At 40.7% G+C, this 442,318-nt stretch overlaps 71 protein-coding genes, 2 long non-coding RNA genes and 1 other non-coding gene across 132 annotated transcripts; 45 read left to right on the top strand and 29 right to left on the bottom strand.

The window, feature by feature from the left end:
- Nucleotides 1–2,619: 2,619 nt before the first annotated feature.
- LOC129590097 (Golgi resident protein GCP60-like) lies at nt 2,620–11,419 on the top strand. 2 transcript variants are annotated; one of them, XM_055485102.1, is made up of 9 exons: nt 2,620–3,100; nt 3,170–3,314; nt 6,367–6,507; nt 6,578–6,604; nt 6,676–6,811; nt 6,875–6,919; nt 9,365–9,506; nt 10,052–10,402; nt 10,807–11,417. In XM_055485102.1, exons 1-9 carry the CDS (start codon nt 2,929–2,931, stop codon nt 11,034–11,036), a joined length of 1,389 nt encoding a protein of 462 aa, XP_055341077.1. In that variant the 5' UTR covers nt 2,620–2,928; the 3' UTR covers nt 11,037–11,417. The 2 variants fall into 2 exon arrangements, with proteins under 2 accessions (XP_055341077.1, XP_055341086.1); XM_055485111.1 differs by lacking the exons at nt 2,620–3,100; nt 3,170–3,314 and adding an exon at nt 5,254–5,462 and having other exon boundaries at nt 10,807–11,419.
- LOC129589998 (nuclear RNA export factor 1-like) lies at nt 11,212–15,070 on the bottom strand. Of its 3 annotated transcripts, XM_055484969.1 has the most exons (15): nt 14,960–15,014; nt 14,799–14,859; nt 14,542–14,720; nt 14,369–14,459; nt 14,214–14,293; nt 14,028–14,155; nt 13,765–13,857; nt 13,598–13,702; nt 13,381–13,522; nt 12,640–13,204; nt 12,408–12,576; nt 12,073–12,115; nt 11,942–12,008; nt 11,667–11,867; nt 11,212–11,589 (listed from the first exon to the last, which is right to left on the bottom strand). In XM_055484969.1, the coding sequence occupies exons 3-15, from the start codon at nt 14,624–14,626 to the stop codon at nt 11,490–11,492; spliced, it is 1,869 nt and encodes a 622-aa protein (XP_055340944.1). In that variant the 5' UTR covers nt 14,627–14,720; nt 14,799–14,859; nt 14,960–15,014; the 3' UTR covers nt 11,212–11,489. The 3 variants fall into 3 exon arrangements, with proteins under 3 accessions (XP_055340944.1, XP_055340928.1, XP_055340935.1); XM_055484953.1 differs by having other exon boundaries at nt 14,799–15,070; XM_055484960.1 differs by having other exon boundaries at nt 14,542–15,070.
- A 5,212-nt stretch (nt 15,071–20,282) lies between these two features.
- On the top strand, nt 20,283–27,256 carry LOC129589973 (GATOR complex protein DEPDC5-like). The gene is made up of 19 exons (XM_055484919.1): nt 20,283–20,544; nt 20,607–20,762; nt 20,851–20,972; nt 21,290–21,741; nt 21,988–22,787; nt 22,858–23,020; nt 23,074–23,258; nt 23,327–23,439; nt 23,514–23,670; nt 23,874–24,024; nt 24,090–24,294; nt 24,583–24,707; nt 24,775–24,910; nt 24,985–25,067; nt 25,131–25,449; nt 25,529–25,844; nt 25,923–26,423; nt 26,576–26,890; nt 26,957–27,256. The coding sequence occupies exons 1-19, from the start codon at nt 20,475–20,477 to the stop codon at nt 27,124–27,126; spliced, it is 4,539 nt and encodes a 1,512-aa protein (XP_055340894.1). The 5' UTR covers nt 20,283–20,474; the 3' UTR covers nt 27,127–27,256.
- LOC129589962 (chromatin-remodeling ATPase INO80-like) lies at nt 27,195–37,217 on the bottom strand. Its single transcript, XM_055484908.1, has 30 exons — nt 35,612–37,217; nt 35,412–35,548; nt 35,268–35,329; nt 34,920–35,199; nt 34,295–34,596; nt 34,042–34,233; nt 33,492–33,695; nt 32,910–33,111; nt 32,767–32,834; nt 32,582–32,704; nt 32,391–32,504; nt 32,240–32,335; nt 31,880–32,082; nt 31,737–31,821; nt 31,552–31,669; nt 31,400–31,485; nt 31,154–31,321; nt 30,796–30,895; nt 30,609–30,719; nt 30,461–30,551; nt 30,317–30,394; nt 29,852–30,080; nt 29,694–29,780; nt 29,388–29,616; nt 28,761–29,215; nt 28,411–28,513; nt 28,238–28,335; nt 28,013–28,178; nt 27,593–27,919; nt 27,195–27,500 (listed from the first exon to the last, which is right to left on the bottom strand). Exons 1-30 carry the CDS (start codon nt 36,433–36,435, stop codon nt 27,460–27,462), a joined length of 5,379 nt encoding a protein of 1,792 aa, XP_055340883.1. The 5' UTR covers nt 36,436–37,217; the 3' UTR covers nt 27,195–27,459.
- Nucleotides 37,218–38,639: 1,422 nt separating this feature from the next.
- On the top strand, nt 38,640–43,207 carry LOC129590013 (EF-hand calcium-binding domain-containing protein 7-like). Its single transcript, XM_055484983.1, has 13 exons — nt 38,640–38,757; nt 38,874–38,922; nt 39,173–39,309; nt 39,397–39,511; nt 39,618–39,714; nt 40,325–40,465; nt 40,910–41,167; nt 41,320–41,525; nt 41,606–41,692; nt 41,970–42,016; nt 42,179–42,333; nt 42,405–42,608; nt 42,833–43,207. Exons 1-13 carry the CDS (start codon nt 38,667–38,669, stop codon nt 43,013–43,015), a joined length of 1,770 nt encoding a protein of 589 aa, XP_055340958.1. The 5' UTR covers nt 38,640–38,666; the 3' UTR covers nt 43,016–43,207.
- On the bottom strand, nt 40,819–51,053 carry LOC129590063 (pancreatic lipase-related protein 2-like). 3 transcript variants are annotated; one of them, XM_055485050.1, is made up of 21 exons: nt 50,943–51,053; nt 50,508–50,599; nt 48,175–48,244; nt 48,016–48,073; nt 47,819–47,956; nt 47,233–47,290; nt 46,728–46,860; nt 45,891–45,964; nt 45,738–45,797; nt 45,544–45,569; nt 45,240–45,288; nt 45,111–45,156; nt 44,982–45,016; nt 44,846–44,905; nt 44,666–44,724; nt 44,440–44,578; nt 44,283–44,332; nt 44,100–44,170; nt 43,654–43,839; nt 43,201–43,275; nt 40,819–41,159 (listed from the first exon to the last, which is right to left on the bottom strand). In XM_055485050.1, the coding sequence occupies exons 1-20, from the start codon at nt 51,005–51,007 to the stop codon at nt 43,203–43,205; spliced, it is 1,542 nt and encodes a 513-aa protein (XP_055341025.1). In that variant the 5' UTR covers nt 51,008–51,053; the 3' UTR covers nt 40,819–41,159; nt 43,201–43,202. The 3 variants fall into 3 exon arrangements, with proteins under 3 accessions (XP_055341025.1, XP_055341015.1, XP_055341033.1); XM_055485040.1 differs by lacking the exon at nt 40,819–41,159 and adding an exon at nt 42,813–42,989; XM_055485058.1 differs by lacking the exons at nt 40,819–41,159; nt 43,201–43,275; nt 50,943–51,053 and adding exons at nt 43,295–43,414; nt 50,703–50,882.
- A 665-nt stretch (nt 51,054–51,718) lies between these two features.
- LOC129590133 (uncharacterized) lies at nt 51,719–54,433 on the bottom strand. Of its 3 annotated transcripts, XR_008690705.1 has the most exons (6): nt 53,904–54,038; nt 53,524–53,747; nt 52,972–53,124; nt 52,640–52,800; nt 51,841–52,380; nt 51,721–51,808 (listed from the first exon to the last, which is right to left on the bottom strand). XR_008690705.1 is itself a non-coding variant. In XM_055485180.1 (5 exons), the coding sequence occupies exons 1-5, from the start codon at nt 54,418–54,420 to the stop codon at nt 52,054–52,056; spliced, it is 891 nt and encodes a 296-aa protein (XP_055341155.1). In that variant the 5' UTR covers nt 54,421–54,433; the 3' UTR covers nt 51,719–52,053. The 3 variants fall into 3 exon arrangements, 2 of the variants coding, with proteins under 2 accessions (XP_055341155.1, XP_055341142.1); XM_055485180.1 differs by lacking the exon at nt 53,904–54,038 and adding an exon at nt 54,313–54,433 and having other exon boundaries at nt 51,719–52,380; nt 53,524–53,665; XM_055485167.1 differs by having other exon boundaries at nt 51,719–52,380.
- LOC129589993 (vacuolar protein sorting-associated protein 35-like) lies at nt 54,416–58,226 on the bottom strand. The gene is made up of 5 exons (XM_055484939.1): nt 58,070–58,226; nt 57,913–57,997; nt 57,777–57,827; nt 57,224–57,571; nt 54,416–56,780 (listed from the first exon to the last, which is right to left on the bottom strand). Exons 4-5 carry the CDS (start codon nt 57,538–57,540, stop codon nt 54,728–54,730), a joined length of 2,370 nt encoding a protein of 789 aa, XP_055340914.1. The 5' UTR covers nt 57,541–57,571; nt 57,777–57,827; nt 57,913–57,997; nt 58,070–58,226; the 3' UTR covers nt 54,416–54,727.
- A 411-nt stretch (nt 58,227–58,637) lies between these two features.
- On the top strand, nt 58,638–68,485 carry LOC129589037 (activating signal cointegrator 1 complex subunit 3-like). The gene is made up of 27 exons (XM_055483514.1): nt 58,638–59,066; nt 59,142–59,782; nt 59,906–60,100; nt 60,167–60,328; nt 60,437–60,565; nt 60,713–61,054; nt 61,125–61,289; nt 61,352–61,600; nt 61,661–61,946; nt 62,025–62,202; nt 62,275–62,518; nt 62,704–63,373; nt 63,476–63,732; nt 63,841–64,006; nt 64,106–64,576; nt 64,825–65,091; nt 65,148–65,422; nt 65,543–65,596; nt 65,669–65,735; nt 65,820–66,078; nt 66,155–66,350; nt 66,538–66,731; nt 66,795–66,972; nt 67,334–67,374; nt 67,519–67,639; nt 67,709–67,912; nt 68,036–68,485. Exons 1-27 carry the CDS (start codon nt 58,844–58,846, stop codon nt 68,303–68,305), a joined length of 6,504 nt encoding a protein of 2,167 aa, XP_055339489.1. The 5' UTR covers nt 58,638–58,843; the 3' UTR covers nt 68,306–68,485.
- A 19-nt stretch (nt 68,486–68,504) lies between these two features.
- On the bottom strand, nt 68,505–74,591 carry LOC129590124 (fringe glycosyltransferase-like). The gene is made up of 7 exons (XM_055485156.1): nt 73,242–74,591; nt 70,654–70,702; nt 70,549–70,591; nt 70,137–70,196; nt 69,925–70,066; nt 69,029–69,188; nt 68,505–68,957 (listed from the first exon to the last, which is right to left on the bottom strand). The coding sequence occupies exons 1-7, from the start codon at nt 73,722–73,724 to the stop codon at nt 68,701–68,703; spliced, it is 1,194 nt and encodes a 397-aa protein (XP_055341131.1). The 5' UTR covers nt 73,725–74,591; the 3' UTR covers nt 68,505–68,700.
- Nucleotides 74,592–82,577: 7,986 nt separating this feature from the next.
- LOC129590156 (uncharacterized) lies at nt 82,578–85,036 on the top strand. Of its 2 annotated transcripts, XR_008690714.1 has the most exons (5): nt 82,578–82,945; nt 83,015–83,657; nt 83,721–84,260; nt 84,330–84,541; nt 84,671–85,036. It is a non-coding gene; the product is annotated as an uncharacterized LOC129590156 (long non-coding RNA). The 2 variants fall into 2 exon arrangements; XR_008690713.1 differs by having other exon boundaries at nt 82,578–83,657.
- Nucleotides 84,998–89,141, bottom strand: LOC129590145 (uncharacterized). Of its 2 annotated transcripts, none has more exons than XM_055485194.1 (6): nt 88,694–89,141; nt 88,241–88,375; nt 88,111–88,174; nt 87,734–87,936; nt 85,390–85,444; nt 84,998–85,324 (listed from the first exon to the last, which is right to left on the bottom strand). In XM_055485194.1, exons 2-6 carry the CDS (start codon nt 88,362–88,364, stop codon nt 85,204–85,206), a joined length of 567 nt encoding a protein of 188 aa, XP_055341169.1. In that variant the 5' UTR covers nt 88,365–88,375; nt 88,694–89,141; the 3' UTR covers nt 84,998–85,203. The 2 variants fall into 2 exon arrangements, with proteins under 2 accessions (XP_055341169.1, XP_055341177.1); XM_055485202.1 differs by having other exon boundaries at nt 88,241–88,372.
- A 3,298-nt stretch (nt 89,142–92,439) lies between these two features.
- LOC129590079 (tRNA pseudouridine synthase Pus10-like) lies at nt 92,440–95,009 on the bottom strand. Its single transcript, XM_055485070.1, has 2 exons — nt 94,055–95,009; nt 92,440–93,668 (listed from the first exon to the last, which is right to left on the bottom strand). Exons 1-2 carry the CDS (start codon nt 94,566–94,568, stop codon nt 92,680–92,682), a joined length of 1,503 nt encoding a protein of 500 aa, XP_055341045.1. The 5' UTR covers nt 94,569–95,009; the 3' UTR covers nt 92,440–92,679.
- Nucleotides 95,010–95,696: 687 nt separating this feature from the next.
- On the top strand, nt 95,697–98,132 carry LOC129590085 (cap-specific mRNA (nucleoside-2'-O-)-methyltransferase 2-like). Of its 2 annotated transcripts, XM_055485090.1 has the most exons (4): nt 95,697–96,057; nt 96,211–97,289; nt 97,387–97,498; nt 97,718–98,132. In XM_055485090.1, the coding sequence occupies exons 2-4, from the start codon at nt 96,300–96,302 to the stop codon at nt 98,005–98,007; spliced, it is 1,392 nt and encodes a 463-aa protein (XP_055341065.1). In that variant the 5' UTR covers nt 95,697–96,057; nt 96,211–96,299; the 3' UTR covers nt 98,008–98,132. The 2 variants fall into 2 exon arrangements, with proteins under 2 accessions (XP_055341065.1, XP_055341057.1); XM_055485082.1 differs by having other exon boundaries at nt 95,697–97,289.
- Nucleotides 98,025–106,719, bottom strand: LOC129590108 (uncharacterized). 2 transcript variants are annotated; one of them, XM_055485131.1, is made up of 6 exons: nt 106,212–106,718; nt 105,694–106,108; nt 103,327–103,479; nt 102,571–102,865; nt 100,585–100,655; nt 98,025–99,336 (listed from the first exon to the last, which is right to left on the bottom strand). In XM_055485131.1, exons 4-6 carry the CDS (start codon nt 102,845–102,847, stop codon nt 98,497–98,499), a joined length of 1,188 nt encoding a protein of 395 aa, XP_055341106.1. In that variant the 5' UTR covers nt 102,848–102,865; nt 103,327–103,479; nt 105,694–106,108; nt 106,212–106,718; the 3' UTR covers nt 98,025–98,496. The 2 variants fall into 2 exon arrangements, with proteins under 2 accessions (XP_055341106.1, XP_055341098.1); XM_055485123.1 differs by having other exon boundaries at nt 102,571–103,479; nt 106,212–106,719.
- A 6,130-nt stretch (nt 106,720–112,849) lies between these two features.
- Nucleotides 112,850–116,642, top strand: LOC129590030 (uncharacterized). The gene is given in 4 exon segments (XM_055485006.1): nt 112,850–113,793; nt 114,944–115,342; nt 115,702–116,037; nt 116,040–116,642. Coding segments are annotated over 4 exon segments (1,662 nt in total). The 5' UTR covers nt 112,850–113,066; the 3' UTR covers nt 116,240–116,642.
- Nucleotides 116,643–116,817: 175 nt separating this feature from the next.
- LOC129590020 (stress-induced-phosphoprotein 1-like) lies at nt 116,818–120,241 on the top strand. The gene is made up of 11 exons (XM_055484996.1): nt 116,818–116,980; nt 117,408–117,448; nt 117,574–117,783; nt 117,853–117,994; nt 118,250–118,397; nt 118,468–118,814; nt 118,876–118,978; nt 119,070–119,190; nt 119,328–119,586; nt 119,672–119,939; nt 120,009–120,241. The coding sequence occupies exons 2-11, from the start codon at nt 117,437–117,439 to the stop codon at nt 120,079–120,081; spliced, it is 1,683 nt and encodes a 560-aa protein (XP_055340971.1). The 5' UTR covers nt 116,818–116,980; nt 117,408–117,436; the 3' UTR covers nt 120,082–120,241.
- Nucleotides 120,242–120,526: 285 nt separating this feature from the next.
- Nucleotides 120,527–124,760, top strand: LOC129589982 (exportin-5-like). Its single transcript, XM_055484928.1, has 3 exons — nt 120,527–122,286; nt 122,429–123,827; nt 123,958–124,760. The coding sequence occupies exons 1-3, from the start codon at nt 120,788–120,790 to the stop codon at nt 124,549–124,551; spliced, it is 3,492 nt and encodes a 1,163-aa protein (XP_055340903.1). The 5' UTR covers nt 120,527–120,787; the 3' UTR covers nt 124,552–124,760.
- A 36-nt stretch (nt 124,761–124,796) lies between these two features.
- On the bottom strand, nt 124,797–127,562 carry LOC129590117 (tryptophan--tRNA ligase, cytoplasmic-like). Its single transcript, XM_055485144.1, has 9 exons — nt 127,312–127,562; nt 126,883–127,185; nt 126,672–126,780; nt 126,492–126,611; nt 126,245–126,427; nt 125,969–126,182; nt 125,638–125,811; nt 125,242–125,382; nt 124,797–125,136 (listed from the first exon to the last, which is right to left on the bottom strand). Exons 2-9 carry the CDS (start codon nt 127,031–127,033, stop codon nt 124,978–124,980), a joined length of 1,251 nt encoding a protein of 416 aa, XP_055341119.1. The 5' UTR covers nt 127,034–127,185; nt 127,312–127,562; the 3' UTR covers nt 124,797–124,977.
- Nucleotides 127,563–127,708: 146 nt separating this feature from the next.
- Nucleotides 127,709–131,100, top strand: LOC129590039 (mothers against decapentaplegic homolog 4-like). Of its 3 annotated transcripts, none has more exons than XM_055485017.1 (5): nt 127,709–127,796; nt 127,862–128,148; nt 128,715–128,910; nt 129,137–129,615; nt 129,762–131,100. In XM_055485017.1, exons 2-5 carry the CDS (start codon nt 127,903–127,905, stop codon nt 130,479–130,481), a joined length of 1,641 nt encoding a protein of 546 aa, XP_055340992.1. In that variant the 5' UTR covers nt 127,709–127,796; nt 127,862–127,902; the 3' UTR covers nt 130,482–131,100. The 3 variants fall into 3 exon arrangements, with proteins under 3 accessions (XP_055340992.1, XP_055340999.1, XP_055341005.1); XM_055485024.1 differs by having other exon boundaries at nt 127,726–127,792; XM_055485030.1 differs by lacking the exons at nt 127,709–127,796; nt 127,862–128,148 and adding an exon at nt 128,217–128,354.
- A 516-nt stretch (nt 131,101–131,616) lies between these two features.
- On the top strand, nt 131,617–135,471 carry LOC129585124 (dihydrolipoyllysine-residue succinyltransferase component of 2-oxoglutarate dehydrogenase complex, mitochondrial-like). 2 transcript variants are annotated; one of them, XM_055477689.1, is made up of 14 exons: nt 131,617–131,846; nt 132,592–132,697; nt 132,790–132,841; nt 132,929–132,986; nt 133,179–133,231; nt 133,294–133,368; nt 133,486–133,541; nt 133,612–133,717; nt 133,806–134,107; nt 134,183–134,280; nt 134,348–134,478; nt 134,548–134,699; nt 134,815–134,982; nt 135,056–135,471. In XM_055477689.1, the coding sequence occupies exons 2-14, from the start codon at nt 132,608–132,610 to the stop codon at nt 135,188–135,190; spliced, it is 1,476 nt and encodes a 491-aa protein (XP_055333664.1). In that variant the 5' UTR covers nt 131,617–131,846; nt 132,592–132,607; the 3' UTR covers nt 135,191–135,471. The 2 variants fall into 2 exon arrangements, with proteins under 2 accessions (XP_055333664.1, XP_055333673.1); XM_055477698.1 differs by having other exon boundaries at nt 131,618–131,846; nt 132,932–132,986.
- LOC129585104 (uncharacterized) lies at nt 135,167–139,782 on the bottom strand. 4 transcript variants are annotated; one of them, XM_055477651.1, is made up of 11 exons: nt 139,512–139,782; nt 139,080–139,246; nt 138,679–138,790; nt 138,445–138,580; nt 138,253–138,364; nt 137,976–138,131; nt 137,240–137,737; nt 136,871–137,098; nt 136,134–136,649; nt 135,717–135,972; nt 135,167–135,641 (listed from the first exon to the last, which is right to left on the bottom strand). In XM_055477651.1, the coding sequence occupies exons 1-11, from the start codon at nt 139,648–139,650 to the stop codon at nt 135,331–135,333; spliced, it is 2,631 nt and encodes an 876-aa protein (XP_055333626.1). In that variant the 5' UTR covers nt 139,651–139,782; the 3' UTR covers nt 135,167–135,330. The 4 variants fall into 4 exon arrangements, with proteins under 4 accessions (XP_055333626.1, XP_055333635.1, XP_055333644.1 ...); XM_055477660.1 differs by having other exon boundaries at nt 139,420–139,654; XM_055477669.1 differs by having other exon boundaries at nt 139,080–139,242; nt 139,420–139,654.
- Nucleotides 139,783–139,902: 120 nt separating this feature from the next.
- On the top strand, nt 139,903–142,211 carry LOC129583265 (glucose-induced degradation protein 4 homolog). Its single transcript, XM_055475011.1, has 3 exons — nt 139,903–140,485; nt 140,559–141,012; nt 141,516–142,211. The coding sequence occupies exons 2-3, from the start codon at nt 140,572–140,574 to the stop codon at nt 141,810–141,812; spliced, it is 738 nt and encodes a 245-aa protein (XP_055330986.1). The 5' UTR covers nt 139,903–140,485; nt 140,559–140,571; the 3' UTR covers nt 141,813–142,211.
- A 133-nt stretch (nt 142,212–142,344) lies between these two features.
- LOC129583262 (zinc finger-containing ubiquitin peptidase 1-like) lies at nt 142,345–144,079 on the bottom strand. The gene is made up of 2 exons (XM_055474997.1): nt 143,770–144,079; nt 142,345–143,684 (listed from the first exon to the last, which is right to left on the bottom strand). Exons 1-2 carry the CDS (start codon nt 143,924–143,926, stop codon nt 142,528–142,530), a joined length of 1,314 nt encoding a protein of 437 aa, XP_055330972.1. The 5' UTR covers nt 143,927–144,079; the 3' UTR covers nt 142,345–142,527.
- Nucleotides 144,080–144,203: 124 nt separating this feature from the next.
- On the top strand, nt 144,204–145,863 carry LOC129587590 (ribose-5-phosphate isomerase-like). Its single transcript, XM_055481401.1, has 7 exons — nt 144,204–144,459; nt 144,556–144,625; nt 144,712–144,833; nt 144,919–145,052; nt 145,115–145,298; nt 145,368–145,473; nt 145,545–145,863. The coding sequence occupies exons 1-7, from the start codon at nt 144,382–144,384 to the stop codon at nt 145,655–145,657; spliced, it is 807 nt and encodes a 268-aa protein (XP_055337376.1). The 5' UTR covers nt 144,204–144,381; the 3' UTR covers nt 145,658–145,863.
- A 280-nt stretch (nt 145,864–146,143) lies between these two features.
- Nucleotides 146,144–149,089, top strand: LOC129583794 (poly(U)-binding-splicing factor PUF60-like). The gene is made up of 10 exons (XM_055475765.1): nt 146,144–146,530; nt 146,648–146,889; nt 146,949–147,162; nt 147,376–147,503; nt 147,603–147,671; nt 147,733–147,835; nt 147,900–148,022; nt 148,099–148,398; nt 148,467–148,656; nt 148,734–149,089. The coding sequence occupies exons 1-10, from the start codon at nt 146,504–146,506 to the stop codon at nt 148,841–148,843; spliced, it is 1,506 nt and encodes a 501-aa protein (XP_055331740.1). The 5' UTR covers nt 146,144–146,503; the 3' UTR covers nt 148,844–149,089.
- Nucleotides 149,040–152,782, bottom strand: LOC129583759 (endoplasmic reticulum membrane-associated RNA degradation protein-like). Of its 6 annotated transcripts, none has more exons than XM_055475737.1 (15): nt 152,611–152,750; nt 152,505–152,551; nt 152,176–152,387; nt 151,976–152,080; nt 151,661–151,750; nt 151,420–151,517; nt 151,089–151,228; nt 150,856–150,970; nt 150,678–150,780; nt 150,585–150,614; nt 150,460–150,525; nt 150,102–150,266; nt 149,904–150,043; nt 149,511–149,840; nt 149,040–149,434 (listed from the first exon to the last, which is right to left on the bottom strand). In XM_055475737.1, exons 3-15 carry the CDS (start codon nt 152,293–152,295, stop codon nt 149,164–149,166), a joined length of 1,773 nt encoding a protein of 590 aa, XP_055331712.1. In that variant the 5' UTR covers nt 152,296–152,387; nt 152,505–152,551; nt 152,611–152,750; the 3' UTR covers nt 149,040–149,163. The 6 variants fall into 6 exon arrangements, with proteins under 6 accessions (XP_055331712.1, XP_055331721.1, XP_055331686.1 ...); XM_055475746.1 differs by having other exon boundaries at nt 152,505–152,554; nt 152,611–152,734; XM_055475711.1 differs by having other exon boundaries at nt 152,505–152,782.
- A 347-nt stretch (nt 152,783–153,129) lies between these two features.
- Nucleotides 153,130–156,026, bottom strand: LOC129584910 (probable histone deacetylase 1-B). Its single transcript, XM_055477336.1, has 4 exons — nt 155,794–156,026; nt 154,953–155,471; nt 154,341–154,716; nt 153,130–154,235 (listed from the first exon to the last, which is right to left on the bottom strand). The coding sequence occupies exons 2-4, from the start codon at nt 155,433–155,435 to the stop codon at nt 153,535–153,537; spliced, it is 1,560 nt and encodes a 519-aa protein (XP_055333311.1). The 5' UTR covers nt 155,436–155,471; nt 155,794–156,026; the 3' UTR covers nt 153,130–153,534.
- A 106-nt stretch (nt 156,027–156,132) lies between these two features.
- LOC129584917 (ribonuclease H2 subunit A-like) lies at nt 156,133–158,174 on the top strand. Of its 2 annotated transcripts, XM_055477350.1 has the most exons (4): nt 156,133–156,393; nt 156,555–156,711; nt 157,101–157,302; nt 157,369–158,174. In XM_055477350.1, exons 1-4 carry the CDS (start codon nt 156,277–156,279, stop codon nt 157,967–157,969), a joined length of 1,077 nt encoding a protein of 358 aa, XP_055333325.1. In that variant the 5' UTR covers nt 156,133–156,276; the 3' UTR covers nt 157,970–158,174. The 2 variants fall into 2 exon arrangements, with proteins under 2 accessions (XP_055333325.1, XP_055333333.1); XM_055477358.1 differs by having other exon boundaries at nt 156,133–156,711.
- Nucleotides 158,175–158,490: 316 nt separating this feature from the next.
- Nucleotides 158,491–162,549, top strand: LOC129584631 (mitochondrial import inner membrane translocase subunit TIM50-A-like). Its single transcript, XM_055476876.1, has 9 exons — nt 158,491–159,171; nt 159,248–159,279; nt 159,502–159,523; nt 159,581–159,639; nt 160,842–160,961; nt 161,215–161,322; nt 161,721–161,976; nt 162,055–162,158; nt 162,215–162,549. Exons 1-9 carry the CDS (start codon nt 158,670–158,672, stop codon nt 162,317–162,319), a joined length of 1,308 nt encoding a protein of 435 aa, XP_055332851.1. The 5' UTR covers nt 158,491–158,669; the 3' UTR covers nt 162,320–162,549.
- A 3,197-nt stretch (nt 162,550–165,746) lies between these two features.
- Nucleotides 165,747–169,492, top strand: LOC129585973 (ufm1-specific protease 2-like). The gene is made up of 13 exons (XM_055478936.1): nt 165,747–165,911; nt 166,098–166,284; nt 166,348–166,466; nt 166,709–166,895; nt 167,029–167,303; nt 167,423–167,510; nt 167,584–167,750; nt 167,815–167,911; nt 168,013–168,156; nt 168,373–168,671; nt 168,731–168,833; nt 168,912–169,036; nt 169,095–169,492. Exons 1-13 carry the CDS (start codon nt 165,879–165,881, stop codon nt 169,194–169,196), a joined length of 1,926 nt encoding a protein of 641 aa, XP_055334911.1. The 5' UTR covers nt 165,747–165,878; the 3' UTR covers nt 169,197–169,492.
- Nucleotides 169,493–169,992: 500 nt separating this feature from the next.
- Nucleotides 169,993–171,900, top strand: LOC129587737 (uncharacterized). Of its 2 annotated transcripts, none has more exons than XM_055481622.1 (4): nt 169,993–170,317; nt 170,714–170,891; nt 171,158–171,266; nt 171,453–171,900. In XM_055481622.1, the coding sequence occupies exons 1-4, from the start codon at nt 170,291–170,293 to the stop codon at nt 171,514–171,516; spliced, it is 378 nt and encodes a 125-aa protein (XP_055337597.1). In that variant the 5' UTR covers nt 169,993–170,290; the 3' UTR covers nt 171,517–171,900. The 2 variants fall into 2 exon arrangements, with proteins under 2 accessions (XP_055337597.1, XP_055337608.1); XM_055481633.1 differs by having other exon boundaries at nt 171,148–171,266; nt 171,453–171,894.
- Nucleotides 171,901–172,382: 482 nt separating this feature from the next.
- Nucleotides 172,383–173,450, top strand: LOC129588004 (39S ribosomal protein L48, mitochondrial-like). The gene is made up of 3 exons (XM_055482001.1): nt 172,383–172,641; nt 172,738–172,868; nt 172,941–173,450. Exons 1-3 carry the CDS (start codon nt 172,474–172,476, stop codon nt 173,236–173,238), a joined length of 597 nt encoding a protein of 198 aa, XP_055337976.1. The 5' UTR covers nt 172,383–172,473; the 3' UTR covers nt 173,239–173,450.
- Nucleotides 173,451–173,862: 412 nt separating this feature from the next.
- LOC129585580 (aftiphilin-like) lies at nt 173,863–177,118 on the top strand. The gene is made up of 7 exons (XM_055478316.1): nt 173,863–174,712; nt 175,115–175,803; nt 175,863–175,975; nt 176,042–176,168; nt 176,231–176,326; nt 176,383–176,521; nt 176,651–177,118. Exons 1-7 carry the CDS (start codon nt 174,364–174,366, stop codon nt 176,872–176,874), a joined length of 1,737 nt encoding a protein of 578 aa, XP_055334291.1. The 5' UTR covers nt 173,863–174,363; the 3' UTR covers nt 176,875–177,118.
- A 383-nt stretch (nt 177,119–177,501) lies between these two features.
- LOC129584557 (nidogen-like) lies at nt 177,502–180,297 on the top strand. Its single transcript, XM_055476767.1, has 6 exons — nt 177,502–177,746; nt 178,136–178,312; nt 178,545–178,723; nt 178,901–179,045; nt 179,389–179,609; nt 180,016–180,297. Exons 1-6 carry the CDS (start codon nt 177,726–177,728, stop codon nt 180,083–180,085), a joined length of 813 nt encoding a protein of 270 aa, XP_055332742.1. The 5' UTR covers nt 177,502–177,725; the 3' UTR covers nt 180,086–180,297.
- A 378-nt stretch (nt 180,298–180,675) lies between these two features.
- On the top strand, nt 180,676–188,911 carry LOC129584551 (nidogen-like). The gene is made up of 20 exons (XM_055476753.1): nt 180,676–181,717; nt 182,526–182,677; nt 182,793–182,934; nt 183,123–183,325; nt 183,791–184,080; nt 184,389–184,604; nt 184,664–184,897; nt 184,960–185,160; nt 185,244–185,465; nt 185,534–185,677; nt 185,740–185,880; nt 185,951–186,076; nt 186,389–186,520; nt 186,586–186,735; nt 187,045–187,284; nt 187,360–187,534; nt 187,788–187,945; nt 188,070–188,193; nt 188,339–188,454; nt 188,540–188,911. The coding sequence occupies exons 1-20, from the start codon at nt 181,493–181,495 to the stop codon at nt 188,674–188,676; spliced, it is 3,528 nt and encodes a 1,175-aa protein (XP_055332728.1). The 5' UTR covers nt 180,676–181,492; the 3' UTR covers nt 188,677–188,911.
- On the bottom strand, nt 188,767–190,978 carry LOC129584564 (RNA transcription, translation and transport factor protein-like). 3 transcript variants are annotated; one of them, XM_055476788.1, is made up of 8 exons: nt 190,684–190,978; nt 190,418–190,545; nt 190,201–190,306; nt 189,958–190,026; nt 189,598–189,749; nt 189,444–189,498; nt 189,298–189,381; nt 188,767–189,099 (listed from the first exon to the last, which is right to left on the bottom strand). In XM_055476788.1, the coding sequence occupies exons 1-8, from the start codon at nt 190,742–190,744 to the stop codon at nt 189,029–189,031; spliced, it is 726 nt and encodes a 241-aa protein (XP_055332763.1). In that variant the 5' UTR covers nt 190,745–190,978; the 3' UTR covers nt 188,767–189,028. The 3 variants fall into 3 exon arrangements, 2 of the variants coding, with proteins under 2 accessions (XP_055332763.1, XP_055332755.1); XR_008689906.1 differs by having other exon boundaries at nt 188,769–189,099; nt 189,593–189,749; nt 190,201–190,351; XM_055476780.1 differs by having other exon boundaries at nt 188,772–189,099; nt 190,201–190,351.
- A 216-nt stretch (nt 190,979–191,194) lies between these two features.
- LOC129581902 (nuclear exosome regulator NRDE2-like) lies at nt 191,195–195,814 on the top strand. 2 transcript variants are annotated; one of them, XM_055473194.1, is made up of 5 exons: nt 191,195–191,574; nt 191,765–193,606; nt 193,690–194,694; nt 194,757–194,956; nt 195,212–195,814. In XM_055473194.1, the coding sequence occupies exons 1-5, from the start codon at nt 191,448–191,450 to the stop codon at nt 195,392–195,394; spliced, it is 3,357 nt and encodes a 1,118-aa protein (XP_055329169.1). In that variant the 5' UTR covers nt 191,195–191,447; the 3' UTR covers nt 195,395–195,814. The 2 variants fall into 2 exon arrangements, with proteins under 2 accessions (XP_055329169.1, XP_055329177.1); XM_055473202.1 differs by lacking the exons at nt 194,757–194,956; nt 195,212–195,814 and having other exon boundaries at nt 193,690–194,453; nt 194,515–194,677.
- Nucleotides 195,764–209,746, bottom strand: LOC129581914 (cysteine-rich motor neuron 1 protein-like). Of its 3 annotated transcripts, none has more exons than XM_055473216.1 (12): nt 208,434–209,746; nt 207,266–207,502; nt 202,754–202,865; nt 202,331–202,476; nt 201,245–201,436; nt 200,025–200,198; nt 199,807–199,923; nt 198,849–199,425; nt 198,696–198,778; nt 197,647–198,090; nt 197,089–197,271; nt 195,764–196,579 (listed from the first exon to the last, which is right to left on the bottom strand). In XM_055473216.1, the coding sequence occupies exons 1-12, from the start codon at nt 208,801–208,803 to the stop codon at nt 196,278–196,280; spliced, it is 2,937 nt and encodes a 978-aa protein (XP_055329191.1). In that variant the 5' UTR covers nt 208,804–209,746; the 3' UTR covers nt 195,764–196,277. The 3 variants fall into 3 exon arrangements, with proteins under 3 accessions (XP_055329191.1, XP_055329203.1, XP_055329198.1); XM_055473228.1 differs by lacking the exon at nt 208,434–209,746 and adding an exon at nt 204,460–205,186 and having other exon boundaries at nt 195,765–196,579; nt 207,266–207,361; XM_055473223.1 differs by lacking the exons at nt 207,266–207,502; nt 208,434–209,746 and adding an exon at nt 204,460–205,478 and having other exon boundaries at nt 195,765–196,579.
- Nucleotides 209,747–211,356: 1,610 nt separating this feature from the next.
- Nucleotides 211,357–217,630, top strand: LOC129588826 (WD repeat-containing protein 26-like). Its single transcript, XM_055483223.1, has 14 exons — nt 211,357–211,383; nt 212,891–213,498; nt 213,556–213,655; nt 213,720–213,776; nt 214,066–214,202; nt 214,310–214,407; nt 214,470–214,629; nt 214,790–214,928; nt 215,034–215,177; nt 215,517–215,636; nt 215,705–215,847; nt 216,068–216,276; nt 216,361–216,478; nt 217,126–217,630. The coding sequence occupies exons 1-14, from the start codon at nt 211,357–211,359 to the stop codon at nt 217,187–217,189; spliced, it is 2,124 nt and encodes a 707-aa protein (XP_055339198.1). The 3' UTR covers nt 217,190–217,630.
- A 628-nt stretch (nt 217,631–218,258) lies between these two features.
- LOC129588729 (uncharacterized) lies at nt 218,259–220,316 on the bottom strand. Its single transcript, XM_055483093.1, has 2 exons — nt 219,026–220,316; nt 218,259–218,512 (listed from the first exon to the last, which is right to left on the bottom strand). The coding sequence occupies exons 1-2, from the start codon at nt 220,212–220,214 to the stop codon at nt 218,400–218,402; spliced, it is 1,302 nt and encodes a 433-aa protein (XP_055339068.1). The 5' UTR covers nt 220,215–220,316; the 3' UTR covers nt 218,259–218,399.
- A 1,159-nt stretch (nt 220,317–221,475) lies between these two features.
- LOC129583059 (sphingolipid delta(4)-desaturase DES1-like) lies at nt 221,476–226,229 on the bottom strand. Its single transcript, XM_055474761.1, has 6 exons — nt 225,641–226,229; nt 225,133–225,275; nt 224,497–224,582; nt 223,589–223,675; nt 222,797–223,458; nt 221,476–222,148 (listed from the first exon to the last, which is right to left on the bottom strand). Exons 3-6 carry the CDS (start codon nt 224,576–224,578, stop codon nt 221,741–221,743), a joined length of 1,239 nt encoding a protein of 412 aa, XP_055330736.1. The 5' UTR covers nt 224,579–224,582; nt 225,133–225,275; nt 225,641–226,229; the 3' UTR covers nt 221,476–221,740.
- A 4,511-nt stretch (nt 226,230–230,740) lies between these two features.
- On the top strand, nt 230,741–242,172 carry LOC129581856 (sodium/potassium/calcium exchanger 4-like). Its single transcript, XM_055473129.1, has 19 exons — nt 230,741–231,038; nt 231,461–232,174; nt 233,782–234,366; nt 234,537–234,688; nt 235,041–235,086; nt 235,169–235,207; nt 235,290–235,396; nt 235,738–235,812; nt 236,156–236,181; nt 236,391–236,444; nt 236,522–236,649; nt 236,783–236,900; nt 237,206–237,364; nt 240,150–240,216; nt 240,434–240,520; nt 240,745–240,781; nt 240,914–241,017; nt 241,567–241,632; nt 241,707–242,172. Exons 2-19 carry the CDS (start codon nt 232,078–232,080, stop codon nt 241,896–241,898), a joined length of 2,139 nt encoding a protein of 712 aa, XP_055329104.1. The 5' UTR covers nt 230,741–231,038; nt 231,461–232,077; the 3' UTR covers nt 241,899–242,172.
- A 948-nt stretch (nt 242,173–243,120) lies between these two features.
- On the bottom strand, nt 243,121–246,089 carry LOC129585378 (cAMP-regulated phosphoprotein 19-like). The gene is made up of 2 exons (XM_055478035.1): nt 245,840–246,089; nt 243,121–244,086 (listed from the first exon to the last, which is right to left on the bottom strand). Exon 2 carries the CDS (start codon nt 244,038–244,040, stop codon nt 243,636–243,638), a length of 405 nt encoding a protein of 134 aa, XP_055334010.1. The 5' UTR covers nt 244,041–244,086; nt 245,840–246,089; the 3' UTR covers nt 243,121–243,635.
- Nucleotides 246,090–246,545: 456 nt separating this feature from the next.
- On the top strand, nt 246,546–250,540 carry LOC129586102 (signal recognition particle subunit SRP54-like). The gene is made up of 14 exons (XM_055479112.1): nt 246,546–247,300; nt 247,384–247,475; nt 247,533–247,617; nt 247,812–247,916; nt 247,975–248,099; nt 248,159–248,309; nt 248,384–248,443; nt 248,511–248,599; nt 248,694–248,794; nt 248,872–248,958; nt 249,037–249,219; nt 249,526–249,696; nt 249,785–249,880; nt 250,227–250,540. Exons 1-14 carry the CDS (start codon nt 247,223–247,225, stop codon nt 250,298–250,300), a joined length of 1,497 nt encoding a protein of 498 aa, XP_055335087.1. The 5' UTR covers nt 246,546–247,222; the 3' UTR covers nt 250,301–250,540.
- On the bottom strand, nt 250,456–259,157 carry LOC129586051 (bromo adjacent homology domain-containing 1 protein-like). Of its 9 annotated transcripts, XM_055479088.1 has the most exons (7): nt 254,328–258,808; nt 254,101–254,251; nt 253,805–253,994; nt 252,364–253,552; nt 251,617–251,770; nt 251,266–251,434; nt 250,456–251,035 (listed from the first exon to the last, which is right to left on the bottom strand). In XM_055479088.1, the coding sequence occupies exons 4-7, from the start codon at nt 253,543–253,545 to the stop codon at nt 250,810–250,812; spliced, it is 1,731 nt and encodes a 576-aa protein (XP_055335063.1). In that variant the 5' UTR covers nt 253,546–253,552; nt 253,805–253,994; nt 254,101–254,251; nt 254,328–258,808; the 3' UTR covers nt 250,456–250,809. The 9 variants fall into 9 exon arrangements, with proteins under 9 accessions (XP_055335063.1, XP_055335024.1, XP_055335032.1 ...); XM_055479049.1 differs by lacking the exon at nt 253,805–253,994 and having other exon boundaries at nt 254,328–258,809; XM_055479057.1 differs by lacking the exon at nt 253,805–253,994 and having other exon boundaries at nt 254,368–258,809.
- A 5,236-nt stretch (nt 259,158–264,393) lies between these two features.
- On the top strand, nt 264,394–270,438 carry LOC129588820 (eukaryotic translation initiation factor 4 gamma 2-like). Its single transcript, XM_055483210.1, has 17 exons — nt 264,394–264,454; nt 264,981–265,131; nt 265,396–265,498; nt 265,568–265,657; nt 265,730–265,805; nt 265,917–266,000; nt 266,102–266,274; nt 266,337–266,447; nt 267,171–267,360; nt 267,487–267,776; nt 268,020–268,189; nt 268,260–268,392; nt 268,721–268,970; nt 269,031–269,241; nt 269,347–269,461; nt 269,620–269,713; nt 269,812–270,438. Exons 1-17 carry the CDS (start codon nt 264,394–264,396, stop codon nt 270,033–270,035), a joined length of 2,526 nt encoding a protein of 841 aa, XP_055339185.1. The 3' UTR covers nt 270,036–270,438.
- Nucleotides 270,439–270,459: 21 nt separating this feature from the next.
- LOC129586113 (glycoprotein 3-alpha-L-fucosyltransferase A-like) lies at nt 270,460–276,511 on the bottom strand. Of its 4 annotated transcripts, none has more exons than XM_055479147.1 (8): nt 276,122–276,455; nt 275,383–275,983; nt 274,386–275,277; nt 273,926–274,032; nt 272,806–273,103; nt 272,122–272,174; nt 271,569–271,790; nt 270,460–270,839 (listed from the first exon to the last, which is right to left on the bottom strand). In XM_055479147.1, exons 3-8 carry the CDS (start codon nt 274,998–275,000, stop codon nt 270,761–270,763), a joined length of 1,374 nt encoding a protein of 457 aa, XP_055335122.1. In that variant the 5' UTR covers nt 275,001–275,277; nt 275,383–275,983; nt 276,122–276,455; the 3' UTR covers nt 270,460–270,760. The 4 variants fall into 4 exon arrangements, with proteins under 4 accessions (XP_055335122.1, XP_055335105.1, XP_055335114.1 ...); XM_055479130.1 differs by having other exon boundaries at nt 274,386–275,983; nt 276,122–276,167; nt 276,257–276,455; XM_055479139.1 differs by having other exon boundaries at nt 274,386–275,983; nt 276,392–276,511.
- A 3,298-nt stretch (nt 276,512–279,809) lies between these two features.
- On the top strand, nt 279,810–279,901 carry Trnas-uga (transfer RNA serine (anticodon UGA)). The gene is given in 2 exon segments: nt 279,810–279,846; nt 279,857–279,901. It is a non-coding gene; the product is annotated as a tRNA-Ser (tRNA).
- A 323-nt stretch (nt 279,902–280,224) lies between these two features.
- On the top strand, nt 280,225–285,543 carry LOC129583376 (MOB kinase activator 2-like). Of its 4 annotated transcripts, none has more exons than XM_055475181.1 (7): nt 280,225–280,645; nt 280,754–280,850; nt 281,160–281,372; nt 283,846–284,027; nt 284,266–284,362; nt 284,434–284,558; nt 284,725–285,543. In XM_055475181.1, exons 3-7 carry the CDS (start codon nt 281,245–281,247, stop codon nt 285,183–285,185), a joined length of 993 nt encoding a protein of 330 aa, XP_055331156.1. In that variant the 5' UTR covers nt 280,225–280,645; nt 280,754–280,850; nt 281,160–281,244; the 3' UTR covers nt 285,186–285,543. The 4 variants fall into 4 exon arrangements, with proteins under 4 accessions (XP_055331156.1, XP_055331139.1, XP_055331131.1 ...); XM_055475164.1 differs by having other exon boundaries at nt 280,226–280,645; nt 280,754–280,939; XM_055475156.1 differs by having other exon boundaries at nt 280,226–280,939.
- LOC129583366 (uncharacterized) lies at nt 285,470–288,586 on the bottom strand. The gene is made up of 2 exons (XM_055475145.1): nt 288,454–288,586; nt 285,470–288,392 (listed from the first exon to the last, which is right to left on the bottom strand). Exon 2 carries the CDS (start codon nt 288,288–288,290, stop codon nt 285,720–285,722), a length of 2,571 nt encoding a protein of 856 aa, XP_055331120.1. The 5' UTR covers nt 288,291–288,392; nt 288,454–288,586; the 3' UTR covers nt 285,470–285,719.
- A 1,171-nt stretch (nt 288,587–289,757) lies between these two features.
- LOC129586259 (protein jagged-2-like) lies at nt 289,758–308,569 on the bottom strand. The gene is made up of 10 exons (XM_055479375.1): nt 308,139–308,569; nt 307,341–307,820; nt 297,501–297,555; nt 297,167–297,421; nt 296,687–296,741; nt 291,934–292,067; nt 291,569–291,820; nt 291,338–291,451; nt 291,097–291,243; nt 289,758–290,957 (listed from the first exon to the last, which is right to left on the bottom strand). The coding sequence occupies exons 1-10, from the start codon at nt 308,283–308,285 to the stop codon at nt 290,365–290,367; spliced, it is 2,232 nt and encodes a 743-aa protein (XP_055335350.1). The 5' UTR covers nt 308,286–308,569; the 3' UTR covers nt 289,758–290,364.
- Nucleotides 308,570–312,626: 4,057 nt separating this feature from the next.
- LOC129587657 (uncharacterized) lies at nt 312,627–314,136 on the top strand. Its single transcript, XM_055481491.1, has 4 exons — nt 312,627–313,133; nt 313,199–313,276; nt 313,365–313,435; nt 313,525–314,136. The coding sequence occupies exons 1-4, from the start codon at nt 313,028–313,030 to the stop codon at nt 313,669–313,671; spliced, it is 402 nt and encodes a 133-aa protein (XP_055337466.1). The 5' UTR covers nt 312,627–313,027; the 3' UTR covers nt 313,672–314,136.
- A 232-nt stretch (nt 314,137–314,368) lies between these two features.
- On the top strand, nt 314,369–316,824 carry LOC129588391 (E3 ubiquitin-protein ligase TRAIP-like). The gene is made up of 5 exons (XM_055482590.1): nt 314,369–314,636; nt 314,702–315,099; nt 315,511–315,633; nt 315,697–315,946; nt 316,250–316,824. The coding sequence occupies exons 1-5, from the start codon at nt 314,514–314,516 to the stop codon at nt 316,277–316,279; spliced, it is 924 nt and encodes a 307-aa protein (XP_055338565.1). The 5' UTR covers nt 314,369–314,513; the 3' UTR covers nt 316,280–316,824.
- A 3,005-nt stretch (nt 316,825–319,829) lies between these two features.
- Nucleotides 319,830–325,041, top strand: LOC129586251 (Krueppel-like factor 4). Its single transcript, XM_055479363.1, has 4 exons — nt 319,830–320,254; nt 323,204–324,291; nt 324,352–324,452; nt 324,602–325,041. The coding sequence occupies exons 1-4, from the start codon at nt 320,111–320,113 to the stop codon at nt 324,691–324,693; spliced, it is 1,425 nt and encodes a 474-aa protein (XP_055335338.1). The 5' UTR covers nt 319,830–320,110; the 3' UTR covers nt 324,694–325,041.
- A 2,740-nt stretch (nt 325,042–327,781) lies between these two features.
- LOC129584026 (polyribonucleotide nucleotidyltransferase 1, mitochondrial-like) lies at nt 327,782–331,994 on the bottom strand. Of its 3 annotated transcripts, none has more exons than XM_055476123.1 (10): nt 331,766–331,994; nt 331,503–331,647; nt 331,230–331,438; nt 330,957–331,143; nt 329,973–330,713; nt 329,585–329,758; nt 329,110–329,465; nt 328,740–329,042; nt 328,145–328,451; nt 327,782–328,060 (listed from the first exon to the last, which is right to left on the bottom strand). In XM_055476123.1, the coding sequence occupies exons 2-10, from the start codon at nt 331,544–331,546 to the stop codon at nt 327,979–327,981; spliced, it is 2,403 nt and encodes an 800-aa protein (XP_055332098.1). In that variant the 5' UTR covers nt 331,547–331,647; nt 331,766–331,994; the 3' UTR covers nt 327,782–327,978. The 3 variants fall into 3 exon arrangements, with proteins under 3 accessions (XP_055332098.1, XP_055332090.1, XP_055332105.1); XM_055476115.1 differs by having other exon boundaries at nt 331,778–331,994; XM_055476130.1 differs by lacking the exons at nt 331,503–331,647; nt 331,766–331,994 and having other exon boundaries at nt 331,235–331,398.
- A 210-nt stretch (nt 331,995–332,204) lies between these two features.
- LOC129587140 (SOSS complex subunit B1-like) lies at nt 332,205–333,850 on the top strand. 4 transcript variants are annotated; one of them, XM_055480759.1, is made up of 3 exons: nt 332,205–332,320; nt 332,402–332,621; nt 332,757–333,850. In XM_055480759.1, the coding sequence occupies exon 3, from the start codon at nt 332,764–332,766 to the stop codon at nt 333,382–333,384; it is 621 nt and encodes a 206-aa protein (XP_055336734.1). In that variant the 5' UTR covers nt 332,205–332,320; nt 332,402–332,621; nt 332,757–332,763; the 3' UTR covers nt 333,385–333,850. The 4 variants fall into 4 exon arrangements, with proteins under 4 accessions (XP_055336734.1, XP_055336726.1, XP_055336741.1 ...); XM_055480774.1 differs by having other exon boundaries at nt 332,214–332,320; nt 332,451–332,621; XM_055480751.1 differs by having other exon boundaries at nt 332,211–332,621.
- Nucleotides 333,851–337,860: 4,010 nt separating this feature from the next.
- Nucleotides 337,861–345,910, top strand: LOC129583041 (cyclin-dependent kinase 14-like). Of its 3 annotated transcripts, none has more exons than XM_055474734.1 (16): nt 337,861–338,063; nt 338,269–338,725; nt 340,127–340,197; nt 341,013–341,630; nt 341,703–341,797; nt 342,292–342,371; nt 342,486–342,580; nt 342,787–342,849; nt 342,921–342,982; nt 343,545–343,606; nt 343,704–343,751; nt 343,993–344,065; nt 344,839–344,932; nt 344,996–345,157; nt 345,373–345,463; nt 345,545–345,910. In XM_055474734.1, the coding sequence occupies exons 2-16, from the start codon at nt 338,512–338,514 to the stop codon at nt 345,601–345,603; spliced, it is 1,887 nt and encodes a 628-aa protein (XP_055330709.1). In that variant the 5' UTR covers nt 337,861–338,063; nt 338,269–338,511; the 3' UTR covers nt 345,604–345,910. The 3 variants fall into 3 exon arrangements, with proteins under 3 accessions (XP_055330709.1, XP_055330725.1, XP_055330717.1); XM_055474750.1 differs by lacking the exon at nt 337,861–338,063 and adding an exon at nt 338,064–338,200; XM_055474742.1 differs by lacking the exon at nt 337,861–338,063 and adding an exon at nt 338,070–338,205.
- Nucleotides 345,911–352,117: 6,207 nt separating this feature from the next.
- Nucleotides 352,118–357,567, top strand: LOC129583234 (mitogen-activated protein kinase kinase kinase 7-like). Its single transcript, XM_055474955.1, has 14 exons — nt 352,118–352,977; nt 353,757–353,793; nt 353,863–353,936; nt 354,052–354,175; nt 354,446–354,497; nt 354,651–354,737; nt 355,153–355,240; nt 355,360–355,396; nt 355,474–355,543; nt 355,632–355,690; nt 356,002–356,211; nt 356,322–356,476; nt 356,766–357,015; nt 357,106–357,567. The coding sequence occupies exons 1-14, from the start codon at nt 352,927–352,929 to the stop codon at nt 357,348–357,350; spliced, it is 1,539 nt and encodes a 512-aa protein (XP_055330930.1). The 5' UTR covers nt 352,118–352,926; the 3' UTR covers nt 357,351–357,567.
- A 990-nt stretch (nt 357,568–358,557) lies between these two features.
- On the top strand, nt 358,558–361,909 carry LOC129588371 (uncharacterized). 3 transcript variants are annotated; one of them, XM_055482578.1, is made up of 6 exons: nt 358,558–358,950; nt 359,120–359,302; nt 360,315–360,405; nt 360,846–360,921; nt 361,257–361,331; nt 361,450–361,909. In XM_055482578.1, exons 3-6 carry the CDS (start codon nt 360,384–360,386, stop codon nt 361,766–361,768), a joined length of 492 nt encoding a protein of 163 aa, XP_055338553.1. In that variant the 5' UTR covers nt 358,558–358,950; nt 359,120–359,302; nt 360,315–360,383; the 3' UTR covers nt 361,769–361,909. The 3 variants fall into 3 exon arrangements, with proteins under 3 accessions (XP_055338553.1, XP_055338545.1, XP_055338537.1); XM_055482570.1 differs by having other exon boundaries at nt 361,408–361,909; XM_055482562.1 differs by having other exon boundaries at nt 361,257–361,337; nt 361,408–361,909.
- A 3,140-nt stretch (nt 361,910–365,049) lies between these two features.
- LOC129584465 (uncharacterized) lies at nt 365,050–367,661 on the bottom strand. The gene is made up of 3 exons (XR_008689897.1): nt 367,331–367,661; nt 365,588–366,216; nt 365,050–365,341 (listed from the first exon to the last, which is right to left on the bottom strand). It is a non-coding gene; the product is annotated as an uncharacterized LOC129584465 (long non-coding RNA).
- LOC129584449 (transcription factor SUM-1-like) lies at nt 365,194–368,850 on the top strand. Its single transcript, XM_055476616.1, has 4 exons — nt 365,194–366,392; nt 366,765–366,868; nt 367,004–367,088; nt 368,362–368,850. Exons 1-4 carry the CDS (start codon nt 365,600–365,602, stop codon nt 368,604–368,606), a joined length of 1,227 nt encoding a protein of 408 aa, XP_055332591.1. The 5' UTR covers nt 365,194–365,599; the 3' UTR covers nt 368,607–368,850.
- Nucleotides 368,851–369,226: 376 nt separating this feature from the next.
- LOC129584441 (uncharacterized) lies at nt 369,227–374,985 on the top strand. Its single transcript, XM_055476602.1, has 14 exons — nt 369,227–369,697; nt 369,839–369,887; nt 370,291–370,386; nt 371,539–371,565; nt 371,716–371,771; nt 371,906–372,042; nt 372,116–372,167; nt 372,584–372,685; nt 373,033–373,113; nt 373,394–373,430; nt 373,592–373,671; nt 373,749–373,807; nt 373,886–373,916; nt 374,419–374,985. The coding sequence occupies exons 1-14, from the start codon at nt 369,448–369,450 to the stop codon at nt 374,808–374,810; spliced, it is 1,449 nt and encodes a 482-aa protein (XP_055332577.1). The 5' UTR covers nt 369,227–369,447; the 3' UTR covers nt 374,811–374,985.
- On the bottom strand, nt 374,606–376,493 carry LOC129584458 (protein FAM177B-like). Its single transcript, XM_055476625.1, has 3 exons — nt 375,991–376,493; nt 375,842–375,908; nt 374,606–375,395 (listed from the first exon to the last, which is right to left on the bottom strand). Exons 1-3 carry the CDS (start codon nt 376,186–376,188, stop codon nt 375,100–375,102), a joined length of 561 nt encoding a protein of 186 aa, XP_055332600.1. The 5' UTR covers nt 376,189–376,493; the 3' UTR covers nt 374,606–375,099.
- Nucleotides 376,494–376,775: 282 nt separating this feature from the next.
- LOC129581975 (brain-enriched guanylate kinase-associated protein-like) lies at nt 376,776–378,852 on the top strand. The gene is made up of 5 exons (XM_055473313.1): nt 376,776–377,415; nt 377,480–377,546; nt 377,616–377,723; nt 377,863–377,946; nt 378,006–378,852. The coding sequence occupies exons 1-5, from the start codon at nt 377,324–377,326 to the stop codon at nt 378,408–378,410; spliced, it is 756 nt and encodes a 251-aa protein (XP_055329288.1). The 5' UTR covers nt 376,776–377,323; the 3' UTR covers nt 378,411–378,852.
- Nucleotides 378,827–394,118, bottom strand: LOC129588724 (transcriptional-regulating factor 1-like). The gene is made up of 18 exons (XM_055483079.1): nt 393,760–394,118; nt 390,545–391,493; nt 388,945–389,085; nt 388,664–388,739; nt 383,228–383,417; nt 383,023–383,132; nt 382,835–382,943; nt 382,138–382,734; nt 381,681–381,935; nt 381,248–381,614; nt 381,041–381,191; nt 380,919–380,968; nt 380,775–380,857; nt 380,504–380,537; nt 380,184–380,461; nt 379,860–380,120; nt 379,445–379,650; nt 378,827–379,376 (listed from the first exon to the last, which is right to left on the bottom strand). Exons 2-18 carry the CDS (start codon nt 391,260–391,262, stop codon nt 379,280–379,282), a joined length of 3,723 nt encoding a protein of 1,240 aa, XP_055339054.1. The 5' UTR covers nt 391,263–391,493; nt 393,760–394,118; the 3' UTR covers nt 378,827–379,279.
- Nucleotides 394,119–396,287: 2,169 nt separating this feature from the next.
- On the top strand, nt 396,288–400,363 carry LOC129582177 (atlastin-2-like). Of its 4 annotated transcripts, none has more exons than XM_055473632.1 (10): nt 396,288–396,562; nt 397,253–397,536; nt 398,121–398,366; nt 398,430–398,630; nt 398,693–398,831; nt 398,897–399,024; nt 399,082–399,138; nt 399,198–399,269; nt 399,347–399,778; nt 399,919–400,363. In XM_055473632.1, the coding sequence occupies exons 2-10, from the start codon at nt 397,297–397,299 to the stop codon at nt 400,072–400,074; spliced, it is 1,671 nt and encodes a 556-aa protein (XP_055329607.1). In that variant the 5' UTR covers nt 396,288–396,562; nt 397,253–397,296; the 3' UTR covers nt 400,075–400,363. The 4 variants fall into 4 exon arrangements, with proteins under 4 accessions (XP_055329607.1, XP_055329600.1, XP_055329593.1 ...); XM_055473625.1 differs by having other exon boundaries at nt 396,289–396,566; XM_055473618.1 differs by having other exon boundaries at nt 396,290–396,532.
- Nucleotides 400,364–400,660: 297 nt separating this feature from the next.
- LOC129583711 (double-stranded RNA-specific editase B2-like) lies at nt 400,661–403,657 on the top strand. Of its 2 annotated transcripts, none has more exons than XM_055475653.1 (2): nt 400,661–401,893; nt 402,221–403,657. In XM_055475653.1, the coding sequence occupies exons 1-2, from the start codon at nt 400,855–400,857 to the stop codon at nt 403,414–403,416; spliced, it is 2,235 nt and encodes a 744-aa protein (XP_055331628.1). In that variant the 5' UTR covers nt 400,661–400,854; the 3' UTR covers nt 403,417–403,657. The 2 variants fall into 2 exon arrangements, with proteins under 2 accessions (XP_055331628.1, XP_055331621.1); XM_055475646.1 differs by having other exon boundaries at nt 402,218–403,657.
- A 3,792-nt stretch (nt 403,658–407,449) lies between these two features.
- On the top strand, nt 407,450–418,510 carry LOC129589119 (protein C-ets-2-like). The gene is made up of 6 exons (XM_055483660.1): nt 407,450–407,877; nt 410,653–410,995; nt 415,953–416,075; nt 416,534–416,743; nt 416,834–417,175; nt 417,718–418,510. Exons 1-6 carry the CDS (start codon nt 407,773–407,775, stop codon nt 418,053–418,055), a joined length of 1,461 nt encoding a protein of 486 aa, XP_055339635.1. The 5' UTR covers nt 407,450–407,772; the 3' UTR covers nt 418,056–418,510.
- LOC129589146 (arf-GAP with Rho-GAP domain, ANK repeat and PH domain-containing protein 1-like) lies at nt 418,480–426,108 on the bottom strand. Its single transcript, XM_055483706.1, is given in 25 exon segments — nt 418,480–418,923; nt 419,019–419,109; nt 419,256–419,389; nt 419,451–419,564; nt 419,724–419,863; nt 419,925–420,105; nt 420,167–420,244; nt 420,371–420,460; nt 420,522–420,724; nt 420,790–420,870; nt 421,078–421,131; nt 421,202–421,279; nt 421,359–421,449; nt 421,508–421,580; nt 421,693–421,789; nt 421,903–422,002; nt 422,452–422,499; nt 422,559–422,612; nt 422,682–422,790; nt 422,862–422,938; nt 423,056–423,117; nt 423,285–423,492; nt 423,495–424,202; nt 424,485–424,982; nt 425,689–426,108. Coding segments are annotated over 24 exon segments (2,964 nt in total). The 5' UTR covers nt 424,536–424,982; nt 425,689–426,108; the 3' UTR covers nt 418,480–418,881.
- LOC129589133 (uncharacterized) lies at nt 424,648–429,113 on the top strand. Of its 2 annotated transcripts, none has more exons than XM_055483693.1 (6): nt 424,648–424,769; nt 427,009–427,162; nt 427,480–427,533; nt 428,260–428,291; nt 428,367–428,434; nt 428,535–429,113. In XM_055483693.1, the coding sequence occupies exons 2-6, from the start codon at nt 427,048–427,050 to the stop codon at nt 428,578–428,580; spliced, it is 315 nt and encodes a 104-aa protein (XP_055339668.1). In that variant the 5' UTR covers nt 424,648–424,769; nt 427,009–427,047; the 3' UTR covers nt 428,581–429,113. The 2 variants fall into 2 exon arrangements, with proteins under 2 accessions (XP_055339668.1, XP_055339659.1); XM_055483684.1 differs by lacking the exon at nt 424,648–424,769 and adding an exon at nt 426,606–426,919.
- LOC129589125 (RWD domain-containing protein 2B-like) lies at nt 428,508–433,025 on the bottom strand. The gene is made up of 3 exons (XM_055483673.1): nt 432,674–433,025; nt 429,974–430,765; nt 428,508–429,130 (listed from the first exon to the last, which is right to left on the bottom strand). The coding sequence occupies exons 2-3, from the start codon at nt 430,680–430,682 to the stop codon at nt 428,802–428,804; spliced, it is 1,038 nt and encodes a 345-aa protein (XP_055339648.1). The 5' UTR covers nt 430,683–430,765; nt 432,674–433,025; the 3' UTR covers nt 428,508–428,801.
- An 861-nt stretch (nt 433,026–433,886) lies between these two features.
- Nucleotides 433,887–437,074, top strand: LOC129586136 (uncharacterized). Of its 2 annotated transcripts, none has more exons than XM_055479160.1 (5): nt 433,887–434,127; nt 434,622–434,661; nt 434,794–435,516; nt 435,796–436,127; nt 436,262–437,073. In XM_055479160.1, exons 1-5 carry the CDS (start codon nt 433,987–433,989, stop codon nt 436,700–436,702), a joined length of 1,677 nt encoding a protein of 558 aa, XP_055335135.1. In that variant the 5' UTR covers nt 433,887–433,986; the 3' UTR covers nt 436,703–437,073. The 2 variants fall into 2 exon arrangements, with proteins under 2 accessions (XP_055335135.1, XP_055335145.1); XM_055479170.1 differs by lacking the exon at nt 433,887–434,127 and adding an exon at nt 434,185–434,295 and having other exon boundaries at nt 436,262–437,074.
- A 314-nt stretch (nt 437,075–437,388) lies between these two features.
- On the top strand, nt 437,389–442,071 carry LOC129583971 (chloride intracellular channel exc-4-like). The gene is made up of 5 exons (XM_055476044.1): nt 437,389–437,646; nt 440,155–440,297; nt 440,567–440,729; nt 440,978–441,152; nt 441,339–442,071. The coding sequence occupies exons 1-5, from the start codon at nt 437,602–437,604 to the stop codon at nt 441,635–441,637; spliced, it is 825 nt and encodes a 274-aa protein (XP_055332019.1). The 5' UTR covers nt 437,389–437,601; the 3' UTR covers nt 441,638–442,071.
- Nucleotides 442,072–442,318: the final 247 nt, after the last annotated feature.

The raw sequence follows: 442,318 nt of genomic DNA, 5'->3' as shown, positions 1-442,318 counted from the left end.
ACGCAACTTAACGCAACCCAACGCAACTTAACGCAACCCAACGCAACTGAACGCAACTTAACGCAACCGCCTGCAACTTAACGCAACCGCCTGCAACTTAACGCAAATTGGCGCAACTTAACGCAACTTAACGCAACCCAACGCAACTCAACGCAATCACGCAACTAACCAATATGATGCGTACTGCAACTTAACCGTTGCAACTTAACGCGAATCGCAACCTAACGCAACCGCCTGCAACTTAACGCAACCGCCTGCAACTTAACGCAAATTGGCGCAACTTAACGCAACTTAACGCAACCCAACGCAACTTAACGCAACCCAACGCAACTTAACGCAACCCAACGCAACTTAGCGCAACCCAACGCAACTCAACGCAACTGCATGCAACCCAGCGCAACCGTATGCAACTTAACGCAACTGCATGAAACTTAACGGAACTTAACGCAACCTAACGCAACCGCATGCAACTTAACGCAACTTAACGCAACCCAACGCAACTTAACGCAACCGCATGCAATTTAACGCAACTTGGCGCAACTGAACGCAATTCCATGCAACTCAACGTAACTCAATGCAGCTCAACGTAACTCAGTGTGACTCAACGTAGCTCACCGTAAGTTAATGCTATCAATGCGACTCAACGTAACTCAATGCAACCCAGCGCAGCTCAACAACTTAACGCAGATGGAATTGAATGCATGAAACTCTGAAACCTATTCTTTCGAGGGATTTAAACACGCAAAAAAAAAACTGAGAAAAAGCAAAAGGCAATCTAAAAAACCTAGAAGCATAAGAAACCTAAGAAACTTAAAAAATTTGAGAGATCTAACAAAACTTTAGGAATTCTAAGCAATCTAGGAAACCTCAGAAACCTAAGAACCCCAAGAAATTAGAGAAACCTAAGAAACCTAAGAAACCTAAGAAAACCTAAGAAACCTAAGAACTCTAAAAGACCGAGAAATCAAAAAAATTTTAAAAAATGTTGTAATGGCATTCAAAGGTTAGTTCCGTCAAATACGTGACTTCGTACAGATTCCAGAGTTTTCTACTCAAAAAATTTCTTGCAGCATGTGAGCTATGCTGACTTGCGTCAAGATGCATTTAACTGCATGGTACTGCGTTTAGTTACGCTAGGTTGCTTTGTGTTACATTGATTATTTACCTGCATGTAGTATGTAAGGTTGAGGTGCATTCAACTATATGAAGATACATGAAATTACGTAGAGTTGCGCTGGGTTGCGTGCCATTGCGTTGCGTTTCATTTCGTGGAGTTGCGTTGGGTTACATGCAGTTGCGTTGGGTTGCCTGCAGTTACGTTGGCCGCCTGCAAGCGTTGGGTTGCAGTTGCGTTGATTGCAGTAGCGTTCGGTTGCATGCAGTTGCGTCGGGTTGCACAGTTAGTGCAGTTGCGTCGGGTTACGCAGTTACGTTGGGCTGCATCGCAGTGTGGGGTTGCGCAACTGCGTTGCCGCCGTATGCAGTTGCGTTTGGTTGCGTGCAGTGCGCCGGGTTACATGCAGTTACGTGGGATTGTGTGCAGTTACGTTGGGTTGCATGCAGTTGCGTCGGCCGCATGCAGTTACGTTGGGTTGCGCAGTTGCGTTGGGTTGCGTGCAGTTACGTTGGGTTGCGTGGCGGTTGCGTTGGGTTACGTTGGGTTGCATAGGTTACGTTGGACTGGAAGTTTACCGATCTTCGTGGCGAAACAAACCGTGCCACATGTGACGTAAACCACCAGCTGGCTTACATCAGAAGTACAAGGGATTGGTTCGGCTAGACACATTTTTCCCCCTATATAGTATAGTCCGAAAACAACAATTATGGAACAGCGAAATGTGGTAACATAATTGCAGTGAATAAATAAAAAAATATTAAATTTATATAAATTTTTTGTAGACTTTATTAAATTTACCTTTATTTTTCAATAAGCACATCAATGAGCAGCACTCAGTAAATGCAATCAAAAATACACAATACTGCACAATACACTATATACATGCACAATACACTAGAAGTATAGATATACATACGTAATACACTAAAATACTATACATTACACTATACTATACATGCACAATACACTATACATACTGGTATGGACTTCATTTACCTTTACCTACATATTATTGACTTTATTTATCCGGTTTCCACATAGGATAGCAAATCACCAATAGGAATCATTTAGCAGTTGGAGGGCTTTGGTACATTTCTGCATGTTTTTGCCATCTATTTGTATTCGATGCTACGGTACACTGAACTAATAATGATAATAATAATAATAATTTTCTCTATGGTACAGGAGTACAGGTACGCCTTAATTATGGATCTATGATACTTGCAAATCGACATAATATGATTCGGATCTAACGCGAAACTGTTCTACAGAATTTTAAAATATTCAATGCAATGAACAACAGAACTCCAATTTTGTTTTGAAGATCGAAGTCGCGGATTAAAATAATTTTTTGACACTAGTATTGTTAGAATGCGATTAATTTAAGAATTTTTATCAAAACAGAGTGCATACATAAATGCGGTTTCGAGCATTCCGTTTTTCGACGCTCGAGTCGGCGACCACGTTGATTTCAAAGTTGTAAATTTTTAGCCTGCGTTGCCTTTCGACGTGGCTAAAAAAATTGCAGTAGAGAGTATCAGTTTTGTCGAACGAAGAAATTTTAATAACGATTATTAAATGGCTGATCTTTTCAGCCAGCTGTTTATTACCTAGCGCGATGTAGGTATTTCCCGGACTGCAGCGATTTCTGCTATGAATGTACGGCCGCATTACGGCAAATGATCCTGTGTCCTAATCCTTCATACCCCTGACAATAAGCATAAGCTGATATTGGAAGCCACTCAGTTGTCGCACCTTCGGCTCTGTAAAAGTAATTTGGCACAGTGGGACTCTATCCTGCGAATTCCCAAATGCCAATGGCCCTTACACCTGAGCTGGACCATGTTGTGTGCAACTACTCGGAATCTAACGGCCAGCTGAGTCCCACGAAGCTGAATGGCCACGCATCGCCATTCAGTTTTCAGGAGAAATGGGGTCTGCCAGTGGAGGACGTCTACAAGTTGGCGCTCAGATTCTATAAGGGTAATCGAGTGGCCTCTCCAGCATGATGATTCTGACGGTGTACGACAGCTATGATTTCTTTCTACACAGAAAAAGACGGCAAGGCTCCGTTGCATATATCGTACGCCGATAAAATGCGCCTGGTAGCCTATACGAAGCAGATTACACACGGACCCTTCCAGACGTCGCTCGTGCCCGAAGTCGGTTTCCTCGACGTTATTGGCAATGATAGGAGGTTAGTTTGATATTTATTTATCCGCAGGAGGAAATGGGCGAACTGAGGGCTCATTAATGAAGCGGTTGCTCGCTTTCCTGTCCAGTACAGCGGTTATTGTTGGAAACTGGTATCCGCTAATGTGATGCATTGCGTACGAATTTTAGTTTTCGCATCGTATTTGGTAGAAGTTTTCTGTTTGTGTCCAGACTCCAAAGCAATACTGGGAAGTGGGAAGCACGTGCTATAAATTTCAATCCCTGCGTACTTTGCGTCGTAATCGCGAGCCTGGTGCGTCTGTGCTGAGAAGCGAACTGTTTCCATACTAATACGAAAATTTCTCAAAATTCAAATGCAGTTCATCGGTCTGACTGTGCAAAGGTTTTCAAAAAATCCTGCATTTGAGGTATGTTTTCTGGATTTTCTGTTTTCCACATAGTAATTGTACTAGATTTTTTACCATTTCCATGCTTCTGCTGCGTTTTTCTACATTAGTCAATTAGTGATCACACAAAATGTTTTGCCTAATTGATTGCTGCTGCTCTTGCACGTGTTCTGATTTCACACTTTTGGTGGGAGCACAACGCCTTGGTTGTTTCCTGATTAATAGGTGGTGCTTGCTTCTAGCGATCGCTGAATTTTCTGTGATTTTCTTTGTCGGTGTATCCGTCTGGTTTTTACTACTGCTAGTACCCTCTTTTAAAAATGATATGTACTGTTGTATTGTGCGCGAGGCATCGAAACCGCATTTTTGCGGTGTCCAACGATAAGCGATGTTGATATAGTAATATCGTACCACGGCACCACGTTGCTGTACCTGATGAAAAGCTGCAAGTTCTGATTCCTACACTGCATAAAGACAGGAATGAACTGCAGCTGGCAATAAATTGATCTGTCGGCAACCCCTCATCGAATGTGGAGCGAGTCATAACTCCTTCAGTTTATGAAAGGGCGTGGTGTCGTGGAATCCGATGGGTGCACGCGGCAGCCAGCGCTTGTGGCTTTGTTGATTGTATTTATCGTGGCAAATAAGCCCCGTTTTCTTCCCGTAGAACTTTTTAAGAGGGTGTGATTGTTAGTAACAGTGACGTGAAACTTGATGCTGCTGTTCACTTTGTCCTCCCTTATTGCCTTCCCTCGCTAGATTGAAACTGATCTTTAGCCGAGTAGTTATAGTCAAAGTTTTGCCTGTCAGTAGCATTTTTCACCGCAGTTTCTTTCGTAACATAGACCGGTGTTAACCTTTTTTAATCCGCGTCGTGCAGCACTACAATATTTTATTATTTATGGAGATTTAAGCGCAACTCTGTTGAGCACAGAATTTGACTTTCTCCTGAATTAAGGTCGCGAAAGGTGAGTTTGCCGTAACACTTGCTTTGTTATATTCCAATGAGTGTTGCAAGGTATTTATTGATCTGCTCGTAACTTCCGATCGGCATATCCTCTAAAAATTTATAATTTTTGTTTCTCTGCCGTAGGAAAGGTGCAAGATAACTTCAGTAAAAAGTGAACTCTCAAAGAAAATATCCATTTTAATTCGATAAAAAGTAAAAATAGAACTTTCTCTTCGTTTCTTTATTTGAACAGTTATATTGGACTATTTACTGTGACACGCCGATAGTGCACTTGAGATCGCATGATGGGCTGTTCTGTTTATCGTGTCGTCCGCTTGTAGCACATTGAAACATAGAGAAAGTGGACTTGCTCAGTTGTCAAGAAACCTTAGAAACTAATTGAATTTACATTATGCTTAACTTTGAAAGCTTTCATTTGGCTGAAACGATCCGTTATGCGGCCGGCTTGCGTGCGTGGCATGCTCGATGTTCGGGAGAGACTTGATGTCTTCTCCGGAAATTATCGCGAATACCGTTGCCGTGTAGTGCGACGTTGAGGTCATTATCAATTCGCTTCACAATGTTTGCTCCGCTAATTGTGACTATTGTGCGGAAAAAGAAAATAAGATACTTGCGGCTGCATGCAGGAAATCTCCGTGTCTGTTGCACATTTGAGGCATCGTGAAATATGCCCGATCGACACACAGAAGATTGATGATCCCGTCCAGTTGAGGAATGATGAACGACTTTCTAATGAGTTGGGATGTTTAGATGGTGGCTTGTACACTCAGGTTATTAGCTGCGGTTTGCGGTGTTTGTATTCGCACATTTTGCGGTAATTATCGTTGGTATCTGCATTTTGTTCGTTCGTTTTTGTCCATATGAAACTGCAGACGAAGATGCTGGTGCTTTGTGTACATATGTGCAAATCGTTTAGGCGTGTGTATACGAGAAGATATAGTATATATAGCGTTTAACTAGTTATCCCATTCTGTCGCAGTTGTAGATCTGTTGTTGAGTTTGACGAAGTGTTTTTTTTTCTGATATTGAGTAGTTATACTTGTGATGTTGAACGATTTCCGCTGATGACCAGTTTACCACAAAAACATGTTTCGGGGGAGGTTTTTTTTTATTTTAGATTGCATTGTTGCATACTTAGTACACGGCTTGGATTTTTGTGATTTTATTTTCTCTGGAAATTGGCTTGACGTTGTAAAATTTAAGCACGCCTCACTGGCCGTAAAGTGATTGTTGGAGCGAAAATTTAGGCAGTGTATTTGATGAGCTGCAATTTCCTCTGGTTGCTCCTTTGGTTCAGCATTTGGCTTCGCGGCATTAATAAGTTCATGGGACAGTATAATGGGAACGACTGAAGGTTTAGAAACATTTCCAATTTAGTGGCAGTGATTCTTTGCATAATTGGCTGGTGTTATGGGACGTAGTTTATCCGTGCGCTTTTTACTCGTGAAAAAGTGGTTTGAAATTAGGTATGTTCAGGTGACAGTGAACTGACTTGTGAGAGTCATGATTCTCTTCCTTGTTCCCAGTTGCTGTAAATGCAATCATTTACCATTCTTTTAATCTAAAAAAATTGATTTTAATTTTGCAGATAATTTTCTACCTTTTCTGGGTTGTCGAGGAGAAGGCCTTAGAGGCGTATTAGTAATAATGCACAGTCGAAAACACAATTACGGTGTTGTTGTTGTTTACGTTGTTGTTAACTGTAACACTTTTCGCAGGCGCGCCTGGTCGAGCTTGGGTGAAATGAGCAAAGAAGAAGCCATGTTGCGTTTCGTGGATCTTCTTGATTTGCTTTGTCCCCTTTTCAAGCCCTACATCGAGGCGCACAAGCGTGACAGGGAGGATCTGGAGAAAAAACAGTGAGTAATCCTAATGCTTGTGTACAGTTTGACAACGATTGCCATGTTTTTCATCTCTATAATTACCTAGACTGGGAAACGGGACTGAAAGTATCGGGTAAGATGATGGAGGCGGAGCACTTTTGAAAATAAAAAAGGCAAAGGCTAACACAAAATATGCTGCTCCAGGCCTGAGGAAGGTGATTCGAGCAGGGATGATGAGCGCAGTGTGTCGGGAATGACCAGTGCTGCTCCTCAGTTCCACTTAACACCTGAACACGAGCAAGAGATCCGGAACGCTCTAAACGCTCAAACCTTACAACAGGTGAGGAAGAAAGCAGCGTTGTTTGCTGCTCAAAACATTGACGCTTTTTTGTTGGATATTCAGTTCAAAGCCTTCTGTGAGCAGCAGTTACCGGGAAAAGTGGAAGAGGTTAGTGGTCGCTTTGCATAATGTGCTATTCGTGTAGTAGATATTAGGTCTGTTCCGATGGATTTAGAACTCATGATTTTACAAGTTATTTTACTTGAGGGTTTTATTATTATAATTATTCATAATTATAAATAAATACACTAACAGAACGGTTTTGCACATTTTACCATTAAACGGCGGCACCGGTGACCTTTAAGTGTTAACAACGCTACGCATGTATGGTTACTGGGTGCGAATAACGTTGCGATCGTTCCGTGACACAAATGGTTGCGGCGTTGAACAGCATAAGGAATTCAAAATTAACTTGCGGTTACTGGTTTTATCAGACAGATTCGGGTCTTTGGAAAATGGTTACAAGAACACAGGGGCGATGAGGCGGAACATGCTGTGTGGCTTGTTATTCCGCTGCAGTTCCCTGTCAGCATGAAATGCCTTAGTAGCGTTATATATGCAGATTTCTCGTCGGATTCGCCCATCAAACTATTGTGTTATACTTTGATCAATACGCATACGCTGTTACTAGCTGTGGCCAGGCGATGGTACTCTGTAAAGGAAAAGAGTATCTGTCTTTGGAATGAGCACAGGGACTCTTCCGGATGATCCCATTACTCGTTAGCATCGATCGTGTGGAATAAAAGTAAATCTGATTGCAAAAGTTGCTGTCTGCTTGGCTCTGATTGACAGATGGGGTCCGGCTACACGTAGCAGAGTGAACAAAAAATCCCTTAAGTGGCAAAACGTAGAACAAGTAGCTCCTTAATGCAACCATGAGAAGTCGGCCAGTATTTTCGGCTCTGGTTGTACAGTAAAGAAAAGAGTATAAGAGAGCATCGAGGGGTGATTAAGGAGTAAACAGTAAGAACGGGCTGCAGAATGCTTCGTAAACGTAATGGTGATTTCACGCTTTACGTTGCAAAAGTCTGGAGAGATGCTCTTAACGCTGGCTGTTGACGACGTCGTTTGGATGCAAAATGACTCTTACCATGCTTTGTGCTGTGTTGATTGCTGTTTCGTGTGGTTAATTGAAAGAGCTAATGATTCTGGTTCCAAGCCTGGCGCTGTCTAATTAAAAGATCTCCGCGAAGCTTCAAATGGTTTACCGAATCATTGTCATACCAGTTTTTGATTTTGATGGTATGATAGATAAAAAAGCATTAGCGACCTATTTAATACGAAATTTAAAGTGAGGACTATCTCTGCGAAAAATTGAACTGCAGTTAAGAGGCATGGGAGCAATTTTCCGCTCAGATTTGATTTTTATTCTACTTTCGTAATTGTACTATGGTTGTCAGACTGCATTGTTAGCTAAAAATTTAGCCGTCTCAAAGGTCGAAAATGGTTTTCAGTAGAACGTGATAGGATAATTTAAATTTGTCTGTTGGTCATTCCCGTTGACGTTTTCCACGATCGCAGCAGGGAAATCGTATATTTGATGAATTCGATAACATCTTTAACGGGTGACTTCTGGGGCTCGCATCCCCGGGACGAGAATTGAATTGTAAATCAGCTGGCACCGTACATGCACTGAACGCCAACTGCTTCGTAACGAGCTACGGCCTAGGGTTATAAGTTGCATCTATGCGATCAATCGGTTGACCTTAGATTATCTCAGCGCATCTGCATTATCCAGAGGGATTTACCAGATTACAGAATTCTGTGGAATTTGTAAGTGCGTTAAATGATCGGGGATGCCACCACGACAATAACTTAATTTCACTTGTCAAAATATCTGATAAATTTTGTATGTTTACTTTCTCTGATGCGTGCTGTGTTTTAGTGACCATTAACGGTTAATATTCTCTTCGTGGGTTAAGGATCTTCGAAAAAGCCGAATTGACTTTGACACTTAGCTGAGGAAAATCGATATTAGTCTGCTTTGTAAACGAACACACACACACACAATATGTGCACATTTAATTTGGGAACAGATGTACAGCGGAAGTGAAGTGTATGGTTAGGGAATGTTTGGCAGTGCAGTAAGATGATGGTTGTCTAATCGTAAGGTAGTAGCCGTGTAACGCAACTGCTGCTGTGCCACTGTGTGGGGCTTGTGGTGCGGATTTAATTTGATGCCTTTTGACGGGAGCATCTGTGTGAAGATTTAAATTTAAGGCTAAACGTTGGATCATTAAGATTCTGTCGATGCTGTGTATTGCGCGGCAGTACTTGTAAAGACTGTGTCTATGTATCGATGAGATACCGTTGTGGAGTTGGGCTTTCACAGCTGGATACAGAGATCATCATAACATAGACTGCAGATCACGAGCTCATCGATCGCTTTGCTTGAAAAAGTGCGCATGTTTTCTGCGTCAGTTTGGATCTGGTAATGCAGTGGCATTACACAGAGTTTGTACATTTCGGCATTTAAAGATTGTTTTTAAGCGTTTGCCGTGGAGTAAACCGTAAATTGCTGCAGCATTTCTAACAAGAGCACTTATATTGCAGCAAAAGGTGTTAATAGCAAAGCTGCAAGAAGAACATTTCCGTCAGTACGTGAGACACTGGATGGAGTACCAAGTGAACAATCCTGAACCTGTGCAAAATGGCGAAGCCTATAACAACGCCGATGAACAGGATTCCAAAAGAGGTATGCTGAATCGTGCATGTTACAACACGACATATAATTCGCATAATTTATATCCTAAAGTTTATTAGGCAGTATCTCTTCAAATAATAAGGATTGTTAGACAGTCAAGTATTTAGTTGTTAGACAGTCAGACAGTCTTTCTTTGAGTATTTTGCATAATCGGGCGATCTTCCATATTACTGGCTTACTAGTTACTACTTAATGTGCATAGGTTCAGTCAGGGCACATTCCTGCTTAAACAGAAAGCGGGATCATAATGGTAATTACACCAGTGCATGCAAAAAGAAGTTTCATATAGCGCTTGGTGTTAAAAAAGTAATTCATTCAGCGCTTGATGAGTTCATGTAATTTGTACCGATAGCTTGTCACGTAATTGGAATGTATGGTTGAAACATTTGTAAGAGACAGTAATGAGCCATTAGCCAGTACTTGAAGGAAAACATAAACGAACAAAAATGATTTTATTGTGCATTACATAATTCAATATATGACGACATGCACGCTCCATATGGTATATTCAATTATTAATGCCGCGGTTATTTCAGGCGATGTTGCCTCCGATGAAGAGAATGAGGAGGTTATGACATCGCATGCGCCTACCATAGGCGGCGTTATTCAGACGGCATCGGTGTGGACGCGTAAGGATCTCAAAGAGTTTAAGGATTCCGTTAAGAAAGAAGGTGGCGAGGGGATACTGAAGATCGGGCAAGGTGAAACTGTGACGATTCGTGTCCCGACCCATCCAGAAGGGAACTATTTATTTTGGGAATTCGCCACCGATAGTTATGATCTGGGCTTTGGATTATATTTTGAATGGAGCAACAACACCAACGACAACCGAGTTACCATCCACGTGTCGGAGACGGATGAAGACGACGAAGACATCGATGGTGAAGGTAAAGGCTAACAGCATTTTCCGATCTGATAGTGTTGTCTCTGACAGCATACTGGTACCGACGATTGCTCGTTTTTACTTATATTTTCTACCTTCGCGTGCTCAATCACTTTTCACGATTGATAATTATGATGTAACGGACAGTTTCCCGTGGTTTGCGTTTCATTAGGTTGTAGCGACGGGCAGTACAGGTTAACCGCCGTAGTGGTGCCGTTGCCCTACGGTAGAGCAGGCTCCCCGCTTGGTGGTCTTCTTGTAGTGGGTCTGCCTTGTATTTGTAATGTTCTTGTTCGCACACAAAGCAAGAAGTAGTGATTAGGTAGAAGTAAATTAATGATGTAAATTCGTATGGTAGTTTCATCATTTATTAAAAGGATTTTTAATATTCATCTGTTCAATTTTAAGGCGCGCCAAGCAGTCCGAATGATCCAGAAAAGGGTGGTCCCAATGGAGGCCAGACTGGCCCACCGGTGGATGAGATTTTGCCGGTGTATCGTCGCGATTGCCATGAAGAGGTTATCGCCGGTAGTCATTTGTATCCGGCTCGCCAGGGCGTTTATCTGTTAAAGTTCGACAATTCTTTCTCATTGTGGCGATCAAAAACCTTATACTATCGTGTGTATTATACCCGATGAACAGCCTGTCAGTCCCATTTCGAAATCACTCGAGCCGTTCACAATTTTATCATGTATTGGTTGGTTTTATTCCCAGTGCGTTGCGTCATAATACTTGTGATGAAAAATATTCGGGATTTGACCGGTTCTATTATTTTTTCTTAATTGTTCTGAGTTTTTTATTCCGACGTCTGCAATGCTTCGGCGATTACATTTATTGCACAATTACCTTTTCTAGCCCTTGTTTCCGGAATTACAGCTGTTTTTGTATCGTGTCTCGTAGTTATACTCAAAGCGTTGGCTGCTATGTATCTATTTTTTCCCCGAAGTCCATGCAAAAAACGTTGTCACTGAGTAAATGAAAGTCTGACAAAATAAAAATCAGGTTACTATCAACAGCGCACGAAGGCAAAGTCAAAGCAACAGCTTGTAAGTCCTCCAAACAGAGTCAAACATAACTTATTCAATTTGCTGCTATTTTACGAAGGCTTCCGGGGGAAGTTTATTTTCACTTTTGAGTTGCAAGAAAGCAGCACCAGCTTTTGGATAGTCCCAGTTCCAGTCCTCCAACGCTCTACAACAACAGAACACGCAGTATTCCACAGGCCACAGTTACACAATTTCCATCGCACTAGCTGACAGAAAACTTACAATCGACTGTAGTGCTCATTCATTCCACTCTGACTGGCAAAACTAACTATCATGGCCAATTTCGTCTGTTCGTCAAGTACAGTAGTTGCAGGTGTAGCAACACTGCTAGAAGGCTTCTCCGAAGGCGTATTTTGACTGAACTGATTAACTTGCTCGGGGGAAGCCTGGCTGACTGTCAAGGTATCGGATAGGATTCGCAGCCTAATACAGCATAATGAATTATTCAAGTAAATTAATTCTAACCAAAAACATCCGGTATTTCGATACGAACTCACCCTTCATCTGATATCACAACGACAAAATTTCGCGAAAACGAACGGATTCGCTGGTGTTTGTTTTGCTCTATACGAGTAATAACACAAACCTCAATTATAAGTCAAATGTCAAATCGAGCTCTCAATCTTACCTTCTCGAAAAACACCAGTCACCATGAATCCCACCAAGGCATTCTGCAGAGAAAACATGATATTTCACAAACTGATGCTACCAAGCCTATAACAATACCAGCTGAGCTCGTACACATTTAACATCAGCACATTGTTAACGTTAAATGTGTACAGCAAAGTCGACTACAACTTCAAAATAAACTATATTTGGCGTTTTTTTACGAAAAAAGGGCTTTTCGGATATATCGCTCGATCGATAAAATTACTCAGAGCTGCGAAGCCCAGTTTAACGATTCATCAATTCAGACATATTTATTTTAACCTGGAAACAACAAGCTAAAAAAATTTAACAAACCTCGTTGAAAAACACATCCACTGTAAACGATTCCGGGACATGAGCAGTGGCAGGCAATTTGCTAAAGAATTCGACTATGGATGTCCTTCCAAGCAACAATTTAACGTTGCGAGTGGCACTGTCGACGACAAAGTTCAAATTTCGGCTATGGGGAAAGAAACCCGAGCTCCTACATAACCGACAATTTTTTACACACCAGAATACAACCATATGAAAGGGCTATTTAATTTACTTGTCCTGAAATTTCGGGACGAAGAGGGAAAACTGCGCATCATCCGAATAGGCACCCAACAATTCTGACCGTCTTCCATCGAAGTACGTATAGTACTGTTGTATGAAAGTTGTAAGCTGCTGTTTGGCCTGTTCATTTGGCGCATGGAACTGGGTGGGTACCGGGAGTTGGACACGCGTCGGCGCATCAAATCCAATTTTCTTCGGCAAATCTACACCGTCTAACCTCAGCAGGTTGGGTAGCTTCTTACGTACATCCTCGATGTACGCGGGCGTATCACGATACGCATCCCGAATGGGGTTCCGACTTAAGTCCAGATCCACGAGGTGGGTAAAAGAGCGCAGCAGCTCCACATCACGTATATTCCGAATCGCATTATCACTGAGGTTCAGCTGATGCAACTGCACTTTGTCAGCCAAACGAAAAAAGTCCATCAACTGCGTCAGACGATTTTTACTGAGGTCCAGAGAGTGCAGGTCTTTGATATTAGTTTCGATCAGTTCCAAAACCGCTTTCATGTGACTAGTTCTGGACAGCTGAATGCTCAGACTGGCAATTTTGAACTCTAAAGTAAAACGGTAATCATCTGTTAGAAGTATCCGTTCAAATGCATAATGTCAGGCAGTACTGGAACTATCATGCTTCCACAATCATGTTGTACTAGGTACGACCAAATTCGCGAATTTTAAAAATACGGACCACATATTCCTTTAACATCCAAAGATGGATTTTCCGACTCACCAGGAGCTTCGTTAAACAAGCTCAAAGTTAAAGAGCGTGTTGCTGCGTCGTATCGTTTGCCCATTGCGGTCCTTATCGCGTCTTTTACGGATTCATCCAAATGTACAACGGGAGCTTGCGAAGGATTTACGCCAATAGGCATCTGTCCAGATAACATTATTATCCAAAACCATTAGTATAAAAAAACCAACAATAAACGCAGATTACTCAGTAATACCTTTGGCCCATGAGAGAACTGAATCACTTTATTCAGCATCTTCAATTTATCTGCAGCAGCTTGGTCCTTGACAAAGAATGTTAAAGAATTTCCATCGACGGCAACCTAGATGTTAAATTTTTGAAGGGAAACCGTTTAGTGGGAAACAAATCCGTATGGAAACGCACTTGAATTGGCTGGAACGTAACATTTTCCGCGGAAAGTCTGTCTCCAATGGCGTTCATGACCCACGATCTATCCACTGTGGCCGCACCAACCAGCTGCGAAAACAGTTCGTAAACACCACAGAATTCAGAGATTACAGTAAATAAGTAAGAATAAATAAAACTACCAGAAAATCTCACCACAGAATTCAGATTACAGTAAATAATTAAAAATATATAAAACTACCAGAAAATCTCGAATGCTAAAAGAGTACGTTTCGCCATACCCGAACTTTAAACCAAGCCGTCACCGGAGGTCGCGATCCATACAACGGTCTTCCCCGACCACGATTGCGCACGCTGAAGGATTCGCGAGCCATTCTGAGATTTTTCGGACCCAACCGGGAAAAGACATCTGGGAAATGGAACAATGCTAAAAACCGTGAAGCAAAACGGTGGAAAACTCCACTTACTCTTTTCAGCGGGGAGCGCGACGGAGAGACTTCGGCTCCGATGAGCCTGTTGGCCACCACGGGGATTAAACGAGGCCACTCTGTATCGCGATGAAAAAATAGTTAATCTTCATCGTCCGTGGGTCCATTAAGAACCAGTCTAAATGCGTACGTACCTTTGAGTGGCAGCGCCGCTGGCGGATCCTTCACCCATCTGAGCGTCTCCTTCCCTGTCCATGTGTAACACGCGGGCGTACGGAGCAGCGCCTGCCGCATTGCAAAGGTATCAGGGTTTTAATCCAAAACATTTTTCGTAGAAATGAAACTGAGCCCGTTCGAAGATTTGTACCATGTTTACGGTGTACTCGCACTCCCGTTCGCAGAGCACCCGACTGACGTTCACGAGGTGCATCGCGATCGTAATATCCTTCCATCTTTTAAACTCGGTTGTAATTCCGTATGAATATCAACTGTCAAAGGTTTTGTCGATGGGGAAGGGAAGAAACAGGGGCAGCCCCACAGCGGGACCTATACGTAATGCCCAAACGTAAGCGAAATCTCGCTTTGGCAATCCGTTCGCGGGATACTATTCACATGAGTACTTACTAAAAATCAGTTACCGATCTTAACGTGTTGAATACGTGATGAATGATGAGTATCAGGGAAACTGCAAAATTTGTAGATTCATCAGATCGATTTAACATCAATCTGAAGATTAGCGTCAACTTTAACTTTCTCAATTGTGGAAGTCAGAATTTACCACTCACGCGGACATGAACTCATGTCCTCAAGAAAACGAAGCACTACTCAGTGACCTGTGTTCTTCAGGCTATTGCTGTAATATTCAAAGATAGGAGAAGCAGCTTTTCTATGGCATTTACGATACTTCACGGTCAGTTTAGCGGTATTGCATACAGTATTCACCTGTTGGTAACGAGTTTTATAATGTACCCACACTTGTACTTGCAGTGTATAATTAATTTTTACAATTACGTATTAATAAACAAAATTTGGCATTAAAGTTTAGCCTAATAGGTACGTACATATTTTTGGGCTCAGCATTATATTAATTACGAGCGCTCGTAGTTAAGCCCCAATATATGTAGGTAAGCACCCATTAACGGCTATCGTTAATAATTTTGTAATAACACAGATAATTTAACAGTAATTTATAACTACTATTAAACTATAAATAAATATATATTATAATAAATAATCATAAATACAGATAATAACCGCGCATGTATGGCATTGGCTGCAGCTATATAATGGGTGTAGTGCAGTGGCTCGCGTGGCGTAGCCTAAGTGCTTCGTCACTGAGCTGCCACCAAAACAGTCTACTCTGTATAAAGGCTGATATCTTCTATTAATTTATTACTAGTATAAGGTCTCATACGCCCTTAGGGCAAGCGGGCGGCGGTTTTTAATTTTTATTGTATAAGGCAGCGAATGTATGAAGTACAATCTTATAAACACGTAAGCGCTGAAGCTGCAGAATTAATCCTGGAAATTAATAAATTCTGTATAAGTTTAACGGAAGCGCAGGCTACATGATACTTTTAATACGTTTTACTCCGAGAAAACTTTCGCTTTCGCGTAATAATACTTTCTTACATTCTTCTATGACATTTTGTCGAATTGCATATACGGTGATATACACACAAGAAAGCTGTTGGTGGTCGCATCATCCAGTTGGAGAATTATAGAAATGGAGGAATTTCAATAAGTTAAAGTAAACCGGTATATCAAGGGTCTCATTATAGAATATAAACAACCTTGTTCAAAAATTACATGTAAGTAAATGCGCATGAATATGCACACCGCACAACGGCGCAGTTATTTTTCAATTTTAGAATAGTTCCCAGGAAATATAAAAATTATTTAAAAACCTGAAAGAATTAGCGACACTGTTTTTCTTTTACTTCCGTGTAAAACCTCCTCAATCGATTGCTGGGGTAAGTTTTTTAGCTCAAAAGGTGTTCATGCTTTTGTGTCATCTGCAGATTAGAAAAAAACTGTCGAATAGGTTTAAGGAAAATTCAAATATCTAGCTATTTTTGCAAGAGTTCGTTTTTCCGCTGCATTCGCAGAAAGCAAATGATACAATGTTAAAAATTAAGTCAAAATATAATATGCATTTTCTAGGAGCAAAAGCTTGCGGTAGCCATTAAAAATCAATCGAAAGTTGTGTTCAGATTGACCGCTGTTGCAAGGTAGGAAACGTAATTCGATAAGTTAGAACCTATTCAGTTTGGAATCATACCTGAATAAAACAATGCCTCGGAAATTTGCTGCGAATTCTAAAAATCGATAAAAATTCAGATACAGAATTTGATACAAAAGTTGATTGTACACTTAACGAATCAGCAAAAATAAATTTCAAAAAGTAACTTATTGGATTAGAAATTTGAATTTAAAAGGGCTTGGCTTTTAAATTTATTTTTTTACACAGTATTACTTTGGAGCTCAGTTGTAAGTAAAAACGATTTAAAACTAAATTCGGAAATAATATAAACATTGAGAGCAATAATTTGGTTTCCACTTCAAATTTAATGAAATATTATTTAATTACGAATTTTGAATTAGAAACGTTCATTCATAATTTTAGAATCTCTTGAAATTTCTTCAATGTTAGTTCGCATTACTTTTGTTACATTTTAATATTGCATTTTAAAACGGCACACGAAATGTGGGAAACCAGGTTTCCTGCACTGGGTTTCAACTCGAAGATAAATTTTTACATATATTTTTATCTAAGGTATTCTAAGTTTCTTACATCCGATATTCTCTCAATCAAAGACCTGAAAGTTAAGCAAATTAAGTATTTAAAAATTTCCATACCTAGCTGCTAAAGTTTTTCATCATCTCTTTTTTCCGGCTATTCAGTTATTTTGCTTTTTAAGTTATAGTTTATTTGACCAATATAAATGTTGTAAAATGAATAGCTTGTAGACTTGTAGTTATTTAAATTTTTGAAAGTGAGTATTTAGGATTCAAGTGCATCGGTGAATATACAAAACAGGGGGCCACCTCGGGACTTTGTTTTTTGGAGCAAATCTGACTTGGGAATAATTTTTTAACGCATTTTTTGAAGCAGAGAAACCATTTTTCAAAAATTGTTTGAAGAAAAAATTGCTGACTGCCGGGCCCCATACGCCCTCAAACACTTTGGTCGGTTGCAAGGGCGCCACTAAAAAACCTTTCGTTTTGCGTTTTAAGCACTGTTTCTAGGTGAATCGATGTCGTGAATTCTGAAAATGTTGTCAGAAAATTGTATTAGTCATCTGAAGGAAGGGTTTTACGATTTAAAATTTTTAGATAGATTTGCACAATTTTGCTTTAACCAAAAAAAAAATTTTCTCGGCCCATTACGATTTCTGACAACATAATATTGTTCAGCAGCGACACTGGTTCACCTATTAAAAATGTTTCAAACGCAAAAACAAAAGTTTTGTTAGTGGCGCTACTGCAACCGCCCAATGTAATTGAGAGGCGTGAGGTAGCCCGGCAGTCAGAAATTGTTTCTTTTTAAAAAATTTTGAAAAATGGTTTCCATATCAGAAAAAAGCAATAAAAATTATCCAGATTCGCTCTAAAAACGTTCGAGGTCGAATGGGACTTCGTATAATCACTGAAGCGCACAGGTGTTACTATTGGCTGTTTAATTTTTCAGAGAATTATTTAGAATTAAATATTTAGAATTATTTAGAATTATTTAGAATTATTTAGAATTATTTAGAATTATTTAGAATTATTTAGAATTATTTAGAATTATTTAGAATTATTTAGAATTATTTAGAATTATTTAGAATTATTTAGAATTATTTAGAATTATTTAGAATTATTTAGAATTATTTAGAATTATTTAGAATTATTTAGAATTATTTAGAATTATTTAGAATTATTTAGAATTATTTAAAAGTACTTTCTTGAAATCAGATCTGGATCGGGGCTTACGGTTGGTACTCACACGTAGGGATTTTGAAATATTTTCGAAGTTCATATCATAACAGCTCTTTTAGGAAGCTGGGTTTGAGACTTAGATGCGCTCCTCCTCGTTACTGCCCAAACATTTTAGTTCGACTCAGCACATGAAACTGCGTATGTAGTACATATCGCGGTGGCGACCTCGGGGACCCGGGTTCGAGGTCCCGAGTACTTCAGTTCGACTCAGCAGGTCAAACTGTGCATTTGCAGTAGATATCGTGGTGGCGACCTCGGGGACCCGGGTTCGAGGTCCCCCGAGTACTTCAGGTCGACTCGGCAGGTCAAACTGTGCATGTGCAGTACATATCGTGGTGGCGACCTCGGGGACCCGGGTTCGAGGTCCCCGAGTACTTCAGTTCGACTCAGCACATCAAACTGTAAAGGAATCACCATGAAAATTGGTGGCGACCCAAAGGTCACGCGGCGACCCAAAGGTCATGGGTACTCCCCGTCTTAAAGAACCCTCAATATGTCTTGAATTAGAAACGCGGGCGAGCGAACTATTCTTATGTTATTAGTTTAACGGATTCTCCAGTTACGTCCAGTATGACCAGCAGTCCAGTACCTATACATCGTTACACCGATATTCGATATCAAAATGAATTTATGATTCAAATATCACACCAACCAAAGCTGATTCAGCCTGATTGTACAAGAATATGACAAGATAATAATTGTATAATATTATCTAATATCTATATTTGTATGTATACGTTTTTACTTTCACATCATTATTGTGTCTTTGTACGTTTTCACATCATACCAACTGCCGACTCAGGAAATATTCGATCCTATTGCGACAACTGCAACCGAATGGATACACCGTGCTTCAGGTTTGTTCCCGCAAAATGCGTAGACTTTTGTTGCAAGAAATCTCCCAAACATAAAAAGTAATCACTGCCTCCTGCAAAAGTAATGTACCTACTGATAGCTTGCAAGCGAAAGCCAGCAATTTACAGCCACAATGCAGTACTTACCATAAAAATAGTGAAAATAATAAACTATTTACCTTTAAACAGTAAACTTGGAATATAATACGACCGCTGAAACATACGTACCAAACTCATGCAGCCGTATAATACTTAATGCGCACTTAAAAAACAAAACATTTGTATGCACACTACGAATACAGTAAACTTACAAGTAAGCCGAACCCAACAGTACTAATGGTAAATGGTAACGTAAATTTCTTTCAAAAATGGCGCGGTTTGACCAGCATGGAGATTTCTAACTCATCACACACGGGCCAAGGGAAAGCGATCAACGTGCTGCAGCAGGAGTTCCAAATCAGCCTCGCTTTCTAGCAGCGGCCGTCCCAGTACGAACTTGACGAGGTCATCGGACATACGCCGTTCGCCCAAAAAAATAGTGCCCTTCACCCGGCGGCTGCTGGCGTTCTCCTTCTCCACGCGGACAGCTTTGGACATTTGCGGCAGATCGCGCATACACGGCTGCAATTCAATCTGGAAGAACACTGCCACATCCTGTGATCGGTCGACGAAATACTTCCACGGCGTTAAGCGATTTTTGTTGGCATCGTCCTGAGCGAAACAGTACACGTTATCCATCGTGAATACGGGAACAGTCGAATGCGCTGCTGGAATCGTTTCCGGATGTGCTGTGGTGTTTGTCTTAGAATTAACTCGACGCTTCGCCCGCTGCTTCGGAATGGCAAATTTATTCTTACGTCGGCCGTCCATGGGCAGCGGAGGCCAGATAGAGTAGTCAACGACTCAACGGTGACAAAAATTAAATCAAATTAAGTATTGACAGCTTCCACGACAAGGTGATAAACCAGCAAAACTCACGAGCTCTGTTTCGCGTCCTAGTTGAACCTAAAGGAATAACCGTGAATAAGAGCTGTGTAGCTTAACGGTTATGCAACAGATTTTACCGTCAGCAGGAAAAAATAGGTCACAATTTACGACAATCAGACCTTAAAAGAAGAAATCCCACATTGTACAAGTGTGCATAGTGCATACCTCAGTACCTGGAGTAGGAGAGCGTCGATAAATAAAGAAACGAGCCGGCGCCCTGGGTGGTTGGACGGCTTTTCCTCTTCGCATGTGCTACTCACGAACAGCTGACTTGTTTGTTTCTCGAAGTTGTTGTGAAAAAAAACAAACAGAAAGATGGAAGCACTATGGACGATGTGGAAATAAACTGAATGCTTGTCGTTATTGAAGCTGCACTATATCGTTAAAGCGTTTGTTAAGTCAAGTCCTGAAAGGCACAGGAAGCAGCAGAAAACCTGTTATTAAATGCCTTAACGTCTGTTATTGATTTCTTGGCAAAATGAAGCCACCCAAGCTGTTCAAATTGCAGATCCACTCCCGCAGCACGGCATCGCGGCATGGACACGCTGGTGAGTGTTGCTGTTTTTGTGCTTGTTCCTTGCTGCACAGTGCAGATTGTGGGCCTGCGCAGATGAGCACAAGGAACTGGAGGATTTGTACTTGAATCCCAGGGATCATCCAGACCTGAAGACAGGTGATATTGTGGAGATTTACGATCAAGAGGACTCATTCAGTCGGTTACTGCTGCAAGTCAAACAACGAAGTCTGAAAGACGATGCTCCACACAGTATGTCTGCAACAGCTCTCGTATGCTTTTCTTCGAAAATTATAAGCCCTACAAGCACATAATGTCGTAATTTTGTTTGCTGGAATAGATGGAGTATCTGTCGAAGAGTCAATTGCGAAGACGTTCCAGCTGCGGGCGTACCGTGATGTTGTTGTTAATTCCGTTGCTTTCAAAGATGTCGAGCTGGACCTGCTGGAGCTCACTGTTAAGGTTGGCAATACTTCTGGCTTTAGAAGTTTTTCTGATTGTATCTGTCAAATCTGATAAACTGACTCGAAAAAAATTATAAAAATTTTATAGTTTATTACGTAATAATTTTTATTTACTTAACGCAGTTTAAGTTTTGGTTATTTCTATTTATTCTGTTGTATAAAAATGGATTATCAACGGCTGGTTTTAAAATTAAGTACTATCTAGATCACTTCCAAGCTAATTGTATTATTCGCCATTAATAATAAATTTAGTTTTATTTTGGGATATTCATATTATATTTAAGTTATCGGAATTGAATTTTTCCCGTGTTTTAGGACCAGTATTTTAGTCGGAGCGATATGTGGCGATACAGGAACGCTCTTGTTGGATCCTGTGTACAGTTGTTTAGAAAAATTGAACACGGTTTCGGACGCACCACCGTTCATGAGATGTGGGTTAAAGGCACACGGGTGGCATCGGGAACGATCGGTGAAAATACCCGAATCGTGTACCGTTCGCTGACAGCCAACGTTTTTATCTTCATCCAGCTGAGCGTTGAAATGTGGGAATTTGATTTTTATGGTGATCTGTATTTTGAGAAATCAGTGAAAGGATTCCTCACAGACTTGCTCGACCGGTGGAGAGACCAGAATGCCAACCATGATGTGACGATTGTCTTATTTTCTCGGACATTCTATGAAGCAACCACTTTGGACGATTTCCCTTGCGCTATGAGAGAAGGGTTACTGCGCGATTACAAAGGGCGATTTTACGAAGATTTTTACCGGTAAACCGAGAATTCGCAGTTTGGAATGGAGATTATATTTTCTTGAGAAGTAACTGACTTACCTACATTGCGGTAATTGCTAACTATCCGATTTTACAAGGACAATGAAGCAAATCTGATATTTCGTATTTTCATAGAAGTGCTTGTTCTTCTTTATAATTTTTCTCACTTGATTTTGTATCCGTACAGAAGTGGAAATCTGTATGCAGTCGAAACTGCGAAATTTTTGACCAACTTTGTTTTCAGAATTGTGGTCCAAAACGAAAAATACGACGATTGGCGGTTTGTCCTGGTTAAGCTGAAAACGTTATTTCACGAGTACAATGAGTCGGTCTTGAATTTTCACGCGCATCCTGGTGTGAAATTGCCGCGCGCGTACAACAGCACTGCTGCGGAAGGAAATGTGCTGGAAGTGCTTAACATGGGATTGAACGTGTTCGAGAAGCACACAACCGACCGAAATTTCGAGCGCACTGGTCAGATGTGCGTGGTCATTACTCCGTCCACGGGAGTGTTCGAAGTGGACCGTGAGTTGCTCACATTAACCAAACAGAAATCTATCGATTACGGTATTGGTAACGATTTGGTATTCATGGGCGAGCAGCCGCTACACGTCGTACCGCTGTTTGTTCTTCACAACAAGCAGCGCAATGCCAACCACACCGGTGATGAACCGGCAGTTTATGCCATTCCCAACTGGCTGAATTACAGTTATTATACGTCCAAGGGTGCGAATCCGCATACATTCGTGCCGCGCATTCGGATATCGGAAAAAACTTTGCAGGCTGTTCAGAATAAGCCATTTTTCGATACATCGTCAATTTCCGACGGGCCTGGTCGGTTGGATGGCGACGATGGATGGACACCGCGGAACCGACCGATTGCTGGTAAACGTCCACGAAGCCGGGTTAAAACGGAAAGACGGCTGTCTGAAAGCACCGCAGTTTCGGTAATTTACGAGGAAACCGCTGCAGATTTACATTTGAGCGGGGAAGCGCATGAGAAGTATCCTATGTTGTTGTCTGCATCTTTGGAAACAGCAAACCGTAAGTCGTTTTTTCTTTCCCTTTTATTCTGCTGATTTTTACTTTGAAAATATGTTTGTTTGCCGATCAGCATTACGCCCGAATGCACTGGGCAGCGGCAGCCGGTCCATTGAAAACTTAAACCTGGAGCGCTCGGCTGAACCGAAACGAAGAACGAACAAATCACCAAATCCTCGCTCGCTTATCAATCCTTTGGCTCCGTCGAAGATCCCCGTGAAGCTGACATCAAATAGGTACGTTCAGTGGATGATGCCATTGATTTCCTCTTCATTCTGCATATTTATAGACGTCGCTGGGTGCATATTTTTCCGACTGATCCATCCGGTGCAGCCGTGCAAACTCACCATCGCCGTGCCACATCGCATTCCGAAGATGTATCAGACCTTTCTAAAGAAGTACTATCCAAAAGTCCTATTAGTGAATCACTTCGTGATACTGATTCCCCACATCTAAAACCCAGGCGGCAGGATGGTAAGTACCGGGAATGTGGCAAAAATCGTCCAGTGTCTCAGCTGTAGTTGATTCGGTTTTTTTTAAAGCTGCCGAAACTGATCGCATATCAAGTTGGGTCAGTAGTGGCGATCCTGATGACAATTCCATAGCCGATGACGATTCCACGGCAATAGACTCCATCCGATCCCCTCGCCATAACGTAAGTGAAAGTATGCATGAGATTAATGGATGGTCGCTGGAAATAGTCGTATTTAATTGACGTGCAATTTATAGCCAAATGGCTGGACAAAAGAGGATATTGGCCGAGGCAGTCCCGCTCCCTCGGGATCTCAGATATGGAGCGCTGAGCCGAAAAAGAAAGCATCCACTAGTAAAAACTACGTCTGGGGTATTACTGGTGAGATGGAGTGGACACCTAATCTGACAACCGGTAATTTTGACTAATTTTAGATATAGACAACGTGGCGAGCGTTCGCAGGTGGTTTTAGAAAGGTCAAAAGTCGGCAACCATAATAAAAACTAACATGATTGTTGTATCACAACTTGCGTGTGGAATTGAGGACATGGAAGTTTCTGGCCAAAATTTTCAGCACTAATAAATACTCAGCTCTTACTCCGAGCAAATTTATTTAGGTGTGGACTGGAAAGCGTTGACGATTCCAGCTTCGTTGCCCATTACCACAGATTATCTGCCAGATCGGAGAACACTACAGAACGACTACCTTATATCCGACTACAGCGTGATCCCAGAAGAAGGAGCTGGCTGGAGCGAAGCATCCAACCGGTATGCAAATGGGGTTTGTGTTTAAACGCTGTTAAGATAAGCGTTTAGGGAACTGTTTGTTTTAGTGGAAATCGGGATATGTACGATAACAGTCGGTATTGTTCGAGACCGCTTGCCTTAAAAGAGCTGTACGAAGAACTTGTGTGTCAGCGACTGCAGCAGGGATTCCAGCTAATAATTCCTCGCAAAAACATGAAGCCTGATGATGTTCCCACTATTGCCGGAAAACTGGCCGGGCATAAAGGTCCCCAACAGAACATGCAGCGGCCGGTATGCCACATTCCGTTCAATAAATGTCCGATAAAAAGCACGGTATTATTAAGCTACATAAATTGAGTATTAACCATTGAGTATTGAGCAATTTCAGAATTGAGTAGTACGCAGTTGAGTATTAACCATTGAGTATTAAGCATTTTCTGAAATTTTTGTTACATACAACAGACTGAACAGAGCCACCTAAAAATGAGCTGCTGCTGGTCTATAAATGAAATCTAGTCACACAACAAGTAAAACGCTGCAGTTAATAGATAGTGATTTGTGCTGGTTGTTGTATTGCAGACTATCACATATCTCTCCTTGGGTCGAGTAATCCACGAACTTACTTTGTATCAATCGAGTATAACCGTCACACGTTTTACGCCACGACATTTGTATAGAATTCCTTGCGTGAAATATCAGTACCGGTACGGAAATCATTGCACTTGAAATAATTTGGATTTCAGCCGACGTTATGCATGGTATGCTTATTAGGTTTATGGTACCCGATATGATGAGCTACAGAGTCTCTCTGGTTGAATTTTCGCATGAGCGATTGGAAAACTTCAACTGGAATTACATGGATTTTTGTGTGCTTACTAAAGGGCGCGGAGAATTTACCCTTGACTCCGTAAGTCATTTAAATATTATTTTTTTATTTCTGTTATGTTTCCATTTGATTTGTAACCAAATAATGCGGTGCAGATCATGAAATACTGGAAAGGGCAATATTATTTGCTGCCGTGCAACCCAGCGGTCAAGAAGATAGCAGAAGATTCGGATCCCAAGTACGATCTCACAACTATGCTTGCAACTGCCAATAATTTTATGGGAAAACTGTTTTCTTCCAGCTCTGATTGTTGTAAATTCGAAAGTATGCCCTGTGACGAACTATGCGAGGGGTTTGTGCGAATCATGGAAGTAGTTAATCGTATCAAGAGACCCTCTAAAAGCAACCGTCGTGCCGAAAGCACCATTAAACGCCCTGCAATAGCCACAATGAAACCTCTTCATAAAGGTGCCAATCCTGCCGCCATGTCCACTCCGGATCTGCAATCAGCCAGTGGCACACCCAAAAGTGACTCTCCTATCAGCTATTATGCCTGCTTGGAGCAGCTGAAGCAGGTGTCGCATACGCCATCACCTGATACAGTTTCGGCCGAAGCACAAGTGAGTGTGTGCCCGAAAGCGTAACAGGAATCTTATTGCAGAATTATTAACTGTTAAATTTTTCTTATTCCTGTTTTAGAGTTTAGGGAGCCCGGTGAGAACAGCTCCGCCGACCGTTAAAACCTCGCTGACCAATATTTTGGACGCCATGAAGCAGACTACATTTAATGTCATTATTCCCAAACAACCAGATCTGCCTGTGAACTGCTTTCTTAGTTACGAGGCAGTCGATTGGGCCATAGATAATTTGTTAATCCATACCAAGGAAGCGATCTGCTTATTTTCCCAAATGTTACGAGAGGGTCTGATTGTCCATGCTTGTGGAGATCCGAATTTCCCATTTATTTCGGGTTTTTACCTATATTGTGTTGTCGATCACAAAGCCCCTAATACAGGTGGGTGTTACGTTTGTTGGCTTTCTACAGCTGTTTGAAATATCCATAACGTGGTGTTTACCGTAAACTAATTAACAGGTTTTGATGCGGCTAACTCTGATGTGGAATTCTCTCAAGTTTGGATTGAGTGTGCCCTGCTTAACTGCGATAAAGAACGCCCATCAGCACATGCAAATTCGCCGGCTATTCCTGAATACTTGAAACCGGATCCGAAATTCAACACTCTGCAGGTAGATTTACCTGACTACCCATTGCATAAAAAGAAATCCTCGGTGATCGACGTGGATATGAATCACAAAAGCGATCGTCTGGAATGGGCTGTAGCCAACTACCACCATACGTTCACACCGAAGTGTGCTTTCGAAATCGAACTAAAATGGATTCAGGCATCTGGTCCGATGTTTGGCGATATGATCCAGTTTTGGGCGCGAAAATGTCCGGCTTCGGGTTTTCATTTAGTTCCGGTTCCCGTTGATCCTTTTGCGCTGCCGTATAAAGCCAATTCAGATCCTCTTCGGATGCCGATATTCGTGCCGTTGGAATGGCAGGTGTTGACCTCGGAGACCGTATTATTCCATGGTATATTCATTTTACCTTTCTTTAGTAATGTATTCCTTCAATCAAAATACAATATAAAATTACGGAATAATATGAGCAAACGTGTGCCGCGTGTTTAGGCTGCTTTCTACGCCGAACTTCAACCCGATTAAATCTGTCAATTGCTTTTGCAGACTGTCCGGAGGAAAGTCGTTATTTGCGCACCGTGCTTTTCCAAGAATTGATACTGCAGAAATTCGGTTTTATTCATTTACAAGATAATGCCAAAAGGACAAATGTTGCAAGCCAGTCGCGCGAATATGTGCACACTACTGGAGGAATGTTTGTCATGATTCCCGCTCAAAACAACGTTGAACTTGGCGACACAGGATCTACCACGGAACAAGCCGGTGCCGGTGACTGTGGACTGCCTAATAATCGTACGGAAATAGGGTTTTGGTGGGCTTGGAATAGCTGTCTTACTAAGAAGTGGCGTACAGCCAATACTGGTGCGTCCTGCTTTTCCCTTTTTGATGTTCCGCAGTTTGTTGCTCATGCACGCGGTTTTGATTTAGGTGATGAAGCCTTTCTTGATAAAATGCTAGCCGACTTCCGGAGTTTCTGTTCAAATTCTGATAGTCGTCTACGGACCTTGTGGCAAGCTGGAGTGAACGCAGCCAGTCCGAGAGATTCGTTTATGTTGTCGGCAGATGATGCACAGGATCGTGGCCTTGCTGTTTTGTGAGCCATTTTCCAAAAATAGTGTTACAAATGTTAATTATGTTGATGTCATTGAGACCTATTTTGTAAGTGGTTTGTTTTTATGATGATTTAAACCTTTAATAAAGTCCGTATGTTAATACTGGAAATGATTTTTAAAACTGAAACAAAAACAGACAGGAGATCGTAATAAGAAAAATCAAGCTCTCACAGCCACATTTTCACACCCTCCGTCATAACAAGCGAACCCATATACAGTTTCAGACAGGTAATTTTAAATCACCATTCAGAGACCGAAACAGTTCGGCAAGAAATCCCACCGATGGTTTTTAAATCCAACGTGCAGTCGTGCTTGCAGTTACTTCTTATGATTTGCGGCATGCTTTCCGTTAGTTTCGACTACAAAATAACATGGTCCGCAAATACATCGGCGGTAGAACTGATAATGCAGCGAGGTTTTTTCAGTAATGAAATATCATGGATGTCCTTACCGGAACTATTCACAGTTTCCGTTCGAACTGTTTCGAGGGCACTGTCTGCCATATCCCGAGAGCGTTTGGCACCTTTCTTTGGTGTGTCCTGCGTAACGGATTTCTCCGCTTTTGACTTCTTCGATTTGGCCTTTTTTGCCGACACTTTAACATCTGGGGCAGGAATGGAAGCCTCCACAGATGCCGCTGACTGCGACGATGTAGCAGCCACTTCAGTGCCAAGAAGGTCATCGTCTTTCCCCTGATGAACTTCGGTATTACCGAGTTCGCTTTCGCTAGGGACTGGCACCGCATTCGGTTTTTTGGAAACCTTTGATTTCGACTTTTCTGTAGGCAATTTTCACAAAAAATTACACCACATCAAAAGCGTTAAATTATTACCGGAAAGATGTTGATTTCTATGGAACGTAGTCAACGTACTGTTACTGGTGCTGCTAGTCGCCGGCTCCGGTGTACTCGTTTCAGTGTTACCGACGCTTGTGCCGGTGGCGGATGTGGCTTTCTTTTTCTTGATTTTCGAACCACTATCCGCCGCATCCGCATTGACATCTGCTATCTTCCTTTTACTACTCGATTTCTTTTTACTCTGCAAAACAAAATAGGTTGACGACGCAAGGCTGTGCCGCGGAACAGATTCCAACCTACTTTCGTGCTATCGGTTTTCGGCTTCGATGCCTTTGATTTGGAGGCACTTTTTTTTTGTCCGGTTTCTTTCGGTCTGCCTTCAGATTCTCGCTGGCGCACTGCAAAAAGGAAAATTACCAACACGTAACCGATTATTGAGTATTCACAATAAAAGCCATTTAATTTTCTTTTACATCGTGATCTAATTTCTTCGTCGTCCAGCAGTAGGGATACAACTTCCGTTGGGCGTAACGTATCCGGTCGGTAATCTCCACCGCTGATGACCATTCTCTGGATCTGTTAGCACAAAACACTACAACTTATTCCACGCATAAAACTGGCTAATAAATTTCACTTTATTTACTTCACTCTATATATATGCAATGGTTGCTGTAAGCGTTCTAGACAACAAATGACAGAAAGATTTAGTGACTTCTCCCATTTCGATTTGGTAAAGCAGATTTCGTGTCTTGAAACAACATTTTTTAATGTTCAAAAATAGCGCATTATCCCGTTCAAGATTTCGCAGAAATAACAATCGTACCTCGCTTTTTTCTTGGGCGCGTTGCAATATGCGTTCCTCCACCGTATTTCGACATATCAACCGGTACACTGTGACTTGCTTGGTCTGGCCAAGACGATGCGCCCGGTCCATGGCTTGCTGGTCCACAGTCGGATTCCAGTCGCTATCATAGAATACTACTGTATCTGCCGCGGTCAAGTTGATACCCAAACCGCCGGCTCTGGTGCTCAGCAGAAAAACAAATATGTCATCCCGTGACTGGAAGTCATGAACCATATCGCGCCGTTCGGCTATCTTCGATGACCCGTCTAAGCGAATGTACGGATACCGCTTGAACACCATAAACTCTTCCAGAATATCCATCATCTTTGTCATTAAACAGTAGATTAAAACTCGATGTCCCTCGTCTTTCAGTCTGTGCAATAAACTATCCAAAACGCGCAATTTCCCGGAATCCACAACCAAATGTTGTTTATCTGTAAAGCCAAGATGCAAAGTCGCTTATCTGTCCTGACTACGATAACACTGGCGGAGCAAACAAAAGCATTCTACATTTTCTACAACCATTGATCGCCAAACGGAAGTTGTGTAGTTATAAAACCATAAGAATCACAATAACAGCCCTACGATCCCCATCCAGCACCTTACCAGGAATTTCCAGGGGTGACCACACCATTTCCTCCCGCACACCAAAAAGCCCTCCAATTTTTGCTGGCTTAAATACAAAACGATTTTTCCGATATAATTCAGCTTCTCTTTTTGATCCATATAGTAGCAGCTCTCGGCTGTCGTTAGAGCTATTACGTAACGACAGTAGCTGCTGATCGGACTCTGCATGTCGGTCGTAACAATACATGAAAGACGGTTTGCAAAGCGCCTAAAAAATGGAACTTATCACATTATGTACTACCATTCTCAAATAACCCACCCGGCAGCTTCGTTCTCAAGGCATACCTTCGGAACGTAGCAAGTAAAAAACCGGGGCAGACAAAGAGGATAAGTGTCAATAAGTCGAGGTTGACGCGGCTCCTCCACCTCAGCCTGTAAATGAGAAGAAATACATATAAGATGCTGCAACACCGCGAAAAACAACAGCCACAGTAAGCAGCTACCTCTGCCTGACTATCGTCTCCTGCGGAAAACGTCTCTGCTTCCGGCTGCTCCACCGGTTTCTGCGTTTTCTGATCCGTGCTGTCAGCTATGTGGTGGATTCGGCAATGGCCATATGCGTAGCGATGGATTTCAGCATTCCATACGATCAAATGAGGAAATATTTCCGATGTTTTCGATGGCGACAGAGCCAGAAATGGATCCAGTAGAAGACTGGGAGCGGATACCGATCTAATAAAGTTAAGTGGATAACAGAAAATATGTTACGCGGTCAATGGTACAGTAAACTTTTAAACAAAAAGCATTTTAATTACTATATAGATCTATTAGTATATATTATATATTATATATCTATTACTATATAATTACTATAGATCTATCTAATTACTATATATATATTTAATTACTATATATTACTATATATTTTAACTCTAGATCCCCATAAAAACAGTTATTCTCCTACAAACCTCGTTTTTTCAGAACCAAAGACGTCTTTCATAAGCGATGTCGATCGCACAGATTCCAGTTTATCTCTAGCTGTTAACCTGCAAAATGATCATAACTAAACACACATTCGCAACAACCAGCTGTGAGCCTGGGATCTAGCATACAGGTGGGCGTAGCCAAGACGGAAAGTCTTTTCAATATCGCATTCATCCACTGGATAAAATCGGCAAAACGACAATATCGAGCTAAGTGGCCCTGAAAAGCGCTCAACATTTTGTAGCATGTAAATGAAGAAACGAAATCACAACTCACCTTTTGATTGTTCTTTTTCCACACGAGTATGCCTTACATTGGCTGGGGATGACAGCAAGAAGTATTTATGAATGATCGACTGTTTCGCAGCTAAGTCATCCTGCCGGACACCTTTAAACAAAAATTTAATGGCTTAACCATCCGGTCAAACAGACGCCCAAACATTAGCACCACAATGATTCCTTACAGTCATTGTACACCAATTTAGGAACACTGCATTCGATGCCGCCAGAAAAGACAGGGGAACGAACATCACGGCGCTCAAAGAGTTCCGGATGATTACACACCTTTAACATAAAACCCATATTTATTTTACAAATGATAAATATTACAATCATATTCACAGAGGAACGATAGATATGCCACAGCACATGCCTACTAACTACTGTAACAACAAAATTATCTTGTGAATGGCAGCTACAGTTAAAAATGGCCCAAATGCTATTCGGTTAATTTATATCTAGTCATCACAGTCTGTTAGAATCGATGTTAAAATGAAAAAAGGAAAAATCACTTCGAACATATGGTTTAAGCGTAACAAATACCTTTCGAAACTGCATGACCAAGTTGAGCAACGTGCTTGTACTTTCACTGGACGCCGTTACAGAAGAACACGAGGAGTACAGGAGATCATCAATCGAAATCTTGTGCTTAAGGGCTTCATATAACATTTGTTGTCGACGGGTGAGAGGACAATGCATCATGATTTCGATCTGCAATTCACACCAAAAATAAATACACTTACCGGTCTTTGATCCAGTACAGCCAGACTAGCACCCCTATTCCCATACCTTGTCCGATAACTCTTCTTCGACATCACGCTTGATTCTTCGCATCATAAATGGCTTAAGGATCATGTGCAGTCGGCTTAAGTGCTCTGTTTGCAAAAAAAAGCTCATGTATAAACATCTCAAACAGCTTCGACCTGCGAATTCAGGCTTACTTTCGTCAATCTGAGATTTGTTCTCAGCATGGCTTTCTATGTCGCGCGAAAACCATTCACTGAATTCCAAATGAGAATCAAAAAGGGAAGGCATAATAAAATGCAGCAGCGCCCAAAGCTAGAGAGTCAATTGAAAGCTTGTTACTGGAGTATTTAGCGCAGCACGGAAAAGATCCCGAACTTACTTCTGCCATCGAATTTTGGATAGGTGTTCCGGTAAGTAACAGCCGATTTCGGCATGGAAAATCCAATAGCAGTTTCCATCGAATGCTGTAGATCATCTTAAATAAGAAAGACTGAATCCATTAATAGCCATTATCTGACTAACCTAGTACTGCTTTTGATCGCTTGAGCTTCATCCAGGATCATGTACTGCCAGTTTAACTTCTTCAGATATGGTGCATCCTGAACTACCAGCTGATAGCTCGTAACGACAACATGAAAGCTGGCTTGCTCCGTGTGCATCTTATCAGCCTTCCAGAACTGCCGTAATATTTTTCTTTCGTCCGCAGTTCCCCAGTACGGAACAACCTGCCAACATATGTACATTCATTCCATACTGCAGCAATTGTGCATCACAGTAACCTATGGGTGTACTGTTAGTTCTAATTTGCAATTACTGGATGGTATATTCCTATGCACGTCAACCTACACCAAAATTTTAACACTCATGATCATTGCATCTCACCTTAAATTTTGGGACGAAACGGTGGAACTCTTGTTGCCAATTGTGCAATGTGGAAGCCGGAGCCACAATAAGGAATGGTCCCCAAATACCGTATTCCTACCAATGCAGTCCAGTTAATCGGTTGTTACGCTGAAGACAAAATTCATCATACTTCAGCTACGTGGGCCAAAAAAGCGATGGACTGTACTGTCTTCCCGAGCCCCATTTCATCAGCCAGAATTCCATTGATGCCATTTGAAAATAAGCTGGCCAGCCAGGATACACCCTGTTAAGCAAATCCTTATGAAGTCTGCTACAAAGTATCTTTCAGTGTCATTCCTTCCACTACAGTAATAACCACACCTTTTTTTGATACCCTTTCAACTCCCCATCAAACATCACCGGTTCTGAAAGAATCTTGTCATCCGACAACTTCATCCCAGCCGCCTCGATTGCAATGCCAGCATCCTCGTTAAAATTAGCCATCTAGAGCAATAACCAAATCCTTGGAAAACAAAATCTTTGTACCTTAGAAATTCTTATCGTACCCTTTTGCGGTTGATTTCAACGGCTTGGGTGACATTCTTCACCGCTTCTTCTTTGCCTTTGGTGCCAACTGCGCAGAAAAAGAACAATTAATCAGTTTGCATTCGCATTCGCAAATTAATAAACAGTTTGCATTCGCATATACCAAGTAAGGTAGTCGGATCCGGTTCCTCCGATTCCTCCTTCTGCTCGCTGTCATTTTCTGCTTCCTCTAGTTTTTGCAAAATTGCACTTGGATCGGCAACTGGATCAGCATCGGCTGTGCCGCTTATTTTCTTGCCCATAAAGTGGGCATACAGCTCTGTCTGTGTCAGCAGAAAGTTAAGTTTGCGCTGCTGCCGCCGAGCCTGCAAATAAACCATTTTGTGACGGTGGTAGTAGACTGATAGGTGCAGATTTTGATATTTATTATAAATCTGTTTAATAAAAGTTGAATTAAACCGCATCAAAAGTTTTTGCATTGGTATCTGAAAATGCCTTTCATGCAATACGTCCACAATACGTTCTTATATGATTAAATTTTGTGACTAAGCAGACCATTTCGAGCTGGATATAATTAATATTACGAATTTCGGTATTTTAGGTCCGGTATTACTCACACATGCGTAAATCAAAGCCGCTTTTAACCTTATTCGCAGCTACCCTTATCCGCCCATTCCATAAAGAACAACATGGTTGTTTCGCCGGCCTTATAATTAGCTACATCGTACGTATGCCCATGACCAACCTCCTGCATTTCCAAATCAATGCGCTTCTGCTCGACCTCTTGGCGTTCCTGCAATCGCTTGTATTTCCGCTCTTCTTTATCGATCACTTTCCACCGAGCAAACATGTCGCGCACAAGGAATTTGCAGCGCTGTACGTATTCCATTGCTAAACGTTCGGATTCCAGCCGATTATCGGCATGCTCCCGTAAACATGCCGCGTTGATCTATAAGGCAGTAGGAAGTGTCTCTTATAACTACAGACAGAGTAGCCAAACTCATAGTAACTTTAAAGGTCTACGTATATATTATGTCGGCAGCCTCGCTTTTACCATCGGCGTTCCACACATGTCGAGGAGTCTACTTATTCATTCTTCAACAGCGTACCAGCAATGTTGGTAACCACCATAAATTTAAAGTTTAAAAAAAGGCTTAAAACAAAATCTGTAATTAAATTATATTAAGCAAGAAATTCAAAACGAAAAACCTCAACTCTCAAGCAATGCGGCATCAGATGAAAAATTTCTGAAAGTACAGATTCACATAACAGCAGTAACAAATGCCACTGCTTACCTTAGCGCGGCAATTCCTGGCCTCTGCTTTACGAATATTGCGCATTCGAACCGCCATAGGAACAAACTTCATGGCGATAATCTTCCACTGTTCTCTGACGTAATCGCGTGGAGGAGGAGGAGGACGAGGCGGAACAACCTCCACCACATTGACCCCCGGAAATGACTCTGGAGGCGGACGTGCTGGTTTTGCCTGAAAAGAACATTTGTCCAGATACCACGAATTAGCACGCACAGAAGACCGAATAACGTACATGCAGGGTTGGTAAATTCGTAGGTTCGTATGCAGAGGGTCCAGGTGGTTGTACGGGAGCTCCGCTGTTCCGTTGGATCTTGGTCAACTGAGCCTCCAATCGGGCGCGCTTATCATTTAGCTTTTGTAGTTGCACCAGAATCTTTTTTCGATTCTCGTCGGCATCTGATTCACTCAGCTGAGTGTCGGAATTAGCGTACGATGGCGTTGAACTGACTGATGGTAAACTGCCCAAAATGTCGTACTCGTCCGTCAAACGAGGACTGCGAGCTAACTTTCCAGCAGGCATGAACGCAGCTCGACCTACTAACAGAAAGCACTTGTTTCGCTATGCCTCTTCCAGTTCAGCCATTATTAATTCCTAAATTTCTATAGATATCATTAGATACGCACACAGCATTAGTGGTCACTGGTCATGTGGTATTTACAAAAATTAAATTAAGTATTCGATAATATTGTAGTAAACTGTCATCACTGCCGCATTTAGCAAAAAATTAACTGTTTTGTAAAAAATAATTGCTTGGCTGTTGGCTAATAACGACATTTTGAAACCCACTTATGCAACAACGGTTTTACTATGTTAACTGAAAACTCTGCTAGAAATCTGCAGTCAATAGAAAACTGACCCCAGTCCGAAGCTGGATAATTTATTCCCAAAGGACTAAAAAGCGCCTGGTGGTGACCACTGGACTCATCCTTCTTGCGGGACAGGACGGCACTTAATTTGGATGTCGGAGACCGTCGCATCATCGTGAGCGGTTTGGCACGTTTTAATGTGGTCTGAATACGTTTTTTCGCGCTATAGTATTGCTCAAAAATCTCCGAATCCGGATTGGACATTATTGGTCTGCGATAGCGTTCCTCGGGAGCAGCCCCGACTCGTACTTTGGCAATAACTTTCACCCCCTACAAGAAAAACCAAATTACGAAATGAAAATTATCTGACAAGCACATTGCGCAACGCGTAGTCGTACCTGACCACCGTTTACATCGCCGTCACTTGCCGGACTGTCAGGCTTGATACCGAATTCCTCTCCTGTCAAAGAAATAACGGCTTATTTAGAAATAATTTTTGAATGTTTGCACTCTCTAGTTAAGTGTGTTAAAGTAAAACTTACGACGGCCTGAACGCAGAGAACTGAGCCGTTTAATCTCTTTCTTCATGGATCGACCAGCAGAATGCGTCTTCAGTTTATTCCCACGGGTCAAATTTAAGCTCAGTTCTTCTTCGAATTCCGCTTCCTCTCCCGGTTTCCTGTACACAACAAATGGTCTGATTTATGTAGTAATTTAAAGCGTAAATAAACTCGATATTTACAATTTAATTAAATCCATCAAGCGGGTGTGGTGTGTATCCTCCACCGCTTTCCACCGTCCATCCACTTTGATAATGGGCACATTTACCACCGCTTTACTGCCCGGCTTTGGTCCTGGCTTCTTCCTGATTTTCTCCGGAGGCTTCATTTTATCCGCGCTATCTTTCGTCATCCCGGGAACGAAATTACGAATTGGCGGCGGCATGGGAAACAACTGTGGCGCGCTTTTATGAAACGACTCATTGTGCTTGGACTTCCTGGCTTTCGGCTTGGCCACGGGTAATAAATGGTGGCCCCGTACCCCGCTCCCACTGGGAAGGGGCCGAGATGCGTAGGGATTCGACAAATCAAACGGCAGCGCGCGTTCCGTCGACAGGGGATGGAAGGGCGACAGTGACGTCACCGACGGATGATGATGGCCCCCTGAATACGCGGGCTGATGGTGGTACCCGTAGGGGCTCTCGGAGGAGAACGACGATGACATTCCCCCGTAATGCGAGCCATCAGCCGCCGGCAGAGAATAGTGCTTACGTTTCTCCTGCTGCGCAAACGGCGGATTAGCGTGGGCAGGCGGTCGGAAGACGGACGCTGATTCCGTCGACTGGATGGGACTAAATCTCCATGAGCCGCTGTCTTCCCGATTCAGACGCATGGACGGCGCTGGTTTATTCTTCCGTGAACGCGTGGTATTCTCGCTGGATACATGGTACGGTGATGGCCCCAGGCGATGCACATCGCCACGGGGAAACACGGGCTCTTCGACAACGGGGTTTTTGGAGCGGGACAATGCAAAGGCTGAGTGCATTAATCGCTGGCCACTGTCCATGCTGCCCGTTATGGCTGGACACACTAGGCACACACACTACTGACTGTAGGGGATAGTTTTCCAGTACAATTTCCCGCGAACCCACGCGGATGGCTTTCGAATGTTGCACTGTTCCTCGTATCAGCAAAGCACCATCACTACGCAATCACTCCATACACTGCTGTGTATTCAGCCGTCGTAGCATACATACAACATACCTGCGCATATAATATGTGGTGTTTTATAAGGAAAACGGCATTATGCCCGGCATCTATTGGGGAAATGTTGGCAAAATCATTCAATGGTGTAACGAGTAGGAATAATTTGTGACCCTTTGACACATTGCACCGTTAAATTCTGTTTCTCCAGCAAAGTTAGCAAACTCGATGTGCAACCCTGATAGGCCGATTTCGACGGTTTCTGCGATGATCGGCCTGCTCCTCGACAACGCATGGTTTAAACATCGATTCAGCCTATTCAAACTTCTTGCTTTGCCGTACATGTTGTTTGGCTTGCATTGCCGTCGTCTGTATGGTGACTGCGGAATATAAGCTGGCAGCTGGCAATTGCCGTGCGCTGCTGCTGCCGTATTCAGTGGTTGGGCCATAGTAGTGGCATCGAAGCAACCATGCTCAGAATTGAATGCACCGGGAATTTAACTACCGCAGAATCGACTTGCTAGTTGCTAGTGGAGTTGAAGTAGCAGCTACTCGGGCAACCAGTAAGGGTACTAGCCGACTGTTCGTCCGTAAGGTACCGATTCGGTGGGGAATGTGGAACTTGTGAAACCTGAACTTTTGAATCGTCATGTATCTACTTTGACGTTCTAATTTCTATACAACATGTCCTTCATCCAAAAGTATACGTAGGTGTGTGCGCAAGTTATGAACCCATTTCAGATTCGCTACAGTAGTCGTTGCCTTTGCCAGAGCAGATCGTGGTTTCATCTTAATACGTTCCCATGGTTAAAATTTAACGAAGGGGATCAGTGTTTTTGCTCTGATTTCTGCTCCTTCGACTTCCCTTAAAGGCATATAGGTTTCTTGAAGGCATAGGCCAAGCAGCTGCAAATTTGAGGTTTAAAAGAATCTATCCTAATGCTATTTCCGCTGCACAACTTCTGCCCATGTTAATGTGACCGTATACGTAGGTTAAAAATAAAATACAGTATAATGCAGTACCTAATAATTACCAGTATTAATAATAGATTAATCTAAACGCGTAATCGCTTTTTCGTAATTTAGTGCTGAAATATAATCGCTTATTCGCTTATTTATGTTCCAGCAAAACAACAATTTTAATGCCCATAAGCACGTGCACATGCTGCTCGGTTAGTGTTTCGTCTTGGTCCTTAATTTTAAGAAAACTTTAATTTCTACGGGAAGCAAGACTTTTAAACTAATCCAGCTTATACTTATTACATGTCCTGCGATGTATTGTCACTGCCTCACTGGTGTGTCTTACTGCTTTTGGACATTAAGCACAAAATACAGTATGAACCGATTCTGAAGTTTCTAGAAATATGGTGGTCTTGCGGACTTCGCTGACTTGTGAGACATGGAAAACGTATGTTCAGTCCTATATAAATCAAGTGTAAATGGCGTTTAGCTTGTACAATTTGGCAATAAAAAATATTCCAATAAAAAATTGCCCAAAAATAAGCAATCAGCTTTTGCTCTCCGTGATCATAGAGTGTGAAGTGAAATGAAATGTGAAATGCAAAATAGTATTTCACGTTAAGGGTTTGTTAGGTTTGTTTTAGTGTAGTTCCAAAAACTACAGAAATGCTTTTCTCTACTGCACGACTCAGGAGTACGCAAAAATCAACAATTAAGAATTACCGTGACAGAATCATATATTTACGCTGTACGAATATATTTGTTTCCGTAATTTTCATGATCAAATTCTGAGGCTACAAATGTTATTGGATGTTCAACCAGTCGTCCGCATTTGCAGCACTATGCCAATCCATAATAATAAATTAATAACTGTTGTTAATTTTGCGTAACTGCATACTGTGCGATGATATTCAAAATTCAATTGACTGTGAAAGGCCGATAAATGAGATAAAGGTTTATAATTCGGTAGGGTACAAGATAGCCGGTCAACGGAACAACAGCTGACGGTGTTCAGACTTCCAATGTCGCTGCGTAATGTAAGTAAGCAAATTAAGTAAACGGCGGCAAAGGCAATACAGTGCATTTACGTACTGCAAAACAAAGGCAGTAAAGCGAAACTTACAATTGCGGTAAATGTTATTGGTAAACTGGTTACGGTTGTTTTTATTTGGTAGCTATAAGTATGTTTTAACATATTTATTTGCGCTACCACACAAACATCAAGGTGCTCCGAAATCTTTAGTTTTTGCATATTATAATTATGCACCATGAAACGATCACCATCCGACAGTGCTCATATAGGCACCTTTCATCGATTTATTTGAGAGTTTTCCCTTTCAGGTGACATTCCGCACTCCACAGCACCGTACCAGCACTTTGCCAATAAAATGTATGTACAATACATCTGTACAAGCATCTTGTGGGCTACAAAATGAACAGCGGCAGAACTTAAAATAAGAGAGTTAATTAAAAACTTTATCAAACTGAGGAGGTAAAGCGGAGCTCTTTTTTCAGCTGACTTTTTTCCTGTTTGCTTAAGAGATAAGTTCAGGGGTACTTCTTCGTTTGCACCTAATGATACTAAATTAAGTCACCGTAACTGGAATGTGTGACCACAAAGTGGCTTTTGATTCGGTAAGACAACCAGGACGGAATGTTCTGGTATCGGCAAGTGAGCTGTGGATTGCACTGCAAAGAACCGGCAAAAATCCGACCAGGACCGAAGCGAAGCAATACTGGAGCAAATACAGCGACAACAATAAAGTTCTGGATTTCGGTAAGTCGACAGCCAGTGGCATGGTAAATTGAAGATCCATGAGAATCCAAGTTCCTTCTGTCAACAATGGTGTCGCTGTTCCTTTAGAAACCTTTAAAGAAATTTCCAAAAGCATTCCCAATACAACACAGGATGAATTCTTCAAGGCTGTACGTGCTTTGTACGGCAAAGAAAATTATCTTGTTCCTTCGGAAAGTCTTCGGTAAACAAAGCGGCTCTAACGCATATTATAATTCATGGTTCTTATCGTTGCTGTACCATGTGTCGTTCTCTGTCCTATGTCATTGCTTTGTTTTTTGTATATGCAGTGAGCTTTTGACATCTGGACCAGAGTCTCTTCCTCTGGATGAAATCGATCGAATTATCTTAAGTCACACTAATAGCGGCCATGTGAACCTCCTTGAGGTACAAGAATTGTTAGTATGCTATCGTATACAATTTTATAACGATACAATGCCGTGTTCTCCATATACTATATACTCTTATTACTTAAACACTTATACAGTAAGCCGTCGGTTCTTTTTTGAATTTCCTCTGCGATGCCAAAAAAGGTTTCTAAACACCGTAAACTTGGTGATCGAAAGCGTATATAGGGTAGTAAGTATATATCTCACAGTTTTCCAAACGCATGTGCAGCAATTATGAAACATTTTGTATTTAGCTGCCTGAATATATTTTGAAATAAAATTAATATATGGTTGCAAATGATTTCGCACAATAGAGTTATCTCTAATAAGTATCAAAACCATAATCTAATTGATCTAGAAATATGTAGGAGTACGGTAATATCAGAGATACATAATTTCTGCAAATAGATCTACGGGTAGAATAATATCTACGTTTAGAGGATATGGATATGGGTATGGCTTTTCTGTAACCAGTCACGATTAAATGTAACAGCCATCTATGCTTGGTTTAAATTTGTTTTTGTTTTATAGACGTAATACTCGATTTTTCGTTTCCAGATTTTTTGAATGAAAAATTTAATGTACAATAATAAATAGTGTGATTACAGCTATGGACTTCGTTCGAGCAAACTGCAGAGCAATGCGCTGGAATTCACGATGGTCATTTGATCGCGGATCGTCGTCCAGTTGGTTCGTTCCGCGAGTCATTCGAACAAGTGATCAGCGCCTACACTAAACGAGTGCCAAGGGTAAAATACAATTGATTTTATTCTTGTTTAATTTGATCGCAGGTCGAAACAAAACAGAAAACGAGCATGTACATGTTGTACTGCTGTGATTCTATGGCGGTATAACGGGCATATACACCTCTTACTTGCGTAGTTATAGCAAAGTTGACCTTGTAAAAATCACATAAGGTTAATGGGCCAACTGGATATGTAGCACATGATACATATATAGATGTACGTCGGTCATAAACTATCTTGTGATAATTTATTATGTCAGCGTATCATCATAATGTACAATTATTGCTTATACGGCCGAGAAAACAAATATCGATTGCTTTAATCAGTATAATGGTTCGTCGTGGAGTGACGTACGACATCGACGTGATGGACACAAATAGATCTCGTAGGCGTTGCACGGCAGGTGAAAAGGTATCTTCTGTTTAGACTAGAAGTTCCTGTTTACAGGATTGCGCTTGCATCCACGCGCGCGGCTTTATGGTCTTCGACGATGCCAGTCATCTTTTTGCGCATCAGTATGATTTGTACTTAAGCGAAGATACGGAATTAACTGTGTCCATACAATTGGTCTCATTGCCACTCTTAAATCCAAGTATTGACCCGGCATTTAATAATATTGATGCCGAACTGTTTTTACTGCGGGACGCCGATTCCAGTGGTCATAAAAAGTTAACGGCATTCACCAACGTAGCAGACGCTGAAAAGGTAAACGGTTTAATCTGAGGCATTAATATTATGCAATAATTAAGGACGTTCCACTAATGAAGTTATGTGACCTTTCATAAAAAGATGCTCGTTATGTGAAAAATCTTAATTTATTTTATGCCTGCTTAATTTTGCTGCTAATTGTTTTGCAGTGTAGATTCACATTTCGCACCAAAGCCGCTAAGGGTCAGTACACGTTGGTTCCATTTACCACAGGAGCTTGGTTTTCTTCGCAACCACAGCTACAGTCGACAACCAATCATCACAATGAAGATGCACCAGATTCGGATCATTCCACTGGAATTCCGCTTTACCATTTGGGAGATGGGGAACTGTTAGAGCTATCTGAGGAATATTCGTAGGCTTGATTTTTTCTTCATGGTTGGATAGAGTACCCTCCTCGATCAGGGGGATGATTCTCCTCTGCTTAATTTTTAGAAATGCATTGGAGGCGGTATTTGAGTTAACCGATCTGGATGGGAACGACAACATTAGCAGAAATGAATTCGATATTTTTGCAAAGCGGTACGTCCACATAAGCAACTTTTAATAGGGTGCGTTTTTCTTTGCGCTTCCCCTTTACAGTTGTCGTTTTCGAAGACGAAGTTTAAACACTCCGTGTTCCGTAGTCATTAGAGATTTATGATAAGGAAAGTACACTAATTAACGCATCGATCTTTGTTTGTTCATTTTTCTCGCCTAAACGCAGGTGACACCAAATATATACCAGCGGCACATGTCCGTAAATGATTATACATTTGTTAACATTTATGCCATCCTGGTTTAACATTTTTCTCGTTAGATCAACGGGAGATATTGTAAGAGACGACGATTGGAATGTCGTAACAAGTAAGATCAAAATAAATTTTTAAATGAAATAACTAAAAATAGTTTGGAATTCTCTGTGCTTTTTCGTCGAGTGCACATCACATACAGCTTATGTACTCGTATTGTCTTCGATTTCACCGTGTATACAGGTTACATACAATGGTGGCATCGAAATCTTTACAGCTAGTTTTCCCGTTCACAACGACCAGCTGACTCGGGATGGATTTATGAAGCTTCACATCAACGAAGCCACAGATTGTGCCAAAAACGATGATGTTACCGATATGTGGATCATGTTGGAATCGATGGGATTCAACAGGCAACTAGTTCTGAATAGAGTAAGTTAATTAATATCACAAACAAATTTATTTTGGACACCCTTCCGTTTGTTATTATTTGTTTTGTTTAGACAATGCCATTCGTTGTATTTTTGACTGCATCGAACTGCAATCCGCGCATAACACCTACCGAGATGAAACTAGTCACAACCACTTCCGAAAAAGCTATCATTCGTACGGCATCTGAACTTGGAGTGGCGCAGGATATCGGAGAAGATGTCATAATGTATAAGGTCACCAATGGTCTCCGCGTTAGTTTGGTTGTGGAAAACAGGGTACGTTTGTAAACGGTCACGTACTTATACGTTGAGCTGTATAGTTGTTGGACAAAATTATGGCAACGGTATCACTATGTTTGTAGCTATAAGCATATGCATGAGAACTAAGGTTTTCTGTAATATTACTGGACTATACCGGTGCGAAAGAAAATTGTAACAACGTGTTTTTATAATAAAAGCAGATCAGAACCTGGAAACAGATGAGTTCGTTATTTTATTAGGGTGCGAAAACTCAGTTTGTGGAGTGCGATGTCAAAGAAATGGAAAACTGTCGGCCCAGTAAAAAATTGCCGCTGGAAATGACGATTCCTCCCAAGAAAACAAGTTTAATTATTCATTTCGTGCCCATCCATAAGCAGAATCCTTGGCGAGTAAATACTAAAGAAGCCGTTAAGGTTGTGTAAACCATTTCTGTCTATTGTTAGACGAACAAAAATTACTCGCGCAGATGACATTGTATGATGCTGTTATGGTACCAGTATATAAATTATTATAAATTCTAGTCAATAAATGAACATATCAGTACAGTACCCTCGCCGTAAAATTATACTAACATTGGGGCGTATAAATTAAGGCGTAAACATCATACCTTCAGTCATGCAGCTGATATTTTGCTGGAGTATCTTCGTAAATCTCTTTGTCGCTTGTCCTTAGAGAAGTAATTCTGGAAAAGAGAACAGTAGGTATTTTAAAAATATGGAGTATCCCTGGACTAGCTGCGCTGCCATTAATAGAGCGCGACATAAGTGCCACAAAAGTAACGCTCAAGGATCCTGACATGGTAGATTGTCCTATTGATGTGGCTACGAAGTACAAACTGCATTGCATACACTCGTACTTCAAAAGAGCATCAGGCTGCAGCACTAGTAGGAACAATAATTTCCAGGAAGTAAATATTATTAGGTACAACTACCACTTTGCAAAGTGTAGTAAAATGAACACATTTGGATAATTTTTTGTTGGTTAAGCAATTTCAAGCTTTTGATTTGGCCGTTTGCAAAGCAAGCATTTGAATGTAAAACTTGCAAGAGATGACTCGTACCTTCCATTTAACGGCTGGACTTCCATAGATTCTTTTATTTTGATCTTATATGTCCGCAGGTAATCGAATACATGTAATAATGACCTTTCGTACTTCCAGGTTATAGAGACTGCTTTTAGAGGACCAATATTCGAAGGTGCCAAGATAATAAAGGTGTACGACCGTCCCGGAGCCAGGTCAACTGACCTGGCAAAAAAAATTTCATGTATTACTGATTCCGTAGTCAAGTTTAAAACATCGAGGAAGATGTGTGTACTTTAATTTTTTCGAGTCTGTTTTACATGCAGTATAGTAACCCCGAGTAAAACAATTTGCAAACAAAACGTTAGCTAAACGTTAGGAAACGGCTAAAATCGACACACATCCGTTCACCCACCCTAGCGGTAGTTGCACGTTATACTAACGTTTTTCCTACAGGCTGTTTTACTCGGGAATTGGTAACCTACTCGGAAACGGGTTCAACCCAATCACTTGATTTTCTGGCGCCATGAAATCGGAAACGCAGAAACCCGTTTCCCTGTAAAATATTAAAGTGGGCATAAAGTGGACATATCTACATTTGTTTTTTATTACTCGCTGCCATTTGCCAGTGTATGTACCGGTATGTGTCCTATTTACGAAACACTTACCGAAAGTGACTGCTCATCCGCCAAACCAAAAACAATACGGAATGATGTACCTGAATAAAGTACAGTAAATTCGAGCAGTCCATGATATCATGCACATCAGTCATATTTTGACATGTTAAGTTTCTTTCACTTTCAGTATTTTGACATTCGTTTTTACCGCAGTAAGGACTTCCTGTATCAGTATCCAGAAAGAACGACTTAGTTTGTCCACTCGCTTTGGTAGCGTTTTTGCCCATATTTAAGCCCATACTAATACAAGATCGGGAGTTGCAGGAAAAACATTTCCCCATCTTGTACTGAAATTTAACACATAATTTTTACGGCAAATTAGTAACAGTGAGCTCGGATTTTTTTTCTGGATCACTTCAAAACTGTATTTGTACGTTTTCGTAAGAATCGCACTCCACGGCCAAACAGTTGCTCAACGGACTGGCAACAGTATCTACCAACAAACACAGCATCAAACTTTACTTTACGTATATTGGTAACACGAAGAACTATAAAACAATATTGAAAATTGTGTTCTAGTTTTGAAAGTGCTACCAATCTAAATTACGATTTACCACTAAAGAGGAGCGGGGCACGAAAATGGCTGCATCCCAAAACGTCAGTGCCGGCAAAATCTGCAAACACGGAACGCATTTGTATATATATATGCAGGTTGTCGCTTTAATGTTCATTCATGTTCCATAATTTTACCTGAATTTTCGAACTTGAATAGACTGGTTAAAAGGCTAAAAATAAGACGTTGGAAAAAACATTACGCGTACACGTAGCATTATTATAAGAAAATTTACAACAAAACAAAACATTTAAAGTTGCACATACTTTCGGGCGCAACCGGGTTGGTTTATTCCACCATTTGGAAAGAAGTCTGCAATTATCATGCCGATGTCAACACAAAAACACATTTATTTTAAGAGTTTTTATATGTATGTAATATATAAGAGGACATACTAAAATGTCCCATAGCTTGCAACGCGCCATATCCCAGTTTAAGGATATCCTGCAATTCACCGACGGTGTAAAGCTTATTATTATTAAACAAAATTGCGCTTTTTAGCGATAAGGTTTTTGCGAAAGATTTACTACTAGTGAAAAATGTGTTTCCAATAAATTTCCGAGATAAAAAATCGTTGACTATTGTAGAGACAAATAAAAATATTCGTAACACTTTTCCAGCGCTGATATATTATAAATAGGTAAGAAAATTACGGACGTTCGGAAACATGAAAATTGTTCTTTGTATTGGTTTCCTTACCCGACCGTCGGTGATAATTGTGTCCACTGCAAATACATTTGTTTTAAATGCGGCTCGACTGGTTCGCTTTTCAACCCTGCCAGATGATAATTAGCAATGGTGACAGAAAAACATACTTCTACTGTACTTTCTGAATTATGCTGACTGTGAATGTCGCGTCTGCAACTTTTAATTAGCGTGCAGTTACACCGTACCTAGGTCAGCATCTGTGGGATCTAACCGAACGGATGGTGGCATGTCTTTGAAATATAAACCTAAGCATAACAGATTTACTCCTATGGTTAGGAGAATTAACACCATATCAGCGTAGAGTGCGAGAGGATATTTGTACATCTAACTTCATATACCAGCTGGATCCAGACCAGTTATGCGTCCAATTTTCACTTGTTCGCCAGCATATCCTGCAATATGGGCGCCAAGGCTGAAAAATTAATTAATAAATCATACGATTCATTGTCAGTTTACTGTACAGAAACCGTTATAACGGTTTCTATACAGGCTGTTTTACTCGGGAACTGGTAACCTACTCGGAAACGGGTTCAGCCCAATCACTTGATTTTCTGGTGCCATGAAATCGGAAACGCAGAGACCCGTTTCCCTGTCTAATTGTCTATAACGTTATAGACAATTAGACACCCTTTAACCCGCAGCCGCGTTTATTACAGCCACCCTGTAACCGTGTTTGGGAGAGCGTGAAAGTGAAAGTTTTCGTACATGTGCACGAATTTGGTACCATGTACCGGGCCACTTCCCTCAACAAACCCAGGCACTCAGACGAATGCACGAACGAACTTGTGTACTTATTACTCACTAATCCCGAAACGTTGCAAGCAGCCAGTTGTGATAAAATCATTTATAGAGAAAACATTTCTGTAAAACAGTATAGGTAGGTTAATTTAAATTATTTTGAAGTTGACTAATACGAGTGCTTATCGCATACGGGGTGTGAAAAGGGGTGTCTAGAATATACAGGGATGGGAAGGTGTGTACATAGCTGACTAAAAGGTTATTTCTATTCTAACTTTATAACATGATTTCATCAAATGCAATCCTACGACGATATCGATACCCTTAAACGGTTTGTTGTGTTGCTGTATAACAAAAGACATAGCGCGCAACTAAAACTGGCACACGTACAGGATGAAAATAAAAAAGCTAGAAACCTTGTGGCCTTGTATCTGTACCTGTGACCGATTAGATGAACGGTAGCATAATCTTGACCCAGCTCATTCAACAAACGAATTAGTTTTGCAGTTATGGATCCGACCACTCTGGAGTTAGCCGCAGCTTGAAAATATGTAAGAAGGCTTCCGCTATCTACAATTACAAAATTAACTTACAAAGCAGCAGTGAAGTTGATATCGTTAGTGAGCGTCGGTCAGCTGTTGACTCGAACAAATCAAAAAGAGTTTCGATATCTCCCCTGATGTGCCTTTTGCAGTGTAACAGAATTGGAAGCCTATGATTGCGATATTTTCGGCTCCACCAAGAAATCACAAAAACGTATGTATTAGCCGAGAAGAACGTATGTATTAGCCGATTAGTTGCATTCGAAGCTCAAGAACGTATGTATATATCAGCCATTCACAGAAAATTCATTCAATACAAAGTGACCCCGCTCAAAGCTTTTAATTAATAATTACTAATAATGCTCAATGCGCATTCGAAAACCACCGCAAAGAAACTTACCCCAGTGAACTCGAATAACATTGAAATCTCCTTCTACGAGTAGTTTTCTTTCCATAACCTGGTCAAAAAAATTTAATTTATAAAGCGCAGACACATTGACGTCTGCGATTATTACTGTCGTTTATTTTAGGTAATTACTGTATTACATAGGCAAAAGCATATTAGTACGTATACACATAGAAAACTACTGTCCGGCTAGCTGTATCTGGATTACCGGGAAAGTAACAGAAATGTCAGTAGTTTTTGAAACCTCCATTAAACCTTCTAAAAATGTTAAATTTAGCTTGTAATGTAAGGGGTGTTATCGCTTTGATTTACTGCAGGTGAGAATTTGATGACAGCGCTTTAAAAGGGTACCGAGGGGTGTAAACAAATCAGTTCATAAAAATGACTTTAATTATTAGGGTGCCTAATTGTAATATTTACCAGAGCTCTTGTAAAATTTGCTTAGCGCAGTATGATAGCAATTTAATCCGAGAATAAAAGTCGCAAAGGCTTAATCTTTACTGTAGATCTGCAGCAAGAAAGCGTTTTGTTGCGCCAATAATCAGAATATACATGTAAAGTAGCCACGGCACATACTGACCGAAATCCATTTATTTTCCCCGTTATCGATAAACCCATGAATAATAAATTTTGTTCCTTCGCGATCTGCTCGGTAATTAGATTTTTTTATAGAATCAATGTCGCTGTAATTTAGTTTTTCCAAATTATCCACGTTGTCCTGAAACAGTTATCTGTATAACTTGTGACAAATTTGTCCGCAGGCGCCGCGCTGGTTACCTGGGTTCTCAGTGTGAATTCAACCTTTGTATTGCACGATGGGAAAAGATTTATTGGCCTAACAAATACATGACATATATATAGTGCAAAACTAGCCAAATGAAAATGGATATCAAATTACGCGTAAAACTTTGGGTATTTGTGGAAGAAAATATGTACCGTTTAAAAAGATCGATAAAAGCAGCCGTGAGGTCAAAACATCCAAGATTCCCGCAACAATTATCCTGTCCTGCACAATATAACAGTTTAACAACTGTGAGAAAAATTAACGCGGATGCCGACACGAACTGCGCGTACACCGCCGGCCCGTACATGTAATCAAGCGGCTATCTGTATATACCGTATTCACATTTAATAATAATATGTAATTTCAACATAGTATTTACCTTTTTGAATTTCAAATTTTCTAGTTTTACTTATCGAAATGGCTGCGCCCCGACAAACCGGGCGCATAGATTTTTGCTGTGCGCCCCGAGTGCTCGGGCGCACAGAATTTGGCTTTGCGCCCCGAATGTCCGGGCGCAGAAATATCGAAGTTTTTATGTTTTTCCGGCAACTGATTGAATTTTTTACTCGATTAACCCATTTCCCATTTTATCGCATGGTTTATTGAAAAGCTTACTCAAAACATCGCGGAATCAGCTGAGAGATCCTGATTTTCAGCAACTTTACAGCAAGCTTATAACACTGGTTTATCACGTTCTGTGGGTAATAATTGTTATAGGTCATCTAGGACGGCATAGAAGTCCACTCCATGCACAAAACACATAGAATGGCACAGAAGTCCACTCCATGTAGCACATAGAATTAGCAAAGCTTATTCCGGTTAACGGAAGTGGACCAGTACATGGTGCCAAATTCTTGTACTTGCACGAAAACTTTCACTTTCGCGCATCCCAAACACATTTTTATTTCGGTTTATGACATTCTGTAGCCAGATGATTAGTATACACTGGCGAGAAAACCGTTTGTGCGCGCGACATCCGGTTTGGGAGTTACGGCTGTTAGAAAATTCCAAAAAGTTTAAATGCATTCAGGTGTACCAAAAGTCTCATTACGGACCGATCTCCTTCAAATTTTGCACGTAAATACACATGGTGTTACGTGGGGCCTTATGGGCGCCCACGTACCTTCGACGGCGAAACAGCGGCGAACCCGGATTGAGGCTTTAATGCCGAAATCTAACTCGCGCACCGTGGCGCAGCAACACCAGACTAATGAGATCGGATCCTACAGCCAGCGCAGCTGTGCTGTAGGTCCGTCAAAACAGCAGCAATGTGTGGGATGGAAATCCCCAGAACAGCAAAACACAATGGCGAATGGCCAATCATGAAGGCGGAGCTATCGGCCTTCACAATGGCCATGAACATCGTTTTTACACCGATCCCAGACTTCCATGATTTTTTTCAAATTTTGAAATGGATTTTGAAATACATTTTAAAAATCGAAAGACATGATAGAACAGTAAATTGATGTGAAAACGTTCTTCGTGGGTATGTGCATTTACGTGCAAAATCTGAAAGAGATCGGTCTATAATGAGACTTTGCTACACCTGAATGCATTTAAACTTTTGAAATTTTCTACCAGCCGTAACTCCCAAACCGGATGTTGCGCGGACAAACGGTTTTCTCGCCAGTGTATACAAATCATCTGGCTACAGAATGTCATAAACAAGACAAACAAGGGGTTGGAAGTACGCGAAAGTGAAAGATTTCGTGTATGTACACGAATATGGTACCATGTACCGGGCCACTTCCTTTAACGTAGCGGAGGTAGTTGCAAGGCTGGACGACTTGGATGACCAGTGTCAAGCCGAGAAAAGCCATTAGGGTGTGTCGTTGGGATGTTCATCCCGATAATCGGGGAGTAATGCAACTCTGACTGACAATGTCGCATACCGATTGCACATTTGTGTTGTAGTTCATTTTAGTTGCTATTGTCACAGTATTGTGTCCACTGCAGTAAATCAACTTTAGTATCAGTTAAGATTATTTTCATGTATCATGTAGTTGCGCCCCCCCCCCACATTCCACATTCTTTTGAGAGGAGACTGGGGGTTTTGAGAGGAGACTGGGGGTTGGCTTTAGCAAGGACGACGGAGTCAACTGCATCGGTGACGCGTGTTCCGGTGCAGTGTCTGCATCCAGTGCTCAAATAAATCTTAATAATTACGCATCGTCGCTGTTGTTGCCGTAGTCCGCGTTAAAGCCAGTAAATTTACAGGTTGTTAAATAAAAACAGTAAAAGAAGCCAAATACAACATAAAAAATCTTCGGAAAAACAGCAAATCACCGATATTTCTGCGCCCGGACATTCGGGGCGCAAAGCCAAATTCTGTGCGCCCGGGCATCGGGGCGCATAACTAAATTCTATGCGCCCGGTTCGTCGGGGCGCATAGCAGTCACCTTTACTTATACTGTACATGGAAGAAAGATAATGTTGGTTGGTTATTATTATTAAGCAGTAAGCACACGGTTTGTGAAGCACTTACGTTTCGACCGGTGACCTTTCAGGTAGGCGGCATCTGTGCAATTGTAAAGGATACAGGCAATGGCCATACATCCACCGATCTTCCTATTAAAACTGAAAATCGATTCTTATTTTTATAATATCGGCATAATTAAAAAAATAATAAATTCAATGAGCATTCGGTTTAATTTGCATAATTTATGTAAGCAGTGCCCACCTAATTAACCAATTCGAGACGAATTTCTTCTGCAACATTGCCATCGTAATGAAACAGTCATACCATACACGATAAGTCGAACAACAGACACTACTGGTAGTACTGCAGTCAAACACCAATATTTCTCTTCAAATTTTTTAAAATGTCCGTTTTGTATCATCTAAATATAAGCATTAATGCGGTTTTGCCTTACATTGTTAATTTCGTATCGTGGGAGTTAATCAGTCAATACTGCTCTACCTTGCAGAGTTTACAGCGAGGACGCGGAATGTGACGGTTACCGCCGTAAACCTCCGCATAGTCATTGACTTCCGCCAGCGTAGGAGTTATCGGTACATGACGAAGTTATCTACGAGTATAAGCGTATAGGAACAACCAACATTTCGTAACCCACACGTGTGACAATTTACGACGAATATTATAAGAAAATATTAACTCATGTGCACCTGGGGCACTGACAATGAAAACATGGCTCGAACTCAGCGCAGTATAGTAACGCGCGCCGCACGGGAAAATAAACATGTCAGCGTTTCAAATACCGGCAAACAACATTAAATGACGACAGTAGTTTTTAATACTAGAACAGTGTACGTTTACTAGACAGGGTACCCGTGTAAAAATCCCACTGTATAGGTACAAAGTGGGTATCTTCGCTTTTGTGAAAGGCTCACACAGATAGATCTATCGGCACAAAACAAAATTAAACTAGGCAGAAGTAAATCACCTCTATCCTGTTGTTTATTGATAATTCTATTCACTACGTTTAGCAGACTGGCTGCTCATTGGTGGCACTGCATTGACATTCGAAAGGAAAGACAGTGCGGCTTCTACCGCAATGGATTTTTTTGCGCGGGATTTGTTGTACAAAGTAGTTTGTGAATCCGGGATTAACCCAGTATAAGACCTAAAGGTCAATAAACAAAAAAACTGACCCTTTACCTGTAGTCGATGCAGGCATTGCACCAAATGAGTCTGTTAGTTTATGCTTTGGTTTATTAGCATTCACAAGCGTTGCATCAAGGTTCTTTATAAAACGAAAACTAGGACAAAATACAAATATGCTTCCTCATACTGTAGGACGTCATCATTGGCACGTAAATTATGAGCTCTTCTTAATACTCGTCATAAATACACAGACAGTATTTAAATGCGGAATACTCGCAATAACTATTTCCATCATCAAAATCGTTACAGAACATCTACGCACGGCGCACGATAACCACCCAAATCTGAAAGAAAAAACTATCCAAATTTAAAATAAAACACTTTTTTTCGCGAAGAAGCCCAATCAGGTTTACGGCGTTAACGATATGGAGATTAAAATCTACAGAAAATGCTGGCACCGCAGTTGTCAGGCTATCAGTGTGGCCGTATCTTCATCCGTACCAGACCGACACGTGCGAGACTCTCCGTTTTCCTCCTGGGCGATACGAAGAATGAAGGGGGTTTCCATTTCATCCAGGCGATACAGACCATCGTATGCGGGGGGTGGGGAATACGCGGGAGGCGGCGTGTACTGCAGCTGAAGATTAGGAGCACGGAACATCGGCGGCGACACGAGCACAACTTCAATGCGGCGCTGGTTGGCGGGTCTTTCTTCGTCCTGCACGGCGCTCATCCGCGTCAGTTGCGATTTTGTAATGATAACGAAGCAAATAACGGATATCGAAACGAGAACCTACAGGGCCACGAAGAATAAAATTAACTGAAACAGTCAGAAAGCTTTCCGATCATAGTACTGGCATAAATAAAAAACTGTAATAATTTAATGAATGTGTATATAAAATATGCAGCATTAAATAGTGACGCCGTTTAAAAGAGCACTGCGGTACAAAATCGGTTTATGTAAGAAATCCGGAAATTTATAATATCTGTCGCCCATGGTCAGTTGTTGGTCAATAGTACCGTGCAGCTGAATGTGAGGGACAGACACTAACTTGGTATCCCCAGGCTTGCGACACGGTAAATCGGCCCACTCGGACATTTGAACCGGCTTCCATCAGATGCAGCTGGTCATCTACGATCTTCCACATGTCCTTTTCCAGTCCAGACAAAGTCATGGAACCGGAAATTACCGCCATCGTTAACGTCACAACAACTATTAGGAAGAAAGCATGAAAATCCACAAAAGTACAGTAATTTTACAATACAACAACAAATCACTGATAGGGAGAGTCATGGGATAATAACCATTATTTTGATCAACCCGCCGTATTATTTTTCACACGTTATCATTTTGACCATAGTGCACAAAAATTCGTTTTCTTACCAGTCACCAGAGCGAGATACAGCTGGGACTGTTTCAATGGGAAGAATCCCTTCGCATTCCACAGATATAAAAGCTCCACAATGCACAAACAAAATATCAGGGCTTCAAAACAAATTCCAATCATGGCCAGAAACACTGTTGCTTGCAAATACCCTGAAACAAAACTTCAGTCCTGGATTAACGACTTCCGTTCCATGAGCTCGAGCAAAGCAGAAAAACAATACATCCAAATAATTGATAGCGTGCTGAATCACAACGGTTATCTGGTTAGTATACTTGTACGGATAACACACTCTTTGCTGGACATTTTTGCATGGACATCCCACAAAGAAAAGTACGCTGTTTTTGAAAATGGTCAATAATCCTCGGCATATTGCTGGCACAATTGGACTATTTATCTTGTTCTTTAAAACTTTCAGCGTACAGTGACCGTAGGATAATTAAAATTAACAGTCTTTTCCAAAATTGTGATTGCTCAAATGTCTTCTGTTAGCCTGCTGCGCCAGTTGTAATTAAAGGTTTCATTTAGTTTTACTGACGACGCGAACTTACATGGCAATCCTTCCCCGTGGAACGAATAGCATTCTGCACCACCCACACATGCTCCCCACAATCCGATTTGTAGATGATCCACGGTATGGTTGGTTACAGCGAAATCTAACTGGACCCAGTTTCTCCATGATAAGGTGATAATCTGTATGATTAAAGCGGTAATGATAAAACTTGTTCCAAGCCAGGCAAAGATCCACCATCCCTTTGCAGCAGCCATGAATGCCCTTTGCAAATTATGATACCAAAAACTTACAGCAGTTGTTCACATTAAGCTTTTGCACTAAATGGGTTCCTTCTGGACTTGGACCACTTGGTATAAAAAAAGTTGTTTTATTTACTCCGTGTATTAAAACCGCAAAACCAATCTGGCCAGTACTTACCGTTCACACTTCGCAGAAAAGCAGATCCTGGTACAAACTACCGTATAAACACACGTACAATACATTCTGCCTCACTGGTCAGTGTCTCTGTTGTGACTGCGTGTAAACTTTAAACTAGCCGGTAGCCGAGGCCTATTAATTTTTTTTGCTAACCATACTACCAAGTCTCGCGAACTTTTTGCGGCCACTTCAACTTGTATTAACAATAAGTTTTACGCAAATGGAAACACGGTATTTTACTCTGAAGCTTTCAGCTGGCAAGAAATATAATTAATTTGTGTGATATCCGAACAATCTGCCGCAATCAGTGAAAAACTTTTTATGAAGCGGCGTAAAAAGTAGCATTTAGAATATGGGAGATTAACTGTTTAACACAATAAATGCTAATTAAGTCATCATGGGAACGTACCGTAAGAACACAATGGAAAGCGGGCTGACTATTAAACTGTAGCACGAATTTAGCAAGCAGAAGATTCTGAGCAGAGGGAAAAACAGTATCAGCAGCTTCGGCGTACATGAGATGCGACAACTTTATTACGCTGGAAGAAAGTTCAAGAAAGCATGGTAAAATAAATTTTCAGAAGCGCTCGCTCAACATGCAAATAAATATTACTACAATAAACGATGTATCTGAACTTCGGCACTAAATAATCATTAAATCAACTATATATTATGGCTATTTAACCGTCATCATAAAATAACTTAAAAACCATTAGGCTTTGTTAAAACAAATGAAAACTGAATTAACGATAAATCACTTTAAATTACGGGTTAAAAGAGAATCACTGTAAAAGAAAGAATAAATACAAAAGGCTCTAACGGGTTTAAAACGGAACGTCTGGCTTCGCTTTCTTCAAATTGTCCAAGCAATTCTGGAACTGTTTGTTGATATGGTTGGATTCTTCGTTGACATCCAGGGCAGGTAGCTCGTCCTGGATTTTCTGCATCATCTGCACAATCATCTCATCCGACACTGCCTCAACACCTCGACTCTGGAATACACAATAGGCATCGGCTATTTCAACGTACAACTGCACTTTGACCGTGTTATCCATGCACTGGGAAGCCACGCGCAAGGCTTTTTTTAGACAATCCATCACACGTTTGGAATCCTTTAAATCGGAATCGGAATTCGACAGCCGGCCAGACCAAAAGATGTTAGCCGCAGCGATCAGTGCACGACACTGGTCTGGCTTCTTTAACAGTTTGGCCGCAGCTAAAGCGCACTGCGTCCGCAGCGGTTCATGGCTTTCTTCCGAAAAACAGCCCAGCTGCTGAAGAGTACCAATGATTAAAAGAACACACAGGATTTGTACTTTAGAGTCTGAGATCTCTTCTTCGTAGATGGAGAAAGCCTGGGACATGAATTCGTATGCAACTGTTTCCGACGATTCAAAAGGCACACGCGCAACAGCCAGTGCACCCTGCAGGAACAAACGAACCGAAATTTCCGGCAACTCCAGTTTCGCCAGGGCAGAAATTGTCTGGTGACAGAACTGAAAGATTTTTTGGCACTTCTTGCTCCATTTTGGGTCTTCATCTCTTGTTGCATAGTAATCTTGCGCTAAGCCGAAAGCCAAGAAAACAATCGTCGGTAGAGTATAAGGAACACGATGCACTCCGCCATTTCCGAAGAATTTTCTCGCCGTGCTCAGGATCAAGTATTGCTGATCAAGTTCTGCAGGACGTAAGAAATGAATCAATTTGCCAATGACAGTTTGTTCATCGATGAAATCGTCATCGGCTGGATTAATGGGCGCAGAAGGGTGATCCTCAATTAAAGGCGCCAACATCATCAACAGTGCTTCAACGTGCTCTTGTTGAGCCACAATGGTACCGTTATCGACAATATTATGAGCAACATAGAGACTGATCTCCTTTCTTGGTTTAAAATCCAAATACTTCAAGATTTTGGCGTAGTTTTGCAGCTGAAGAACTGTCAGGATATCCTTATAATGATCCAGCGGAATTTTCAATAGTTTCGTCAATTCTTTACAGACAGCACTTTCTCCTGGCACTTCATCAATACTTAGCTTCTGGAAAATAACATCAATATTTTGCAGGACCTGATCCACGAGATCAGTCCGGTCCGGATAACATTTCAGAGCTAGATTTATAAGAGCAAGTTCCAGAGCAACAATATCTTCTACGGGTAATTCAGGGCGAGCTTCAAAGACAGCCGTAATCTGGTTGCTGAAAATGTCAAACAACTGAAGATGAGCAGGAATGCCATTTGTGTCCTCGCGTTGGGAATACAATGCTAGGCGATCAATCAATGCAATGATAACTCGTTTCAAGTTCACACCCGGCTGGAGCTCGGAGCAGGCTTTTAAAAACGTATTTAAGGTTTCTAGATGGAATTCGTCGGGGAAAACTTGAATGACACACTCCATCAGATATTCCTGTGCAATGGCATCACGACAGCTGACAGTCTGTTCCAAGATGCCCGGCAAAACATGACCCTTGAAGGATTCCGCATCGATAGATTCCAACTGACTTAACCGTACCAAATTTGTGCCCACTAACAATCTAAGTTCTTGACGCTCGCGTTCACGTCGAGTGCGATCGCGGGAATGTCCTTGATGCTGCATCCGCACCCATAGCTTGTTCATTTCAGCGAAATTCGTCAATACAAAATCAACGGAATCGGAAACAGTGCCGGAAGATATGGGTGAGCCGTCAGGAGCGGTTTCTGTTGGCGCTTCCAATACATCGGGGAGGACATGTTTGGTTTCCTGCAAAAGGTAATTCCGAAGAAAAAGTCCACGAAGCGGATGCTGCACTCCACGGCACATTTCCACCAAATCTCGCATAATATCCTTGCGAGAGTTTTCGTTGCTTTTAATGAAAACCACACCAACAGTAACCAGCAAATACCTAAAAGACACCAATGCGCGTTCAAGTTTAAAGCCATTAGAATCTTGCAAGATAACTACAATCGCAAAAATGAAATCAGTATGAAAATTTTGTATTGAGCATGTATCCCGACAGAATAGTACAGAATAATTCAACTAACAATTGTAAAATTAGTACTGGTACATACTTCATTCAGCCATATCGTTGTACTTACACAGTGTCTACTCACAATTCACATTAATCTTAGTACTTTCAATGCAAGCTAACGCAGAAATATACTAAAATAATACACTTGAATAATAACAGTCACTATAACAGTATAACAGGTATAACTGTTCAAATTAACCATTACCGCCAAAGAAACACCAATGACTAATCTGCAGCTGAAATTAAGAAATATTACCCATGGAACTAGTTAGTGTACCCATGGAGCTTTTGTTACAAGCGTCGCTAAGCCTACATACATTCGAGGAATGATGTTACTGGCGTATTGGACAAGCTCGTAAAGCTCTGGCATACGATTTCCCTTATTGAACTCCTCCAGCAAGTAGGCTTGCAAGTGGCTGAGTTCATCGCAAACGGCCATAAAAAGCTCATAATAATTTTTGGGAGTCAAGCTGCCCGTCCGTAATTCCATTAACATAGTGGATGCGTGTTTCAGGGCGTCCATCAAACGGTTCTTGTCGATGCACCGTTTCATCTGGAATGCTTCTTGTTTAACGATGCGCAATATTTCCTCCAGCAATTTCTCCTGCTCATCTCCAGCGCCAGGGAAAGCCATTCTCGTAATGCAGCTGAGGCTGTCGTGAATCCTAGGAAACCATATTAAATAACATACTTAGAGTTTTGTCCGATTTTGAATTGCTTGCACTTTCTAAGTATTTTCAACTGTCAGATCTCAACACTAGAATTAAATTACAACTTCTTACGCGTACGGCATACTGCCGCATACAATATAAACCAGCAAATTCAAGTACGCAACTAAATATTAAAAACAAACGTGGAGTGGTTACTTACAAAACGTGGTAGTTCCAGGATCAGTCGGACAAGAGGAGGAAGAAACGGAAACTGCACATTTATCACAGAATCAGATTTAACTGGAAAAATGTACTTATGTGTTTTCACACGTGCCACAACAAATCACGGCACCTACGTTCAGGACTTCCGACTTCGTTCCGCAACTTCAGCAAATTTTGGCGTTGATCTTGTAGTAAAGCTACATGTTGAAGTCAATCAGCCTAAAACCAGGTAAAATTTGCGTTTTACATAAACTGAACTACCACGTGCAACGGAAGATTAGGAAAACTTACACCCCCACAAAAGCGTTTCAGCTTCAAAAACTCGCACACTCCCATCGGTCCCTACTTTCCCATTAACTTCGATGTTGTTTTTATGCGCAGTTTGTTTAGAATCCAAAATTAAACGTACGGAAAGCGTGTTGGGTGCGTAAGAGGGATACGCAAAAAGCTTCGAAAATTTAAGTACTTACAGTACTGCACTTATTCAGATTTCCGGTACATTTCGAATTTCCGACGCTGGAGCTGTATTTGCTGATATTACTGAATTTTCTTTTTTTTGTTAAATTACTTATTACAATTATACTAAACTATTTTCATTTGTAAGTTTCGATTAAGTACTTACTGTATGTAGTCTGTATGAGCATCAAAGGTTTTTTAGCCTAACAGCGCCAGCGCGATCGTGCGCATACGCCGGGTGGATACGTCAGCGAGACGCGGCGCGTGCTGCCCTGTGGTGCTAAATAGAATACGCGAGATAAAATAATTGGCAAATCTAATTCCCAAGCCGACTTCCGGTGCGGAAGTCTTTGAAGTTGAGCTTCGATTCTCATCATAAGTCATTTTAACTACACAGGTAGATTTTTTATGGAAGTCACAGGAAGTGTATGTAGCAGATTGCACACTTTTAAATTTTTAATTCGTTTTTTATCGATGCTGGTGGTTAAATCAGGAAAATTCAGCGTATGACGCCCAAGTTCTAACGGAATTTTTGTGTTTCGTCATTTTTTAGCCCGCAGAGAAGCTCTGCTCGCACAGGTTGTCCGTCGTGGAACGGTTGCGACCATCATGTATCACGGTCGCTTGAGTTGGCAGTTCTGGCAGACCAGCGATCGCGATCATTCCAATTCCTCCGCAGCTGTTCGCCACTCTTCAAGGGACGATAGTGGAGCAGGCATATCGGAATGGAATGTTGCGATTTCTGTTCTTGTACAAAAGCTGCATGATAAAAGCCGCGAGAAGCTCTTGGCGGATGTACTCCATAAATATCGCATGCTGGTTCGAAAGTACTGTAAGTGCAGTAGTGGTGCTTACGGCTTATAAAACCAACAATTGTGCAGTGCTTATTTTACAATCGCTTCTGTAGTGGGAACAGAAAGTATCCAGGAGCAGATCGACGACTGCGCGGTGAAGTCTCTGTTGGTGTTTATTGAAAGTCGAGGCCGTGTAACTGGGAAAAAAGAGCGCGATGCACTGCGCAAAGTCTTCCATACATCGTTTGACCAAGATCCCTTCATCGAAGCCGCTGTGCCTTTGATAAAGCAGCTGGTCCCCCTCATTCCGGAGGAAGAATGGGTCTGCTTGAAGGAAACGGTGGAGCGTGAACGTGGAGCATCTTGTACCAATATAAATACGCTGATCGATCAGTTTCAGAATGTGATAACTGCTGATCTGGATGCGACTGAGCAAATTCCACGTCCCTCGGTGGATAATTATGGAATCAGTGCTCTCGCAATGGATACACCACCACCGCCACCGGTGGCTGTACAAGTCGATGAAACGAGAGAAGAGAAGAGGCCGGTGGAATTGCAGAATGAACGTCCTATGAAAGTTGTTGGAAAATTTGCGGAAAAATTAGAAGACGGTTCGGGAAGCGATCTGGTGAAGCTGTTGATTACCACGCAGTATGAAAAATCTGAAGGTGGCAATGTGAGTGTCACTGATCTCGTGTCCATGGTGGAACCGCTTCTCACCGGGGGAAAACGAGATGATGAACTTCAAGAAGAGGTAAGGAAATCATTTTCTTCGTTCAGTGATTTATGTTTATTTTAAATTCCTGATCACGAAAAAGAACATGTTTATCAGTTTGTACTATACATCCGGGTGGGATTGTTTATCGTATGGTGATAGCTCGTGGAAATGCTGGGATTTCAAAATCTGGATTTGGTGACATCCCTACTAACAAATCGCAACGCGGTGCGAAGGAATAAGGAGAAGGCTGCACGAAACAAAGGAAGCGGTCGCCCGGAACGTCCACTTTATCATTCACAAGTGGAAGTTCGTAAGAAAACTAAGAATGAAAGCGATGTCAATGGCATTTTGACGGTAAAGAAATGCATGTGAAGTCATTTGGCGTTGAGAAGTGTTTTACCTTCTTTTGCCGAACTTTAGACTGAAGAAGAAGACGCTCGTTTGGCAGAAAAGTGGCAGATGCAAGAAATGCAGCGAGCTCAGAAAACCGATTTGGATTCTTATGTGACGCGCACTTACCCTTTCGTTTTTGATCAGCTGGCGGAGCTGAAAAAATCAGCTGCTCTTTTTCAGGGCCAAAAGGTAGGTTTAGGCTGTTGGTACCGCAGTTATGTTGTATGAGGCATCGTTCTTTTATTCTTTCTGTTTGATTCGTTTGAATTTCCTTTCGTGATTTTCATGGATTTACAGATTGTTTTGCCGGACCACGTTGTTAACGAAAGGAAATCCTGTCAGGAAATAATTGTTGAGGCACCATCGAAGAACAGTATCCCCGTTGATCGACTGCCACCTCTCGTTCGTATAAAGGATATGGATGAGGTAAGTGATAAGTCACTACCGTTTTGATTTCGTAAACTAAAACCTTACCCTGATTATTGTTTTTGCTCCTTTACGGGCATGTTTGTATATTGCGTGGTTCAGGTAGAACTGTTATGACGGCGCATGTTAAGGAGAACTATTTTGTAGGTGATACGAACTCTTTTCGAAGGCTACGATTTCTTAAATCAGATACAAAGTGCAGTTTACCGTACTGCGTACACAACTAGTGAAAATATGTTAGTATGTGCTCCTACCGGAGCCGGCAAGACTAATACCGCCATGCTGGCGATTGCCCGGGAAATCAGTCAGCATATGACGTCGCCTGGTGTTGTTGATAAGAGCTTCAAGGTGATTTACGTTGCTCCTATGAAAGCTCTAGCATCGGAAATGGTAAGGACGTTTAGTGAAAGATTGAAGTATTATAAGCTACGAGTGGAGGAAGTTACCGGTGACACACAAGTGGCAATGCATGACTTGGAAAAAACTCAGGTATAGTGACTTATAAGTTTGACTTCAGCAAATCTAAAAAGCATGCACACACATAAGCGGTGCTTGGTAGATGATTATTACGACGCCAGAGAAATGGGATGTGATTACAAGGAAAAGTGTTGGTGATACCAAGTTGGTGGGACAAGTTTCGCTACTGATCATTGATGAGATTCATCTACTGAATGATGAACGCGGTCCCGTCATTGAAAGTCTAGTTGCCCGGACTATTCGAATGGTAATATTTCGTTATTCTGGCTGAATTATACGCTTTGAGAAAACGTTCGTTTGCTTGCCCAGATTGAAGAACAACAGAAAATGATACGCATTGTTGGGCTTTCGGCAACACTTCCGACTTACGAAGATGTTGCTGATTTTCTTCACGTCAACAAAGAAGTTGGAATGTTCTTCTTCGATGGACGTTTTAGACCGGTGCCATTGCGGCAAACATTCATTGGAATGAAAACCGTGCCCGGGGGAAGAAACGACGTCGCGATGGCGGAAGTTATGTATGAGAAACTGATGGAGAACATCAAAGGAGGGCATCAGGTGATACTCTGGTATGTCGCCATGGAAGACTGCTGTTTGTCAATTCTGTTGTGAAAATAGGTCCTGGTGTTTGTGCACGCTCGAAATCAAACACATCGCGTTGCCAATACGATACGCGAAATGGCTGTTGAACATGGGGATAGTGCTTATTTTATTCCAAATTCGAACGATGAAGATTACGACAATAAGCACCTTGTCAGCCGAATGGTTATCAAGAAAATGCAGGATTTCTCTCAGAAGACAGCCAACAGAGAGTTAAAGACTTTGGTCATGGAGGGTATTGCGATCCATCACGCTGGAATGGTGCGATCAGATCGAAGCGGTGTAGAAAGGCTTTTTAAAGATGGTACAGATGAGCACTTTTGCAAAATTGTCATTGGTATTGTCAAAGCGAAATTTTATCTTGATATTTGAAATACTACAGGAGGCATCCGCGTCCTCGTTTGTACGGCTACACTGGCCTGGGGAGTCAACCTACCGGCGCACGCGGTGATCATTTTTGGTACGAAACTTTACCGCCCAGAAAAAGGCACCTACGAGGACATCGATGTGTTGGATGTTCAGCAGATTTTCGGGCGCGCGGGAAGACCACAGTTTGATACGTAAGTTTGAAATATTTCGTATTGACGGTTACCAGGTAAGGTTGTTCTGATCTGCATTTGCATTTTTCATAGCTCCGGACATGGTATAATTATTACCGAGCATAAGTCATTGCCCAAGTTTATTTCCATGCTTACCAGCAGTCAGGATATCGAATCTCAGTTGCCAGATCATCTTGTAGAACACCTTAATGCAGAAATTGTGCTGCACAATGTTACCAAAGTGTCGGAAGCGGTTGATTGGTTAAGATCTACGTACTGGTATCGGCGCCTGCATAAAAAACCATTGATTTATGGGATCGACAAAACATTGGCAGAAGTATGTATATATTTACCACTATAGTAGGCATTTTTTGTGCGATTTCTGTCAACTTGGTGACAGGTAAATCTGTGAGGGTTTTCATAGTTTGTAGTTTTTTTATGATTATAGTATTTTATGGTTTTAGGATTGTATTTTTATGATTGTATTTGTAGTTGTTTTTCTTTTGGTTTTGTTCTCTATAGACTGTGCCAAATTACATGGAGACATGGTTTACAAAGAAGGTGACAGAAGCAGCAAAGACTCTGGATCAAGCTAGAATGATTCGATTTAATGAACGGAACGGCTTCTTGATGCCCACTCAGTTTGGAAATATCGCCAGTTGGTACTACATTGATGTGAAGACGATGCTGACCTTTGCCGATGATGTGCAAGGCCTGCATGACAAAATGCAGGAATATCAGATCTTAAGTTTGGTATGCAAAGCCACTGAGTTCTCGCAAATTAAAGTTCGGGATGAGGAAATGACTGAACTGGATGAATGGGAAGAAGAATACGTTCATCTACCGTTTGGCCAGGCTATGGAAGATTCAGAGAAGAAAGTTAATGTCCTCATTCAATCTTATATATCCCATTGCCAGCCAAAAACTCATTCGCTATCGTCGGATCTCTATTACTGTCAGCAAAATGCAGCAAGAATTATGCGAGCCGTTTTCCAAATGGCGATGTACAAGAATTATACTAACCTGGCCGACAGTGCTCTGAATTTGTGCTTGTTTGTCGAAAATCGCATGTGGATTTCCGATCATCCTTTAAAGCAACTGCAAGTGGATTTACCTCTTTCCGTCTATCAGCATTTAGCGGCGAAACATTTAACCATCGAGCGTTTAAAAGACCTGGACGAAGTTGCTGTTGGTATGCATTTTTTTAATGCACAATCTTTTTCCTCAGTCAGCAGGAGATGTTGCGGTAAATGATAATTCTGTGATTGTGATTTTAATTGCCTCTTTATAACAGGCCAATTGGTCCATAATCGTGCAGCCGGTCAGAAGGTGAAGCATTTCGCGGACATGTACCCTCTGTTGGACGTGGAAACAGTGACGAAACCAATTGGCAATGGTATCATCCAAATTATTCTGCGCATAACGCCGAATTTTGTTTGGAACGATAAAGTTCTGGGAACCAAACGAGTACTTAATTTTTGGATTTGGGCGGAAGATCCTGCTAACAACTGCACGTATCATACCCAGGAGTATGCGTTACAGAAAACCAAGGTACAAAAAAATGATCTTGTCATGTGGTACTCCATGCGTGGATATTGTGAGACAGATATCAAACTGTACAAACGGTAAGTATTGTATGTGAATTTTTGTTCGTTTCAGGTCCTGAAACACGAAATAGATCAATTAGATTTTGTCATACCGTCCCACGACAAATCGCGCCAGATCCTGATTCATATCAGATCAGATCGATTCTTGCACTGCAAGCATCAATCACATATCAGTCTTGGGGCGCTGAAAGTGCCGAAAACAGGCGCGCTTAATACAGGTAAATGGTGCATGACAAACGGAATTAGTGTTGTTTTTTGATTGAGTTGTTATGAATTTCATACCAGTTGAATCCTCATTTGAGGTGTATTTATTTTAGCGATATTGCACCTCCGGCCCTTGTCGTTGAGCGCGCTACATGACCCGGTTTTGGAAAGTCTCTATTCGCATAAGCATTTCAATGCCATTCAGACTCAAGCCTTTCATACTTTGATGCACACCGACTTGAATATTTTGTTGGGTGCTCCAACTGGCAGCGGCAAGACTATCGCAGCGGAGTTAGCAATCTTTCGAGCATTGAAAATTACGAAATGTAAAGTGGTATATATCGCCCCTCTAAAGGCCCTGGTGAAAGAAAGAGTGGCAGATTGGAAGGCACGCTTGGAAACGGTAGCGGGATGGAAAGTTGTTGAACTGACAGGAGACACGACTCCAGATATACGCGCCATCAATGCTGCCCATATTATTATCTCTACTCCGGAAAAATGGGATGGGATCAGTCGCAGCTGGCAGCATCGAAGCTATGTCCAAGACGTTAAATTGCTAATTTTCGATGAAATCCATATGCTGGGTGAGATGTTTATAAAATTTTAATACGTGACATTTTATTGCACTCATTTACATTTTCTTACATTTTTTTGTAATGTGTATGTAATTATATTGCAAAATTGATGTACTTTGTACTGTACATCTCAAGAAACTGTTCATAGTTTCTGAAGGCTGATTATTTTGATAATACTGTTTTGACGTTGTACGTTGGGCCGCTTGGGAGCTTTCATTTGTGCCTTGAACCGTTAGTTTAAATTCTTGTGCGAACAGGTGAGGATCGAGGCCCTATAATCGAAGTTATTGTATCAAGAACCAATTTTATCGCATCGTTTACACACCAGAAGGTACGCATTATTGGCTTGTCTACCGCTTTGGCCAGTGCGGATGATGTGGCTAGTTGGCTGAATATCTATCCTGCCGGTTTGTTCAATTTCAACTCAGCTGTCCGTCCGGTGCCTTTGGTATACCACATCTCCGGATATCCTGGCAAACACTACTGTCCCCGGATGCAGTTGATGAATAAACCAACGTATCAAGGCGAGATGTTTCTTGAATTCTTTTTAGCTTTATCTTCCTAACGGGGACTGTTGCAGCAATTCGAACGCATTCCAATGGAAAACCCGTACTGGTGTTTGTCTCTTCCCGGCGTCAGACACGCCTAACTGGCTTTGCTCTGCTAAGTTTTGCGGCACTCGACCAGGTAAAATGGAACGGTACGACAGACGAAGAATTATCTCATTTGACGTCGGATGTTCGGGATCCCGATTTAAAGCAGCTGTTAATGTATGGCATTGGTATCCATCACGCTGGTCTGCATGAAAAAGATCGTGTTACCGTCGAACAGCTGTTTCTAAAAGAAAAGATTCTGGTATGCTCATTTCTGTTTTATTTGTGATAAATTCTGTTTTGCAGTTGATAATGTTGGATGTCTTAAAAAAATCTGTTAACATGTGGGATTTTAGATAATTGTCACTGCTTGTGTTGACAGGTTATGATCGCTACGGCCACTCTCGCTTGGGGTGTTAATTTTCCTGCACATTTGGTAAGTTTGTTGCGCAGTATTGTTTTATTGTTACTCATGCATTGCTGACATTGTAAGCTATTTGTGTTCCAGGTTGTCATTAAGGGAACCGAGTATTACGATGGAAAAACGAAGCAGTATGTTAAAATGCCGGTAACTGGTACGTTTGAGCAGTACTTTATGGGCTACGATACATGCTGTTCATTGTACTGATGATCGTGATTAGAAAGTTTGTGTGCTTCAGATGTCCTGCAGATGGCGGGTCGAGCTGGACGTCCACAGTTTGACACGGAGGGTGTCGCGGTAATTCTTTGCCACGAGCCATTGAAGCATTACTACAGCAAATTTTTGCACCACCCGTTGCCCGTGGAGAGCCAGTTGCAGGATGTTTTGCCCGACCATATCAATGCTGAGATTGTGGCGGGAACACTGATCACCTTTGAAGGAACTCTGGAGTACATGACCTGGACCTATTTGTTCCGACGTCTTTTGGCAAACCCCGAGTTAGTATGGCTACCTCAATCTAGATAAGCAGATGAAAAAACATAATATATAGTAACCATTGTTTTGTGTCTGTAGTTACTATTCCGTGATTCGACCAATTTCGCTTCAAAATCCCGAAAAAGCTGCAAACATGTTGGACGATGACCCCGTTCTTGTTGCCGACGTAAAAAATCATGTTAAGAAGCTGATTCTGGATTGTTTGATTGATTTAAAAAATTCCGGCTGTGTGGAGTACGACGAAAATGAGGGAAGAAGGAAGTTCGATGGAGACGTAAGTTGTTTGTTCCTCGCTTGCCGGGTTGCACAAAGTTTAACGTCATCATTTTGAGAAATTATTTGTGCGATCCTTTATCGATACGCATACCGTCGCTTCATCAAGTAAATCTTTTGTTTTCACGCGTTGGGCAGTCGTTTGATAACATAACATTTATTGTCTTCAAATTGAAAGGTGTGTTTAGATTCCGAACTTTCTCGTTTTCCCAACGTACCTTGGGACTATTGCGTCTTATTACTATTTGAAACACGGCACCATGCGAATTCTTCATGAAAGACTGACACCAAGTGCTAAGCTCTCTGAAGTTCTTTTGATACTATCGGACGTCCAAGAATTCGCGCAGGTGCCAGTTCGCCACAATGAGGATGCCGAAAATGGGTGATTACTTGCGTTCATTTGATTTGTGCCGGAAAAGATTGTTTATTTGTTCTCAAATTGTAGCCTTCTTTCTCGACAAGTGCCGCTGCCCGTTGAAACATCTCGACTGGATAGTTCACATGCGAAAGTTTTCCTGCTGCTGCAAGTGTATTTTTCTCGAAATCAGATTGCCATGCCTAATGCAGATTATGCAACGGATCTGAAAAGCCATGTTCTAGATCAGGTTATGCGCATTATACAGGTAATGGAAGGGCAAGTATTTATGCGATATATATCAGCTTAAATATTTTCCATTAGCCTGGTAAGATATTCATCAGCTTTGAATAAGCTAGTAGGGATAATAAAACCAAATTTATGTTAATCTGCCCATAGCCTGGTGGTAGTACGTCTGGCTTTAAGACTGTATGTCCTGGGTTCGATTCCTAGGTGGGTAACTTTTATCTCATAAAATCAAACCAAAAAAAGTATAAAATTTTCAAAATGTACCAAAAAAATTTTCCATTAGCCTGGTAAGATATCTTCATCAGCTTACGCTGAATAAGTTGGCTACTGTAGGAAAGATAATAAATAAAAAATAATAATTCAGGCGTTTGTATTGCTAGACTGCTCCGAGTGCAAGCATTGCGGTACGAGGATATGACAGGTTGTTTTAACTGTTTCCTTTTATTCAGCTTTGATGATGCTTCTTTCAGCATGATACTGGTTTTTGATTTCTGGTTCAGTGGGAAAAATAATTTTAATAGTCTTATTTGGTTGCGTTCTATGATTTAGTAATTTTTGTGTATAGAAACGTTGCTGGAACACTTCCTGCACTAATTCATTACACCGCGTTATCAAAAAAGAATGAAAGCCATCTGGGGACCCTACTGCGAAACATATGCCCACCTGGAAAAGGTCACGATGACAAAGTACGCAAAGACATATCGATTTCCAGCAATGCAGTTATAATTTCTTTCATCATGCCGGCTGTTTTTCAGATTATTGAGACTATCCTTTCATTTCCACTTTTGGAAGTAGAATTAGGCCTGAAGAAGAATGTGGAAGCAGATTCTGGTGATAATACTGATAGCAGCATTCGCACCGTAAATATTGTTGACGACCGAAATTTGTGGATTGATGTGGAATGCGGGGGAACTTACGTGCTGGAGATTAACTGCATCCGTCTTTTATCACGCAAAACCGTAAGTTTTTTTACAACGTTGTATTCATGAAGTGACTTTTGACAGTTGTTGTTATTCCAATAAATTTTGAACACTTGCTCCGCTGAGGAAAACGTATGACACTTACTATTCTACTTTTTTCAGCCCGGTAGAAAGGTCGCTACATCCCGGTTTCATAAACCTAAGGACGAGGGCTGGTGGCTGCTACTCGGTGAAGTGGACAGTGGAGAATTGTTGGCGATGAAACGTGTCGGATTCATCTCACGCTCACTCAGTTCCTCATTGCTTTTCTCAGCACCATCCCAGCCTGGACGGGTGATATTGCATTTTTATTTGGTTTCCGATTCATATTTTGGTTTGGATCAACAGATGGCAGTGCAGTTGCAAGCGGTCGAGCCTCACGTTGGTCTGTGATAATTTTAGCTGGTGATTTTTGTATGATTCAGTGAGGTTTGGGACCGATGGGATATTTTTACAGACTTTTAATACACTATGACTATACGAATGAATGCTTTCGGTTTGTAAAACTTCATAAAGTTCGAAAATAAATTACAAAGATTTAGCAGAGAAGAAAAAGAGTAAAATTTCTGACTGCTAAGCCATATTCCTGAATTATTTTTATTTTCTCCCATAAGTGAGGAATGCCAAACATACAATTGTCAACTGATTTTGTGCAAGAAGTCACAAATTAAGGCATTCAAAACATACAGAAATCTTTGTGGAAAAAATCTCCAACGCATCACAGATTTGTTAGTTAAGCAGATACCGAAGTAATATTATCACTCTATCATACCATTATAAGGCGGGATCTAAACAGAAACAGGTACAGTAGGACAGTCTCTCTTTTCATCATCAGGACGAAGGACACAATCGAGAGAAAGGAATCGCGTCGGATCTGATTCGGTATCCCAACCGGAAACCGATACCCTGTTCATCTGATTTCCGGGATTCGTTGAGTAGCCGAAACTGATCTGGGTTTTCAAAGTTTCCAAGTCCATGAGGTGCAGAGGTTCCAGGTGTGAATGAAAGCGCTCGATAACTGTAAGTGGAACTTTCAAAAGGTGCCCTGAAACAAGTCATTAAACATATACCAAAAATATGAATACGGAAAGTGAATTTGAATTTTGCAGCGCTTACCGACAATGTAGCCTACGGTAACATCGTCAGGCGCCCGAGTTTTTTTTGCGATACTCATAAACTTTCCCCCAGAGATCAGAGGCTTCATTTTTTCGACTAAACAATAGCTTAAACAAAAACCAGCGCCACCTGTAGCGAACTGAAAGACTGCATTTTGGTCCTGCAAATTCAAAATATTCACCTTAATATATACTCACTAGCCCACTGCGAAATACTTTTTCCATACATATATCTTTATTTCGATTCATAATAATCATAGCAATAACCCGACACTCCTGCTGCAACATTAAGTTCTTACGTTTTTGTTAAAAAATTTCTGCAAATGATTAAACAAAACCAAATAAAAATGGTACGAAAATTTGAATAAAAACAAAAATATACGGGATGATTATTCGCATGCCGGTACGTAAGTGACTGCAGTTCAGCAGCATGCGCTATACAAAGCATAAAGCAGCTGCTCGCAGTGTATGCTCTCACATTTGGCATTGCGTTCGGCGACAAGTGGGATTGAAATTATTTTTTTCTTTAGAGGTTGTTCCCGCTACGCTGGTCTGTTGTCAATACTCAATAAGGTATCAATACTCAATACCCTTTTCTACATTGCATTATTGGTACGTGTACACAGTAACTAGAACCAGGGACAATAATAGAATACAATTTTCGAATGAAGTTTGTCGTGTGACAAACTTTGTGATGGACACGCGATATAGTATTCACTATTCAGCCATGCCGGCAGCCGGATCATTACGGCGGGCACGCACGACTGTCGGCATTGCATTACCATAAGCCTGGCATAATGTTAATTACCTATCTCACTTCGGTGACTTTGCTAGCTTATGTTTTCGAAAATAAGACGCACATAATTGTCAACTTACTTCATCGGAAAGTCAACTTACTTCATCGGAAAGCTGAAGTTCTACTGCAGCGTTGGTGCTGATTTTACCGAGATACCACTGTCCGGCGTAATCATATCCACGCAACATGTCCAAGAGATTCCATACGTTCACGTAATTATCATCATCAAAATGGCAAAACCATCTAACACAGTAAATATTTATCAGCTTTTCAGAAAGCGTATCCTGCGAAATGTCACCAAATTAAGTCGTACTTTTTGTTTTGCGATAAGAAGAAATCCAGCTCCATCGCCATCTTACAACAAAGAGCCTTCCTAAAACATCCCCTCACGATCAGCCATGATCTGATAACTACCCTAGCACTCATACTACTTACTAGTATATAGATATCAGGAATATGATACCGTATTACATTACATTAATACAGATTCGACAATTATTACATCAATCCAATAATACATTAATACTAATACTATTACATTATAACATTAACACTTATGTAATATGTGATACAAATATTATTACATTAATCCAGATTCGACAACTGCGCTGCCGTGGTTGTGAGAAGTGTTCATAGCGTTGAACAGCTGAAGCACATACATATAATTATGTACTAGCAATAAGCAGTGCTACCATTAAATAATTACTTAAAACATTTCTACACACCTGTCATGAGAATTAGAACATCCAGAGATTATCAGGTGGCCATCTACAAAAGAGAACACACTTTTATAACAATTTGTACAAACAAATTAGACTTTTTGTATTTACCTGTTTTCAGCTTAAATTCTTCATCTTCTTCATCGGTTATGAAATATATCTGCCATAAAACCAAAAATCTTTGTCTGCAGCGAGTGCTAATGATTACGGCATTCTCACACTTGTATGCTCATGCTCCTAATCCTCCTAAACAATTTACAATGCGACAACGGGCCCACGAAAAACAAGCCAAAACAGGATGCCGTCATTTTTTTCAGCTACCCGGTAGATCAACTTAATGCACAACATCAAAAGCTGGGAAACACACAAAATTCCAACACGCTAAAAAATCAGGAAACGAAAATATTCGAAAAAATCAAGGAAATTTTAAGAAAAAGATCTATACGACGCCCGCCCAGTGCCCTTGCATTTGACGTTACAAGCGTAATTGCTGGAAGTGGTACATACATAGTAGTACTACATACCATAGTGGAAATATATATACAGTAATGTTTTTCAGTAAGCCTACTCTTTAGCTCAGCCGAATAAATTCAATCCTTATGTAAACAAACCACTTCGAGCAAATGGATTTTTATGACGGTGGCAAAATTAACATGCACTGGATGCACATTGAACCTGTATACGATGCGCTTGGAGCTAGTGAGTGTCCACTGTCCAGCGTCCACAGACACAGGGCAGACTAATTTCTCCCTCCTCCTGTGTCTCCTCCATTGTTGTACATCGCGTATGCTCATGACCACTACCGGACTCCGCATAGTCACTTTTGTGAGTCGGGCCCGTGCCTGTGGGAGCAGGCCATGTCTTAGAGAGCAGCGTCTTAATTACTTTTTAATTACTTTTTATGGCCCCTGCGCGCGGTTTTTGCGCCTGCTCTCTTGATCGGCGGCTTATCGCAAATCGGGTACTGTAACGGTGTAACCAGGGATAACAATTACTGTAACAGACTTCTCGAGGGAGCATCATACACTCCCCGTAACACTCGAGTGTTAACAATGCACGCTGTCTGCGATCAGAAGTAACTAAATTGTTAGAGTACTGTTCTACCGATGGACATTGAATGCAAGCTATTAATTTTGCCACCGGCTCAAGTCCACTGGCGAAGGTCTAGTAATGAGATTTTTGTAATTACCTTAAGTTAGATAAAGGGACAGAGGGAACGCGGATACAAGTCGAATGCGTCTGCACTCTGCAGCTACGAATCCTATATTTGACATCCGAGCAAATCCATTTCTTTGAACAGAAAGCTAACGATATTGCAATATTTAATGCCTAACGGCTAACGCAGAGCTATATTGTGATTTGTGATTATTACTGTTTCTGCAAGCATTTTTGTATTTCTATTGCATATCCTGCTTATCATCGCAAACGACCTACTCAGTACAGTTTCAAAAAAACACTTAAAGTGACGCCGCATCCTGCGGCCTTGCGAAGGAAATGGATGGTTTAGAGTACACGTGGTTACATAATAATACTTACTTAACTGCAAAAAAATTTTGTTGTTGAATTTTATCTGAGAAGTTCGCTTGAGTGCACGGCTATTTGAACGAGATGGTCTGGCAACCACCTCGCGTACGCGCATACGTGTAGTAGTCTGGACTCTGGGTAGCTGATTTCGAGTTTCGACTGCCACTTGATCTCCAAAACTTGCAGCACCAGCCTTTCGTTGTGTCTTTAACAAAACTTCCCAGTCCATGGTTCAGAACAGAGAATAAAATTTCAGAATTTTTTTGATATATGGAGAGTATGTTTTTATAGCGAACCAAGGAAGTTATGTTTGTTTCGGTTTTTCATAGACATAGTATGGGTCCGTGCGATGGAGGGGTTGCCTGCACCCTATGCTTTGTCTACGAGAAACCAAAACAAGCCTAACTTTCTCGGTTCGCCACAAATAACCACTCATCAGAGATAAAAAAACTTCTAAATTTTTTCTCTATCTTCTGAGATGTTGGTTGGGAAGTTTTATGGAGAGGTAAACGAAAAACTAGTGCTTGAAATTTTGAGTCAACTGACAATGACATTCAGTGCGTTCTTTCACAGTTCACAAAACATGCTCCTCCTCTGCATCTACGTCTCTGTCTATCCTGACTTACAGCATTCTGCCTCTCCCGAGTTTACACTCACACAATCTCTCTGTCAGTTTAAATTTCTGTCTGTCCAAAGTTACAAACTTACAAGTTACAGTATCACACGGCGTGGATCTATAGCTTAAAGCAATATTATTATTATTACATAATAATTATAATATAGATCTATATAGCTTTAGAAAATATCTAGCGTTATTTCCTTCGCAAAATCATAATGGCTTTCAAATTCATTTTTTTAAGTCGCTTCTTTCCGTCATGCTTATTTAAACAACGCAAAATGTACACGCTAACGGTTAAAGATAAGCTGTCAAATTCACAACGTGCCGAGAAAATAACTTACGAGTGTAATACAAATGGCGAGTCGACAACATCAGTACCGATTTCAAACCCAAAACGATTCGCAAATCACATGGCTAATGGTCAGTGGTCACACTCGTAACTCGAAAAATATTTAACAAATTCATACTAATAAAATAAATCGTGAATAAACCATGATTAAATTCTAACTCATGCGCTATTTAATAACTTTTTATCCTTAGTAGTACTACTACTGACCTGATTTTTTGCGTGACTAAACCATGTTCGCAAAATAATATCCAGTCGCTGGTGATGAAACTTTTTGGATGTTTTTACGCTGATATGCAAATCATTCAACTGTAATAGCGCTGTGCTTTCCCTATTAGGCTCGCTACCAGACTGTCCATTTTCTCCGCCGATAATGCGATACGTTGTTGTCTGCGAAGACTGCGGACGGATGGAAGTTCGTGATATTTCCAACAATATGTCAACATCTTCTCTGAGTTCTCGAAGTTGTTGATTTATCAGGTAATTTGTATACGTATCGTACCCGAAGTACAGGATACAAATTCCAACGAATAACGTGAGCATTGAAAAACGTTTTTTTGACACAGCCATTTTGGAATACACGGGCGTAATATAAAATGGTTGAGATCTTGTATTTCGGATCGAAGAACGATAAAAGTTATCTCTGGGCATAAAAAGAGTGGAACCCGGTTTGTTGCGATCGGATGGTGACATTGTGCTGTACAATTAACGATTACAACGTTGTTGTCTTTTTCGGAGATCTGCCGAGCGGCTATCGCTTTCGGTTAAACATTGGCACACACAGCCACAAATTTACACCGCTCAACAGTCAACTACGCGGTTCTGCATATAATTAATAAATGCGATAAAACTCAAAATGTCTTGTAGTATGTCAGGCTATATATTAAGTTTCTCATACTACAAATCTTTTTAAAAATATAAAATGGATCAATCTACGCCACGGTACCGTATGTAGAGGTGGCGATTAGAAGCGACAGCCAGCACCGCACAAGTCACAAACATCATAGAATCCGTTTTACGAAGTACTGTAATAGATCGATTGATTGTTTGCTCACAGATCTTGTCTACCGGTTTTATAGAATAATGGCAGCTCACGATTGGTTCGCCCGTATTCGAGATAGACTTTGACCACCGTCCACCAGTCTATAAAATATTTTACCTACCGTCAGTTGGACACGTCTTGACTTATACCGTAGTCAAGCTGAATAGAGGACTAGAGAGAGATACAGTTCAGCTACGAGTAGACTACGCTTATAGTCTTATACGCTGCATTCGTATAAAGAACTACTGCTCATATTCTTACTTATCTCTATTACTAGCGGTGGTTTGCGAACCACATTATTGCACGAGCGCGAGCGCCAGTACCACTGGAAAATGGTATTGGGATTGTGGAATTGGAAAAGCGTGACGTACGCTCTTCGTGGCTTCAGACGAATTAATTTTTTATGCTCTTGACGAAGTAATAATCGCGTAAGCGTTAATCTTTGTTGAGTCCGTCAGCTCGATGCACTGATCCAAACTGCTGTGACTACGTATCATTCGATAGCCCTTAAAGTGTAAATTAGCCATCACAAATCAGTTTTTGAAGAAAAACGTAAGTTTGAAAGAAAACTCTCAAAAACTTTAACATACAAAGTCTATGGGAAAAGCCAAGAACCCACCACTGCTAAATCGACCACCTCATCACTGTCTCAACAGCCAACACGCTTTTTGGACAGCTTCGCTCCAACTGCATCGAACTTTACGTCCCATAACAGATAATATTCCATCGTCTTGATATATATTTCTCATCAAAAGAAAATAAAACGAAAGAAAAAAGACAAAATGGCCGCGAAGATTCTGCGACTGTGAGATGGTTCTGAAGTCTGATTTTAAGAATGTACCTAACCCCCGTAGTGGTTTATCATTCTGAATCGTACTTAAATGGCATCAGGCCAGTCTACCAGAAATTTTTAACAGTGCCACCAAGCTGTAATACGCGTATTATTATACAAAGGGGATACCAAAAGTTTTTTTCCCTATTTTGCCAGGTTTCCAGTTGATGTGATTCATCAGCGATATATTTTTTGTTGCGTAACCTGATCTCTTACCTATCGAAGAAAAAAATAATTCTAACTTTCGAAGAAGAACGAACCAGACGAAAAAATATTTAGCCGGTGATGCTTTGGGCAGCCTAACCACTCCCTTTCCCAAAATTCAGTTGTTTTGTTGCCACTTCTCTCCCTCTCAACCTTTTTACCTGTAATTTCTAATAGTACAAGCTTACCATGCCCTAGCTATTATCGTGATGACTAAACCTTTCTAAACTTTCACACATTAGCATAATAATTTTATTTCTAAAAGCCATCAAGTTTTTTGGTTTTCCCCTTTCCTGCTATTCCGAACTTCGGATCCGTTTCCTCAATAAAAACTTTACCCTTGACCCACTCCAGCGCATACTAGCCATGATCAAATTTATTGCCAGTTGGTTAACCGCAAATGTTTTTTCTAGATTTTCCATATTTTTGCCCTGTGGAGACTGACAGGTTTCGTTTTTTGACAACTGGTCACTAACAGTTTTAATTCTTTTTTAAAACTAGTAGGGGCTGCCTTTTTTCGTTCTTGATTTACATTGCAAGAGCGAAGAGTTCTGAACATAAAAGCGTTTTGTGCTTCTCGGAGAATAAACGAGGAGAATTTTAATAACAGTACAATGCTGCGGGAAGACCAGAAATTAGGCTTCCAGAAGCCGCCAACAGTCTTTGTGGCGAATTCCCCCAGCCGGATTGAGCAAAACCTAGATTACAATTTTCAATAATTAGGGAGGGTCTCATATCTGTAGCGAATCTAGCTTTCGTACGGTACCCCACCGTCCCAGAACAGCAGGTACGCGATACAGTATGGCGGTTTTCGATTCGCGTACCCGGTTACCCGCGAAAAAATTCGGGACGGGGGTATGGCTCGTACCCATATGCGTCCCGTATTCACAACTCTCCGATACGGTATCTTGCGAACCGTATCTCAGAACCTGTATCAACCCCGCGTCTCATATCAGCCAAAAATTTTGCGCGCGCTTTTTGCGCATACCCTGAAATACAAAGAAAAACGATACGGTACGCGAAGCCACCTCTGGAGGTGGCTTTCCCTGGTATCTTTCTGGTGATCACTGGTGAGAGAACCTTTCAAAGCACTTTGTATTTTTATGTGATGATTTCGTTTTCGTATCAATAAAATTTAATTATTTGAAATATTTTTATTCCTCGTTTCTCATGGCAGATTTACGGTGACAATGTAAGCAGATCGTCAGATGTAACAATTTTAGTAAGTAAGTACTCGTAGTCCGTAGGCAATTTAATAGCCGACCACGGTAAATTTGAACCAGTGTTATAATTAACTACACCAAGACCATAATTTATATGACGAACGCAATGCCGAATTGCCGATTAATTTACTAAGTAATTAAGTAATTACAAAACGTTAAAACTATTGTCTGAGCAACAAATTTTATAAAATTAACAACAATCAAGCTCTTCCGGGCATCCAGATTGAATTCTGCAAATTGGTGGCAATGCATGTTCCACACACATGCAGATATATGTATCTCCCAGCCCAAAAACTATTATTAGCACTACCGATGTGCATTGTGCAGTTCGGTTTGAACTTGTGGAACTTGATCGGTGCAACTTGTGGAAGCTCGAAAGAAGGCTTAACTAAATCAGTGAAGATTTTTTCAGCAAAAATTAATGATCGTAAGTAATTAACTACTCATTCCAAAAAAGTTGTTCAGTGCAGATACGACCAAAGCGATGGGACGCAAATACAGCGATGCAGCGCCAAACCTACAGCTTCGATACAGGAAACCGATATCGAACCCAGTTTTGATGTGCGTTGCCTGTACCGTATCTTCGTAGCACGCACTAAAGAGTGTCCCATTTCTGTACTGCAGCGAAACTAGCTACGGTGCTGTACCGTAGCGAGATACGCTATAGATATGAGACCATCCCTTAGTTAATGAATGACATTAGTGAAAATATGGGTGGTGTTATGATGTCATTTGTATGATATCATGGCGAATGCCTTCACGCCTATAGGCGTGTTCTTCCCATAAGTTTTGATTGCATAACCTGTTGTTTATATTTTGCTATCTTTTTTGAAGCCCTTGATGTTTGGCATTTGCCGCCAATATAAGCGCGATTTCATCGCGAGTTTCAGGGCTGCTATTTAGTATGAGCTGCTGCTTAGTTTGGGCTGCTGTTTTAGTTAGAGCTGCTTTTTAATTGAGAGTTTTGAGTCGAGAGAGTCACCAATAAAGTCCATCGCAGCACACGCTGCAAGAGTCCCTTTCCCCTTGTAACAACTGGCGTGAAGTTGATTATCAGAACTTGTGTGACCCGAGCCACAGCATTTGGATGTTCAGTGTAAGTCTGAGAAAGGTCATCGTTTGTGTTATCAGTGCTATTTTTTATTGCCCAGGGCCTATGAAAGGTCAGTTTGAGGATTATTACAAATTGTGGGAAGTTGCAGACCAGAAAGGTCAGCTAAAAATAAGTTTTTGAAAAATGTTATTGAAGTGGAAACTGGAAAGGTACCTAAAATAATTTGAAAGGTCAATTTTGACTAAAGAATTGGAGCTGGTAAAAAGTTTATAAAATTGTTGTCAATTTGCATTTAATGTAATTTTGATGACCTTTGTTTGAAATTTTTAAACGGATCCGTAAGTTTTGAATTGAAAAGAAGTGGTTCAAGAGGAAGATAGAATGATATCGCGCGATAGAAGTTGTTGTATTGGGTGTAGCGTGGTCTGGCCAATCACGTAATTGCACTCACTTATTGTTGAGGAAGCTGATGAGAACCACAGATGCTGAAGAGTTAAGAGGAGTACGCGTACAGCTTTAAATATTTTAAAAGTTTGGAGTAAAAGAAAAAAATTGTTGAATTAATGTTTTGAAGTGGGCAAATTTGAGGACAATTGAAACGAATAACTAGTAAAAGATAACTACATTAAGGTTTGGGAGTTTCGTAATCTGTTAGTTTGCAGTTTGGCTTCGCCAAAATTGTTGGAAAAAATAAATTTTTAAAAGCAAAGGAGTCGTGACTCAGTAAGCAGCCGATGTAACATCATTAAGGAGAAACATTTCAGCCAAAGGGGAAGAAAATCATAAGTATAGGTGGGGAAATTAAAGCAAAAAATTTTTCTGAGGTTCAAGCAATTTTTGAATCTGACCAGTATCAGTTTTACAGTAGTTAAAGAAAAATGTCGACACACAATGATTTTAAAAGCTTCATAAATGCATCTGCCGGCCCGAAAATTTAATTACCAGAACCTTCTCTGGTTACGCTCATGAAGATGCAGAGCAATGGTTAGAATCTTTCGAAAGATGTGGAGATAGCTATAAATGGAATGAATTACAGAAAGCAGAAAGATTCGCACACGTGCTAGCAGGTACGGCTAGGAAATAGTTTAAAAATACGGAACAGGAAGTAAGGCAAGATTGGGATAATTTAAAAGAACAGTTCATTAAAATGTTGCAAAAATCGGTACAATAGAAAAGATAATGGAAAGTCTTGTTCCAAGAAGACAAGCAGAACAAGAAGATTTTCGAGCTTATTTATTCGAAGTTGTGGATTTGTGTGAAAAGCTTAGTATGGATGATAATGAGAAAGGACTTTTTATTCTTCGTGGGATGAGAGATGAGCAGTTAGCTGCTCGACTGAGATTATTAGGAAAGAACACACCAAAATTAATACTGGAAGCTGTAAAGGAAGTCTATCTCGTTACCGGTATCGAAAAAGGAATTGTACAGTCTACAAAACTTAAATTAAATAAAAGAATTGATGAACTGACTTTGCAATTGGAAAAAATTAACCGAGCAAAGACCTACGGTGATAGGGATAATTTCGAAAATGGAAATGACGACGATGAAAATTTTGGTTATGATAATTCGGATAATTATTATGAGGACGATCGTAATTCTGGAAGCGGCGAAGATTATGGCAACTCAAAAGGCTAATAGAGAGCATTATCGAAACCAGACGAGCAATGACAATAACTGGTGGGCTGAGGATGGAAGGCCGATTTGCTTTAATTGCGAAAAAACTGGACACATTGCGGTAAATTGTTGGCTTGACGATAACGATAACGAGAATGGCGGAGATGATCAGGATTTTAGCGGGAATAACCGATCAAAAGTAATAACGATACTTTTAACAGCAGAAAAAGCGGTAATATTCATCATGCTGTACTGGTAGAAAATAAATCAGATAAAAATAAGTTTCGTGAGAACATTTGCGGGAAATTTCCCAGTTCAGGATCTCCGACTTCATATGAGGCAGAGAGAGAAAAGTTTCTTAGAAGTTTTAATGTGTATATGATTAAGCCAGTTTTCGAGCGAATGCACCGTGCGACAAGTAGATGGAATGGAAACCATGGACATTATACAAGCTGCCCGATCGACTGTAACATAACTCATGAAAATCGGAATTCCCCCAGAACGACTATCCGAAGGAACGCTGGTGTCGCTAATGTTGACCTTAGACAATTCAGCCCGCTGCCACAAAAAATCTGGAGTTTTGCCGTAATTACTTTCCTGTTTTTGCTTTTGGTTTCCGTGGCCCAAGCGGTCCAAATACGACCCATTTACTTAAATAATTTCGGAAGAATTCCAGAACGAATAATAAGCAACCGTGCTATTGGAGCTGGATCTGCCAGCGAATACCCGAGTATACGCAAAAACCCCGAAAATATATCCTGGATATGGCCGCGCGATTTTTACGGAGGAAGAAGGATGACCGATATGGAAGTCACCAAGAACGAACGCTCAAGCATTGAAGAAAATTTGCAAACCTTAACACCGATAGCAAAGCGCCTAATAAAATATGGTTGGAAGAACATTTTGGGTGAAGCGGGATAGCGTTTCTTGGCGACAGCAGTTAATACGCCCCGAAGCGGATGAAAAAATAGCCACAACGAAGCCGGAAAATTGGAAGAAACCGAAAGAAAACGTTTGACAAATGTGAAAAATTATGGATGGAATAGGAAGATGCGGACTACAACAGAAAGATTAAAAATAACAAAAATCGGTGGAAATTCTAAAAAGAATCGGGGAAGAATTTTCCACGGAGGAGGAAGGCTCGTGACGGGTCGTGACATTACGAATGAGCAAACACCAGTGAAGGTCGGACATCTGGAATATCCCATTTTGAAAACGAACCGCTTGACGAATTACGACAGGAATAAAATTTCTGAAAATATGGACGCCATAAAAGCCGAGTGTTTTGTAATGGATAACGAACAAATTTGTGGAGTGAATTTGGACGATATGTCCCATGGAAAAATGAAAATCGCAAATATCGGTGGAAATATCGACAAAAGAAACTGGAAAAGAGAAAACCAGGATACGACCAAAAGAAAGCGCCCGCGAATGCCGGACGAAGAATATCTGGAAATGGAAGGAATCAAGGAATCGAAAGAATGAACATTACATCCACTCCAGTGGAAGATTCTAGTGAAACAGTAAGAAGCGGAAAGAATTGGAATTAGAGAACGATAAAAACTACAAAAAACCAGCTGCGATTGGATCGGAAGAATTTTGGAGACGTTAAAGAGACTACAAATTGAATGGACCATGAGAAGGTTAAAATGGAAGGGAACGGAAAGAAATTGACGGTAGCTTAATGCATTATTGTGCTAGTTTGCTAATTGAATTGCTTAATAATGCTTTCTATAGTTTGCTTGATTTTAATCGCGAGACGCGATTCTTCTAAGGGAGAGTTGTTATGATGTCATTTGTATGATATCATGGCGAATGCCTTCACGCCTATAGGCGTGTTCTTCCCATAAGTTTTGATTGCATAACCTGTTGTTTATATTTTGCTATCTTTTTTGAAGCCCTTGATGTTTGGCATTTGCCGCCAATATAAGCGCGATTTCATCGCGAGTTTCAGGGCTGCTATTTAGTATGAGCTGCTGCTTAGTTTGGGCTGCTGTTTTAGTTAGAGCTGCTTTTTAATTGAGAGTTTTGAGTCGAAAGAGTCACCAATAAAGTCCATCGCAGTACCCGCTGCAAGAGTTCTCTTTCCCCTTGTAACAGTGGAAAGGATAAAGTGAGTTTGTGAGGGAAGATAGAAAATAGGGAAAAAAACTTTTGGTATCCCCTTTGTATAAGCTACATACAGATGCAGTTTACAGCGTGAAACTCCTAAAGTTATTTTAATTTTAGTATTCTAATAGCTTAGTTACAGTAGTTACTTGAATAGCTTTAGCGGCGGTCATCTGGCAATCAGTTTTAAGTAATTAATATCACTTTTAGGGAATTTTGACATTATTTTGACTCGGCGTTGAGATCGATAACCACCTGAAGTGGAGTGAACAGTTCAGAAAGGTGCAACGGAAGGGGAATTTCGGCATTGCCATGATTAAGCGAGCACAACAAGGGCTCAGCATGTCACAGCGCAAAGGTCGTTACCACGCCTGCTTTGGATGCCATATCGCAAGCCAGTCGCCGGTATGGTCAGCAGCGTCTTCGACTGAGCGCAACAAGCTAGCCGGACTGCAACGTAAAGCTCTGAAAACCATCACTGATTACAAGATGCCGGTAACTCCGGAACTGTATCAGAAGTTGGGTATTCTTCACATATTCGACCGATGGCGTCAGAGCGATGCGGTGTGGCTGTTCAAGTTCTGGAACAAAGATCAGTTCTCGCTTCCGGCATACCTCCTGGACATGATTCAAGTAAAAGATAATACCATGAGCTACAATTTGCGGAAGCCGGCCCGGATCAATGCTATGCGGGCAAAGAAAGTTATCGGAGGGTGGACTATGGAAATGCGACTAAAGCGTCTTCTTGATAAAATTCTTGCTGTTAATCCTAAAATTCTCGAAGCTAGTTCTGTACCTTCTTTTAAATTTGTACTCAAATCTGTTAAGCTGTCCTAAATGTTTTTGTTAGCAGAAAAATGTTTTTGTTCGACCAGACTTGAAGTCCCCTTGGGGTTGTCTGCTCTTGTGCCGTAATAATAATAATAATAATATTTAGTAAAAGAAAATGTCAAATGAATAATAATAAGTGTATTAATTACTGAAACGTATATTTATAGAAGTTTACGTTTTCCCAAGTCAGTGCAGGCGTATTCACATGTTAGTTTTATATATTGTATACTATTTACCAAAGCTACTCTCAAGCGTATTAAGTATTTGAGTGGTAACTCAAAAGACTCTGGACAAACCAGCGAATACATTATTTGTGTTATAGTTCTAATTATAAATTCTGCATTAAAGTTCCCTAAGTGCTTTCGCAATTTGCGAATACTGCTGTACAAAATAAAATTTCGTACACGAAACGTTCAGTAATATTTCTGGTTTCATTATTACGGCAGATTGCATTCGCGTCGAATTTCTTGCAAAGAACAAAAATTTTAAATTATTGCCGGTTGGAGCGCTTCATAGGCACCCAAACGCACATGGGAAGCCCATTTGTTTCTCCGATGTCGTTCTTCGTGTAACGAACAAGTGTACTCTGAATACCGTGCTTCTATTTTCTGCATTTATTTCATATTTGTTATTTAAATCAGCACTTGTACCCAATTTTTAGGGACCGATTAAAAGAGTTTCAGAATGCTAATTTAGGGGAACAGTATGGGCGTACAGGTATGAGAGCGAATACGATGGCGTATGCGAAAAATGTTGTATTCAGGCAATATTTTGGTAATTTTGTGCACTTCCATTAATAATTACATAACCAATTCCATTGCACAGTCTCTAAAAATGCCATTTTTGAGTACTGCTCAAGACGCAAGAGAACCAAACTTGATCGTTACGGAGTGGATGGATTGAAGGATCGTTACGGAAAGAACTTTGAAGGCACTCTGGACTCTGGAGTACATAACCTGGAGTGACCTGGATCTATTTGTTCCGATGTCTTTCGACTAACCCGGAGTTAATATTACTTGCTGAATCTCCACAAGCAGATAAAAATACACAGTTACCAATGTTTTGTCTCTGTAGTTATTATTCCGTGATTCGACCCATTTCGCTTGAAAATCCCGAAAAAGCTGCCAACATGTTGGACGACGACCCGGTTCTTGTTGCCTACGTAAAAAATCATGTTAAGAAGCTGATTCTGGATTGTTTGATTGATTTGAAAAATTCCGGCTGTGTGGAGTACGAAGAAAATGAGGGAAGAAGGAAGTTTGATGAAGACGTCCCGAGTAAAACAGCTTGTAGGAAAAACGTTTGTTTAACGTGTAACTACTGCTAGGTAAACGGATGTGTGTCAATTTTAGCTGTCTACTAACTTTTAGATAACGTTTTTTTGCAAGTTGTTTTACTCGGGCGTAAGTTAACAGTTTATTTGCCTCGCTTGCCTTGTTGCATAGATTTCTTACGTTATCACACGTTGGCCGATCGTTATATAACGTTTATTGCTTAAAAACTAAAGGGTGTGTTTAGATTCCAAACTTTCTCGTTTTCCCAACGTACCTTGGGACCATTGCGTCATATTACTATTTGAAACACGGCACCATGCGAATTCCGCATGAAAGACTGACACCAAGCACTAAGCTATCAGAAATTCTTCTGATATTATCGGACGTCCAAGAATTCGCGCAGGTGCTAGGGTAGTTCGCCACAATGAGGATGCCGAAAATGGGTGATTACTTGCCTTCATTTGATTCGCACCGGAAGAGACTGTTTATTTGTTCTTGAATTCTAGCCTAGTTTCTGGACAAGTGCCGCTGCCCGTTGACACATCACGACTTACATGCGAAAGTTTTTCTACTGCTGCAAGTGTATTTTTCCCGATATCAAATTGCCATCCTAATGCAGAATGCGCAACGGATCTGAACAGTCATGTTCTGGATCAGGTTATGCGTATTATACAAGTAATAAAAGAGCAATTATTCATACCAGTAAATACCGAAAAATGCAGTTAGCACAAATGGTTGTACATCGTTTTGCGGATGGTCTTCTGGTACAAGCATTGCGGTACGAAGATACGAAAAGTCGTTTTCATTGTTTCCGGTCATTCTGTGTTCATAACGCACCTTTCTGCTTTTTCAGTATACAAGAAGGAGTTTAATAGTCTTACTCGGTTTTGTTCTATAATTTGAATAAGTACATTTTTATGTGTATAAAAGTTGCTGGGACACTTCCTGGATTGATTCATTACACCGCGTTATCAAAAAAGAATGAAAACAATCTACGGACACTTCTGCGAAACATATGCCCACCTGGAAGAGGTCACGCTGCTAAAGTACGTAAAGGCAAATCGGTTTCAAATTCAAGCAATTTTTTTTTCATAATACCGGCTGTTTTTTTTCAGATTATTGAGACTATTCTTTCATTTCCACTTTTGGAAGTAGAATTAGGCCTGAAGAAGAATGTGGAAGAAGATTCTGGTGATAATACTGATAGCGACACTCGCACCGTAAATATTGTTGGCGATCGAAATATTATGTGTTTGATGTGGAATGCGGGGGAACTTACGTGCTGGAGATTAACTGTGTTTGTACCCGTCTTTTACCACGAAAAATCGTAAGTTTTTTTTACAGTGTTGTTTACAGCATTCATGAAATGACCTTTGACAGTGTTTGATATTCTGATAAATTTTAAAAATTTGCCCCGCTGCAGAAAAGGTGTCATCTACCGTCTACTTCTTTTCAGCCTGGTAGAAAGGTCGCTACATCCCGGTTTCATAAACCTAAGGACGAGGCTGGTGGCGGCTACTCGGTGAAGTGGACAGTGGAGAATTGTTGGCGATGAAACGTGTCGGATTCATCTCACGCTCACTCAATTCCTCATTGCTTTTCTCAGCACCATCCCAGCCTGGACGGGTGATATTGCATTTTTATTTGGTTTCCGATTCATATTTTGGTTTGGATCAACAGATGGCAGTGCAGTTGCAAGCGGTCGAGCCTCACGTTGGTCTGTGATAATTTTAGCTGGTGATTTTTGTATGATTCAGTGAGGTTTGGGACCGATGGGGTATTTTTACAGACTTTTAATACACTATGACTATACGAATGAATGGTTTCGGTTTGTAAAACTTCATAAAGTTCGAAAACAAATTACAAAGATCTAGCAGACAAGAAAAAATCACATTATAAATATGTCCACAAATTGAGAATCAGAAAAAGACGGCATGATTTCATTGAATTTCGAATGTTCGAAATGAAAAAAAATATTGTAAAGCTCTTTTAGTATTTTCCATATTGGTCTCCCCACTGGATCTGTGGGACTGTAGGTGCCGTGGCTGCTCCATATGGCGGCGGTGGATTTACCGGGATATCACCAATCGCTTGTATTGGTTCAATTTTCCTGCAAGAACAGTTGGCAGATGTACGTAATTTCAGAAGAGCAGAAACGAAGATGTTGTTACTTACGTAAATCGAATGGCTTTTAAGAAATAAAATACAGACAAGAGCATCAATAAAGCTCCTAAAAGCATAAAACACTTAGCACTGCAACAAATTAATAATAAGACGAGTGCAACATACTTACAGTGCACCACATCATCATTGCGCAATAAAATTTGTGAGGTTGCAGATTTGACACTCGCCCATAGAGACATATGCTATAACGTAAATCTTTAAAATTCGTAACTTTGCCAATTTTCGCGTTACGTTTTTGTGAATATGCTTGAAAAATACAGAATAATATATACTAGTAGGCAGAATAAATGTTTTCTTGATTTTCTTTTAGGGTTGCGCAGTATGTGCCTTTGTAATTAGCATGGCTGTCTATGGAGGAGTCATTTATTTGATATAAAGATTTCTCGTAGACGGCTATACTAACCCCGTATGCTCTCAGCGCCAAACCGTAAGACGGAAACAGAAAAATAACTATTTTGCCTAACAGTAGGTATTATTGTGTATTTTTCAAGCATATTCACAAAAACTTAACGCGAAAATTGGCAAAGTTACGAATTTTTGAAGGTTTATGTTGTAGCATATGTCTCTATGGGAGAGTGTCAAATGAAATCTGCAACCTCACAAATTTTATTGCGCAATGATGATGTGGTGCACTGTAAGGGATGGTCTCATATCTGTAGCGTATCTCGCTACGGTACAGTACACCACCGTCCCAGAACAGCAGATACCCGATACGGTACGGCCGTTCCCGATTCGGGCACCTGGTTATCAGTGCAAAGATTCGGGACGGGGGTAAGCTGCGTATCCGAATGCGTCCCGTATTCACAACTCTCTGGTACGATATCCCGCGAAGCGTATCTCAAAACCCGTACCAACCCCGCGTCTCAAATCAACCAAAAATTTTGCGCGCGCTTTTTACGCATACCTGAAATACAAAGAAAAACGATACGGTACGCGAAGCCAGAGGTGGCTTTCCCTGGTAACTTTTTGTTGATGAGTAAGCATTTTCAATACTTTTTTCATTTTCAGTGAGCATTTTTCATTTCTTTTCGTAAGTCATTTAGGTTTTTTGAAATGAACGCTGTTTCATTTTTTTATCATTTTCAAACTCAACTAGTAAATGCACAAAAATTTCAGATAACAACCAACATCCTTAGAATCAGCTATAGAGAAACGGAATGAAGATGAAAAACAATTACTGGTGGAGGTCAATTACATTTGGGTAAGCGCTGCGCGTCGGGTAACGGGAAAACGCGTAAAAAATGTGACGTAACAGCGCGTAACCAAGCAAACATTCTGATTCGCCGTCACAAAATCTGGGATGGGTTTTCAGCTTACTTGTCCGCGTAAGCGTTGCGCTTCGACGTCGAAGCGCAACCATTACCCAAACTACGAGTAACTCGTAACTCTCCTACACAGATCAACAAAATTTGTGTGTGTTTGGACCAAAAGTAAATCCAACGACCCAGAGTCACAATCCAAAACTCATAATTAACTTTTTTGACGTAATACCACATTTACCACATTACAGCATTAAAAATGAGTTTTTCAGTTCCACGTCGGTGTTCAATTTCTTTCTTGGCACGGAAGCGTACTCGACTCACGATTGGACGATTGTTTTTCTGCTGAGTCATGGCTAATTTTTTACGCGTCTGTCCATTACCCGACGCGCAACAGTTACCCAAATGTAATTGACCTCCACCACTACTGATACCGAGCGTGCTTAGGTGCTATCGTAGACTCGTAGTGCATAGGACTCCGTCATATGCACTACGATGCTATTGATTATAAAAATTTGTTTCCATTCATTACACATAATATTGAACAGGAGAAATAAGCAGCCCTCGAAAAATGAGGATTCTGTATGCTGGCCAAAACAAACTGTTCGGATGGTTTGCGACTGGTCTGGCTCATGACCCACTACGGACGATGATGCCAAACAAAAACTTTCAATCCAGGGAACGAGACTTCACAATTCAGACTAAAAACTAACTAGAATGATCCATAAAAAACAATCAACACAATTCCTTCCAGTAAACCTCGAATTTATCACCGAGAGCATACACAAAAACTGGTAAACAGTGCGATGTGTGATCGAAGCGATGGGACGCAAATACAGCGATACGGGGCCAAAGCTAGAGATTCGATACAGGAAACCGATAGCGAGCCCAGTTTCGATGTGCGTAGCCTGTACTGTATCTTGGTTACGCGCACGAAAGGCTGTCCCATTTCTGTACTGTAACGAAACTAGCTACGGTGCTGTACCGTAGCGAGATACGCTACAGATATGAGACCATCCCTAAGTATGTTGCACTCAGAAGACATGACTACTCCTTTGGCAAAAACATTTACTGACCGCCCACGAAAAGCTGCCAGGTAGTGAAACCTCCAATAACAAATGCAATAATTCCCCAAAAAAGGTATTCAATGGAGCGTTTCCATGAGTCGAACCAGAAAAACATCCGCCAACAGGTTCCCACAACATTATCTTGTCGAAGATAACTAATTTTGTTAAAAAGCCAAGAAAATTCGTGGAATATTAGCAGGATGGCTATAAATCTACAGAATAACACAAACTGGTTATTTCTGTAATCTGTAGACCAACTGGCAACTGGCACACAAATGGTAAGTACTGTACTGAGTAGATGTCAGCACTATAAACGGCTTAATAACTCCTACAGTGCACTGAAGAATGTTTCGGATGTTGTGTACAAAACTTGTAAACGTACTTACAATAAATAAACACCAGTTGCCGCGTATAAGCTAATAAATGCGCTGATCGCTAAGGCCCACATGGCTACAAAAATAGAATCAAGTTAAAATTATTGCAAAAGTCTTGGTCGGTAAATTTGCCGATACGTACCAACCATTACTGCTGGACCGACAATACGACACACTAGTGTCATATGCGAATAGAGCCACGATGGATTGCGGTATACTTTCAAAACAGCTGTATCTTTATAGGTATTCTCCAAAAATAGTGGCATTTCCGAAACTGCTGTAAAATATTCGGTTTGTCATTTTGGAACGTTAGATTGTCCAAGTATGTATTTTCGACTTGACAGTAATAATATCATTATTTACGCCAACAGCAGACAATAAGTATTGCAATATGCATCAATACTTCAAGTATACACGTTTGTTATTGTTTGTTATTACGACTGTTGAGCGGTCTCTCACACAGTTTAGGGAGGCGATTTTCGTTGTACTATTGTAAATACTGCAAGTCCATTCACTAACTGTATTCATATTCATGTTAGCTCTGTTCTGGACTGAGTACACGTGATATATATATCAATACAAAAGTTTCACTTACATTTCCCCTCGAATGACTATGCGGAGAAAAAAATGGTCTAGAGGGCGATCGGAATGCCGTTTGGATTTTCAAACCCCTTTAAAGCCCTGATTTAATGATAAACTTCCGCTATTCCACTAGTCGCTACAGTCTACATATTCCAGAAATTTCCTCCTTTTTGATTTTGGTGACAGTTATAATCCTGTTAGCAGTTTAGCACTGGCGGTACAGCCACATTTAAAAAACAGATGAATAAAAAATAGAGAGGTGAGAGAGCTTCCTTCATGAGATACGGAACTCGTATATCACGAAGTATACTTCAAATCGATCCACGGCACAGCATATCCTTCAAGTTTAAAGGAAAGCTATGATTTCAATTACCGTAAACCGTAATCATAATCGCGCTGTCATAAGATAAGATTAATTTTGATAAAACAGATACTAACCATGTAGGTGCAATATGGTTATTTAGGCGACGTGCAAGACGTAAGCAGCGCAATTCTTGATTCTCGCCGCGATTGCAGACTGGCAGCGTGTCATTCTGACGTCACTAACAGACAGGGATTTTACTGTGCGCCAACAGGAGAACTACGCATGCGCTCTGTTTCTGTTCGTGTGCTGTTATATGGGCGGTGGTGCAATACCGTGGTCATAGCACTGGCGCTTGATTTAAGAATACTGTGAACATTTTTATCACACATTTTTTTCTCGTTTGCAGAAGATGGTTTTTTGTGAATTTTTTTTGCATCCGCCCAATTAACACACAGCGTAGTTTGAGAACGCGCGCTGTTCAAAGAGTGCCGGGATAAGCACTTGTTGTTATGGGCCTACGATGACTTCCCGGCGCACCTTAGGCGCACGGCTGCCAACCGCCACAGCGTGCCATCCTGGCGAGAATCGTCAATGGGTTGCAGATTACAGTACAGCTGTACAGGTTAAAATACGTCATAATCTTAAATATTAAGCGCCGGATCTTGTAACGTTCCCGCCTCCAAATCGCTCTCATTGGTCAGAACCGAAACATTTACTAAACAAAGTGAACCTACTAAACAAACTTACAAACTATAGTGAACCTGCTGAACAGAATTACTAAACAAAATGAACCAGCTGAACCCAAACTAATCCTTAGTGAACCAACCGAACCCAACCTAATCCTTAGTGAACCGACTGAACTCAACCGAAACCTCATTGAACCAACTGAACCCAACCGAAAAGTTAGTGAACCGACTGAATCCAACCAAAGCCTTACTGAACCAACCGAACCAAACCTAATCCTTAGTGAACCAACTGAACTCAACCAAAACCTTAGTGAACCAGCTGAACCCAACCTAATCCTTAGTGAACCGACTGAACCCAACCGAAACCTCATTGAACCAACCGAACCCAACCAAAACTTTAGTGAACCGACTGAACCCGACCAAATTTTTAGTGAACCAGTTGAATCCATCTTAATCCTTGGTGAATCGACAGAATCCAACTGAACCAACCAAAACTTCAGTGAACCAGCTAAACCCAAACCATATTGAACGACATGAATCTAAACCATTCGTTATTGTACCAACTCAACTCAATCGAAACATTAGTGAACCGACAGAACCCAAACAAAACCAAGTGAACCTACTGAACGACGTTATTAAACCAACTGAATCAGCTAAACGCACTTAACAAGCGAAGAGAACCTACTAAACGAATTTAATGCGTAACGTAACCGCAACAGAGTAAGCGGCGCAATGTAACCGCAAGAAAGTGAACGGCCTAACGTAACCACAAGTAAGCGGCGCAATGTAACCGCAAGAAAGTGAACGGTCTAACTCAACCACGAGTGAGCGGCGTAACGTCACCAGAAGAGATTGAACGGCCTGACGTAACCACAAGAAAGTGAGCGGCGTAACGTAATCGCAAGACAGTGAATGGTCTAACGCAACCACGAGTGAGCGGCGTAATGTAACCATAAAAAAGTGAGCGGCGGAACATAACCACAAGAGGGTGAACGGCGTAAAGTAACCACAAGAGAGTAAGCGGCGCAACGTAACTGCAAGAGAGAAAGCGGCGCAATGTATCCACAAGAGAGTAAGCGGCAAAACGTAACCGCAAAAAAAGTGAGCGGCGTAACGTAATTACAAGAGGGTGAACGGCGTAACGTCACCACAAAAGGGTAAGCGGCGCAATGCAACCGCAAGAAAGTGAACGGCCTAACGTAACCACAAGTGAGCGGCGTAACGCAAACACAAGAGGCAATGTACTCGCAAGAGAGTGAGCGGTATAACGTAACCCCAGAAAAGTATGCGGCGCAACGTAACCCCAAGACAGTGACCGGCAAAACGTAACCGCAAGAAAGTGAGCGGCGTAACGTAAACACCAGAGAGTAAGCGGCGCAATGTAACCGCAAGAGACTGAGCGGCGTAACATAACAGCAAGAAAGTGAGCGGCGTAGCGTAATCGCAAGACAGTGAACGGTCTAACTCAACCACGAGTGAGCGGCGTAACGTCACCAGAAGGGATTGAACGGCCTGACGTAACCATAAGAAAGTGAGCGGCGTAACGTAACCACAAGAGGGTAAGCGGCGCAATGTATCCACAAGAGGGTGAACGGCGTAACGTGACCACAAAAGAGTAAGCGGCGCAAAGTAACCACAAGAGAGTGAGCGGGAAAAGTAACCCCATGAAAGTAAGCGGCGCAACGTAACCACAAGACAGTGACCGGCAGAACGTAACCGCAAGAAAGTGAGCGGCGTAACGTAGCCACAAGAGAGTGAACGGCGCAACGTAACCGCAAGACAGTGAACGGTCTAACGCAACCACAAGTGAACGCCGTAACGTAACCACAAGAGAGTAAGCAGCGCAACGCAACCGCAAGAGGTTGAGCGGCGTAACGTAACCACAAGAGAGTGAACGGCAAAACGTAACCACAAGAGTATAAGCATACGCGAGTAAGTGGCGTAAGGTGCCGTAAGCACACGAGATTGAGTGGCGTAAGGCAAGCGACGAAACGTAATCCAAGAGATTGAGCGGCGTAACTTAACCAAACGACACTACGCGCCGTAAAAAAATCACGTTAAAGTAACGGTGTAATTTAATCACACGATAGTTAACAGCGCAACGTAACCTTCGGTGGATACCGCGGCGCGTAGCGCGCCGCGGTCGTTGCTAGTATTATTATTATCGATACTACCCTAGTAATTCCGAACTGCATTTTGGAAGAGTACGAGTATTAAAAACAACGTGCGACTGTACGCTAGTACAGCGGTACGGGTAACTATGTACTGTACCTACAACCCAAAATGAAAAATGTTACGGAAGAATTTGGACAGGTTAAGCATGCGTTTTCTCCTTTCTCATATCGATTACGCTGTGCAATACCATTTGACTGATTCGAGCTATGTCGGCAGCTGGCTACGACTCAACATACCACCTAAAAAGACCGGTATTAGGCACGTATGAGTAGATCTAACAATAAATATTGCACATAAGTAATTATTTTCTACTAACACATCGTACGTACTTCACTTTTGTTCATTTTACTCCCAAAACCGGAAATTCAAATACAGTAAGTACTGCATAAAATATCCCCGAACATATAAGAATTAAGAACCAATGTGTTGTGAAGCATGTTTTTTAGCCCACTTTTAATTGTCAGACGACAATTATAATGTAGTTGCATTGGTTGTACTTCGTACTCATAGATATTCATCCAATTTGTTGTAAAAGTGCATGCACAATCGCACAAAAGTCTAAAACGATCATGTATCTTCACGGAAGACGATAAAATTATCTCGGTTCATATAAAATATACGACTATGTACGCTAGAATTTATCCTTCAAAATGCCGCTAAGTCTATACTTCGACAGTATTACAAATAATTCATTCAGCGTAACCGTAACAGGAAATCATAATATAAAACGCATGATTGTTTATGCATGCATTCTTACGGTGGCACCGTGACAGTAATTAATGTGGAAAATAATTCCAACTAGTAAATCCCAACTGAGAAAATTTGTAAAACAAACTACTGAATCATCTGCCTAGATGGAGGCCACACCAAATCCACAGCCGTTACATCTAACTCTTCGCACTCCGTTTCCTGACCCAACAACGAACTGATACTCGGCTCCGTTCGACCAAAATCTCCGTGTATGAATTCTTTGATGTATGTCCCAGCTTGCGTCTTCAAGAGCAGCCGAAACTGACCAGTACTATCCAGCAATTTTGCGCTCAGTGTATGTATCACTTTCCTTCGTTCGGTGTTGGCTCGTCGATGCAGAACCCGCACGGGAGTTTTTTGCTTAATGGACAACTCTTGGTGACTATTTAGCAAAGCAATATCTTGTTCCGTGACCACACGATCCACCTGGCATCGCGCAACATATGTCTTTGTTTTCTCTTCCTCCCCCTTTTTAATAATCTGCATATCACTGCGCGAGACTACTTCCAAATATCGCACTGCAATGTCCGTATTTAAATTGATATCGTCTTCTAGATTTTGCATATCCGTTTCGGATGCTGCAGCAATTTTTGCGCCGATCAATTCGACTCCAAACGGCCGACCATCGCCCAAACACTTTACATCGATATCTTCGCGTCCCGAGGTCATAAAACGCCAGCTCTGAGCTTCGAATTTATCACAGATTTTCCGGCAGATAAGTTCTTCCACGGAAATATCACCCTTCCGCTCTTCTTCGATAAACCACGGCGTCTGACTGATATTCCGCGAATACTTGAGATATCGCCCGCCAACATACACCGGGCAAGGAAGACAAGTTATAGCAGTCAAAGTTGCCGGTTGACTGAGTGGCTTCGGGGGAAATTTTACAAGGTCTTTAAATTCACTGGAAGAAACGGTTTTCAACAAGTTCTCCAGAGCATGTCGGGTGACCACTCGCTTCATTTTTCCATCCGGACCACGCTTTTCTTGGAAAGATTTCGGAAAATGACTTATAAGGGGATCACACTCGTCGTCCATCTCAGGATGGTCGATTTGCAAATTGATCTCCAACCCTAAGTTGCCAAAACCGAAAAACGTACATGAAAATGTTACCACTGATAACAAAACTAATAACGCGCAAATAAGACAAATTCACAACACTCTGCTGAACTGATTCGCAGTTTGCATTTTTTTGGCATAGGTTAATTAAATTTCGAACTTAATTAATAATCGTAAATATCTGACAATCCCATAACTCTCAACATTTAATGGTCCAAAAAACCCGTACACGCTACGTATAACTGTCATTCAGCATCTACAACCTACAGTACCGATCGCTGATAGCAGAGAAAAAGTGAAAAACAAAATATTTTTGTTGAAGGCTCATGGTTGATAAGACTTTCAATTCTAAATTTCCTTTGCGTACATATGTGAAGAATATCGCCATATCACGTTTTACCTTCGTGTCCTATCCACTTTGCAGCGAAGGCACTGGATAAAACCGGGGTGACTATGGCCTTCCAGGCGTCTTTTACGGACAACCGGCTGCGAACCCGGGCGTCGCTGTTGTCCATACAAGTCTGGTCCCAGTGTTCGTCAAACGCGCGCATCCGAATATCCGCAGCGTTTGGTAATGTGAGCGAACACCAAAATGTGTTCATAGTATATCCGCTGGTTTTGACGAAGTCTATTACTTTCTTCAGGAATTCTTCACTGCAGAAATCAGACTGCAGTACACTGAAGCAGCAAGGACAAGGTGCTTCACCTAACGGTTTCACGTCCAGCGGTTTCACGTCCAGCCCATCAGCGCCAGCCAGAGCCATCAACAACTGATCGGAGTCTCGTATTCGGTGTGGGCTCGTTTCCCCGGCAATCCGCAACAAACAAACATTGCATACGCTGAGAGATCGGAAAGTGGACAAAAGCTCTTCTGCATTCTGCAGCCGCCTGATAGAATCCGGCAAGAGACTCATGATTGCAATTCTCCACTTAATGGAACAACAACAGTGCAGTCACGCTGCGTTATTGTGCCTTTATCTCATTTATCACAAGATAAGCATATTTTTTTGAGGATGTTAACGTAATCCCATTTGGAAGAACGTTTTGCAAGACAACAAACCTCAAAAATTTCTGAAAATAATGTGATTGTGAAATGTGAATATTAATATATAGTTTTTTCCGACAACAATCTGACACGAACTTCACTATTTCCGAATATCGCCGCTTTCCCGCTGCTCTGGTAGGCCGCTCTGCTCGGTGCTTTGAAGTTCTGTCGGCCACCCTTAGGCGACATCTGCTTAAATTTATTAAAACAGCTGACGCTATGCATTACGAGTACTTACCAGTCTTACCTAGAGACTCTACGACAGCGTAGGTATATACACCACACTCTGCACTATTTCGGCTCGAATCGCGTGCTTCGTACCGTGAAAATGCATGCCCCGGCTTGTCATAGCCCTGCCCCGCGCCTTTCTGGTTGGCCTCATCTTAAAATGCACCAATCAGAAAGAGAATTTAATTCTCCATCGAATGGTATATGGTTTGTCCCGAGTACCACTATACTGAGTCCCGATAAACGTTGTAGACCCAGTCGAACTAGGCAAAAGTTGGTGTTCTGTTGAGTCTATCTTTTGAACTAGGACGATAAACCACAACTAAACCTGATTTGCATGTTAGTAAACTCGATTATCTTTCAATTTAATCCGGTTTAGGGATGAACATCCTCCCAGGAAACTCCAGATCTTGAAATTAGTGTGATATGCAAAATCAGGTGTTTTGTACGTAAGGTTTCCTGGCTAACGGCACACTGATAAACTTGGACGTAGCGTGTCTGCCTCGCTGAAAATGATAAAACTTGAAACATTCTTTCAAAAATTTTGAGTTTTCTAGCATGTTACACCTTTTCAGAATTTTGGGAAGCCACAGAACATGAGCTAAAATCGTCTGTCACGATGATTAAGACGTTAGGGCTACCGCACACGAGTTTCCGTGTCTGGCCCAATGCTTTAAGTATGCCGTAGAGATCGTGTCTATTCATTTTGTCCACCGTTCATTTTGTCCACCGTTCATTTTGTCCACCATTCATTTCGTCCACCATCCGCTTACAACGTGTCTTACAGTTTAATTGACTGCTTGTACCACACAAAACTGTATTGAACGACTAGGCTGTATTGATCTGTTCTCTAAGAATTTTTAAGCTTGATGATGTTTTCTTATGGTTTTCTCATGTTTCTTATGTTCTTCAGCTTGTGGTTTCTTAGGTTTCTTAGGTTTCTCGGCTCGGCTCATATTCGGGCTGGCACGGCTAAAAATGCGGTTCCTCGTAGACCCTATTGTGGGACGTATATTTCCATCTTTTCCGCTTTTTGGAATAGAAATCTTTTTCTTTCGATTTATTCAAAAACACTAAAAAGTTCTAGATTTTTTTCTCTACAAAATAAGCCTATGTGAGATACGATTAAGGTAGGTAGGTAAGACTCTTACCTACCCATTTTGTTTTTAATAAATTTAATTTTATGATTTTTATCTATTTTTTATGATATTTTATCGTTCTTGATTTTACTCGTTCTTGCTTCACCGTTCTGCTGATATTTTTACCTTTTTCTGTCTTGTCAGGGTGTTTCATCAAGATTTCAGCCACGATTGACCAATCGCCGCAAAAGGTTTCTTCGGAGAGCCAGAGGCGACTGTTCTGTAAATCTAAAATGCCAGTGGATCAAGAAGAGGAAAACACGGAATCACAACAGGAGCGCAGCAGAAAACGGCGTAAACGCAAGGCCAAGAGCGATCAGCGGGATGATCCCATGGATGCTTGGTTTTGGTCAAATGCCAGTACTTCCAGCCTCGAAAGCCACTTTCAGCAAATGTTGTGCACGATTTGGCAGCGAACCTATGGGTTAACTGCTTTATGTCCTATGCCATTTATTCCGACACAACAGAGATGCTCATCAACGGGATCGCTGCAGCAGCCCTACCTCCGTGATAGTTTCAGGATTACTGAAGAAAATCTGAACTCCGTGAAGAGTGAGGTGGGACAAATGGATCCCGAAGAATGGCGATCGTTAACAAATTACACGGATCTGGCATCGCTCCTGCGTTATGATGTCAAAAACAATCAAGACCTCGAGCTGGGCACCAATGCTTGGCTGAAATTTTGGAATATTCTTCACGAATATCCTGAATTAACAAAATCAGACGGAACGGCAACATTTTCTTCCCTGCATTTATGCGAAGCGCCCGGCGCTTTCGTATCCGCACTCAATCATTTTCTCAGCTGCAAACTGCCCGAAATTCATAAATCTTGGAAGTGGTTAGCGTCGAGTTTGTCACCTTACGACACGGTGGTGAACAAGGAGGCGATTGTGGAGGACACACTTATACGATGCACGAAGCATAACTGGCATTTCGGAGCAGATGACAGTGGTGACATACTGCGGCGGGCGAACCGCAGCGCCCTTGTAGAGGCTGCGAAGACTGCACTGGGCGACGTTTGGCTTGTTACTGCGGACGGCGGCCTGGATTGCAGCGAACATCCTGCAGATCAAGAGGAAACGCTGGCAGCGTTGAAGTTAGCAGAAGCCGTTACAGCTCTGCGAATTTTAACGAAAGGAGGAAATTTTGTGCTTAAGATTTTCACAACATTTCTATGGAAAACCTGCGTACTCTTGAGAATTTTGTGTGGATGCTTTTTAAAGGTGCATTTTATTTTTACGGACTCGTGTTCGGCGCACGATAAGCACCGCTAAAAATATGTTTTGCAGGGTTGGGTAATTCTTTTTTGTTTAATTTTAGGTAAATCTTTACAAGCCACCAACGAGCAAATCTGGCAATTCTGAAACATATGTCGTATGCCTGGATTTTTGTGGCGATTGCAATAGTGTTGACAGCATAAATTATTTACTTGGTAAGTCTGAAATTTGTGCATTCTGTTTGATCTCGGTTCTCCAGCAGATTGCATTCACTTATGTGCAGTGTGCACAATAGAAATTGCAAAATGTGTGGCTGCATCATGCAAGCAACGGGCAAAATGCGGCTCAAGAAAAGTGAAAATATGTTGTCAATTCGAAATGACGGAAATCATTTGCTTGACCAGTGTCCACTTTTTATCCTCTGGTTTTTTCAGATCTCGAAGCATCTGATCTTCCCTCGGAGTACATGCATTCCATCGTCGGCGATGAATTTGTGCAAGAATTGGACACCGTTTCGCAGTTATTTGCGCAGTTCCAGTCCGAAGCGATTCGGACAAATTTGGCGGTTTATTCCACCTCGGGGAACAGAAGACAGCGAACATGCTTTCACCGCGCTAAGCAGCAGTTTTCACAGCAGTTTTTACTGCGCGCTCCAGTTCCACCATTGTCGAAAGAAAATAAACTGTTAACTGTAGAGGACGCTTCTGTCGAAGATACAGTGTAGTAAATCGTACGTACTCGTAATAAGTTTAATCCCAATAGAAACATGTGCGATGGCGAAAATTATTCAAAGCAAAAATCTTGGGCAGATCGGAAGCAGTTTAAACTAGGCACCTATTGCAGAAGCGGTAATCAAATATTACAGAGCATTATTAGTATACAAAAATTATAAAACAGCAAATCTGTTGTATTTCAAAAAGAGTAAAAATAAAACTGCACTGAAAGAGCAATCAAAGAAGCACTAATAGGCAATTTAGGCAGCGATGGTACCCGATATTACAACAAAACATCTGAAAGTCAAAAATTAATAAAACTTTCTTTTATACGATCGCAACAGCATCCGTGACCATTGGGATCACAATCCTTTGTTAATACAGTGGGGGTATTTTGGCGTATCCGACAAGATGAGACGTTGCAGTCCAGCTGTGTCGGGATTACAGTCCGTGGAACAATCAACAAGGTATAACAAAGTAGAATATAATTTTTAAGGTAGTCATATCATTCCTGCGGGATGCATATACGGAACCCCTGATGTCATGGATGTGGCTGTTCCCTGCCGGATGGGCGGAAGCATACCCGGTGGTGGTTGTGTGAACTGTTGCTGGTTAGGAAACATGGATTGCGGAGGCATCTGGTGCATTATCGTCATTTGCGACACATCTCTGGGCATATTGAGATATTGCGCTATGAGGGCCTCGGTTTCCGCTGTCAGCGCATCAATTTCTTTCTGCAATGCGGCATTTTCCTTCATTAATGCCGCCGTTTTCAATGTACATTCCATTAATCCCGACTGTTCCAGGATTTGAGCAGTACGAAGGAAGCGGGCTTTCTTTTCGCTGGAGTTATGTTGATCTGGCGGCGGCCCCGTGGGCGGTGGCGGTCCCATTGGCTGTTGTTGTGCTGGATTGGGCGCATAGGGAGTCTGGTGCTGATGTTGCAGCATGTGCGGTGGTGCTGTTTGCATCGACATTGCTGGCGTGGGCATGCGCGGATTAAAGGGCTGCATCCGCGGCTGGAGAATGTACTGTACGGGTAGACGGGGATGCTGCATGGCGGGTGTAACCTGACCCTGGAGATCAAGTATCCGCGGTGTGCCATAGAACGCCACATTTCCCGCTGGTGCCGGCAAATATGCCGACCGTTGTTGTACCATGGGAACGCCGGACTGCATTGGATTATGGGAAAAGGTCACTTGCGACATTGCGTTTATCCCGCGAGGATTTTGGCTGATGAACTGAGGCGAAATATTATTCAGCGAATGCCATTGTCCAACATTCTGTCGCTTGACGTTGTTGGGATAATTCACAAGGCTTTTGGGGAATCCTTTTATGTTCTGTAAAAACGCACAAATAAACGAAAACATCCTAAGGTACTACCGTACTACACATCATTCACTGCTACCACGCATGGTATATTCTTTAATATACGCTTTCGATTACAGTAAAATTCTTGTATGCAAAACGGAATTAGAATTCGAAATTGTAGCAAAAGGAACTAATTAACTGATAATTTCTTTGGCGAGTACTGTATGTGCGTCCCTTATTCTATTAATATTGTACAGGATACAATTGAGCCACAGGATACAATTATGATTATATATATATTGTATGCGCAATGAAATTTGCCGCTTAGATTACGGGCCGATGATCGCCTTAGTGTAAGCGGCTTCTGGTACTGATTACATTTAAATGTTTTGTACTAAGGAGCTATTTTATTTTCTAATTAGCTCTCTTCCTCGTTAATTTTTTAACAGATTACAACAGCATTCAACAATTAACAGCACAGCCCGGTACAAGGGACTCGTTTTGTGAGAATTTAACAGATCCGGAAGTAAGCATAAGTGCTTAACTTATACCGAGGAGATACCATACAACGTTATAATTAGACTTCGCAATAAGTCCCATCTTCTAAAACACAACTCGCAGCACCGCGTTGGCGACCACAACAGCACTACCAAGCTATGAGTAGGATTTCCTGTCAGGCCAATCGCATCGGACAGCTCTTGTGTCTTGTACGTATGACGGAATTTGTGTACGTAAAAGGTGATCGACGTTGGGGGCTGCCTAACAACGTACCACGCAGATTCATGGGCAACAAACGAACGCGCTGTTCTTTTCGTCGTTAACTTAATGATTGCTTACTCTACATGTAGCTTGATGCTAGCTGGCAGGTACTACCAAGTACCAGGTACGTATCTCGGTAAAAAATAATAACATACGCGGTTGTGCAAAACGTTTTCGCGCTTCACCAAACAATTACTTATCCAAAACCAAATTTTAAAACCATTCATGCAAAAGCGCTTAAACCAACATTCTGCAATTTTGCAACATTCTATATTTTTTTCCGGTTTTACTCTTTTAATCTTGTTTCCTGTCAACTTCTTTTAATGAAGACAGCTGCTCCAAGCCTTGATAGTATGTTAATCTGCTTTTCCGTTTTTGAATCAAATTGTTGAATTACTGTGATTTAATTCAACCATTTAATCTTTTGATAAAGATAGTTTTTAACTTTAAAGTACTTTTGATATGCAACTAAATCAGCCAGCTTTCCAGCTGCAGGAATTAGGAGACGCAATTCTTACCTGATTTTGATTATTCTCAATGGAATCGTCGGAAGTAACCGAGCGAGGCGAATTCATCCAGGTTTCCACCGCTACAAATACAATTCAGAGATAAACAATAATTTAAAGTGAATATCGTTCAAAGTATATCGTACAGTACGCTAAATGTTTAGCCGCGCCGTTGCGGACATTAGTATCTTATTTATTGTATCAGTAATGATTGTGAATCGGGTCGAAGCAAACACATTCTTGGCATTAACATATGAAACTTCTCGGCGAATGTCCTGCAGGTTTCGTTGCAACCTGTTTTTTCGAAATGAAATGGAATCAAAGCGGAAGTCTCATAAAAATTTACGCACTCACAAGTCACTACATTCCGTACTACGGTACTCGTACTGTAATTTTCTTAATTACTTACGTGTGCGAGATTTTAGGGTATATGGCAGTAGTCCTTTGTGTCGCACTTCTACTAAACGAGTGACCGAATGGTTCGGTACACGGTACTAGCACAGTAGCACTTGCAGTATTTATACGGAAATTTGCCAGATTTAACAAAGTAATGCGAAAATTCACAATTTAACACACTAAAATAAAATAATAATAATTGCACCTATTCTGACATGCAGTATACCTGCATTATGTATACGATCTACAAAGTAGTATTCTATATATTTAAGGTAAGTACTTTCATACAGATGGAGAATTGGAGAACTTGTAGGAAGTCTAAAGTTGGGAAATCAAATTTTACTTATGGTTACATACGCGATTGCTGACATTTTGAATTCTTATGAACGATGATACTTGTTACTAATATCGGCATTACATACAAATGATGCAATAGTTATTATACGGTATTTACTAATCACATTACCCGTATATTTATATTTCCGTTTATGTAGTGTTCACTGCCCCAGTAAAGGCCCCGGCAAATGTAAGGAATATCAATGAAGTCCATATATCTGCCGTACTTTTACCTACGGTAGTATTACGGTTAGAGGTTTTTTCTATTTTTTTACACTAGAACTTCAAATTTCTTTCGACAAATTTTCGTTTTAAAAACAATGGCAGGCATGCTCATTGCTCAATGCCGTTCCGTGCGTTACCATATTACTGCTTTCGCTTTAGAATTCCTTGCTGTAAGGCGAATTAAATTTGGAAAGCAAGCTTCTACCGCTGCTTACTCGTACTTTTACAATACTTATGACAAATTCAAGGCCAATGTTAGTAGCAAGGCTGATCACGAAAAAAAACTAATTCAATATGCGCAATAATGCCTTTCGAGATCAAGGTCTTGACTTAAGTCTTGCTTAACAATTCCTAAAATCAAACACAATCGCCCTCTCATTTAATTTGGAAGGTAAGTCGAATGCTACCGCTTTGTAATAGGTAATCTACTTTCAAAGAGCCTGCTTTTCTTGCAGTTTTTTCTTCTGCTCAGTCGGTATCGTCGCATCAACGTATAACAGCACGGTAACCTAACATTGTACAAAGTACTTATTTGCAAAAGGCCCTTTACTCATAATAATAAAACAACAGTCCCTAAGCAGACTATTTAATATCGCTATAAAGTCTATTACAAGTGCATTAGCTGACATCCTGATGTCCAGATCAAAAAGGTGAGTATGCACTCCGCTAGTAAAGATGTTGTCGGAAATCTTGTAGCCAAGCGTGACACGTGCATCGTCAATATACTCGTATGAGCTAATAGTTTTGCAAGAATATCTTTCGCGTTAAGCAACACTACAAAAAGCTGGTCAAATTCCTCCTGCCAGCTCTTGGATAACCTTTAAAGCGCAGATCCATGTCGGAAATGCTAAATTACGATTGGAAGAATTCTCCTAACTAGTTATGTAAGATTCCTTCTCCACGCACGGCTAATAGTAATCGTCATTAGAAAAATTAATAATATTTCTATTAACACAAGTAGCAAAATTTTATAGCCAAATTAGGAGAGGCGCGCGCAGCGGCGCGCTGCGCTGCAACATGGCTATAATCCAGGCTAATTACCTGTTTTCGAATAATCCGGCATCCCATTAGAATAATCAACGGAACCCCGCTTATTATTCTTCAGCTGAGGGGGGAACTGGTGACCGGCATTTGCATTGGACGTAACGTTAATACCGTTGTAATGTCCTACGATCTGGTTAGGCAGATGGTCAGGTGCTGGCATGGCTGCGGCGTGTGGCGGGCCGAAATGATTTCCTGTTTGGGAGGGCATCATGACAAAATGGTTCATTTGAGTTAATAAACGGCCCCGCGCCATTCTGCTGCAGCATTCGGGCATTGTGACCGGAAGGAGGTCCTGTAAAAATAGAAAAGACGACAATTCGTTCGCAGTGATAGAATCCACAGGGCTCAAACTTTGCATACCTACAGATATATACTTGTTGTGAAAATTATAACAATAATGACAAAATTATAACGAAGCAAAGTCACTTTTTAAAACAAAGCCTTCAAAGCCTTAGCCTTCAAAGTGCCTTTAACCAAGAATTATGAAAAACAAATAAAGCTAAAACATTATATTTTCTTTTTAGTGCATAATGCTGTTCCGAGGGATGCATGACCCGTCTTCTGGTTTCGAGTAGTGCATTAAGTGCTGTTACCACTTAGGTATATTCCCAGAGTGCGTTTTGGCGATGGAAACTATCATACTCATATACATATTCTCACAAATCCGGTAATAAAACAGCCTTGGGAAAATAGCTGAATAAATTTGGTATTTGTGTGTAATTAGATTAGTTTTCGAGAACCAGAGACAGGTACCGCTGTTTTCCATGCTTTGCAGAGGATCGATGTCCGAGAATCCGGGCTTGTAAATCATCGATTCCAGTTGCAAATGACCATGATGCATAAGTTGCTGTTGCTGTTTGTGCGGCAAGCTTGGCTGCAGTGCTACCGCTTCCATTGTTTTCACTCCTACGAGTAGAATTATAGAGTCAAAGAAAGCTTTATTTTAATTACCGCTTACAATCTGCAAATACAAATAGTACGTATTATGCGCAAAAACTTGTGTTAAATCACAAACGGCTCACAGTCGAATTCGATACCTACACTGCAGTAACTGATAACTTCTGGGCTAAATAAAATATGTGTTACAATTGTCAGACACATTCGTTAAACAAATAAACGCCAGATCACAGATTAAGTAAACACGGTAATTGCAATTTCTTTACGAACCATTGTTCCTACAATTAAAAAATCTGTCTGACCATCTTGTGGCTATAAATAACAATGACCACTGCCCTCAGCGTGTGTGGCAGAATAAATTTTAAAAATGTTGTAGTGCTCAAATTAGAATTACTTTTAAAATACTTGCTTCTTCGAATTTGTGTACTCGTATAAATAGCTAATTGCGTCAAGTTAAACCCGACGCAGTATTAGATTCAGCCTATGCCAAACAATTGTGGACGTTAAAATATACATAATATGTAATTCGGATTTTCGGACAAAGAAAACAATTCGCCGAGGCTGATTCATATTAATTTTTTGGCTAACGCAGACGTGATATACGTACTATTAGAACTTCCATTCAGCACTTAAAACACTTGTTATTCTTTGCGTAACAGTTAAATTAAATACAGCTATACTGGAGCAGCGCCTGTACTTCAGTATTTACTGCAGGAAGTTGATATGCACCATAAAAAGCAAAATTAATGGTTAGTTCAGTTCGAAATGCTCATTTATTCTGATGATTTTCCCATGCTGCTGCAGGTTTTTGCTGGAATAATTGCCTAACGGGGAAAACTGGCCAAAAATTTAAATACCGTGGAAGTTAAACGCAAATACAACAGAACAGAAAATCTCATATCTATAATATACTACTCCGCTATACTCGTATACTTGCTACTTGCCCACAGACATTGCTTATTGCAACCGGACGAAATTACATGCGCGCACGTTTTGACGTAAGTTTATGCCCTTAAATTTTTCTGTATTGTTTTTTCGACTACTTTTGACAAATTACAATGGAAGTGTACTGAAAGAACTATTTTGCAATACAAATCGACAAATCAAGCCGCCTACTTATATCGACGCATAGTATAATTAACGTGAACAGTACAAATGAAGCCGCGTATTTAGTCGCCTCTGTATATAAGTAGTCTCCTTCGTATGCATGCCGCATGACGGTAAAATTTAACTGCAGAAAGATCAAGATGGAGCAATCGCTCTACTATTCAAAGAAATAATAAACTTACAAAAATTTTGGTTTGTATTTTTAACGATCTGGAGTTGCAATTAACATGGATTATCTAGCTTTGTCTTAAAAAGAGAATCATAAATGTGCAGATTGCTGGTGGAATGGCTTAATTGAAGTTCATATAATTATATAAATACGTGTAACTGTACGCTAATCAGGCTGATGAGCCATCAGCTTGAAATTAGTCCGCCTGTGAAAAATTATGATTCAGTGCGTTTGATACAATTAATGATGCGCTTTCATTGTAGCATATATTGCGCAATTCAGTGTTATGAAATAAACATGTACTAATTTTCGAGAATATTCGTTCTTGCAACGTAAGTACATTTAATCACTGGATATCAACGATTCTCAGCCACACATTTTTTCTTCAAAATAAAATAAACGGCTTTTCAATATAAATCATCAACATGCCGCCTAGAAACCATAAAATGTTTCTAAAATTTAGGAAGTCGATATAAACATGTAAGTAAGCTGTGTCGGCAATTTTTACAGTTCAGGAGAAAGTTTTCGATTGGAAATACAGATCAGTAAAATTTGAAAGAAATTTCAAATTTTTCCGAGATAAAATGTTATAAAAATGAAAAGTTTGAATTCAACACAGAATTATACTGTAAAATCGAGTCAAGTAGCACGGTTGGGAAAACATAACGTCGGCCGGGTTAACGGACATGGGTGCGTGTTTCTTATGTAAGGTAGGCACATTGCCGCACATAGTCAGCATGACTATCACAGCGCAAGTCCTCTTGTATACGTACAGTAAGTACTGGAACCTTAATCGAAGAATTCTGTAACTTATAAAATAGATACACAAGAAATACAAAAAATGATATGTAACAAATAGCAAATTATTATAAATTACAGCACAGCATAAATTATTTAACAGAATATGTTACATAAAATTACCAATAAGGTGTACTGCGAACACTTACGCAAAAATTTTCAATCGGGGTTGAAATGCCATGCATTGGTCACAAAGAAATAGGTAATCCTTAAAACAATTTGTCTTTCCACCAAGTGTCCAAACATAAATAATAAAAATGATGCAGATGTATCCGTCAAATTAAATAACTGTGTGAGGATATTCCAATCGATTATTAAAATTCCATGATTGTCGTATATGCACGACAAATTAAAACACTTCAACCAGGATATTTCGATGCTTCCTCAAAACATAGTAAAGATTCCGAATACATGGGGGTCATTTTTAACTTGTAACGCGAACGACCAGCAAATAAAAATTTTGTTTATCCAAGTCCACGTTCACAAGCGTAGCACACGTGCGCTGGTGGAAAATATAGATGCTACTCGGTGACCTGCGGAAGAGAGACGAACAGGAACGACAACCTACAAAAGTAAGTACTGCTTTTGGGATGGCGTCACAAATCGGACGTGAGAATATTCATCCCGGTTATTGTACAATTTGGTCCAGGAATTACGAAAAACCTACCCGCTTAATCAACTCCCCATGATCAGCCCGCCAACCGCCAACCAAAAAATGCTGAGCACCCTTCAACGACCAATTACATGCGACAGGTGCGCACGGTATAGTCTGTAGATGGCGAAACGCGAGTCTGTTGTTCAGGCTACTTGACAACGAACAGATGATGGGCGAACACCATCGCACGTAAACCCTGAGCAAGGCCAACGCGCACGAAGAGTCTACAATGTAGTACCCGCGTTAATACAGTGCAGTCGTGTATTAGGCCGCGTGAAACCGTCAAGTTGCGGAGATGTGATCCAGCCGGTCAGCCGGCAGTATATTCGCTCGTACGCATTAATACAGTTGATTTGTTGTGTCGCATAATTTAAATGTGGTAGAAGTGAACGAACAAGAACCATAATATTCACACGCCGTATATGCTTTGGTTTTTTCATGCATTATCATAGTGCAAACTTCATTCACATGTAGTTTGAATGGTGGGATATCCTGCATAAACGCCACTTGACTTCTGTTGGATTAAGCAGAACTTTGGATCCGTTTCTTACAAATATTTGAGGATGTAACCTGAGATCCAGAGCTGTGTCAAATTAGTCGACATATCATCTGCAGAGTCTCGGTTAGAAAATTATACAAGAGGTATAATAAAATTTATAAAACATTGCAAGCAACTTTGGCAAATCAAGATTAATAATACAAAGATTGTGAAAAAATTTATGGTGTTTAGGTATTCTCGCAGTACTACAGTTTACAACATCGGCAAGATTTTATTCTACAAATTTATCGACCGACGATTGATCGATACCGATACGATAAAGGTAGCACCAGTGTCATGCGCCACCGAAACCCGGTACGCCGTAGTGTCCATCCTAATCGTTTATATTACAATAATTTAAATTTTGATTTTGATTTAATCGACTCAAAATTCTGAAACAAGGGAAATCAAAATTAATGTCTCTACAACAGGTAAAGGGTATCGAACATGAACTCGTGTAAGGATAAGTCGCGCGACAAAACTGTACGCGCAGACTCATTTCGGATGTGGGCCTGATGGCCTTGTGACTCGTTTTTTGATTGGCGCAGTGTTACGCCAGTCGAACCAAACACCAGCCCACTGGGACGCAACGATGCCGTTTTTTTCTTGGCTTCGACAGTGGCAACTGGCAAGTCTATACTCTATACGCACGCCACAAACAAACTGTTACGATAGAAGAGGCACGTTGTACTACCGGTATGAGTCGATTAGATTCTGTAGTAATTATTGAAGATTACGGAACTGCTGTGCCGGCAGTTTCGTTGACCCCGTTTGGACTCAACAGCAGGAAACCGTATTCGTAAGCAACTTTCTGTGGTGGATCAAGTGGTGCGAGCTCACCGGAATCTAAAATTTTGGACCAAAGAAAAAGTACTTATCTCACGTAAAATATTACTACCCTAGTTTACAGCGTACAGATATGTAGGACTTAAAATGCATTGGTTCGATTATTCTTTATATTACCAAGTTTTTTTCCAAACAACGTTTTAGTCATGGTTATATTCATCGCATTGAGTGAAAGAAAAATAAAATAAATAAAAATTACCAAACAAGAAATTAAAAAATCAAAGTAACAAAATTTATATTAAAAATGCCTCATGGTTCAAGTTACACATATAATATTGAATAATACGTATCTAGTTTTAAACCAATAAGCATAATGAGTGTTAATGACGCCATTACAAACTTATTGGAAATTCGACTACAGTACGTACAACCGTAATTATTGATTGCAAGATGGATGAGGTGAAAGTTATTAGTGCATTTGCGTTTCTTACTTGTATGTGTACACATCACGCATACATCTATACAAGTAGGCAAAAGTAGGCCGGGCCAGCCAATGGCAAGTGCGAAAACGTCTTAGTTGTATGTATGTATCGTGATTTGTACACATACAAGTTGCAGCGCTAATGCACTATTATGTATTGTACTGTATATCTATATATAGATATATAGATATATATATAGTATATATCAAGGAAAAGATCTATATTACAACGCAAAACCCCGTATGATCTGGTTTGAACAAATCGAACAATTAATCGAAAAACTGCTAACGCCATTCGATTCAGCATGTCTGGAAACTGTGGTAGAGCTGAAAGCTCAAGGTGACCTTGAAAATAATTTCAGAGTCCGGTTGCAGGAGCAAAAAATCAGCAAATTTAAACTGGAACCTATTTAGATCATCAAATTAAAAAGGTTTAAACTTTACTTTATAAAACTAAAAATGCCAGTTGGCAGTAACACAAACCATCCTGCTAGTGGATAGCTTTATTTCAGTAAATCGTTAATAATTTCAAGCGCTCAAAAACATGACTTATGAATAAGAAGAGCGCTGGTTAAAACCCATTAATTTTGAAGGAGAGCTCGTTCGGTGAGCAGGTAACCGAGCAACCGCTACTGTCCGTGCACGGAACCCGTTAGATGATATCATGATAACGACTCTGAGCTACCACTACTCTCCAGTGCACAGATGGTTAAAAGCCCTTTAAAGGAACCTGTAAAAGAAACTAGCCATATTAATCGTTCGACGGGCTGACCTTTCATTACAGTCCGAGCAAAACTAAGGACAGTGACTAATCATCATAATTATCCGAAATAATTTAGTTTCTTCAGATCAGAAAACGCCAAATCAGTTGAACTGCTCAGATCGAAAAATTCATATTCCTTACAAAAGAACACCAGAAAAATAAACGGCATCCTCGTCGGCAAGGAATTATAAAAAGTATAATTAAAAATTTTTTGTAATATTAATTACCACAATCACCGCTGCCACCTACACCGAATCAAAGAACAGTTTAGAAAAATTAAAATTGCTTCATAACAAATACCATTCCTAAAAAACGGGTATTAATTTGGCGGCTGGGTCACGGGGGTACGGTGACAGGGGTTCGGATGAGCGAGTTGCCGAACTATCACTACTACTAAGTGTACAAATTGAGTGATCACATTACTAGCCCGATAGAATGGGTGAGGAACCGCACTATCGCTACTTTCCAGTGCACAGAGCTCGCGTGTGAGTGAGTAATCGAACGAGTGGTGACGAACGAGTAACGTGCTACCCCTACTGGAACTGAACATAGTGAGTGACAAATTACCATATTATGCATTATTCGCGTGGGCAGAACCCGGCCCGCGGTAGGAGAGTGGGCGACCGACCTACTGAAAATAACCGTTTCGCACCGCTCGCTTGGTGGGTACGTAACGAAACGAGTGGGGATTAGTAACTGAAGTACCACTAATATGCTCACTGATGTCCACTGCGGAGAGCCAACTGGAAGAGTGAGTAACCAAATTACCCTTATCGTCGTGAGCGCAAATCGTGATAGGTGGTAAAGAACTGAAGTAACACTGCTGTTCATCATATAGTAATCGCAAATAATGCACACAGTAATACTAAATTAATCAAAATCATTCAAGAAACCAACCGTAGACCACAAGAAACGCGGAGGCAAAGCCGAAGCCGTTTCTTGTATATATATAGTATGTAGTACTATGTACACCACTTCTTCACCGCGGCAGTTCCAATACGCGGTACTCCTTGTAGAAAGTGCGGTATGCAACCGTATAATTATTATGATAATGACGGTAGATGTCGCGTTTCCTCGCTACATTTCTATGCTGATCCGTTGACGCAAAACTCTGTCTCGCGGTTCGCCTGCTTAATGCTGGATCATCTTTCCTAGCAGGTTCATCAGCCGGGTGGCTTCTGGTCCGAATGTTCCTTAGGTCCCGAAGCACAGCGGCGAAAACCAGTAATCCTGGGTGATGATGCGGTATTCCCGGTCTTGCTCGCTCGGCCAGCGCTGCTGCTGCTCCGGCTGGAGTGGAAGTGGCTGCCATGAACGACAAGGCCATGGCGGTGCGACAGGTTACATCCCAGGCCTTTCCTATTTCCCACGGGGAAATTGTCACACCATCTGGTCATTTGCCATGTGTACGGGAGATTCCGGGAGGTTCCAGTTCAGTCGCAAAGGCGCGCTTGATGACCGCTTTGAGGCTTTCATGGTTCGGTTTCCGTCCGGCGGTGAACTTGCAGCTGGAACCATGGTAGCCATGCTCATCCACCTGGCCGCCTCAAATGCACGGGCGTGGTGTGTATACCGCCTACCAGTGTACCAGCTGTCTTTAGGCTGGAGTCGTTAAGCAAGTTCCAAGGGATGCTGCCGATAGTGCTTGGAGCCATGCCCTTGCCTTTAGATCGCAATCATAAAAGTAATCGTTTAGAGTTTTCAACCTAAACATCACGGCTGATCTAATCCTCCTGGAGGGATTGGATGGGCGCTATTCACGCAATTCGGTTCATTTTATGGACTAGCGTCGTGCTCAGTGGCAGCGTTTACACATCCAATCTGCCACAAAATCCATTGGAAGTTGTTGCTTTTCAGTGCCTAAGCGCAAGCCCAAGCACAAAAATAATTAATATTACTGTATTTGAAATTAGAAATTTTAGTTTTTATCAAAAGGAGGGCTTAAAAGCAAAGCGCAGAGCGTATCGACCCTGATAACAGGTACCCGATTTTCTGTTATTATGGTAAAGATTTTATTATATTGTTAGAATCTGACTGGCGTGTGAAACATTTTGTGAATTGTAAAAGGTACCACATATCGACATATGCCTCGTTTAAGAAGAAGAATTGAAGATGAATTTCTCTCGCTCGTACTAACTTTTATTTTGACCAAATAACAAATGAACCTTTTACAGATACCTTTCCATATGTTACACTTTCAGACCAGCAATGGAAGCATTACAAAACTATTTTTTGTTTAAAATGAAAAGTCAAGGACCGTTTTTGTCCTACCGAAACATGCTTACAAAGAATTCTAAAATATCAATAAATTATCACTTCCACTTAAGGAAAGCCTTTCGACAACACTAACATGAGCACTCGGGTTAAGACTATGGTTAAAACTAAAATCAACAATCAGGTTTTCACTTTGATCAGAACTAACGTTAGCACTCGGGTTATGGCTCCGGTCAAATTAAGGAAGTGGGCCGGTACAAGGTACCAAATTCGTGTACATGCACGAAAAGTTAACTTTTGCGCACTCCCAAACACATTTTTGGTTTTATTTTATGACATTCTGTAGCCAGATGACTTGTATACACGGGCGTGAAAACCGTTTGTGCGCGCAACATCCGGTTCGGGAGCACCTGGCTATGAATATCGTTTTACACCGATCCACTGATCTAGCATGTTTTTCGAATTTTAAAATGACTTTCAAAAATTCTAAAATTCATTTTAAAATTTTAAGCAAATCATGAAAGTCTAGATCGCTGTAAACACGAAAGACCGTGTGCATTTATGTGCAAAATTTGAAGTAGATCGGTCCATAATGAGACTTTTGGTACACAGGTAAACTTTTTGGAATTTTCAAACAGCCATAACGTGTATACAAATCATCTGGCAACAGAATGTCATAAAATAAAACTAAAAATGTGTTTGGGAGTGCGCAAAAGTTAACTTTTCGTGCATGTACACGAATTTGGTACCTTGTACCGGCCCACTTCCTTAATTTGACCGGAGCCATAACCCGAGTGCTAACGTTAGTTCTGATCAAAGTGAAAACCTGATTGTTGATTTTAGTTTTAACCATAGTCTTAACCCGAGTGCTCATGTTAGTGTTGTCGAAAGGCTTTCCTTAAGTGGAAGTGATAATTTATTGATATTTTAGATTTCTTTGTAAGCATGTTTCGGTAGGACAAAAACGGTCCTTGACTTTTCATTTTAAACAAAAAATAGTTTTGTAATGCTTCCATTGCTGGTCTGAAAGTGTAACATATGGAAAGGTATCTGTAAAAGGTTCATTTGTTATTTGGTCAAAATAAAAGTTAGTACGAGCGAGAGAAATTCATCTTCAATTCTTCTTCTTAAACGAGGCATATGTCGATATGTGGTACCTTTTACAATTCACAAAATGTTTCACACGCTAGTCAGATTCTAACAATAATAAAATCTTAACCATAATAACAGAAAATCGGGTACCTGTTATCAGGGTCGATACGCTCTGCGCTTTGCTTTTAAGCCCTCCTTTTGATAAAAGCTAAAATTTCTAATTTCAAGTACAGTAATATTAATTATTTTCGTGTTTGGGCTTGCGCTTAGGCACTGAAAAGCAACAACTTCCAACGGATTTTGTGGCAGATTGGATGTGTAAACGCTGCCACTGAGCACGACGCTCAAGTCCATAAAATGAACCGAATTGCGTGAATAGCGCCCATCCAATCCCTCCAGGAGGATTAGATCAGCCGTGATGTTTAGGTGAGTTTTCAGACTCTGCACAGGTCTCTTATATACTGTAGTTCTTAAGCACACTCGAATTTTATATCCTAAAGTGCCGACAGACCGGTGTACAGCAAGGTGCAAGTCATATCACTGTCCATAACTAAATTTTAAATTCACCAAGGCTCAAATCAGCTTATAATTTTAATATGGGTTTTAAACTTTTAAAACAGTAGACACACTGTAAACACTAGACATGCACTAGATCCCGCGCAAATTCGCAGGCTGCGCGAGGTGGCAGCTACAGTATTGTGATACCATTAACAGTACTGAGTACGGTCAGTATGAGTGCACAATAATATATATTATTATTGTGCGCGTGTATTGAGAGTGCACAATAATATTATTGTGCACTCTCAGTATCTGGTTTCGATACTGCGTACCGTGCGTAGTTATGAATTTGTGTTGTTTTATGACTTTCATCGCTTACTTTTTTTTGCTTTTTTTTTACAACTGTCTTATGCCTTCTCAGTTCAGGACCTCTGGTTGTATTTCCATCTATATATTCGACAGCCGACCATTACGGAGGCCTTCCCTGTTGCGACTATGCACGGTGTAATATCTCTTAAGTGTATTCAACGAGGATGTCATCCTTGGTATTCCACTGGAACTTTGGCTACGGAGAAGATTCTCAGCGGTTTATGCAGTATGGAGCAGCGAATGTTGGCGAGTACGGGAAAGAAAGTTGTCGATGATGCAGAGGAGCAGGTTCGCTTCATCCGCGAAGCTGAGAAGCGACGCCGTAACAAAAATTTCAGTCTAAAGCGTTTCGAAGAAGATTCACGAGCTATTCACGGGAAGGTTATTCAAGTGCCCCAAGGCAAACTTCGCGGCGAGATGCCAAAGGAGGTATCTGCGGAAGCATGGGCGCGTGCCAGGAATTTCGCGATTAATTTCAACGAACAGTCAGCATTGCTCTTTGGTTCGCGCTTGGAAACTCTTCCCGAGCCGCTGCAGCAGGTGTGCACGTGGGTCAATACGGGTAAGCAGAGAAGAATGCAAGGGCACGTTCCTCCCATGCCTCCAGAGGTGCACGATGATCTGTTCATTTTGGATCAGTCAGATCTGTTCCACAGTGCAACTCGCAGACCTTTTAAGAAAGCGTCCGACGTATTGCCTGTACCACCGGAGCCAATGACGAAAAGCAGCGACAAAACAGATAAGAAAGCCGCGAGAAAAGAAAAGAAAAAAGATAAACCGATTCAAATAGCTGAAAAAGAGGGATTAAAAGCGCTGTCTGGTTTACTGGATGAGTCTCAGGGAGAATTTAAGGGTAAGGAAGAGAGAAGATTGAGCAGTTCCATATATAAATGTATTATAATTATTTGTGCAGGGGCAGGTTAACTACATATGTAGTTTCGTACAACTTTTTCTTATTGATGTCGGACTTGTCATATTTGTTGCAGCGGTTTTTAATTTAATTCTTTCGACAATCATGAAACGAGCGTGGCTCAGTGGATGTTTCAAGAAATGCATGACTGTTAATAATGTTAAACCTTTTTTGGTGCCCCTTATTTATGGTTGTTAACGGTGCGGTTTTTTACCAGTGCACCGGTGCAATTTGAAAAAATTGCGGTGCGATTTTGAAAATAAATTGGTATGGGCGGTGCGGTTTTCGAGAAAAACCGCACCGGCGCACACCGGTGCGTTTGGGAAACCGCGTTGACGTTCACCGGTTAACCACCGGTTAACCGAAGATACTCTTAAATTCATAATTATCATAAATAAAATTTTTGCGACGACGTTGCACGCTGAGCTCACGCCCACAAAAAAAGCACGGGTTGTGGCGATCGTAGTTCTATAACGTATGACAAAGTACTCAGTGCTCATTCAAAGTCTGTAGTTTCAACTTAGCTGCTGCAGCAACTGGGTTGCCTTGAGAAAGAAAGTGTATTATAGCATTGCTCCCCAAGAATATAATATGACAGCTTGATTTTCCACGCTCTACATTGAGTTTGTTCTCGTCACAAAAATTGTTACAGAAACTGTTTTCGATATTTTAAGTTTTTGTAAGTAACAGTTTTGCTACCTACGACTGGATACATGCTGCTAGTTATGCCCTTAGAAGGCCGCTCAACGAAGGAAGATTGATAGGAAAAGAGTCGACAATTTGTTGGTTTCGGAACTCAGGGCAATTTAAGGGTGTACACCGGTGCGGTGCGGTGGATAAATTATTTGTGCGGGCGTTTGTATTTTTCACCGCACCGACCGGTGCGGTTTTTTTTACACGGTTTATTTGTTGTGCGGATTTTTTGCAAAATCGCACCGACGGCACACCGGTGTACACCGCACCGCACCGTTAACAACCCTACCCTTATTCTGTATTCGTTTCGCTGCCTGCGAAATAAGTGCGAATTTGTGAGCATTAGCAATAGGAGTTGACTTATGTCTCTCTCATGCTTGACCCTTCACTTTATTTTTAGCGGAAAACCTTGTTATCTCTCAGCAGAACATCGAATCTGCTGCGAGTGTGGAAGTTTCGAAAACAGTTTCGAACCGTTCCTCCAGAGCCCGTTCCGAGTTCCGGATAGTGCAGTTAAAAAAGGAGGCGGACCTAAAATCTCTTGCGCAGTCTCCTTTTTTGAACAAACTGCGACCGAATTACGTGGACGACGATAGTGGCTTCTCTCTCCTAACACCGATGGTACTCCAAATTTCTCCCCAGGATCTTACATCTCTTTCACTTGGGCCGGATAGTTATCCCTCCGTTACCACGATTTTGGACGTTACGATGTCTCCTGAAAGCCGGCTACGGTTAGATGCGTGGAAAAAGAGTAAAATCGAAGAATTGGGATTGGAAGGCTTTCAGAAATTCCAACAACGTAAGATTTACGTGTGAATGCTTGTTTATGGTGGATGTGTGTTTGATTGCTTATGCGGTAACAGATACATGAATTTTCACTAATTTCGAAAATTTCTGTTCTATTTCATCATTGCTTTTTTTTAACTGTGCGTATTGGTTATGTTCCAAACAACTTCAGGTTGGCTTTGTTATGCTAGTAGGCACTTTCATTAATAGGTAGTAGGAACTCTGTAGGTTTTAAAATTGCATTTAATACATGTATTACCGGTATAACGGTATCTTGAAAGGAAGCAAGAAATGGGCTCGTGGGCAATCGTTGCGAATTAAGCTTTTAATTTAAAAATTGGTTTTAATAACCAGGGTTTCTTTCTTTTTCAGAATTGTTTGACAACGGAAAACAGTTCCACACGGCAGTCGAAAGTGTCCTCCGGGGAATGGAGCCGCAGTCAGTAGAGGTGTCCAAACCAGTTGAAGGATACTGGGAGAGTTTGAAGAATGTCTTCAAAGATATTTCCGACGTCGAAGTGATTGAGGAAAAGGTTGTGCATCCATTCTTGTGCTACAAAGGCGTCACGGACTGCATCGTGAAACTGGATGGCACTTTATCCGTGATTGACTGGAAAACTTCCGGTACCAAGAAGGTAACCGCTGCTTCCTTGTACGACAATCCGCTGCAGGTTGCCGCCTACATCGGCGCTGTGAATTTCGATGAAAATTCAACGAGAAACAACTGCAAATTGCTCACGGTGCAGTGGTGGTGGCTTATTCTACGGGTGAACCGGCTAGTGTGATACATTTTGATTTGAATTTAATCCGGAAATACTGGGGGCACTGGCTTCGAAGACTGCAGCAGTACTGGCGACTGGCTGCGGCTGAACAGCGTTTACCAAAACGAATACGGGACGACGGTATATAATATGGGTGATTCGGCGAAATGTTTGGTCGATTTCCGGACAACCTTTCGCCACCTTGAATCCTTCTGTTGATTGGCATCCTGTGGTTTAGACATGCGACTGCTGTTTTCGGCCTTCTGCTGCCTTTTTTGTAATTTGGCCTCTATTGCAGTGTGATCGAAATAAAAAAACATTAATGTGAAAAGCGGATATAAAGGTCGTGCTAATTATTATCACAATTTAAGCGGTTGTTGCTGCAGCCTTGGGTGGTTAATAATTTCTGGCGTATGATGATCCACGAATCTTTGCGATACGATTCGTAAGTGTTCGGGAAGATTTGTAGCCACTTACGGTGACTTACCTTAGACAAACCTTTGTTGTTAATCGTCAACAGTTTGGGTATTTCATTCCACAAAAATAAACAGTTCTGACATTGAGTGTGCCTTATAATATAATTATAATTCAAATTTGCACGTACTGTGACCGGGTAACGTACTCAGTCTCAGGGCAATGGAGCTGTTAACGGTAGCCCATGCTACTGCCTGCCTATCAAAACATTGAAACCGTTTCGTCCGGAAAGAAAACGAAAATTCTAGATATGCCGGCCATACACAGAAAAGAGATCACAAAACCGTCATTCATTATTGTAGATTTACAGATTTTATAATTTTTCTAAATTGCAGTTATTGCGAATATTTTCCAGTTGTAACATTCTTATTATTTTGGTTTGTTCACTTGCTTGATTTTTATTTGGTTTGAACAAGGTAAGTGTGTAACGGAAGCTTATTCGGGTATGTTATGTTTTGGTGAGTTGACAACTTGACAGTTCGTAAGTGACGGTAAGTCTTGGTAAAGTGGAATTCAGAAGTCTTGCTTTGCTCGGTTTTGAAGATTCCCTTTGGAAATAACGTTTATGGTTTATAGGTGGAAGAAGAACCTTTTGTTTTCGTAAAACGTTTTCTTCGAGACCAGCTGTTTAATGTATTCGTGCAAGAATAATCTACTCGTAGAGCGTGTGATGAGAATTCCAGCAGTACGGGTACTGCTTATTAAACAATAAAATTATAAACAGAAACAGAATTATTTGTATCAATTGTATGCATTCTTTGAACTATCTTCCGTGGGTAGTCAGTTCATTTCTTCGTTTGCTTAGATATTTGTGTCCCGTCTAGAAACTCATATCCATTGTAGGTCTTAACTCTTGTGGATCGAACCGCAAAATGGATCCAAAGGTAAGTTTAAACAATGACAGTGTGACAGTGTGCGCCGCAACGCAGGAAAGTCTGGAATTTTTAATACAGAGGCAGCGGACTGTTCACTAAGCAAACTGCTATATATCGCTTTCCTCTACTCGTAGGTGACGGAGTGGAAGGATAAAGGCAATGCAGCCTTGCAAGCGAATCTTGTGGACGAAGCCATTGCCGCTTATAGTGAAGGACTCAAGTTGGACCCGAACAATGAAATTTTGTACAGTAATCGTTCCGCGGCATTTGCGAAAAAAGGCCAGTACGATTTGGCGTTGAAGGACGGCGAGAAAGCCGTGGAACTGAAACCTCAGTGGTCGAAGGTACGATACAGTCGGGATAGCCTCGTTGTGGCGTTTACCAACATTATAACTGATGGCTGGTGCTTGCAGGGTTATTCGCGTAAGGGCGCTGCACTGGCTTATTTGAAACGATACCCTGACGCTGTTGCGGCCTACGAAGAGGGCCTGAAACACGAACCGGGCAATCAGCAGCTTAAGGATGGACTGGCTGAATGTCAATCTGCCATGAACGGTATTCATGAGGCTGAATTACAGTAATAGCTGTTGGCAATTTCCTCAGAGTTTAAGAAAACAGCGGTAACGAAAATAAAAGGTAGTTTATTAATGGATGGAGTGTAGTGTTTTTTTCGCATACGTCTTCGCTAAACTGTCTCTTTTTTAAAAAATTTTATGCGAAAGACATCGCATTCGAAGCTTTTTAGTATTCTTGTTTAAAAGACTTTCTAATTTTAATTTGCGTCATGGCTTTGATTTTACTCTCTCGCAGCCCGTCCATCTCAAGGATTCCCGAATCCATTCGCCGGTCCTGGTATTATGGATAAGCTACGGAGCGATCCCCGGACCAAAGATTTCGTTAATCAGCCAGATTTTCAATTAATCATGTCCAATCTTCAGCGCAATCCTCAGAGTTTAATGTACTGCTCGTACTATTGACAGAATTAAAAAAAACGCATAACGTTATCACTGATGTAATTCATTGTTTAGGCAGTACCTGAGCGATCCCCGAGTGTCGTCGGCATTAAGCGTTCTCCTTGGCATCGATCTTGGTGCGATGGGTGCGGATGCCGGCGAGATGGATACCGAAGATTACCCAACACCGCGCCCATCGGAATCGAAACCGGCGCCTTCATCGTCGTCAGCTACTTCGGCTAAAAAGCCAACCGGGAAAGAAAAGCCTTCGAATCTGTCCCCGGAGCAGAACAAAGCCTGGGATGAGAAGGAATTAGGAAATGAGGCGTACAAGAAGAAAGACTTCGAAACGGCTTTAAAGCATTATGAAAAGGCAGTTGAATTGGACCCAGTGAACATGACATACATGACGAATCAAGCTGGTAAGACAATTTAAAAGGATATTCTCGATTTTGAAACTGCGTAACCGTTGTTCTTTTAAAGCGGTTTATTTCGAGCAAGGAAAATTCCAAGAGTGTATTGACTTGTGCTTCAAAGCTATTGAAATTGGGCGTGAAAACCGAGCTGATTACCAGTTGGTTGCAAAGTAAGTTGTGCGGACTTAATGGACATTTTTAGTAAGTAATGGGCCACCGGCATGCGTTATACGGGTTGCGTACCATTTTTTTCATTTTCAGGGCTTTCGCTCGTATTGGTAATGCGTACGCCAAGATGGACGACAATCAGAATGCAAAGATTTTCCTCTCAAAATCTTTGGCTGAACATCGAGCTCCGGATGTGTTAAAACGACTTCAAGAAGTATGTTGCTACTATTCATGAACTGTTATTACTGTTTATTTGGGAAGTATTCAAACGTTTTGTACTGGTATCACCAAGAGTCCAGGACTGGGTGTGCTGTAAATATACTGACGCGTAATAGTTGTCGCCTTTCATAGATCGAAAAAGTTATAAAAGAGGAAGAGAACAAGGCTTACATTGATCCGGAAAAAGCGGAGGAAGAGAAGAACAAAGGAAATGATCTCTTCAAAAAAGGCGACTTCCCCGGCGCTTTGAAACATTATTCGGAAGCCGTGAAACGAAATCCCACAGATGCCAAGCTTTACAGCAATCGAGCTGCATGCTACACAAAACTCATGGAATTTAATTTGGGACTGAAAGACGCTGAGGAATGCATTAAATTGGATCCGTCTTTTGGTTAGTTATAAACTGATAATGCTGTTCCCCTTACACAGTACTCTCTCCTTTTCGTTCTTCTGTGCTTAAATTTGTGTAATTTTAGTCAAAGGATATATTCGGAAGGGCAGTATTTTAATGGCGATGAAACAGGCGCAGAAAGCCACACATGCTTTTGAGAAAGCATTGGAGCTGGAACCAAACAACCAGGAAGCGCGAGATCTTATGCAGCGTGCAGTTGTGGATAACCTCAAAGATCCCGAAACGGCGCGTCGACAGGCCATGGAAGACCCGGAAGTCCAGGCGATTATTGGTGATCCTGCCATGAGGATGATTTTGGAGCAAATGCAGAAAGATCCACATGCTGTCAGAGAGTAAGTGGGATGGCAGTAGCCACTACTCGTTAAGATACTGAACATTTAAGATCTTCAAATTTTTTTTAGGCATTTGAAGAATCCAGAAGTCGCTGCGCGAATCGAAAAGTTGATCAACGCTGGACTAATTGGCATGCGTTGATGAGCCGCACATTTCCCATACGTGGTCTGCAGAGATTGATCACATGAAATTAGTTTGATATTGAACGTTGTTCTACTGGTGTTGGAAAATCAATATTTACCATTACGTAGTGTTATAGTGCATATTAAGTGGCACCTGTTTTAAGCATGTCGCGAAATGCAATGGTTTGTTCGTCAATAAATTTACTTAAACGTTAGCAGTGATTTCTGTCAATACCGGTGCAACGAAATAACTGCTTTTGTCGAAACAACAAGGCTGAACAAGAGCTCTTGCTTCCGGTCCAGTTCCGGACAAGAAAAGAAGGTTGATGGCAATTGGCAACCGCCCTGGGTATGAGCGTAACATCGCTGTCGTCTGACTTTTCACGCTTAAAAGTTAAAGCTGAGAAACTGAGCTCTAGATTAGTGCTGCACTACTGCTCTACTCTTTTTAATGTGGAATTATTTTCAGTTGTTATCAGTTTATTCCACTAATTACCGAAGTTGTTATTTTCATGTTCCAGAGATTTTCTTGTTAAACTTGCATCATAACTTGGATAGTTTCAAAATAGTAAAGTCATCTTTTGTGTTTTGATGGGTAATGGTAAAATACTAATATGAGCCCGCGATAAGCGTCCGTTGACTACTTGCGCTTTCATGTGCCTGACACTGACAGTGCCTGTAGAATTTGCCGTGCGAACGAGTTGAGAATCTGCAGACTTCTCAACATGGACGCTGCAGCTCAAGAAATCCAACAGATAATGCGCATTATTTCCATGATGGGCGATCCATCCGTGCCCAATGCCGAGAGAATGCAGGCATACCAGGCTTGTGAAGAAATGAAGAAATTGCTGTCCTCTCACCAGAAAACCGACCTAGGATTCCGCATCGCCACCAGCGCCGACATCGGTGCCAACCCCGTTCTTCGGCGTTTCGGGTTGCAGCTGATCGAAGACGTCGTGAAGTACAGCTGGAACGATCTTGACCAACCGGACAAAGTGTTCGTCAAAGACATCACGATTCAGTTGATCACCAGACTGGGGAGCGATTCAGTCGATGGGTACATTTCGGATGGCATCGCCAAGATTCTCGTGGAAATCGTCAAACGTGAATGGCCACAGCATTGGCCGTCCATGCTGCAAGAAGTGGAGCTGCTGTGTGCACAAGGCCCCAACCAGCTGTATGTGATTATTCTCATGTTTCACCGTTTGGTGGAGGATTTACTGCAGTTCCATAGTTTATCTCCGGCACGGCACAAAGAAGTCTCGGAGGCCTTCACCAGTATGCTGCCGGATTTCATTGCGTTCCTCGTGCGCTGCCTGCAGCAGAACGACCACTCCGCCACCATCGGAGTACTGCGCGTCTGCGCGGTTTTGGGTGAATCGGCTCAGGTGAAATTTTTGTGGGAAGGCGAAGGCATGCTGTTCGATGAAGTATTCTCAAACACCATTAATCAGGCATTTTGCCAAGCCGAAGTGATGGAATTTCTCGATTGCGTGTTGGATAGAAAATATTCGAAAAAAGAGGATATCCACATGGTGTTGCGCCTGTTTTCGGAGGATAAATGGTTTAGTATGCTAGTAAAAATGCTGGCATATTATACGGAACAAAACGTGGACGATGCGGATTTATCCAAAAAAGTCTGCTCAGTGTTTTCACTGATCGCTGTGAAATTGGCTACCGTCCCCGATTTGCCCGTGTATCTTGCGCAGTACAAGGCAAATTTTCAGAAGTATGTGGAAATGTTGCTGCAGCTAGTGCAGAATGGCAGTCCGGTAATCTGCGGTTTGGCGTTGAGCGGATGGCTGCCCTTATGGAGCAATGGGGTACTGAAAACTCAACCGGAAGTGCAAGCGAGTGCGCTGATTTTGTTGCAGCAGTGTTCGCGATTAGCGTTGATACATAAGTTTAGTGAAGAGCCATGGATTAAACAGGAATTCGGCGATCAGGAAAGCTTGTTTCGGGAATTTTTGATTGGATTACGGGTGAAAATTGGAGATATAATTCGAAAAATCAGTGGCGTTTTTCCGAAGGAAGCGCTGGATTTTTCCTTTGGACTGGTCACTTCTCTGGTGTGCAAACAGGAATCCGACAAAAACAAGTGGTCCGCTGTTCTGACACTTTTGGACGGAACAACCAGAAATGTGCCTGACGACATTAAGACTAGCCATCGTCAAGGCGCTTTCCAGCTTATTCTTCAGTTAACCGAAATGGACAAAAGCAACATGTAAGTGCTTTTCATGATTGCGTGTTCGGCATTACCAGTAAAAGTACTCCTACCTCTGCTCAGTCAAAGAGAAATTAAAGGCAGATGTTTACCGCAGTTTTTCGCCACGTTGACATTTGGCGTTAACGTTGCTTGCTTGCAGGAAAGAACTGCCAGATGCTGGATTAACGTCACTTCGACTGAGTCTTGTTTCAAAACTCGTTACGGCATTTGTTCCCAATCCACCACCTCAGGACGAATCCGCTTCCCTCGACATGGTGGTTAAAGTGCTCGATCATGACCTCCTCCTCTTGACATCCACTGTAATCGATCAGACGTCGAATGTTCGACACGAAGCCAAGGAGGACCTTCACATACATGCCCGCAACTTGTTTACGTCGTTAAGTCGTGTGCTGACCAAGCAGCTGCTGCAACGCTATGACGATCTGGTCAATACTGTGCGCCGGCTGTTTGATCCTGTACATCGCCTGTCGACCGATGATCAGTGCGTCCTGTTAGACGGTCTTATTACCGTCACCAAAAACTGTCAAGATGAAGCGAAAAAAAGTCAGCTGATCCGAGAAATCCAGGCAGCCGTTGTGCCGTTTTGGTTATCGGAAGAATTTTGCCGGGCCATCTCCTCCGCAGGGAATTTTGCAGTATTTTTTGGATTGGATAAACTGTCGGATACCACATTCCAAGACAGCGAAATGGTTATCCGAAGGAATCAAATTTTATTCTGCTCCCGCGTTATTGCGTCCACGTGCATGCATATGAATTGCAGTGCAAGTGATCTGAAGCCGTTCCTAGAGAACAATTTCTCTGTTATTCGCTGCATTCTTGAGTTGCATTCTCCGAAGTTAACGGATTCCATCTTAAGGACCAACCAGACCATGCTCAGTTTACCTGAAGGCGAAGTGCAGACTGTATTAAAACCCGTTTTTGTTGATTACTCCTCGCATAAATCTGTTCCCGTCTACGTACGCCGAATTCAGAATTGGCTGTTCTCTGTGTTCGAGAGTGTCTGCCGAATCGTCGGATTTGCCGGGCGAAGTAACGGCGGCGAATTGTACGAAATTCCAGATTTTCGTTTATCCTTGGAAAATTCAGTTTTCCATTCCGTCTGCGCCGGATATGTTCCACTATTTCGTGTGCGAACATTGGTCCGAGAATTGCTTGCTCATTATATTCGCAGTTGCCCCACTTCGTTGTTCCACACCGCCTTGATTCCGGTCCTTAAGCTGCTTTGTCCTGTCGTAAGCAATATTTTGAACGTGTCATGGAACTCTCTGGACACTGAAAGTGATGAGAAATTGGAAATTCTCCTGACAGTGCTGTTGCGGGCTTTCACCAAAGATTACTGCGCGCTCATCCTTCAGAGAATCTTATGTGATCAACACAGAGCTTCCGACGACAATTCCAGTGTGGCTGAAGTGCAGGACACCGAAATGATGGAAGATGAGTCCTCCGACAACGAGGAAGGAAACACCAAACCACAAGCGGCGAAAGCGCCGAAAAAGAACGCTGATGAAATTTCTCCACTTGGCCTTCTCTCTTTGCAGGTACTTAATACGTATGGAATCTTATATTTCGTTACTGTAAGCACAACTGTGAGAAGAATTTACGATAAAAAGTGTGAGCTTATATCATTGGCTCCGCGGTAATAAAAAATATGACTGTTATTTTTTGCAGGACCCCGTTGTTGCCAATGCGTTACTGATGACGGTCTTCAATGGATTGTGGTGGCCTGATAGTGAACTGTCATTGATTTTTGGTCGATTAGCGCACCTCCTAATTCCTGTATCCGTTCGGAAGGAAAACATTCTGATTACTCCTAGCGGAGCCGATTATATAATTCGCTGTATTTTGGCTGCGCTTAGAGCGCATGGTCAGCACGAAGCCAATCAGCTGATCCTCATTAATTTAGGACTTTCCGTATATTACTTTTTGAAGCCGATTCTGCCTGTGGAAGTTGAAGCTGGATTCCGATCCGATGCTCTGCCAGATCCCAAACTGGAGCAGGCTTTCAAACAGCTAGACAAGATGCTATTTGAAAAGGCTGACAGCAACAACAATTTATTTGCCAAACCGAAACGAGAGGCATTCAAGCGTTTGGTGAACAGCCACATTGGTAAGCCTTTAAGTCAACTGGAAAAGGTTGAGATTTTGATGCCGCGACTGGAACCGAAATTCAAAAATCGTTCAAAGAATGTGGAATCTTTTGGCGCCGATGCTGTAAATTCGGACTTGAATCTGCCTAGTTTATTTCTTAACCAAGCGAAGTGATAAAATTCTTCCATGCACATCTCTCCATTGTTTTTTATTTTGATCACAGGATCCGTACTGTATGTCTGTATCTATCTTATAACCGTGCTTGGGCCTTGTGCGAGTGGGCCGTGCTTGGGCCTTGTGCGAGTAATGGTAAGTGAGTTTTCAATAATTTTTTTTAAATTTGTGATTGTTTTGTTGCAAATTCTAAGTAAAGACGGAAAGCCAAGTTCCTTGGCTTCTTGGATGTAGCGATACAAACATTTAGCCAAACGTTTCCAGGAGAAACTAGATATTTGCCAACTCATTAGTACCGAGAAAATCCATGAAAAGCAAAAACAGAAAACTTTCATGACATGCAGATTATGGCCTCTGTATTACAACCTGTTCGCAGAAAACAATAAATTAAATATGGGTACATCCACAGAGAACAAATTAAATCTTTTATCCTTTGAAATTCAATTTCCGTGGAGTCATAAATTGCTTGACCACTTCCGGTGTGACAGCTGCACGTCGACGCTGGTGCTCCGTTACCAACGTCTGTAGTATGGTTATCAGTTCCTTTTTCAGTTCACCGGTTAACATCTTTCCAGTACTATAGTCCTATGAAATTTGTAAAATTCCAAGTCAGTGGCTGAATTCATTTTCAGTGAATTTTAAATCCTACAGAGCGACTGTATGCATAGGCGTAGACATTTAACAACATACGGTACGAATTTGCTCCAATTTTGCATCATCTTCCACGAAAAATCGTAAGTACTGATACGAAATGTCCACGTCACAGTTGCCGCCTTTAGCGCGATGTTCTTCCACCGTTTGCTGTCCACCAGAGAAAGCATATTTATTGATCTGAAACGCAGAATATCCTGTTCATCCCAAGCAGCAATGAGAAGCTAAAGTCGCAAACTGTACACACCATAAAGTAAAATATGCTTTCAAGTTTCAGCGCACGACGGATACGAGTAACCGACAGTGAGTAAATAATAAGGCTATGATCACATTACTCACATATTCACATGAACACCACTGCGATATAAAAAATACACAAAAATCCAGAAATGGTCATTGTCGCAACTAAAAATAATGTAAACTTAAATTCCTCACCTTGTTCTTTATCTGTGCGTTAGTATCCGTCAGATAAATTGACGAATGAGGGTCACTTGCACTCATTTTCGTTTGGGCGCCTTGCAACGAAGGGATGAAAGTGGAGTGCAGCAATGATGGCTTGCAGAAGCCAAGTTTCGGTGCCACATCGCGAGTTATGCGGAAATACGGGTCCTAAAGCAAGCATCAATATCAGACGTGATGTGATTACCGATGGCTTGGTCAACGGTTTAACAAAAGTCTAAGCCATTCTTCTAAACAAATCGAAACATAAACAAACAGACATAATTTTCCGAAAAAAATTAATTACCGTACAAATTAAGTACAATACCTGATCAATGCCGCACGGAATCAAACACGGGATGTCTTTCCGCTCGCCAAAGATGAAAGGAAACGTCGAGCAGAAGGATGGAACAGCTTGTATTGCCGGAAATCCCACTTTGCCAATGTGATCATCGGGGATAAATCCAAAAACACCCTTGGCTTGACTATATGTCACAGCTTTCTGAACTCTTAATATGTTCCGGTAGAAACTTGGACATTGTCTGCAAAATTCCGGTGTTATTCAAGTAACGCCGGTTTCGTTAAACACGACTAGAAAACGTACGCCATAAAATCCAGATCACTGAAAATAAAGGTTTTCTCCATGTCGAATCCAACTGCAATAATGTCTTTTGCATTTTCATATGCCAGTTCGTTCGCCTTCTCCAGCGACAGATCCTTCCACAAAAACTTTTCATCGTCTGTTAACTGAATGACCAGAGGAATATCGAAGAGATCCTGCAACTGCCTATACAAGAAAATAAATTTATGTTTTCCACTCATTATTCGAGTATCAACGAACACTGTCATACTTTGTAAAAATAAAAGGGATCAAATGGCCTAAGTGCATTGCATCCGACGACGGTCCGCGACCAGTGTAAAGATAGAACGGTTTTCCACTAGCGTAAACATTCAGAATCTGATCCAAATCTCTGCAAAAAAAATCGCCTGTTACATCAATGGAGACTATTCTTGCACCACGCCATCTTCACCTGTGGGAGAAAAAAATTTTTCGACGCAACAAATGTGGCATCGGTTTTCCTGTCACTTTCTCGAATTTATCCAAAAGTGCATCCTCGACTGGCTGACTTCCGAACTGCCCTGCATTAATGCAGTAGAAAATGAGGTACCGTTCAAGTAAAATTGATGGGTATACCGCTAAGAATAGCGAATGAATCGTGCTGGTTAAACATCTCTACTTACGAATAAGCTTATTGTAGTCAACACCGGCCGCCGAACTGGTCTGCACCGACCACGGTGTCACAGTCTGCTCGTCCATAGGGTCTCCCGCTCCCTCGTCCTCCACTTGCAGCTTCTCCACTTGTGAAATAACACCGTTAACCTGGTCACCCATCTCGCCGCAAACCAACCAACAATGTCCAGAAAATCGTTTCCTATTGTCGAAGGCGCTCTTCCAACTGACTGGGTACTTCGTCGGCGCTATCAATCGCCGATTACGTCAGCTGTGCAGACTCCTTGGCAGGATTTTATCGCCAAGAGGCAAACCTATTCCGAGATTGATCAACCATGGTATAATGATGGGTATGTAAACAAACACGGTCCGCTTGCGGCTTGTAGTTATTACGAAGCGAATAAACCAGGATTAGAGAACTTACGATTCGTACTACTTACATACAGCTGATACGGTCTAGCTGGTATCAAAGCCCGAAAAGCTGTTTGCAGAGGTCCGGTTTAGAAAAAGTCTGACTTATTCTCATCGATCACGTTAGGACTGCGCAGAAGTTCAACTGGCGCTGTTGAAACAAAAGAACAATTTTGCTAAGAATGTATTGATAAACGGGGACGATGAGGATTATTACATGTAGGAAAAGGACTGTAGAATGTAGACAAAAAGCATTAAAACTCTGTGTATTACGAAATCAATGGAAACGTATGCAAAATCTGGCACATTTGTCGTCATTCCGGATGATTCACTTAAATCAGCCTAACGGAACAACTGCCCGAAGTGCGGCTGTTCATTACCACCGACACGCATGCTCTGAAAACGTATTCTTATTAGGCTGCATTGCTCGCTTCTTGGCATCCATCTTTCTTTTGTTTACAAAATAACAAAATTTTGACTCCCACACTGTTGATTTTGCAGGTGATTTAAGTCAGTAAGTCCTTTGAAATCCTATACACTAGCCACAATGATTTGACTGAAATTTAATATCCCTATCAGTGAATGTGGTATTGCCGTATTGATCACCCAGCTGATCGAGAATGCCTAACGCAAACTCAAATGGAACTTCGTCATCAGACGCTTGCATATCCATCGTGCACAGTTTGATGTGCCACAGACAGGGTGGTGAATCGGAAGCCTTTGCCAAACGTGCCATTGAATGCTTAGTGAAAAAACTCAAAGACAAACCAGATGAACTAGATGCGCTTATCCAAGCCATCACAATGAACGGATCTCACGCAACGAGATGCGCCACTATCCCTCGGACTTTGGATGGGAGGCTGCAGGTTTGTTTGAATGTGTACTTTAAACCGTTTTTTCTACACTTAATTTAGTTCGTGCGCACAAGTTCGCGATGCGCGACAACCTTAATTTGATTTCGAGGAAAATATGCAATTCAGGCTCCAACAGTGCAGTTAAAGTGTATCCTTGGCTTTGACTTATTGGAAAATATGTGTATCTGTATGTACATATGCTGGAAAAACAGGAAAATGTAAGTACTTATTTCGATTTCCACTTGTTGCTTTTGCTACGAATACGAGTACAGATACTTACTTGTACAGCTGTAATGTAACAATATACAGTATTTTATGGTCGATTTTACCATTAATTTTATTTTTTTTTAAATTGCTGATTACTACGTACTACTGAATATTTTTTCAGCGTTTTAGTGTAAAACTAACAATTCTGTAGCAGTATAATTATTGTAAATTTGAGAAGAGATGTTCGTAAATCGTACTGACGATTTTTCCCTTATTGCCACTTAATTTGTTATGACTTTAAGGCTTTGTGACATTTGGGATTTAAAAGATGAATATCAGGAAATTTGCTGAATGTTGATTTTATATCGCAGGTGGCTGGGAAAAAGGTTTTTCCACATGTAATATATGCAAGAATTTGGCGATGGCATGACATTCAAAAGAGTGAATTGAAGAACATCGATTACTGCCAGTTTGCTTTCGACCGGAAGCTAGACAGTGTGTGCGTCAATCCTTATCATTATGAACGAGTCATTTCGCCAGGAATTGATTTGAACCTTGCCGGCTTAGGTAAATTTGCAGCATCTGTTTGCTTATGCTCGATAGCCTTAAATTTAATGTTTTTGTTGTTGTAGTATATGTTTGCGATAAAATGACTCGTCACTTAACCGTAAAATAACATGCGAAATAAAAAATGCTGACACTTGCGCTAGATTTGCTGAGTGCAGTAATTTAAGACTTTTGTACTCGCGCCCCGTTAACGCAACACCTGTTAATGCTTCCGAAAATCCATCAGGATTGCAGGACCATCGTGATGACCAGTTGTACGATTACGACAATGGATTGCCGCCCATGGTGCCTTCACGGGGGTTTATGCATGGAATTCCGCAACCGGAGCTGCATCCTATGTTGGCACCTCCGACCATGTCAGCAATGGAGAATCGACCGAACTGTAATTTAGTGCACAATGGTGTTATGCCGGATTTCAATGGTTACGAGCAGAAACCGCAGATACATGGATTGTTCCCGTCGATGGGTCCCGACGCAGTTTTCATTCGGGATAATCAACAACCATCGACTTCGACAGGCTACTGGGAACGAGAAGAGCCGAATCCACCTGGGCCAATGCCAAATCCGGAATTGGGCGATCCGGGTGCACCGTTCATACAGCTTGAGAAAGATCAATGGGAGCAGCGGAAATTTCAGATGGCATTGACATCTCAGCCACCCCCGGATTACTGGTGTAATATTGCATATTTCGAGTTGGATCGCCAGGTAACATATGCGTTTGCGTACTAATGTGCGTAAGCCATTGAAAAGAGCGTTCCTACCGTGTTTTTGAGCGGCACTGGATAATGCTTGGAACGAATACTCATGTTGGCGTAGGGAAATAAATGTCTGATGCAATTTGTATCCCCCAGGTTGGTGAAACATTTAAAGTTCGTCACGCGTGCAAAACAGTGACGATTGATGGATTCTCCAACCCAGATCATGTCAGTCGGTTTTGCTTGGGGTCACTGACAAATGTGCATCGCGAAGATCCAAATATCGGCGAGAAAATTGTACGCTGTCGTCTGCATATCGGTCATGGAGTCTCATTGGAATATCGCGATGATGATGGCATTTGGCTGAGAGTGCTGGGTAGCGGGGGCGAGGAGAACTATAACAACTACAGTGTTTTCGTTCAAAGTTACCTGCTGGATCGCAATGTCCGTATCCAGTTACAAGACCGGATCTCTCCTGGCGACGCGGTCCACAAGATTCATCCGTATTCTCAGGTTTTGAAAATCTTTGACTTGCGGTATTGCTATAGTCAAATGCTGGAGCAGCTAGAACGAACGCAACTGATGGCTCATGCGCAAGTCGCCGCGGTGACCGGACACCGACAACCAAATAGTTTGTCCCCTGTGCCTCCCATCACTATGGGTTCCTCTACGGGCATTGGGGCCGATGATTTGCGAAAATTTTGCGTTCTGCGGCTGAGTTTTTTGAAGGGATGGGGGCCGGATTACCAGAGAAAGACCATTAAAGAAACACCATGCTGGGTGGAGATTCATGTTAATCGGGCATTGCAGCTGTTGGATGACGTGCTGCGCAGTGCGCCCTCTAATGAGCCCAGAACGATGACGGAATACCCTTAGAGGATAGTGTAGGATCGGTCACGAAGCGGAGATGAACATTTCTTGGAGTAAGGAGTAAGGATTTCTGCTACCTTCTTTTTTTGTTAATGATGGTTTGTTGACAGTTGCGTAAGTATTATGATAATTTTTGGCAGCTTAACCAGAGCATATTAGGAAACAGTTTTTTATAAACTTTATGGGCAAACGTTTACCTTTGAATCTGGATGGATCGATGAATTTCTTTCCGTTTGTTGTTTTTGCGACTGTTATTGGCGTGCATGTTTAGTAAGTTTGAATTTTTGTTTGTATAAACACAGTGTATTTTATGTGACAGATTTTCTTTGGAAGGCTACTGTAGCCTTTGCCAAGCTCGGTCAACTGTAGTAATGGATGTTTCATTTTTACAGCTCTAAGCGCGGCAAGGCATTTGTTCATTTGACCGTTTCTCTTTTGCACCGGCTTTTAGGCGTTGCCGTGCTGTTCTTTTTTATCTTGTTTTTTATGTACATGTTTTCCGCATCTTTCAAACAATAGTGCCTGCTTTTGAAATATGCTATTTTCGGTCGGGCTTTCGTTTTGAACCTTGCGTATGTATGTGAGTGCTACGCGCAGCTCATTAGAAAAATCATTTGAGAAGTAATAAGCGGTATCGTTTGAGAAGTATCAGTACTCACTACTCTGTAATTCTGGGTGTACTAAACACAAAAGCATACCTTCACTAGAATAATCAACCAGTAAGCATAAATGAAAAATACCGTAAACAGCTTATTTATAGCAGAAACACTTCTGTTATATCTTTATTTCCGGCAACGTGCTCATTACACGCAGCGCATTTCCTCTTTAATGATTATGAAGCAGAATCGTATGTTTGATAAAGATCGTTGAAGAAACTAATTAGAATGTGCTCTTTACCAGCAAATGAGTTGCTGATAATGAAGCGTCGAAAAAGTTAAAGAATTCAATTAACTTTGTCTGCAGCTGCACTACCTGGGATTGCCGGCATCAAATCGTGTTTTTGCACTTTTTGACTGTGCTTAGTGCGCCTCGGTCGCTTCGCGTATGCTTTCTTTGCTCACGACCACGTATTGTATGGCAGTTACGTATGTTTGAGGGATATGCCACTGAAGGCTGTCGGGACTGGCGACTGCACTGTGCACACTTCTGCTAGTCGCCCTTGCCTGTAAAAGTGGGAGACTCATTTCGCTGCCTCTGCTGTTGTCTACCGTACTCATCGAAGCGCTGTGACTAGACTGGAAATCATTATTTTCGAACTTCTGATTGGAAATTCTGGGTTTATTAAAGATTTTGCTGGGGAGCGACTAGTCATTTAGTTTGACACTATTCCTGGGAACGCTATTTTTCAGCTACCATCAGCCTGAAATTTAGGTGAGTACTCGGTAGTCGGTAGTCTCAGTACTGCGTGGAAGTGTGAAATGTGAATCCTGTGTGAATCGTATGCTTGGCTTGGATGAGCTGCTGTACATTCCTCGGTAACACTGTAACAGGGATAATAATAATTGATCTCACCGGATATGTGCCCGTTGATTGATTTAATTTCTTTTGAGATTCCCACGTTTCACCCAGTAATGATACCACTCAGATTTAATCAGCGCTGTTTTGCGGTAGGGATGTAGGGGTGTCGGGCGCCGTTATTGGTAAAACCGTAAATAATATCGTTATTCAGTTATTGGCGCCGTTATTGGTAGATGAAATGTGCTTCCTCTCTACTTACAATTAGATAGTTGATAAGATTTATGAACACACCTGCATTCCCGTTGTTACATTATGATAAGATTGATTTTGGAGTTCTTCGCGCGCTTTTCTGTAACTTTCATTACAGTTCTCTGTTGTTGAAAGGTATTTTTTTATATTTATTGATTTGTCGCTGCTGCCAGCTGGACCTTGTGGATACCCAATCATGCATTCTCCCAAAATCTGTATTTTTAAATGTGTTAATCATTCTACACACATTTATTTACAATAGTTTCTGTTTCTGATTTTACATTCTGACAAACGTTTTATATTCTTGATACACTGTGGCAAGTCACTGTATTCTGATTATGTGCAAAGCGCAGCTGAGAATGTACTTGTAGACTTATAAGTACAGTAATATAATTCTGTATCGTTTCAGTGCGCTCATTTTAAACATGCTGGCGCGGAACGCCTGTAATTTAGCCAGCCGGAAATCGGTGATTTCCGGATTGTCCGCATCTCCCATTCGATCGTATCTGCAGCAGGTCTGTGGGCAGGGATTGTGCATATTACAGCATTTTCCATTTTTCTAATGACAAGTCACAAGTTCAAAACTTCAAAGCGCTTTTTTGTGCAGGTTCCTGCTCGATGTTTATCAGTCGGGAGAGTCGGGAAAGCTAATACTACAGGCACGTTGCCCGCAGTCCATTTTCGTTACTGTATTTGCGTAACTGCGTTCAATCTATAAATGTCAAATTGACTAATAAAAATCTCAGCAGACCGTACATCGCCTTTGTACCGCACACATTCTTCTGCTGGAATATGCGTCGAAAGGTGAGAGCATTTGCCTATTACAGAAACCAGTAAAATATGTAAATATACGATAATTATACACATATATTACCCGTGGTAATTTTGTAGTGTTTTCAGTGTAGAATATGACTATCAGTTCATTACGTACTTCAGTGTTGTAATTAACCTTGATTTAAAATTGAAGTACAAGTCGTTACTGTGCTTTCGTTACAGGAGAGCGGTGTTGCGGTTCTTTTACCGGCCACTTCGCACTACGGCATTTCTGAGTAATTTTATTCGCGAAACCAATCCTATGTTCGAAAAATCTCTAGCGCTGTTTTGCTGCTAGATGACGAAATTCGGACAATAAACACACCCCCTTTTGCTGATTCCATTTCCGAAGGAGATGTCAGATGGCATAAAGGTACTGTATTGTATTGTACAGTACTGTATTAATTACGTCACTTGTAGAACTAACAGGATGCATGTTCCCATAGGCAGTTTTAAAATGAACGGATATGGAAATGTTGTTGTTTTGTAGCCGTGGGCGATCAGATTAAAGAAGACGATATTGTGTGTGAAATCGAAACGGATAAGGTCAGTACAGTATAACCATGAATGTCCATTTTATTATGAATTAAAGGATCATTTTAATATGATCTTGTAGACTGCTGTACCATGCCCATCACAAGTTTCCGGTGTCATCGAAGAACTGTTGGTGAAAGATGGCGAGAAAGTGACCAAAGGGGCTGCTTTGTATAAAATTCGCGTAGGTAAGTCCGAAGAGTCGCAGATGGATCAAGGATGAAAATATGAGCTAGTGTACAGGAGATACGATGAATTAACGATAACTACAAACAGGTGCTACATCTGGCAAGGCTGCAGATAAGCTTAAAGATAAAGCAGAGCCAGAGAAAAAAGAAGCCAAAGAAGAAAAGAAAGAGAAGCCGTCGGGTGAAGAGAAGCCGAAACGCGCTGAAGGGGAGAAGGCGAAAGGTGGGGAGGGTGATGCCCAGAGCGGACCTATTCCAACAAAGAAACCAAACGTTCCCGCTCCACCGAAGGAGCCTCTGAAATCTAAGCCAACATCGTCTGTACCGGTTACACCGGCTGCATCACAATCTAAGGCTGGTGCCATTTCGGGATCACGCTCGGAGCACCGGGTAAATTGTCTAATAAAATTTTCGTTAATAGATTTGATTTAGTAATTAAATTGTTCGTGAATTTTCGGCGTGTAGGAAAAGATGAACAGAATGCGGCTGCGGATTGCAGAGCGACTAAAAGAGGCTCAGAACACTGCAGCTATGCTTACAACTTTTAATGAAGTGGATATGTCGTAAGTTTGAATTGGATATTTCTGAATCTCCATGCTCGATGTTATCATAATATTATCCGATTGATAGAAACATTATTGAGATGCGCAACAAATACAAGGATGCGTTTATGAAAAAGCACGGGGTTAAACTGGGATTCATGTCCCCGTTTATTAAAGCTGCTGCCTATGCTTTACAAGATCAGCCGGTCGTCAACGCAGGTAAAATGGCGAAAAGCTTTATGGGTAAATTGGTTTTAATACTTAATTGTGTGCCGTGTATTTTTCCAGTTATCGACGGGACCGATATTCTTCACCGCGATTATATTGATATTAGTGTGGCTGTTGCCTCTCCGAAAGGTCTGGTGGTCCCGGTTATCCGTAATGTGGAAGATATGTCCTATGCTGATATTGAGCTTACGTTGGAAGCGCTGAGTGGAAAGGTGAGACTGAAGAAACACAGTACTTCTAGCGAGTTGACTTTTCGCATTTAAACTGATAACTCTTCAATTAATTTCTTTGAAAGTATTAATAGTAACCGATGTTTCTATTTATTAGGCACGAGATGGCACGTTAGCTATTGAAGATATGACGGGTGGGACATTCACTATTAGCAACGGCGGTGTTTTCGGTTCGCTCTTCGGCACTCCCATTATTAATCCTCCTCAGTCGGCCATTTTGGGCATGCACGCTACCAATGACCGTCCTGTGGCTGTGAATGGCCAGGTATATACTTCAAGGATTACATTGGTATTACGTTTTGGCTTAATCACTTCGTTTTTCTTTCTCTCTCTTTCAGGTGGTCATTCGGCCTATGATGTACGTAGCGTTGACTTACGACCATCGCCTGATTGATGGACGGGAAGCAGTAACGTTCTTAAAAAAAATCAAGCAGGTTATCGAAGACCCTAGACTTTTGCTTTTGGACCTTTAATATTTCTTGTAGCTTTCTGTGTGATAGATTTCTAGTTTAGTGTGCTAACATGAGTGGATGATCCTTATTGACCACAATCTTTTCGGAAACTTTGGTTTGGTCATCTGTTTTCAGACAGGGAATGTTTCTTCAGTTATGGGCTATGATTTGTTTATTTTCGATAGTAGATGGGTTTTATAGTTGGTACTGTGCATGTTGGTATCCCCTCTGTCATATTCCACTGGAGGTAAAAGATCCATGTCAAAAGCCGGCTGTTTTCGGAGTAAATAGCAGGCAAACTGCTCCGCAATATCGTACAGTTTTTGGCACTGCACCGTAGTGAAGGTCGAATACTGGGCGGTGGTGGAAAGAGCCACCAATAAATCTTTCAAAGTTGTGTATGCTTCGTTCAGGAATGTGGTGCAAGTCTTGTACGCATATTCCCCTGCCGGACCGGAATTGATCATTCTCTCTGAAATGGGAAGGACGTCACAGCTTGATACTGGGCTAATAAAATTAGAATAGTATTCTATCATTTTATAGTCACCTATGTGCTTCCGACAGCTTTCTTTTTTCGCTAAAATGTCTGCTTTGACTTGAGGTCGTTCGCGCACGACTTTTTCGATAGCTTCTGTCAGTTCATCCACTGCTTCCAGAACTGGCTCTGTTTGATGCTGGGCGTAGGCGGAATAGTCACGACAGATTCGACTAAGAATTTTGTAGGCTAGTACGGATTTACGGAAGTCTTCCAGGTCCTCCTCAAAATACTTTCCGAAAGTCGCCGCCTTGGTGGAGACCGTTTGCTGCATTATAGAAAACTTCATCAGATCGATATCTACTGGACAACCATGCATCGATTTCTCGAACGTACATGTACATATGGAAGTGAGCATGTGAAATTCGCGTTTGACCTTCAAAATTTTTATTTTCTGTCACCAGTTTCAGCATAAATTCGTTCACTTACAAAATTCTTTCTGGCTTCCTCAACGAGCGCGACAGCAGCTGCTGTATGCTGCTTCCATTGTTCGAGCACGATCTGCGCATGACTAACACTTGCACGCGCCGCTTGACAGATGATAGCTATTTCGCCCAGTTGAGCGGAAGTGTGTCGGTAAAGCGCATCGAAGATATCATCTTCGTCGTCCAGGATTCGGGTTACCTCAGAAAAATGTGCATCAGTATTATGCATGCGTTCGCTTAATTCTCCGCATTCTGCAGCGATTTCTTCACGCAGAGCATTCTGTTGTAGGCGAACTGCTTTTCCGTACTCAATTTCCGCTTCAAGCAGTTTTATGCGGTGGCCATCCGTTTCGATTTGATCAACTATCACGATTTCTTCGTCTTTATTGTTAGCCGCCTCATCCTGTAAATCTTCGGTTCTCATCGTTGTTGTTCGGGAAAACTCAAGCAGCGCAGCTTCGGTGGTGGAGAATTGTTCCTGAAGCTCTTTCAGATGCTCATTTTCATCCAAAATTGCAGTCTGAAAATATAATTTAACATCTATATTATAGATATTTATGTACGTTTGTAAATAATTATACATCGTATGCACACACTACACTGAATGTACATCGTTATATTATCGTATAAATGTTTCGTTTTGATTGGCTAGTAAACGGCTATGTAAGTTTTTTGTCGTGTATTTTTACACAGTAGTATATAGAAAAATATTTCACCAGAATTTAGGTAATAAAAGTTTACCATCATTTGATCTATCTGGGTTGTCGTTTCTTCGATTACAGTCTGCTGGTCATCCACACAGTCACTGATTTTGTTATGTACAGCATCACAATTTTGCTGGATGGAGCGAGTTTCGTCCTGCAGCTGACCGGCCAATTTCTTGAAGCGTTCCACTTTTTTAGATTTCGCCGCTGAACTACGCTTTTTCTTTTGCATTTCCTTGTGCAAGCGTTCTTCTTCTTCCACAATCTTCGCAACAGGAGCACGCGTATTAATCAATAAAACTGGTAAGCACCAGCAAGAAATACAGTGAACTGTTCATGCATTCATTAGACCGAACATTCAAAATTTGAATGGCGAGCCTTTGATACTTCCGGACTTGTTACTTACCATTTTCATTTTGTTCTCCAGGTCCGCGTCGGCCTGCAAAGAATCGATCAGTTCATCCCATTCTGCAGTCAGCCCACCCACAATTTGCCCATTCTCGCCGGTTTGCCCGGTAACACCCGCCGCGGCCTGAAACAACTGCGGAATATCGGTGATGATTTTGTTTTCCCCTTCCCGCGCAAATTCCGCCATTTCCTCCTGCTCCAGTTCCCAGTCTGCCGTCGTCTGCGGAATGGAGCCCGCGTTGACGACGGGAATTTCTACGTGCGGATGGTACATTTGCGCTGACCAATGTTCGATGTCAGTTTTGGTAAAGGTCAGTTCGTCGTGGTCGGCTCCGACGTTGTTCAGTGTCTTTTCGGTGGCGTCGTTAACCTCCCGGTGTGCTCGCAGTGTGCTGAGGCTCTGCTCGTATTGGCTGCGCAGCGTCTCGATTTCCTGAAATGTTTCTGTGATTTGACCACTGTAAATTTGTTCTTCCGCTTGATAGTTGTTGATGGCCTGAAAAATATAAGAAAACAAGCTGGAAGAAAAAAATTTGAAGTTAATTTATCAATGCTGTCCTAAATGTCCAAAGTAAATATTAACTAGCTGATTACCGTTAAATTCCAGCTACATGAAGAAAAGATTGTATATGTACGGCGGCAATGTCATAATACATTTCAGTTTCGTAATGATGGGTGAACGGTAAATGATGTGCCGGTAAAATCTTGGTCGTATCTTATGAAGTGACCTATACTTCGGCATGCATTAATGAATTATTCCGTTCTTCAGCGTGTGAAATATCTTTTTCGTAACCTTTCCATTGCAAACCGTAGTTTTCTTCGTCCCAGTCTTCAATTTCCAGAGCATTATTTATTTCGATGTTGATTATTCGCTCTTCTGTGGCTCTAACCTGACAGGAGACACGAGCAAAAAAATCCAATTAATCGGCAGTTTTCTGGTTTGGTGGCTGGATAAGTACTAAAACTTAGCTGTTGATAGTTGTATAAATAATTGAGGTTGCTAGTACTTACACTTTCAATTGCATTCGTTATGGCGTTCTTGTTTTCTGAACGACGATTGTAATACATAAGCACTTGGTTCGTAATGGCCGCCGTTTCTTTCGCCACAGATTCGACCAGTCCTCTGCAAAAGTCATGTAGCGAAATATGCAATTTAAAAATTTCGCAACTGTTTCAAGTCATGCATATGTAGAATAACCACACTGAATTCTGCAGTTATCTGTGCGCAGCTTCGTCAAGTGTCGTTTCCGCTCAAATAAGCGCTGATGGATCTCTTTGGTTTGATTAAATACTCCTTTTAGCTTTCGTAATCCTTCCGCTCGGCATTTGGTAACTTTTCCTGTACAACAAGTTTCAACGGTCGTACGGTCGCATCATCCACGGTTGACGAGTTTCGCAAATTTGAAAGTCAAAGCCATTAATGACGGGAACGCTTACTGGCAAAATTTCGCCGGAATAAAAACACCATTCTGGGGTGTTGTTCATAATATTTAATTCGACGAAAATGGATTAATTCGAACTGATGTATCAGACGAAGATACTCCGTTTCCTGTTAAATTTCCAAAATGCAGTCACGTACTGCGGGTCATCAGCCAATGGCCACATTATTTATACTAGGTAGGGTATATGTTATAGGGACGATACTCGTATAAAGTTATACATCGAAGATGTGTTGTGCTGCTGGTACTTGCTGCGCGTACTGTGCAAAGTGCACATTTGTCAAAGAATATTGTGTTATTTGTGTATGACATCAACTCTCAGGTTTTTTCAACCCTCAGCTTTAACTCAGGTAATCAGTTGAAAAGGTGATTTAAATCTGACTACATAATCTAGCATACCATATCGCTGACCACGGCGATGACCTTTTCGACATCCGTCGGCTCAATCGGGGGTATGCCTGAGAATCCTGGCATACATATGCCAAGATTTTTATTTGCGTCATCGGTAAATATCGCTTGCGATGATGGGACAGTGAACCGTTTCTTGTCCGCTTCCCCATAGCTAGCTACGAAAAACGTTACAGCACTGATTCCTTTTAACAAAGGGGGCAAACGAATAATTTATTCAAACCAAAGTTTTCTACGGAAACAATTAGCAACAAGCAATTTATAGTTTCGTTTTTGTAAACGAACAGACCATAAAATTTAGGATTTGATTTTTATTTTTGCAAATTCTTACTCGCTGTTCCATAGTTCTGTATATCCGTTATTTAGCAGTAGGAGAATTATACGAGCCCAAAATATGATTGCTTGGGTTCATGATCTGCGCACCTAGATTGTGTAAAACTGTAATCACAGTTTGAATGTGGTTTCGGAACACATCGCGCTTGAGAGACGGTAAAAAGCTGGATTTATCGGGACATCCTGGGTTGAGTTTGGTGAACTTTGGCCGTGGAACGAACGTTAACATCGTGTTAATTTAGAAACTACCGCACAACAAACACTCCAGGCCACAAAACTAAACATAAAACGTAGTAAATAAGAACTGCATAAACTGCTTTGTGCAGGTAATATAAAACTATTTTTTTTATTGAAAAGTTGCTGTACTCGTACTGCCGTTGTTTGGAAACAGTTCAAAATAGTGGGTAAACTACGTAATTTTGTTACAAGTACTTAATGATCAGCATAGTCACGCAGATAAGATAAGGTACTAAGAATGATTTGATTGATTTAGTAATTGCAACAGGCATCCTTGTTGTCTGTTGCAAAAAACAAGAAATTTTTGGCGAATGTTGATCGTCAACCAAACAAAAATTAATGTCGTTATTTACTTACACTTGGGTCACACGGGACTGGGTCACAGTCGCAGGTCTCCCGCCCTGGTAACTCGATAGCTGAGTCTCAAGGCTATGTGCGTTTGTGACGTGCCCTGTGCATTTCCTACTTGTGGAACGTGCATCCGCGATGGAACTCACGTCACGATTCCATAATCAACTGCACAAGCGGAAGTTTGGATGCTTATTATGGAAACCACAAATTTGTTATTTACAACATTTACAACTGAACAAAACCACACAGAGAATCTGACGGTTCTGACGATTGTGACAAAACGTTAAATCAGTGATCTGGATTAGTTTTAATGGCGTAAAGGCAGATCTGCATCCAGTCTACTAACATTTTATATGATCCTGTTTTGTGTATTTGTTCGATCCTGCAAGAGAAAAGCCATATAATCGCAGTTTCCACCGGACCACTTTAATAACACCATCTGACTTCGAGACACTTGCCAGCGAAGTGAGCAAAGCGTAAGTCAAACAAGTTTCGAATTCGTTCAGTTTGATAACCACTGGCCAGTGAAAAGGCGTTTATAAAAATTAGCGTATGAATCAATATGGAGGAAGAAGAGCCCAAGGAGCAAGTCCAGGAGCTGCCCAAGGAACGGCCTAAGGAACAACCCAAGGAGGAACCTGTGATACAGTTTATTGGCCTATCTCTCTTCTCCGATCTTCATTACGTTCCTGGCATTGCTCAAAAGCTCCCTGCCGTGCCTGCCTGCAGGAAAAAGCTTCCTGGTCTTCCGAACAGCATTTTGTACAGCGGATCGCGATTTCAGGGATTCCAAAAGTCCCGAGGAAATTGCTATGATGTCGAAGTTGTTCTGCACAATGTCGATCTAGCCAGCTCGTTCTTGTGTGGATTTCTGAAGATTAAGGGACTGACGGACGAATATCCTGTCCTGACTACGTATTTTGATGGAGAAATTATCAGTGAACGCTATCCGTTTCTTACAAGAAAATGGGATGCGGACGAGGAGATGGACAGAAAGCACTGGGTAAGTCGTCGTTAGTGTTAACTGTACTGTTTGAGGGCTGTACAGTGTGGCCGATATAGAATCCGTTGCATCGATTGTCGTATTTGTGCTAATCAGTTAGATTTGAAATGGTGTTTAATCACAGTGTATTGCTGCTATTGTATGCATTAACGATAAAATGTTTTTAAAAGTTTTAAAGCATTGAAGAGACGAGGTTTTTTAGAAGAGGCACTAAGGAGTCGGAATTTGCCTTAATTTGTTTTTAAATCTGAAAACCTAAAGGTTTGTTATTGTAGACAAACGGCATATTGAAATATTTATCATATCGTGCAGTCGTGCAGACTGTCGGACGCGGAATTCAGTGATGGAGTTTTCAATGACAAAATTTTGCAGTGTTTTACGCTGAATTAGTGCAATAATCAGTAGTTATGGAATGTTATACATGTAGTGCGGTTCTCGCAGTTTCATCTGGTTGGGAGAGTATTGTATTCTAGTCCCCTAGTCACTATAATCTTTTTTTTCAGATGAAATTCAGTTCTTTCCAGCCGTTCAACAAAACCTTCAACAGTGATACCTTCAGCTACGATGTGTTGAAAGAGAACGATTTCGTGTACATGCGTTGGAAAGAACACTTCCTCATACCTGACCACAACATCCGAGACATTAATGGAGCCAGCTTCGCTGGTTTTTATTATATCTGCCTGCAAAAAAGCCTAGGCACAATCGAGGGACTGTACTATCATCGTTCCTCCGAGCTTTATCAATCGTTAAGCCTCAAGCATATTTCGGCTTGTAACTACGAAGTTTATCAGTTCCGATGAATGACACACAGTGCTTCTAGGAAGAATCACGGATGGTATGCGGCGGGATATTTTGTTGGATAAGCAGCACCAGTGACTATATTAGTAGTCGAAAGAGGTTTATTTGATAGATTTCTTTTAGTTTCGCCTGACTAACCTTTGGAAAATGTCTCTATTACAGTCGTGAGTATCCGGTATTTATCGATTTGCGTATGGCGCATAATTGGCTTTTGTTTGCGTGTGGACTACTGCTGACCTGTACATAATCGTGCGAAAATTAACTACTGTAGTGCATCGGTGTCACGGTGTGTTATGAATTTTATTTTGGTGAATTCGAGTCTATGACTATTTTTGGATGAAATTATTGTGAACGTGTTGTTTACGCATCGAAAGCGCGAAGATAAACTGATCATTGAAGAAGTGCAAACGTCGGAACGCGTTTTAATTATTCATTACTAATGCACGGATGTACCCGTCAGCATTTCGCATAATGTTACATACTACGTATTAACATAAACATCCCAGTTTGTTCAAAACTTGCATGTTAACGGTGCAATGCTTTAGCTCTTTAATAAATCGTTATCACAATTGACGAAGACACCCATTGCGAGAACGATCGCACAAATCTTATCGGCGAGAACTCGATCACAGCCTGTTTAAACAGTCAATACGAAAAATCACCTTTGTAAAAAATAGAATAATAACAGAATAACAGAATAAAGGTTAGTGCTTTCTCTCAAGACACCTTCCTAACACCACGAACTCCAGACCGGGAACTTTGTTTACAACGTTCAATTTCCGCCGGGGTGAGGATGTTTCCCGTAAGGTGCAAAACTTCGTAACGCGCTTTATTCACAGTGCTCAACGATCGTCGGAAATGATATCCTAACCACTTCCCTTTGCCTATTGTAGTATTGCGGGCTTTTTCCTTTTTCGTACTGGGATCAAAGATAATGAAGTTCTGGCCACCATTTTTCATCACTTCGATACCAGCAATCGTCCGGCTGTGGCCCGCGTGCTGCAGATAAATCGGCAAGACATTGCGATTTGACCGGTTAGCAAAATGCTCCTGACACCAGCGGAACAATTCCGGATGCGGGCCCTCCCTGCTCGTTGCGTGGACAAAAAACGTAATCTGGCACTCAATGCCCAAATTCATCAGCATACTGTAGAGATCAATCGGGCCGAGCCAGTTTTTCGATCCAATAATTTCACCGCGATGCTCCGTGTTGCCTTGCGGATCCCAACCGGCATTCCATGCCTGCTGCATTAACTGCTGCAGGTACAGAATCGACGGCACAAAGCAGCTGCCCAGTCGGGCGCGCCATTGTTCCTTGCAACGCGGAATGGACAGCATGGCCGAGATCAGCATCTGTGCGTTACGGTATCCACAACTCCATCCGTAATCTTCTGGATCACTGGCAAAATGTGCAAATTCATCAGCTAGCAGAAATGTTTCAGTGCGATCATCTTCACGCAGAATCTGGGAGATGCGGGAAATCAGTCCCCAGGTACATGTGTATCCACTGTCGGCGTTTTTACCCTGGAAGACATCCATCTGCATTGCGGAATTGGAAGCGAAGGAGTCTGCGGACGTGCTCGCTGCGAAATTGTCTTCGTGATGATTGACACTGGTAGTCGCATCTTCCTCGTCGGAAATAATGATAACGCTGTCTTGCTCTTGCAGCGACTTAGCAAATGCCAAATCCTCTTCTTCCCGAGCTAAACGCAATGCTATTTGTCGATCGTTCTCCATACGAAACTCATCGATGTCGAGAAGAACTTGGTCTGAATTTTGTGATTTTTGTTTGACGCTTGTACTTTGAGCCGCTGGCTGACGTAACGCCGAGATACGATTTCGACGTTCTCGGAGCTGTTCTTCGATGGTAGGTGCTGAAAAGACACGACACTGATATGAATGACATCAAATTCCGGAAAACAGGCATGGTGTAGCCACAGTCCGAAATGGTAAACAAACCTCTGTCTTGGTTTCCTGGGTTCCTTTCCCTCGCGGAGCTGGATGCAGCAAGCGTTTCGTTGTCAGAGAAATGGGTTTGTACATGGTTACTTAGTGCATCGCTGCTGTTGAAATTGTCCCGAAAACAAACTGGGCATTCTAAATGCTGGTTTTCCATGTCGTTGTGGCTAAATGAGTTGAATAACTCCGAAACGCTAGAGTAGAAAAGTTACAATCATCACGAGATAGAAATAAGAAATGGTCGTAAGAAAAGAGAGTAGTATCCAAATTTTCATTACTAACGATAAAAAATTTACGATTACTGTAGTAAAAAAAGTACTGTACATACAGAACACAATCAAGCAAAACTCCGGCTTTCACTGTGTTGAGCGTATTCGTGATGTTGTTTCCGTGACGTCATCGCGAATTTCTATCAGCTGTTGAGCCTACCAGAGCCACCGTACCCAGACGGTACCGTATATTTCCTGGATTCGCGTTTACGTTTAGCCTACGGTTGATTTCCTCCTTTATTGTTACTTTTTGATAGTTTCTTTTGCATCTTTTCGAGACCCAGTCATTAAGTTATAATAAGCGAGAGATATTTTGAGCTCTGAGACCGTCTTCAACAAGAAAATGTCTTTAAGCGAAGCAGCCAATGCCACAAAACGTGTGGTTGCCAAATATGTTATGGACAAAATCATTCGTCCTCGCGTAAGTCTTTTAGATTTTTGTTGTAGGACAAAAAATGCAGTTAAAAAACCGGAGTTGCAGTGGTAATGTTGATAACTTGACTTCTCCATGCTGCAGACGGATATTAAAATATTCGGGCTTGGCAGTGGTACCACCATTGAACTGGCTATGAAAGACAAGGAAATCGGTGCGCTTAGAAAATGATATGCCGCATTATTCATTTAATTTGAATCGTTTTTGTATTACTTTTATTCTTAATATTTGCCTTTTAAGGACTGGGCGATTACTTGAAAAGCCATAATATAAAAGTTGTGCCAACATCCTTCCAAGCATACGAAGCTGCGGTGGCCGCCGGCCTGAAAGACCAAATTGCCAGCGTCAAAGATTCTCCATCGGTACGAAAATGCAGACATGGTTTTTGTTTTACGCTTCATGTGATTATTATTTCGGTATCATCATACTATCATGTACGCTTCCTAGATTGATCTGGCCATTGACGGAGCGGATGAAGTGGATGAACATCTGAATTTAATTAAGGGCGGTGGTGGATGCTTCCTGTTGGAGAAGACTGTGGCGCTTCACGCAAAGCAGCTGATTATCCTGGCTGATAATTCGTACGAAGACTTTTATCGCGTACCGGTTTACTTACTTCATCATTTTATGTTGCAATTTTCAGCAAGAAATCCCAGCGTCTTGGAGAAAAGTGGTCAAAAGGAATTCCCGTCGAAATCGTGGTCAACAGTGAAAAAGTTGTGGACTGTGATTTTCGTCACAACGCGGAGGAAGTCAAGTCGGCCATCTTAAAGAAATTTGGAGGTGATAACGCAAAGACCGTCCTTCGTCAGGCTTCAAAGAAATGCGTACGTAAAATTCTAGGATTTGATGTTTACCGTAGTATGATAGTATAGATGTTTACCGTCTGTCTGTAGGGACCGGTAATCACCGATGCCGGTAATCTGATTTTGGATTGGATTTTTCCCACTGATTCCAGTCTTGACTGGAAGGCTGTGGACGAGGGCATCAAAGCCATTCCAGGTTAATGGGCTCCGGCTAAAATGGGCAGCTGTATTTAATTTAACAATACACATCACGTCATTGTCTTCTAGGTGTTATTGCGACGGGAGTTTTTGTTGGAATCGCACATTCGGTTTATTTTGGGCAGGAAGATGGTTCGGTGGTGATGCGCGACAAGACGGGTGATCACAAGCTTAATGCTTAATTGGATAACCGAAGCCGGCGTTATTTAACTGTGTTATAATTTAATTTTCTGCTTCTCTTCTGCCGTTTTGGCTGTGAATGTTTGATTGAGATGGGGTGGTTGGGTAACGGGTTTACTTACGTACTGTACGATTGTGCATCATGCTTTGTGAAGTAGAATTATAATATTTGTGCACCCGTACAATACGAAAAGCAGTTATTGAATTAAAAATGATACGTTTGAGAGCTGTACACATATATACTTTGAGTACTAATAACTACTAATAATAGTTATTGGTTACATGTTTTCTAAATCTGAACAAACAACGAAAACTTTGAAGATAACTTTTTCCCACACGGTCCCGTCATACAGTCTCGTGCCAGACCGCTCAAAGACCGATCTTACAAAAACCGAAGCCGTGAAGCCGGCCGACTCTACGCCGTACCGGTTTCGGTCTATAGACTCTATAGTCTATACGGTACCGTATGCTGTACACTAGCGTATCTTTCGATTTTTCTTGGAGCGTCAGTGATCACTGATCAGTCCTAGAAAATTGATTGTAAGATCAAAGATGGCAGGAGTTTGTGCGTTTTGCTCATTTTAGGCCTTGTCCTGTTTTATTTGTAGGCATTGGGAAGGTTAATTGCTTGACTGAAGTCGTTAGTATTGCTTAACTGTGGAGAGTGGTTTGAAAACAATCTCGTCGGGCTTAGCCCTTGGAAGTGCGAACCTCGCACATATGGAATTCTTCTAATACGGCACTGTCAAAAATGGAGCCTTAAATCTTCGTTATATCGCTGCTTTTTGATTAATATTGGGAAATTCGGTTTTTTGGTTCTTTTATTGGAAAGGGAAGCCTTCGTCGCCATGGAGGATCTGGAATCAGGATTACAGGTTGGCATTTCATATTTAGAGTTTTTTCCCTGCTTTTTATAACACTTCCCTGTATATTACTGTATGCATGAACAATCTTGAACGAGGTAGTTAAGCTTAACGCGTACTTTTTCATAGAACGGCCAAGCCGAGCAAACGGGAAGAATTCTTGTCGGTCCTGGTGCCAAGAACGATCTCCCATTGCTCTTATCTCAGAATCTGATAGCACTTAGTGAGGACCAAAAGGAAAAGATTAATAAGGCGAAAAAGTATGCCACGGAGCAAAGTATTAAGTATGTGCTTATGAAACAAACCTTGGCCCATCAACAACAACAACAGAAGCATCTTCAGCGACAACAAGCGCTTATGTTAATGTGTCGGTAGGTGAACTATTCCAGCTTTTTAAATCTTTTTCCGAAAATATACGCTGGTTTTGCAGGGTGTATGTTGGAAGTATCAGTTTTGAACTGAAAGAAGAGACCATAAAAACCGCGTTTCATCCATTTGGTCCAATTAGAAGTGTGAACATGTCATACGATCCTATTCTGAATAAACATAAAGGATTCGCTTTTGTTGAATACGAAATTCCTGAAGCAGCGCAGATTGCATTGGAGCAGATGGGAGGTGCAATCATCGGAGGTCGGAATATTAAGGTGCATTTTTAATTTGACTAAAGTATTGTTGTTTTTCAGTGTACGTCAGAAGTGGGGTGGCTTTTACAATAAATTCATAAAAGCGAGTTTTAACTGCGGGATTTGAATTTTGATTTAATAAGCGTCATTCCTAGTTTGCAAGTTGCTGTGTTTGTAATGGTTAAGATAATTTTTATGAGTAAATTTTTACATTGTACCTCGTTTTATAACCAGGTTGGGCGACCGAGCAATATGCCTCAAGCCCAACCGCTTGTGGAAGAAATTCTCGCGGAAGCGGCGCTGGGTAATCGAATTTATTTAGCAAGTATCCACGCGGATATAGCCGAAGACGATCTCAAAAGGTACGTCCATAAATAATTAGCTTTTAAATCATACAGCTTGTAATTAAAATTGTCTTATATCAATGTTTGTTGTCCAATAATTTTATTTGCTCTTTACAGTGTGTTCGAAGCCTTTGGGAAAATAGTTAGCGTGACATTGGCCAGAATATCGCCAACTAGTCGGCATAAGTAAGTCCTGTCTTTACTTTTCATTCCATGAACATTTCGATAACCCGACATTACATGGCAGAGGGTATGGATACATAGAATACGAAAACACGCAGAGCGCGCAAGACGCCATCGCTTCAATGAATATGTTTGATTTAGGTGGCATGCACATGAGAGTGGGCAAGGTGAGAAAATAAGCACTGATACTTTCCTATTTGGCGTTGGGAATGTTTTTTTACTTTGTTGCAGTGTATTATGCCACCGAATACAACTATCCAGTCCATGGTGCTGGTTCCGGGTGGACTCCCCGCCGCGTCCGCCGTGGCTGCTGCCGCTGTTACGGCTAAACTCCAAGCATTGGAGGCTGTCGCAGTATGTAATTTGTCGTTGTATCCAAAACGAAAAACCCGTTTTTGATCGTTTGGAAATTCCTTTTTATCTTTTTTAGTCCCCATCTTCGTCCAGTGTACGACGTCCATCGCCTCCGCCTCCTCCAAGTGTCGTGATTGCGCCGCCGGGATTCACAGCAGCTGTTCCACCACCGATTGGTGTAGTGATTCCACAGAAACTTGGAGCTCGAAAAGAGGAGAATGGAATTAATGGTGATAAACAGCAAGCGGAAACTAAAAAGGAAACTGCTTCCAATGAAGATGACATACCTCAGACTTTGCACCATCAGGAAAATATGGTGATTAAAGGCAGCAGTGCACGCCATCTTATCATGCAAAAGCTTGTGCGACCGAAGGATGTGAGTGCACTGGTTTCTTAATCTCTGTAAATCCATTCTCCTACTGTAGGTTTCGGTTTATTTTTCAGACGAGTGTGATCGTATTGCGGAACATGGTAACTCCCGACGAAGTGGATGGTGCTTTGAAAGCGGAGATCGAGGAGGAATGCTCGCAGTATGGCGCAGTCAAACATGTTGTTATTTATCAGGAGCGAGAAAATGAAAGCCCAGATGCGCCAACTAATGTGAAGATTTTTGTGGAATTCGAGGGACCACATGGTGAGTTCCATTGCCATAGCATGGTTGCTGATGGTAAAAATTCTTAATCACTTACGAATGGTGTTTTTTTTCTTAAGGTGCTGACAAAGCAAAGGCCGGACTTAATGGGCGATATTTTGCTGGACGCATTGTGAAGGCTGATATTTATGATCGAGATCTCTTTGAGTACCAGGACTATTCTGGCTAAATTCCCTTATGATTTTTGGCTGTTAATATTTTTTATGAGTTTTTCGTTCGCCGCAGCGTGTGTATAAATGCTGCTGAGTTAGTTACAATGCTTCGGACTTCGTTGTTTTGGGTGTTTTAAGTGTATTTTATCTCATTGTTTACCCGTATAGTTTTGCAGCGAGGGTTAGGCGTGGTTAAATCTGATCGGGAATGGCTTATTCTCAGAATTTTTGTTTAGGAATTAAAATTATATTCGATTTCGAAACTTCCAGAGAAACACGTTTTCAGACGACGAAAACTACCAAAAACAAATATCACAGTCACCTCCATCACATCAGTTCAAAAGTTGAACTTGAAACAACATTTCAAATGAGAATCGAGCGAATTAAGCCAGTGTGCAATTGGAAAATAATCATTGACACTTGTTTTCGACAAAGAATCAATATTTTCCCAAGCCTGCAGTACTTTCTTCAAACTTTTACAGTCTTTACTTAGTTTACTACGACTCTGCGGTGCATTATCGGCCGTCCGGCTTCCGTCTTGCAAAATTGTCACTACAGCAAACAGAAGCAATCCAGTGCTGAAGATCTTCTCCAACAGTGGTTCGAAACTGAAATAAAAATTCTTACGTCACTGCACTTTTTGCCGCTCTGCACCGATCGTCAAATCGCAAATATATGGCTTACACATCAAGGAACCGTAGATACGGGAGAACATTCTGCTTCGGCAGTTCGCCATTGCAAGCGAATTTTTGTGAGGTACTTTCCATATAATTACGGATGTTGCTGACAACACCAACCATACGAGTCCAAATAAGTGTACACAGTTTAATAAATGCAGCTTCCGAGACTGGGCGAAAAACTGTTTGGAAAGGAAAACCAGCCATTGCCGTGAACACATGGTGCCAGTCTGCATAATCGATGATTCCGGCAATCACACGGAAAATCGCGCAAGACTGATCAAACGGAGCCGACATAGCAAAAGCGCTACGGAAGATACCGTCTACAGACGAGTTTCTAAAAATAAAATCGAAAATTACTCAAAACCGAAAAGCGCTAAACTTCGAGAAGCATTCTTACTGACGATAATCTTTCAGCAGTGAGCACAAATTAAGCTTTTCTAGTTCCCCAACAAAGCTGGTTATGTACAGTTTCATTATCCCGACAGGATGAAACCGCACCGTGTACGAATTTATCCACTGATTTAAAGTGACCGAAGTCTGCAAAAATCAAAAGTGAGCTGTGGAAGAAGAAACTGGAACTATCTGATGTACGAACCGGTGTAAGTGGATCAGATTCAGCTTGTAATATAATACAGGTTGTCACCGCTAGTAACGCATTTCCGTCTATTTCAGTTATGCTGGCCTGATCGTACTCCCCGTGGCTAAGCGTGTGACGGTAACGTGGTCCTTGGGGATAAATATAAAGATCCAGTAAAAAGCTCTACAAACCAAAATCTACCAGCATGACTTGATCGATGCCCATGAAAGTCACAACAAGCCATAAAAAGCTACAACATGTAAGTAATTTCAACTCCTAATAAGGTCACCCCAAAGAAAGTCTACGGCTTGTCATCACACTAGTACCGTATTAAATATATATGTGTAAGCCGTAGTGAGCAAAACCATTCTCATACCAATAGTTCATCTCCAAGAAAATTCCGAAGCTTATTTTCCGTAAGCTGGGCGTCTCGCCCAAGTATCTGTAAGCCAAAACTCTTTGTCAAAAGATACGCAAATTACACCGGTAGGAAGGACCCACCGTATCAAGGGTCAGAAAAAACTGGTCATCCTGTAATCAGAATTCAGTAACATAAAATCTGCTGAAAGATGGTGCATTTTCATGGGAGCATACTTCAGCCGTTAAAATTCGCTTTGGTTCTTCATTTGATAAGGAAAACAGCAACCGCAAGACAGCTTCGATTTGCGGCAGCAACAAGTTAACCGCCAACCATGTTCTAAAAGGTCACCAACATATGCATTAAGGCAAAAACGTTCGGCATACAAAGTCACAAACGACCTTTAAAACGCACTGGTTTTTGCGAAACAGTATGGTGATTAGCTCAAAGAGCATCCGTCTGTTCTCTGGGATCAGAACTGATGCCCGAAATAGCTGTTCCGCGTTAGTATACAGTGCTGCATTTCCGCCTGAATTCCCGCCAAAGGAAGTATGCAAAAAGTCAAATCTCCATTACCATAATATGTACAGGGACAACGCACTTTTTTCGCAATAAATAGCCTCTTGTTAGAGTTAGACTATACTTACCTCCGTCCAAAAAAGGCAATGATAAATTTTTCGGAAGCAAAAGTGGACACACTTTGGTATTCCTTCTCCGTACGGTCAAATGCTTCTTGTCTAATCGTTCACCGATCACAATGAGAAGCCAGGTCAGAAATACTGGGAATCTAAAAAGTGTAACATCAATAAAAACATAAGTACAAACTACAAAAGGAAGGTAACACTATACAGTATACAAACCATAAGTACTCGACCAGGCAGAGTCAAACCACACAAGTCTTTTAATTACTGACCAACATTTTAAGAAGGAAACAAGTCCCCCAGTATGCATTCAGAACCACAACATTCCTACACCCACTCTAGAGCAACCTCGTTGGGGGAAAGAAATCCATGCCACGCAAGGTTTCTCAAATTGAGCGACGTAGGAGGTCCAATGAGAACGGTCAAGATTTCAATCTGCAAGCGCAAAAAACACTCACCTTTGCAAACCAAATTCATGGTAAGCTGTACCATCTCGCATAAATTGAAAACTAAAGACGTAAGTATTGCAAGTATGTAAGTAACAGTAAGTATAGTCTGAATAGATATACTGTACGCACAATGTCAGTCCCAATTGCAGCAGCCAGAGCGGGATGCGCCAAAATATCTTTTAACAACGGAGGACACCGGTACTTCACACTAATTAATATCTGCCGTAATAAAAAAGTTTCGAGTATTATAATATATCATTATACAAGTAATTCTATAATGGCAGAATTACAGGTATAATTCCATGTGCCACAGGCCCTAGTTATTGATTTCCGGCAAACCGAAAAACATTATAAATCCATAGAAGCAGACAACTTGCAGAACTACTCGTATTCCAACATTAGTAAGAAACGGCGTGTTTCAACGACGCTTGAACACTCACTCACATCTCCTAAAGATCTCTCCATTCGGACACTGGCTAGCTGCAACGCTAGCAGAGTAATCTCCGTACAGTTTCGCTCCAGGCACATTTTAAGGCACTGCACCAAAAACTGCGTATAAAAAACATACCACATTATGAAAAAAATGCGATCATTTGGGTGATCTGTCTATAAGCCACATAATGCGACTGCCCGCGAAAACACACCGCCGCATCTCCGGTCCATTCCAGTTTCCTACTATATTGTGTCCAGCATGCTTCCTCATCACGGCAACCATTACAATTATCCCTGATAGTACGATATACTAAGGAAATAAAAGGAGCCATTAAATCGAAGGCTTCGTAATAATATTTAGGGCCGGTTTTGTGCTCAGGATTAATTTCTGGAAAATCAACACGGCTAAGGCATTCCAATGCACCTGTAAAATACAAACACAACTACACGTACGAGTAAAGAATCAAAAAATTCGGCTTCTTGTTTAGAATCGGCTATCAGCCAATTCACACTGGTAAATTCATGATTCTTTAATCTTTACCTTCTGGTAGAGCACTTAAGGATCCGTGACTGTAATCGCTCACGGTACTACTAACAGAAACATGACTTCGAAGCATTGACAAAGAGTGGGAATTCAAAGCTTTTACGCGATCAGAGAGGTAGGAATCGACTTCAGGCCATTTCCAGGCGCTCATCGGTTCGCTGGAACTTTTATTTTTATGATGATCCATAAGGAGATACCGTAAGAGTGTTGATAAACGTACTAAATGAAAATTAGCTCATTAACTTTTCATAAAAAAAATAACATGTGGGACGATGGATCCGTATTTTGTGGCAGGCCCAGACCACCGAGCCGAAAGTTACGTTGATGATCATGAAAAATTTGCCATAATATTGTAAAATTTTAATACGTACTTAATCGACCGAAGCGAAGCACCGATATGTACTTAGTACTTACGTACTTCTGTTGAAGTTTATAATAGAGTGCGTTCGGCATTGTACGTGGCATTTGTGTAAAATATTTTTGAAATTGCTTTTCTTCATAGATAGAAGTCTTCCCGGTTTCCGGCATATTCTAATTTTTAATGAAAGTTCCTACTGAAGTGCTCAAGGCCTACAGTATCCCAGAGACTGCTGTTACAAATGAAATCCAACCTGCAACCGCGCCAAGTTTTTACTGAATTTATTACAACAACTACTACTCCGTATGGTTTCGGACCTTCGGTGATGGTTGTAAGTCTGATCACTCTGATGGCTGACACAATACAACCTTAAAGTGCAAAAAGACAATAAGCTTGTGATAATTTCATACAGATGCGAATGTCGCTGTCATAAAAAGGTGCAGTACAGTTGAGGAAAAAATAGGTACCGTCACAAATAGTTCAAAATTAAATTTAAAAAAGCAGCGGCGAGTTATAACCATGAGAACACGCATGCCAATAAGTAATACCATGACTCAACAAAAAATACCGATAGCACAAGCTCATAACAAAGTGTCCAACATGCAAAAGTGACCATCATGACAATAAAGTTAAAATATCGGAACAGCACTTCCATAAAAAACAATAAAATTAGACAGTGGGATTTTCTTTTTGTGCCTCTCGGTCGTCAGCCTTGATCAGCTCATTCCCGGCACCCAGATCCATAGGCTCAGCAGATGCTTGCTCCGGTTGTACTGCAGCACTTACCGCGGTTGGTGTCCTGCTGGATGGTCCATCGTCATCACGCTCGCCGAAACCCTGCGGCAAGAGACGTTTCCTGGCTCCGCTTGGATGTATAATTTCTCCATTGCTATCCGCATTGCGATCATTCGACGCCTCTCCTCCTTCCGCCGTATCCAAATCATCAGTGCTCCGCTCACGGATCTTATCCTTCACGGCCTCAGGTACACGCTCGTCCGGGTTGGAATTCTCTACGGCCATTCGTTCAAGGTCATCGAGATCCATAGAGTCCTTGGGGACTTCATGCTGTTGCACAGACGGTGCGAACGGCATATGGCGCAGGTTTTCAAACAAGCGCTCTTTAACATTTTGCAGGTACTCGCTCGAGTTTAAATTTGACATATTAGATGGTGCAATATGGAGTTTAAAGTCAGGAGCAAAGTATTCGAAGTAATCATTGTACGGTAATTCATTAGCAACATCAACTCCGAGCGCTACGGCCGTTTCATACGTCCAACAGCGAGCTACGTTTTTGATTGTGTAGCCTCCTCCACCCAATAATAACAACGGCTTGTTAAAGCGTTTCATGAATTCCACGCACTTCGCATGTCCTAGGAAAAAACCAGGGAATTACACCCAAAGTAAGCAAAACAGCGAAAGGTTATCTGGAAGCCCAATGGAAGCGATCCGTATTTATAGTGATAACAGGACCGTACCTTTGACAGTCAGATTAAAGCAACCCAATCGATCTCCCGTGAGAGAATCAGCTCCACACTGGAGCACAACAGCTCCCGGGTCGTAGAACTCCATAACTTTCGTCATAACGGGTGCGAAAATCTCCTCATAACTGGTGTCATCGATGCCATCCCGGAGGGGGAAATTCACGGCATAGTGCTTCCCTTTTCCAGCTCCGATGTCGTTCAAATCGCCAGTTCCGGGGAAGTATTCGCCATACTTGTGATATGATACCGTTAGAACGCGATCTGTGGTGAAGAAAGCTTCTTCCACGCCATCGCCATGGTGCACGTCAATGTCCACATACAACACACGCTGATGGTATTTCAGCAGTTCCAAAATGGCCAAAACAATATCCTGCAATTAAAAGATTTGTTAAGTGTTTCCAATATGCCTACGGATCTGGAATTCAGTTATTGTAGATCACGTCTGTGCAGCGCAGCCTTTTATGTAAGTGTATGACACTTAATCTGTCTAATATTAATTTTATCAGGCAAAAATTGTGCAATGTGTATGCTCCCTATTAGGTACCGTATGCTAATTGAAAAAAATGCTACGATTTTATAACACCATAATTTCAGCAAAGAACTTACGTTTACGTAGCAAAAGCCCGACGCTTCGGCCTTTTTAGCGTGGTGCAAACCTCCTGCCCAGTTGACGGCAATGTCGGTCTGGCGTTTATTCAGCTTGATGGCACCAGCCAAGGATCCACCAGCAGAAAGCTGACAAAACTCATACAGTCCATCGAACACTGGGCAATCTTCTCCCACATTGAACTGCTGCATGTAGCGATTGTACTGCGCCAAATTATCAGGCCTGACGGATTTGAGAAAGCGTATGTAATCATCGGTGTGGAATTTGGACATTTCCTCGCAGGTCGCTTTGTGGGGACGGTACACTTCCATTTTCCGGTATAGTCCATAGTTGAGAATGAGATTGTGCGCCATTCGGATGCGATGGGGCTTCATGGGATGGCCCTGACCATAATAAAAATTTCCGACATCTGCATCATAATAATACGATACGCGCTTCTCATAATCCGAGCGGACTGGCTGCGAGACCGCTGACGTAGCCATTATGGCAATGAAGTTCAATGGGCTGCAACTGGACAACTGTAAAAAACGCACGCGATTACTAATAAGTTATTTAGGTGAATCTAAAGTGATTGCTTGTTAATTGTTTCGTTGTAACCCAGTAAGTATAAGTAGCCGTAAACTGACAAAGTGCAACAATTTGGTTATTCCATCATTCTATTTGTGTAAATTGATCAGAAACTAAAATCGAAACGCTTGCAGATAAACAGGAAAAAATTATTCACTAATAATAATTAATTTAACTTTAACTATTTCAATTTTTACTGCAAATGATGCAGCAAATCATCAAAAAACGAAAATTTAACGAAAAACAAACAAGCTAACAACATAGCGAACATACCGTTTATGGGTTCTTTTTATTGTGCAAACTGCAAACAATTATCCCGTGGTTAATGGTCGATTCTGGACTAATAGAATTGCAAAACTGTGTGTTAACAAAACGTATAAACCAAAAAAGCAGGTAATGCGGAGATAGTCTGATAATCAAAAGCGGAATTTGACGATCCACAGGAATACTAAAATGCAAAGCTGCAAAACTACTTTGCATTACTTTGCATTAGATTTCTAAAAAATTTTGGCCGACATTTTTTCGTAAAAGTAGAGGGCGCTGACGAGGAAGGTAACAACGCAAGTAGTATGGAGCCATATAAGAAGCGGTACGGATGCTGTTTCTAGTTCATGCAAAATTGCAAATGCAATTTATTATTTTGCCAAACTGTAAATTATTATTATTGTATCATATTTGTGCTCGTAAAAACTTACAATAAATTATCAAAAGTATTGTTTTAGGCTGGACAAGGCTCATCTTTGGAGATCGCTTCAAATGAAGCAGTTTGAGAATTGTACTGAAGCAATTACTGTAGTACTTTATACTTGCACTGTCTTACAGCAGTCCGCCCTGTCGTATCCTCGCAGGCTGCCAGGCTCGCAGATTGCAGGGGTGAGTCGATTTGGACTTCTCCTCTACAACTCTTCCACAAGCCAAACTGCAGATTGTTTTGTACTGCGATAGTAAACGTTCTGCGATTTTTGGCGTTTTCGCCTGTTTGCTTTGTAAATACAGTAGTTAAGTACTGTGATTGTACTCGACGGACTTTACAGTGTTCTTTAAGGAGTTTAAGCCACAAATTTTGGAATATGCAGTCAGCAATGGAACTGGAAGATTTTCATCAAGATAATACAAAAAATTTTGTCTTAAAATCAGTCCTTCCAGCTTCAATCGGGAAAGAGGATGTTATAATCGGGATCGATGAAGCAGGTCTGTTGCATTGTTTGCGTTTTACAGTAGTTTGCGGCTTTTGCCTTCGATAATTTGATGTATTGATTGTATATTTGTATTCCATTGTAATTAGGTATTGCCTTATTTTTGCATGATAATTGATAGAATCTGGGTGAATATATGCACGTAGCGCTGATTAACGATAGGAATTACTGTACATTTTAAAAAGAACTTACCTTATAATAACGATAGCGGTAAATGTTGCAGAACGTGTTGCTTTGAGTTTTCGTCATCTATGATTTAGCGGAGTGAAATTACGTGTTAAAAATCTTTACGTATAGCCGCCGATTATGCTCGTTATTGTTTTTTCTTTGCTTAACAAGTTTTTTTTAAACGTAGCTTTCAAGGTTTTTTTACGTATCTTACAGGACGGGGTCCTGTTCTGGGGCCGATGGTGTATGGAGCCTGTTACGTGGCGAAAAAAAGCGAAGGTCTTCTGTCATCCGTAAAGGTTGCTGATTCAAAAACTCTAACAGAAGAGCAGCGCAATCAGTGCTTTGCAAATTTACACGCCGGCGCCGACAATTTCGGCTGGATGGCCCAAATCCTTTCGCCTGCGGTCATCTCAAAGTACCGGCAGTCTGTCATTTGCTGTGCTACTCGTTGTCAGTCGTAGCATTTTCAACGTATTTCCAGGTGCATGCTGAGCCGAGCAAAGTACAACTTAAATGCCATTTCTCATGATTCGGCAATGTTTCTTATCCAGTCCGTTTTGGACTTGGAGATCAGAGTGGCAGGAGTGTACCTGGACACCGTCGGTGACCCCAGTAAATATCAGGCCAAACTACGGGATCGTTTCCCGCATATACCGGATATTGTGGTTTCTAAGAAAGCCGACTCGTTGTTCCCAGTGGTCAGTGCGGCTAGTATTGTTGCCAAAGTGTGTCGTGATAAAGCCCTCCGTGAATGGAAATTTCGCGAGGGCGAGAAGTTTTTGGCGGATTTAAACTATGGAAGCGGATACCCATCGGATCCAGAAACAAAACGATTCCTTGATCAGTTCAGAGACCATGTTTTTGGATATCCGCAGTTGATCCGGTTCAGCTGGTCAACCACGGAAACTGCTCTTGAGAAAGCGGCAAGTGTGACATGGGAAGAGGTAGTCGAAGTGGTCAACAGTTCAACGCCGTCCATCATGAATTTTTTCAAACGGGAGGTATCTCAAGGTACTTCATCAGTCCCTCATCAGCACCAGTTTTTCACTGATCGCAGACTGAAAGCGGTAGCTCAGTTCTGACAAAATGGATTTGTTGTATCTGCTGATGCTTTGTTCTGCAATACAGCGCCTCCTTTGAGTTTCCATTTGTAGAAGTTGTACATGCGCGTCTTTGTCCCTTGGTTTTGGCAATCAGATATTATTAATCAAAAGCTTTGTTCGGAGGATTTAGTTTTACCATGGGTTTTCTGTATAAACAATGTCATAATGCAAGTAAAAGCTGATTTTGTAAACCTACTACATGTAGTACCGGTCCGTTGAACAACCAGCGTGAACTGTAAGGACCACAGAAGTGTAGACGATATCATATGATATCTTCTGAGTTTTTCACATTTTTTGCTACATTTAAAGGTATGCACCTATGTAATAAAATTTCTGAATTTTTAATGCAACCGGTCTTATGTTTGAGCCGGATTTTCACACGGTTTTCAAATTTTACCACTGCGAGCATAGCAAGTCGTCGACGTGTGCGCAGGCAGCCTCGGTACGGCAGGTACTTGAATTACTTACAACAATTTGGAGTGATATGGAAACATTCGTACGAGTAGTACTTATTCTGGACCTCGGGTTACCAATTTTTATTCGGTTTAGTTCAAAATTTCTAAGAAAATCTGTTTGCAGTGAGCAATTTACATGCGCGCACGAGCGGTACGCGCGATACATCGGGAAATTTATTATCTGTTATGAATAATTCGCATCGTGGTGTCCTGATGTGATAGATATGGCGCTTGCTGGTAAAACAGTACTGACGAAGAAACTCGCGAATGTAATCCGACAGAAAGCGAATATCCTAGCGAGTTGTGATCAATCACGAAACTGGAATACTATTCCGAGCACATCACGCCATATATCTTGTTTTTCTGGCCCGCTTTATGACTGGCATTCCGGTTCGGAAAACCGAAAACATTATTGTAGCTCCGGACGACATCAGTTTTCTCCTTGGATATCAGGTGCTCAAATTGCCAGCTTGAAAACATGGTCAACATCCTTGGCGCAAGAATCAGATACGAAAAAACTTGCGGACCAAATTTTAAATAAGACCGTGCAGTCGCAGACAAATGATTCTGCTAGCAAGGATCTGCCGAATCCGTCGCAGTCATCCTCAGCGGAAGAGGAAGAAAAGCGGCGTAAAGATGCCTTCGCTCGGCGAGCGATGAAGTGGTCTCTGATAGCCATGGGATGCACATTTGTCGGAGCAGCCGGTTTTGCCATTTTAGAGTGGGGTAGGCATATACTTGCTCTAGTTCAGTGGAATTTGCGCATTTTTAGTTTTCTATGCTAAACACTGTTGTCTTTTAGGGCAACCACAAAAAGATGAGGACGGGAATTTGGTATGTTAAGTAACTCAAACCTGCATTAGTGTTTTTTTTAATTATGTGCCAATATTTATCGTTACTGTGCATTACTACTTGAACTGTAGATGCAAGTAATTCATGAGAATAACATACACTGTAGGTAACCGCCGATTTTGTAATTGCTTTTAAATTGTCGCTCGCTCGACTCGATCGCATTCTTATTTTTTTAAATTGATAATTAAATTTCGTCCTTTTCAGGTTATTGATGAATTCAGTACCAGTAAGTGTGCATGTGTCTTCGGTTTTTCTTTTATCATTCTTAAGTTTTTTCTTGTAGTGCCAGTGTGGAAACAATATCTTTTGCGATCATGGAAGGAGATGGTGTTTTTTGAAAAGGTGAGTACTGTAATGTGATAACATGCTTATTAATATGTAAACATGGATGGATCAATTTTCAGCTCTGTTGAGGTTTAGCTCGGAGTCCGACAATTCAAATTACCTAACACCTGCTCTATTCTTTAATGATATCCTAGCATTCGCTTCTTTTTATGATGTATCGGATTATAAATAGCATTTGTCAGCCGTCAGGAATTCTGACAAATAATTACTGTAGTGGCTCGCACATCTTGAACCACAGAGTTAGTGTACGGGAAAAAAGTGCATCCAATATACACACTCTAACCGGGCAAAATGCACGGCTACGAAATAATGCTTGATTTGACTTCAACATGAACACTCCTTCTGAATCTGTCCAATTAATCAAGCATTTTCATTAAAATTGTAATTCACCTTAGAAAAAAACGATTTGTATCTGAAAGCTCGAATTGTTCTGTAGCTGTAGCATGCTGACGCTGAACGTACCCCTCACCCTGCAGGGGCACCCCAAAAACCACAACAAACCAGTGTTTGAATTCCAGCTGACAGCAAAGATTCAAGTTAATGGCTGCTTTTGAGCATAAATATAGTTAATAATTGTTAGAGCTCTAATTTTTTTAATATTCAAGAAGGTTCTCCAGACCAGATGTTGTGAAACATCAGAAATTAACAATGCAAACAACTGCGAATCGTGCGTGTGGCCCTGTTAGAGTGTGTATATGGGATGCACGTTTTTCCCGTACAACAACTCTGTGGTTCAAGATGTGCGAGCCACTACAGTAGTTAAACTCGGTTATTGCGTCAGATATCGGCATTATTTATCGCTGAGTAGTTAGTTCCAGTTCTTCCTTTATTTTCATTATTTGGTTACTTTTTATTCAGGTTCGTTAAAATTTCTGAACTAATTTTGTTCGATGTATCTCAGTAAGTGTTTATTGTTTTCAAGTTGTTTATTAATTAATTTTTCTTGTAAAATCTTGAAAACAGTATTTTTAGACAGTAACCTAGCCACCAGATACTGTAACAAAAAGGAAGCGCGGTCACTCTACTGGATCATTAAAATTTAGACATTAAAATCAGTAAATGTTATTCTTGTGTCCGTTAGGCTGTTTACCGTTTTTGTTTTCATTACGTATTACTATTAAGAAGTGTCGAAAGATTATTACGTGCGTACTATTTTCGCATATGGGGTTGTTTTGATACTACATTGTTCCTAATTTTAGATGATTAAAGAACCATCAAGAGAGAAACTATTGCCAGACCCTTTCAAAGAACCATATCACCAGCCTCCGTATACGCTAGTTCTGGAAATGACAGGAGTTCTTGTGCATCCTGATTGGACGGTAAAGTGTTGATTGTAACCGCTTGTGCAATAAAAAGTGGAAGATTTGCAAGTACTTATTTGCTGGCGGAGGATTGCAACAGATACCGGGGCATCTGTTCGTTTTACCCATATTCTTGTTGAATAAACCACACGGCTGCTTAATTATGACTTCAATTGTGCAGTTCTTCTTAATTTCGGTTATAAAAAAAATTAAACCGCCGTTTTTCTAATACTTTCTCATTTAGTGAAACTTTATTATTACTTATGTTTAGTACGCAACCGGATGGAGATTTAAGAAGCGACCCGGTGTGGAATATTTCCTGGAGCAACTTGCCGGCCCTTATTTTGAAATTGTTGTGTACACCAGTGAACAAGCTTTCGTAAGCACGGATGTTTATGTATAATAATAATCAAAATTTCACGCCTAGCAATCTCCTGCCTGGCTGTCACTATAGACGTAACTCTTTTCACTTTCTTGTACGGCAAGAAGTTTATAAGGATTTCGTAGATTGGTTTTACCTGAACAGTAAATAGAACCTTTAATCCTGAATTTGATAATAATTCGTTAAGTTAGCCAGGTTTAAATTCTCACGCTAGATGGCGATCCTAGCCCTTAATGGGTTGCCTGCCTACTTTGCAATAACCAATAAGTAAGATGATCATTAATCGTTGCTTTGATTATTACCTAAGAAACGTAATCTTTCGTGTCACGTATTTTAATACTGTTGATATTGCGGCTCAATGGTCATGGATGGACTGACAGTTTTTTGCTTTTCAGACAGCTTATCCTATCTTGTTCAGCCTTGATCCGAATGGATGTATTTTGTATAAATTATTCCGTGATTCGACACGCTATATCAACGGGAAGCATATTAAAGATTTGTCCTATCTAAATCGAGATCTATCCAAAGTGATCGTTGTGGACTGTGATCCCGCTGTTGTTACTCCACATACTCGCAATGCTGTCTTACTTCCAAAGTGGACTGGCAACGATGATGACCGCACACTCTTGGAGCTGGCAACATTCTTAAAAAGTGCGATATTTTGCGTCTGTTTTTTTTCTTTTGTCGTAAGTGATGGGAAGATTGCAGTTAACTTGTTGTTCGCTTTAGCGATTGCTGCCAGTGAGGTTGATGATGTCAGAGAAGTTCTTGACAATTATCGAGATGAGGACGATATTCTCTCGGCTTTCCGAACGCGACAGAAAATACTGATGGTACGGTTATTTGCCGTGCTTTTCGAAACTCAAGAAAGTCATTCTGTTCATTTCAGGAGGAGCAGAGCAAGGCGGCGGCCGCTTTATCTCACGCACAGGAAGAAAAGGATAAACGTGGAATGTTGAGTAACTTTGCGCCATCATTGTTTAGGAGAAAGTGATGCCATCTAAGGCATCTTTTTGTGTTTTTTATTGAATTACGCCGCCTTTTTTTGTTGTCTGTTCAGATGTGGTGAATTTCGTTTCTATGACTGCTAACTGGGAAAATAAGGTGGTTTTCGGGGAATGTCGTTTCTGATGTATTTTCATGGAACCTGAAAAAAACGTGAATGTTGTATACAAGTATACGTATGCCGGTATGCGTACGTTAGTAATAATATTGCGCATGTTACATAGTTTATAACGCTGTGTACATTTTTAAAGGCAGCTGCCACCCGAAAAGAGGAATTCCTATTTCAAGAATGGTCTTAGAAGGGCGGACGCCTGCGACAGGAGAACACTGCTGATTCTATAAATGAAATTTAAATATGAATTTCTGAATTTACTGAAGATACTGAAGAAATAAAAATCTGCCGATGACGGGACTCGAACCCGTGCCAGCTGCGTCTGTAGCCGTCCGTCTTACCACTGATCTACACCGGCTGCATTATTAAATCTTCTTAAGATTTTAGCGCACTGTGCGACTGCCTATCATCAATGGTCTTAGAAGGGCGGACGCCTGCGACAGGAGAACACTGCTGATTCTATAAATGAAATTTAAATATGAATTTCTGAATTTACTGAAGATACTGAAGAAATAAAAATCTGCCGATGACGGGACTCGAACCCGTGCCAGCTGCGTCTGTAGCCGTCCGTCTTACCACTGATCTACACCGGCTGCATTATTAAATCTTCTTAAGATTTTAGCGCACTGTGCGACTGCCTATCATCCCCGCTGCAAGACAGCGAAGCCCCTTGAGCGTAGTCTGATAACAACAGTGCAACAGTGCGTGATACGTACTCCTTCGTACAAGCGCCCCCTTCTCTCCCGATAACATTGCTGTTGTACTGCAGGCTGTCCACGTATTGTCCGTTTTCTTACACGGTGCTACTGCTATCCGTTTTCTTACACGGTGCGTGTGGAGCCAAGCCTATTGCTGTACTTTAAATACACCCGGAGGGGTGAACCAACGGATCTGCTACCATCTTAGAAGGGCGGACGCCTGCGACAGGAGAACACTGCTGATTCTATAAATGAAATTTAAATATGAATTTCTGAATTTACTGAAGATACTGAAGAAATAAAAATCTGCCGATGACGGGACTCGAACCCGTGCCAGCTGCGTCTGTAGCCGTCCGTCTTACCACTGATCTACACCGGCTGCATTATTAAATCTTCTTAAGATTTTAGCGCACTGTGCGACTGCCTATCAATGGGATGTATTTTGCGTATTTCGCGTAAAATACGCGCGGCTAACGGGAAAATTGCTCCTCGTAGACCTAACGCTATAACGAACCCCACCCACAGCCAATGAGCAGTTCCTTAGCCAACGAATCCTAATTGCACACAGAACTTAAGAGAAATTTTCTCCGATTCAAATCATTGGCTTTTAAATGCTATGGCTTTGAAAGCCATAGCATTTAAAAAGTAACCGTACATGCTATATTAAACCTTTTTAAATCCCAGCGTCAGAGTTTTCGTTTTTCTTACAAGAAAGATTAATTTTCATGTTTTTTTCTGTCGATAACGGTATCGCTGAATTTCACTACTTCTGTTCATGTTGTTATTGACTGGTAGTCTTGTTGTCGTCGTTCTTTCCTTGTAAATGACAAGTTATCATAACTTTTACTGGGTCACAAAATTCACTCCACCGTTTTTAAAATTGCACATTAATGTGAAAAACAACAAACAATTTTATTGTTCACAATAAAAACAAGTATTTTGTCACAAAAAACTAGTTTACATATGCAAATAGTGGCAAAATACAGAAATTCAAAGCTATTTCTCGTAGCCTTTCCCAACAGGGAGCACTGCAGACTGTACATCAGGGTGTACTACAGGTTTTACATCAGGTTGTACACCACGATGTACTTCAGGCTGTACTGCAGGATGTACATCACGATGTACTACAGGATGTGCTACAGGACGTTCGTTTATTTAAATATATTAATGCTAAAATTTGAAATAATAAGTACTGTCATATCTATATTAAAGAAAACACGAGATAAAAATTAACATGAGACACCACTACAAAAACTTCGGTATTACGTTTTTAGGGCATGAGCAAAGTTTCTGGTACGGAATACATTATTATTATATGCATTATCGTAACAATTAGTTTCTGTATTATTAATTATTCTTTAAAAATAAAAATTTCTTTTTAGCTTGTCCAGATTATGTTTGTAAAAATTGCGTTTTAGTAATGTCTTCGACGTTACCTAAACAATTCCGCTTTGCCGGTATGGGTGAGTTAACAATCCTAAATGCTACATTCTAAAAAGTTTGTTTGCGAAATCCACAATTAAATTTGTGGCGTCTTAAATTTATGATGAGGTTGTTTTGTAGCATTGCAGGGCAGCATACTACAGTCGTACTGAAATATTAGTCTACATTAAAACGCACCAGATTACTGTGCATGTCGGGGCTAACGATAACCTCCTATCTTAAAAACGTATAGAGTAGTGCCGAAAGTTTTTGTATATGTAGTAATTTCTTATATTAATTGTTTTCTCATGTATATTTAATACATATGTAACAATATTTGTTATTTTAAATTTAGTATTTCCCTTTAGTTTTAATTACATTAAGATATCGTTTGTTATTAAATAAATGCTCTGCAGCACACCCTGTAGTACAACCTAATGTACATTCAGTAGTACACCTTGATGCACATCCTGTAGTACACCTTGATGTACATCCTGGAGTGTACCTTTATGTACATCTTGTAGTACAACTTGATGTAAAATTTGTAGTGCATCCTGATGCGGGCGGTTATGAGATTTAGCTTAGAATTTTGTATTTCGCATAATTTCTTTATTTTTTACAGTTATGAGAAGTAGCTTAGAATTTTTGTTTTTTGTAAGCCATTTTATTTTTGCAACAAAAATGCATTTTATTGTAGCGATCTTTAACTTTTTGATTTTTTTGTACATCGGTGTTTAATTTTAAAAACCATTGAACAAATCTTGTGGCGTAAGCTATTTCATTTACATGAAAAGCACGACTGCTACGACATCAGTTTACATATAATGACACGACTTTATTCTTATGAAACTGTCCATCGATATTAAAATCGTTAATGAAATTCAGCAAAAACGTAATTAGCAGAAACCAAAACGTAAAATTATTTTATATAAATAAAAATGAGAACTGAAGCTTTGATTAAAAAGTTTTATATTGCACATTAACTTTTTATATAGCCGCTACCGATAAGTTCTGCATAGTACCAGTACATTTTTGCAATGTGCCTTCTAATCCTGTAGGTAATTACGATTCGTTGGCTAAGAAACTGCTCATTGGCTGTGGGCGCGGTTCGTTATAGCGTTAGGTCTACGAGGAGCAATTTTCCCGTTAGCCGCGCGTGGATGTAAAATTTATTTTATTTCAGTTTTACCTTCTACAAGTACAAAATCTGATACGAGGCTTTTATGCGTGTGTAGATTTTTCTGTTTTCAGTATCAGCACAATATACCGAATTTTTCCGATTTTAAGGCAAACTGTTAATTTTGTCTATTGTTGAAATGAGTATTCACGTAGCGGAAAACTTGGAGAAGGTAAGAGAAATCCTTAAGGTCTAGTTTTGAGACTTTGACTGCCGATCCCCGCAGCAGTTCAGAGACAGAAGCGCTGCGTGTGTCAGATGATTTTTACAGCATCATCTCCGTGGGACCTTAAGTTATTTCAGGATGTTACTGTATGTAGTAGTTATTTGATTTGTTAATGTTTGCGTTTACTTCCAGCATTTGCAACGTTATTACCGAGAAGAGTCTCCTGAATTCCAGTACGCTGTGCTTTATGGACTGGAACTGGAAAAAGAGCAAAATCAGTTCATTGTGTTGATGTGTTCATTCTGTGATTCCGACGTATTTCATGATCCAGGCCGTCTGCAGGAGTATTTGGACTTGAACAATCAGTTAATTCCTACTGGTCCGTGTTGAAAATAGTAAGCTTCGAGAGGTGCACTCTTTAATTTGTGTGGACTCTTGGTAGGGCTTGTCAGCGTGGGAATATTGGCAGCCACCGCGAATTCTGACGATTCTAGTGGCCGACACAATTTGGCTGCATTTCTCAGCGTGTTAAATTCTGCGGCCTCTCCAAAACTAAAGCAGGTACCGATGATTTGGGATTTTTTTCAGTTGTTTAAATAGCGTAACATTTGCTGCAAGTCGCCGGAAAAATTTTAATGCTATAAAAATAGAAATTGGGGATTGTTATTGAGTGTCAGTCAGTTAATAATAATTATTGGTGACACATATTATCATCAACCGCTAACGTGATGATTGCCATTCGGCTGCTAAGTAATTCTTGCGCTAATTTGTGCAAAGTTTTTAATGGTGCTTTGTGCTTCTAGCACCGAATTGTGATTTGCTGTGAGAACGCGGGCGCTAACTTAAAAGGATTGTTGGCCGACACAACCGATACGCTTCGTGAAGTTCCGGTTACGGTCAAACCCAATCGTTTCCTGCAGCAGTTTTACGTTTGTTTCACTCTGAGGGGCACTTTCAGCACGTCCATTACACCTAATCAGAATAAAAATGGTATCTTCCTAATCCTGTGATATTATTGTGAATCTGTGGCGTTATGTAAACTAATGAAATGAGATACTAATCCATTTATTGATTTATCTTGCAAGGTCTGCGCTGTTTTTTTCATGGAATGTTTGGTTTATAGGCATTACAAAGGCCGTTGAGGATAAGTTAATGGAATTACAAATTGAAAACAAATCTCACTTTGGATACAGTTTATGCGACAACTCGGTTTTTTTCCTTCCTGGAGAGCCTTCGGTTGTCGTCGTTAAAGATGGCCTCAGGGGAGTTAATCTCCATACTCCCATTAAAGACTTCGTTACTGTGCTGGAGAAAAATCAGCAAAAAGCTGAAAAAACGGCATCGAAACCGCGCAGCTTGCCTGTGTCTTTCTCCGATTTATCCGGAAATCTGCTCTCGGTTAGTGGGTCAGGTGAAATTTCATAGTACAAACGTTCAGTAAACGGTTATTAGTTTCAGTCGCACTTTTTTTCTTTTGACTGGGGTTTTCTGCCAGAATAACTGTTCACTTTTTGCAGGATAAATTGTTGGATATCAGTATACATTCCAATGTGTCGCATCAGAGCAGCTCAGAGGGAAGCTCGCCGCTGTTGACAGTTGGTTCCGGTAAAGTTTACTCGTAAATTTATTTCTCAAAAATGGGATTCCGAAACATTACAGTTTTTACTTTTGCTTCCAGGGGCGACTAGGTTAATACGTTTCCAGGTTGATGCTTTTTTGTTTGTACCCAAAGAAAAGGCTTTGGGTGAGCTTGTGGAGTTCATAGAACATGCAAAAAAGCGGCAGTTTGCTGCACTTTGTGAATTCCTTCGTCGTCCCGAATGTGGCTCGTTAACCATGGAAGACGTAAGTTTAACTCAATACGCCAGTATATTTCGCCTTTTCCACGGTTTGTATCTTCCACTTCAAGGCTGATATTCCGGTACCGTACCATATTATTAATGGACCAAACATTCTTACTTTGCTTGCCACCGTACGGAAACGCTTGACGGAGGATCGTGTGCAAGGTGTGTCATCGATTCGAGATTTTAAAAACAAGATTACGTACAGGCTGCATTACAGCGTCGTAAAAAGATGCTCCTTCGAGTTTTAACCTTGCGATTTTCAGATGACTTAATGCAACAACTGTACAGTCGTTTTGGCTTCGTTACCAAAGATCTGGTGCTCCATCCTTATGCTTCATTAAGGAATAGAGTTGGAATGGCACGCAAGAATCTAATGGGTGTCGGAGACAAACTTCTGCTTAAAAACAGTAAGAAAGTTACTAAGTATACGAGTATACAACTTTGATCCCGTTGTAGAACGCAGAATAATAGAACACTTTTCATATAAAGCCGATACTTATAATCGTTGGCATTAGTCGTACATTTTCATCAGAAAACCAAGTACGAATTATTTACATGTGCGGTTCTACTCGCTGCCATTATTCTTGTGGCACTAACTGTTTACTGTTCTTGTTTGATAATAGGCCAGTTTTTGAACGAAAATCCTGAGCAATGGGATGTTGCTTGTGTACAAGGACTGTATACTTATCATCACTATAAACAAGATCGCTTTGACGATGACGGCTGGGGGTGTGCCTATCGGTCACTGCAAACAATATTTTCCTGGTTTCGTTTGCAAGGATTCACAGATTTACCCATACCGACGCACGATCAGATCCAGAAAGTACTGGTAGAAGTTAAAGATCGCGAGCGTTCCATTATCGGATCGAAACAGTGGATTGGGGCGACTGAAATTACTCGTGTGCTGGAGCATATCCTGAAGGTGGGAGATCAGTGTGAATTTTGCTGCATGAGGAATTTGGAAAACTTTATTGCCTGCAGGTGCCGTGCCGATTTGTGACGGCTAACTCTGGATCGGAATTGTCAACAGCATTTGCATCATTGAAGTACCATTTTGAGACCGAAGGAACTCCTGTAATGATAGGTTTGTTACACAGTGCACATTACAGTTAAAAATCCGGTGCTGCTTGGGATGTATGAGTAGGCATTCCGTGGGTTGTAGGAGGGGGAGTGTATGCCCACACCATTGCTGGAATTGCCATGAACCGCGTCACTGGCGAAGTCAAAGCTTTGGTGGTCGATCCTCATTACGTTGGCGAGGATGACATTGACCTGATTCTGAAAAAGGTGGGAAGTGTGTTTGTGGGACTTCGTATTAGATTCCTCTATTAAGCCATTTTTTCAGAATGGAGTTTGCTGGAGAACGCCAGAATTTTGGGACCAGACTGCCTTTTATAATTTATGTTGTCCGCTTAGACCCTCGTTGGTCAACTTGGTAGTGACCTGATGGATTACGTTTCATTTTGCTTTGTTTTTATTGTGCGCTGGAAACTGCATAACATTAATAGTTATTTGGATCTATTGTAGGTCTGATATGCGTTGGCTCAAAAACTTTGTTCGAATAGATTTTATTTTGGTATAACACTATAACCGTTTGTGGACTTGACAACAGAGATTGCTTTTTGTCTGGGTTAGGTTTTTTGGCTGCCCTACATTTGCTCTGTACCGGTATCTTGATTTGATGGGGTAATTTATAAAGGACATCTTCCTAGCCAAGACGAAAAAAAGTTACGAAGGAAGCTACTCGTACTAGTTTGTGCTCATCTTTGTTGAAATTACCGTGAGCTACAAATGCGTGACTACAATTATTTTTAAAAAATGCTAGTCAGGTCACAGCTTTTTACCAAATTAGCACTCACTATTCAGTTTAAAGGTCAGTCTGTCTTGGTGTTCGTAGCTCTGGTCGGGAAAGACTACCCAGTGGACGCTTAAGTACGGACCGTACTTTTGCGTCCACTGTACGGTTACTCATAGTGAATGCTTGAAGCCGCCGTTGTACCAACGTACGAGTATAGTAGGTACTGCACAGATTTTCACAAAGTCCTCAAAATTTTCTCTTCCTTTTGAATTAATCGTAACTACAGGCCCTACATCTTTTGTTTTCGTGCTTCAAAGTTCATACACAAATCCATGATAAACGTAAACACCGTCGTTTGGCGGTTGCAGGATTTACACACGTTCATCAGCGTTACCGCACCGGCACCGTAATATGGTTTGTGATCTGCGTGCTCGTACTTCATATTTATACTTGCTTTATTACTCGTATTAGTCGTATATGAATGAGATCTCTTTTTGTAACAATTTTAAGTACTTCCACTGAAACTGTAACCCCGATTTACATCTTACAGATTCTTATGTAGATGCCAGAAGAGCCAGGACGTGCAATCGTGGTTCTTGTTTTGTTACCTATAAAAGAGATGTCTGGACAGTTTGGGTCTTCGGTTGTCTGCGAAGTGCGAAGCAGTCCACAGTTGTAGTTCCGATGATTCTCGCGCATTTTTGTAGTTTTGTCACAAGAATCTGTGTTTTCTGCAAGCCAAGATGGACTACCAGAAGCCTCAAATAAAGGTAAAAAACACCACCAAGGAAGCGTCAAATATGGCCACCCACTTAACTGAACCAGTTCTTAGTCTGAACGTTGGAGGATTTTCGAAGAGTGTTCTCGTACTTGTGATAACATTTAATTTGCTTCTAAAAGACAATTATTATTGTAGATAATAATTTATATTGCTATAAGATTACTGATATAAGCGGTAATTAGCCATAAGCGATGCTGTTACTGAGTGTTACGAGTACTTACTTCTCACTGGTCAGAACTCAGAAGTTGTAAGACCTAATTCCATTAAAAAGTGGACTGGTAAGGAATCTACAGAAACATTGTAGCTCAATAGGAAATAATTCGAAAAATGATTATATTAAATTTTAGAGATTTTGCTTTTAAAGTGTACGATAAAATTTACATAGACAGAAAGCATCAGACTACGGATTAAAGCTGATGTCCCTGCTGATTATTTTCACCAACCGATGGCTATTGCGAGAGGACCGGATGGCGTGGTTTACTTACGCATTGGTGACGATATTTACGAAGGCCGTGCAGTTCTTGAGAACACCGATGGTACCGCTGTTCACTTTGATGTCGCAGGTTTGTTTTTTGACCGTCGCCGTCGTGGACCATGGTCACATCGGGTTAGATTTTGCTTAGACTGTTAGAGCATAAATTGCTGCATAATATGATAATGACGTAGACTTTACAATAGCTGATTGAACATCGTTGATGTATTTACAATTTACGTGACGAGTTGACGTCACCCAATTGACCATGTGTTGGTTTTGTTTGGCACATAGGTACTTCGTTTGAATGGTTTCGATTCATTTTTGCAGCTGCAGTAATTTTGTAGAAATTTCTAGTAATGAAGCCGAAGGAGCTACCGCTTCCGGTCGTCTGGCAAATTTCGCTGTCAGTGATTTCGAGTATCAGTTTTGCCACTTGGCCGAATGTCCAGTCCCACACCAAAAGGTGAGCAGTATGGTCATGTCACTCATGTGCTTACTGAAATACATAATCAAAACTCTAAACCGCCATGTACTCTAAGTATAATATATTTATAATGGATTACGAAGGGTATTGAGTAAATAAATTAAAGAAATAACAGTGCATGTGTTACTGAAATTCGCCATTAAAATAGTTTTTTTGATTCGGCAGAGACCGAAGAGGCAGCAGTGAAAATGGAGATGGACATAGAATTTCCCGATCTGAACTTTACTGAGACCGGCGCCAGCAGTGTAGCCGGGTTGATTGGTCAGAACTTTACCGATGCTGAGAAAGCCAAAGATTTCCAGTGCCTTCCCTTATCGACGGGATAAATAATAGACAGGAAATTTATAAAGAAAACGTATACAGTTGAAATTTTGGAAACATGCTGATTTTGGACAGATTGCTCTGTTTCCTTACAGTATTGAATCTTCTGGGAGTTGTGCATACTTGTACAGGTGTTTTTTCAGTTTGGCCTAGAGCTTTCACACTATGTATGGCCTTATGTGTCATGTGGATCTGTGAATGACGTATAGAATCTTACCAATAGTCATTGGACTCATTCCTAACAATAAAGTAAAAACCATACAGCCATTTGGTTTTATTGATTTTTCTTATATTTTGGTTGATATTCTTGTATTTTTTTCCCGTGTTTTTATAAAAATTAAAGTAGTGTTGCGAGTTTAATTAGTACGCTTTACTCCTTGTGGCTTGTAGGTTGTTGTAGCTTTTAATAACGGTTGTTAGCTATTTAGTTGCTCTAAATACCGCAGGTTTCAAAAACGATTACTGTACTTCTTAAAGCTTTCTACCAATGCAACTTGTCCTGTATGCACGCTTATTTCGCTGTTTCACAAACTGATTAGATCATTAATTCTCTTGCGTCCTCTCAAAAAGGGATTTTACCGGGAACAGCAATTTTAGAGTGAATTTTAGACTTCAGTCCGAACTCCGACACACGCCGGACTCCAGTCTGCTCCGGATGCTGTGCACTAACTTCCGTAATGGGCAACCGCCAACGGGCGTCGGAACTGTGCAAACCATTGAGCCGAAACTACACATATACAGGCTGATACAGCTTCAAAATAAAAATTGCACAAAACTGTTATCTATTTGTTAGTACAGGCTGTTTTGTGGTTTGCAATCTCCCAGACAAAACTTCTGCAGTTTATTTTCATATAAATATATTAAAATGACAACATTTGGTAAAATTTGTGGGTTTTGCGGACGATACTCCGTCCCTATCCTGCTCAAATCCAAGGGTACTCCCGAGCAGCGTTTTCTGCGAATTCCTTTTGTTAACCAAAGATATATTTCTACGTCTCAATGTGCGAAGGGCATCTATGAGCCAGAAGATTTGGTGAGAAATTATTATATCGTTCTGCTCACTCGGGAATTTTAGAAGTTCAAAACATCCGAACTTTGTCATTTTTATATATTCGTTATTTAATTTTAGCCCCCTCCATCCGCACCTGCGCATGATCTGCTGAACATTCGAATGCGTGGCTATGATTTTGCCGTGATTGAAAATCATATGTCCTACGTAACGAAGCTGGCCAGTTCGCTTGGAGCTGACTTCATAAAAAAGTGAGCATTTTTGGAAGAACTTGCGGTTTTTGCTCTATTGCTCTGTTATATACCGAAGTCATGTATTTTTAGATGGGCTACACCTGCAGAGTCCAAACGTGTTACGACATTTAAGCCGCAGAGCACCCTAGTGGAGCACGAGTACGATATGGTTATGTACGAGAGGAACGTGCAAATCGGAGGAGTTACGATTTCTATGTTAGGATTGCTTCTGGATACTCTCAATACCACTCTTCCGGAAGGTGTTACTCTAACTATAAAGCAGCATGAACCGATAGATGAGGAAGTGCGTTACATTCCGGATTATGAACTGAATGCGTTAAAGGCACAGTTGGACGAACTTGGGGGTCCCGTTAGAACTAAAAAATAAAGATTTATCATTTCTTTTATCAAAAACCAGTTAATAAAACTGAAACTGCCATGAGTTTTTTTTGTAACGTTTTTTTTACTTGTTTGCAACAAGTTCAGTAAAGTGGCACTGGCTTTGCTTGTTGTTCAAGGTTTTCTGCCCATGAGTAGTTTAACCGGCTGCTACGATTTGACAATAAAAGGCACTGATTCCCGGAATTACATTTTTGTACTTTCCGGCTTGAATTAATTGACTGATATATATTTTACGCTAATTCAACAATTTAGAACTGCTATGAAGTACTAATGGTAAGGAATAATTTACTAATAAATCGACACCTACATTGCTGTATACGCTATACAGTAGTGTATGTTAGGATTTAGGATTAATTAAAATGTCAAGACCTTAACATTCGAAAGTACTTGAGAAATTTTTAGAAAGGAAATCTTTAAAAGCGGGAATCTTTGCATTTTTGTAGAAATGCAAATCCTTCGATATTAGTTCAGTCACTTCAGTGTGATGATCACACTGTGATCGCATTTTCGTGCTTTTTGCTACTGTGCTCAGTGCTGCAAGTAGCCCGTAGGCGTATACCGTCTTCGGCTCGACACGCATCTGGATAAGCTGATCGCTACGAGCGTACGAGGAAGCTTCCAATTCGTTGTTCCAGGACTTCCGCTCCTCTGTTGACACTTGTACTGCATTGCTTTACACCGCTGTTCGCACCATTTAATACTGCGATTTGCGAGTACTGTATTAAAATATATATATTCCAGGATTCGTATTTAAAATTCCGGGCTCTTATATGTGGATTAGATTTTTTATTTACTATGCGGACGCAGTCAAATAATTCTCGGATCCGTTTCAGTACCAGGCGAAAGAACGTCGTGTCTGTTGAATATTCATTCATTATATTATTAATGTGCATTTTGATATGACCCGAACTACGTGATGTTGGCACTGCCTGCTGAATAGTGGTTTCTCCAGATAATGGTCTAAACTCTGGTACGGTGAATTATGTAATCCGTTTCAGTGCATGAATGCATTAAACGACGACGCACTCGTTGTAAATTGTACTGTGGTGTGGGATACGGGAACCTGCAATTATCCGAGATTCCAAGCCGTGGTTCTGTGATCGGAAACGGAATGGATAAAGACATTCCACCCATGCTGTCAGCGAGTCCCCCACCCATGGAACGGGGGTTCGCGGAAATGGATGACGATGAAGAGACTCCGACTGGCTTCTCTTTTGGCCGGTTAGACGCTGAGGACGAGGCCGAGATGGTGGCAAGTAGTCGAACTGATCGCAAGAAGGACTCATTAAAACGAAAGGAAGTGCTATCGCGGCAGGCGAAGGAGAATACAGTCGCTGGCACTGATACGATCGAAACTAATCCTGCTGCACTCGCCAACATATTGGCTGATCCCAGCGCAAAAGCAACAGACGTTTCTCACAATGTAGGCGAATCGGCATATCCGATTGAATCTTGGGATGGTATGTGTTTCGTAATTAATTAGTTAAGTTTCTTTTTGCGTTTTTAGGATTGTGGTTTTTTGCTAACAATATCACTTCAGACTGGTGCATTGTTGTATTGCCACTTGGAGCGTAAGCCCAAATTGCTGATTAATTTTTTCGATTGCTTATCTGCTTTCGGTATTAGGGGTCAGTTTACCTGACCATGCGATATCCATAGTCCATGACTCCATACTATTTTAAAGTATTTACTGTACTGTACTTCAAATTAGTATGGGTATGAAAGCTCATACTATTTGGCCGCAATGTTTTTACTTTTTCCCCGATGGTAGTATCTCGCGTTTTTCAGTTACATAATTGCATTAGTCTGCCTGCAATTATGAATTTTCCTAACATCTGTCTGACTTGCTTAATGTTTCCCAGAACTGAAACGAGATCCGGAAGAATGCAAAACAGAGCTGGAGCAACTGCCGACAGTGCAGAATAAGACAGCTGATGAGCCCGAGACACAAATGTATGCAGAAAAAATTACGAATAATTCGTTATCGGAATCTATGAACGATCCTGGGTCGAGTAATATTGCGGAGTTTGATTATGCGGATGATTCTGAGGCAATGGAATTTTGTTGGGGCCATGCTGAACAAAATGAACATGCAAATTCCCCTGACAATTCCGAAAGTGTTACCATCATTTCTGCCAATCAAGAACGAATGGATCAAGATGCTGCACAAATAACGAACGAGTGGATAACACTAACAGTCGATGCGGCCGCTCTTGTCGATTCAGACTTGCCTGGTACCGATGTGTTGCCGACAGCTTCCGGTTCCGCAGTTGATCTTGCTCCCGAACTAATAGATGCTCAGACCGCACCAGTCCAGAATATTGTGGATTCAGTTTCTTCGGTAGCGGATGATAGCGCGGACCATGCTAATCCGGAAAATGGCAGCGTTACTAAAGTTGAAAATGACGATACTGTAGACGATGATTGGGCTGAGTTTACGGAATTTCCTCCTACAGAACTTGAAAATCAACCGGACGATGGCACGGATGATTTCGATGACTTCCAGTCCGTATCGGTGGCCGAAAAACCGATCGAAACTGTTTCTGATGAGGTACAAGAGTAACCATGTCAACTTTTTAGAAGGTTTTAATGAAGGTTGTCTGCTCTTAGATTGCCGTAACCTTCGATGCTGTGCTTCAAAAGTCGTTTCCGGAAAAATTATTGCCCGACGATAATTCTGTGACAGGAGAAAATGGAATCCTCAGTACATCTGTAGCATCCGGGTAAATCAAGACGATATATAGAAGTCTGATAGGTTTCGAAAATTGTTGATATCTTGTTTCTATTAGAATTGCTGCAGACGTATGGGCATCCTTGGAGAATCTTAACGAAACCAGTGCCTTGAAATTTCAATGGTTATCGTCAGTTTCACGGCAGAAAATGCTCAGTGCATTGAATCTAAACCCTAACAGCGTGGTACGGCATTTTCATATGTGTTTCCCTAAGTTTTTTTTTAATCAAGAACCTTGTGTATTTAGTTTGCAATGCAAAAGAAGGAACCGGTTGCTTTACACAGCAGCAGATACGGCGAAACTATTCTTACGCCTGTAAAAGTGGAGACAAACGCTGTGCAGGTACTCATCCCTACCTTGATGTCGGGTTAAACTTGTTACAAATTTTTTTTCTGCAGAAGGATCAAACGAGTGATATAGCGATGCGTACTGTGATTGATACACAGCTATTGTCTGATTTGGCAACCTTTGATGCCCCTACGACACATTATCGGACGCCCAGTACAGTTCCGTCACCGAATACACAAAATTCTAAAGGCAAGTGCTTTGAAGTGAACATTTTTCTGTACACGATTTTTTTGCATTCAGAAGACCTGTTTTTAAGGATGGAAAACGGTTGCGTGTATACCGAAAGGGTTATAAATTTTAATATCGCATTTTTCACAGATGCTGTAGCCTCTCTATCCAGTTCACAGTTTGTTGCTCGGCCCAGCACTGATACTGCTTTAAAGCCGGTGAAAATGACAAACGGTGTAATAAAACCTCTGCCTGGAAAATCTCCGGAAGAAGAAGCCCAGGAAATTGTCAAGCGTTTTAGAAATTTGGATTTTATGCAGTCGGCGACGCTCATTAATTCGCCTATCAAACCGTCCACATTCCAGAAATTCTAGTGATCAAAGTTTTTACATTTGTAAACGAACTGTTTGCGTCTTTCACGCGGTGATGTGTAACTGCAACAAGCCCGTTTAAGTTGATCTGAATACTTATGTGGCAACTAAAGTTTATACGAGTATGCATGTTTATTGTATGCTGATTGTTATCTTGTTTGTTTACGGTCAGTACGATTGTTGTGGAAAGTTTGGTGTGTTAATACCGTTTCGATAATTCGTGTCAGCAATTACAGTTCATGGGTGATTTTTGTTTTGTTCACGTCGAGTACAAAAATATATAAGAACAAGAGTACAATGTATAAGTGACTACGGATTTTTTAGGGCAAAAAATTTCGCTAAAAACAACACTAAATTCAGCAGATTAAGTTTTCCCAACGTTTTAGCTTAAGTTATGGCTGATTAAGTACTTACAGTCTGACTGCATGAGTATAAGTACTTTGACACCATGTGATAGGGAATGGGAGGAACACTCATCGTTTCAGGACGCTAAACCCGCTATGTCGAAATCGCCCAAGGCACTATCGTGATTCACACAGCTTGCGCATTGTTGCTGCCTGAGTCATCGAGCATTACTACTGTACTTACTACGCTACTACTGCGTGTACTGTATTGGCAGTATTATTACGTAGTTTGATTTTGTTGACAGTTCCGATCGTTCAGACTTCGATGCGCCCAAGAATGTTTAACTACCAGAGAGCGCTCACTTTCACTCCAACTACATAAGGTCTGTGCTTCCTCAGGATTCAGGCAAATATCCCTCATCTGTCACTATATCCCCGGAAGATCTTGTTGGAGTTGTTTCGCCAAGTACGACGCGCTGGCACAGTGGACATCCAGGCGTCGTCTACGCAATGGCGGGAGAATTGAAATCCGTAAGTATGATAGACTATTACGAATAAAAGCAGTTGATTCTTGTTTTTTTTTCGTTTTTCGCAATTTGAGGATGAATTTGTTAACAACTGCGACAACTGACAGCATATACAAGTAATACAACTACTTACTATATACTCGTATGTATGCGGCATTGAGTTGAGTAGGCAACCATTAGGGAAAAACGTATATAGATACTCCTATATTTATATACTGGTGTGATGAAATCGCCTAACCGAAATTCTCCAAAACCGATCGACAAAATTGTAGGTTGCTACTTTTGCAATATGGGTTACTCTCGTAAATCAGCTCGCCCTCGTTATGAATTTTATTATTGCAAGAAGCGATTTTTGCGTACTAGTATCTAATGGGATTTGTGTTTCCGTTGCAGAGCATGAGCAACAGACGCAAGGCATCTGGCCTTTTCACCTTCGGTATTGTTGCCGGCTTCCTTCCATCCGAAAAACATCTGTGGTCTGACGGTGATAATCTTGTCACATTCTTCCCCGAGCATTTAAATCTTACCGTGCCCATCATTCTCTACGGTGTCCCGTATCACGAAGCCTATGTTAGTGCAGTAGTACAATGTATTCTGGTTAAAATCGCACACGTTGCTTATAAACATAAAATATTTAAAGGTGGTACACGTTGAGTATACTTACGATTTTCCACTGCCTACGGTCGACGGCGTACTGTTCCAACTTCCGACTGCATACATACTACGCTTTTGAATTGCTTTCTTGGGTCGCCACTACCAAAACTTCTAACAATGCACTATTTTCGACGGTTTTCGCTTTTAGGTTAGCCTCAACGGAATTGTTACTCTGGGACCCGTTTGTCGGGAACAGCCTCGTAATCCAGAAAACCCGGACACAAATGTCCCGTTGTTTAATGCCGACCAGTTTCCATTCAAGTATCCTGCAATTGCACCGTTTTATGCTCACATCGACAACGAAAACGAAGGATTAATATATTTCCGGTGAGCCATCACAAATGATGGATAGAAAAAATAATACATAGTTTTCTGCTTATATGTACTATAGTCTACAGAATAATTCTTGCAGTAAAGAAGGGCTTAAATAAATGAATTTTACACATAAAAAAACATTCTCCGACAATATTTTGCGTAAATTAATATAAGGTGGCTTTTTCGTAGAGAATCCAAACGGGCTGAGCTGGTCGCGAGGGCTGATGAGCTGATTCACCAGTCTTATCCAGATCAAGCAGATACATTCCGATCCCAATCTGTTTTTCTTGCCACCTGGCACGAAGTTTTAGGGTACGGGAATTCTGCGGATGTGGTAAGCTTTCAAAGAAGCAGAATGCTTGCTTAGTTTTTAACGTTTTATATCGAGCGTAGCCGTAATCGGACAATCTTGATAAATTTTGCATTAGCTTGACCACCATAATATAAAAACTACTTCGCATAAATATTCGTTAATTTGGTTATTTTCCCATAAACAATTTGTGGTTGTTCAGATTTTGCATTGAAGACACAAACTTTCTCTGTTAACTGTTATATACGACTGTGTCTCTAGTATTTTATCGATGAATGAGTGCGGTCCAGTGCTGCTCAATGAGTGTTTTACGGCTGTACGCATCGATTACAGCATAGCATTTCAACTTTTCTGTGTCTTGCTGTAGGATAATTCCTTTCAGTTAGCTTTGGCATCGAACGGGCAAGAAAGCTACGCGATTTTTCTTTACCCGCAAGCAGGGATTGAATGGACACAGTTCTCCAGTCAGCCAACGGAAAACGTTGCACAACCACGGTATTTATTTGCACAAGCAGGTTACACCGACGGCAAAACGGGAGTTACAACACTGCCTGGCTCAGGAACTGACTGCATGCGTGATCTACCAAAGTATGTAACAGATTATTAAATTTTTAAACGTGTTTTAAAACGAATAGCGTCGTTTTCTATATCTAAACTAAACTACGTTTGCTTTTGCAAACTTAGTTTTAAATGTTTAATTAATTAAATTAAGGAAGATACGGCTTTTGCAAAAAAATATTTTGTCGGTCTACAAAGTAAATGCCTGCGTATTTTCTAGTACAAGAATTTATTTGACGTTTTCTAAACAACCGACAAGTGGACATAGACCATGATACGAGTACTAAGTGTTTGGCTAATCGGTTTGAAGACAAAATGGCAGTTGACAAGTAATTGTTGAGAATGACTTTGATTTTGTATAGAAGTACTATTTAACACTTAACAGTCTCTTACATACACAGAACATTATTTGGCTGACAATCTTCACTGCTTTCAGAAACCGGTATCCGGAGAGTGCACCTCTTGGAGTTTACGTTTATTGCATAAGCAAAGTGACAAGTTCTTAGTTGTTCTTTTGTACACAACGAATTACCTTTCGGACGTTGTGACTCAGCGGTTTTTGTCACCCGAAAGATTTATGGTTTTTACGAAGTCCGACATTTTTCTTGCATTTTTCTTAACGAATTCGTATCTTGCCCACTTTCTTTGTGCTCTTTCCTTGTTAAGTCTGCACTACGCGAATACGAAAGCTAGATCAAAAGTACGATATATAGTGCCATTGCGAACTTGCGATCATTGCTGAAATTAACGTTTTATACGTGAGCATTTTTTAGGTTTTTCAAAAAATACGAGCATTTCATTTCAGTACCATTTACGCTTAAATTAAAGTCTCCACTAATTTGTAAGTATGCAGAACAAGTAAATAGCTCATCCAGCTTTTTTTTAGTATTTTAAGTGAAGAAAACTCTGCAGTAAATTTTCCTCAGTCCACATATGCACATGCGCTGCCAGGCGAAGACACTTTTATGAATGCTTACTGAATTTTTTTGTATTTACAGTTTCGCAGTTTAATTATTAGGTGGCCTTTTATAATCAGTTTATGCATAGATCTTATGTAAAATGCATATTCTTACCCTAAATATGCTTTGCTGTTTGTTGAATGAAACAGGTCTTCTTAATTGAATCAATTCAACATTGGCACAAAATTGAATTTTTATTTCCGTTATCTAAAATAACTGCAACAAGCATTCCTTTGGTAATGTAATAAATAAAAAAATTTTGATGGTGCTGCACACATGCCAAAAGTTAGACGTTTGATACTATTCGAGTTGCAGTTTGCAGTAAGTGACGTTTACTGCATACGTTTAATAACGTTGATCAATGTTGAAAATTAGCTCGTACACTTCCAAACCGCAAAGTTTATTACGGTCAAAAGGCTCGAAGGGAAATATTTACGTTCTTTAACACATTAGTGGTTATTTATGGACATCTTGCCAGATAGGACTGGGCGAAAGGGGGCACCGATAGAGGAATAATTTCGCACAAAATGTAAATGATCTATGTTTGCACGGCTTTGCTTAACCTGTTTATAACGCGTTAGTGTGGCGTCTGTGCTCTTTACTCCAGTAATACTGACGGTCAGTTTGTATTTCCCATCAAGATTTATCTTTGGTCTTAGCGGTTGCTTCGCGCTGATGGAACTTGGAAGAACATAAATATAGCAGCAGCGTGCCGAGTCAGAGTTGTGGCCGGCTTTTATGATACCTTGGTGTGCAGAGAATCAGTAAATAGTGGTGATAACATAGTGCCAAGTGTGGCACAGTAGTCAGATTTTCAGTGGAACGGAAATATTTACGCTAAAAATGCACTAAACCAAATTTGTCGCGTAATCTTTTACCAGCGAATCCGTGGTTCTGCGTATCCGGCCATTTTAACCGGGATCGCTCTTGTTGGATTGTACAGCATACATACGCATGATATTATATTCTTGGGGAAATATGGCACATTGCACCTCTTTTTATTTTTACCTTTTCTTTATTTTGATACCGTGGGTGACATGTATAACGGAAGCTGACCTTTTCTCATACGGAAATGGTGCCAATGGGGACGAAAGCGATGCTTTTGTAACCGACGGGACAGCTTTCTTACAGTTGGATATACCGATTGTTCTGTACGGAGTCAAGCACAATACAGCGCATGTAAGATCTCCACTGCTGGACATTATTTTCGCTGTATAGTAATTTACTTACCTGTTTTAATATTGATAGTTTACTCAGGAATCAGCTTAATATACCATAGTTAAGTATTTAATTTGGAAACGTGTGGTATTTGTATTTGACCATAGTTAAATATCACCATGCCCGTGGCTTAATCATGATGGTGGTTTTCTTAACGGGGCATTTTGTCCAGCGAAGTACAGTATTAACGACTGTAGAATAGTTTGACCCGCTTAGCATTCATGTATAATTAAGTAGCACACAACAGAACTACAAGTTAGCATTAAGCTAAAGAGAATCCGTGGGAAAAAAAATTTTTTTATAATGTGTTGCTGTTTACTACTTTTTCTTTTTTTTCCGCATATATACTGCATTCGGATAGATTCCTGCCAGATAAAATACAACGTAATTACTTATAAGGTCACTAGAGTGTGAGAAAGAGGAAATCTGGCATCTAGCGAAACCAAGCCGGTTGAAACCGCTTTCGATAAAGCAGATTCCATGATTGATATTTTATATTGTGTGGCATTTGTAGTGTGATTGTATACTTTTGCGAATACCTCGTAACACTTTTGCATTTACTTTTCGCAACACTTTCGCACGAATACTTTTGCGAATTTTGCTTGCATTTTTGCGAATTGTTTTGCGATTGCGAAGTATATACATCTGCGATTATGGACAATTGTAAAACGTTGTTGAACTCAGTGAAGTGAGATTGTGTTTTTACTCTTAATTTCATTCTTATCTACAAAATAAAACCGGTCCATGTCAGAATTGTTTTTTTACACAGGTGAGCCTAAAAGGGATTGTAACATTTGGCGCTGAACCAGCACCAGCACTGGAAAATCGGCCGTTTCCGCTGTCTTATGCGGCCATCGCTCCTTTTTATGCAGATATTTTGGCTGAATCGGAAGCCGACGATAGCGGATTCGTTCAGTTTCGGTATTTAATTATTCGATGAAATCAACTTTTTGAAACTTTACTGTGTTAGGTTATGGCAGTGTCTTTCTAACAAATGTAAAGAACACGAAAGCTAACGTCTTTGTTGCATTTGCAGACAGTCGAAAAAGCCTGAACTGCTCGATAAGGCCAACAATCAGATACATCAACTGTTTCCTGACCAAAGTTCTTTCCAAGCCAAAGCACTGTTAATAGCCACCTGGAGTGATGTTTTGGGTTATGGATTACCAACAAACTGGGTATATTTTTATTTAGCAATACAAGTAATACCAATAAGGCAGCAACTTTACGCTTAAGTCGTTAGATTAAAGATGCCTTATAAATGGCTGTGCGGCACACTGTTTGCCGTTTTGTTTGATATAGTTTGATATACAGTATCTATAAATATTCTGTATTAAATTTGTGGTTAACTCCGCATTTGTTTTAGAACAACACTTTTCAATTGGTTGTGGCTAACGATGGCGAGGACAGTTTTGCGTTTTTCTTGTACCCAAGAATCGTCTGGGCACAGACGCGTGCGCGTGCGCCGGGCGAGTCGGACTTGTCAGCCCAAGCCGGCTTTTTTGCCGCCGATGGAAGGAAAACGCTCCTTGAGGGATCTGGGACCGACTATTTAAGGGCTTTACCGAAGTAAGGCTTTGCTATACTTAACTTACATGGATTACTTATTGTTTTACATTGCAATCTGCAATCTGATGATCTAAAAAAATTGTTGAAATCGCCAGTTATAACTATCCCGTTTGTACCGACAACATAAATTTGTGTGCTTTAAATTTGTACGGATACGATGCCAACAAACAAATTATCACAAGGTCATCTGCGTTTGCACAGCCGCCTTTTCGGCTTATCTTGATGTACGATTTAAATTTCCCATAAGCACATTCATTCGGCATTTTGTAATCCATTTTTCTGTTGTATGCTGAATTGTTTCCGTATGAGCTTAAATGAAAAAAGTATTTGCTGCCGTATGTTTTACAATTGAATTCTGGTTGATGAAACTTCACCTCTGTAAAACGTAACTTACGTTCTCAAAAGACAGCCAGATGTGCAACAAAAAGGATTATGGAATTAATTCGTTTTTGTTTGATTATAAAGCAACAAACTGCCAGAGGAAGGGGCCATTGAGGCAGGAACGTACGTGTATCGCATTGGTCAACCACTGGCGGCTACGGAAACGGAAGGTCATCATGAAGCCGAGACTGCGGGGCACGAGCAGGATTATTCTCATTATGAAGAAGCGGATGGTGAGAGAGCCAGAACACGTGAGCCTATCGATGATCGGCATCCTCTCGACCCGGCAAATCTGCGCACGCCGGCACCGCAGCCCCATACCGATGTGGACGTCCCTAACCCGGAAGATCACCAAGTTACGGGACATGAGGAGCGTAAGTTTACACAGTTGTTATGAAAAGTGAATGGCAGAAGGTTTTGCAAATACCTAAATGGAAACCAGAGGTCTTTCTAGCACGCAACTTAATTAAGCGAGCTGTGTAAAATTTTTAAAAATCAACATGGCTAATTTACTTAATTACAATCTAATGACCACTTTATCACTTCTCATAGTGCGAGTACGACAAGAAACTTTTAACCTTTATGTTGGTTTTTGTTCTGTGTCATGTCGCCGTCACCATGTGCTATAACTCAGCCTATAAGCGATGTGGCGTACTGACCGGCATTTGCAAATGCATTGCAGACTTGGACCCGCCACCTACAGCGGAAGCGCCGTCTGGATACTCGTACATCCCTCCTCCGGCTCCTACTCCTCGCGATTCCCGCTTACAGGGCGATTCGGTGTGCACAGACGCTGCCGCATGCCATGCCAACGCTCAATGCCGCAGCTTTACGTCGGGAAGCTGTTGTGAGTGCCAGGAAGGGTTCGTTGGCAATGGAAAGCTGTGCATCGACAAAGGTGACTAGAACTCGCGTAAAGGTCATTGTCGCAACTGCTGATTATTGATTGTTGAATAGAAACACCGCAACGTATGAACGGTCAAGCTTCCGGCCAGCTCAATGGAGCGGAATTTCGTGATGCACTCATGCACAACTATGTCATTATCAACGAAGGACGTGTATATGTGGCCTACAGTCCCATTACGTCGGAAGTTGGACACGCTCTGCAGACGATTCTCCCCATGGCGACCATTGTGGGCTGGATGTTCGCTCTGCCGGAAAACGGCGTGGCCAATGGATTAACACTCACCGGTAATGTTACAACCGATTTACGCCAAATGGGGATAATGGTGTCAACTTTTTTGCTTTCGTAGGCGGAGTTTTCAATCACTCTGCAACCGTTAAGTTTACCGGGAGCGGACAGACAGTGCATGTATCGCAGCACTTCTCCGGATTGGATGAGCACAATATGTTACACAGTACGCTGTATGTGACCGGTACAACACCACCGGCCAATCCGGGCCAGACGTTTGAATTTGCCGATCATAATATCGAATACCGACGGGTGTCACCTGGTAAAGAAACAATCCTCATACAAATTCTAGAATTAACGTGAAGAAAAGTAGCTCAGGAATTAAAAAATAAATATTTTACTTAGGTCTCATCCAGTCGTATTCGAGTCATGCCGTTCAAATCGGCGAGGAAAGTCATCGTTACACGGTGGAGGAGTCCATTTCCTACTTTGAGTGCCCCCACAATGAACAGCTGAGTGGTTCGCGCACCACGCGTCTGCAGGTGCAGGGTGTTGTTTCCCTGTATCAGCTCCAGGAAAAAGCTTCCCGTTTCGGCATGAATGCCAAGATGACCCTTTATGGGCAAGGTGCGTAATTCTCTTCGAGACAGTTAATTACGTTCCCTGAACTAAAGTCAAGCATTTACTGTATACAGCCGGACAGGATGTCTGTCAGAACACGAACTGCGGCCAGTTTGCCGGTTGTGTGCCGCAAGGCGAACAGGCGCAGTGTGTCTGCCAAGCTGGCTACCAAATCGCACCGGGTTCAGATCCCGCGGCTCAGCCGATCAGTTGTGTTGGTACGTCGTTGGTATACACAAAATAATTCATTTGATCAAAATTATTTTCCGTATATACCCAGATATTGATGAGTGCACGAGTAGGAACGAGTGCAGTCCAAATGCAGAGTGCACCAATACGGACGGATCATTCCGGTGTCAGTGCCAGACTGGATATACCGGAGACGGACGCAACTGCAGAACTATCGGAGAAACCGAACAACGTTAGTCTTTATCGGATACTAAAAATTATTCTGCATTCTTCAGCGCATAAGGTGGGTTGTATTTTTGCAGCGGATGCTTGTGGTAATTGTGATCCAAATGCCGACTGCACCTTGGATCAGTACAGCAATCGACAGGTGTGCCGCTGCCGGTCAGGTTACGAGGGCGACGGTTATCGGTGTGCACTGGCGCAGTCAGGTACACGAAGCAGATTCTTTTATTATGCGGACAATGTACTTTTTTTTGAATTTTTTAGAAAAAAGCAAACTATCTATCAAATCAAACATATTTATTTAATAAATTCGACTTCGTGATGCGTAAAATGCAGTATATATAAACTGCGTGCATATTGTGAACATATTACACTATCTGATTTTACAACGCATGGTTTTAATCAGTTTTTGAAAAGTTAGATTCAAGTTGTAAGTACATAATTTGTCTACACCATTGAAAATGAATTATATAACTTGCAAAAAATATAGAGAAATTTTCTAATTATTTTCTTTTTAGCTGGGGACTGTGCTGCCCAACCAGAACTATGCGACCGTAATGCCCGCTGCCAAGCCAATCAACAAGGGCAGATGCAGTGTGTCTGCTCGACTGGATATGTGGGCGACGGTCGAACGTGCCAACAGCAGCAAGGTCAGGAACTTTTAAGGGCTAACCGGTAAGCCACACATTTAAATAAACTATCAAATCGGTTTCAGGAAATGGTCGACTGCCGCCGGGCGAAGATTCTTGTTATCATCATCCGGAACAGTGCGACAAGAATGCAGCCTGTATTCCAGTCAAAAATGGCGCCAGCTTCCAGTGTAATTGTCTATCAGGTTACGAGGGCGATGGCCGAACATGCAGAGGTACGAGTTCAAGTATCAAAATTGACCAGTGACCATCTTCCTGCTTCCGCAATCACACTGCAGATGTGCTATACCTACTCAGTAGAATTTGATATGCTAATAATTTATTTAACGTAAAATTTATTCTTTTTTCAATGCGATAGATTTAGAAACCATCGTTCATGACGATCCGCAAATCTAAACACAAAAAGCACTTACCCACTCTATCTTTAAGCCGTTCTGAACCGGTTTATTATGTTTATATGGGTATGAATAACCGATTAATTTAGCTTTATTTTGACCGATTTATTCCAAATTCGCCTATTGCAGCTTTGGTAGTTACGCGTGGAGGATTTCTGGTTTTCACTCAAGGAATGTCCATAATGAAGCTGCCAGTGGACCGCAGTTCGGCTGACCGCGGTGGACAAGTCGCCATTCTGCCAGGCCAGACCGCCGTCGGTATTGCTGTCGATTGCGCCGACAGCAACATTTACTGGTCGGACATTGCTGGACACACCATCAACAAGGCACGCTATGATGGAACCGGCACGGAGGCGGTCTTGCGCAATAGTAAATAATTTTATAAAATAATTTTAGGTTTGTAAACAATTTTAGTTTTGTAAATCAGCAATATTTCCTGTGCAGTTATGTCGGCCGAAGGAATCGCGGTGGACTCCATTAGTCGTAATATCTTCTGGACCGATTCGGCTGGCGATCATATTGCCGTGGCCAAACTTACCGACGTGAAAGCTGGATATAAGATAGTCATTGGCAAAAATCTTTCCAATCCCAGAGCAATCGCACTTCATCCTGCACGAGGGTAATTAGACAACAAAATTTTAAGTCTTGAATTAGTTAATCGAATACATTAATATTTTTAATTAACAAAGTAGTTTACAATAATATTATTAATGGAATACTTCAATTTTTAAATGAAGCGGTGAGTTAATTTTAGTTTAGTTTTTAGATAGACACACCAGAAACTGTTCTCTTTAACGGCAATTTTTGAGCTTGCATTTGATTTAAACTTTCAAATATCATTAACATTACGAAAAGTTTTACAATTCTTGCAGAGCAATTTTCTGGACCGACTGGAATCGTGACAGCCCTAAGATTGAAACGGCTAACATGGATGGCAGTGACCGTCGAGTGCTGATTAACAGCGGACTGGGACTGCCTAACGCCTTGACTGTAGATCTCAACACGGACGATGTTTGTTGGGCGGATGCCGGTAAGTCAATTGTTTTATATTTTTTCTCTCATTCTCAATAATAATATTTGTGCGATTCAATAATCTTCTGCCCCAACCTTTAATTTTCGAAGCGCCCAAATTGATGGTTTTCACGTGTGTATAGGAAATCAGAAGGTGGAATGTGCCTCCGTTGATGGCAGTAACCGGCGCATGGTGTTTTTCGGAGCCTCGTATCCTTTCAGCATGACCGCTTATCAAGATACGCTTTATTGGACGGATTGGGCAAAGTCAGTTATCAGTGAAATTAATGCGGTTGTGCAAATTGTAAATCATATTAAATTAGCTTTGCATATTTGTAGTGCATGATTATTAAGTCTCCGTTTCGCCTGGCCTCAGTGCGTACTGCTTTCAGGGTTTTCTTTTGGTTTTTAGCAATAACGTGATAAGCGTTAGAAAAGGTGGCAGCGAAAAGCATATTCATGATCTGCCTATCGGAAGCAGCGGAAAAGTTTATGGCATTGCCAGCGTTCCCGAAGAGTGTCCCCGATGTAAGTGACTATATCCAAAAATTTAAATCTGTGTGCTAGAATCGAAGAAAAAGCGACGTTGAAAACTTAAAATCGTACTTTGCAGTAACCAACGGCTGTGCTGGAGACAACGGTGGCTGCAGATTTATTTGTTTGCCGCTCCAAAACGGTCAACGTAAATGTGCATGCCCTGAGAATCTTTCGGAAGACCAATGCGCTGAAGATCCAGTCTACAGAAATTAGTTTGGTTGATGAAGCAAAAATTACAGTGCATTTACATGACAACGCAACTACATGCTCAACGCATTCTTGCAGTACCGTGTTTGAAAATCTGATTTTGTTTCGTTTTCTGCATCACTTAGTCATAGCGACGAAAAATTTTGTAATACTGTTTTTAACCAACAAACCTTTTTTTTCCTTTCTCTGTACAAGAACTGGAATAAGAATTAAAAAAGCTTATAAGCATAAAAAATAACAATTATCTGCTGCCAGTTAGCAGATTCCAGCACGAAATGCATAACAATGGCGAACAAACTATCTACCTAAATGCTGTAAACTTAAAAAAGGATAACAACTATTCCATTGCATTCCGTTCTCATCGTCCAATTTTGCCAAGTCTCTCATCCGTTTGAGGATTGGCGGTAATTTCTTGCATCAAAACCAGTACTAAACCATCAGACCAAAAGGGTGACCTTACTTAATACACAAAGTAATTACAAATAGATAGAGAAATGTACGACGACAACTGAATTAAAATAAAATTGTACTAGTCAAAACGCCCCAGTTCCACTCAAACACAAATATTATGTTGTAGTTTTAAAGCTAATAAATTCGTGAGTGATTCTTTTGTACTTAGACAACTACCTTCATCCATGCGCGTCTGCAGGTCTCGAAGCTGCTCAATATGCAGTAGCCGCACAACTTTCATGGCATTTTCTAACAATGAATCTGCAAAAATACGAACATGATTGAATTAAGGAAGCCCAACATATGCCTGCTGCAGTACATGCCTCCGACAGCAAAGCCGAGCGGAATTGCATCCAGAGGAACTGTTGCACCATTTCCCTAAACGGTAAAAAACGGGAAAGGAGTTATCTTTAACATACAATTATAACTATTGTAAAAAAAGTATTTTGAGCATTAAATCAAGTTAACGAACCGTACATGCTCTCCGTTAGACTCGACAGGACCGTTTTGTGAGAGCGTTTCCAGGCGCTGGACGACCATTTCCAATACCCTGGACCGATCTTCAGCCGGAAAAATGTGCAACATCTTTGCGAGAGACTGCAGCCCCGCTTGAACAATTTGGGAATTTTCTGTCAATTGCAGCAAACAAAAGAGTCACAGAATGGCAGATTTTGTGAAGGAAACAAATGTTCCGCTAACGGAGCATAACTAAGACCTGGACAACTGTAAGTCTCACACCGGCAACATTTGCCAGGATCCGCTTTATTCTAACCTAGAAGATTCTACTGTCGCTTATCGACAGTACGGATAATCATACTTATAAGTTCTGTAATTTACCATTCATGTTGTCCAATGGATGTTTTTTGGGAATGACGCCTTCTATTGCAATAAATTTTGCACCATCACCTGCAAAGGTACAAAATATTGTTGTAAACTCCGAACTGAACGCCCGTGGGCGGTTCCCTATTCGCGTCACACACGTGCAGGTTAAAAAATTTGAACAGGATGCCGGATGCGCCCTAGTCATAGCGCAAAAAACATTTGGTTTTAAAAGAAAAATCAAATTTCAAGATTACATACCTTTACAAATACTGACATTTTCGTAGTTGTGCGAAACCCTGAATCGGCTTTCCAGAGTTTTGCACTCCCTGGATACCAGCTGCCTAAGCAGCCAGTCGGTGCGCTCCTGTGGAGCAGAAATTGTGCTGGGACATCCCACCGCATTAAAATACTACACAACGATATAGTATTTCATTTCTGCAGTGTCTAAGGAAGTCTTTGGGATGTTGCAATTTACCTCATCTAGGGCAACTGTTAATCCATTCTCGCATGCAGTGATAAACTTGTTACGAGCTTCAGGAACAAGTGATTGCAGCCGCTTATCTTTTATGAGCCAAGAAAGCACGTTCGTGTAAACATCGGGATCTGAAGATAAACCACAAACAGCTGCAGCAAGTGAAACATTACAAAAATGAGTGGCAAAAAGTACTCTTAATCATTTAAATTTTAATGGTTAAAATCATAAACTGTAACTGAAAGTACGAAATCGGATGTAAAACTTACCCTCCAAATCGACAGGCAAATCGCCGGTGTATCCCACAGCTTTTAGTTTCCTGCTGGTCATCTGGCAGCAGAATCAAATCAGAAACTCAAACTTGCCCCAAAGAATTCTTGCTGCAGAAGAGGTATTTCAGCATGCTAGTCTCATCGTCAGTGGCCGAAAACTGAAACTGCTGGTAATGCAAAATCTCAACAATATTCTTTTTGTCAGATAACCTCAATGTTTATCTCCCAGCGAGAAGATCGCCAACAAAACATAAGAAATTAACAATCCCAGAATCTTTGTCATCGGCTTGCCGCCAGCACAACTGGAAATCGTGCAATTTTAAAATTCAATCTAGAGTGCATTTTACCCGTAGGAGGTACTACTGTAACTGTCTATATACGAGCCGCCCCGGCTAGCAGTTTGTTGTCAGCTCTGTAATCTCCTCCACTGGGGGTATGTCAGTAGACCTGCAGCATACAAAAATTATTTTTGGACCCTTTCAAATTTTTAACTGCTTAAATATTTCATTATTTGCGAAAGCTGCATGGGAGCCTGGAAAACATTATTCAAAACTGATTTAAGCTCTACGTTCCCTTTCAAAACGGCGGTAGTTTTCATCTTGTGACTGCTTTTCCACCTGGACGGTATTACACTGTGGTTCTCGCCTGTATGGAGGTTGTTAAACGGATCATGGATGAAACTGGCTTTCTTCGTATCTTCACATTTTAGTCTTATGAATTATTATTATTATTCTCCTCGTTGAACTTTGAAGGTTATTACGATGTCCCTTTTCCCCGCATTTGCGGACCAGAGAAAGCCCGACCTCGCTATTTATACACCGGAAATCCAGCAGCATACGCCGGATGTCGATGTTCAAATCGTTGGAAATGTGACGATTCCAGCTAAAAGTAAGCCTGTCAGTCTTTCAGACTTTCTCTTGCAGTTTACGTATAGTCAGTTGTTGTTTCACTTCATATTTCTGTGTTGGCGTAATTATGTATCTTGAACCTTTTGGTAAATTACTAATAGGACTATTCGAATGGTGATCGAATTTATTCCAGTTTTGCATTTATTTTATCGAATTTATTTCTTCTGCAGGTAAATTGCCGAGCTTCTCTTTTGATGCTACTACCGTCACTGCGCAGCTGCAGGATGTTCGACGAGCACAGGCTTCATCGGAACGAGATGTCATTGATGTGTATTCATCCGGCGAAGAGGAAGAACGGCGCCTGCGGAAAATGCAGAGAAAGCGCAAAAAGGCGGAGAAACGCGAGCGGAAAAAGGAGCGCCGTGCTAACCAACGAGCGCCACCGCAGCCGCCTAAAACTGTAAAAACCGACCCTGCGCAGCAACAACCCAAAATTAAATTCTTGGAGCAGTCTGGTTTATCAGCGGAGACCGCCTTTTGTGTGGCGGATAAACCGGAGAAAATTAATTTCGCGTTTGATGCAACGTACTGGAAGGATGTGTCCAAAATCCAGCGACCGCCCAGATGGACGTTGGGACCGACTAGAAAAAATTCGCAATTTTCTGTACCCTTGGAGAGGTATTTTAATGCTAAAGTTGAGCTGGAATTCATGAAGAAATTCTCCGGAGTACGGATTCCCAGGCGAACCGACGTGGTACCGTTTGGTCGAAATTATCTGCCTTTTCCGGAAGAAGAATTGTCCGTTCCAGCTGAAGAAAAAATATTTGACCAGAGTGATCCATTTCGCGCGCGTACTGTGCAGTTTAATGAACGTTTACGTGAAAATCCAACTGATCTCCGTCTGTGGCTGGAGTTTTTAAACTTCCAGGAGGATATCATTGAGAATGCATTTACTGCCGGGAAATCCAAGGATGATGGATTATCGACACGTAACGGGTTAATTCAGCGGAAAATTGCCATTATCGAGCGAGCTATCGCGGAAAACCCTGCTGACATAGACCTGAAAATTCGCCGGCTGAATTTCTGTGAGGAGGTGTGGGAAAAAGATGAGTTGGCCAAAGAATGGCGAAAATTAGCCTTCACGTATCCAAACGACCCTTTTGTTTGGAAAGCCTATTATGAATTTCAGCGCTCATATTTTCCTCTTTTCCAAGTGACAAGAACATGTAAACTGTTCCCAAAATTTATCTCGATCTCGCGCAGCATGCTGGAAGGGACATTCCAGTCGCATTCACCGCTTCCTAATCACGAACACCATCTGGTTTTGTTTATTTTTTTACTAGTCAGTTTCTGGATGCAGAGTGGTCATAACGAAAAGGCCACAGGATTGTTACAAGGTTTGTTGGAATTCAACCTGAGGTTTCCGGAAAACCTCGCTGCCAATACCCCCATCAAAGATGCTCTTGTCTTCTTTGAACCGTTTTGGGATTCCGGAGCTCCTAGGTTTGGCTCAGAAAATGCCCGCGGATGGAATAACGTGATGAAAACAAAAGATCAGTCCATTCCGAAAAATAATCTGGACAATTCCGTTGATAGTGACGAAAATCAATTAATCAAAGACTCGTCTTCGGTTATGGAATTGTGGTTGAAACTGGAAAGATACCGACAGAATCGCTTCCTCCTCCCATTTAGTGGCGATGACGAACCGACCGATCCGGAGCGGGTTGTTTTGTTCGATGATATTGAATCATATTTATTTCGGTTTCCACTTGATCTGCAGTCATCTGATTATCAGGATATTACCTTTTTTATGGTGATTATCAGTCTTAATGTGCTCCGATGTCCACTTCCCCGTTGCTTCTCTACGCGCAGTTGCGCCTGGCGCACCATGCTGGCGGATATGCTGGAAAATCCATGGACTACGCTGTTTGGAAACTGGTCGGAAGCGCACGCAAATGGTGCTTTGCCTGACTCCTTTGCGCTTCCCTTACTTCAGCCACTTGCGAATGGCTGGGCCGACTCGGAAACCTTGATTGTTGGAATTTTTGAGCAATCTTCCCAAGTACTTCAAGGTCAGTATCATTCTTATTCTCTTTGAAGAAATGTTTGTGGCGCGACGTAAAAATGACATAAACTATCGCATGCATGTATTTAGGTTTTCAATCCTCATTCCTGGTTGCCTGTTACCTGCAGTTCAAACTCTCAAAGTTTATTTCCTCACCGGGTTCATCAAAAAGCGCAGTCGCGAAAGACATACGCACCACCGCCAAAACGTTGCTTAAACAGCCAAAAAATCGTAACGATCTCATTATTTGGGAATGGTATGCATTCGCGGAAGGCGTGCTAGAAGACAGTCCCTTAGCATCATCAAAGATTCTGGAACTAATCCTCACTTCGACCATCCCGGATAAAAGCCCGTCTCAAACACTACTTCTGGCTCGACTTGTGCGCTTCTACGTTATGAACTCGTTAGGACTGCTTAATGGATCGAAACTGCAAGATGCTAGCCTTCGGACTGTAGCCCTCAGTGTCCTTGTGCAGTTTATCGAAAATCGACAAATTACATTTAACATAACCGAAGAATTACACGGGAACCGCGTTCTGAAGGCCAGAAAAGCCTTTGAGCACCTGGCTGCAGGATGTCCGCCGCTATCAGCTGATCCGACCGGAGGATTGCACGCTCTGGGTAGTATGCGCTGCAACGTTGCTATTTGTTGGGCATTGTTTGAGTATTTGTCGTCTGGCCATGAAAATGCAGTGAAAACTCTCAGCGAATTTCTGACAGGATGCCGAAATCATCCCGGAAGCGCATTTGATGTGGGTTACGAGAAGAATTTAATGGACTGGGAGATATTGACGGAATTTATGGTGATGCTTAATCAGTTTCATCAAAAGAATGGCCAGCTTCCGAGCGAAAGCGTGCGAGATGCTATTCACTATGCTTTGCTTGATTTTCCTGATAATCCGTATTTGTTGACAGTTTTTATCAAGAACGAGTTGAAGGCGTTCGTGAGTGGACGAATTCGTGCGTATTTCGATCGCAGTGTGCGGGACGCAGCCACCGTAATTCCCTGGATATTTGCGGTGTACGCTGAATACGAGCGTAAATACTGTCTCTGGAGAAACCTCAATGCCGCGTATGACCAAAAATTTTCTGACGGTAAGATAATTAGTGTTTTAATTTTTTTCTTTTACTCATGAAAAGTTGTGGCTGTGTTTTAGAAATTTCCCTGAAAACGTTTCGGGACACCGGAATCTCCCACAAAATTCGAGCGCTTTTTGAACGAGCGGTGACATCGGAAGTTGGCCGACATTGTCCATTATTGTGGCGGATGTATTTGAAGTTTGAATGCGAAGAGGATAACTTAGCTCGTGCGGAAGGGATATATTATCGGGCCATCCAGAGCTGCCCGTGGGCAAAGGTAAGCGAAAGCATCGACGACTTTTAATTTAAACTATTAGAGTCCAAGTGTACTGTCTTTTTTAGAAAATGTTTCTGTTTAATAGTGGTTATGTTCCCATTTTCCATAGGTTTTTGTGTTGATGCCGCACTGATTTAATTTCAGCGACATTTTTGCGGCAGATGAATAGAGTGGCACAGTTTAAACTTAAAAACACCAAAGTTGCATTTTGTTGAAAATTAAATTTTTTTTATAATTTAAACCTTTTCTGCCTAGGCGGTCTATATGGACGCTGCAGCATGTTTCCCGCAACGAATTCCCGAGATTATCGACGTGATGACCGAGAAAGAGCTGCGAGTTATGGTGCCCTTCGAGGAAGCCCAGTTATTGATGAGTGCCAAGGACGAGATTAAGGCCACAGAGCAGGATCATTCTTCCAGTACATTTGCTGGCGACTGAAGCAGTATGGTTAATGGTGATAGTGTCTGCGATACGGAAATGCTCAAGTCTCTGTTTGACGTAGTCTTCAGGAAGTAACGCACTTCCGTAAATATGTGGATTTTCACCCAGATTTCAGTCATTTTGCGATTGCCTGTGTTTGTGCACTGTGTCGAGACTTTTGATTGGACTGTATGTGAATCCGTAATTCAAGCCGTGCTTTATGCGCAAATTATATTAGTGCTGTAAAAAAGAGAAATTCGGGAAAACACATCGTAAACGATAAGCGTATCGAAGCTTTTTGTTCGTGAAAGAAGCGCACAGTTTATGAGTGGTAAATTTATTACCAGCGAAATCGTTGATTACGGCGGCTGAATGTTCTTGTAAAGACTAAGTCAACGTGCAGCATATTTGTCAGTTTTATTGCCATTAAATTTATTTGTTAGAACAAGCCATGTACATGATCGTTAAAAATCTCAGTTGCTGAGAAAACGGTCATAATAACAGAGCATAAACATTACGCTGCATGGCATTTCAGTTTTGCACCCAAAGACACACTTAGGCAGAATTTTCAATAAAGAATATTACTCATTTTTTATCCAAGACATCGAGCTATGCAATAGCCATGTCTGTTCAACCCAACCCGCGTCGAATGCAGAAGATGAGATCAAAATGTCTGATTACCCCAAAACTGAAGTTCAGGATGCAGCTCATAGCAGCAATAACAATAGTAATAATAACTATATACCTAATTGGGAGAGATGCTTGGTATTAGTTGAGTTGTAAAGGCTGCACGCACCGGCCGATCAGGCAGCACCCATGCGGCAATTAATCACAATAAGCTTGTCAAAGACAGGGAGAAGCCGAGGGAACGGCGTCCGATGCTGTGGATTGTGTTTCCGCATCACACCGGTACTTGATTCTTTTTCACGGAAAAGAAAAACGAACTCTGCTGAGGTTTGTGCAATGTGGATGCTTTGGATGAAGAGGCCGTATCAGGTGACTCCAGTCGCGTCACTTCCGGTCGACTGTACAGAATTGTTCGCTTATTGCGGCATTTCTTGACCAGCAAGAAAAGCGCGATCAGGATAATTATGAGAAAAATGACAATGATGAAGAAGGGGAACATCCACTCGGCCTGATAAGGCGCTTCCGTCGGAGATGCGTTAGTATTATCGTTGACCTTTTTCGTATGCAGTTTTGTCTCTATAAAAAATGGCGTTACAAGTGAAAACAATTAATTAATTAGTACTTTGTATTTGTAGAAAGCGTAAAATGCGAAGACATGGACTGAATCAGTACCCACATGTAAACGCCATATGAAGGATATGATCAGTATATGCATATATACGCATGCGTAATCATTTTGGATAATTACAGGCCACTAAAACGTACTTTTATTGTCAAATTCACAAAACTGTCGATGCATGCTTTAACAGAAGTTCAATTGTTCATTCGTGTGATTATTCTAGTTTTAGAATAAAAATATTATTTCTTGCACTGCATGCAGTACTTATGGTTATATCCAGCGAATACACTGCATAGTTTCTTGTGCAAAGAATTAAGAATTGCTAGAACTGTCTAAAGCGTCATGCGTTCACTACACTTGTTCGTATTGTTAACTATGCTTGGTAAAATTAATTTCTTTAGTTTATATTTCTATACATTATTTGCTATGGAAGCGTATAAAAATACATTATTTTCTATAAAATTACCAAAGTTGCATCCGTTACAGCAGGGCCCAAGGCTATTAATTCTGCATAATGGTAGGCAGTTCAACTCCTCGCATATAACTTGACCGTCGGAGCAGGCGCACGATGAACACTCGGATGGTTTCCAGTGATCACGGCTTCGAAACGTTTTGCCGCCGTAAATGCAGCCCACATCGAGTGTCGTATCTATGAAAATCTTATGCATTAGTGTGGGTGTAAAATTAATACGCCTACAATATTGATTAATTTCCCAGTAGATTTGCAAACTGATGGAGAAATCGGTGTCTCGCTATTAAAAACAATACGACTTATTACACGACCCGATGTGCACCACAATACAACCGCTTACAACATACTAAGACCAATCATGTAAACCTCAACACAGGCCGCAATGCAGTGCTATGAAATTCATTACAGCCAGATCAGTTTTCTGAATGGTGATAAATAACAACGCCTATGCGTTTTTGAGCATAAGATATTACGCAACAGTAATCTTTTCTTAGCAGGCAGCGGTATTTTAAGTGGAACGACAAAATATTTGTCTTCCATGGCTCCACTTACTCAAGCACGTGTCACAGCATTTGCCCTTTTGCCGTATAGCAAGGTCACAATCCAGTTTGCTGCACTGGACCTCCTGACACTGGACCGCACCGTTGATGCACTGACACGATCGGCACGCCGATTCCCACCATGTTGCACCCGATGGGAAAGTCTGCTGCTGCGTTTGGCAACCCGTCTGCGCTCGATGGTTTGCGGGCAATTGTGTGGAATGGTCGTTTTCTGGGTGGTCGATGCACGATGGACAGCAGGCGAAGTCCTGCTGTACCAACGTGCCGTTGCAAACGTCCAAAGGGCATGGATCTTCTGTGCAGTATATAATGCCTTTCTGGCAGATGCAGGTACCACAAAGTTTCATCGGCAGCCAGTGTGAATCTCCGATGGGTGTCCCGTCCGGTAGGGCTTCACATAACGTCTTTGGTGGTTGAGAAAACTCGGAACGCGAGCCTGGAAAAATCACTTCAATTTAACAATAGTACGAGTGTACATTAGTACGGTCATAATCAACTACATCTGATTAATAATATTAAGCAAAAAAGCAAGTACTAGTGTGCAAATACACGTTACATTCAGGTCTCCTACGCAGAATAGGTCTAGAACGGCGGGAATTTTTTAAACAGCCTATCTTAAGAATTCAACTTAGGGGAACCGATTAAAATTGCCACATGTTAATTATTTTGCAAATAATGTGTAATCAAGTGCTTCTTTTGATTACAGGTGACTATTGTTATTTTGAAACAAACATAACTTGCACTCAATGATAGAAGTACAGAGTATGTCAAGCTGTCAAATGCAGAAGACCCTGACAATTTATGAACCGCTACAACAACTACGCACCACTAAAGTGGCTTTTAGTTTCCATCAATACTCATCATAATCAAGTGGCAAATTATCTTGACATTTGCGGTTTTTATATAATTCAATCATGTCAAGTAGTTGTGATGATCACAGGTGTTTAATTTGTTATTACCATTTTCAGATATTCTGAGATGTTGCTGTTACGTAACATAGAAACGCAGTTAGTAAAATTTTGGCTGTTATTTTCCTCTTACCATAAATATTATCACAGCATTCCTGATCAGATGCATTTTCCGGCCTCTTTTGGTCTGGTTTCTGGCAAAACTGTACATCACACCTGTAAATTAATGCGGTCGATAAAACAAGAGGCCAGACGCTACTACATGTATATATGCCGAGATCATTACAATTTTCTTCCATTATAGCATATGCAAGTGTGGCATCCTTCTGTCCAGGGATGCATTTCTTCCGTTCCATTAGCGCATAACACCGACCGCAGCGCTGCTTCCGGCAGCGGGCTGGCCAGTGTTGTTTTGGCCGACACCGATAATGAAGATGTCGTCGACTGTGTTAAGTTCTCCTCGGAGGATGTGTAGGCGATGTAAATGGAGCTGCTCGTCGACACAGAATCAGTGCTGCTTGTAAGTATATGATGATCATCGGCATCATCCTGACTGATGCAGTTGCACGTCAGGCACTGTTTCGCATCGTACTGATACCCATGAATACAATCAACAGGACATTTTTCGATGCGGAATTCGGGACATCGATCGCATACACAACGTGGACATCCGTTGGCATCCGGCTGGTCATGATTGAGACGACACGAAGTGTCCGTGCAATTGGTGGCGTTAGGACACATGGCACTGATGTTGCCGATCAGGTTACGCGCTTCCTGCACCGTATTACGCAAACAGCTGCATGTGGCCTCTCCGCTAATCGTGTCGGTTTCGTAGCCAAATTCGCATGTTAGTGTGCAGTTCTCTGGAGGAAGAAGTGTGAATACAATTAGTTCATTGCTCTCGGTCGGGAAGTATCGCTAGTAAATAGTCGAGATTTGCATTTAACAACAATCTAATTTCGTGCACGCGAATGCATACTGCATATGTATGCAAAATAGATACTCTAAATAAATTCCCGCAACACAGATCAATATCACAAAGAACTGTGGAGTCGGTTACACAAAAAAATAAAATTTTGTGCAAAAAGATTGACAACCCAATGACAACTTGCAATTTCAAATATGCAATATTTTCACTTTTCAATATTTTTTACATCTACAATGGTTTTTATTTATACAGTATTTTCACAAGCGCGGCGCGCATTGTATATCCTTGTCATGCATGGTTCACTTTTTGGACCTACCGACTGTGCATTCGCACTTGTAACAACCATTGGAGTCATTGACGTAACCGTGGCGGCAAAGTTTTTCGCACTTATGCTGCGGACAGTTTGTTGGAAAGGCGACGAAAGACACATCATCTGTCAGTATAAATACATATTAAGCAAAAATCTTCGCCGGCAACAATAATCCAAATTGTAACTGCAGCAAAAAGGGTCTACGTGCTTACTATTCATCTTACCATTGTCGCACACTGGACAGCACTGCCCATCAATCTTTTTCGGATTGCGGCAATTGGCTTGGCAGTCTTCAATTCGACAGCGAATTTGTCCGTTCTCACATGAACAATGCACACAGTCATCTTCCTTCCAGACGTCAAATTCTTTGTGTGTGACACCCGCTGCCGTTACGCATCCTGATAAAGTAATAAAAATTCTATGGAGTTAATACCAACAAAGGCTCCGTAGAATTTACGATAAATGTATTCCTAGTATATCTACTTTAAATCCACTCCGCTTGTTGAGTATAATTATTTCGAACTGCTTAGCACCCGTATTTCTGAAGCATGCAATGTTCTTGACGGATTGTTCTTGACTGCCGCATAGGCTAAATATCAGCTCAATAAATAATTTACTGTTCTACGCACAGATTCGGCAAAACTGGTTCTTGTCGGCAGTTTTAATACCCTATTAAAACCTTACAATTGGTAGCAAAGAGAGTATTGTGAAAATTAAGAGGTTCTTAAAAATCCACTTATTTGAAGCTGTCGCAGCTGCATTGAAGGAAGGTAGATATTGTACTTAATGCAGCCAGGACTGAATTAGTGATATTTAAGTGGATATTTAGACGCCTCCTGTCAGCGTATACTGACACACATCCGGTATTCAAAATCTTCTCTACATATTTTTGCTTTTGATACTGGTACTTATACTGTGGCCGAAGAGCATTTAAAAATTTTTACTTACGCTGAAATTCATTACACAAGAACTTTTATACAACATCAAGCAGCATTCTTTTACTATTGGTTTATGCCATGGCGCCATGCAATGATTTGGAGCGAAGTATCCTGTATTACACTGACCCTATCCCTTGCGGCATTTTTTGTGATTTGTTAATCACTTAAGTATAATATTTTCACCACCGTAACGCCCAACTTCTTTTAAAAAATGTTGAAATCCGAGGGTCAAACAAAATCCAAGGAACACTCACAGGGTATAAGTTATAATTACGAATCTAGTACTAGAGTAGGTTTCGCATCTCATTATGACATATCAGCGTATATGAATCTTATACAAAACTTCATGTGCACCAATGTCCTATTATGAATTACTAATTGATTTTACAGTTACACTTGTATGCGTGCGCCAGTGCATCACTCGCCCTTATTGCGTCGTGCTGGTAGTAAAGCCGCTACCGAAATCCTGCATTAAAACTTTCGTTGTAGCTAAGTTTACTGCTTACCATCACAAGAAGGACAACATGTCCCTTTTTTGAGTATGGGCTGGTCGCAGTGCAATCTAGGACACTGTTCGTGGCTGCAGAAGGCTATCCCGCCTTTACACTGGCATTTGATGCAGTCCCCATCTGTCCAGTTCTCACCATCCATGTACTCCTCATTGTCATACAGGCAGGTTAAGCGATCAGTAGCACTATCTAGAACAAATCCATCAGCAATGTCAACAGCGCAAACCTATACCGTTTATATCCGGAAATCAATCATTAAGCATTAGCTCACTTGGGCCAAAATGTCGATACCGGGGGTAAATGCATGTTTGTACAGTAAATGTGTAAGTAATAATTTTAATCGCGTCACCCGACGCAGGTGACCGGCATTAACCGTCTAATGAGACAACTTAACGGACTTAAGTTTCCCATGCACTTTTTTGGTCAGCTGTCTCGGTTTCCTATAATGTTTACATTCAAGTGACGTGTTCTAGTGGACTGCAAAATCTAGAGCTTCACTGTTTATATTTAGCCTTTGAATTTGTTTAAACCTAACCAGAATGAAATGGATTGTATTGTCATTGTTTAAAGAAGCTTTGACAAGGTGGATAGATGCACAGCCGTCAACATCATTATATTTTCTCATGGATTAGACCCTACGGAAATTATATTCATCAAGCACCCTTTAGGTGGTCAAGTGTTTGAAATAGTTTAAACCAATTTGTAAATACGGGCCTACGAAACAATATTAAAAGACATGCCAAACTTTATCAAAAAATTTTCAAACAATCGCACTTTTTACTTAAAAAAGAATGGTACGAGGTTGTGTCCATGTGGCTGCTGTGAAAAGCGTAGAGAAAATAAATTTCCTCTGTCTACGCTACTACAAATGCGAATTTTGCGCACTGCTTTTCACAGCAGGCACAAATCCTTGTGTTACTTCCATATATTCCAGTTATGTGAAAGTACAAAATACAGCATGGATTTTAAATATTACTCCAAACATTATAACCTAATTTTTCCAGAAAGCTTATTTTGTTGCAGTAATCTGCAAATACGCCATTCTTTGGATTACTGGATTACGACTGCCCGGTGTGAACGTACCATTGGTGCGTGAAGATCGCTGCTGCACACTAGTGCACACAAAACGATCACAGCAGGAACCGGGTGCGTGGGTAGCGCGCCGAATCATTGTCATACTAGTGGCCCGAGGACAAACCGTCGGTGGACATTTGGCTTTGCACTGGCATCTGTAATGGGAAAATAAAATTCCTCCACAGTGTCGCGGCGCTTTGATTATTGCAAAATGCTGAAATAGTTCGCATTATTGACAAACAAAGGCGTTTGCCTATGCAGCCGATAATTGAAGTGACTTATCAATGCGACAACATCACTTCGCGTTCCGTTTATGTGAGCGAAGTTCACAAAATCACACAATGGCAAGTAGAGCCCTCATTATGGATGGAGCATTCTTCAGCGGTCATCTCTAATTTGATAACACTTTTGCCGACAAGATAGAACCCTTACCGTGAAGGTGTAGGACAGCACTGATCCGGATGCAGTACACCTGCCAATAATACACTGTCATCCGGACAGCTGATGTTTTCCGGTGGACAAGTCACTCCTGTGCAATCGTGCTCTAGGAAAAACAACATTGTTTGAATGGCTTGAGAATCGCGGCACAGGCGTAGCATTTTTTAAAGCGCACCGCGGACAATTTAACCTAATAGAAAATCAGAAAGTTAAATCGCAGTTGGAAAGAGACACGTACACTGTTGTGGTCATGGACTACTTTGCACAATATTATTAAATTTTAAAATATTCGAAGACTGCTCAGCTTATTAAAAGCAGTCAATTGGGTATATTGGATTTAAACTCAAATAATTAAAAAGACCAGCTAATAAAGGATAAAATCCGTGGCGAATTGTCAGCTGGTACATATTCATATTTCTTCAGTAATTGTTCGTTTTTGAGCCCTATATAATTTATAGACATTGCACTAGAATAACGCGTCACTAGAATAACATTTCTAATCAGTTTTATTAGCTAATAAGATACTAAAAATGGACCTCCAAAATGCTTCGGTTCCGTCAAATTATGACCACAAGGTCATTACTCATTGCTAATGCCAATCGGCGACACCATCAAGACCCTCCTAGCATTACACAATATTTTCCCATACTGTTCACCCTGAACTGCCAATGCAAGGAGCAAAGATTCTTATAACTACCATTATGTGAAACGACTGTATTGCAAACAGACTGTCCGTAAACATTGATGGACATGCACCGATGGTTAAATTAAAAGCGAATAATATATGGTATGTTGCGTGCGCATCCGCAGTTCAAAACCGTAACTGTATGCCATTCGGACAGTTGTGGAAAAGATAAATATTATGTACAATTACACACAGGAATAACCAAGATCTTTCGGTTTGAAATACAGTGTTGTGTTTATGGACATCTTACTTTCCCACGCATATGCTTCTTATATTGCCAAGCACGAAAAGTCCAAAACATAGCTTGCAGAATATTTCACGATTTTACAGTATATTCTACAAATTAATTCTCAAATCCAAATCAATCATATGTAATACTGAAACGTATGGCACACGACAGATTGTACAGCCATAGTTTGGCATAATTACCATGCCAAAAAATCGGCCGTGTGATTTTATTTTATTACGGCAGAATGCAGATATACAAAAAAATTGTCAGTGCAACGGCTTACGAGCTGCAGAATATCATTATCATACATTAAAAGATGGATATCAAAGTTAGTATCCTCCGGCACAGCGAAAGAAATTACTTAATGATTGATTATAAAAGTTATCAGATGTATAAACTGACACAGCATTAATATAATACGATATCGTGTTTACACAAGAGATATTGCTAAGTATGAACGATTAATCTTCAGGACTTACTAAAACAATTTGGTTTTAGCCGTACGCAGCCAAATCACTAAGTGGAATATCAATAAACAAGAAAACAATAACTATTTACGGTTGCTTTGAAACACATCGCCCCTCTCTTACATCTTACCCTGTCTCTGTGAATACTTTGTTAACCGTGTAGAAATTTGAACAATGCACTAATGGAAGAATAAATAACGTAACAAAGTAAAAAATTAATGTCCGTGCATAAGAAAGGAGACCGGCCAACATGCAAAAATGGCATAATAATATTACGCGATAGACCGCAATGGGTATTCTGAGTATTCTCACTTCTAACCTTTGATGGGGATGCATCCGTAATCTGGACAACATCGTCCAGGAATTCCTTCTGCTGTTTGCAATAAATCTAGCTGTGTACCGAACAAGCATAATGGCTGTTCTGGACAGGGATAGCACTGACATATATCTAGTTCCGGAAGATACTGAGAATCACCCGGACAGCGCGCATTCGATGCGGCAATTAAATCTGATATGAGAACGATGGTGTAAATACTAACACACAACAATTTACTATAACGCAGTTGTAGCACGTTGTGATCAGAGCACCGCGAGATCATTTTGGCGGCAAAAATGCACACAGCAGTTTATGAAGCAGAAATCAGCGTGCATCGTTTAATAAACTCCACTGGATCAAAACAGTTAGTTGTCCGTCTATCCCGTAAAAGTGTATCTGCAGATACGCGGTTCTCTCGCTGATAAATCAACAAACGGAAAAAAACGACAACATCAGCTGATTAGTCACACAAGTTATGATCGACGTGCCGTTCATAAAACATCTCCGTTGTACAGCATATCATGAGCATTCGTACTTTTGGCGAAGATGCCTTTCGCGCGGTTACAACAGCTTAAACATGAAATACTATTGTGGGCTTTAAAATGTTTTGCACTGGAATCCGATCGTAGAAGGATAGAAACTTAAGGACACATATGATTCGCGTTATAATCCGTCCAACCTTCTCGTCCTGACGTAGGTGCCATATATTCATCGTTTTATGGTTGTTTGTCTATGGCGACGGATCAGATAACGATATTTCGAAACATTCAGAATAATATCACATCTTTTTAACAAGAGCCACCATAACAGCGTGAAAAGTATGCAGTAATGCAGTGTATATAAATAAAACATGCGGATTAGAAAGCAATACGAAAACGATGACTGTAAATATCACACTAGAGACTGTATAATTTGTCAGCCGCCTACAATCGGTAAATTAATACCATTTTCCGTATGGGTTCAATAACTTAACTATAAGCTGCTACAACACTCCGCTTAAGTAAAGAAATAAAAGTCGTGAAACCGGCACACTGCCACTAAATACCTCTGATTCAAATGACATTGAATTTGTCACTGATTAAGAGGTTATCTACCTTGTAAGTTTGTATAATAAGTACATAAAGATTTTAGTCTTCATACAATGGAGCACGCACCACGATCGCAGTAAACAAAGTTCACGCAGTCCAATTATGCACGAAGCAAACCCATGTAAATTTCATTCACGTGTTCGTTTACGGTTTACTCAGCTCGTTTGATTTTGACTAGCAAACCCCGAAGCTGATATCTTGAGACAGTGTAATATCTGTTGGACCTTTTATTTAAACATACTTACGCCTATATTATGCAATTATGTAATCGGTGCTTTCATGATCAAAAGCATATGCATGCCGAGTGATGGTGAGAAGAGAATGCCGGCCGGTATTAAAATAATCTGGGTACCGTTCAGCCTATTCGGGTCGTATACGCGCGGCAAAGTTTTTTAGCCATTGCGGTAGTTGCCGCTAACAATAATACAGTTGCATTTTCATGTACCACGGGCTTTGATCTTGTGGTTATAAAATTTAGGTTTCAGCAGTACTGAGAATCCATGACCATGATCATGCACCACAGAACCATTTAAAGCAGTACAAGTATTCACATTTGGATTGTTCGGCTTTCTCATGTGATTAAGGGCATAATAATTATTGGTTAATCCGTTGCCCCATGCACTTGTGCTAATACGCGTGATGCAATTATGCATACTTCTAGATGGTCCTGCTATTTTCAACTAAAGCGTAATGCAAACTACTTCGGAAAGTGAATTGAAGGGCAGACAAGCTTGCACAACTGTTTTGATTTATTTTTCCCACCCACTGACTTTTCCCTGTAGTAATTAGAACTTGCAAGATAGCAAAAAAACAGAAGCCAAGCATGTGCATGAGGGACCAGTTCTAATTGTTAAAACATCTACCACTACTACCAGTATACTTAATATTACCAGAATTAGGCAGAATAACTAGGTGGTGTAAAATCGGTGCCATAGTTTCACTGTTGTGCACAGAGCTATCAGCAGCTACTTAGATATATGCCGACAAGAAATCATTATCCAAGGTTTTGAGTTAATAACAGCGTAAGTACAGGTACGTATGTAAGCCCAGTCTATAGTCTTACCGGCGTCACCGTTGGAAGATGACTTTATTAAGTACTTAAAAGTTAAATGCAGACAGTTAGGTAACAAAGAGCTCTATGAATTGTTTATTTTCACATGCCACAGCTGCGTGATCCGCTGTGTCACGTAGTTAAAATATTCACAGCACATCCTTTTTTGTTATACCATCTACTGCTAAAATTACAAAAGAAATCACGGATCGATCGATCGATCTGTAGTATAGCGCCGTAATTAAAAGACGAAAATGTGTTTTGTTATGACATTTTATTTTTAGAAGCTGCTAGTAGCCAGTTAATTATTATAATGTATTATAGTATCACGGGAAATGGGAATGCTCCCACTCTGAAAAATTTTGGAAACTGGAAAGTGCCAACGAGAATTGCAAATTTGTGTACGGCATATATAATATTGTTCAAACCGGTAAACTTTCTTCATTAACCAGAATGGTACTTGTTGTCCAAATTGTAAGTTGTAACGGTAAATTTGTATAGAAAGAGCAGAAGCAAGGTGCTGTGGCTTACGGATAACGCGGTGTGATGAAGTTGTTACTTATAACAGTACTAGTCGTCACGGTAGATATTTTTAAATAATAATGATATTAGCAAGAGTTTGTATGCGCGTACATGCGTATACAAGCTTGTTTGCTGCCTTACACTGTACCTGTTGAAGCGGATGGGTCAATAAATGTGGTCTTGGGGAGCAACCGGTGGGATACTGCGCATTTCCGGTTACATAAGCAGTCAAAGGCTTGAGTTTTATCCAAAATATTTGATGATGGTTTTGCCTGCTCACATTTGCAACCTGCGCGGCTATCCTTAATGGCAGAGCAGTTGCATTTCCACGGATAGGGATTCCCGTTAAATTCGACATTCGGACAATTGGAGATGACCACTGGCTCTAAAATATTGATGTACCGTAAGCTGTCATACTTCAAAATCAAGGAGGGATCACATATACGACGCATGCAATATAAGTATATGCAAGCTAAAAAAATAGCGACCAGAACGAAGCTGCAACTTTTGTTACTTGTTCAAACTGTTCTTTCCAAAATGGTTGCGATCGTTTGTGTCATTACTTTCTTTATTGATATACCCTCTTAATAGCATCATTTTACAAATTATTAATTTTTGGTCAGCCGCAAAGCACAACAATGACATTCACAATTTCAAGCTTTTATTCGCAAGAATGATAGGCATACTTCTATGCGCATTTCCTGTTTTGTGGTTTTCTTTGTTGCAGTCGTCCGCCTCAAAAATAAGCAACCTTTTCCATTTATATCAGATTAATTAAACTAATTTTAGATACTACTCAATACTCATTTATTTTTAAAAGGTGAGAACCATACTCAGCTTGATGTGAATGCTACTAATCGTACTATATATCTATATATATATATATATATATATATATATATATATATATATATATAGAGAGAGAGAGAGATTTTGTTGTACATAGTATGCAATTAGCGCTATTTGTTTGGAATAATTTTTGTGTTCCTGTAAAACTGAAAACAGAACCATGGCAGGAAGCTGATTTAAACTGCATTATCAGCTCCTGCCAGCAGCATTGAGTTCATAAAAAAACTACCGTAAAATTGAACACGGCGAAAGTTTGTCTTTTGACCAAGGTTATCCGGACACTGACGAGAGGTCCACTTAACTATGCCTAAATGAAGAGCAACTTGACTCGCGCTGGGGAGATTTATGATGGGTATGGTACCACGGAATATAAAATGTTTGCCTACTACTGCATGTCAATCCGTGTGACCAAAAATGTGTTCGAATAACCGGAAATTTATATCCCGTCACTAGTGGCAGGCACATACCTAAGCACGCTACCGGCATGTTGATAAAGTCAGCGAACTGGTCGCCTTCTGCTCCAGCACGAAGGGCAAAGCAGGTATAATCCTGCAAGCACTCTGTCGTCGCTCTGATTTTATCCAGAAAGCGGCAGAAGCCATCTGGATGATGTCGCTCTTTCGCCATACAACAAGGACACAATGTCAAACCACGGAAATATTTATGACACAGTGATGAATCGCAGTTTCGAGGGCAAACAATGGCTGTAGGAGAGAGTGTAACTGCCGACGCAGAGGGTTGTGTTGTCCACTGCGATACGGATGAAAATGCGCATAGAAACAAAATCAGAAGATCAGACAGTTTAAAACATCTTGCAGAATTAAAACACCAGTCCATTGTGGAAATCCGCTGGCCGTGCGATCCGAAGATTTAGAAAGCCCAGTCCAAGGGGACATTAATTATCCAAACAGCGGAACGAGAGTACGAATAATTAAACATTGACAGCTAACAGACTCCAGAAATGCAGAAGGGGAATTAGGTACGTATGTACGCGTACTATCGTGAGCGATGACGAGCGTGAAAGTCACAGTCGCCCAAATTTAATAATTTTTGCCATGAAGTATAAACGGCTCCAGCTAATAATCGGCGGCGGTTGGAGATGTCAACTAATTAAACCTGCTTCGTTAAAAAACAAGTTCTAAAAGAATCTTGAAAAAAACTTCATTCTTAACAGGGTTTGACCAACAAAATCCGAACAAGGTACGGTAGTTTTGACCATTAACGAAGCACGCCAGGAAACACATGAGGCAGTCTCCCGGTTTCCGACAGATAGAATAATATTAGTAACATTCAGTTCTGCAACGGGTTGCAGAAGCACAGAATCAGACGTTGTCCGGTTGATTGGTGTCAGACGATAGGATTTGTTAGACAAACGATGAACAATCGCTAAACCCGCTCGGAATCGGTAATGCGAGCAGCTGCAATGTAATGAAGTATAACGGGATATCCATTAATGGGACTGGCCGGCGACCGGATGCTGATTACAAGAGAATTATAACGCAGACACATCTTTCGTGTAGCACAGGCAGTCTCTTGGCAAATCGTTTAGGGATTAGCGCAATTAAAAATTTAACTTTGGAAGCCTTGAAGAGAACTGTTGATACATATGACGAGCAGCGACGCTGTAAACTGTTCATTTGCGTAGACAGAGGTTACAAACGTCATGATCAGACATATTTAGTGGAAGGCCATATCGTAACCACCAAGACTACACCAGCAGGTTAAAAACAAACATATCATTTGCAAAAGCGGCTTGTGTAGTGTTTGCCGATCTGACTTGACTTTCTCGCCAAACCACACCAGTGCCACTGGTTTACGCGGGCTGGCTCGTGATTAACGATACGGAACCTGCACGCTAACTTATAATTTGCAAAAACCCTTATCCATTGATTTAGCATTTCGCTTTGCCATTAGATGGTCTTTTTGTAACAAATCAAACATACGATGCTGGCTCAACAGTGCCAAGCTCGAGGTAGTTTTTATCGTTATAGCATTGGTTTGCTTTACCGGGTACTTAATGATACTGTATTCTTAATATAGATATAGATACGGCACGCCGAACTATAGTTTGTACGCTTCGGTAATTATTGTTTTGTACCCGAAGTCTAACTACAGGAATAAGCCACAACTTACAGTTATCAAAAGGGATGCAGAATTTGTTGTTACCGTTACCGCACAATTTTGAATCTAACGTTCACTTGAACGCTATACGCTATAGTTATGAACTTATAGTTATGAACTTATGACATATGTAACGCAGTATGTGTTTGGTATGTATATTATGTCGCATAACTAATTTTAAAGCAAAGTTTTTAATTGTGATTTTAGCCGCAACCACAGAAAGGTACGAGTACTTCAATGCTGCGGACTACGAAGTGTGGTAAACATCATTAAAAAATAAAGAGCCACACTTCCCATGCAATATTCAGAGATCATATGCATAGTGTAATAGGACCTGCGCAACTGTATATAAATTATATAGAAAAAATTATGTACTGTACAATGCACAATACATATGTAACCTAAACCATGTTTTAAATAATTGTTCTTGCTTGCTCTACAAGAAAAAAATCTTATTGTGACGTTTCGCATCGGTTGCGTGACTAGCGTCTAGCAATATAGTATAAATATATTTGTTGTATTTTTATATATATTTATATAAGGTATATCTGTATCGCTATACAGTGGGTTTATGCAAGTATTGCAGTTGTACTACTACCCATGCTACTTATGGTTAGTACCGTGTACGGTATACAAGTATGCAAAAGTGACCAAATACCGTATGTATTGTATTGCGGGTACAGCTTGTACAAAAAGTAAGTAATAATTATTATCTATGTACAAAAAGTATTTGCAGAACTAAAAATATAAGATAAATTATATTTGTAAAATTTCTCATGAATAAGGGACGAACTCCAAACTAAAACAATCTAAAGCGGTTACACAGGAGCAGTGATACCTGTAAGTCGTATGAATTTTCGTTTCCTAAATTTCTAGAAACTTGAGGAATGGGATTTTGCTACAGTAATTTTGAAACGAAAATTTCGATTTTAAAATCGAAAATTATTTGCTTGCACTGGCAGGTGCCATACCCATTACAAAATTCAACGCGGATATTTGCTTCATCCAGTTCTTTGTCGCCTGGAGTATCATGCAAGCTGAACTACGGAAGTACGTAGTTGTGACCTTTCCACATGTATCAGCTGGATTGCTGGAAACACGGTGCCGAAAGCATGACGTTCCGAATTTTGCATACTTGCACTACAAGCCATGGTTCCTGCACTACTACGGTCATGCTTCCTTATATTATTATCACGCGTCATTTTAATTTCAACACCCTAGGCAGTATTACTATAGTACCTGATAATTTATATAATATTATATCCCACGATGGCGGATGGTAAACGAAAATTACAGGTATGAGTTAAAATAAAAAGCCATGAATTGTTACCATCACTGCAGTAATTTTTATCGGCAGGCGGTAAATGCCAGTTAATTAACAGTTAGCTTCCGGAATTGCTCTGGCCCGCCAGTTTCATTTAAGTAATTAAAATATCAATTTTTTACCTGGTTTTGTTTATACACTTGATTAACGCAGATGCAATACTGCTGCAGATGCAAGTACAATACGCTACTAGCGCGAAACCAAATATTTTTGCGCATAATTTGTTATTAAAGAATATTCTATAAACACTGACGAGTATATCAACTGTTATTTGTGCGCTTGAAATTTATTATGAACATGCACTGCACAAAATTATTCTGCGAACTACCAGTAGAAGTATTGAAAAAATCAAACAGGATCGTCTATTTGAAGCAGTGACGGCCGAATTCTTTACATAACTGCAGTCAGTTTACTACAGTAGTTATATAGATACAACTTACAAGCGCTCCTATTCACTTAAACATATTTTCCAAATAAAATAAAATTGAAGACAAAAATAAAATACTGTACATAACGTAATATTTTATTTATTGCATTCGTTAATTTTATTGTACCTACTATATGAAGTACGTAGCTTTAAGTAAGCAGTGTTGATTGTTTTTAAAGTCTTTTAAGTAACTGTTTTCTTCCTTGGCAGCTTTGCTGTAGCTTTCTTCGTTGCATATTAAATATTCTCAACTGTAACAAAAGAAAAAATTAAATGTTTTTTATGTGCCGCACTGTACTGGTACGCCACTGATAGCATCCGGATTCCGGATACTGTCTGCTACAGCAGGATCAAAATGAAGTTCAACCGTAGTTCAGCTAATACTGGTTAGTACAAAATTTAATGGCAAGTCGATGTCGTACATCGTTTGAGTTGAGCAGCTGCGAGCAAGTACGAGTGCGTAGCAAGTACTGTACGTACGAGTGCGTCTTTCTCTAAAAACATGATGATCATTTATCGATAAACCTGCCAGCTTTTTCATCAGTGTTTTGATTCACTATACGTAGTCATCAGCACCACTGACTATGCAGAGTTAGTATTGCGGGGCCATTGTTAGAAAGGAAATGATAATGGTGGATTGTTTTGTTTTTCGTGATTACAGCGTTACAGAGTTTTGCATTTGGTAGCAGTTTTGTTTTGCCGTTCAGTAAGTGAGAAGCGTACACGTTCGGATCCGAGGTAAGGTTACGTAAAACGACTACGTAATCATTCGTTTCAGTGTTGTGGTTTCTTAAAATGGTGCGCTAAAGGCATCAAATCCGTAGCTCTATTCTGCAGATGGTATCGTATCATACAGTGCTTGCAACTCATGCGACATGTAAACAAGCTGCTGCATGATCAGGTTCTTTTCGCGACAACATTTGCTGCTAACCACACCAAATTTAGTCACGTGAATCCAAAAAATAATGTTTTAAAAATTCCCGAAATTGTTTTTCCCAGATCGAGAATTCGCGTAAAAAAGAACCAGAAATACGTCTAAGAAGAGACAGTAGTCGGGATTAGCGACTTCGTGGCTTTTTCACGTTCAGTCAGGAATTGTGCTCCAAAGGAATGCGACCAGCTGGCCAAGGCAGACGCAAGCGAACGAAAAAGCCCGAGCATTATTTAGCCTAGTTACTCTGGAATCAAGAAAAATATCCGCTCCAAGCTCTGAAGACGAGGAAGGGTCGCGCGTCCCACCTCGGAAGCGTCTGCGTGGTGAAGGGACAAGCAGCAGCATTACTGGTGCTTCCGTCCAGTCATCTGGTTCACTTTCCTCCCAAGTGGAACCAGTGGAAGGTTATCAGCGTCTGCTGATAAGTGGATCCGCATTAGCAATGCTGAAAGAAGAAGTGGATGGCGGTCATTCTCATGCGACGGGTGACGTGCTGGATCAGGGCAATCAGCGTGCTGAAGCCCTGCCTCGCAGCTTCGTAGGCAAATGCAAAGGCGAAAGGAATGGTATAGGCAAAGGAGACGGTGTGGTGGACGAACATCATGTTCATGCGTCCAATGGACATCATCATGCGATGAAAGCAAAGGTGGATTTTCGAACCTTCTCCTTACGCGATCAGGAGATCATTCGACTGATGGGGCAGCATCTGCAGAGCTTGGGATTGACGTAAGCATATTTAATTTGTTTGCGTTTTCGTGGTTTTCATAGCTAGTGTTTTCACAGAAAAACGGTGGAAGCACTGATTGCAGAATCTGGCTGCCAGATGGAGCAATTAAGTGCATCGAAATTTCGGGAAAATGTTATGAATGGGAATTGGGAAGATGTATGATATGGTGTCCTGGCGATGACCAATAGAAATTTGTAAACAAGATTTCGTGTTTTTGTAGGCAGAGCGATCGCTGAAAGAACTTTTTCCTCTTGTCAGCACTCCAGGTGGCCAAAAGGTACTAGCTACTTGATTGCTTATCTCGGCTTACCGTATCAGTTACTATTATTACACGTTTTTTCGTGTTTTAAGTGCACAGATAGTGGGGTGACGGTACCTTTCAAACAGAAGTTTTAGAAAAATTAAATATGTTTGACAAAAATGTTTGAGAGAAAATATATTAGGATTGGCAAATAAGGGCAGAACGCTATAGAGCAGATCCGGTGGTGTCCACTGTCCATTGTAGATTTTAATGAGAGCTATCATCATGATTATCGTGTAATATAATGTTACGTTTTCGGTTGTAGAAAATGCAGTTTTTGCTCCGTGAACAAAAATATCTAGAGAACGTTCAAGATGGGCGAATACTGGAGGCACTGCATACTTTGCGCTATGAATTGACGCCGTTGGAATACAACACACACCGTGTTCACGAGCTAAGCTAGTGAGTAAATGTAGATCTTCTGACAGTGAGGTAAAAGGAGTTTCCGGTAAAGCATTTCGTGCTGTTTTTGACAAAGAGTAGCTTTGAGCGAATTCTTGCATTTGTAGCTGTCTGATGACCCGCGGGAAAGACGAACTATGTACCGTTGCTGGATGGCCAGGAAAAGGATTCGTGTCGCGTCAAAACTTAATGGATAGCCTTCAGAGTACGAGATTTAGTTGCTCTCCCAAAAGTATTGTACTTCTAATTATTTATTGAAATCGGCAGCTTTTCTCCCACCATCGGTTATGCTTCCTCCCCGTCGATTGCGGGCTTTGCTCGATCAGGCGACGGAACTGCAAGTGCAACGATGTCCGCTTCATAATACTCCATCGGAGTCACGCGCTCTAAGTCGGGTCTCGCTGTTGGTTGATCATCTCTGCAACAAGTATGATCGTTAATTTTATTGTCTGGTCTGTTTGTTAATTTCAGTTTTTCTGAAATGTACAAATAATGATTTTCCATTATGTAAATCTTGGCTTCTTTTCTTATATGCTGTTGTTTTGTCTGTGTATATTTGTCTTCTTATTGTAACATGTAATTTTCAGGGAACTGTTTCCTTGTGAAACCTCTCAGATCTTGCATGATCATCGTGATGAAGTGTGGTTTTGTCGGTTTTCACACAATGGTCGAAAGCTGGCTACCGCATCCAAAGATAATTCAGTTATTATTTGGGATGTGGATTTGGTGAGCTCCTGTCTGCAAGTTTATACGGTGCTGCATTTAGCAGCATATTACGAGATTGGTTTGTATTTACTGCATGTTTGAAATGCTAATGTCGTTCTGTTGTAGGACACGAAAAGGGTTACCTCTCACCGTGTCCTTTCTGATCATCCTTACGGTGTCTCATACCTGGCATGGAGTCCCGATGATTTGTACATAGCTGCCTGTGGCCCCGATGATAGTTCAGATGAATTGTGGATATGGAGTGTAGAGGTGAGAAACGCTTGACATACCGATTTTTATGATTCTGTACAGTTTGTATTTTGTTAATTTTTTTTAGAAAGTGTTGCTTTTAGATAACATGTATTGATACTGTCAAATGTAATATTGTAATATTGTATTGGACTGTCATTGACATATAGTCACATCACATTGTCAAATATAGAAGTATGCAGTATTAAAAGATCGGTGAACATAATCGTTAATTTTGTTTCGTTTTTAAGCGGTGCTGGCAAATAGTGTACTCGTGCCATACATAACCATGACCGTTTGCTCTGCGATAGCTGTTAACTATGAGCACGAGATGTTTGTTAATGTTCTGTTTTGTTTTAGACTGGCGAACAGCGATGCAAACTGAATCATTTCCCCGAAGACAGCCTCACATCATGTGCCTGGCATAAGGATAGCAAGAAGTTCGTTACCGGTGGCGCGCGGGGGCAGTTCTATATCTGTGTACGGTTTAAGCTTATTGAATAAGCAATTAGTCAAGAAATACCGGCAATATTTCCGTTTGGTTTCAGGATCTTGATGGAAAGTTGTTGGATACATGGGAAGGTGTTCGAGTGCAAGGCTTGGCTTTCCGTGATGATGGCAAAGTATTGGCATCTGATACTCACCATCGTATCAGAGAGTACGACTTCGTTAACGTCATGGACAAGCAGTTGTGAGTTGCTTATCTAAGACATGGCTTAAGTTTATTTTTTATCAAGTTGTACGCTTCTTATTATTTTGTTGCTAATATGTACGTATTCGTTACCTTACTGGGGAATATAAAAGTCGATAGTTTCAAATTTCGATGTGCCATTTTATAAAAACTCGATGAATCCGTAGGTTTTCTTGATATTATTCTCGCTGTCAAACATTTTCCGTTTGCTTAATAACAGGTTGAAAGAGGACCAGTCAATTTTATCATTTACCTGTGATAAAACTGGCCGTCTTGCCCTACTGAATGTGGCCAGCCAAGGTGTCCACTTGTGGGATTTAGAAGATAAAGTCCTGCTAAGAAAATTCCAAGGATTGCAACAAGGATATTTTACAATTCACTCATGTTTTGGGGGAGTTGAAGATAAGTTCGTGGCAAGCGGAAGCGAAGGTACAGATATGTATAGCACTTATATAAGCCAGGTGAAAGAAATTACGCAGTTGCATTGATAAGGTTTGTAATGGTACTTTTTAGACAACAAAGTTTATATCTGGAACATTGCCAGAGAAAATCCCGTATTAATTCTCTCCGGACACACAAGGACTGTAAATTGTGTGCACTGGAATCCGGAATGCCCTTCTATGTTGGCAAGGTGTGTGTGGCATTCTTATTTAATAATTTTAATATTAACATGTTGCTCTGCCCTGTTCTGGTTGACTATGGAGTAGAGTAGATAGTACGAGGTACTTACTTGAAGTTTTATTTCATAAAACGCATGTACAATACAGATAAAAAATGAACAGTTAATCACAGGTTAATCACTGAGCTTCGGTGATTTATTTGAAACTTCCGCACGCAAAGTTATTTAAACTAAAGCTAAAATATCCCACAACTAGAACAAGTAAAAGACGTAACTCTTTTAGCTGTACAGAAGTCCGCAAAGTTACTACTTGTCTTTATTGCACTGGTTGATGCTAGCCTTGTTTTATGATTGTTGAGTAATTGCTTATTACGGGATTACAATGATTTACCAAAGCGAATACCTTGTGGTTAGAATACCTAACTAATATTAACTATCAGTAACGAAACTAACTCGAATAACGGGATTATTTTGTAAATACTTAGTAGTGTTCTGTAGTACGAGCATGTTTCGCGTGACAGTTTTATTTTTTTTGTGATTCAGTAATTTTCTGTTACCTACTTACCATTAGTTATTACCTTCGTTCAAAAATACTTCTTAAAAATGGCGACTTGCCGGTAGGCGGTACTTGTTGTGAAAGTTAAGTTGTCAATATGTAGTGTGTCGGACGATGGAACTGTCCGAATATGGACACCCACGGAAGATGGACCAGTGGAGACATAGTGAAAACTGTGACTATTTCACAAATTGCCTTTCTCTATATTACATCCGGTGAGCAGAAAGATGGATCGTTATCGGACCGAAATCGATAAAGGCGGATGAGTAGACCGTGGGACTTCGAAATAGTGGATTGTATTGGAATGAGATTTTTGTTTTATTTGTTAGTACAGAATGTTTCAGACTGGGTTGAGGACTTTGTTTTGTTATTTTTCTGGATTGATTTCCGTTTCTTCTCCCTTACGTTCAGCAGTCTCAGTGCAACAGCTATGTGACAATCGTCAGCGAACCGACTTGTTACTCTGACAGTGGACTTCATGCCCGATCGTTTTGGTTTATGCGCTGTTCGCTGGTTGGCGAGCCGCTGCTTCTAATGGATTCTCTGTTTTCATTTGAAAGTGTACATATGTGAATAATGTGGCAAATACAAATAGGTTACAAATTCTGCATATTTTACGATGAGTTGATGACTTTGTTTTGTTGTCCATGTTATTCCGTTTGCAGTTGTGCTATGCCGATGAAGTACATCAAGCTAGAGTAGATGGCTGCGCTCCAGTTGTGCGTTGTTGACTGTACATGGCTGGTTGAACATCTGTCAAGATGATGATCCTTTTAACCTTTAATTCTGCAATATTGTACCATTTTGAGCGTCTCTGTCAAAAATTCCCGTATAAAACTCTGAAAATTGAGAAATGGCGCAACGGCGCCATTCTTCTCGCTCCAGGAGAACAACGGCGTGCGCCCCTTCCGAAAAGCTAGCGACGTCCTTGCACGCTGTCAACAGTTTGCGCAGTCCTCTTGCCATTACTACATAACATTATAGAATCGCAGGTTAGAATTTATATGTTGTATTTTTTTAGTGTTTGTACTACAGTACATAAACATAATTAACAATCTGTCGAATTTCCAATATAGTATTAAACTAACATGTAAGCCATTCACAGCTGCCGGTACCGGTGCACGATCCGGCTGCGCCCCCATACACCTCTGTATGTCAGCTCGTAAAATGAATTTATTATGTACTGTATGTAATTACTGTAAAGGTAAGTAAAAAGATAGTATTTGCAGTGGTAATAAAAAGGATGCACCATGAGGGAGGACAATTATTATACTCGAAGGTACGAGAGTTCATAAATCATGGTAACAGCAGTACTAGTAATGATTTCGATTATGATTATTCGATAATGTTTACGGTACAGTACTATACTTCATACTTCTATGGCTTGTACCGTTTGTCAAAGCTACTAGTAATCTCATCAAAGGTCTCGGGCAAAGATCTCTTTGGCAAACGGGGTAACAAGGGATCCTGGTCTTCTGCACGGGCCGCGCCTAAAAGTTGAGAAAATTTTGAATATCAAATCAATTGTCTGACCGAAATTAAAAAACAACGGAGATACTGCCACAATAATAACTACTTAAACTAGCAGCAAAAAGAACAGAATAACAGGTGACCTTACACGTACTTGGGAACACTTACAACTTCACGAGTACCGGAGTACGTGATATTTGCAGAAGGAAACAATTTTAATATAATTATTCACTAAATAGTTGATTCCATACTTAAAGCCGGGTCGTAAAACAGTAAGTACCAAATATTTTCATCTGAAAAGTGAATACCCCTAAATGTGAGCACTCTTGTTCAATTGCAAATTACTAAACTGACCAGAAAAATTTGAAAATGATTTCAACGTTAAAACAAATTTAAGTGGCGAAATATTAAATAATTCTGCTTTAGAATATTCTGGAAAAATATTCCACATATTTAGACCTCATATTACTATTACTATTAATATAACAGTAAGTGGTAAATCTAGCAATGCTATTAAACCGTTTATTACTTACCTTGGACTGCTTGCACTTGCAGTATGTGTCTGTCGTTATCTCCCTTGTTCTGACGTTTTTCGACCGTTGCACTTTGGAGTCTTTTATTTGAAACCTCTAGAACGCTATCAGATCTTCTGCGGGGCAGTAGGTTTTCATCTGGGCATTTGTTGTATGGAAAGCGATTCTTCGTTATGCAGAAATTGTGATTTAGAATTTTCTCATTGAAATCTTTTTTGGGAATTACCAGTTCTTGGCCCGGATTAACAAGGCAGGCAAAGGAAAGATGTTCCCACCGAGATATGCCAGCCGCCGACAAGGGCGCGCCCGCCAGACCAAGTGCGGTCGGTATTGCGTAATCGGATGGACGCGGATGCCAGTCCACAAAATCTTTTGTCGAGCGCACGTACCAATGATACAAGTCCGCTCCGCATTGGGGAAGACCAAAAAAGGCATATTCATCATTATTATTAGTGATCTCCTTGAAAGAATATTTCTCAGCAACCCCCTTTGGACAAACAAGAACTACGTGCATGCGCTCCCTCTGATACGCGAAGGTGCCCATGTCATAAAATCCCAGTCTCATGACTGGTACGTCGTGGGACGCAGCGACGCTGGCAAGAACGGCAGAAAACGGGATAACGAAACCATGCGGGCCGTATCGGGATTCGTCATTAAGCATGGCTGGACTTGCAGCGTATGTTGTACGGGGGCCATCAAGCAGATTCCGACAGGTTTCTTGGATTTTCCACTCGTTTTCCTTGGTTGACGCACTGTCGGAGAGCTCCTGTGGCGATTTTTTCATGGTGTCTGGTATATAATGCCATACAGTAGCAGTTAAGAGCTCTCTCATACGCTCCTTGACTTTTTCTGATTCATAATCAGAAATCAATGGGGAAAACCATACAAACCGAAGTTTGCTGAGCATTTCATCATGTGCGAATCCTCTTTTGGGATGAGGTTTGAAGTGAGCATCACCATTTTGGCTGAGAATAACACTTTTGTAGCACGTGTGTGTTGCATGCACGACGCTGTCGAATTTGACGTCGTGAAAATCTGGTACTTCCAAAGCGCGTGGTAAATAGTGAAAGTCGGTTTCTTCGGATGCCAACGGTTTATGAGGGAAATGCCAAATTTCGTTGGGATTTGTCGTACTTTTCACTTGGATGTTTAATTGAGCTTCAGGTTCAAGTAACTGATTGTCCGCCATTATTCTTAAATTAAAACCGTCAGAATGATTATTAATCGCCAGAAACCGCCAACAATAAGAGATGCTTGATACAGGACGGTAATGGTAGTAGTATATAGATGAGTATTTGTATCCATAAATCATAAGTCACCAAATTCAGTATGATAACTGATTGCAAATTTGCAGTACTTGCATTATTAGTCGTACCAAGACAGAAATGCTGCTGGCGGCCGTTATAAATTCAATTGTGCTTTCTAGTAGGTAAAAGTTAAAACTACAAAACCACAAATTCTGCCGCCATACCCCGTATCCCTTGTAGTCCCGTCGGCGACGGCAGTGTCACAATGACGATTAAAACTGGCAGAAAATCCAGCAATGCACGTGGATACTGGGTAGCGCTGTCTTGTGCATTAGCATGTTTTGAGTGCAATGCTTCTGACAGTGAAAGCCCGCCTTTACTGGTTTACATATACCCGCGGTATGGGTCAACTTGCACTTGACTTGGAGCCATACCACAACTACTCGTGCTGAAGATTATGACGCGTCCAGAATCCGAAAATCGTGCAAGGTTTCAGGGACGACACTCGGTATTCACGCATTCTACTTATGGGTTATAACACAGTAAAGTATAGCTAGTAGCTACCATATATCTATATTTACAGTACAGTACCTGGGTAGTGGGTACTTAGTTTTTTTAAAATCCACTGTGATGTGATGGTCGGCTGCCCTTAATTGCGGCGCCGAAACTTTGCACTTCTTATCGTAAATTATTCTAAATGTGCGAACAATTAAATCTTTAAAGATATTGCACTAACGGCAACAGTATGACCATAAATGCTGCACATGTACTTAATTACTGAAGTAATGAAAAATACAACAGTGTTAATGTAAAGATAGTAAACGTCCACAACGATTATCAGTGATCGATCGCTTTGGGGGGAGCATAATACCTGTAGAAGTAGAAACCTAATACAAAAAAATTATGTTTATGGTGGTGACCTGTGGCTGTTACATTACCATACTTACAGACACACAGTTGCAGTTAACACAGTCGAAAGTTGAAGATTACTCCATTACTTACAGAACTACAGTTAACACACAGTCGAAAGTTGAAGATTATATGTATATCACGGAAAGTTTCTAAAGGCAGTGGAACACTAAACTGTGACTACTGTAAGACTACTGTAATACTGCAGGCTGAGTAACCATTCGGATGCAGTTCCTTAATGCTACATCACTTAATAAAATGGTGCGTATACGCCGTGATTGAATTAGGCGATCAAATAACTTTCAATCGGCAAATTAAGATAGTTTTAATAATAACGTAGGAACCATAAGTCTAAAGTGAAGCAAAACTTAATTGAGTAACAACAAGTAATGAGCACTCAAAACGCAAAACACACACACGCCCTTAATTACCCATTTTCTTAAATTATCGAGATCCAACAGTAGTCTTCCATTACGGGCAGTTACTGATATTCTCGAGATATCACACGTAATCAGACTGAGAGTGATAAGCAGGAACTTGAGAAACCGAGGCGTGAGCGCTAATGATCTCCATTACTTCCGGAAACAGGAGCAAATGACATTAGCGATCCATTAAGGCAGCTAGTCTTTAATGAGCCGTTCACCTCTGTGTTCTTCTTTACAGGACTGTCTTGGTGAGCAACGTTTCCGTTGACTACTTTGCGCTGCGCCCCCAGAATACCATTCAACTCTTTGCAGTGTCCATTACCCGTCGCATGTCCATTTTTAGCGCATCCGTTTACAAGGTTCTTTGGTGCAGTCAAGGATTCGGGAACGGCGTCCACATTACCATCCCCACCGATGGTATTCTTACGACGGACACGAGCGTACGGACCAATATCCGGATCCATGATAAAGTCGTATATCACTTTACTCCAGGAATGATACTGTGGCAGTGTGTCATAGTATTCCGGTGCAATTTGTCTCACCTAAATCAACAGACGTTATTGCACGCGATAAAGTTTATGTCCAGCATAAACGCTCAGAGCGATAGTGAATCTCCGGAGGTTCCTTTATGACTCAACAATAAAAACACGTTGACGATTACCGATGCGGAGGGGTGCTTCATAAAACATTTTTACATACAATGATGCGCACAGCAGTCAGCAGCTACCCCACGATGTAATTCAGAAAGCGGGCTTAAATGATCTCTAACTTCATGAAATAAAAACAGTCTGTAAGTCTTTCGTAATGTTTTCATAATTATAGAATTTTTTATAGTTATAACAACCCACGAAAATTTTAGATGCAAGTAATGCAAGTACTGTATTTAAAATAACTATACAGTATAATTTCAGGAATTAATGGACCGGCATTTTACGTATTTCGTGTAAGCCAATTCTTATTCGAAATTTCGGAGAAATGGTAGACTGGTAGCACTCAACGATAAGGCTCAATCAACTGCCTCCAAACGCCGCAGAGAAAGTTAAATTAAACAACTGAAAGGAAACGACTATAACAAAGTAAGAGATATCTGCCATCTGATACGGTAAAACAAAGCGTGGTTGGAACCGGCTCTCGTAAAGCAGACCGACCATTAATTCACAATCGATAAAACAAAAATAACCATGCCATACCTGCTCTAACTTAGAACCCGCTATGTACGGGAAGTCATGATGCTCCATATGATATCCAACATTGAAGGTCACCCAGTTCAGCGGACCATAATATGAGTATGTTTCATGGCCTTTCAAAAACATGTAGTGCTCTGAAATGAAATGCCCCGCAACCGGATGTAGACCCATTGCTAACAAAGTGCCAGCAATAAGGTAGACCAGCGGTTTCGCTCCAAGATAATAGTACAAAGCCACATCAAATGAGACTTGCACGACCAGATTTATGTGTTCAAGCCGTGTCGGCGTCTTGTAGTTGACGAAAAACGGGCGAAGCGAATAAAAAAACGGCTGCAGTATAACCCAGAACACTTTGGCAAGAGTATTGCAAAAAATCGTGGCTTCCGCCAGACAGGGTATGTCTGTATCCAGAATTTCATCGCCTTGGTAGCGATGGTGTTCCAAGTGGTACTTTTTAAAGGATATGGACATGGGTACACCGATGGGCAAATTGGCAAACATGCCGAAAGCTCGGTTCAAACCCGGTCGGCCATGTCCAAATGCGAGGTTGTGAGCAATTTCGTGGATAGCAAGTGTCATTGCATGGTTGATCACCCCGCCGAAGCAGTAGCCCAATATGAAGATGGTGCTCCAAGAACAATCACTGACGCTAATCATCCAGCATGCTGAAAGAAAAAATAGAAAAAGCTGTCAGACATGGTGTTAAAATATGCTAAGCAAGAAAAAATTTATCTGTAACTCATTCTAAAAAAATGTGCCTAGTAGGCACTAGGCAGCAGCTAATTATGTGCATACTTATTAGCTGCAGCAACACCATTGCTACTACAATATATTTCAAATTCCGATCAGGTCCCATCAACTTCTTAATCTGCGGATATTTACCTGCAAAATAAAACTGATTAATTTAAACCTAACCAGGTAAGCGATCAAAAACAGCAGGTGCCAAAGTATAATTTAGGATCAATGCCGAAGCTTAATCAGCAGCCCAGTTACAGGTACGATACGGCAACTTCTACGAATTCGATTACAGTTTATGCAGCATCGCAACCTGATAACGGTGGTGAAAATGAAATGTCGAGTGTAGTGACCTGTCAAAATTTATCTGCTAGTCTATATTTCTCCAGTAATAACTTCATTCAAGAACGGTTTCATAAATTCTATCTAGTCGGTCATCAAGCACAAGAATGATGAATCATATCAGGTGCAAAAATAATCAGGTGCAAAAATAATCAAAATAAAGTGCAAAAATAATCAGGTGCAAAAATGCAAACTAATAACAGTGCAGAATGAAAAAATTATGTCCATGTTTTTCGATATCATAATACGTTGATAGGCACAAAAACGCGTATACAAAACTAGATTCGCATCACTATTTCCTTATCAATTTTATAATACAAATGCACGCCTGTTTAGCATTTCCAGGGTATATGTACGAAAAGATGCGAACGGCCCCAAACAAGAATAACACCGTTCATTGCCTGAGCACTTTCACAAGCAGCACTGACTTGTGAGTGCCAGCAGTGTTTACAGTGGTAAACAACCGGATGCAGAAACAGCGTACTCGTATTCGGTAGACTGTAGAGTAACCGACTGACATTAGTGGCATGTGAAAGAAAACTTGCGTGGCAGTCCCATTTCCATAAAACAGCGACGAAAAACCCGCCGGGTGAGTCAGTGGTTAAGCACTAGGTTAGTCAACTTACTGAGAATCTCCTTGCGTCTGGTGGCGTGAGGTTCATCCGTGTACACCCATTCGTAATCGCCACGGGACACACGAGCACCCATGTTCCTGCAGAAAAAAACAAGGAAACTGTTGTAAAACGCGGTTATTGAGCGGCGAGGGTGCACATCAATGACAGGTAACAGGTAGTCCTCGTAAGGCAAATATTGACATAAAAACCCAACCGGCAAACACGATTTACGTTTAATCAGCTAACATTCAAGCGCAGCCGATGTCAGCTTCTGTTGTTAACCGTCACAGTCAATGCACTCAACTTGACACCTAACAGGCTCGATACACTTTCATATTCTCACGATTATTGCCCACTATGCAACGGAGTGCATTTTCCCCGACCAGCATCAGCATTTTCTATCCATGGGACGATTGACGAGGGATGCGAAGTCGCACACAAACCAATTCAAGTGTTACAAACTGACAAAATGTGGCTCATTATTCTCTAAAAATACGGACTAAAACTCCTCATTCAGCACTTTCACAAACGCTATTACAAATGACTTATTGTACGACGAACTTCCCTAACACTTGACAAAAAATAGCCGCAAAAATCCAGCGCTGGACATTGTGGACAATTTAAAAAATGGAAAAAAATTGTACTTACGCAAAGAGCAGCCCAATGTATGCACAGGCAAAGTTGCGTCCTCTCTGGTTCTGATGTCAGCCGAAAAAGACAAAATGGAGTCAAACGGACAAATCAGAGCACAAAATATTCCAGAGATACAATCCACGAAAACCGTCGAAATTCTGAAAGAGAAGGTTTGCTGAAACTGCAAATGCTGCCACTAAGCAACAGTACGCAATATCAAAGAACTACTGTATAATATGTGCATAAATGCTCTACAGTTGTTCGTTTATTTCAAAAATATCCCTGACTTGGAACCGGATAGAATTCATTAGAAAACTGCAATGAAAAACAGCACGTGATGGAACTCCTTATTAAGCTAAAAGAAGGTGCTAAATTAATGTTCTCATTGCAACTGGTCGCCCAAGTTCGCACCTCACAGATGTATAGTAAATGCCGGTTAGAAAAAAATCCGCCGATCTCATATACAAAAAAAAATTAAAATACTCTTGTTTCTTGGACAGCAGTTAGAGATACAAACACTTACCCGAGCTAATGACACAACAAGAAATCAAACAATTAATCCAGATGCCAGTTGGTTCCGAATTAGCTCGCACTGATCAAGATTAAATTCCAAACTCTGTCGTTAACTAAAGCTGAAACGGATTCATCGAAAACAGATATGCCAGAGATTACAGAAAGAACCTTCGCGATCGATGAATGATCATGATCGTGGTCCGCGATCCCTGAGAATGCACACACGATGCTCCCGAATCGATACAGAATCCGAAAGAAGAACGAATTAAACGCTGATCATCATTTACAATTAATAATTGGAGCAAATGGCAAACAGCACAACTTTCCCACGAATGACACCCCCTTGGTCATAACCGAGCACTGTGCAAATACCCACTAGATCTATTTCGTATGGCTCACCTGTAAAACTTCTACACTGGATATGAATATGAAATCGACGGTTTTGCCGTGCAGGGCTGACAAATCAATTGAACATGCAACACGGGCCTTTTCTTGTTATTGCATGTTGCACACTGTAGCACTGTGTGCTATGCCGGTATAGTTGCCGTATTGCTTCTGCGACGTCGATGCAACGGGTGCATGATGTTGCCGCTGAGCACGCCTGTCGTGAGCAGAATGCTAGTGAGTAGCGAAATGGCCCAATGTACCGTATGATACAGAGAGTGTATCTGTATGCGTCAATAAAACAACGGTAGTTTCCACAAAGTTAAAAGTTTATTAAGCTGCAAACAATGGTCACAACAAAATTTCAGAATCGTTGGTCGCCCACCGAAATAATAATAAACTGCTTACGGGAACTAGCTTGGGATTTGCGAGAAACAATTTGTGGCTCAGGATAGGGCCAAAATTAACGTACTCGTATAACCGATGCCTGATACATACCGGCGTACTGTCAGCTTCCTAGTTCCACCTTTTTATTAATTATTTTTCCGTACACTCCCGGAACATTTTTCAAGCTGTTAAATTTAAGCTGGTAAAAGAATCAGTGGGCCGTGATAGAAGAGGATGTGGCACCTAAAATGGCAATTTGGTAAATTCTGGCCGGCGTGCCGGCCGGCATGCCGCGACCATGCCGCCATTAACAGTATACTTCGCAAACTATTGTACGAGATAATTAGCGTACATGTACTGTAAGTAATTACAATACCATTACTGTAATTTTTATGGCAGATAGTATACTATAAATTTGATAGCATCACAAATATTGTATGTGTTAACGGTATGTTCATATTCGTTACTCCTCGGTTTTGCGTTCTGATTGTTGACTTAAGGCATGAAAGATTAAGATGTAATAATATCTATCTTATATTATTTAAGAAGTATTTCGAAATGTCCTGCTTGCAAACTGTGTATTGCGTGTTTGCCTAGCATGTACATGTCACTTCCGGGTGCTGCCGTTCCAGAATGTGAGGGATTCCGTTTGGTTTGCTTGGAAGCCCTTTTCGCGAATCAGAATACCAGTGCGAGTGTGTTGAGTGCTGGATCAGCATCGTTTTTTCTTTGGGGTGTCTATCGGGTTTTATGTTAATTCGCGGTTGAATTTTGCAGGTAAATTAAGTATGAAAATACGGCTGCTCCACACTCTTCATTCACTGGAAAGGTTTCCTATGTAAACTTTTTCATTAGATAGGCGGTACGCATGAAACCCCCCCGCGACCGCCGGCGGCATGACCCAAAGGTTACCGATCTGAAAGTTCTAGAGGTGTAAACCTATCTGTTGGGTGCCTGGAAGACAAGCTACAGGACTGGAGGAGACTATATATATACTGCGGCCTTTTCGGACTCCCATTATGTTGATTATCGCTTAAACAACTGTTCATTAACTGGAAAACGCAAGGCAAAGCTGATAAAGAGTGCGAGTGCAAGTAGTATTTCTTCGAGAGATAATAATTATATCAAAGATTATAAACGGAATCTCGATTTTTTTGTTAACCAAACTTTACCCGGCTTGTGTCTAGTTCGAAATGTACGAAATTCACCTAACGTAAGAAATTTGCAATATTCAATACATTACTTATACTTCGTACTGAAGCAGAACATAATATATTCGTACCGATAAAAATGTGCCACAGTTAGGCTATATATATTGGTAAAATTCGAAATAAATTTTGCTCTTATAATCTTACCATGTTTCCGTCTGCTTCAAAATGTGCGGTCATTCCTCAAATTAAATTCTTTTAGACCACACCAATGTCCTCACCTTACTGCCACCAATGTCCTCCCCTTACTGCCTGCAACGGCATTTCTTCGGAAAACTTACGCGCCGTCTCCCACAACGAACGTTTCGAATCACTTTTTATGTTGGATTTTGTCATTACCGGCACGATCTGAACCCGTCCGGGAGAAACGTTTTGGATCGGTCGAACGAAGCCAAATACATATGACTCGAAATCATAACGCTGTTTTGGACTATGAGTTGTTGCATCTCAAAATATCATTATTGGCGTTCCAGTTAAAAATGTCATTATTAATTGTCCTTTGTTGTCGCCCTTTATTATTGTCGTTCTTTATGTCATTATTGTCGTTCCACTCAAGAAACAACTTGTCTGCTCAACTTGCAACGGTAATGCAAGAAAATAATACTGGAAACTAAAACTCAGAAAAGCTACTAGAGTAGTTAACGTTTTTGAGGGCAGGCGACTTTGGGGTGTTTTTTTATGGCAAGCCTTATAATTAAGTCTGTCGCGAGGGTAGTGTACAATTAAAAATTCACGAGGTATTTAATAGTACTTAGTATTAATAGTTTAGTTTATGCGCATGATTTACATAGTTTATTTGTTGGATTGCTGATTGCAAAGGTCGATTTGCATGTAAAGTAGATACGCACAGTACTTGGAGACGTTTAGTATGAACACGAGTATAAACAGACTGCTTATGACACCCCAAAACATAAATACTGAATACAAAAATAGATGTTTCAAGTTCTGTGAAACCCAGACGAGAGCACTTGCATTGTTGCGTTTAAGTATACAGAACGATACATTTTATAGTGTTTTCAAATCGCGACATTACAGTCATAGTTCCATTAACTACGGCCATCATTGCACAGTTAAGAATTAAAAAAAGAACTATACAGAACTATACAATCATATATATATATAATATTTTGTGGACTAATATCGGCCGTCGATGCACTGCGCACATATATAATAGCTATAGATATTGAAAATAAGTCAGTTTTATGGAACTAGGGAGTAGCGCGTCATAATGAAATTGTTTATTAGCTCTCACGACTTTGTATTTTTTTCTTTCCTGTAAATATAAAACTGGCTATCCCTTGGTCACTGACTGTTTGTTAGCGTTTCTTTGATACAAGTGCTGGTCGCGCTAGCGTAGCGCGCGCCCAGTTGATTTTTAGGTATTAAATTTCGATCTAAAGATTAAGAATCTAGAAATATGTCACTAATTTTGTGGAAAATTTTTGTATATATCGTATATAATAATTATTAGTATTTGAAAGCGCAGAAATGGTACTTGCCCCTGGGCGGGGCCAGCTTTGAAATTACTTTGAAATTAAATCGAAGGGTTTCAAAATTAAGAACTACAAAAAATTAAGAACTACAGAAAACAGCAAAATATGATTATTATTGACCTTTCTGGCACGTTCTAGAATTTTACAATATTGAACTTTAAAAGTTTAACGTAGAAATGCTAAAATATAGAGGTGTTTCAAAAATTTAGTTCCGCTAGCATGCGCAAAATGGGCACAAAATTTGCCTTTCAACTCGTACTAGTACTGTCGTGTACCTGTAATGTCTGTTATTCCATTGTTGTTGCATTTTTCTGTTTACTGTAATCATTGACATGGTTGCTGACTTTTGGTATAATGTGTGTGACATTCATTGTAGTCTAGTTGGGAGCCTGTGCAAAGCCTTGCGAAAACACTTTTTGTCTTTAAAGTTTAAGTGCCACATACAGGCACAATATCGATTAATGAACAAACAATTTTTGCACAGAAATTTACTGCTAGAATGGTGTAAAACTTTACCACATGTCTTTAATCATTCACAAAAGTGTTATATCTCTATGTGCATTTAACCAGTAAGTACTTACCTGCAATATCGACATCAGCGTGCACTGGGTAAATCGATCTACAAAGTACACGCAAACAAACTAAATACTTACTGTATTGCATCAATACAGTACTTACACAAAGTCGAAAACTGAAATAGTCAAGAAATGGAAATCATGCTTAGTCATTAGTAGAGAAGATGAACGCATTGCAAAAAGGTCAAGGGAATACCGAATACTCATAGCATAAATGTAGCTTTTCTCGTTAATCGGCTACGTGCAAGATGGTGACGGACTCGTAATCAGTTTGATTGTCAGTCCATGCACCGAATAGAGATACGGCAGGGCTTTAATTCTGAAACCCGTAAACATAATTTCATAATTATTATATTTTTTGACATCGTGCAACTGCTACTGCAACGGTGTACTTTGCTACTATTTTGAGGGCTATTAATTGCAGTTTGCAAGTAATACCGTACAAAAGGCGCTTCTTGTATGCGCACGTTATGACGTTTGAACTTAATATTGTGCACACAGCTACTAATAAATCACCAGTTCACAAATGTTTTGTATGTTCTTTCATGGTCGAACTTGGTGAAAACTGTATTGTTTAAATTTGCTACTTATTCCAAACTTTCGCGTCAATGCAAAACCTGTGCAGTACTTGTATACAGTAAATACATACTGATACTCTAACCGCACACCGTGCTGCTCGCAATACGAGCTGTACATGCGAAAGGAAAAAAAAACTTTGCTGAATTATTGGCGGTTCGCGACTGGTAACCCTAAGTACAATCTGATTCGGCTGTGATTTTGATAGATGAGCCGTTGAAAGGGAAGTAAGCCCGGTCCCGACGCACTGGAAAACGCTCAGATCAAACATTAGTGCATTCGCTGTTCCGCAGCGAAGTGACGGCCGTCCTCTATCTTGTGGTATCCCTTTACTGGTAGTGCGTATATCAGGGAGTTGAACTTTTTCGCTGTTGGTGGGAAGCTCCGGTAGGAATACCCGTACAGAGGGCATGACTCGATCGTATTCGCGGCGTATGCATATATATCAGTCTGAGCGTGGCCCTTTGTTGTACCGTGCGGAACACTATGTATTCCCGCCGATACATCATACAGTATTGTGCAATCCTCTACAGAGTTGGGAAGTTATTCCCTTTCTGCAGTGCGGGATTGTTACTAGTGGTTCGGGCGTGCCGACGCTGGTGAATGGCATCTGTTGTATTACGCTTTTATATTGCTATCTTACTATAACTGTGCATGTTCTGCTGGACCTGGCATTAACGTAAGCTGCAAGGATTTTTTCCTGCTATATGCGACATATTCCAGTGTGGCGGTGATTTTTCTGCATGCCGATCCACTCTTCCATCTTCGTAGTCTTCCGCATTGTAGTAAGTTCACTTTGGAATTTGGTCTTTATGAACTGTATATAATGAAGACAGGCATCTATCTGTACCGTACGCGTCAAGCGTGAATTGTACAGTAAAAAATTTGATTCGCATATGATGTATGTGTCGTGCTCCAATTTTTAAACTTAAAGGAAAAATTTGTAAAATTACAACAAAAGAGAAAAATTACCTGTACCTCCTGCATTGGGCGTTGGTTAAGAATGTAACATTGTTCAGTTCATGTAAACAGTTTGAAAGTTTTTCGTTTGTGGTTGTTTAATTAAGCGGATCGAGCCAAAATGATGATCTAATAATATAACTATTAGGCCAACAAGCAAAATCAGATATACAGAATACTTCACAAAAATAACTTCGCGTATATGCTTGAGATCGATAAACATTTACAAAGTTTTTTGGTTTTGCAGTGAACAGGGTTGCCTTTAAAAGCGGATAAACGATGATAAAATGCTGACGACTGCTCACTTTAAAGGATTACCACCGTAACCTCCCGTAGAGCAATTGACAAACTGAATTGACGCCGTAATGATACTGCTCTCTAAACAGGGATATTCGAATTCATTGCGTATCCCGTTGGAAATTTCGACGATGCAAGCTGACTGAGACAGTACACAGGAAAACTGTGCGGGACTGACAGCGGCTCTGGACATTCAGATTCTTGCGACACATTAATACTTACTCAGTAAAAAGATATATACGACGGAAGGTGTGATCTGCGTGCTCAATAATCGGCAGTATAGTGTGCCGCAAAAAAATGCACATTGCGGGCTTTTTTTGACTGCAATAAATGCAGCTGCCTAATGTGGGAAAGCCGTGATTGTACGTACGACCGACAATTCCGTTTAATCAATCTTTCCTGATGCATTTATGTCATATCGTATGTGCGCCGGCGTATTTACACAAAGTTTGGGGGATTTGCCAAAAGGATTTATATTGTTTCAAAAGGACCTGATCCTGGCCTTATCCCTGTTGCCCGGATTGTGAGAGTTGCTCAAATCGAGCGGCATAAACACACTTAAAAATCATGCCATCGACTACGATAACATCGTCTTCATTGCGCCGGATCTGCCGCTGTACTATCTTCCTTACGTTGTTCCTAATGTTCATGGACTCACGATTGCGTAAGCGGGCATGGGTGTAAAACAGGACAGGGATAAAATGTGACTGTACACACAGGACGGGAAAATATTAATTTTAGCCTCAGTCAATGTGCCTCGCTCTCAATACAAAAACATGTCCGATTTATCGGGCGGGATCGATTTTTACGGTTATCGTGTTGGAGCCCGATCTGTATATACAAGCATGTAGTCACGAACCCACGATTAGTATGCCATTACGCCAAGGCTTTGTAGCCATGCATTTTCAGTCCGTAGGCTATCGTCGGCAATAGTGTACAGCAGCTCATTGTCAATGATGCAGGATCGAAACAGTTTCGAGAGTATCTGGATATAGGAATCCCGCGCGTCTCTATCAGCACTAAACTAAATTATTTAATACGGGAATGTGAAGTCGATTTTAAAATGGGTGGTTTATTCCTTGAACGGAAAGATCGGCCTTAATGTCGCGTACACAACAAAAATTTGCGTGACTTGTACTTAAGAGTATCAAACGATTCAACAGCCTAATATCAGGCTGACAGCGGCATACTATAATTAGACCACTTTGGACGGTCACATCCCGTGTGACCGTAACCCATTGCAATGCAAATGTGTAAGGAAAATTAGCTTTATAGTTTATGGATATTAAAATAGAGAGCAGAATGACAATCAATAGTCGTAAAAATTCAGCTCATAACGTTTTCTGTTACAACGGTATTGTGATGAAATTACCTGCTACATAGCGGATTGACGTTGTATTATTGCAGTACACCATAGGGCGCGATAGGTTACTGCAGTCGGATTGTCGACTGCAAATAGCTTCCGGTACAGCAGAGTATTATGAGTTTTTCACAATGGTCTCTGTAGGGAACACGTGTTACACCGGTGTCCAGTCGTTGCATTTCATGTTTTCGATTAGGATTTAAACACTGTTTATCCCATCACAAATACTATGGACTACCAAAGTTGCCATCTGGTCGCCGATCTTAGGCTTACCACAGGCAATAAATGTACTTTACAGTTTGCACGGTATATCTGTTTTTATGGTTTTGCTTGAATTAAATTGATCCGGTTTACCGCTTAATTATTGAGACGTCCTATTAATCTATAATTTATTGACCTGAAAATAATTCGTCATAATTACCCTAACAGTATACGTAATTCCAGCACATGGGTGTAGATAGATACAAAATACACATATATGTATATTCCGTCCCTGGAGGTTGTTCAGGTGAAAACGGAAATTTGAGCTAAAAAAGGAAGATAGCACAGTCCTTAAACTTTAGAACTATAATTTCATCCTAAACCTGGTCGTGAGTTTTTTTCCTGCTGTATGTGCACTTTCCCGTTCTTTAACATTTAGGTTAATTGACGTGCAACTGAGAAAGCTTCGGTTTTCCCAAAAGTGCTTGAGGAACATATAGGCAGTAGTGATCATTTCGTCTGAATTAAGAGTGTAGTTGGATGTTTTGCGTATTCCAGCGATGAAGTTTTGTTACTTAATTAAATTTTCGAGTGTGGATATGTAAGTAGAGTAGGGGCCATGGCGGCAGCATTGTATACATGGTACACAGCAAAACGTGAGTAGGGAAATACTGTTAAGGTAAGTATTAAAACTGAACGATTTTTAGGCCCTGCCTTTTTGTCGTTATCCAAGGATAGTGGACAAGGCAATGGCCATCACCCCGAGCCCGTACAGAACACCCTTAGCAGACAAAAACGAGCTGCTATATTTGATACCGAAACAGTAATATCCAATCAAACGAAATTAATTCGGAATGCTCGACAAAAACCCAATAAGGAAGAAATTGAAGATGCCGAACCGGAAACGGATGATCCAGCTGCTGGTGAAGACAGCGAAAAGACGGATCCAGATGGAGAGGATGCGGAACAAAAGGAAGAAGAAACAGAAGAGGACGCGACAACCACAGTGAAGTCGCGGCATAAAACAACTAAACGTACGGTTGTCAAAACAACGACACCCGCGCGGAAGAAATCTACTCATACCTCGCATAAGGGAAAAGAAAAAGATAAACATGTAAAAACTGACAAGGACAACGATAATGGTGACGATGATGACGACGAAGAGGATGATAAAGACGACAAAAAACATAGCCACTCCACACACGCACACAGCCACACTAGCGTAGGCGCAACGGTTTATGGACACAGCACGACGGAAGAACCGATAAAAGAGCCGGAATGCACTATACCAGGTACCGTACAGAGTGAAATATAGAATATATATATTATATAGATACATATATACATACAGTACAAGCTGTATAACGATAACCTCTGTCAATGCGAACCATCTAAAGGGAAAAAAAGATTAAGTAAAAAGCGCACCATTCGCATATTTTAATTATTTTTCGATTGTTTCCAGCTATCAGACAGTTTCCCCCAGATATGTTCGATCAGAAAGGCCGCCGTTATGGAGGTTTGCTTGTACACATTCTGGTGGTTGTGTATATGTTTCTGTGTTTGGCGGTTGTCTGCGATGATTATTTTTGTGGAAGTTTGGAAACTGTCTGCAAGGTTTGTGTCTGAAAGCAGTAACATCCTGATCCAACTTCGTTTACTAAATAAGTAGATAAATCAAAGTAAACGTATTTGACAGACTAGCTGCTGGAAGAATACAGAGTGTAATTACTGCAATTTAAAGTATGGACGATGCTGACATAATATTATATATATATACAAGTATCGGTCGCGCTAGCGCGCGACCAGTTGTGTTTGTACATCTAGTTGTACATCTAGTGTGACCTACGCGAGCATTCGGCCGTATCCTGCGCAAGCGTACCAGCCGAGATTGTAACTTTTTCTAACGTGACCTTTATAGAAATTTTATTACAAGTCAATGCGCTAATCTAATTTTTCTGTTATTTAGAGGTTAAACTTGAGCGAAGATGTCGCAGGAGCAACATTAATGGCTGGTGGGAAATTTCACCTTTCGCTTTTTTAATCCTTTAAGTTGTTGGTACCATTGGGTTAACTTCATTTACTTTTGCGATGTAGCTGGAAGTTCTGCGCCCGAACTGTTTGCTAGCCTTATTGGTAAACACGTACCTAAAATTACTTGGAAATCTGTGCTATTAAAAATAATGCTCGCTAAGAGCGTTAAGTTTTCTGTCGGCAGGTGTGTTCGTGGCGAAAGGTGACGTTGGAACAGGAACTATTGTTGGATCTGCAGTTTTCAATGTCTTGTTTGTGGTGGGAACCTGCGCATTTTTTTCTGGAACAGAGGTAGCGATGTTTTAGCCTAACAGATAATTTCGTCATTTTTGCACTCCTCCAGTACTTCTTCTAAACATATACAACATTGCTGTTACACATACACAGCATACACGTATTTGTCTAAATATTTGTTGACTATTTTACATTTTACAAGTAGCACAGAACTATCATACAAGACAAAAAAAATTTGATGCGCTTCTGATTGTTTCTTTGCGTCACGGAAGTCCACTACAGCTACCGGATGCTTGCAAGTTAAAATAAGAATTTTGTTTTATTATTTTCATGCTCAGCCTCGCCCATTTCGGGAGAGCTAAAAACGTTTACCTTATAATAACACTAATTGAATTTAGGGAACACAATTATCGTGGTGGCCTATAATGAGGGACACTGGATTTTATTCCATTTCTATTGCAGTTTTGATTGCGGTAAGATTTTCTTAATCTTATCTATGACCTTCTCTAGCTCTACCGTAGCTAATCTTTGAAAGGTTTTTTCATGGAAAAACCTACGAGCTACATGACACATATACATATATCTATATGTACATTTGCGCATGAATTCATATATGTACATTCACAGCTGTAAATTATTATAATATATACATACATATACAGTACGTACATTTGTATATATACGCATATTCGCAGCTGTGAATTTAAAAAACCGATTCAATTTTTTAGAGTATTGCTTTCTAGCACAATGATAATCGAAAATAAATGACAGTAGTTTTGTAATGTGACAAACAACTAACAAGAGTGTTAATTGCAGTCTATTGCTGACGGAGAAGTGACTTGGTAAGCTTACCGCTACACGTTAAGGACAGATGTAAACTATCCAACTTTTGGTGATGAGTACCCGTATATCTGTACATTAAAAACAATTTATTCTTAAGTGTGAATACTTACTTAATAGATCACAAAATGTACTCCACTGGAGGCTACATAATTTTAATTTTGTATCTAGCGCATCAGATTGTTATACAAAAAATGTCTTTCTGTTGCAGGTATGAATCGTTGATCATGTTGATATTCTATGGCATTTATGTATGCACCATGAAGTAAGTTGACGACTAACAGCGCAAAAACAGCGGTTTCTGTGACAAAAAAGGCAGACACTTACCCGTTTTTCAACCAGATTTAATACAAGAGCGTTCGAGTGGGTGTCCCAGAAGACTGGCTGGAGTGGCCCAGTTCAGGGTGTGGAAGAGTCGGCACGGCTTTCAGGTGGTGGACGGTTTGACAAGCCAGTTTTTAGCGGTTACGGTAAGTTTTTTAGAATTCGAGCGTAACGTTAAATTCCTAATCGTCGATGGATTTCATCAGTTGTAAATACGTAAAAGGCTATCAACTGTCGATGAAGAAAACGTGGCAAAAATGTGCTTATTTATTTATTAAGAACAATTCGCCGATGAAGCAGACAATTTCCAGGATCACGAAGCGATGTCTCCACATCCACATAAACAGTCTTCTTTAAGTGTCCCTTCCAACGAAAAAGTGCAATGGCATCAACGAAAGTACGTATGCTTGCTAGTTGCTACATCAGTCAGATCATATAATGAGAAGTACCAAATCGTTAATATAATAATTAATTTACTTACAACAAGAAGTACAGTACCTTGGTATTTCTCTTTAACAGCAAAACGGTTATAGGAAATTAAAACTTTTTGCAGCTTCTAAATGTACTGTAACTATCGCACGACATGACTATAACAGGACCACTATTCATGACCATAATTCCTGTTCTGATTTACTAACGATGATGAAATAGTTTTAAGACTTAGCCTTCAAAAAGTTCTGTTAACAATTTGCGTAATTTCAGCTCATTTGAAGTGGTTCATGAAGAATTTGAAAAATGGCGGGTTAAGCCGCAGCCGGGGTCCGGGAAGAAAGCCTTTGCCCGATGGATCGTTATGTATCCTATTTATTTTGTGCTCTATTACACCATACCCGACTGTAAAAAGGAACGATTTGCTAAATGGTAAGTGTTCACCAGCTATTCGTGGCAGTGCTACTGTCGTGTAATACAGTGCGAAAAAAGGCAGAGCAGTCGCGGACTCAAAATTTTCTAGCCAACTACCAGGAAACATTCGGACAATGTGCGTGCTTTTTTTTGCAGTTTTAGTATTATCATGTCATTTTCATTAGTATCTCAATATCAAGATTCAGATCTATATTGCCACGAACGGGATACACCAGAGCCGGCAAACCAGAAAAGACTGACCAAAACCAATATTATATTCTGAAAGCCCGTAATCGAAAACCCGGCCAGATAGTATTCATTTCTTTTAAAACCTCTCCCGCTTCGAGCGCCACAGCGGAAGAGTTTTGACTACCTTCACCAAATGTAACTAAATTATTATAATAATAATTATCAGCGTGGTATTTTTAACCAGGCAATGTTGCCACGTAAACCAAATAAAATATAGTTAAAAAATGAAAGTACTTTCCACTAATTAATATCAGAATCAATTTAATTAGCAGACCTTTGGCGTTATTGCGACAAAAACGACTACATATCCAATGTTGTCATCGAGGACAATTTCTAAACAAGTACCGGCCACGCAGCGATAGACAGAACTACCGCCACTGTTCAGTGCACAACCCGTTAGTTGACCAAATTACAACTACATTCTAGTTAAAATAGCCCGCTAAGCCAGTGAGTGGCCGAACTGCCACTATGGATAGCTATGTGAGCGGTTGACCGAGCTGTCATTACTGTCCGATGCCGAGTGACCGAGTGACCGAGCTGTCACTGCTTTTCAGTGTAAAAAGCCCGTTAGGGAACGAGTGACCGAGTTACCACTACTGTCCGGTGCACAGAGCCCGGTAGGAGAGCGGGTGACCACGCTGTCACTAATGTCCGGCGCAGAAAGTCCGTTAGCGCAGCGGGTGACCGGGCTACCAATGCTGTCCGGCGCAAAAGCACGTTCGGTGAAGGAGTGCTGAGCTGCCACTATTGTCCGTGCACAGATCCCGGAAGTCGAGCGGGTGACCGAGCTGTTACTACTGTCCAGTGTACAAAGTCCGTTCGGTGAGCGGGTGATCGAGCTAACACTGCTGTCCGCTGTCACTACGCAGTACAAAGCCCCGGGTGATCGAGCTACCACTGCTGTCCGGCGCAGAGCAGGTGATCGAGCTGTTACTACTGTCCAGTGTACAAAGTCCGTTAGGTGAGCGGGTGATCGAGCAACCACTACTGTCCGGCGCAGAAAGCCCGGGAGGTGAGCAGGTGACCAGTCCGTAGGTCAGCGGGTGACCGGCTACCACTGCTGTCCGGCGCACAAAGAGCCCGTTCGGTGATGGAGTGCTGAGCTGCCACTATTGTCCGTGTACAGATCCCGGAAGGTAAGCGGGTGACCGAGCTGTTACTACTGTCCAGTGTACAAAGTCCGTTTCAGCGGGTCCAGACGAGCTAACACTGCGTGTCCAGTGTACAAAGCCCGTTAGGTGAGCGGGTGATCGAGCTACCACTGCTGTCCGGCGCAGATCAAGCTGTCACTACTGTCCAGTGTACAAAGCCCGTTAGGTGAGCGGGTGATCGAGCTACCACTGCTGTCCGGCGCAGAAAGCCCGGGAGGTGAGCAGGTGATCAGCTACCACTGCTGTTCGGTGATGGAGTGCTGAGCTGCCCTAGTGTACAGACGGAAGGTAAGCGTCCGTTAGGTGAGCGAGTGACCGAGCAACCACTACTGTCCGGCGCAGAAAGCCCCACCAGTCCACCACTACAGTCCAGTTCACAGAGTCAAAAGATACGAATAAAAACGACTAAAATAAAAATTCGAACAGACCAGTCGTAGACCTCAAGAAACGCGGAAGCGAAGCCGAGATGAAACGAGTGACCGAGCTACCACTACTGTCCGTGTACAAAGCCCGTTAGGTGAGCGGGTGATCGAGCTAACACTGCTGTCCAGCGCAGAAAGCCGAGGTGAGCGGGTGACCGAGCTGTCATTATTGTACAGTGTACATGAGTGACCGAGCTACCACTACTGTCCGGAGAACGGAACCGGTACCGATGATTATCACTTATCCGGTATCGGAACCGATGACTATCACTGTTTCGAATTTCACACCTTATAGATTGATATTTCGACTTTCTTTTCGGGTAGGGGATATCGTAAAATTATCTGTATGTACAACGAAAGGGAATGCTTTCAAGGTTGAGAGAATCATGAGCTGATTTTCATAGAAAATTCGTGTTTACCCTATTGCATTTGCCGATCATGTTTCGACCAATAGACTGATGTTAATCTAATAAATATTTATTCAAATTCAAATAAAATGGCCATGGATCACAAGAAACGCGGAGGCGAAGCCGCGGCTGTTTCTTGTAAATAATTATGATTCTGATTTGTTCCGCAACATAAAAATACTGCAACCGGGTGAATGTACGTTAAACGGGGGGCGCAGAACAACTACACGGTTTAATAGTGCTGCTATACGATGCATATTTATATTTTGAATCTAGTACGAGTATCTACGATAAATACAAATAAATAATAGATAAATAAATAGATATTTAAAGTTAAATAAATAATAGATATTGTACAGCTTCATTGCATATCTCACGCCAAGGTCACTAACACTCCGCCGCGACCACGAAAATGCAAAATGCAAGACAGATGTACAATAAAATACTGTACTTTAATTGACAACATCAATCCATTATCAAAAACGTCATTAGCTTTACCTTGCGCATAACAACTGCAATCAAAATCAAACTACTAAATAATCTGGTCTAATCAGTGATTTGTTGACTATTTCAGGTATCTTGCGACGTTCTTCCTCTCAATCGCATGGATTGCGGTGTTCAGTTATATAATGGTTTGGATGGTATGCTTACAATAGCGTCTAGCTAAACTAAATTATAAACTGTGTTTAATATCTGTATTTAGCATCTATATTTTTATGTATACGGTATACCTATAATGGTCCTATATAATTTATACCGACCAATTGTTTATTCAGGATAACATTAAAAATATTTTTTATTACGATTAAAATTGCAACTTGAATATACGAGTTCACTACCAAATGGAGTCATATGCAGGTAACGATAATGGGTCACACAATGAACATTCCCGACTCGATTATGGGGATAACTTTCCTTGCAGCAGGAACAAGCATCCCTGATGCAGTAAGTAGTTACTTCTAATTAAATTACATAACATGGCTGCGCGTCGCTTGCGATCGTGACGTGATTATATCGCGCATTATGCGGCGCATATATGAAACAGCTACGCTTTCCGTATCACGGTATAATCTTCTACCAGTGCAAAAAATGAACAGTTTAATATTACTGTAGTATAAAACACTTACTGTACTTGGTATTTACCATTAATCGCTGTTAACGTTTTACAGATGGCTAGCCTAATAGTTGCCCGCCAAGGAATGATAGGTAAAACGCTTACTTAAATATTCTATAATTAGCGTAGAAAATGGTATTACAGTTCCATAGGTTTGGCCGTCACTTTGATCTAATAAGCGTAATAGTTTAGTGTGCTTTATGACGGAATAACACCGGTTATAGATATGGCTGTATCAAACAGCATCGGGAGCAACGTTTTCGATATCCTTATTGGGCTGGCGCTTCCGTGGTTCTTAAGTACAAGCATGGTTCGACCTGGACATACGGTATTTAAATTGCAGCCCCAGCATTTAATTTGCTTACGAACTCCCATAACAAGGTTGCACGATCCTCAAACTGCGACGTGAACTGTTTTGCAATAGACTATACATTGTTGTGCATACAAGCCCGGTGTTTTATTTCCTGCGTAAAGATACAGCGAGAAATGCAAATTCATGGGTTACGCTAAACTCCAAATCACGCCCCGCCACGCTCTTAACACGTTGCGGGCATGGCTGATGTACGTCAAATAAATATTTATATCGTATAATCGTATAACCAAAAAAGTTATCAATTATATTTATCATAATAATTTATCGTAGAAATAAATTTATGACCGCAATAATTGTAGCGTAGTGACTGCTTTCTAAGCGCCAGCATCGCGCTTAGTATGTACCGGTACTTTTACTACCTGTACCTTAACGCAAGAATTTAATTACCGGCTTGTACATAACGTGACACTGGTGGCAAACTGCGCGTACATGTTTGGTGAACCGTAAGCGTATTGTAAACTTTGTAGTTAACTAGTTTATGACAGTTTTTCTTCTGCTATCCAGGTGAGAATCAATAGTAACGGATTGGTCTACAACGCAGTCCTGCTTTTTGTGACCGTTGCCATTGCGGTATGCTGTGCTGGAATATTCTCCTGCAGTGTTTAACATTATCGTGTATGTGACAAACGTTTACATTTGCGCAGCTGGGTGGATTACGCTCGACGGGATGGAGACTGACCCGGCGAGTGGGGACGATATTCTACATTACGTACGGCATTTATTTGATACTGGCCGTCATGATCGAATACAATGTGTTCGGCTTCGTCAACCCGCGGATGTGTAATGACGAGGAAGCGGATCTCAAGGAGCACATAATGGCCAAAAGCGGTCAATAAGAAAACTGCCTCTCTTTTTCCGAGTAATAAACAACTTCGTCAAAGCTATACAACGTACTGTGATCCATATGAACATCCGGTTTGCCGCGCTGCATGATGCGCATAATACAGGAAGAAGAAAACCTCTTAATTTATGCGAAATATTACCGAAATTCTTATCAAGTTTGTGACAAGTTAAAATGTCATCTGGTGTGATGTCTAGCCGTAAGTTTGATGGTCGCGTGTAATGTATTATATTAGTTATGAAATGGTCACGGCAAGATATTAAACCACATTAACCACATAAAATGGCCAATTCCGGATGACTGGATGCATTTAACAAGTAGACTACGACGCAACAAATGTTTTATTTTCATTTAAAGTAAATCTATTCCGATGTCATACGATTTCCACGGAAGCAGTTTACTTACAGTATTGATGTCCTCAATAGAATACTAACACTAACAGCTCATAATTACAGTACATCCACGTACCATTCACCTGATCATGATTGTGATTTCAAGACTGCAGCATGTATGGTCCCGTTAAATTGTGCAACTGCATCGTACGCACTACTTAAAAATAATTGCACAACTTTTCAGAACTTTTTCCATTGAGCAAAGCTATGCTCAATGGAACAAAAATCTATAGATTTTTGTAGCATTAGTATGTTACTGCACAGTGTTTAATTAGAGTCGTTGTAGTGCGTGGCAAGCAACATTTGTTCCAGATTTTTATTTTTTTTGCGGTGGTAAAAAGGATGGGTGTCGGATGAAATCATAATGTTTTGAAATATAATGGATCTACGCTGCTTGACCTTTGAATACTGATGAATAAATTAATAAAAGATACGCTGCTGCAATCTCATGGATTCATCAAGAAGTCATATGAGGTAATGAGGCCGATGTTTAATACAATAAAGAGTATCTTTTGCTTCTTTTCGAAAGAAATCGTTGAAAGCTGTAAATGAAAACCCATTTTCATATTTGGACAAGCATGAGGTAGTTTTTTTGAGTGGCCAGTGTTGTAGCTAACATGGAGTATTTTCTGGATAAAGGAGCCCTTGCTGTTTACAAGTGCCGTTAACTGGCGTGGGTGACTGTGCAGTGTGCATACTAGGTACGAACCGTGCGATGATTAATTTTTCCCAGGCCTGGGATCACATTATCACAATAGTCATTATGAATCACTCCACTACCTGCAGCCAGCAGCAGTAATACGGTAACTCATAATACGGTATAAGCGTGAGAAAACCGAGATTATTCAGACGAATAAGGAAACTGACAAAAACAAAAAAACGTAAATTGCATGCCTCTTCAGGTTATTATATACAATTAAATTATTAAACAGTGCAACATAAACCGTTCAAAAAGCGGAGTCACTTTGTCTAAAGCCCAAACTGCAAACTCTGGTACGAGTAGTGATGTCAACCTCCTTTAACACTTCAAAACACAAATCTCCAGGTAATTCTACGAACACAGCTGTTTGAAATTTGCAAACCATGGCACGTGCATTATCTGTCAGTCGGAAAACAGAGGCACCAACAAAACCTCTAAACCGTGTTAGGAATACTATTTCGTTGCTTTAGGTCAAGGCGAAAAATTCAACAGCCCAAGAAGACCTGAGGAATGCAATCGAGTTACAAGTTTACAACCAACAGCAAGGCAAGGTACCGAAGTCAACATGGAACAAACTCTTTCAGGAACTAAAACTCTCTTTATCCAAGAACGAACGGTGACGGATGCTTATTAGTATTCTTCAAGAAGCCAGCCTACTGATACCTGGGGCAGGAGGGTACTTCTTGTGAGGAATGTTTTCCGGTGTGGGATGATCTTCGCCTGTGGCGTTCAGCGCATCCAGCAGTTTCGGACCGATCGGCACACCCTCTTTCTTGCTCTTAGCACGGGCCATGTTGTAGTCCCCAGAGTCAAAATATTTGTGCCCACGCTCCAAACGCTTCCGCTGAACCATGTTGGCGGCCGGTGCTGTCGTCAGATCGGGATGTTTCTTGCGGAATTCCGCAGTAGTCAGTTCATCACTGACGATGTCTTGGTCGTCGTCCGACAGTGCGTCCTCAAGCGGCGTGGCGGTTTCTTCTGAAGCGCCGCTACTGGATTGCTTCTCTGGAGTATGCAGTTGGTCATCCGGAAATTCGTTCTCCATGATCAAGAGAATTTTGCTCTGGAATTCAAGAACTCCAAAAAGTTATCTGCAAGGTAAAGGATAAAATGTAAGAAAGCCAGCATAAAATAAATAAATATGAAACATTTTCAGTCAAACAAATCATTTACTACCATTCGGAACAAACAAAGTACAGCAGAAAGGAAACATGCCCAAGATGCTGCAGGAAACGTCATCATATTATCGGCACATGTGACCGCTCAATGGTAGCGCAAAAAATGCAATGATGATTAATCAACAAAGTATATATGCACAGCATAAAAACCGTCTATGTCCTAATAAATATGCAAAGCACTCCGGTAATGGCATTCAATGAGCTGCCCGCCAATATATCGATTGGTTACGCGCGGACAACGTAACAGTTGTTGTGTGACGGTCCCGGAACGAATTCTATCAACTCAATCAACAAAATCATTTTTCGCTTGGTTCAATAATGCATTATGATACTGCAAATACAGGAGCTAAAGAGAGACAATACCGCCAAGGAATTCCGGTCTGTATGCTGAAACGCGGCAGTGAAAAGCCGATCGAAGCAGCTTATTAAACGCGCTGATCGTGTGTCTCTCCACATCCTCTACGTATTACACTCATTTCTCTAATGCTCACAGCGAACAGTTTAAAGGCAATGAATTTTATGTAAATTTCTCTCCTGGGGGCTGCAAAAACCCACTCAACGACTGAAACAATCGGAGGCAACGTATGCGGGCAGATGAAGGACAGGAAACGCAGTTTTTCAAGCGCTGTTGGCTTTGCCTAATATCAACACCGCTCAGAAATGCGATGCCACCGCTCAACAGAACACAATTAAAGCTGCACTGACGGTGACAACAAGTTCGATCTGAAAAGGGCGCAATATCGATAATACAAACCAAAACAAACGATGCTGCGCGAAATACTGAACTTTTGAGTCGACCGGACTCAAAAGTTAAAATACACTGCGAATATTTACCGCAAAGCGTGGCAGTGACAACTCGAACCGTACGCAAAAATTAAAATCAGCGGTCACCGCAGCAGGCATTCATTCTATATTACATTAATACATAACTCACAAGTCAGATACATAACTTATAACTACCCTGATAATTTTAAAATCCCCAAATCAATTTTCTATAAAAAGACCATTCCTGCAAATAAAAATAGTGAAAAATCGATACTGATCACTGATGTTTTAATGGCTGACTGTGAGGACTGAGGAGCACAGAGACGAACGATCCTCAAATTAACCACAAAATGCGATGAAGTGTCCTACGTATGCACCTGGTGTTGGTACGTACAGTAATTAACAGACAGTCTGTTAAAGGCTGACACTTCAACGGGCATCTGCTCAACCGACCATGATGTAACAGAAAAACTAGAATAAAAATTAAATTATTAAATGAATTCAAATCTTCCAAGTTCAAATGGAAAGAGTTAAACACAACCCTGTCCGAACAAGTAAGAAAAAGGTAGGATACTCAATCTAACGGGCCTATAATCTATAAAGCTAACTCAAGCGCTATTCATCAGGTCAATACGCATGAATTGTGGATGCAGGGACTTAAGGCGCCATGATTTTCTGGAATGGATTCTAACTTCTACTAAACTTAACTAAAGTAATTTAAAATAGAGCTGCTGATAAGCGATCCAACAGTACGGACTGTGCGGTAAATCCAATTATGTTTTACTCGTTACTGGGATGGTTTTACGAATATTTATATTTCTATGTATCGTAGTAGTCATACCTCCCGCTACCATAAATTAACACATGCATCAGCATAACATAACTGAATAAACGAACGCACCTTGGAGAACCTGTTCTTTATGGGATGCTGACAATTGACACCATTCAGATCCACAAAATAGACGGCTCTGGAATTGCTCTGGATGTGCAGCAGAACAATGTCCCGAAGTCCAAAAAATCGAAACGTTTAATTACCAGCCATCTTTTGAAAATCAGTCAAGAGTTCGGGAAAAGCTTTGCTGAAAATTGAAAAAACTGCAAAACGTTCTAAAGAAGATTCCCGCACAATTCGCCAGCAGTTGCTACTTGCTACAACACTTCGTTCTATGAGCTGCTGTTGTGGTGACTAAGCACGATTACGTGCCTTTGAGGAGCAAATGGTTGGCCAGCGTACACACAATAAGGCGGGGCTCTGTCAAGAACAGCGATCAGGCGAACGAAATTTAGTTTTATAAATTATAATTTCTGCATGAGACAATGCTCTTGAGTCTTAAATATTATTATTTGCAGTTTTCCAACAATGGCGCCATTAGCGGTATAAACGTTTTTTTCACTTGAACGGTTTTTTTACAACCATAATTATACGATAACATCATAAGTTCATAACTCCCTACTGCAGACTCCCACTTGGGAGACGAAGAAGCTGCAATATTCCGGCCAATAAGCAATAACACTACGCAGTCAGCGAATTCCATGTCGTCATGGTTAAATCAGCTACCGCTACAACAGCTGGCCACGTGAATTCTCAAAATCAATTATTTAATACGGGCATGTATTAAAATTCAAAAATAAAAGGCTTTTCAGTTTTCACACTTTTCAGTTTTCATTTTTAGTGCCTCATCTTCTTTCCAAATGCCAGAAACAGCTCATAGTTGTCACTGCCTGCAATAAATTTTTGTTTTTATTATCTCTGAGTTCGTTTTAGACGATTACCGGATTACGCTGAGTATTGTTACGAAAACGGTTAAGGTTTGCCTAGTATCCCGCGTTTGTACAGTATCTCGTGTTTCGTTTTGTTCTGGATCATTGCAGTATATGACCGTGGTTTTGTGGACGTTTTTATTTGTAATTGTAACTCATGAGCACGTTAAGATTGCCAGGGTGCCGTTTTGTGACTGAAAGTTAGGAGATTCGAGTGTGACACTCTGGTGCAGATTAGCAGAATCAATAGTACCGAGTCCCGACTACGACAGCACATTTGAAGGTGCTGGAATTCGTCATTGTGTTTTGCCCTGGGAGAGCGTGGTATTTCCAATTGCGAAGACAACTACTGTATTTGTTCTTGGACCATGAAAAACGGGAACGAAATCTCCATTGCCTTCTACGGAACAAGCTTGTGATGATTTACTGTCCTTAGTACAAAATTTGGTCAGACTTCAGTGTTCACTGATATTATTTTGCGGACACTGCAGTTCTTCGGTGGATTTCCCTTTTCGTCTCAAAAATGGTGTTAGCGGATTTAGGCAGGAAGATCACTGCAGCCATCCGGTCCCTTAACAATGCCACAGTCATCAACGAAGAGGTAAAGAAATAAAATGTTGTTCTGCTGTTGTATTTATTTTCTTATGCTGCTGATATCGCATAGCGGTTGTTGTGGTGGTTTAGGCATTGGACTCGATGCTTAAAGAAATTTGCACTGCCCTTCTGGAGGCGGATGTTAATGTCAAATTGGTTAAACAGCTCAGAGAAAGCGTCAGGTACCTTTTCTCACATCACGAAAAAAGTAGTTCGGCAGGCATGTTTGTTTTTTGCAGGAATAGCATAGACTTCGAGGAGATGGCTGGCGGCCTCAATAAGCGCCGAATGATTCAAACTGCGGTATTTAAGGAGCTGATGAAGGTATGATTTCAGATGTCGTCAAGCGTATTTTCGTATTTGCAGGCGCGACAGCAGCCGCTTCTAGAACTTTCCAAATCGCATTGTCATTTCCATCGAGACAATTACGTCAAAAAATACTGACTCAATAGGTTATCGTAAATGTTAATCGTGCAATATTTTTGTGAAATCAGATTTATTTTGTGCTGCTCGTTTAGTTGGTCGACCCTGGTACGAAACCTTGGGCGCCCGTTAAAGCGAAACCAAATGTCGTCATGTTTGTCGGTCTGCAAGGAAGCGGCAAAACCACAACATGTACCAAGGTGATTACTCTCTTGGTGGTATATGTTTATCCAGACTGAGCATTTCCGTTGTACGTAGTTGGCATACTACTACCAGAAAAAGGGATGGAAAACTGCCCTTGTTTGCGCCGATACATTCCGAGCTGGAGCTTTTGATCAGCTGAAGCAGAATGCTACTAAAGCCAGGATTCCGTTCTATGGAGAGTAAGAGGCGCACTCTTGAGTTCTTGCTGATGATAAATTCTGACATAGTTTGGCTACAGCTACACAGAATCGGATCCAACGAAAATTGCTGCAGAAGGAGTTCAGAAGTTCAAGGACGAAAGCTTTGAGATTATCATCGTTGATACTAGCGGTCGCCACAAACAGGAAGAATCGCTGTTTGAAGAGATGCTGGAAGTCTCCAATGCCATTGTGAGAGCGCCGCTACTGACGGAATTTAATACTGTAACGCTCAGAAGATTTTTGAACGTTTTATAATTTTTTAGAAACCGGACAATATTGTATTCGTGATGGATGCCTCAATTGGTCAAGCTTGCGAAGCACAAGTATACACAATTTGATTCGAAAACCTAGAACTGGCGTATTGGTTGTTCATTTTTATTGCGTGATTAGGCTCGGGCTTTCAAGTCCAAAGTAAATGTCGCATCAGTTATTATCACAAAACTTGACGGCCATGCGCGCGGTGGTGGAGCTTTAAGCGCGTAAGCATTATTCCCCAGTTTTGTCGTAGTAGCTTCGGAGTTAGTACTGGTAGTTATTTTTCAAAGTCTTCCTCAAAACCGTCGTATCTTTCAGAGTGGCTGCTACTCAGAGTCCGGTGATATTTATCGGAACTGGTGAACACATCGACGAATTCGAGCCATTCAAAGTGAAGTCTTTCGTTAGCAAATTGTTAGGTATGCCGAGACGTTTCTTTCTCTTTATTGATGAAACACTAAAACTGATTTGGTATTCTTAATCGGTTGTCCTACAGGAATGGGAGATATGGACTCTTTAATTGAGAAAGTCAATGATTTGAAGCTGGAAGATAATGAAGAGTTGATAGAGAAGCTCAAACACGGTAATGAGTGATAGCCGGAAATTAGTGCAATTTGTGTAGTGTGTTGCTAGTACAATTACTTACTTGAAATTTTTGCAGGAGAATTTACAATTCGTGATATGTACGAGCAGTTCCAGAACATCATGAAAATGGGCCCTTTTGGGCAGATTATGAACATGATTCCCGGTTTCCCTACGGATTTTCTAACAAAAGGCGGAGAACAGGAATCTATGTCTCGATTGAAAAAAATGATGACGATGATGGACAGCATGTGTGACGAAGGTACTTTATGTTGCGTAGTGGTGCTTATTGGGATTTTTGCCAAACGATTTTACATTCACTAGAAACTACCTGTCTGTAGTCGTCAATGAGCGCCGGTTCGGTGTTATACTAAAAACTGCGTAAATGCAAAATTCTTGTTTATTGAATTAACAAATAGTTGTTGTTATCTGCAGTATATACATACTATTAGTAATATTGTACGAGTAGAGAAAGTTCTTGGTCTGATGTGCGCTGATGGACATGTCAGATGTGCATAAAATGTTTTCATCATGAACTCTATTCGCATAGTTTTATTATTGATTACAGAACTGGACAGCAAAGAGGGAGCCAAAATTTTCACCCGTCAGCCGACGCGGATCGCTCGAGTAGCACGCGGAAGCGGTGTATCCAAGCAAGAAGTGCAAGACCTTTTAACTCAGTACACCAAATTCTCCGCTGTGGTTAAGAAGATGGGTGGTATGAAGGGACTGTTCAAAGGTGAGTCTTCTTTTGATCGACACAGATATTTCATGCATCCTGTCCTGAAATATTCATTGTGGATTACATGAATTCGTTATCGATCTAGGTGGTGATATATCGAAAAACGTTAATCCCAAGCAGATGCAGACATTGAATCAACAAATGGCCAAAATGATAGATCCTCGCGTACTTCAGCAGATGGGTACGAATATAATTTTACTATGCGTTCGCAACTTCCAGTGGTGATGGTGTTTAATGTGGAGCGGCGATGATACGTTATCTCGGGAATGAGATGTTACAGTGAAGGGTTTTTTTTATTTTAGCATAGGCTGTTAAGTTACGTGTATCTACAGTTAAAGACGACAGGTTAAGAGCGATACGCTATATAGTTTGTTATTACGTACAGTTATGCCCAATTTGGATCTGCCGAAGGAAGGTCCCATTTTCGTCTCTGTTTTACTATGAAGTTTGAACGCAGCGATAAAATAACACACAGTAGCGCAACGCGTATTCTGAGTTCTACACTGATCGGCATTATCATGTTTTAGGTGGCATGGCAGGATTGCAGAACATGATGAAACAGTTACAAGGGGCCAGTGGACAAATGGGTGGGCATCGATAGCATGATCGATCCATCGCGGCTTGGGACTTAATGGATTCCAAAAGAAAACGTCGCTGAGGCATGCAGTTTTTCAGAGCGCATATCGCACTCGTTCTTCGAAAAATTTACAGTGGTTTTTTAACTGACTTACGTGGATGTCTTGTCACCAGTTTAAATGTAAATTTGCGCTTTATTTTCCATATCTTTGTTTTGACCCGGAAAACTGGAGACTGAAGTCAACAATAAAATTTATTTACCTTATCACGAATATGTGCAAAAAAAGTTCAAATCGTCAAATAAAAGCTAAAAGGACATTCCAAACAGGTAAACTCTAGCGGCACAGTAACTACGACTCCATTCCAGGTTTAGCAAGATCAGGCGACGAACCATTCTTGCGAAAGTTGAAAGCGTATCACACCGGTTGGACTGCGCTGGTTTATGAAGAATGAAACGGCAGTCTTCCCACAACTGAGAATCACATAAAGAATTTGCACAAGCATTCAAGGATGTCCATGAGGAATTCGTCCGTTTCAGCTAAAACTATCGCTGACGAACTTTCGAAGGCGATTGCCCCGGAAATAATACCGCCAGAATCGTTTGTGCTTCCCATCATAGCCTTTATCGGCAAAATAAACTAAATCCAGATCAGTATCATCATCAGGCAGATCGTCTAATAGTAAGGATTTTGTCTCCGGCACGATTCGTTCCTTTGGTCGCCGGTAGAGAAGGCTGTCTTCTTTCTGTTGTGCAAGGAAACTACCAAACAGAAAGGTCAGATTTCTGAATAGCATGCTGTATGTTTTTTTGCATATAAACAAGAAAGCGAAGTTAACGATAGCGTGCTACTCATTTTCAATCATTAATACGATTAAGCTTATGGTTAGTTACTAGTATTGTATCATATACTGTACTTAATTTCACTTCTATAATAACAGAGAAGAAAGTTGAAAACAATTAATCCGACGATGCTGGTAACCGAAACGTACCATGCATACTGATGAAGAGTCAAGACATAACACTTCTCATCAATGCATCCAACATGGTTTTCATCGCGAAGGTTGGATACATAAACTTCCATCTCTCCATGATTTGGTCGCATATTGGTTTCCACTTCTTCCGGTCGCCAGTACCAGAAAATCGTCATCATCATGTCCCCTAATAGAAAAACGTGTCTCTATTAGAACTATAAGCATTTTCCGCTCAGCGCGCCCCATTTGCACGAACAGTTACATGCGCCGCCAATAATGACGCAAAATTATCTAACGTTATTACCTGAATTGGTTATACCCATTAGAAAGGTCACATTAACCTAACGATAAGGTCAGCAATCAATTTACCTTTCTCGTCATCCCAAAAGGCTGCAATTTTACCAACGTGTGGCTTCTGACCTTTTCCCGCGCGCAGGTGTACGCAATCACCAACTTTAATTACTTCTCCTTCGTAATGCTTGACGGCGTGATAGCATGTTCGTTGAATGTTGCACTTATGAGCCTAACCAAAAACATATGGATCTGGTAACTCAAGATTCCGCAACTTCGTGCTTTGATAGCTGGAATTCGCATACAATTGTAATTTCACTGCATCATATTCCGATTTCAGAGTACATATCGTAAAAGAAGCACGTGCAAAAAAGATGCATAAGCATTACAGAAAATGGTGTCCGCATGGTCTAAATAAACCATTCTCATCAGTTTAGTTAGTCTTTGAATTTATCATGCAAAAACTGGATGCATTCCATAAGTACAGACACACAACACCAACGTATGTTGTAAAACGATGCATACGGCGGCGACGCGTGCTACTGGTAGCTCGTAATTACTCTGCAGATCATACCAGTTTCAATATGAAATCAGTATGCCAACAATATCTCAAACTGCATCCAGTTACCCACCATGAATATTTACAAAAAGCGTAAAAAAATTTACATTTCGTCAAACGCAGTAATTCGTAGATACGCTCTTTATGGTTAGTGTTACGCGGCATTTACAATAGTTCTTTGATAACTTTAACTTAAGTCGCCTTAAAAACTGAAACCCAACGGAAGTAAAAACAGTAAAATTACTAACACATTCTACGAAACGAACCTCTGAATAAACTGTTTTCTCGAAGGATCGACCCCGCCATGACCACACAGTCCGCTCCCCTTTTTTGGCAATAATCGTGTCCAGTTTCCGCCGGCGTGTAGCTGGTCGTTCTTCCTCAACGGCCGTACCGTTGCGCATCCGTAGCTTCTTTTGGGTCAGAGAGCGCGACCCGCCATTTGCGCCGGCGGATCGACTGGAACTGGACGGGGTGGCAACCGGTGATTCCGGTGTGGGCGGTGGTTTTCGTTTCTTCAGCAGGTTGGCTAATTTTTCTTTCCGAACTGGTGCAGGATTAGTTGGTGTACGCGATGTTGAGCGTTTCCGTTTCGCATTGTCAACGGCACGGCCAGCAGGGCTGTTCTTCCTGGTCGCAACAGGCGACGAGGTTGTCGCATGAACAGGAGCTTCCATCATACCGTCTGAACTGTCAGGAACAGCAAGGAAATACCGTGTAGGTGAATCATCACGCTCATTTGTTTTTATTACAGTCAGAGCGTGTGCGTGCCCGCTCTTCCCGGATGTGACGACATTTAGCGGTAGATACGCTGCTGTCACACCGTTGATGGCGGCGCAAGGATTGGAATCCGCTAGCGCGTCAAGATCATTAGTTGCGTCACTAGACAAAGGACCACGTAGGTGACCGGAAGCTGATGGACTTGTAATTTCCGGCAGAACAATCTGAGGACCGTTGGCTATCAGCGGTGATTTCGATTTGGATTTCCTCGTAGGAGAAATTGCCGCTCCAGTGGAAGGCATGGCAGGTATCACAGATGGCATAACTTTGGGAGCCATGGCGGCGTACCGCTGCCGCGGACTTGCCTGCTTGCGACGATTACCATTAACCAATGGAATCGCCGGACTGACCGCTGGTGCAACCGGCTCGGCGAGCCGGTCAACCAGCTGTACAGAGCGAGCAATCACTTCGTCGATCGTACGCGAAACCGGATCATCGACGACAATTGTCGGCACTGAATTGATACAGACTTCCTGCGTTTCGTCAGGCGTGGAACGTCTTCCATTGACGTGCTTGGGTAGGTCTTTCCCTTGAGAGGATAAGCGTGGAGACGGTAGCGCGTTATCAATAGACACATTGGCATCGTCTGGTCGGGTCAGAATCAGTTGCATTTTGGCAGATGCGTTTAAGCTGGCTTCGCGGCGAGCATCCCGCTCTCGGCGAGCCATAACAGACCTGTGAAACAACACCGCTTATAAAATACCTTGTTGCAGTTGCCGTACAAATAAAATCACATTTCGAAGCTCACTACGAATAAAATACTTGCAAGCGACGTTTCGCACCATTAACTTTTAATTAACACAACTGACCGGCGCGGTGCCTATTATGTCTGTCTACAACTGACGGAGATATCGAATAGTATTAATCCAACGCTTTCACTTCTTCAAATGCCCTTAAAAAATTTTTGGTTAGCACTTTTCTAAACACCGTTTTTTATACGACGAGGAGGATTGTGGTTGAGTCGGGAGCGCATTAGCTGCTGCGAGTTAAACTGCGGAGCGTTTGTCCAAAACCTTTATGCCTCTATGCGGCATCATTCAATACAGAAATCGGAACCAAGATCCTGATGGTTGAATGTTGAATGTGACTCCCGTTGAATGTGGACATTTCACACGGCCTTCGGATTCCGCGACAATAAAATTGCAACTTAAAGTGTGACCAAACAGTAGCACTTACTTTTGAAACATAATTAACAATAAGTACAGTACAGTGAGTAGACGTACAGCATCACAGAAGAACTGATGAAATTTCGCTAGCCTTTGCACTTGTGTATAATACTCCGGTTATGATTCAGTTTAATATGTGAAGTAGCCATCTTACGGGCAAGGTGCGAAAGGACAATAGTCACAATGGCTAAGTATAAGACGTCGGCAACTGCAAGTAAGTACACTGTACACGTACTGGAAACTTCAAGGCTAAATGAGTAACTGTGACTTCAGGTCAGGCGTACCATCACTATGTAGGTTCTAAACGTCTGATGATGAGCAAACCTGTTTTTAACGGAAGACGACATCAAAGCGGGAGCAAACAGGTATAAGTGAAATTTCATGCTACAATGTTGAACAAGGAAGCCAGCCGAGAGTTGCAGCTAGTAACTGTAAGGGCATACAAACAGGAGACCGCCACCACATTCCACAAATGTGGTTCACTATAAAATCAAATCACGAGAATTTTAGAACTTTCCGTCACATGTACAGGTCGCACACTTCGAGCTGGAAATGCTTCGTTTTCAGTCAAATAATCATGGCTCAAGTGAATGACGTCTTTGATAGTATGGAAACATAACCAACGTGCGCATGCAGTACGGGTGTACGTAATGAAATGTACTCGTACAGATATAACACTTGTGGTGGCACCGCTCATTCGGTCGATAATCACACTCGAGCAAACACAAGATCTCTGGCCATTTTCATATCAACAAAGATACTGCCTGCTTATGGAAACTGTATATAAGTAATATTACTACAACACTGCAGGAAACTAAAGCTTAATTAATTTACTACATAGTTAATTAACCATGATTTCACGATTGATAAGTTTTAGAAATAGCTATGTGATCGATAACGAATAACAATTAAGTAAATTTATTGCTTTCGCTTAAATACCTTCGCAGATTATACAGAATATTGAACATGCGTGAGAATGTACGTTTACAAAAGCAAACGCTAGAAAATGTTTTATTTAAAAAATTTAGGAAGTCCTAATTGTGCACTGAACGAACAGATGTTACAACACGTGTGTGTGTGAAAGTAGCACGGACAACGTTAACTCTATGTAAGATTATATTTTTGGCGTCGACTATATATATCAACTTGCAAGTACAAGTAGAAGCGCCGATTATATCTAGCTATTAACCAGTAATCATTACAGTCAATTTTACAAATCGTATTAACAAAAACATTTGTGTAACTGGTACATGCTGAGAGTATTTAGGGAATTGTACGAGTATTAAACAGTAGCCTAGCTTTCGAATTCGACCTTTCGATTCCTTCGATATGAAAATTTTCGCCATATTCTGCGACAGTGTTTTCCAAATAACTGCGCCTTGGAGCTGTTCTCTATAAATGCCAATCAGAATCGTAAAAAACTAATTTTACAAATCCGATAAATGTGTTACAAAATAGCGCGCTCATACGATTTTAGAACGGAAATGTTTTGACCTCATGGCACACATTTTTTATGATAGTCAGATTTTTTTTATGATAGTCAGATATTGCACTACCTATATTTACAACATTCGCTCAAAAGTCTTAAAAAGTTGTTGAATTTGATAAAAAATGATTTCAGCGATAGGCGATGAAACGATAGCGATAGACATTTTAGAAGAGACGTTCCATGTTAAGAAGTCCATTTAATTCATATAATAGCTGAACTCACGAGCGTATCGCAACTCGCAAGCATAGGATCGATAATGTAATACAGTATAATACACGCATGGTTGTTGTGCCCAATTTACAAACAAGTCGTCGTTGTTGTTGTTTTTAAATTTTAAAACAATACGCTAAATACCATCAGCTAAGAAAACAATGTTTTTTTACTATGGTGAAAAGTTACGAAAACAATGTTAATGTTAATCTTGCAGCTGATCGTTATAACTTTCGTTGCCAAAGGTATGGTACGGAATGATTCTATGGTTTGATGGGTCGGGGCTGCTGCAAATCAAGTCCAGAAACTCAAAAAATTTTAGAACATACTATAAAAGTGTCACGATATACGTGCATAGTGCAGTGCTTCCACAACAGCAATATTAGAGAATTATAATAATGCAGTCCTATAACAGTTAAAATCGGTTCAAAGGTCACATTATCAATTCGAACTCTATGAAATTTGTTACAAATTTATGTTTATATAAGTTTAATGGTAAGATTTCATACATTTTATGATTCTTCATCACAATGTGCCACGACGGTCAGCACAACCAAAACGCCTGGCACATATCGAGTAATAAATACGGATCAGTTTTAAGTCAACAGATAGGAATTATTTCAGTGTTCTTAATTAATGCACAAACCATATAGAAAAGTTCCTCGTAACCAGTAACTATGCGTTTTGCTAGGCAGATTTAAGCATCATAAACGTTTCAGGCGGCACGCCAGAATTAACAACTTAAGTAACAGATATATCTGTACAGTGTTGGCCTGAAAAGCATGACGTTGTGGTGGTGACCTCGAGTATACACGGTTGATACTCGCAATGCAACAAGATCATCTACGGTCAGAGCATCCACGCAGATTTCTGGTGCACGTGGAAGGTATTGAAGGAGTTGGTAAACTGTTTGCGGGTGTTGCATGACTGTAGTGGCAAGTAGCAACAGTGATGCTCGCCAGGGCAGTATTAATATTAAACGTTACTCGCCGACCACCTAAACGTTACCACCTACAAGTACTGTAAGTATCCGAGTACTCGGCCGCATCAATTCCCAAGGAAGACCCATGGCCAGGTAGCAAGAGCCAAAGCAAGCCATTTTGATTCAGTGTATTTTTTATCTGGCTGACGAAACATTCTAGAAAAACGAAAACTTACCAATAATATTACAAGCAAATGCATAATTATTAGCAGTCTATATTCTGCAATTTTTTTTAGTATCGACCTTTAGTAAGGACTTCATAAACTACTTACGTAACCCAACTAAAATATATGGCAGTGTATGCTAAAGGAGGCAAACGTTTACGTCTGGCCTTGGCTGGTTTTGGTTTGGGGTAGCTTTGAAAGACCCTTTTGTCAATTTTAACAAGTTTTCATACTTCTGGGTTCTTAAATTAACTTCTGCGTTTCCATCAAACCTCATAATACTCGTACAATTCTTGACCTTTTGCAAGACAGCAGAATACAGCGTCAAGAAACCAATGTTTTGGAGCTCCCAAATAAAAAATTTCAAACCAATTTTTTTCGTTTTTTATCACTCCTCCGGTAAAAAGTCGACTGCAGTTTTAGCGACATCAAACATGCACGCAGCGATGTCGTCCGCAGTCGTCCTTAATTTATAACTGTTACAAAAACAGAAATGCTAGTTTAAACGCTAATCATTCTGTTGGTACTACAGTAATTCCAGTTCCAGTTTGATGCAGACAGACGTGGCAAAGTCATTACTGGGAATTTAATTAAAGAACATCAAGCAAAATGTTCACGTGTTTACGGAAAAAATGACAAGCACACGATGAGCCGCATGAGGAGTAACTGCAGAAAATATGATATTCCCGTTTGTAACGTACTCTGTAGTGTGTAATATTTTTTATTCTCCTTCCGAAAAGCTTAAATCATCATACGAGTACATATGAAAGCCTACTATATGAAGGGTGAAAAAAAGAAAAAATTTTAAGGGCAAAAAAAGCCAAACATTTTGGGACTTTTGTTACGAAAAGTTCTGTAGATCAGGTATTTAGGCTAGTGTGGGTAGTTTACAATCGCGTGTACAATATGTTTGATGAAGTACACACATTGCTGGAATATATTCGCGCAGCTACAAAAAAAGGAAATTACTGCAGTGAGAAAGTAGTCCATATAGATCCATTTGTTAAAACTTCTGAAGAAGAATCGCTTTACCATTTCAGTGAAATATTGCTGGAAAAAATGCTACCGCATTCTGTGTACCAGTTATATTAGCAGCATACTGGCTGGATTAGATTCGACTGTTTACGCTTCGCTGGAACGCATATTGTATTATTATACGTAGTAAGAACTACAGTTTTTTGGTTTTACTAAGTAGTTTTCATAGTTGGCTCACTATGTACGTAAGTTACTTCTTACATACAGAAATTTATTTTGCTGCTTAACTACCTTCGTAACTATTCGGAAAAACACTTTTAATCGCAATATCAGCCTGGATCGCAATCCGGGCGATTTCTTTAATTTAGGCCAAAAGTTTGGGCAGGAAAACCTAATAGAAGTCCTATTACGCAAATAAGCCGGCCATGAATTCGTACTGCAGAGCTGGTATCAGCTCCCGGAATTCGAACACCAGGGTATGTACATCCTATACCGAATTTTGTGGTATTCCATACCACACCAACGTATTCTGCAGCCTGACCTTTATATGACCTTTAATGTTTTGATCCCACCCAACGCTGCCGAAAAAGCGACTGTGTTTGTTAAGACTGTATTGCGAGTGGCGTTTTCCTGCCGCATATATAAGGATACTGGTCATGAAAAGCTCGGTAAAAAGGTTTATGGGAATTTACTTTCGCCAAGCTGTCGCAAAAGCGTAAAACTCTTCAACTACAAGCAAGTTCCAAAAAACAGCCCGAACATAGCTAGCTGCATTTCACTGCAGTACTGTTACGCACAGCTACCGCATAACGTGTTGTTCAATTGACAACATTCGCTCCTGCTGTAACTTCTCCGAAGCATCGGTCGTTCTGTGCGTATGCGAAGTGTACGATATCGATAAGCCAGTGCTCGCAGCTCGTTATTCTTACAATTCAATTGCTTCGAAATTAATTTTATTGTTTCCCACTTACCTTAATTTGACTTACGTGAAGGCAGTCTGCGTGATACCTAGCCGTGATGGCAGTCCTCGCACCTGTAAAACAAATTTCAAGGTTGCACACCATGTGGAAAAATAAGCTTTTCAGACTGATTTGTCTAGGCCAAGTTCGTGCCAGAAGCGAGAAGCGGTACGCCAAGACGGCTGAATATGGAGCACACGAGTCAGCATATTGTACGTTCTACGCATATCGACCGTTCGCCGACTGCTGTGTTGCGTTATACAGCTCCGATGGTACTACAATGTCATAGCGCGGCGCTGGGACCGAAGAGCTCTTTCACACTGGCGCATGGTAAAAACGTTGTCGGTACATAAACGTTGGCTCATTATACCGCATTTCCAGCGTGACACTACTACTGCCATCATCGTGTGTACGGCCGCGGCATGATGCAGCATGATACATCGTCGGCGGTGTAATGACGAGTTACCAATAACACCGTCGTAGTGCGGTACTAAACAGCGCACAACAGACCTATTCGCCCTCGTTGAAGGGCTGGTTTTGGGTTGACTCCGGTTTGTGATCGGTGCCAGCGTTGTCGCCAGTGCATTTCCGACTTGAAGGCGTTCATACGAATAATAAAATGAATTTACACTTACTTAAAAGCGAAATGTTAACCATCTTTTACCATGTATGCCATAGTTGCACTTAGATGTGACGCCGCTTTGGCAGTAAACAAAGGCTTAAACAGTTAAACCAGACCTCCGTGCCCTTTTGAAAAAGTTGTAGGCTTGTGTTTAAAAAGACAGCAAGCTCTTCCCGCAACTGCAAGATCGAAAAGCGCTAAATTTTACATAATTAATGTAACTTAAGATTCATTTCATTAGTATGTAGTGTTATAGTATATAAATGTCATGATTAGAACAGTACAGAATAGCAATACTCGCACTTATACAAAATTCTAGATTGTAATTGCTGTGCATGTTTTTGTTGATATCGCGTGATCGACAGCGATGTATCTGTTAGTAATAATTTCGCTCTTGTATTCGATATTCAAATTCTCTTTTCGCTGCTCGTCATGCAAAACTGTAAGTCTGGCATTTTAAGCACTACATGCAGTAAAAGCCAACTGCAAGGCAGCAATTAGTTTTTCGAATTTATTTATGAACCTTCAAGACGAAGAGCAAAGTTAAATGATTAAACCAAACCAACTTGCGATATCCAGAAATATCAGCCGAATGTGCTCTATACGAAGTTTGATTCGTTTGGATTTTGGAACAATCGAAGCGTGGCTGAATTAAATACCAGCTTCTTACTCTTATGTTTATAAATATAAGTTAAATCGTTTCCCATTTAATTATACGAGTAATTATTATGGTTACAATTGATCCTTAAAATTTACAACAACATCTTGCTTTTATTCTTATAAAATATTCGTTTTAGTTAACAAGGCTAGTATTAGTAATTAATTAAGTGTTTGCAAAATTAATCATTTTGTATTATGGATGTCGCTTATTATATCTGTAAATATCATTACAATATATTCATTTTAATACTGAACAAGCCAGATACTGGTACACTAATAACTACCTACAGTACCTATACTGTAAATACAGTAGAACTTGCGACACTTTACTCAGATTACACCGTTGCGATAACGGACAATTAATTAATTTGTTAAGTACTTATATTTACTCCATCATTCAACTGATATGTGCGCCGAAAAGTTGTCGATAAATTCTTTGCTTCTTATAAAGAAAATATCAACTGTACTGTATTGTAGCGCAGTAATTCGGTGGTGGGCGTTCAGCCATACTCATCGATATAATTAGTCTTCACATAAAACGCTAAAACACTACTCTATAAAGTATGTACAGTCAACATTGTTACCGTATCCAGTTCATGGATTCACAGTTATACTGTGACCTTTGATCCAGCTGCGCAGTTTTACCAGATCAGTTCATTTAAGTATCACTAACTGCCACATAATAACGAATATTTGTACAATACATTATTAATTAATCATTTATACTCTGCTTTACTTTAAAACTACAGTTCCCGTATAGTTTGTTTAATTTTCACCATCACTGCAGTGCAATGCCGTACAATATTATCGCACCTAATATCGATAATTGTCGAACGCTTTGAAACAGTCCAGGGGTATCTGCGAGCTCGAAAGTGCAAAAGCGGTAGAGTAGCTGGCAAAAATTTTCATGTATTCTTTCGAGTTTACACCGGAACTTAAAGAACTTATTGAAAATTTGATCACATATTGTCCATGAATGATGAGTTTAACAAGTGCACGCTTTAACGATAACGAATTTCCCGCTTTTGTTGGCTTTTGCATACTTAAATGAATTGAAGCTATCTTAGATACAGATATGGCCGTGCGCAAAGGAATACCGGTACTAGTTGAACTTTTTCAGACCAGAGAAATGCTTGTTCTTGGGGCTATCAACCCTTTTTTCTTGCAAAAAAATTGATTTGTGCGATTATCAATTATGTCGACATTAATTTAATCGTTTCTTGACTGATGTGATGAGTAATCATGAGTTTATACGTATTTCTACGAAACACCTTGCCCGAGTAAAACAGTTTGTAAAAAATACGTTAGCTAAACGTTAGTTAAAGGCCAAAATGTCTCAAGCACGTCAAAAAATTGCTTGCCGTAGAGCCGGGTTAGACTTAACTGCATGTAGCTGAAACAAAATAGTTATAATAAAAGATTAATACCAGTACAGAACAAATTAACACAAACATAAATTAACATAAATAATGAAGCTCCAAAAATGCTCAATTTGCTTTCTTTTAAGCAGACTAAGTAACTAAAATACGAACTTTGAACGGTCGGGAGCGGGGACAGGCCCATGTTGCCGCTCATCGAGGAAATGGCCGGACTTACTTTTTTGCAAGTTAAAAGTTAAACGCTAGGGCCAATATGCCAGTTGTAAAATTTGAATTTTTCGAAAGCTTTGCCAGATATTCGCCTATTACCTGCTTACCGTTCTATTAGAAACACTGTTTAACATGTGAATACACAATCCCTTGCTACTTGCTTGTATTTGTTAATAGGTTCTCGAATACAAATACATCCTTTTACACTTTAATCTATTGCAGTACAATTTCCAAAGGAACAGTAATAAGATAAAACGCTTTCCAGCCTAGATGCATCGATATTGCAGTACACTCACGCTGTCCACGCCGATAGTTCTCTGTAGAGTCAGGCCACTGAAATCAGCACCAAAATGCTAAAGCGTACGCCGTACAGCACTCTATAAGACGTTTTTAAGGTTAATTCACTCACAACAGTTTTTGGTTTTTAGAACTGAATTCGTTAAGTTCGAAGCTCCATATGTTTTGTAACTTTTGTTCCAGTGGCTTTTTGTACGAGCTCAGAATTTAAAAAATTTTAGTGCCGCTTATTATTAGGGCGAAACCTCAGCCACGTTGCGTTGACGGCTCTCTGGATTATCCATAAGGTACTTGCAGCCTAACTTAATTTTATGATTTTAATCATTATGATTTAAGACATAATAACTGATTAAACGCTCTAACATAGCAGTGAGACAGTGACTACGAATCGCAATAGTACTAGTGATTGTTGATTGGGGTCCAGAGCTACTGTTGGTTTGTTATTACGAAATTTCGCAGCTTAACGTTTTTATGGAACAAGTAGAAACTTTTCGAGAGCAGCCTGAGCAGGGTACCAAAACCACTTGCTGACTTGCAGTAAATTGTGCTACTAGGATAAAGATCTTAAAGACTGATAAAGCCGATGATAAGGGCATATTTCATAAAGCTTGGCATAATATTCGTACAGGTACTTACTTTTTGTATTGTTATCCTTTGTACAGTTTTTATTATTTTGGAGGCTTCGAGTCACGTTGCGCTTTGTCGTTATCGATAGATTTGATCAAAATGGGAGTGAGGCCGGAGTAATTAGAGAAGCGCATAATTATAGACAGGTAAATTTAATTAATAGATGGGAATTAGAGAAGTAATGTTCTAAATATACCCCGGTGTTGCCATCGACTCAGTTTATGAGATAATGTATATGATGAGCTCCATGTTTATTTTAATTAATTTTTGATTTAGTTCATCGACAAATGACTATCAATGGTGTTTGGAAAGGAATTAAAATTTTTGAAAATACAATTTTTCCCTGGTTCGCCAAACTTGTTTGTTCTAACTTCTAACCGCAATCTAACGTGCAACTGCATACAAATTCAGTGAGTTTTCTACTCTCTGCGCGGGAATTTCCATTTGTTAAAATCGGTTTTATGATGTCATAATTAAGTATGTTGTCGAGACTGAAACAGAATAATACAGATTTAAAGATTATTACTAAAAACAGTTGAGATACGGGTTAATAATTTAATAGATTTTTGCGTTCTTAGACTTTACTGCTTGAGTACAGTAAGCTTCTCAAATCATTCAGTCAGACAGTTGTAAGATTAGTACGCTAAGGATGTGGGTTGGATGTTGTTTTTAAGCAGTTCGTTTTTTGTGCGATTTTAGGACGTTACGAAAAATTTTGACTGTCGGAGATTCATCTGTTTAACGTTTCGTGAGGGATGGCATTCACGCACTGTAGCCCATTAATTTCGTGTTAGGTTGTAATTTGCTCATTCTTTTTGAGAAGTAGAAAAAACTCAAAAAAGTAATGAGTTGTTTAATCGAAAACGACGAAATTAACACTTATATGGTAGTTCCTGGAATTCGTAAGAAATAAAATGGAACAGTAATTATTATTATGTACAGGTATTGTACTTTATCCAATATGCAGAACCCGAAGGATGGCGAACTCAGCTGAACGATAAATGAGGAAGTTCGTTGTCCGTCGGCTTATGTTGTAGGCAAATGGTTGGGTCAACGACCACGCTGTCAATGAAATTTTTTATAGCATATGTAGGCTACTGAGTCGACTGTCTGCCGCCAAAGCTAGGCTTCAGTTATACACTGGCACTACCGCCACTACGTATAATTGCACTTTTTGCACCGGCATGTACAGTACGTGGAGTCGTGGACGTGGACCGATCTAACCGATTGATTTCCACTTTCCAAAAGGATTTCTACGTGGAACACCACTATGACGTGGTCAATATCCATATTAATTTTTTCATAGTGTAATGGCATGTCGTGCGTGCATATTTTACACAGCATCTGCATCGATGCTGAGTAAATAAGAGATGTTTAATCCACAGACGCAGTGGATCTGGTGGATCTGGCCTGTTCGTGCTCAATTAAAAATTAAGTTGATGTATTTGATACGAACGAATCAACGATTCTCTTTTCGTACTAAATAGCGGCCGTACAGGGTAGTTGTTCCATGGTACTTGCTGGAATGATGTGTTTTGCTAACAAGCTATGTAGTTCAAAGGATTTTTCTATCTTCAAAGCAGGAATTGTTGGCTGTCTGCACCAGAAGTATAGTACGGTAGTCGAACTAGACACCGAGTAGCGTAGCATTTGAGAATGAAAGATGGCAGTACCGATCGATAAAAATATTCCGCTTTCGCATGCTGTCAGTGTTGTCGTTCACGCTGACGGGACTTCCGATACACTTACTTGTTAATAGTTGGTGTCTGCGCCTGTATGGCGGAGATTCCTTTGCATTGGCCACTGGGATATGTGTGTGCTGAGGACTGGAGTATTAGTGTGTTAGTGTTGAGTCGGTGAGCATTGCATTCCAAGGCTGGCAGTAATCTTTTGGTGATTATTTGTCGTCTTCTTTCGTCCTCGAGCTCAAGTCAAGGCTCATAACTATTGCTGTAGTGCCTGTTCAACGGCAGCTTCGGTAAACTGAAATCAGCACGCATGTGCCAGACAGACAATAAGGAAGATGTCGAGATGTGACCGCACACAAGACGCTAACCAGTAGCGACTGACTGGCTGTTTAATTGTTTTAACTGGAAGGTGGTTTTCACTTCCATTATTTAACTATTCTGGCTTTTTAACAGGGATAGTTTCCAACTGCCATCGGTCCTGAAGTACATCCACGGTGGCCGAATCAGAAAGAACGTTGGGCACGGCAGTTTTTGGCTCTAGTTTTTGTTTGTCAGAAAAGACGGATACCCAAGCGGCTCCCCACGGTAACAAACTCTGTAGTACATATGCAGCAGAATTTCTGCTTTTTTTGCGGGTACAATTTGGATTATGATCGGGATTTGGTTGTGTGCTAGGTAAGGACAGTGGGAGCCGGGAAGACAGCGGTTGCAGCAAATCTAGCGGCAGCGCGGCGATCACTCCCTGGATTCCTGCCAGTCTGAGCCGACGTAATGGCACGGCAACGGAGCAAGACAGGCTGGAAGCGATTCGGCGCGGTGTTCGGAGGTGAGCATTAACGCAGTGGGTATTAATGAAATATGAAAGTGATTTTTCCGTTTTCTTTTGGCCACGTTGAAATTCTTTGGTTATTATTATTTGATAGAGCGTAAAAATTTTGATCCGCAGCTTCTGTTCTGCGTATGCCAGTGAATGGGTAGAAAATAAGGCTGATTATTCCGTAAAGGCTGTTTGAATTTTGTGTTGGTAATTCGTTTATTTAAGTATTTGAATTATAGTTTCATAAGTAATTAAATTCTGCTTATTTTGCAGTTCACTTAACAAACTGACCCCGGAAAATTTCGAAAGAATTGCTGACGATCTAACCAATGTTGCCCTCAAGTCTGAAACTATCTTGACTTCTGTTATTGACCTGGTACGTTTTGAGAAACATCGTTTCAGGAACTGTTTGGTAAATATTTACTATTGACTGCTTGTGTTGCAGATATTCCGCAAGGCACTAGAAGAGCCGCAGTATAACTCTCTTTACGCGCAATTATGTCGCCGCTTATCTGATTTTGCTGTCAATAAAGATGTAAGTGCTAGTATCGGTTGCCCAGTGTCTGGAAATAGTCACAATGTTGTTAAACTTGGCCTTCTTTTATAGATTTTTAAGCGCGTTCTCTTGACGGAAGTGCAGAATGTTTATAATAAGCGATCTGGCTTGCCAAGCTCATCTGCCGGTAGATGAATAATAACTCACGCTTTTCCAGCATATTTTTACGGCCGCCAGCCATACAGCGGGATAGTACAGACAACAAACTCCGATGAAAAAAATTGACTTATGTTTGCAGAGGCCGTTTCCAATGGATCGGTGGGAACAAAAGACGAGAAGCGCAGGAAAAAGCAAGAACATCTCAGTAACATCAAATTTATTGGTGTGTGGCCGTTGAATCTGTGTTCGGATTTATTAGTTGGCAGATTTTTGATGTACGTACCATAATTCTAATTCACCAAAATGATGGCGCATTTGTTTTAGGCGAACTTGGCAAACTTGATCTGCTACACGGACAAATCTTGCACCTCTGCATCCAGGAATTACTCAACGAGAAATCCGCCACATCGATCGCGGATAAGGCGGAAGACTTGGAATGCCTTTGTCAAATGATGCGAATCATTGGCAGTTCACTGGACTCACGGGCTACCGATAAGGTGGGTGATCGGAATGACTGTAGAATTGCAAATATGCCTGATTTAACGGAGCGTCCTTATAGGTTTTAATGGACGGCTACATCCAGCAACTGAAAGGGTATTCCGACACTACCGCTCTGCCCAGCAGAATCCGCTTTCTCTGCTTGGATGTGGTGGAGTTGCGGTCTAACAAAGTACTTAACTGTTTACATTTAAAATTGAAAAAAATTTCCAAGTGGAAAAAAAACAGTTCCAGGCAGGATAAGGAGAGCGCGAGAAATCACAGTACAGTGTTATTGGCATTTTTTGGTACTTCTTTGGAGTTCATTCATCTTTTTGGTGCGCTGTAGTCCTTTATGATAACAGAGATAACTATGTGGACCGGCTAGAATAGTCATGAGTATGAAATTCGGGTGATTAGGAAAAACACGGATACGAGATTAAGAAGTGATAGGTCGATCCATAAGCTTTGACTGCAGTGTTAATCTGTCGTCTTCCGGTCATTAGATTAGTGGACCCTGGTCATGTACTGCATGGTGCAGCGGTATAGGCTTATCAGTGAGCAAATCTGCTGGCGGTGCAAGCAGATACTGTACTTGTATTCGTATGCTCAAACAAAGGATACTGTATATTCGAATGCGCAGTATGAAAACGCTTTCAGGAGTGGGCACGGTCAGCGACGAGACCACAGAGTGTACGAAGTTTGCTGTTTCGTCTGGCAGTGAGTTCTCCTTTTCGGTTTAGTGAAACGCTAACGTTGCGCTTCTTGATTTTCGTCTGTGATTGATTGTTCGGATCAGTAGAAAGTCATGGCTATCAAAAGTATCGTTGCACTCTGACATTTATTATGTTATCCTGAGCAACAGCATGTATTGCCTTGTTAAATGAGTACTTAACGTTATGGTTCTGGATTGTAGTGGATTCCACGGAGGATCCATCAGTCTAATGCCCCGAAGACTATGTTTGAGATTCGGGAGGAAATACGGGCAGAAATCGGTGCAGCCAAGGCGGATGTAATGGAAGCCACGCGTCTGTCGCCCCAACGGGAAGGGGCTCTCAATACTCGTCATGCCAACAGTCCACGAACGACCGCGGAAAAGCAACAGGGTTAGTTGGGGCCTTGGGGAAAATTTCATCCTTTGTGTTGCCAATAGTTTTTTGAAATAAATAAACCAAATTACGATTGTTCTTTGGTCGGATTGCATTTTGTTAACCGTTTCGATTTCCTTGTAGATTTACGAAATGGCATAATGTCTTCTGGGCGCATGCTGAACGGGAAAGGGGATTACAATCGCGGTAGCGGGAATGCAGCGAAGACGGTGACCCCAATTAAGGATAATCGTTCCAAGCCCTTACTCAATCTTCTGCGTCAGGATGCTAATGAGCCAGCCAGGGAGATCGTTTTGCGCCCGATTACGTCCTTTGCTCCACAGAGACCTATTAAACAAGCTGAACCCGTTCGGACGGTGAAAGAGGCGGCGCCAGTCGCGCCTCTGCGTCCTCAGCCAGCTGTCCCCATCAAGGTATGGTTTTCATCCAGTGACTCCAGTCCACATAGTAACGTATCCTGACCATGTTGAAATCTGCGAATGCGCTACAGTTTTTATATTTGTCGTAGTTTTATGTATTCATATGGTCAGAGTAACTTTTGTTGGTAAATTAAAGGCATAGATGTGAAAGTTCTTTAAAAAAAAGCAGCAGCAGCCGCAGCAGTAAAAATTTAAAAGTTGATCAATGTCAAGAAATATCGGGGTATGCTGAATCAGGAAGAAGCACCCAACCGTCAAGAGAAGCCCAAGACCGGCAAGCCAGCGCAGGCCATGAACAAGAACGAAGCCATCCAAGCCGTTTCTACCGTTGTGACGGAATATTTCGCTCTAGCGAAAGATCGTCCACACGCTGTTGCCAATATGAAAGAATTCAATATTCCGAAAAGGTTTATTCCTCGCAGCCGTGTTTTGTGGGGTGAAATGGTTGTTGTTCACAAGGTTTCTGGCTGATCGTAGGTTGAAACCGGACTTGGTGGGATTATTGCTGAAAATGGGCATGGAACAAGGGGAAGTTAATCGGGAAAGCATATGTAATTTGATTGCCCACTTGGTCTGTGAGTCGTGGGTGACCGAAAGCGATATTATTGAGGTATGGATTACGTAAGCATTTTATGAATTTGTTTACTTCCTGTCGTGTGAGACAGTTTAAATTTATGGTTTGCAGTTTATGGTTTTGTCATGCTGGACTGTTGTATCTTTACCTTTCTCGTGTGCAAATTTCCTGTCTTTTCGAAATTTGGTTCGCATAAGCTGTAAGGAAACTGAATATTAACAAAATATTAACAGTAAAGGAGGTTTTTATTGATGTTTTAAATAGTTGTGGATATTATTAAACTTCAAATCGTAAGAAAATATGTGTCTTGATGTGGAGTATAAAGTGAAAAACTGACTTTCAGTGATCATGTTCTGCTGTTTAGGGATACGAACGACTCTTGGATGCTCTTGATTCTGGAAGTTGTGATCCTAAACCATGTATGGCGGTTTATCTGGCTGATTTTATTGCTTCGGGGATTCTCTCGTTTAAAAATGGCGTCAATTTATTTGAAAATGGCAAGCACTTCCCTGTGGCACTAATGTGCCTTCAGCATTTGGAGCAGAATAAGGGAGCTGATTATTTAGCCGAGCAGATTGTAGCCGATAAAACCGATTTACTGAAATTATTCCCGGGTAAGTGCTGATGTAACAGTAGGGAAATGAAGCTAGTTAGCTTGATTGTTGCTTATATAGAGAAAGACTTGAAAATGGGCGTGGATCATGTGGTAGAAGTACTCAATACCTATGGATTAACGTATTTATGTCCGAGTTATCGTTTACAAGCTCATTTGGGAAGACTGCTAATGGATGGGAACACATCGGCTGATATCGATCAATGGCTGGCAGACAATGCGCAGAGCATTTTTAACAACAAAACTGACTTTATTTTTAATCTGATGATAAGGTACAGTCATTCGCACTATTTTTATAAGATTCTTTGTATTTCTAATTTTTTTTAGATGGATGGGGTGAAGATTGTTGCAGCGTTAAGAAATTTATGTTTTTTTAGTTTGGTTAAGCATAGTCATTATCAGTCTATCCTGCTGGAAAAGAAGGCCGGCGATAGTATGGATCAGACACGGGTTAACGAAGAAAAGCTGAAGAAATCCATCCTTAATTACAAGGTACGATAACCTTATAACTTGTTGTTGACAAACTTATTTGTGCTTTTCTTCATAGCTAGTGGGATTTACAATTTCGAGTTCCTATTATTATTCGTAAAATGAATATGCTTGTTGGTACACACTACAGAATATTAACTTTATGTTGACCTTTTTGGCAGAAACTCTTCCACAAATACCTCGACTCACACTTGAACCAGCTGACAGCTCTGTACGCCGTACAGACATTCTACCATTCAATTGGATTTCCGAAAGGTATGGCCATAATCAGGGTCTCCTATTAATGGAAACCTAACTTAAGCTCTCCATATAACTGCACGGATATCTGATCGGGGTTGGTCTTGTTCTGGCAGGCTGGGTTTTATGTTGGTTCTGTATGCTGCATGAATTGGACATTGTTGAGCCGGAAACATTCAATATGTGGCGCGATGAAGTGAATAATGCTTATCCGGAGAAAGGAAAAGCGTTATTCCAGGTCAGTGCATGGTTAGAATGGCTGAATACTGTGGAAAGCGATTCGGAAACGGAAGAGGATGGCAGTGCTGAACCGGCGTCGGCCGGTAGTGCCAATGGTTAAGTGGGTGCTCTATATATGCCAATCACGACAAATTCACCTGATTGAGAGCCTGGCTAACTGAACTACCGAGCACAATATCTAGCGGGTATCCAAGGGACATTCAGTCTGATTGATTTGTTATCAAGGGTGGTATTTGATGGATACTATGGGATTCGGTGTTTTATGCTTTACCGAAATTTTGTGACGTTTGTACGGCATGATTACACTTGTTCATTGCAGTTCTTGGTTCTGGGATTTCATTGTTTTTTTAGCACGTTGTGTCATTTCACGTTGCGTGGATTATCTAAATTATTTTTTGTTTGCTAAATGAAGTGTTTACTAGTGGTACCTCATTTTTCCCCAAGGCTATCTGGGAATTCTCGACTGTGAGATCTTGTATTTACCAGTAAAGTTTGTCTGGTTGCAGTTTGCATTTGGGCTGCTGATTTCATTCATTTTCAGTTCATTTATTTGCATCAATGAGCTTACAGAAAAAAATACTCCTGTTACCATATCACCAACAAAGTAATTTTAACTTACAAAATTAGCGCACTAGATTATCTCACTTCATAACAAGAACAGTCAGTTATCACAGCAGAGCGATATTAACAAGGCGCATCGAAAACTGTCCAGGGCGATGAACACAGCGCACGCACTGTGTACTTGCCGATCACCGGACTATTTAGAATCAGAATTTTTAAGCGTGAACCGCGATGCAGGAAGAGTTTCCACAGCAGTCTGGAGTTTTAAACGCAGACTCCCTCACCGCGCCACCACTTCTCCATATCGGCGTAGGTTTTTGGTGCTCGATCGGAATGTAGTAACCTGCAATGTAAAAGATTAGCTGCTTTAATACTGAAACACAAACGAAAATGCTTTTAGTTTGCTACATGCAAATCAGAACAAAACACAAATAACCATTTACAAGACAGTGGTAAAAGTTGAAGCTTTACGTTTCCCTATTTTTGCTCTCTCAAGTCCGTTGCAACTGGAATTTGGACAGCCAGTACAGTATAATCTGTAATATAAAATAATGCTGTACATGTCATTGCATTTTCGAAGTCCCAAAAACCCTCAAAAGTCAGTTGGGCCAAAAGATATTTTCTGCGAACATGTCCGTACGTTTGCATACATGTGGTGTCACTGGTGTGGACAGTGACAGTGTACAATACATTACAGAAATTAATAGAAGCGGTTAAGCCTAACTAACTAGCTCCATAGACAACTAAAGGTCATCAAACATCAAAAATTTGGTTATTCAGTTCGCTAACCAATCAACATAGGATGGCATGGATCGTATGGTGCTAGATTTGTTTTATAATTCGACATTTTACAGATAATTAATTCTGGGCAACATAGTAAGAATGGAAGCGAAAAACTAGTTTTTTAACAGCAGTTTTTTAAACTTATCGGTTTTGGGAAAACAGCAAACAGCACATTTACAACACTAACCGATGCGAAGATAAAGAGTGTTTCCACACCCATACCAACATTTAGTCTAATTTACGTGAATCAACAAAGCCGGCTGATTTATCGACTTTTGGGTACACTTACGCGCAGAGGCGGCAATAAAAGAACGTGTTGATAAGTTGGCCAGCGCCTTTCCATTGAAAATATTCATTATAGAGATTGTCATCTGAATCCAGTTTGTGCAAATACTCGGCGAGCTCTTGTGGTCCGTTGGGAAATTGGTCAACGTGGATGAAGCTCTTATAAGGAGCTAATAATTGATAGTCTTTTAGAGGGGCTCCCATAACGATTGGGACGATGTTTGACCTGGTAGAGAAAAAGCATTCAGTTCAGCCAAAAAGCATCCGGAAAACCGTACCAGGCTAACCGTAAGTGCAACTGGACACAAAGAAACTGTTTCATCGGTTTATAAAGCATTTGCATGCAGTAAAGAAAACCATTTTAAATTTTATTAAGCTTATTGAATTTGTGTTTGATAAGATTCGTATAATGTAGTGTAATGTTTTATGTACATTATATTTATATACAAGCTAGTCTGTGATCTCTGTATATCTATATACACATTGTAATATACAAGCTTTGTAACAGTTGGCATGAGTTTAAAGTTATCATTATCCGCAGACAGCAGTAAACTTACCCTAGCGCATTTATCCAGAATTTCTCGGTTATGTACCATCGGCAGTTGCTGTTCTATAAAAAATCAAGTCAATCAAAAATATTATTTGTCTAGTTAAGTTTAATAATCACAATAACAATAGTATATTTTGTCATAACAATACAAAAAATGTACGTACTCGTCACTACGAAGATGCTTCTATAATCGTACTATAGGTTTTTTACGTAAACATCTACGAGCTGATAAAAAACAGCTTGCGTTTTTTTTACATAGATGTCGAATTTGTTTGAAAAGACGCCTACGAGTAATGTCCAAAAAGTAAGAACTGCGCTCTGAATAGCTAATCGTAAGTGGCGAACACAGTATTACAGTACTTCTACATATTGTGCTTAAGACAAAAAATACGTTAGGATTTCTGCATACTGCAAAAACTTGCGCTGGTCCGTTAATAGGGTATTATTATACATCTAGAATATGTCTGAAGTAATCATGGCAAGCCGACGGAATACAATAGTGTCACTTCCGAAGACTATTCCGCAGTTAATTCAGTTATACATCAATACTGCGCTATCTTAAAAAATCGTTACATGTTGGGAAACCCTTGGCAAAAGCCATTGAAGACCACTCGTTTGTCATTTGTAAGTGCTGACTACAATTCATTTGTAGCAATTCTCCGTTACAAGCCGGTAGGTAGTAAATCGATACCTCAAATGCCAAATAGAATTTATAGTCAGTCTGGAGCATCTCTTCACAGTTTTTCTGGAATCTTGAGCATTTCTTATTTCCACACGATCCATAAATATCGACTGAGATGTATTTGGCCAATTGTCGAGCATAATCCAGGCGATTATTCTTGGCATTGCAGTTGGAGACGAACCAGGCGACTTTGCCTTTTCCCGTCTTTCTGCCGGCATAGTTGATTTTTTGCGGGATCTGCCTGACAGCGGGATTGTATAGGACGTATTTCTCATACGGGGCGACAATGTCACTGTCCAGCCGGTAACTGCAAAATCACGGCACAAGACTCTTAATCAAATTACATGATGCTCTTCACTTCAGAGCTATTGCGTCGGAGTTTAAGGAGAAGGCTCCATATGGAGTTGCTGGGGAAAATGCTCCCAGTGTACAGGCGACTGAACATGCACAATACAAAATGGACCGCAAATAGAGGGATCGATGATTAATGCAAATACTTAAACGTCAAGCTATCTCTCATCCCGCCAACCGGAAACTGGTGGTCTAATGCTCCGCTGGATGCCGCAAGCGTAATCGGCCCTCAGCTACCAGTATTTCTATATTGTACATGGACGACAGAGTGACATTTGGTGCCACCGGTCACTAAAAAGCATTATTGTTTGACTTTTTTACTGCTGTTGTTTGGCTGTGGTTATTAGATGTTGTACAAGAGTAGGCGCATAAAGTAGCCACAAAAATTTTCGGCCGGGATTTCAAATTGTATGTCATATGTCATGCATTGACCTGGTGTCGATACATCTATATAGAAATTTACATACAATGCAGTATGCACATCGTGCATAATTATGATGGCACATAATTTTGCGGATCAAACATTAGAGATCTACGCAAAAAAATAAGAGAAAGGTAATTCTTTACGTGTTTCATTTTACTTTCTAAAAATTTCATGATGCAATGAGATTTCATCATTGATTAAGTAAAAGGACTGAAGAATATATAACTTTCTTATCAGTCGATTAACCGTTCAGTTACAGAATTAAAATGCAGCCATATCGACTGAAACGCCTTATGTCTGACAGAAGCTGCGGGAGCATAGAACTGAAATAAGGGAGGAAAGGTCCGAACTTACGTAGCTGTCCAATTATAAACAGTTTTCGATGTAGTAAAACTGGGAGTGTGAAACGGAGATTCGAGAGCGTACATAATCCAGATCTGCTTCGACAGATGTCCAGCGCGCTGTAATCAGTAGAATCACGGTTGTTAATTTGCCCTTGTTATTGACGGTGATTATTTACTGAATTTTCCAAAATATGATTTGATTTTAAATTTAGCAATTTATTGATAATTGAGCAATTTTGTTACAGCATGCTTATGGTACTGATTGGTAGCTTAATCGATTCCGGTATGTGTCGGATCATGCGTGGATGACCAATAAATAATGCAGTAACAAAATATCAATTCTCGTTCAATATATCAAATAAACGCGTGAAATGATATTTTGATGATTACTTATGCATGGAGTGGCAAACTTTTACGTACACCGGGCTGGCTTGGCACCACAGAAACCTAATTCTATCAATAATTCTCACCTGTGTTGTGGATCGGGGTTTCATCAGCACTGCATCCGCGGTGTCCGCCTCGTTGGCCTTATCCGTCAGGCGGCATGTATTCACCGGGCATTTATCCCTGACAACAAAAACCTTCCTCTCCCCTTCCACACCCCACGACGAATAGCCCTCTGGTAAATATATTGTCTTAAGAGCGACATCGCCGGTGTCATTTGCGTTGTAATCCATCGCCGTTGCCGGTCGGTAGATTAACTGATTCTCAATGCGATCGCTCAATGGATTCTGTTCTGGCCATAAATCTTGTTTATCCCAAATCAAGATGTCAGTGTCCTGGTAATTAGCGGCATCTCCCTCCGCCGGCAGATACCAGCGCGCATCCACGGGATCACTGCGGCGGAAACTAATCGTCCTATTAATATGACTGCTATCACCGGCTTCGATTGGTATAGCGGGGCGCATTTCCGGCCAGTACGGTTGACTGTCCGGTTCGGCTAAACCGGTGTCCAGGTACCGGTCGAAAGGGCTTGGTTCGTCTCGTCGTCGCGACTCATCATTGCGCAACACCATGATCATAAACAGCGTGAAGAACGGCATGAAAGTGACAAAGATCAAAAGACGCTGTAGTGTTGTCGCCATTGATATCAGCAGTGGTTGAATATATTAATCCCAAAATTGGGCAATAGATATCCGCTCGCAGAAATGGATTACGCGATGGAAACAAGGACAAGCATAAAAATGCCCGCTTTTATATGTCCATCGGCATCAGCATCGACTGCTTTTCCCGTATATGTACGCCGGTCAATTCCGACCGGAACCGGTAGCAATAATGCGATTATGTGCGGTAATATGGCGGCAAATCCATTTCCGCTCGCTAAACTTAGCCCGCCGGTTGTCATTCAGTCTGCTGTTAAGCCTGCAAAATTGCGTCAGTTCCCAAGAGATTAATAGGGGAATAATGAGGGAAATTGTTCATGACTAATTGTATCCGAAGACTATTCTTAAACAGAGATATATTTACCAGGTTCAGCAGGATCACAATCAAATGCCTGAAGTAAATAATCCTGTCATCATTCCTGAAATCGTCAGCCGGTTGTAATAGCCAGTTCAGCTGAAGAAACAGGCGATTCCTTTACATTTCTTTCGTGGAGATGTTCACGCATGCGACAACGATAAGATAAAGATATATACGTAATAATTCCGAAATAATATTATATGCAAAAGGCAACGCGGCGGACGGCGTGGAATAGAAACGTGGCCAACATAATCAGTACTTTCGATTGGGTTATGATTGCACCGTTATCGTCCCCGAGTATAATGGCGCTGCTCGTAAACGATGGCAAAACTCGGCAGGCTGACTTTCCAAATAAACCATGTTTGTTCGATTCGCGGAAAGTAAATACATAACGCCAACTTGGCTGGGCTGGTAAGCAATAGATCCCGTCAATGTGCCGGATTGCTGCGCTCGGTTGCCATCCAGCTTCTTCCCAGTGTCCCGATTCACGTATTACCATTGACTGCCAATACACTGTCACTGACCAAATTCACATTATACAGACAAACCGCTGGTTTGACGCTTCCGGGCATGGGTGAGCATCAGGTTGGTCGGATGAGCAGAAAAACTGAAAATAAAACAATCGGAACAATATGATATTCGGAGAAATACCGGAACTGAACAATATATATTAATTGTCATCCGAAATCTTCGAATCACATCATTGCTCTAATTTGTATAAACCATTAAGTTTTGAAGTGCATACCGCGTTATTCCAAATCAAACAACCGTGCAATTTTATGGTAATGTGGCTGCAAAATTTAAATTAGGATAAAATTTGCTGCAGTGACCCGGTTGAATATAAGTGCTTCTCTACTTGCGTGAGCAATTTTTTCTTTACCAGCGGAAACGGGAACGTCTGTTATATAACTATTATAATTGTTGGCATGTTCATTTCCATATGCAGATTCTTTTGCGAGAAAGCAGTCTAAGCAGATTAACAAACATTTCGCAGAATTACTGACACCGATCTTACCAAAATTCCACGCTTCAGTCAAAAATCGAATCGAAGAAAAATATATGGGCGCTTGGATGCATGCCAATTTTGAACCTAATCCACTACCGGCATTGTTGTCAGCGCTTTCCCGTGATTTTATAAATAAGTACTCTCTCGAATTCATGTGGTACACAATTTTGACCCTGACCGTTGCCAGGAGTAAACTTGGGTTCTGCTCATCTAACTGACAAGTGAGGTGCGTAATGTGATTGTGCACCAGAATCCTGGGTAGTTCACGTAGAGCGGCGATTCGGCAGTCCCATCAGCCTCAGCGGTCATTCAAAAGTTTATCACAATTGTGACCATAGAGTATGTATACTTTGCATGGATTGCTTATTTTCTGTTAGGGTGGTTACGAAGTTTCTGTTAGAGTAGCTACGAATGTGCTCTCAGTATACAGTTCGTATTAATTTTAGAGGAGATTTTGTCGAACTGTTTTATAGGAGATACTGTACACTGGTCAGTATAACTGTCATATGGGTCAGTAGTCACACTAGTGCCGAGTGCGTAGACCATTAAGAAATACTTACGGTTATCAGCAGATTTAGTCGTAACGCTATATTTAAAATTAAATTGTTGAATTACGATCTTAATAAATATTGAAATGCTTATTAATGATAATTATGATAGCTTTTTTGCATAATTGTGATAATTGCTCATAACAAATTCTTCGAATACTACTTACAAATTTAGCTTCTCTAGCGTACGTAGTCACTACGTACGTATTACTGGTGTGAGTGGTGCTTAACGAGTTGTGGTGACTTGACTAGCCTAGCAATTTCGATGTTCTTCAACGGATAAGGATATGTGACCATGCCCGTTTACGGGCTTGGCTACTCAAAAATAAGGAAAATTAAATCAATCAAATCAAATAAAACTGTAATTTAAAAAATAATTGCCTTCGCCCTAGAGCAGTCTATGCAATATCACGTTCCACAATGAATATATGTGCGGTAAGAATTACTGTGATTCGAGAGTAAGACTGCAATAACATAATTAGTACTATTAAATTAATAGGGTCTAAGGACTAAATACAGCGCTCGGATGATCTCTACCAAATACCAATGTCTCTTTTATATGCGTTAAACGGTACTTCTGGGATTGTAGTCCTCTGGATACAATGATTGTATAAGTGTCTTGTAATTTTGTTTGTTGTGGGTTGCCGGATTTATAAACGATGAGAGTAATGGACGTGCAATCCAAAGGTTGCAGATTTTATTCCAAACGTCGTTTCCAGCCGTTTTCGTGAACGTATCCAATACGTATACAACGTATTCAAGAGTCGTGCATCGCTGCGTTTCACATGTTAATTAATCACTGTGTTTTACAAAGTGAAACTATAATATAATATGAATATAGTATCAAATCAATAAAAAAGCAACACAAAACGTGTTTCATTCCCAAATGTAGCTAAGACACAAGTAACCAAGAAAACCCAGGAATATGCGTACAGATTATGAAGGAGAAAATAATTAAACATCATTTGCACTGATATCCGTATTGTACAACATCTTCGACGCTTTTATTGCTAGCATAGCTATAGGAACTTTGCAAAAACGCTTTCAGAAATTAGCCTCTCAAAAATATCCCACCAAGAGCAAATTGAAAAATTTTACGGTAAATATATGTAGAATCATAGATAAATCAATACTTCTACTTAAACTTATAAAGCTAATTAATTTTATTTATGTGACCTTTCCCAACAACATAGGGTGATGTACAATCTCGTATGCGTTGTATCACAGACGTCTGTAATAATATCGTGTTTACTAAATTCTATTTAATAGTTGATACTACTGTAATATCTATCATATTCCAACTTATTAAAGATGCCGGCTTTCGGCAACGTCGGAATACACTTTACAAGTAATATCTCCAAAATTCGGAGTATTTATAATTGCAAGTTAATGTAGATAGTCGAAGAAGCGTACACCTCAGCGCAACAAACCAGCCTAATCAAAGTTGGAGACGAATTTTGGCAGTATAAAGCTTTGCAAAAATAGCCTATAATTATATTATAAAGCACGCACGCCATATTCTTGTATTAAGTACTTACATACGATTATGCATTGTCTAGCTTAGAAATACAGGTGCATCAGGTGGACACCGTTAACTACTGGGTAGAGTGAGTTAAATTACAAAATGCGTTATAAATTGTCAGATCATCACTGTCTGATAATTTAATTATAGCGTGACTTACCGTAATAGTTCCTGGCTAATTTATGATATATCTAAAGGCATTTATATGTTTTCAAAAGTTCATAAATATCATCGTTGCAGTTTCACAAAATTGTAATCCACACAAATAATAACGATGAAATTAGTATAGAAGTATATTTGTTGCTGTAATAAATATTTGTAGTTAGAGGCACATTTGTACATGCTTGCAAGAAATGTGCGGTATGTGGTTACAGCGGATAGTACTGGAAGTGAATAGTGAATACTCATAAAACTGAACTACTTAACACTGATATCATAAATGAATGGCGGCGTCCTTGTTTCACGAACATAGTAAGTGTTCGGTGTCCTCCTATTGTTCGACGTCCATAGCGTAACGCAGCACTGTATTGATGGTCCAATACATGCACTTTCATCCGATCCATGACGTCCCGTCCATCAAGGCTAGCAAACAAATCGAAAAAATATTTGCGATGGCGTCCTGCAGTACCTCAGTAATGTTTCACCATAAGTTTATTATGATGGCCTGATTACTGGCACTAGTCTGTACTAAAAATTAGATAAATACTCGTACTTGCAATACAGTTTTCGAAATTGCCGCTAGTACTAGTATTTTTTGTGTTTGTACCGTGTACAGTACAATTTTATCCTCTAATAGTTCAAAACAATGTAATTCTTTCTGTTATAGCACCGTGTCTGGTGCATATCGTTAAATTATCCAAAAACAAAACTGAAAAATAAAATGTTAAATTAAGAACATCAGAAACTTACTAATTTTCTCCTAAAAAGCGTTACGATGTTTTCGTATCTCCCTGAATTCCATTCTCATTTTTTAGACAATTTTCAGTTTTAAATTTGTTGATTTATGGTGCTTATTGTTGGTTTTTCATAAGTAACAGACTGCTTGCGCAAGGCAGCAACTGTTACAGTTCCCTTATGAAATTACTACTACGAATAACCGTATACTTGTGCTTGTATACAATATACATACGTGTGTAATGTACGATATATAAGGGCGAGCGATATTTTTTTATTACTGTACATTATTAGTATTCTAGCAAAAGCACAGTTAATTAGTTTAATGGAACTGATAAAGTAAAATAGTCTGCCGCGGCACCAGTGTTTCAGAAAAAGATACGTTATAAATATGCACTATGCATTATCAAGGCTGACATTTTTTAACGGATCGTTCAACAAGATTTTTTGTCTTGATGGATAAGCTGCGGTGTCCGAGTGGTTAAGGAGTTTGACTTGAATAGTCGAGACATCAAATGGGTTTCACCCGCACAGGTTCGAATCCTGTCCGCAGCGAACTTTTTATATTTTTGTGACTCGCTCTCTTCCTCCTTGCGTTTAGAAAAAATGTGCAATATTTTTTCCAAACAATCCGAAACGGTTTAGTTACGGTAATGCCACAGTCTTAAAGGCTTTCTATTTTATTTGGATAGTATGGTCCTTTTGTTCATTGCTTACTACTGTACATTGTGTAAGTATTGCCCCAATAGTTCAATATTTATAATAACTGCTGCCCTCGAGCGATTGCCATTATTCACCCAGAGGAAAGACGCTACACACGGGTGCCAGGATTCCCAAAAGACGAGGTTTTTATCATGTTTATGAATTATGACGCCATCGTTTTCATAAAATGCAAGTGGACAAGTTAAAACGAAATGGTTGTGTAGTGTAATTATTCTGTTTTTCTTGGGCTGGAAGTTTTTGAGTTATATAGCGCTTATTAATTCTTACAGTATTGCTTGATTTTTGATTTATTGTAAACGTAAATGATTGGTGACCTGTTTGCAGTATTTCTAGCTGATAGTTAGAGAGTTGCTCATTGCTGTGATCGTCAGTAGACGAGATATCTTCCCTGTCTCCAGCTTTCCATACATTTGCTTTTGGGATGTGTTTCGTAGTTGTGACTGAGCTCTACTATCTAAGAGCTAAACCTCTGGGATCGTTCGGTTAAGCCAAAGCTGTACAAGTGATAGCGAGTGCCATAAAGTTAGCTCCTTAGTTGGCTTGGGAAGTTGTTTGTGGATGCGGATAAACAGATCTGTGAGTTTTCGCTTCCATGATAACATCCTGTCCTATATAAAATTATCGTTTGTTCGGGACACGATATTCACCAAGTTGTTCTCAGCCTGGAGACGTGATTATCTGCAGGCAGGCGAAGTCGCACTGGCATCTTGTGTGGCAGCCCCTGGGAAAGATCTCGGAAGTGATACGGAGTACTGAGGAACTTCTCTTTCGCTGGCATATCGTGAGTGAAGATCTCTTCAGGCAAAAACCCACCTTTGGCCTTCCAGATGTGCGACGTTGAAAAGTGCAGAATGGTTTTATCACAGCCAGGTCTCGTTACCGAACTATAACTTCTTATATGTAGTCACTTGTTAAGATTTAAGATCATATCCCTTATCGGTCTGAAATCGCAGTTCTGGGGGAAACTCCAAAGTGTTTGTGTCGCTTGTGACAATATAATATTATATGCCGTTGATGCTTTTTTGGTAAAACATTGGTTATTGGCTTACACATGGCTTGTCTGAAGGACCGTGAGAATTTTTATTTGTAGTGATGCTAGTGCATGAACTGTAGCCTCTGTATTGGTGGAAACTGGAAAACTGCCATAAAGTTACTAGTAGTTCCTTCGTCTGACAATGGCATCTTCCCCGACTGCCAGTGAAGATAAGGATGTGCAGGAGAAACAACTGCCATCCACTAGTCGACCCTTTAGTGAGCGATTTGGATTTGGATATTTTCGGGACACATTGGACTGGTTCACTGGGTGAGTCCAATTGTCGCATAGTTTCGACATACAGGATTACTGGTACCAGTTTTCGAATTCGCCTTTGAGGCACGACCAATGCTCAATCTGTGTATTATGCTTTATTTGTTCCAAGATTTTTATGTTCCAGGATTTTTTTGTACAATGTACGAGTAGATCGTTCCAAAACACATGCTCACAATGCAGTTGGCACGGCCAGCGCTAATGATTTTATCGTTATCGTTAGAATTAGCGACTGTCAGTCATATCCCAGTAGTGTGGAGCTATATGTAACCGCACAAAGTGGCGTTCGTATTTCTTGAATCTTGTTGTTTGTTTCCTTTTATTTTGAGTGATGAACGTTAAAAGTCAGAATGAAACCCAGACAAGCTGGAATCTGTATTACCGCAATAAAATACTGTACCTTTAATTAAACCAAAGTAGGTACAAGTACAACGATAAAAGCAAATATTGAAAATGTGTTTTCTGCAGTTCTAGTCCTGATAATGCAAAATCAAGGGAGAAACCACCTGTAATTAATCAATGTCAACAAAAATGTGGCAGTAAATTCGACGTTTTGACATTTGGCAATTTTTAAAATGATATATAACGTTAAAGACATTGTTTGAATTTTTTTTAATAACGATACCTGAAAACTTGAATTGTGTCCGATACAAAGTTGGAATATAAATCTGTTTGAATTGTTAACATTCGTGTTCCTTAGCAAGATTTCGTGACGCAGCATAACCTGTCATCTCAAATTTTTTTTAAGCGTTGTCAGAGTGCAGATGATTGTGTTTAATTAATTATGGTTACTGCATGTTTTGTGTGGAGTTCGCAATCATGATATGATACGCAAAAGGCGTACTTGAAAGTCCGTCGTTTTTGGTAAGAAATGCCGACTAATACTTGATAAGCGATGCCTGAAACGTCTGCGTGAGCATCCAAAAATTTGTTTTTGTTCTAGCATCGTTGCATGTTTAGTACGAAATGTCACGATCTGAAAAGTTAAATTGTTCCGATACAAAGTTGGAACATTTTCTGTATCATCTGGTGTCATTCTGGCAGCACTAAGCAGCATGTTGATAGTACTTAGGTAAATATTTAAAATGATTTTGCCTATTAGGCGCTTAGTTTTGACATGGATGATGATTTTCTGTCGTTCTGTCAATGGACTTTTCCATCTTCGTGGTGAAAAAATAGTTCCTGATTGGATAATCATTATATGTATGCGAGTTAATCTTAACGGGGAAGTTTGTCTGGTAAACCGCGTCGGCACTTTTTAATTTCACGCGTTCAGATAGAGTGCTCAGCATGCCGCATTATTTCCGAATGATGACTAATAATTGTGATGTTTTAGAAATTGTGAATGTTTTGGAAGCTGAATAGCCGTGGTGATTTTTGCTCTTAGCTGCTAGTCATCACCAATGAATTTTTCTTAATACCTCGCTGGAAGTAGGAAAATGACGAATGATTTTTCGAAAGCAGTCCACCAGAGCCGGTCTTGGTTTGGATCACTTTTCGGTCCAATTGCGAACTGTCGAGGACTGATTACTGGATTCCGAGCGGTGTTCTGTCAGGGTGGCGTGGTGCGCCGCAAGCGGTTGGTAAATTAGTTTCTTTTAGCCTGAATTTGAAATGATTGTTGTCGCGCATAGTAGCGTTGAGCACTCGAACAAACAGTAGAAATTTTACTATTACCGTAGCTGCAGTATCATAAACTGAAAATTTTTCTAGTCCTTTTCTGTAGATGCATCATCTGGCATTAGTTTTCGAATAACTTTGCATTAACAGAATTTTTCAGCGAAAACTCATAAATAATATATCTTCTGTTGTAAACGCAGTAATAATGCCTGTGTATTTCTTTCTTTGATTTGAAAATCGCACGACTTACACAACATCTTTGTGTGAGCTGCAAAAACGATGGTTGTGTTGTGTTAACAAAAACCGCTTGACCGAAGGGCGAAGTTGGTTCCAATACAGGAAATTGGTTTTTAGCAATGTAGCACGTTGGCGGTGTGCAGTGGTCAGTGAGCGTAACTGGTAGCTACCTAGTAGACCGCAAGCGAATAGTAAATGCCTCGACAACAAACAAGCGGGTGTTTGCTAAATGGTGCACATCGGCTTTTTTAATCAAATATGCTCTGCTGTTTGAATCATCCATACAGTCAAGAGAAGGCAGCGTGAAATTGTGTATGGAATAGGTAATTATTGTATGGAAGGCTAACGTATGGTTTGTTTCTGTTAAAATTTGTTTCCCCGTTGCATTACACTACAGATCGTACAATTTGATACTAGTGTGATTTGGGGGAAACAAATTTAGTGTTTGGTTAATGATTTTTCCTCATCTCGAAGTGCGTGTGTGTGTGTGTATGACTGCAGCACAACAACACTTTTTTAGTGCTGATTTTGATACTAACTGCATTTTGAACATGCTTTCTCGACTTCCTGTTTCCACTGTACGTCTGACGCTGAAATTGCTAATGCGTTGCAGGAAAGGAAGAAAGAAGGAAAAAAATGACGGAAGCGGTGATGCAACGTCCACTCCAACCGATGACAGCACCAAACTTTACCTCAACCGCTCATTGATGCAGCGATTTATTCAGACCAGCCAGCTTCGCCAAATCATTTGCTTACCGTCAGAAATAGAATTGTCTGAATGGCTTGCATCCCAGAGTGAGTGAAAATCGATTTTAAATTGTAACAATTAATTATCTGAAAGGTGTCATTTTTATTTACGTGGAGTTTGCTTTCCCAGCTATGTCTGGAATATTACATAGATAATTAGATAATTCCGGAATTTCTTTTAATTTTAGAACTGCTTAAACTTTAATCCGTTATCCAGTATCGTAAATTATCGTATGTCGGAAAAGAACCATCTCATAGCATAAACAAGCTTTGGAAATTGTTATAGTTATTCCGTTTTTTAATAACGTGAACTTGCTGTACGGAACGATATCGGAATTCTGCACTCAGTCAACTTGCCCCACGATGTCTGCGCCAAATAACACGTAAGGCGTAATAGATTTTCTTCCTGCGTAATCTCGACTATTGACGGTTGTTTTGTTTCGGCTGCCGGCAGAATATATTATTGGATTGATGAGAAAGGGAAAAAATCAAAATGTTCAGCTGTCCAGTATATCGATTACGTCACTGCTTCGATAGAAAGGCTAATGCGGGATGTTACGGTGTTTCCTGCCAGGCACGGTACGAAAGACATTTGCAATTTTTGTAATATATTGAATTCGTGTGGCCGTTGGTTAGCATTTACCGTGTTTCAAGAAAACATCACTACATGTTATTTTAATTCGCGGCTAATAATATATGTTTCGTTAAAGACTGTGTTAATTAGTTGTTGTTTTGCTGATAATAGGTATGTCGTTCCCATCGAATTTCGATACGGTTATTCGACGAATTCAGCGTCAACTATTGCATGTCTTGGCCCACATGTACCATGCGCACTTTGACGCCCACGTTCAGCTTGGCACCCACGTGTACCTCAACAGTGTCTTCGTTCATTTTGTCATCTTTAGTCAGCACTTTGGCCTGATTGAGGCCCGCGAACTGGATGTATTGCGTGATCTAGCGGAATGTTTGCTGACTGATGTGGAAAGCGGCAATGAAAAGGAGCCCGCTCCACCGTCGGAAAGCCCTTTACCTGGTGATTCTACTGGTATCTCACACGAGGAAGTGGACCCGGAGACGCCACTGACCGCATTTCGCAGTTGGGAGAACTCCAAGTCGGCCTGTGATAGAAAACCTGTGAATCCGACGGCTCCACTGAACGTCAAAGATCTGTTGTGGGGCAATGCACTGGAAACGTCGGTGGTCTGACGATAATCATCCCAGGAAATTCTGCATGTTTAACCCGTACTGGAACGATCTCTTGCAGCATATTTGATTGATGTGCGCTTGTCTTCCTCAAAAGCCCTGGTCGTAGTTTGGCTTCACTGGTGCGCCTGCGCAGCAGGTTTCTTTTACGCGGCTGTTGTAAGTACTTGTACTGGCAGCGCCCCATGTGATATCATGCGAAATGCGGTGAAACAAACCCGATTACAAGCGGCTCTATGTTTGACTGTTTGGCACATGGTTTTTTCACTGCTAAAACGAAATTTCTGTAAATAATGTTTTATCGGGATCTCATAAGGCGTTCAGGGGGATTCATTAAATAAAAGTAACAATATATTCTTACTTTCTGATTGATACTGCACTCTGGTTTAAAAATTAAATAACACAAAAAGTTCAAAAGCTTAAAAACACCGACAGGTAATTCACCGAGGTAGATAAGAAAATGCCGAGCATTCACATCAAAATACACTCGAATGTGCAAATAAAAACCGTTAAAATTTCTGTCTGAAAAAGATTCTTTCACTCCAAGAAAATCCACTGACCACCACAGAAACACTCAGTCCAGCGCTGTTGAATATGACTGGTCCATGAGCCAGCCGAATTCGTTTTAAGCCGCCAAGGAAAATTGAAATAACACCGCGAGCAGAACTTTCGGCGTCCAGGCTTTCTCATCAGAATTTCCGCATCATCAGACTTCGCTTCCTTGTTGTTGCCATTTTTCTCCATTTCGGGAGAAGCATGAATGGCATACGGGAAGCGAAGATTGTAAATATATCTCATCTGCTCTGACTGTTCCACACTTATGCGACTCTGCGCACGTATATACAGCTCCTTCCAGTTTCTACCATAGGCATCGTCCTCCACATTAATTTCTTCCAGTACACGCATCAAATCTCCGTAAAGGTTTTTTTCCGGTGTTCCTGTCAGCAGGACAGCTGTGGCAGAGAACATAATATCCAAAATATTCAACGCAGCGGGATACAAAGCTGGACGGCGCCATAACTGCTTAAAAAAACCCTGGCTTCCGATCCACGCCGCCAAGGTGGCCAGAATTAAGCGCACCTTGGTCAATGCTTCGCCGGCATGCATCAGCACGTGCTGATGTTTAACGCACAACATTAGAAAATCAAACGTCACGACCAGTACTTGGTGGAAACCGGTTTGCACATGGCAGAGAGCTGTCTTATCGAAGGCCACCTGCCGGTCAACCACGCTGACCACGGCGTCCAAAGTAGCATCCGCCTGCTCCAAGATGGCCATCAGCTCACTGATGTGGAAAATGGAAGTTAACGATGCATCGTCGGGCGTCAGAAACTGTTCAAGATACGATAAAAAGGAGTCGAAATACACGGTTAATAATACTATAAAACCTGATTCTTTGCCAGCCAGTTTCTCCGTTAATCCCGCACGCAACCGGTAGTAGCGCAATCGCGACGTCTGCTTCTGCAAGGCCGATATTGTGCGGTAAGTACTTTCTAATAATTCCAATTCGGCGGACACATTCGACGGCTCCATAACTGCGAGAAAGTCACAAAAGTCCCCACTGGTGTTCAGCAGCAATCGCGTTGGATCGTCGTTCGTTAAAAATGACCAAAACTCTTGCGGAACACGCCACGCAACGAGACGGCTGTCTGCACTGCCACACAATAACAAGAAACCATTGGCACTGAAACACACCGGGCTGTGTGCGGCCACATCCGGTTTTGGTGGGTTCAAGTGGAAGTGGCATAAATCTGAAAAAGAGATTTCCATATCCAGTTTAACGTTCAGCAGACTGATGGCATGATTACGGCCCTGCAGCGCCATCGTTCCCTGCCGCGGGATATCCGACGAATAGAAACACTGTACTGACTGGACAATACTGACAATTTCAAACGGGACGGCTTTCTCCGCCTGACAGGTCCAGAACAGTTTCACCGCCGTCGGCTCAATGACTTCCGCATCGAGCGATAATAAAAAATCATCCTGCATAACGAGACTAAGCGCCCAAATTTCCAGAACAGCGGGGCTTTCCTCGTCGTCATTAACGGTAGCCACCGCCAAAAAATGCTCTTTCTGACCACAGCCACTCAGCCACGACAGCTGGCTGATTTTCCGCTTCAACGGAATATTCACCAGATTATCAATCAGGGCGGATGGCGAACGCAGCGGCGATACACTTTCCTCCGATAAACCGATCTTTAAGCAAATAATTTCCGACAATGCTGGATGACCCACCGTCAGAATGAAACGATGATCGTCCGGGTCGAAGACGGAATCGGCCATAGAAAATTCACGGATATCTCCGGGGATGTCCACCGATGTGACACTACATTTCGTCTTTCCACCAGGAAACATTTTGCCCTGAACTGTCACAAAAACAATTTTCCCGCTGTGCGTTACACAAAAAAATCCATCAAGATAATCCTCACTGTCCTGATTGCTCGACACCGCCGTCCAGGATGCCGGTGGTTTTTCCGGGGTTTCCATAATGCCATCGGTGGGAGGTTCAGTTTCCGAGGAAAAGTGAATCAGCTGTTTTAGCCACGCCACGTGGATGATTTTATCCTCTGTATTCAAATTGCCTCGATGCAGCAGATGCCAGGCGTTCATGGCGCCAGTGCGGTTGGTTAAAATGTAGAAAATTCCTCGCTCACTGCACACGAGGATCGTGGATGCGCTGTTGCTCCAGCGCACCACTGACGGTCGTCCGGAGAAACGGAAAATCTCAAACGGCCGCCATACATTCTCCACATCACACAGATACACCGTGGACACAATGCCCGCTGCACTGTCAGCCAGGTTCTCCTTCTCCACGTGGTCATCGTGCTCGTCCGGGTGAGAGTCATTTCTGCCGTTTTTCTCTTGATCATCCACTGTTCGTTTCGTCCCTCGACGATCGGTATTCAAGCCGCTAACGTGCGCTTTCGGGAATCCGTCGGAGGATGCGACGACGGGATTTTGAGTTCGGATTAAACTGACTGTGCTGGCTAGGGCGATGATATTCTTTCGAGAGATATCGAATTGGCTGGCGTAGCCATCGCCGGGTGTCACTGGGAGATTAGAAGGACGAACGGTGAAAAAAGGCAATGTGGAGGCTTTCTCCTCCATGGGCACCTGGACACCAAGATTCGCGAGAAAACCAAGCACGCACTGAGACCGTCAACTGCAGACGCATAGCGCTTTCTGGCTTCCCCTCCACTGTCTTCCGCTCTACAACATAATGCATTCTTAGCAACATCCCGGAAATTAGTGGAGTATTGGTCCTACTTACGTTATGTGTCATTCATGTGACAACGCACTTCAAGGCCAAAGCACAATCTGGCTGGAAACGATAGAGAAGTCACGACTGTGGCAGTGGCGGTACACGATATTAACTCGTAAATACGGTATCATGTATTGGTGGAAGCTGTAGAGTGCTTTTTCAATACTTATACATAGTCTGCGTCCGACTTGTGAGTGTGTCAAGCCGCCAAGGGACAATCCATAAATTACGTAACGCAAGTAGAGGGAGGGGGGAGTCTTTGAAAACTTACGATTTATGACAAAGGGGACGGGGGCTATAAAAAATTGTTACGTTTTGTTACAATTATGACGTCACAATGGTGGACGGGTTTTGATTTTATTACGTAACGCTTAGGGGAGGGGATATCAGTTTTGTTAGCATTGGTGACAAAGGGGGAGGGGAGTGTTTAAAACCGTGAATTTTGGCGTTACGTAATTTATGGATGACTCCCTTGAAGCATGCAGAGTGTGGTGAACGTACTTGTGTGCAGCATGACGTATGAAGCTAGGGGCATACGTACAGTACAGTATAATAAGTAGCTCAATCAGGGTATGCGCCACGAGGGGTGAGTCTGTCGGCTTTCCATGATGAAGTTGGTTGCTTCAGGATGATTACAAAGGTCATTCCAAAAGTAACTTTCCTTTCTGTCTAACACATTCAGCTACTTAGAAAACTGAATGTGTTATTCAGCTGAATGTGTCTTACACATTCAGCTGAATAACGATTACTATGTTTTGTTTTCTGATATTCGTGGTTCTTTTTCTATTTTTAATGTGTTAGAACCGTTCAAACCGTTCAGTAATCGTGATCAGTGGACATCTCCGGCTTGTGAAAATTAGTTTTACAGAACAGAAATTCGCTTTTTACATGTTATTATTAATATCAGCTGTTAGTTAACTGATAACTATTGCTCCTGCTATAATGTGTTATGATACCCGTACCGGCCATTAGATTAACTGGAGTCAGGAACACTGACCCTACGTACATGCAAAAGCAATCTGGAATAACTGCTGCACTTCGTGACCGATCGAGATGAATTCGAATTCATCGCAAAGAATATTCTTTGCTTCAGCAAAAAATTCATGGCCAGATACAGAATGACATGGTTTTCGGTACAAAATACAAATCACTTCGTAACCATTCCGTACGATACGGTTTTGTTTAACTGTTGACAACGACATTCTGTAAAGATAGACTTACAATAAAGTCGTAAAAGGATTGTTTAAAATGCACTATACATTAAACCCGGGCATCTGCAACACCACAAACACGGTAGTGTTTGTCGTCGAGGATACAATTTATTGAACATACGATTTTGTATCAGCAGTAACATACTGAAGTTAGGTTGTTAATGAAAATAAGTCTTAGAATAAAAAATCACAATGCAGCCTAGAATTACGAAGTGCGCAAAGTGAAAACAGTCACCGCGCAGTTCAACCATCGTTTCCGGAAACGTCGGAACAACAATCTACTGAGACCATTTAAAACGAAACAGGACAAACAACATTGCTTTAAAACGGCAAGAGAAAATTCTAGCTGCACAGAAGTATCAAACAATCCGGGTTAAAATCGTGAGAAATGCGAGAAATCCTATGAAATCACTTGCACAGAAACCGAACATTAAAACCAAACGAATAAATTTTAATTTACAAGGACCAACGTGATCTTGCTGCAGGGTAACGAATTTCACAAGCAACGTCCATTTCTCCAACAGTCAAACACCTTGCCGGCAACCGAGGTAAGTGGACTGATTTGAGTAAAAACAAGCAGGAAACAAGTGAAATAACTTTGGCGGGGAGGTACAAACATCGTAAACTCTACTTTGTGCACAGGAACCTCGTTTCTCCAATGGTACACACACACGGGACTGAGTAGATCCGGAAACGGAAATTCTTGTCATCAGACCACAGTGAAATCTTCCACAGGTACTTTACCGTCGCTCAGCGGTGCGGAAAAGTATTCCATGCCCACGGAACCATTGTTATCCTTATTCCTGGCCGCTCTTAGACTTTCCATAAAAGAATTTTTGGTATTCTTATTGCTCTGCATTTCTGGTCGATTATTATTGTGGTTATCGTAAGCGTAGACGGGATAACTCGTGGACGGATCACCGCAGATATATCGCGCAATGCCGGGATCCGGTGTTCTGGGGTACAACATGCCCGCTTTCAAATCATCACTCTTATTCGACATTTCATCTTCCATGGGAATTTTGGTTTCTTTGAGAACATTATTCAGAATTTTCAAGCGCACTTCGTTGTCCTGATTATTCCGTTGCGCTAAAAGGTCTGCCTGGTCTTTACTCAACAGGTCTTTGGTCACCTGACGATTGTTGGACGGAAGTGAGTATTTTTCCGAGATAAAAGCGCTATCGTCGTAACGACGACTGCGCTGACGGCGATGGTAGAATACCAGAGCGACGAGAACCAGAACCAGTATGACCAAAACCAGGATGACCGAAACGATCGCGGTCAACGCTATCGTGCTGTCCACTGCAATAACAAGCCATCATCAATGAACATTGTACGTGCATGAATCATCACACCGATATTCCAACGTATTCTTGTGCATACTTGTGCGACAGTTTTGCCATTACAGGATATACGAATTGTACGGTACTTCGATTCTTACCATGAGCTAATTTGGTAGGTAACTGCTCCACAGAGGCATCACTAATAGCATGAGGAACCAACGCCGATTGAGTCGTATTTTCTGGCAGCACCGGAACCGGCGTTGTAAAGACCATCGCCGTAGGAGTCACTAAAACTCTTTTGACTTCTGTAATTTTTAAGCATAATCTTTAAACCTCTGCGCAAAATAAGAGTAGATACACAACATATTTAATATATATAGGCTCCGTGCGGTTACGTACTATTCTGGCACTGCTCTCCCGAAAACCCATCCGGACAAATACATCGGTAATATCCAATTTCATTCTTACAGGTTGCCCCATTGGCACACGGGTTGCTAACGCACTCATCGTTATCTGTAAAACAATGCTTTAGTTCGGGGATTCACCAAAACAAAGTGTAAACGACCACATTAATAAAATTTAATTTTCTTCCGCGTATTAAGTTTATAAAATTAAAGTCTTAATACCTACCGACAGCGTCTTTGACCAATTCACAGAGATCTCCCACCCAACCAACATCGCATCGGCATTGTGCCGTTCCGTTGTTAGCGTAGCATTCTCCATGTCTGCACGGATTCTGAACGCAGGGTTCTGTCGTCTGGCTACAGTCCAGACCACCAAATCCTTCCGGACAGCGACATTCATACGCTTGTTTACCGTCATCAACATTGTAGCAGATCGCATGATTGAAGCATGGTTTGTGTTTGGCGCAGTAGTTCAAATCTACGGAAAAGCAAAGGCTGTGAAAACAAATCGACGCATACTAGCACAACAAAAATAACTTTTGCACAGCAAAATGTTTTAGCAATTCAAGTCTAGCAAGACTGATTTTGTACCGTGGTCACACATTGGGCCACCCCAGTCCTTGTCGCATACGCATTCTCCGGGCTTATCGGTGCAGGTTCCGTGTTTGCAGGCCGGATGCGGTACACACTGATCGCATTTTTCTCCTTTCCATCCATTCCGACACCTGCAGAATTAGTAAAAAAATGTAAGTAATCTTATGAGCAATACATGCATGCATACAATATATGTCATACGAATGTTAACGTTCCTTAACGATATCGACAAACGCTCGTACAACTGTGTCTGTATCTGTATGATGACCGTATCTGTATCAGATTCTGTATTGTAAATTGTATCTGCGGAAATGTAAGTACCCAGCAATACTGTCTTTAGGTTATATGTAGCTAAGGTCATAATTATTTTAGTTTGTTACAGAAACTTGCAATGAAACACCACTTTCCAAGTCAAGCGCGCACTTTCAGGTTGAAACATATCCCATTGTTTTTGCTATTCGTAATTTATTCTGCATGACGTCACCCCAAATTAAATAAGACACTATCAGTCCAATCATCACTCATCCTGGATATGATATGATCCCTATCATATCATTTAAATTCGGATTTCAACATATTTAAGCTAACGTATTGAAATAAATCAGGTTGTATCATCCGGCATGGAATTCGACTGCCTTTTGGTCGTGAAACCGCGCCATCAATCGGCAGATTTTATCATATGAAGAGTAAATTTTATCAGCAGAATCATTAAGCCACAGATACTGTATCGGTATCCACACTATGCTATTGTGGCACACTATATAACACAAATTGGTGTGGTGTAGTGGCCGACCATGTATCTGTATTCTGTTGGTCATGGAATGCGGATGCAGCCGATAAGACTCTGCATGAAGTTAAAAATGCGAAAAGTCAGATGGCTTTGTTCCTGGCATTAAGGCTTTGGTAACAAGTTTTGTAAGCTATTATACACGAGCAGTGAAGCTGAAAAACACACAAAGCGGCCCTATTAAATATTAAAAAGATAGCAGTATTGCAAAACATACAGCCAGTCTGTTTGTAATAACTTCGCCCGCGCCCATTTTCAGGGAGACGCGCCATTCGCCTCATGAGAAAATTGGAAGTCAGCTACTTGAACCACGGTGTATCTGTGCAATTCGAGCCCATGAACTTAATTTCATAACAAGCACAACGCTTTAGCATTGTGCGGTATACATTTCCCGATCGGAGCCAACTTACAAGTACTTAATCTGAAAGAAGATCATTGTGCACACGACAGGAGTATGAGAATATGCGACTGTGCTTCATGCTAACAGGTCAAATGATGGATCGTGTGGACATTTTCCTTCAAAGAATCACATCATTCAGCAGCGGGAGGCTTTTGACCACCACTATAATCCTTACTCTGTGTGTGCACCTTAAGGCTTCAGCGTAAAAAGTCTACACATCACAAGTCGCAACTGTGTGTGCTGCCACGCCGCACGGTTTCGACGCGAGCGACCGGCGCACGACATCCCGTTGATGCGAAAATGCGTGCAGCGCGAGCAACAGTTACTGGGATCCGCCCTTGATTTGTTCGGCGCACCAAGATTCTCGGCTAATCCTTTCAAAATGATTAAAGACAATACAATAAGTACGGCGTGCAAGCCAATCATTCTGTCTAGTATGCTATCTTCGCTTCTCCACCACACTTTCTCACGGGATCGCGCCACGCTAAATGACTACTACTGTTCATTAGCACTAATGTGCAGTCACACTCCTGATCTAAGTAGGTATAAATGAAATCCCAAAATCACTCGTCACACCGGTTTACAAAAAAATTTTCCTAAATTATTGGCACAAAATGCGATTTTTTGGAAGTAACAACGACATCCTGCGGATACGCATAAATGATAACGTATAACGTAATTAACTGCTGCACCCTTTCCGTCGATGTCGATGCAGCGAAATCAACAGGTGGAAGCTTTCATCAGCAGAAGCATCTCTTATTGCGTTCTCGGTTGGTTAAGCAGATCATTAACGGGACAGAAATCGAAGAGTGCCCGAAGTGTGGACTAGCACAGTGCAGCTTAAACAAAGGAGGCAACAGGTGTTTCCTTGATCATTTTATTGTTCGACTCCAAAAGAAAAGTGCGGGGAAAGACAGTAAGTCAATATCCCGTTTACTTTCAGACGTTCTTAGAAGTACGCTTCAGCCTCACATTTCCCACCAAAATTATATCTTTCCCAGGTAGCCAGCTAACCATCTGCTCGTTTTTGCCATGGTCTGCTACGACGCCACGTTACCGAATTAATTTTTCGCAGCTGAAATGTTCTAGCCAATATTTTGTTACACAACTGAACGGAGAGGTTCCACAACAACCTTTCACTAATCAAAGGTCATTAATTTTTAAATTCTATCTTGACAGGAGAAACATCTACGTACAAGCACATATCATAGTAATCATACATAATATCTCTTTTTGCAAAATAGCTTTGTCTGATCAGTGAAAGTTGCAAACCAAACGCATTTGATAAGATTTCGGGCACATCGGCGCAACCCGTTTTGTTCAAATGACTAAACTGCTTTTAGTGAAAATTATGAATGGGTATTTTGAAACTGGCACCTATCCCGCTGTTTCCTTTCACTATTTCCTTAACAATCCGCTTCACCCTGACATAATCCAGCAATCCGGCCAATCTCTAACACGTTTTGCTACAATTGATATAAAAGATTTATGTGGTGTTAATATCCATTTAGACCAAGCAGCAGCCGATATTAAAAGTTAATCGTTCAAAACAGTTCTGACTTGTGAGGGAAGAAAAGTGAGCAAATGATCTTAAAATATTAGCACAAAATACAAAACACGTTCTACATACAATATACTCATCTAATTTGAGGAAGGTATCATAGGCTATTATGTTTCATGGACAGGCGGAATATCCGCACAAAACCGGGAAATACTTACAATCATTGAGAAAATCCCTGTTACGAAATTTTTATTTCAAATATCGCTTGCGAACTAAAACTTAAAATTTAAAAAAAATCAAAATCAGCAGGAAAAAGACATAGTAGTACGATAATTTAAAACAAAGCAAATCTCCATCGAAGGTAAGCAAGGTTTAACTCGACCTTGATTCGATTCGGATCCAATCATGGTGGCAATATAAAAACCATATCAACGACCATGTGAACGCGCCCTGCTTCACTTGTTGGCATGCTGCTAAAGTGAACAAATTTCAGCATGACTGCTCCAATTTCGCAAATTTCAAACTAGCTATGCAGACAAGAACCACCGGATATCGCCAGAAGTACCGGCAAATAAAATTTCGATCACTGTGAGTTATTTGGAAAAAGCCGATGCCACAGTGAATGAAAGATACGCTTGAGACAATGGGAAATTACGGGTGGGAGCCGTCAGGGACACTGTATCGAGAGCACAGGAGGGGATACGATTCTCAGTGAGAACTCAAGCTAGCTCACTGAAGCGTCCCGCAGTGCGGCTTAGACCCATTAATGGCGTCATTTTTCAATGACCAAACGTGACTGACCAGCACCATAACAGTCTGCATTGCAAGGTATACTATATTGAGTGAAGCATATCACAAATTTACCGGCACACACCACAAACAATTCCCAACCCCGAAAAACTCCATTTCCCGAGAGTGTCTGCTCTGCAATACAAAGAATGGACGTAATGCGATAGGACTGGGCGAGTGTCTATACGATCCATTATGACTATTTAGCACGGAAGATGAATTGAGCTGAAATCCGAACCGTTATGATTATGGCTTGTTACGAAACCATTGTTGAATTCATCCACACTGAGCATAATACCCATAAAGGAAAGCGCTCACAATAAGCAGCCTGGATAGAGCGTATGTTGCCCTAATTGCACCCTGTTTTATTATTAAATAACCTGGACCGATTCTCATGATGCTTTCGGACGCAATACATTTAAAACGCACACTGTGCGCTCCAACGTTTACGTTTTAATTTCAAAGCAAAAATTATTATAATTTGAATTGTCAGGTGTGTCTTAAAAATCTCTGCACCTGCCCCTTGGTCAAGTCGACAAGATTTATGCGCATGCCGGATGGAGATTTAGCAACCATAACCGGACATACATTCGTTTCGCATGATTCCAAATTTCATCAACATCAACAGCTTTCTGCTGCACATTAATCTAGATCAGCTCGTTCAAGTTGTCAAAATCTGCCGATACGGGTATCACTTTGCGCGGCTCATCGCTGAACCTCATCGAGATCGCTCTCAAAGGAGTGCTTTTGCATTTCTAGTAGCCAAGGACACTGTGGATAAATCCCAGCGGGTGATTGGCATATGGATAGTCAACAGGAAGCAGTTGGCTAGCGATTAAAAATTCATGTGCTCAACCGTTATAAATCGTTTTAAAAACTGCTCGCAGTTTTTTGCAATGGTTGAAAAAACTGCAGTCATTAAAACAAATTACGGTAAACCGAGTTAGAAGAGCTCTGAAAAGGCCGACAACGGTTAAGTACGAGTCACTCACACTTTCCTTCTGCGTAACTAAAGCCCACAACATTTACGAAAGCAGTATTTAGAAATTAAAATTATGACCAACTACAGTAAACATACAGCTTCAAAACGGTCTAGCAAAAATTAATACTTAAAACTAAGGCTCCCCGAATATTCGCCAATAGCCAATATTTTCCACCTTTAAATATAAGTTGTAGCAAGGTAGTTGCAGCATGAGAAACACGTGCTGGGAGGTAGTACTTGTACAGCTTTCCAAATTCCTGCCTGAAATGGATCATAACTCATATTGCATACCTGCATTCGCCCGGCACAGAGCAAACCCCATTTTGGCATCCCGGCGCGCAGATGGCTAAACCGAAAAGAAGAGAGAAAAATGCCGCGTTGTATTTGCCGTGTCAAATAACCCATATAAGGCCGTAAAGTGTTTCCGGCTGGAAATGTGCGGCTCATAACGTTAACGTCACTGTCATGTCATTACATGTCCAATATGTCAGTGTCAGGGAAGGGAAGACGAGCCGTGGAGGCCAACTGGCCTGACCAAGGACCACTGTCTCTGTACGCTTCAGCGCCTCGCTGACCAAATGCCAAGCAGAGAAGCGCTCAAAAGCATCCAGCCCTCAATATGCTACGCACATATTGCGGAATTTTTACAACTTCCCTGCCACGCCAAACTATGCACTTTTATCTTTTAAGTGCAGATTCACCGAATGAACGCGCACATCCACCGGAAACACGTAACGGCCATTTCCTGCTGCGAAAGGAAAATAACTATACCTTTATCACAGTTCGATCCCGTCCATCCGTCCAGACAGACTTTTTCCGCGTCGGGTGAACAGAACCAATGACCAAAAAAATCGTTCCTCGCTTTGCAAAAAGTGTTACAGGTTTCGCTGCCGTAGAACTCATCACACACAATCCGCAGTCGATATCGAATTACAGCCTTTTTCCCGGAATGGACAAAAACTCTCCAGTCATCCCTTGGTCCAATTTCTTCCGACTGAACAGCTCTTTCCAACGATATATCGGAAGCTACGAAATAAAACATATTCAGGACAATAAAACATGGTTCACTGAGTCAGTGCGATACGGAAAAAATCGTAACACTTACAATCTGGAGACTCGTCTTGGGCATTCAGTAAATCCAGTATCAAAGTGTAACTTTTCTGCAGAAATAAGCACAAACGTTAATTTTGCTTTGGGCGGAAATACAGTATTTTTTTACAATAGGCAGGCTTTTAAAAGTGTATGGTTATGATTTTGGATCCCCCGTTTTGTATATGTGCTTATTTTTGGGACATTGATGTGTCCTGCGTAGGCTTAAACTGTTTTAGGTGCAAGTGACGGAGAGATCAGTACGATAGGAATAATTACCGTAATAATCTATCCTACCGACCTACTCAACGACAGAGTATGAGCTAATATCTCAATGTGGCATAGCTAAGTCTACGAATCTACGCGAAGCGAGAACTGCATCTCCGACGATAATTTTATTAGAAACTCCGAAACTGCCAAAACTCGTAGTGAGAGAACTCGTGATTAAAGTACTGCCACTCAGGGACTTGTATAGACACGGCGCATCCGTGTAGAAACAACCAAAAGTAAATCCGAACACAAAAGAGAAAGATCGAGAAAGTACAGCGAATAATAGAAAGTACGAGTAAAGCCGTCACTTTACGTACTACATCGCTACCGTATGCTATATCACGTCACCCCCGCAAACGGCTTTTGGGGAACCCAACACAAAAAGAACCGAAAAGAAAAGCAAAAACAGGGAATAAAAACTAAACAGAGATGTCTCACGCTCTCGACTGGGCATGACGGGCAAATCCATCCACCGTCCACGATTGACTGACTGATCCTCCTGAGCCTCCTCCACGGGTGACTGAATGAGATGGCAAGTGAGGAGAGGATCCTGGACGGTGGAGATTGAGCGCAGGCAGGATAGTGAGAAGGTTGGCACTTGGCAGCACGGCAGTCGGAGTGAAATGAACAGGAAAACGTCGGAATAAAATAAATGAAGATTTTTAGTGGCAAAATTAATTAAGTTAAGAGAAAATCGCCGATGAAAATTTGGCAAAAACATCCGCGATGAAAAATGAAAATAAAAGAAAACAGTTCAAAACACCACTTTGAATTTGCGAAACGCAAGTATACGCAAATAGTCAGTCAGCGTAACACCCGAAGGCGGTTACCAATGCGACTCTCGTAGCACACACAATCAGCGTTTGGCGGCATTCAGAAAGGATATCTTCGGGAATAAAATCCCAAGAAATTCACAGGCGAATTGTCTACCTCACTGGACTTCTCTTCATACACCATTTTCAGTTCCTGACCATCAACTTCGATAATTGCAGTTTTTAAATCCGCTAAAGTTTGATACACAAATTCAGGTTTTTCACAGTCATCTGCGTCGATGCATCGACCAGTCCCATTATACTCGTACTGAACCGATTTCGTAGTGCATGGGCTATTCCTCTCCAACTGTGTAAGAGGAATTTCAACTTTTTTATTCTGCAGTTCACTGCACACTTCAGCTATGCATTCAACATGGCGGATTTCCGCACAATCTGACACATTTTCAAAATTTTCAGAAACTTCAGCGCTATCACATTTCTTCATAACATTTTCAATAGTTTTCACCATATTGTACCAATAATACCGGGCGGTCAAATACTTTTGAACGGACACGCCGCGCGGTATTAATTCGTTTTTCGCACATCTTTTTCGCACTGAATCAATCAGTTCTTCTTGCCATTGTTTAGGCACAACAATTCTGTCAATTCCAGTTCCTGTGCGCTTACGACACAACAATCCATTTCTCACAATCATGTGATAAATTTCTTCGTTTTGAAATTTATTTTTCGCTTTTATGGGATTTCTGAACAAGTAATACCAGTGTTTGGTATCCTTGTACTTCCGCTGCTCAACTTTCCAAAAATTTTCATTTACAAAATTTTTGGCCATAGAGGCTACTTCAGTATTATCCGGCTTACCCCCGCAAACTTGACTGGCCACAGTCGTTTGCAACGCATCGGGCGGTAGCTTATTGGGCACTGATCGCCCCCGCAAACTTGAGTGCCGCCGCATTTCAGTTTTCACATTTTCAGTTAATTTTATATTACACTGCACAGTGCGAAATTCCAATGAACGTGCTTCCACATTTTTCAAATTATAACGTCTCAATACTTGAATCGGCGGTTCCTTTGACACTTCTTTCCATTTACCGTTAAATGTACAGTACTTAGCCGGATGCAACTCGTGACATTTAAAACAGATCGGCTGACCGATATTATTGTAGATTTCATAATTTTCATCGTATTCACAGTCGTCATCATTCAAATTACCATTTTCACACTCACTGTACACATATTCACAGTCATCTTCATACTCACAACAGTCATCATTTTCGTACATTTCTCGTTGCACTTTCAGTGCGTACAGCGTTTTCAGCTGTGCCATAACGTCTTCAACAGTCTTAGGTTTTGATATGACCAGCTTGCCATACCACTCCATTCGGGTTTTCTTCAGTCCCTGAACGAGAACTGAAACTTCGTTTTCTTCTTCTTTCGTATTTAGCGTATTGAACCAATTTAAATAACCATCCACATATGAGTTCACCGTGTCTTCCTCTGTGAAAACACGTGCATACATGATACATTGCTTGCCGTATTTCAGCCGGGTCACTCTCCGATGAGAAGTGATTAGAGCCCCCAAACAGTAGCAAATTTCTGTACGGCTACGTACGGTTTCCGCTTACGGCTCCTACTGTACGCTACGGTTACGGCAAAAATAACTGGATTGACCGTACGGTATACCGTATACGGCAGTACCGTATACGGCAAGCCCATTGTAAAAGCGTGTTTTTGGCTTACGGTTACGTACGGCACTTTCGTTACCGTACCAATTTTCACTACGGTTACGTACTGTTGCGCCGTACAGTATGCCGTATACGGCAGTACAGTATACTGTTTGGGGGCTCTAGAAGTGATTAATTAACAGTGCTTTCCAGTTAGTCCAGTCTTTATCTGGATTTAATTTTTTAACTTCGGCATACCACAAATACGCATCACCTTTCAGTGCGTACGACAACCCTTTTTCAATCAACTGTTTTTCAGTCCACTCATTCAAATCTTTACACCTTTCGCTATCAAGAATGAAGCGCTCAACTTTACCGCTTTCTTGTGCACCTTCGTATGTCTGCGGGTACTGAATTTTTTCAGACGCTTTAGGCATTCGCTGCATTTCATCCATTTTCAACATCAGCGCTAATTGGCGCTTCATCAATTCATCAGCTCGGGTTTTTTCTTCGCAACACTCATTTTCAATTCGTCCAGCTTTATTACGCAGTTTAACCAGTTCAGCAGTTAAAGCACTGTTTTCAATGGCCATATCTGTATTGCGGCCGCTTAATGCATGGCATATACGGTTCGCGTTGCTGTACTTCCTCTGAAGTGCAAGTGCGGCATACAGAGATGCCCAAGCAATTTCTTTCAGTTCATTCACGTTCATTTCTTCATCAATTCTGCCTCCCCAATTTTCAACTGCATTCTCAAATCTTCCCTGGTCAAGCGAGAAGTCAATTAGTTCGGACTGCAGCGGGTGCATGTCGTACCACAATTCTTCATCTTCTGCGATGCCGCCAAACTGTACGGCATTTGCGCCTTCCATTCTTTTGAATTTGTCAGTGTCCATTGCACTAACTTTCCGAGGAACTCTTTTGTTCTAACCCGGATGCTTTAGCTACGTCTTTTATCCGCAGTGACTGTTGCACTGGCTTTAAATTTTCATCCGGTAGGCTTTTGCTCTACGCGGAAACTTTAGCTACGCTTTAGTTTTCAGTGTTCGTTACACTGATCTTCCAGGTAGACTCTTGTTCTAACCCGGATACTACAGACTGAGATTTCGATCGTCGGTGTTCTCTCACCGCTCACAGCGCTCGCAACTGCTTTGGCTGTATGGCTACGCTACGATATGGTGCACCTGTATGCTCTCGCTTTTCGCTCTCGCATACAAAACTATAGCTCAAGATTTGTGTCGACACTTTGAATGCTCAGGCACTGCTCTGGCAAACAAAATACTTTAGCTCAAGGAAACTGCTTTCGACACTCTGTCTACTCACAGCCGATTACGTAATCGCTACGCTTCAGATTTTTTGGAAACTCGTGCTCTGGCCAGTAGCTACGAGTACCTGCTTCAGATTCAGTTCATCAATTCAACATTTCGTCATTTCATCAATTCATCTTCATTTCATTTTCACTTCAGTGCTCATGGGTCGATCTACAGGTTATCCCTGCATCGCCCTGCTGGCAGGTCAAACTGCTCAGCGTCCAGACAGGGCAGAGCCCCCGGACATTTACAAGTTTTCGTCGTGGGTCGCAGGCACGGATCAGCAGGGTTTCCCCTTACTAACGCGTCGCCAGTACCCGGACTACTAACGTTTTAGGCGTCCAGACGGCAGACCAGCTGCCCGGACATCCGTCCAGTCAGTACAGTTGTACCCGGACTGAGCACTCTCTAGAAGCTGACATTCACCATTTCAATCACAATTTCAGTCACAGTTTACTTAGCTGGCCATCGGTTAGGTTCGAACATCGGTGGGCGCCATGACGGAGAGATCAGTACGATAGGAATAATTACCGTAATAATCTATCCTACCGACCTACTCAACGACAGAGTATGAGCTAATATCTCAATGTGGCATAGCTAAGTCTACGAATCTACGCGAAGCGAGAACTGCATCTCCGACGATAATTTTATTAGAAACTCCGAAACTGCCAAAACTCGTAGTGAGAGAACTCGTGATTAAAGTACTGCCACTCAGGGACTTGTATAGACACGGCGCATCCGTGTAGAAACAACCAAAAGTAAATCCGAACACAAAAGAGAAAGATCGAGAAAGTACAGCGAATAATAGAAAGTACGAGTAAAGCCGTCACTTTACGTACTACATCGCTACCGTATGCTATATCACGTCACAAGCACAAAGGTCTTAAGTTACTATTTTAGGCGCAAGCACGCAACCTGACGAAACTTATGCGAGACAGGATGCAATTATTATAAAACTTCAAATTTCTTCATTCTAATGTCAATTTCTCTCTAATTTCGATCGCTATTGGTTGGAGCAGTTTAACATCTGAATGTTCGAAAGTTTTCAAACAGCACGAACAGCTGCCTATTTCCGAAAGAGATATTAAGCTGGAATGTATGAGTTTTCATTTTATGTTGCACGAACAAAACCTGTGCATAGTTCCTGAAAAGTGTGATAAGTTATGCCTCACATTCGCAACTGGCACGCAAACCCGGTGGATAAACGAATATCTATTATGGCTGTTGGAAGGCGCAAGCACCTATTGTCCTTGATTGGCAATCGAGCGATTCAAGGCGCACTCGTATCACAAGGAGATCATGCACAAGAAAGGGCCCGTAGGAAACACGCTTTACGGGCAATTTATGCGTTCTTACGCCTGCTCAATCAGGGCCCGTACGTCTCTCCTATATCTGTGCAGTGTGCAGCTATTATATATCCTTCAGACTAGAGCGAATGCGGAAAGTTACAAGCCGCGATACATCTCAATGCATCAGAATTGTTACTTTTGTACAAGCCGTGCAAAGAGCAACAGTTTGCACACGTTGGCCGCAGACTGGACAGTGGACACGACCACATCATACATTTCACTATGCAGCTCTCGAACAGGCATTTCAATTAATAACGATCTTTCATATCAACACTCAACCAGCTGCTACATGTCAAATTTTCAAATACATTTCCGTAGGAATGTTATTGAAATGAGCTAACACATACAACATATATTCTGGATGAATCACGTCGCCGTATGGAGATTTTCGACAATCAGTTCTTTTATCAGCGACGCCAAGACCGGGTCATGGATCAGCAGCATGCATAACACCAGCAGACTTTGTTGACCTTACATGCGCTGCTTGACAAAACAGTGAAGAGGCTGGGCATGGCCCCGGAGTTCACTTTATACTACGTTTGCAACAGCACGAAGGGCCCCTTCATTTTGACAGCCATGAATGTTCAATCAAAACCGTCACTTCACCGTCAAGTTTTCACAAATAAAATGCTCATTATCGCGATTATATCGAATGAGAACTAGTACGTTTACAATCACATAAAAGGAAGTGGGAGCACCGACAAATTATTATCAGAGCCATTCTTACTGTCCGCACAGACATTAATCACTCGCACAACTTAGCGCTAGTCCTTGAGCAAATTAACTAATGATGTTAATCAGTAATTAAGAGCAGATTTCATTACACTTTCGGAACAAACCACAACTTCTCCTACGGGATTCATTGCTGCTGGTCATGAGAAAGGAACGCAGTAGTCGCAGATCAAATTGCAAACTCTTTCTCATTGTGCCGAAACTTAGTATTTGTGTGGACATTTGCAGTACGTACAATATTCTTGAATTCAGTGTAAGGTTATGCTACGTACTATTATATCCATCTTCGGCCAAACACAGTTCTGAAATTGTTGTTGCTGAGAATGCCTGCATACAGCTACCTTGAAGTCAATATATACCAGACAGAAGAACAGCAGCGATAGATGTTGTCCACCGCATGGTCAATCAATAATTTTTATTTAAAGGCTGCAGACCGCTAATTATTTACATGTGGATACACGCTTATGATCTCGATAACACACTCTGCAGGACACATTATCCTATGAATATTGCTGGTCAGAAACTTCAGCCAACGTGTGTGATGTCCATTCTATTTGGTTTCGTATAGCAAACGACTATGTACGGAATATCATTTCACTCACTTGCAAAATTTCTAGAGGCTCTAGCCATTTCTAAATGTGTTTAAGAATCTGCAACCGCCGTGAATTAAAGCCGATATTAATCATTTTTACCATACAATAATCTGTTCGTGGAAGGTAATATGCACGAGCAGTTAAGATGATTACCAACGGAGAGCAGCCATTATAAATCCCACACAGCTGCCCTAAATAAAATATCCACAATGGCATACTGCATGCATTTGCATCTACCGATCTACGTTTATTGTTAACAATAAACTCTCGGGTTTATTTAAGCATAGATCCTGGAGAACCGTTGGTGACCTTATGCACCGTTCCCATTGACAAAGTTCGAGTGCGGTCTAGCACCAGCGTCTAGGATAGTAAATCTTTGCATTATTCTGGCTAATGTCCGCTTTACTAGTACAGACTGCATTCAGTTCAACAATATTTTTAATTAAAAGCGAAAGTGGCAGCAGTAATCGACCTAAAACGTATTCTTCGTACAAGAGCGAAGGTTACCACTGACCACTGTGCTGATCAGTTATAACTGCCAAGTCCCACGAGTTCCGCCATAATGGATATTATACATTAATAAGGCAACAACAAACAACTGACATCGAATGTCCTGTAAAGAATTCCGAAATATTCAGATTTCAGAAAATGAATGAATGTACGTCGGACCCCCAGACGGTAATAAACACCACTGCTCTGGGATCAAAATTTAATGGAATATTTGGAGTACAAAGAAAGCTGCTCGACGAACACCTGACATGCAGACTGTTCTTATCTTAATAACATCTTATCAATATTCCGTTCAACAAGCCTTCGTACGATACAGCAGCATGTGAAAACATAGAGCAAACATTTTAGCAAATATTGATATTCTATGGAGTATGGAGTGACTATATCATTTCACGTGCAAACCGACAAACCATTAGAGACGCGTAATATACCGTGAAAACGCGTTCCGGTATTACTTAAGAATTAAATTTTGCGTATACAGTTAAATAAAGCTTAATACCGAAATAAGTCGTATGCACGAAAATTTATTAACAGCACATTTTAATAAAGGTATAACAATGCGGCTGGAAAAACTTTCGAGAAGGCGTTGCCGCTAAGTGCAGAATCTTGATAATGGTCGCGTGTACACTTTCCCACGTATAACAATAACACTGTGCAAAAAAGTGGTTCCGACAGGCTCATTACTCGTACCAGGACAAATAATTTCCTACCATGAATAAACGGCTACAGAAAAAAGAAAGCTAAAGCTAGTCTCTCTCTTGACCAAATGACCGCGTAAATTAGCTGATTCTTAAGAATGCAAGTTTAAGTTTAGATTTTACACACATCAACGGCTTGAGTTCATAATACCGTCTTGACAACAAATATCCATAGCCGAATCTAACAGTCGTGTCGCACGCGGCTTACGAACGCGCATAAATATATATCAAGTTGTCGGCGACTAATATTTTCGTGTGAACTGATCAAAGTCAAGATGATCAACATAATTAACCTCGTAATTGGCTGTACGTGAAGGCTTGCGCTTTTTTTAAAAACAACCAAAAATTTGACCATAAACCGGAACTGTTGCAACAAACAACGTGAAAGCATCAGTGATTATGTTCTGCTTTATTATCAACTTACAAGTTTACAACAAAACATTTTCAGATATTTATTTTTATATGTACAGGCCATTCAGCTTCAGACCAAGCAAAGGATCATCTATTTTAAAACTAACAAGGAGAAACCATAATACGTATATGTCGTGTATGAACGGCTGGCACACACGCGCATCACTCTCTTAAATCAGCAGTGTAACATTATTTGAGCATGTGTAACAAGCAGTATCCAGCAAGTACAAATTGCTAATATTTTCGCAGAAGTCCTAAAAGCCGACTAGGCATGCAGACAGTCTAATGTACTGGCCGACCGCAAGTGGCAGAGACTTGTCGAAAAGCAGATTTCGCACCATTAACAAAACTTCCCATAATCACCCAACATAATAACAAAATGTCAGACGAACCCAATATTTCCCTGCAGATGACAGGACGTTTGACATAAGTCTTTGGCAATTAAAAACATTATTGGCCAACATAAACAGAACAGACCGCCAAATACAGTACGCCACAAGGATGCAGCGCACATTACTAACCCATCATGCGAAGTAAAAACGCAATGTCTAAAAATATTTGGAACGTAATGCCTAAAACAAAACCTTCCAGCATAGAAATCTGCTAAATTATACAGCTTCGAGCTGCAAAAATAACCTGCAATTCAGTAGCAGATTTCGAAAGCAACTGTGACTTAGTATTATGAAGAATAACCATAAAAAGGGAACCCCCCAGATAAATTGATGATATAAATCCTAACAAAAAAGATTAAGGTTATTCTTTCATCTTTAAAACATTCATCGTTAGATAAAATATTAGAAAAGCGAAGGAGCAAGTTCAAAACAGGAAGTGTGCACGGTGCACACTATGGAATTAAAATTCAGGGATTTCCTTTCTGACCGGTGAGGATCTACCCTAGCTGACCGCCAAAATGATTGTGTTGGTGGGCTTTTGCCGGCAAGACGCATATACAGATAGCAATAGGACTACATGCACATTGCACACGAAGTTACGAGTCCAGACAACATTGCGATTAGGCGTGTTCTATAAAAGTCATATTTTTGCAAACCTTATTGAGATACAAACTGGTAGAATTATCCCTGCAGTGCAAATTTTCAAAAGTACTACTGGCTTTATGTAGGCAGTAAACGTACTTCATCTGAATTAAATGTAATGAAAAACGCAGATTCGAAATCTAAACAATCCGAAGGGTTTCCATATAATCATCGCTTCATAATGCGACTTCAAAGGATCGACGAGTTGAAACACTAGCTTGAATAGCAATGTAAGCAGTTTGCTTGAATGGGGAAAGATTTTCTATGGGATTGTTGTCATAAAAATGGTGTTTGTTAACGCGAATTGGTAGTGCATCTGCAGACGGGTTTAATGCTTTGTAAAACCTATGTACCTAAAAATTATCGCCTCTCAATAGAGCATAAAATATTGACATTTTCCCAAATCGGTGTTGCTCCCTGAATACGCAACAGCCAGCCCAGGATGCACAAAAGCAAATAGAGCAAATGCCTATTGAGAATATGCACAGTTACAGTTTTACAGCCTCCGCACGTACCTTCCATGCAAAATCGAAGGGCAGATTGATGGCAACGAATGAGTTGTTGTTGAGAAAAGTGACAGGTGAGGGCGGCGCCCAACTGGCTAATGATCCCACATGGGCATTACTGGGACTGATGTAAGGCAAGGTGAGCAGTGGACTAAATCCCTGTCCGTATGTACAGTCATCATCCAGCGATACTGACTGCTGATATTGCTTAAAACACAGCCGAAAATAAGGCCGACAGATGCCAAAACATGATGATGATGCCGCCTGATCGTGACTAGAGTTCTGAGTAGATCCGCCGCCACTGGGAACCGCTGGTTTCCCTGCAACAGGAAGTGCCGCGGCGTCCTGGCCCGGCGCTGACCGCTGTGCGGCTGTCTGACTCTGGCCAGTCGCACTTCCTCGTGTACAGCATACACTGCCGGTCGGATCACTGTGGATGTTTTTCACCGATAGGATTTCCAGCTGTACTTGTCCTGACGCCTCCGCTACCTACGCACATCGGAAGGAATTTTAATGACTACTGACCCAGAAAATATGATTTTTTTACGTAGTCCCATGCTGTTTACATCACACATGGCTGATCATGAGACATAGCGTTAAAAATACTATTCACATATCCAACAGATAAAAACAAATTAAAATCATTATGTTGAAAAGTATAAACGGACATACATGAGTCACAACTTAAATTTAATTTTTGCTGAAAATAATTAAACATAAAAAATACTTGCTGTACTATGATTAAATTGTTACTGCAACAGAACAGTTTAAAACAATACGAAGCTTTTCTCCATCGTGAGACCGCACCTTGATGGAGCATGCCAGAAAGAGAAGTAGAATCCCGGATAGCGATAACTTATAAATTGGCGTACACAAGGCATCGAAGATAACAGGCAAAAAGTTCCGATGCTGAAAAAACGAATCTCGCATGGCGAATACAAATCTACACCACATGTCCGTTAAATAATTCCAGACAAAATTTCAACTTTTCAATTCGCATGCTGAGATAAAAGAAAGCGAAAAGCTTCCGTTCCAGAATCGGTATGGATAACGTGGGCAGTAACATGCAATTAACGATAAAACCGGTAAATGAATGGTATCGTATGGGAAATGTGAAATTAGGTATTAATAATCTCGCAAAATGTGTGCTCTGGACAAGCAGACTGGCTTCGGGCGAATCTCACGAACACTACTCGCGCTAGACGAAAAGAAGCTGGCCAGTTTGCATATCTAATACACAGATCAGAATGATGCGGTTTCTAGCGTCCCGGCTCCGGCAAAAGGCTGTATGTACTTGTAGTTACTGAATGAATGATTCATACACCGATTCGGCGACGACCAATGAGAGCGCGGCTTAAATAAATTATATCGATAGTGTGAGATCGCCCACTGGGCTGACTGGACCGCGCTACCTACAAAATGCATTTACGGCCGTACTCAGGCCAGATAGGGAAATAACAAATTGGCGCTTCTTTACTTTTATTGCCTGTTCAGTGCGCAGAATGCCGTGGGATCCTCGGCTTATCTAATAGTATTAGCCGGTGTAAGGGGCAGGGGAGAGATTCCACTTTCATAAAGACAAAACAAGAGAGCAGTGGTCAAGTAAAGTCTATTGTTCTCGATTACATTCCGCAAACAAGGCGAATTCATTGATAGTGCTTCCGAATCTAATAGCTCGGCAAACATGACAGTCTTTTTTATTTATTTTCTTAGCGTAATTAAATGCCGTTTTATTGCGGCGCGCAAATGGTTTTGGGAATCTCTGAGCATTCCTTCCCAGCGTGCACAAAACGTTGAATGCTTGACTTTCAATTAGGGGTAGCAATTCCGAGTTAAAGGTCACGAACAGTGAAATGGTAATAATTAAGAGTACAAAGTAATAGTATGGAATTTTAATTTTACTGACTTATTGCGGAAAACTTTCTAATTAGCTATATAGCACTGTTCCAGATCTCGGAAATATGGATTATGCCAAGAGACAAAAATAATAAGAGTGAAGGTATATTAACTATATTTGTACAAGATGCACTTATATCACTATCCCATTCCAATTATTTTAGTATTTCATAGCACCATAAGTAATAATAATGCCGTTTTCTATGCAAAGCATGTTTGTCGCACTGTGCTTTTGTTAATACCAGATTACTCATAACGGTAGTGTATAGACCTATTAGCTTATTCCGTTGGCTTGGCTTTGTATAGATTATTCGTAGATTTCCAGTGATTTAACTATCATAAATTACTGACAGGTGGGCTGGGTAGTTGCGATCGATAAGGGTTTTGTCGGTCATAATGCCCAGTTATATTGCACAAAAAGCCGAAAAGATACCAAATGCATTCTCTCCCGGCACTCGCACACAAATCTGGAAAATGCCACGTATGGCGCACACATAATGGCCTATCCATATTTCACCAACGCCGTCCGTTATTACTTCTAGGTGCTTTATTAGATTACTGGAGCGCAGCCCTGCCGAGTTGTGCTGGCTGTTGCCTTATTACGCGTACATGTTGGTGATTCAGGACTGTACCATTTGATCATCCGCATAAAGCAATACATTGCGGCATTGTACCGTGACTGTAAAGAGGGAGGAAAGCGAAATATTGTCCTGAATCATACCTGCACTCGATATTTAATGAAACGAACAAACAGGCCGCTTGGATTACCGGTAGACGGGGCAACGTCGGCACGCTATGCTATACAGTTTAGGGTCGTAGTTCATTTTTGCATTGTGCGTATGCAATATGCCATCTATGGAACTGTAGGGAGGAAGGTCACAAGTCCAGAGTCCTTTTTCCTGTAGACTGCCAGTTATTAAATAATTCATTCATTCGAACAGAGTAGAATCATGTTTGTAGTCCTAATTTCTCTGACGGGTTTAGTTTCCAGCGTGCAGTCCATGGCTTGTCAACATGTTAACGCCTGCCAGAGCTAACCCGCCGTGGCGCTTCCTGCTGCACATATCTATATACGTACCGTAACATGCATTCGTACCTATGCACTATTATGCAGCTTTAAACATTTGCCGGGTGGTAGGTCACTACATCCCAATGGTTACGTGTCAGGTAAAATTCAATAAATCCTGGACCAATTATTGACAAGAAACATACAATCGGAACTCAAGTGCCCATATTGTGCACTCGTGTGAGCGCCTAAAGGAGATCACACCGTGTTTGCCTTTGCGATCCACCTTCTGCGAGGCACTTGAGAAAATAAATCAATGCGACCTGTATGATTCCTGATTCGCGTACCCACCCGTGCCCTATTTTAACGCTCAATATCATTAATACGGTGCTACAGTATATGGTTGTATAATTTCTAGCTTGTTATTACGGACTATACAGTACAGTGGAAGATATGGTCTGTTTCTTTAATTAAAACTTTTCATATTTTAAGCGTATCCAGTGGTCGACAATTACAGTATACATGCACAGCACTGCCTACCCAATAAACTTTCAAATTCAAATGTTAAAGTTCTTGCGCATATGGAAAGTCTGCTCAAGCAGCCCAAATAATTTAACTAGAATTTTGATTTGAATCCCTTCCAAGGATTCTACATTGCAGGACAGGCGGGCTGCTTATTGTTAGTGCTTACCATAATTATACAACATGGTGCAAAAATCGTTGACGAAAGGTCGTCCTTGCACTTATAAGGAACAATTATAACTTGCTTGTTTCGGTCACTGTCAAACTGCACAACGGATTTTATTATGTTTACTTTACTGTAATCGCACATCGATTAAAGTTGCCGCTTGATTCAGACACTATGCTGGCTATCAAAGATACATATGAATTTGCCAAAGAAAATAGGCTCTTTGATTTGTTACGTGTTTGTTTAAGAAGCGCTTCGAAAAGTCGTTTTGCTTTTCGGTGTGTAATGATTTATGACTGCGAGTAAGTGGCTTACGAAGCTGAATGCATCGATAATGGTTTACCGTGCGACGCCTACGGAACTATTAAACGGTTTAATTTAAACAGATCATGTTGTAAGCATTTGTGGTAAACAACTGATACTGTACATGGCCCGATAGCAAAATAAATTTTATCCATTTCTACGGCTAAACGGTATTCTAAAACTGAGGCACACGTAAGCCTCCATCTTGACGGAAAAAAATAACAGACTTTTATACCGATGATATCAAATAAAAATTGAATTTAAGTAGATAACTAAACGGATTCAGCATGCAAGTACCGATAGCGGCAGTAGAAGCCAGATATTGCAATAATACTAAGACAAAATATTATGACATAGACAATTAATAGACATATAGGACACACATATATATATATATATATATATATATATTGTCTTTTTTGTCACGAGAAACCGGAAGTTCGGAACCTCCTTGTTCCAAAAATGAATGCTTTAATACACTCGTACCCTCGTTACGCGACATACGTCAGGTATATGGAGTCGGAGCTACGGACTACTGGCACTGGGCCGGGGTGGCGTCAGCAGACATAATATGATAATTACCGCATAAACTTCAAAAACTATAAAACAGATTTAGAAACATTGCACTGATTGCAGACCTTACAAACTTTAGGAATTTCTTAACAGCTTCACTTTCACAAGGTCGGCTACAGATAGTAGGACGTGCAACCTTGGGCCAGAGGAACATGGCGCCATCAAAAGACGGCGCTCCCCATCCTCCGCCCTCGAGCCCAATGAAAAGATCAATATGCCCCCGATTTTTACTCCAGCCGGACAAAAAAGGGGCAATGCAGGATCAGAAATCTGTTGGAAGCGAGTATCTGTAGGCGCCTAGGCGGATATTTTTTCAGTTTTTTGTCTCCACTCATCAATTGATGATTCTCGCCGGGATGGTACCCTGTGGCGGTTGGCAGCCGTGCGCCTAAGGTGTGCCGGGAAGTCATCGTAGGCCCATAACAACTAGTGCTGAGCCCGGCACTTTTTAAATACCGCGCGTTTGCAAACTATGCTATTTGGTAATTGGGCAGATACATGAAAATTCACAAAAAACCATCCTTTGCAAACGAGCAAAAAACGTGTGATAAAAATGCTTACAGTATTCTTAAATCAAGCGCTAGTGCTATGGCCACGGTATTGCACCACCGCCCATATGACAGCACTCGAACAGAAACAGAGCGAATGCATAATTCTCCTGTTGGCGCACTGTAATATCCCTGTTTGTTAGTGACGTCAAAATGACACACTGCCAGTCTGCAGTCTCGGCGAGAATCACGAATCTCCATCATTCTGGGCAGTTTCAGCCGCCCTCGGGCATCCGCTTCCTTCCTTACAGTTACTTCGCGTGCTGTCAAGTTTTAAAAATTTTTATCGAAAACGATCGCGATGTTTCGGCGGATACTGAATCTCTTTAAAGATCGTTAGATTCGGTTAGAAGCACAATAATATATCAGTATTCCAATACAAAATTGTAACTTTCGTAAGCGCACTTTTTTTTATGTGTGTTTCTTGCTGATCTGTTGGTTAGATCGTATAACGTTTTATCAGAGTCCCCTGGTAATATTAGTAGTGGATTGCTTGGGTGAAGCAGAATCAGTGGGTTGCCACGGACCGGTTAAAAGTTGTTAAAAGTTGGAATACTGGAACGATGCGACCAGATTCGCTAGTTCTGGCAGCTGTTGTACGCTCCTCAGAAGATGTGCGGTGAAAGATATCACAAAGCCCCGCCGATACAGTTCCTACCTGATTGCAAATCGTGCTGTCAGAATGGCGATACAAGTGGATCCCATCACTCGGAGACTCACCCAAATCGCATTTGTGCTTGGACTGGTTACCGTCGGTTTTGGGCAAGTTGCAAAACGTCGCGTTAAAAGTATGCTGTCTTCAGCCTAGTCATTTTACATTCACCTTTTAACTTAGGTCTGGAAAATTTTGCAGAGCGGTATGAGCATATCGATGCATACGAAGAAGCCGTTGATTATTTCACAAACAACAAACATATAAAAAATTTTCTGGGTAAGTCTCCGGTTCCTCAGATAATCGCATGTTGGATCGATTATAAAAGCCAATTGCAAAGCTAACTTCAAAAGAAGTGAATTATTAGGTGAGCCCATAAGAATTCGGGGAGTCGACGTGCATGATGGGTTTACAATGGAAGATAAGAACTGGTTCAAGGTACGCAGAGAATACCGGTGAACTCATTTTTTTCACACCCTTTTGTTGAATTGTTGTGTGTGATTTAATTTTGTGTTTGTGGTAAATAGTTCGCTGTAAAAGCTACTGGACCGAAATCAAGTGCCAGAATGTATATGGAGGCCAGTAGAGTCCCCGATGTTTTCCGTGATCATGCTCATCTGACCAGTTTGGAAGTGGAATTAGAAAATCCACGAGGCCGATTGAAAATTGTTTGAAAAGGTTTTCGTCTTCTGTTCTTTATCATATCTGTGTTGTACATAAGTGCTGTTTTTGATTTCCCGAAATTTCAAGTCATTGATGTGGCTGTGAGTTTGTGATATACGATGCTGGTGGTTTGCAAATTTTTGCCAAAAGATTGCCCGGCAAAAATAGATGATGTCTGATTTTTAGTAACTTAATGTTACAACTGTTTTTAGTAACTTAATGTTTTCACTCACGCAGCACTCAGCTTACCATGTTGATGGCGGAGCTTTTTCTTGTATGTAATCTAAAAACTATAGAGTTTCTTGCTATTTTTTTTAATTGTTAATGCGTCGCGCCAGTTCATGGACTTATTTATTTTTCGAATGCCATAATTTCATGGCAAACACTGAGCCCGGTGATACCCGTGCATATTGCAATTCTTATTCGGCATTAGCGTTTTGTGGTGATTAATGTCCGTAATGAAATCATAAAACTGAGTGTTTTAATAAAATGTAAAATGGGAACTGCGGTAAATTAATTTTATAAAAATTCCCGGTGGCCCGGTGCTCACAACTCACAAACTCACGGTTTAATACAGTATGCCAACAAACTGCACTGCACTGTCTGCCCTGTCGTTCCACGCCCGCCTCGGTGGATTGTTTGTGCTGATCCACTCAAAAACCACGCGGACCAAATGTTTTGTTATTCTGTAGTTTGTTATGGTCACAAACGGCGACAAACCTGCTATTTTTTCCTTTTCGGTTTTTTACCACGATGTCGATGAAACATGTATAGCTATCAAAATTTTTTCCAGATTCTTAAACCACCTTTCTAATTGGCTGCTAAAATTTGTGGTTATGCTCTTCTTTTAAATATGGCTGTCCAGTGCAGCATTTGCTTGGGTTCTTCGTCGTCGTTGAATGTTGAGACTTCTCCATTTTCAAGCATCCCATGTGGACACGTGTATCACTTTGCTTGCATTTCACAGTGGTTGCAGGTAGTTCAATAATTCTGAAGATTATTTTAAACCTGTGATCTGCTACTGTTGATTTGACGTTGCAGTCCGCGGGAAAGTGCCCAGAATGTCGCACGCCGTGTTCCAGTCAGAAAGTGGTCCGCTTGTTCCTGAAGCATGAATCTCAATCCGCAGATATCAGTATTTCAGACGCTGCTGCTGAATATGCTCAGCAGTGGATTGAAAAATGTCAGACAAAGGCTCGCGAATGCGAACAAGCATTGCATGAAGTCAATGAGCAGAAGCTGTTGCTGGAAAAATCCAACGAACATATAAAAAATCTTGAGCGAACCTGCAGCGCCCGTCAATCTGAAATCCAACAGTATAAGGAACGGATGACAGTATTGTCGGGAACTCGGATGAAACTGGAGAAGAGCCGCGAGGAGAACGAGAAGCTGCGGAAGGAATGCAAGACATGGCGAGACGAGGCTGAGAAACTCCAACGGTTCGTTATTTTATTGTTATAGTGCGTGATGTTGGGCGGTAAATCAAGGAGTGCTTTTCTTGTTTCCCCTCTTTCCTTAAATAATGGATCGACTGTATTTAAGGACAACCGTGTTTTATTATTTTTTTTGTCTAACGCTTTTACTGTATACGAGAGCGTATGCAAACAGACAGTATTTATGTAAGTTTTCCTTTAGCCAAAGACGTTAAGTTTTCCAGTAACTAATTTGTAAATTTTTATTATTGATTTTCCTTAATTAACACTGCATAAGTTAAAAGTGCATTCGTTTTATTCTTTCATCAAGTAGCATAGGCATGTTTTGTACAGTATAACAAAATACCGTTAGCACAATCTTTACCACCAAATATGGCAATGGAAAACAACAACAAATTTTAGCCTATTTTTTTACAGGGTGTCTTGTGTAATGACGGGCTCCGTTACCGACGTAAAGGGCATGCTGGCCAATATCCAGAGTAACGCGGATTTCACAGCTGTCCGAGATTCCTTGATGTGTTGCATTGAAGCCCTGAAGATGTGAGCGTTTTATTAATTGTGATAGATTTGTTTATGCAAACCGCAACGCTGCATTTTTTCTAGGGAAATGGAAAAAATGAAAAGTAACGACAAAGAAATGCGAGACGAGACGGCGAAGTCTAGATCCCATCAAGTGAAGCTAGATGAGCAGTTTAAGTCCATGGTAAATAAGAATAAACACCTGCTTGAAGAACTTCGGGAGCGTGATGAGCGTATCAAACGATTGGAACTAAAGATCTGTACACTGGAAAAGTTGTTAAAAAGAGCGACCGGATGTCCCTCAAACCCAGGTCAAAAGATTCATTCACGAGAGGTAGGACTTTGGAATTCCAGTCGTGAAATCATTGTTATATTTGTAGAAGTTGTATTTGGGCAATGCTACTTTGACGTCATTAACTATTAAAAGTGGAAAAACTGTGCAGTAATTAAGACTGCATCGCTTGGCAGTGTTTCAGGTGAATGTCTGCCGTATTTGAGTAGTATTTCCTAGAATACTTATTACAAATAAACGTTGACCGGAACAAAATAAACCATGCTGATGTTTTGTGCACGATTGTTGGCTGAAAAGTAGCTTGTGAAAAGGTTCGATAGCTAGTTAAAAATTGATGCTTTGTAGTCCAATGCCGGCCGACATCGTATTCTGTAGCCCCTCTATGAACCCATCGAACTCTTCCAGCTCAAGAAATACCGACAATTCCCCTCATCCGATGTTCAATACTTTGATTAGCAGTCCAGCAGACACTCAGTCTATTGTGAATATTTTGGACAGTCCAGACGAACCTCTGCGAAGTGGAAAAAAAATTTTTGCAAAGCCCAGAGATAATACGAAAAAAGCGAAGTTTGCGCGATCCGTGTTTGGTGAAGCTTCGCCATCTAGTCCATTTGTCTCTCAATCTTTAAAAAGTTTATCGACATTACAGCAACGACTTCCCTTCCGAAAGATGGTCAGAAAAGAAAATCACGCTGTGGCATCCTTTTCTTTGAACTGTAATACTACTATTGAACTTGATGACTGAACAATTTTTTTGTTTTTCATATTTTGGTATTTGTTGCATGTGTTGTTACATTAAATTTTTCTTCAGAATCTTTCTAATTTCCGGGTCGCCTTCACGCAGACCGGTCTTATGTCAATTGAATATACCGTAGAACGCTTGCGATTGTGTAAGATTTATCTAACGAAATAAACTAACGCGCGATATCTGATGAGTACACTGCAGTAACTCAAGCGGAGATACCTGTTTGATGATCTTTTAGGAAACAGGATGATTAGCAGCCAATAAATTATTTGTTTCAAATTTACTGTATTATTTCACGATTTTAGTTTTACGTACGTCGGCTGTGGTTGCTTTTGGGAGGTGAAAATTAATAGGGCGTTATAGGCAACAATTTTAGCGTTTTTCCGAACAAGGGAAATGTTGGTTGATCTAATAAGCGGTAGCTTGAGCTGACTAATTTATTTCAAATTAAAAAATGAACCTAATGATTCCCAACTATCTAAAACGAAAGAATTTTGTTGATCCTGAAAGCGAAGCAGACTGAAAAGATCGATTCTTATGGGGGATTGTTATTAAATTTGGCTGCACAAGACGTTAACATTGTAAATGAAGCTTTTCATTAACATACAAATCCAAATCGTCCTCTTTTCCACTTAGTTACACGCATCTCCGCATTCCGGCACTGGCGCTGACCATTGTCCGTGGCTAGTGTCCCATGTTATACGCTCTGTATCCCAACAGGAGAACAATGTAAAATGTATATTGACCATATTCCAACAATAGAATGCAATTTAAACGCTCTAAATACCACGCAGATCCGTACAACTGTTTTAGAATGTTAATCGCATGCAGCACACACTAGTGATACTACTGCTGTCAATGCCGATTGTGAATGAATACTTACCAGTATTTTGTATTCCCGCACTGAACCAAGGGTTTACGATGGATTGGTTATAAATGTGTAGCCTGAAAGTGAGTGGCGGTCGAATATCTTGGACACCAAAATAGGTTTACAGACAACTGAATCCTGAATCCAGTAATCTGTGAAGTCTATGGTTGTTACTTTTTTTGTGTAAGCGGGTTCATCATATAAACTTCAGCTTAAGTTCGTAAAATGTTGCAAATTTCTTGGTTCTCCACATTATGTGGTGTTATAATGTTGTCCCTACAGGAACACCAAAATAAACGTTTTATGCAAAGCCAGGAAACCTTGCACAGTCATAATAAGGTGCCGTTAAAGAGCTACCGCACAATTTTGTGTGAAGTGTTAATGTACCATGCCGCAAAATAATGACAGAATTTGTTGTAAGCGTTTTTTTATAAAATAGCTACTCAGTAGGTCATTTTATAATTACTCCGGATTGTTTCGTGAACCTATTAAATAATGGTTCCATTTCCATTATCCCATTTAATTTTTTCTCTTTTGGTATCCACGCATTGCGAACTGCAGCATTTGTACTCGTACAATTTGAATTGTGCTTCGCTTCATATCTCTACCCGGCTACCGTGTCTATCACTTAATACGAATTAATATCAAAGTGGCTTGAAGCTAGTGAAGTATCGTATTAGTGCTTTTTTGTGTTGCTCTTTTACCGGCACGCAACTGCAAGTACTCAAATATTATATTAAATGCCAGAGAGCAAATATTCATTCAGTTGACCTTGAACTTTGTGCGCAATGAAAACTGTAGAATTAAATCGTTTCAACCGTAATTCACTTGTGTGGCTCCCAAAGCAGCGTTAAGTCTGCTTACGGTTCCGCATTTACTTACTGTTTAATTATTGAAAAATCATTTTACTAACAGAAGGACTTGATCTATCATTAAAGCACGGAATCCATTTGCACATTAGAATTCTTGTATCACAAGCTACTAGTAATAATGACTATAATAAGTAGTAAAAACACATTTTTATTAACCGAACTAGGTTAGAGATATCTTGTGTGAAAAACAGGTAACAGTTTAGCACTTAAAAAAGCTTAAAAGGAACTTTAACAATCGGTTACAGATTTTTAATGAGCAAATATTTAATTGAGATCGGATGTGTACGGGTTGCACACTGTAATTACTGATTAACGTACTGATTGCATGTTGTAATTAACTTATTACCGGCAGATGATAAATCCCAACATCAGGCATTCACGGCGCGAGAGCTTCCGTTGTAAGTTTTTGCCGAACGATTGTAATTATCACGACTTTCTTTTGCATGTACAGCAGCCCGAATAGGTTCATGGTAGCACTAGTAATTAATGTCACCATAATAATAATGAATGACAACATAACATCCCTTAAACAGGCAATGACCCTGATATTACACACGGCTTCCTAAATGACGACTTGTTCCTTACACTTCAGCATATGTAATCATGTCGCACTTTATGTGTGGACTTTTAATAGATAATTAATTGTATAATGTGATTATTTTGTATTACAGCCACACCACATCGCAAGTACAAGACTTTCTAAGTTCTGAATTGTTATGTTCTTGAGCATTTGTTTTGCGCTATAAAGTTCATTTTTTATGTTTCGAAGGAAAGTTGGATTATCCATGAAAATACAATAGATCTTTTTCGTTGTCGACAAGTTTAAATTGTTGATAATATTTGTAGCTGTAATGTGCATAAATAAATCACACTCTGATGTTAAATATAAAAAACAGTGCGTTTGTAAAGGTCTTGAGTAAAATCTCGTTAAAAAATTTCGGAAATTATAGTTTAACTTCCTTATATGCACTCTAACATGTTTTACAATCTTTAAATTTTTTCAGTTATATTGTTTAGCTTTTTTTGCAGTACTATGGTGCGCCGGTGCTACGGTTGTCGGATGACGGATCATAAGCGCCCGTAATTTGGAACCCGTGTCTGTTATTAGTTGCTATAACTGTATTGCGTTATTAACAACCAAAAAATTTGGAGACCAGTACATGCAAACACGCAGAACAGAGCGGAAATTATTTATCCGCGTTGCAAATTGTAAACAGACAACACGACGAAACACAGAAATTTTTGGTGCGATTTGTATCCTCGAATCAACAAGTGATCATGATGTGAGTGAGTGTGTGGATTCGCGATACTCACCGCATAGGTAATGCGCATTGGCTGCAAATCCCTCCTTCTCCATAAGAGCCGGCCTAGTTACCTTCACTCTGACGGACGGACAACCTTGGCCAGAAGGATTTGTTGCTTCGAACCACATGTGTCCGAGTTTGTCCGTGCCGTTTGTTTTACTAATGGCGCTGTGTTTTCAGCGCACTACGCATTTCTTGGAAAATACTCCGGTGGTTGTATTCGCGTTAACTACAACTGCCGCAACGTGACCTTATGCTCTTCGTCGGTTATTCTAGGATTTCTTGATATCTGAATCTGCGTTTCCCGTTCCCATAGATGCGGTTGGCTTCAACGTCAGCCTGCAATGCCAAAAAATAGGAACAGTTTTGTCATACACGGATAAATTTTGTTCTTGAAATCTGAAACAATTTGCGGTCATGTCAGCCGTACTGGAATTTGTTGGAGCGGTACCGGATGATCCTGATCACATCCATCCACCGACGGGGACATATTTTCCCAGGAAGTGCAGCAGTGTTAAATCGATGTCGCAATTCGGAGTGGAAGTCAAGGACATCACCGATGTAAGTGAGCCGCATTGCGATGATTGCATTGCTAATTTTTGCATTGACAATGACCGATCGGTGAAATAATATGTGTAAGTTTCTAATTCAATAAACAGCGCTTGTTGATTTTCAACAAAATAACAGACCACACATCGACAGCAGTGAACTAGAAGCATTATTTCTGGATGACGTAATCAAATAGCAGAAACCGGAAAAACCGCTTGGGCGTCGCAAAATAGCCATTTCTAATGAATGATTCTCTAATATCAATACTTCATAAAAATGTAAACAAATAAAAAACAAAGCTGCATGTTTTGGTTCTCAAGATCGAAAAGCGTTAACTATGAACCAAAAGGTACATTAACAAATTTTTTAAATTACCACTACAGTAGCAGCTCGCTAAATTCAGGTTCTGTTACGAGTCCTGACGAGATAAAATGTTGTCCGCAATGCATCACGGACTTCCGGCCGGCGTGAGTTGACTTTCTAAATGAAAAACCGCGTTCTGCTTAAAAAGAAAGCCTTAAATTGAAACTCCAAAAAATAGCTGTGGTTGTCATATCGGATTACAAAACAGTTGGATAGAAACTGAGAAATAGAATTTGTATAAAAGGATTTCAAACTTCTCCGTGGCATATAATTATTGATCCACTTGTTTTACTCGTACCTAATTAATGACAGCAAGCTTATCAGCCTCGATCGAACGAGATAACGTTAGGTTTGGTAATGATTCATAACAAAATCGTTCTATCGAAGCTGGTACCAGTGAAAAAGTGTTCATCCTTCTTGTGCAGTTATGATATCGATATCACTTTTAAATCAAATGAAAAAGCTATTTCTTTTTCAAGTGCAAATGTCTCTTTTCTTTTCCTGGAGTTTAGTTTTGTTATCTCGGATGAAAAATTCGTTTTCGGCGTTATTACTGTATTATTAAGAATTCTTACTTGTTCTGCGGAAAAAAATGATGAAATATTAAGATGATTGCTGATTTTTACATGCAAATGGTTTCCAGTATGAATATTAAAAGGATTTGTCAAGGAAGTATAAGTAAATACTTAAATAATTAATATCGTATTTTAGATTTCATCCGCCTGAGCTTCGATTGTGCGGTGCTGCTTTTAACGCACCACGACTGCAAGCAAGTACTTATTTCAGCTAAGATTGCTATTGTACCTGACTGCCCAACCAAAACAGAGCATTTTAAATGCTGGTATAATTGCAGTCAACATTGGGTCATGCAACTGAAAATCAAAAATGGAACGCGAAATATTCTTGTATTAACAAAGCAGTTTTACAATATTTACCAACACTCACCTGCACACGCTTGGAGACTTTTACATACAGTTTTATTACTCCAGAAATGTAATAACTATGACGGACAATGTGTGCGGCAGGACTTTACATGCCATTTTTATGCAGCGAGTGTTGTTAATGATGCCATGAATTTTAATGCATCGCCTAACGTTATGTACTTTAATTGTGCAAACTGTGCATACGAGACTTAGAAACGGCAGAATCATTTAGAAGCCTTTAAAATGTAGTTTGAAATTAGTAGATATTATACTTAAGATAATTTACACAACAGCTGACATCTTTTCATAACCGTCTCTTTAAACTGGTGCAGCCTTTAATTTAATTTTGGAATATGTGAATCCATGATTTCATACGGCCGCAAAGGATACCAAGGGCTTTTATTTGCTGTTATTATTAAGCTAGAACGGAAGATTTACTTACCAGCTACTCTAATAAATGAGCTATGATTACCATGTAAACAGCTTATATTATTACACCGATTAGATCCATTCTCGAGAATGACCTTCAACATTAGATCTTTATAACGCTGTCTGAATCACAGCATCCGCACCAGAGTAGCACAAGTCCGAATTTCGTTTAATTCCTATAATAAAAGAATAAAGTAAATTATTGTCTGTCCAATATAACTTAACGCCACTGCTTAGAAATATCGTCTTCAAATTACTTTTTATTTGTCATGTGGCTATTGCGGACGTGCATCAGAGAAACTATGGTCGATTCCAAGAAATTAACTTCACATTAGTTTAATCAAATCCGTTAATAGTACTTATATTCGAACACAAGCGTGAATGTCTATGGACAGAAAAACCTTTCCAAATTTTTCTAAAAATTAAATTTCGCTCCTTACATTTTATAAGTGTAGAAAATGTATCCACATTTTGAAAAACTTCGCATTTAATTCTAAAACTTCGCATTTAATTCGCATTCGCATTCTAAATTATTGCTTTGACTTTTACCAAAATAAAACGATGGTAACCCATCAGTAGTTGTAATGCCCATTCATTATATCTATAATGGTAATTCAGCGCCTGATGTATGTGACATGTTCTGCTAAAATTAATTTAAGCATCCTGTGCCGTTTTTTAAAAGGCGTAGTACAGATAGTTATGATCCTGCAAGTGATACGATCTGCAGAAAGTTCAGATATACTAGGGTATTATATCTGACAATGAAAAGCATATTGCAGCTAATGGAAACACTTTAAGAAATAATTAATCGTTTCAAATACCAACCGCTGCCATATATGATTACAACGCCGAAGAATTGTAAAAGAGTATCATAGTGATTTTCTAGAGAGATATGCTTAATTTCAACTGCGCGACGTTAAGTGATAACTTTTTTTGTTAATGAGTTTTTGCGACAGCCAGTACTGCGTACTTCATGAACTCCAGATTTTTCTCCCCAAGTCACCGGAAATGCACTGCAAGTGTATGCTAATGCCGAAGGGGTTTGCCACCTCCGGATCCCAATGGATCCAAATTTCAGACCTCATGCTTAAGAGCCCATTTTGCAATATTCGAAATTTGAGATTCAGCTCGTTTTAGTAGTGCCGAGTGTACTCTTGCTGGCTTTTGTCGCATTAATAAGCTAAAACAGAAGGTAGCGAAATCAGTATATGTACGAAGTGGACACGAACACTGCTTTTTGTAACAGATGTGGAAAGACATCGAGACCTTTCTATATGAGAACGGCCGCAATGAATCCAGCCTGACCGGAAGCCCGACTGTCTCCTCAACCACTCCTTGCGTTCCACCCGGCATCGACCTATCAACAAACAGATCCGGGGATGACATGATCGATCTGGATTTTTTGCTAAACGACTCGATCTGCGACAACACACCGCAGCCTTTCACGGCGTCCTCTTCACTCCCGTCGCATGCTCCTTCCACCTTTTCTCCGCATATTCCTCCTCCCTGTTTTCCCTCTTCGTCCGGACTGCACTCCGCTCCGGACAGCTTATCCAGTCAAACAGCCTACTCATCGCAGTCCCAAAACCATGCAGATGTTAACTGTCATCCGCACAATATGCCATTTCCGAGCGGCTACGCCCACAGCACGGGCGAACCGCATCCGTTCGCGCCCACTGAATTGGGACAGCAGCGCAATGGACGCCTGGTATACAATCAGCGTCTACCTGTTGCTGCATTCCCACCGAACTCCCATTGTCGTATTAAGACAGAAGATGGCCAAAGTGACGTGTCTCCATACCTGCAACGGCTGCATGCCCAGCAGTCGCAGCTGCCGTCCCGAATATGTCGTCCGCCAGCCCATACACCCATTTCACCACCGTCCACCCCGGAAAATCATCTACGCGACATTATGTGCCATCCGAACCGTATGATGCTCAACGAGCAGCAAATCGGACAGTTTATCACCAGCTCGTCCCGGCCCATGCATTCAGCACAGAATCTGCCGGGCAGTATTATCTATCCTGCATCCAGTAACTACACTATGAGCCCACCCTCATCGCCGCTGATGCACCACAATGACCAGTATACAGGCACGGTGCAATGCCATTCAACACAGCCGGGACTCGTATCATATAACCCGGGCAGTACCATCTTCCATCATGCTTCGCAACAACCCTCGTCATCAAGCTTTCCCGGGACTTTTGAAGTCAGTCTGAAAGGGAAACGCGGACGACGGAGCTGGGGCCGGAAAAAGGTCACGACGCACGCTTGTACACATGCCGGCTGCACGAAAACTTATACAAAGAGCTCGCATTTGAAGGCGCATTTAAGGTTGGTTTACTGTACACTAAAGTGAGCTTTGTTTTATCCGTCGTTATGGTAATTTTTTAGGACTCATACAGGAGAAAAGCCTTATCAGTGCACTTGGAAGGGGTGCGGCTGGAAGTTTGCTCGCTCGGATGAGCTGACAAGACACTATCGGAAACATACCGGTAATCAAATACTGCGTTTAAATTTTGTTCAGTATCCTTTCATTACCCTACCATCGCAATATTTAATGGCGAGCGAAACGAAAATTTTTAATTTTTACATTATTCCCTTATAAAATTCAATTTTCAATGAAGCTTTAATTTTTCTTTAGGTGATCGTCCCTTTCAGTGTCCACACTGCGAAAGGGCATTTTCTCGAAGTGACCACCTGTCTCTGCATACAAAACGCCACATAGCGATTTGATTACTGTTTTGAGTAAGACTGCTTAATATTGAGTTTTATTTTCTCTAATCGGATCGCCAGTGTTTTTGATACTGCTAAAGGAAAAGTAACGTAAATTATTATTCGGCTTTGATACAATTTATTAACTGTAAACTGTACAAAGTTGTTGAAAAATGCAGTTGCCCTAATTGGTGTATTTTGTGTAAAATATTGTGTTTGTGAAAGTCAAACCTTCGGGAACGTTTTGTTTTCCCGGGTTTCCGTTGCGGTCGAGAAAGGACTTTAGAAAGAGACAATTAATTTAGTACGAGTATTTTATCGCTGGTGAGCACGAAAATCCGAATAGACAATAAAGCCATGTTGTTTGTATATTTGTTACGCTACTAACGTTTTGAACGTAAATAGTGACTTTTTCCATGTGCAGTGCGTGCAGAATGGAAAATGTTGGTGTATTTCCATGCAAGAAAAACGAATTTCGTAGACGGTTGTCCCTATGTGAACTTGCCTTCATAACAATATTACGTAACCGGTAAATTTGGTCTGTTTCAAATCAGTACGTGGATCACGCTCGTAGACTTGAATGGCGGAGTAGATGCTGTAACATGCGGCCAGCGCGGCAGTATCAGGCTATCAGCTAGACCAGTCTGTTCAAGCGCAGCTCAAATAACCCGGATTTCACTTCTTTGAATGTTTGAGTTTCACTTTACACTCTCAAAGTCAAGGCCACAAACACTGCTTGTCTAAACGATGGAAACCAAATGTATTCATCGGTGATGCAATAATAGCCTGCTAAGACGCATATTATCTTTCTTCCGCTGCATATGGATTGCGTAGAGCATGCAGCGCTCGAGAGACAGAATGATGTCGGTAGTGGTACTGCACTCTCCGAACAGGAGCAGGCGGGCAGTGTGGCAGCGGATCACTTTTCAGCAAATTAGCACTACATGCAGGTAAACAGCAGATATCACTGCTTCCGCATACGATGCTAATAAGCGGTGCATAAAAATTATTCATTCGCTCAATTGAACAATTCTAAGCGCAATTTACTTCCCGCCAGCCCTTGTATAAACAGCTAAGTGCTGCGGCAGGCTCCACGACCACAGGCCATGATGACCAGCGAAATATAATTAATATACGTGTGCAACCCATCGCGAATACTCCGAAACGTTAAATTTACATTGCTTCTTTCTGGGAAATTCACAATTTCGGATTTTATATTTTGTTGAATATACCATGATATTTTAAAAATTTATGTGATAAAACGTTTTCTGCCACAATCAATAAGAAGCAGACATGACAGATAATTAATATGGTACAGCTGGATAGTTTACGCCGAAAAGTCGAGGATAAAGTATTCAACGCAATCAAATCGCAAGAACATTCGGAATCTACAAAGGCAGCATTTCATACTAAACCGTAGCTTACTTATTTATCGATTGGTTTGTATTGTTACATGAATACTAACTATCTGTGCCAGGATTTCGGCCCCTCTCCTTTGGCGCCGGTGATTTCAGCTTCTATTCATTCAATTTTCCTGCTTTAAAATGCTTTAAAAACCTCCCGATCACGCGGGTGTTCTAAGACCGATCGTCGTTGCCAGTTTGCAGAACCTCAAGTCCAGTGGTCACTCAAAAGCTTGTTACCATGGATGCCATTGGGCTAACATGGGCGGGTTCACGCTCGTGTGCTTACTAATTTGCACATTTCCAGGGAGACAGCTTATGTTCTAACCATGTTGCAACATACTGCATTATTCTGATAAAAAAATCTGAGATAGTCGCAAGCCGATATTCATCCGTGCTCAGCTTGTTATATGAATACTAATTATCTGTGCCAGGATTTCGGCCCCTCTCATTCGGCGCCGGTGATCTCAGCTTCTGCAAATCCAATTTTCCTACTTCAAAATGCGTTAGAAACCTCTCGATCACGCGGGTGTTCTGAGACCAGTTATTGCTTGCTGTCTGCAGAACCTCATGACCAGTGGTCACTTTAAAGCTTGTTACCATGGATGCCATAAGGCCGACAAGGGCGGGTGCTCGCTCTAGGGAAACAGCTTATTTCTAACGATGTTGCAACATACTGCATGATTTGACGGCAACAAAATTCTACAAATAGTCGCAAGCCAATATTCATCCGTGCTCAGCTTGTAATAAATTATCTGCGCCGCATTATTTCACACAAATACAAGTACGTATGCAATCGTTTTATTCCCGGTACGTTTTAGCTGCACACAGAGTGAAACGTCATCGCGTAGTAATGCAAATTGCATATCAACTACGTACTTACAATTAGCAAAAAGCATGTCTGAGTCTGACTGACATCGCTGCATGTGTCCCGTTTTCTACTAGATCGTCCTGACAAAGCATGATATGACATCGTGAGCTGTTTGTGAAAAAAACTGCAACGTCTTTAAAAACGAATTATTTGTGAAAGTTTAGTAAATATCTAATTAGGCACCGAGCTAACCAAAGCATTGTACTGTAGTTACAGATACTTCTACCCCACACATACTGTATTTAAAAAAATAAAAAGCGGATTCAAAAACGTCGAGAAACAAAATCTGGAAAACGATCGAAATAATCGCCAGTGTTGACCCATCGAGCTAACTTGTCTCGGGCGAAGTACCTAGTATGCAGCTCGAGCATCTTCCGCCATAGATGTACAATTAATCGAATCTGTTCTTTTGGCAAGGTCACAGATATACTTTGGTCGCCAAATCATGCGTTCAGAAATCGAACCACTTCTGCGTCTTCTATGGGCATGCGCAACAACCACGACATTAGAATTTCTGACAGATGAGATTTTACGAGAACATTAATTTATGTATCGTATAAGTACCATATCGCTTAATTAAACCCTTAAGTACTTTAACAATAAGTACTTAATAACGGTTTCGTTTTGATGCACAAAATCATAGGGCTCAGCGAGTGAAATTGCTGTACCGTAAGTTGTAACTCAGTTGGTACCAATCATACCAAAGCACCATAATATACATATTTTCAAATTTGGAGAAAGTCTGTACTTCGACAGTAATCCAACAATAAAATGATTTCAAATCGTAGTTCTTTAAATTAGCTTATGGTGTTAGGTTCCGAAATATTCAGTAACCTTGTTCATCATAATTTTAGTTTATTCACTCAGAAATCCGAATCTAGCTTTAAGACAAAAATTAAGTTAAATTCTGCAATATCTCAACGGAAGTACTACAACAGTGTTGAAATGACACCGTTAAAACATACACTGCGTAACAAATTTAAAACACACAACAATCATCGTCTCGAAAACCATAAAACATGACAACTATCACTAATTGAGCGATCTTGCGGCGGAAGTAGGCACACTCATCAGAACTTTGCGAGAAACACGATGGCGTCCGGTGGCTGGATCCCTGCAATCATAAATCCCTGCTGCATGAGCGATGTACAGAAAAGTGTTAACAAAGTTACACCAATAGTATTTAGTGCTTTATTACCTGCCAAAATATTTCACGGAAATTTCCTGGCCAACTTCAAACCCTAACACATCTGGATGAGCGATTTTCCGTGTATCTAACTGAGAGTTCGGCAATAAAAACGGAGTTTGACCGTTGTACAGCGTGATCATTAATCCGCTTTCCCTGATCTCCACAATTTTAGCCGAATATACCGCCCCAAACTGCAAGTCCGGCTCACGCTCTTCTTCCAGACATTCCGTAATCATCTGTTTAGCCTCATCCATAGCCATCTGATTGGGCGCAAAAAGGTTATACACAGAATCGTCAATCTGCGTGATTTGGACGCCTAAGAAAAGAGGTACATCTACCAAATCCAGTGTACTTTATTTCAATAGCACGATAACAATATCAAGATCCAATTAGTACCAAAATACTAAACTCTCTCAATATGTTATGGTCTACATATATACCGACAATTGTTAAGATAGTACAGTATCGCTTCAACACAGAACAAGAAAGCATTAGGTCCAACATAAACGCCAACCCAGAAGGCCAACGATAAACTACACAAATAATAATATACACATCTTCCAGTACATGCATAAATTTGAAATTTGTCAGTAAAACACCATACCTGTCTCCACCGTTATTCGCCGTAAATTGTACCCTCCATATCCGACAAATTTAGCTCGTTTATGTACAGGAACCTCCAACTTCTCCGTTACAGGGGCGTTTTCCTTGCGTTCTTGGCGAGGTTCTCGAACACACTGAGCCATAATATCTAAAATTTTGCTTTTAGCTTCCGTGGCTTTTTGTATGGACTCCATCACGATTCTTAGCGGTAATCCCGGAATCTTAACATCAGCCTGCAATGCTGTTATACCACTTCTTGTTCCGGCCATTTTAAAATCCATGTCACCAAGATAATCTTCGATACCTAAATAAGGAATACAAGGCACCATTAGGCTGACCGACCTAATTTTGACCGAAGGCACCATTCCTACCCAGTAAATCGGTCAGAATTCGGTAATCTGTTATTTCATCTCCCGTTTCATTGTATTTTGTAACCAATCCGATCGCGACTCCGGCAGCTGGTGCGGTGATTGGTACACCGGCATCCATCAGGGCTAAACTACCCCCGCAAACAGTGGCCATGCTCGAGGAACCGTTAGACTCCAGTACTTCTGATGTTAAACGAATAGTGAAGGGGAAATTCAATGGTATGATGGCTCGTAAGGCTTTTTCTGCCAGCGCACCATGCCCTAACTCTCGTCGTCCAAAAGCCATACTGCGTCCGGTTTCGTTCGTTGCATATGGAGGAAATTCATAATGAAGCATAAAGTTCTTTTCTTTCAACCCACTGCAAACAATTTAATATCCACAAAAACTGATAAACTGCCGCTGTAAGGTATTGTGGTCCGAATACATTAAACTATAACGTTCAACTCAGTGGGAAAACAGTTTTCTGGTTATTATTACCTTATTATGACGGAAGTTGGATCAGCTTTCCAAGCCGAATCAATGCTGTCAAAAGTAACCGTGCATAAACACTGAGTTTGTCCACGCTCAAATAACGCAGATCCGTGCAGCGGACGAAAAACTCCCGCTTCACAACGTATATGCCGCAAATCACTCAGACTCCGTCCATCGCATCTGAAGGCAAGCATATCAGAATCATGGAACTGATGAAAAAATGTTTTTTGCATAATATTGCAAAACCAAGGCTCCTCTGCTGCAAAACTAATTCAAATGCAGACAGTCATCTAATAGGTTTCAAAACTACTTACACATCGCTCAGATCACATTAAAAAAATTTTTAAACACAAGCAAACGCAATCATACGCAGAAAAATTTAAGGAAGCCGTACCTTGTGTTGGTTGAAAATATCAAATCCCGAAATATTCCTTTGGAAATCGTACTGAAGATTTCAGTCATTCGACTAGGGTCAAAATCCACGAATTCCTTTCTTAGAGTTTCCAACGTCAACGCACGTATTTCTGAGACAGCCACATCCCGGCTGATTTTGTCATGAGTGACATCGGTAAAGACGTTCTGAAGCTTCGACTCTGCTAACTCGAAACATCGTTCACGCACTTTTTCAGGCGATGTAGGAGGAACTAGGTTCTCAATTTCGCCTTCCGCACTGATCAGCGCCGGAGCCGGCGCGGGAATCGAAACTTTCGCTGGAGGAGGCACATCCAGCCGCTTTTCTTTACCAATCATCATCTTAAGTTTGTTTAGTTCAGCAACAATTTTTTGAGCTTCTTTAACGCCAAATTTAATCGCCTTCATAAAATCTTGTTGCAGAATGTTGTTAGCGGAGGCGTCAATCATAACCACCTGGTTACGCTCGGTGGCGGCAATCACCAGATTCAGTGGGCTCGACAAACGTTCTTTTCGGGTCGGGTTCACAATTAGCTGGTCGCTAATCAATGCGACACGCACCGCTCCAATCGGTCCATCCCAAGGAATGTCGGACAACGTTAGTGCGGCGGATGCGCCGTTAATACTGGCAATGTCAGGATCGTGCACGCCGTCAACTGCCAACAGATTGCAAACGATCTGTGTATCACATAAGGGCCGAGAACGAAACAACGGCCTAACGGACCTGTCAAAAACCAAAACACAACGAAAATAAGAAATCAAGGAATCCATTCTTAGGTGATATTAACAAAAAGTGATATAAATATTAGCATCAATATAATTATTAACGCTACATAAACTTTAAGCATTAAAGAGCAGCCAAAAATTAGTACTGATACATCTCATCCGCAGTCTACATTCATAAATTGTGTGGGTATATGTATGCGTCAATTTACCAAAAAGAATGAAAATAAAATAATTGTTTCACCGGTCTATCATCCGACTGGTCAGAATTTCATTTTCGGATGGTCCCAGTTCTCGTCTCAGATAATTAGTGGGAACTCGTCCAGCAGCAGCAGCTTTTTGTCGGTAATCAACCACCAAAGGCACAAAGGATGCCGTGGCACTCGGGCCGAGAGTGCGGCCGACGGCGGTTACCATCACGGTGGTGTCCCCTGAAATGGTTCACAAAGTTTAAAAAATGAAAATCCGTGCAGTGAGTGCCAGCTGCAAAATTGATGACACAAAACGATGGAATCACCTAACTGCACGACAGCACTCCCATCTGCAAAACGTGCAAGCTTCCCCGAACTTATCCTCATAGGCCTGTCGTTGGAGAAGGGGATTTCAATCGTCGCGGACTTAGTACGGGTCCAAACCGGAGAGTCCGAAGACGGACGCGTGAAGACCCGAAACAGGCCGCCAGACTGAGAAGGATCCAAGCTGCGCACCTTCCCCTTGGAAAGGCATCTATAATATATCTCGTTTCAACAATGTAAACTCATGGATCTGTCGTAGAAGCCATGAAACTCACCTCTGGCAGCACCGGCGGATATGATGATGCACTGCGAAGTGCATGGCTGGTGCGAGAGCGGCTAGCGCAAGCAATAAGGCGAATTTCCCGAAAACAACTCACATACGGTCGATTGGTTTACTCTGATGCGGTTACCATTCTATTACTGCAAACAAAAACTGCTTGATCGGAGCCCGTGATCGGTGTGCTCACTGAAGAACTGGAGCGCAAATCATAAATTTCTGAGTATTAACGTTTTAACGTTTACGGCTAATATTACTTACCGCTTAACTTACAGATAAATCATAAGTCCAAAGATTCACTACTATCGCACCAATGACCAATCCGTCATCAAACAGCGGACAACAAACGAAGTTACTTCTTCGAACTATCGGCTGTGTTTATGCAAGAAATTCTACTGTTCAAATAAATAATTCAAAAACTAATATTAAAATTTAAAAGGAAAATCCATTGAGAACGCGATAAAATCATAACAATATTATTTTTGGAGCCTTTAAGCCTTAAGGCTTTACCACATTCTGACCATGAGACTTTCTGATGCAAGTTAGTACGGTTAGTTTTACTTCTGTAAGCTTCCCGAGGGCGGTAAAAGCTTTGAAATGTTCGCTTGTTGCAACCGCTCCGAGCTTTCCTACCAGTTCACTTGTGCCTGGGTAAAACTGGCGGTGAATGGGTGCAGAATCATTCACGAGAAAAGCAGTCAAAAGCTTTCTGGTTTTCAAAAAGGAAACTGAAAACATTTTTCGTTCCCAAAAACGGTTTTCATTGTTCCCAGTTCCCACTAGGGTAGTACTCATTGTTTTCATTAGGAATACGAGGTACCGGTACCGGTATAATCTTACTCATAATAATTAATAGTAGCTGTTTTTCATAAATTCATTTGCTTGTACGCCTTGTAGTGCGCTTAGGCAGACTACCAGTGTTACTCTCCAATGTTGTTGTTGTCAGTACCTGGCTGATTTTTTCCTCCTTCCCCCCACCTTGTCTCCCCCTTTCGAGTTGTGATGATTTATTTATTTTGTTGGAGGACTGGTGGCGACTGCGAGGAGAGTTTATAACACGGTGCAAACATTCCTGGCCAAACGGCGAAGGAATTGCGTTTATCCGGACCGCGAAAAAGTAAGCGAGAAGCCGTAGTAAAGCGAATCGTAAATACTTGAAGCACGAATACAAGTTAAACAGCACCGAACAGTTTCGAACAAATGCATCTTTTAAATTCTTATCAGAAGTGTTCTGAATTTTTCCCGCGCGCAGCGCATGAATGTCGAATCCACCATGGACAAATCACCTGCCAATCCGCGAGTTGAAAGCGGGGATGAAAAACACCAACACGGAATTTATGGTGCTGGAGCAGATCGGTATGAACCACACGAAGGACGGCGCCAATGTTTGGGTATTCAAAGTGGCTGACATTAGCGGCGCCATTAACCTGGCCGTAATCGGCGACAACGGAAAATGTCTCCGACCAGGAGATATCTGTCGAGTGTACAACGGCTTTGCTACGGTTTTTAAGGGAGCGCTGACGTTCTACGTTGGCAAAGGCGGACAGCTGAGGAAAACGGGGGAGTTTTGTTTTCCCATCTGCGAGGAGCCCAATATGAGCATGGTAAAGATGATCGATCCCTCTGCTGCGCACAGCAAAGAGGCTCGTGGGCCATCGCAAGGATCGCGCAACCCGTCATCCTCGCACCACACTGCACCGAAACCCACCGCAACGCGTCCAGCAGGACTGCATTTACTGGCTATGCCGCAGACTGAGCAGGCTAGTTCATCGCAAGCCAGTCCGGAAATTTTTGGTTCCTCATCACGGCATGAACATTCTGCGGCACATCAGCATCCTGAACCTGGTGGAAGTCGTTCGAAAAATCATTCGTCCACTTAGTTTCGTTACCTGGTATGTTCCAGCGAAATCTCACGCTAATGACTTATTTCTTACAGTATTAAGCTTTCACCAAATTTCAACCTCTCCAAAGATATACGACACCCATGCATCCATGGTCCTTGTATTCATGACGTTTTGTTTTTATACAGTTTGAGTTCACTGAAATGCTACTAATTTTTTCGCTTTTTCTGTGTCATGTGTTTACATGTGTCATGTGTATGCGAATTACCACGAGACACGAACCAGACTCATTGCGATAATGGGATTCGTCATCGTTCGCGTTCAAGTTAGTAAATCATAATTTTTAATTGTTGTTAATATTTTTTAAGAATGCGTTGTTGTTAATGTACAAGTGCTGCTGCAACTTCCTCTACGATTTTGAGATAATATAGTTTAACGCTTGTTAGCAGATGCTGCTCCGAAACGACATAATTTGTAGGGAAATGAGTACGCATTCATAATAAAGTTATGGTTTGTCAAAGTACTTTCTAACCGCTCACAATCAGATCACGCGTGTTTCAGGTTGCTCGCGCTTCAGTTGCACTGTGTAATGCATAAAGTTTAAAACGAGAAAAATATCAAAACTTTAATAATATTAGCATGTAGCGTACGAATTACTGGCGCAAATATAACAGTATTGCACTTTCGTACCACTTAAAAAATCGTAAATAAAACGCGGCATCCATCCTGGGAACGGCACCAGCCACGGCTAATTTAGATCAAATGTTCTCAGTAATTCGGCCGCCTGTTTCCGCTGTTTGTTAAATTCGTAATGTAATGTTTCTTTTGTGGATACCAGATTACTTTGTATTCGCTCATCAATAAAAGAAAAATACTTGCTATCTGTACAGAATAAACTACTACCTAAATTTATATCACATTTAAAATAATTCGAATAAGTTTTATATTGGTGCAGAAAAAGCAAAACGCCCATTTGGCCGGACCGTCGACATAAAGTCATATTTTGCGGCAGGTTCATTTGAACCGTGACAGGTTCTTATATGCGGTATACGACTAGAATCAGTCGTAGCATATATGAAACTGTAGTTTCGGTTTTTGGTCTTCGATATCCGTGTGTAAACAAAAAAAAATTTTGGCGCCCGTAGAGTACGGAAGGGTCCGGCCGGTTGAAGGAAGCGGTGGGGCCTAACAGTCATGTGACACGAGTCATGTGACATGAGTCGAGTAACGATGCGTGAAAGTTGTAGATGGCGTTGTTAGCTCGGCATCTTTTTTAGTTTACATTATGTGTGTGCTCCTACATTATATAGGAGCACATTGCATCGGTTCTTGGAGGAGAAAAACGGAATTGTAGTATCCAAACAAACGTAATTCAATATGCTCCTGCAATGTGCTCCTACATATGTAAGAGCACCTCGCAATGTGCTCCTACATATATGTGCTCCTACATATGTAGGAGCACATTGCAATGTGCTCCTACATATGTAGGAGCACATTGCAATATGCTCCTACATAATGTAGGAGTACATTGCAGGAGCATATTGTCTGTGGAGATTATAAGAGGTAGGAATATAAAGTGCTGAATAAGGAATTTAATAATATAGTAAATTATATCAAAGGTGATATGTTTGACGAAAAGTGATAATGAAGAAAGAGTGCACTAATCCAGTGTAGGGAAGAAAGGTTCTACATTGAATTAGGGTGAAGGAAGTGGGAGTTTTACTGTAGTATGGTATAAATATATTCGACTTTCTGGTTGTTCGTATTTGAGTGTTTAATGAAGTGTTACAGGAAGTGGAGTGTGTTGCGGATTGTAGATGGTGATGGATTGTTGTGGAAAATTCAAGAAATTTCGAGAAAGTTGAATGTTTAATGGAGCAGACTATTATGCTTTGCTCTGATAGTCTTGGTTGTGTAGGAACAGGTGGTTTGTATATCGGAAGTAGGTTGGTAGGTACATTAAAAGGTTGTTCGAGAAAACGTATAGTTTAATTGGTTTGTTGACTGGATTTTTTGAGTTCGGTGGGTATATAAGAAGTTGAGGAATCTTGTGTTGGAGTTATTATGGAGTGGGCGAAGCATATGGAGTGAGCAAAATGTTTTTCTTATTGGTTATTTTTTGGTGGCCGGTGTGGATTTGTGAATACTTACTGATTCAGGTTGCTGTCTTTTGTTTGGCTTTGGTAAGTCTTTTTTGGTTGAGTATGGTTGAGTAAGTTTTCTTTCATACATTATTTTCGCTTAAGAATTCTTTTTTTAATAAAATAATGGAAGGTGGTTGTGATCGTAAGAAATACATGCGTGAGTATATGCGTGATTATAGAAAGAAACGCAAAATAGAAACTGATGGTAATTGTAGCAATGAGGATAATGTAGGAAGTGGTGATGATGGTAGATATGAGAATGTAAAAGTTAGAAACAAAAATGTAATCAGAATACTAAAGGTGGTGCGTTTTCTGGTATGTTTGGAAAAAGTTATTGGAGAAAGGTCATGGTTGCTCATTGCCGTGCGATTGTTGCAATATTTTAGTTGCATCTGATTTGAATGGTGATAATTCAGGAATGTTACATAGTGATTTAAAAGCTGATGCTAGACTATGTGCAGGATGTATGACTTTACGTAAGCATAAAAATTTTAATTTTTGTGTTTACGATTTACGGCAAAATTGTTTAGATATTGGTTGAGAAAATTGGTTAAATAATCTTGGTTACATGGAAGTCCAGGCAGTGCGTTTAGTACAGCCTTTTTCGACAATATTGCATTTGAAAAATAGCTTAACAAAATGTGTAGGGCAATTCTTTCATGTAACTAGTGATCCTAGTGAAAATTTCGAATGTTTGCTACCACGACCGGCTACAGATTGTTTATTAGCTGTATGTCAGGCTAAAAAAATGATTTTGATCATTGTAGTCGAAAAGTCATTTATTCTGTTGATTTTAATATTGTCTATAAGGCGCTTGATTTTTTTATTTCTAATAACGGGTTTTTTGATTTCGGAATTAATCTGGGACTGGAAATCACAAACTGGATTAGAAGAAAAAAGCGCATCCTAATCTATTTCCGTTTGGTTATGGTGGTTTAACTGATGATCGGCCTTAAAGTATTTCTCCTGAAAAATATTTTAAACTGCGTCTTTTAAGTGCAGAGAATAGGTTTCAAAAAGATTGCTCATACGTTTTCGAGCTCTAAACCTTTATCAACGGGATCAGGTAGAACGGACGATTAATTATGTTCTTAAAAATGATAGTTTTTGTAAAGAGAAATGACAATTTTTGTAAAGGGAAAGATTTAGGTAATAAAATCGTTGCTAAGTTTTTATATCCAAAAATTTGAAAGGTTACGCGAGGTAGTCAAGCATATTACAATGGTGCAAAATGACATTTGCGGAGTATGGTAATGTGTAATGGTTGTCCGGATCTTTTCTAAGCATTACTTTACGATTTTGTCCTGAATTGTTGTGTTTTGCTGACCCTGTTGAGTTTACTTTTTTGTTTTTTAACTTTACATTTTCATGTCTAACATCATCACTACTTCATTATCTTCCTTGCTACAATTACCATCAGTTTCCATTTTGCGGTTTTTTTCTATAATCACGCACATACTCACGCATGTATTTCTTGCGATCACAACCAGTTTCCATTATTTTATTAAAAAACCAATACTTAAAAGAAACTATCTATGAAAGAAAACTTACTAAATTATACTCAACCTAAAACGACCAAAGCCAAACAAAACGCAACAAAATAAATCAGTACGCTTCCGAAATTCTAAACCGGCCATCAGAAAATAACCAAAAAGAAAATCATTTTCCTCACTGCATATGTTTCGTCAAATCCATAATAACTCAAACACAACTTTCCTCAACTTCTAATATACCCACCGAACTCAAGAAATCCAGTCAACAAACCAATTAAACCAAACATTTTCACGAACAATCTTTAATGTACGTCCCAGCCTACATCCGATATACAAACCACCCGTTACTACACATCCAAGACTATCAGTGCAAGAAATAATAGTTCGCTCCATTAAGCAATCAACTTTCTTGACTACACATATTACTACTACCAAAATGACTGCGTAAACCTACGGAAAGTTACTGACTAAATGCGCAATTTTCAAGTTCCCAACTGTAGTAAAGGAACACCCACAACCTCTCATGTTTTTCATGCACTCACAAAATTCTTTCCCCTACTATTATTATTCCTTTTATATACACAAATCCGAAATTATTTTAAATCCCAGTATTCCTCTTTCTTATACCGAAGCTGCCGCTACACAATCGAGAGATTGTCCACGTAGTGTATTATGTAAACTGCACTTCAATCGTACCGCCTGTATTGTATTTATAATACGGCGCGAAGGGTATAGTAAAAGTACGTACTGCATGTACTAGTACAATTGGCTAAATTCGTACGTAATCAACTCTGTACTCGGCTCATGCACCGACTCAACTGCACTGAGTCCAATCACTAGAATCGAAATATCGGCCAATGAATGAGTCGAAAATCTGCGAGGTGAAGTAAGGCCATTCTTTCGATCGTATCAGTCCGACATTCTGAAAATCCGCTGCGCTCAGTGGTGGTTGACTGGTTGTTGTGGTTTGCAGGAAATTACAGGTTGTTGTTTACGCAAATCCAGAATTACATATTTTGCTTGCTCCTGGCACAAAGGACGCTGCTACTGGAATAATTAACTCATCGGATACTCGCAGACGGTATTTTTATTTGATTTGCGGTTTTACTCGGATACGGTGTATTTTCGGTTTTCCTTTTTGCTATTAATGGTGGTCTTCAGTTCATGGCGTCGATTTAACTATGGTGTCACATTCCAGTAGAATTAATTTTAAATTCAGTTAAGTACGTATTTAAAATGAGTTAAGGTACTGTGTTACTGGTTAAATAAATTTGTGATGTTTGCAGAACTAACCCTGTTGCCGTATTATATCTGGACCCGCAGCATATATGTTCGCGCATCAAAATGTAATTTAAATACGCAATGTGAAATATTTTGAATTATGGGAAAGTGGAGATGTGTTTTGCTGGAATCTGTTCAGCTTATCAGTTCCCATTGCGGTCAAGAAGGCCAAACTTGCAGGCTTATCGCGCATGGATTTATGAGCATCAAATTTTTACGGTACTCTAAAGGATAACACAAATCAGCTTATGCAGTCGGCGGCTGCAGCTTTTCCGTCCGAAATCCATGAACCAAATGTGCCTAAAGGATCTGATGCTGCCATTTTGAACCCGTCCGCGTTTTCGGATATTACGGAAATGAAATCAAATCCTGCAGCACAGCCCGTCCATGTTCGAAACCAGAGTGTGGAAAATCCGCTCTTACGGTTCAAACGCCAGTTAAGTGCGAGCTGGAACAGATTCGGTAAGGATTTTCAGTTTTTTCTGCTTTCAAAGAACATTTATTTAGGCAGAGCAGAGTTAAACTTTCGAAATCTGTTATGTGCAAAATCCGAATTAAGATCTCGATGCCCGGTATTGAAATTCGTATCAAAATCGAATTACTTTGGTTAGATTTTTTCCGTTGTTCTAGTGCTTATTATTTCTCCGTCTGGCCTGCATTATTCTTCAGTAGTCTCAGTTGTTTTAACTTTGCCGAATAAGTTTAAATCCTGGTGATACCAACCCGATCGTATATAGCTGCTGGCAGCAATGGAAGCACGAGCACAACTTCTTTTTTGAAATTCATATTTTGTTGTTAGCTTTCCCCCCAAAGCGTACGGCATTCGCTAATTGACTCGATTTATCGTGACGGATAGCGTAATTATTTTGTTTACATGATTTCAATGGTAGCTGGTTTTTGGATTGCTTGTATTCCATAAAAGTCACGTCCGTAAAAATGAATACGCAGAACCTGTATTATAGTGTGGTCTTTCAAGTCAGTAGTATTAATGGTAAGTATTAACTAGTAAGTACGTAGTTTTACGGAGTTGTTCGAAGGTGCGGTTTTCGCTTGCAGTGACGAATTTTAGTTAACTGAAGTTTAGTACTTAATTTCTAGAATTCGTTAACAGTTAGCACCTTCGGTATTCCTGCATATGTAACAAAATAATTATAATCTCGCCCACACTGTATTTATGACAGCAGAACGCTGCAAACCATAATGTAAATGTAGTTTACTAATTATTTATCGTAATTAATCACTTCTTTGCAAGAAAAAGCTTTATCATTGCTTTGCATTACGCATTATGCCGTTTTTAAAAAAATAATTATTCTGAACTAATTTCCCGTGTCTGCGTTGACATTATACATTCCTTACTGTTTTGAATGAGCCAGCAAAACTTTCTTGTAGAATTTTGAAGGCAAAGCCGGTATAATAGCGAGGTACAACATTGTAAAGTTCTCTTTTCAGTAAAAATATGTTATCGTGTACAGTATATCAGCTCTTAACATATTACTAGCTTCTTAATTAATTAAATTGAATGGCTGTTTTATCTACAGTGTAATACCAATAATTGTACAACGGAATCTTGAAGATACCATATTTAGGCCGATCTGGTACACTTCTGTCTTATGCTTTTACCCAGTCGATAAGTAATCGGAAGTTATCTTTACTTACCAAGCAAATAAGGATACGAAGCCATGCCACTAAACTATAAGGTCAACAAGTATTTTCTTATAACAAAATTTGTTAAAATATTTTTATTTTTTATAGTTGTGTGGAAGCGTAGCGTTTTTTTAATTAGGTGTTTGAAGCACTGTAAAATGATACTAGTGAGATACCGTAAATAAACAATTCTTTATTGTGCATTTTGTTTGATTTCAGTTCTTAATGGAAAGGATCGTCGGAACGGAAAGAGTGCATCATCTCCGCTAGCACGAAATCGTCCATTAAAGGTGCATAATGTTTTAATCTCTTATTTACGTACATAGGATTTGGGTTAGTTTCTTCTTAAGGAATGTTCGTATCATTACGCACGAGATGAACCCTTCGTGCTTAATCTGCTTAGGTAAACAAAGCATTGACTTTCACATCAGGCAACTGTATCGCCAACATTGAAAAGTCTGCCATGCTGATTTATCGGTGTTTTCGTTCAAGCAAGGCTGTGTGGTAGTGCAGGTGCAAAGAGTATTTACCGGTGGGAACCGGTTAGTTTTTTCCCGCATAGGAAATCATTACTACCCCTACCTAGTAAAAATCTGGTGATGTCATAAGGGTGTTAATAACACTGGAATTTTTCGTACGGAGCAGTTATGCCGTGTATATGACATTTAATGACAATAGTCTCGCAAAATCAAAATCATTCTATCATTTTTCGGTGGTGTTTTTCGAGAAATAATTAAGCCGTTGATGTTGTATGAATTAAGTTTATCATCCGGAAGCAGCTTGTGCTGCTCGAATGCTTATCGGCAATTTGTATTGTCTGTGAACGAACGTTTCGCATGAAAGGATTTTACGACAGGGCCCTTAATCAGTTCGTGATCAAGACACCGTTTCTTGGACATAGAAGCACAGCTGGATCTTAGCCTGCGTAATGAGGCATCATTACCATCACAGCGTTATGAAATTGTTCTAATGATTTTATCCGATTTATTCACTTTCTAAAAAGTTGTGTCAAGACCTTTTTTCTTGTAAAATTGGCACATTTGCCGATCAGTGGCAATTATTTTGAAATTTCTTCGAGATTGTGTGATTATATTTCTGTCTGTAGGGTATTCACGAGAGTCTTTCAATAAGCGAAACAAGATCAGACAGCCGATTTCATAGCCCAACTGATTATAATTTCCTGAAACCGGAAGGGCACAACGGCATCCATGGTGTGCCGAAATCCTCGAGCGATTTCGTACTGGTCGAGAATCGCAGCAACCGGAGCGGTACCGATGATAAAATTTCGGTGGGCTCACAGGACCGTCTGCGTTCGCCTTATCCCAAAAAGAAAAGTGGATGGAAAAGCTTTTCCAAGCTAACTCAAAACTCTCGCACACGCAGCGTCTCCCGTTTATTCAGTCGCAGTGAGCGAAGTGCCGAACTATCCGACGCACTTCCGACTAGTGAGCGGAAACTACGTCCTTCCAAAAGTTTGTTTAATTTTCGATTGTTCGGTGCATTATCCAATGATGCTGAGTCCCGAACGGATACACCAAATTATTCCTCCATCGCTCATTCACAAAGCCAGGTATTCACATCCGGCTACATATCGCAGTCAGAGGATGCCGGCCATGCCATTCCAGCCAAGCGCTTTCGTCCGCGGCCAAAGTCTGAGATCATTTGTGAATCGGATACAATCAATACGCAGGCTGCTTACAGCCGACGACGGTCTTTCACTCCGGTTAGGCAATCAATTTCCGTTATGAGCTATAAGGCTGATGGTTGTTTATATTGTGATGTATATGTTGTGTAGGAATCGCGACCTTTTACTACGACGTTGGATAGCTATATTAAATTGGATCAGTTGGGCGAAGGCAGTTATGCTATTGTTTACAAAGGATTCTCCGTGTACGTCCCTAATAATTGCATACATTTAGTCGATACCATATAATTTTTGTAGTGGACTGTGATTATGGGCTACAAAATTTCATTAACGTCAGTGCGTATTTGAACTCCTCATTAAAAAGAAATAGCAATCGATTTTTCCAGTTACCATAGATGCGCAAGTGTACGCACGAGTTCGGAATTTTACCGCCTATTGCCATCCCGTTGTTGCTCACTCTGGCAGTAATTATGCATTTATACTTATGTTTTTGTGTTTTTTCCATACACCGCCAATTTTGAAATTTTAGCTCGAATTTGATGGTATAATACGAGTTTCTGCAGTAATAATGATGATATTGGAGTTGCTTCTGATATTGCCATTTTGTCACGGGATGTTATAATTACACAGTGTGAAAAAAGGCTTGACAAGTATATAAGGATCATAAGGTTCACTATTACATAATGGTTTTGTAAATCCCAGTGTACAGTGTCGAGTTACTAGTTTTTTTGTGTTTCAGCCGTAATCACCAAATAGTGGCCCTTAAGGAAATCCGAATCAACCCTGAAGAAGGCACTCCATTCACAGCCATTCGAGAAGGTCGGTTGTTTAATGAGTGCTGGTTTGTCTGCTGGGGCATATGCTGCGACCATTAGGGTCGATAATTTGTTGCCGTTCAAATGATGGGGTCGGCAGTCTGGGATTGTTTTACAGCTTCCCTCTTGAAAGGACTGAAGCACGCAAACATTGTCACGTTGCATGACATAGTTCACACAAAAGAGACATTGACGTTTGTGTTTGAATTTGTGGTAAGTTTTAATTTAGATGGGACTATTTATCACCGAGCCAACTACTGTCGTAGACCAGACAATACTGTCTGTCCGGCATCTGATGATGACTGATGGTCTTCATCGGTTATCCTTCAGACAACATATGTAGTTTGCCGTTGCTCCTGCTTAAATACGTGTAAAGCTAGATAATTTTAAAAATGTTACTTTGTGTCATCCATCTGTAGCCTCACAATCTTGGCCAATATTTGGACAGGCACCCTGGAGGTTTACATTTGCACAACGCGAAAGTATGAACACGACAGAGGTCTACTTCCGTTGTCGCATGGCTGATGTTTGAGAGAATGCTTTTGTTTTGCAGTTGTTCTTGTTCCAGTTGCTCCGTGGTTTACAATACTGCCATATGCGGAAAATACTACACAGGTCAATGCCCAATACCTTACAGACTGTTTAGTATTGCGATAACCGGCTTGCATAATCTCAGAATATTTGACTTGATCACAGACCATTTGATTTCCCTAGAACAGCGTTTAAAAACTTGACCTTTTCGTCACGCTTAACATTCCGAAATGTCAACTGTTTTGATCCAAATTTCTTTTTGCAAATTTTTTCTGATGGTCATAGCCTTAACGAAACCTGTGTTGTATGCGTTCCCGTTATTTTTGTAGTTGTTATTTTTCTCATATCGGTTAATATGTTATTGTCAAAAAACCACTACCATAGCTTTATGGTTTTTCGGCTTCTGCATCTTGTAAAGTTAATGTTTAAGGGTGAACGGCGGCAAGTCCACACTGTCCTAGAGTTTTTTCATGTAGTAATCTTGTATCTTGAAATTTATAATTTGATGGATGCGTTGCATTAAAATTGTGGCAAGTTACTGTTACTCAGTCAGTATTCATCGTCCTTTCATCTGTTATTTTTTCATCGTACGCATTGTGTTTAAAAATATCCTCATTGTGCTTGAATAATCGTAATTTTGCAACAGGGATTTGAAACCTCAAAACCTACTGATTAACGACATCGGGGAACTGAAATTAGCCGACTTCGGTAAGCCAGTTTTATCCTGGTGTTTTCCCTTGTGCCCAGTGTGTCCTCGCAGATTATAGGTTATCCATGAGTGATCAAATTGTGCGTGGAATTGCAGGCTTGGCTCGGGCGAAATCCATTCCTTCGCACACGTATTCCCACGAAGGTTAGTTGAATAAGAAAACAGATGATCTGGCACGTATAATTGTACCATATCAGCTGTACTGCAATATTAAACTACACTATGCAGCCGCACTACTGTGCGCGTAGGGTGGGTATGTTTACGCAGATGGCATGCGACGGTTAAATAACGCTGTAGCCTTGGCTGTACTATACGCCGAGGTTAACTTAGGATGCATGTATCGTTTTGTAATGGTTGTCAATCTGGTTTCCTCTTCTTAATATAGTTGTGACGCTGTGGTATCGACCGCCGGACGTTCTTCTGGGCTCAACCGACTATTCCACTTCTCTGGACATGTGGTAAGCGTTGGTGTATTGCTGCTGCTGGAGTACATCCGCCTTGGTTGGCTCCGTTGCTTTTCAGTGACACAGGAAGCACTGTTAATCGATTTTAGCTGGGTTTATCCATTAAATTGTCTCATATCCGGTTAGATTTGCTTTCCGGCTTGTTGGAGCACGGACAATAACAATAAGCGTGTGGTGTTAGTTAACACGAGCGGCAATCCAATGCCATCGTCCTCCGCACGGCAGACGATAATTATTTTGATTACAAGCGTGATTCAGTCTTTTGTTGTCGTAATATAATCATGAAAGTAACTAATTATGACAAGGTACTCGTAGTATAAAATTGTTGACTTTCGTCTACGTATAATTTTAATATCTGTATCTCTAGCTGTTTGTAAATTTGCTCTTTATTAATTAATTTTTTCTTGATGTAAAATCCAAGTACTTCAGGAAAGTACGAAAATTTTCATTCGAATATAAAATATCTGGGCACTATTTTATTTTAACTTGATGGCGAAACAATTGGTGGGAAGCTGGGAACAGCTGTTGGGAAATTGAGAGTAAAAAATAATTGCAGTACTATACTTACTTATACCTCGCACAACGGCTCAGTAATAATATTGCACGTACTTATTGTTGTGCTAAATCATTAATGTACGGTACTAAAGTAAACTTAGTAAATTTACAATACATACTTAGTTGCTTGAGATGGGGTATTTGATCACGTTATGCTTTCATCTGTTTTCCTGAAAGCCGTAGTTAACGACCCGTGTTGATTAACGTTGCAGGGGCGTAGGCTGTATTTTTGTGGAACTCGTGACTGGTTTACCGGCGTTTCCGGGAGCAAAGGAAGCTGATGACCAAATCGATCAAATCTTTAGGGTGAGATTGTTAAATGCGTGAGAAGCGGGATTACGTAAGCTGAGATCGTAATTATGACTGCAGGTTCTGGGAACAATCAACGAGCAGATCTGGCCTCCCGTACAAAATTTATCGGGATATCAGCCGATGTATCTGAATCGATATGAGCCAGTATCACTTCACGATGCATTTCCACGTTTTCTTACGGATCCCGTTGCGGAAGAAATTGCAGTCGCCTTCCTGCAGGTAAAACATGGATAATTATAGAAAAGTTTTTTGTTGTGAAATTAGCGTTTGTTGCGGCAGTTTGGTGTGTAGTATTAGTATGTATGGTATCTGCACGAAGTATCTGTTTTTTCCTCGTATCACTAATTTCCATACACTGCTTGGCACATTTGTTTTGAAGGTTTCTAGTGGTTTTTGGGAATCGCTAGTTTATTAATGTGATTACAAATTTACAGCTGAATCCGGACAAACGTATTTCGGCATACAATGCTCTTCGTCATCATTATTTCGCGGATCTGCCAACAGATTTGCTCACTCTCCCTCCAGGTTGGATGAATTATTCTTTTCATGGTTTCTTGTTTTGGAAATTATATACACTGGCATTCATAGAAATGCGGTATTTTTCAGATGAGTCAATATTTGCGTACCCAGGAATAGGGCTCGTTCAGGATGCCAAGAGAAAATAAATTCTTGCGTAACGCATTCCTGTTTTGTAATTAACCAGTGCTGCAGTGATTTCGATTTGATGGATGTCCTGCTAGTTTGCCAGTGGGATCCAGGACGCAGTACAAAGAATCTAACCGATATGTAACATTCTTGTTTGTTTGATGTTTCTTTTATTTTGACATGTTCTAGTCTTTCTGCGTTCCTCTGGAGCTGCTTGCTTTGTTAGTTGTTTTAGAATGTTGTATGCGTCACAGTATTGTCGTGACCTTATGAGGAGCACGAGGGGATTGTTGTTCTTTGAGGTGGCGATGAAAATAATGTTTGCTGGGTCTGGGTAAATATCGAACTAGTCTTTTCTGCAAAGTAATTTTGATATGCTGGCCTCTGCACTTACCTGTATATTACACTGTGCCCCTTATTTGTTAATATGCTATTTCGTGAAGTTATTCGATGGTAAAGCAGTATTGTCAAAACAGTCGCATATCTATAGATACGGTAGATCTAAGCACTGTTGCAAAAAAGATCGTGCAGCCTCAGGTGTTTTACCATAAATACCACCCATAATGACCCATTGCAATATGTTTTTGGAAACTATTGTAGGAGATACAGTACTTAAAAAATGACTTTTCATGCTCCGGTAAATTATGGTTGGGTCGCTCCGCATATACTCGTATGTGAATTTTGGGAGTACTGATTGCCTAAATTCGTAGTATTTCGTACGGTAGTTGCATTCTGGTTCTTGATAAGAACATGTTTGGATAAAGCAAAAATTTACAGCTATCTCTACCAAAAAAGGTCACTAAAATAAAGTTCATGTCAGATAACTGCAGATATATGCACCGGCCGAGACCAAACACTCGAATGCCGAAATGTCATTATGCCGCAGTGATAGCTCAGCTCCAGATCCATAACACAACGTTCTCCATAACTCCGATTTCAACAAAATTTGAGATTAGCCATCGGTGACTTGACAATTGCATTGCAGCATAGCTTTTACTTTAAATTTTTTGCCCTGTGCAGATTACAAAGCACTTCGAAAATTGTTCATTTAATTTGATTTACCAATTCATTTAATTTATTTCACCAAGTCATTTAATTCATTCATTTAATTTCATTCATTTAATAAGGTGTGACTATTAATGCCACCCATAGTTACAGTGTTACACCCCTTTTGGTTATTGTCACTTTTACATGTAGAATTTTCCCCCCAGCGGATGTTTTCTCATTTTGTCCTTGCCACCACCAGCAGGAAAAGCTACCGTACCCAACGAAGCTTACTGACACTTGAGAGTAGCTAAAATGAGGTCTCATTTTCATGCTTTTTTGCTACGAAAGATGTAATACTTCCGCCGCGAATACGATAGCAAAATGCTGTAGTTCAAGCCGTCCTGCTGCTTTCGCCCTGGCGGAAACATAATTTGCGTTTTGTCGTTTCCGGTTGGCTCAATACTTTTCGTATCAGAAATGGAGATACCTAGCAGGAATCTAAGGTTTCGTTGCCAGAGCGGCAGAGCCGAGCCATAAATGAACAGCGGTCCTTCTTTGCATACAAGTAGCCCCACGCTGTACCACCGAAGTCTCCGCTCACCACCTTTCACCACCACTAGGCTGCGCACACCACTGTTCGCACCACGTTTTGTCTCGGGCCACCATTTTTGCGCCACCCCCATATATATTCAAAAATATCAGCAGTCTCGGGACACCACCTTATACTCGTAGTTTCGAAAACATACAGTGCTCGGTCGTATAAACGACTAACATGAGCTATGTTGTATTTTTCGTGTGTGTACAACTACGCGAAGTGCTTTACTTAAAATATGTTGTATCTTATAAATTACAATGTTTTGGGTTTTTCCATATAGCGCAAGGCAAATCTTTACGATACAGCATGCGTAATGCAAGTAAATATGCACAGAAAGTTCTTAAGTAAGCATAGCAAAGCAGGTGGTTGCTTGCTTTCGGCACGCAACCACCCGCAAGCAAAAAAGCTTGCGTTCGGCAAGTTTGTAAAACCGACAAATTTGTTAACTATAACGGAAGCGGAGGCAAACAAGTGGTATCAAAAAAGAGGAGCCAGGCCGCGAGACGAAAGAGCTGTCTTTTTTCCGCCCGTAATATCAATTAATAAATTTTGTTTTAAATAGTGGTGTGTAGAGACTGTGGTGGTGTGCACTCTGCCCTTGGTGGTGTCAGGAGATTTCGGTGGTTTTGTAAAAAAAAAATATTAAAAATTGGTGTGCGGAACCTGGCGGTGGTGTTTCGTGGTGTGCGGAGATTCTGGTGGTGAAACGTGATGTGCGGAGCCGCCTTCCCCATAAATAAATAACGGCATCGACGATCGGTGATTGTTTAACCCTTGGCTGAAAGGTCGGCTCAACAAAAAAGCATTGTAAAAATTGCCAAGGAGTGGCAATGGTCAAAAGTGCTGACAATAGCCTGAGTAAAGGGGTATTGATTTTTGTTTTCAAAAAGGAGTCCACACAAAACAACTGTTACGGCGGAGGGACAATGGCCGTTCGCAAATTACTTTCAGAACAACTCACAATAATACGTCCTATTTTTCCTTTAGCATGTTCTCGACCTTTTTTGTAAGTTATTACATTAATTTTTAATCGTCATTATTCATTTGTTTTTGGTGATGTGACGTTTGTTGATGACATTTGTGCTGCGCAGTTCGCACCGATATAATTACATTTTCTAGCATTCCACTGTCGTATCTGGCCGCCGTTGAAGTAAAGTTTACGCTAACGTTGCCATTTGCATTTTGTGAACGATTTTTTAAATTACTGCAAAATTTAAGGGTGACTTGCTTTCTCGCGGACTAGTCGCAATTCCCAATTATATTGTAAAAATAACGCGAACGTTTTGTGCAAATTTTATCTCAAAAACTGACGCCTGTATGAACTGTTGTGAAAAAACCGGGTTTATGAAACTGGTAATTTTGTTTAGTAATCCAGGTTACAAGGTGAAAGAATTCTTAACGAGTAGACTCTGGTCTTCGCGAAAAGGGACCAAGAAGATTGGGAAAAATGACAAAAATCGTTCGTGCAAACCTACACGAGAACAGATGTCAGAAATTGTCACTGATCTTTTCGGCAGTTTGATTGCAATCACTAAGAGTTATCTTGAATAGCCTAAATAAACCTGAATCTGAGCATTATTCCGAAAAATGTTGCCAACGCAGGGAATCGAATTCCCGTCCACCAGGCTTTACCGCGAAGCACTTACAGCTGCTGACGCCATCGGATTCAGCATGCTTTCAAACTGTTTCATGCGTGTTTGTTTTGCAGAAGAGTTGTTCGGACACAGTCCAACAGACTCGGGTAAGTACCGGTAAATCAGTAAATTCAAACTAGTACTACTGCAAGGTGACCTTGCAGGAGCCTATTGTATAAGTACGCGCAAAATTAATCACCTTTGTATTAAACTGAAAACTATTTCAGTGAGATCAGCAAATGCAACAATTAGTAAGCATTTAAAATAGGCGAAGGCTCCTCATATCACCTTTTACGACTTTTGACTCCGCATTAGAGCCCTGCACCGGACTGGTAAATCCGAACCGCTCCGAATCCACTCCGATTTTCGGATCGGATTGGACGGATTCCACCCTCGAAAATTCGGACTCGGAGTGGTTTCGGAGTTTATGTGCATCTGACCGGATCGGATTCGGATGCAATCAAGACTCCGAATTATCCGTAATAAATAATTATTACTAATTAATTTTTATTGAATTTCGCGCATCTTGCAAACAAAAAACTTCGTCAGCTTCGCGCTTCGCGCGAGGCTTCATTTGCGTTAACATACTGTGCCACAATGCCAAAGTATCTGTTTTGTTTCGTTAACTGTTATGAATTTCTTTCGCTTTCTCTTGCTAATTCCCTTGACAATTTTTAAAATTAGTGTTTTATGATTGCTGTGGTGGTATCATGGTATTAGTCGTTATGGTTTTACTAAATACTTTTTGTATTTTACTAATTACGCTCTCCAACATTGGTTTCACGGCTCAGACAATTTAACTGGTCACCGGTTTTCCATTTCTTATAGTTGTAGCGCTGGTAATTCGATTAGTACCGGTGATAACGGTAATAATAATATTGTATTTATATGTTAAACTAAGCCTAAAGAACAGGTTTGAATACATGAAACTGCCGTTTTTTACAGTTGCGGACGATTAGAAGTATCCCTTCCTCGTTTTTACCTTGGCTCTATTAGTGATCCGTGGGTAGAACCATACCAGACCTGTGCAGTTATGGAAAATTCACCCAGTGTTAGAGTTAGGAGTTACAGGGAGCGTGCGAGTTACGCTACGAGTTACGCTATTCACGCAAGTAAACCGAGTTTCGAGTTATTCAGGGAGTTACGCTACGATAGACAATACATACAAGTTTTGTGCGAGTTACGCTAGAGTTAAGTTTTCGGGGGGACGAGTTACGCTACAGAGTTACGTTATAACTCGATAACTCGAAAATAACTCGCGTTACGTTAAATAGTTAAAAATAACTGCACAGGTCTGAACCATACACAATAAAAAGATCTGATACAGATTTCTGACAGTGAGAATAGGTAGCTAACTCCCCGAAATCCTGCTACACTATAGTGTAGAGAAAAAGTTTAAATTTAAAAAATAAGTTTTTTTATAAAACCTCTAAAGTAACATATTTTACGCCCAAGAAAAGACCAAACTGTGAAGTCTGTCTTTTTACTATCGCCAAAATGGCCAACAAATTTTTTGATATACTGTAAAGTTAAGATGTGAAGTTAAGATTTAATACAGTACTGAGTCAGTACTGTATTAAATATTTTGGAAAAATTTTCGGAGCGGATCGGAGTGGGTTCGGAGTGGCCAAAAAATTTACGGATCGGATTGGTCGGAGTAAGATTTTTACAGTTCGGAGTCGGACTGGGTTCGGATAAATTTTTTTAAGTTTGGACCGGACTGGACGAAGTTTTCTAGTCCGTTGCAGGGCACTACTCCGCATATCACCATTTATTAGTAGTTAATATTTTTAAGTGTCTATCCACCTTTATTTAAATTTTAACATCGGAGATAACTAAATAATTCCGGCAATTTGATCTTATAACATTATTTCCTTTACTGCACTTCTTAGGCTTTAACTTTTATAAAACATCGTCTTTGAACTTAGGAAGCGCCGGGTCATAATTATACATATAAACCACGACTGTCCCTCTTTCCGCACTGCAGCACTCGGTTGTCGCCGGCACCTTTTGTTCCTTTCCGGTAGTTTACAATCTTACTGGCTTGTGAAGTTGGCTGAAAGGTCAGACTAGCGACAATATCTTATAAGAAGTAAAAAGGGGTGAAAGGGTGCAATAGTCAAAAAAGGTGCAAGGGGGTAACAGCAGCCATTTCCTACAGGAATTGTCAAAAGTGGTGTGCAAAAGATGGTATTAGGAGTCAAAGGTGGTAAAATGTGGTATTAGGAGCCACCGGCGGTACCGGTATAAAGGAGGTATGCGGAGCCTTTATCTTTAAGATAATATATATTATAGCGATAGAAATTCGATGTACCGCCAGTAGAAGTGTTAATTGCTTTTCTCTACTGATTATTGGTTGTTGTGTTATGAAGAGAAGAATCCTTATTTTCCTACATTTTACCGCCCGCATCTCACGGTCAGACACATCTTGAAATTAGTCTTGGTGCAGCTTGCTCCGAATCTTGCTCCGCGCCTTCCGCGCTTCTTGCCCACGCTGATGCGTTGTTGCTCCTCAGCTTGCTTTGCTCGCTGATTCTTGCTACGTTGTACTTGCTAATAAACACCTGCGATGACCTTGTGTTGTGTTGCTTAACCGCTATGGGATGATCGTGCACCTCCCACCGTTGTCACCCCGTAAACGGTAGTCAGCATCGCTGCCGACTGTGCCAGCCTTTCCTACACTAACAGCCGACAGATCGTGGTAAGGTGGATTAACCAACCCAACCCACTAGAACAGCAGTCAAACCGGCTGATGTTACAATATTTTCTCTAATAGGCACTGGTCAGCAGGCTAACTGGGAAGTTGGAACGAAATACGTAATTAATGGATATTCCATATTCAGCCATGCGGTCAGAGCTGTGCAATTCGGGTAACCTCGTTAAAAATTCAAAAACGCTGGCATGTGAAATCAGCGAGAATGACTAAATAAAATCCAAATAAGAAGTTCATAACTTCGTCACGAAAGTGGGCCGGGCCCAAGTTCTGACTTTTGAGTACTGCTTCCTTAGATTCTGATTTTTGAACAAGTACCGTATACCACAAGAAACGCGGAGGCGAAGCTGCACCCATTTTTCGTGTGCAATAATTCTTATATACGCCGCAAATTTGCCAAATACTTAATACGCTGTCTTGTACAATATGTGTCTCTATAGATATAACTAACAATAAAATTGTTATCAGATTTGCGTCAGATTTGAAGTACTTTATTTGAAGTCTGTGGATCGATAAAGCAGCTTACTGCTGCGACATTCGCAGCCGATGCTGTTTTTTAACCGGTACAACTATACGGGTACACAACAGACGATATTCTGTGATAACAGCAGACAGTAGTCGATCGGTTGGCGCGTGCTGTCTTTACCACTTGTAATAAATGCCGCGTGCTTGATCAGGAGCAGCTGCTTGACGAGAATTGAATGCTCCATGCTTCTTTGCTTTTTGCCCATGTACCGCACTTAGTTGGTTTACGATATCTGCGCGAAAGTACGATCCAAGAGTAGAACTAGAAGTACGCCGAAATTGACTGCTGTGCTAAAAGTGGCTTCTCAACAAACAACGTCAGTGCTAATACAGCGATCATTCTCCATCGACATTTGCAATTGAACGCTGGTGCTGCCAACACACCTCGTTATTGCTTCGAAGGTTTTTTTTACGATTCTTACCATCAGGTTTCCGTGGTTATTGTCTGTACAGAGCCTTCCGGCAACAGGCGCCAACTTCACCAGCGTTGTGTTCATTCCATTGTACGGAGTAACAATTCTGCTGCGTCTTTCTCGTATGTGTGTGTGCATATATGATATACGCACTCGAACGGAAATTATCCGCCGCTGCAAAGTTATGCAGTAAAATGTTCTTTTCAATTACGCACTGCAAACGTTTTGACATGGTTCCTGATGATCGATAGTGGGGCTTCTTACTCCAGTGTATCTGGACTTGATAACATAACGGATGATCCATTCTGCATGTGGAGATATAAAACTGATGTATTTGGCAGACTGGCACAACCAGAACGCTGGCAATTTCGTGTGGCGAAAATTTTGCTTATGGTTTTGTTACACGGCTTTAGTTAATCCCACTGGTTTTGACTTATACAAAAAGTAGTATTTAAAATTCACGGAAATTGCTCACGATGGGATCTCTGTTGGAAGACATCAAATATTCGGAATTACATTTCGAGGAGGTAAGTACTAAGTAGTGAATGCTTATAAACGCAGTTAAATAACTAAAAAGAAGCATGGCATGTGATAAAATGCTATACGAGTACTTTGGTTGTAAAAGAGCTGTTCTGATGGAACACAATCGCTTTGCGTTATGTAGTCAGGCTTTATGAAAAACGAAAAACAACTGGACTTCGCCACTTCGGAGCTTACGTCTTGGGCGTTTGCAAAACAAATATTGCTGAACATGGTTATAACATCAGATTCGTTCTACTACACTTGTAAATATGACTGTTAAGGCATTCGCTTTTTCTTCTTGGAGTAACAAGCATTGTTTTAGATGTTCAGGGTATTTAATAAAATTGAAAATTGTTTGTATGTGTAATAAAGTAACTACATGCTCGTTTTCCAAAAACGGGATTATAAGGCTGGAAAATGATAATATAAGGCTAACCTTATGTTAGTACTCTCGTTCGCAAAACGCAATTATACCGGTACCCGATTTTCCCGGAAGACGAGATTGCCGCTTTTTTATTAACACAATTTAAAATGATATTTAATTTAAAAAACCCGTATAATTGTTTAATAAATTTTTACGGGTTTTGCTTATAATATAAACTAAGTGATTCAATGGGAAGAAACATTTCTTCGGAAAGGCCAAACCGAAGTCTTCGTCCAGGCAGATGCATGCACCTTACAGAGCTCTCTTGGTTACATAGTTGTAAACTTGTAACTGGTTGTCTGTAACGAGTTGTCTTTCGACTAATCGAGACTTTACGGTTAAACGATTTATGGTTTACAGATTGTTGGCCGTGGGTCATTCGGTGTTGTGTATCGTGGTAAGGGAAAATACTTTCGAATTTGGATAGTTTGTTATGTTACCTTCCCTGATCCTTCGTCCTTTGCAGCCAAATGGAAAGGTCAAACGGTAGCGGTTAAGCGCGCCGAGACAGAAACCGAAATTCAGTCGTTCCAAATCGAGGTATGTTGCTTGTTTTGCCATTAAACACTCTTAAGAGATTGCGTTCTGCTATATATAACCGGTCCGTAAATCTCGTGGCTCGGCAATAACGTACACTGTGCACTCTTCTGTTTAGGCTCGTCAACTGCAGCGAGTATGCCATCCCAACATCATCACGGTGTACGGTATCTGCGCCGATCACACCGCAAATCCTCTTTGCTTAGTTATGGAATATGCAGACTGTGGTTCGCTCTACCAACGTGAGTACACATGGCGGATGGGCAACTTTGTAGGACTGAGTTCTCGAAGACGAATTCCACCAGTTTTAATATAATCGTATTAAATATAAAAAACAAAATTATCACATTATAATCTCTGTATACGACGCAGATGATATTTACGATGTTTTGGATAAATACGATACATTACAATCATTAGGGTTTTCCCGAATATTAATAATATGTAACTGTTTATTAGCACATAATTTGGTATCCGTATATATGTACGTAATTCTGTGTTTAATGTTGTAGTTTTGCATGGGAGTGAAATTACTCCACCGTACACATGTGGCCACGCTGTCAAGTAAGTTGAGATGCATGTGCAGGAAAATGTTTTCTAGTGGGAAGTGTGAATATTGCATGTTTTTAATTTAAGAGAATATATAAAATAATCCAGCGTTCATTTTTAATTCGTATCCTGAGCGTGTGAAAAAATACTTCTGTTTACCTTTTCCAGTTGGCTGTTGCAATGTGCCAAAGGTATCGCTTATCTTCACTCTATGAAACCAAAACCTTTGATTCACCGGGACTTAAAACCACCAAAGTGAGTAGTCATTAACCAAAAAACCCCGTCGCTAAAAAAATTAGTTCTGTTTAACCACACTCGTATAATAACATCACACACTAAAGTTTTGTGTGAATCATTCACGTTTTCTTGTTACATATAACTAAATACAGGTACAGACACTGTAAATTGACAGCAGCGAACGTTACAATTCTGATTAGTCAGAATTGCGGCGACAGCAGACGAGTTTATGAACGTCAGTTTAAGCCGATATCAAACTTTGTTTCGGTTTAAAAAATTTGCGAAATATTTTGTTCCTGTAAGGCACGCATTATTTATATACTTTTATATTTTTATGATTGTAAATAAGAATGTTTATTATAATATCGTGTTGCAGATATAACTTTACTTATCATCTAGTTGATCTATATAAATGTGGCATTAATATCTATAGCATTTTGTTGACGAACGCCGGACGCCAGTGCAAGATTTGTGATTTTGGGACAGCATGTGAAGCGAGGACGTATTTGACGAATAACAGGGTACAGTGCAATTAAAATTCAATCGGATATGACTTACGGCTGAAATGCTTATTGTACAAATATACTGCCTGATAACGGTAACATACATATTGCTCATTCTGTTGTCTGCGCACGAACAGGGTTCAGCCGCTTGGATGGCGCCAGAAGTCTTCGAAAGTAAGCTCAGCTGTTGCTACTGATTTTTATCGTGTTTGGTTATAAATAGACAGTCGCTTATTCATATTTTCCTACAGGTAACAAGTACACAGAGAAGTGCGATGTGTTTTCTTTTGGAATTATCATCTGGGAAGTGCTGACTCGCAGGTAAAACGTCTTGTTCAACAAGCAGAACTCACCTCTTGTCTGGTCAATTATGCAATCGGCGCACTTGAACCGCTTCTTCTCGGTGTAGGCGTCCTTACGATGAAGTCGGCGGGAACATTTATCGTATTATGTGGGCAATCCACAGGGGTATGTGAATCAAAAAGTGCACTGCCAGTTAACAAAATAATTTGTCTGAAAATCTTCTTTCTCTACCATCTTCATGCGTGCATCCATTTCAAATAAATTATGCTCACAGATAATATAATCTGCAAAGGATACTACTATTTTTGTGGCAGTTTCCTGGCTTTAGTCTTTACAGTACTGTAATACCTAAGGCGAAATCGTATAGACGGACTGCAAACAATTTTTAATGCTTCCGGTAAAACGTATGCTTGTATAGCAGATTTGATTTTAGTGACCATCTCGTGTACCGCTTAAGCTGATTGAATTGATTGCAGGAATTCGACCTCCGAAAATCCGTGGTTCTCCCGTAATTTTAGAAACTCTGATGACAAAGTGCTGGTCTCGACTACCCACTGACAGGCCGAGAATGGTGCAGGCAGTAAAAATTCTGGAACGCATATTAGGGTTCATGAAACACGATGCACTCCAGCCGATAAAATGGAAGCGATCTCAACAACCGGCATACTCAGTCAGATCTGTGGAAGGTAAAAAAACTGAACAAAATTCTATGTATTTCCGTTATATTTACTACAGTCAGCTCCATTATCTATTTTTCAGTTTTATTTTAAATCAAACATAAATTTTGCTGTTGTAGAAGGAGATAGTGAAACTGCATCCTCTCTGCCCAGTGCGCAGCGACCGGATGAAAGACAAGTTGATACAGTATTGTTCCGAGGAAGTGCACCTTCCGGTCAAGATGTCGATACGACACGAAGCCATACCAACACTCTTAATATTCTACCTGTAATTGTAAGTGTCACTGTATCAGAATTTTAAATCCGTCAATAAATACGCATTGCGTATGGCGTGGTTGGACTGTATCTCATTTTCAATGTGTAGTTTTGTGTACTACTCGTAACTGCGCGTAAGTAATGTTTATGAAATGAAAGCATGACCAAACGAATTATAATTAGAATCACAGAAAACTAAATGTAACCACGACAAATCACAAAATAAAAACATGAATAATTGTGAATTTGTTTAATGAATAGCTATAACACGACCAAAAAGCATCGAAGTGAAGGTTCTATCTGTTTAGGCCGCTGAACCGGAACCTTACGTGCGTTATACTACACTCCATGAGCACATTCAAGAGCCAGTTATGGACGACGACGATCCCTTTCTGTCGTCCCGTTTCTCCTCTTCATTGGCGTTTAACGGCGCCGCGGATGATCATGGTTTTGTTGAGTACAGCCATTCCGCCAGTCCTCGTCCGATTGGGAGTTTCCGGGTGATCACGCGACCGAGTTCAGTTGATTTTCGGCCGCCGGGCCAGAACTTTAAAGTTTGTAAGTGACATATTGCGCAACGTGGCATTTATTTGGGCTGTATTAATAGCCTGCATACGCGTTAATGATAAAATGCAATTAACATTGCAGCGGTACAACCGAATTCCAATATTCAAATTGAAATGCGCCACACGCCGGCGATTCGACGTTTGCAAAGCTGGACTTTTAATATGCAGACGCCGACAGCTGGCACCGCCGGATCACCCACCACCATCATCCAGCGACAGTATAGCGTGCGGGATTCCGATGAGTGTATTTCACTAACCGAGGATGCCACGGACGAAGACGATGCTTGTCATTCTGATTCCTTTCCTATACCTTCGCTTTACGCGTGATGATCGTGTTTTACTCCGTGTACTAGCTGGCACAATCATTTTTATTGTAATTATTAGTTTAGATCTTTCAGGGAAACTGGTTGGCGTTTTTAGATGGGGTGTTCATGTACAACTTGATACATGTGTACCAACGTTATGACCTTTTCTCATAAAATACGTAGCTAAACCTGCTTGAAGGCAGCGCTTAATTTTGGAAAAAATACATGTGCAACCGGAAGTGTTGTCAAAATTGCTGACAGACAAAAGTAAAATTAGAACAGAGATGATATTAATAGATATTGTGAAGGAGTCATTCAACAACAAAACCACCTCCACACTGCTCGTACAGTGAGCAGATGCCAGATATTCAAGACGCTTTCTGACCTAATAATGAATGTATATCAGCTGAATAATTATTGTTTATTACTTGCCAATAATCTTGCAACGTACTTACCTATATCTTTGTCACAAATTTGACCTTAAGTTAGGTTCTGGACGTTACGGCTAGATATTGCTAGCGATATGAGCAATGAGCAAAATACAAAGTAGGAACTGTCATACAAATGGAAAATGAGTTTTATGGTTAGCGACACTTAAATGATCCGCACATATCGATACTGGAACACAAGCATTCCTGTGGCCCGGAGAAACAACAGATATGGTTGAAAAAGTTGATTTTTTACAGCACTAGTCCCTTTTTAAAACACCGGAAGCTTCTGCGTAGACACATGACTTAATGATATGCTTCGGCTTTATTAATGTTATGATGTATCTGTACGGTCATCCTTAGACGTACTTTTTGGGCATTCAGTAGTATTCAGTAGAGTCTCCGGATATCACGTATGGACCGGTATGGTTATCAATTCTAGCGTTTTTAGTGAAAAAGTTTTTTTAATGAAACAATATTTAGGTAAAATTATCGGTGTGAAGTAGTATAAAATATCAGGATCAGACTCCAGTTGTCGCATTGTAAATGAAGCACACTTTGCAAATCAAAACTTACACATACAGTCTTTTTGAATATTTCATGGTCTGTGACTCTGTACATAATACGCTCGAGGACGGCATACTCGCTATTTAAAAAGTAACTATACTTTATTTCACGGATTTTACTCGTATATTTATTTATTCAGTGTCAAACAAGAAGTACTTATAGTAACAGCTGTTGCGGTGACCTTGTCTCCTTGCAATCTTGCTCTAACATTCACCTAACCATGGATAACGACAGCCTCCGCTGTCTGATTAGAGCGATGCAACGGTAAAGAAAATGTGAAAAGTTGCGTAGGAAACATCCAGCTTTCAATTTGAGCATGTGAGCGTGACAACCTACCAAACCACGTTAGAGAGCCGGAGTAAAGGTGGAAGTTCACTATTTAGGACAGGATTCCAGACTTTTAACAGAAACATAAAACTGTCGTGCATCAGTTAGTTTTGCATTTGCCGAACATCAGAAATTGTGCACAACTGAAGAAGTTCCTCATCCCATGGTCGAAATGGCAGGAAATTGTTTGGCCGTCCAACGAAATGGAAAATGCGAGCAACAAATATTCAGTTTCATTGGTCACGCAAAACCATCCAATGCGTCAAACTTTGAAGAAGAACACTCAGAAATTGACCAGCCGTACGTGCATTTTAATATAGTTAATGATACTGTTACGCGATAATAATGTTAACTGTTACGCGTCAGAATCATAAACAATAATAAATGTTTATGTAATACTCCTATATCTGTTCAAACAAATCTATTTAAAATTCGATGCACGTTATTAATCAATCCGTAAAACCCGCAGATTTGAAGCAGGACCAGGATGCTTTCAGGAATGCAACCAGATGAGTTCAGGCGCGCATTCGGAAGTTGGACAAATATCTTCTGCCGAAATTTTGTGGACTGCATCTACACAAAATTCTGTTCCCTCTCTAGAAAGAGCAGACAAGCGTGATGCTTCATCAGATGGACTTCAACCAAGGAAAAAGTAAAAATATTGTTATATTATAACGAATTATTGTTCTATTTTGACCCTGCATTGTTCTTAATAATATGCATGTACCCTTCCATTCTAAGATGCATAATTTATAATTACAATATCTACATACTATATTATTAATATATCTGTACAAGAAACCGCTGCGGCTTCGCCTCCGCGTTTCTTGTGATCCACAGCCGCTAGTGATTTCGTTTTGTTCACTGGACAGTGGCGGTAGCTGGGTCACTCACTGCCTTAGCAGTTTTGTTCACTGGCTTCTGTTTCCTTCGAAACCTGGGCTAATTAAACCAAGAATCGGATTTTTTAGGCATTTAAAATTGAACATTTGAACAGCAATCAGGCAATTAAAATTCAACATGTTTGCAAATAAAATAACTACAAATTTATTGTAGTACATACTTAATACTTTAACAAGCCCAGCGCGGATGAATATTGGCTGATGACTATTACAAATAAGTACATTAATTCCAAGAATGTGTTGCTTTGCGATCGCTGACAGACTGTCAGTCTGTCATAATATTAATAAACCCGTACGTATGTTTAGTAATATAGATATTATGATACACTTTACGTAAGTTAATTGAAATACGGACTGTCTACGGCTATTATGAAATACGGCTATTATTGAAATACGGCTATTATTCTCAAGGTCACCTTGAAAGCCTTACCGAAGCCAGTTCTGCCGAAACCGGCATCGGTGGGACGGGTTTAAATAATTTTTTTAAGAAATAAAATGCATGTGACACAGTTTCTAAACATGCTGAATCTAATGGCGTTTACAGTTTTTTTTATTAGGTTCTGGTTTTTCCGATCTCGATGCCTCAGCTTTTTTTGTAGTTATATTATAGATCTAGTTCCTTGATATATTATTACATTTCTATATAATTTCGACATCGGGTTGTATTATACTTACATATATTTAAGCGATCTTCATTATATAAAAACGAAAAAACTTGGTAAACTATAATACACAAAGTATTAAAAAGTTTTTGTGACCAAGGTATCAACGTAAAAGGATATCCAGAAACCAATCTCAAAGACCAGCGAGCAGCGGACAAATAACAATCAAATGTTATTGAATGCCTCTACCGGTAAATATTTTTAGATAATCATGTATATGTGCTCTTCAGGTATTTTTTGCGTCTTCAAAATTACTTATTAAATGCATAGCTTATTTTCTGCCTTTCTGCCATTTGCTTTCAAGTTTATACTTTGTGGTATCATACAGTTTCCTCGGTATAATGTAAGCTACTCTATGAAAAAAGCAGCGAATCAAAATATTCAGTTATGATTAATGTATTCAGTTGCTAAAAGAAAGGTTTGTTTTTTACAAAACAATTCTGGTCTAACGCTAAGTTTTGTAAAGTATTATTAATTCAAATATTAAGGCCATTTATTTCACTTAACTAACAAACATGTACTAAGACGAAGTATGGTGTAAATAATAATGTAATTAAGTGAACGTGGTAGGAATGTGTTTCTACCAGCATTAATTGCCAAATTTTCTGTATTTTATGACATGACTTTTCAGGGATCAAGGCTGTTAACTCTAAAAAAAAGAACGTTAAAAATGCCGAAGCTCATGCTCTGCGGCAACGGCAAAGAAGGTAACAACTGACTGTTTATATTGAACTTTAATTACTATTACAATCTTATGGCACGATATAGCTGCTTTTTACGATTGTACTCGTATATACTACTCTAGTATTCATCGTCTTTTAACGCAGAGCAACATCGTCATCATTCCCGCTTAGTAAGATTAAACGCAAAAATAATGGTACGATATAATTTTTGGTCAATATCATTATGACGAATAAATTTGATATTATCGTAAAATATCATCCAGTGGGCGGTTGGCTATTCGATTACAGTGTACTTGCATTCACATGGCTGATTATGTAAAGCAGTCCAAATATGCAAATATTCATGGATCTTTTCCTAGATGCCGCGCTGGAAAAGCGTTCGCCAGACTTCGCGAGCTATTGCCAGGGATCGAACCCCGTGCCAATCAGGCCAGGTACACGTAACATATTTTAAGAGAACCCAACAAATGTTACAAACATATCGTGGTGAATTAAGCATCTTAATTTTAGGGTGGTTGATTATTTGGCCGCATATCTGCGCTTTTTTAACAGTATAGTGTATCCCACGGACATCGACATTTACCACAGTTATTTTGCCGAGGACGTTATTTCCGGTAAAATTGACCCCGCTCCCATATTAGGCATCAGCCACGAAATGTTCATAAAGAATTTATTTCCTCAAATAAAATTTCCGGATAAAACCGATGCAACTCACTCAGGAGAAGTTAGCATTCATGATCAATCATCATCAGATATTAATAACAATCTTTTCGCGGATACTAATGTTAATTTTGTTAGACTGTATAATTATTTCTCGTCGGATAAAAATTTCACTTCCGCTGAGAAAAACATGTTTCCGAAGGACCGTTAGAGTTGTGTGCACCCTTGCAAATGTTTTCGGAATTTGCTTAAATTGTTTGTTTCATTATTCTTGTCCCTATTTTTGCATGCTAAACATACGAGTACTAATTAGTTGTCGTTGTTTAGTTTATAATGGAGCTTCTAGTCTTCAACTTTCTTTTGATTCTTATGTCAGCCGCATAAATTACGAGAGCGAACTCTATACATATATATATTAATTTATACAATATATTTATACAACAAGCGGTTTGCCACACAGGTCAACGTGCAGAATTTCTTCGGAAAGCAAATCCATCAAAATAATATGTATTTTTTACTTGAAATACACCTTGCGCTAGTTCGGTTAGTTACCTGCATATGTATATGCCCGGTGATGTGTCTGACAACGCTATGTGTATAAGGCAGATTGTCAGCTATAGCCTACATTAATTTTTAAAAAATGATTGTTATGGTTGGTAAATTTTGGTCAGTGTTAAAGGTCATCAAAACGCAGCTCAGTTATAACAACCTAAATATGTGACAACAAAAGAAACTGTTTTTAATTAGCCAGTCTTAATTAGCCAATTAGGTGATCGCCGCGAAAGTTATTCAAAGTCTTCGTCTAAGAATAAAGGTGATTACCAAACGTTTGCATATTTTTGAAAGGTAGAACTGTAGTACTTTTTCGCTTCCGAATATTAACACTGCAAAATCTGATCTCTCCGATGAAGGATGAGATTCGTTTAGAGATGTTGCCGTATCAAACGTATCAGATTTCTGTCAATTGTCAAATCGTGACTATAATGTTTATTTGCATTCAGTTAATTCACACGTGTTCACTATGGCCCATGGGTTGGGTGCTTATATAAGACTCCGGTACTTTGTAGTCACTCGTTCAGTGCCGGCATTGGACTACGAAACAATTAATAATGTACAGTACATAACTACGATGGCGCTATTCATTTATCCGAAACCATCTGCACAAGTACAGTCTGTAAATTACTAGCAGGACATGTCAACTGCTCTAGCAACTATAGAACGCTTGTCTTTAGACCAAATTTTTCTCTTGGTGTATAATAATATGTTATCAGAATATCGAAGCTGTTAGCTTTGTAACATTTTAAAAGATTTTTGATGCAGTCTTTCGTGCGATAAAACCATACGTTTCTAAATAGGAAATCCTTAGGCATTTATTAGCTATGACTCCCATTGGGCAAAAATAACAGCAAAACATCGGTATTTCAGAAATAGATTTTTATTTAAAATTATACGGGCATGTTTCTATGCTGCTTTCTCGTGGATTGTACATGTTACGCTTAACTGCTCGTGAGCTGATTTTAAATGAGGTCTGCCTTTATGGTAAATTTTGTGTTTCATTTTTGCTGGAATAATTTTTTGCGTACATGATCAAAAAAAATCATGCACAGAAGAGCGTATGACGCAATACGAAATGCGAATAAACAAGATGCAAAAATAATTACAGTGCAGCGCAAGAGAGACAGAATTCGCTGCGAATAGAACTGCGCATCGCAGGCTATTTACCAGTTACAGGCGGCTACATGCACGCGGCGGAGAGCCCACGCAAATGGAATGACAGGATTTATGTGGCGTAAAATACGACCACTAATTCAATTAATTGTTTCTCTTCCAAGTTGACACTTGACGTCGTGTCACCAGAAAAGAAGATAGATCCTAGTTACTCTCTCATGTGTGTTAGCCCTGGAATACGGCCTTACAAACACGTCTTTAAGCAGCGGCGCTGAGCTTGCAAAAGCAAATGGGTTTTTAAATTGCTTCAAGAAGCTGTGATGGGCATCCATGTTGAACGTGGTGAAAGGCATTACTCGCACCCTTTGAACAACACATTCTTTCTTGGCCAATAATACATAGTCCAACAGAGAGGTTGAGAGCATGCGAAAGAAGATACTCGGCTAGCGAGTATTTACGTGATATTTCGCTATGACGATCACGATAACCGCAAACAGCAAACTGATTTTTTTAGTGGATAATTAAGTAACTCCTAACGCGATTCGGTTATTTTCTTCTATAGTTTTCTGCTAATCTTTGGCCCATGTGGGGTCGTATTAATAACTTTCTATTTCTTTAGGTCAATTATCGGTTTGACTAAAAAATTTTATAAAGAGCACCATTTTGTAATTGTGACATGGACAATGAAATAGACGATTTAGACAGTACCAAGGATGAGCCGCTATGCATGGACATTAATGACGGCACGTATTGTCATTACCAGATCGCATAACACTTGCTGACTATTTAGATTTTCGCTAAGATTAAAGGCAAATAATTAAGTGTTGTGTTATTTTGCAGCTGTGCAGACAGGTCGGTTTCTACTGTTTTGGTAATGCAAGAACTCTCTCATTGAGTCTCAATAATGGCAGCTATATTAAGGTTCATATGCATCTGCAATGGAGGCAGGTGTTTGATCGACTGCCTATAATAATGAACTAGCCAACGATTCAGATGACCATAAAGTAAGCCAGCACTCAGAAGTCAGAGCGCTACCAACCGGATGCAAGCCTTCGCGGATCAGATTGTCGTAACCTCAGATGACACCTTTTATTGAATAACCCATTTACCAGACAAATCTAGGACAATGATACTGCAGCTGATAGCGTGTCGGTATGCTACGGTCCGGTCGCATAAGGACAGAAGGTGAAACGGGGTGCATATGCCAGTGCAGACGGTCTTCCTCGTTACTCCAGTCTTAGCCAAGACTGCCTGCGGGTGCTCTTCATTCATCAGTCTAATTAAAGCACCCAAAGTGCTTTTGATTAATTTGTGAGAAACTAGATTTTAATTTAATGATGTCTATACTTTGCGTGCGGTTGCTTGTCAGCGCGAACGGTAAATATTCTCATGGTCATAGCTACTGAATTGTTGGTCCATGAGATGTGGTGTTTTAAGTCTAGAAAAGTTGAAAAACACAATGCAGTTGGCGTATTAAAAAGAATCTGGAAAGCTTTACAAAACCACTCTATTCAACTTGACTTCTGTTTTACTTTTCAGATAAGTTAAAACGTACGCGCGACTGTGATGAACTTGTACATACGTAGTCCATACTTGAGCCTACAGAAATATTTAATGACCTTTTATAACTTTCTCGCTTTTTTGTGCCTATAACTATATAACAAATTAAGGACGAGGTGCAGTTTTGCAGTTTAAGACTTTAAGTAGTGATAAGTAGTGATAAGCTGGTGATGCACACATTTAATCTTCTAAAGTTAAAAATTTCTCCATAATATTCACAAGCTGAAGCCAGTAAAATGCGCTGCGTTTGGAAAGGAAGCGCGATAAAGGCCACAATTAACTTTTGACGGTAGAGCAAAATTAGAGCAGCAACATGTCACCCTTTTTGCCAACTGTAATCGATGAAGAAAATTCATAGAGTCGTTAGAAAGATAAATCCTCAAATGTCCGAACAGGATATTTTTGGCGCAGGGAAAGAACGAATGGGTTGTGACAAGTAGTGAAATCTACAGGGCAAAGGAGCATAATGGATGTTAGACAGGCTAGGCAGCTTAGCCGCAGCCAAGAGATCACTAACGAACTCCAAGATGAGAATGACGTGCATTGTAAATGGATCCTGCAAAGAAAAATAAAATCTTTCATTCTCTAGTCAGCGCTTGATTTTTCCTGTCCGTCTTGGTCGGCCTTTTGGTACGTAGTTTCGTTTTCGTCGTTTTACAGCCAGCGAAAAATTCCTTCCAGTTTTGCACATTCAGCAATTGTAAATCGGTGACATAGTTGGTGGCGGCCGCCCGTCAGCAACCGATTATCAGATCTCTGGTTGTTGTTAATAATTGTGTAAATCTTATGTGTGACATCTGACCTGCGTGGCGAAATGGACAATCAGCATCCGCAGTATCCCGTCTACGCGCAGAGCAATTATTTTGCTGATCACTATCCATATTCGTATGGATTAAAGACAGACAACTATCAACATTTAAATTTGCCCATTTATCCGCCGAATTTAATGCCACAGCCGGCGCAATCGCCGTTTAACGAAGAATCCTGCTCCGTTGTGTCAGCACAACAGCAGTCGCTGTCGACGTACACTTTCCCGGCTGCAGTGGCTAATGGATCGGCAACAACAGGCACGATTAATGACAGAAGCAGCACAGTAATCTTACAAGATACACCGCGGCGAAATGATCAATTTCCATCAGATGCAACTGGACTTTCTGATAGCTCTCACAAACTCCTCACCAGCGCATCCGGCATGCAGATGACCTTTTCCTCTAACATGCCACAGAAAGCGGTAGATGCCGGTATCATCGGTATGGCAAATCGTGTTAAACAGCCGCCAAAAGGAGCCAGTGATTACGATGATGAAAACTGCAGTGAAAGGTATTCGGAAGATTTAGATGGGGAGAACGATAACCATATTCCGCATGTCCTGGCACCGCCGAATATTCACGGACATGGACAGCGCCGTTGTTTATTGTGGGCCTGCAAAGCCTGTAAACGTAAGGCTGTCACCGTCGATCGACGCAAAGCGGCTACCATGCGCGAGCGCCGCCGGCTCCGTCGTGTTAATGAGGCTTTTGAGATTTTAAAACGTCGAACGTGTCCAAACCCTAATCAGCGACTGCCCAAAATAGAGATTCTCCGCCATGCAATAGAATATATTGAAGGTTAGCAAACTTTCAAATGTTAATAAATACGTTAACGTTATGTAATAAGGCTATCATACAGGTGATTTAGTGTTGCAGCTAATGTATAATTTCACTACGTACGAGTACACGTAATGGTGCGGTAAAATTTTCCGTACATCATTATGCATAGTTTTAATGATTTAAACTTTTGGGGCCAAGTAAAGATTGTTTTGGTTAAAGCGGCGTCAACATTGTATAGTAATAATGCGCGCAACAATCTGTGAGAGATATAATGACGAGGATGGTTTCGATGTATATATGTATTCGAATGAATGTGTACAACGATAACGGCTAAACATGTGTTAATTACGTGCTTTCCGAAACCTAGATCATAATGAGTTTCGATTTCAGGATTAGAGCAGCTTCTGAAAAATAATAACCATACCACCAGCGCATTTTTGCGTGGGAATGACAATGTTGCTTGCCGTTCTGCTCTTCGAGTAAACGACCATCAGGTGAGCTTCTAAGCGGCAGCTCTAAATTAATCAGCTTACTTGCTGCCGCTTTTTTAAACCTGCTACGGCTGTAGTCAAAAACTTTCGAAAAGTTTTTTTGCGAAACGTACGGAACACTATTTTCCTATTTTCCAGGCATTGTCGCAAGCTTCCACTTCATTAACTAATTATCCCGAGCGTTTGCTAGCGCCATTTTCCGGAAATGAATCGGAATCCAATGGTAAGAAAGCACTGTACTGTTATTTCATATATATAAATTTCAGGGATTTAGGAATTCACCCATCAGGAAAAAAAATGACTGTAGATGAATAGGTGATTTCATTAATTCGCTTGTGCCGCATGTTCTTGAATATTAGTATCATTTATCAAAGAACGGCGCTTTGAAAATTACTTTGTCAACCGTCGTAGAAAATAATAAAGGTCACCAGCGTAGGTGATTTTATTCATTAACCGTTTACTTACTTTATTATCCAGATTTCAAACACCGCGTACAGCAACCGTCGTATATCACAAAATCGCTGTCAAAATCCGATGTGTAATTAATTCAGAACATAATTCCAAACCTACCACCATGCTAATCTTCGCTATGGGAGGGGAATCCTTATGGATATCAAATATACAACACCAAAAATGTGACGACTGAGCAGAGTTAAATGATTTCGATATGCTTCGTAAACTTGAAAGAATTATCGCGATGATCTAGATTCTAGATCTAGGAATGTAGAAAAATGTTTCCATTTATAATTGATTCATCGAAGAAATTTGTTGGCTCGCCTTGTAAACAATCGTTCTATTATTCTACACAGTAATTATTAACTGCACGTACACTTTGGAATGCAGTTGCTGTTATTGTTAGTACGAACTCGCAATTAATAAGCTGAATGCCTTTATCAATTCGCAAAATACTTCGAACGTGTTACATACCTGTATAATGTGTAAGGTTCTGCCAAGGTGTGGGTTTCCTTTATCTACTACTCTAAACCTGGACAGTTATGCAAAACTCACCCCCCGTTAGAGTTGCTGGGAGTAGTACAGTACTTTATATCTACGAGTACATTATATATACCCTGGTTATGCTTTTGTGTATATTGTGTACAGTGTATTTAAATCATAAAACATACGCCCTATGTTTTTACGTATTATTAAACCAACGGAAAAAAATGATTAAAAAACATTTGCATAGAACTTTGTTTGTATAGAAATTTGAAATATTTTACGATTTTACATTAAAATTTAAAAGAGTTCCGTTTACTCAGATTGTCTTGGGACAATTTAATTAGAAAAGTCAGACATACACAAGCTGACCGATAATGAATTTGACCTTGTGTCAAAATAATAATTTATCTGACTGACTGCGTCTGGTATTGTAATTACCAAAAACTTTCGAAACGCATATACATGCAATAAAACATAATCATCTTCTTAATACAACTATGCTGCTAATAAATATTCATCATAAAAGCCGACAAAATTCAAAATATTTTACTGTTTAGAATCTCCCGCTCCTATTGGGACCCCACAGTGCGAGCAAGATGCCAGCCATATCTCAAGCTTGGATTGTTTATCAATGATTGTGAAAAGTATCAGTCCTACTGCCCGCTCAAAACTCTTGGATGCTGCCATGTTTAATTCATTGAAATCAGATACGATTCTACAGGAACAGCTACCTCACAACGGGGCAGTGCAGCATGCGGCGGCTGCGGTTAATGTTGGTGATCCGCTAGCTTTTCATCAATAAACGCCTATTTACATGGAACATGAAAACTATAGTTTTTGACGGTCTTTACTAACCTGAAATGAACTGTACAGAAGACAAATAAAAATTGGGCTATGTATTATATGTTCAATGTTGGTGAGATGAAAAAATATTCTTAATAATAACCGCCTGTGTGCCTAGGCGGAATTTCGAAATTGTGCGGTATGGTATCGTATTCTGTGAAGCATGAGTGAAAGCCATATTAGTGATTAAAATTAATGGTTATAGCAGCAATTATCAAAAATTCATTTGAGCAGCACCCCATGGAAGTTCTACATCATATGCATTGCTACTGAAGTTTTCTGTCGTTTAAGTTTGCTATTATTGTTGCATATCATCCATTCCAGTAATGTACAGTTTTGTGCATATATGGGCTACTGTTGAGATAACTGTTTTTGCGGCAAGTTGCAAGTTTGTACCTGATATGTATACTTATACCTGCATAAACGAAGAGTTCGTTATACTGTTATCGAGAGTCAAAGTCGTATGGGATAAGCAAAAAGCTGAATAAATGCGACAATGGCTGAATGGAACATAATCTGAAAGTTTTTAACAGAACTGTCGCTTCCGATCTTGCGGACAGCGATAATTTTGATGTTAGATCACCGATTAAAACCCAGTTCACGAACAACGTGGGTCGACTGCATACCAGTATCACCACCCTAGTTCGAAGGATATTCATTACAACATCGCGTGTGTTATAATGAGTAATCCTTATATCCGGAACAAAATTATATTATACATCCGGCGCTAGATTTTTGCAGTACCCTGTCGACAGTCAGAATAACAACTGTTTATATAGCGCCGATATTTTTTTAATAAAATGTCTCCTGACGATGACGCTGCACCAATCATTCACGCGGATGAGATTGATGCCAACGGATCGGCTTTTGATCGTGACCCTTTGATCCCTCCAGGTGATGGCGTCACTGGAGAGGTTCTTGGTGATGCCACGGAAGATCATCCGGTAGAAAAGGAGCATGGTTTGACAGTTGGTCGAACCGCTTTCTTTCTTGTTGGAGAGGTAGCAGGGGTGGGAATCCTCGCAATGCCCAAAGCTCTCCATGACACCGGTATGTAAACAGGTATGCAGCTATGCATCCCAGACGCCCAGTACACCAGCACTTGTTGATCCATTTAGTCAAGCATTTACGCAAATAATTATCTACTTGGCATTACATTTTAACACATCCGTTTGTATTGCCAATTAATAGGTGGATGGTCGGGATTACTTGTTGTGATATTCTGCGGACTCTGTAGCGGGTTAGTACTTATCGTTAGCTACTGCATACAGTCTGTGCAAGTATGTACAGTAGGTGTTATGCACTTTTTCGATTTGTGCTGTCAAATCGAAAAAGTAGTTGTTTTGTCACCGCTATCTAAATTGTACCAGTATTAATTACAGTGCGAATTGCGACGTGTTCGGACACTTTCTCGCTTTATAATGAAGTACTTCTATAGTTTTAGTGATTTGAAAATGACAAATATGTTGTATAGTGGAGAATAATGTTTTTGCTTGAAAGATGACCAGCCTTGCGTTTGCATAACTCAATGTGGCAGCGATTTACAGAGAAATTAAAGCTTTCCCATTTAAATGTGAATGACATCAGCTTTTTTAAGATTGTCCATTCTGCCAAATTTTTTTGGATTAAGTGTTTTCTTTTAGGTATACCGGAACGGTTCTTGGTCGCTGCTGGACGATGCTACAAGATCATTATCCTGAGTACAGAGGCGGCTGCCGTTACCCGTACCAAGCTATTGGGTAGATTCTGTTTAACATAATTATATATACACCTCGTTCACGCCAAGTTGGCGGTTTCTATTTAAAAAATTCCCACGAACCACTTCTGTAAATTTAACTTTATTTAACTTTTATGTTATTAATGAATCTATCCAACACCATTTGCAACTAAGGTTCCAAGGATTTGCGCTTGTTTAGAATTACAGGAATTTTAACACTAGAGGAGACCACTTCAACAATGCGCTGCAGTCCAGCTATTCCGGTTTCCTCCCGCCGACATAAAATTCGTTCTAAATTTCCGTTTATGAGGTAGCCCAAGAACGCTGAGACTGTTGACTTGGCCATACATTGGCCCTTTGGGGTGCACTGAACACCATTAACTTGATGTCACTCCTGGGTCAGGGCACCGGTATAACGGTGGGCGTGGCCAAACTGTAGGACGACCTCCTTCGCGAGGTCACCATACAGCCGTGGGAAGTCCTCCTCGACCACACTCCACAAAATAAAATTCACAAGGTGTTGGGCAATACTTGTTCACTACCGTCCTCACCATAGGCGCGCGACACTCCATTGAAACAGTTTTCAGTTGACACCACCTCTTTTTTCCACTAGTGCTTTGTTTTGGCGAAAAAACGATTTCGCTCCCCTAGGCGTTTTGCAGGTCTGGTCTAGCCGTTGACTTTTAGTTCTTGTTTACGAAGCACTTTCGTGGGGGTCCCCAAACTGACCTTAATTTCAAGCGCCTAAAGTCTTTCCTGAATTTCTGGCTGAATTAAACTGCGTTTCAGCACTGCGATGACTTGCTCCATCGGTGCCTTCGCTTAGGAAGGTGTTTCTCGCGACACCGCTACCGAAAATCGATAACGTTTTTGCTCAACAAATGCAAAAAAGAAAATTGCACTAAAAACTTTAAAAAGATAAGCAAAACATGCGCCACACGATTCGGCAGAAAATTAAAATGACGCACCGCCAACTTGGCGTGAACGAGGTGTAGATATGTAGATAGTGCATATGACTGATGATATGAGTACTGGTCCTTAATTGTAAAAGTACCGTACTGTACAAGAATATTTACGTGAGCAACACGGGACGCCAAGACATTACACAGGATGAAAATTACTGTATTTGAATTTTTTTTGTATCAGAGCCTTATATACAACTTCTTTCTTGCAGAATTCATGCTGGCGGTCGAGCGGGAAGGTAACACCTAATCATTAACGCTGGTCGATACAATTATATTGTCGCGTTTCACGTCGAAATTAAAAATCACGAGACTTACTTTCGAATGGTTAAAGTAGCCGTTAGCAATTTCAGAATTTTGCAAAAATAATATACAATATTTCTATGCAGGATTGCCGTGTCTATTTGTATGAACATAACGCTGTTCGGAGCAGGAACTGTTTTCTGTAAGTCTGTCCTTTTCCCACGCAAGTTCCAAGTAGTAAGAAACGCAGTATTTAAATAAAGTGTACATGTACTGCTGCAAATTATTTTGGGTTGCCGGATATTTGTTTTTTAACGAAGAAGGGATTTATCGTAGTGCTTTTGGCGGCGGAAAATATGAAGACACTATTTTGCAACCTTGGAGGAATTGCTATAAGCCAGTGTTACTGGATACTTATTGTCGCGGCGGTATTGTGTCCCATTTTATGGCTTGGAACTCCGAAAGATTTTTGGGTATGGAATGCTTTTTAGCACGACAACTCCGCACCTTCGCAACTTTCATAAGCCTTGTTTTCTGAAATTCTAGCCATTGGCTATGGGAGCTGCACTTGCAACGGCCATTGCTGTAGTTTTAATAAGTAAGCTAGCTAATCCTAAAAACTTGTATTTCATTCATTCTTGTAGAATGTAGACATTTACTTTCCCTTGTGTTAGAAAACACCATTTTGCTCTACAATTATTTAAGGTTTGACGAAATTAGTTAAACTAAAAAAATTACAATGGTTTTATGACAATGGTTTTATGACAATAGATTCGTTCCTTGTAAATTACAATGGTTTTATGACAATAGATTCGTTCCTTGTAAATTACAATGGTTTTATGACAATAGATTCGTTGTTTCAGAGAACGTGTATAACGGCAACAAAACGTTCATAATTTTATTATATAAACATTAAATCATAAATCATCAGCACTACGTACTTTACGACTCATAATTAGGTAAGTACGCGTACATAAGTATGCAATCGTGCTATATTCTATAATATGTTTGCAGTTATTCAAGCGGGGTTGGATTTTACACCGGGAGTTAAATACGGCACATCTTCTTTTTCGGTTTTCTTTTTGGCTTTTGGTACTATGGCATTCGCCTTCGGAGGTAACGCGATTCGCAACTCAGTGTATAATTAGGTTTCAGACTTTATAAGTGAATCTAGAGATTTGCCACGATAGAATTTATTGTTAAAGCATAAAATGTTTGAGAATTGTTGATGAAATAATATGAATATTTGTTTTATTTGTATGATACGATAGTGAATTTTCATAAGCTTTACGAGTAGTTGTGTTGGCATCGTAGCAAAATTTTGATCTCGTGCTGAAATAATTATGTACTTATTACGGTCGGAGTTCGGCACCAGAAATATTTCCTACTGGAACAGTAATCAGAACAATTAATTGGTCTATACTCTTGCTGGGTTTTATTTAAATTCGTTTGACGGTGTATAGGACATCCAACGTTCCCTACAATTCAAGATGACATGAAGGATGGAAAGAAATTCGGACGAGCGGCTTTTTTTGCATACGCAAGTGCGTAGCTGGGAAGTACGAGCTAAGTAACTCGCACTGCGAGTTACTTATAAATATTCAACTGAGTCTACATTTAATTATACTACATTATACCAAATTCTCCTTAAAGGTCACTATTATCAAAACTGCAGTTTAACAATCGGATATGTATGGCAGTAGTGTTAATGTCGCTACTGCTAGTACAAAATAACGAAAACAATATATAGATATGTACTTACCATTAGGACAAACAATAACATTACAAGATTAACGTTAATATGCATATTTTGCTGTGTTTTAGTGATACTAATCTTATATCTTCCGATGATTACTGTCGGGTAAGTCAATTACGTAGGCATATTATGAGCCGTGTCGTTCCAGTAGCAGTGGACTGCTCATTGCGCTGTCTAGACCGTATGATGCCTACCCTATTTCTTATGTAAGGCTGATATTAATGCCATTCACGTATTTACACGAGCTTTTGGAATGTTTGCTTCAGATTTGCTGTTTATGGCGAGGGTCTGAAGTCCAACATTTTAAAAAGTATAACTCCGGGCGGTCTACAATATGCATCTTTAAGTATGAGTATGATTACAATTAAGTTATGTACGTAGTGACTGCAATCTGCAATAACAAAATATGTCTGCCTTTTATAGTTTTGGTGACGATGCATTTGCTATTTGCATCTAATATCGTTTGGAATGCAGTATTTCAAGTTAGTTCACACATCAATTTATTTCAGTTTCCACGATCTATGCATTCTTAATATGAATACATCGTCCATCTTTTACAGGAAACCGAAGAAATTTTAAAAGTACCCAAAAGTAAGTACAGACTATATATATATTACCAAAATTGTGTTTATTATCAATAGATCAATACCTGATGCTGATTGTTCCTGTCCAATCGGCGTAGTTATCTAATTTTGTTTAGCAAAACTGCGCCGTCCGTCGATAGAAACACAAACGGCTAAAAAATTCCGAAAATAGATAACAAACCAGTGGTTCAGTGCATTGATCTCTATCTACACTTACAGAAAGAGTAGCCTAACCGCTTTAATTTTGCTCTACAGACTTCACACTTTTGAATTAGTGCAATGATAATGGAGTGGCAATGGAAAATTATATACGTAGTCCGGTAGTCGTTAACCTGGCGTAACAAAACCTATAAGTACAGTTTTCGAATTTAATCACACTACGATTGTGACCTACTCTAGCATTATCTGCGTGTGGCACAGTTAAATTACTCTTGTCTAATCTGCACTGCAGCTGGATGTGTTTCAGCGAAAACTATAATTACTGTAATCATTACGCGCTTTTATAACAGCATTCGGGTGGAAACGAGCCGCAACCCGCACAGTTTTGCTGCTTATATCAGTATTCATTGCCGAAACTATCCCAACATTCGGTGTTTTACTGGATTTGCTGGGCGCCTCCACCATTGGCATGCTTTCGTTTGTCTTCCCTGGGTTATTCTACATTATTCTCAACCGCAAATTCAAAGCCGAAGCAGAAATACTGGGCCCCGCCAGCAATTATCCCGCTTCGTCCTTCGATATTCCATTATGGGAGAAAACACTAATCATTGAGATTATGCTAGTCGGACTGTTTGCCGCTGGCACAGGCACATATGCCGGGATTACGGAGATGATTCAACCGGATTCCTTTTCGCGACCGTGTTTCCTCCCGGGTGCAGCTAACAATACCTGCGCTAATTAAAGAGATCTTTGATCTTCTTAAGCATGCCAATGCCTGTGATAATTCAATCTGATTTTTTTATGCCTTTGAGATTTACCCGTATAAAAAACTGATTCTGTCAACACAGCCAAGACATTCTGTCATTAAACCAAAGCTTGAACAAGAAAAATCAATAATAAAGTACGGATCGCGTCGATTTAACCATAAAACAAATTAATTTTTGCGTGAAATCTAGGAACCTGTGTAACCGTCAGATCCATCAGTGTAAGCTTGGCGAAAAATCGCGGAAGATCACGGCACCGAGGCCGTATTATTTGGAATGCATTAGCGGAGCATCACCTTGACCAAGCGCTGCTGTTGATGGTTGTTCGGAAACGATTTCCAGCTGATTGTCAACATCATGTGATAAATCCCCCGCGTCCAGACGCGGTCCCAGTTCTATTAATGGTTCACTTCGACCAGCCCAGTGCCTGTGATCTTCCATCGCCTGCAACTGTTCAGCTTTTTCTTCCTCTATCATAGCCAAACGCTCATCGATTTCCAGTTGGTATTTTGGAGTAGTTATTCCAAAAAAATCGGCCAGATGCTCACCCAGAAAGTCGCACACTGCAAAAACAATTTCGACACTACCTACACAGTACACTTGTCAGATAAAGCAGTGAAAATTCTGGTCAACACCGCAAAAAAAAACGAATAAGCAGTGACGAAATAGAAGTGAAAATGCTCAAAATAGCAACAGTAACATATTTCTATCAAGTAAAAATCTGATTATTGTTAACATGTTAACATAACCAGCTACTTACATGGTAAACGGGAAAAGGAAATTAAAGTGTTGTTATAGAGATGTAGATAATGAATATCCTACGAGTAGGATTTAACTCGTGCTGAGACCAAAAGAACAGAGATAGAAAACCATCGAAAAGGCGAAGACATCGTAGCAAAGGAGCAAAGCGACAAATTAGCTCAGCTGCGAGTTATATATTATGCACAAATACGAAGAAGGCTCCAGTTACAATCTAAAAAAATGCTGGAGATTCTGGAAAAGAACCCACCTTTAAGAACTTTTCCACCCACATTCAATGCTTGGTACCAGGCCCACGGAGCCCATGTCAGTGTTTTCTAACAACAAAAAAATATTGAATCACCGTATAATATACCGCCTATTTTCCGTCCTGATTAGCATTCCCAAGAACATTCTTACCGGATCAACGACAGGTCCCATTTCCTTCGTTTCCTCGTCATCGTCTTCCAGTTCGTCCAGATTGATAGTTCCATCGCTACAGTGAATTATTCGGGAATGTCCAGATGTATCCTCTTTCGCGGCCATGCTTTCACGCAGTTCACGAATTTTAGCGTCCGCGATAACGGTAAAAATCTCCTGGCTTTTGGAATGACTCATTTTCTTAATCTCCTATCTCAATAATTATGGGCAAGTCCAAGCTTATTACGTATCCGTGTGCGCTTCCACAAAATATTCCTCGGTAAAAGAACTCACGGTTAGTTTGCACCAGTCACATTTTCTTTCGGTTCTGAAATGTCACAAACCAAAAGGTTCAAGTATTATTAAAATATTTACACAAACGTCAAGCTTATAAAAAGGTAACTGAAAATAGTAGGGCAAACTGCAGCAGATAACCAAAAGTAATCTAAACTGTAAACCCTACTGAAAGCCGAAAGCGCAACAACAAGTGCTACAAGAATTACAAAATATTCACTATCACCGTATGACGAAAAGTTTCTGTTTTCGTGGGTAAGTTTGGAAATTTGACTTGTTTGACTTAAAAAGGTAACTTGCAATTCGAATTTTTTGGGTCATTCATTAATTTTTTCGTTCTCGTACGTGAACGAGCTACGCAACGGCATTCGTTACGTAAGCAATAAGCATGAGTAATAATACACGATCGAAAGAACTGTAAACGTCACACAGGTGTATTAAAGGCAGTCAGATTTCTGCGCACACTTCCGCGTGTTTACCATAGTATCTAGAATGTATAATCAGGTGCAGCAATTACAATTACAATTAAGTACTTGTAGTAGCTATCTGTTTAATCTGCTTGTTGTTCTGGACCACAATTTTTTAATATTACAGTCTTCTTTGTTTGTTCTTAATTTCTAAACCCCTAATTACTGTTACTCTGCTACTGGGGAGTGGGGGGCCATTACTAATGGGCTGATGGTTACCGTCGGTTATTGATTAGATTTTAACACGCCACCCGGAGTATAAATCTGTAGTCCCAGTTACTCGTCGTCTTCGTTATCATCTGCGTTTGAAATGTGAATCAAAATTAAAAGAATTTGTTTCTCTCGCATTGAATCGCACGCACATTGGCAGGCTTGCAATATGGAGTGTTGAACTTGAACATAGTTCTCACGTCAGTCAAGTGTGTAGGAAGAACTCGGTTGAGGATTGCACAATCGTTTTATTCCAAGACGGATTTTCCAAGACGGTTTTATTCCAAGAGGCTTATCTGTTGCTGACGAAAGGAATAACAAATTGATTTGTTAATATTGAAACCCGTTTGTGTTTTACTGAAATGCATCGTAGCCACTCGTTGACAGTGGCCCAGTCGACGACGATGGAATCATCATATCCGGATGCCTACATGCTGTTGGAAAAATACAACAGGTCTTCTCCGTGAACCGCGTTTTTCGGCAAACCGAAAAATTGATTCTGTGCTTTCTCTGCTTAGATTGCTGGAATCACACCATAGACTACTGAAAGTGAATCAGAATCTCGAGGACAAGCTCCTCAAAGTGGTAAGAACTGCTGGAAAGCGATGACGTGCCTATATCTCTGCGGCTGGCTAAAGTGTTGTAATTTTACAGGTAACAAACTGTGAAGAACAAAAAGCTGAGATGAAAAACAAGATGGAAGCAATGCAAGAACGGATGATCAATGCGGAACTCCGGTCGGAGCAACTTGAGGAAGAAAATGTGAGTTACGTGAGCACTACGTGTAGCGTTGCCTGTGTGGGACTATCATACCGCGTTGCTTTGTAGCTTACAGGTTTGTTGAAATAATAGTGCGTTTTTATTCTGAATTTTGGTGAATAAAGTTTTTATTGAATTGCAGGTACGATACCGCAGGGACTGCAACCTGGCCCTGTCCTTGCTGCAGTGCAATCCCGCTGGATTTGTCGATCACGATTTCCACACCGTATGTGTAGCGTGCATGATACCTGCCTTGCAAACATTCACTTTTTATATTCCTTATAGTTGCCGGCTTACGTTCGTTCTAAACTGGATCCTTCGGATTCGTCCAGTCTCAGTGGGAGCTTGAACGATGACGCTTCGGACGATGATCGCCCAGTTAAGCCGGCGGCGGACATTGATATCCTTCCCTTACCGTTTCCGCCCAGTGCTGTGATGGTGCCGGTGCTGAAGAAGCACCACGCCATCCCACCATACCGTTCGTCGTCGAACGGCTCCGTGAATGGGATCGATCAGCGGTCTCAGCCAACATCCAAGCGGATATCGGCTGACGCCATTGCCAGTGTGATACAGGAAGATCTGCGATCGTTGAGTTCGGGTAGTCCCAGTGGCGATGTGCGCGCCAGGCAGCTCACTCAGAATCGACAGGTGAATGGCGCGGGGGAGCCTGGACGAATATTACACGTATAGCGAAACGTTGTTTTGGAATTTTTGATTTGTATTGGAGTTGAATGACTTGACGCAGTTACGGCGTCGGAAGGGTGTTCGAACCATTGTTTATCCAAGTCACAGTAAGCTGCAAGTGTACAGCGGCCCTGGCTAAGATTCCGTGTAAAATTTGTGTGAGATAGATTTTTGGCTATGATAGATCTTCGATGCACAAATAGAGTTTTAGAGAGCTATCATACAATTCCATGTAACCACAAATGTCAATTTGATAAGGACTTTTTCATTTGTCGTTACTACTGTGTATAATTCATCTCAGAATCAATTTCAGCCCTTTTGGTATTTTAGTTTCTTATATTTCGTTGTAATCTTTCATTTTGTATTGAACTGTTATCTGCTTCTGTCGTAAATTTGCTTTTTTTTCCTGGAAAGCAACGGTATGATACAATAAAGGGAAACAACTTGGTGTCTCCGCTTTAATGAATTCTCATTATTACCTTGTAGACAACGTAACAACAACTTATAATTTGAAAAATAATAACACCGTTATAAACAAAGTTCCACAACTCAAAAATATACAAATTTCAGCAATCACTATGGCGGCCGGAACGCAGTCACCCATTCCTAGCAAGGTACAATATGTAAAGTCATCTATTTCTCTGTGCTCTTTAAACACCCAATTAAAAAGTAACATCAACGAAAGACAGTCGATTAGTAATACTCCGCCCTAACAAGACCCCCTTAGAGGTAGGTAATTATAAAAAAATAAGAACTTTCCAAAAACCGGCCTCCTATTTTGACCAGGAAAACTGACCGGAAGGGACACCCATCATGCGACGAATATAAATCACTGTCAGCTACTACAGTGGGAGCGTCAACGTTGCCCATCACGCTCACTGGGCCGTAGTACTGACAAGGGATGCGGACTGATTCTCAGTGAGACGATGAACTTTCATGTGAGCATTACGACTTTTTACTCCTTGGAACACCCTAGAAATAAAAAAATTTGGTAGCAATATCAATTAACTAAATCATGATATAACCGACAAACGGCATACTTTCCACATATTCGACAAGGAAATTCAGTTGATTCAGATTCCTGGTACGGTGACGCATCTCGGCGTTTGGCTGGTTTTTCGCCTGGACTTCCTTGGCCTTTTGGGTCCGGCGGAGGGCACTTGTCTAAAGTGGCAGCTACACGGTTGCTGCTGCGAGGAAGATGCACACGAGAATGTGCGGACAAGGCTTGCTTGGTAGCAAACAGCTAAAATAACCCATAACAATACAAATAAACTTTGTCAGATTAAGATTTAAAACACACTACTAACGAACAATTAACAGCAAATATAAAAACCCCGAAAACATGATCTGCAGTTCCTATGAAGATACCCAGGTTTTGTTTTAGGCAAATTAGCTGTACTTGCCTCTGGGGGTAAATTTCTGTCAATAGTGTAACAAAATTAATTCACTTACAGTGCCACAATTCGGTTGTGGACAAGCATACGGTCCTGTGGAGTCTTTCTGTTTAGCGGCTTCGGTAACAGGTTTTGACTGCTCCACCGCAGACTCTTTTTGTTCACTTGCCAGAGCAGCAGCTGTTTTGCTGCGGGTAACCAGCTCTTCTTGCCGTCGGAAGCGCGAACGCGCTCCGCGTACTCGTTTATACTCATCAGGCATTTGTTTTTTCCAGCAGTAATAGTACTCAACACACTGCTTCGTTGTTTTAGATTGAACCTAAAAGTTAACAACCAGATTCGGCACAATTCTTTACAACCAGGGACTGGCAAATGAACGTACCGCCGCCGATACCAAGTAGAAATCTTTATCGTATTTGTGCAGTGCTGAGGAAAATGTAGCAATTTCTTCCTGACTCCAGAGATCACTTTCCTGGTAGCGATACTCCCGAATGGGATGATGTGGCGGTACAATGGCGCATAGGGTATCCGTGCTAAGCAAGGCCTTCGTACACAGACGTACATCTCCAGACGTCAAATACAACAAATGATACGCCAACTCGGTGTTTCTTCCGCTTTTTGGAACCACGCCAGAGTCAGCCAAAGCGATATAATCACGCACTGAAATATACTTCCATGAAAAAACTGCCAAGTATACAGTACTTTTGCTATTTTTAGAAAATAAGCATGGAACCATCTACGAAAAACCAGTTGGCTGTTATATCCGCTTAATTAAACAAGCCTACTGGTTTGTTGTTGCGGAAACAACTAATGAATCGAAAATTAAGTCTCTTTGTGTCACTAGTAAAATAAAAACCTGACATTGCACTTCAATCAACTCGAAGGAACAATTACTGCAGCAGCAGCTGTACCAAGATTTACCGACGACCTTTTACATGGCACAAAGCCTGAATACGCTGTAAAAACTCCCCACCTTCCTGATCGGCGAGATTCTGCAATACATCCGGTTTCCACACATAAGATCCTCTGGCAAACTTTCCTTCTCGTTACGATGATCTGAAGCAATAACGATTAAAATCTCCACAATACAAATACTTTTACTACACCGAGTGCTCACAATTCAACGCAGGAAGATCCGCTTGATGTCTGTCTCCAAGATTAATATGCCTAGTAAGAAAAATATCACGCGCTTAGCGAAAAATTCGAACAAGCTTAAAAAGGCATGAAAGATCCACATACGGCATCATGTCGGTGACGGGGGCATCCAAAGCCGGTCCAAAATAAAATGGACTTTCACGGGAGTCGTGTTCATCTTTGACGCTTCCGCTGGTGGATGCCCGTCGGAAGTAACTCTGATTATCCAAATGTCCCGTAGAAGAACTCGAAAGACCTGAAAAAGTCACAACTAGAATTCGTTCACATAAAGAACCAATGCAAAGCACAAACTTCGTCTCAGAAGATTGAATTTGGCTCCCGACTGCGGAGTCGTGGTGCCATTGGATCCGCTGCCACTGATCACGTTCCAGAACAACCCAGAACCATGTCGATTGGGAGACAACATTGGCGGAGGAGTATAAGGAGGTGGTGAGATGTGCTTTTCCGTTCCTTCGCGGGGCAGAGGGGAACGCAATCGACTCTGGTAGCCAATACCAGGCGACAGAAGCGAACTGACCGGCGGTGGTGTCAAGAGCGTCGTCTGTAGTGGCGACGGCATACTCATGCTGTGCGTCATAGAGATAGTTTCGTTTCCGGGCGACAACGACATCGGTTGAGCAGTGCTAGCATATGGAGGTATGTACAAAGGTTCAGGACGCTATCGCAAAACAAAAACAGATGTCTCACTAAAAAATGAGTCCAACGGAAAATCAGATGAACCTACGCGTTTCTGTTTTTTAATCAACGATAAAGATGGACTAATCGAACTGGTCGGTTCTGGATAATCCACACTACTGCTCCCGCTGGATGATGTAACGGATTCAGGGGATTTCGCAAGAAAGACGTCGCTGGACAAACGATCCTCGTTGGATGGTGGAAAGTTGCCATGTAAATTACCATCATAAGGAGCTGATTCCAAAAGAGCGGGAACAGGAAACAAAAACGATTGGGGTGGTTTCTCATCCACCACGTCGAAATCCTGCAAATTATCATACACTTTTTAATACTGCTTTTACGAGTATAACTGATACACATAATACACGTATAAGCTAAGTGCAACGTGCACTTCTATTGCTAGATTCATATATTTTCGTCCACTGGTATTAGCAGACTAGCAGTATCCACAATCAGTAGCGCATTAGACCATTAGCAGAGAGAAATGAGAAAATCAGTAGTTTTACCTCCAGTGGTCCCGGTTTAAAACCGAAGGGATTGTTGAAATCGCGCTCAGGGGAAGCGCTGTTCATGCGCCTGACAATATTCATGTTGATGGTATGTCGTAACCGGTCAGCCACCGTTGGTTTAAGTCGTTTGGGTGGGACAAGATTATCCGAATCGGAATGCCTCCGAATCTTCCCGTTTACGGCCACCACGGGAAGCGCCAACGTCGCCGGTGCTGTACTAGGAGTGGCTGGGAACTGCGGATGCTGCGGGGGTATTGGCGTGGACGGTGATTCCACCGGACTGACTGGGAAGAATGAAAATGTAGCAGTTGTGGGACTATTTACAGGAGAGGCCAGTGACTTCACTGGGGGCAGTGCTGAATGGACAATCACAGGCGGAACATGGCGAATAACGGCCACCTGGTTGAGAGAACTCAGCTGGTCATTGACAGAGGCAGTCTCTGATGACAGCTCCGAGGCTGGGTTCCAGTGTGGCTGTACGGAATGTGGAGATACGTCCGCTAAGTTCAGATCGCACGAATTCTGCGACGATGAGTCGATAGACTTTGGCGGTTGCACCGAAGGCGGAGCGGACGCGTACAGATCGCAGCCACCCTATTCAAAAACATGGAATTATATGGATTTCCAAATGCCAATCAACGCGAACAAAAAAAATCCCTCTACTCCCTGGTTGTATTTCCACAGTAATTCTCACCTTCATTTTAATGGAAAATCCTCCGTGTAATCGCATGTGTCCGTTTAGAGCGGGGCCGTTTTTGAACCTCTTTCGGCAAATTTGGCAGACAAAGGGCTTCAACTCGCTCCTGCAATGATTGTTTTATGTTTAAACCGATCATTCGCCACAAGCGCGAAATATAAAGGACTTAGGATGTAGATAGATACCCAGATAAATGAAAATCACGTCCACTTAAGGATACTTGGGAACGCCGTTCCTCCGCATTCTCTCCCGAAGTATCGTTAAATAGCAACCTGACGTGTTCAGGCACCAACCACTAAAACAAATTTTTTAGCGGACGTTATTTTACTTTATTCCATTTCAACTGGTTGTAAATAATTCCTGTGAAGTCGTTTTTACTAATTCACTTACCGGCTCGTGCTGATCCAGATGCCTTTTCAATGAGCGAGAATCGCAATAGCTCTTTCCGCAACTTTCCACAGGACACTCAAATGGTTTCTTGTCAGAATGTGTTAACATATGACCAGAAAGGTGGTCCTGTCGTTTAAATGATTTCATGCAAATGTTGCACATGTATTTCCGCTCGTCCGAGTGAGTTAACCTGCAAAGGTTACCTTAATTTGACACCAAACTCAAGCTAAATTGTAACGCTGCTAGTGCAATGAAATCCCACGAATAAAACAATACAGTAATTATTAGCACAAACGCTACTAAGACGTAATTTCTCACCAATTAGGAACCAACGAGCTATTACAAGTTAATAGTGCTCACGTGCAAACGGTAGCAGGACCCTATCAACAACAATGCGAATGGCACGCGAATGAATTACTCAGATAATCGAATTGGTTACAAAATAGTAACAGTCGGTCTACTGAAGAGCGCAGACTGCAGAGCCGCTGTGAAGGTGCCGACGCGGGAGGCGTGCCGCCGAAAATTTGCACGGACAGTACCGTATTTACTTACATACATACGAATGGCACAATCAACTACAGTACTGTACATGGCAGTGATGGCACGCGCCGATGATATCATAGAGTTAAAATGGGGGAGCAAGACGCAAGTACTTTAATCCAAGACACTCTAGTACACGAAAAACATTCGATACTTAATCTTGATATTTATTACGATTTGGGTTGACTCGCTCTGTGTGATATGCGTTGTAGTACTAGTATTTATAAAAGAAAACGCGAAATCTCGTACATTTCGTACGCGATTTTGCGTACAAAATGAGAAAGATTTCTATAGAAATCTGTTTATAACGACGTGACCGCTTCCCAGAGACATGGATAACGACCACCCAATCTGCATCTGACCACCTGTAGAGAGGAATAAAGGCAGTCGCTGTATGAAATAATTGCATGCTAGCTGCTAATGACTTATTTGTGGACGAGTGCGGTGTCTTTGTATGTGGAAGAGTAAGAATGTGCGGATAGTATATAAGCATTTGCAGAGCAGAATGTACAGTTAGTTCACGGTGACGCGAAATTTTCATTAGATAGAATATTTAGTGACGAGTTACGTGCTGGCAAAATAAGCAGGCAGGTTACGAAACCAATACGTGTTCAATCTATAGGCGCAGTACCGAAAAAAAAAGATGGCGGGTTTCATGATAACTGATTGCAGTCGCCCGGAAATTAATTCACTGAATTCTTATGCCGTTTGTGAAAGTTTCTCTTTGCCACGTTGGATTCCGCATTAGCTGAATGTAAACCAGGGTGTTATTTTGCTGTCACTGATTTAAAATCGGCGTACCGTTCAGTACCCGTGTTTCAGCCACCGGCAGCTGCTGGGTTTTCGTTGGCGTTTTGACAGAGTTGATGAATACTATGTCGATAACTTTTAAGTTTTGGCCTGTCTTGTGCTCCAAGTATTTTTCATCGATTATCTACCGCCGTAGCATGGATGATTCGTAGACGTGGTTTAAAATTGTGCCGTACCTGGACGATTTCCTGGTGATCGCTGACAACTACGAATTATGCGCGGCCGCTCAGCAGGCGCTAATAGCATTACTTTGTGCTCGGCTTCGTTATTAATTGGGACAAGGTTATCTACGCAACGAGTACGTTTTCTTGCTTGCATAATTATCGATTCCGTGGCGCAGAAAGTGGAACTACCAGAAGAGAAGATACAGAAATTAGTGTCTAAATGCGCTGAATTTGAAAATAATGAAAAACTTAGTAAAATTCAACTGCAGTCGTTACTGGGTTTGATTTGTTTTGCGTCGCGAGCAGTGAAAGGCGCACGGGCGTTTTCCCGAATTTTATAGATGCAGTTACTCAACTGCAGCGGCCTCCTACAGAGTGAGGTAACTGCACTAATCCGCAGTGAGTTGGTTTGGTGGCAAACAGTCGCACCGCAGCAATGGTATGACGCAATGTGTAATCTCAAAGCCACGCCGCGTGATTCGCATTTCTACAGACGCGTCGTTTTCTGGGTTTGGTGCTACATTGGGTAATAGCTGGTTAGCCGGCAGTTGGGATTTAGCGGATATCTCCCATCACCTACGCGTACTGACAAATTTTATTCGTCCGCCGCTGGTTAGTCATGGTTACGAACGAACATAAATTATTTGGAAATGGTTGCCGCTTGCATCCCGATCTTGGTCTGGGCACCGGCGTTCGGTGGTTGCACGATACTGATTGAAAGCGACAATTCGTCCACGGTTGCCTTTTTAAAACGGATTTTGCAAATCTCTGGAGGCATTAAAGTGGTTGAAGTTAGTATTTTATGCTTCGTGCCGGCATGATTTTTATGTGGACGCTTGCCACATTCCTGGCGCCGATAACAGTTTTGCAGATGCTATGAGCCGCATCACCACTGCTGACATCTATAAGTCAACCGTTGTTGACCGCATTAACCGTGGCCAGAGTTCACTGCGCCTGACAGGTGACTACTGTTCCAGGTACCCAAACAGCCAATCTCAACCGGATCCTGAACTCGTTGCGGCTGAATGCTTTGGCGCCGTCATCCCTTCGCACTAGAAAAGTTCAATGGTGCCGATACTTAAATTTTTGCGATCGTCATCGACTACAGCCAGTACCGGCGAAGCCGCGCACCATCGGGTTGTATATTGCTGAGCTGTCGCGCAGCCTTGAATTCTCGTCGGTGCAAAATTATGTGGCAGCCATTGTGACGTTACATCATTTTCGTAACAAACCAGCGCCCGATCTTAAGCATTTTGTGATTAAGCAAGCACTGGAGGGAGTGCGCCGTCAGCGCAGGGAATTTCCAAATAAAAAACCTCCTATTCTAACACGGCATTTAAAGGCATCTACGGTGCCTTACACCGACTTCCGCGGAAGTACGGGCGGCATGCCTATTTGCATTCTTTTCGCTGTTGCGAAGAGTAACTATTGCCGCACCGAATAATCGACTGCATTTGCTTTCGGGATGTCACGGTGGGAAAAGATAACCTGTTCGTTTCGGCGCCGGTAATGAAGACAAACAAATATATTGGACATAGTATTCTTATTCCACTTCCGATGCGCGCCGGTTCAGCATTTTGTCCTACAAAAGCCTTCTTGGAACTGCGCGACTCTGGCGTGCATAAAGGTCACCGATCAGTCTTCTGTTACCGCGATAACAGTGGTCGGGTGAAAGAACTGTCAGCGGATCGTTTTACCCAGTTACTACATACCGCGTTAAATGCCGCTGGGTACGATGGCGCGAGTTTCAGTATTCATTCCTTCCGGCGCGGTGGTGCAACATTCGCGTCCGAATGTGGAGCGTCACCAGATGCTATAAAAGCGCAGGGTAACTGGCGTAGCGCGTGTTTTGAGGAGTACATCGCGCGCGACAACGACCGTCGTCTTGTCTTTGCCCGTGCTGCAGCCACGGGTTTTCCTTGGGCTTCGTTTGGGGGCTCACTGCGTTGAGCTGCTTGTTTGTCCGCCTCTCCTCGTGCGGTTTGTTCGTGTTTCTCCTGCTGTTTGTTGTGACGACCGTGTGTTTAGCCAGAATGTTGTCTTCGGTGTTCGCTACGCCCATAAGAAGTAAAGCTTCTGTGCCGATCAGTCGTTCCGATATTCTTGTTTACACACCATTCACACGCAGAGACGTTATGAGAAAGATTTCTATGGAAATCTGTTTATAACGGCGCGTGACCGTTTCTCAGAGACATGGATAACGACCACCCAATCTGCATCTGACCACCTGGGGAAAGACAAAAAGGCAGTCACTGTAATAATTGCATGCTAGCTGCTAATGACTTGTTGTGGACGAGTGCGGTGTCTTTGTATGTGGAAGAGTAAGAATGTGCGGATAGTATATAAGCATTTGCAGAGCAGAATGTACAGTTAGTTCACTTTCGTTTTCCCCCGCCCGCCGCTTCCCTTGTTTCGGTGGAGGGGGCTCACTGCGTTGAGCTGCTTGTTTGTCCGCCTCTCCTCGTGCGGTTTGTTCGTGTTTCTCCTGCTGTTTGTTGTGACGACCGTGTGTTTAGCCAGAATGTTGTCTTCGGTGTTCGCTACGCCCATAAGAAGTAAAGCTTCTGTGCCGATCAGTCGTTCCGATATTTTGTTTACACACCATTCACACGCAGAGACGTTATCTCGTACATTTCGTACGAGATTTTGCGAATGCTGAACATTGAACAAGCAAGAAGACAATAACGGAACTGCAGAATTTCGCCAAAACACGTGTGATCCCACTAATTTAGGCAAACTAATTTGCACATGTGAATTTTCATTGCCGAATAATGAAAACTTTGGTGTCACAAGTTCACAACTGCTTCCAAACAATCCAAACCAGAGAAAATACACTGCTAAGCAATCCACTGCAGCAAGAAATGGTTTCAAGTTCAAAACACACAAATTAAACGAAATGTCTAGCACACACAATAAAAGATACACTTTTTTTTTTTAAAACAAAAACGGAAGGTCGTTCGTAAAACTGTATCGACATTCTGTAATACGCTCTCAGAATTCCGATCCCTCAACACCAATATGTTCACAGTTCATTGTCAATTAATGCAAATTTGCAAGCGAATAATAGAAGTAAGTACTGCTGCAACTTCAGAACAATGCTGAACCTGGTCCACCCTCCACCTCATTGTCAATTCACCTTCGTCCTAATAGTAAAGTATGGTAAAATTTGAGCGAGCATCTGCCTACAAACTACATACAAAGTCATACTCACAACCACCGACAAAGGCAGCTAATACTTTTCCGGCTTGCATGCTACCGTAGTGGTGCCTACCAGACAGGCTGTCACAAGCATAGCGTAAAAAGATACGTACGAACAGTTATTACATAACAGAGCAATAAGAAAACCACCGTTCTCCTGCTGCACATGCCTGTGAACAGTGAGTGGGAAGGTAGTTACGATCTCCACTATCCAAATAAAAAACGCGTATCCGGATTTTCCACAGTAGCACAGACATAAATATTTTACAATAATGTCTGTGAATGCAAAGAATTTATGATGTCATACAGGCCATGCTCAGTTCTCATGGCATCCTGATTCACTGACGTATTTGCAGTTTGCATCAGCTCCACCCATGGCATAAGGCATACTTTAAAGTTTAACAATCAGCATGCTCCAAAATATACGTAGCCCGTCCGTTACAAGATGCAAGTTACGTAATTAACGGGATTTCTCAAAATAAATTACCAGGATGATTTCCAATGCAAAGGATGAAAAACCAAACACAAGAGCGCAACAACATGGTTACTGACTGTCTAGCGTCTACTGCAGTTCTCTACCTCTCGCACAAATCTCCATACTGCATGGCTGCATTTACTGTAACAGATTTTACTACAGCATACATATATACGTGCATTAGAAACAATGTACTTACTGCAAGGCGCTTATTGCGAGCAGAACAAAGTTTTTGAATTTCTGGCTTACCGATGTTTAGCAAGTCCAGAGGAATTTCCAAAGGCCTTTCCACATGTTGGACAGGTCCGCGAATTGTTATCAATTCCTGCAATACCACGAGATAAAATGTGCTCCTGTTGCGGAGATGGCATTCAGAAGAAAACAGTAGTCAACATGTAGGTACTACATAAAATATTGCTGAAAGTCGCGAAACGTAAAGTCACTCCAGCACAGTGAAAGCGCACTCGTCGTATGAATGCAAAATTTAATTATTAATGATTGTGCTTTAGGTTCAGACTTCAGCCACGTACGTCCGTTAGCTCGACGCTTGCTGGTAGATCGACTGGAACCCCGTACTTGAACCGTACTGCTCACACTTTCCGACTGCGTGAGATCATTGTTGATTGACTCATCTGGGGAAGAGCTATGCCGATGCGGCATCGACAAATCCACTGTAAAGAAATGCGCGTGTTGAGCTCCAATCAATAAACAGTACGCGATTACGCAATTGGGCCGGCCAGATACGCCGCAGTTATTCATCGATACTTCTGGTGCATTCACCAATCAGTAGACTCGGTACTGTTGTTCATTATGATGTACATAAGTAGAAGAGATGCAGCACTGCCGTGTTGCCGTACAGCGGCAGTGCTGCCACTGAAGCCTCTGATTGTAAAGCTGAAGCCTCTGGTTATAAAATTTTCTGTTATAATTCTAACCATAAGGGCAGGACTCTCCCAACCGGTTTCGCTTCTTTCATCGGAAAAAAAGTAAAAGCACTGATTATTTAAAAATTCATTAAATTAAATTACGAACCAAAAACCGAAAGTATCTGACAAAGCAGCTTCAGAATGAACGCAATAATATCATTAATATGCATGTACCGATCGCGATGGGATAGCGCCATGCACGACAAAGCGGCAGGCAGCCCCAATCGCGAACAAGCCAAAGCGTCACCGCTATACGAGTGTGAACTTGCGAAGGTGCCAACTGCAACTTGAAAGTTACGATAAACACTTGCAAGTTACCACATGCACCGCTCTTCGGTCAACCCTGATTACCCCCGTAGTGTAAAGGTTACCAGTTTTACCGGAGGATCTGCCGGACGTCTGCTTTGAGTTTCCCAAAATGGTGAATATGCATAACGAACCCAGTGTTTGTTGATCACATGTATTTCTGCATAATTCTGAATTTTCCCGAAGCGCCCATTCCCATTTTTTTGCAAAACGAAACCCAGTAATCATATAGATCTTGAAATTTTAATTACTAGAAAAAAACACGCCGATGAAGAGCAGCGAATGATTCACCACACCTTAAATAGTTCAACTGTTCTAGTATGTATCCGCAAATGTAATTTACTCGTTAGATAGGCTAATCGCTAATACGTATATTTTCTCCAGGTCACATATAATTCAGTCTGGGAGACTGGGATACATCGTACAGATGTCATGGATTAACAAAACTGGTATAATATCAAAACTGGTTCTGCTGGCCACTGGCCAGCAGAACTATAGATCAACTGATCAAAATGTTCTTTGCAATTAAACCCCATTTAAATTATTATATTCGGCGGTTCGTGACGAAAATGTTTTTGCGCAATAAAATATACGGAAAGTTTGACGTTTAACGGTGCCTAACTAATTCAAAGAATAGATTAAAAACGGAAAATCGTCAAAAAGTACGATTGAAAATTTAATAATTTTTACTGTAGATATGAAACCCAGAAGGATCACCAAGGCTGTACTTCGCGAGAAAAAATAGGCACTACTAATCAATTACAAGAGAATTTTGTGCTAAACCTGGACATAAGAATCTTAAGATGCAGAATCTTAAGATTCTGCAAATTGTCGACCTTAAATGTATCGCGCAGAAATAAGACAAACGAACCGTCGAACCCTAACACAAATACCTTACCGCTGTCATTGGAATTATCCAGCATCGCCGATAAATCATCCAGAGATCGACTTAGATGCCCGGAGCCCATCAAAGGATCAGCATGTTGTCGGTCACTATGTGCAAAATTATTTGACAGATTTAATCCGCGAAACGAGCCAGATGAATCCAGCAATAAATCGTCATGACTGAAATGATTATCAGTGCTGCTGTTTGCGTGATGACCACCCAGCAGCTGATTCTGCAGGAAGCGATGCAATGGACTGGGCGTGCGGGTGGTGCGATCCGCGAAGTACGGAGTCAAAAACGATCCCGGCGACAGTCCAAATGAGTTAACAAAAGCTTCATTAAGGTTCGCCGTGTGAATATTACTGCTTACGCCATGATGAACAATACTCCCGCCGCTGCCGATAGGCGAATCGAAGGTTCTCTGTGGTGCATGCCCAAACGACGGCAATCCAGGCACGATAATTCCATTGAGACCGGGAGCCGTTTTATTGGAATAACGGCCATGCAGCAACGCATGATGATCTCTCGATGATCCTGATAAAGAATCCGCGGGCATACTGGGATTAGAGGGAGAATTACCAGGTTGATGATGGCCCAAATGGGGATGATGGGCAAAAATGTTTGTTATACTAACAGCATCACTTTCGCGTGGCCCACCTCCAGTGTACAAAGAATTAGGATTTGCTCGCGGTATGCCGCCAGTGTAGAGTGGATTTTGGCCGTTTTGCATACTGAGCTGGCACTGAATGCCACAAGGTCACCGTCGTCAACACACAGGTCGAATTCCACGATAAAAAGATCCGAGATAAGTTTCGTCATTCAATGGAGTACGTAGATACGCTGTGCATGAGTTTTAATCGCTTGCATACAAGTGACGACGATTAGATCGCGTTTTTGGATTCTAACGTGTACGTAGTCCGAGGCTGATGGTGAGTACGTAGGCAGCAGTTCTTCTGTTTGTCTGCAAAAGAAGGGAGTGGAATATGAAATTCGGATGTTCATGTGCCAAATTACGGCAATTCACTAGTTCACACACACACACAAACGCCGCAATGAAACAATGAGAGACCGTACAGTCCCTATGGCGGTACCTTTGAACCATTTCGGCATCGGAAACTCGAAGTGGAACAAAGAGATAAATTGAAAGTTACTCGTAGTATTTCTAGTTTCAACCTGTTTCTAGTCTTAGTTGTTAATGTCTTGTTATAAGCAATATTAATTAAGAAAACTTTCGTAAAGCGAAACAGTCTTCAGAGCGCGAGTTAAAAAAGACCCAAAAACAATATTAATTAACAAGTACTGATTGGGCTCACAATTAACCAAGCGACCATGTCTGATGCGTGGCATTGCACCAAAAAATTTTTTAATACGTACTCATTTTATATAATTTATATTACAGGACTGTTAGGACGTATCTAATCTAATAGACTCCACGGAGCAGTGCACCGGTATGTTCTGCGGTTCCCGTATAAACGCGACGTACGTAACTATTATTGCGTGGTACAATTAGAGTTTAGAAAATAGCCACATGGGATCAAGGATGCCACTACAGGCACTACTGATTAAGGGCTGTTATTTATATAGATAGAACTTCTGCTAATATCTGTATACTCCACAATGTACACTGTACGGCGTAGAGTGTACGCGTACTGTAAATTACAAATATAATAATGTAAGTAATCAATATATTATTTTGGACATTGGATGTCAATGCGCAGTATCCGTAACCCAAATAAGGATTTTTTGTATTGTACATAGTACCCTTGTGCATATTAATTTTTAGCTTCTACAAGTACTAACAATTTCCCTTACTAAACTACACCACATTAACTTAATTGTACACAATTGGCACCAATATGGAAACATAATTAAACATAAAGGAGCACGCCGGCACTTATTTATTAATACGACAATTAGAAATAAATTTCAAATTTTAAAACGGTCATTCTGGTTCACTATAAATTGTCGCCATTCCATTAAAACAATAATATTCGTCATAAAGTAGGTGCAATATGTACTGGAAAATTTTCATCATCAAATGATCAGGAATAAAGAAAACGCGAAATAAGCACGTGCGCAGCGCATTCGATCCTATAAGTCGTCATTATTCCAGGCTTCGTGAGAGAGCGCACAGAGTCGCCTTCACACAACAGGTACGCTGGTTTAATATCGATTTTTTTTCTGAAATCGATGAGTAGGAAGTTGGGACCTTGATCAATCCGTAAATGATTCCAGGGTTCGCATGATGCACTGGTTAATTTTGCACTCATTAAATTATTTCGGTTTTGAAAAAGGCAAAAGAATTGCTACTTAACAAATTTAATAATCATTTTATATTTTATCCAACATTAAAATAAAATAGTTTTCCAAACAAAAAAGACAGATTCTGTAATACCATGCGCAACATAGCGGTTTACATCGAACATTCACATAACGATAAAATGCATTTGATAAAGGAAACTGGAAACCATAACAGGACTGCGACTCCAAATACTCGTACATGTACTTATTTGTAAAATTAATGTAATGTCACGCTGTACTCACCGGCTGCATTTTCACAATTTCGCAAAATTGTTTATCATTGATTATTAGTGACACAATAATAAACAAACGAACAAATTATGCTGGTTAGTAGTTACTGAGAGTTAAAAAGCACAAATTTGGTTCATAATGAATCAGTTCTATGCAGTAGAGGAAAAACTATCACTAGTTTATTCCACAGGCCAGTAGCAATTACATTTACTGCCAAATTGCCAATTAGTGTGCCACGTAATACCCGTGCTATATAATATAAACAGAAAGGAAGGTGCGCATTTAAATGTAAGTACAGCATTATATCTAATAAATTGTGCAATTACTGCACACAAGTTAGCAAATATCTATATAGACAAACTCGTACACATAAATCATGATTAATAGTATTCCGTATGGCCATATCATCCGCAGAAGTTATTTGAGCTAGTAATAATTAAAATTAAACCTACTCGTACACTTATAACCATCAACTATTACTTAACAAATTACAAATAAAATATTATCATTTTGTACATATAATGTATATAGTAATTAGGCCAGAATACGCGATATTTGCATGTTACAGGAAAAGAGATTCAACTTTGTGTATTCCAATATTTTAACCTTGACCTTAGATTATCATTGTAAACAGCAGATTTGCGAAATAAGTGGGATTTTCATACATCGAGCGGAAAGAGAGCTGCATTGCTTACCTCTTGATCTTATGAATGGATCAAACGCAAATCAGCTGACGCAGCTACGACCAGCCATGAGGTAAACTTTTTTATGGTCAAACAAGAACTCTAAATATGATGCTGCAGTGCCTTGTTAACACGTATCCAGCTGTACCCAAATGCCAGCAGCAGTTTTTCTTGTACGTGGATAAGTGCAGCTAAGCCATACTAATTTGGTCTCCAAGAATTTTATCGAACGACAGACTCAGACACGAGTTTTTGTCGTGCCATGGTCTTCGAGACATTTGCTGTGGCGTACCCACCGCTTGGAACGCATGCATGTGTTACGTTAGTACCAACCGCGTTTTATGCGGGCTGATATGTACAGTACGTCGCAGTCTCACGCCCGTGAATAGATACCGCTGCGTCAACCCATCTAAAATTTCTGCATTGCCATTGACATGCTTTAAACCACGAGACCGTTTAGCATGTTTTTACCAGGGAGTTCTGTGGCGTTTTACGTGTGCGCGTAAACCTACGTAATCCGAACAGATTTAAGCTGTCGTTTTCGTTCACGATACTTCACGTTCGTTTCCGGTTAAGGCTGGGCTCAGAGAACGTACTGCCCGCGTATGCTCAGTACTAGGCGGCTGCCTGGCGGTGCTGGAAACATAAAAGCACCGAATCAGCATTTCGATAAGTAATCCTAGTCGAAGCGGGCGGAGCCTTGTGTGAAAACCGGAAAGAGTATAAGTACACGAGCGAGCCTGGTTCGCAAATTTTTCAAGGGTGCTGCTGAATGCTGATCTGTAATGTAGTGCGACGTTGCCCATGGGAAACGGAACCATCGTACGTAGTTGACGTAGTATCACGTTATAGGTTCACGTACGTGTATTACAAAATTATGTGGACAAGCCGAGTTTTGTAAACTCTTCTCTGCACAGAAAGGACCCTCAAATCTTAATCCGCATTATTTTTATTGATTGCTGTAATTTGCAGTACATCGTACTTACTACATGTTTGCTGGATTCGAGCGAATTGTACAAGATCAAGAATTTAGCAATTGTAATTTTTTTAATTATTAATAGTTATTATTAATATTTAGAGAATTTTGCGAATTACAGTAGTCAGTGAGTACTGTATAGCTATGCGATCATTCAAAGCCTCAGCAGCTGATCCTTTTACTGTAAACTGTTCTCGTACATTCAGTATTAACTAAATTTTAATAACAACTGTTCCTCGCTTTGACCATATTCAGCAATAATACAAATAACAAAACCCCCAAGAATTGTCACACTAATCAGTCTGTGTTCATTCCCAACCACTAGACTAATGACATATATAATTTTAATAAATACGTATACAATATACGTATATAGATATAGATACAATACAATGCAATAAATACGTATACAATGCTGTACGTTTTGGTAATTAATTCACTTTCCCAAATGTTATAAGTAAATTAAATTTTTTTTGCAAAATATACAGGATGCCTGGAGAAAAGGATCATTTTGATGTAGTGAATTATAAATTTAAAATTTTCCTGAAATTGAAGTACAGTAAGTACCTTACCACTCCAGAAGTGCATCATGAAAATAAACCGACACTCACAATAATTACGAATGAGTCTGCAATAATTATTGATATTATTAAATGAGTCTATAACCGAGGAGGTCATGATCACCCGTGTTACCTACTCATACGACTTACAATTCAGTACTCTTTGCAAACATTCGTCTCGCTTAAGTTTTTGCGAAAGCGCTCGCAATAAATTATGGATTCCTGAAAGGAAAAGTTACTGTTTGAATACCTACCGGTACGGACATTGTGACTGTAAGTTGTAACCATAACATCTTTAAGTAAATATTGCGATTTCTGTGATTTCCCCGTTTTTCGGTTGTATCGAAATTTCAGGCATATATACAACTGCATGATCTGTAATTTTATTATGTTACCTTGTGAACTGTAAATTGACAAAGTGTTTTCTGTTCCACGTTTAAAGGTGAATTACTTGGAAACGATGCTTTGTAGGTGCCACTGGCCCACGGGTTACGCTGTGTATGTACTCGTACTAATGGTAAGCCGTCACAAGTGTTTTGCTTACAGTCCCATCTCTTGGTTAATTGGGACAAAATTTTCATTTGATAGTTTTCGTTGAGCGAAGCTCGCTGTGTAAATATTGCAAATAAAATTAAGTGTGCAGTATTTAATAATAATTCGTGAGATCATCGTACAACGGTAATTCCATTTATGTAGTAGTATCACAGTATCTATCACAGTACTTATCTTAAAATTTAATCTACGTATTATTGTTGTTACTAACGGTAGAGTACTCGTGGTAGCAAAGTCTGTAAATTGAGCTTACGCTCACTAAGTAAATAATTTTGCGTAATAATTAGTAAGTAAGTAATTTAAGTAAGGTAGTAGTAAGTAATTTTGCGCTGAGTGGCCGCGGTCTGCATTGAGCGAAAAGCACCACCAATTCTCTGACGGTGAGGCGTTCGTTAACTTCATTGGCTGGCTGCCACCTGGATATTCATTCATTTTCAGAACGTCAGTGTACGTTATTTTTGGCATTTAGGTACTCGTAGTGGTTAATGCCTACCCGCAGCCAGCTGTGAGCGACAAAATTAACAATTATTTTCATTCAAATTGTTTCTTTTGTGATAGAAAGATTTTTGTGCTTTTGTTTGCCTTTAAAATTCACTTCCGTTTCATCAGTGTTATATTCAATTGTGCTCGGGCAAATTAACACCCTTGACTAGCAGTGTATACTGTTTTAGCCTGTTTCATTTTGAGTTCGGACACGGTACGTGGCTGTGGTAGTCCTGTTACTCCTGTAGGTAAAGTTTATCATCGGTAAGTATTTTCCGTCATATTCCTTCGTATGGTTCCCAGAATGTTTCGCAGCAGTGCTGTCGAACATGTTCATCTCGGGGCAGGGAATGTCAGGGATAGATTCTTCATTCTTCCGAAGTTATGTCACAGTCTCACATGTTCTTTACAGTGGTGCCATGTTTTAAAGTGCGTGGTACGCTATCTCAAATTACTTTGGTCTCCAGCTGAGCTCTTTAGTTGTTGCACAGTCAACCTTTTAGCAGAAAGTGCGCTTGATAGCTTGATGAGCTAAATTTAAATGAGCAACAACTGAAAAATAGCCAGCTGCTGTGTTGAAACCCAAACTTTCGCTTTCAATCAGTCTGACGTTTTCAGTACGGCGATGTGCATTCGTTCTACATCATCAGCGATCTTTCTTGCTCCTTAATCTGTCCGCCAAGCTTGTACTGAAGTGGACTGGTTTTACATAGAAATGCTCTCAATTATTCTCATTGTCTTTTGCTTATTAGATGATACAGAACATAACAGCGAATAATTTCTAAATTGTTACAGTATCCAGACTATGGGGATCTGGTGGTGATTTAGTTGATCTGGTGGATGACGGAAGATACTATGTCGTTGGCTGATCACATTGAATTAGAAACTGGGAATTCGTATGCTGCACACCAGAACTTCCATTTTTGTGGTTTAGGTGTGAAGGCCAATTACGAGGAATTACTCGCACTCATTACGGAAATGCCGTCGCTTGTGGATGAGGAAGTGTCTGGACCTGCTCCGTTGCAGATTGTCATCGCTCAAGATGACCATACGTTCGCCTTGGACGAGGAAGCGCTTAGCGATTTGCTCTTGCGCAAGGATGTGGTGAACAAAAGGATTGTCTTGATCTCCGTCGCCGGAGCGTTTCGGAAAGGAAAAAGCTTCCTTCTTGATTTCATGCTCCGCTTCTTAAGAGCAGGGGAACGCCTTTCAGAAGAAGTAAGTGCGCGCTGAGCAGCTTTCATTTCGTTAAGGGTTAATCGTAAGAGCTCGTAATCGTGTTAATATATAGCGGAACAATTATAATTCCTTAATTAATCCTTTTAGTTAACTCGTAGCCCATAAGACGTAACAGTTTGCTTCACAGTCATTTTATTGACTATTGCCTACTAAAGTATAAGTCAACCTTCGATTTGACTAAAATACGAGTAAATTTCACAAACACTTTTCGTGCAATATTATTAATTTTAAATAATTAGTTAGAAACAAAAACAGCTTAATTATGACATTGAAGACATTCTTACCAGCTTGGTTGGTGAATGACGAGAAATTTCAAATTTGCTGTTTTATTAATCGTTTGCACCTTCATTGCTGAAAACGTTTTTATACCAATGTCTGTGTTTCATCCCGGCTGTTTGCGTTCTAAAATCTACAGTCTACACTTTTCGCTGCGTCTGAGTTTGTGAGGCTCGATAATTACTGTAATAGTTTATCGTAAAGCGCTTGTGATGTGATATTTGGATGGAGTATGGTAACCTTGCACGTTCCACCAGTCTGTTCCTATTCGGAACATTTCTTCGCAGGAATTACGAAGTGGTAGTTGGCTGGGAAATGAAAACCAAGCGTTAACTGGTTTCCACTGGAGAGGCGGATCGGAACGGGACACAACAGGAATTCTTCTCTGGAATGAGCCGTTCTTTCGGAAGTTACCGAACGGCGAAGAAGTTGTAGTGCTCATAATGGATACTCAGGGTGCCTTCGATACGGAATCAACTGTCAAAGACTGTGCCACTGTATTTGCTTTGAGCACCATGATCAGTTCCGTGCAGGTCTGCCAGTGGTCATAAGTCTGCTAGTTTTTCGTGATTTGTGAAATCAGAATTTTTTTGTAGATGTATAATCTGTCTGCGAACATCCAGGAAGATGACTTGCAGCATCTCCAGCTGTTCACGGAATACGGCCGTTTGGCTATGGAGAAAAGCACTGCGAAACCATTTCAGGAGTTGATATTCCTAGTGCGTGACTGGAGCTTCCCTTACGAAAGTGATTACGGAATTAAGGGAGGGCAAGAGCTTCTGGAAAAGCGACTGCAGGTATAATAACCGTGGGCCGGTGGTGTTAATTCTGCTGATTGATAGTGGATATTATGTGGTAGATATCTGATCGGCAGCATCCTGAACTGCAACAATTACGACGGCATATCAGATCTTGCTTTGACAAAATTCAGTGCTTCCTAATGCCCCATCCTGGATTAAGAGTTGCTACGAATCCGAAGTTCGATGGTCGATTATCAGGTTATTTGATGTTTTAATTAATTTCAAATCGATGCTGTGCTTTCACGTACCGTTTTTAAATGCAGACATTGAAGCGGACTTCAAGCGGTGTTTGGTCGAATTGATGCCTTTAGTTCTGAGTCAAGCTTATTTGGTGCCCAAAGAAATTAATGGCCAGAAAATTACTGGTCGCGAACTTTTGGAATATTTTAAGGTTGGCTGAAATATTTCGCCCGAGAGTTTCTGTTTGTTTTACTGTGATTTTTTGCAGTCCTACATTAAAATCTATCAAAGTGATACACTCCCTGAACCGAAATCCATGTTAGAGGTGCGTTGTAAATATTATTGCCACCCGACTTATTTACGAAGTGTATGGATTTGATACAGGCGACAGCTGAAGCAAATAATTTGTCCGCTGTGAATGCTGCTAGAGAGTTGTATATGGAGCGGATGGAAGCTGTGAGTATTAACTGGTTTGGTCACTCTAAAGCGATTTGCAAGTGAATAGCAGTTGTTGATGGTATGGATGTTTACAGATCTGTGGTGGGGAACAGCCTTACCTTAATCCCCAGAGCTTGGAACATGAGCATACCTTGATACAGGGTGCGGCTGTGCAGAGATTCAAGGATATCCCGAAAATGGGCGGTGATGAATTCAGCGCTAGCTATCTCAAGAAATTGGAGGACGAACTGTTCGCAGCATACGGATCGTTTATGAAGCACAACGAAAGCAAAAACTTCTTTAGTTCCTTCCGAACACCGGCGACCTTGTTCGTGGTCATTGTGGTATTGTATGTGATTTCGGGATTTTTGGACCTGATTGGATTGCTTCGTTATGCCAATTTCTTCGCACTGGTTATGGGTGTTGTCATTACGGCTGTGGTTACTTGGGGAGTGTGCCGCCTGACGGGTAGTGCGCGCGAAGTTGGTCAAGCAATCGACGAAGTTGCAACTTGGATTTGGGAAAACGTGAGTGTTTTTGTTCTAATCGTGTCACTTTTTTGTATTTTACATCGTTTTAAATGGATTGTCGCGTTGCTGATTCCTGATAAATCCACAATATTCCTGTGCTAATTTCCAGCGTAGTCTGAAATCGAATTGTTTTGTAGGTCTTGAGTCCTTTGACACAACAGGCTGGTCAAAGAATGGCGACAGCTTATCCACAGTATCAGCATATGGTCAATGTGGGCAATGTTACAGTTAATGCCGGGAAGATGATGAGTGGTGCTGATAAAGGATACCGACCGGCATCCAAACAACGCTGATTACCGCAGAAGTATTATGCAGTCATATTGAGATAACTCACACTGTATGGTTACGGTACTCGTATACTTGAGATTGTGTAAGAACTTAATACATGCTGCATTTTAGGGTCAGGTGAATTAATTTTTACCGCATTCCCTTATCCCTGTACAGAGTTGTATGAGTGCGTTTTTTGTGCTGAAGACGTCATGTGAATCCTGTCTGTAGCTAGTCGGCTCAGTTTGTAAAGGTTTCAAACGTTTTTGTGAATGGAGTTTTACCCCAAAACCGATGAAAACAATTAAAAAAGTTTCGAGACAGCTTTCCGCGAAGGCTGGTAAAAGTTGTGTAATTCAAACTTCATACTGTGAGAAGTTGTCCTTGCATGTTTGATTCGTTTAATTGACGTTTGAATTAGTACATATAAGTTGGCTTAAAATTTGCTGCTGGAAATGTTTTTGGACAACCTTCGATACTCGCATTCCGGACACAGATGTCGATAGTGGGCACTCAAGTGCGTGCCTACAACTTCGGAAAGGGTTTTCGTTCTTGACCGCCCGGCAATGCACGTCACATGAATCTACTGACAATAATAAAAATTACTAAATTTCGACAGTTCGAAATAAAGCTCACAATAAGTTTTTTTCGGCATATCTGTCAGTCGTTTTTGAAATGTGCACAGGTGTCGACAACCTGCTAACGTACAACAGTTATTCGAAACGTCCGAAACATTTATTTTTGGCGGCGCTTCCCGTACTCGTACTGTTTGTGTTCGATGTGTGGGAAGGTATTACTGTGAAGCAATGGCGTCTGTAGCGATGCAAACGGATGGACACGTTAGCGTGGTGGATTTCAGTGTGGACACATTCGATGATCCTCCGCAGGATGGCTACCAAGGCGTGTGCGCCCAAGCGCCGTTGAAAAGGGGACCATCCGAAGACCTCCCGAAACCGAGAGCGAAAAAACGCAAGACCGAGAGTGATGAACCGCTTTCTATAGTGGCGAAGTTCCTCCGCGCATACGCACCCGAGAAGAACCCCATCTCGATTCTAAATGAAATGCAACTGTCAGCAGCTTTTTCCGAAGCGACTTCCGAAGGACCCACTCACCTGGCCAACTTTCGAATACGTTTGGAATTGGACGGAGTGGTGTATGAAGGCGAAGGCAGGTCAAAAAAGCAGGCCAAGGAGTGTGCGGCACGCAAAGCTGTGGATGCACTGTTATCGTTGTCCAAATCCGAGACGGCCGAAGCGACCTGCCCAGCATCATCATCTGCATCTGAGGATGCTGTTGGTGTAATAAAATCTGAAACTAAAGATAATCTGGAAGAACCGGTTGAAGAAGCGACGTTGCAGCCAGCCCAGAAGGATTCTCCAGAATTGCCCCAATACGAAAGCGCAAAAAATACGCTGCTGTATCGCGCTCCGGCAGTTCCAACGAATCCACTTACGGTGGCCCGTTTATCGGAACTGTTAAGTTCTTTAAATGATGAAAAATTATCTGCATTAGAACAGCTGTTGGGCGAAGCAAAATCTCCGAAATCCATGACAAATCCTATCGGACTGGTGCTGCGAATCGCAGATGCTTTGAAATTCCCGCATGAGTTTGTTGATTGGGATCCTCACCAGCCCTTCGAATCGGATCAAGATAGTGTGTTTCGTCAACGAAAGCGCAGTTCAAGCTTTGTAGTGAAGCTGAATTTCTTTGAGGAGGCTTTCTTCGCGCGAAGCCATAGTAAAAAGGTTGCAAAGCAAATGGTGGCCTGCGAAGCGCTCAATTGGCTTGTGGACGTTCTTCCTGCGGTTTGGCGAAGAATTACGACTCGCTCCATTGAGCCTCATGGTAAGTTGGGTGCAAATATTGTAAACTGCTCTTGCATCTATACTCCTCATTTCTGTTGAATTTTTAATTTCGTATGTATATCAAAATTTCTTCTGTTTTATAACCTTTATTAAATGCCAATGTTTTTATTTTGCACCAAAGGAGCCGCCAACTGACGCGGTTGTGTTTGCGCCGAAACAATAGTTTTTAAAATTTAAGATTATGGACAGTCAGCGCAATTTTTTTGGAGCAGCTGGAGACTGCCGTTACATAGAGCTTTTGCAAATTATTTCTTTAATCGATGCGATTTTTGATATGTATTGGTGTGATTATGTCTGCGTTTAGCAGACTTGCAGGTGGAAAGCGCCACCATTCAAGATCCGCGCCACTTAGCAAGTGAGATCTATTCCGCTGTAATTCAAATATTGAGCGATATATCCCTGAAACACGCTGGAACGGTTTGGAGTAATTACATTCATCCGCCGACCATGGCCGCTGTCTGTATGTCTGCTGACCGTAAAATGACCCCAGTCGCACTGGCTACTGGTTCGTCGATAATTTATCGAAAACACTTGAATCCGCGAGGCCGAAATATCAAAGATTGCCAAGCCGAAATTTTAGTGTTGCGAGCTGTCAAGAAAATTCTGCTGGATCAGATTGCAGCGTATTATAAAAACGAGGAAACAATCTTCAGTGGACCTGGCGAAAACGGGCTGCTGGTGTTGAAGCCGGGCATTGGTTTCCACCTGTTTCTCTCACGATATCCCTCGGGATCGTGTACTCTGCTTGCCAAAAATGAGCCTGCGGTTACCGACAAAAAACTCCATTATATCGACGGGGAAATCGTTTCTGGTAATGTCCACACCGTACCCGAAGACGTTGGTCTGCATTCGTTTTGGGATATAACTGATGGGCACGAAAAACTGCGCATCATGTCAGCTTCGGATAAACTGATGAAGAAATTGGTTGTGGGTATACAGGGAGCGCTGGCGTCGTGCTTCTGTCGTGCCATCTTTCTGCAGACGGTGTCCGTAGCAGAGGATATGGATTTGCCCATTATGGCTGAGGGACTTTACGGCCGCCTACAGAGCACTTTCCCGAACGATACTGCAGCGTCTTCCAAATGTCCTGAAATCATTCACTGTCCCCCTGTAAAGGAACGCTTCAGTTTGAAAGACACCATTCCATTGAAAGGATTTGTGTGGCATACCGATTCGGAAAGTTCTGGTGGGCGGGAAATTTTTCTGGAAACCACGATGGGTCAGCCGGCGGCAGGGACGACAGCAGAGATAAGCAAAGGTAACGCTGGAGCATCGTTTATGAAGGTTGTGGCTCTCATGAAAGATAAAGGTGTGACGCCACCAGCTGGATTCCAATCGAACGAACATTCAGTAATTTATGGTTTGGCTAAAAGCAGTAGTGAGAGCTACAGGGAGATTGTTTGTGGATTTCGTAAAACGGTTCAGGATGCGGGGTTAGGAGCATGGATTCCGCACTGTGACGAGGAGGAAGCGTTTGGGCTCGACCTCCAAGGAGCAATTTAATAAGCCATACTTATGAGTTATATGTACTTAAGAAGCGTTGGATGGTTTTGTATTCTGTAAAACTCTAATGAAGAAGTTTTTTATCGCCAATTGTTATAACACGTTCTTTACCAGTTACCACTAAAAATTACCGCCATTTTCTTGTGTTAAACGGGCACGTGCTTGGAATAGTTGCTATTGTTATGTAATTTTTTAATCAGTTGTCATGTTTAATTTTGATCAGAAAATAATTATGACTTTGCCTATGCTGATTTTGCTCTTTGATCTTGTTTTGGAAGATTTTGATTATGAAATCTATAATAGAATACGATGGGAAATTATTGTCATAGCCAGGATTACTTTACGTTGTAACCGATATACTCGTAGCTAGTCTGTTGACTGTTCGGCGAATCCCTTCATTAAAATTTAAGGTTAGCCGCTGTCCACATCCCCGTCGATGACGGCCAGCGATAAGTGGTCACTGACACGCTGCATCTTAATTATGCCGCTTTTGTAAACCAAGGAAAAATCTTTTAGCTAGGAAGAAGTTACTCGCGTTGCCAATTCTATGAACAAAAAGATTATGTGCGTCACTACTCGTATTAATGAAACGAGAACAAACACGGTAATCACCATCACACTATCAGACGTATTATTATGCACACAAAAAAGCTGTATAGCCCATTTGATCTTGATTTGTGAAATTTGCTGAAATCTGTCGGGCTTGTTTTTCGCATCTCGAATTATAAGAGTTCTGAGTTGGTATACGTAAATATATTTAAATACTACAAAACAAACCAGCTTCTTACTATCGTGTGTCAATAGGCTCAATTATGCAATGCGCACAATAATGCAATGCACAGCCGAACAGACGACTTTAACCTGGCAGTGCCCGGGGTATCAATGAGTTTTTTGTCGAAGTTGAAATTCATACCATAGAATAACAATAATATAATGAACTAAAATTAATTTTTTCAAAATTTTTGCTGCAGTAGTTTAAAATTTGAAGGCACGGTCAGCCATATTGTTGACTGGCTGTTCGACCACAACGTCTTTTTATTGTTATTGTTCCTATTTCACTCGAAGAAAACATTAAAATATAATCAGGAAAACGATTTTCTACTGCTGTTTTGAATCATAGAATCAATTAGGTGTCCTCATTTGTTTTGTTAATCGATCAGCTAACTGCCAGAGGTATGAACTATTCATAAGCGAGCAACGGCTGCGTCATATTAGTATGCGGCTCGGATCACTCTGCCTGTTCAGGCAGCACTTTACTGCTACCCGGCAATGCCCAAGTGGTGCAATTTGCACCAGCTGTTTTTGAAAATTCATTGTTTTTTACATCGGAGCTGTAAAATTTTTTGGATAACTGGAGCTTGGAGATGTTATTATGAAGTTGATACTAATTTAATATCAGTCTTCTGGCATAATCGCTGATTTATATACACTTCGTAGAACTTTTCTTAAATTTTGTAGTGTTTTTTAAGCACTGTGGCTGTTTTTTAGTGCGTTTCAACAAAAAACAAAAATACTGTGTGCAAAGAGCAATCTTTGCTCTATCGCATGCATACATAGTTGCAATAATATCGACTATTCTGGTTTGGCAAAAATTAAGGAACTTTAGTGGTGCTTTTTGCACCTAGCAGACGCTGCCGGGTTAAAGTTATTGCGGAGTTCGAACAGTACGAGTACTTCTGTAGAAGTAGTTATTGTATTTGTAGCCGCTTAATTATTTTAATCTTTTGCATGCAAGCAACGGAAGTGATCATCAATAAAAAGATGCTTTATCAGTTAATGCAATATCAGAACAAAACTTAGCACGAACTAATGCTATTATTTAGCGTCATCAGTAATTATTCAGTATTTAATGTTACTTACTCTAAAGACGTTGGTTCAAAGAAGTGGTTCGCTGTAACAGTACATGCACAAGTAAATTCGTTCCCTGTAAACTTTCTGATTACAGCTTGTGCACTGCGCACACTAGTCGACCGGAATTCGTACCCCTTCTGCCTGCTGCATTACCGCCTTTATACACTGGCCATTGGTCAATCCCAGCTCAATTTGATCAACAATGATAGAGAAGGGGCGATTGCTCTATTAGTTCTCTAATTCCATTGAGAACGGAGAGCGAAACGAGACCTGGTTTATGGATGATATTATAGTCTGCGATCCGAAGCGAGAAAGGGCACTTTTATTGGTATAAAATTAAAGTTGTATGCTATGTGGGAATGAAGGCTTGGTTGTGTTGGATTTCCCTGGTCAAACAATGCATACATAGTCTTATGTCAACCGAACCCAACCCGGGATATATATAACCTCTGTGTTTACTTTCCTACTGTCCGGCTTGGTCTAAAATTTGAAACTTTCATTCATTCATGGAAGCGTTAGCATCTGATGGTATGATATCGCTTGACCAATACATGCTGAAGCTATCCCGTTAATGCCCCAATACATTTCACCAAATTCCAGCAGCTTTCGAGTGGTGCAGCTCGAAAATTTGTTAAGCGGCAAACCTGAGGACTCGTCTAAGTGATCGTTCAGACTACACAGCAAGCGCAAGAGTCCATCTTCACCTTTTGGAAAGAGACAGTCAAGGAGGAGGATTATGGATGTAGACTATTGTTCTGCTTATCAAACGGTAATGAAGTCACTTGTTTATATTGTATGAACGAGAGTAAGCTGTGTGCTTGCCTTTGTGTGGTAATTAACTCTGTCTTGCAATTTACTTCTAACAATGTAAGTGCTGCTTTAAGCACAACCTATTAGTGCAAAAGGAAAAATCTTTTCAAATCAGAGAATGTCTTTCTGACATTGTACGTAAGGCATAATTGAAATTTAGTGACCTCACCATCAGGTCACACCGTGCCAAGAGTCAACTCCTTTAGGATTTTTTTATTTCCTGTATATGCGAGCATTAGAGCACTTCTTTAGTTAATATTTTGCTCATTTATACACGATTTTTAATTTTCAATGGGGAAACAATTCATAACATTCTTATATCAGCGGTGAGTGGAGTGTGAACATCGTCAAAGTGCAGACCGTCGCTGGAACCGGCGACCGCCAAAAAATGTGTATATTAAAATCTGTGTGCACTGTTGATCGCATTTCATTGACATTTATTAGCAATGCATCCGACAGCCATGCATTTGGTGTGTGCAGCTCGTGGTTGATCTGGAATACAAAACAGATTAATTGAAATTCATTCAAAGATTTCATGTAGTCCGGAACTGTCATCCTGTATGAAGGACGGTTTGGTTTACGGGCCAGTATCGCATAATTTTGTAGTTCACTTGCTGCTGCATCATTTGTCCTTTCATTAAAACAGGGAAAATCTTCTCACATGGCCAGATTCAGTACGTAATTAAACCAACAGTATGTCTAGTTCTAGGCCTCTCCGGAACCGAACTATTTCGTTTTTTTAAATCTGCATAACTCAGCATGGGCAGATATCTTATTGCTGCAGTCGAGATACGTGTTGAACAACAGCTATCTCTGCTGCAATTAAACTGTCTAGAATTGGCTGCCTTAAAATTGTAATGGATATTTTTGGGAAAGGTCTCGTATGATCCATACGAAAACAGACGATACCGGTATCTGTTTATCTTTTAATCCAGTTCGCTTGCGATTATCAGCCGATGGATAATGGTCAAGGATATTATGGTATGGGACTATGTTGCGAGTAAGAAGATAAAGGAGGTTTTTATTGATTCAAAGCTGGATAAGCGGCTTATCAGGGATGATAAATCCTGACAAAGTTAAATTAATCTGTTTTGACTTTTCATTCAGATACTGTATGACTCCACCCTGGTTCATTCTTACTTAACACAGCGTCTTATTGATCATTTCCTTCGTGCCTAGTCCGAATTATCAACAAACGGCTTTGCTCAGAATTAGGTAATTTTTATATCTTTCAAGCATTGAAGTCGTTAGGAAGATACGTCATAGAATAAACGGTATGTAATCGTAATAGGAAAGTTACGGCGTCAATTGTTCCTTGAATTGTTGTTAGCAAAGCAAAGGACACGATTCGAATGCCGAGCGCACAAAGTGTGGATAGCTATCACAGTTCGGTTCATGTTTTCGCCTTGGACAAAACTTTTCACTCTTCTGAAATATTATTTTTGCCAAGTAATTTATTCATTGTATTTCTATCCTGATAATAGCTTAATTTTAAGTACGTATAGTCTGTAGTCGCAAAACAGAAGTGGCAGCAATCGTATTCGGTGTTACCGTGCCACGTGTCAACTTGATTGTCCACTTTGCACTGACGCGATCTTTTTCATGGGGTAGCATGGCTTTTATAGCATATGCATTGCCAACCCACCGAAGAAGTAAAACTTGATGAAACGTATTCCTTGATACCAGCTGATTGAGATGCAGGCACAACTACCCATAAAAAGTCATGATCATGAATTATTAGGAACGCTTGATTCATTATACTGCAATATCGGCATCAACCACTGTGCAAGCAGCTGTCATGTAAGTAGTTTATTAAGATAAATCTATCCAGCATGCCTTCATCCTTGTCAGTTTTAAGGTAGATAGGCATCTCTTTTATATAAGTATTGTACATGTTTTACCTATCCATTTGATCTTGCATAAACCAGAGATGCAGAGCATGGCTGTATTAGAAATCTGACATTCACGTTATTACGGCATCTGTGTGCGGTGGGGCAAAAGATAAGAGACAAAAAACAGATTAACACCCCTTCCCCTTGATTAAACAGCTGGCACGGGGTGATCGAATTATCAATTATGCGCTGCTTGTCTCACATCAATCAATAATACCCACATGCTGTACTGTGGCGGTTTGATTTTCATCATTTACCGTACGGTTTGATTTACCGTACCAGATTCTTTCTGTTTCACCGGTTGTCTCGCCGGGTTTTTGCGTCCAACATTTGTATCATTGCGCGCATATATGCAGCAGTGCCAATTTGTTGTACAAATGGTATACGAAGGTGCATGGTCAACTATATATAGCTAGTTTCAAATTGTACCAAATTTTATGAATGAATTCGCATAAAATGACTGAATAAATTCGATGAAAGCAATAATTTCCAGCACGGCAGTTAGGGCAGGCTAGCTAGTACTATTAAAGAGGGCAGACAAGTGGCCTGCAAGTTTCTGCAACAATGAATCGTTTCTCTGCCCTTTTCGCTGCGGACGATGGTCAGGCCTAGCCCCGGCGCGGGGACGCGAATCTGGTGAAGTGTGAAATAACGATACAACACTGGCCGTTTGAATCAATGAGAACCGGTCCTGCACCCCTAATCAGTGGACAAATGATGCGCTACTATCGGTACATAATTACAATTGTAAAAACCACTCGTAGCCCATATAGTTAACGTCTCGAAGACGGGGCCCTTGTCTTAGAATTTATTCCCACAGTGCAATGGTGCTGCTTCTGGCTGCTTTTTGCCGCGGGTGCAGGGTGGAGAATGGTAGTTAACCGGATGGACGTTCTGGCGGACAGTGTGTGCGTCGCATTCAGGCACCAATTTGTACCATTCATTCACAACCGAATTTCATGCTAAAAAGACATTAATTGACAACGGTACCTATTGATTATTTTTGTTGTTTGACCGGTGTCCGCAATATCCAAACTGACGCAATTATGTCATATGCCAATTCCACCTCAACAAATAGCTATCAATAAACGACCATGCTGGGGAAGTTTAAATATGTCCACGTCTTATGATTGACTTGTGAGCCGTTGCATAGCTTTTACTGCGTAATTATTACGTCTTATATAACGCTCGTACGCTAGTTCTCATTTGACATAATGTCGCCACGCAGCATCTTTAATTAGCTTCCTAATGAGGTAGTCAGATTATCGCCAGGCACGTGTAAAGTCAAGGATCCCAGCAGGGATGTTTCCATTCAAATCTCGTTTTTAGCACTTACCCCAAGACAGGTCTAATCGGACCGTTTACAAAACACGACGAAAATTTCTTAAGCTCTCCATGCGACACTGTATCTGCAGTACAGATATAGCGGAGATACATACCTATATATACATTTATACTTTGGTAAGTTCTGACCGAAAGCTGCAAACCAAAAACACTGACTGGTGTCTGCGAAATGTATCTTTATGTACTAAAAAATTTATCATGTATAATTCAAATTAATTTTTATGGTATATGGCTGTTGTTGGCTGATAAACAGCTACGCAGGTAACCCAACCAAGGTTCACTAGCGGCACACAAAAGAGCTGAGCAAAAAATTGCATTGTTAAACTTTATTGCGCTCTTTGGAACAAGCACAGGACACGATGGATCAATACAGAATCGCAGTTAATTCCATGCCCTAATAACATGTGTATAGATGTATTGTATCACCATGCATTTTGGATGCCTTCATGGGTTATTATTAATGTAGACTATCGTCTTATTCAGAGTTTTTCCGTTTATTCATATTGATAAAGTCCTTCTAGCTTCAACATTCTGCGTCAACATATTTGTATGTATCGATGTATCAGTATCCTTTCGAGATATACTCGTACATCAGAATTACCTATATATTACTCGTATTATCTCGTATGCATGTGGGCACGTTTTTGAATTCTTTGTTTATGATCCATCTTCACGGTTATCCGAGTTTTCCTGATCGCTTTGGATCTGTACGCGCATTACTACTGACAAATTACAATATAATGTTTTCAAACTTGCTTGTGATTCATGATACTTTTATCGATACTTCTACTCGTAATAAAGACTAGCGAGTAGCACGACTAGCGACTAGGCAAGTTGGCAATCGTAGTTTTTGCCGCACTAGATCTCCACTGTTAAACTGAACGAACATCGCATGCAGAGAAACTTTTTCAAATTTTATTATTGTGGAATTATTGTTTTAATTTCTTAAAATTATTAAGTGTTAACCGTAAGCAACCATTGAAAAGTAATAGTCCTCGTATTGTAACAATACTTCGGGAACTAAAATTAATTATATTGTAAGTGATTTCCATAATAAGTGAATAAGCACCGCATGCACGGACTGATAATTGCCGCAACAAACAAGTTAATTGGCGGGTCAGTACGTATGGATTGTGATCAAAATACGTCACTTGCTGTATACTCATATTGTTCGATAAGCGCCTAACCTTTCGCCATATCCTATATGTCCATATAAGGACGTGAAGGACTGGACAATCTGAAGTCAGAATATATTCAATTGACTAATCGTTGCGTTGGACAGCTCGTACATATTAATTTGATAAATACGCTTTTCGAGTTACATTCTTTGACTTTTTAGGTTTCTGATATGTCACCCTGGGATGTGAATGAAAATTCTGACGCTGTCGCTCGGTGTTTGATCAGTGATTTCCGCTCGCGCCAAAGAATGTCCAGCGCAAATGGCAATGGTTCACAAACGTTGACAGTGCCGACGTTCTGCTCACCTGGCGACTTATATTCCAATCTGCCCGATAACAATTTCGATGTCGTCAAGCGAATCAAAACAGAACCGGCCGTGCCTAACTTTCCCCATTATAATCCAAAACTGCAACCAAAATTCCAGGGGTCAAAACTAAGCTTATCCATGGGAGCTCAGACGGTTCCTACGATGCCCGGCGACTGTTACGACGAAAACGTTGCAGGTACGTAAAGTCGATTCTGCGACACGCTTATTAAATGCTTTTAAATTTTTAAGTTATGTTTTTGTACAATTCCGTGTGCAGCTTGTTTTTTATTTTATGTAGCACAGTTTTCATCGCACTGGCTGTAGTAACTGTTAATAACACAAAAAACATCATTCCAATTACACAGCTCAGTCGTACATATGATAGCTCGAAAAATGTTTGAAAATGAAGGCGAAAAGTTTACGATAATGATAACGCAGCTAACAGGTACATATATATGCAACAGGTGACTCCGCTCGTATAAGTTGCCGATTATCGATAAGTATTGCGACTAGCAGCACAATGCAAATGTTACTGCCCGTAGCTTAATCCGTAATCTTAAGTACTCGTGTATATTCGGTTACCTGTACGCCGCGTAGCGGAAATGTGCTGGTATGCGCTCAGAGCTAATGCCTATTGTCAACATAACAGCTTCGATAACAAAAGTGAAAAAAAACAAAACAGGTGGAGTGTGACTGAACTGGTACGCTGGATAGTGGATACGGGTATTCTAAGCGGCGAGAACCACCGTCCATCGTTTTAGCTATATATACTTCTAATATTTCGTTAATAACGTTATAAACTGTATTTTATGTCTGCATAACGATATAACATTTTGACATTTAGTACATCCTAACTGCAAGCTAGCGCTAATGAATAAAATACTGCATGATTATGACCGGCAACTCAATTTTTGATGGCAGCACAGTAGGTATTTTACAGCAGTGTGTAATATGCACATGTATTACAAAATTATTATACTTGATAAACAAATATTGGAATTTTATAGAGCTTCGTCATGTCAGACTAATGCGCACTTACCAACTCACTACAAGTATACTTCAAAAACCCGAAGATAAAATTTGTGTAGCTCTATCAAGCATCATAACATGGTCCCTTTAATGTATGAGCATATGGCTCTGATAAGAGGTGGTTAAGTTTCCTTGAACATGGCAACCATCGTGCCGAGTGTCTTTGACAACATCTTCAAAAAGCATTAATATATTACATTTTATTCGACTCGGTTATGTTGTAGTTGTGCGGGTCATCAAGTGCCTGCTAGATAAGTAAACGAAACTGGCTGCATCTCACCCTGGAGTAAGACAAAATGAATCATTAATAGACCTACCATGCCAGCTTTAACCGAAGGAAAACGAGAAAACTTTGCTGTAAAAGGCGAACTCTATCCAATATTTATGTAAAAGATGGTTATACCGAATCCAGCTTTCTAATAGTTAAAAAAAAAGAGTTTTCCTGGAGGGGTCAGTCAGTTAAAGTCTTTTAAAGTTTTCCTTTGCGTACACACAGGTAAACTCCAGTTTTTGCAGTCGCGGCTCGCAGACAGCAGTGTGCCCGCAGTCGAAACAATGCTTGTTAAAAGAGAAGAACAGCGCCAGCTGATTTCGCCATGCCGTATCCGAAATTTGCGATCGGCTTTTTGGAGTTTTGCAGCAACATGCCATTTAACTTGATGTTTGCTCGATATGTGCGAATAACGCTGGTTGAAAGTTATTGAAGTTCGGGATCGAAGTCCACTTGACCCGCCCAGTACAGTGCAATATGCACTCCTTGGCCGAGGGCCGCGTAACCGGCGCAAACTTACAACAATGGGTCAGGGCCATGGCTGTACAGTTTAGTTTAGGGTACCAGCCCGCTAATGAAGTAACCAGCTGGCTGCCCCGGCCCGACCCGTGCGGACTGGAGAGATTTGACTACACTGTTACACTATGTGTGCACACACGGTATATACGTGTGTATACTGTAACGATCGAGCCAAAGCCAAACGGCAATCAACTAAACATCATTAAATAGATGTTACGACAACAAAAACCTCCAATAGTAACGATTATAATGCAGATTAAAATACCCTGCCTCTTGAACCCTATCTCGCTACTTTGGATAGTAACGGTAACTGTATCGAGCTCGGTGTGCGCTGTGTTTGATGATTGTAGTGGCCGGAGCTTTGTTGTGGTCACTTACAGAAGGAGCCCAGCATAGTTTGCTGGTAGTTTTTGTACCCTCACAGGATTAACGTATCAGAGGCGATAGTCGATTATTTCACCGGTTACGTTGTTGGCTAGTTCATTTGCTTTCGCTTCTATTTTGATTGTGTATTATGCATGGTACCTGAGAGCGGATTTTCGTGCGCCTGATCTCACTCTCGGGCTGAACGTCAACCCGAGAAAAGTGCAAATATTTATGCGTACTTCTATGGATACTACTGCGGTTCGTTCCTTATACCTCCTGTGATCATGTATTTGTCATGGAAAAACATATTGCTGGGTTGCGTTTTGGATATCCACTGATTATTTTCTCGCTTATCACCCTTTATCGTCGTATTGGCCGTTGATTACATATTTATTAATGTACGTGGTCAAGTTTTATTTTGATCAGTCACCATTGTGACCTTTAATGAAATTCAAATGGGAACTTGTAATAAGCGTGCTTACGCGATATGTGAAATATGTAAATATGTAATTATATCATTTGTTTATTAGACGTTTATTTCTGAAAAGAGCATTAATTTTATCAGCACAATTTTTCGGTAGCGCAGATCATTTAGCTACCAAGCTATGTGACTAAACCGCTATGTGAAAGTCCCGACCTACCGCTACTGAATTTGATTTGATTTGATATCGCCAAATCGGTTATCTTTTTCCACCAGTATGCCTCTGACACTCAGCCGGCTGGTCTATTTTGCCATCTGATTTTTCTGCGTTTGTGTGCATATTTTGATCTGGGACTAACTTTTAAAAAACTTTTAAAGAAACCAGAACTCAGAATGATTCGGGTATACGAGTATTATGTATGTGCAACAGGCGGAACCCTGCGGTTTGAATCCTGTACAGTCAGTCCCTGACAGAATCTCTTACGACATTTGAAATAACCACGTTCCCGGTCAGAGCACACATTATATTTTTGTTATCATGAATGAAAAAGTATAAGTACTTTTGTACTTAAATTTTTCTTATTCATTCATTTCCAGTCTGCGAAACGCTAAAAAAGCCAGTTGTGAGAGTTTTCGATTTCCTTTGTAAAAATTAATTAATTCATTAAACTTAAGTTTAGGGTTTTTGTTCGTACAACCTGCATACCTAGAAATCGCTGTATTCCAGGAATTGTATTTTGAGCATATAATATATGCATACGTACTTACTGTTTTTTTTTCAAAATTTAAGTCAGCAGATTCAGCTTTGTTCAGCAGCGCAAAATAATGACTACATTTTGACGTTTTTGAGTACATATTACAGTATATTCCCTCAAAAATTTTTGCCAGTTCCTCAGAGTAAACATTTTTGAAAATTAATGATTCTGTTAAATTCGGTATTTTTCTTATTATTTTCTTCTTAAATTTCAAATTTTCTTCCCACTTTTACTGTCTGTAGCAGTAGCTCTTATTTCACGAAAGATTTGAAATTGGTGTTTAATGTTTATTATGTCCATTTGTGGGCCCACAAACGCAAGTGAAAATTTAAAATTCGGATGCGCAAACTCTTCGAAAAATTCGTATTTTTCTGCGCAAAACCAGTGAGTAATTATTCATGGGAATAGCTAGACAAATGTGGAATAATCTCTTACAAGCGCAAACTTATAAAAAGAAGATTTAAGATTTGGAGAAAAGCCTGGTACAGTAATTGACTGTGTCTTTTTTTCAAAGGATAAATTTTTTGTGCAATAAACATGTTAAAGATCGAATATTATTACACATTGCCTCCATTGTTTACAGTATTTCTTCTGTATGAGCAATATGTTGCCATAATTATGTAGACGTTTGTTTATGGTCACATGAACATTTTAAATCCGGTTGAGATAACCGCCGTAACGTTTTAATCGTGGCTTATCTGCACTGCATCTATAAGATGACGCTCTTCCACTACGTCAGAGCTATAGAGTTGTCTTCATGCAAAGATGTCGCGTATCACTCTGGCAAACTTATCTGCCACTGCTGACCATCTACCATACTTCTACCCCCTGTACTTGTTTAAATTTGAGTCAACATTAATTCTGTTACCTTTTTTAATTACAGATGAATTTTAATTAAAGATGAAAGCGATATTAGTTTTTCCGTTTTGATTCTGACAAATAACAGAACATTGTTAACATGCGAACTAACATCATAACCACTGATTCTGATGTTAGTTCGCATGTTAACAATAATTAATCACCATTAGTCTTTTGGCCAAGTGAAAATGCTATTTTCAGATTTGTTCATAAAATTATGTGTGGAATGTGGATTTTAGTTTAAATAAGTTTAAGCAGCTATTACTTTGGCATTTGAATTTGAAAGATTAAGCGCATGATAATTATGCAATAACCAATTCTAATACGATTTCGTGCCGGATTGCTGGTACTTATGTTGTTAACGTTTCATGACAAAACCGCGTAAATTCTTAGAGTAAGCGAGGGCAGTTCCCAAATACTCAAAGGAACAGATCTGTTAAGTAAAGAGCTTAATTGTAACAGAATCTGTTATAAAGTATCTGGGAATGTGCTACTCAAGAAATGAGTTCGCTTAGGTACTTGTGTTGTGCAACAGCTGCGGCTTTAATTGTTCGTGTTTTGCGTATCAGCATTGAGTGTGTAAAAGCTTATACGCCCTTCTGCAAACGGTAATTATAAATTACCTGTAAGACCGTATGAACGCCCAATTCGACACTTGGAGACACGAAGTGTCCATAACAAGATTAAATATCATCACTTACAAAGTTCTGATCATAGCTGTAAATCAGAGACGATACAATACGAAAGGTTATAAAACTTATTCGTAAGAAAACAAGATTAACTGCGTGTTCTACAACTACCTCTTTACCTCGCCCACATCATTACAATTATTTTTTTCATAACGAACTTAAACACCAGCGCAGTTGTGGTCTGAATACGAATGAATGGATAAACGCAAACTGATGAAACATTAATAATTGTTACTGTGATTTAGGCGATACACCTGGAAGCAGTGTTCCACCTCTTACACCGGTTACCAAAAGCAAAATGAATCAAGCGATTTACGCCAGCTTTAGCCAATTCGACAAGGAGCGATGCCGGCTAAATATACCAAAAGGTACAGCCAGTGTTGACAATCGCAGTGCCCCATGGTATTGTTGTTATTGCTTATCAGCTGGATGCATAAATGCTAACAACTACCGGTATAGTAATCGGCAACAGGTAACAACAACTGACGTCCTAGCTTTGCATTGTGCGTAAATAGGTAGCAGTACTACTCCCAGGTGCTACGTAATAAAAATGTGTATATCACAAGAGAGGAACACTTGATTAAAATATATTTGTCCGTGCGCACAAGTTTCACTTGCAGTTGTCGCATCGGAGTACCATTCGCGTCCATTGCTTGATGGTTACATCTCCCAGTTTTATCAGAATATTAAACAGTTTTTCGTACCTGTGACGGTATTTGCAAAAAGATTTTGCGAAGAATGATTAGATTTTCAAAGTCCTTATTTAAAGCTTTTAAAATTTGATTTTCGGACTCCGCAGCTTCATAAACAGTCGACCGTTTTACAGATCCCTATTATTGGCGCGAGGAACACGTAGAACAGTGGTTAAACTGGGTGCGGCGCGAGTATCATGTGCCGGACGGTGATGGAGTTAGCTTTCATCCCTATCGGATAACCGGCCAAGAACTCAGCTCAATGACCCGCGACGAATTTTCCCAGTTTATAATTCACGGAGCCGGTGAGATATTTTATGAACATCTGGATTTTCTTCGCAGAGGTATGTTAAACAGATATGTAGCGCTTTTATATGCCAGTAATTCTATGCATATGCCCATGATCCTATAGTGTGACCCTTTTTTGCATACAGAAGCGGATCGGCAACGGGTGATTATGAGCACTTCGCATTCGCATTATACTACCTCCATACAAGCCAGTTCAGCGGGTAGCTATGGGAATCCTTTACCGTCCGTCCCACGAAATATCGAGTCGGCGTACGATGATTACCATTGGCAGACCGATGTGACCTATCATCCACCATCCCCTCCTGCCGACTACTATCCACCCTCGATACCTCCCACTCATCCCGTCATCGAAATGAATGGCCATAATCGCCACCCTGAACTTGTTGTTCCGTCCATTATCCATCCTTCCTATCATCCGTTCAATCCTAGTTCTCCAACCGAACTCCTGCCGTTACAGCAAGCGTCCGGTATGTAGGAATGCAACTTGCACCGCTCCTATAAGTCTTTTATAAGATAAAGTAGAGATTTGTCTTAACAAACGGAACCGATCTTTACCCGAAAGAGTTTTTAAGGTTTTTAAAACTTTAGAATTTCGCCGAGAAAGAGCGAGTCGCATAATAGAATAACTTTTTAAACACTTCTACAAAAAACACGAATTGCGGAAACTAGCATACAGACTTTTACATAATTTGGAGTGAACTTTATATGCGGAAGCGGTTTGCTTATTTTAAGCAAATTGTGTACTAATGAAAGTGGACGCTATAGTGCAGTGCTGCTAAGAAATCTGCCTCTGTTTGTTTTCCACCTTGATACTATTATTAATTTCGTTTTTCACAAAGACTCTGTTCAGGTAAGTAGTATAACACAGCATAATTATATTACATACGCAGTGTATCATTGTGCCAGGTGGCAGTGAAATACATCCTTCAGAATAGTACTCGTACTAGTGGTGAAATGACTTACTGACAATGAGGCATGTTTTAATATTATAATATTTTTACGTTAACAGGCGGGCCGATACAGCTATGGCAGTTTCTGTTGGAGCTTCTTACGGATAAGCTTTGCCAGTCCTTTATCACATGGACAGGAGATGGATGGGAATTCAAACTACTGGACCCGGACGAAGTGGCGCGCCGATGGGGCATCCGGAAGAATAAACCAAAAATGAATTACGAGAAACTCAGCCGCGGATTACGCTACTACTATGATAAGAATATCATTCACAAAACCAATGGTAAACGCTACGTTTATCGCTTCGTCTGTGACCTCCAGCAAGTCCTCGGCGTTAGCGCTGAGGAATTATTTAAAATGATTGATTTATCACCGCAAAAAGATAAAGATGACTAACATTTGACCAGCTGGTATGCCTCATTTGGAATCTTGAACCGGGTGTTGGTCGGAGCGGCATCGGCTAACCAGATCAACGCGCCTTCTTATCACGTCATATGCTTATCTGTACTAAGTATTATGACGTATTTTAACGGATGTAAGCCTATGGTCTTCCCACGATCAAGGACTTTTCGTCTCGTTGCTCAGACCAGTTTGTACAATCGGAACTATCTCTGCATTTATGATTTATTTACTGACAACAAGGTTGTCCGCATAATTGCGAACTCCTTTATAACGTAATTAGCAGCCCATATATTATCTGTAATGACTTTCTAATTATTTAATAGTAATCGAATACTGGTCTCGCGTTGCCACTGTGTGGACTTTCTTCTCTTTTGCCTTAAAACTGATTGTGATATTGGTGATGTTATGTAAAACAGTGCAACTGCTTGTCAGCTTTAATAAAACCACACAATACAGTCCTGAACGCACATCTGCCCAAAAACATGCACCGATTCAAAAATTAATGCCGCAAACGCTATTCTACTGTACACGTGCACATAAAAAAATCACTAAAATTTAAAAAGAACAGCTTCACAGAGGCTCACAGTTAAAACTGGAAAACAAAGGATGCCCAGTGCAATCATATTCACAAGCATAAATACAAAAATAGAAACAATAAAAACGACAATATAGAATTTAAACGCTGTAAACGTAACCGTGTCAGGGAAAACGATGAAATCGGACAAAATTCAATCAGATCACAGTCCACACAGGAATGGGATTCCATTAGCTGGGTGACAACGAGCTGCACGAACAAGTAAGGTGCCGAGTATCACAGAGATCATACAAAAGTTGCCGCATCCGAATAAAAATCCATATTGTGCTGAAAGAATATATTTTTAATGATGCAATAACAACTTTAATTTAGATAACAAAACTACCGATTTCGCAATATTCATCAAAGCTGGGTTTTAATACCTGTGCTTGAAGCATAGCGGCAATCCACTTGTCTAACCATTCTTCCTCATCGCAACACACTGTGAATCCAAAGGCTACACGATTCTCTTTCCTGAAACAAAATAATTCTGTAAAGAAGGGCACGGACAACACAGGAATTCTAATTTCATAAACCCTGACCCTGCACAAAACACAACCGAAAAACAAGAGAACCAATGTATGATGATATAATTAAATATGTTCGCTTGGAAAACTCACAATCTCGACAGCACAGCATTTCTGTCTTTTTCAATAAAAGAGAAAGTCCATTTCGTTGGTGGTGTCCTTTGGGGACTGCATCCCAGAAACCAAATAATATCTTCCACTTTCCAGTTACCCAGATCTTTTTCCACCTAGAAGCGGTCTTTTGAATAAGAAAGACCAGAATGGTAAGAGAAAAATCTATCCACTTACACTAGCTGACTTATGGACTGTCAATGCCATACGACTGAAATCCATCGATACTTTCTTGAAGGTTTTATCTTTACTGAATCGTAACTGCTGTGTGACCGACAGCGGACTTCTCTCCTGTGTAAACAAAACAAAAGTATAAGTATTGCAGAAGCAAAATTACGGTTCATTTTCTAACAAACGTGAAGTCATTTCCCGATATCTCACATAAATAAAGATCGCAATACAGGGCATACAAAAACTTATGGATAATAAACAAATTAGTTAATTCCTTACCATCATAGCCACTTTCTCGTACACAGTATTCCTCCGCACACAGAGATAATTAGACGAGTATTCGCAAATGTTACAGCTGTTCCATTCCGTCCATCGCATTATTATCGAGCTAACTTCTTCCGCATAATGGACGGGCCGGTCTACAGAGAATAAATTCAAAGAATGCATTCTCTTAGAGAGCATAAACCAGCTGGTACTTACAGAGCTTGTCATCGAATATGACTTCGTAGAGGGAATACGAATTATCGTGGACCATTTTTTCATGGTCAAGCATGTTCTGGCATAACTGTCCAGCCGTCAGTTTGCTACTCAAGCGCATATTAACGCATTCTCCATTTTTGTCAATCCAGTACACACCCATTAAAAAGTCCCCCGCTCTAGGCTACAACGAAAATTGACCCTATACTAAAAATCGAAACAGCAAGAAAACAGAAATTTCTTACCGGCAACAGTAACTGTTTGTTTATTGCTTCCAATGCGTTTAGAATTTTTCGTTCTTTATCCAAATCGGCTTGTTTAACCTGGGTAACGAAACGTTTCTATATACATCGTATCTGTATTCTATATTCCAGCCAGATAATCTAACAATCCAGATAATCTAACAAACTTTACTGAAAGTGAGAGCTGACGCAACCGGTAAGACTTACATCAAATAACGGTTCATAAAATGTTAGAAGGTCAACCATAACGGTAATTTCCTTAGTCGTCGTGTCGAACTTGGTGCCTGATACATCGCCCTGAAAACACGAAATACGTAAAATTTTCGAACCATAGTATAGGAAACAATAAACATCCTACCATTTCACTATCCCCGTTTCCACTCATCAAAGTGTTACCAAAACTTGCAGCAATGTTCGGTATCGACATGAGGTTTTCATTCGCTGATTCTGACACAACTTTCAAATGGCCCAACAGCTTTTTTAACGTAGCATAGTTGGGAACTCGAGGCAGCTGATCCAATAAAGATAGGTACATTTTCAGTTTAACCTCGGTTGACATTTCTACACAATTTTTCACCAGTCAACAATGATTTCATTTCAAAATCAATTTTACTAATAATTCTTACCGGTGCAATGCAGTAGAGGCTGATACAACTCCACTTTGATAACTGGTTCAGGCAACTGTCGGAGGAAACGTTTAAGAGCACCTTAAAAATAAAAGCATTTCACAGAGGCCCCCAAAACCCCATAATTCACTGTTTTGAATTGATCTTATGCAATAATTCAGGCACAACACAATTAGAGAAATTTTTTGCATTGAAATCCAAACGCACCACCAAACTTTTAGCCAATAAACAATATACTCGCAAGCTGAAAATGTATCTGGACGGAGTGAAACCTATTGTTAACTTTACCAGCAACATCGTGCTCCGTAAAATTTTCCCGAGACAGATAGCATGAATGAGCATCTGAAAAGCAACAATAGTTATAAAGCTTCAGGCGTACACTTCGAGATAAACGTGAACCGTATGTATGAACCTTTTGCGAACATCTCCAAGATCAGCGCAATTTTCGAGGACACACCGCTTTGTCGATAAATTCCTTTGGATTTCAATCCTAATCCAACATAATATTTTAAAAAGCTTAAAAGCAGAACAGTGAGAATACCCCATATTTTTGGAATGCTGCGCAGTACCATATGCGGAAACGAACTGCATGCATTTATCGACAATAACCGGAACATCGTCAGCAGTCAAAGGCTGATCTTCCAAAGAATCGCCACATTCCTGAAAACATTAGTATCCTCGTTTCCGCGTAAGCGATGACCAAAGATGCGGCGGCTACCTTAGCTCGTTTTTGCATGATTTTCATCCACTGCAGTGTTTGCTTGTCGGTGTCCGCTTGAAAATGCAACGACCTAGAAATCGCAGTTCCACGAGTTAAGTTCAGCTGACGGATAATCCCATCGACGTGTCTCATTTAAGTTAAACCCGTGGTTTGCAAAAAATGAACTGTGTTCCGTGACTCACTTCCCGGGCATATTTAATATGAAAGGATTGCTTTCTTGCGCAACGTCCCGGCACATTGCATCGGATTTATTTTCGTAAAGGCCAACGTTGACCATATCTGCATATAAGAAGTATAGGTAAATAATGGAAACCCTAGAGGACGTAACGGAAGTGCAGCGTGAGGCACAATTATCGGAAATCGAACACATAGTGCTGTAATCAAATACATACTGAACGATAATGTTTTTCGCAAGTCAAACTCTTCCAATACATCATCTGTGAAAACTCGAAGAGTGCGTCCTTGCAATTCAATCCAAATTTTCATCCATTCCTGCAAAAAAAAAACACAAAGAGTTCTATTTTTCATTAACGTTTCTACAAACACGAATCAAAGCAAGCTATTATGAACCATACAAATAATGAAAGCAGTTTCCACTTATTGATGTCTTGTAGAACACATCTACGAGTTAAGATAAGACGCACTCTAGTATCCACAGATAATGAGCCCAAGTCAATGCTAGGCACAGATAACTACCCTAGCCCTAGCCAGGATGGGAAAATTATTGCTACTATGAAATAGTATTGCGAAAATTTCATTACATATTCCCAAAATCGAAAATCCACGACTCGAAGACGTTGTACGTGTCAAATTACAAATCAAAACTAAAGGTCTCGCTACGTCATATCACTTCTGCATACTATGGACCAGCACTTCGAAAAATCAAAAATAATGTTCATACAAACTGTACAACAATTTAAATACTCATGAGAATCACTCACCCCTGTCGAGCCTCGGCGCATGAATACTTTCCCTCCAAATTCATATTCCTAAACATAGCAAAATCAACAAAAAGCATTCTACTGTAGCTTTAAAACAAATGAATTACTTCTGATCCGACCAAAGGTGATGTGAGGTACATTCCCGACACATCACAGATACCCTAAAAACCAAACACGTCAGATTTTCGATCGAGGACACGGCATTCACATTAATCGAAGTGCCTACCAACCTTGGCTATTGCGCTCATCCATCGAATCACCATATCCCGCGAAACCGCGGAAAAAGTCCAAGGCTTGCTGCGGTCTTTGATCATAGTGATCTCAAAACCAAATGAAAGCCTGCATGACATGAACGAACGAAACATGTGCAGTTATTCGCGTCAATTTCCAACAACGACATCAAAAATTACTTGTTTTTCTTCTCTTCTAGCACAGTGATATCCAATATCTCGCTGCATAATATCACATTTTTTGGGCTTATCAAAGACTGCAAAATCAAACAATCCCTACATTAATACAATATGCCTACCCCACGCTGCTTAATATTGTAGTTATTGTCTACAATGAGTAGTATCAACGGCACATGGTTTTTACAGGTACTTACCTTGCGATCTGCATACAGGCTAATTTTGCCATCCTTCAGAACACACCATCGCTTACCCTGCTCTGAAATAAAATGAAATTACAACACTTCAATATGGCTGCAGACCTCCGCATGTCAATATATATAAGTACTATTTTGCACTTCAGTGTACCACGGAACACAAAACTTCTACCCGTAGTTAATTTCAAAAAAGCATAACGCATGGGACTCTAAAAGCTATTGCACAAACCTCTTTGGTTAAACTTGACAGTCAGTAAATCGCTGCACAAAGTGGAGATTCCATTGCGCACTTCGCGCTCGTGCGCCGTTTTACTAACAGCCACCGGAAGTGGCGGAGCCGGTCGTTCAACTATAACATCCATTGAAGTGCCGTCTTTTTTCAAAGGTCTTGGAGGTAGCGGAGGTGGCGGCTCGATCGGTATCAGTTCCCTTCCGGAACTTCGGGACTTTTAGGTATCGGTGGAGGACTGTAAGCAGGAGGAGTCAAGTCCAGATCGACAGCAGAGAACACATCAGGCTCAACTGCTCGTAAACCGCTTGCCTGCCCATGAAAATCTTGCAGATTATCGATAGATTCCCACTGTATCAGGCTTTTAGCGGAAGCCATCGTGCCATTGGATGCAGACCGATGAATTGGCACTTGTTGAACATCCGACGGTACGATCGGAGTACTGACAGTGCTCGATAAGACACTGCGCGCTGGATAAGGAAATTTAGTGGGTTGGCCACTCTGAGATTGATCAGTTTTCACCGGCTGCAGATATTCCGATAAAGGGAAAGAATCCAACTCATGTTCACTCAGATTATCCATTTTTAAGTTTTCCAGCTCTGACAGATGTTCGGAACTTCCCATAGCAGATGACAGCTCGTCATGGAGGGATACTGAGCTTTCAGGAGTTAACGGAGATTTAGACGGTAATTTGAAACGGGGCAGCGGCACGGGCTTTCGTGGTCGTGGTATTGGTGCAGCTTTTTCGACTGGAGACGAGCATTCCGGAATATTTCTCAAAGCCAAAGTGGTCGATTCAGTCAGCGGTGGGTGGGTCGGCTGATATGCAATGTTATCTTCCGGTGCACGGTTGACGCGTCGTGGTGGAGGTAAGGCCGGTGGTTCCGACATGTCTTCCAGCATGACTCTCTCAGCGGCCTGCAAAACGGCAAGTACAACATTAACTAATTCATTTAATAAAGTAAACCTTAGTGTTTCATAAATTGCATTTGAAAAACTATGGAAAATTCCACTGCAGTAGTCTTATTACACTGGCATCGTTTTCACAACGTTAATTAAATACTCGTACTTTCAATGCATCGTCATCACTATCAGCTAATGAAGCGAAAGATGATAACTGTCAACGCAATATACCTATGCTTAAACTCACAATAAACGCACTCATATTTAAACGAACTATTAAAAATAAATTGCATGTACCGGTTGATTTGTAGCTTCTGCATATCTATCCGTGAGAATTGCCGGTGCCATACTTTTCAAGGAGTCACATACCATAACCAAAGCCAGCTATTTTAAAATATAAAATCGGAGAAACCGATCGCGGACTACACCACAGCTTTAAATAATCGTGCATCCAGCACGGTGAACGAGCTGATCATCCAGCTGGTCACCGGTTGTACAGCGGAATAAACCTGCTTATGCAAGCTGGGAATAAATACGGACAATTCAGTCTACGTATCGGAAAGCGCTCGACAACGACGACAAGTAATACCGAAAGCGCCGAGCATGTTGACGCTCATTTGCGAAACAGTTTGAGCGTAGTTCTGATTAAATACCTACATAAAACACCAGCCTATAGTTCAGTTTGTGCGATACTCCCACAAACACTGCAAAATAAACAACCCGTTATGTTTACAATAATTGCCAAGTTTGCTTGCCGCTTGCACTTGAATCTTTTAATTCCAGTGTGAAATCGCACTGAAACGATAACAGCTGAGTCAGCGCGGATGCACACTTGCACAACCATGTAGCAAGCCTTAAATTTTAGAAACTACCACGTTTTATTATGATTATTTTCAGATTAAAAATACCACAACCGAGTTCACAAAACGCTAATGATTAGCTTGGGAAAAAAGAGATAATATATATATTGTGGCAACTCAATTATCAAGTTACGCAGTCGACATCTCAAGTCAACGACTTGCGCCCTAAATTAAAGTGAGTCCAGGCATAAACGTTCCACTTTCCTGATAAGATAATGAAAAATGTAAATAGTATACACCAACTTCCGTAAAAGCGTCAGGAATCCTCAGTAATTAATAAACAGACTGAAATTAAAAGTCAAAGAGTCCGTAATCAGTGCTAACAGCACTCTCACCGGTTAAATCCACAGAAAATTCTATTAAATCCGCACTGTTTTTCGCAAAAATAACAAAATTAAACAAACAAAACTATTGCCTAATTATAAATTATGGCCTAATATTGCCTAACAAACTATTGCCTAATAAACAAACAAAACAAACTCCGTACTAACAAATTACATTAAAAGTTACAATGCATTTTCGAGTAAAAAGAATTATTAAACAGCATAATAACCGAAAATTTAAAATCGAAGTTCTCCGATACAGTGGTAATGATATCAAGAAAAAAAAATATAACCAATCATCAGTGGTTCCTCACGAACCTCGAACATCAGGTAATCCCGTAATCTGGTCCAGCATCCAGAACCCAAACACACGAAAATCAAAGCTGCAGACTTGCAGTCAAGTCCTGAATTAAGGCGAGCCAGAGAACGAGTTAAGGCATTTTTGTTCTCCACTTAATCACAGGACAGCATAAGAACAACAGGTTGCTGGCATCAGCACCTATCACTCTAATAATTCAATTCTCGTTTCCGCATAAAAGAAATAACTGGAACGTGGAAGACTGAGCCAGGAAGACAGAATATCAATAGTCCAATAAAGCGTAAAGTAAAGCCAAACTGGAATCCACCGGGAGGCTGTGATATCCGACCTGTAAATCATCAAAATAATCAGACGTTCTTAGTTTGGTTTTCAAAACGAGAAAGGCAAATATAATTATTATTATTTTTCTCAAATTTTTCGTGATAACTCATACCTGGTGTAGTGCTGTCACTTGTGTGCGAAATCCATTCAGTGTGCAGTTGTAAATACAGTACGTAGTAGGTGGGCCATGAGCAAACCGAGATGATTCATTCATGCTCCAGATTTCGGTCCCGCAGTAGGGCTACGGCAGACATACAGTGGACTGCGTGCGATGAGAAGCTGCCGGCCGTGCCGAATTGAAGATGCCTGGCGAAAATTCTCCGATTGGTCGGTTTTTTTGAAAATTATATAAACCGACCAATCGAAACATTTTCGCCAGGCAGCTTCATTTCGGCACGGCCCGGCAGCTTATTTTCGCACTCAGTCCAGTATATGCCTGCCGTGGAAGATGTAACGCTCTTATTTGGCTCAGTAGGCATCCGCCTAGGGGCGACATGAGCGCATACATGCGTGTCCTTTGTAAAAGCAGGAAACCTATTATTGTGGCGGTCCCAGATAAACGTAAGCACTAACCAGTAAGCAGTAAATACAGTACTGTACTTACTTACTGTAATTTTCGAATACTTAATTTTTGCTCGTGGCAGATTTTTGAATGGGTTTGCGGTATTAGGGGATACTTTTGCTACGGGTCATTATTGGTTAATTTTGTAAGTCGCGGACGTTTCTTTTATCCACAATACCTTAGAGTTTACCATGCAGAGGCTTTTGCTTTGATGCTTCGAGTATCCTCAAAGTTTCCATAGTCAGTTGTCACAGCACGCAGAGAGTCTGCCCAGTCTTATAAAACTTTGGAGACCAGAACGACAGCGATATAACATGCCTAAAAATTCCGATGTGCCTAAACATCGTGTATGTACAGGAAAGAGTTTACGGAGAATTAATTACCTTAAGTCACTTAAGTGCGAATTATTATTAAGGATTTCATTATGTTCCCGTAGAAGGAGAAGCTTGCTCGAGATGGATCGCCTGAGGGGGAAATGGATCCTGAGCTGGTTCGGAATCCGCCCCAAATGCCAGACTCCAGCGTTAAATTTACGGAAAACGTTATCTCCACATGCATTGCCAAAGGTTTCAAGAAGTCGAAAACTAAAGGTACGATGGTAGGGTTCGTAACGATAAATACAGGATACTTTATGGACTCTGGCGTACTTACCAGCATAGCATTCATTCACGGTTTGCGCAGATTTTAAGATCAGCGTAATTGTCTAAACTGTAAAGTAATTATTAATTTACGTGATTTCTTACAACAATTAAATAACATATCCAGTTTGCATGATTAGAAGTATACAATACCTCGAACGCGAACGCTCTTCGCGCATCCACAATTATTAGTTCTTTGTGCGACAAACTCTGTCATCTTTTTAGCCACGGCATCGTTTTAAAATGTGTTTGCCCATTTTTATTGACAGTTGCGGGTGATGCTGTGCAGATGATGGAATGGGCTACTCGGGTTTATGTTTTAGGCAAGTATTCAGAACAATAATATAAACTGCTTAGTACTTACTACAATATAAAGGCGATGTAGCCTAAGCCTGCAGTCTTTTACTTATATATTATTTCTTATAATTTTTCGCGCAAATCTCAATTCGTGCCTACTCAATTTAAGCGATAACTATTACAACTTTACAAAAATAAAAATTTTGTTTCCTAGAGCACTTAGTTTTCTAACTTTTCTTGTAGGTACAGTAAGTTTTTGTTCGGTAACAAACTGCGATGTTCACTTGTCCATCTTATCAGTCATGGGCATGAAATGTGTTTGTTGAATATTTCCGTTATACTCGTATGCGTTATGCAATGCGTGATAACTGCTCTAAAGAATGAAGTTGAATTATGTTGTTAGAATTTCTAATCCGGCATACTGTTTCAAAGCAGGGGTGTTATTTTTAAAATTATAGTATATACACTTGTAGAACTCTTTCAGTTTTTCACTTTGTACTTGCTAGTTCTGTAATTACTAAGCATACTTTTTACATAGCATCATAGTGATCATACTCTGTACTTGTACATGGCGCATATTCGTAAACGGTAAATTTTTTAGCGCACACTTCGCATTATCCAAGCGAAAACAACGAAGTGGCAAGGCAGTAAGAATGAAAACAATAATTAGCTATAGAGTTAATATTCTCTACTGCACTCGCTAGTACAGTAGTAATTGTACAGCCAAATGTACTCTTACATTGCTTTTGTAGAACTATTATGCCGTTGTGCTCAGGAAGCCCAGGTAAAGTTTGTTGCAGTGCTTACGCTTCGGGCTCATATCGAAAGCGAACTGACAATTTCGACAACTCATCTGCAGCTATTTTGTAGAAAGATCGTCAGACAAAAGTTGATGAGACACATCTGGAGAGAATTTTGGCGCAATTCGTAAGATCAACATTTTTCTTGCAATAATAAACAACCGCACGGAAGTAAGACATTGCAAACATAATGTACATGATCTACATGCCAGATCCGTTATTTGCAGATGCTGGATTTCTCCTAGGAACCACGGTATTTGCACCGAATTATGAAAACAAAACAAAGCATCAAAAATGAGAGAAGCACTATACCGAACACGGTGCCAGTGGAAGAAACCAACCAAAATACCAAGAACTGCCTTTGCAAAATCAACCAGCAAAAAAACACGTATTGCAACGGTTTGGTTGAGTGGAGAAATGGGATAAAAAAACCAGTCGCGCGCGCAAAACTGTAACGTCACGCAAAATGCATTGCTATTTAAATACGTCCCTTGTTAGCTTGTTTCCTCGTTCGTGTTGCTGTTTTGATTCTTGATGCCAAAAACCAGCTGTATGATATGCTCACAGTCGTGTTCCTTCAGGAAGCGGAAAAATTCGCCCATATCTCGGTTACCGCTTTGAGTGCCGCCTGCGCTGTTGCTGTTATTGGCGGAAGTTGTGGTAATTTCCTTAAATTTGGAAAATTTTTGCTCTTTTGCTACGTTATCAGCTGGAATAGTAGAATTCTCTTGATGCTTTAGAGTAATGCGCTGCCATGATAAACGTCGAATTTGTTCCCAGAAAGCTCGCGTATCCTGGCGCATCCCTTCCACGCAAATCAATCCTACAAAAGCACGTAAAAACACAACATTGTTGTTTACAGTTTTATCCAAACTTTTACGTAAGCTTTATCGCGCATTTTATCACTTTTGACAAGGCAACAGGAAAACTGTACAACGATCATAAACCATCATGATAATAGTGACAGAGAGACGATAAAATGGAAAATGCTTTAAAATTAAATGTAATGATCGTTCGTCACTCCAGATTTTCACCCGATAGTTGGCCTGCAAAATATTAGCCATCGCGCAACAACGTGCACAGCACGTGTAGACCGTAGAAGAGTACTTACTCTCATCCTTTAGCCGCCTACTTTTTCATTACACTTTGACTTTTGAGTTACAGATTTTGTTCGCAAGAGGCCACAGAGATAATTTGAAACGAAAAGTGAAAGTATTGACTGAATCACTGTTATTCGACCTCAGTTCCAGAGAACAGAAATATTAATACTATACTAACTACTACTCCATTAGATAGTGTAAAATAGTCCGTTAGGCAAGTTGCACACAGTTAAGCGAAAGAAACAGAATGATATTAAGAAACAAGAATATCGTATACAGTACACAGACCTTTGGAAAAAGAGGGGGAACGAATAAAAAGTACATTAGCAAAATCACCCTAATGTTTTGCACACAAAGTACAGCACATTTCTGCAGAACGTATACTTCAAGTAGTGAAACTAACATCCTTTTCCTGTTGCGGAACCAGTATTTCCGTTCCTATTGGATTACTAATCCTACGGCCCCTACGGTACGGCATATAGGCGGTACCGCGCATCGTGAATCAGTGATTTGAATAACAATGAATAATCAAAATTATCACATAGCAGGGTATCCTATAAACTGACCTGGCTTGCCGATAAGCATCCAGCCCGTAAGCTCCAGATTCCTTGCTTTAGCCATGACGATCTCCCGCTTCTCTTTCCCGTAAATATGATGACTATAGATCCACAGCCGCTCAAATTCCACTTCCGCCGGCTGCTGATCTCCTTCACTCTCTGACGAAGACAGCTGCAGTGGGCGAATCGACGACACGTAACTGGTGGTATTCTGCTCTATCCATGTGAACACTTGTAAAATACACGGATCACCTTTGGAGAAGCTCTTTATCCACGAAGTCAGCGCACGATTCAAATAGTGCTGATGCTGGCGTGTTGCATAGTGATTCAGTAAGCGCACATGGACGTTGGGTGGGGCGAGAGGATAATCGAGAGGATAAGTGACAGTGGCTACCAGTTCGGTGGCCGGGACTTGGGGAATGTTCTGCTCACACTGTAGCTTAATATCGTATGAGATCTCTGTCGGAACAATGAGAGACTTATCCATGCAAAAATTTTCCAAATCCGCCCGTGCGGTAGGACTGTGCAAATAGAACTCTCCCGGCATGCTATACATACTCTCCAATATTTCGATTTCCCGCAGTTGTGCGGTCAAATGGGCACGCAAGCATTCAATTTCCTCTTCCGTTTTCGCGTTGGGCGTTTCGCTTTCCGCAGCCATTTGGTTCAAATGGCGATCCTTGATTATGTTATCCACAGTTTTTGCTACTGTTGTCATTTTCGTTATGATGCAGGCCAAATTTGTTGCAGGAAAAATTCCGCTTGTTAAAGCGCGGATAGAAATTTATTCGGCTTGTTTCCCTGAGAAAAAAACCGCTGATTTTTAACACATCAAGAAGGATACCTGCTTACTTTACTTAGTAAAAAGTTTAAAGCGAAAACTAGAAGCAAGAATTCCCTACTTTCTAACAAGTTTAAAACTAAAGCAAACCAAATTAATCACTTTACCAGTACTCGTATCGTTATTGGTATCATCAAAAATGAAAACTATTGTGCGATATAAGGTAATGCACACGGTTATTATGTACATCTCGTCCATGACGCATTCGCAGTAATCACTTAAATAATGCAACTCTGCCCTGCATACGAGTATGTGTCATCTTGATTCGTACCACAAAGCGTCAAGCATTGCGTACTGTTAGTGCAATCTGTATTGACGCAACCCGTTGTTCCTATGCATAATTACGGTCATACTTACGGGACTCATCTTCGTATTGTACAAAATGCAGGGCAAAAATATTATGACTAACTGTACTCGTCCCCTAAGCAAAAGACCAGTTATCATTATTACAGAATCATAACACTTTACAAAATAATTATTAGGAAATTCAGAAATTCTCCATCCGGTAGCCAATGTTAATACTAGGTGCCACAGTCAATAGTGGCAGCAGCAAGCGCACAATTACTGCATAAGAACTAAAATTTTTTCTCTGGATTTGTGCACCATATAATAAACACTATTTCGCCGTCTATTTATATTGCTAAATGCAAACTACTGCACAAACGGAGCACCGATAACTGTGTTAGTTAGCGGACCAGGTATGGTATCTCGGCATTTAAAGTAAGATTATGCTGCACCTCGACAGAAAAAGCAAGCTAAACAGTGCTGGAAAACTACACCTATTCACCGTAATTGAGTGAAGAGTACCGGTTTCAAGGGCAAATGCAAACACAAACCTACAACTGTTCTTTATGCTAAATGCCAGCTTCTGCAAACGAAAAACATTTAAGGTTAGGGGTAGGACATTTCGCCAAATGGCCCACGCTGTGTATAAGAAAATTCCATTGATTTTGGCAGCACAGCACACAGATAACGTGAACGTCTTATGCTAATGATCAACTGTTTATGTAACAATTTCAGCGGCTAGCAGAAGCAAGATAACACTTTTAAATGGGGCCAATTTGATCACACTGACGACTTAAAGTTGAGTACCAGAATATGGCAGACCTGGACAACAAGTATGCAGTATGTCTGTATGTGATTAATGATCAAGTGTCATCTTTTACGTAAGCGCTAAGAATTTCGATTCAATGCTAACCAAAAATATAGCTTGTAAATGCAGAAACACAAAAGCAGAGAAAAGATGGTTGTAGGACCAAATTTTTTCGAGAAACCAGAAACGCCATACAATATTCCTGCAAGTAGACTGCGGCTGAATGCCCTAGTATCATTCGTCTGCAATCGCGGGATCGAGCTTCGTATATATATCACTACATGGCACACTGCGAACGTACAATTTCATTCTGAGATTTTCCAAAAACATTACAAAGAAAGTTTTGCCGAAATCCCGGTAAAAGTTGTACAAACTGACAAACATACTTCTCTCGTGCTGCAAACAATCGAAATAGCTGGACCGCAGGTATATTATTTATTGTCCACTAATTCAACATTACAGTTTATGCAAACGCTTTTTCTGTTTCAGAGTGTCAAACTTGACGATATGTTTATCATACAACTTATGAACAAACTGACAACCAATTTCAACGAAAAAGTATTTAGTCCGCACCTTTAAACGGTCCCCACTCATCAAAATACGTGAAAAATGAAAATTTTTGGTATAGCACAGAGCCATGCACTATGCAGCTATGGGAATATGGCCACAGCAAATAATAGTATGGCAAGTTTGCAGTACAAACAATCTAACAAGACCGAAATTAATTTTTTTACTCTGTTTACCGAAAGCGTACGATAAATTTTACCAGGCTTACCTGCTTGCAAGGCACTTGAAGGCAGTAAGAGAACAAAGAAGGATGATATTCTTTCAAAGGTGCGAAAATTTGATCCACATTTAAAGCAGAAGGACAAAGCCTGCAGCATTCACGAGCAAGCCATGCAACTGCAGCAGCTATGAATCTGCACTGCACCTCCGTTCCAGTTTGAAGCGCAATTCAAATGGTCCTCTTTTACAGCTGTTCCTTTTGTACACCACAGGCAAACTGATCGATCATTTAAAGAGCTCAGGGACGGAAGAAAGAAATCAGCTGTTATCCTGCTGCTTGTGAAAGCACGGCAAATCGGGTATGCCAAAGCCAAACGAAAGTCGTTTTATGGCAGCATGGTACAGACTACAGGCTGCAGTACAGCTTGTATAAAGTACTTACTGGTTCAACACAGAAGAAAAATTTAACAGCAGTACGTACAGAATAAGGAGTACAGGGCGTTAAAGAGCATACGCAGTAATAACTTCACAAATTCTCGCACTCGGATTTGCACTAGCCATTTCGGTCTTGTAAATAGTGCGGAGTTGCGGATTGTTTTATAACAGAGTTTACTATGTGGCTTATGTGGGGTCACTGGGGTGATCTTAATAAGTTAACCTTAACAATGTAGTAAGTGTACCATACTTACTAACCAGCTGCCGCCTAAAAAAATTATAAAAACTAATTAATTACTACTACTACAATAGCTCTACTATTAGTACCTGCTCACTACTTACGGTTAGTAACCTAAATATTGCGACTCTGCTAAAGCCTGAAGGCACCGATAAGTATAAGTTTGTAGAAAAATTTGTACTAATTTATCGGTGCCTTTAAAAGATTTTGTAACAGAATAATTATACTGTAATGGTACCCAAAAACGGATTCCAACTATGTATAAAGATTTACTCCAAAAACAAAAATAATTTTTATGTATTTACAACGGGGAGGGGGTTTTTTTTGCATACACTACATGTATATTGTATTGGTTAACCAGTCAGCCCGACGGAAACTGGACGTGGTCAGCAAGCAGTGCAAGTGCGCTGCGCACTTGCGTGCGTAAGTAACTTCTCGACCTTACTGTACACTGTACAGTACTCAAGGCACTTTTAGTACCGTATCATACAAAAAATGATAACTCCTTAAGTACGGTATTCTTGTCCTGTGACTCATGTCCAATGCTAAACACCAAACGGCTTGTTTTGCTATATTTTAATATAAAATCTTTCGCTTCATTTGTACTGGTAGAGTGGACATCGCTGAGAAGCTGCGAACCAGTCAGGTGTTTTGAGAAGATTTGTTCTGTAATAGAGTTTTAATTTAAAATGATTCGATACGGAAATTCTGTGGTTATTCTGCTGTTTTTTAATTATTGTCAGGAGCTAGTTAAAGGAGAATCACCCCTGAATGTTTCAAATTTCAGCCCTTCGCCACAAACCAGTCTGCAGTTGTCGCCATTGCCTGTGGTATGTGTATAGAACATAATACATACTTGAGCATTTTTAGTTTCTAATTGTTTCTAACGTTTAGTCACTTTAGTGAATTAGTATTTGGGATTTTTTTGTTAGCGGATACGATGTGGTCAGTGAAAGTTGTTAATTTCAATATTAAAACTCAGCTGGCATAAGAAATAAGTAAGTATGAAACCTGAGAAATTTTTACTGTAATAGGAGGCGGATGCCCTGTAAGTTGTCGAAAGTGTGCATTGTCACGAACGCAAACCTTTTGTTACCGTACCTTCCTGTTCTAGTTTAATGGAGATTTTGTGTGAGCGATGAATACAGCGCTCGCGAACAGAAATATTTCTCATTTTACTGCGAACAAATGTTTTTGAACTTGCCTGCGGCTTCGATTTATGGAATTTGGAAGTCATTTTGATTTGTAAATTGTACGCTCTGTTCTGTTCGTTGCTGAAAAACTTTGCAGTCGGATTTGGTTATCTGGATCATATGCTTTGCAGGAGGTCGGGATGGAAAAACCAATTCTGCTGGTTTCCAAAGGTGATTTGACTGCGTCAAACATTTCACATTTATGCCATAATTGGCTTTATGAACTTTCTATTTTTCTGTTGGAGATCTACATAAAACCGGTATGAAAAATTTGTGACAACATATAAATGCACTTGTTTGCAGTGGTTGCGTTTAAATTTATGCCGCTGAATTTATCGGCTGAAGCGGCACCGCTAATGTCGTCTTCTGACCAACCATCCGCGGCCCGGTCTCTGCTGGTTCCCCATGTCATGTCTACCGACGTCACCAAGAACAACTTCCTACCCATCTGCGACCCGAACGCCCTGGTATCCCACTTGATTTGCCGTGAAGCCGGCTTCGAAACCTTCCGCGAGCTGAAGGAAGTCGATGTGTCCTTGTCCGTTGTTTCGGATTACGTTACGCTGACCTGCAAATCCACCGCCACCAGTATCAACGAATGCATCCTCAGCTCCATCCAGTCCTGCTCCCGCTTATCCCATATTATTTGCGGATCGTGCGGGGGTACTGTCCATCTGCAGGAAGATAAGCCGCTGGTCGTCATGTCGCCGGGATTTCCCAGCCGAATTCTGCCGGTTGTGGCGTGTCAATGGACATTCCTTTCTCCCACTCCTGAGTATCCCGTCACGGTGCAGTTTGATGATTTTGAACTCCTGGAGGACTGCAAGACCAGTGGCGTTATGGTTGGGTCGTTACTGCGTTCGGGGCAGCTGCTCATAAGCGGGAAACGATTCTGCGGGTCAGAGAAGCCGGAAGACTTCGAGTCGGATTCGCCTGTGGCTGTTTTGAACTATTATTCGTGGTACGGATACAAGGCACCGCAGAATGTGTTTATGCGAGGATTTCGTGCTGTTGTTCGCACAAAAGGTAAGTAACTGAACGGTTAATTTAGTAAAAAAGATGTACGTATACGTACGTACATTTTGATTTACATGGTGAGTTGATTTTTTGTACAGGGCGGGTGATTAAAAGCTTTGATTTCATAAAATGCAACAGAAAAGCCGTAACTGAATGGTATTTACTGTAGTATGGCGGTTGACATCGCGTAGGAATAATTCCTTTGCTTATTCACGTTGCGAAATCGTATCTTTTTGTCTGTTGTTTCGACACGTTTTGAAGTTAACCTATATATGTTTTTTCTGGTAGTGGTACGAGATGATGTTCACTTGGGTGTGGCTCTGGGATTCACGGCAGCTGCTCTTGTTGTGCTGGCAATTATTGGGGCCATCTATCATAAAAGGATCACGAAATTCAAACGTCGCAACGAATATGCTGCCAAAGCTTGGACCCGAAACACGTTGGCTGGAGCTACCTCGCCTGATCATGTCTACCAGAGTATGCCGGTTGGACATGGAAACCCCCATGCTCCGCTCAATTATAACAGACAGCCATTGAGGACCATTTATATAGCTGGTGGTCCCGCTGGCCCAGAATTACCACCTAGGTCGCCGTCATTGCAGGCCGCTCACGATATTAAGGTGCATATGTAGCATCCTAAGTTTAAAGAAAAGACGATGTTATAAAATTGTATGTCCATAATAGTCTTGACGCTATGTATTTTGATTTGAAACGCAAAGTCCTAAGCTAATTTGTCAATACAATATCGTTCCAGTATCAAACGGCGGGATCCGGAAACGAGGAAGTTGAATCGGAATACGTTACTCCTAACCGGTCACTTTTGGACGCTGCAAAGAAACCAGTGGAATCCACCTTGCAGTTTCTGAAAAGCGTTCTGAAAACCCGAGCAGTTCAACCGGTGAGCGATGGTTTCCTGGCCCGAAATACTACAATTCGACGGCGCGATCGCGCAAGTTCTTTTCCACTCCTTGGCGATGCTACTTCTGATATGGGAAATGAATACAGTGACGATTCAACGTACGTTTCGGTTATGAGCACTGATACGAAGAAGCATCTGGGTTCTGCTCCCAAGACGCCCTCCACTCTGGATAAATTCACCGGTGACAAAAGCACGCTGCGGAAGAGTGGATCAGTGCCCGAAATCAACCTGGAGGATTGCAATGATAAAGGATGCACTTTCGTCAAAAAGCTGTGATTCCGTCATCGGTGAAAATTGAAAAATGACTGTATCCATATGCCATATGCGTGCATAATATTATTAATGAGTGGTCTTTCGACGCGCTTTTCGGTATTTTGGAGTTAGCTCAAACTGTGAACGGCTGAATTTGGGTAAATTTAAAACTTGCTGCTAGATTTTCCATAGAATATGTTTTCATGATTTTTAAATAGTTCGTGTTCCACGTTTAAACTACTTCTTCATTTTTGTGGTTTGATACCTTGTGAGTTTGTTTGCATTTATATACCTCGAGGTGCACGGTAATTTTTGTGACCGGTTTGTGAGTTGGGTGATGAAATTTAAGCTTGATAATACCGTATGGATGCATTTTAATTATTAAATTAAATCTTGTGAGCGTCACTTTCTTTTCAGCTGAATTGTCAGTTTAATCATTCTTTCGGTAAGCTAAAAAAAATAAATTTTTGTGAGGTTATATGTACAGCATCCAACACCGTATAAACATGATTATATTTTCGAAAGTGGCATCTATACTTCTAATAAGTAAATTCTTCGTTTCTCATGAAACCGGAAATGGCTCAACCTTAATGAATCGGACAGCTCACATTTTCAACCAATCGTGCACCTCGGTTGTACGCTCATACACCCACAGACTCGTGAATCATCGTGAACGCTCAGTCAAGTCAGTCACGCTCAAAGAATGCTATTTTTATTGCAGCATCACACAGCCCGTCGACTGCTCGACAGGTAGTCGTTGCATGTCGCCATTTCTCTCAAACCACTCATTCAGGCTGCGAAAAGATTATCATTGAACGCACAGGTGGTTTGGATTAGAGTTTTCGCTGTGACGCGAGATCCATTATTTTCATTCTGCTGAATAAATTTTGCGGTCAAATTGTCGAGAACTGGATTCTGAAACCATGAGTGATCAAGGACCCTTACCGGAAGTGGAGCTGTTAATCAGAGTAAGTTGCAATTATAACGATAGTCCGAACGTTCAGGCATTAGAAGTGCTACAATAATGTTGTGTGAGGTGCTTTAAATTAATTTTGTTAGTTATTTGTTCTAGTAACAACTAACAAGTAACTACTGTGAGTGATTTCTTTAAAAAAAAAACCATAATTTTATTATTTTCTGTAAGTTTCTCGTGGTTGTTCACTAAACTGCAGTGTGAGAGGATCCGGTCTTACGTAAGGGCTTTGTATACGGTTGCAGACGGTCCTGTAGATAAGAAATGGGTGTTTGAAATGGGTCCCGTCACTGCTTCACTGCTTTACATTTGGAAATCGAACGGTTGTTGCGTTGGCGGTTATTTTAAGGTGTCGCTGCCGTTGCATGCTTTCATAACAAGCGATAACGCAAATTGTACTGATAAGGGAAGTTTGCAGAACATGATTGAATGTCGTGCAACAGCAGTGAGCATTCCACAGTCCACACTTCAGTTATCGAGACGGCAGTTTCTCTTATCTGACGGCTAACTATTGTAAAATATTTTGATTATAACCTAGTGTTTTATATGAAAAGGGTGTCGACATTAGAGTGGTGGAGAACTGTATTAGCAAACGATAACGAAAAACTCTAGGTAGTTAGTACTTAGAAGCTGCTTATTAAAAATGGCAGTGTTTTAATTTGTGATTAACAATTACTATTTTACTGAGATATTATAATCATAATTTAGCTGGTATACTTGTTTGGTTTGTGTATCTTTTATTTTCAGTTTCATTCAACAGAATGTCATAATTGTGCTTAATATCTATATTATTATACTCCTAATTATAGTAGCCAAACTCCGTTAACGGAGATATTTTACCAGGCTATTGGAAAATTCTTTTGGCTCATTCAGAAAATTTTATACTTTTTCTGGTTTGATTTTATGAGCTAAAAGTGCCCATATGAAATATCTGGATCTCGCATAGGTCTACTGAGAAGTATAGAAATATCAAATATGGTAAGTTTATAAACAGTTAGTGTAAGGTAGAGTAGGACTCAATGCCTGTTAAATTGTTAATACACTTTATTCTTAAATTATTCCGTAGTTTTTACACCGCCACGCGCTAAGTTTTAATTTAGGATTCATCGTTTTCTCGAACTTGTAAGCATCAACCAACAACATCAGTTTTCATGTAGAGATATCGTAGTATTGGATTATTTGGCTCCAGTGATTAATTTTAGTACCACCGTGAAATTAGAATGAATTTTGAATTAAGCGTGGAGTAAATTTCGTGGTTCATTGGGTTTCCTGTTGAAAATCTACCGCAATTATGTTACACGGATGCAGTGATGTGCCTAATTAGCACCAGTTTACGATTCGATAATTACCTTTCATGTGGTGTGTTTTTGAGTCCTTTTGGTAAAGCGACATACGCGCGTCATGGACGCACTGAGGTGCGAAATTAAGCATATAATTGGTTTTAATCTTTAATTATGAAACACTTGTAATATAAAAGGATTGATACTGCATCAACCGTTTGCCGTACCTTTCCGTTTGCCGTACCTTTTGCCGCCTTAGTTTTTTCGAACTGGAAAAGAAGTAGAAGAAATTTGCAAGAAGACATTATGCTGAAGCTGCACGCTCTGTCCATTGCACAGCATCGATGGTCTTGTTCGTCCACGTTTTGTATAAATATATTGGCAAATAAAGTGATGCTCACCTGGCTCCACGGAGTTAAATTATTGTAGTCGATATAATATTGCCTCAAGTCAATAGTTGACAGGTTTATCCGGTGGAGAGCGTAGAAATAAAAGTAGCTTGGCGAGCATAAAGTGTTTGTGTGGAAGTCAACGCAGAAAGAATTCGATATCGGCCCATGTATGACTTATGAGGATCGTCGGCAATAATAGTGAGGTTTTTTACGCTTTCATAAGGTGAGCGGAAGATTGTGTATTGTATTGATCATATTATTAATTTTTAACAGATAGATTTATATTCCGTAGATGGTAATATTTTTTTCTGGTTACCTTTTCCTTGAGGCGTTTATATTGTTTATGTTTTGTGGTTCTGATTTGGTATAAGATGTTTTAAATAATTCTTTACGTCAATCCAATTACGGTATTACGTTTACAGAAAAAAATTTGATGATGAAAAAAGGAGCTTCTCCGAGAACCATTGAATCGGAGATTCTCTGCCAAAATTGGATTTACTCACTCATTTACTTAATAAATTATTTACATACTATAAATGTGGAAAGACAATCGTGTTTACATTGTCCGGCGTTCATGGTTGCGCATAAAATGCTTTTGTTCCGGAAAACGCCGAGCTGTGCAATACCTGCGGCAAAACGCTCCTGAAAAATATCTTGTTCAATAATCTGTCGTTTTTTGTGAACGAAACTGCAAATACAACTAGTGTACAAGTAGTGTACAAGTATTAAAAATTGTTACAATTACTTACAGTATCGTAAAACGAATTTGACGCCTGTTGTAATATTAGATTCTGCTTTTATCAAAATAATTTTACGCATCACATATTTTAGGCATCCACGATCGATGGCCGGCGAAAAGGAGCCTGCTTGTTTTGTCAGGAATACTTTATGGAACTTTATCTACTCGCAGAGCTTAAAACCATCGCGTTGAAAGTGACTACTGTCGACATGCTGAAACCTCCTGCTGATTTCAGGTGAGTTTGCGCACGTTTGATATCTCTGTTTCGCAGTCGATGAACGTGAATCGTCGATTATAGCCGAAAAATAAAAGCTATCCCAGAGCATGGTACAAGCTCCCGCTGTTGCGGTAGATTGAGCTGGTACCTTCATGATTTTTATCATGTACGCTGTAAATTTGAAATTATAGAAATTGTTAATGCGAGTATGTCCGACCATTCCATTTTCACAATGTCTTATTTATATGGTGTTAGGCTTTTCGATCACGAGTGATCTTAATTTTTAGAAGCAATTTTGAAGCGGCCCATCCTCCGATACTTATCCATGATGGGATTGTAATTTCGGAAAACGACAAGATCGAACGGCACATTATGAAAGAGATTCCTGGAGGTCATAACCTGTTCGTGCAAGACCGGGAAACCGAGGCGAAAATCGAAAATTTGTATAAGGTGAGACGATAATTTGAAGCTGCGGTAAAAGTTTTTCATGACTGTATTCCGTTAAGTTTGTTTTGGAAATGCATGACTGTCCGCAGCATTCAACGTTGTGATCTTGCTGCGTATGGATAAACTTTTTTTTCCATTGTCGTTGCCGAAGCACAGCTTAGAGTTTTTGACGTAATCGGAAGATCGATCATGTTGCTGTCATGGTTCAGTGCTACAGTATGACTGTGCTGATTATTTATCATAATTTGTAGAAGTTCAAGATGTTTCTTTTGAACAATACACCACAAGCCCAAAATTCATTGCTGACCTGCCTGAAAAACATCGATGCGCATCTGGCTCAGAAAGGATCAAGATTTCTGACAGGCGATTCCATTTGCTGCTTCGACTGCGAATTGATGCCCCGTCTTCAGAATATCCGTATTGCAGGTGATCTTCAAATTTCAAATATTACTGTCTAGTTTAGCGAACGGTTACGTTTTATGATCCACCATTGTAAGTTGATCCACCTTTGACGTTTATTTGTATATTTTTTGTGGTATAATATTTGTCGAAAATCACTTTCGTTTTCCGTTTTTACATTTTAAAATCATAAAAAGAGGTATTTCTTTGCAGGGAAACACTTTTACGATTTTGAGATTCCTGGAGAAATGCAGAACTTGTGGCGCTACATGGATACCATGTATCACTTGCCGGCATTTTTGGAATCTTGCCCTGCCGATCAAGATATTATTCATCATTACAAGCTGCAGTTGGGATTGAAAATGTCTAAGCATGAAGAACTGGAGCTGCCTACAATTACGAAGACTGTGCCATCATCATCTGGGAAAGCCTATGACAGTAACGGGATGGGTGACTACCACAAGAATGGCGGATCGGTTGGTAGTTCGATAACGAACGACGATGACGAATAACGCACGTCATGGACATTTGAACAAGGAGCTTCTTGAAATAATTTTGTCTAATTAATCTTTCCATATATCCATTTACCCAGAGATGGCATTCTGACTGCGGCGAAATTGAGCCTTTCGGGAGTTTGCCGTTTTGGCTGCTGACTCTTATTCTTGCTCGGGACTGTTTTTATTTCTGTCGTTCAAGGTTCAAAATAATAATATTTGCTATAGCGTATTTTTGATAATATTTAACTTTGCAGCGAGAAATTGAGTATTTTTTGACATTCATGATGGTGATCCGGATTCAGATTTTCATTTCTTATTTTTCCGCGATCTTTTGTTTTGCTTTTTTATTTATGTGGAAAGATGTAATTATGTGGCGGAATGTGCGGCTAGTTTATGGATGCAGACTGCAGAGCTACGAATTACTGTCAGAATTAAATGGCTTCCAGTTTTCTCGTGAACATATGCAACTGGAAACTCCCTGGCTGTGCAGATTGTGGATTTAGTGTGGAGCTTCACGGATTGACTTCGTTAGTGCGCATACAAACTGGAAAAAATAGAAAGAAAATTCATTTACTTCCTGTGGTGAATGTAGAGAACGGGGAGAATGACCAATCCATTCATAACCAGCGTAAAATGTACTTACATCTTGTGCAACGGGAATACGGAATTATTACATAGTACCAAAAGACCATTTTT

The sequence above is a fragment of the Paramacrobiotus metropolitanus genome, unplaced genomic scaffold, assembly GCF_019649055.1.
Source record: "Paramacrobiotus metropolitanus isolate TYO unplaced genomic scaffold, Prichtersi_v1.0 Parri_scaffold0000002, whole genome shotgun sequence".
Lineage (NCBI taxonomy): Eukaryota > Metazoa > Tardigrada > Eutardigrada > Parachela > Macrobiotidae > Paramacrobiotus > Paramacrobiotus metropolitanus.
The sequence above is the reverse complement of the archived record's forward strand: the minus strand, read 5'-3'. Positions and strand labels throughout refer to the sequence as shown.

Coding starts and splice junctions, on each gene's coding strand:
- LOC129590097 (XM_055485102.1), top strand. CDS start 2,929: ATGCCAATGGCCCTTACACCTGAGCTGGACCATGTTGTGTGCAACTAC. Junction 6,812..6,874: donor ACGCTCAAACCTTACAACAG/GTGAGGAAGAAA, acceptor TTGGATATTCAG/TTCAAAGCCTTCTGTGAGCA. Junction 6,920..9,364: donor TACCGGGAAAAGTGGAAGAG/GTTAGTGGTCGC, acceptor CTTATATTGCAG/CAAAAGGTGTTAATAGCAAA.
- LOC129589998 (XM_055484960.1), bottom strand. CDS start 14,626: ATGGAAGGATATTACGATCGCGATGCACCTCGTGAACGTCAGTCGGGT. Junction 13,858..14,027: donor CGGCTTGGTTTAAAGTTCGG/GTATGGCGAAAC, acceptor CTGTTTTCGCAG/CTGGTTGGTGCGGCCACAGT. Junction 13,523..13,597: donor AGTTCTCTCATGGGCCAAAG/GTATTACTGAGT, acceptor TTATCTGGACAG/ATGCCTATTGGCGTAAATCC.
- LOC129589973 (XM_055484919.1), top strand. CDS start 20,475: ATGAAGCCACCCAAGCTGTTCAAATTGCAGATCCACTCCCGCAGCACG. Junction 22,788..22,857: donor ATCTTTGGAAACAGCAAACC/GTAAGTCGTTTT, acceptor TTTGCCGATCAG/CATTACGCCCGAATGCACTG. Junction 23,259..23,326: donor AAAACCCAGGCGGCAGGATG/GTAAGTACCGGG, acceptor TTTTTTTTAAAG/CTGCCGAAACTGATCGCATA.
- LOC129589962 (XM_055484908.1), bottom strand. CDS start 36,435: ATGGACAGTGGCCAGCGATTAATGCACTCAGCCTTTGCATTGTCCCGC. Junction 35,549..35,611: donor TTGATGGATTTAATTAAATT/GTAAATATCGAG, acceptor TGTTGTGTACAG/GAAACCGGGAGAGGAAGCGG. Junction 29,617..29,693: donor TTACTTGCTACGTTCCGAAG/GTATGCCTTGAG, acceptor TCCATTTTTTAG/GCGCTTTGCAAACCGTCTTT.
- LOC129590013 (XM_055484983.1), top strand. CDS start 38,667: ATGTTATTGGTAAACTGGTTACGGTTGTTTTTATTTGGTAGCTATAAG. Junction 39,512..39,617: donor GTTCCTTCGGAAAGTCTTCG/GTAAACAAAGCG, acceptor TTGTATATGCAG/TGAGCTTTTGACATCTGGAC. Junction 40,466..40,909: donor ACACTAAACGAGTGCCAAGG/GTAAAATACAAT, acceptor TCCTGTTTACAG/GATTGCGCTTGCATCCACGC.
- LOC129590063 (XM_055485050.1), bottom strand. CDS start 51,007: ATGACTATGCGGAGGTTTACGGCGGTAACCGTCACATTCCGCGTCCTC. Junction 48,245..50,507: donor GAAAGGTCACCGGTCGAAAC/GTAAGTGCTTCA, acceptor TATATTGTGCAG/GACAGGATAATTGTTGCGGG. Junction 43,840..44,099: donor TGGGTTGAACCCGTTTCCGA/GTAGGTTACCAA, acceptor TTTTTTTGCCAG/GTCAGTTGACCTGGCTCCGG.
- LOC129590133 (XM_055485167.1), bottom strand. CDS start 53,968: ATGTATTGTACGTGTGTTTATACGGTAGTTTGTACCAGGATCTGCTTT. Junction 52,801..52,971: donor GTATCTCGCTCTGGTGACTG/GTAAGAAAACGA, acceptor TCTTCCTAATAG/TTGTTGTGACGTTAACGATG. Junction 52,381..52,639: donor CGCAAGCCTGGGGATACCAA/GTTAGTGTCTGT, acceptor GTGGCCCTGTAG/GTTCTCGTTTCGATATCCGT.
- LOC129589993 (XM_055484939.1), bottom strand. CDS start 57,540: ATGGCTTTCCCTGGCGCTGGAGATGAGCAGGAGAAATTGCTGGAGGAA. Junction 56,781..57,223: donor AGTAACATCATTCCTCGAAT/GTATGTAGGCTT, acceptor GGTGTCTTTTAG/GTATTTGCTGGTTACTGTTG.
- LOC129589037 (XM_055483514.1), top strand. CDS start 58,844: ATGTATCACGGTCGCTTGAGTTGGCAGTTCTGGCAGACCAGCGATCGC. Junction 60,101..60,166: donor ATGTCAATGGCATTTTGACG/GTAAAGAAATGC, acceptor GCCGAACTTTAG/ACTGAAGAAGAAGACGCTCG. Junction 60,329..60,436: donor CTCTTTTTCAGGGCCAAAAG/GTAGGTTTAGGC, acceptor ATGGATTTACAG/ATTGTTTTGCCGGACCACGT.
- LOC129590124 (XM_055485156.1), bottom strand. CDS start 73,724: ATGTCACCATCCGATCGCAACAAACCGGGTTCCACTCTTTTTATGCCC. Junction 70,592..70,653: donor AGAATTTAAGCTGAAAACAG/GTAAATACAAAA, acceptor TCTCTTTTGTAG/ATGGCCACCTGATAATCTCT. Junction 69,189..69,924: donor AACTTCAGCTTTCCGATGAA/GTAAGTTGACTT, acceptor TTGAATTTGCAG/GACCAAAATGCAGTCTTTCA.
- LOC129590145 (XM_055485194.1), bottom strand. CDS start 88,364: ATGCCACTATTTTTGGAGAATACCTATAAAGATACAGCTGTTTTGAAA. Junction 85,445..87,733: donor CTGGCAGCTTTTCGTGGGCG/GTCAGTAAATGT, acceptor TTATGCTTTTAG/GAGCTTTATTGATGCTCTTG. Junction 85,325..85,389: donor TTAAAAGCCATTCGATTTAC/GTAAGTAACAAC, acceptor CTGTTCTTGCAG/GAAAATTGAACCAATACAAG.
- LOC129590079 (XM_055485070.1), bottom strand. CDS start 94,568: ATGAGTCTCTTGCCGGATTCTATCAGGCGGCTGCAGAATGCAGAAGAG. Junction 93,669..94,054: donor AAAGTGGATAGGACACGAAG/GTAAAACGTGAT, acceptor TTGGCAACTTAG/GGTTGGAGATCAATTTGCAA.
- LOC129590085 (XM_055485090.1), top strand. CDS start 96,300: ATGCCAGTGGATCAAGAAGAGGAAAACACGGAATCACAACAGGAGCGC. Junction 97,290..97,386: donor TGTGTGGATGCTTTTTAAAG/GTGCATTTTATT, acceptor GTTTAATTTTAG/GTAAATCTTTACAAGCCACC. Junction 97,499..97,717: donor CAGCATAAATTATTTACTTG/GTAAGTCTGAAA, acceptor TGGTTTTTTCAG/ATCTCGAAGCATCTGATCTT.
- LOC129590108 (XM_055485123.1), bottom strand. CDS start 102,931: ATGCAAAGTTTGAGCCCTGTGGATTCTATCACTGCGAACGAATTGTCG. Junction 100,656..102,570: donor GCCGGATTATTCGAAAACAG/GTAATTAGCCTG, acceptor TTGTATTTGTAG/CGGTGGAAACCTGGATGAAT. Junction 99,337..100,584: donor TTGAGAATAATCAAAATCAG/GTAAGAATTGCG, acceptor GCGTTTTTACAG/AACATAAAAGGATTCCCCAA.
- LOC129590020 (XM_055484996.1), top strand. Junction 117,784..117,852: donor TGAAACCTCAGTGGTCGAAG/GTACGATACAGT, acceptor TGGTGCTTGCAG/GGTTATTCGCGTAAGGGCGC. Junction 118,979..119,069: donor GATTACCAGTTGGTTGCAAA/GTAAGTTGTGCG, acceptor TTTCATTTTCAG/GGCTTTCGCTCGTATTGGTA.
- LOC129589982 (XM_055484928.1), top strand. CDS start 120,788: ATGGACGCTGCAGCTCAAGAAATCCAACAGATAATGCGCATTATTTCC. Junction 122,287..122,428: donor GAAATGGACAAAAGCAACAT/GTAAGTGCTTTT, acceptor GCTTGCTTGCAG/GAAAGAACTGCCAGATGCTG. Junction 123,828..123,957: donor TTGGCCTTCTCTCTTTGCAG/GTACTTAATACG, acceptor TATTTTTTGCAG/GACCCCGTTGTTGCCAATGC.
- LOC129590117 (XM_055485144.1), bottom strand. CDS start 127,033: ATGGGTGACCAGGTTAACGGTGTTATTTCACAAGTGGAGAAGCTGCAA. Junction 126,612..126,671: donor AAAATTTTTTTCTCCCACAG/GTGAAGATGGCG, acceptor TTTTTTTTGCAG/AGATTTGGATCAGATTCTGA. Junction 126,183..126,244: donor AGTGATCTGGATTTTATGGC/GTACGTTTTCTA, acceptor GGAATTTTGCAG/ACAATGTCCAAGTTTCTACC.
- LOC129590039 (XM_055485017.1), top strand. CDS start 127,903: ATGCCTAACGCAAACTCAAATGGAACTTCGTCATCAGACGCTTGCATA. Junction 128,911..129,136: donor TTTGAACCTTGCCGGCTTAG/GTAAATTTGCAG, acceptor AAAATCCATCAG/GATTGCAGGACCATCGTGAT. Junction 129,616..129,761: donor ATTTCGAGTTGGATCGCCAG/GTAACATATGCG, acceptor TGTATCCCCCAG/GTTGGTGAAACATTTAAAGT.
- LOC129585124 (XM_055477689.1), top strand. CDS start 132,608: ATGCTGGCGCGGAACGCCTGTAATTTAGCCAGCCGGAAATCGGTGATT. Junction 132,698..132,789: donor TTCGATCGTATCTGCAGCAG/GTCTGTGGGCAG, acceptor TTTTTTGTGCAG/GTTCCTGCTCGATGTTTATC. Junction 133,718..133,805: donor TTTGTATAAAATTCGCGTAG/GTAAGTCCGAAG, acceptor AACTACAAACAG/GTGCTACATCTGGCAAGGCT.
- LOC129585104 (XM_055477651.1), bottom strand. CDS start 139,650: ATGTTAACGTTCGTTCCACGGCCAAAGTTCACCAAACTCAACCCAGGA. Junction 139,247..139,511: donor TACAGTTTTACACAATCTAG/GTGCGCAGATCA, acceptor CGTTTTTCGTAG/CTAGCTATGGGGAAGCGGAC. Junction 138,132..138,252: donor TAACGAATGCAATTGAAAGT/GTAAGTACTAGC, acceptor GTCTCCTGTCAG/GTTAGAGCCACAGAAGAGCG.
- LOC129583265 (XM_055475011.1), top strand. CDS start 140,572: ATGGAGGAAGAAGAGCCCAAGGAGCAAGTCCAGGAGCTGCCCAAGGAA. Junction 141,013..141,515: donor AGATGGACAGAAAGCACTGG/GTAAGTCGTCGT, acceptor CTTTTTTTTCAG/ATGAAATTCAGTTCTTTCCA.
- LOC129583262 (XM_055474997.1), bottom strand. CDS start 143,926: ATGGAAAACCAGCATTTAGAATGCCCAGTTTGTTTTCGGGACAATTTC. Junction 143,685..143,769: donor CCCAGGAAACCAAGACAGAG/GTTTGTTTACCA, acceptor GTGTCTTTTCAG/CACCTACCATCGAAGAACAG.
- LOC129587590 (XM_055481401.1), top strand. CDS start 144,382: ATGTCTTTAAGCGAAGCAGCCAATGCCACAAAACGTGTGGTTGCCAAA. Junction 144,460..144,555: donor ACAAAATCATTCGTCCTCGC/GTAAGTCTTTTA, acceptor TCCATGCTGCAG/ACGGATATTAAAATATTCGG. Junction 145,299..145,367: donor GTCAGGCTTCAAAGAAATGC/GTACGTAAAATT, acceptor GTCTGTCTGTAG/GGACCGGTAATCACCGATGC.
- LOC129583794 (XM_055475765.1), top strand. CDS start 146,504: ATGGAGGATCTGGAATCAGGATTACAG. Junction 146,531..146,647: donor ATCTGGAATCAGGATTACAG/GTTGGCATTTCA, acceptor ACTTTTTCATAG/AACGGCCAAGCCGAGCAAAC. Junction 146,890..146,948: donor GCGCTTATGTTAATGTGTCG/GTAGGTGAACTA, acceptor CTGGTTTTGCAG/GGTGTATGTTGGAAGTATCA.
- LOC129583759 (XM_055475711.1), bottom strand. CDS start 152,694: ATGGATCATCATAAAAATAAAAGTTCCAGCGAACCGATGAGCGCCTGG. Junction 150,615..150,677: donor AGCGAATTTTAACGGCTGAA/GTATGCTCCCAT, acceptor TTCTGATTACAG/GATGACCAGTTTTTTCTGAC. Junction 149,841..149,903: donor CTGCTGAAAGATTATCGTCA/GTAAGAATGCTT, acceptor TTTTATTTTTAG/AAACTCGTCTGTAGACGGTA.
- LOC129584910 (XM_055477336.1), bottom strand. CDS start 155,435: ATGGCTACGTCAGCGGTCTCGCAGCCAGTCCGCTCGGATTATGAGAAG. Junction 154,717..154,952: donor CGGGCTTTTGCTACGTAAAC/GTAAGTTCTTTG, acceptor TTTTAATTGCAG/GATATTGTTTTGGCCATTTT. Junction 154,236..154,340: donor CTTTAATCTGACTGTCAAAG/GTACGGTCCTGT, acceptor GTTTTTTCCTAG/GACATGCGAAGTGCGTGGAA.
- LOC129584917 (XM_055477350.1), top strand. CDS start 156,277: ATGAAGCAGTTTGAGAATTGTACTGAAGCAATTACTGTAGTACTTTAT. Junction 156,394..156,554: donor CAGGCTCGCAGATTGCAGGG/GTGAGTCGATTT, acceptor CGGACTTTACAG/TGTTCTTTAAGGAGTTTAAG. Junction 156,712..157,100: donor AATCGGGATCGATGAAGCAG/GTCTGTTGCATT, acceptor CGTATCTTACAG/GACGGGGTCCTGTTCTGGGG.
- LOC129584631 (XM_055476876.1), top strand. CDS start 158,670: ATGGCGCTTGCTGGTAAAACAGTACTGACGAAGAAACTCGCGAATGTA. Junction 159,524..159,580: donor TATTGATGAATTCAGTACCA/GTAAGTGTGCAT, acceptor TTTTTCTTGTAG/TGCCAGTGTGGAAACAATAT. Junction 159,640..160,841: donor AGATGGTGTTTTTTGAAAAG/GTGAGTACTGTA, acceptor TCCTAATTTTAG/ATGATTAAAGAACCATCAAG.
- LOC129585973 (XM_055478936.1), top strand. CDS start 165,879: ATGAGTATTCACGTAGCGGAAAACTTGGAGAAG. Junction 167,751..167,814: donor GCTCGTTAACCATGGAAGAC/GTAAGTTTAACT, acceptor TTCCACTTCAAG/GCTGATATTCCGGTACCGTA. Junction 168,157..168,372: donor CAAACTTCTGCTTAAAAACA/GTAAGAAAGTTA, acceptor GTTTGATAATAG/GCCAGTTTTTGAACGAAAAT.
- LOC129587737 (XM_055481622.1), top strand. CDS start 170,291: ATGGACTACCAGAAGCCTCAAATAAAG. Junction 170,318..170,713: donor ACCAGAAGCCTCAAATAAAG/GTAAAAAACACC, acceptor AAATTTACATAG/ACAGAAAGCATCAGACTACG. Junction 171,267..171,452: donor GTCCAGTCCCACACCAAAAG/GTGAGCAGTATG, acceptor TTGATTCGGCAG/AGACCGAAGAGGCAGCAGTG.
- LOC129588004 (XM_055482001.1), top strand. CDS start 172,474: ATGACAACATTTGGTAAAATTTGTGGGTTTTGCGGACGATACTCCGTC. Junction 172,642..172,737: donor TCTATGAGCCAGAAGATTTG/GTGAGAAATTAT, acceptor ATTTAATTTTAG/CCCCCTCCATCCGCACCTGC. Junction 172,869..172,940: donor GGAGCTGACTTCATAAAAAA/GTGAGCATTTTT, acceptor ATGTATTTTTAG/ATGGGCTACACCTGCAGAGT.
- LOC129585580 (XM_055478316.1), top strand. CDS start 174,364: ATGGATAAAGACATTCCACCCATGCTGTCAGCGAGTCCCCCACCCATG. Junction 175,976..176,041: donor AGTACATCTGTAGCATCCGG/GTAAATCAAGAC, acceptor TGTTTCTATTAG/AATTGCTGCAGACGTATGGG. Junction 176,522..176,650: donor GAATACACAAAATTCTAAAG/GCAAGTGCTTTG, acceptor CATTTTTCACAG/ATGCTGTAGCCTCTCTATCC.
- LOC129584557 (XM_055476767.1), top strand. CDS start 177,726: ATGGCGGGAGAATTGAAATCC. Junction 178,313..178,544: donor TCCCGTATCACGAAGCCTAT/GTTAGTGCAGTA, acceptor TTTCGCTTTTAG/GTTAGCCTCAACGGAATTGT. Junction 178,724..178,900: donor GAAGGATTAATATATTTCCG/GTGAGCCATCAC, acceptor GCTTTTTCGTAG/AGAATCCAAACGGGCTGAGC.
- LOC129584551 (XM_055476753.1), top strand. CDS start 181,493: ATGATATTATATTCTTGGGGAAATATGGCACATTGCACCTCTTTTTAT. Junction 182,678..182,792: donor AGCGGATTCGTTCAGTTTCG/GTATTTAATTAT, acceptor TTGCATTTGCAG/ACAGTCGAAAAAGCCTGAAC. Junction 186,736..187,044: donor CGATGGCCGAACATGCAGAG/GTACGAGTTCAA, acceptor CGCCTATTGCAG/CTTTGGTAGTTACGCGTGGA.
- LOC129584564 (XM_055476780.1), bottom strand. CDS start 190,744: ATGACCAGCAGGAAACTAAAAGCTGTGGGATACACCGGCGATTTGCCT. Junction 190,027..190,200: donor AAATGTCAGTATTTGTAAAG/GTATGTAATCTT, acceptor GTACCTTTGCAG/GTGATGGTGCAAAATTTATT. Junction 189,499..189,597: donor TCGAGTCTAACGGAGAGCAT/GTACGGTTCGTT, acceptor TTTACCGTTTAG/GGAAATGGTGCAACAGTTCC.
- LOC129581902 (XM_055473194.1), top strand. CDS start 191,448: ATGTCCCTTTTCCCCGCATTTGCGGACCAGAGAAAGCCCGACCTCGCT. Junction 191,575..191,764: donor TGTGACGATTCCAGCTAAAA/GTAAGCCTGTCA, acceptor TTTCTTCTGCAG/GTAAATTGCCGAGCTTCTCT. Junction 194,957..195,211: donor AGAGCTGCCCGTGGGCAAAG/GTAAGCGAAAGC, acceptor TTTTCTGCCTAG/GCGGTCTATATGGACGCTGC.
- LOC129581914 (XM_055473216.1), bottom strand. CDS start 208,803: ATGGACTGGTGTTTTAATTCTGCAAGATGTTTTAAACTGTCTGATCTT. Junction 199,426..199,806: donor CAAGTGCGAATGCACAGTCG/GTAGGTCCAAAA, acceptor TTCTTCCTCCAG/AGAACTGCACACTAACATGC. Junction 196,580..197,088: donor CTGTAACGGATGCAACTTTG/GTAATTTTATAG, acceptor CATTTTTTATAG/AGACAAAACTGCATACGAAA.
- LOC129588826 (XM_055483223.1), top strand. CDS start 211,357: ATGGCGGATGGTAAACGAAAATTACAG. Junction 214,203..214,309: donor CGTGTTCACGAGCTAAGCTA/GTGAGTAAATGT, acceptor TTGCATTTGTAG/CTGTCTGATGACCCGCGGGA. Junction 216,479..217,125: donor TGCCCTTCTATGTTGGCAAG/GTGTGTGTGGCA, acceptor GTCAATATGTAG/TGTGTCGGACGATGGAACTG.
- LOC129588729 (XM_055483093.1), bottom strand. CDS start 220,214: ATGGCGGACAATCAGTTACTTGAACCTGAAGCTCAATTAAACATCCAA. Junction 218,513..219,025: donor GCAAGTGCAAGCAGTCCAAG/GTAAGTAATAAA, acceptor CTCAACTTTTAG/GCGCGGCCCGTGCAGAAGAC.
- LOC129583059 (XM_055474761.1), bottom strand. CDS start 224,578: ATGGGTGCTCGTGTGTCCCGTGGCGATTACGAATGGGTGTACACGGAT. Junction 223,459..223,588: donor GGTGTTGCTGCAGCTAATAA/GTATGCACATAA, acceptor TTTTTCTTTCAG/CATGCTGGATGATTAGCGTC. Junction 222,149..222,796: donor CGGGTTCTAAGTTAGAGCAG/GTATGGCATGGT, acceptor CTGTTGATTTAG/GTGAGACAAATTGCACCGGA.
- LOC129581856 (XM_055473129.1), top strand. CDS start 232,078: ATGCCATCGACTACGATAACATCGTCTTCATTGCGCCGGATCTGCCGC. Junction 232,175..233,781: donor GTTCATGGACTCACGATTGC/GTAAGCGGGCAT, acceptor AACGATTTTTAG/GCCCTGCCTTTTTGTCGTTA. Junction 240,521..240,744: donor GAACAAGCATCCCTGATGCA/GTAAGTAGTTAC, acceptor AACGTTTTACAG/ATGGCTAGCCTAATAGTTGC.
- LOC129585378 (XM_055478035.1), bottom strand. CDS start 244,040: ATGGAGAACGAATTTCCGGATGACCAACTGCATACTCCAGAGAAGCAA.
- LOC129586102 (XM_055479112.1), top strand. CDS start 247,223: ATGGTGTTAGCGGATTTAGGCAGGAAGATCACTGCAGCCATCCGGTCC. Junction 247,476..247,532: donor CAGCTCAGAGAAAGCGTCAG/GTACCTTTTCTC, acceptor TGTTTTTTGCAG/GAATAGCATAGACTTCGAGG. Junction 248,959..249,036: donor GATAGAGAAGCTCAAACACG/GTAATGAGTGAT, acceptor AAATTTTTGCAG/GAGAATTTACAATTCGTGAT.
- LOC129586051 (XM_055479041.1), bottom strand. CDS start 254,426: ATGAAATTTCACTTATACCTGTTTGCTCCCGCTTTGATGTCGTCTTCC. Junction 253,553..254,367: donor TCGTCTTCCGTTAAAAACAG/GTTTGCTCATCA, acceptor GTTGTTTCACAG/GTCTGTTATGGCTCGCCGAG. Junction 251,435..251,616: donor CTTTTGGGATGACGAGAAAG/GTAAATTGATTG, acceptor TTTTTCTATTAG/GGGACATGATGATGACGATT.
- LOC129588820 (XM_055483210.1), top strand. CDS start 264,394: ATGGCGGAGATTCCTTTGCATTGGCCACTGGGATATGTGTGTGCTGAG. Junction 265,499..265,567: donor TGACTTCTGTTATTGACCTG/GTACGTTTTGAG, acceptor CTTGTGTTGCAG/ATATTCCGCAAGGCACTAGA. Junction 268,190..268,259: donor GAATTCAATATTCCGAAAAG/GTTTATTCCTCG, acceptor GGCTGATCGTAG/GTTGAAACCGGACTTGGTGG.
- LOC129586113 (XM_055479139.1), bottom strand. CDS start 275,000: ATGGCGACAACACTACAGCGTCTTTTGATCTTTGTCACTTTCATGCCG. Junction 274,033..274,385: donor AACCCCGATCCACAACACAG/GTGAGAATTATT, acceptor TACTGATTACAG/CGCGCTGGACATCTGTCGAA. Junction 273,104..273,925: donor GTTTATAATTGGACAGCTAC/GTAAGTTCGGAC, acceptor GTGATTTTGCAG/TTACCGGCTGGACAGTGACA.
- LOC129583376 (XM_055475181.1), top strand. CDS start 281,245: ATGGCATCTTCCCCGACTGCCAGTGAAGATAAGGATGTGCAGGAGAAA. Junction 281,373..283,845: donor ACATTGGACTGGTTCACTGG/GTGAGTCCAATT, acceptor AATGCGTTGCAG/GAAAGGAAGAAAGAAGGAAA. Junction 284,559..284,724: donor GGTGTTTCCTGCCAGGCACG/GTACGAAAGACA, acceptor TGCTGATAATAG/GTATGTCGTTCCCATCGAAT.
- LOC129583366 (XM_055475145.1), bottom strand. CDS start 288,290: ATGGAGGAGAAAGCCTCCACATTGCCTTTTTTCACCGTTCGTCCTTCT.
- LOC129586259 (XM_055479375.1), bottom strand. CDS start 308,285: ATGTGGTGTAGATTTGTATTCGCCATGCGAGATTCGTTTTTTCAGCAT. Junction 297,422..297,500: donor CCAAGACGAGTCTCCAGATT/GTAAGTGTTACG, acceptor TTTATTTCGTAG/CTTCCGATATATCGTTGGAA. Junction 291,244..291,337: donor GGGAGAGCAGTGCCAGAATA/GTACGTAACCGC, acceptor TAAAAATTACAG/AAGTCAAAAGAGTTTTAGTG.
- LOC129587657 (XM_055481491.1), top strand. CDS start 313,028: ATGGCGATACAAGTGGATCCCATCACTCGGAGACTCACCCAAATCGCA. Junction 313,134..313,198: donor TGCAAAACGTCGCGTTAAAA/GTATGCTGTCTT, acceptor AAAATTTTGCAG/AGCGGTATGAGCATATCGAT. Junction 313,277..313,364: donor ACATATAAAAAATTTTCTGG/GTAAGTCTCCGG, acceptor GTGAATTATTAG/GTGAGCCCATAAGAATTCGG.
- LOC129588391 (XM_055482590.1), top strand. CDS start 314,514: ATGGCTGTCCAGTGCAGCATTTGCTTGGGTTCTTCGTCGTCGTTGAAT. Junction 314,637..314,701: donor GCATTTCACAGTGGTTGCAG/GTAGTTCAATAA, acceptor TTGACGTTGCAG/TCCGCGGGAAAGTGCCCAGA. Junction 315,947..316,249: donor AAAAGATTCATTCACGAGAG/GTAGGACTTTGG, acceptor GATGCTTTGTAG/TCCAATGCCGGCCGACATCG.
- LOC129586251 (XM_055479363.1), top strand. CDS start 320,111: ATGTCAGCCGTACTGGAATTTGTTGGAGCGGTACCGGATGATCCTGAT. Junction 324,292..324,351: donor CATTTGAAGGCGCATTTAAG/GTTGGTTTACTG, acceptor GTAATTTTTTAG/GACTCATACAGGAGAAAAGC. Junction 324,453..324,601: donor ACACTATCGGAAACATACCG/GTAATCAAATAC, acceptor ATTTTTCTTTAG/GTGATCGTCCCTTTCAGTGT.
- LOC129584026 (XM_055476123.1), bottom strand. CDS start 331,546: ATGCACTTCGCAGTGCATCATCATATCCGCCGGTGCTGCCAGAG. Junction 331,144..331,229: donor GAGTGCTGTCGTGCAGTTAG/GTGATTCCATCG, acceptor GAACCATTTCAG/GGGACACCACCGTGATGGTA. Junction 329,466..329,584: donor CCAACTTCCGTCATAATAAG/GTAATAATAACC, acceptor AATTGTTTGCAG/TGGGTTGAAAGAAAAGAACT.
- LOC129587140 (XM_055480759.1), top strand. CDS start 332,764: ATGTCGAATCCACCATGGACAAATCACCTGCCAATCCGCGAGTTGAAA.
- LOC129583041 (XM_055474734.1), top strand. CDS start 338,512: ATGCAGTCGGCGGCTGCAGCTTTTCCGTCCGAAATCCATGAACCAAAT. Junction 342,372..342,485: donor ATTCACAGCCATTCGAGAAG/GTCGGTTGTTTA, acceptor ATTGTTTTACAG/CTTCCCTCTTGAAAGGACTG. Junction 345,158..345,372: donor TTGCAGTCGCCTTCCTGCAG/GTAAAACATGGA, acceptor ACAAATTTACAG/CTGAATCCGGACAAACGTAT.
- LOC129583234 (XM_055474955.1), top strand. CDS start 352,927: ATGGGATCTCTGTTGGAAGACATCAAATATTCGGAATTACATTTCGAG. Junction 354,498..354,650: donor ACATGTGGCCACGCTGTCAA/GTAAGTTGAGAT, acceptor TACCTTTTCCAG/TTGGCTGTTGCAATGTGCCA. Junction 355,397..355,473: donor GGCGCCAGAAGTCTTCGAAA/GTAAGCTCAGCT, acceptor ATTTTCCTACAG/GTAACAAGTACACAGAGAAG.
- LOC129588371 (XM_055482562.1), top strand. CDS start 360,384: ATGTTATTGAATGCCTCTACCG. Junction 360,406..360,845: donor GTTATTGAATGCCTCTACCG/GTAAATATTTTT, acceptor ATGACTTTTCAG/GGATCAAGGCTGTTAACTCT. Junction 360,922..361,256: donor CTGCGGCAACGGCAAAGAAG/GTAACAACTGAC, acceptor ATCTTTTCCTAG/ATGCCGCGCTGGAAAAGCGT.
- LOC129584449 (XM_055476616.1), top strand. CDS start 365,600: ATGGACAATCAGCATCCGCAGTATCCCGTCTACGCGCAGAGCAATTAT. Junction 366,869..367,003: donor TTCGAGTAAACGACCATCAG/GTGAGCTTCTAA, acceptor CCTATTTTCCAG/GCATTGTCGCAAGCTTCCAC. Junction 367,089..368,361: donor AAATGAATCGGAATCCAATG/GTAAGAAAGCAC, acceptor TTTACTGTTTAG/AATCTCCCGCTCCTATTGGG.
- LOC129584441 (XM_055476602.1), top strand. CDS start 369,448: ATGTCTCCTGACGATGACGCTGCACCAATCATTCACGCGGATGAGATT. Junction 371,566..371,715: donor GCTGGCGGTCGAGCGGGAAG/GTAACACCTAAT, acceptor ATTTCTATGCAG/GATTGCCGTGTCTATTTGTA. Junction 373,917..374,418: donor AATTTTAAAAGTACCCAAAA/GTAAGTACAGAC, acceptor CTTTTATAACAG/CATTCGGGTGGAAACGAGCC.
- LOC129584458 (XM_055476625.1), bottom strand. CDS start 376,188: ATGAGTCATTCCAAAAGCCAGGAGATTTTTACCGTTATCGCGGACGCT. Junction 375,909..375,990: donor TGGGACCTGTCGTTGATCCG/GTAAGAATGTTC, acceptor TTTTGTTGTTAG/AAAACACTGACATGGGCTCC. Junction 375,396..375,841: donor GGGTGGAAAAGTTCTTAAAG/GTGGGTTCTTTT, acceptor TTGTTTTTGCAG/TGTGCGACTTTCTGGGTGAG.
- LOC129581975 (XM_055473313.1), top strand. CDS start 377,324: ATGCATCGTAGCCACTCGTTGACAGTGGCCCAGTCGACGACGATGGAA. Junction 377,416..377,479: donor CTGTTGGAAAAATACAACAG/GTCTTCTCCGTG, acceptor TTCTCTGCTTAG/ATTGCTGGAATCACACCATA. Junction 377,947..378,005: donor TCGATCACGATTTCCACACC/GTATGTGTAGCG, acceptor TATTCCTTATAG/TTGCCGGCTTACGTTCGTTC.
- LOC129588724 (XM_055483079.1), bottom strand. CDS start 391,262: ATGCAAAACGGCCAAAATCCACTCTACACTGGCGGCATACCGCGAGCA. Junction 380,969..381,040: donor CCCGTCACCGACATGATGCC/GTATGTGGATCT, acceptor TTTTCTTACTAG/GCATATTAATCTTGGAGACA. Junction 380,462..380,503: donor ATTTTCTAAAAATAGCAAAA/GTACTGTATACT, acceptor AGTATATTTCAG/TGCGTGATTATATCGCTTTG.
- LOC129582177 (XM_055473632.1), top strand. CDS start 397,297: ATGCCGTCGCTTGTGGATGAGGAAGTGTCTGGACCTGCTCCGTTGCAG. Junction 398,832..398,896: donor GTTCGATGGTCGATTATCAG/GTTATTTGATGT, acceptor TTTTAAATGCAG/ACATTGAAGCGGACTTCAAG. Junction 399,025..399,081: donor AACTTTTGGAATATTTTAAG/GTTGGCTGAAAT, acceptor GATTTTTTGCAG/TCCTACATTAAAATCTATCA.
- LOC129583711 (XM_055475646.1), top strand. CDS start 400,855: ATGGCGTCTGTAGCGATGCAAACGGATGGACACGTTAGCGTGGTGGAT. Junction 401,894..402,217: donor TCGCTCCATTGAGCCTCATG/GTAAGTTGGGTG, acceptor GTCTGCGTTTAG/CAGACTTGCAGGTGGAAAGC.
- LOC129589119 (XM_055483660.1), top strand. CDS start 407,773: ATGCAGGCACAACTACCCATAAAAAGTCATGATCATGAATTATTAGGA. Junction 416,076..416,533: donor CCGGCTAAATATACCAAAAG/GTACAGCCAGTG, acceptor ACCGTTTTACAG/ATCCCTATTATTGGCGCGAG. Junction 417,176..417,717: donor GCCGTTACAGCAAGCGTCCG/GTATGTAGGAAT, acceptor TTACGTTAACAG/GCGGGCCGATACAGCTATGG.
- LOC129589133 (XM_055483684.1), top strand. CDS start 426,887: ATGCCTAAAAATTCCGATGTGCCTAAACATCGT. Junction 427,534..428,259: donor TACTCGGGTTTATGTTTTAG/GCAAGTATTCAG, acceptor TTGCTTTTGTAG/AACTATTATGCCGTTGTGCT. Junction 428,435..428,534: donor AGAGAATTTTGGCGCAATTC/GTAAGATCAACA, acceptor CGTTATTTGCAG/ATGCTGGATTTCTCCTAGGA.
- LOC129589125 (XM_055483673.1), bottom strand. CDS start 430,682: ATGACAACAGTAGCAAAAACTGTGGATAACATAATCAAGGATCGCCAT. Junction 429,131..429,973: donor GATGCTTATCGGCAAGCCAG/GTCAGTTTATAG, acceptor GTGCTTTTGTAG/GATTGATTTGCGTGGAAGGG.
- LOC129586136 (XM_055479160.1), top strand. CDS start 433,987: ATGATTCGATACGGAAATTCTGTGGTTATTCTGCTGTTTTTTAATTAT. Junction 434,662..434,793: donor AATTCTGCTGGTTTCCAAAG/GTGATTTGACTG, acceptor ACTTGTTTGCAG/TGGTTGCGTTTAAATTTATG. Junction 435,517..435,795: donor TGCTGTTGTTCGCACAAAAG/GTAAGTAACTGA, acceptor TTTTTCTGGTAG/TGGTACGAGATGATGTTCAC.
- LOC129583971 (XM_055476044.1), top strand. CDS start 437,602: ATGAGTGATCAAGGACCCTTACCGGAAGTGGAGCTGTTAATCAGA. Junction 440,298..440,566: donor AAACCTCCTGCTGATTTCAG/GTGAGTTTGCGC, acceptor CTTAATTTTTAG/AAGCAATTTTGAAGCGGCCC. Junction 440,730..440,977: donor AAATCGAAAATTTGTATAAG/GTGAGACGATAA, acceptor CATAATTTGTAG/AAGTTCAAGATGTTTCTTTT.